This window comes from Peromyscus maniculatus, chromosome 2 (genome assembly GCF_049852395.1).
Source record: "Peromyscus maniculatus bairdii isolate BWxNUB_F1_BW_parent chromosome 2, HU_Pman_BW_mat_3.1, whole genome shotgun sequence".
Taxonomy (NCBI): Eukaryota; Metazoa; Chordata; class Mammalia; order Rodentia; family Cricetidae; genus Peromyscus; species Peromyscus maniculatus.
The window spans coordinates 108,416,419-108,988,781 of record NC_134853.1 but is presented as its reverse complement, the minus strand read 5'-3'; the positions used below and the strand labels follow the sequence as shown (position 1 = coordinate 108,988,781).

At 41.7% G+C, this 572,363-nt stretch overlaps 2 protein-coding genes and 1 long non-coding RNA gene across 8 annotated transcripts in view; 1 reads left to right on the top strand and 2 right to left on the bottom strand.

Annotated features, from left to right (window-relative positions):
• Focad (focadhesin) overlaps positions 1-35,760 on the bottom strand; it is a 300,913-nt gene extending 265,153 nt beyond the window's left edge. For 2 of the 4 annotated variants that reach the window (XR_013049184.1, XM_076564485.1), the window contains exons 1-2: positions 3,338-3,426; positions 442-516 (exon numbers count right to left, since the gene is read on the bottom strand). Coding sequence is in view for 3 of the 4 variants with exons in the window: in XM_076564485.1 (XP_076420600.1) it covers positions 442-516; positions 3,338-3,394 (132 nt within the window). In the remaining variant the exon portion in view is untranslated. Of the gene's footprint in view, positions 1-441; positions 517-3,337; positions 3,427-3,919; positions 4,061-35,678 lie in introns of those variants that run through there. The other 2 variants (XM_006975965.4, XM_015994914.3) reach the window with 2 other exon arrangements.
• A 63,849-nt stretch (positions 35,761-99,609) lies between these two features.
• Positions 99,610-381,490, top strand: Mllt3 (MLLT3 super elongation complex subunit). Of its 3 annotated transcripts, none has more exons than XM_006975966.4 (11): positions 99,610-99,901; positions 101,257-101,437; positions 264,588-264,670; positions 270,688-270,831; positions 308,771-309,481; positions 356,892-356,967; positions 358,984-359,113; positions 361,723-361,822; positions 367,425-367,496; positions 369,010-369,081; positions 377,436-377,699. In XM_006975966.4, exons 1-11 carry the CDS (start codon positions 99,890-99,892, stop codon positions 377,565-377,567), a joined length of 1,713 nt encoding a protein of 570 aa, XP_006976028.3. In that variant the 5' UTR covers positions 99,610-99,889; the 3' UTR covers positions 377,568-377,699. The 3 variants fall into 3 exon arrangements, with proteins under 3 accessions (XP_006976028.3, XP_076420599.1, XP_006976029.1); XM_076564484.1 differs by lacking the exon at positions 99,610-99,901 and adding an exon at positions 100,153-100,332; XM_006975967.4 differs by lacking the exons at positions 99,610-99,901; positions 101,257-101,437; positions 264,588-264,670; positions 270,688-270,831; positions 308,771-309,481 and adding an exon at positions 344,301-344,442 and having other exon boundaries at positions 377,436-381,490.
• LOC143271889 (uncharacterized) lies at positions 179,244-182,903 on the bottom strand. Its single transcript, XR_013049183.1, has 3 exons — positions 182,441-182,903; positions 180,878-180,973; positions 179,244-179,800 (listed from the first exon to the last, which is right to left on the bottom strand). It is a non-coding gene; the product is annotated as an uncharacterized LOC143271889 (long non-coding RNA).
• Positions 381,491-572,363: the final 190,873 nt, after the last annotated feature.

Genomic DNA, 572,363 nt, shown 5'->3' with positions numbered 1-572,363 from the left:
CAAAATGAAAGCAAGATGTCTTAGTCTGTTTCCTACTACTGTGATAAACACCCAAAAAAACGACCAGGTGAGGAAGGGGTTTATTTCAGCTTACGACTTGCAGTCCATCATGAAGAAAAATCAGAGTACAAACTCAGAGCAGGAACTGAAGCAGGGGCCGTGGGGGAACACTGCCTACGGGTTTACTCTCCCAGGCTTGCTCAGCCTGCTTTCTTACACAACCCAGGACCACCTGCCCAGGGCTGGCACCTCCCACAGTGAGCTGAGCTCTCCCACATCCATTATTAATCAAGAAAATGCCTCACAGAGATGCCTTCAGGCGAATCTAATGGGTGCATTTTCTCAGTTGAGGTTCCCTATTCTCAGATGATCCTGGCTTGTGTCAGTTTGACAAAAAGCTAACCAGCGGGACACACACATAAAACAAAGTTAAACACAGACCTGGTTTGTGGTTTGGTCTATCTTTTCTGAACCGCCATGTTCTTTTAGGACAGCAGCAATAAGATGACCTACAGCCTAAAAGAACAAACAAGTTAATGAACATATTCACTCAGAAGTTCTTTCCAAAGAGTACATTTAAAAGCAATCAACACCATACTCATTTGCATGTATGAGCAAGCCAAGCCGTCAACTGGTAAGAAACAAAAGTCCCTTTTGTTGTGTGCCCTGTAGAAAAGCACTGGATGAGGCAATCCACATGTGTAACCCAAATCTTCAGAACAACCTTCAAAGTAGGCAATTTATCCTGTATCAGCAATAAACTAACCATATTTCACATGTCAAATTGTCAACTCTTAGCTGAAATTCCTGTCAACTAATATTAAAGATAATTTGAAATTACATAATCCATTAAACCATGAACAAAAACCCCTAGTCTTTACAATCTTCTTTTTATCTAAATGCAATCTGTCATGTTTCATGATGTACTTAGTGAAAATGGAGAAAAATTCAACCTTATTTTTATGGATACAGCCCATACAGACCTCAAAGTACCGCTTCCCTCCTCCTCTGCCTGTTCTTCCTCCTCTAGACTGTCTGATTTTCATTTCTTCTAGTGTTTTTGCATTCATTTACATGTGCATGCTACAGCCCACATGTGGAGGAGAGAAGACAACTTGCAGAAGTCAGTTCTCTCCTTCTACCACGTGGGCCAACAGAATCGAATTCAGGTCACCCTCAGGCTTAGTGAAGTGTCTTTACCCACTGAGCCATCTCATGGCCCTACTTTATTTACCCCTTCTCTCTTGGGCTTTAGGTCCTGATTAGGTTTTCAGGCTCACAAATCTCCAAAAATTTCCCACATCCTGCTTCAATCAAAGAGCCCAAAATGAGTCTAGAAGAGTTGATGGCATAAATGCATAAATGTTACCTCCCACTGCCTCAGCGTCAGGTCCCTAGTTCTTCAGGACTACCCAGCACTCACTGCTGACTGACAGAAAATTGGCCGGCAAAAATCACAACCATTTGTGCACAGCTAGGGAAAGTTTCACTACTACAACTGTACATCCTGCACTTGGGACCACTTACAATAGTGCTGAAAACGGCTGTCAATTATACAAAATCTCTAGAAAAGCTCCCTTCATGCACATGTGCACATATGCTACAGACATTCAGATGTTCAAATGATTTAAGACCTCAACACTTGAGTTTTGTGAAAGAAATCACTCACATAACGACAAACTGTAGTTCAATCTGCTGTCTAGTACCTCCTAGCCAAAGGTAAGAAAACTGAAGGCCAATCAGAAGCCTGAGTTCCTATTCCACAAACCATACCACATATGTCATTGAATATCTGTCCATCAGCTGAAAAGATGCAAACATTATTTTACCCATCACTAAGAAATAAAAATGGGTACCAATTAATCTATGGTATCCAGTGCTACTTATAATTTGAAATTTTAATTTTAGATTAATCAGAGAACTCTTCTGGACTCGTTTAGAAAATAATGGACAAGTTCACAAATGTGCACGCAGTACCCACTGTAGTTCAGCCGCTCTCAGCAGCTGCTACATGCCATGTAATTTCCAACATGCGAAAGGCTGTGTGGCAATCAACGGAATGTGGTTCTATCTCAAAGCAGTGGTTAAAGAAGAACAGTTGGTATGCCACTCATAAGGACAGGGCACAATCGTAGGAACCTAAGACCCACCAGGAAATGCAACAGACACACAAAAAAGCTATTTTCCACACTTAGAAAAAGGACTAAAAGAATATAAACTGAATGTTACACATCTTCCCACTCCCAAGGAGATTGTATTTCTCTAATCTGCTTTCCTATTCATCTTTTAAAACATCAGAGATACTAGCCTAACTAGGCTACATGTAGGCTCTGAAACGCCTACACATGGGATGCATTATGCTACCCTGCTACTTCATTTCCATAACAGGATTGAAATAGACAATCTACAGTAAATAAAACAGACACACTTTTTGCCTCATTTCACAGTAATACATGCTAGCATTTCCTTTTTATTTATGCTAATGAAGTTTATCCAGGTACAGAAAAGTGGAAATTGTGGATAGTATCTTCCTCATCTTCTTCAGGGGAAGGGCCTGTGCTGCACAGAGCAGGATATGACTCCAACCCAGCCAGGTAGAAGGGAATCTTGCATAAGGAGTGTTCTACTCCTCATGGAAGGGTTCCCCACTTCCCAGCTAAGTCAATTCCCACAGCAGGCATCTCCAAAGGCAACCGGTGAACGCATCCACACGCTGTCCAGGTTACACTGGCTGTTTAGCTTTACACATAAGAGGAGACAGTAAGCTTTTGTGGTACCTAGAGGTAGCAGAATGTTTCTACTTAGCCAGCAGCTAACTAAAAAAACCATCATCACTTTAACCACTTGTCTTAATTATTGAAAAGCTCTGTAAATTAAATTATCCCAATTTCCTATCTCAGCAGGTATATATTACATTAATCCAGAATGTTTTAATTATTAAATATCATTACTATGAAATCTAGTATTCTTAATAGCTGTAGAGAGGTAGAATATATCTTTTTAAATATTAATCCTTCATACTCTATGGAGATATATAAAACCTTCTACCTCTGTTCCCAATTATTAAACATAGGCAAAAAAATAACCATATTCAGGAAATTGATAATCAAGATTATATTATTTCTAGGGGAAAACATGAAATAAATAGAGGCTGAAATTGAACAATTTTAAATATTAGTTTTTCTAATTCAAATAGACTTATTAGCTCATACAAAAGTTGCTTACTAAAATAAGTTATGAATAGAAGAAAATATTGTATGTGAAAATACAAAGTTCAATTTACAGTTCACCAAAAGGGTTCATTGATTACCATGTAGTAAAAATAAATAAAAATTACCTGTGACTGGATAAGAGAATTTGGAAAATCAAACCTTTTCCTGATATCATCTGACATTGTTGCTTCCCCCACATGTATATAAACAGCTTCTGTAATCAAAACAAAAGATTTATTAACCCTCTAATTGCAATGTAGTTCAAACCAATTATTCCTCTAATAGTATGAAAGTAATTTTAAAAGACGACAATAGAAATGAAACATAGACCCCTGCAGGTACTTCTTCGCATAACCTTTGCTGTTGGCCACTTCAGCACTCAAAAACATCATTGATAAATAAATTAAAAGTGCCCAACAACTCTTGGTGTTTTTCCACAAGTTAATCCTGAAAAAGATGAATTCATATAAAGGAACCTTTAAAAAATTATTGTAACCCCAAATCTCAGCCACATACTTAAAAGCTAATCCTCTTATGAATCAAAACTTACAAGAGAGGGCTAAAAAGAGGGCTCAGTGCAAAGAATCAGGGTTCAACCCCCAGCACCCACATGGCAGCTCACAATTGCCTGGGCAGTAGCATGCACACGGTACACATGCAGACACTCAGGCATACATGCATACATGTAAAATAAAATACAAATAAACCTTTAAAAAAACACTTTCAAGGGAGAGTCAAACTGTCGCAGGACTGTTTCAGCTTATCCTTCCCTTTGATAGGGGCTTTCATCTCAGCAAGAAGCCAACTACAGCTAAGCTTCAGGAAGTTCAGCTATGACCTCAAACCCTGCATATGAAAACAAACCACTTGTCTGTGAAAAGAATAAGCAAGGAATCAGCACCAATATTTAATGTTTACACCAAACCTCTCAAACCTACTGCTCTCAAAAAGAGGAAGAGGACAGAGAGGAAGACACAGAAGAGGAGGATTTCATAAGGGACCCAATTTATCCAACTCCCATGCAGCGCTGATCCCACCCAATTATCGCCCTTGAAATACTGGATGCTTCAGTCTCATCACAGCACTGTGTAAAAACTGTCAATACACTAGATGTTCTGGTTTGGATATGGTTTGAATATGTGCCCCAAGGAGTCATGTTTTGAAATTGAACTGCAACTGTGGGTAGTACTCTAGGTGCCTAGGCTACAAAGTAAATAAAACAGACAAAAGCATCTATGGCCATGGAAGCTACCAGCTAACAGGCAAAAACATTTTTCTTATAGAAAATGTTATGTTAGGCCCGGTGGTGCTCGGCCATTAAGAGCAAGCATCCTGCTCTTACAAAGGACCTGCGCTGAGTTACCAGTACCCATGTGGAGTAGCTCACCACTGCTTGTTGCTCCAGCTCCATGAGATCTGACACCTTCTTCTGGCCTCTGCAGTACCCACACATACCCATATATAGATATACCCATATATAGATATACCCATATATAGATATACCCATATATAGATATACACACATATCCACATATAGATATACCCATATATAGATATACACACATACCCATATATAGATATACCCATATATAGATATACACACAATCCCATATATAGATATACACACATACACATAATTAAAAATAAAATAAATCTTAAAAAAGAAAGAAGTGATAGTGGCTACATTTTAATAGCATCTTATTTTGAAATGCAGGTGTTAAATTGAGCCATAGTTTGCTAACTACTGGTATACATGATACATTTTAATTAACTCACCAATTTTCTGGACACACTGCTAAAATTGATACTCAAATTTGGCTCTATGCCAAGTGAATTATCTACCTCTTTTTATTGTTTATAAGGTGAATAGGCATTCTTTTTTATTTTTATAATTTAATTTAATTTTACATATCAGCCACGGATTCCCTTGTCCTCCCCTCTCCCGCACCCCCCTTCCCCCAGCCCACCCTCCATTCCCATCTCCTCCAGGGCAAAGACTCCCCTAGGGATTGAGTTCAACCTGGTAGATTCAGTCCAGGCAGGTCCAGTCCCCTCCTCCCAGGCTGAGCTAAATGTCCCTGCAGAAGCCCCAGGTTTCAAACAGCCAACTCATGCACTGAGGACAGGTCCCGGTCCCACTGCCTAGATGCCTCCCAAACAGATCAAGCTAATCAACTGTCTCACTTATTCAGAGGGCCTGATCCAGTTGGGAGCTCCTCAGCTATTGGTTCATAGTTCACGTGTTTCCATTCGTTTGGCTATTTGTCCCTGTGTTTTTTCCAATCTTGGTCTCAACAATTCTCGCTCATACAAACCCTCCTCTTTCTCGCCAATTGGACTCCTAGAGCTCCACCTGGGGCGTGGCCATGGATCTCTGCATCAGTTCCCTCAGTCATTGGATGGGGTTTCTAGCACGACAATTAGGGTTTGGTCATCCTATCACCAGAGTAGGTCAGTTCAGGCTGTCTCTCGACCATTGCCAGCAGTCTATTGTGGAGGTATCTTTGTGGATTTCTCTGGGCCTCTCTAGCACTTTGCTTCTTCCTATTCTCATGTAGTCTTCATTTATCATGGTCTCTTATTCCTTGTTCTCCCTCTCTGTTCTTGATCCAGCTGAGATCTCCCGCTCCCCTAAGCTCTCTTTCCCTCAAACCTTGAGCTTCATTACCCCCACTCACATCCAGGTTGTTCATGTAGATCTCATCCATTTCTCTGTCATTGGGTGATCCCTGTGTCTTTCTTAGGGTCCTGTTTTCTAAGAAATGGGCTATAGAACTAAACAGAGACTTCTCAACAGAGGAAGCTCAAATGGCTGAAAGATATTTAAGGAATTGCTCAACATTACTAATCATCAGGGAAATGCAAGTCAAAACGACTCTGGGATACCACCTTACACCTGTCAGAATGGCTAAGATCAAACACACTGAAGACAGCTTATGCTGGAGAGGATGTGGAGCTAGGGGAACTCTCCTCCACTGCTGGTGGGAATGCAAGCTTGTACAACCACTTTGGAAATCAATATGGCGCTATCTCAGAAAAATATGAATCCATCTACCCCAAGACACAGCTATACCACTCTTGGGCATATACCCAAGGAATGCTCAATCATACCACAAGGGCACTTGCTCAGCTATGTTCATATCAGCATTGTTTGTAATAGCCAGAACCTGGAAACAACCTAGATGCCCTTCAACTGAAGAATGGATAAATAAAATGTGGTACATATACACAATGGAATACTACTCAGCAGAGAAAAACAATGACATCATGAGGTTTGCAGGCAAATGGATGGATCTAGAAAAAAACATCCTGAGTGAGGTAAGGTAACCCAGACTCAGAAAGACAAACATGGTATGTACTCACTCATAGGAGCATACTAGATGTAAAACAAAGATGACTAGACTGCTACTCATGAACAGGCATTCTTCACCAAAGAAAGCAAAGTTTTTTTCACATCCATAAAGAAAATTTTCACATTTTGTTTTATATATGGGCTGCAAAAAGATGTAACATGTAATACTCTCAGAGACAGACAAAGGAAGTTTTATATTACTCCTTTAAAAAGAAGTAATATAAAAACAAACCTTGGGCAAAACCACAGCTATTAAAGTAACATGTAATTTGGCAAGGGTCTCAGCTAATGGGGACCAAGTGGAGTGTTCTGATGATCCAATATTACTCAGCAGAAGACAGACTAGGGTGTCCAGAGAAGCAGATGGCAATTAATGTGACAATGGACTGTCTCAAATATCGGCACAGACAGAACTAAAGAAGAAATGTGACCTAAGCACGCAGGGCCAGGCACAGAACACTAAAATGCCTGCACAGCCTGGACCAGATGAGTTAGGCTAATGGGTCCAAGTTTCGACACCCAAAAGAATGCCTTTGCTGCTGGGGAGCAGTGGCACACGCCTTTAATCCCAGCACTCAGGAAGCAGAGCCAGGCGGATCTCTGTGAGTTTGAGGGCAGCCTCGTCTACAGAGCGAGATCCAGGACAGGCTCCAAAACTACACAGAGAAATAACCCTGTCTCGAAAAAACCAAAATTAATAATAACAATAATAATAATAATAATAATAATGACTCTGCCATTAGCAAGTGGGCCACTATGAGCAGAAGTTGTTTTAGTACAGATGTCAAATGCTTCTGCTTTTAAAATTTTCAGTGTGATGCTATTTGGAGAGCAAGTACATTTTTAAATTCATAGTGACTTTGTCTTTTCTAGCAAAATGGCCATTAGGCATTCTGAAAACCACCATCCAAGTTGCACTATGGTTCAATATCAAAGTTGATTGGCTATGCTGAGGCTACAAATTGCAAGAATCTTTCATCTACTAAAGACTTATACTTCAAGGTTAATCACAACCATTTGGCTTTGCAAGATATAAAAACATGTTCTCTTAGGGAATTTCAAAAAAGAATACATGTGCTTGCTCCAGCACTCAATGACATGTGTCCTTTATTTTTAATCTCCACTTCCTTTGGGCATTTGATATAATAAAGAAAAATAATTATATATTGCTTCCGATCATGACATTCCTACTAAAAGGAAGCCAGTCACAATATAATCCATAAATCACATACTACAAAGAGTGTCTGATTTTAAAAGATTTATCTCCAATCTGTCATGCTTTTTTTTTTTTTTTGACCATCTAAATCTAACTCAGAAAGAGAATTTTTAATGAGGTCTTTTAACTCTCCATGAATCAAAGGATTTGCTTAATATAAGCAATTATCATATTATCTGCTAAGGTATTCAGCCCCATACATATATTTCCAAGAAAATAAATCAATCAGCTGCACTCTAGAATAAAAGAGAAGCACACAGATGAAACACTGAGCTTTCAACCTCCCCTCTCAGTTTCTCCAGGATTGGAAAATACACACCATATATCACACAAAAACACTTATGTCAAACTTCAAATAAAAGGCACAATCTGAAACATAAATGAGAAAAAGCAATTAATTATATTCAAAAGTGCTATGAAAACCCAGGAGAGGGAGTGGCTGATTATACAGGGAACTTTAAGGATGGAGGGGCTGGGGGGTCCGAGGATCATAAAGACAGACATTTGACTAAGTGTTCTTGACTATCAAATATCTATAGAGGAAGGACTCAATCTAGGTAGAAACTGGGCTAAGAGAGTACCTTCCTAGGGCTATTTTCCACAAACAATGTGGTCATCAAATTGATTCATTAATTTATCACATTAATCAGACCTTGTTTTAAAGATTCAAAATCGAGGACATGTTTTCTAAATAGCATTTTATCAGCTACTGCAATTATCAGTTAGGGCACTTCAGTTTCTTCCTACTACAAGTTCAGCTAGGGACACCTCCACCTGAGGGTGCTAAACAAACAAGCTATTCCTCCTCACCTAAATTTAGGGAATATGTTTCAACATCCTAAGGGATGCCTGAAACTAAAGACAATACCAAATCAAGCACTATCTTCAAGCACTGTGATACTGCACTGTTGCAACTGATGTTGTGTGAGTAAAAGGCAGGAAGAGTGTACAGTGTGGACCCAATGGAGGATTTACGTGCCAGGCAGGACAGACTAGACTGGATGAGATTTCACCAGGCTGTGTAGAATGGGATACAGTTTAAAACTTACTTTTATTTCTGGATTTTCTATTTAGTATTTTCAGACCACAGTTGACCAAGAGTTGAAAGCACAGAAAGGGAAACCACAGATTCCAAGAGGGAACTGCTGCATTTAGGAAATTATTTTCTCTTTTATTGCTTTTGTTTGGATGAAGAGCTAGTGGATACTCTATCGATAAATTTCAAATGGCGTGTGTGTGTGTGTGTGTGTGTGTGTGTGTGTGTGTGTGTGTGTGTGTGTGTGTGTGTGTGATGGTAAACTTGGCCGTTGGTTCCAACCTCATTGCTGAAATAAAGTCACCAAGACTCTTCCAGTTGACTGGCTCTGCCCTTCCAAACTGGAGTGGAGTGGCTAGCGAAGTCTGTACTTAAAGGACATACCTGCTCTCCTCACCAACATCTGTATCTTCCTGAGACTTCTCCCTTGACCCAAATATTCCTACTCATCCTCCCTAAAGGCTGGCAGCAGGCCCTACTCCACTCCCAGTACTGAATTCTGATACCTCTAGAAACTCAGGCTTAGCCTCAGCTCTTCTTTCAGAGCTTTAAACTCTGACTGCCATCTACATTCCCAAGTTAACAGAACAAGACACTTAAAAACCTAAGTATAATTCCTAAAGAGAGAAAGATATGGAGAAGTCATGGCATGATTTTACCTTTAAGAGCAAGTTCAACAAAACAGTAACTTTCAATCACCAGGACCTTTAAAGCAAATCTAAAAGTATGTGAGCTAACAAGAGGAAACTATATATACATATTGGGCAACCAGGTCTATATTTGGAGACAAGATCTTTTATAGTGAAGACTGATCACTATGAAGTCACGGATGACCTTGATCTTCTGATCTCCTACCTCTACCTCTCAAGTACTCGGATTACAGGTATGCAGCATCATAACCAGTTGTATGTGGTGTCAGGGGTCAAACCCAGAGTTTCATGAATGCTAGGTAAGTACTGTATATCATCAACCCTATAGAAAACCTTCGTTAGGAATTTCAAACTCAAGCTGAAGCAGAAGACCAAGCAGTATCACAGAGCCCTTTCCTCAATACAGTAATTGGAGAAGACAGGAACTATGATTTGGGGGAAAACATAATAGCAGCCATCTCAACCCCTATCCTTTTGTACTTACAAAACTGTAATCTGACTAGTTTCTTTTCCCTCTAGTGTCGAGTCTGGTAGGTTAGAGTCTGAGGAACGTACCACTTCCCACTGGAGCCTGCTTTCTCCACATATGGTTACATGCAAGCTTTGCTAACAGTCCAGGTTATATGCATGAGGACAATGACCTAGGATACTGTTATAAGGACAAAACTGAAGGGGTAAGAACGCACTATTATAACCCAGTTCTTGGGAGAAGTTTGGAAAATCAAAAGTTCAAGGCCAGCCTCCACTAGTGTTTGAAGTGAGTTTGAAGCAAGCCTGAGCTAAATCCTATAAAAGAAAGGAAAGGAGGGAGAACAGGAGGGAAGGCTGGAAACAGAGAGGAAGGAGGAGTAGACTGAAGGAGTTTGGATCCTGAATGACAGCTCAGTACAGACCTGCTGTTCTGATAGCTAGTTTGTCAATTTGACACAAAAACTAGAGTCATGGGAAGAGGGACTCTCCATTAAGAAAATACCTCATCAAACTGGACTGTAGACAAGTCTGTAGAGCATTTTCTTAGTGACTGATGTGGGAGGGTCAGCTCATTGTGAGTGGTGACACCCCTGGGCTGGTGGTCCTGGGTTCTATAAGAAAACAGGCTGAGCAAGCCATGGAGAGCAAGCCAGTAAGCAGCACCCTTCAATGCCCTCTGCATCAGCTCCTGCCTCCAGGTTCCTGCCCTGTTTTGAGTTCTTGCTCTGTGTGAGTTCCTGCTCTGACTTCCTTCAATGATGGACTGCGATACTGAAGCAAGTTGCTTATGGTCATGGTGTTTTATTACAGCAATAGAAACCTTAAGACACCCACATACCTAGAACCCCAATTATTACACAAGAAAGAAATTTTCACTTTCTTTGAACCACTACATTTGGGGTCTCCTTGCTGCAGCAAACAGCATCGTGGACATGACATCACTTCACCTCCCTCTAACCCCTACACACACACACTCCCAGGCACCCCCACCCCTGACTGGAGAAATAGAGAAACAGAATGACAAGAAGTGAGAAGCAGCTGGAGTAATCAATCCCAGCTACTCCAGGAGCTGAAGCAGAAGAATGCAGTTCAGTGCTGTCCAACCTTGAGAATATGATGATAATCATCATCATCATCATCATCATCTACCACCCCTACTGCCTCCACCACCCCGCACTCCCAGAAAAGGTTAAATTGCCAAGAGAAACTCGCCATGGCAAGAGTTCAGGTGAGAAGAGAAATGCTATGAACTTTCCAGTCAGCATGCATTCCACTGGACCATCAGTAATAAGCAGTGTGCTTCTCAGTCTTAAGTGTTAGCCTTTACTCCAAGCACTGAATAAACGGTGACCATGAGTTGACTGTGATGCTCTCCTTGGTGGCCAACTCCCTAAGTGCATCAAATACAATCAAACCTATCTTTTCTTCTAAGTTATCCCCACAGATTTTTAAATGGAAATCTAAAATAAGTTCAAAGTCAGGAAATTGGAAATGATTGCTGCCCAGGAGAACAGGTCACTGAAATAAGAAACAAAACCACTAACCTGTCATGTCCAACCTGTCACAGCACTTTCCCCAGTCTTGAATTTTAAAGTACCATATGTGCATATTTACATGTTAAATGTTTAAGAGCATACAGATGAAAAAATGGCTGTTTCTTAAAATCTAAGGTCTTACTTATCCAAGAAATAAAATTTTTACAGTAGCCAATCTAAGTCCTCAAAGAAAACCTATTTTTCCCAAATGGCAAATGTTTGCTTTAACAAAGAATGATTATTCAAATCGCTCAGTATAAAACATTTTTAAACATTTTTATGTTCATACAAAAGAATCTTTACAATGTAGGAGGCTAAGGCAGGAAGATCTTGAGTTTAAGACCAGCCTGGGTTACACAGTGAGACCCTGTCTCAAAACCAACATAATAATAGTAATTATAGGAGCACAGAGAGTTAAGTATACTTGCTGCTCTTGCAGAGGACCAGAGTTGAGTTCACAGCTCATCTCACACACACACACACACACACACACACACACACACACACACACACACACACTTAAAAATAAGAAAAGAAACAAAAGAATCAAAAAATGGCAAGTTTTCCAAGGTCATGTAATAAATTAAATAAGAGGTAAAGTCCAGCCCAATTAGTCTGGTTTCAAAATACGCATGTTAAAAAACCCGGAAGCTGGTAGGTGTCTGCAGTGGGAGGAGGCAAGGTCCCTAACTTTGACTGTCTTTTGGGAACCTATTCCTCAGAATGAGTTGCCTTGCCGAGCTTAATACAAAGGGAGCACTTTAGTCCTGCCTCAACTTAATATGCCATGCTTTGTAGATACCCATAGGAAACCTGCCCCTTTCTGAACAAAAACAGAGGAGTGGATGGGAGGTGCGGGGGGGGGGGGGGGGGGGGGGGGGGGGGGGGGGGGGGGCCGCCGCCAGAGGGAGGGAATGAGAGGAGAGGAAGGAGGGGAAACTGCAATCAGGGTGTAAAACAAATGAATAAATTTAATTAATTTTAAAAAATAAAAATTAAAACTTAGAAACTGAATTTGGGTGGGGCTTTTGGGGGCTTGCACATTTGCATTTTCTAATTTTTCCACAAAAACACATTTTGTGATGTTTGGTGGGGGTGTTTTTTGTTTGTTTGTTTGTTCACTGTCTCCCAGGCTAGCCTGGAACTTCTGAACTCAAGAGATTCTCGTCTCAGCTTCCAGAATAGCTAAAACGATGGCCCTGCACCACTGCACCCAGGGTCCATTTTCTTATTTTAACCAAGTTGCAAATACAAAAATCTTATTCACATTTTTACATAGTCTTTAGAAGGACTATAACTGGGCATAGTGATGCATGCTTTTAATTTCACCACTAAGGAGGCAGAGATAGGCAGATCTCAGGGAGATTGGAGCCAGCCTGGTCTACCTAGTGAGAACAGCCAGAACAGCTAAAGCTACATAGTGAGACCTTGTCCTAAGCGGGGATAAAAAGAATACAGATATGGTGGTACACACTGATAACCACTTAATTACATTAGTAAGCACTTAGGAGGTAAAGGTGGGAAGATCTGGAGTTCAAGGTCATCCTCAGCTACATAGAGAGTTCTAGAGCAGCCTGGGCTACAAGATACCCAGTCTCAAGAACAAACAGACCTGATGTCTTACCCAGCTAATCACAGCACGGAGGAGGCAGAGATAGATGGATCTCCCTGAGTTCAAGGCCAGCCTGGTCCACATATTGAGTTCCAGGCTAGGCAGAGTAATACACTGAGACCCTGTCTCAAAGAGAGAAAGGGATGAATGGGAAAAAATGAATGAGAATAATGTTCTGATATCTAAATCACTTTAAGTATTGAAATCTATCATTAAAGGATTCATAAAATGTGAGCAGCAAAAACTAAGAGAAAAATTAATGGTGGAAGATTTTGCTAGACATTTCTACTTATGCTTATGCACAAATAATATTGAAAATGGTTAGTTTAATTTAACCAGAGAGATTTAATTAACTTTAAGACCATTTTAAAACTTCCTCATTTTCAAAGAGAAACACAACCAGAAAAATTGTCAGTCTTTCGGTTATTTCTCACATCAAAATAAGGCCTTACTCTTGGAAAGAATCCTGCAGACCAATTACAAGCTTAATGGCAATATTTTTCTTGATTGCTACAAAGTGACCAATCAACCTCATTTGTTATTTTTCATGAAATTAAATTACTAAATTCATGCAGAATAGAAAAGTTAAAGCTTAGTGGTTTTTCACTGGCATCCTTAGTGTGACTAAAGGCAGGAGACTAAATCAAAAACAGAATTTTACAGCGAATTTCTCTATTGTGAACATGATCAACGGAGCCCCAAATGGACCCAGAGACTATCCCACTAGTCAGCACTACGTGACAACACTCACAATAGGAAGTCATCACAGACGGAACTGTCCTGTGGGGCTGAAAGACGGCCTGGCGGTTAAGAGCACCTGCTCATCCCAGACCAACATCAGAAGACTCGCAGCCACCTATAACTCCAGCTCAAAACTGCTCAGGAGGTTCCACTGTTTAAAACAGAACCCAAGTCCTTACCATAACCCAAGGGCCTAATGTGATCCAGTCTCCTGAGAGAATGTCAGCCTCCCTGCCCTTCAGCTAGCTCCTTAAGTCCTCAAACACTTTCCGTCTGGGGCTGGACCTCTCCTTCCCAAGCATCCTTCCCCTGCTGCTCAAGCAGGTGTGTTCACCTTTTCCTTTCCATTCTCCTGAGCTTCCCCTGCCCTGCTACAGCACAACCACAAGAAATCCCCCACTGTATTTGTGATCATATGAGTTAAAAGTTAGCTGCACTCTGAATGGGAATCTTAGGCTCTTTTTAACTTCGGGGCTTTTAATGTTTTTTGTTTGTCTTTTTTTTTTTTCTTTTGGTTTGGTTTGGTTGGTTGGTTGGGTTTTTTTGTTGCTTGTTGTTTTGTTTTGTGGGTTTTTTGACAAGATAGCACTATGTAGCCCTGACAGCCTGGAACCGGATGGTCCTCAACTAATTTTTCACAGCTTTTAACCATAAGCTCAAGTCAATGTTATTTTTTTTTCTACTTCTCCACCCTACTGCACTCCACCCTCAGTTCAGTGAAATGCAAACTCTTGAAAGCAGGAACACCTGTTTTTAACCACGACAGCCCCAACATAGCCAGTTCGTAGTCATAGAGATTTGCTGGGTAAACACAGAGGCCATCACAGAACCTAGAAATCATGTTGGACTTAACAGCTCCAAAAACACTTCGAGTAAGATCCCAGGAGACATTCACGTGGTTTAAGGGATTTGCCTGTGGTCATGTGGCGCTATTTACAAGCAGAATTTATTGAAAATTTTACCATGTGGCAAACAAGCACTGTCGAAGCTCGCAAGCATTCTCCCCGGGGAGGAAGCGCTCCACCACAGGACACTATTATCTCCATCTCCGTGTGAAAATGCAAGTGAGGCAGACAGGTCAAAGCTGCTCATGTAAGAAGCAGAGCACAGACTCCTGTCCTGGCCATTCTGTTGTTGTTGTTGTTGTTGTTGCTTTGATGAACATCACCAAATCAACTTGGAGGAGGAAAGGGCTTATCTGGCTTACAGGTAACAGCCCATCCTGAAGGGACGCCAAGGAAAAATGCTGCTTATTGGCCAGCTCCTGACTTGCTCAACTAGCTTTTTTATACAGCCCAAGCCCAACTGTGCGAGGATGGCACCACCCACAGTGGGCTGAGCCCTCCTACATCAATCAGCAATCAAGAAAATGTCGCACAGACTTGCCCACAGGACATCTAATGGAGCCAATTCCTCAACTGGGATTCTTTTTTCCTAGGTATGTCATGTTGTTAATCAAGATTAGCCATCACATACTAACAGTCTGTCTCCAAATCGCACATTTAACCACTTGTATTAGTTACTTTTTTATGACTGTGAAAAAAGACCAGGACAAAGACAACTCATAAAAGAAAGTGTTTCTGGATCAGGCCCTCTGAATAGGTGAGACAGTCGATTGGCTTGATCAGTTTGGGAGGCATCTAGGCAGCGGGACCGAGTCCTGTGCTCATTGTATGAGTTGGCAGTTTGAAACCTGGAGCTTATGCAGGGACACTTGGCTCAGTCTGGGAGGAGGGGACTGGACCTGCCTGGACTGAGTCTACCAGGTTGATCTCAGTCCTCAGGGGAGGCTTTGCCCTGGAGGAGGTGGGAATGGGGGGTGGGGGGTTGGGGGGAAGGGAAGGGGGTGGGAGGGGGGAGAACAGGGGAACCCGTGGCTGATATGTAGAACTGAATAGTATTGTAAAAAAAAAAAAAAAAAAAAGAAGCCTGGCCCATAGGCCATACAGTTAAAGAAGAAAGAAAGAGAGAGAGAGAGAAAGGAAAGGAAGGAAGGAAGGAAGGAAGGAAGGAAGGAAGGAAGGAAGGAAGGAAGGAAGGAAGGAAGGAAGGAAGAAAGAAAGGAGTTTCATTGAGCTTACAGTTCCAGAGGTTTAGAGCCCATGATGGCAAAGTGAAGGAAGGAGCGGCTGAGAGCTCACATCTTGAGCCGAAAGAAGGCAGAGAGCACAAATCTTCTGAAACCTCAAAGTCCACCCCTGGTGACACACTTCCTCCAATAAGGCCATAGCTCCTAGTCCTTCCCAGAAGTTCTACCAACTGGGGACCAAGCATCCAAACGTGTCTATGGGGGTCATTCTCATTCAGACCACCACTCCATCAAGTATAGTTGACAGTAAGTTTCGGCAACATTAAGATAATGCATTGAAGCCTTTCACTCAAAGCCAAATACATAGCAAACCCTTCTTAAATGCTGGCTAATGCTATTCTTGGTCTGATTCTATTTGTTGTATTTCAGAAATGAAGGAAATCTTTAAAAAAAAAAAAAAAAAGACTAGGTTTGTATATAGAGTGTCGAATCAAATTCCCAAAGCTGCATATGCAAATAGCTGTCTTTGAATACAGCAAAATCCTAAAAACACTGAAACAAGACTAATGTGTAGCCGGGCGGTGGTGGCACACGCCTTTAATCCCAGCACTTGGGAGGCAGAGGCAGGCGGATCTCTGTGAGTTCGAGGCCGGCCTGGTCTCCAAAGTGAGTCCTAGGAAAGGCACAAAGCTACACAGAGAAACCCTGTCTTGAAAAACCAAAAAAAAAAAAAAAAAGACTAATGTGTCTAATGTGTAAAAGTTACATTTTAAGGGAGCCCAGAGCACAGAACACATATGCTGACTCCACGCCTCACTGTGGCACCAACACAAAACAATACATCTCCCACACTTGTATATTTGACTTTAGACTTCGGCTCACCTAAATGAGCATCTAACAAAGGATTAAGACTAGACAATTTCATCACAAGAATACAAGAATTAGCCAATCACAAGTCACTGGTAGCAACATTCGTGTGTGTGTGTGTGTGTGTGTGTGTGTGTGTGTGTGTGTGTGTGTGTGTGTGTGGTTTGTTTGGGGGAGTGTTTTTGTTTGTTGGATTGGTTTGAGTTTTTTGTTTTGTTTTTTATTTGTGTGTTTGTTTTTCTTGAGACAAGGTCTTACTATGTAGCCTTGGCTGGCCTGGAACTCAGTATGTAGACCAGGATGGCCTATAATTCAGAGCCCCACCTGTCTCTGCCTCTCCTGTACTGTGATTAAAGGTGTGCACCACCACACCCAGCCCATTTTAATAAGAACATTATCACTGAAATAGATGAGAGCAACTATGCACCTCAGTGCTTACTCAGACACTACCACACTGAGATAGCTCCACTTCCACTAATGAATGCTGCCTGGCAGGTAACCACACCACATGACAGTCCAAAGCACAAGCTCAATTTAAACAGGGAAATACATGGACAGATGAGTTTGCATACATAACTCAGGGTTTGGAATAACAGTGAAATGTTCAGGAAGAAACAACTGCCCAAAGCACAATGATTTAGAGCAGTGGTTTTCAACCTGTTGGTCCGAGACCCCTTTGGGGATGAATGACCCTTTCACAGGGGTTGCCTAAGACCATCAGAAAACAGATTTTTTTTTTAATTTAAAAAAAAAAAAACAGGGGAAGGGTTCCTGAAATAAATTCTGTTGGTTCCAAATACTTTTTTTTTAAGATTTATTTATTTATTTATTATGTATACAGTGTTCTGTCTGCACATATCCCTGCAAGCCAGAAGAGGGCACCAAATCTCATTACAGATGGTTGTGAGCCACCATGTGGTTGCTGGGAATTGAACTCAGGACCTTTGGAAGAACAAGCAGTGCTCTTAACCTCTGAGCCATCTCTCCAGGCCCCAGATTTTTTTTCAAACATTACAGTTCATAACAATAGCAAAGTTACAGTTATGAAGTAGCAATAAAAATAATTTTATGTTGGGGATCACTGTAACATGAAGGACTGTTGCATTAGGAAGGTTGAGAAGACTGATCTAGAGGAAGCATCTACTTTTGCAGTTCCTACAGCTACCTCAGGACTTAAACTGCAACTTGACATTGTATTCCAGACAAAGAGAATGCGTGTACATGGTGTCGAGGGAACAAACTGAGAGGTAGGCTGTCTCTAACATCCCTTCCCCAAGACACAGAGTTCTTCTCAGTGTGAAGGGGCCATCTTCATCTGTGTAGCAGGGCACGTGCTCATCCCCTGGATGCTAGGAGGAAGTGCATCAAGCAGGAAGAGCTCCTCTCTCCCCAAAGCTACTGCATAATTACCCTGCACATTAGGTCTCTTGAGTTTCTGTGTCTTATTCACCATTGCAGGGCTGTGCACATAAGCAGCTAATAAATGTCTGCTGAATTACCATGTTTAATACAGTATCCGATATAAAATAAGGTCAAAAAAAGTTAGGATCAGGAGCAGCTGACCAAAGCACAAAGTGAAAAAAAAAAAAGAGAATTTACATCTTTAATATTCACTTTTTTATTCGTGTGTGTGTGTGTGTGTGTGTGTGTGTGTGCACATGTGTACACCAGAAGTGTTCACAGAGACCAAATATGATATCAGGTGTCCTCTTCCATCAATCTCCACTGCTTCTCTGAGACAGTCTCTCCTTGAACCCAAAGCTCAAGTCTCAGTCTAGAAGCCAGTAAAAACAACAGTTGCCCAGCTCAGTCTTGGAATTATAGGTGTTTGTGTGGAATGCTCAGCTTGTACTATGGGTGCTGGGATTCAAACTCCAGTCCTCGTGATGTGGAGCAAGCACTCTTAACCATGGAGTCCCTCTCCAGTTCTGAGAATTTACCTCTTTCTCACTAATTAAGACTCAAAAACAGATAGATAGGAAACAGAATAAAACAATAAATTTTCAAATAACTTTATTTCTACATTAACATAGTATGTGAATTCAGCTGCCAACCCATTTAAGGTTGGTAAATAATTAGTTCATTTACCCCTTATTGGAAGCTTTTCTTTTAATTAAGGAAATAATTGGTGTATAGGTTGTACAAGGGTGAACTTTAGTCAAATCCAAAGCTCAAATCAACAAAATTCTGAGATTTTATTAAATACACTGTTTTTCATTTGGGTACACTTTTTAAAAATTCAAAACACATGCAAAAGCTCACAAGCTTCCTTCACTGTAGCTGAACCTGATCGAGATGGAAAATGAGTCTGTTACGTGAATGCATTATAAGTTTTACATGAACGCTGCAGTTGACAGCTATCATTTATCACGGCCAAGCTCTTAATCTGCTCCACATCACAACCTTTAAAAGCACACAGCAGCGCTCGCTGTACTTCCCACTGGGGTAAAAGACATTTTAAACATACAATTACCCAAAGCAGTAACACTTACTAATCTTCTCTAAAAACAGCTAGCATTTTTCCTGGCCAGATTTGTTGGTAGGATTCTTGATAACCTGATACTGACTAACCTTCTGGATCATTCTGGGCAGGAAATCCTGAGTAAATAGTTCTGCATTATCGAAGATAACAAACAGCATCAAGAATTAGAAGAGGAACCTGGAAGGAAATGCCTACATCCAACTTGTAAAGGATAGATTGTTGAATGCCTTTGGGTGAAGTTAATTTTGGTTTGCTCATGTTCTAGGGTTTGGCTTGGTATTTTGTGTTTGCTTGTTTGTCATGCTACGGTCTCCAGCATGCAAAACATGTGTCCTACTATTCACATCACCAACCCTTGAATTCTTAGAATTCTATAAAATTCTATAAAAACCCAGGACTATAAAATGGTCCTGGGTAGCTTCCATAGGGATGCACCTGGTGTGGTGATGTATGAAAACAACATCCCCCTACCCTACCCCCCCTCCAGCCAGCCAGATTAGCTGAACTAACCCTGGTGATCAATGGAGTGACAAATATCAGCCAGATGGCCTTCACATCCTCAGACTCTTCTGATTTGGGGAGAAGTGGGGTGCTATTGTTTTTCGATTGTTGGTTGTTTGTCTCATTTTGGGGTTTAGTGGGTTTTGTTTGTTGTTGTTGTTGTTGTTGTTGTTCGATTGTTGGTTGTTTGTCTCATTTTGGGGTTTAGTGGGTTTTGTTTGTTGTTGTTGTTGTTGTTGTTGTTGTTGTTGTTGTTGTTTGAGACAGAGTCTCACCATATAACCCTGGCTGGCTTATGTAGACAGGCTGGTCTCGAAAGCTGGTCTGCCTCTGTCTCCCAAATGCTGGGATTAAAGGCATGTGCCACTATGCTCAGTTCTCAGATTCTCTGTAAACAGATGTTATAAAATAATACATAGCCTCATACAAGAATTTAATTTCATAAATGTTCAAGCCAGTACACACTATTTTAACATATACAGTCTTAATGGAACTTTTTAATCTGTTAGAAATAAAAGACTAGACCAGGCAGTGGTGGCACATGCCCTTAATCCCAGCACTCAGGAGGCAGAGGCAGGCAGATCTCTGTGAGTTCAAGGCCAGCCTGGACTACAGAGTGAGTTCCACGACAGCCAGGGCTACACAGAGAAATCCTGTCTCCAAAAACCAAAAAATAAATAAATAAATAAATAAATAAATAAATAAATAAATAAATAAATAAATAAGTAAAAGACTAACTAGATGAAAGCCCAGAATAGGCCTAAATCTAAACCACTCTGGGAGAGTTAGCTTTCTCCTAGCTACTTCTAAGGACTGAGCTTGGATCCCAGAGCCGGAATAAAAGCTGGATGCAAAGGTCTAGAGAGGTGGCTCAGTGCTTCAGAGTATATAATGCTCTTACAGAGGAATCTGAGCCCACTTGGGTCCATGTTGTGCAGCTCACAACTACCTGTAACTCCAGCTCCAGGGGATATGACACCTTTAAAGGACTACTCTGGCACAAGCACTCATGTGTACACACCCCAAAACAGACACACACATATACACATACTTTTTTTAAATAATAGAAATAAGTCGTTTTAAAAAGAGAGGAGGAGGAAGAGGAGAAGGAGGAAAAGCTGAACACAATAGTTCCAGCATCTCATCCCAGAGCATCACTACCGAAAATAATGAGAGCAGGAGAAAGGACACTCCTCAATTCATGGATCAGCTAGCCTGGCACCCACAGCAGTCAACATGAGAAACCCTCTCTCAAACAAGGTGGAAGAGGACTGGCACCCAAGGTTAGTTATCCTCTGAAACACACCATACCATACATACCACATGTGAAAGAAATGCTTACAACAGACTAAAAAAGAGAGAGAAAAGAAAAAGGACAAAGCAAATAAATAGGTTATCTCTAGATAAGAGGATGATAGGTGACTACATTCTATTACATTTGTTATTACATTTGCTATGTTAACTTTTTCTAACAATAGGCATATATTATTTTCTTTAATTAAAATATAGTTATAAATTATATTCAAATAAAAGCATAGGATAAATTATTTTAATCTCAAGGAAAATCAGTGATCTTATTTACTCACTGGAAGCCATGGTCTTTCATCACCTACGTATGAGGCAGTTTCCTCATAGCACCAAGGCTAAAAAAAAAGACGTCTCATTTGATCCAATTATACCACTTATTAAGTACTATTTAATGAGAGTCACACCTCTGAGTTATGAGACGCCGTAGCAGTCCCGCAGAACTCCAAACAAGTAATCTAATGGAATTACACTTGGTTCTAAACTGTTTGTCAGGAGATTAATCATCTGCCTCTGAAGAAAAATTAAGTGTTCCTCCAGTGTGTTCAACATCCTCTATTCATTTTAATCAATAGAGGGTACAAAATTTTAGTCGGCAAAACTGTAGCACAAAGATTTTGTTTATATTAGTTCTCTAATACACATACAACATGATATCTAAAAAGCCAAAGTTTCTGTCTTTAGTAAGTAAGAATTAGAATAGCCTTCACATATTTTAGCATCTGTTAAAGAATAAAGAAAGGTCTTTTGGGAGCTGAAAGGTGGCTCAGTGGTTGTGAGGGTTTACTGTTCTCTAGAGGACCCAATTTCAGTTCCCAGCACCCGTATCTGGCAGCTCACAGCCACCTGTAACTCCAGCTCTAGGAAGACCTGAGACTTCTGGCCTCAGTGGGCACCCAAATACCATGAATGCATGTAAACACAGAGACACAAACAGATACACACCCAACTAAAAATAAAAATCTTAAGCACTGAGAGCAATGGCCCAGAGGCAGAAGGATGTTTAGCAAATTCAGAAACATCTAAGGCACCAGTGTTGTTGGAGCAAGATGAGGCAGCTGGAAGGTGAAACAGAAGAAGCATGGTCCAGGTCACCTTAGGACTGACAGGGATTCTGCTGTCAGACATGTACATTTCTGAGACAATATCACAAGTACTAGGGTATTGGGGACAGAGACAACATGTTTAGCTGACATTTTTTAAAGATTACCATGACTTCTACAGTGAATGCACCATTAAAAAAAAAAAAAGAGGAAGGAAAAAAGGCCTCTGTTACAAGGTTACTACAATAACACAGAAGAGGGACTAGGCCCGTAACTCAGTGGGCAGAGTGGTTACCTAGCATGCATGAAGCCCTGGGTTTGGGCCCCAGCAATTTATAAAAATTGGACATGATGGTATATCCCAGTAATCCCAGCATGCAAGAGGAACAGGATGAACATCAATTTAAGGTTCTCTTCAGTGACATAGTAGTTTGAGTTAGAGGCGAGTCTTGACTACATGAGACCCCAAGGAAGGAAGGAAAGAAGGAAGGAAGGGAGAATGGGAGGGAAGGTGGGAGGGATGACGGAAGATTAGGTTTGTTATACAGGCATGAAGAATATAGGGGTATATATAGAATTACAGGGGTAGAGATAGTGAAGAGTTAGACTTAGATATATATTTTCATTTATGCTTTTATATTTTCCTATATGGAGATTTTGTTGGCAATTTAAAAAATTATATGGGGCTGGAGAGATGGCTCAGCGTTTAAGAGCACTGGCTGCTCTTCCAAAGGTTCTGAGTTCAATTCCCAGCAACCACATGGTGGCTCAAAACCATCTGTAATGAGATCTGGTGCCTTCTTCTAGCCTGCAGGCATACATGCAGACAGAAAACTGTGTACATAATAAATAAATCTTTTTAAAAAAAATTATATATACTGGATGGGTGTGGTGGTGTACTTTAATACCAAAACTAAGGCAGAGAAGGTTTGAAATTCAAGGCCAGCCTGGTCTGCATAATCAGTTTGAGGCCAGCCAGGGCTATACAATAAGACCTTAATTCATTAACTACACACACACACACACACACACACACACACACACACACACACACACACACACACATTCTGAGCTAGCAAGATGATTCAGCAAGTTAAAAGGTTAAAATGTTTGCCATGCAAATCTGGGGACCTGAGTTTGATCCCTAAAGTAGAGAACTGAAAGTTCTCTTCTGACTTCCACATAAGCACCATGGTAATCACTGCCCCCACCCCCGACAGTAATAAGAATAGTAATAAAAAAAGTTTTAATCATATACACTTAGGGCATAAATGTTTTGATATATGTATACATTGTGAACTGGTCATTTCAATCAATCTAATATTCCATCACCTCATAGTTACCAGTGGCAAAGGCAGGTTCAGAACAGCTGAGATCTACAAGGCTCTAGTACACAATACAGTATTTTTTTAAGCATAAGTTTATTCTGTGTGTAAGTGTATGTGTGGTGTGTGTGGTATGTGCACATGTGTATATATGTACAAACCAGTGTGTGTGTGTGTGTGTGTGTGTGTGTGTGTGTGTGTGTGTGTGTGTGTACACCAGTACACATGGAGGATGTTGGGCTTTCTGCCTTCTTCCCGTGAGTCAAGGGCTCTCAATGAACGTAGAACTAAGCTGGCCTATCACCATCCCCCACAGTGCTGGAGTTACAGGGGTGTATAACAACTGGCTTTTTATAGGGGTGATGCAGTTTTGAACTCAAGACCTCATGCTTTGGGTAGCAAGTACTCTTAGCACACTGAGTCGTCTCCCAGGTCCACAACACATTGGTATTAACTACAGTCGCCATCTACACATCAGTTCTCCACCTAGTCAAGGAGTACAAGTTTTCAGTTGCAAGTTGAGTAAACAAATCTATTCTGTCTAACATTGTTGATAGACTAGATATAGTGGGCTGGTAGAAAAGAGGAAGACAGAATCTACAAGCTATGGTTCAGATAATGGGAAGAAAACAGAAACAACACTAAAATGTAGACAACTAAGCAGTGATTCGTCTGTTTTTAAAATAATGCAGTGACATGTGAGCCTCCTAAATCCTTAGAGCATGATTTGCTTCTGTCCATGTCTGTAAGGAAAGACTACATGGCAAGAGAATGCCAAGATTAGAGTATACAGCTTTACCTACAGAATGTCATCTGGAGCCACCCTTGACCATGCACTACAAATGTTGGAGCTTGTATGCTTAGCTGTATTCAGGAGTCACAATGAACACATACACATGTTGTTGTTACCAGCAACATCTGCAAGTCCCATCTACTTTCGACTTGCTATAAAATCCCACTAGCCCTCTAAGCCCTAGATACCTGCACTTCTTTAAAACCCTATCAACTAGTTGGGCATGATGGCACACACCTGTAATCCCAGCGCTGGACTGGCAGTGGCAAAGGATTACAAATTCAAGACCAGGATGAGCTATACACCAAGACTGCGCATGCGCGCGCACACACACACACATACACACACAGTTAGAGAAAGAAGGCAATGGGCAAATGTATGATGGACTGTGGTAGACAAATGTTAAAGCTAGCATGAGACTGACAAAATAATTTGGTGGAATTAAGTTAACTTACTGTACTCTTTCTTCATGTTGCATTTGAAATTTTCCACAGTAAGATGCTTTAAAGAATAAAGAAAATGGTGAACACTCCTCCACTGCTGGTAAGAGTGCAAACTTGTACAGCCACTATGGAAATCAATATGGCAGTTCCTTAGAAAACTGAAACATACCGGGCGGTGGTGGTACACGCCTTTAATCCCAGCACTTGGGAGGCAGAGCCAGGTGGATCTCTGTGAGTTCGAGGCCAGCCTGGTCTACAGAGTGAGATCCAGGAAAGGTGCAAAGCTACACAGAGAAACCCTGTCTTGAAAAACAAAAAAAAAGAAAGGAAGGAAGGAAGGGAGGGAGGGAGGGAGGGAGGGAGGGAGGGAGGGAGGGAGGAAGGAAGGAAGGAAGGAAGGAAGGAAGGAAGGAAGGAAGGAAGGAAGGAAGGAAGGAAGGAAGGAAGGAAGGAAGAGAGAGAAAACTGAGACTTGATCTACCTCAAGATCCAGGTATGGAGCTTGGGCATATACCCAAAAAATGCTCCATCCTACTACAACTATGCTCAACTATGTCCATTGCAGCATTATTCATAATAGCCAGAAACTGGAAACAACCTAGATGTCCCTCAACCAAAGAACTGATAAACAAAATATGGTACATTTACACAATGAAGTATTACTCAGCTGTTAAAAAAAAAAGACATAAAGAAATTTGCAGGCAAATGGACACATAAAAAAAATCATCCTGAGTGGGGTAACCCAGACCCTGAAAGACAAATATGGTATGTACTCACTTATAAGTAGATATTAGCTGTTAAGTAAATGATAATCAAGCTACAATCCTCAGACTCAGAGCCAAGAGGAGGGCTCTAGCGGGAACGCATGGATCTCCCTGCTAAGAGGAAATAATTTTGTGTGTGGACTGTGAGGAGGTGGGGGACAAAAGAAGGGGGGATCAGATCTGGGTGATTTAGAGGGTGCTGTGGAAATCTATTTCAGAGGGAACTTCCTAGAATCTACGAGAGTGATCCTAGTGAGGATTCCTAGTAATGGAGGACACAGAATCTGAACTGGCTATCTCTTACAGCTAGGCAAAACTTTCAGTGGTGGGACTGGGTTGCATTCAGTTGAGTTGTTGGCCAAGGGTCCTGTGGAGATTACTAAACAACCCAGGCCAATGCTAGGATAGAGGGTCATTCTCCAAATACTGACAGTGGGGCTCCATTGCCAAGGACATCCATATAGCTCACTGAACATAGAGGAGTCAAGCTGGTACCTGCATAGAGATACTCTGCAGACTATGAAAAAAGAAACCTGGACACCAATCCAGACACAAATCCTTTGACCTATAATCTGCCCTGCCTCCAAGATGTGCTGGAGGAATAGTGGCACAGAACTTGCGGGGGTGGCCAACCCATGTCTGACTTCACTTGAGGCCCACTCCATGAAGAGGGAGCCAATGCTTGACAATACCTGGATGGCCAGTAACCAGACACTGGGTAGCCCAAAGACCTAGGGTAGAATCAAACACAACCGGCACAAAAGAAAAATCAGTAAAATGATTCCTAATGATATTCCGCTATACTCATAGATTGGTGCCTTTTCTAGTCATCATCAGAGAAGCTTCCTCCAGCAGCAGATGGGAGTGGATGCAGAGACCCACAGCCAGGATTATTCAGAGAGAGAGTCAAAGCTGGGGGAATCTAGAGGAAGAAAGGACACAAAGATTGTAGGTGTCAGAGGGGTTGGAGGACACCAGGAGAACACAACCCACTGAATCAACTAAGCAGGGAGTATATGGGCTCATGGAGACTGAAGAGGCAAGCACGGGGCCTGCATGGGTCTGCACCAGGTCCTCTGCATATATGCTATGACTGTGAGCTTGGTGTTTTGTGGGACTCCTACAGTGGGAGCAGGTGTGCCTCTGACTCTTTTGCCTGCTCCTAGAATTTCTTTCCTCTTGTTGGGTTGACTTGTCCAGCCTTTTCTTACTGTATCTGGTTTTGTCGTGGAGGTTGATATCCGTTTTCTGAAGGGAGAGAGGGGAAGAGTGGATCAGGAAGAGAGGGAAGGTGCAAGGAGCTGGGAGCAGATGTATCTGTATGAGAGAAGCATCTGTTTCCAAATAAAAAATAGGAGGGGGGGGAGACAAAAAAAAGAAAAGAAAGAAAATGGGACTGGGATGGTGGTACACACCTTTAATCTCAGCACTTGGGAGGCATCGATAAGTAGATCTCCAAGAGTTCAAGGCCCGTCTGGTCTACATAGCAAGTTCCAAACAGCTGGAGCTATATGGTGAAACCCTACCTCAAAGAAAGGGTTAAAAAAAAAGCAAAAGAAAGAAAAGGGGCAAAAGGATGGCTCAGCAGGCAGAGGTGCTGTCCACCAAGCCTGACAACATAAATCTTATCTAAGGAACCCATATGGTAGGAGAGAATCACTCCCACAGGTGTCCTCTGATGTCTACATTCATACTGTGATAAGTGTGTGTACCCCACCATATACACACAAATGCAATCACACACACAAAAGCAAATAATAAATATGGACTTTAAAAGACTAAAATGGGTAAAATAAGTAACTAAAAATGGTAATATTTCAATATTCATTGTTTAAATAAATATATAATCATGTATCACTCCTCTGTTTGAAAGAAGATTTTGTTAATGGCATGCAACAAAAGCAAAATGAGGCACTTAAGAGATTATAAATTTTATTCAGAATCATTCATTTTAAATGTGATGCTCATTATCATAATTTCATGGTTCAAACTGATTTTATAAGATGATTATGCCATATATTAAAATTTAAAATACTGTTATTTTGAATAGCAAGACATCTCTCATCTGATATACTCAGTTTGATATGTTTGGGGGAAGGAAGTCTCAACAATTTAAAAAAGATTTGAACTTTGTCTACCTTATACTGTAGCCCTTTTATATCAGCCACTTAAATTTTGTTTTGTGTGTTGTTGTCGTTGTTTTGGCTGGTTGGTGGACTGGTTAGCTGAGATGAAGTCTTCAGTAGCTCAGGCTAACCAGGATCTCCCCAACAGCCTAGGATGACCTTAAACTTCTGATCCTTATGCCTCTCTCTCCTGAGTGCTGGGACACTCCATCCCCATGATGTCACACTGGGGACATAACCTAGAACTTCATACATACTGGGCAGGTGCTCTATCAACTGAGCCCAGCCCCGCCCATCAGCTTTGCTTGTCTGTTTTGACTTGGTTGGCTTTTTGCAGTGCTGCAGAATCCAGCCACGCCTTGCACATCCTAGGCAAGGATTCTCCCACTAAGCCACAACGCTAGCCATCAGCTTTGCAGTAAACATAACTGATGTACACCACAGTGTGACATTTCTGCTCTGTGCCAAGAGCAAGTACCCAGTGCAGTTAAAGAAGACCATGCTACTTTCCTTGCAAAAGATAGAGCCTTGGTGTAGTACCCTGCTTAGCAAACCTTAAAAAAAAATAATAAAACTCAAGAAGTAGATTACAAGCTGGACAGTGAGGGTGCACACCTTTAACCCCAGCACTTGGAAGGCAGAGGCAGGAGGATCTCAGTGAGTTCGAGGCCAGCCTGGTCTACAAAGTGAGTTCCAGGACAGCCAGGACTATTACATAGCGAAACCCTGTCTCAAACCCTCCCCCACGCCACCCCACCCCACAAAAGAAGAAGAAGTGGATTACAAAGGTATTTGGTACAAGAAGCCAAAAATGTCCTCACATGACAGCTCACAATTCTTCAAGGGCTTTTTCCATAAGACATAAAAGAGAAACCTGGGTCTTCAAAAAGTTGCAATACCAACGTTTACATATATTTGATGTATAAGTTCCTAGAAGACCCCTTGGGCCAGGCACTATAGGAAGCACTGTGAGACAGATGCTCCTGCCCTGCTAGTTTATGATCTTAGGAGAGAAGGCAGGCAGCAGAAAAACGGTAAGTCACAGCACTGTGAAAAGGTAACCAAGGGCAGGAGAAGAGGTGACACCAGGCAAGGGTTCCAGTTTTATGAGAGGATGACCAAGAAAAGACTCACTAGCAGAATATACAGCTGAGCCAAGGCTTAAAGGAGCAGAGCAGGCCACAGTCGCAAACGAGAACTCCAGGCAGCAGGGAAAAGCAAGACAAAAACCATGGTGAGAACTTGTCTCATATGAATGAGATACAAGCTCATTTGAAAATAACTGACTGAGGTGGAATTGCAGTTGAGTGGCCAAAAATGGGTCAGCCTTTTACGTAACTATAAAGACAGACTCTCCTTTTTAGGGATGAGGGAAAAGGCCATTATAAGATTTCAGACAAAAGAAAGAAGAAATACAACTCACATTTTTTTTTTTAAAAGTGACTCTGGTTGTTGTGCTAACAGTATATAGGCAGAAAGGACACAAGACATTAACTAGAAAGATAACCAGACATCACCTATAAGTACTTGAGAGACTAAGGCAGGAAAATTGCCAAGAGTTCAAGGCCAGTCTAGGGTATGGAGCAAGACTTTGTCTCAAAACACAAGAAAGGTGAAAGCTATGATTGGCTGAGAGTTTAGTTCAGTGGTAGAGTACTTGTCTAACATTGGAGATGTCCTAGAAAAGAAAGGGAAAGGGAGGAGAAGGAGGAAAGAGAGAAGAGAGCAAGTAATGGTCTTAAATGTCATTCATTCTAGCTATACAGCCCTTTACAAAGTGACTGCTACTCAACTCATTTCAAAAGCAAACTAATTCTCCCATCTCTATACACTAAATTTGAAGACTATTGGGATAAACTATTATTTTGTGAGTGTGTGTGTGTGTGTGTGTGTGTGTGTGTGTGTGTGTGTGTGTGTGCGTGTGTGTGTACCTGCATGGATTTATGTGCACCACATGAGTGTAACTGTCTGTGGAGACCAGAAGAGGGAATCAGATCTAGTGGAACTAGAGTTCTAGGCAGTTGTGAGCCACCCGATGTGGATGCATGTGTGTGCACATGTGTGCATATATGTGGGAGATATGTATCTATTCAAGTAACTGTGTACACATGTGCATACAGGTGTGTGTGCCTACATGTGCACACATGAGAAGCCCAGAGGTTCGTGCTGGGTGTCATCCTTGATCATTCTCTGCCTTCTTTTCTGAAGCAGGGTCTCACCCCAGAGCTTACGAACTTGGCATGAGATCACAGCAGCTTTTATGTGGGTGCTGGAGACCTCAATTCAGGTCTTCATGCTTGTGCAGCAGGCACTTCACAGACTAAGTCAGCCAGTCAAAACACTTTAAAGAAGTCTTCCTCCCAGAGCTGCCAGCTAAAGTCATGCTGGGATCAAGAAAAATGGGTCTTGGCGTTTCGTGTTCCTGGAGTTGTACCCATGCCAGTGGATGTCCACACACTCCAGAAGAGAATTTGACATTGCTGCTGCCACTGTTGCTGTTATAGCAATGGCAGCCACCGCTGCTACTGTTTCTGGGATTACCATTTCATAATTGTTTACTACAGCTAGCACAGTGGAGACCCTGGCAACAAAAGTAGCTACCACAGTTAGTTAATTTTCCATTCTACTGGGCATGATAAATTTAATTCAGTAGTTATATACATCTCGATTGGCTTTGAAAATTATAAATTTATAAACTCAAGCTCCAGTTGCTTTTGGGATACTATCTTACAAGGACTCCAACGTACAGTATGGCTCATTAAGGAAGGGAATGGCTCAGTTGCCTTTAGCCTACTGGCTATGGGTGAGATAGGACCTCTGTGGGTCTTTTCTGTGTTGAACACACAGATTGCAAGCCCAGTGCCACTTTGAGATCTTTGGCATCAGTAGCCTAAAAGCTTAAATTCTAATATACATGCCTCCTTATAATGAATGAGGTTGTATCTCAATAATCCCTTGTAAACTGAAATATCTTACTTTAAAAGCCTTCAATCCAGAGATGGCTCAGTGGTTAAGAGCATTGGCTGCTCTTCCAGAGGACCTAGGTTTAATTCCCAGCTCCCACATGGTGGCCCACAACTATAACTCCAGTTCCAGAGAATCTAATGCTTTCTTCTGACCTCCTTGGGCACTATATACACAGAGTGTAAAGCCATACATACAGGCAAAACACCCATACACATAAAATAAAAACAAAAATTTTTTTAAAGCCTCTCATCTAGGCCAGAGAGATGACTCTGTGGCTAAATGTACAGTGTATTCTTTCAGAGTACCTGAGCTTGGTCCCCAGCACCCATGTCAGGTAATTCTCATTCCTCCAGGGCACACTCACCCGTACTTACACACAAAAGTGCATGCACACCCACACAAGACAAAAGTTCCATTCATTTAAATGCTTCAAGACTCAAAACATAAAGTCTGTCCTCTATTTCCACTCACTAACTAATTATGTCCTAACAGTATAAACTAGAAATTGAAGCTTTGGTTACATAACCAATAATATTCAATGATTGTCAAACAGTCAAATTTAAAGTAAATCTTGAAAGTGGGCCAAAGAAAGAGGCTTTTCTTTTTCTGTTTTTGGAGACAGAGTCTCTCTTATTATGTTGTCCTGGCCTTCCTGGAACTCGCTATCCAGGATGGCTTTGAACTCACAAAGATCTGCCTGTCCCTGCCTCCCAAGTGCTGGGATTCAAGAGAGAAAAATAGTATACAACAGGGATAAAACTATAGTTATAATACTCACAATTATAACATTTAATCAACATGTTTATCAGCTCAATAAGTAATTATGCATATGACTAAATAGAGACTGGGAGACATACTGTGGAACACTAAAAGGAACTAAAATACTAAGTTTACTTGGTTGGATGGAATGATTCATTGGTCTCCAGGAAAGTGAAAAGGTAAGTCATTTAAAAGGTAATAAATATTTAATCCCAGGATTCAGGAAACACAGTTGGATCTCTGTGAGTTTGAGGCCAGCCTGATCCCCTAAGTGAGACTTTATCTTATAAAAGTAAATAATAGACTATACACTTTGGATTCTCACCTTACTTTGTTCTAAATATATGCTTTCCCATCATAAACAATGAGGAATTGTGCAGCTTTTTTTCTTTATTTCTATAAGAGATGGTAGGGTCTCACTTTGCTGTGTGGGGATGCACCAAAATCCTGGGCTCAGTCAAATCCTCTTGCCTAACCCTCCTGAGTACACATCACAGCTTCTAGAACTGTATAGACTTTGAAGTCAAAGATGTGACAATCTTTTTCTTTTCTTCTTTCTTAATGTTTTTTTTTTAAAGGGTTTCTTTGTGTAGCTTTGACTGTCCTGAAACTCACTCTGTAGACCAGGCTGACCTTGAACTCACAGAGATCCACCTGCTTCTACCTCCTGAATGCTAGGATTAAAAGCATGCGCACCACCACCACCTGGCTAAGGTGAGACACTCTTAAGACAGTCCTTGACTTAAAATGGTTTGACTGATGTTTCTGTCCAGCTTCACAATGGTGTGTGAGAAATATACATTCAGTAGAAACTGCATCTCAAAATTTGGTTTTGATCTTTTTCTCAGCTAGCAACATATGGAATGAGGGGCTGGGCATTTTGGGAAGCATCAGCAATCAGCAGCCTCCAATCAGCCACTGGATCACAAGTCTACATAGTCTACAGTATATTGTTGCTAGACCATGATGACCAGTAAACTAGGTATACTAAACAGATTGTGTGTGTGTGTGTGTGTGTGTGTGTGTGTGTGTGTGTGTGTGTGTATGCAGTGTGCTCATGTACATGTGCTGGCAGAGGCCAGAGAGAACCTCAACTGTCATCCCTTAGGTGCTCTGTATATTTTGTCTGAAACAGGCTTTTTCACTGGCCTGGAATTGGCCAAGTAGGCAAGGCAGGTTGGCTGCCCACCAAGCCTCAAGGATGCACTTGTCTTCACCTTCCCTTCATTAGGATTATGACCACAAGCCACCATACCCAGATTTGTTTTCAAACACAGTTTCTAGAGATCAAACAGAAGTCCTCCAGACTGTAACATGCACTCTACCAATAGAGCACCTCTCCAATACTATTAAATAAACGTTTTTCCTAGATTTTTACTCTTACTTTTGTTTTTGGCACATGTGTGTGTTGTAAAAATGTATGCATGAGTGTTGGCACGTCTGTAGGTACATATGTGGGTATGGATATATGCACATTGTATGGAGACCTGAAGTTAACACAGAGTGGCCACTTCAATCCATTTTATTTACTGAGGCAGTGTTTCTCACTGAACCTATGGCTGGTCAATTCCAGCAAGTCTGGATAAGTAGCTTGCCCCCGGGATCTTCTGTCTCAGCAGATGTTTCTATTACAATTTACATGGGTGCTAGGAAATCCAAACTTTGGTTCTCAGAGCAAGCATTTTATCCACTGAACCAGACAGGTTCTCATTATGTAGCACTAGCTGGCCTGGAACTTACTTTGTAGACCAGGCTGGCCTCAAACTCAGAGAAGCCACCTGTCTTTGCCACCCAATCACTCATCATGTCCATTCTTCTTAAATGCATTGTTGATGTACAATATTATCAACTTACAAGATTACAAGATTATCAACTTACAAGATTGTTGGGCTATAACCTCTTCATAAGTTAAGGGGTCTTAAAAGTTAAGGGATCAAAGTACTCAGATGCCTAGAGAGTCAGCTCAGCAGTTAAGAGTACATACTGCTCTTCTAGAGTACTCAAGTTGGGCTCCCAGCACTCACATCAGGTGGCTCACAACTGCCTGTAAATCCAGATTCAAGGGATCTGATGCCTGGGGCTTTCACAGGCACCTGGGATCATGTAACACACAAAGATAATAATAATAATCTTTTTTAAAAGGTGGTCTAGGTGCTGATTTCAATCCCCAACAAAACTTAAACCAGAAAGGACAGCACTTGCCTTTATTTCATCACTGTGTAGATTGAAGCAGGAGAATTAGAAGTTCAAGGTCATCCTCATCCATACAAGTAAACAAATAATAAAACAAGCAAATACATGCATGCTCAGGCTAAATGGATGAAAATATAAATTAGCAAAATGATAAAAATCTAAAATGCCACTGTATTACTTTCAGTGTGACTTGACACAGATTAAAAGACCACACACTAAAATATTTTAATCTAGTGTTTGAAGAAAAATAGATGGGATCTACGTTGTTGAAAAAGTTTGTGTTAAATAATACAAATAAGGGAAGCTGACAAATATTACTTGTCCTAATAGCAATTCTTATTTCCCATGATGAAAATGATATACATAAGCTCTGCTCAATTTATTGCTACTTATGAATCACAGATTTAGAGTATACTTCTAAAGCTATGCTGTATTTCATCACATGAAAGCGCTCTAGATACTACTCCCAGTAATGACTGTAATGGATTTACACCCCTAATATTAATTCAACTAACAGTTTATGGACATCAAAAGGTATCTATCACAAGGCTCAGAATATCAGAATAATTACCTTAGAAATCATTTTACGCTAGAAAAGGGTGAACTGTTCTACTAGTAGCACTAATCAATCACCATATGAAAAAAATATTATTAACTCTACAGGTATTTTTCTACCTTGAAGTAAAATTTTATTTATTTTGGGGTTATCGGGCCTCAATTAGAGCCATCAAGCAATTAAAACTCACCAAATAGTAACATGATAAAATAAATGTTTAAATATTTTAATTTACAAAAAAAACTAAGCAAGATATTGACAAGAAATGGTAACTACTGACAAGTTAACTTGATAAATAAATAAGGCAGATGTTTTGGCTATCACTTATTGCCAAAGCAAGTCAAAAGCTTTCAAAACTGCATTCTTGTCTAGTTGTCTCTATATCATACCTTTATAGGTAACTAAAAAGTTCATAATTATTACACTTCAAAATTTAGATGAGTCATGGTTGGTGCTTTCTTTGCAGAAATTGGTTGTCAATCAAAATTGTAACCACGCATTTGCTTGCTAGTCAAAAGTGTTTGTGAACAGAATTACTTGTCATTGAAGCATAAAATACATAATCATAAAATGTCATATGTTTTTAATTTAGTTGGCTCCCAATTGCTAACATGGTTCAGTAAATCTGCTGTATGCCCGTCTCTCCTTGAACATTCCAAAATTACAGAATACTTAAAATTGCATCCTTCAATTTTCAGATAAGAAGCCCATCTGCCTGTGGTCTTTAGTGGCACAGTTAGTAGGATTAACCCCCTCAGGGCCAATGTCTTTTAAGGTTTATTAGAAGGTAAAAAGAACCTTTGAATGAGGTCCTAGAGAGCTCTATCTTTTGCATCTAAATCTAGACCCTGAAAATGAACCACAACAGGGGAAAAAAAAAAAAGAAAAGAAAAGAAAAGAAAAGAAAATTCCATCTCAAATCTTGTCAACCCAGACACCAGCACTGGCATATTAACTGAAAGCAAAGGTAGGGAACGTCATTTAAGGAACTCACTTAAAAAGTTTGCAATGAATGAGTCAATGACTGCATAATGGAGACGATGACTTCACTAAATCCAAAACCTCCAAACAAGGACTCAAAGCACCATGGCTGAAACCAATTCGGAGTAAGTGCTACAAAACGGCAGGTGCCTGCAAACCTCCACCTAGCTGCTGGACATTCAGAAGCCTCACATACAAACTCTTCAGAGACGGAGACCTGAGTCAGAAAACAAGTTCTGCTCACCCAATAGCCTTTGCATTAAAGTGAACATAACCTGCACCTGAGTCCCGGGGAAGGAGGACAGTTGGGTCCAGGTAGGAGGGCACCAGAACCCCTTGCGCTGCCCGGGACCAGAGACTCGGTCAAGAAGAGGGACAAGTGCAACCTGAGGCAGGTAAGCCATTGGATCCGGCTGCCAAGCCCCTCCACAGCCAGCTGGCCCCGACGCTGCATTCCTGGGAACCACGCGAGGCCAGGTCCTCCTGGAGCCGGGCGCCCCGACAGGCCAGCAGAACCGGCAGCAGGTCAAATGCCCTGCCCTCCTCCCGCGCCGCCCCGGCCCTGCCGCCGCATGCTCCGCCGCCGGCCTGCAAGCCCAGCCTAAATCCTCCGGCTTCCGCCGCCCTCGCCCCCGTGGCCGCGGCTGCAGGCGGTCCCGAAGTGGCGGCTGCCCACCCAGTGGCTGCCGGTGGACGGCCAGCCACGCCGCATGGCTTACCTCACTTATGCCACAAGCGCAGCTCGCACGGCTGCCTGACGTGGCCCACGCACCGCCTCTGCCACCCAGGGGCGGGGTCTGCCGAAGACAGCCAATGAAAGGCCGACTTCAAGAGCTCGTCCCGCCTCCTCGGCTGGGGCGCCCGCCCCACTCCTGCGCCTGCGCGTCCAGGCTCAGGCAGCGCTCTGCAGCTGTATGGTCCGCTGTTAGCGAGAGCTGGGCTGGGTAGTCGCAGTGGTGCAGACCGAAATCCGCGCTCCGGCTGACGCTGACGCTGTGGGGCGCGAGATCAAAAGATCCTGTCTGGAGATGCCACTGCACAGAGCCGGGGGGACCTGTTGGCAGCCTGCCCCAGGGCAGCTTTGGGAGATGCAGGACAGCTTCTTAATATTGGGAGATTTTGTAAAGCGGGAGGGTGGGGTGAGGGCCGGAGTACTGATAATTCTGAAATTTTAAAGCAGAATCAGCTTGCTTCTTGTAGCTACTGCTCAATGCCTTCACTTCACCGTTCTATGCTGGTCCTTCTACTTGCATAGTCGTCAGGGCCCAGGAATTCCTCTGATTTGATCTAGGAAGAACTGTTTCAAAGAACTTTACTAAGCGTGTTACTGCTATCTGACATTTATTATAGTCCAGCATTTTCTTTACGAAATGGGGAGACTATCCAAAGAAGTCTGTGACACCTGGCACAAACGCAGCAGACACAAAAACCAACTGCCTTAAATAATAAAGTCCTTAAAGGAAATAGAAGTCTATTAACTGGCTGTTTCTGAAACCCCGTGCACTTTTAGAAGCATTAGGAAGCTTTAAAAGAAGCCCGGGCTCCATCTCTAGAGGTTCTAATTCAATAGTTCTATCATAGGAACTTAGCAAGCAGCTTTCTAAATTAAATTTGCAAGGTCATTATTATATGCTAATAGCAAATTCTTGGTTTCCTATACGGCACCTAAGAAAAGTAATTATAGTCCACAGACCACCTCTAGATCTCCCAATAACTTACAATGCTTCCTTCCATTCTGTAAGAATTTGTCTAAATTAAGTTTGAACCTGCTTCTGTATTCAATCTCTTTTATCCTCAGAGAAATTTTGTGAGGTTTGCAATTGCCTTTTTTGGTGTTATTAATTTGATGATATTCCCATTAGTTTTCCAAATACACAAGTACAAATTTTAGGAACCTTTTAATTTTTTCTTCTTCTATTACTGTATTTCTGTTGTTTTGAGACAAGGTCTCACTTTGTAGCTCTGGCTCTCCTGGAACTCTCTATGTAAACCAGGCTGGCCTTGAACTCACAGATATCTGCCTGCCTCTGCCTCCCAAGTGCTGGAATTTAAGGCATGTGCTATTACATCCAGCTTATTCCTGTGTTTTTTGAGGCTTGTTGGTCCTAATTGAACATGTCAATATGTCCACAGCACTATTTTAAGGATTTCAATTTATTTAATTTGCAGAACAAATTGAATAGCAGAGTCATTACATTTTACAAATAAAGAAACCTAGACACAAAATGTGAAACAATTTGATCAAAGCTAGGTACCTAGCTGATACCAAAGCCAAAATTCAAACCCAAACACTCTGCTCTCAATAAATAAATAGTCTGCTTCTACAGAGTGGGTAATTTAGGTCCTTGTGGGGGAATACTGACTCTTAAAGAATGGTGGGGAGCTTACCTTTTAACATTCTTAGCTGATTTTTTTTACTTCTATAAGAAAATGCTGCCAGATGGTGTTGGTGCGCACGCCTTTAATCCCAACACTTGGGAGGCAGAGCCAGGTGGATCTCTGTGAGTTCGAGGCCAGCCTGGTCTACAAATCAAGATCCAGGACAGGCACCAAGACTACACAGAGAAACCCTGTCTCAAAAAAACCAAAAAAAAAAAAAAAAAAAAAAAATTCCTTAGCTAGGTGAATATATCACAAAGAGCAGAAAAATACTCCTTATTCTATAGGCTGGAAAGTCCAAGCAAGGAACGAGCAGATTTGTCATCTGGTGGGGGCTTGCTCCACAGACAATACCTTCTCTGTGTCCTCACATGGCAGAAGGGCTGAAGACTCTCAAAGCCATTTTTGGTTCTTTTTCTTCTCCCTGATGATGCTGAAAGACCAAACGGGGGGGGGGGAGGGGGGGCCTTCACGTATTCTAAGTGTGTGCTCTACCACTATCCTAGAACTCTCTCCCCTTCAGACCTTTCTTCCTACCCCAGATCCTCCTCTCCCAAGCTCACATCCAAAGCACTATGTAGCCAAGGTTGACTTTGACTCATAATTCTCTTGTCTCAGCCTCTCATGTGCTGGGTACATGCTTCATCGGGCCTGGTCAAACCTTTCTTATAAGGACACTAATCTCATCCATGAGGGTTGAGCCATCATGATCTGATCACCTCCAAGTGCATCCTCTCTCTCTTGCCCACCCCCTACCACACTGGGGATAACCCAAGACTTTGTACATGCTAGGCAATTGCTCTACCACTGAGCTATGGCCTCGATACTATTGCACTGATACCAGCTCTTGATACTATTGCACTGGAAATTAGCTTTCAGCATAGGAATTGCAAGATTGAAGATGTGATCCAGAACTGTGCTTACCCCAGAGTTCAATTTAGCAGCCAGCACATTGACAAGACCAAAAGTTTACACTTTACAAAGGTATACACCTTAAAACCAGCAAGAGTTCCGGAAGCTGTCAGACACAAATTTTTATTAATGTGGGAATGAGATATATAAGTCATATACTAGGCTAGTAAATGCATTGAGTTTTCATAAATGTATTCAATTTCAAAAACTACTATTTTCCAGAGACCTTTCCCCACCTGCCAGCACAAACAAACCCGCATCTCCCTATGGTGCACTGACTAGATTCAAATCTGCAATTCCCCTGTCTTGTCCCCCCAGGTAGGGGATAAGGAGGTGAAAGGGTTGGAGGATGCAGAGTGGAGTTTACATTTATTCAGGAAACCTGTAGAAGATGATCTAGATTTCACGTCAGCTTTAATAGAAATAGCCATTAAATAATCAAAAACTGTTTCAAACATGTATGCATCTCATGTATTTGCAAATGAATGCCTTACTTTTTAAACATTTTATCACATTTATTTATCGTGGTGGGGGTGGCATGCATGTGCCACTATGTAAGTGTGACGATCAGAGAACATCTTGTAGAAGTCAGTTCTCTTCTTCTACCCTGTGGGTCCCCAGGATTCCACTCAGATCATCAGGCTTGGTGCCAAGTGCCTTTACCTGCTGAGCCATCTCCCCAGCCCCTCCTTGCTTTTTAAAAAGTCAAGACAATATCTACCATCTCTAAGAAGTAGACAAGCAGACAGTCTTTCTCTGTTAAATGCCTTGTATTCTTCCCCCTGAAGTAGTTAGGCAGTTAGTTCTCTATTGTGCAAGACCCTTTAGATAAGTAGTTTTTGAAGCCAGCATAGAAGGGCCTATTGACTCTAACAACAACAAAAAAAAGAAAGAAAGAAAAAGAAAAAAAAGAAAGGGAGTAAGAAAAATGTGTCCACTCCCAAATCATTAGCAGAACTGAAAAGAATATGCTAACAAAAAAAGACACTGTAGCCTGAATCCCGACTGTAAAGAGGTCATGTCACCCACAGCATCAAGGGAGACACAAAGCCTTGAACTTGCACCCAAGCATGCTGGGCTGACTGAGCACGCCCACACATTCATCAGCAGGCTCAGCACTGGGAGGCGAAATTCACTACTGAGTCATAGAGAGCCACTGTCAGCACATAACAGAAAGCAAACTCATTAGATTTAATTAGATGTGGGTGGTTCCAATTGTCCCTGTTCCATTAAAAATAAAAGCCAAAGTCCTTACACAGGCCAATTAGGCCATATATGGTTTACCTTCCCTGGGCCTTGCACCTCTATCCACATCACACACATCATCACCTTGACCTTTCCTCCCACACCCTCCAGCTCTCTCTTCCTATTCATCCTGCTTCCTTGCCCCTGCAGGAGCTTGGCTCTTCCCCCAGCTCTCTTCATGACTCATTCCATTGGAATCATTCAGATCTTTGCCAAGATGTTACCTTCTGGATGAGGCCTGTTCTCAGTCAGGGTCCCAGCAAGAAACAGATGGCATAATCAAATTAGGAAAATTGGAACTGCTTAATAAGGGACTATAACAGGGCTCTAGGTAGAATTTTTAAAGATCACAAGGGAAACTTAGTAACATGGACAATCCCAAATCACCCCTTCACATAGGCAGTACAGTAAGAAGAAGCTGCATGTGTAAGACTATCAAGAAGGAAGACATTTGATCAAGAAACACAGCAGACTCTAATGATGCAACAAGAAGGGGCTGAGGGAATTAATTCTCCCCTTTCCCACTCTCCTGGTCCAATGGAATTCACACAGGTCAGGTCCTGGAGCGCAGTGGGAAGATAAAAAGAAGGTTTTGCCTCCATCACCGGTAACAGCTAGCTTTTGCTTTTGCTGTATAACAGAACTTACAAAGTCATAACTATATATTCACTCTCAGGATCCTATGGGCTCCCTACGAGGTTCTTACTATCCAGGCTGGCTTTGCTAGTTCCTTTGGGGTCTGTATATCTGTCTTCACTCAGTTTGAAGACTGACTGATCTGGGATGCTTTTATTCACATGCCTGGTATGTTGAACAGTGTAAGGTAGAGCAGTAGGTATGAATCAGCCATGTGTATCTATTAACTGTAGCCAATCACAGTTTTTTTTTAAATAGGATTTATCTCAATAGTATAGCACTTCAGTTCCCAGCACTGAGCCATCTCACCATCCCTGAAACCACAGATTTTTAGAACAAAAATCTCAAAGCCAGGTATGAGATATCTCCCTACTGGTTTTATTAGCCCAGAAAGCCAAAGAAGGGAAGCACCCAAAACAATACAGGCTACTGCCATTTTGAGGTTGAAAGCCCAAGATGGGGTAGCCCCATTGATATCAGTACTATCTTATATTCTAAAATTTCTACTTCACCAGATATCACCAAGGAAATGAAATAAAAGTAATTTTCCTTAGGTTTTTTTTAATCCTTTTTTTTTTCTCCCAAGACAGAGTTTCTCTGTGTAGCCCTGGCTGTCTTGGAACTCTGGAACTCACAGAGATCTGCCCGCATCTGCCTATCAAGTGCTAGAATTAAAGGTGTAAGCCACCACCACCCAACTATCCTTCTTGATATAATGCTTTTAATATTTATACTTGTTAGGTGCTAGGAGTAGTGGTGCATGCCTTTGGTTCCGTCTCACGGGAGGCAAACGCTGTGAGTTCGAAGCCAGTCTGTTCTACAGAGTGAGATCCAGGTCAGGGAGGCAGGGCTGTATTGCAAGACCCTTTGCCTGAAAAAGAAGATTCGAAGAAATCAACACCACCAAGTGGGTTAGAGGTGTCTCTGGACGTGAGATCACAGGTTTGCTCTCCAGTACTACAAAAAAACGAAGAGGACTATTAAAATACCTTGAATATACACATGGTTCATGTCATTCAGCCATCAGTGGCCATCAGGTTGTTTTCATATCCTACTATACTCATGAATAAGTAGTATAGATATCAATGCAAGATGCTAATTCTATTTCCTTTGGAGATTATAACTAATATTCCCTCCCTGGGAGTAACAAAGACATCTACCTTTCCCACTAAGGTCCCAACAACAAACTGATGTGTGATTGATTCCAAAGTTCACCTAGGAGAACCAATGAGTTTATTAGGCTTCCTTACAGAGCAATGGGTGACAGTTATGGACAGGGACATGGGGGACCTTAAAGTAGTCACAGTGGAAGGTTTGAACCCAGAGGGATGATTGGTTCCTAGATGGAACCCCCACCACCCTCTCCTCTTTCTTCCCCACATGTATCCTCTAATCCCTCCTAAAAAAGCACACAAAATTTGGAAAGAACAACTTACAAGTGATTGGGAGGTATGGCTGGATACTCAGGTGAGGATCTCATGACCCTTCCTGCCCCCTCCTTATATGAGGGAAGATAAACAGTCAACAGGCCCAGGGGTGATGGTCTTTTGAGAGCAGGCCCAGCAGAACTCGTGAAGTTGGTGGCAGTTTGGCTCAGAACATAGTCCTCGACAAGGGAGATTATCCTGAAGTATAATCGCAGGTCATGAGATAGCTTAATTTGCAGTGTTTGGTGAACTTCTATAAAGGCATTACTAAGATAGATGTATTTCCTACTCCTCTGACCTCAAGCTGGGGATTGGGCCTCAGACACACTAGACAAACATCTATGGCTGATTATAGCACCAGCCCTTCTAGGCTTTGTATTTTGAGACAGGAAAATAGTTACTCCGGCTATCACTGAACTCATTCTGTAGTCCAGGCTAGCCTTGACTTATGCTCTTCCTGCCTAAGACTCCCAAATAGCTGTAATTATTGGCCTCCTCCAGTAGGCATGGCTGCTGGGTTCATTTTCTATCAAGGTTTGTTTGTTTGTTTGTTTTGATATTAAGTTCCTTGAGTTTCACATATGTTTGGAATGTGAACCTCTTTTGTATATACAGTGTTACAAATAATCTACCCCCTCCACAGACTTTTTCTTCACTTGGTGAACTGTTTCGGGTTGGTCTACTGTTTACTATGATTTTGGTGTCGTATCAAAAAAAATTACCATCTCCACCAATTTCAAGACTTCTCCTAGTAGTTAGGCAGATTCAGGTCTTAAATGTGAGTTATCAATCCACCTGTATTTATTTTTTTCCAATAGGATCAGATAGGATCTAATTTCATTCTTCTGCATACAGATATAAAATTTAAAAAATATATATATTTAAAGAGACCATCTTTGACCCATTGTGAGTTCCTGGCATCCTTATTGAAAATCTGCTAACCACAGAGTATGAATTTATTTCTGAGATACCTGTTTGGTTCCATTGTTCTATTTTATACAAGTGCATATTCTTTCCCTCCCACTCGCCGCTCCCCCCCCCCCGCCCCCCCCATCCCCACCCCACCTGCCTTGGTTTTTGTTTATTTGTTTGGTTGGTTGGTTGGTTGGTTTTGGGTTTTGGTTTTTGTTGTTGTTGTTTTTTGGTTTTTGGTTTTTCAGAACAGAGTTTTGCTGTGTAGCCCTGGCTGTCCTGGAACTCACTCTGTAGACCAGGTTGGCCTCAAACTCAAAGATCCACCTGCCTTTGCCTCCCGAGTGCTGGGATTAAAGGTGTGCACCACCATGGCCCTGCTATAGTACATATTCTTTTGTTGCTTTTCTGGTGTTAGAGATGGAATCCAGAGTTTCAAGCATGCCAGGTAATTCTTTACTTCTGTGCCTGATCTCTCATCTAATACTACTTTGGTTATTGTAGCTTTGTGATTCATTTTGAAATCAAGAACTACAATGTCTCTCACATTGCTCTTGATTTGCATTTGGGAGCCCTTTTATGGTTCAATATAAATTATAGAATTTTGCCAGGCAGTGGTGGCGCACACCTTTAATCCCAGCACTCATGAGGCAGAGCCAGGCGGATCTCTGTGAGGCCAGCCTGGTCTACAGAGTGAGATCCAGGACAGGCACCAAAACTACACAGAGAAACTGTGTCTTGAAAAAAAAAATAGTTTTATTTCTATTTCTATAAATAATATCCTTAGGATTTTTTTGTAGAGATTATATTAAATTTGTAGATTATCTTGAATATTGTGCCAATTTTGGTGATATTCCTCCCATTTGAGAAACCACCATATCCTTGCATTTATATGTATCTACTTTCATAAATGTATTTTAATGTATGGAAATTTCCTTCTCATTTGCATTGAGATCCCAAGAAATGCTGTTAGAACTATAGTTTGAGGATAAAAAACATATCATCTGCAAGTTTTTGTAGAAATGGAAATCTAGCTTTTTAAATCTCTAATGGCACAGTGAACATATCAAGCAGCTTGACATTACATATAATGGAAACAGCATTAGTTGTTTAAATGACTTTATCATAGACTGAGATGTTCATATAAGTTGTATTTGCCTTGTGATTTCACATTGAGAAACATAATCGAATCTGAAGGGAAAGTTAATTTTCAAAACCATTCCTGTTCACTAATAGTGATTTAGACGAGTTTTTCTACAGGGCATTGTGGCACATGCCCTTAGTCCTCACACAAAGAAACAGAGGGAAACAGATCTCTATAGTTTAAGGCCAGCCTGCTCTACACAGTAAGTTTCAGGCCAGCAAGGGCTACATAGTGGGACCCTATCTCATAAACAAAACAAAACAAATAAAAAGAACAACAAAAACCGTGTAACTGGCTAGACACTTCCTGAAAACTACCTGCCAGCACTAACATTTTCCTAGGCTGTGTCCCTGGCCTTCTATGCCTTCTCTGCTCCGTGAATGCTGAGCACTATCAGTCCCAGTGCATCTCAGCTTCAGCTCATCTCAGCTTCAGGTTGTACTGACTTAATACCTCTTCAAAAACACACTCACCAGGGGCACTGTTGACAAAGGGGAGAATGCCACTCTCCTTTGGGGATATGGCTGCTAGTAGGTTGCCCGTACCCTAGTGGATGGCACCATGCCCACACGCATATGGGCAGCACTAATTGGGCTCATGGGAATTATTAATAACAACAACAAAAAAGGAAGGCATGAAGTTGGAGTGGGGGCCCGAGGGGAGGTCAGAGAGAGGTAGTAGTTGATAGATAGGATCAAAATACAATTGTTTAAATGTATATAACTTTCAAAGAATAAATAAAAATATTTTAAAAAATATTGACTCATAGTTGTTCTACCCAGATAATTTATAGAGTCAAAACTCTTCAATATTTTAAACCCAATATTTTTTTATATATTTTAATTACTTTTATTTATAGAGGGATATGCATGTGCCATGGCACAGGTGTGGAAGACAGAGGACAACTTTGGGTACTTGGTTCTCTCCTTATACCATGTGGGTCCCAGGAATTGAACTCAAGTCATCAGGCTTGGCAGCAAGCATCTCTACCCCTGACCCATGGCACCAGCCCCAGAATCAGTTTCTATAATAACATTGATAATATCTGTCCATTTATCAAGAGCTCAAGAAAACCAATTAAGATTGTTTACTTTGTTTTGCTTTGGTTTTTTGTTTGGTTGGTTTTGTTTTTAATGTTTTAATTTTCTTTGTGTGTGTGTCTGTGCGTGTGAATGAGTTGCTCACAATGGCCAGAAGAGGGGGTGAGCGTCCTTGAAGCTGGACTTAACCATCATCGTTCCTAAACTACCGGAATTGTGTTCTGGGAACTGAATGCAGGTCCTCTTCAACCGCGGTGTGTGCTTTTAACCACCCAGCCATTTCTCCAGCCCTCATTTTCTTGGTGTGGTTTTGTTTTGTTCTTAATTGGCCATGTATGTTGCTCCTGCTGTATCTCTTCGAGTTCTCACTGAGGGGTTAATAGTCTGAAACTCAAGCCGGGCGGTGGTGCTGTGGTGGCGCACGCCTTTAATCCCAGCACTCAGGAGGCAGAGCCAGGCAGATCTCTGTGAGATTGAGGCCAGCCTGGGCTACCAAGTGAGTCCCAGGAAAGGAGCAAAGCTACACAGAGAAACCCTGTCTCAGAGAAAAAAAAAAAAAAAGTCTGAAACTCTCCATCAGCAAACAGCTTTCATTTCATGGCTAACAAAGGCATCACTCCGAAATGTTCTTTGGTTTCAGTTTTTCCTTATTTTTAATTTTTGTGAAGAAATCATGCTGCAGTGAGATGATCGGGCATAAATACTGTTATTTTTCTAACATTCCCCCCCCCCTGCAAACTGGAAGCACTGTGTGGAATCTGGAAGAATTGGAATCTGGGCAATCTTTTGTATATTTGTGGGTCACTGTCCAATAAGCACATAGCACACTTTGCTATTTAATATAGCAAAATAGTTCACACTCCACTGTATTAAAGGAAAATTCACTTTCCTCTGTTTTTCCTGGGGAAGAACTCAAAGCCCCAGATTTCTTTTTCTTTCCTTGATGTGACAGGATGTAATAACCTGGACTGTATTTTATTTTTTAATGTAAAAGCCATCTTAATCCAGTAAGTCAGAGGGGGCTGTCTTTAGCCCACAGACTATAGTTTGCCTGCCCTTAACTTAAGCCAGCCATGGACTCTCTTACTTCTCTTTGCCAGGTACTTGCTCTACACCACTGCAGTAAGATATGGCTGTGTGGTTAAAGTGTTTACCCTATGAGACTTACTGAAACAAGTTTCTTTTACACAGGAGGAAAAGTGGGCCTTACAAAGGAGTAAATTTGTTCTTGATTCTGACTTGCGTTCTTAGACAATGTGTATAAGAGAAGGAGTTGGCCGGGCGGTGGTGGCGCACGCCTTTAATCCCAGCACTTGGGAGGCAGAGCCAGGCGGATCTCTGTGAGTTCAAGGCCAGCCTGGGCTACCAAGTGAGTTCCAGGAAAGGTGCAAAGCTACACAGAGAAACCCTGTCTCGAAGAGAGAGAGAGAGAGAGAGAGAGAGAGAGAGAGAGAGAGAGAGAGAGAGAGAGAGAGAGAGAGAGAGAGAGAGAGAAGGAGTTGATGACCTTGCTGCTTCTTTGGATATGTTTTGTGCCTACCTCTACCTCAGATTCTGATGGGACCTTTTACCTCACTCAGTCAGGCACTTATGTGAAGTAAGTGTGGGTGGGGAGAATCGAAGGAATCAATTCAGCCCTGCTTTTCAAATTTCATGAATTTTATCTTAAAGATTAAACAAAAAAAAGGAAAAGTCTACTTTTCTGAGTCAGACTCAGAAGGGTGGGCAGACCCAGAAAATCGTCATGGCTACTGGCCTCCAGGGACTTCTCCCTAGGGAATGAAAATTCTGGGAAAGAAAAGCACAGTATCTCTAAAGGGATAATTAGTCTGCCTATCTGTTTAACATGGCCTAAGGTGAAACTGCCTCCCTTGAAGTGCTCCCTCCTCCTGAGGGGTGGTTCCTTAGCCAGGTTCCCGACCCTGCCCAACTGGAATGTTCTATTTCCACCCAGGCCAGACATTCTATTCTTTGGATCAGAGGTTTTCCTTCGGTGGGCCTTTATTGCTCTTCTAACTTTTAAGGAAACTTGAACCCGACCAGGCAAAGAAGAGAACTGTAAGAAATTAGTCATCTTCGTAGTTCTACATTAGTGCTCCGTGGCTCAGGCTTCTCTAGCCACAGGGCAAGTGTTTATTAATCAAGATCCAAGGCGCCCTCAGACTGTAGTCTCCGTGGCCAGCTCTGCCCTTGCCCAGCACCAAGTGATGTCTGTTTGAATTTTACAACCTCGGGTCTCATTCGACTCAAGCTAGTCCAGCCCAGCTGTGGACCTGAAAGAAACACAACGCCTCTGAAGAAAGAAATCACAGAATTAAACATCCAAGAGCAAAGAAATAAAAACTCTTGCTTCTCCCTCCCACCTCGCAGGCTCTCACAGGACTCCCGTTAGCTGAGTGTAACCACAAGTCAGAAGGCGAGGGAGCCCTTCTCATGTAGTTCAGACAGCACCCGGACTGGGAAAAGGATGGGCACTGAAGTCTGAGTGAGAGTACTACTGCTTTTGCTAGGCATTTCATTCTAGTCCAGAGTACTGCTACTCTCTAGCCTCTATTAGCTTTTCCTTTTATTTTTTATTTTAGCTTTGCCGTTCTACCTCATTACAAAGCACAGGTTGGTTCAGATGTGGAAGGTAACCTGCTTAGAGTCAGTCACTTCACTGGCTCCTGACAGCTCCAATGACCACCACTGGGTCTTTTCCCCAGCCATTCCTGTTGCCCCGTAATCTCACCATACGAGGATGTGTACAACCTGTAGACTCTATTCCAATTCCTTTCCTTTCCACAACCCCTTGAGTTTTTTTATTTTCATAGAAATGTTTCTTTATAACATTGAATTAAAATGGAAATAAAAAAAACAACAGTTTTGTGCTTCTGGGCCTGTTAGCTGAGACCCTCTGTAAAGACAGTAGCAGCCCAGAGGGACTTGCTTATCAGCAGGGGTGTTCTTTTGCACAGAGTAATAATTCCAACAGATATTTGGATTGTATTTTATTTTTTATTGTAAACTTTACTTATGTCAATAAACATAAAAATGTTTCTGCTTCATTTATACTTCTAAGTAGGCTAAGAGGGTACCTTTCATTTTGCTTTTCTTTCTATCCAGTTGTTAAAATGAAGCCATTATAGACCAGATAATCTGAGGTCACTAGCCCTTCCTAGAATTAAATGCTACAAATTTTCAGCATGAACTCTCAAGATGAGGAGAGCAAAGACAACTTTGTGATGCCAATTCAAAGACTTCATTCTGACTTTCTGAATTTTTTAATTTTTGTTATATAGTGGAGATTGACCTTGAACTCTTGATCTGCCTGCCCTTACCTCCCAAGTACTGAGATTACAGATGTGTATCACCCAGCTCAGATAACACAAATGTCTTAGTTGGAGTTTCTATTGCTGTGAAGAGACACCATGACCATGACAAGTCTTATAAAGGAAACCATTTAATTGTGACAGGCTTACAGTTTCAGAGGTTTAGTCCATTATCACCATGGCAAGAAGCATGAGAGTATGCAGACAGACATAGTGCTGGAGAGGTAGCTGAGGAGTCCTACATCTTGATCCTCAGGCAGCAGGAAGAGGCTGAGACACACTGGGCCTGGCTTGAAAATCTGTGACCTCAAAGCCCACCCCCACACCAACGTATTTCCCCTAACAATGCCATACCTACTCTAACAAGGCCATACATCCTAATAACGCCACCCCATATGGGTGTGTGGGGGCCATTTTATTCAAACTACCACAACAGACAAAGCATGTGCATGTGTGTGCACTTGTGTGTTTGTGTGTGTGTGCTCAAGTATGTGTTTGTATGTGTATGTGCACTATAGGACATGTGGAGATTACAGGAAAACTTTTGGGATCCAGTTCTCCATCATGTAGGTGCTGGGAAGGGAACTGTGGCTATCAGTGCCTTTACTTCAGTGGTTCGCAACCTTCCTAATGCTGTGACCCTTTAATGCAGTTCCTCATGGTGTGGTGACCCCCAACCATAAAATTATTTTCATTGCTACTTCATAACTATAATCTTGCTATTGTTATGAATTGTAATGTAAATATTTTTGGAGACATGGGTTTGCCAAAGGGGTTGTGACCCACAGGTTGAGAACTAATGTTTCACCATCTAGGCCCTGCCTGAGTTACAACTCTTTCTTTGTTTATTGTTTTCTTCTCTTTTCTTTGGATTTTATGGAAAAATTCCCCTCAAAGAACTTTTTATTCCTGGTCTAAAATCCTCTTCACTTCCTTCCCTGTGTTGGAAGTGAATATTTTCAGTGCCACACAAAGAAACACATCAACAAAGTGGAAGTCACTTGGCAGTGCGAACTCTGTTTGCAGAAATGGTGCTCCATGGCCAAACCCAGGCTAGCAAGACAGCAAAGCAGGACATTCACTGGGTTCTTTTCTAAATCTGGTGCTGACTGTCTTTCCCCCACAGACTGAGTTCCAACCTCGGCTTTTGTAAGTTTTAAAAGAATCAGTGCAAAGGGAAGGAAGGAAACGGAGAAGGGGTCAGCCAGGCCAAATTCTAGGAATACAGCAGGACCTTTGCTTAAACAGAAGTCTTTATCAGATGGGGGATATTAAAAGATTTTCCTAAGTGTTTTGTCTGTGTGTCAGGGAGGGGGGTGCTTATGTAATACTGGCCCTTGGCTGACTAGCTACCTTTGATAGAAAAATAAATTCTGACACATTAATAGATCCTTTCTCTTATTTTCTCATTCTGTTTTCTTTTTTAACTCTCTTTTTACTTATTCTTTGTGTCTTTCACATCATGCATCTCAAGCCCATTCAACTCTCCATCCCTTTGTATCCACCCTCTCCCCTTGCAAACTCCCCCAAAATAAAGTAAAATTTAAGAGAAAAGAAAAAAAGAAGAAAGAAAGAAAAATCTCCTTGTGGAAGCTGTTCTGTGACACAGTGAGTCACACAGTATACCCTTTAGTCCATGTATCTTTACTTGCAAGCATTCATTGCCAAGAGTCATTGGTCTGGTTTGAGGTCTCTGGTTTCTGCTACATACCGATACTGGGCCCTCACTGGGACTCCTCTTGGATATCCTGTTGTTGCCCTGTATAGAGTATTAACTAATTCTAAAAAGAAAAAAAAAAGCTTCAATTAGCTGCCTATACATGTTTTTGTGTTGGAGTCTCTTATCAGTTTTCTGCAGGAAATCATGGCCAGGCCTAACATCAACTGAAGTCTCCAGGAAGAAGAGGGGCCCCACAACAAGAATAATTCCACATGGACAATAATAATACCACTAAGCTGAGAAACATCATCTACAGATCAGCTTTGGACTACAAAGTGCTCAGAGCAATTTTGAGAGGGCTAGCTGAGATGATCCAGTTTCAAAGACTACTTGAATAAGGACTTGAGATAAACCCTGAACTTTGGCATTATGCACAGACTGGACAAAGGATATAGCTACCTTTTCTAGAATTGGAAGCTGCTTGCATGCACTTGCTGTTTTTATTTTTTGTTAGGTAATATTATTTCCTTCTTGGGTCTCTGAGGGAGTTGAAGATTAGTTAGGATAGAAAGTGAATCAGGTACATTTTGGACTTACCAAAACAGGATAGATAATGGAATTATTTTCTCTGAATTTGTCAAATGTAAATGAACTAGACATTGTTTTGGTATTTATTGCTTGTATATATGGTACATAGTTATTGTACTTTTGTATGTAGTTTTTCTTATATTAGTTATAACTTTTTTCCTTTTTTCTTTTTATTAAAATGGATAGGGGAAATGTGGTGATATTTTATTTGTACTGAAATGTGATTTTATTTGTATGTTAATAAATAAAGTTGCCTGGGGTCAGAGCTGATAGCAAGCCATAGCAGAAGTCTGGCAGTGGTAGCACATGCCCTTAATCCCGATCATAGGACAGGCAGATCTATGTGTGTTCAAGGATACCACCAGCATGGAGACATACGCCTTTAATCTCAGTACCAACCTTAGAAGACCTGGAGGTCTGTATAGACAGGCAGTGACAGTGATGAGGAGGTCATGTGGTTGGGTTTACAACCAATGAGAAGGCAGAACAGAAAGTCTATAAAAAGACAGATACACAGGAAGTAGTGCTCTTGCTGAGGAGAAGGACAGCAGCAGCAGTGAAGGGTAAGGTTTTTATCTCTTAGCTATTGCTCGACCTCTTGGGCTATTAACTCTGCATTTGGCTCTGTGTTTCTTATTTAATAGGACTGTTCATCTACAGCCCTGTGTCATGGAGATGCTACAGGATTGATCTGCAGGACCTGCCACTTCATGTGCTCGAGTAGATCATAGATAGGGTGAATGTTGGTGTGGGCCAACTCATACCCAGTTTGGGGTCTGGGTAGTTGCAGTGTTGGTCAGCCTGCCAGCTCTCCCCAGTCCCCAGCACCAGGGTGAGTCTCTAACATTGTCCTGGCTAGTTTACCCTATGCAGTAAGAAGCAAGGGGCAGGACAAGTTCTCCTGCTTTTATGCCCTCAGGGTTGGCTCACCCACACCTACACCACCAAGGCAAGGCAAGGTGCAAGGGCCACTTTCCTGAGTGTTGCAACTGGGGATGGGTAGGGACAGCTCTCCTGCTCTTATGTCCTCAGGGCCAGCTATCCTACCTGTCACAAGCAGTGAGGAGTGGGGGGGATTGGGTGGGATGAAGGGCATCTATCCCTTGTCTGTGCTACCATATGCCAGACAAGGGGTGGGCCAGATCTCTCATGCTCATGTTCTTGGGGTCAGCTCACTTGTGCCCTGTCAACAGGGTCAGATTTACTGTGCTGCCTAGGTGAGGTGCAGGGCCTGTTCTCCTGAGTGTTGCAGCTGGTGACAAAAAGGGTCAGCTCCTTCATTTTCCGAAGGTGGTGAGGGGCAAGGGCCAAAGAAGGCATCTCTCCCTCACCCATGCTGCCACGTGACAGATGAGTAGTGGGGCCAACTCTGCCATGCTCCCACCCTCAGGGCTGACTAACCCCCACTTAACAGGGTCAGCTCTACTGTGTTGTCCAGGCAAGATGTGGGAGCCTCTTCCCCGAGTGCTGCAGCTGGTGAGGGGCAGGGCCAGCTCTCCCACTTTCATGACCTCAAGGCTTGCTCTCCCACCTGCCACAGGTGGGAGAGGGGCAGGGGTGAGTGAGCATCTTTCCCTTCACCATATGGTAGATGAGGGGTGGGGCTAAATCACCCATAGTCACATTCTCAGGGTGACTCACCCACACCCCTGTCTACAGGGTCATCTCTATTGTGCTGTCCAGGTGACAGGCATGACCCATTCTCCTGATACTGCAGCTGGTGAGGGTCTGGTTCAGCTTTATTTCATTTTCTTTTAGTTTAATGTTTTTCTAGCTTTCTAAGAAAGTCGAGTCTGATTATACACATCTGAAACCCTGGAAATACAGAGATTTGGGCAGTATTTGCAGTTCAAAGTCAGCCCAGGCTACACAGTGAGATGCTGTCTCAAAGAACAAAGGAAAAAGAAACAAGCAAACAACATTTTTACAAAGATAGAGTTAAAAATAAATAATACTTATAAAGACGTGTTCTCAGTTACTCTCTAGTGCTGTTATGGAGAAATCTGATTTATTCTGACATAGTTCTCAGACAGCTGTGATAGTCAATGTGTCTCAAGTTTAGGTTACACATTTCTCCTCTCATTTTTTATTTGTTTGTCTATTTTTCAAGACAGGGTTACCCTATGTAGCCCTGGCTGTCCTGGAACCTGCCCTGTAGACCAGGCTAGCCTCAAACTCAGAGATCCTCCTGCCTCTGCCTCTAAAGTGCTGGGATTAAAGTCATGTACACCATCACCTGGATCCTCTTACAATTTTTAAAGCATTCTGGTAATATTTTCTTTGAAATGTCAACTAGAATGTGAATTATTTGAAAGCAGAAAACATGTCTTAAAAATAGTTTGTGACCCTCAGCTTTTTAAAATCTTTTCAATGCCATGTAGTAGGAATCTTAAGGGTATTATTAATAAAATCAAACCTGGAGCCAGTCATTGGGGTGAACACTGGAAGGTCAGAAATGTAGAACAAGCCACAGTTAACCTCACCTAGCCAACTTCTCAGCTGATCTTGTTTCCTCAGACTGGAAGCCTCTGTATCCACATATCCAAATGGCTCTCAGCTGAAATGTGCTGCTCAAAACTTAAAAGCTTAACCAGCCAAAATGATTCTAGTTTCTGGTCCTCACGCCTTATATATCTTTCTGCTTTCTGCCATCACTCCCTGGGATTAAAGGCGTGAGTCACCACGCCTGACTGTATCCTTCAACACGTGGATTTCTGCCTCTGGAATGCTAGGATTAAAGACGTGTGCTACCACTGCCTATCCTCTATGTTTAATATTGTGGCTGTTCTGTCTCTGACCCCAGACAAGTTTATTAGAGTGCACAATATTTTGGGGAACACACAATACCACCACAATGCTGGGGAAAAAAAATGCCAGTTCCTATGGAATTCTAGGAAAGCACTTTACTACTAAGCTACACTCCAGCCCCAATACAAAGTTTGATAGAATAATAAATGCTAGCCAGGCGGTGGTGGCACACGCCTTTAATCCCAACACTCGGGAGACAGAAGCAGGTGGATCTCTGTGAGTTCGAGGCCCGCCTGGGCTACCAAGTAAGTTCCAGGAAAGGCGAAAGCTACACAGAGAAACCCTGTCTCAAAAAACCAAAAATAAATAAATAAATAAATAAATAAATAAATAAATAAATAAATAAATAAATAAATAAATAAATGCTTTTCAAGTGATTAAGGACAGATGGCAGATGGGAGGATTGTATACCTGCAGGTCAAGTCTGTTCATTGTGTTCATAGGATAGCCTGTAACAGGTGATGTAGAAAACTGGTAGTATATTTCATTCAGAAAAAGTTTTTGTTGTTGTTGTTTTGTTATTTGAACAGGGTCTCACTCTGTAATTCAGGGTGCTGGGATTAAAAACATGAGCCACCAGGCCAGTGAGAAGGCTCCTTAGGTAACATAACATGCACAAGGCTCTGGTTTTTATCTCTAACACTGCTGGGAAGGAGAAGTTCAAGATAACACAAATTCAAGATATTGCTGCCAAGCTTGATGACTTATGCTTGATCTGCAGGATCTACACACTGGAAGAAAAGAACTGACTCTTACATCTGACCTCTACACATGCACCATGACAATCTCCTGCCTCCCATCCCAATAAATAAACATAAAATAAACTGTTGTGGCATACCTTTAAACTCAGCACTTATGAAGTAAAGGCACATAGATCTCTGTGAGTCCCAGGCCAGCCAGGGCTGCAGAGTAAAACCTTATCTCAAAAACAACACAAAACAATTGTGAACCACCATGCCTGGCAAAGAGCTCTTTATTTTATTTTATGTTTCTTATTTTTTATTTACTGTGGATGTAGGTGTGGGTGCTTATGCCCTAACATGCATATGGTGGTCATAGGACAACTTGTGGAGGTCAGAGGGAAACTATAGGGAATCAGTATACTTCTTCCACTATGCGGGCCCCCAGGCTTGACTGCAAATGTCTTTACCTGATGAGCCATCTTGCTGGCCCAAAAAAGAGGACTTTAAACTGCACTTTTACTTATAAATATAGTCATTCTCCTTTCCTTGATATTGTTAAAAATAAACAACCTTTTATAATGTAGTTGAGATTTGTTGTGGTTATCCATTTGATCTTCCCTGAGAATATGATATTGCTACTCTAAATTGAGTTTACATCTGTAATCCCAGCATTGGAGGCTGAAGCAGGAAGACTGTCATGGGTTCAAGGTCATCTTCAGCTGCATAGCAAGTTAGAGGCCAGCATTGGCTACAAGAAACCTTGTCTTTAAAAAGAGAGAGAGAGAGAGAAACAATCACCTCTTTTAAAGATGACCTTAGCTCTAAATACATAGCTGTTGTAGAATAATCTTATTGTACACTGTGAAGCTATGTCTTTGCCAAGATGCCTTCTGATTGCTTTAAAAAGAGCTGAATGGCCAATAGGCAGGAAGAAATTAGGTAGGACTTCCAGGCAATGAGAGAGAAGAGAGGAGATGAATCTAGGCATGGGAGAGAGACACACCAGAGAGGAAACAGGAGGTGCAAGATGAAAGAGATATAAAAAGTCATGAAGCAAAATGTAGATTAATATAAATAGATTAATTAAATTATAAGAGCTAGTGGAACAAGCCTAAGCTATAGAATGAGCTTTCATAACTAATAATAAGTCTCCATGCTGTTTTTTGTGAGCTGGCACCTAAAGAAAATCTGTCTACATATGGTGTCCAATGTGGGGGCTCAAATATCCAAACATAGGGCCTGAGAAAGCTAAAAAAAAAGTTCTGGACAAGGAGCTAGATGTAGTTTCCTAGCCCCGCGGTCTCTCAAGTGGGCTGATGCTCAGCAGCATACAGGGGTTCAGCTACCATCTCCTGCCTGTGATCTGGAGCCTGCCACTAGCACCATCTGCCAACACCATGAACTAAGCTGAGCTGTGCAGCAGCTGACATGGCAGTTTAAGATTTGTCTCACACAGTCAAAGAGCGCTGCAGATACTTACTAAAGTGGTCCAGACTGAGAAAACCCTTAAACAGATACAGTAAAAAATGAATATAGACAGTCATAGAAAAAATAGTTAAAAAATAATAAACTCGCCGGGCGGTGGTGGCACATGCCTTTAATCCCAGCACTTGGGAGGCAGAGCCAGGCGGATCTTTGTGAGTTCGAGGCCAGCCTGGTCTATAGAGCAAGATTCAGGAAAGGCACAAAGCTACACAGAGAAACCCTGTCTCAAAAAACAAATAATAATAATAATAATTAAAAACTCTTTACAAAGAGAGTAAAGTGATATATTAAAAAAGCCACATAAGGATGGAAAATGTTATAACACAGGGAGTTTGGACTTTACATGGTGCTTTGTTAATTTTGAATTTTTTGAATGCTAATGAAGAGAGCTGTGGAACAGCTAATGAACAGCTGTGGAAAGACATTGAATTGTGGAAGGGACTGATGGATTAAACCAGCCTATATACTTTAGGGATGTCTTAGCTTCAAAATGGAAGTCAAAAAATGTACTGCTTTGGGGAAGATGTTATACTTTTGTTTCCACCAAAAAAGAAAGGCTATGTATGGATTCAATCAAGGTGTATAGAGATCAGGTTTGATTTGGGGAGACTCCCGGGAAATCCTGGCTATAGACATAAATAAATAAATCTAGAAAAACTACAAGACAGGTCACATATAGTTTACCTACTCAAACATAAAACAAAGTTATCTTTGGCTGGATTGTGTATAACATAGTCCATAATTGTGTTAATGTATATATGTATGTTACCTTTGAAAGTTTGTGTGTGTTTCAGAGCAAGACACCAATGAAAATGGTGGCCCAGGTGATTCAGTCTCTCAGAGTACATCTGTTGCAGTTTTCTTGGAGTTCTGCATCCAAAACAACTGCAAGACTGCTAGCTGAAATGGTCCAGCCTCACAGACTATTCTAACCAGGACCTTAGATAAGCCTTGCACTTCTCCATTGCACAGAGACTAGACAGCAAATGTTACAGCTAGCTCTCCCAGGACTTGACAATTATCTCAATTTTCTCAGGGTCTTCCAATGATGCCAACACCACAAGACAACAGAAAGCAAGCTAGAGAACATGATGCCCACATGCCTAAGAGGTAGGATGAGTGGCCTTTGGTCATTTGGTGGGTTATGGATATTTGTCATCATTTAGGGGGTTGGTTACAAATTGTATACTGGTCATAGTCAGGGAGAAATCTAAACAAAGGAGATTAGATTCAAGGATCTCTTTTTGAAGGGGAAAAAGAGGGGATATAGTATAGAAATGATGAGTTAAAAGGGTGGATTGTTGAGTCTACTTCTGAACAACCACTAGTCTCAAATATTTTACATTGGTATGGAATTTTGTATATTGATACAAACTTAAGGTTATTTTTGTTATACTATAAATATATATTTCTATTCTTGCTTAAGGTATTGTACGTATGCAGCTCATTTAAAAATGTAAAGTTTTAACCAAAGAAAAAAGAAAAATAAAGCCGGGTGGTGGTGGCACACATCTTTAATCCCAGCACTCAGAAGGCAGAGCCAGGTGGATCTCTGTGAGTTCGAGGCCTGGCCTATAGAGCGAGATCCAGGAAAGGTGCAAAGCTACACAGAGAAACCCTGTCTCAAAAAAACAGAAAAAAAATGTAAAGTTTTAGTCCTTGAAAGCTATTTAGGATAATAAAGAAATACAGGCTAATAGTCATTTATAACAATCAAACTTATAGTCATGTTAGGTATGATTTTAAAGTCATAGATATATTTTAGATAAATAGGTGAGCTTCAGACACTTCAAAGACGTGTAGAATATTGCATTTCAAATGTTTTAAAAACATAAGGCTTTTCATGACAGTGAAACATGTCTGCTCCTGGCAACAATGTACTCAAAAAAGGATGATGGACATCAAAGAGTCTCCATATGGAGTTTGCTTTCTTTGTGACAAAAGCTAGCATTTGGACAAGAAACTGCCCTTGCCTTGACTACTGACTGTAGATGTAACCAACCCTCTTATTAAATAAGAAACACAGAACCAATGTAAAAGAGAAAGCCAAGAGGTCAGAGCTCAGAGCTAAATTCTCACCCTTCCTCCTACAGTGGTCCTAGCTCTCTGAAAGAGAGCTACTTCCTGTGTGTATGTCTTTTCATAGTCTTTTTGTTCTGCCTTCTCATTGGTTGTAAACCCAAACACATGACTGCCTCATCACTGCCTGTATGTACAGCCCCCCAGGTCTTAAAGGCGTGTGTCTCCAATGCTGGCTGTATCCCTGAACACACAGAGATCTACCTAGCTCTTCTACCAAGTGCTGGGATTAAAGGCGTGTGCCACCACTGCCACACTCTTGCTATGGCTCTAATAGCTCTGACCCCTGGACAACTTTATTTATTAACATACAATCAAGAAAACATTTCAGTACAACTAGAATACCACCACAACTGACAGTATGCTGTCCAAATTGGACAAGTAGGACACAAAAGAAGACAACTGCCAAACTTTGCCAAGACAAGGTAGAACAGTCCTTCAAAATTCCTGCTTCACAGAAAAGTCAGATATTCTATGCCTGTAGGCCCAAGATGGACACCCCAATGTTGTAGAGGAACCTTGGATGACTGTCTAGGCAGCCAGCTGTCTCTGTCATTTCTTATAGTATTGAAAATTGCTTGCTCTGTATATCCTGTTTATTCAGTTATTATATCTTTTTTGGGTCTTTGATGGGGTTGAAGACTAGATAGTTACAGTTACAGTTTTCCTTAGTCATCATAGAGAGTAGATTAGGTACAAAACTTTGGACTCATCAAGAGAGGATATATAATAGAGTATTTTCTCTAAATTTGGCAAATACAAATGGACTGGACATTGTGAATGTAATTCTCATTTGATAATTGTCCTTGTTGTATATAGTTTCATTTTGTTAATGTTAATATCTTTCCTTTCTATTTAGACAATACCTGATAATTGTTCTTATTATATATAGTTTTACTATGTTAGAGTTAAAACCTTTCTTTTTTCTTTTTTTTCAGAGCTGAGGACAGAACCCAGGGCCTTGTACTTGCTAGGCAAGCGCTCTACCACTGAGCTAAGTTCCCAAGCCCCCTTTCTTTTTCATTTAGACAAAAAGGGGGAAATGTTGTGGAATAATCTTTTTGTATATTGTGAAGATGTGTCTTTGCCAAGGTGCCTTCAGATTGGTTTAATAAAGAGCTGAATGGCCAATAGCTAGGCAGGAAGAGGGTTAGGCAGGACTTCTGGGCAGAGAGAGAAAGAGAAGAAGAGGAGATGAATTTAGGTGTTATAAAGACACCAGAGGACACACAGAGGAAGCAGGAGGGGCAAGATGTAAGAGAGGTAAAAAGCCATGAGGCAAAATGTAGATTAATATAAATAGGTTAATTAAGTTATAAGCACTAGTGGGACAAACCTAAGCTATAGGCTGAGCTTTCATAATTAATAATAAGTCTCTATGTCATTTTTCTTTTGGTGAGCTGGTAGTCCAAAGAAAAATCCATCTACACACAGCCATATTCAGAATGCTGACAGGACTTCATCAGTCTCAGGTAGATGGGTGTGGGGGCAGGGTGTGTAGAATATAGGGTCTGCTGGGGGGTCTCTGGTCCAGATGGGAGCTCCAGGCCAGATGGGAGCTGGGGGTCCAATCGGTGGAAAAGAGGAGAGATTGTATGAGCAAGAATTGTTGAGACCATGATTGGAAAAAGCACAGGGACAAATAGCCAAACTAGTGGGAACACATGAACTATGAACCAATAGCTGAGGAGCCCCCAACTGGATCAGGCCCTCTGGGTAAGTGAGACAGTTGATTAGCTTGAACTGTTTGTGAGGCCCCCAGGCAATGGGACCAGGACCTGTCCTTAGTGCATGAGCTGGCTTGTTGGAACCTGGGCCCTACGCTGTGACACTTTGCTCAACCTGGGTGAAGGGAGGAGGGGACTGGACCTGCCTCAACTGAATCTACCAGGCTGAGCTGAATCCCCAGGGGAGTCCTTGCCCTGGAGGAGATGGGAATGGGGGGTGGACTAGGGGGAGGGGGGAGAAAGGGGGACAGGGGAATCCATGGTTGATATGTAAAATTAAATTATAAAATAAAAAATAAAATCAAGATAGACTTAAAAAAAAAAAAAAAAGACGGGCTGGAAAGATGGCTCAGAGGTTAAGAGCACTGACTGCTCTTCCAGAGGTCCTGAGTTCAATTCCCAGCAACCACATGGTGGCTCACACCATCTGTAATGAGATCTGGCACCCTCCTCTGTATATATAATAAATAAATAAGTCTTTAAAAAAAAAAAAGACTTCAGTAGTACACAATTCATCCCATTCCAATCACCTACAAGTTAAGACTGAAGTTAGCTGTTATAACACCCAAGTCCACTTGTAATGTACCTTTTCTGCTTCTCCAGGATGTTTCTATGTAATTCAGGCAGGCCCCAAGAATGGCCTTAAACTCACAATCCTTCCTCCACTTCCCCAGTGCTGGGATAACAGGCTCTATTATCATACCTAGTCCAAAGTCACTTTAAATTCCAGGCATAGCAAGTCTATACAGTGACTTGAACATCTGCTCTCTTTAATACTACCATGCCTTTTGAGTAGAATCCTTACCTTCTCCACATCTTCATCACTGGTAAATTGCTATACATCCTTCAGACCTTACCTTGAGACACTTAAGAAATCTGAAAATCTGTATTGAGAACTGTTATCATTGCTATGCTATTGCATTGGTTTAGTTGAATGTTTTTTAGATGTTCTCTAGAGGACAGAATTGAGATAAATAAATATAGATACAAAATATGACATCATATAACATATATATATCAGTTCTGTTTTATAGATACATACATATATATATATATATATATATATATATATATATATATATATATATGTAGCTGAAAGTTTTCCTGTGTCCCACCTGGCCCTCAGTCAGGACAAATCTCTCTCACCCTCTGGTCCCACAGCTGCTCCGACACACACAGGCTAATACTATTTTTAAACTATGGCCATGGCAGGCTTCTTGCTATCTAGTTCTTATATCTTAAATTAACCCATTTCTATTAATCTATAAGTTGCCACATGGCCATGGCTTACTGGTCTGCTGGCATGTTGTTCCTTCAGTGGCATCTGGTGTCTGCTTTTGCCTCTCCTTTCTCTTCTTGTCTATCTGTTTGGATTTTCAGTCTGTCTCTAAGCTGCCTTGCCATAGGCCAATTGGCTTTATTTATCAACCAATCAGAGCAACATATTTCACAGCATACAGAAAGATATTCCCCCATCATATATATATATATGGAATTTATTAGAGTGGCTTACAGTCTGTGATCCCGCTAGTCCAACAATGGCCTTCTTCCAAGGATCCAATAGTTGTTTAGTACATGAGGGTGGGTGTCTTAGATGATCTTCAGTGTATGTCTGAATCTCAAGGAGGTAGGTTCTATTGCTAGTGTATGGAGAGTGAAGGCAAACAAGCAAAGAGCAAAGGAGCTTCTTTCTTCCACGTCATTTACAAAGGCTGCCACCACAAGGTGTGACTCGGATTTAGGGTGGGCCTTCCAACCTCAAATGATCTAAGAAATTAAAAATCCTTCACAGGTGTGCCCAGTGATTTGGGGTTTTAGTTAATTCCAGGTGTAGTCAAACTGACAACCAAGAATACCCAACATAGTGGAATTTTGGTAGTTTTTCTGGCATTATAGTTTCTGAAGGTGGAACCAGGAGCATTTTCCTCTAAAGGTGCAGGTGCTTGTCTTTGCTATCTTCTGCTGTTACATCAGAATGACTGCTAGTAGTTAATTTATAAATAAAAGCACTTGGTGTGTGTGTGTGTGTGTGTGTGTGTGTGTGTGCACGTATGTACGTGCATGTGCACATGGGAGGTAGATGACAACCTCAGACACTCTTCCTCAAGAGGCATCCATCCTTTTACTAATTTTAAGGCATTATTTCTTTTTCTAAGATTTGTAAGAACATTATTTTATGTGTATGAGTGTTTTGCCTGCATGTATGTAGGTGCACCATTTGATTGCAGTGCCCACAAGAAGCCAAAAAAGGGCATTGAATTCCCTGGAACTGGAGTTATAGACTGTTGTGGGCAGACATGTGGGTGCTGGAAGCAGAACCTGAGTTCTCTTCAAGAGCAGCAAGTGCTGTTAACCACCGAGCTATCTCTCCATCCCCTACATTTATGTTTTTGAGACAAGGTCTCTCACTGGCTTCAAATTCCCTAAGTAGACTGGGGTGAACAGGGTTCAAAAGGATGGTCATGTCTCTGCCTCTCCAGCATTGAGATTACAGGAGTGTGTTTTCAGCTTGGAATCTGAGGATAAAATGTAGACCGCTGTGCCGTGGTTTTCCAGTTTACCGAGTGACCTATCTCCCTAGCCCATCTCTTCCTCTTAGAAACTCTCTAATGTCAGCACGAGAGTCCCACCTCTGTGACCTCTTCTAAGCCCATTTTCTCCTTAGAGGTTCAATATTCAACTACTACTCACCAATGAATTTGAGGATAAAGTTTCCAACACATGAATGCCAAGGGACATTCTCAAACCACAGCACCTCTACAAAGTCCCAAAATACAAGCTCTTCTGCAGGAGCCGCAAAGAGGAAATGACAGCAAGGAGGTGTAGGAACTGCACCTCTCCCAGCTCCAGGATAAAGGCTGAGGAGCATGAAGAAGCCTGTGGTCCTCCTCAGAGCTGGCCTCCGATCAGATGCTGGGGCTTGTCTTGCCCATCTAGAAAGGATTGGTCCCTCTTGAAGGGCACCAGAACAGCTGCCTACCAGGGCCATTCTTGTGCTGTTACTTCAGACGGCCTTGAGTGACAGTCATCAGCCCCGTGTTGCTTTAAAATATTTACAACTCTGGGGAGGGGAAGTGCTGGATGTTGCTGGAGGGCTTCTCTCCAGGTTCCCCAAGCCCCGCAGTCCCACAATCCACTTTGTAGCTCGAGTTTTCCTGCCTTGCCCACAGTCAGGACAAATCTTTGTCACCCGCCAGTCCCACAGCCGCTCAGACCCAACCAAGTAAACACAGAGACTTATATTGCTTACAAACTGTATGGCCGTGGCAGGCTTCTTGCTAACTGTTCTTATATCTTAAATTAACCCATTTCTATAAATCTATACCTTGCCACATGGCTGGTGGCTTACCGGCATCTTTACATGCTGCTTGTCCTAGCAGTGGCTGTAGTGTCTCCCTCAGCCTTCCGCTTCCCAGAATTCTCCTCTCCTTGTCCCACCTACTTCCTGCCTGGCAACCTACTTCCTGCCTGGTCACTGGCCATCAGTGTTTTATTTATATAGAGCAATATCCACAGTACTTCCCCTTTTTTTCTTTTTTTAAAAAGGAAGGTTTTAACTTGAACATGGTAAAATTACATATAACAAAACAATTACCGAGCAAGAATTATAGTTACAATATTAAAGAAGATGTTCTATCTATCTTATATTTGTGAGTTTAAGGTTTTATATCTAACTTATCTTTTATCATAACTGAGGAAATTACAACTATCTAGTTTTCAACAACATCAAAGACCTGAGAAGGAACATAATGGTACCTGAGAAATGGTAGATGGATGCAAGCAACTTTCGGGAATCTTGCAAAAGTAGACCAAGACAGCTGGCAGCCTGGACAGTCACCTAATGTTTCTCAGCATTGTTGGTGCATTTAAATTGGCTACAGGCCTAGAGTATCTGACAGACCATTTTTAGAAGCAGGAATTCTGAGGGACCATCTTACCCTGTCTTGGCAGAGTACAGTGGTCGCTTTCCTTGTGTCCCGCTTGTCCAGAAAGGACAGCATTGCATTCGTACTGTCAGCCATCAAGGCAAGGGCAATTCTTTGCCCAGTAGGCCATTTTGTGCCAAAAAGACAAACTTCCAAATGGAAATGTCTGCCGCTGCTCGGACTAGGAAGCCAACTGCTCGGACTAAGAAGCCGACTGCTTGGCCTGCCGCCCTTGCGGGAAAGCAGACCTGCCGCCAAGCCAAGTGGTTTTTAATGGATTCTTGTCACGTTGGGCGCCAGATGTAGATGTAACCAACCATCTTATTAAATAAGAAACACAGAAACAATGTAAAAGAGAAAGCCGAGAGGTTAGAACTCAGAGCTAAAATCTCACCCTTCCTCCTGCTGTGTCCCAGCTTCTCGAAAGAGAGCTATATCCTGTCTGTCCATCTTTTTTATAGTATTTTGTTCTGCCTTCTCATTGGTTGTAAACCCAAACACGTGACTGCCTCGTCACTGTCTGTATGTACAGCCCCCTAGGTCTTAAAGGCATATGTCTCCAATGCTGGCTGTATCCCTGAACACACAGAGATCTATGGGATTAAAGGCGTGTGCCACCACCGCCACACTCTTGCTATGGCTCTAATAGCTCTGACCCCCAGGCAACTTTATTTATTAACATACAATCAAAATCACATTTCAGTACAATTAGATTACCACCACAGCTGGAGAGATGGCTCAGCAGCTCGGAGAGCTTGCTGCTCTTTCATGAAGACAGGAGTTGAGGTCCCAGCACCCATTTTGGGTGGTTCACAACCGCCTATAACTCCAACTCCAGGGGACCTGACATCCTCTTCTGGCCTCCTTATGCATACACATGCTCACAGGCACACACACATAATAAAAATTTAAAAATTAATATTTTTTAAATTAAATTTTGGCTGGGCATGGTGGCACATGACTTTGATCCTACCTAGCACATGGGAGGCAGAGAGACAGGCAGATTTCTGTGAGCCAGCCAGGTCTACAGAGCAGTTCCAGGCCAGTCAGAACTACACAGTGAGACCCTATCTCAAAACTAATAAAAATAGAGGCTGGGTAGATGGCTCAGTAGTTAAGAGTACTTGCTGGCTGCTCTTCTAGAGGACCCAGATTTGATTCCTAGCACCCACATGGCAGCTCACAACTGTCTGTGACTTTTGCCACAGGGGATCTAATGCCATCTTTTGGCATCCATGGGCACCAGGCATGTAGGTGGCAGGCAGACATACATTCAGACAAAACACTCATACACATAAAATTTCAAAAAAAAAAACCTTTAAAAATTATATTAAAAATTAATAATTTTACTTTTGTGTCTCTTTTATTAAAAATGTAAAAGGTTTGACTTGCCTTGTTTATGCAGCCAAAATTCACACAGAGAGAAACTATCCATAAGCAACCCATCAATGCCTTTTAAATGCATGGGGTAAGCTGGGCAGTGGTGGCGCACGCCTGTAATCCCAGCACTCGGGAGGCAGAGGCAGGTGGATCTCTGTGAGTTTGAGGCCAGCCTGGTCTACAGAGCTAGTCAAGGACAGGCTCCAAAGCTACAGAGAAACCCTGTCTCAGAAAAAAAAAAAAAAAAAAAAAAAAAAAAAGGAGTAGTTAAATGCATGGGGTAAAGCCAATCATACCTTCATTTTTCAAACACAGAATTTGCAGGAGAATTTACACCACTGCATTATAATCAAACTGTGTCATTGGCTTTAGAGTCAAGGCCTACTGTTTCAATCCAAGAAGAAACAGTGTGGTGCCCACAAAGAGAGTCTTACTGGAAGATATATTAGTTTCATGCGAACCTCCGCCCCAAAAGGGATTAACTTGAGGAGCTCTACATTTCTGAAATCTTTACTTCTCACTTACCGGTATCCTTAGTAACCAGAAGCCCACAAGTCAAACACAATTTTTCCCTAGTGTGCACACTTGTCTGAGCTAATTCACACACGTTAATCTTCACTGTCTTCAGCCCTGGTAAACGTAGCTGTGGGTCGTTGCTTTGTGGTTACTTGAGGATTACAGCAGGGCTGAATGTTCAAATCACTGATTCTGTCACCTGCTTCATAATTCCTAGATATGGGGGGTGTGGGGGGGGTCACACTTCCTTGTTTTTCTAAATCAAATTACGCCAGGTCTGTCACCTTCTGAAGGAGTTCCCTCCCAACGATGGGGTCACTAGGCACTGTCCTCTTTGTCTCCCCTGAGATGGTGTAGGAAAGCCCTGGTCCCTGATCTGTGGAGAAAGCCTGAAGATGCTGCTTGGCCAAAGGAATCGAGAGTGTCGCAGCCAAATGGACTTTCATGGAGGAGCTCCAGGGGAAACTTGTCCTGATCAAAGGCTGGGGTTTTTTTGCTTGTTTGATGCTTGTTTGTTTTGCTTTTTTTTTTTTTTTTTTTTTTTTTTTATGATCACAAAGCTCTGAGAGGCCTGAAAATTAGTGTCTTTCTTAGTTTCCCAGGAGACCAGTTCTGAAGTTGAGTCCAAGGCTCTTTTTTCCTAGAAGCATAAAAAACCGTTTCTTTGAATGAAGACTTTTTTGCTGATAAGGCTAAAGAAGGAAAAAGGTAAAACAGTGAGCATGCCTGGATTGCATTTTCTGTAGCAGAGTTCACGGTCCATTACTGTTGGTTTTTTTTTTTAATAATATAATTTTTATTGACTCTTTGGGAATTTCACATCTTGCACCCCAATCCCAGACTCTTTATAACCTCCCTTCACCCCTGCATCATCTCCCCTAAAATTAATCCCCCCAAATCAATTCAAAACAAGACAAAACAAACAAAAAAACCAAGCAAACAAAAACATCTTGCTCCTCTGTCTTTTCAATACCTCATCATCCTAGTGGCGTTGGGTGCTGTGGTATATCATGAAGTATACCCTTTTGTTTAATCATCCCCACCCACAAAATGTTCATTGCAATGAGTCATTGGTCTGGTTTAAGGCCTCTGGTACACCATTATCACTGGACCCTCACTGAAACTCCCCTTGGATATCTACTGTGGCCTGAGTCATAGAAATCCTGTGGTTATAGTTCCGTTCTGTAGGACTAGTTCCTTCATACACTAGATGTTTTTTTTTGTTTGTTTGTTTTTGTTTTTGTTTTTTGAGACCAGGTTTCTATGTGTAGCTTTGCACCTTTTCCTGGAACTCACTTGGTAGCCCAGGTTGGCCTCAAACTCATGGAGATCTGCCTGGCTCTGCCTCTCGAGTGCTGGGATTAAAGGTGTGTGCCACCACCGTCCAGCAGGAGATGGTTTTTAAAACATCTTTTTCTTTAAAAAAAAAAAATTGAAAAGGCGGTAAAAGCACTTGAGACCTCTTGCTGCTCTTTCAGAGGAGCTGGGTTTGTTTCCCAGCACCCACATAGTGGCTTTCAACTATAACTCTAGTTCCAGGAAATCTGATGCCTTCTTCTGGCATCTATGGGCACAAGACATGCACAGGGTACACACAGTATGCATGTAGACTCATGTATGCATACATATAAAAGGAAATCAAACAGACATAGTGGTGCATGCCTTTAATCTGCACTTGGGATACAGAGCCAGGTGGATCTCTGTCAGTTTGAGGTCAGCCTGGTCTACATAGCAAGCTCCAGAACAGTGAGAGCCACATCAAAAGACCTTGTCTCACAAGACAAAACAAAAACAGAAACACACACACATGTGTTGGGTTCAATATTTAAAGAGGGAGAGGGGACATGGAAGCAGAGCTTATTGATCTCTCTTTTGTCAATCACCTGTCCACCACTATACTATCTGAAGCTGTGACTTGCTCACTCGCTTTGACTGTCTGCATCCCTTTCTTGGTCCTCTTATCTCATATGTGCTGTGGAATGTCTTTCTGTATGCTATAAATATGTGTTGCTCCCATTGGCTAATAAATAACGATACATTGGCCTATAGCAGGATGGAGCCAGTCGGGGAAATTCAAGAGAGAGAATGAGGGAAAAAAGAAAATGGGAGGAGACGCCAGCCCGCTGTCCAAGGAACACCATGTAATGGGACACAGAAAAAGCCAGGGAATACGTGGAGATACATAGATTAATAATAGTGGGTTGAGTTAAGATATACAAGCTAGCTATCAAGAAGCCTGAGCCATAGGCCATACAGTTTATAATTATTATTAAGCCTCTAAATGATTATTTTATAAGTGGCTGCAGGACCTTGGGGCAGGGTGGGACTGGAGAAACTTCTGGCTACACATGTATGTACTCAGACTGGAAACATTTCAACCGCTTTTGTGAGCCACTATAACCCCAGTACCTAGGAGGTTACTTAGTGATAGACCATTGGCAGTCAATTTCTTGGATATGTAGTGTTAAAACTAGCTCAGATTATTATGAACAAATGACATAGGAAGGAGGCAAGTCATAAGCCACCAGATTAAGAAAGTTTTAGATATCACCTAGCATTAATATACCAGGTGGTAATAATGCATGCAAAATACTCTTACTGTGCCTTCAACCTAAGTCCCATCATCATAATCTCATTTCTTAGATATCGATTCTCTGTCACCAGGGCACCATAAGTACAAAAGATTTGCTTGGACCTAGAGATGTAGCTCAATTGGTAGAGTGCTTGCCTAGCACTCACAAAGCCCTGGGTTTGACCCCTAGCACTTGGTAAACTGGGCATGATGGTGCATGCCTGTAATCCCAGAAGCACTGAGAGAGAAGACCAAGCAAAGCGCACCTCTAGAGTTCTGGAGTGCCTAACCTGTACAAGCAAGAGCCAAGAAGAGGACATGGAAGGGGAGGGAAAGTCTTCATTGGAGAGCTGTATGAATTTTGAGCCCCAGGGCACAAAAAAGGTCTTTTCTTTGTTCAGAGTTCTAGAGAGTTTATTGTAGATTGATAGATGGGGGTGGTGGGGAGAAGAGCCATGCCCTTTTAGACACAGAGGTCTAAAATACTTACTAAGATACTCCAGTGTCTTCTATGGCCCAAAGACAATTTAAGTTACTATTCTACCTTGTAATTAAAACATGTTGAAGTCTCATTAGACTCTAGTGACTAGAGGTTGAATCGTAAGATGGAACAAGATTTGGCCTGGGGCAATAGATTTGAGAATCAACTTCGAACAGCTGATAATTAAAGCCACAGAATACTGGAGAGATAACTCACTGTTTGAGAGCATGTATTTGCTCTTGCAGAAGACTTGAGTTCATTTTCAGCAGGCAGGTCAACCACCTGTAACTGGTTTCCTCCAGGACATGCAATCACACGCACAGACACACATTGTTTTTTGTTTGGTTAGGTTTGGTTTATCCACTTGACATAAGCAGGAATCATCTGGGAAGAGGGAACTTCAATTGAGGAATTGCCTTCATCAGATTGGCCTGTGGGCATGTCTGTGGGGCATTTTGTTGATTGATGATTGATGTGGGAGGGCCCAGACCACTGCAGAACAAACGTCATCTCAAGGCAGGTGGACCTGGGGTATATAAGAAAGCAAACTAAAAAAGTCATAAGGAGAAAGTCTGTAACTCATCTATGGCCACTGTTTTAGTTCCTTCTTCCAAGTTCCTGGCCTATAGGTAGTAGAGTTTTCAGTTCCCCTAGCCAGTTCCCAAATAACATACAGAGACTTGTTATTAATTATAAATGCTTGTCAGATAACTTAGACTTCTTTTTAGCTAGCTCCTATAACTTAAATTAACCATTTCTAGTCATCTATGTGCTGCCCCCAGGCTCCTTTACCTCATCTACAAACTTCCCATGTTGCTTCTTCCAAAGAGACTCCTCTGACTCCACCCTCCTCCTTCCCAGTGTTCTCTCTCTGCCCCCCAAATCCTGTCTGGCCATTAGCCAATCGGCTTTGTATTAACAACACATCTTCACAGTGTACAGAAGGATTATTCCACAGCACTGGCCTGCTTGAGCTCCTGCCTGGGCTTTTCTCAACGATAGGATGTGATCAGGACCTGGAAGCCAAATAAACCCTTCCTTCCTCAGGTTGCTTTTGGTCACAGTGTTTTATCACAACAGTAGGAAGCAAACTAAAACACATGCATGCATACATACTTTAAAAAATGAAATGCATCTTAAGAAGTTTTCATAAAGAAAGTCACAGAATAAGATGATTATGAAGACTTAGAAGAAGAGAAAGAAGCCAAAGATAAAAACCTACATGAAACAAATAAGAAGGATGAGTATGAGTAGTAAGGTTTTAAATTTAAAATGAAAACAAACAAAAAAAGAATAAAAATACTAGGCATGGTATTGGACACCAACAATCCCTAATTCCAGCAGTTGGACGCAGAGGCAAGAGGAACAGAAATTCAAGGCCACACCGTGAGGCCTGCCCTCCTCTCTTCAACCATACCAAAGGGAAACAAAATGTGTGATTGAAACGGACAGGAGAGAACTTGAGATGTTTGTCAATTGCATCCAAAGTTTCTAAGAGTAAAGTAGTTGCAAGGATTGAAAGAAACAGCAGGATAGACACAGCAGATGTGATAGGAGTGAAAACGACCACCCTTGCCTGCCTCTGCTCTGTCTTCCAGAGGTCCCTGCCTTCACCCCACATGCTTCCCCTTTCACAGGCACAAGCACATAACTCAAGCTGGGTCAGCCATAGTCTTAATAGCTATGGGTATATTCAAGTAAAGCTCATTGTTCTATCTGGGTTCCAAGGAATCCAGGTGTGATGGCTATTCTTAGTCGTCAACTTGACTACATCTGGAATGAACTACAATCCAGAAATGAAGGGCACACCTGTGAGAGATTTTTTGCTTGAAATCCACTTCTAGTACAGACCTTTGAGGTAGAAAGACATACCTTTAATCTGGGCCACACCTTCTGCTGGAAGCGTATAGAAAGACTGAGGAGAAGGAAGCTTTTGCTTTGTGCCTGTTTGCTCTCACCTTTGCTATCAAGTGCATTCTTTCATTGGCATTAGAGCCCACTTTCCAGTTCTTTGGGATTCCAGCATCTACTGAAGACTAGCTGAGACATCCATCCTTGTGGACTAACAACTTTTGGATTCTTGGACTTTCTGTTCATAGCCCACCATTGTTCGATTGGCTGGACCATAGCCCATGATTCTAATAAATTCATATCCATATATATATATGTATATACATATATATGTATATATATATATATTCATTCTGTAAGTTCTGCCTCTCTAGAGAACCCAGGAAAACATCCCCTCTGCTTCCAGATCATGGAAATATCAGAATAAAGTCAGAAGACAGATATATGCAGGCATGAGAGATCAGCAACAAAGACAAATTTGAGAAAAGACAGAGATGAGTGTGGGTCAGAGGAATTTTTTCAGCCCATGGACCCTGGTCTCCTCTTTCCCCAACCATTCTCCTCTTCTGAGCTTCAGTGTCCTTGCAATAATTCCCAGTACTCCACTCTCCCTACAACAGAAGAGTTAAGATTAAGAGGTAGAAGTCAGATTGCAAATGACTTTGAAATTAATGACATAAAATATCTCTGATTAGCCGTAACACATAAAGGGCAGAAACTGTACAAATAAAACTACAAATTTTACTGAAGATCACAAAGGAAGCCCTGAATGAATGAGGGTCCTACCACGATGCTGGCTAACAGTGACTATTATAAAAGTGCCAGTTCTTCTCAAATTAATTAACAGCTTTAATGAATCTCTAATCAAAGGCCAAATGGGATATCTTCTGAAGCTTGAAGTGGCGATTTTAGAGTTGATTAGTGAGGAAAAAATAAAGATGAGACCAGAAATACTATCCCCACCCCCAGGCAGAGTTTCACTCTGTAACACAGGCTGCCTTCAAATTCAAGGCAAACCTCTTCCCTCAGATTCCCAAGGGCAGATATTACAGGTGTGAGCTACTACCATTATCTGGCTTGGAAGTCAAGGTTGACCTTGAACTTCTGATCTTCCTACTCCACCTCTCAAGTGCTGAGATCATAGGCCCGTGTCATTGTGCTTATTTCATGTTATACAAGCACTCTACTGAGCTATATTCACAGTCCGGGAAATCCTTTATCGAGGATTGATGGGGTCCGGAGAGACAGCTTAACAGTTAACTTCCAGCTCTTCAGAGGACAAGAGTTTGCTTTCCTGCAACCATTTCTGGCCACTCACAACTACAGTAACTCCAGCTTCAGGGGATCCCACACCCACTCAGGGACTCCACAGACATCTCTACACATACATGGTGTACATACAGAGATAAACACACATAAACATAAAAATAAAACAAAAAAGATACTGTTGACGAAGGGTGAACACCGAACTCAAAGGATTCAGTGTGCTGCCTTGGAGCACAGTGGATTGGTTTATAAGTTTTTCCCTTTACATAAGTGACTTTAATGTTGCTTTGTTACTTGCAGCCAAGGGTATAGATGCCAAGACTTGTTCTACCATAACTAAAAGACATTAAAATAGCCAGGCTTGTTGGTGCACATCTTTAACCCCAGCACTTGGGACACACAGATACAGGCAGATCTCTGTGAGTTCAAGGCCAGCCTCATCCTCAGAGAGAGTTCCAGGAGAGCCAGCACTACATAGTGCTACTGTGTCTCAAAACAAACAAACACAAAAAACACATTAAAACAACAGAATGTTAGTAGTATAAATGTTTCAACATATCTTTATAACAGAACAAAGAGCCATAAGTTGATACTATTCACTATAAAAAGTATGCATTTTATTTAATTCTTTTTAAGACAGGGTCTTACTATATTGTCCTGGCTGTCCTTGAACTCTCTGTGTAGACCATGCTGGCCACCAGTTCACAGGAGTTCACCTTCCTCTGCCTCCTAAATGCTGCAATTAAAAACATATGTTGCCATGCACAGCTAAAACCGATTCCTTTTTTGGTAATTTTATTTTATTTATTTAGGGTGTTTGCATCTGAATGCAGGCCCAGATGTGCCAGGTGCCAGTGTGGCTGTCAGAGAACAACATTCAGGAGTTCTTGCCTTCCACCTCATTGAGCAGGCAGGCTCTCTCTAGCTGTTTCTGCTGCCTACAGTATACTCCAGTCTAGCTGGTCCATGAGCTTCCAGACAATTGCAGTTTTCCTGTCCCTGCCAACTCTCACCCCATCTTGCCACAACAGTGCTAGGATTACAGATATGCATGGCTGCGTCTCTCTCACTGTTTTTGTTTTTTTGTTTTTTTAACACAGGTTCTGAGGATTGAACTCCAGTCAGCAAGATTTTGAGGCTACTGCCTTTATTTGCTGAGCCATCCTCCCAGCCTTAAAATTAATTCCTCGTGTTAAAGCTGAAAAGAGTTCAATGTAAGATAAATATTAAAGCATGTATCTGAAACAAAATCAATGTTTGTCAAGGTGTTGGTTGAAAAACTGGAAGAATATTTGGGGAGCACTTTATCTGTTCCTGAGCAGAAGGAAGAATTGTTTAAGAGCAAAATCAATGGACTAAATCACAAAGGAATCAAACCAAAGATTTAACTACATGAAAAATTCAAGTCACTCCTACAGAAACTCAAAAATTTAAAGGTAAATTACATAGCATAGAAATTGTTCGAGATATCTGGCAAAACGTGTGTAGCAGTTTAATCAATAATGTGTGCAGCACTTTAAATCAATAAAGACAACATGGAAACTTCAATGGAAGCGGGTGTAACGATGAACTACAGACAAATCTTCAAAGCAGAAATAAGAATGAGCAATAAATATGGAAAACAATTTGCTTTTTTTGTTTGGGTTTTTCTTGGGGGGGGGTCTTTTTAAGACAGGGTATTTGACATCCAGGCTGGTGTCTATAGCTGGAAGTTTTCCTGTGTCCCACCTGCTTCTCTGCAGTCCAGACAAATCTCTCTCACCCATAGTCTCGCACCACTCAGACCCAAGTAAACACACAGAGGCTAATATTATTTACAAACTTATGGCCATGGCCTATGGCTCAATTTTCTTGCTAGCTAGCTCTTATAACTAAACTCATCCCATTTCTATTAATCTATATGTTGCCATGTGTTTCATGGCTTTCCCTGTGTGCCATTACGTGCTGCTCCCTAGATGGCGGGATGGCGTCTCTCTCCTGCCTCCCCTTCTTTTTCCTGTCTCTTTCCTGGATTTCCTGCCTAGCTATAACCTGACTTACCATAGGCCAAATGGCTTTATTGATCAACCAATCAGAGCAACACATATTCACAGCATACAGAAAGACATCCTACAGCAGGTGTCAAACTCACTATGTCACTGAAGATGGCCTTGAATTTATAAGTCACCTACTGCCCCTTGGGGCTGGTATTATATGCAGACATTACCATGCCCACCCAACAATTTGCTTATCATCTATCTATCTATCTATCTATCTATCTATCTATCTATCTATCTATCTATCATCTATCTATCAGCTACATATCTATAGAGACAGTGTCTCACTAAGCTGCCTTGGATGGCCTGGAACTTGCTATGTAGACCAGGCTGGCCTTGAACTTATAGAGATCTGTCTTCCTCTTCCTCCCTTGTGCTGGGATTTTACTTTAATAGCTATAAAGTAGTACAAACAAAGTATCAATTCATATCTTATTCTACTAAAAACCAAGTATACTAAAATTTATTTTTTAAAAAATTTAAGGCTGATGAGGCTGAAGAGAAGACTCAGTGGTTGAAAGCACGTGCTGTTCTTGCAGAGGACCTCAGTTGGCTTCTCAGCACTGATATGCCTGCTCACAACTATCTACAACTCTAGTTTCATGAGATCCAGCAACTTCTCTGCCTTCCTTGGGCACCAGACATGCACATGGTTTCACATACATACATCCAGGCAAACACTCACACATATGAAAAAAAATTTAAGGTTGGTGAGTTGGTTACAAAATAAATGCCATTACACATTCCTGTTGAGTACCTAAATTGGTATGTATTTTTTTTTAGAAAGCAATTAGCAAGATTTTAATTTTTGTACTTTTATTTATGCATGTTCATATATGTATGTGTTCGTGTATATGCAAGTGTCTATGTACTTATGTACATGTGTGTGTTCATGTAGAGAGGCTAGAGGTCAATGTCAGCTATCATCTTCAATGGGTGTCTTATTGAACCTAGAGATCAACAATCGGCTAGGCTGGCAGGCTAGCAAGCCACAGCAACCCCTTCCCCTTTTTACCTCCCCACTGCTGGAATTACAGGTACGTCCCACCATGCCCAGGTTTTGGACATGTGTGCTGGAGATCTGAACTTAAATCTTCATGCTCGCTCAGCGAGCACTTGACTGACCAACGTCCATACTCTTTAACCTAAATTCCCTACTATAATAAGTAAACGTATAAATGTAGCACTTGTTCTCAAAATAAGGAAAAACATAAAGCTAAAAACCATGGGTAGGAGGCAGGTGGTGTCGTGCCCCTGGTTCTAGTGTTTGAGGTTTCTGGAACAGCTCCTCAGAATCTCTGAGCTAGCTCAAGACTCTTCTGTTATTTCCACAGGCTGATTAACTAATATAATCAACCTGGTTTGGAACGAATATCTATCTTAGTCTGGTTTCTATTGCTGTGATAAGGCATTTGGACCAAAAGCAACTTGGGGGCAGGAATGGCTTCTTTATTTTAGGACTCTAAGATCACACTCCATCACTGAGAGAAGTCCGGGCAGGAACTTGGAGGCAGGAATTAAAACAGAGACTGTGGAGGAACACTGCTTACTAAATTGCTGTCGTGGCTTGCTCAGCCTGCTTTTGGATACTACCCAAGATCATTTAACCAGGGATGGCACTGTGGGCTAGGCCTTCCTACATCAATCACTAATCAAGAAAATGACCTACAGACTTGCCTACAGGTCGATCTTATGGAGACATTTTCTCAAGTGAGGCTTTCTCTTCCAGATAACTCTAACTTGTATCAACTTGACAAAAACCTAACCAAGACAATATCCCTTCTTTCAGCTAGATGAATGTAAAGTATGGTTTTGGTAAGAGATACTGTAGGTTTGAGTCACTGTAGTTGGTTTTAATATAGGCTTAATGCATATAGAATTAAAACTGATGAAACAATGGGTTTGACAGATCCTTCTTGGATGAGAGTTGCTGTGAGATTTTTGTTTTATTATTCACCTGTGTTTGTGTATCTGCCATGTGAGTGCAAGTGCCCAAGAGGACCAGAAGAAGGTGTTGATACCCTGGAGCTGGAATTACAGGTAATTGTGAGCAGCCCCCTGTGGTAGGTGGGAACCAAACTCATATTCTCTGCAAGAACAAGAAGCATTCTTAATCTCTGAGCTGTCTCTCCAGCTCTGGGATTTCTTTTTTTTTTTTTCCAAGTTGACAAAATTTTATTGGCTGATGGACAATTGTCATACATTCTCTCCCAACTCTGCTGTCCCTGCAGAAGGGAGACATGAGGGAAAGCATGCTGTCAGTTAGCAAATGAAATCTTGGGTTTCAATTAAGAGAAACTTTCTAGCTTAGCCCTTGGTTAAGAGCACTGACTATGATGCAGCTAAGGATGGTCTTACACCTCTCATCTTCCGACCACCAACTCTTTAGTGCGGAGATTACAGGTATTTCTCACTGTGCCCAAGTAGGATACCATTATTAGGAAATACAACCTGTTACAATGGACATGTTGCTTGTCTCCCGCTTCCAACCAAATCTGGGCTCTCTTCACGAGGAAAGACATGATAGATTGCTTTCACATTCTTTACTCTTAGCACAACAATTTTTTGCTTCCCTTGAGGAGAATTAGCAGATTTGTTTAATTGGTTAATTACTGGTTCCTGAGAGCCCAAAAGGAAAAATTAACCAGCCAAGAAGTATGTATTGGGCTGGGGCTGGAGCTCAGTTGATACAATGCTTGCTTAGCATGCAGGAAGCCCTGGGCTCCATCACCAGTAATGCAGAAATTGGAATGTGCCATACTCACTCTGCATGGTTTAAGGGATTAACTGAACTGGAAAGACAAAGGAAGGAGGGAAAGACAGAGGCATGTACAGAAAAGCTGGGAGCTGGTGGACTGTGCACTCTAATGGAGAAGCACAGGCAGCAGCATCAACAGGGAAACATGGACAACTCATTTCATCCATTGTACAGGAGGAGGTGCGTTTGTTGTATACAGCAGCAGCAGAAGGCTACGTTAGTTAATTTTGGTAGGTGTCTCTCTGTAGGGGAGCAGTCTTAGGCTATAAACATTCTGGAGGAAGATGCTACAGTCAGAATTTTCTGAACACACTGTACTTGGATGGGAGGAAGGCTCTGGCATCCCTCTGAGCCTCACCCAGGGAAGGCTTTGCCATTTCCATAGGTCTAAGGCACTGGGGTCCTTGACATGTCTGTGCTCATGTCAACAACACATATCATTCAGAGTTTCCTCTGTCCCCCAGCCATGGGGGCACATGCCTATAATCCCAGCACTCGGGAGAAAGAGGCAGGAGAATTAGGAATTCAAGGTCAGTTTCAATAGCATAGTAAGTTTGAGGCCAGCCTAGAATATGAGTCTCTGTCTCCCCAAAATTACAAAGACTGTAAGACTGGAATTTGAAGTCAATAACTTATAAAAGTCCTAATAAACACATATGACAAAGATTCTGTGAAATCTCATTTCACCTTTTTTAAAAAAAAAAAAAATATTTATTACGTATACAGTGTTCTATCTGCACATACCCCTGCAGACCAGAAGAGGGCACCAGATCTCATTTCAGATGGTTGTGAGCCACCATGTGGTTGCTGGGAATTCAACTCAGGACCCCTGGAAGAGCAGCCAGGATTCTTAACCACTAAGCCATCTCTCCAGTCCTCATTTCACCTTCTAAAATGAAAAACAAAGTTGTACTGTCTCTCTTAGAAATGTCTGTATAAGCAGGCATGGCAGCGCACACTTTTAATCCAGGTGCTCTAGGGAGGCAAAGGCAGGTGCATCTCTGAGTTCTAGGCCAGCTCGGGCTACATAGTGAGTCTCTGAGCAAGTGCCCTCCCCAATTAAAAAAAAAGGAATTTATGTGTGGAAGAGTGCAACCTGTGTGGATGTGGAAAGAAGGGTCTGATACAGCATCCTTCAGTTGAGGCTGTCAGACTATAAGGCAGCTGGCAAGCCTTTTCATACTGGGTTCAGTGTGCAGCAGTTGCTCCCCATTTGCGGTTGCTGGGGCAGTTTGGGAACTGCATCCTCCAATCCTTTCTTGAATCAGTATCAAGGTGAAGCATGCTTTCATCTGGCGAGCAGCAGTCTCTTCCTCATCCTTGCATACATCATTGGCTGCATGGTTTACAGTCTTTCTCAATGTACTCTCTTCGATGTATATAAGCCTTTTATTATTTGTTTTCTAATCCCTTTGACAGATATAACCAAAGTTTTTGTTTCCTAAAGGTCCATTGAGCAACTAGTTGACTGCTAACTATGTTTCTGAATGGCACATTTCTTAAATTGCGTGCGACATACATTCTTATGAGTTTTTTAAGTATGCAAATCTTGCTTTGCACAGCAGTGGTGCTTTAGCACAGAATGACATGCAGGGTCCTTCATGGGCAGACTCCATCTCTTCACCAGATTCCACAGATACCAAGGTGCTGGAGGACACAAAATGAGTTTATCCACTCAAAAGGTTGAGGGGTGATTTGATTGATGATAGCGGATCACCTAGACTCTATGTCCCAGAGGCTCTAGTCACACGTTTATTCTAAGTCAATGAGGCTTCAGGATATTGTGGTAGTTTGACTGTAATTGGCCCCCATAAGCTCATAGGGAGTGGCACTAATGGGAAGTGTGGCTTTGTTGAAGTAGGAGTGGCCTTGTTAAAGGAAGTGTGTCACTGTGGGGGCGGGCTTTGAGATCTCTTTGGCTTATTCTTTGCTCAGTGTCACTGTTCATAACCTGTTGCCTTCTGATCAACATGTAGCCAGTGCCATGTCTGCCTGCATGCCACCATGCTTGCTGCCATGATGATAATAGACTGAACCTCTGAGCTGTAAGCCACCGCCTCAGTGAAATGTTTTCCTTTGTAAGAGTTGCCGTGGTCCAGAGACAGCTGTCCTGAGCTCATGGGAGCCCACAGGCTCCGGACTGACCGCTAGGGAGCCTACATGGGACCGACCTAGGCCCTCTACATGTGTGTGACAGTGAAGTAGCTTGGTCTGTTTGTAGGGCTCCTACCAGTGGGATCAGGACCTGTCTCTGGCCCTTGAACTGGCTTTTGGGAACCTATTCCCCATGCTGGATTTCCTCGCCCAGCCTTGATGTAGAGGAGGCGCTTGGTCCTGTCTCAACTTGGCATGCCTTGCTTTGTTGATCCTCATGGGAGGTAGAGAGCAAATCGTTGTAGGAAGTCAGAACAGGAACTCAATCAGAGCTCACGCAAGAGCTGATACAAAGGCCATAAAGGAATGCTACCTACTGGCTTGCACACCATGGCTTGCTCAGCCTGTTTTCTTATAGAACCCAGGACCACCAGCCCAGGGATGGTACCATCTACAATGGGATGAACCCTTCCCCTATCAATCACTAATTTAAAAAATGACCTACAACTGGATCTTATGGAGGCATTTTCTCAATTGAAGTTCCCTCCTTTCAGATGACTCTAGCTTGTGTCAAGTTACACAAAAATATCCAGCCCAGCCACTATGCTCTGTAACATGGGCTTCTTCCTTATTATGGTTCTGTCAGAACAAGGCCTAGATGTGATAGAAGCAGACAATAGAAAGTCTTTCCAGTGGGGCCAGAGAGATGGCCCAGTGGTTGCCAGCATCAGACAGCTCCCAACTGCCCAGTGTCACCCTCTCAGGAAACGGAGATGTCAAAAGAGACATTCTGTCAGAGAATTTCTACTTCCCTTCTCTTTCCTCTGTCTGACTCAACAACAACAACAACAACAACAGCAACAACACTGTAATTAACTTGCTTGCTATCAGCTACCTTCAAATAACTGACACAACCTATCCTAGAACTTTTTTAGAGTGTTATTGGGAGGCCAGCTGGCTGGAAGGGCATTTTCCAAGTGGATTATCCTTGCAGCACTCCCAGATTTTGAGATGCTTTTCTTCCTTAACATTTGCAGAAGAACCTGACTTGAAGTTATTATTACTACTAATAATGGTAGTGTGAGTATGTGAGTGTGTGTGTGTGTGTGTGTGTATGTGTGTGTGTGTGTGTGTGTGTGTATGTGTAGGCATGTGTTAATCCCACTGATCAAGAATAAGACACTACCACCATTTAAAGCCAAATTTGAAGCAAGCTCTAATTAAATACCGGCCAGGTGGATGGGCTCTGGCCAGATCCATGCCCAGGTTCCTGGGAAATGGCCCAGAATCACAGTTTGTAGTGGCTTAGGAAGGAAAACCTATAATTCATTGCATTTCCCATGAGGTCCACTCAGGAGCAAGCATACATCCTGACTGTACCTCCCTTCTGTGAGCCACCTGCCCATATGTGGTCAAGCACATCTGTGTAGATGGGGCAAACAAACTTGTTTAGGGGAATGAAAACCATGTGGCTTGTTATCTCCCATGAACAATAGCCTCCAGCATTTCAGGAACTATCTGTCCTTGGGTAAGGGGCTTGCAGGTCAGAGGCATTTTTGTTTCATGGATCTCTTAGGCATAGTAATTAAAACTTAAAGTGTAGCTTTGGCTCTCGCACGTACATGAGGAGATCTGAGGACAACTTTGTGGTGTTGGTTCTCTCTGTTCACCTTTAGGTGGGTTCAGGGGGTGAAACTCAGGTTGCCTGGCAAGCATCTTTACTTGCTTAGCCATCTGGCAGAAGGACTTGTCAGCACTAAAATCAGGACAATGGTCACCCAAGAACATTGCTATTTATTAGCTGTAAGACCTTCTGTTCATTATTTCACTTCTCAGTGACTTAGACTGCCAAGGCATAAAATGGAGACTACTTTCCCAGCCTCATGAAAGGATTGCTGGGTTTTTAAAACAAGTTAAGTGCTTACAACTGGGTCTGGCATATATGAACATTGGTTACGTGAAAAAAATTAAGAAAGGCATAGTTTTCCTCTGTGTATAAACTCAGTGTTCATGGAATGCTTTCATTTTCTGTCACTATCTTAAGGATTTACAAAAGTGAATTTCTCGATTATCAATGTGAATGAAAGTTCCTGGTGGGGGGGGGAAATGCAGATTGCATTGAACCTTGCTTAATGCTGATTAGATGTTTAGAATGCGAAGGACTGTGGCAAGGTTGTGGTGTTGCAAGCCCTGAGCCCAGTAACAATTTGTTTGGGGCTATCTTTAGCTCCACCTCACTCCCCCTTGCTAGCCATCTATTGCCTCCCTCTACATGTGTGACTATGGGGAAATCCTTTGGAATGCACAGAGCACAAGCTCCCACCACCCAAATAGCTAAGAATGTGGTCAGATAGCAGCCCAGGGCTACCAATAGCTGAGATTCCCTGGCTTTTCTGGAATTTACCACCTGGATGTTTCTACCAATGCCTTTCAAAAGTGTCTTGGTTTGTGATTTTTTTTTTCCTCGTTCTGTGACTTTAAAAACTTCAAGGTCCGCGTCCCAGCTGACAGCAAAGAGGGAAGAGACCTTGAGTGCTGGCCCTGCCCCTTCTCTTAGCCACTGGGTTCATGCTCACACTCTATAGAAAGAAAAAAAGAGGCCTGGATTAGTTATTCTCTACCTACACCCTCTCAGCCGACAGCTCTCCCCTTTCATACAGTCCTTCATAGCTTGAGGCTCTTTTTGACTTCCCACCCCACCTGAGATAGGCTCTCTCTATGTAGCCTTGGGTATTTTGTTTGTTTGTTTGTTTGTTTTAGTAAAACCATAACTTATTCTAAGCCACAGTTATCCTAGGGATCCCCCTGCCATATAGCCTCCCTGGTTCTGTGGGTTGCAGTCTGATTGTTCTTTGCTTTATATCTAGAATCCACTTATGAGTGAGTACATACCATGTTTGTCCTTCTGGGTTTGGGTTACCTCACTCAGGATGATATTTTCTAGTTCCATCCATTTGCCTGCAAATTTCATGCTGTCATTGTTTTTCTCTGCTGAGTAGTACTCCACTGTGTATATGTACCACATTTTCTTAATCCATTCTTCAGTTGACGGGCATCTAGGTTGTTTCCAGGTTCTGGCTATTACAAATAATGCTGCTATGAACATAGTTGAGCATGTATCTTTGTGGTATGATTGAGCATTCCTTGGGTATATGCCCAAGAGTGGTATGGCTAGGTCTTGAGGTAGATCTATTCCCAATTTTCTGAGAAACCGCCATACTGATTTTCACAGTGGTTGTACAAGTTTGAATTCCTACCAACAGTGGAAGAGTGTTCCCTTTAGCCTTGGGTATTTTAGAACTCACTGTGTAGACCAGGCTAAGCTCGAACTCACAGAGATCTGCCTGCCTCTGCCTCCTAAGTGCTGACATTTAGTCATGCACAACTAGATCTTGCTGGTTTTGACTGAACCCAAAATCTACAGTAGGATGCTTCAGCAGAATGAATCCCACAGAAACATAAACATTCTTCAAATAACAAAATCTCTAGGTTTTTCTTGAGCCCCAGAAAGAGATCAACAAACCCAAAATTCATCTTAAAACCCCCTTTCTTTTCCCATTGACTACTTGATTCAGTGAGGTAGCCTTAGTTCCTGCTAGATTCTTAGGCCGTCTCAGGCATTTGTGGCATTTGTGGCATTTGTTCCTACTCACTTTCCTTACATCCTTGGCCTTTTTGTTATGTAATAGATTTGGTGTTTTGGTTAAATTGGTTTTTGTGCAAATAGTCTTTTGGTGCTGGGCTTGAAAGTAGGGCCCATTCTACCTTCCCCTAGGTAAACTTATGCTCTACTATAGAAGCACTTAATGTATGATCCCTAGCAGCTTCCCCTCCTCCCCCCAACCCCACCCCACCCAAACCCCTGACAGGGTTTCTCTGTTCAACAGCTCTGGCTGTCCTGGAGCTCACTCTGTAGACCAGGCAGGTCTCCAACTAACAGAGATCCTCTTGCTTCTGCCTCTGAGTGAGTGCTGGAATTAAAGGCATGCACCACCCCTGTGTAGCTCCAAGTAGCTCTCTTAATAGTCTTTTTTTTTTTTTTTTTTTTTTTTTGAGTCTATGTAGTCCCTGGCTGTTCTGGAACTTGCTATGCAGGCCAGGGTGACTTGGAACTCAGATATCTGCCTGCTTCTGTCTCCCAAATTGGGATTAAAGATCTGTGCCACCTCACCCAATCTCTCTTAATATTATTAAATTCCACATCTGAGCTCTCCTCTTTGAACTTGAAATATAGCAATACAGCACTTGTGTGGTGATAGATTGTGTACCCTAACAAAGCTTGCCTGAGGATTAGAGAAGCAGAGTAAGCCACAGCCACCACCTATTACTTCACCAACTCCACAAATCCTCTGACTGAAATCCTCTGAGTCCTCTCCGGAAAGAGTCTCAGTTAAACTGCATTTTTCCTATCTCATGCCTTATATACCTTTCTCTGCGCAGCCATGTCAATTCCTGGGATTAAAGGTGTGTGTGTTTAGCAGTACTGGGATTAAAGATGTGTGCCACCATTGCCTGGCTTTGTTTCCAGTGTGGCCTTGAGCTCAGAGATCCAGAATGGATCTCTGTCTCCCGAGTGATAGGATTAAGGGTGTGGGCCACCACTGTCTGGCCTCTATGTCTAATCTAGTGGCTGTCTCTGTCCTCTGATCCTCAGGCAAGCTTTATTAGAGTACACAATATATCACCACATACTTAACATACTGGGCAGTTGAAATGAGACAGTCTTATCTGAGATACACTACAGCTGCATACACACTGAACTACCAAGATGGTGTGGAAGGGGAACATCAAATGAATCCTTAACAATGTTTATCCTGCTGAGTTAATCAGCCAGAGTGCCATTCATTTCTGATGCTTCTGTTCAGGATTTGTCCATCCACTGACCTCTGCCCTGCTCCTAGATTATACATTTGTTCTCACCATGCTGTGTTTGGACTAAGGTCCACACCAGCCCAAGAAAGACTTCATTTCTCTACCTCTTCCCTAGGAAAGTTTTAGAGAGTCCTTTATTTACCATCTTATGCCTATGCCATCATATGATTAAAATCAGATGCATTATGGGAAGGGACATGTGCAGTAGAAAGAAAATAATGTATGACCTAACCTATCAATCAAAGTAGAGAACTGCTCAGGTACAGGCCTTTAGTAATCAAACTCCTTTTCCTCTTGAACTCCATAAAAGGAACCCAAAGTACTCTATTAAATATCCCCACTTGTGTGGTCTGCTGTTGTCAATCTTGACAGCCTATTCCTCTCTAATCTGTGCTATTGGTTTGTTCTAAAATTACTTTACTTATTCTAGAAATTCTGTGTGAACCCTTGTTTTTAATTCTTGGGCTAAGAGGCCCAGAACCGGTAAACACCCAGCCCAGACCCTGACCCCAAATCCATGCAACTCATTTGGAGGTAATAGAAGTACCCAGTCTCACAGGGTGGCTGCACTAGGCTTCAGCTGACTCATTCACTGAAGTCAGCTTCAGATGGCTACACCTTGTGACTGTTCTTCCCTTCCGAAGTGAGGAAACTCACGTTTTTATATGGAACACCTCCAATTTTACACACTGTTCTTTCCTTTTGTTTTTGTTTTCTTTGTGGTCATGGTTGACCCTGGGGCCCCACACTTGCTAGACTGTATCCTCAGCCCTGGTCTATGTTATTGTAAATCAGTAACACCCAACATTTGTTCAGGTCGGATAGGATAAGCATGCTGATAGTATGATGAGTATCACTTCAATTTAGTCACCCCCCCCCCCATTTTTTTTTGAATGGAGAAATACTGGAGATTAAAACTGAAGCCTTGTACAAGCTTGCATTCTACCACTGAACGTACCCTGGCTCCTGGCTACCACCTTATGTCCTTCGCCTTAGGTATGGAATTTAATTCATGAGCACACTGTAGGTGCGGTATAAACATCTGCCTCCTGTTCCTGCTGCCTTGACTCCCGACCATGATATCTACATTTTCAAATGGTGAGTCAAGAGGAACCCTTCCTTCTGTAAGTAGCTTTGGTCAGGTATTTTGTCATACCAATGAGAAGAGTAATGAGGGGCTGGAGAGATGGCTCAGTGGTTAAGAGCACTGGCTGCTTTTCCAGAGGACCCAGAGTGGATTCTCAGCACCCACATGTCGGCTCACAACCATCTATAACTTCAGTTCCAGGGGATCCAAGGCTCTCTTCTGGGCTCTTTTAGCACCAGGAATGCATGTGCTAAACATACATACAGTCAAACACTTATACACATAAAATAATAAAATGAAAAAAATTAACTTTTTTTTTAAAATTAAAAACAAGAGAAAAGTAATGAATGCACTGACTTCCTTCTTTGCCCCTTTCTTCTCACCACCCCCTCCTTTTGTGTCAAGGTCTCGTTGTATAACCTGGATTATCCTCAAAATCACAATCCCCCTTCCCAGTCTCCCTGGTGTGGAGATTATTGTGAAAAGTTTTTTAATTTTTCATTTTTTAATTTTCATCCTGAGAATGGCTTTTCAGTGACTAGTAAATGCAAGCTGTCAAGACTCAGAAAGGCCAGACTTCTATCCTAATTTCCTTTCTTCCTTTTTAAAAAATTACGTGTATATGCGTGTGTGTGACACGGTTCATAGGTGCTTGCAGAGGCCAGAACAAAGCGTCAGATGTCAGATGCCCTGGAGCTGCAGTTCCAGAGCTGTTAGCCACCTGATCTGGAACTGAGAACTGAACTCTGCTTGTCTGGAAGAGCAGCCATCTCTCCAGCCCTCACTACGACTTCAAAAAAGGATGTGTATCCACAGAAAGAAAGCAAACAAACAAAGAAACTGATGTGTGGCTTTTAAAAATACTGCTTTCGGGCCGGGCAGATGGCTCTGTGGGTAGAATCACTTCCTGTGCAAGAATGAGCATCTGTACTGCTTCAGGTTTGTCAGCCCGACACAGGCCAGGGTCATCTGGGAAGAGAGGCCCTTGACTGAAACAGCGCCCCATCCCATTGTCCACCCTGCACGAGTGTGTATGTGGAGGGCATTTTCTCCATTAATGATTGATGTGGTAGGGCCCAGCCCACAGTGGGCGGTGCCTCTCCCATGCAGGCTGAGCAAGCCCTCTTCCTCCGCGTTTTCTGTTTTAATTCCTGCCGGGAGTTCCTGACATGACTTCAGTCAAGGATGGACTGTGGTGTGGAAGTGTAAGTCAAAATGTTTTTCCTCCCCCTAAGTTGCTTTGGGTCATGATGTGCTATCACACCAATAGAGAGCAAACTAAGACTGGGTCCGAGTTCAAACCTCGGAATTCACAGTAAAAAGATGGACATGTCTGTAACTGTAGCATTTCGGGTGGCAAAGCTAGTTGGATCCTGGGAGCCTGCTCTCATTTAGCCTCGCTGAAACTCAAATAAAAGACTGTTTCAAGGTGTTAAGGTGGAAACCAGTAAAGGAAGATAATCAGGGGTGAACTCACACACACACACACACACACACACACACACACACACACACACACACACACAGCAGAAACAAGCCCTGGAAACACTTTTCTATTTTTATAATAAAATACGATGTCTAAAATGTGTTATTTTAGGAATGTCTGCTCCTAAACCCTGCCAGTTGGAGACAAACTCTCATGTCAAAGAGCTTCCCTTTGGAAACATGGTTGGCTCAAAACTGCTGCTGCTCCCAGATCTGCCAAATGCTTCTTATACCAAAAAGTTAAATCATTTTATCTTTGACATTGAGGAGTAGGTTAGCCAAGTTATATTTGATTCAATGCTTTTATAGGGGGGAAAAAAAAACCCTGCTAAGATTGATTTACTATTATTTTGTAGCATTTTCACATATTTACATGTGAGTTCAATGAACTCTTGACTCCAAACATGTATAACTCAGGAAAGAAGTCTCAACAATTATCTGCCAAGGTCTCTACTTATAAAAGACAAAGCAGCTTTTGAAATGACCAATATGGTAAAAAACTAGAGCAGAGTGGAGAAATGAGGTTAACGACTACTGCTGAGCAAAACCAGAGTTAAAAGTGTTCTGACTCAGGGGCTCAAATGATGACTCAGGGGTTAAGAGCACTGGCTGCTCTTGTAGAGGACCTGGGTTCAGTTCCCTACATCCACCTGGTGGATCACAGTCATTTGTAACTCCAGTTCTAGTAGGTCTGTGGGCACCAGGGCTGTACATGGTACACATATCTACATGCAGGCAAAACACTTATACACGTAAAATAAATCTAAAAAATAGAAAAAAAAAAAAAAAAAGGAGTGTTCCAGTTTATCCCAGCTAGAAAAAGCAGGACCATTGGTTCTTACCCTAGCCATCGGGGGTTAATTAGATGGAAATTTGTTTAATGAACATCCTTCCTTCTCTATTCTTAAATTGTGACGTTCTTGTTATTTAATAAGAAGTTATCCCAGGAAATCTGTCATTTTCAGGAACCTCCATCCTCTTGTCCTGGAACTTACTCTGTAGACCAGGCTGGCCTCGAACTCACAGAGATCCACCTGCCTCTGCCTCCCAGGTGCTGGGATTAAAGGCATGCACCACTACCACCTGGCCCCATCCGCCTTTTTGAGATAGAGTCTTACTATAGAGCCCAGGCTGGCACTGATCCTCCTGTCTTAGCTTCTAGCTAACTACTGGGATTATAATCACAGGCCACTTTCTGTCTTAGTTACTGTTTGTTGTTATAATACAAAGTCTCAATAAAAGCAATTTAAAGAGAGAAGTGTTTATTTGGGCTTACAGTTTGAGAGCAGAGACCATCATGATAGAAAAATCATGGCGGCAGGAGCTTGAAGCAGCTGGTTACATTGTATCTATAGTCCGGAAGCAGAGAGCGGGGAAGTTAGTGCTTAGCTGGCTTTCCCCTTTCATTCAGTACCGCCTATGGGATGGTGCCCCTCACAGTTCAGGTGAAGGTTTACACTTCAACGAACCTAATTTATATAATCCTTTACAGTCTGCCCAGAAGCTTGTCTCCCAGCTGATGCTAGACCTTGTCAAATTGACAATTACTATTAACCATCACAATCACTATTCCCAGCCTGAGGTATCTACAATGAAAGCATTTGCAAGTTTTCAAAAAATTATTAGGTTTATTTTACATGAATGTTTGGCCTGCATGCATGTATGTGTGCCCCATACATGCCTGTTGGATCCTGTGTAACTGGAGTTACAAATGGTTGTGAGCCACCGTGTGAGTGTTGGGAATGGAATCCAAGTCTTCTCCAAGAGTAATGAGTCCTCTTAACCACTGAGCCATCTCTCCAGTCCTGCAAGTTTTTTTTTTTTTAACACATTGCTATCTAACAGATTTTCATATTTCTTTATGTAATTTCTATCTCTTTTGCCTTCCCTTTTTTTCTTGTATTTACCCCTCTTTTTTTTCTTTCCATTGGAATGAGTTATTTTTAACAAAAGGATCAGGGAGATAATTGTGTTTATCGTTAAGGATCAAGACACAAAGTCTGCTAAAGTTCTATACAAATGTGGGTGAATTGTAAAACTGGGTGAGGTGGAGAGGAGACAAGATAATATACAACATTATTCTGAGTGATCCCCAGTACTTCATTCTAACACCTGAATTGAGAACTGATAACCATCTTGTCACAGTATGGCTTGGACAGAATGCAAACATGTCTCAGTTTATCCATTGTTATGGGGCTGGGAGAGCAAGAGGCTACACTCAGCCAGTGTTAGGATGCTCTACTCACACAGAAGGGATGCTGAAGGTGGTCAGTGCTATTGCTGGCTGCTTCCTAGTCCTTGACTCATAGAGCCTGTGCTTTTCTTGGTCATCAAGTATAAGCTTGTCGGTCTAATACAGGTAGCCAATGTGGACCTGTTGATGGATTATTTCAAGGTCTCTTTGACTTTTGTTCACTAAGGTTTGAGTTTCTATAGGACCTTTTATATTTTTATTTTCTCACAAGACATCACTTATCCTCCTGACAACATACATTTTGTAATTGTGGGTGCTCAAATGCTTGCTCTGTCTCTCAGCATCACCCTGTACAGACCTAACATTTGTGTACAGTTGGAGGATGCCATGTTGGGAAGGACAATATTTATTTCTCTTTCAGTCAGCACTGCTTTACCCAAATTGTCTTTCTGGGCTGAGAGTGAAGCTAAGTGGTAGATAACTTGCTCACTGCAGGCAAGACTCTGCCTTTTTAAATTTATTTTTTTTTAGGGCCTTACTATGCATACTGGCTGGCCTGGAGCTCACTATGTAGACTAGGCTGACCTTGAACTCACAGATTCACCTGCCTCCCAAGTACTGGGACGAAAGGTGTGTACTTTTTATTCATAGCTCCCTATCACCAATTACATTTCCACTGAATTCTATTTAAACTCCCATCATGGGTGCACAATAAATATTTATTGGCTTAATCTATAGTGTTAAAGAAACTGAGAAAATGCTTTTTGGTTTTGTGATGCTCTACCATAGTCAATCAATAGTTTTACACACAAGTGAGTCTTAGAAGGAAAAATAATTTCATTATGAATATGGTAATTATTCTTTTTAATTATGATTAGAGGAACCCAACTTTCTCCTACTCTCCCCCAAAACGAAATGACAAAGTCATCACTCTGATGTTGAGCCAAGGACGACTACACCACCTAGGATATTTGGCATCATGACCTGGAAACTGTCTTTACATCTTTCCCTTGCTATGTGCACATGACTGCTGCCTTAAGGCTCAACTTTGGTCTAGTTCCAAGTCAGACCATCAAGCAACCTTCCTTGTCAAAATGTCTGGCAGACAAGGAGACCAGTACATGGTTTTAAACATAATAGGGGAATTAAGGGTCTGATGGAAGGAAAACTTAAGAGGTCTGAAAAATCTCAAAGACACTTCTGGTACCTTTTGCTTATAGGTTAGCAGTAGCTGAAGCAAGAACCATACTATCAGAACTAATTAAGTGGGAGATGGTATCAAGTAGCTGTATACAATCATAGCTTCCGTACTGAGGCCGCTGAAGAAAATACAAAAGCACCCTCTGAACTCTTCTTCTTTGGAGTCAAAGAATTTCCCCATAATATTCTAATTATATTCAAATTTCTCACACATTTTGCATTGTGGTTTGGCCTTTTGTTTATCTTAGTGGTTTGGCTTTATTTTGTTTGCTCTTTGTTTAGCTCCACCTCCTGGTTGTCACTCAGTGGCTGTCACTTCCCTTTGGCAGGCATCTTGGTGAGGGCTGCCTGTGTGCTTTTCAACACGGAGCTCTCTACTCTGTTCTGATTTCTCTCCCCACACTTCTACCTCTGGTACCTGGTTAACAAAAACTACCCACAAGGAACCTGGGCCTAAAACGAGAGCCTGCAGAGTGATCTGTTAAGTGGTTATGTTTCATCTACTCTTCTGGCCAATCTCTGGACAGTGTGTTCACTGTGTTTTATCAAGTGAAGGTCTTATTCCTGATTATGACAACTGTAACCTGACAGGTGTCAGTGGTAGGTGACCTTTAAAGAAAATATTAACTGAGAACAAAAGCATTAGATGGCTTCTAAATGAGCCCAAACCACTCATCCAGCTGACCTTGAGCAATAAAAATGAAAAGTCAGTGCATTATACATCGGGTCAGTGAGAGAAGCCAGGAAAAAAAAAAATCTTTCTAAGTTAGACAATGCTGATATTGGCAGACCTTGAATGCTACACACACACACACACACACACACACACACACACACACACACACACACTTTCTTTCTTTTTTTTTTTTTGAGAAATGCTTAATGGGGCACAATTAAGTGGTCTGTAGAACTGAATGACCTTTAAATTGCTGTAATCTCATGAGGAAAACCTTTCATACACAGCATCTACTTTTGAAAGAACACCCAATGGAAATATTGTCACTAATTTAGCAGCACAGGCTAAACCCATGTCATATGTCCTGCTCCTTTTTGGTGTCCTTTGTTGCCAGACCAAAGCTAAGATCACCAAAGATGTTGACCTCAAACATGTCAATCAAAAGCCATCACATTCTTAGGATTCAAATAGAAATTTAATTTAAGGCAAAAAGGAGAAAACATAAAGTAGATAAATGTCAGGGTGCATTGTGTGGCGTGGGTCAGTTGAAGAGAGAGGGCATTCCAAGATGAAATTTTAAGGCCTGTGTAGCAGCAGGAAGGTCCAGCCTCTTCTGATGGAGTGAGCCCCCCACCCCCAACAGCCCTACAAAGGCATATTTAGTGAAAGTTGCACAAAGAATTTCCTGATACCAAGGTCCCTAATCTTAATTTACACGTCTTACTGAAGGACAACACCACATTCCTCCATGACTCTAGTCCTTTATTATGTGTCCTGTGCAATACACAATAATACAAGAGCCTCAGGTGTGCCTGAGGCGTCTTGTGACCAAAGTCATGGGTTGCCTGCAAAGTCTCTTCAAGAAAACAATCATTGTTTCCCACAAGGATTTTTCAAGGTGAAAGTACTTATAAAAAAACAGCTGTTCATTCTAATATCTACTCCATACAATGATTCTGCTAAATTCCTACAACATACAAAAAAACAAAACAAACAAACAAAAAAAAAACCCTCAATCTGAGAAAGAAAAGGAAAAAGGGGGAGTGGGGGTAGAGAAGGAAAGAAAACAAAGTTGGGAATAAGATCACTAGGCCTGGATTCAGTCCCCAGCACTGCATAAACAGTGTGATAATGCAGGCACTCGGAGGGAGCTGGAGGCACGAGGATCCTAAATTCAAGGTTAGCCAGACTAGTCGGTGTATGCTTTTAATCCTAGCACTCTGGAGGCAGAGGTAGCAGATATCTTCTAGTTCAAGGCCAGCCTGGTGGACATAGTGAGTTCCAGGCCAGCCAGGGCTACACAGAGAGACCCCCTTGTCTAAATAAATAAATAAATAAATAAATAAATAAACAAACAAACAAATAAATAAATAAATAAGTTAGTCTTGAATCTTGAGTATTAGAGAGACCCCTTGTCTAAATAAATAAATAAATAAATAAATAAATAAATAAATAAATAAAAGTTAGTCTTGAATTTTGAGTATTAAAATATCTCCTGAAATCTGTATTTGGATAAAAGACAAGCCCTAGAAAAGGCAGCACGATGGCCGCCTCAATTTTTCTGCATATTCCTCTCTTTATTACAGCTCTGGCTTTGCTTGTTGGTTTGATATTGCTGTTTGCTTGTTATAACTGGCGACCCGAAAGTGGTCACTATCTTGACACCTTTGCTCTAAATGCTTGCATGTGTAATTCCTAGGCCCCAGGAGAATGCAGCCCCTCCCCGCAACCATAACACCAAGAGCACATCAAGACACTGAGTTTTAGTAAAACTGTGCCATGGCCCGTGCAGCAGCTGTTCACCTTGTCTTCAGCTTCTTGAGGCTGCTGTTGGTTTTTGTTTGATTCCGGTTTGGAGCCACGCACTCTGTTTTTGGTGGCTGCTGTGTTTCTTTAGTCAACTTTAATCTGAAGCATTTTTTTTTTTTTGCCTTTACAACACTGATATTTTAAAGAGAAATTAAGCCACTTATGTTGGTAATAAATATCCCTATTTGATCTAGAATTGGCTAATTTCTTCCTCGTGGTTAGGTTCAAGATGACCATTTTTGGACAGGAATACTGTACAGGTGATGCTGTATGTGGGTTATTGCATTACATCCCGAAGCACTTCCTGTCTGCTCTTCCAGCTGTCCATGATGTGAAGTTGGATTACTTGGTTAGGTGGGTGTCCACTGGAATTCTCCAATGAGAAGGGCCTTTTCCCTCTTGTAGTTAGTATGTAATCTGTGGTTGTGAATAATGTATTAAAAAGCCTTTCATTCAATATATCCAATGCATGACAGGCTTTGATTAAGTTGATTAATGCAGTGAAAACAAACAAACAAAAATATAAATTCATTAGTGCATTGGAGGCTGGAAAATGACTTTTCTATTATGATTCTATCTACCTATCTACATATAACATATAATAAATAAGTAAATAAATGTGTTAGGTAGTATTTTACTGTAAGGAGAAGCTTTGCTTTTAATTTTCTTGGTTTAATTTATTTATTATAGATTTTTGGCCTCAGAGTTTCCAAATTTTGCCAAATAGAGCCTTAGAAAGTAAAATTTTCTTAGAAGCATTCTCAGAACTTGCTTGTGATTTTAGTAATCAACTTAAATATTTTTATTTTTACTGTTTGATATAGGGTCTTGCTGTGTAACCACTGGGTGTAACTCAGTATGTAGATCAGGCTGGCCTTAAACTCACAGAGATTCTCCTGCCTCTGTCTCCTGATTGCTGGGATTAAAGCATGTACCAACATGCTCAGCCTTCTTCTCTTCTTGAGTATACATTACTACAACATCATTACTAATATTTTCTTTTAAGATAAAAATATGTGCAAATAATTGGGATTTCTCATTATATGGTTAACAACAGCTTTCATCCATTATGGCAATCTATCACCATTACACCAATAATTATGAAATCCCTAGAAATAGATGAAAGTGTTAGAGATATCCCATACTTGTTCTCTTTTTAAAAGAACCAAGAACAGTGTCTGACTGACCTGCAATGGACAGCCACTAAAAGTTAATTGAATGCATTGAATTCCTAATGAAACTAAAATGTCAAAGTCATGAAACGCAAGAAAAAAGATTGAAATAATATTAGAGGATAAGAGGTCCAATAGTCTAGAAACAAATACAGTTCTTTTGCTATTCATTAGTAATTTTTATCTCCTGGTTACAATGGAAATTTCCCCCCAGATTGCTATGGTATACAGTTTAGAGGAGAGTCCTTCAATGACTTTCCCTTCTGTGATTTCAAGGGAGGGTATAAATACAGCTATAATGGGGAATAGCCTCCCAGGCTTCTTTTGATTCAGCACAGTCGTAATGAATATTTGTTCTTTCCCATCAAGTAGTATCTATTGTTTCCCAAATCAACAGTTCTTTGTGAAAGAAGCCTATATGCAGGATAACAAATTTATTAATACGATTTCAAATTATTGTTAGAAAAAATTCTCTTTTTAGGTTTAATATTTTTTAAATTATGTGTATGTGTTTATGTCTGTGTGTGGGTAATGCTTGAGTGTGGGTACCCTCAAAGGCCAGAGTCATCAGATCCCCCTGGATCTGAGGTTATAGGTAGGTATGAGCCGCTTAGCATGGGTGCTGGGAACAGAAGTTGGTTTGCAAGACCAGAACAAACTCTTAACTACTGAACTGTGTCTCCAGCCCCCTCAAGAGTTGTTTGTATTTATCACATGTGATATGAAAGTAAGATAGACAGTGGTGGCACACACCTTTAATCCCAGCCTTTGGGAGGCATAGGCAGGGGCATCTCTGTGAGTTTGAGGCCAGCCTGGTTTTGTGCAGCACTAAAGATGGAAGCCATACCCATATAGTTCTGTTGGTACAGAACTAGATCCCAAACCCTTAATTTAGAAAATGTAGGGCCAGTCATGATGACACACACCTTTAATACCATCACTTGGGAGGCAGAGGTAGGTGGCTCTGTGGGTTTGAAGCCAGCTTGATCCATGTAGAGAGTTCTGGGTCAACCAGAACTAAATAATGAGACCCTGTCTAAAAACAAATTATAAAATGCTCCAAAAGAGAAAGGAGAGATTAATAAATAAACTTTTCTGTGAGAAAAATTATAAATAGAAACTAAAAAATAAATGCAGTCAGATATATTTTGTAGAATTAAAAAAAAAATCCCCACCGCTAACATAAATTTCTGTGGAAAAAAATCCACATAAATGGTTCCATTGTGGATTATCTACAGAGTGGGTAATATACCGGATTATTCAGGGCTGATGATAAATTGCTTAACTCAACCACGATACCTGATCCTACTGGAAGTTAGTAAATCACACACTTCTTAGGGGTTTTATGTGATTTCCAAGCCACTGTCACACCATTTAGTACACAGAGGCCTGCCTTTCTTTCCTCCCTCCCTCCCTCCCTCCCTCCCTCCCTCCCTCCCTCCCTCCCTCCCTCCCTCCCCCTTCCTCCCCTCCCTTTTCTGCTCTTTAATTGATTATTTGGCATCTGCATTAATTTTTAGGCCAATAAGGCAAAACACAGTTTATGTTTAAGGTAAGATGATTATTTTGATTCCCAATTTACTATATATGAATGGAAGAGGTGAACTGGTATATGGAAATAAACAAAATTTCCAGTGAAAATCAAAGAGAACAAATAATAAAGAACAAAAGGGCTGGAGAGACGTCTCAGCAGTTTAAAAGACTGGCTGCACTTTGAGGGGATCTGAGGTAGATCCCCAGTACCAATAAGGCAGCTCACAGCTACCTGAATCCTTCTTATGGCCTCTGCAGGCAGCAGACACACACAGGGTGCACAGACATACATGGAGTCAAAACAGCCATACACATAAAAATAAAAACAAACAATGGAGAGGCTGGGGAAATGGCTTTGTTGGTAAAATCTCTGCTGCATTAGCATGATGATCTTCAATTGATTCCTCCGTGCCTACATAAAGGCTAGATATGGTGTGCTTGTCTGTAAAGCCCAACCCCCACTGGTTGGGGGGTAGACACAACTGGATCCCTGGAACTTATTGGCTGGCCAGCCTAGCAGAATTGATAAGCTCTAGGATTATGGACAGGCCCTAACTGACAAAACAAGGAGGTGAGTGACAGAGAAAGACACATAATGTTGATTTGTGGCCTCCTTGCCCCCCCCCCCCCCACACACACACACACTCACACATCCATACAGATCATATGACTACACCAAAAGTTGCAATGAATGATAAAGTGGCATTTGCCTGTCATCCAGCATTTGGAAGATAGCAGGCAGAAGACCAAGAGCTGAAGTGTAGAGTGAGTGTGGGCTACAGAAGACCTTGTCTCAAAAACAGTAACACAACAACAAAGAAGCCCAATAATGGAAAATTGCCTATTAGTCTGCGGAAAGTCAAAGAAAGAATCAAGATATTGTAAAAATGTCCTAGCTTTGAGATAATTTTTCCTGCAAGTTGTTTCCATTGAATGTGTGTTTTACCTAAAGCTATTTCACTGAGGGTCCAGTGGGGCTAGGGAGACATTTTCATTCACACTCTATCCATGGATCTCAATATTTACAGTGCTTTCATACTGCTCGTCTTATATAACATCCTCGATTAATTTTCAGGCCTTGAGGTGCTGTTTATTAAATTAGGGATACAGCCTACCAAATTAATAAGTTATTACTTCGGAGGCACTCATGTTCTGAATGTATAAATGTGTTGCTTAAATGACTCTTGGGGAATAATTTACACACGAAGAGGCTCTGTGGGTTAAACAAGCCTGGTGCAATGATCATGTCTCAAACGGCCTTTGCGCTAGGTGGTTGAGGGGATATCAAAGTATATTCAGTATGTTCCCAACACACTACCCTAGAACCAGGAGTTAGATATAACATTAAGCATGTAATGTTCCAAAAGAAAACTTCCATGAGAAACGTGTTTCTCAGCTCCTGATCTTGAAAAGACCGCTTCCTTTCATTGTGGAATTTGTTTTCCCCTAAAGGAATTACAGGAGAGTGAGTATACAAATACTTAAATTCGAGGTAAAGGACACTAGGAATTTGCTGCTCTATCAGTTTCCCTTTTGAGGTATTAAAAGGTGGAACTGAGGTCAACAGTCACAGCTTCTAATCTCCTGCTGCTATTTTTTCTTGTCCTTGACTGTTTGTGGCAGCTTTATATTAAGTGACACATACAGCTATCTCAACCTTAGGTATTATAGAATTAAAAAGAAAAAAATGGTTTGGGTAAAATTTCTCCTGTGTCATGGAGCCATGGGCTTTGTGACTGCAGGGACCAACATTCATTCTTATTTTATTTTTATTAATTTTTTTTAAAGGTGAGGTCTCATACAATCCAGGTTAGCCTCAAATTCTCTACATAGCCAAGAATGCCCTTGAACTTCTAAGTTCTCCTGCTTCTATCTCCCACTAAGCATATGGATTACTAGTGTGTGCTACCACACCCAGTTTATGGGAGTGTGTGTGTGTGTGTGTGTGTGTGTAAACCTAGGGCTTCTAGCATGCATTCTATGAACCAAGTTAAACTCCCAGGCCCCTATCATTCTTATGGTCTTAGATTCTAACTCTGTTATTGACATATGGTCCAGTTTTAGTAAGTACATGTATGGATGTATTTCATAAAACAAACAAACAAACAAACAAACAAACAAACAAACAAACAAAAGAGATCATGATGGGGAAAAATCCCTAGTTATTCAGAATGTACAGCTAGCAAAATGTCCACTGTCTGTTCTATCAACTAGTAATTTTTCCATGGACTTTCCCCTTCCCTGACAAATCCATACAACGAAGGATGGATAATGGCTAATTTTTGTGGATTTGATTAGTTGAGTTTGTATACCAATAACCTGTCACAACCAATAGGTAAAATCTATTTTAGGGTGCTTTATAACACCCTAATTACATTTGAAAGGCTATCTTTTCCTTGTGTTCTGCAGAAACATCCAAACTGGTCTGAAGTTCCAAACTAGCAATGAGATGAAAAGGCCGGGGCCACACCAGTGTCGATGTGGTGGTAGCGCAGGAGTTAAATTCAGACACACATGTCCTTTTTCATTCTTCATCACTTTTCTGTTCATCGGAATAACCCAATTCCATACTGTACTATACATTACAATATCTGTGAGATAATTTCTATTTGGACAAGGAGATGCTTTTCATCATTGATCACTCTGTTTTAATCACTCCTATTGTTCACTATCTAGCATTGATGTTTGTTTGTTTTTTTTTTTTTTTTTTTTTTTTTTTTTTTTTTTTTTTTGGTTTTTCAAGACAGGGTTTCTCTGTGTAGCTTTGCGCCTTTCCTGGGACTCACTTGGTAGTCCAGGCTGGCCTCGAACTCACAGAGATTCGCCTGCCTCTGCCTCCCGAGTGCTGGGATTAAAGGCGTGCGCCACCACCGCCCGGCTGATGTTTGTTTTAAAATTTCTCTTTGGTCCATTTTTTTTTTGTGGTTGAGACAATGTCTCCCAAAGCCCAGGTTTGCTGTGTAGTTGTGATTAGCCTTGGAATCCAGAGCCTCCTGCTTCAGATTCCCACGTGGGAGCTAGCTCTCCATTTGATTTGAGTGCATTTTCTACACTTGCATTGTCAAGTACTGACTTTCCACATTTATACCTCCAACTGTGAAGATTTTCAAGATAAATGGACAGGACAGACATTTGCTATCACAGTTTTATTGTTGTTAACAGCCAACTTATTGAAACAGGTACAAATGAATAAATGGAAAGAGTGTTGTAAAATTCCTTTGTTCAAAGTTGAACCTAGAGTATTTCGGGCTGTGTTTTCTTTCTCTTTTTCCTGGTCGAAGTCTTTTTGTTGTGAAGAGGGTCACGTAAGGACGTTGGTGGAAGGGCTCTGTGCGCCATCTACTGGCATGTTTTAAATCTCCGTGTCTGTAGACTGGGAATTACTTTACATGCAAGGGTTTTAAAGCATTCTTTGAGAAAGGAAGGGTGTTGGGGAAAGATTCGGTCAGATTCTATGATTTATTTGTGGTTGTTGGAACACATACAAATTCAGTAACATTTCACACACACACACACACACACACACACACACACACACACACACACACACACACGTTGTGTGTGTGTGGGGGGCGTGTGCTGGGCTGGGCTAGCCTGAGAATCCCTCTTACAAATATAAGTTACAGTTTCTGGAGGGAATACCAAGAGATCAACTCTGGAATCAGAGCAAATGCTGAATGGTCACCACTCTGTGGAAATGACTTTACTAAAAACATATTCATATAATCATAGTTTCCAAGCTTATCATTCCAGAGTAGTCCCTACAACCTGGTTATTTGACAAGTGGTGTGATGACGTAGAGTAGATAGCCACCCCTCACTTACACAGCACACACAGCAGGTCTGTGTATATGCAAACAGTGCTTACACACACACACACACACACACACACACACACACACACAGAGATGACATGTACTTATGGACTTGGCTGAGAAATATGTCCTTGGACTTGTATTGAAGTTTCCTCCCTCAGGTACCTTCTCCCCTGTGCTGAATTCTGAAGGATGGGAGAAACAGTTTTAGGAGAACCACACCACTTGAGTTGCAAAGTTGCTGCTTTGGACTTGGCTGGAAGTGGTTGATCCTATCTGATTCCAGTCATCTACATCGCTGAGCAGCGGGAAGAACTGAACTTGATCATGGAGAACCTGGGGCCCCAGGCAACCTCCTTCCCGTTATTCTGAAGTCTTCAATGCAAGGGCCGAGTTGTGCTTTCATGGTCTCTGGCGCCAGGAAAAGAGGAAAGCAACAAAGTTGAGTCAGAAAGAGGGAGAGAGACAAAAGGACAAGGAGAAAAGAAGAAGTTGGCGATCCGGAGAGAAAGGGTAGTGAACAAAAGATAAAGTCCGGAAAACAGCCCCCACCAAAACTAGTTCAAGAAAGGAATTAAGAGCCAGAAAGGTACAAGAACTTTATTTAACGAAACAAAGTCACACCCATCTTTCATTTTCGTATCTCGTCTAGATCTTATCCGTTTCCTTTTTAAAGGTTGTCTGTGTCTCTAGAGGAAGCTAGTAACTCTTTTTCTTTCTTTCTTTCCTTTTTTTTTTTTTTTTTTTTTTTTTTTTTTTTTTGCGCCCCACGTATGGCTTGATATTCTTTCTATCCATGGCCACAGAGACAAAATACAAGCGGAGCTGAAGCATTTGTAGAACAGCGACTCTGGAGCACTCCTGCAACGGGTTGTCACCCGGGAGCCTAAATGGATTAATACCCAGAGATGGATTACGTTGGCTGTCACCAATATGCCTAAAGATTATAATCCAATTTATGCACATTACAGTCAGTATTAACTTTATCTATTTTAAGGCTCCCAGTCGCCTCGTGCGTCCTTAGAGAGAGGACAGACCCTGATGCAACCCAGCAGGTTGTCAGTGGGGGAAGCCTCTCCAAGAAAACAACTGGGAAGCTGGTTCCCAAAGGGTCTTCACCGGGCACTCCCAGGTGTCTAGATTTCACCTGGGCATGGTTTTGTGAAGCTTCTCAGCCCGGGATCACCAAGGCGGGAGGCGTTTCCTAGGAAGGAAATGGCATTCCTGTTTCGCGTACATTTCATTTTTAAATTTTCAGTGGCGGTGGCAGGAGGGCGGGGTGGGCTGGTGCCTGGGAGTAGATGGGAAAAAGGGATGTAAGTAAGGTTACTGCGGGCTGCTCAGTCCCAGAGATTGCTATTTGGAGGCTTTTTTTTTTTTTCTTGTCGCGTGGATTTCTCTCGCTCTCTGTTTAAGTAAGTTTGTTTGGGTGTGCGTTCTTGCGATTTCAGCACAGACCCACAAAAATCCACGGTGGAAAGTAAAAGCAAGCCCGCTCTCCCTTCTCAAACGTGCTCACTACCGCCAAAGACTTGATTTAACAACCCCTTCTCCGGCGGCTGGGGGCTCCAGGCAGTGGCCACATTCCAGCAGTTTTAATCCGTTTTTTATTGTAGGGCGAACGGAGTTTGCACAGGGGCCGGGATGGCTCCCCAGCTGGCCGCTCTCCCAGCGCCGGGCCTCCTCCCTCCATTTCCTCCCCCCCCCTCCCCAGCAGGAACCTGTTACTTTAAGCGAGGCGTTCCAGTGTGGCGCTGCGGGCCGCCGGGGTTTCGGGAGGCGGCCGCTGATTGGCTCTTTCGAGCTCCCCCTGGCTCGGTCGCTCGGCCTCCCCGCGCGCTCCGCCCCGCCCGCGCGCCCTCCCTCCGCCCCGAGAGGCTCGAAGCCCGGGTGTCAGGCGCCACGGCGCATGCTCCGGACTCATCCTCTGGCCCCGGAGCTGCTGCTGCTGCTGCTGCTGCTGCTTTTGCTTTTGGGGCTGAGTTTAATAAGCGAGCGAGCAAGCGAGAGAGCGCGGGGTGGGGTGGGGGCAAAGGCAGAGCATGTCCGCCATCTACCCTCCGCTCCCGGGCGCGCTCTCATTCATAGCAGCCTCTTCATGAATTACAGCTGAAGGGGGCGGGGGAGGGGGGGTACCACACAACACCCCGGCAAACCTCCGGGCCCCCAGGCATGGCTAGCTCGGTAAGTACATGCAAAAATAATAATAAAAGCCCCCCTCCCTCTCCTCCTCCGCCCCGCGCCGCCGCAGCCCAGACAGCGCCAGCGCTCCGCGGTTCCAATTAGAGAAAGGTTGGTTTTGCTCGCGGGGAGCTGCCGCCTCTCCCTCCTCCCCACCCCCCCGGCGCGCGCGCACACACTCGCACACTCGCCGCCACCCCCCCCCCCCCCGCGCCTCCCGCCCGCCTCGCCTCTTTGCAATCGCAAGAAGCGCACTCACACTCCCTCTGGCTCACACGCGCGCACACACACACTCACACCCGGTGGAAGGAGGCGAATAATAACTCAGCCATATTTCAGCCGCCGCCGCCGCCGGGAGCTGCGGGCACGGTCCGGGGACGCGGCGAGCAGCCTCTGCGGCCGCACCTCCGCCGAGCGCCGCGGCCGCCACGATGGTGCGTTCTCCGCGGCGCGCGCGTGAGCCCGAGTGTGCGGGCTGACAGCGGCGGGGCTGCTCGCAACTTTGCCCCAGCGGCCGGTGTGCGCGACCGGAGCTCGGCGGCGGTCCGCCAGCAGCCCTGCCTTTCTGCATTTCGTGGCTTTCGGGGCGGGAGGCTGGAGGGAGTTTGCGACCACTTTGGCTCTTGAAAGTGTGCAGCGGGGGCTCTGTTGGGCTGGCCTCGCCGCTCGTGGGGGGCTGTTCGCTGAGGGGTGCGGGGTGCTTTGAGTTATGGATGCCTCGGCGTGTTTTCGTGCGGGCGTGTGTGTGCGTGTGTGTATGTGTGTGTGACGACGTCTCATTCTTGTGCATGAACCCCGTGGTAAGAAAGAACACGGGAGTTTGTGCCCATCAGCAGAGGCTGCCTGTAGTTTCCATTCCGCCTGGCACCGCGCTCCACACGCACACACACAGGTACACAAAGACTTCCTCGGCGTGTGCCTTTCGCCGCGGTACTTTCGGGGAGGGGGCTCGCCAGAACCCCGGGTCCCCATCCCAGCCACCTCCCCTTCCACGCCGGGAAAGCACCCCGGCATCCCCTCCTGATTGTCTCCTAATTTGTTACCGACGCGATTGTTGTCGTGCTTGCCGTGGTGGTCGTGTTCTTCCCTTTCCTGACCCCCTTCGCGACTAGGGGTAACATTCCGTTACAATCCCGGCCGCTGTGCAGCGGCGCCCGGGGCCCCTGCGGCCCGGCTCGGTGTGTCTGGGGGTGTGGGGTGTGCGCGCCCACGCGCGTGAAACGTGGATGCAGAGGGCACTGCCGTTTCCTTTTATGTGCGTTTCAAGGAGGAGGGAAAAAAAATGTCAGGCGCAATGTTGAGCAGCGAACGGTCGCCTTCCTGTTGTTCACGGCTGTCTCTCCTCCCCCTGCCCGCAGTGTGCCGTGCAGGTGAAGCTGGAGCTGGGGCACCGCGCCCAGGTGAGGAAGAAACCCACGGTGGAGGGCTTCACCCACGACTGGATGGTGTTCGTGCGCGGCCCGGAGCACAGTAACATTCAGCACTTTGTGGAGAAAGTCGTCTTCCACTTGCACGAAAGCTTCCCTAGGCCAAAAAGAGGTAGGGCTCGAATACAAAAGAGACTTGATAAAAAATGTCTTTGCTCGAGAGGAAACAATCGCGGGGCCCCGGCGCTCCCCGGGCCGTTCCCCGCCCCCCGCGCCTCGCTTGCCGGTCTAGCCTGGGACCCGGGGGCGCGGTGCCGTTCTGGCCAGGTCCCTGCTGCCGCCCGCCCGCCCGCGCGCGCGCAAGCGGTCGACTTGAGCTCCGGGAAAGTCAGCGCAGAGAAAGAACCGTCAGGTGTCGCGTGTTTATTCACCCCAGCCCTCTTGGGTTGCTGTGGGTCCTTTGGGGGAAGGTGCAATTAGTTACTGGGTTTGGAGCTTTGGAGAGTAGGGCTGGAGGGAATAAACAGTTTGCGTCTTTTCTTCTCCACCTGGAGAAATTGAGGTTTACCTGTGTTACTAGCCAAGAATGCATTGGAGGTAGTTATTGTTCCGTTTAGAGAAGTCAGTTCTCTAGGTTCTTCTGGCCTCAGTGTTTGAGGCACTAGGTGCCAGTTGCTGTAGACTCTCCCTTTGGGAGTTAGTCTCCACCTCTCCTCACCTCAGCCTGGATTTTACTAGTTGGGGGACTTATTAACACCCCCCCCCCCGCGGCATTTTACTGCTCCAGTAGATAGTGAGCACATTCTGGAGTGTCTTCTGGTTGGGACCCACAAGGGGAGGAGGGGGTTCCTTTAAGGTTGAAAGCTAAGTTTCAGGCAGTGATGCTGTTTTGCCTATCTCTTCAGTTTCCTCTACACCTTGATCCTTGGTCATAAAGTCGGATTGCATACTCTTGCTGAGGCTCTGTGGTCCCAAACATCTTCAATAAAAAGAGCCAGACAGTTTGGGGGGGGGGGCGCGGAGAGGAAAGGGGTGTCATGTAAAACGATGTTTGAAGAGGCTTTGAAAAATACTGTTTTCTCTTCCCTCCTGCCTCTGGAAAGCGGCTGTCTGGTTGTTTTAGTTGGATTACTGGAGGTAACAGTACAAATACAATAAGGTGCTTTGTTTGTGAGCAGCTTTATTTATCTAAGTCGACACAATGGTTAGTAGTTATCTTCCATTTGATCCGTAATCTTTATTGGCATCTAGAACTCCTGCAGTTTCTTAGAGTAACATCATAATAAATCCATTCTGCTGAGAGTGATGTGGAAATTATTGAACATTCAGGGGCCCGAATAAAGAAAGGAGAAAGGATGCATGCCTTGGAGGTGGCAGAGTTTGTGTTTATTTTTATTTTCCGTGCCTGTATAATGGGAGGTAGGATTTCATTTTTGTGCCTTTAATGGCTAGGCTTATAACTCCTTTCCAAAACTTGACCAGTTGAAATTTTGATGGGCTTTGTTGAATGGTTAAGAAATGTGTCCATCTTCTAGTAGAGGTAGGAGAAGATGCATGACTTATAGGAGGTAACACTTAGTATTTTAGCATTTTATATGAACATATAGACAGGTACTGTATTTTTGTATTTCCTCAAAGCCGTGGTAAGAATGTACATGGCCAGGCTGTCTGCAGATGCCTGGGGATGATGTTGGTTGGAATCCCTCTCTCCTCCCATGTCTGTTGAGCCACTGCAGAGTTTAAACAAAAGAAAGCACCTTCTGAGCTGTTTGGTACTCTGCTGCTGCTCACTTCAAGGCAAAATACACTTTTAAAAGCAGTATTTATTGTGTTAGGAGAATCAACTCAGTTGTTAGAAAATGTTGCTCTTCAGGTAACTTTGCTTGGGCACCTTGATAATTAACCAATTGGCATATAAAAATCAAAGGTCCCCTCTTTTCTATTTCCCACTGTTTCTCTGCTTCTGTGGGTGTGAGTGGTGATGCCACCCTGTTTTCCATACTGGGTGATTTTTCTGTCCAGCCTGGCGGGGGTTGCTGTTCCCATAGCACACACCTGCAAGGTGTGTTGAGCCCTTGATAACAGTGATGACTTCTCAATCTCTCTGGTGAGGGGTGTCTGTTGATTGGACTTCACAATTTCAATTATCAACTGTGGAGTTTCTTCTTTATGCAGTCGATAAGCCATTGTTTTAAAATGTTTATTTTTGGATTTTTATTTGTGTTGTGTGTGGTTCCCATGATGTGACAAGTCCTGGGAAAAATGCCAATTTCTATCGCCCAGGAGAGACCTTGTCATACTGTAATTACAATGATTCAGATTGCTAGAGATTTCACTGTTCATTGGGAATGGCGAGCTATAAACTCCAGCAACACCAGGCGTAATGTTCAATCCTGGGATCTATTTGTTGACTTATCAAATCTTTGAAAATGATAAGAACAAATGAAAACTAAGATCACCAGGCATTTACAAGGCTTTTTTCTAGTACCTTTCAAGGTGCTGTGTCTTGCTATATGGTGGATATAATTGATAGGATAAAGTTTAACTAATTGGAAATCAGAGGAAGTGCAGAAATGAATTTGAGAGAGATCGGAGTGCAGTGTGTTTAAGGGAAAGCTTATCCTCTGAACTGTTAGTAGTGACAAGTTAATGCCCTTGCATTACATACAGTAGCTAATAAGCTGAGGAACCCCAGATCTGGGCATGAACTGTTCAGCCATGAAGATGGATGAGTCCTTAGCTTTGTAATCCTTGGTTTAGAAAAGCAAATTGATTTTCAGGTTGATTTCCTTTACTTCACAATAATATTATGAGAACTTGTAGAGAAAGAAATTATAGTATTTTCAACTTGTTGCCAAATGAGAATTATATATACCATTTCAGAATTGAGCTAATTGGATTTGAATTAATGAGGTTTTTCTCTGTCACAAAGACGTGTGGGAGACCTTTAATTTAAAACTACTGGCACACAGTCCTAGAAAAAGAGATTTTGATGAAATAGTGAAGCCTAGAATATCCATTAGCTAATGAAGAATAGGCAGGTCAGAGTTGATGCATTTTCAGACTATCTATTTGCAGGAAAAGACCATATCTTATGTATTATTACCAAAGATTTATGCTGGTCTGATATGACTGAAATGAATAGTTATATTCAAAACATTCCATTTAAAATATTAATGTTTTCATTTTTAGTCAGGTCTAAGTTTTGGTGAACTCTCCTTCCAATTATACACATCCTTACTATTGCAATCTGTTTTATTGACATTTATGATGTGAAAGCTGTTACTTATTATTTTATGAAAGCTAATTTGGCCACTGGTATGATTTGATAGCTTTCTGTTTGTGCCTCTAGTCCTTTGAGTGGGCAAATAAAACATAATCAGTATACCCTTACAGCTAGCTCTCCTTTGGTTTAGGCATCTGTGATTAGCTTTATTATAGAGCTCTGATTTGTGCCTCTTAAGTAATTTGGACAACTTTTTTTTATCAAGGTAGCTAGTATTTGAAGGTTTATTTGGTTGAGGATTGGTATATATCCTGTATCTTTTGTCTTTGGAGGCATTTAAAAATGTACCAATTAAAGAAATAAGGATGGGTGAATGTCAGTCAGTTGCTTATGGTTCTGATGGGAATTACACTGACCAGCAAACAGGGTGAAGCTTCCCTAGCCACTTGACAGATGCATTGCTGAAGGAATGTCACCTACAGTGGTGAAAATGTCAGCTGGGTATGGAAAGTTGGGAGGCCATTTGGCTAAAATCGATTATGATTTCAAGTGTTTCTATCATTGACCTCAGCAGATCTACCAGGAATTTCCTAGTAGCTGTGACTTCCCAAGTATACAAACAGATCAACTATTTCTTGTGATGTTTTTAATAGCAAAACTTAGTAAGAAAGCCATAGAGGGGGACTTCAAATGAGTGCACGCAAAAAGTGGCAAATGTGTATGTAAATGTCAGGACGTCTTAGTGACCTGTTAGCTGGTCAGGCAACATGTTGTCCAGGTGATCCATTAAGGAGTGTGCCTCCTCCGATTGCACATGTACACATGTGTGAAGAGATTCTGGGTTCTGGGCATCAGTCTTCCAATGGTCACCTTTGAGCAGGTGGTGGTGGTGGTGGTGGTGGTGGTGGTGGTGGTGGTGGTGGTGGTGGTGGTGGTGGTGGTGGTGGTGGTGGTGCTGCTGCTCCTCCTCCTCCTCCTCCTCCTCCTCCTCCTCCTCCTCCTCCTCCTCTTCTTCTTCTTCTCTCTCTCTCTCTCTCTCTCTCTCTCTCTCTCTCTGTCTCTGTCTCTGTCTCTCTGTCTGTCTCTCTCTGGTTTTTCGAGACAGGGTTCCTCTATAGCATTGGAGCCTGTCCTGGAACTCACTCTGTAGACCAGGCTGGCTTTGAACTCACAGAGATCCTCCTGCCTCTGCCTCTCAGGTGCTGGGATTAAAGGTGTGTGCCACCACTGCCAGACTGAACAATACTTTTTAAACAACAAAAATGAGTGAGAAGTAGTGTGTGTGTATGGTATAAATGTCTCTAATGTCTGGTTTCATCAACAGGACCAGTGGCTGCTGTATCCACTGTTGTATTCGGTCAGCTCTGTTGCCTCATGCCACACAGCCCCAGATAGACTGTGCACTGCTGAGAATGAGACAGACTTAGGGCCACTGTGAAAAGAGTGTCACCGTTCTTAGAAATAGGTCTGAGGAGCAGTGTGGTCTGCAGAAGACACTTCAGACTAATGTAAACTAGGTATTAAGCATACAGTCTGACATGGATAGAATGCCTACCATGTACAAAGTGAATTCTCTTTGTAGTCATTACTATTGTTGCTAATAATAATACTTACGTTACAGAAGAAGAAAAGGCAGGCATTTCAAGGTTCTTCCCTCCTCGGATGCCAAGGGAACAATAATTCTTTTCACAAGAGGATACTCCCAATTGGAGTTTGACTGGATGTATTTTATAGGTGATTTTACAATATGTTTGATGATACACTCTTTGTATTATGCAGAGGCTTGTTAGTACAGGAATTATTTTAGATGACCCCTGTAGAACTTCCTCCATGAACTAAGAATGGCTAGGGACTGATTGATTTTATAATTTTACCTCAAAGATGGTGAGGCTGACTCTGTCTCCTAGTGTCTGTCTCTCTCCTCTTCTCCTTCCTACTCTCCCCCTCCTCCTCATTTCCCTCTTTCCTTTCCACTCCCTTTCTCATCTCTTTGATAATTTGTGTCACCCAAAGAGGTGTCTTTAGAAAATGGGAAATTACCAGGTTGGAATCACAGCTCAAGGTTTAGAATGTAGGCTGCTTTTCCAGAGGACCCTGGTTCATTCCCAGCACCACATTGGTGGTTTCCAGCTGCCTCTGACTCCAGCTCTGAGGATTTTTATGGTTTCTTCAGGCAGACCTGCACAAACATTGCATATACTCACACAGACGTACACAGACATGCAAATAGATTTATTTTATTTGTTTTTTTTAAGACAGAGTTTTTCTGTTTAGCCTTAGCTGTCCTGGAGTTTGCTCTGTAGACCAGGCTGGCTTGGAACTCACAGATATCCACCTGCCTTTGTCTCCCTAACACTGGGATTAAAGGCGTATGCCACCACTCCTGTCTGTAAATAAATCTTTAAAAAAGTAGGAAATTGCGTGCTGCAGTTGTTCAGTAGCCTTTATGAAGTGTTCCTATCATTTTAAATGTAAATGAAAATCATGTTTTTTCTAAGGTATAGACATACATGCATTTATAGAAAAACAAAACAAAACTAATGTAGAGAAAGAAGTTTTTTGAAATTTTCATAGATAACTGGTTAATATTTTGGTATCCAGGTATTTATCTACTCATATGTACATGTTTTAACTATTAATATCTTTTAATTAATATCTTTTGTAATGTATAATAATTTTGCATGTATTGTATATAATATGCAATATGTATAAAATAAGCATGCAATGCATATGTAACATAGACTATGCACATTATGTATAACATAATAATGTAGAATGGCTACTTTTGTAATTTATATCTATGTATCTATATCTGTTTTTTTTTTTGGGACAGGGTCTCACTATATAGCTCTGGTTGGCCTGGAACTCTATGTCCATAAGGCCGTCCTTGAACTCAGATCCATCTGCCTCAGTGAAGGGATTAAAGGTACACACACACACACACACACACACACACACACACACACACCTAGCACTATTAATTAATATTACCTCACTGAACAAGTATGTTTTGTAGTGATTAGAAAACTTGTTGGTACTGAGGGTAGATTTATTTCCATGTTCATAGAAAATCGTCTTTTTAGACTGCTCACTTTCATAGCATTACCTTAAATATGGATTTGTCATGCTTCGTTTGAACCTTTAGATTGCTCCCTATTTTGATTTTATTTTGAATAATGTTGCAATGGATACCCTTGACATTGTTTTTCATGATTTTCTGGTTTTCCATAAGGGGAGATAGTGAAGTCAAAAAACATTCAGAATGTTTTAGTTGGGTGTGGTGGTACACACCTTTAATCCCATCATTCTGGAGGCAGAAACAGGTAGTTCTCTGTGAGTTCGAGGTCAGCCTGGTCTACAAAGTGAGTACCAGGTCAATCTGGGCCACGTAGTGAAATCCTGTCTCAAAAAGAAAAACAAACAAAATGTATACAGATTTTAGAGTTTTGTATGTATTCATAAACTTTCTTCCAAACATTTTAAACTTTCTAGTTTATTGTTACCCAGGGGTTAGAGGATAACCCATTTTCCTATGTGGTTACTAATACTTGGAATTAACAGTTTAAAAAAAAGGAAGAAAGAAAATCCTGTCAGTTTGTGGCATGGAATAACTACCTTGCTTTAATTTGCACTTTTTATTGATCAGTGATGTCAAATACATTTCCATTCACATGTATTTATTTAGTGTTTGCCTCTCATGGGGTGCCTGTTTCATGGGGTGCCTGTTTCATGTTCTGTGTAGTTCATAGCTGCTTTTTTTCTTTCTCTGAGACAGGGTCTCAACTGTGTAGCTGTGGCTGGCCTGGAACTCAATGATCCACCTGCCTCTGACTCCCGAATGCTGGGATTGAAGTCTTACCTTACTCATGGTTGCTTTTCTACTTCATATGAAAATATAAAGAATTATATAACAAACACTCAAATCTGTACTACCAAAAAAGAATGAATATTTATATTTTTATCTTATTTAGTTCCTTGTTTCAGTTCTAAAGAATTAAGTGTTATAGGTGTAGCCAAAGGTTTTTATTTTTGTTTTTGTTTTTCGAGACAAGGTTTCTCTGTGTTGTTTTGGTGCCTGTCCTGGATCCCACTCTGTAGACCAGGCTGGCCTCGAACTCACAGAGATCCGCCTGCCTCTGCCTCCCGAGTGCTGGGATTAAAGGCGTGCGCCACCACCGCCACCGCCGCCGCCGCCGCCGCCACCACCACCACCCAGCTGCCAAAGGTTTTTAAATGCTTCACAGATTTTCCTTCTACCTCTTTAGCCTTTCTTCTGCTCTGTTTATCTACATTTGTGCACTTATATTGTTTGTAAGTGTGAGTGTAAAATCAGCATGAAGGGTGGCCCCACTGACTAAATTTGTTTATTATTAAAATTGACATACAATGTACATACCGTAAAAGTTATTCCCTTAAAGTACACAATTAAGTGTATTTAAGGTATTATTCAGTTGTACACTCATTGTCACTATGTACCAGGATACTTTCCTGAATGAATACTTTTGTACCTTGTCCCTTCTCTCAGGATGGTGTTTTTAACCTAGCCACCTTTCAGCTATGGAGTCAATTCGTTTCTTTTAAGGCCCTTTCCCCAGTGTTGCATCATGGGAACTTTTCCTGTGTTGAGGAAGACTACGTAGATCATTTTCTGTCCTCTACAGTGTGCATCTTTGTACGTCACCTTGTGCATGTGGACGAGAGTTTGGAAATCAGCCTGGAATTTGAGTCATTGATTGCTGACATGTACGCCTTTATTCTTACTAGACGTGGTCAGAAATGAGTTTCATTTTTTTTCCCTACATTTGTGTCAGTAGAGGCTATTTGTATGTTATTTTTTATATCATTTGATAGATAATGGAACTGAAATATTTTTGTTTGTGGTTAGTTTTCATTCATACTGGAAGTATTTTAGTCATTTTTACATGTCATTGTTTATTGATCATTCATATTTTTTTTTTTTTGAGACAAGACTCTGCTGTGTATTTTAGGCTAACCTGGAAGGCATCTCAAACTTGTGTTCATCTTACCACCATGCCTTCCTTCTAGATTTCTTTCTTTCTTTCTTTTTTTTTTTTTTTTTTTTTTCGAGACAGGGTTTCTCTGTGTAGCTTTGTGCCTTTCCTGGCTCTCGCTCTGTAGACCAGGCTGGCCTTGAACTCACAGTGATCCACCTGCTTCTGCCTTCCGAGTGCTGGGATTAAAGTGTGCCACCGCCACCCAGCTAGATTTCTTTTTTTTATTGAATTCTTTTTCCTTTTTAAAACTTTTTCAGAAAATGGCTGGGATGTTCGTATTTTGTTTTTGTTGTTAATTACGATGCTGATCTGTTATTTGTGTTGAATGCCCTTTTTTCATAGCCTGATTTATGGCAGATTTCGGTATACAAGGTATTAATTTTGTCGACTGGTCTATTTCATCTTTGCTTTCTTTGTTCATCTTGGCTTTCTTTGGTTTTAGGATCTTGTTTGTAGATGTGAGAATTTGCTTACCCAGCAGCCTTTGCTTGCATTTGCAAGGTAAGCAGAAGGCTAGGGAGATGTAGAAGAGAGATGTCCCGGCCTCCAGTGAGCTTAGGCACCTTAGAGCTAGGGACCACAGTGCGGTTCTCCTTTCTTTCTTTGTTTATCTATCTTGAGAGGGCCTCACGTAGCCCAGGCTAGCTTTGAGTTCCATATGCAGTTGAGGATGGCCTTGAACTTCTGGTCCTCCTGCTTCCCCCTTCAAGTGCTAGGATTCCAAGTATGTGCCAGCATACTCAGTTTGTGTGGTGCTGGGGACCAAACTTAGGGTTTCTTGCCTGCGAGGCAAGCACTTAACCAACTCAGCCCCAGCCCCAGCCCCAGCCCCAGCCCTCTTTTTACGTAGGTGCTTAGAAATGTGCAGTGATCCTGCATGTAGACAGAAGGAGTCGTAAGTGTACCCGTGTAGAGAGAACTGGTTAAATGGTGGTCAGAGTTTACTTTTAAAGCATTGAGTAACTATTCACTTTACATCAGCCGAGAGATGTTCAGTAATAACTGCCTTTATAGGCATGACCTAGGTTTAATTAAGTGGTAATGACCACAGTAGATCATATTTTAAAGGAAAAAGTACTGTGGCTACTTTCATATGAAATCAAATTCTTTTTATGGATTGATTTAAGATATTTTTCCTGGGGTGGGGGCTGGAGAGATGGCTCTGTGGTTAAGAGAACTTGCTGCTTTTGTAGGGGACCCAGGTTCAGTTCCCAGCACCCATTGGCAGCTCACAACTGCCTGTAACCCCAGTTGCAGGGGATTGGATACCCTTTTGCTTCTGAGGACACTAGGAATGCACACGGTGTACAAACGTACACGCAGTTACAACATTCACACACATAAAATAAATATTTAAACAATTTTCCCTCGTGCCTAAGTCATTAGGAAAGTTGTTAGTGCATGGTGGCTAGCAGCCGTCTCCTGATGGTTTGCCCCACTGCTCTCTTTGACAGTCTTGCAGTGGAATGAAGGATATAGAATCTTGCTATAAGAAATAAGGTTGTGGCCCGGCGATGGTGGCGCACGCCTTTAATCCCAGCACTCAGGAAGCAGAGCCCGGTGGATCTTCGTGAGTTCAAGGCCAGCCTGGTCTACAGAGCGAGATCCAGGAAAGGTGCAAAGCTACACAGAGAAACCCTGTCTCGAAAAACCAAAGAAAAAAAAAAGAAATAAGGTTGTGTTACTACATTATTTAAAAGTGTAGTAAGTTTGCTGTGGTTGAGGCCTAAGAAGGCTATTATTGAAGTTTTAAAATGATACGACTAATGTTTGGGTTTGATTTATTTAGTATGTAGCAGGAAAGCCACTGACCATTGCCATTTGTTAATTTAAGAAGCCAGTTTAAAACACTTTTTCAAAGTTAGTCTTTTAAAACATTTTTTTTCTTTTATTGTGTGTGTGTGTGTTTTGCCTGCACATATGTCTGTGTCCCATATATGTGCCTGGTGACAGAGGAGGCTTTAAGAGGGCACTGGGTCTCCTGGAAATGGAATTATGGAGGTTGTGAGCTGCCGTGTGGGTGCTGGGAACTGAACCCTGTCCTCTGTATGAGCAGCCAGGGCTGTTAACCGATATCCCACCTGGCCTCAGACTCACAGAGCTCCTTTTGCTTCTGGCTTGTAAGGGCTGGAATTAAAGGCGTTTCTTACTTCTGATATGTCTGTATGTGTGGACACATGCTGTGCCTACACCGGTTGTTTTGTGGGTCTCAGGCACACGAGGTGAGCTTGGCAGCAAGTGCCTTTAGCCACTGAGCCATTCTGCTGGCCTTCAAAGTTAGCTTTATGGGAGAAAAGGAAGCTTGCCTTTATTTCTGATTCTGAGGTCAATTTACTTAAGAGTAATACTCATTATTGATTATAAAGATGATTACTTGAACTTAGTTATTATATTTGAAGATTGACATTCTCAGAGCCAAATACTACTTTTTGTTTTGTTTTGTTTTGTTTTTGTTTTTCCGAGACAGGGTTTCTCTGTGTAGTTTTGGTGCCTGTCCTGGATCTCACTCTGTAGACCAGGCTGTCCTTGAACTCACAGAGATCTGCTTGCCTCTGCCTCCCGAGTGCTGGGATTAAAGACGTGCGCCACCACCGCCTGGCTCTCAAATACTTTTTTTTTATTTGAAAATAATTAATTTTGTCAAAGCTTTTCTTTTTGTTCCTTTCTTTTCAATAGAATTTATCAGTCACGTTATCATCTATACCAGGCCAAATGTTTGCTGCATATATAGTAATCTTAAAAATCAAAATATATTTTAACAATTTCTTCAAATGCTAATGATCTTCCAGTGTGGGCTAGGAAGAAGACACAGTAGAAATAAGAGCAGGCAACTCTCTTGCAGAGGACTTGACTGATTCTCAGCACCCATCTTGGGTGCTTCATAACTGCCTCTAATTCTAGCCCCAGGGGATCTGACACCTCTGTCGGCATCTGCATTCGTATGCCCGTACCTCCCTCCCCCCAATTAAAAAAAGTTTCTATTATAAAAAAATATTAGCAATGTCTTAGAGAGCAAGAAGCTTGTGGTGTTTCTAGGCATAGATTTGGTTGCAGGATCCCTTTTAATTTTCGCAGCTAAGTTTGTGTCCCTCTGAGGGTTCTGGGAGGAGAGGACTATTTGGTTATGTCAGGTGTCTGTGATGAACAGTAAAAGGCAAGGTTCACTGTACCCCTCTCATATCTCCCTGACTTCCCGCTGTTTTATATGCATTGCCGAATAGTGAAAGGTTTCTTAGTGTGGAAGAAACATCTCATTGAACAGACCCTTTTTCTCTTTAGTTTCCTCTTCCAGTGCCTTCCTGTACTACTGGTGGCTGCTTTGAAGCAACTCAGTAAGAGAGAGAGTTTGGGCTGCCGGGGTTTGGTTGCCTTTAGGGATGTGTTATTTAGTGCGCACTTGGCATAGCGCTGTCACATCATGCTTCTTGCATGACTTCTATATGTGCTAGGTGAGTTGCTTGCAGGAAGCTGCTCCTCAGATGCAGCGTGGAGCAGCAGGTGTCACATGTCACGTACTCTTCCGTGCTGCACTTTCCTGTCCTTGTCTGTTTGTCCAGTTTCTCTTAGATTGCATCAGAGTTAGGCATGGGACAGGACTGGGTTTCTGTTGCACTGGATCCTACTGACATGCCTTTTTCATACACTGTCTAAGAGTCTGGAAGTTTGGGGCATTATTGTAACAAAGGCGGATAGCACAAATAAGGAAGGGTTCTAGAGTCCCGGCCGTGGCTTCCACCCGGCGAAACTGTAAATTGCTTCTCATTCCTGAAACTCATTTCTTCTGTAGCTCAAGAACTGATTGTGCAAACACAGCCATGGCTTGGATTTAGTGAGAAACATTGTGTATGTTGAATCACTTTTTCTAGAATGAGTCTAGCTTTGTTAATAAGTAAAACCAAAGTTCCCTCCATGAGACAGGTTCATACTTTGTATCCCTGGCTGACCTAGAAATCACTATGTAGACCAGGTTGACTTCAAACTCACAGGAATCTGCCTGCTTTTCACTGGGATTAAAGGTATGCACCACCACACAGACCCCCTTTTCTTAATAATTATTATTAATAAAACATTTGTATGTGTATCTGTGTGTGATGTTTGTGTGTAACAGTGGGAATGCATGTGCGATGGCATGTGTGTAGAGGTCAGAGGACAACTTTTGGAAGCCCATTCTCTCCTGCCACCTCGTGGACCCTGGGGATTGAACTCAGGTTGTCAGGTTTGTATGGCAAGCCAGCTTGTCATTTTTTTTTTAACCCTGATGTCCCCCCATCTTAAAAAAAAATTAGGTGTATTTGTGTGTGTCAGTGTGTGAGTCTGTGTGCACTGGAGTGCAGTACCCGCACAGGCCAGAAGAGGCAGCCATATTCCCTAGAGCTAGACAGTTAAACCAGATATAGGAGCTAGGAACCAAACTTGGGTCCCCTGTAAGAGCGTTAAGTGCTCTTAACAACTGAACCATCTTTCTAGCTCTGTCTTCATCAAATTTTGGTGTGTTTTAAAAGGCTAGACAAATTTGAAAGGATTGGCCAACCCTGTCAATTTTTCTTTTTACTTAGTTCATGAAACATAACCAGATTTTGAGCTTTAGAAGTGAGCTCGGTGACCTCAAGGGAGCAGTGTCTACAGGGTTAAGACCCTGTCTGGCCTGAGTATGTCTGAACAATAAACTGGGCTTTTCAAGCGTGGAAAAAAAGACTGTCTTTATACTTTTTGAAAAGGACAAATCTATGTTTGTAATTGGTTTGATGTTTTTATAACAAGGACATAGTAACTTCCATTTGTTAAATACCCATTCCTTGTCTTGCCAAGCAATGTACCTGTGCTATTGTATTTAAGTTTTCCTTTTGCCTAAGGAAGCTTTTTTTTTGAAAAGGTACTCCTCCCCCTTTTCTTTTTTGGAGTCTGGAGATCTGACCCAGTGTCTCTATGTGTTCAGCCATTAAGGGTCCTACACTGAGATACACCCCCAGTCTGAAAAAATGCTGTCCTTCTAAATTGATATATGAGTGTCAGTATTTTAGAATCTTATGATGAGGTTTTGGTTATGTTTCTGACTGGGTTGATACCATTTATATCAGCCACCAGCAACTACTTATAAGTTGAAACGTTTTAGGATCTAAAGAAACTTTGTGTTTTTGGAACTTCTTAAAATGCAAGTCTTGGTTGTGTCAGTGGGTCCTTGGGTTTTTCATGCCTTCATTTTGATTAATCTCCCCCCCCCCATTTGATCTGAGATTGTGACAATTGATCTGCTTTTCTGAGGTGTCGTTTAGCATGTATCTGCTTGTTTCCACTACTAGATGATAATTGACATACTGGGCCTGTCTTGTATGCAAGCAGGATAGAAGAGAGGAGACCTAGTACTTGGTCATTCCACATACTTCGAAAGTTGTCAGTTTAATAATTTGGGTAGTATTATAAAATGCTTTTCATTGAATCTGTGGTTAATGCTACTTGACATTGCATTCCTCAGCAGAGGCTCTTTCTTGTGACACACACACACACACACACACACACACACACACACACACACACACACACACACACGCTCTTTCTACATAGCTCTGGCTGTCCTCGAACTAACTATGTAGATGAAGCAGACCTTAAACTCACAGAGATCTGCCTGCCTCTGCCTCCAGAGTGTTGGGATTAAAGGTGCGAGCCACTCCTGGCTTTTTGTTTGTTTTGAGACCCTGTCTTTCACTGTCGGAGAACTTTCCAGATTGTTTAGGGTAGGCTGGCCGGCAAGGGAGCCCCAAGGATCCTCCTGTGACTGCCTCTGAAGCACATGCATCATACCTGGCTTAACAGTTCTTTAATGTGGTCTCTGGGGATTGAACTCAGGTTCTTGAGCTTCTAAAGCAGGTGCTTCACCCACTGAGTTTTCCCCCAACCTCTTTTCTGAGACTGGGTCTCACTGTGTGGCTTTTGCTGGCCTTGAACTTGTAGTGATGCCCCTGCCTCTGTCTCCCAAACAGCAGGATTACAACTGTGGACCACCATGATCAGCTTTTTCAGGCTTTAAAAAATTAATTAATTTGAAACAGGGCCTTTCTTTCTAGCTTCTTTGATTGTACACATTACCTATATGAAATTAAAACTAGAAATTTAAGTGTATGTATAGACACTTTTATGGTAAGCTGTTGTCTTCTCGAAAAGTAGTGATGTCATTTGGAACATAAACAGGACTGTTTTTTTCCCAAGGAACATTTTCATATCTCATTATATAAAAATTTTGTTACCATGTCTTATTAAATCCTTTCCTTTAATATCACTATAAATATGAACATAAATATTACCTACATGGAGTTTAAGCTTTAAAGAAACACATGTAGAGCATGTTTTAAATCTTTCTTAATTCACATGTTAAAGTTGTCAAAGATAATGTATCAGTTAACTTACTATATCATTTAAACATTTTTTTTTTTTTTTTGCAGCAGATACAGTCATGTTTCATACTTCTGTTTAGTCCCATTTGTCTTGCTGTCTAGAGGGGTTGGACATCAGGACTGCTTTAAATACCACAATCTGTGGCTCCTGAAGTTCCTTAAATGAACTGGCTTAGAGTTGTCTGTAATCTACAGGTTTCCGTGTATACCTTGAGCCATTTCTTGATTGCTTGCAATTCCTGATAAAATGTAGATACTGTGCAAATAGTTATTTTGCTGTCTGTACTTTATTGTTTGTTTTGGAGCTGAGGAAGATACCCAGGGCCTTGTGTACTATTCTGTGAGCTAAGTCCCCAACCCCTAATCTGTATGTCTTAACTACAAAGTTTTTCTCTTCCACTCATGCTTGATTGTGTCTTCAGATGTAGAATCTGAAGATAGTGAGTGGTGACTACGTTTTGGGAGTATGTTTGACATGTCAGATGTTTGACATTTCTTTCTTTTTGTTTTTCACCTTTTTTACTTGTGGGATTTTGATAACTTTTTTGATTCTTCTTCTTCCTCCTCCTCTTCCTCCTTCTCTTCTTCCTCTTCCTCCTCCTCTTCCTCCTCCTCTTCTTTCTCCTCCTCCTCCTCCTCTTTCTCCTCTTTTTTTTTTTCTCCAGACAGGGTTTCTCTGTGTGTAGCTCTGGCTGCCCTGGAACTTGCTCTGTAGCCCAGGCTGGCCTCGACCTCACAGAGATCTGCCTGCCTCTGTCTCCTGAGTGCTGGGATTAAAGGCGTGCGCCACCACCGCCCAGCTTTCACTCACCTACTTGATGTGTAGTGTTAGAAACATTTCCAAAGCCTGTATCTGACTTTGAAAACTGACTACAAGTGACATGATGCTTATGAAGTTGCTCAGATTTATAGCGACAGTGTTAATAATCAATGAAGTCTCTAGTTGGAAGGAGAGGCCCATTCTCAGGTCAGGGATCGTTGTATGTGGTTTAAAGTTGATCATGAGATGATAAATAAAAGGTTTCAAAGTCAGGCAGAATAATACACTTGGGACAGGGGAAAAAGTTCTTTTTTGGGTGAAGAGCTGGTACATATTACATAAAAACAATTTCAGGAGGGTGGGAGAGTTAGCACAGCACTCAGGGGACCTGAGTTTGGTCCTCAGTCTTCATGCTGGGTGCCCTACAACCATGTGTAACTCTGGCTCCAGGGGATCTGATGCCTCTGGCCTGCACACATGTACCCACACTCACAGAAACACACAGTCACAATTAAAAATAAAACAAGTCTTTAAAAAGTCAGTGATATAATGTGTTTTAAAAAAATAATTTTTAGATTTATTATTTTTAATGTGTGTAAGTGTCTGCATGCATGTATGTCTATGCACCATGTGTGTGCCTGGTGCTGAAGGAGGTTATAAGAGGGCGTCAGATGTCCTGGAACTGGACGTAACAGACATTGTGAGCTGCCTATGGCTGTTGGAAACTAAACCTGGGTCCTTTGCAGGAGCAACAAGTATTCAACTGCTGAGGCTTCCCTCTAATCCCACTAATGTAGTTTTAATTGGATTTCATCTGTAAGCTGTAAAAATAAGTCTTGAAAAATGAAAATAAAACTACTTTATTTACACTATAGGTGATTGCTATTACTGTATTTTAAAAAAGAAGAAGAGAAATTGTGAGAGGGTTAATTTCAGTTTTCTCCCAAAATATCTTTATTGGATATTTTGTATTTAATTTTATGATTTCATAGGAAACATCTTTCCCTTTTTGTCATGAAGATAAACTTATTGCAAATATACTGTGGATTAATGCATAACAGAGTTGTAGACTAAGTACAGGTAACTATTTTCTCCTTAGCATTAGGTGCTTTTTATAAAATCATGGTTGGATTACCTCCACCTTAGAATTCTTGCTGCATGTAAAAACTGATGTTTGTGACCTGGGTGTTTCTTCATGAGCAGCTACTTGTGTACAGTTGATATTTCAAGTTCCATATGCTAGCATTTGGAATGACAGTATTTTCCTAGGACTTACTTCAGTTCTGCTGATCATTTTTCTACTAAACGATTTCTATTTCTTCTGAGAGAATTCTAAATGGGCTTTGTAGTGGCGTGGATTCCTTTCCTCAGGGCTAAGGTAGGTGCGTGAACAAGAAAAGCAACACTGTTTCTGTGGCTAGGGCTCACAGTATTTGTGTGCTGCTGTTTCTAATCATTAACTGACACAGCCGTCATAGCCAGAAACAACAGGCCATAAAGTAATTGTTTTTAAATAAAGTCACCGTTTTAAGATTTAATTCCAACTGTGTCCCCAGTGGGCTAAGTCGAGGGCTCGAGAGTTGGGGTAATCTAGAGGAGCGACTTGAATACCGTGGATTGTTGGAGATTCCAGACTCTGTGAAATGAGTATACTTGGGCGTCTTGTTACTGGATGGGCAAGGCCATGGTCGTTCCAGATAGTGGATAATAGCCTTTATTTGCAGCTTATGTTGTGGAGCATATTTTGCAGCAAAGAGGAGCCAAAGGACAAGGTGTTCTCTACTTGTGGGCTTGTAAAGGGCTCAGGGTTTTCTTTATGTTATTGTAGAAAGACATTATTTTTGCTGTGGCGTGCTTAAAACTAAAGGGCAAATGATCCAAAAGAATAATCTTGAAATTCAATAGCAAGAAAACTACTTGACATTGTGGGCCGGAGGCCAGCAAACGTGGGGCTTTCATTGAATGCGTGGGAAATGGGGCAGGCCTGGCATTTAAAGGGACAGGGTGCAGTCAGTCCCCCAGAAAAGAAAAGCCCTCATGTATGATTTGCTTACTTGGAGAAAAAAAAATAGACTTAAAAGTTTTCTCTAAAGGATCTTTATTGGATCAACCATTTAAGGCATAGAAAGACACTGAGTGAATTTTTCCTGACTCCCCCCCCCCCCCCCTCCTTAGTCTTCTCTGGTCTGAAATCAGTGTGGAGTAAAATGGTTTATAACAGGAGAGACGCAGCTTTTCAAATAAAAGTCCTTTGTCGATGGTTGAAACGGAGTATCATGTAATTCTCTCTGAAACCGAGCACTTCCTGCTTGTTTATGCAGCCTTTTAAACAGTGGGGGCAGGCTGAGGGGTGGGGGTGCTCTGGGACCTGGGCAGTAGACTTCTCTGTTTTTTCTCTGTGTCTGAGTCCCCCCACCACCACTCATGAACCCCCCTCTCCCTCTCCACCACCTCCCACAATCCCTCAATAAAATAGTATTTGAAAGACTTGAGTGACCAGTCCTGTGTGCTAGCTTCTTGCTTGGGGCAGTAATGTACTGTTTTCAATGGGTGGTCTTCAGTCTCCATGGGAGATTTTTACAGGCGGTGGGCTCTGAGATCCACTAAGTGTATTATATTGAACACAGCCAGTTAAATTCCCAAGCTATAGAAAGTACAGAGATAGCTTTACATTGCTGAATTCCCATCAGTAATTAGCAGAAATACTAATTTGTTGAATTGTGTTTTAAAGAATTTATGGCTTAAGCTTACAGAAGTGGAGCATATTACCCTAGTGTTTGGGATTTAGTTTTTAAAACAAGCCACAATATGTGAATTGAAGACTATCCATTAATATGTGTATTTTAATTCATAGTTTTTAAACAGTTCTTAATCCTGTAGAAAACCCATTGAAGCCAGATTTCTCCCACAGCATTATACAGTGATGTGCTCTTTAGTAGAAAGTGTATCTGATATGTTCTCAGCCAGAACCTCTTTGGCATGTAACAGGAATATGTACAATAGCCTAAAATTTAGTTCATGTTCTGGCACAAACCATTGATAAAGCAAACAGGATTAGAATTATTATAATTAATACCGAATGAAAATTGGCTTTCAAAAAACAAGATGCTTGGGCACACGGACACCAATGAAGTAATGTATTTAACCTGTATAGTATAAATATTGAAGTGACAATGTTGAAGTCCTGCCTATTTCCACGTAGCTTTAAGTTATTTAGACTCTTCTTTCCTGTGGGAACTTGTGATTCCTAGCCATTGGAATATAAACTTTGTTAGGTCACCAATTTCTTATTCACATACTTCAAAGACTTGATTTATGAAGAACCTTGGATTTTTATTTAAATAAACACTCATACTTCCCAAGTAGGTGAAATACTTTTTTTTTTTTTTAACAGACTAGGTAGAAAAGACTTGAGGGATCAGTATCTCAGATGTGTTGGTGAGGCTGGGTGACGGCAGTCTGTAAGAAGATGGCTTTTGTCTTTATTTTAGGTGGTCTGAGTACTTTCAGTGGGAAGATTTTAGCTAGGCCTTGAGGGACCAAGTTTATTCTTCTTGAGAGTCAGTGCACAGTGTCTGAGGTCGTATAGAAATGCCACGAACCCTGCAGTTTCCTTCACTGATCGAGTCAGAGATCTAGGGCTACACATTTTACAGCAGTGACTAAATGTTTACCTTTTCCTCTTCAGCTCATTCCTGCCCTTGAATAGCTAAAACTTTCCCCGGTAGTTTTTATAATTGGTTTTGAAGAAGCGATAGCTATCTGAAGTTTATCTCATGCAGCCAGCATTTAGAAGTTATTAAGGTTGTCTACACACACAGAGAGACACAGCTCTCGCGGATACACAGGAGGATAAATGTGAAAGGTTAGTAAAAATTAGCTTGTCCAGAAAACTTACTGACCGAGGAATCATTTTGTTTTTACTGTCCCTTTCCTTGGCTGAAAATGGAATTGCCATGATCTGGTTACCAGGCCAGTGCTGCCTTGGACGGCTTCCTTGGGCTTTGGCTGTGTTCGGAAAAGCACAGTTAGGCAGCTGCTGTAGGTTTCGCGTGGCCTCACAAAAGAAATTATTTAACCCCTGTTAGTTTCCGATGCTGCCATTTCTGACCTGTAGATAAACTTGCTGTGTTGGAAATACCCTCTGCTTATGATGTGAACTTCTGCCTCACTGGTATGTAGTGTAGCAGAAAACGAGTAATTTCTTTTCTTTTCTAGCACTGATAGAGTTTTATCTCTTGGAGTACAACACGTCTTTTACCTTTCCTGCTTCTATTCAGGCAGAAGTCCTGTTCTAAGGACTTCAACTCCTATTTCTCAGTTTGACTTGGCTTTTGGATGTGGAGACTTAAAAAAAAAAGGAATTGTGGAAGTTGAGTTACAGTCTTTGATAACCAGGCATTTTGGTGTACTTACTGTTAGGTGTGAAGTGGAGAGAGGAAGCACCACGTCATTGGCTTTAAACTCACTTTGAGTCAAGTGTGGAATCGGAGCAATGCCATGTGTCACCAATACCGATGTAATGCTGTTCACCACTCCAGCAGCGATGCCCTTCTCTGTGTCCGGTTTGTGTTGTCGATGTGGGTTGGAGAGGCAGGGACGCCCTTCACTGCTGAGGCTGGAGAGGGCAAGAGTTGGAAGCCACTGCTGGGCGATGAAACCCATGTGTTTGCCCAGAGGCTCCAGCCATTCCGTCTGAATTCATAGCCTGAAGTTTGGGATTCCTGCTCTATTTGACGATAGTACTTCTTAGGCATTTTAAGACTGGCTTTGCCCCACTAGCACGGACACTATCGAGGCCGATTATGAGAGTTAAGGTCTTCATGCAGTCAGACTGAGGATGCAGTTCGGCATTTTAAAGAGAAAGTTCACAGCCATTTAGCATAAACTTTTACTGGGCTTTTCATTAATCTAAAATAACTGGTCTATAAGTACTTTATCAGTGCAAACCGCTCAGCGTGTAAAAGGAGGGCAGAAGCGCACAAAGCCTTCCTGCAAATTAAGGGCACAATGCGGACTGACGGACTTTCCAGCCAGCTCCAGCTGGGAGATTATTACAGTTTCTGCAAACCCTTTTCTCTCAAAACTAAATCAAGAATGGTAGAGTCCTGATAAAAAGGAGTGTAGAAAAGCCTAACTAATCCTTAGATGAGTTACTTCAAACGTGCCAAAATAGAATAAAATCAGTTAAATAGCATGGATTAAAGGTTACTTTTAATGCATTTTTTGTCACTCATGTTGAGAATTTTGTTGTATGTTAATGCATTTAGCCTTGGTTAAAAAGCTCCAGAGGGGGAGAATGTAATTAAATTTGAGAGATTACACAATCACGTTGTTATGAAGAAATTTAGTACCAATTCTAGATGCCAGGCGAAGAGATAGAAGCTGCTGTGGAGATCAGGGCTGTAAACAGGTGGCTCTTGTTCTGAATGGGAAGATTTGGGTTTCAATGCGAAGAGTTGTGTGGAATTCTAAGAACTGATTTGTACAGATTTTAGAAAACACTGTAGCTTCATATCTCTGGCAATGTGTGCCTAAGTGGGCCCTTGGCTTGATTACCGAAGATTGCCAACCCAGCTCTGGACTAATGTCTTAAATGAGTTAAAGAGCAGACCAGGCGAAGTTAGGGCAGATCTTTGGTAACAGATGCCCTTTCCTTTCTGTGCTGGTGTCGACGGCACTCTGCTTTTCCGTAGAGGAGGAAGACCATACCCACTGTACTTCCCATTCTCAGCCGTGTTTGGCAGCTACTTGATTTGAAATCCTGGCATATCATAATCGAACTGCCAAAAGTTTTGGGTTGAGGAAAAAACCTTTTGGTGTCATTGATGGGAAGAATTTTTTTTTTTTTAAAAAGGCACATCTTAGTAAAAATGGTATCCTTTTTGTGCTGATGCATAGTGTTAAAGATGTACACGGATCTATTTGCATGTGTGTCAGCTTTAGTCACTTTACATTTATATTATGTGTGTACGTGGGCATGTGTATGCTATGGCATGAGGGTGGGTGTTAGAGGACAGCCTGTGGAGTCTCTTCTCTCCTGTCACGTGGATTCCAGGGATCAAACTCACTCCATCAGACTTGGCTGCAAGCGCCTCCAATCTCCGAGCCATCTTGCCAGCCCAACGGCGTTCTTATTTTAAGAATTTGGGCAGTGGGAGAGATTTCATAATCACGTTATATTTGCCACCAGTCCAAGATGTCAAACAGTCAATTTCTGTAATTACACTTCACATCTTTTCCTTATGGCAAAGGACACATGCTAAGGCTGCAGCTTAGCTGACTTCCTCCTCACTGTTGCTTATAGTGCATGTGTGTGCTGTATGTGTTAGGTGTTCGCATGTCATCCCACACTGCAGTCATGTTTTATAAGCCCTGTGAGAATGCAGTCCTATTAGTTTATAGGCAAAACCTTCCCTTTGCTCAAAAACCTCCTCGATTGCTATTCTCACCAAATTTAACCTTATTCAAAATGCGTAGCTTTAATGAGTTTGGCAACATCACATAAATATTGTGCTGTGGAGTTATTTATGTGCTTTAGACCCTGAAGTTTCCTTCTATCCCAGTCAGTTCCCCCCGGGGATAAGTTATTTTAGTCAATCAGAAAATTTCTCTGACAGCAAAATGATTCTCTTTTGAAGTTGAGGACTTTGTAGCCTTTACGATTTCCAGGAAGATATTCTCGTGGACCCATACCGTACAAAGTCAGCCCCCCGTACTGCCGAGGTCCCCAGTTCCACTCTGCAGACTAGGTTTACCTGTGTCGTCATGTCTTTGTGGGCCTGTAAGCTGGAGCATTCCCTTTGCTGGGTTGCTGTTGGTTCTCAGCGGTGCCCTCAGAACAGTCCTGGAGACTGGCTTTGAAGCTCCGGACAACCTGGTATCAAAGAGCACGAGGAAGGTAGCAGTAATTGTTTTATGGCTGGCTAGAAATCAGACCTATTTGTATCGGCTGCACACAGAATGGCTGTGATTTGACAATTTGGTTCTATTTATGCTGACCATAAAAAAAAAAAAAAAGAAAAAGTTAAAGGGGGTATTTTGGAAACAGGAAATAAGCTGTAAATGCAAATTGCTTCACCATTTTCTCAAAGGAACAAAAAGGGAAGAGGGTTTGGAAGTTTTTATTGAAGGTGTGTCATTGAGGACCTGTCTGCCCCGGGATGTTTAGTGCTGCACTCACTGAAGCCGTAGCTCCTTTTGTTGCCGGCCCTTTTCTCCTTTCTTCTTCTGTTGCCCTCTGACTGAAATAGATTTCCTTGCAGCAAAAGAGACTCTCAGTCAGGGAGGAGGGCAGTGCAGTCAGAACGTCCAGCTCCACCCAGCAGACACCGACCATCTTCCTGAGGTTAGTTAGCCGGGCAAAGGGAGATGGTTGCACAAAGTGAGTTTTTCCATTCCAGTGAAAACTGTACTTTCAACACACAGCTTCAGACTGTGCCTGAGCTGTGCGGGAGGCTCTGCCAGGTGCGCTTTCATGGCTCTTGGGAAGCGGAAGAACACATTTACGACTCTTGACCAGCACAGCTGGAGAAGTCTTCTGGAATACAGAATGCCCGAATTCCTTGTTCCTCTTGTCTAACGTATACTTTGAACTCAAGGTGGGCAGAATATCGGCTATGTCTGCGCTTTAGAGCAGCCCACAGTGAAGTTTGACTGTTCCCAGAATGTCTTTCAGACTTAGGGTGTCTGCTATAAAATGCCTCATTGTTGTTTTAAAAATCTCCACCCCTAAAGAAGTCTGAGTCTGGGGCAGCAGAGCAGGAAAAAAAAGCAAACATCTTGTGATTGACTGTACTTCAGAAAAAGAAAAGAAAGGAAAGAAACCCTAGAAATGCTTAAGGGACTTTAGGTCTTTGCCCTGAATTAAAATATGATTTTTCTTTTTTGTCAACCACAAAGACTTTCAGTGCTGTTGAATTTGTACTGTTAATTTACCTTTATCTTATTTTTTTCCTCATTGGATTCTGATTCTTCCCTAATAAGCAGAATGAGTGTTTATAAGGTGTCCTGATTTCCCAGCTTTAGTCTGCAGTCTGGATGAAGTGGAAACTGGTTGAGTTTGTGCTGGCTTCTGTCTTTGAATCCAGTATGAGAGTTTGAGACTCGCGTGTGTGAAGGATTAGAAGCTTTGCAGTGAAGAGGGAAAATAGGAATTTCCCCAGAGCTGAAAAGCTAGGTTCCCACTAGGGAAACAGTTGCAGCCGCTATGAGAGAAGCAATGTTCGGGATCCCTTCATTCTGAAGAGTGTGAATGCTCGGAGGGAAACAGGTAAAGACATATGTAGTGGGCCAGGGAAAAAGCTCAGTGGGTAAAGTCACTTGCTGCTGCGTGTGCGCACACACATCTATAAGAATACACAGATAAATAAGTAATAATAATAATAATAATAAAAGATGTGTAGTTATAGATGTTGGTTTGAGGCAGGGTTTGTCAGTCCTGGAACTCACTTTGTAGCCCAGGCTAGCCTACTTGTAAACCCTGGATCATCCTTCCTCAGTCAGTGAAGGGTTGCATTTTTGAAGTCTTGGTCCTCTGCCACCTTTGTGCACCCGTGAGGTGCCAGGCACCAAAGAGTGGAGGCAACAGCAGCGGGGGCAGCCGTTTTGTCTTCTATAAGGGCCTGACTGGCACCAAGCATGTTAGAAGCAGCTGTGGTACAACATGGGTGCTTTTGTGACGCTGAAAAGGAGCAGAGTGGGTTCTGCTTAGCTGTGAGAAGTTGGACAGAGTAGTTTAGAAAATTACAACGGAGCTGACTCATAACAGACGGCATTGTAGCTGGAGAGTTTCTCTCTGGGTCCCGCCAAGTCTCCAGCAGTCCCGCAGCCCACTTATAAAATAAACACATAGACACTTATATTATTTGAACTGTTTGGCCAAATAGCTCAGGCTTCTTGCTAGCTGTTCTTACATCTTAAATTAACCCATTTCTATAAATCTATACCTTGCCACATGGCTCATGGCTTACCAGTATCTTACATGTTGGTACTCATGGCGGCTGGTAGCGTCTCCTGACTCAGCCTTCCTGTTCCCAGAATTCTCTTCTCTGCTTGTCCTGCCTATACTTCCTGCCCAGCTTCTGGCCAATCAGCATTTTACTTATACAGAACAATATCTACAGCACAGCTTAGATTAGAAGTTCCTGTAAATCAGCCAAAGGTGTTTTTTTTTTTTTTTTTGAGCCTCTGAACTCCCTGGGTCTACATGGTAGGATACAGATGTACCTTGCTGAAAGAGCAGAGAGCAATTTCTGCTGACTCCGAACATGTGAATCTCATGTAACACAGGTGTGGTAGACCAAGATAGAAGATTAAGTAAGGTGTCCATGAAGCTTCCATGTAGAACCACCAAATGCCCTATGTTGATGAGAACAGCCTCAGATTGTGTCCATTATTGGCATCACCGTCAAAACTATTGCTTTTTTAGGTGGGGGGGGGCAGGTTACTATATAGCCCAGATTGGCTTCTTTAATTAAAATGTATTTATTTATCTATTGATTGATTGATTGCACTATATAGCCTTGACTATATTGAGTTCCCGTTCTGGAACTCAATATTTAGATCAGGTGACTTCAAACTTCTAGAGATCTGCCTGCCTCTGCCTGCCTGGTGCTGGGATTAAAGATCATGCCTTGTTTAAAAAAATTTGTTTTGTAAAACAGTATTTTACTTATTTTAATGTTATGTGTATGAGTGTTTTATGCTTGTTCGTATGTAAGTGTACCATGTGTGTGCAGTGCACACAGAGGCCAGATGGGTGTGTCGTATCCCCCGGACCTGGAGTTATAGATGGTCGTGAGCTGTCATGTGGGTGCTGGGAATTGGACCCACATTCTCTGGAAGAGCAGCCAGTGCTCTTAACCACAGAGCCATGGCTTTAGTCCCCAGCCTCCTAACTCGATAGGGCCAATGCTGGCCTTCAGCTCCTTCTCCTCTGGAGTCTTCTACTTCCCAGTGGCTGAGCTTACAGGTGCTGGCCAACGCTCCTAGTTTTAAGTGGTGCTGGGGTTTGAACCCAGGGCTTCATGCATGTTCGTAAAGCACTCTACCAACCATTCTGTGTCTCCAGCCATATGGTCACTGATGTCTTGGGTGTGTGTGTTTCAGAGGACAACCTTTCCTTGTACTTTGCTTCAGATTGGGTCTCCTAGGACACAATCACTATGTGTGCCCACTAGCTGGCCAGTGAACCTCTGTCTCTGTCCTCTCCTCTTTCCAGGGGCACTGGGCTTATAGACATGTTCATTGCTATGTCTAGTTTTTCTGTGGGCTCTGGGGAGCTGAGCTCTGCTCGTCAGCCTTGTGAATGCAGCAAGCACTATCCACAGAACCATCTCACATTATTTGAGTCTGCTGGATAGGTGGGGATCTGGTGTCTTTTGATCATTGAACATGGTGCTTTTCCTTTAATGTGGGCCCTCCCCCCCAAAACTCCCTTTCCTACCTAAGCAGGAGCTAGAGCAAAAGAATGGGTTTGAGGAAAGTAATTGTAACTTGGTGAAGAAAATTGGAAAATTTTGTGATTTGCTCTGAGTTTCTCTACCAGGCTTGCTGGACAAAGACTAAATGTATTCCAGTGTTCCTTTTTATGTAGCTCAGCATCTTCTTTCTTAGAGATGTGGATTTAGTGGCACATGATGGAGTGGTGAAATATGAATGGATGTGATTTTCTGATGATACTTAGCGTGAGCGTGAGATTTCCTGTTCTGTATATAGTCTTCCATCAGAGGAGGACAGCATCTGAGCAAAGGCTATAGACATATTCATTTTATGAATGATGAAGGTAGGGCATGGGGAGATGGCTCAGTCATTAAGAGCGCTGGCTGCAGTAGCAGAGGACCCAGGTTTGATTCCCAGCACCCACATGGCAGTTCATAATGCTCTGTACTCGGTAACTCAAGATCCAGGGGAAAAAAAATCTGATGCCCTCTTGTGGCCTCCCTGGTTATCACATGCAAGTGGGGCACAGACATACATAGAGACAAAACACCCATATACATAAACAAAAAAAAGAAAGGGAAAAAAGAAAAAATGCTTAATGGCAGCTGTCATTTTTTGGAATGAAGTAGAAGGTAGAAGCAAACCAAGGCTACTGTGAAAAACTCTTAGGTTAGATGATGGGGTGAGCCGAAGAAGTGCTTCATGCCACAGGCAGGCATTAATTCTCTCCCAGATTTACACATCTCTTCAACAACGTGACCTCTTTGTTTGCATAAAGCTGAGACAAGGGAACAGGAGACAGGCCGGTCAGTCGGCAGGAGAAGGACTTTCATACAGTGGGGTTGAGTTACAGTTCTGAGAAGGTGTGGGGATTAGGGAGCAGCCGAGTGATCTGGCACTTCTGTAGCAGATGTTTGAACTTGAACCTTCTCATAGTCTGTACCATTTTTGGTTGATGCAGCATTTAATGTTTTGCTTTTCTTTTCAGAAACTGTTTATAATGCAACTTGAACAATGCCATGAGAACCTTTAGCTCAAGTTGTTAGGAAGCCAAAGATAGATCTGGGCTGCAATTGGACCTTGTGGGGCAAATTGTGGTTTGTAGGTTTTGGCTGTTATTTTTTCTAACAAATAACTGTAATTTAAAAATTATTTAGAAGCAAAGCAAATGTTGCTTGGATAAAAAAGGACCTGGTTGATTTTGAAGATTGCTTTAGAATGCTAGTTAACCAGATGTCCAAGTTTAAGGGGATGTTTGGAGTGAAAATGTTTCAGCTAAAAACTCTTGGTGAATGCTATCGAATAGAAACACAGAGACCGTGGCACTGTGGGGGCTTGCCTGTTGCATTCTCTCTCTCCTCATCCTTCATTTTTCTTGGTTTTCTATGGGAAGTCAAAACATGCATAGGGTTCAGAGAAAGGGAAGCTGAAGCTAGGGATTATGACACATTGATTCAGATCACCTTCCTGTCTGTTGGTCCAGCGCTGGGCACCGGCATTATCCTGCAACAATAATACATTCGAAGAGACACAGAAAGTCTAGTAAGAAACACAAACATTAAAAATCAGGAGAAGTCAACGCCATTGCTCAGCTTAAAAACAAATGCTTTCCAGAGGCGTTTAAAGGATGAACGGGCAGTTTTGTTTGAAAAGAGAGCTTGTTATTGAGGGTCTTCACATCATGTGATGAAGAAACAGAGCCTCTTCTCCTAAGGTTGTTAGTTTCTTGTGGACAGTTATGAAAAAATTATATCACAACTTGTCCGTTAGGCAAGGAGGCAGTGTTTTATAGTAAGCTATCTTTACTATAAAACATTTGAAACATAAACGTGTTATAATAGAAGCTGGCGTTTAGTATCCATGTGTCGGTCTCAGGAGTGAGAATCTCTGCCAGATTCACTTTGTTAGACTACTGGATCAGTAAATATAAATCAATTGTATTTTTTATACATTTATAGTGAACAATATGAGGATTTAAATTAGTGAGGTAATTGTACTTAGAATATCAGAAAACAGCTAGGGATATACTTAACAAAATAAGTATAAATTTATTCTCTAGTTGTAACACCTTGGAAAAACAAAAGAAATAGAAATAAATGAAAAAATTCCTATGCTCATGGGTTGGGAGACTATATTAAGATGTCAGTACTCCCAAATTGGTATAGTTTTAGTAAAAAATCTCTTCAGAATCTCATCCACATGGTATCTTGGTAAAAACCGATGAACTGACTTAAAATGCAGATGTAATTACAAGAGACCCAGAACATCTAAAATACTATTGGAAAAGAACAAAAAGTTGAGAAACTCACACTTCCTAATTTTAAAACTTACTTCAAAGCAACAGTAATCAAAACAGTGTGGTACTGATGGTATAAGTATAGGTATACATCTGTGGAGCAAGATTGAAAGTCCCAGACTGCACCCGTGTGCTCTCGGCTAGCACAGGCTTCTCAGGAAGCAAACTGTGCTGACAGAACTGAATCTATCTGTGAATGAAGTCGGAATCCTACTTCACATTATACATAAAATTTATCTCAAACCGAAGTGAAAATTTTACCTCAAAAAGACCCATGTAGAAGAGCTATGATAATAGAACTTTTAGAAGAAAACACAAGGGTTCATCTACATGACCTTGGGTCTGCAGTCGATTATTGAGCAAGGACACCAGCAGCAACAGCGGTAACACAAGGCATGTTCTGTAGAAACATGAAAAAAAAAATCTGTGTTCCAAGTGCCACCAAGTTAAAAGACTGCCCAAAGATGGAAAACATATTCCACTATGGAATTGTCTTTAGAATCTATCTTTTATAACTCTAGGACTAACCAGTTAAATATTGGTAAAGGATCCGAGAAGCCTTTTTTTCCATAAGATTTTTTTTTTTTAAGTTGATAAACGAGCCAGGTGGTGGTGACATATGCCTTTGATCCCAGCACTCGGGAGGCAGAGCCAGGCGGATCTCTGTGAGTTTGAAGCCAGCCTGGGCTACAGAGTGAGTTCCAGGAAAGGCTCTAAAGCCACACAGAGAAACTCTGTCTCAAAAAAAGAAAAAAAGCAGCTAAAGTTTATAAATGAATGGCTAATAATTACATGAAAAGAGCACCATTAGCCAGTAAGGAATGGAAATCAGAGCCATAGCGAGACACCAACTGTCTCCTACCCAGCAGGATGACTGTCATAGAATTCCAGACACAGGTGGTGTATTGGTGAGGACATGGAGAAATCAGAGACTTTGCCCATTGCAAAGTGGATATCCAGAATAGGGAAGTTGACAGAGATAGGAAGTAGTCCAGTGATAGAGCGGTAGTGTGGGATGGTCATGAACCATGCATGGCTCCTTTCTGAGGTGATGAAGATACTTTGAAGTTGGTAGTGGGTGCAGACTTGTCAGTACTGATTCCATTGAACTGCATACTTTTTTTTGTTTGTTTTTTTGAGACAGGGTTCTCATTGTATAGCTTTGGCTGGCCTGGAACTTGCATTGTAGACCAGGTTGGCCTTGAACTCACAGAGTTCCATTTATCTCTGTTCTACCTTCTTGAGTACTGGGATTATAGGCGTGTACCACCATGCCCAGCTAGTACTACATACTTGGAATATGGTTTGTGAATTATATTTCAGTGAAACAAGTTTTTCCTTATAAAAACATTTGCCCAGTTTCATTAATAAAAATGTTGAATTCAAACAGTTTCATCATAGTTTTGTATTTGGGAAATAAATTATTTTGATAGCTTGGCTGTTTTTTTTTTTTTTTTTTGGCACATGAAAGCATTCTAAAGTTTTTAATTTCCCTAAAGTGAATACTTAAAGGAGCATTATTTAAGTTGAGTAAGACATAATTATTTATCTAGCTGTTTCTATAACTTTATTCTGTGTAACTTTGTGTTTTGTTTCAACCCATTGAAAAAACACACTCGGATGCTTGGCTAGCATGCATCAGGTCCAGTTCCCAGCCCTGAAAAGACAAAGAAATCAGAAGGAAGTTCCAGGCTGATAGGAAATAGCAGTGAGGAAAGTTCATCGAGTGCCCATGTGTAGGCACTCTTCTAAGTGATATTCCTCTTCCTCAGTAATGTTTAAAATAATCCTATAAAGTATGGAGGCTACATTTAAAATAGATAATAGTCTAAGTCAGTATCAGGTTACAGACTGACTGTGGTACTAGATGGAGATGCTTAGTGGTAGTATTGGCTAGGCATAGCCTATGTTACACCAAGAATGTCACCAAAAAATGTATGTGTTTAAACAAAGCTTGTGAGTACCAGCCCGTGGCTCAGTGGTAAGAGTGCTTGCTCCTAAGCCTGATGATCTGGGTTTGGTTTCCAAGACCTACAAGAAGTAAGGAAAGAACCAACTTCTACAAGTTGTCCTCTGAATTCTACAGGGTGCTCGCACCCCCCCCCCAATTAAAAATAAAAATAATGATGTGAGGACAACGATACTTTTGTAAGAATTTCTGTCAAGTGCACACTCCAGGAATTGGCTCCTTTTTAACAGTCTTGCCAGTGGTGACCTCTTAAGTCACATTAGTTCAGTGCAGTTGACTGAGTGTGCTATCTTGTCTGATTTGGATACTCACAGTGATTTGGAGTAGGTTTAAAACTGAATTTCATTCTGTGAGCTTTTATTAAGGACTTTCGGTTATTTTGAATTTTTCCCTTAGTCTTGCCCTTGATTTAATCTTATGAATAATAACATCTTTTATATCTAGTTCTGCCTGTACCATATAGTTGCAGTGTCCAAAATAATAGCCACTAGGCACACATGACTATTTAAATTTAAATGCAAATTAGTTAAAAATTAAAACTCAGTTTCTTAGCCTTAGCCAAATTTCAAGGATTAAGACTGTGCCGTGTAGTTAGGGTTTGCCACGGTGGCTGGAGCTGGATAGAGAAATGGCTATATCTGCTGGGCTGCTTTTTATGGTAGAATTAAATGGTTTATGTGACTTTTGCAGGAAAGGAAAAATAGGTTAAAAACCTGGTAAGACTTTTTGTATAAAATTACTATGTAATATGTATATATGAGAATCTGTGTATGAGAGAGAGAGAGAGAGAGAGAGAGAGAGAGAGAGAGAGTATGTATGTATGTATGCATGTATGCATGTATGCATGTATGTTTAGGTAATTCATTAAATGCCTTTGACCCCCATTTATGAACACCTAACCATGTTTAATTAATATGTTTATCATCTAAAAGTGTTGTAATTCACTATCCTGAAAGCCTTAATATTTAGGGACAAATCCCCTAAGATTTTTTTTTTCATAAATACTACCATCCTCATACAAGAAGAGAAAAATCAGTTGTTCTCGAATATCATATAGATTATCCTCCCCAATAGAGTTCTATAGAGGTTCACTTAAGTCCTTAATCTTGAGATTCCCCTCCATGACACAGCAGTGCTATCTATCACCTTTATTTTGAAGAATTTCGAATGTATACTAAAGTGAAGGAAAAAAATATTCCAGGGGACCCTAAACTCACTGTTAGTCTTTGGTGGATGGGCTTTATCTTAGTTTATATTCCTGTTCTCCAGTTCTTTAGAAGTAAGTTGTACGTATCACGACCTCTCACCCCTAAATGTTTACAACATTTCTCCTAAGAACAATAATGTTTTTCTAAAGAGCCCTCTAAACAGCAATCACGCCCAGGGTGATATGTTAGCTTTTAAGTGTTTTGTCTCTCTAGTATCCTTTTATCTAGTGCATTTCCTTACCTCCTCTCATTGTTCTGGCCTTGACTTTGACATCTCTTAAGTGGCTAAGCTAGTTGATCTTCTTTATATCTGGAGTTGGGGTGGGGGTCACTTCCTTATAGAGTGGTTTAACTTGAATTTTCTGTGCCCACTTCTTTTCTTGAGAATTGGAGGGTCTAAACCCACAAGCTTGGTTCAGTTGAGGCCAAATATTTTTAGCAGGAAAGTTCTGTGGGTGTTCTCTGTGTCACTTCCTGTCACGGAGCACCTAGTGTTGATTACTCCAGTTATTAGTTTTATCAGTCGACTGAAAGTGGCAAAAGCCATTTAAAGATAATTTTCTTTTTGTAGTTACAAAGTGATTGGGGTGATATTTCTATCTTTTAAATGTGAAGTTCCACAAACCTTTCACTACTTTGTTAAAAGCATCAGTTGATGGTACTGTGTTAATGAGCATGAATTTGTTTTTTTCTGAGATTGGATGCTGATGATTTTCCTTGTTCAATAGCACGTATCTTTAAAAGGACAGATTCAAGGTCTATTCCATTTCCTCTTTTATTTGTCCTCTTTAACAGAGTTATTGACAGTTTATATAATGCCAGATTTTTCCTGTTTGTGATGTTATGGTCAATTTATGTAATATAAAATTCTGTCCATAACTTAATATCTCTAATAATTTTTAAAATACTTATTTTTATTTATTTGTGTGTGTGTGTATGTGTGTGTGCACGTGTGCATATGTGAGCAGGTGCTACGTGTGTGCCCAGGGAAACCAGAACAGGGGTTAGATACCTTGGAGCTGGAGTTACAGGTAGTCGTGAGATACGGGTGCTAGGAACCACACTCTGGTTCTCTGGAAGGGCAGCAAGTGCTCTTAACTGCTGCATGGTCTCTCCAGCACTCTAGTAATCTGTTGAGATCTGGGACTGGGTGTGTGGGGTGATAACTCCACAGATGGAAATTGGTTTATTTTATTTTATTTTTATTTAAAAAAATTTTTATTAAAAGATTTTTCTATTTGTTTTACATATCAACCACGGATTCCCCTGTCCTCCCTCCTCTTTCCCCCCTCCCAGCAACCCCCCCATTCCCACCTCCTGGAAATTGGTTTTAATCAAATGTTTATGACCATTTAAATTTATAATACTGACACTTTTGTTTTATCATGTTATGATGTGTGTGGCTTCTGAAGAGTCATGCTGCCTCTGAAGATATTTCTGCTCCTGTGAATATAGCTGCAGTCCAGGAACATGTGTGAGCTTTTATTAAGCTCTGGGCATGGGCGTCAGGAATGCCATCATATACTTAACAGCTTTGGAAGCCAGTGCTGGAATGTAGCTGTATAAACTTCCCTCCCGTGCAGCTGAGACTTCATTGCTGCTTTGCTTTTATCGCTAGGGATGGATGTGAAGGCAACTCGCCTTGAGATTTTGTTGCCGTTAAGAAGTGACTTAAAATTCCCAGGATAGTTTAAATTTATTGTTTGACAATTTCATGCAAGCATACAGTATATCATGATCTTATCTACCGTTCCTCTCTCTGCTGACTCTCCCAAGAACCCCTGCCACACACCCCCCTCCCACCTCCGTGTCTTTTTGTTGTTGTTGTTAAGTCCAATTGCTGCTGTCCATCTGTGCTTGGGTGTAAGGCTTTCCACTGCAGCGTGGTTCATGTATGCGTAGCCAGACCCCTGAAGAAAGCTGACTCCCCCTTCCCCAGGAGCCATCAGCTTTCAATCGCTCTTCAGCTGGAGGCAGGGTCTTGTAAACCCTTCCCACCATCCATGCTGGAAGGTCTGCTGGGTTGAGTTTGTGCAGGTTTACTGTGGATGTGTTCATGAGTGTGGCAGTATGTCCAGGAGGTAGCATTTCACAGCGTTCCAGCCTGTGGTCTGGCTCTTTCATTCTTTCTGGCCCATCTTTTGTGATGCTCCCTGAGCCTTGAAGGCAGAGCAGGGGTTGATATAGACAGTGTGCATTTAGAGCTGAGCTCTTTGCCCAGTGAAGAGTCTCTGAGTTAACCTCTGTTCACTGCAAAAGGCAGCTTCACTGGCAAAAGTTAAGAACAGTACTTATCAAGGAAGATGGGGGTAAGGCTAACAGCCTTGGGACAGCTTTAGAGCTGATTCTTAGAATGGTAGAACAGACCTGGGAATCTTACAGTAGTGAATTTAAATTCCAGGAGAGGCCTGACTAGTCCTGAGTGTATATTTTTGTACACTTTGTGAGTATTAACACATTTTAAGGGCTTTCTGGACACACACACACACACACACACACACACACACACACACACACACACACACACACACCTCTTCCATTTTAAGAGTATGAATGTAGATAGACCCTGGCACAGTGGTGTGTAGTTAGAGTTTTCCTGCCTTGTCCACAGTCAGGACAAATCTGTCACCTGCCAGTCCCACAGCTGCTCAGACCCAACCAAGTAAACACAGAGACTTATATTGCTTACAAACTATATGGCCATGGCAGGCTTCTTGCTAACTGTTCTTATATCTTAAATTAATCCATTTCCATAAATCTATACCTTGCCATGTGGCTCGTGGCTTACTGGCGTCTTCACATGCTGCTGGTCATGGCAGCTGGGCTACATAGGAAAACCCTACCTCTCCACTGCCGTTAAAAAGGTAGGGGGATATGGATCAGAAATAAGCAAAGGTTAGAGTGGGTTCTGATGTTAAAGTTCATTTGCTTATCTTCCATTTTGATATGGGATATAAATTGAGAGTGGTTGGAGGGCTCCCTACAGCGTTGTTTTTGATGTAAATCTTAGCATCACCTTGGAATGACACTTTGTAGGGATTATTATTTACCGATTCCTATTCCTTTGCTTGCTTTATGGGCTTTACATTCTTTTGCCGTTTGGGAACTCACTTTTGGCTTTTGGTTTTCATCTTCCTTCGAGAAACTACCCTTCACATTGTTACCCCAAAACAGTTTTTAAAAACCCACATCTAATCTTTTTTTTTTTTTTTTTTTTTTTTTTTTTTTTTTTTGCTTAAGTACCTGTCTCTGTGGGGGAAAAAATTCATATTTGAGCTCTGCTTGCAAGGGGGAGCCAAAGGCTGGACATAGAGTTGTCATTTTCAGATGATTCTTTGTATGGTTTTTTGTTTGTTTTGTTTCTGTGACAGGGTCTCTCTGTGTAGCCCTGGCTGTCCTTGGCCCCCACTGTGGAAATCGGTTCTCCTCACACTTATCGAGATTAGAGGTGCATGCCATCATGCCAGATCATTGTTTCCAAATTAATTCCTAATTCTAAGTCTTTGCGAAAGTTTCCCCCTTCGGTCTAGACTTTTTCCCTCTCCATTCAGCCATCATCTCAGCTCTCCCCTTTGTTTGCATCGTGTTGGGGTTTGATCCCAGGGCCTTGGGCATTCTAAGTGGACGTTATACCACCTGAACGTTCACGGTTGACTTTGTGAATGACTGACTAGACGTTTCTCTTGTGGGTTCTTCTGTGGAAGTGTTTGCATCTACACCTCTCAGGTTACCCTCTGATGTGCAGCCAGTCATCTCTTATTAAAATACTGCCTGCTGCAGGCTAAAGAGACCTACCTCCTCATGTGGAGTCTTCAGAGGGAAGGTTCTGTGTCAGTGCATGGATGGTAAGGCGGGGCAATACTAGTTGTCTGCCCTGTCTAAAGCCTATAACTAGAAGAAAACACACTAGATGGGTTAGGAAAAACAGTGAGCTGGGCAAAAGGCCACTCTCGTTATTAAAACACCAGCATTATTTGAAAGGTATTTGCAGTTGAAGACGATAATTTAAGGGTCTGAGCTAACCTAAAATGTTAGAATTATGATCTATTACTCTGAAGTAGGTTCTTTTGTGTGTGTGCAGGGGGCTAATGTGTTTAGATGTCCTTTGTTCACTAAGAGAATGTCAGGGTAACAGTTAAGTGCATAGGCCCTCTGTGCCTAACACTAGTCTGAAAGGGTCTTGTGCCTCCTGGGAAGGCAGGACTAATGTTTTCATGTACTCTGGTATCTTGGATCCTTACATGGTTGGGAAGTTGGTGCCCATTGAGGCGGATGGAACTGTGGAGGCTTAGTAAGCTGGAGAGGCTGGTGAGAGGGAAAGTTGAAAAGGCTTTTCAGCTTTTAACACCCATCATAGGTGATTTTGTCAATGGACTATTTGTTATCTACAAAGTGGCAGGCCCTGGGAGGTGTCATTGCACAGTGTCAGGCTCTCTGGAAACAAGTTAACACCATGGTCTGGAACAGGGTTACTGTCATAAAAGGAACTCAGAAAATACAAGCTTGTAAGCAACCCAACCCATGAGTCCTTTTAATAGTAAGATATTGTGCTGTGCTCTAAAACTACGTTGTGAATGTTTCTCTCTTAATGTTTGGGAAGAAAGTAGTCACTCCCCTGTGTCTTGTAATTTAGGTATTGTAAGCTAGAAAGAATAGATGCCTTCTTTGTCTTGGAGATGGCAATCAGGGTTTGAATCCTGGTTCTCTAGTCGGCTAATGACCACATACTAAGACTTTTCTGACATTTGGGAGACTAGGCTTCCAAACTGCAAATAGAAGAGAGATCAGCCAGCTCTCATTGGTTACCTTGCAGAAGTGAATTAAAAAGACATTATGTGATACATTATAAATGATAAAATGCTAGTAAATCAGTGGCTTAGAAATTTTTTGCTGTATGTTATCTCCAGAAGAGTTGAATTTTGACCAAATACTCTGGTTTAGAGTTTATTATAGCTGAATATTTTAACCATGAAAGAATCTTTTTGATCTTTTTTGGGTTTTTTTGGTGTCCTCCAAAGTTATCCTTGCAGATAGGAAGTTATTCAGAAATCATGTTCTCAGCTTGTCTATATGTTGTTACTATGTAATAATTAAAATATCAACTGTGTTGGAAAATGTATGGGAAGTTAGTTTGTTAACATTTTATTTCAAATTGTAGAACCATTCCATTTATTTTATATTTGATATTTTGCTAAAAAATTATCTGGTTACTTACCTGTAACATTTGAAGGAAATTAATTCACCAGATCTTTTACTTAGAAAAGAATAGCGTTTAGAGACAGATGGTATGTTTCATTTTTAGGCTATTTTCTAAAATAAAGGATGTAGAAGATAAGTAACAAAAAAGAATATTATTCAGAAATACTTTTAACACCCCCCCCCCCCCAATAGGGTCTCTCCATGTATTTTTGGCTGGCCTCAAACTCAAGATAGCTACTCTGCCTTTTCAGTGCTGGGATTAAAGGCATGTACCACCATGCCTGACTCTTTCTGGTTACTTTTGTAATTGTTCTTTCTTATTCTTTCTACCCTTGCTGTCTTACCCCCCACACACGAATGATAGCCCTCTTCCAGGAACAAAGCCCAGTTTTTCTCTAACTTTCCTCCTAGTCTCCCTCTCCTTCTTAGGAATAATAATAGTAACAACAGCAACAACAGCAACAACAACAATCCATCTTTGAGATTATTTAAGGGCTTTAACTTTGAGTTTAATTTGTGTCCTGCCATACTTGAAATAGCTTTCTTCCATGTTACTTTGCTTACTAACTCAGCTTTCAGCTACACACCCAACCTCTGCTTCTTCTCAGTAGGTTAGTGTAACTTATTTTAGGGAGTTGATTAATCTTTTTATTCCCTCTCCCCAGTAATATTTTGCATGATACACAGAATGTTGGCAATAGATACCAAGTTTGGATTGGAGTTAGATGCCTCAATTTCCATGCTTCCCCGCTTTTACCATACCAAGTGACCTTAGCCTCTTAATAGTATCCATTTGTATTGTATTTTGAAAAGATTTGCTCTTTTATTTTATGTGTATGAGTGTTTGCCTGCATGTATGCATATGTACCACATATGTGCCTAGTGCTTGTGGAGATAGGAAGAGAATATTAAATCCTGGAACTGCAGTTATAGATGGTCACCCTGTGCGTCACCCTGTGGGTGCTGGGAGTTGAACCTAGGTCCTCTGAAAGAGCAACAAGCACTCTTAACCACTGAGCCATCTCTCCAGACTTGCTGTCTTACTTAGGGTTTCTGTTGCTGAATAGAGACACTATGACCATGGCAACTCTTATAAAGGAAAACATTTAATTGGGTAGCTTACAATTCCAGAGGTTTAGTCTATTATCATCATGGCAGGACATGGCCATGTGTAGGCAGACATGGTGTTAGGGAAGGAGCTAAGAGTGACGACACATCATGATACACAGGCAACAGGAAGTGGTCTGTCTCACTGGGTGTGGCTTGAACATATATGAGACCTCAAAGCCTGCCTCTGTAGTGACACACTTCCTCCAACCAGACCACACCTACTCCAACAAGGTTACAACTCCTAACAGTGCCTCTCCTTTTGGGGGCCATTTTCTTTCAAACTGCCATACCCACATTAAAAAAATACTCTAATTAAAAAACAGACAAGCAGTGATTAAAAGGTACTGGTTTCAAGTTTCTGCAAATAATCCACTGAGAGTGTGGCCACTTTATTGATGATGCCAATTTATTTTCTCTTCTGTTCACCTAATGCTTCTTATCCTTGGTATCGCACAGGACCTGGTCTTCTGTGTTTCTAGAAGCTACACAGGTGAGCTCACTCCAAAGTGGACATTATGCCACACTTTGGGAACCACACTTGAAACCAGTGAAAAGGACATCTGTAGATACGTCGTCACTAAAAACACATATGGCATGAGATCTCGCCTGTGGAAAATGCTCAGTATAGTTATCAGCAGAGGATTGCAGGTCAAAACAGGAAACAATGAGAGATCGCTCAGGGGTTAAGAGCACTGACTGCTTCTGCAGAGGACCCAGGTTCAATCCCAGCACCACAAGGCAGCTCACAGCCATCCATAACTCCAGTTCTAGGGAGATCTGATGGCCTACCTAAGCATCAGGCATGCATATACCAAGCATACATATGGTCACAGACATACATGCAAGCAAAATACCCATACACATAAAATAAAAAAAAATTACACACATACACACACACACACACACACACACACACACACACACACACACACACACACACACAAGCCCAGACAACAAACAGTGAGGTGCTGCTGCATTCCCACGGGAGTGCTGGGAATGATGGTTACAGGAGCCCCCGGTCACTGCTGATGCGACTGAAAAAAGATCCAGCCACTTTGGCAATTTCACGAGAAGATAAACATATTTTCACCATATGTTACGGGGTAAATGCTTCCGTTCTTTTCAGATTCCTATGTTGGAGCCTCAGCCCCCAGTTTAATGATGTTTGTATGTAAAACTTATGGAGGTAATTAAAGTGAAATGAGGTCATGAGGGTAGAGTCCTTATGTGACACATCAGAATCCTTATGAGAAAAGTCAGGATGCGTGTACCAGTGTTTTGTTTATCAATTACAGATAAATTCAGAAACATGCACACACGTGTGTATGCACACACATGGAAGGAAGGCAAGGGAGGAAATGGTGAAGAGGCCTTGGGTCTCTGCCATTTGAAGACATAGTGGCCATCTACAGGCTGGAAGCTGGCCCTCACCCAATGTCACCTCAGGAAGCACATTGATCTTGGACTTCTTAGCCTCCAAATCTGTGAAAAATGCAATCATGTTGTTTAAAGTACTGGTCTATGCTGGACATGGTGGTGCACACAAGAAGTAGAGGCAGGTTGATCCCTATAAGTTCAAAGTCAGCCTGGTTGACGTAGTGAGTTCCAGGACAGCAGAGCTACACAATAGAGAGACCCTGTCTCAAATACAGTAAAATAAAACCCAGTTTAGGCTGTTTGTCTTGGAAGATTAATACATGGGCTGACTCAGAGACAATGAGCTCAAGTTCTTACCCAGTTGAGTTGGAAACCTTTGTCTCTCTGATGAAAGTACTTGAGTGCTTATGACACCTATATTCATAATTGCCCCAGAGTTGGAAACAGATACACGAAATAGGTAAAGTGTGGTACATCCAGACGATGGAATATTACTCAGCAATTAGAAGAAATGGGCTAATCATGGGAAGACATAGAAGAACCTTAACGGTGTGTTGGCTAGTGAAAGAAACCTGACCCTCAGAGAAGTTAAAACTGAAGACATGGAAAAAGTCCATGATTGTGGGGGACTTGGCAGACTGTGGGAGGGCGATAGAGCGTAGTAGAGTTTTAGTGTAGTCACACTGTTCTGTATGATAATGCCACTATGCTCTTGTCAGAAACTACAGTGTAGGGATGACATTCATGAGTTTGTAATGTGCCATTGTTAATTTATCAATTGTAGCAAATATGTTCTCACAATGCAGAATAAAACATGGAAACTCAGGTGAGATGGAGGGAAAGACAGACGTGTGGGAATCCTGTGCGTTTGTCAAATTTTCTCAAACAGGCTGGAGAGATGGTTCAGTTGTTAAGAGCACCATCTGCTCTCTCAGAGGATCCCAGGCTCAAGTCCCAACAATGGTGGCTCACAACTGTCTGTAATTGTAGTTCCAGGGGATCCAGTGCTGTCTGTTGGCCTCTTTGGGTACCAGTCATGCTTCTGTTGTGCACATATAGAGGCAGGCAGAACACCCACATACATAAAACGAGATAAATAAAAAGCAAAACACCCACATACATAAAACAAGTAAGTCTATAAAATTTTCTGAAATCTGAAATGTTCTAAAATATGTAGATTGTTGATTTCAAAAGGGGATTTTTTTTGTTGTTCATAATTGCTTTGTTTTCAAAAGAATTGGAATTAAGGAAAATAATCTGAATTTTTTCAGTGCAGTTGGGTTGGGAATCAGATTAATTTTTTTTTTTTTTTTTAAATAAGATGTGGGCTTGGAGCAAAGCTATAATCCCTGCACCCAGGAAGCAGAGGTAGGAGGACTTGGTGAGTTTCAGAGTTCAAGGTTAGCTTGGGTTGCATAGAGACAGCTAAGGGCCACCTAAAGGAAGTGAGGTGGAGGGACATGGAAGACTGCTGAGCTGTCTTTATTGTTGACTGTCATTGAGAGAAAGAATGAAAGGCAATGGTACTGTTTTCTGCCTAACTGGAAAACCACGTCTGTGATGGAATGTTGACTGTGACGACTCATTTCCCTGGTACCTGTTAGAATTGTGTGTTGTTTCCCGTGGATTGTGGAAGATCCGTAGTGTTTCTGCAGCTGCCGTGGGCTTCTGTGCAGTCCAGTCTGCTAGCTGCCAGTCGTGACAGCTTGAGCGTTTTAATCTATCCTTGTTCTGCATCTTGAGACCTGCCTTTTGGATGTGTTCCGAATGAAAGCCAACCACTCCAAGAGTTAAAAGAAGTGCGTGGTCTCCTTTAGCTTTTTTTTTTAAAGTTTCAAGTGAATTTCTAGTGTGAATTAAGGAGACTTACTTAGGCTGCCTTTTTTAATCATTAAAGTGGCCTCTTAGAACTCCTGATTTAATGAAAAGATAAAAATGTTTTGTAATTAGCAGATCAAAGCACTACTGTGGCTGATGTTTACATTGTCAGTATGTAAATGAAACTTCTAAAGGGATTGAAAAGAATTTGTTTAATACCTCTTTAATTTTGTTTATGTAATTCCTTTGCTTAAAATTCTCTCCCCTCTTGTTCTTTGCATTGACAGTTCTAAGGTAAACTTTAACTTTACCATTCTCACTTGTGTCGGGGAACTTGGCAAACAGCAGTGTTGGAACTGTGGAGGTTTACCATATTTAAGTCGGATTGAGTTCACCCATACTTGAAAAAAAAAAAAAAAAGGATGATTGAAAGGTCGGCTCACCAACTCTAAAACATAAAGGAATTTACAAGAAGTGTAAGAAGAATTGAGCATATCCGTTGTAATCTTGCACTAGGATTTAGCAATATTCTTCTGTGGCTTAGCTTCCCTTGGAAGTGCAGTCACAAATACTGGTGTTTTTGAGGGATTGATTCTAGAACCTCCAGCCCCATCCCACATTCTGAGGATGCTCATGTTGCCACTATAAAGAGGTGTAGGATTTTCACATAACTTGCATATCCCTCTCTCATTAAAAAAAAAAAAAATCATCAGCCGGGCAGTGGAGGTGCATGTCTTTAATCCCAGCACTTTGAAGGCAGAGGCAGGTGGATCTCTGAGTTCGAGGCCAGCCTTGGCTACAGAGTGAGTTCCAGGAAAGGCTCCAAAGTTACACACAAACTCTGTCTCAAAAAAAATTATCTATAGATTATTTATACCTAATATGATGTCTTAATTACTTCTCTATTGCCTTGAAGAAAAAAAAAACATGCCCATGGCAACTTACAAAAGAAAGCATGATATTTGGGACTCATGGTTCTAGAAAGTTAGAGTTCATGACCATCATGATTAGGAGCTGCTTTAGTAGCTGAGAACATCTGATCTATAAGCAGGAGGCAGATAGCTAATGTGGAATGGCATGGGCTTTTGAAACCTTGAAGCCTACCCCCAGTGACACACTTCCTTCAACAAAGCCACACCTTCTAATCTTTCCAAATAGTTCCACCATTTGGGACCCAAACATTCAAATACATGAGCCTATGGGGTCCATTCTCATTCAAACCATCCCATACAATATAAATGCTATATAAATAGTTGTTAACTTGTAGTGTTCATGAAATAATGACAGAATATATATGTTCAGGACAATATATCATTAGAATTCTTCATTTTTTAAAAGCAAATATTTACTAGTTAGTATGTATATTTGTATGTATGATTGCTTGTTTGCACATGCAAATTATGTTTGTTTGCATATGTAAGTCTTGGAAGTTAATTCTCTCCTGCCACCTTCTAAAATCTGGGGCTCACACTCAGGTTGTTAGGCCTGAGCATGAGCATCTCTACCCACTGAGACATCTTACCAGCCAACAGTTTTACTTACTGAATTTTATTTAGTGTATTGTGTATAATTGTGCACACACAGGCACACATATGTGCAAGTTATCACCTTGAAAACGGTTTCAACTCATCCCTGACTAGCAATCCAGGACTCAACATTATATATGTAGTGGGCAGGGTCCTGGTCAAATTGCTCAAAGCAGTTCCATTAGAGAATTATTCAAGACAGTTCATCATGGATGGGAGAGAGGCTCATGAAGCCCCACTCCTTCCTGAGGAGCTGGGGTGCAGGGGTGGGGTGGGGTGAATCATTTTCTTCAGTGGTGTGACCACTGGTAACTTTTCTGGGCTCTAGTCAATAACTCACAGCCCAGACTTGAATGGGGAACCCTAATTAAACTCAGTCACAAGAGAAGGTAGTCAACAGCAGAAAGAAGACAAAAGGGGAGAAGTGTGTGTGTGTGTGTGTGTGTGTGTGTGTGTGTGTGTGTGTGTGTGTGTGTTGCAAATGACAAAGACATTATGTACATGTATGGCATTATCAGAGAATTAAAGAAGTTGTCCAAAAAGTGTCTAGAGACTTTGTTTTATCAAGGGTCTCAGCTCTTCAGTGGTAACTCCCAACTGGAACTGCACCAAAGCAAAAAAAGAACTGGAGGGATTCCAATGGAAGAATATCTTCCAAAAAGACTTGTTCTGAGATCCAAACTGAGCATGATAAAAAGTTATGGTCATTAACAAGCAAGGGTTAAATGTAACTCATGACTGTCTAGTTACAGCAGTGGAATTGATTCCCATGAATGGAGAGAAGAGGGGAGTTTGATCTTAACTCTTTTTGTTTTGAGGAGTTAATACTTAGTCCATGCTCATAGTGAAGAGCCAGGGGGTGGAAATAAATGGCACTGTGATGTTGTGATGGGCGTGCATGCCCATGAATGAGTGGGACAGGTAAGCTGTGTGTAATGATAGACTGAGCTATGCCAGAGCCCTGGCGTCTTGCTCAGGCGACAAGCCAGGGCTCTCTAGTTAATGGGCTTCATTAGCTTGACTGGAACAGGACTTGGTGCTCGCCGTTCACCTCATGCAAGTCTAGTGAGATTTAATTAGTTATACTTACACAAGGCTACCTGGGCTGTAATCTAGCCCTTAGCCACCTATCTCTGCCAAACTTACGGAAAGAACAAAAGATAGGGCTGGGCATGGTGGTACATGCCTTCAACCCCAGCATTTTGGAGGCAGAGGCAGGTAGATCTCTGAGTTCAAGGTCAGCCTACTCTCCATAGTAAATTCCAGGATGGCTACATAGTGAGAACAAAACAAAACAAAAAACAGTAACAACAACCAACAACCAACCAACCAATCTCAGTCCCCTCAACCCATTAATAAACAAATAAAAAACCGAAAGAAACCCCAACAAAGCATAATCTAATAAAAGTTAGTTCCTTCGTCTCCCTTACCTTACCGTGTTGGGGAGAAGCGGGCATGCCCATGATTCTCTGAGTGGGTCAGCAGGATGGAGGCCTTTTTAGCATCTGCCCTGTGTCCTGTCCTGTCCTTGTCTCCTCCGGGGCACTAGTGCAAGGGGAGGGCTGAAGAGACTGCCCTTCCACTCACCACCAGACTCCACTTCTCCAGGATCTTCCTCCTTTGCCGCGTCATAGAAAATTAAAACATGTCCTTACAATGACTCTCATCAGCTTCCCAGTTTTGCTTTTTTTTTTTTTTTTTAAGGATTACCAATTTGTCAGGATTGTCATGAGAAGTGAGATGTCCCCTTAGGTGCACACTGTAAGTAGAAGTGTAGTAAACACAGTGCCACTCACATTGTCACTTGAAGTTGCCTTAGTAGCTACTTGGAAAACGAAACAAGTGAACGCTCATTTTATTACTATAACCATTTATGTGGATGTGTCTGTGCGTGTGCATTTACTCGTGTGTAGGGGTCCTAGTAAAGGCCAGAAGGAGTGTCTGATACCCTGGAGCTAGAGTTGTATAGTGGTTGTGAGCCAAAGGATGTGGATGCTGGAAACCAAACTTGGGTCATCTGGAAGAGCATCCAGTGCTCTTCACTGCTGAGCCGTATCTTCAGCTCATTGATGTGTTCTTTCGAGTCAGTGTTGCAGTCTGTACCCCAAGATGGTCCTCAAGCTGGAACTCTTTCTAACGAATGTTCTCGAAGTGGCATATGCTACCACACCTAGATAAAGTGGATTTATATTTATTTTTGAGACAGGATCTTCTGTGCCTCAGGCTGGCCTCTCCTGTGAGGAGCATCCAGATCTTCCCAACTGTTCTGTTTTTCTGTTGCTATATCCTTATGATTCCATTTCTCAGGAATACCCTTTACAAATCATGAGAGAGTAAAGGAACTTTCTCTGGTTCTTTAGGCCTAGATGCTCCTGTTGATAGCATTAACTACTCTAATATATTTTAGCAGGGAGGGATTGGATAGAGGGATTAGTGCTTAATATATCTGGAAGGGGCAGGAAAGGCAGGCTGTGGGCAGACTCTCTAGGAATGACACCTAGAATGTAATTGTAGAGCTGGCCAGTCAAGGAAACTGCAAGGTCTGCTGGGAAAGGCTAGCCGAGCAGCCAAGCAGCTGCTCCTTGCCCTGGCAGCCTGTTTCAGGGTCTGTGGTCTGTTTGCTGGCTGCTCGGTGTGGCTGTCCACTACACTTGTGAAGCTGAGGACTGCCTGGCAGGACTGGAGTGTTCGGAGCGCGGCCCAACCACAGAGGCAGGCTTTCTCATCAGCCACTGAAGTGCTAGAGGGTGCTCTACAGACAAGTCTGCACCCATTGCCCAAGTGGTTAGCGTGCTGGTGTGAACGTCAGAGAGTGGTCAGCGGAATCTCTGCTCCCTCCAGGACTGTTAGTCTTAATGGCAGAGTTTACTAGATTGAAGGTTCTGGGAGCGAAGATGGCGCTTTGAAATGAAAGCTGGGTTTTTTTCTCTCTGGAGTTTTTTTTTTTTTTAGGTTAGTGTCTCTGGAAAGATAAGAAAAAAAAATCTTAAGACCCCCGAATGAAACTGATTACTTCATGGTTTGAAAGATCTGAGAGTTCATCTCCACAAGTTCAATGTCAGTGTTGTTCCTCTCATCAGGTTAGTGTTCCCACCTCTTAACTGATGTGTTCTTGCAACTGAATGTTGAGACCTTATAATGAGCAGAAGGGATGGTTAATTGAGACTTTGTCCCTCTACTGTTTTCCCTGAGTTATTAACTAGTCGCTTCTGGGGAGAAGAAGTCATTACAAAGAACGATGAGCTGTTCTGGATGGGACAGGTAGAAGGAGGAATTTCTTAGGCTTGCTTTGAGAGAAGATAATAGACATGGGAGAATGTTGCAGAACCTATCCTGGGTCACAGGTTCAGCATTTGCACTATAGTGACTCTTGAAGAGCTGTCCTCTGCACAATGTGTGACCTAAATTAAATACAAGCATCTCTCAGTGTCTTCAGGGGACCAGTTCCAAGATGCCCCACAGATTGGAAAATACAAAGATGCTCAGGTCTTTTGTTTGAGTGGAATAACATTTCTGTGTAACTCAAGTATATCCTCTTGCATACCCGAGTCATAACTAGATTACTTTTAATATCAAACAGAATGTAAATGCTCTATATAGTTTCAAATACTGCATTTCTTTGGAATAATGAAGAATAAAAGAAGCCTATAGATGCTTAGCGCAGATCCTTAAATTTTTCTTTTAACTTGTAGTTGGTTGGATCCACAGACTGTGCTGACTGTAATTTGAAAACTCAGGGCTGGATCAAGTTCAGTTAAACACTGTTGATGCGTCTTTGTCTGCACTTTCCGATCTTCAGCATGTCGCCTGTTGATAAGCATAAGGAAGGCAGTGGGTTATTTTAGTGCAGTTGAGCAGCAGTGTCTGCACCTCTTGGCTTGTTAGAAATACCTCCAATCTGTTGATTCAGAGACCCTGGGCAGAATGCCCCGGACTCAACAGTCTGCTTTTTATAGATCCTCTGATTTTAATGATTGATATTAGGAATCAGTGTTCTCCTTATAATAATTATCATCATCATTATGTATTATATTTATAAAAATCATCCCAGAAGTTAATTCCATGTCATCAAGGTTAGACTTCAGCTTATTACAGCCTTGTTTTAATCTATGTAAAAATTAACTTTACTTGAATTTCCTTTAGATCTGTCTGTCTGTCTATCTATCTATCTATCTATCTATCTATCTATCTATCTATCTATCTATCTATCTATCTATCTATCTATCTAGATCTCAGTGTGCAGCTCTGGGTGCCTGGAACTCATTTTGTGTAGACTAGGCAGGGCTTGAACTCACTGAGATTTGCCTGCCTCTGCCTCCCAACTGCTGGCTTTAAAGGCATTTGGTATTGCCTGGCTGTTTACTTATTTTATTTACTTATTTATGTTTTTGAGGCAGTTTCATTGTGTTGCTCAGGTTGACCTTCAATTTCTGCAGTCGAGCAAATCTGCCTCAGGCTCCAGAGCAGTTAGGCTCCAGGGCAGTAGTTTCACTCTGACCAAGGTCTCAGACATGGAGGAAGCTATAAAAAAGATTGACATCAAAACCACGTCATCTTGAAGTCATCGTGCACAGCAGTCTGCAGATACTTCCTTTTAAAAAATGTTTTGTTTTAAATTCACAGTAATGATGGTTTCATTATGACATTCTCACATGTGTTTAATTCACTTTTTATCATATTTACTCTCCATTAATGCACTCACACGTCCTCCTCTGAGACACTTCATTTCGTGTGCGCATGTGTGCTTTTTTGAAGGAAAAAGTGTATCTATGAGTGGAAAAAACATTTGTTTGATTAAGAAAAGGCTTTGTAGTTTTTTTTTTTTTTTGTGCTTTTAGGAATGGAACTGAGGGCCTCAAGTATGCTAGCAAGTGTTTCTCATTGAGCTCCATCCCCAGATGGAGGCTTTTTAGTGTTGATTTCCTTTCAAATAATAATCATAATCATAAACTAGCTCATGAGTTTTTGTTGTTCCTAAAACTAAACAAGTGGAATGAGAAATATTGAAGTTATTATTATTAATTAACTTTTAATTGACAAATATACTTCTTGGAGTATAATGTGATGTTTTAATATGTACATGTATAGTGTGGAGTACTGACGTTAAGTTAATTAAAATATCTTACCACCTCAGATGCTTTTTAAAATAGATGTATTTATTTTTGCTTTATGTATATGAGTGTCTTGCCTGTATAGGTATATATGTACTGCATGCATGTCAGTAGAGACCAAAAGAAGGTGTTGGATCCTCTGGAAATAAGGTGATTGGGAGTGTACACACAGACACATAAACACACACATACATACACACACACACACATGGTCGGGGGAGGCAGTAGGAGAGAGAGAATTTCAGACACATAATTGCTCTGTTTCATTTTTCTAAAGGTAGAACTTTATTTATACCTTTGCTTTGCCTAAAAGATAGTGTTCATTATCACAGTGAGGAAACTTTTCAGAGGTCTGGAGTCACTCAATTACAGCTTGCTCTCCCATTAAATATCAACAGCTCTAAGTAATAGCTTGAAAGGATTTTTATCTACAAAAGTATGTGGTATTTTCTTGGTTTGAGTTATTTTGTTGGCATATTTATTGTGACTAATGGATTGATGGATTATATTGGCTATATAGAAAAATTACATCGTGCTTAGTAATAATTTAAATAAAATAAGATGATTATGAGCCACCATGTAGCTGCTGGGATCTGAACCTGGGTCCTCTGCAGGAGCAGCAACTGCTGAACTGTCTCTCCAGCCCAGCCTCGTACTTTCTGAAGTGAGAACATTAAAAATTATTTCCAGCAAGTTTAAAATACAGATGCATCATTGCTAACTGTGGTCACCAAGATCTCCCTACCTACTCCACCCTTCCGCTCTTCACCAAGCGATCGCAGTCCCTGGAAACCACTTTTCTACTGAGTGTCACCTTTTTTTTTTTTTTTTTAATATTCCACACTTAAGTGAAATTACGCAATGTTTGCATTTTTATCTTTGGATTCTTCCTCGTAGGTCATTTATGTTTTTCCAAATAAGGAGGCTCTCCTTTAAAGGTTAGTTGTCCTTTGTGTGTATAGACACACCTTCTTTATTTGTTCACTGAGTTGTGATACATGGCTGTTTGGCTTTGTGAATAAGGCTGCAATGGACAAGTAGTGCAGGTATCTCTGGGGCAGTGTACAAGGTGTCCATTTTTCCCCTCTGTATCCTCACCAACATTTGCTGCCTTCCAGAGTTTTGAAGAAAGCCACATTAACATGTGAGGCGCCGTTTCTGATGTGCATTTCTCTGATGTTGAACATTTCTCACATGCCTCTTGGCTCTAGTGTGTGACTTAGATTTTTCTCCCCCATTTTAATAAATTTTTGTTTTTGCAATTGAGTTGAATGTCTCATGTATTTTGTATTTTAGTATCCTTTAAGATTTGCACATTTTTTTTTTTTGCGTTCCATAGGTTGTTTCTTCACTGTGTTATTTCCTTTACTGTGCAGACTTTTTTGTTTGATTTAATCCTATTGGTTTATTTTCACTTTTGTTGAAATTACAAATTATCATTGGAAAAGGAAAAGCTTTTGTTGGCAGTTAGGAAACTCACCTGTGTTTGTTAAGACTTACTAAAAATACTAATTTCCCAAGCTAAATAGAACTGTATGAAAATAAAAGTGTGTCCAAAGGCAGAATGTGCGTCTGTGTGCATACCTGTGAGGGTCTTTGTTTGCCTTGCTCCTGTGACTGGGTGGCCGCCTTTCTCCGCTGCACTGCCAGGCTGTCTGCAGTGAGTAAGAAGCACTGGGTTTTACCCATAGTTTCTTAACTTTGGAGGAAACACAGTCGGGCAATTGTGGAGTTAGTTTACATGGTCTGCCCGTGACTCATCTTCAGTGGCTTTTTTCAAGTTAGACTTAAAGGTCAGAGTCCTTAGTCCTTAACCCCGCATTCTAAGTGGGGAGTAAGAATCAAAAGGAGTTAGAAATGAGGGTGGGGGGAAGAAGAAAGGAATTTGGGAGGGGGGCTGGATCTGGGCCAGTAGGTTTTCCTTTTAAAGGGTTGTTTTTCAGAGAACAATCAGTATTGCTATGATTTCCCAGAATTGCTAACTTGAAACTTTCTGTATTTGACAGTGCTGTTCATGGAAGTTGGGCTTTTGAAGTTTTAATTTTGTTTAAACATTTGGTTTCTTTATCATACCAACAGTAACAGAGAGTTCTTGAAGGTTTAGAGAGCGCCTTTTCCCATTCATGTCATACATGTACATGCATGTAAATCTGCTTTGTTGTAAACATGCTAAGAATCTTATTTAAGTGAAGTACTTTGAGAGTAATTAGCTTGAAAAAGTGTAAAAAATTGTTAAGGGTGCAGGAGAAATAATCTTCTTGTTTGAAAATGCGGTGTTTATGTTTAGTCTTACTGATTTTAATTTCACTTACATTGAAGTTAGTGACCAACACTGAAAACATAAAATCCTTTTAGTCTTCAGTTACATTTTATTACTACCAGGCCAGTAAGGTCGATGGGAGAAAATCGAGACACTCTGACTGAGTTCTTTGCAGTTCTGACTGTTGTCACTGTTTAAATAAATAAAGCCACTGCCGGCAGCTCACAGGATTGTTGTCCCTGGGACAGATATAGTGTCCTGGCATTTTTCATATTCTATTATCAAAACCACAGTCTAGAATTTTAAGTGGGAAGTTGGCACTAGAATAATAAAATGCCAAACAAAGCCCATCTGAAAGTCCAATAAAGTAAAATTACAGCATTGCAGAACAAGAGAATTACTGAACTAAATTCCCCCAATTTGGGGATCTGCGCTATAAAGATGTTATTGTGTGGGAAGATGGGAGGGGGAGAGTTTAGGCTAGCTTGGGCATTACTCTGGCCCCCAGATGAGCAGCCATGTTTTTGTGAAGTAGGAAAAGTACTTGTTGGAAGAGATTCATTGCATCATGGGAGGAAGCTTGATTGAATTTCTGACCCTTGTTGAGGATTGACCAGGGACCTAGGCATGCTATGTGCTTTACCAGTAAGTAGGTACAGTCAGCTCCCTTTGTAGGAACCAGGAGTGGGTTTAAAGTGGCTAAAGGGAATATACCTGGAGCTGTGGGAAGCAGAGCTGCCTGGAGGTGGCCTCCTCATCCCCAGCTTTTTAAGTGCTGAGGGCTCCACCACGTTTTCATTAGTATCTGTCTGTGGGGTTTTATTGTAGTTTGTCATCAGCTTGGGGACTTTTTGTAATGTCAAGCATAGTTCCAAGTAGGTCATAAAGAATCCCTTGTGTGATTGTCCTGACAGCTCTGAGCCTTTGGGAAGTCTGGAGATATCTTGATAAGCGTTGCGATTGGGTGTTCATAGTTTGGAAGTAGAGATGATGACTGTTCAGAGTGAACATAACCATGTCCACAGAGCAGTGAGCTACATTTTCATGGAAGAACTGGCCTTAGTGGGTCCAAAAGTCAGTTTCTGCTCATCAGCAGGTATGCTAAGGATGTGCTCTGGCTTCTCTGAGGCTCAGTGTTTATAAAATGGAAATAGTATTTCTTTACAGCATTTGTGAATAATGCAGTGTTTGTGGTTGTTAGTGATCTTACTGGGGTTTGCGGAGTTTTTAGCTCTTCCTGGTGTGTTCCATCTATGATTTCCTCATGGAGTCCAGAGATGGACAGGAGAAATAATAAATGCTGTCCTCACAAAGAGTTAGATTGAACCCAAGGCCATAGATAGCTTTCTTTGGGGAGATTTTTTTTGAAATAGATTCCTCCCCCCCTTTTCAAGTAAGTGCTTGTTTTTATATTTTTCTCTTTTTGCATCTTAAACCAAAGATGTGATTCTCAGATCCTTGGTTGGAATCCATACTCTAGCTCACCTGACTGTGATTAAACTCTCTGAAACTTACTTTCCTCGGTTCTGAAGTTAATACTGTACTTCCTGTTAGGACTATCAAGAGGATTAGGTGGAAATACAGACAAGTTATTTGTACATAGCAAGGGCTCAGTCAGCTTTGACTAAAAGGGAAAAATGACCCTTTTTAAACAGAGGCTATTTCCCCTCAGGTAAAGGAATTTATTATTTGTTTTAATTTCTGTCAGGATGTCTTTGCCACATTCTTTTCATTCTATACTTGTATCCTCATTTGAAAGGATGTAGGTTCTGGTGTGTGTGTGTGTGTGTGTGTGTGTGTGTGTGTGTGTGTGTGTGTGTGTGTGTGCGCGCGCGCGCGCGCCTGTGCCTCAGGGCACATGAGTTTGAAGTGTGGATCTTGTAGCAGCTTGGTTTGGTGGGATTGACATGGCTGTCTGGGGAGGAGAGACAGAAGTGTTTTGAAGCATTACCATGGTAATAATATATATTTAATTTCTGTTTGTTTTTGAGACAGGATCTCATGTAGACCACCTGGGTTGGCCTCATACTGGTTCCTGACAATGACCTCGAACTCCTGATCCTCCTGCCCCATCCCCTACTTTCTGGGTTTCAGGTCCACACCACCACATCTAGGTTTGTCTGGAGCTGTGTCTCAGACCTAGTAATTCACAAATGCCAGGCAAGCACACTGTCTGAGCTACATCCCAGACTTTATGTATTTATTTTTTTAAACATGGAAATGGTATGATTTTTGTAGAAAGGCTAACAGAAGAAAATAAGAAATTCCTTGATTTCTACCACTAAGAAACCATTAATATTCACACTTTGTTACATATACTTTCACTTACTCATTATCATGTAAATGAAAATATTCAGAAAAGTAGAATATTATAATAAATCCTTTGCATCAGTTTTCAGCTTCAGGAATTATTAACTCACTATCTTGTGTCATTAAGCCCCTCACCTAAACCTCATTTCTCTCTTTCTAACTAAATTAATTTTGAAATCATTCCTAGAATCTTACCATTTAATCCATAGAAGTGCCTTGGTGGCATATGCTCTTGAAATGCTATTTATCACAGTTTGTATCACCCACATCCCCTGTTATTTCAGGGTATATTAATTTTTATTTCCCGTGACTGTATTTAATTCTTTTTAGCTAAGGTTCCTTACTTTGGAAACATCAGTGAGGCACGTAGAATCAGGACTGCAAGTCACTGTCTTGAATATCTGCGAAGGCAACTCTTGATAGGAATCGGAAGTGCGAATTCTTGTGGGTGGTGTGGGAGATGGGAGGTGGGTATCAGGAGTTAATCAAATCCATCCTCAACCACAACAGAACAAGGAGCTGTTAGCTTTCTAGGCTAGATGCCATGTATTGTCTATGTAGCCTTCTTGATTCTGAGCTATTCAAAAATGTGTTACTATTGGACATACCCATTGTGTTAGTATTGCTCTCTCTGTAAATATGGGTAATGATGATAGTGTAGTGAGAAAGAAATATTTTATTTCCAAGCATGTTGTAGGATGCTTCTTGAGCCAAATCTTGAAGCTATACTTTTTTGGGGTCCTGGCAAAGAAAAGGCAAACTAGTAAAGATAACTGACTCAATTCCAAGCTCCATGCTGAAGACTCAAGTTTACTAACACAGTTCGATGTACAATACTCCATGTGTATTTTATGTTTAGTCCTGTTTTTGCTTGGGGGTGATCATTGCTTGGTAACTCTGAGATTGCGACTTGGATGACTAATACCCTTTTAAAAAATCAGAAATGGTGAAAAATTTGTACTTCAAAATTGAGTTACTTGCTAATTGATTAAATAACTTACGTCAAAAAGCCTTACTGAAAAAAGTACCACTTTCCGCTCTCTTGATTTTAGAAACATGTATAGTTTGGATGCCTGGAGAAAAGACTTACCCTAATTTAAATCTTTTTAGCCCTATGTCTTACTATCTATTTTCTTGGAAGTTTTTGAATCTTAGAGGGATAATATTTTCTCTTTTGGTTAGACCCTGAATTTACAGCCCCCCCCCAAATAAGTTCACACATTTTCAAATGTACTTCTAACATAGTGTGAACCTATGAGTGACCTATTTCAAGAAGGTGTTGATGCCTTTTGAGCCCTAGAGGCAGTTGCTGGGATGTATTTTGAAGATAATTAACAGGACTCACTTTGAGATTAGGTAGATAGCAGCCTACCATAGTCCTGAGTGGATCTGGTCTATTGTTTTGGGTTGTGATTGTCCTCATCATCTTCCTCCTCTTCTTCCTTCTCCTCCTCCTCCTCATTTTTTTTATAAGAAAGATTTGATGCTGTGCTCAGTATCCGTGTGTTGACCGTTCATTAACCGTTTGGTTATTTTTGTACCACCTGGATGCCCATAGTCAAATGTTCTCTGGTCCTTCACTCCTTAGACCTGAGATAGACATAGACTCTGACCTATTTAAAAACATTGCTATTTATTTTCTCCTGGTCCAGAGCCACCACGATTACTCCTATAGACACCTGCTCCTCTATTTCTTTAATCCTTTGCTCATTGATAGAGGAGCTGTTTGTTTCGTCAGTGTGCCAGGCACTAGATGCAGATGCAGATAAGGAAAGGCTTGTTCTCATGGAGTGTGAAGTCTGTTAGCTGTGATAATCTGAAACCAGAAAGAGTTTATCTGGTGTTACTTATAGGGATCGCATATTTAATGGGGCTTAGAGGGAGGTGAGAGGATTGTTTTTACTGTACATGCTAGTTATTATTTGAGTTTGTGGGCATATATTACTCATGCTGTTAAAACAAGGAGACGATGTCTTATGATAGTTTCAAGAAGTGTGTGAAAAACTTCGGGAAAGTGGTTAATTCTGTGGGGAGGAAGAGATAAGAAACACCCCTTCTACCCCTAGTAATGGAAACTGAACTCGGGTCCTTGCATATGCTAGACAGATGCTCAACCACAGTGCTACTTTCTCAGATCCAGGGAATACTTTTTCTTCCTCCCTTGAAAAATATGTATTTATTCATTTGACATGAGTGTGGAAGGTCTGAGGACACTTCCATCATGCAGGTTCCGGGGATTGAACTCAGGTTGTTGGGTTTTTTAGTAAGCTTCTTTACAGGCTCAGTTGCTGTGGAATAATGCTTTTGTACACTGGTTTAATAAAACACTGATTTGCCAGTAGTCAGCAGGAAGTATAGGCAGGATAAACAGACAAGGAGAATTCTGGGAAGAGGAAGACTGAGTAAGGAGATGCCAGCCCACCCGCCCGCCCGCCCGCCCAGGGAGCAGCATGTAATGGCACACAGGTAAAGCCACGGAACACGTGGTGACGTATAGATTAACAGAAAGGGGCTGAGTTTAAGTGTAAGAGTTAGTCAATAGTAGGCCTAAGCTAATGGCTGAGCAGTTTTAATTAATATACGCCTCTGTGTGTTTACTTGGGACGGGTAGGTGAGAGAGATTTGTCCTGACCATGGGCCAGGCAGGACACAGGAAAACTCTGACTACACTGAGTCTTCTTACCGGTCCCACTATAGCTTTTTATCTTTGGGAGTAGAGAGGTTACATTCAGAAATACATTTTTTTTTTTTTTGGCACTTATGGTACATTTGATGTAATAGATGTAGTGTATGTGGCATTTTTATGAAGTTGCTGTAATTGATGGCTTGATTTCCAGTGAACCTGGGAAAAATGAAAACATTCCTGACCTGGGTACATAGCAGACCCGGACTGTGGTAAACTGTCTTTCAAGTCCTTTTTATGTGGAAGGCCACAGGCAGCAGTGAGATTGCATGAGAGCCTGGGGCGTTATCTATAGCAGTGATCCTCTAAAGTGAGAGTGGTCAGGTTACTTAGCTTGGGAGGTACCCAAAACCTTCCTTTTTGAGTTTTTGATAGTAAGTTTTTCATGAGGGCGCAGCTGCGTGACATGTTGCTGTGTTTTCTTTATCCCTCCCAACTTGAGAGCACAGTATTCTCAAAGTGTGGCGAGTCCTGGTTGGATCCCCGTAGAGACCCATCAGCAACTGGAAACGTGTCCCCTGAAAAATGAATGCTTTGGAGATGGATGCTTCACGAACTATCCTTGCATTCCCGTAGTGGATGGGAGAATGCTCAGTGCCGGGGGTGGGGCTGCGTGGTTGGGCAATAAACAGATAGTTGACCCAATTTGTGTGAAATATAGTACTGAATCCCTCCCTCCAAGTGCTAATGCTGTGGCAATGATAGCGTTTCTGAAAGGTGCCAGGTGGTTTTGTTGTTGTTCTCTAACTTTTCACAGGTAAATGATGGGCATGTAAGCTGGAGTTTGTGTAGAAAGTAGCCACATTAAGTGCTGCCAGTACTGTGTGATCTTTTTCCCCCCTTTGCCTATGGGGAGAATAGATGGCTCAAGGGATTAGTGATAGGAAGTGGAGGTTTTCACATTGGTTTCGATTTGACCTTGGTCAGTGGTGCTTGAAATTCAGTACTACTTAGTAGGCATTAAGAAAGCCCACTTTTTGATCCACTTCCGGTGGATAAATGTCCATAGTTCTTTAATGCCATACTTGTGGAACTAATTGGCAGCATTAAATGATTTAAGAACTTTACTCCCAGTTTGCTTCCAGAAACTAGTTGATTGTTGTATAAATCAGAATCCAAGAGACGACTGGGGCTGTTCTGAGGCTCTGAGACCAAACTAGCCTTCACAGCCCTTCCTCTTTGGGGAGACCTGTGTACGCCGAGTCTTTCTCTAGATAAAGCTAGAAAAGGGGCCACTCCCCCTCTTTAGGCTGGCAGCCTCATACTTAGAACTTGCTCACTGTGTCCTAGACACACTTGAAAAACACTGGAGTCATTCATTGTCTAGGAACCATCCACTATTCTCTGTGATCAGATAAAGGAAGTGTGAGGGTGATTTATTCTCTGCCTCCTTGTTTTCCCTCCCCGGAAAGAATTTGAGAGCATAACGCTTTTTATGACACCCTACTTTTGATTGATGCAAGAGACTTTTTCTCAAGTGAAGTGAGCAGTGTTTAACGTTTTACCCTCAGTAACTGGCGGATGTGATTACTCTGTATTTATAGAGCTTCCAGGCAAGGGTGTACGCTCGGGGATGATATATTACCTGCTAATTTGTTTGCTGAAAGATGGGCCCATATATTTAGAATGATGACAGATCAGAATATTTGGCTAAATGTATCAGTCAGTGTCTCATTTTTCAAAACAGGAAAATTCCAACATGTTGCTATAAAAATGCTGTGCTGAAGATAGATTTTGCTTGCTAAGTTTCTGCCCTGACTAGATTCATTTGTTCATTTAAAAACGCCTTTCCTAAGTTACACCCTAACTTGGATAATAAGAACTTTGGGTGATTCTTTTACAAGTTCCTTTTGTCATTCCTACAGCTGACATCCCTTTTCTCATGGTATTGGTTATCAACATCTGCATCATGGATCGAAGGTCGAGTACCAGAGTCTCTAGGTCTGACTTGTCTGTCACCTAGAGATATCGACAAGGCCTTCACCAGAAGGCGAAAACTGAAAAGACAAAAGCAAACTCAGCTGGTCACTTTGATTATAAGAGGACTAAAAGAAGCACCCGGTTGGGCATGGTGGCTCACACCTTTAATCCCAGCCCTGGATTGGGGGTGGGCAGAGGTAAATCTCTGTGAGTTCGAGACCAGCCTGGTCTACATGGCGGGAGTTCTAGGTCAGCCAGAGTTACATAGTGAGACACTGTCTGAAAACAACAACAGCAACAACAACAACAACAACAACAGCAACAACAACACAAAAACAAAGCAGTGATCTACAACATTTTGTGACAGCTCCAAATTATTCTTAAATACCTAAAGATACCGCTTATTCCCAATGTCCCCGTAGACCTTTGTAGATCTATCGATCTCCCAGAAAACCCCAAGAATTCCGTAGCTGTATTTAGGTTTCCTTATGTGAATAGACTGTCAACCAAAAGTCAGGAAAAGGCCGTCTTCAGCTATCATTTGTCAGACATGCAATGCCCTGCCTTCCTCAGCTGGGGGTCTTGGTTTACTGACAGCAGGGTTAGACGAAGAAGAGGAAGTGCTCTCCATTGCAGTTTGCCAGGGCGTAGCAAGTGATCCCCGAGAAAAGTATAAGGATGCCTGGAACTCAGCAGGTAGGACTCCGGGCAGACCCACAGTGCTGCTCCTCAGTGACATGTCACAGATTCCTCCAGGACTGCCCTTGTCATCTGTGCATTTAAAAGGTGTTTACGTTTATAGTTGATTATAGCTGGAGGGTACGTTTTCTCTCTGGAGCTCTTGAAAACCTTCCCCAGACTGTCTGTGGGCTCCGTGAGGCTGCTGTACTTCTCAGTTTTGGCTTCCAGGATGTCAGCTTCACTGGGTGGGTGTGGCGTGGGGTTTGCTGGCAGGTGTTGGTTCATGCACAGTGTAAGTACATCGAAGACAGAGCTCTCCTTTTCTACCCCAGAAGTTTTAGGGAAACACTTACTCCTTTCAATTTATACAATGGAAAAAATAGGCCCACCGAAGCTGTTATTCTTAAGAATACTGTTGTCTTAGAAAACCTGAGTGAAAAATCCTCTCTACCCAGTCGGTCTCCATACCCTGGGTGCATAACCTTACATGTATAGGCAAGAAGGGATTCTTTGACCATTAGAAGTGCTTGTTACTGGGCTGGTGAAATGGCTCAGTGGGCAGATGCACTCGCCCGACAGCCTGAGTTCTATCCCTGGAGGAAGGAACCCACAGTGGTGGAAGCAGAGCGCCCACGGCTGGACACCGGGACTGGAGTGCCTGTAGTTTCTTTTGTTCCTTTTCTGCAGCATTTGTATTTGACCACGTTTTCTCTGTAGTCATCCTTGCTGCTCAGTTAGCTTTACAAGTAAATTTTTATATCCCTTTGTGTTCTACTTTGGAGACAGAAAGCTTTAACGTCTAAAGCTTTGAAAAGTACAAATTAACTACGAACTTTCCGTCTGTGAGGGTTGCCGGATGATGGTGCCAGTGGGGGCAGTGCCATGCACGAGAAGTAGGGATGGCAGAAGTCTCCCAGATTTTAACACTTCACTTCTGTTGCCAAGCCATATTTTTGTTGTTTTTGTGTAGCCAATCACAGGGAAATTCCACAGATTATTAAACTTTTTCTGGCTGGTGCAGAACCATTCAGTGTAAGGATATATCCCCTTTTTACAAGTGTTATTCTGTACTGCATTGTAAATATTGACATACATAGCTTTGTATGTCTTCTCAACAGTAAAAATCATTAAATAGCATACAAAAAGTATGGAAAGAATATTGAAATCCTTGCATCTGAACTTGTGCTTAGAATCTTCTCATTCCCCCAACCCAAATCCTCTGTACTCTTTTGCTCTAACCTACCACTCTCCTCAGCACAAAAAAACAAACTCTAAACCAGAACAATGTATTCTTCAAAAGGATCAGAGACGTTAATTATAGTGATATACAGCAAGTGGGACAGTTTTAGCTGTTGGTCTGTCCTGAAGCCTACAAAAGGTTCTTATTTCATAAGCAAAGATAATTTGTTTTTCTCTGTGTACCATATGGTTTTACAACTGCAGAGATCAAACAGATTTGTGGATGTAAACTTCAGTTCTCTGCTGAAAAGTTTGCAGAGATTTTCATAAAGTACTTGGCTCACTGATGTCAACCAGGTCCGTTGGAGTCAAGGGTCCCTTGGTGGTTCTGTAAGCAACTATGGATGGTGGTTTTTATTTGCCTTGGACTTTAAAGACAGCGTTGGAAAGGAAACTTGGAACACACATTGTCAATGAGAATGCAGCGATTTTTTTTTTTTTTTAAAATCAAGGTGATGATTAAAACCAGCCACCATTAACATAGAAGAAAGGTTCTGAGTCTGCCCAGGTGGTCTCTGGAAAGGATCAGCATTTTCTCTTAGAGAAGTTTTAATTATACTAATTTATTTGGGAGATTAATTATTTTGGGGATAGTCTTTAGAATTAAGAATGCGTTTTTTGATTGCTATGTTTCAAAGGGGGTGGGGAGGAATATTAAGTGTGTTGGTGATTTCCCTCACTTCTACATCTCCAAGTAAATGTTCTGTACTGCTGGTCAGAGTGTTCATATCCTGCCATGGTGCCCTTTGTATGTAAGGTAGCTACATGGTTCTTGTGCCCCTGGTTTTCAGTAATAATTTTCTTTCCTATATTTGAGAGGGGGTTTCATGTAGAGCCCAATCTCAAACTTGCTATGTATTGGAGGCTGACCTTGAACTTCTGAGCCTCCTGCCTCTACTTTGGAAGTGATCATTTACAGATGTTTGCCAACAAGCCTGGCTTTCAGTTATAAAAATTAACAGGCAGCTGATTTTATTCCGTTTCCTGCTGTCATGACAGAACATCTGACAAAAGCACATTAAGGTAGGAAGTCCAGTCTATCAGGAAGGAAATGCAGTGATCAGGACCAGGAAGGAAATGCAATCTATCACAACCAGGAAGGAAATGCAGTGATGAAGACCAGGAAGGAAATACAGTGATCAAGGACAGGAAGGAAATACAGTGATCAAGGACAGGAAGGAAATACAGTGATCAAGGACAGGAAGGAAATACAGTCATCAAGACCAGGAAGGAATTGCAGCCATCAAGACCAGGAAGGAAATACATTGATCAAGACCAGGAAGGAAATGCAGCCATCAAGATCATAGGGCACAGGAGCAGGATTGGGTGACATTGCATTCATAGGGTCATGTTCGCTTTCTTTCTCCTTTTCATTCTTCTGGGACTTCATTACATGAGATGGTGCAATCCACATCCAAGATGGGATTTCTCACCTCATTTAGACCTTTCTGGAAACTCCCTGATGAACACACCCAAAAGTTTATCTCCTAGGTGATTCTAAATTCCAGCAAAGCATCAAAGGATGCCTCTCTGCTTAAATGCTTTCTCCTGAGAGCAAGCACCACACCCATGCTACAGTCCTTCAAGTTTAGGTAAAAGTAGTGTCAGGGAAACCTCCAGGCTCTCATGTCCAGCTTCTCATGTGCTGAAGTTTTCTGGGGATGCCATGTATATATTACTTTTGTGTAACAGTCACTACATTTGTGGTCATTAATTCTCTAGTTTTACTTTACTGGGAACTTGTATTGATCTGGCTTCAATCTGTAGGAATTGTTTGTCTTATTTTTGTTCTTTTCCCAGTTCTAGGCACACAGTGGTCGCTCAGTAAGTATTTGTTGAATACATGACAGTATAGTTAGTGTAAATCATGCTTAGTTAGTATGTAAAAATATAACTTCTTTTCTTTTGATAATTTTCCTATAGAGAGGCTTCCAAAGATTTTTTTTTTTTTTTAAATGACTACATACCGTCTGCTCCCTTGTATTCAGATCTGGTGCCTGGGTATCCAGATGTGACTCCTGATTTTTTTTTTCACTTGAGCTTGTGCATGACAGCTATTATTTTGCTATTTCCCAGACTTATAATTCCATAACCCACAGTGGGATAAGCAGATAGTAATGAATTTCTCTGTAAGCCTTTCAGTATGTTTCATCTCTGCTGGTTTGGAGTGCTGCTTGAGACTGCATATAGAGGCCAGACTCTTTAAGTGTGAGCTCTAAGAATCACATCATCCAACTGGGCTCATTTTGCATCTGAGGAAACCTGGGGCTTGGCTTTGCCTGCAGTGAAGATGCATGTTTGCTTAGAAGACCCAGTCACCTGTCCCTCACTTGGTACTTCTGCTGCTGTAAAACTTTTGTGTTTGACAGTTGCTTTGTTTAACAAAATTTTCTTGTGCATATCAGATATTCATGAATGACTGTTGGGCACATGACAGTTTTCTGCTCCCCTAGCCAACAGCAATAACAGATACTTAACACTGATAGCATGAATATTCTCTTTTGTAACTCAAGTGGATGTGGTACCCCAGGTTGAAGGATGCGGTGTGATGCCTTTCAGGACGTAGTGAGTTAGACACAGGCTTTGATGTAGTCCAGTCTGTCACCATGCCTGTTTGCCCCATCAAAGGCTTTGAACTTTGGACCAAACACCCTCATTCAGTAAACTCAGAAATGTATTTGTGGGCAGGGGATTCAAGTAAATGGAATGCCACATCCCACTCCATTAAAAAAAAAGGGGGGGGGTTCATCTTACTAGAGTGCTTTTCTTACTTCTATTACAAGTGGAAACCATTTCTTAGGTACCTCCAGATAAAAAGCTTGGGGACGAGAATGTTACTAGAATGTCACAAGCTTCAACCAGTTGCATGAAGCTTTGTTGGTTTTATGTTGCATTTTAGTAACAGACTGTAAACCTGTCTCATCTTTTAAAAATTCTATTTTATTATTATTATTTTAGTATTTTATGTGCATGAGCATTTTGCTTGTGTGTTTGCCTGTGCGTTGGGCATTGGATCACCTGGAGCTGGAGTTACAGCTGTGAGCCTCCATGTGGGTGCTGGGAGTAGAACCCGGGTTCTCTGGAAGAACAACCTGTGCTCACTGCTGAGCTGTGTCTCCTTTTCCTCATTTCATCTTTTAAAAGAAGCCAAACATATGTTTTCCAAAGGAAAACGCTCTTATTTTTTTAAGGAGCACAAATAGTCTCCAAGCCATGTCTTAATATTAGTACTTAAAAACACAATCATATTATAATGTATACAAACTGTGTTTTTGCATACAGTTACTTATAATCAGTGCATTAGGGAAACTGGCCAAGGAAGAGAGCTCTCCAGGGATCATATCCTGTGTAGCCTCCATACCAGTTCTGGCCCTCTAACCATAGATTAGACCAGAACAGGATAAACCACTTATCATCATTCAGTCTATTCGTGGGGAAGATAGGCAGCAACAAAGAAAATTAATATTTACTTTCTCCATGTTAGGCTCCTGGGACCCCCTCAGTACATTGTGTAGATTCTCGGGAAAGATGTTCTTCCACCCTGTTTGCACTGACTGCCAGCTTCAAATCCAGAGACATTTACAGTCATGATTCCAGTCTTGTGGAGGTACAGCCTGCCAAGGAAAATGAAGCCAACAAATTTCTCAGAGTGGGTAAAGTGAATGTAAATTGGATTTCTCAAGTGATATTCCAAGGCTGTCCTTCAGTTAGAGGCTGTAAAACTACCCTGCACCTAAAAATTCTTTGGGAATTTGTTTTAAAAGGCCGATTCTTGATCTCTACCCATGACTGAGTCAGATTCTGGGCATCCAGGACACTGTGTTTCATACAAGCATGTGATCCTAATATGCCTGGGTGCTGTGGCATGAGTAAGAGCCTGAGGTGAAGATGGTCATGTGTACACATATATACAAGTGAGGTTTAGACTTACTGCCATGAAAATGTTGTATCATTGTTAGATTTGAAAAGGTCCTTCCTCTGGACCACTTACTAATTACAGCAATTTATTAGTTACAGAAAAATTAGAACACCGCTTTGTTTCCCAAATGTGTGACTTTTGCGATGGCCAGGAACATTGCAGAGACCCCTGAAGGTCTGTGATCACATTCATGGCCCTCCCACACTTTCCGGGTTCTCTGCTTGGGCAGCCTTCTACAGCTTCCCTTTTCTTCACTTAGTCAGCCATGGCCTGAATGTCTGGAGAGGGCCAAGCAGCCGTGTCCATCTAAGAAAGTATGGCCTCCCCGGTTTCTGGTGTTTTCCTTGGCCACCGACACAAGCAATTCTTTACCCCAATTATTTTCTATGTATTACCTCCTGATTCCTATAAGCAATGGGAAGAAGCCCCGGGGCGACACAGTATGACCTTGGTGCTTTCTCTCCTCAGAACTTAAACTCCCCTCTTGTGTTGCTCACTACTGATTTTTCTTTTCTTTTGGATTCCCCTCCTTTCAAACACAAAAGCAGACACTATCACCAAAGCTGAGGGCATGGTTACTTCGTGGTTAAAACGCCCTTGCCCGTGTTTCTCTCTCTTAACAGTAGTTATTTTCCGTAGATGTTTTATGGACTCTCCTGTGTTTCCCATAGCTGTTTTTCTCTAGGCCGGGACAAATGTGGTACCCAGATAGTCTTGTTCGTTCCTTTAAAGAAAGTGTAACCTGAACTAGGTGAGGGGAAGGAGCTCATTTAAGGATGTGCCTGGAGCATGCAGAATGCAAACTGTGCACCAGGGGTGCTTCCTGATTCCTGTGACCGTGCTGTTGCTGCTGCTGTAGAGACACTGCATGCACCTTTTTAGGGTTTAAGAGCATCGGTGCATTCCATTCTTATAACATCTCAGTCAGACACCATGGATTCTTACCCCTGGCTTTGTAGAGGACAGGAAGATGGGGGCGGGGGAGGGCGGGGCCGTTGCACAGTCAGATTTTGAACTCAGAACTTTGTCAACAGTATTCTATAGACTGCATACAACCTTGTATTTTTTTGTTGTTGTTGTTGCCTTTCCAAATTGGCAGTTAACAGTCCCTGACGCTCGCTGGTTCTTACTGGAAAATGGTGGGATGAGGATGAGGGTGCAGCCTGGTGATGTAGAGCTGGCTCATTTGGGGAGAACAGTAGAATTGGAAGGAATGGGTGGGGTCTGTCTTGGTAGTATTAACAGGTTGGAAAAGCAAAGCACCGGGTTGTTAATACCCTGAGACTCCCAACTGCAGGTGCAAACCCAGGAACTGGGTGGGAGAATGTTTTTCTCAGAGAGAGGGTCACAGGATTGCTGCCTGTGGTTGTGTGTGGTCTGCAAATATCATGTTGGTAGTTTTTTTTATTTTTAAACTGTTTCAAAAGATGTGATTTTGAGCATACAGTACAAATTACCATTTAAAAATAAATGTTTGACATGATGCACTTAGTATCACTGATAAAAATTTAGTATTTTCACATCGGCTACCAGTTAAAAAGGGCAACTGAGCTCTTTAATAGAAAGTTTCTGTGTTTGCTTCAACTTTCCCCTGGTTCTCCCCAGCTTTTTCTTTAAACATTTTTTTATTAAATTTATTCATATATTTTATATCCTGATCTCAGCTTTCCCTCCCTCCTCTCTTACCATTCTCCCCCGACTCTCCCCGCTGCCCCTCAATCCACTCTTTTCCTGTTTCTGTTCAGAAAGGGGCAGGCCTCCTCCCATGGCTGTCAACAAAGCAGGCATACCAAGCTGAGGTAGGACTAAGCTCCTCCCTTTGTATTAAGGCTGGGCAAGGCAACCCAGTGTGAGGAATAGGTTCCTGAAAGCCAGCCAAAGTTCATAGCGGCTTTATTTGTAAAAGTCAGAACCTGGAAACAACTTAGATGCCCCTCAACTGAAGAATGGATAAAGAAAATGTGGTACATTTACATAATGGATATTACAAACAATGGTATCAGGAAATTTGCAGGCAAATGGATGAAACTAGAAAAAAAAATCATCCTGAGTGAGGTAACCCAGAACCAGAAAGACAAGCATGGTATATACTCACTCATAAGTGGATAGTAGATGTAAAATAAAGGATAACCAGACTTTTACCCTTATATAATATATGTTTTTGTTTCAAATTCTTTTGTGGATTATCATGTCATATTTGTACAATAAAATGTGTAAAAACTTAAACTTGATGCTGGTGAAATGGCTCACCAGGGTGATGCTGGCAAACGGGATGACCTGAGTTCAGTTTCCTGGTCCTCCATGGTGGAGGGAGAGACTCTCAGTTGTCCCCTGACCTCCACAGCATGTGGGCACCTCTGCACATACACATTAAATAAGTGTAATTAAAACAAAATAAAATTTTGAAATGTCCTGTGCCTGCAAGGATGACTCAGAGCAGAAGTTACTGTTGGGTGGATGTTTCCACTTTAGTAGAAGGGAGTTGATCACAATAATACAATTACTTTCCAAATTCTGATAAATGACTAATAAAAATAAAATGTTGAAGTGTGTATCTGAATATTTATTTTTTACATCTGTATAGTGCTTCCTATTACCAAATTTATCTCTTACTAAATGATAAGAGATAAATTTGTCCTTTTTGTAGATCAGGCACTGAAAAAAACTTGTCACCAACAATGAAAACGGAGGGTGTATCCTCCTAATCAGTTCTCTAGATGCTTAGTGATATGGAAAAACCCCCTCTCAGTGACCTGCCATTGAAAGTTACTCTTAATGATCTACTGGGCGGCAGAGCAAAGATTGGATCTTCTTTCATTTTGCCTGAAGCAATTGAGCTCATAAAAATATTTGTTTCTCTCCTTTTCAGTTTTCTTCCTTCCTTCCTTCCTTCCTTCCTTCCTTCCTTCCTTCCTTCCTTCCTTCCTTCCTTCCTTCCTTCCTTCCTTCCTTCCTTCCTTCCTTCCTTCCTTCCTTCCTATCTATCTATTAATTAATTATTTGTTTTTGGTGCCTAAACCAGTTTCTTCCCATTGGCTCTCTTGGCTGCAGCCCTGGAAGTTTGTTTTGAGGCGGGGAATATCATGTAACTTACACTGGCCCCAAGCTCACAACATAGTCAAGGATGGCCTTGAACTCCAATTTCAGGCATGTGCTCCTGCAGCACTCAGAATTATGTGCATGGGCAGCTCATACTGGGAACGAGGAGTAGGTGCGTCGGTGGCCAATGGGCATGCTCAATTTAGAGAATGAGAGAAAGGTAATTAGGAAAGAGATGATTGATGTTCTCAGGTATTTTCTTTAAAAAAAAAAAAAAGACATAGGATTCAATTTGGAATTTTTAATATACCCCCAAATATGTGAAACAGTTTGTGTGTTCAAGAACTGTTGATGAATAAGAACAAAGTATACTGATGTGTGTGTATAAAAATGTCACAATAAAATCTAACAACAATACAAAGAAGCACCAAGAAATACCACGGACCCGAGAACTGCTGTACATACTCTGGCACCGAGTCAGCTACCTGAACATCCACGGGCCTCAGCTTTTCTACTGGGAAGCCTCCACAAAGACAGCTCGAAAAATTGTGGTGAGAATTAAAGTGAAGAAAATGCGGGGGTCGGGGGGGGCACCGGGGAACAGCCTCAAGTTCAGCTTCTGCAGATTTAGAATGGGGATAATACATTTCTGAACTCTTAGAGGAAGCTGAGTTTTAAGCCAGTCTGCTATTTCTGGCATTACACTGAGCCAGAGAAGCCAGCCAGAGTGCAGGCTCTGAAGGTGACTTGTGGGGTCAGTTAGTTCGGTGGCTACCAAAGGCTGGGCTGATAGCACGGGGGAGGAGGCTGGTAGAGAACGGAATGGCCACCACGATAAGGCTTCTTCAGCTTCACAGTGCCCTTCTTAATGCTCTGTGGCTCCACTGCGTAGCCTAGTTCTGGTTGGTTTAGACTAGAAGAATTAAGATAAAAGGTGAACATTATTATTTCTTCTAGTCTCAGATTATTTTTACAGTTTATTGAGCAGATAGTAATCCACCTGCTTATTTCTACTATTTGCAAAGCACTTGATTTAGTTTTGGAAAGTAGTCATTATTCACCCTTATTTCAGTGGCTTATGGAATAACAAATTACACGATTACAAGAGCAAAAATAAAATTTTTTTATCTTTTTGGCTCAGAGCAAAAATCAAAATCTAGGTGTGGGAACAAATAATGCCTTCCTTGTAAGAATGTTGTTATTGAAAGCGTGCATTAGTCATGGTTCTCTAGAGGAACAGAACTTATAGGATGAATTGTCTATCTGTCTATCTATCTATCTATCTATCTATCTATCTATCTATCTATCTATCTATCTATCTATCTATCTATCTATCTGTCTATCTATCTAAACTTGATTTATTTGAATGGCTTACACTTTGGCCCACCTAATCCAACAATGGCTGTCTACCAACAGAAGGTCCAAGAATCCAGTAGTTGTTCAGTCCATGAGGATGTCTCAGCTGGTCTTCAGTATACACCAGAACCTCCAAGAACTAGGCTTTAATGCCAATGAAGAAATGAACTTTCTGGTGAGAGTGAGAAAACGCAGGCAAAGAGAGAGCAAGCCTCCTCCTTCCTTGTCCTTTATAGAGAGGCTGTCAGCAGAAGTGGTAGTCCAAATTAAAGGTGTGTCTTCCCACTTCAAATGTCTTCATTAAGGAAAAAAAAAATCCCTCATGGGTATGCCCAGCCATTTGAATTTTAGTTAATTCTAGATGTAGTCAAGTTAATAGCCAAGAATAGCCGTTACAAAAGAGTGTTCTTAGCATACATGTCCACTCTGGGGACGGGTGGGTCACCACACTTTCTTAACGAGCGAAAGTCAAGTAGAGTTTAAAATACACAGTTAGATATGTTTTGCTGAAATCTGTTTCACTGAGAGTTTTGCCAACTAAATAAGAATCTTATTTGCACGGTGGTGGCACACACCTTTAGTTCCAGCACTAGGGAGGCAGAGGCAGCCAAGGAAGATCTCTGTGAGTTCGAGGCCGGTAGGGCTATGCAGAGAGTTCCTTTCTTGAACAACCAAATAAATAAATAAATAAATAAATAAATAAATAAATAAATAAATAAATAAAAAAAAATCTTCCACTCACCGGTTTTCTTTCCTGTTGTCTACATTGCTGACTGGAAAGACTGCGAGTAGGTTTTAGTCCTCCCACATTTTGTTTGGGTTCAGACCCTTTACCCCTGCAGACATGTCTTACGTGGAAGGGATTGGTTGTCATTTTCAAGGGTGTGGAAAGCCAGTGGCCCGTGACACTGGGCTTGCTTTTCTCTGAGGAGCAAAGCCTGACTCAGAACTGTGTGATTTTTAGTTTCCCTCAACTTAATATTTTGTGTCCTGGGAGCATTTTCTTTTGCTGGCAGTGTTGCCAGTGTCTGTTTTTATGTGTTGTAAGTTGAAAAATACCACTGGTCTTTCCTCTTAGCTAGGAAAGTTTTACATATTCAAGGTTCTGTTTGTTTCCTGTCTTCTATATCTGTGAGATAAGAATGTTTAAGAGGTCAGGTTAATTGGACTAGCTTCATTGAGGACAACTGATAGGCACCAGCATTAATATTGAGCGATGAATTGTCAGAGGTGTGGATTAAACCTCTGATGTAGGGAGGCAGGAAGTGAGCAGGATCTTATTTAGGAGTTAGCTGCTCAGTGCATGCTGTTAAAAGAGAGTGATGGATGAGTTGAGGTCAGGTGGAGTGATGTATGGATGGTTGGCAAATGTGAGCATTGGCACTCTTCTTCTCCTGTGCAGTGGTGGGCACCCAGAGTCATGTCTGGCCTGGCTCGTGGCACGCTGCCATCCTTTGTGGAGGCTGAGATGAATACACATTCGGGGCAAGGTCCACTGCTACCTCCTGAGAATATGTATGTTTACATAAATGCTTGTATTCTGAAGGAAGAAGTAGCCAGAATGATAGTAGTGGTGTGTCCGTGTCATGCCTCTGCCCCATGAAACCCTTTTCTGAGTCACTTCATGTTGAGAATTGAGGGATTTGAGTTTTGTTTGTTTTGTTTGTGAGACAAGGTCTTACTATGTGGCTGTGGCTGTCCTGGAACTTGCTATGTAGGCCATGCTGGCCTTGAACTCATAGAGGTCCTCCTGCCTCCGCCTCTCAAGCACTGGAATTAAAGGTGTGTGCCACTATGTAGGCTCAGGCATTTGTTTTTATAAGTGTCATTTAAAGTTAGTCTAGGATTCCTGAAGTTCAAGTATTGAACTGCAGCCAAAATTAGGGACTTAACTTTGTGATTCTGACATCTGCCAATGAAGAAAGAATCCAGTTGTTGCTTACAGTGTGGCCAGATTTTTGGATGTTTTATGGTACTTTCTAGATGTCTAGTACAGAGACTGTTTACTAGAGAAATATTTCATACTTAAATTAAAAATATTATTTACTTTATAGTCTTTTTTTTAATCAGTTCACCAAAGGACATTTGGGATATCTTTTTACAAGGCTCACCTTACATACTTTTTTTGGGGACATATTAGGTATGAAGATATAGTCTGAGTGGGGTTTGTACTGGCTGATAATAATAGTCTTCCATTTGGTTTTGTAAAGTTTTTATTAAAACCTTTTTCCTTTGTAAATCTAAGGTTTATTGGATAAGAACCACATTGCTACCAAGTAAATCAGGAACATGTTACTGAGGGAGAGTGCTTGGGTGGGCTCTGTGGGGTTCACATAAACAAAACTCAGAAACACAGAGCTTTATGCTCAGTTCTGCACAAGCCATGGGGTTCATAGGTCTCTTCATCCCTTTCACTCTGCCGCGGTGTCTACCCTTCGTTTCCAGCCCTCCCACGACCTGGGACAGAGTATGTTCCCGCACCTACAGTCTGGCCATCACTGGTGCTGCTAAAGGGGGTGACATGGGTGTGGAGTTGAGGCTCCTCAGCTTCACCAGAGTGAGGCTAGCTTTCAGTTGAAAAGGAAGTTTGGAGTTTGGCAGCTCTGGAGTTTGGAAATACATGGGTAGCCCTGGCTGTCATAAAGCTCAGCTCTTTTTTTTTTTCTTCTGTTAACCATTTCTACTGGAATTACATATTTATTTTATTTTATTTTTCTTTACTAAGAAAATTTCTACTCACTCCTCATGCTATCCACAGACCCCCCTCCTCCCTCCTTCTACCCCCAGCCCTCTTTCCCAAGCCACCCCGCATTCCCACATCTCCCAAATCAAAGTCTCCCATGGGGAGTCAGCAGAGCCCAGCTCACTGAGCCTAGGCAGGTCCAAGCCCCTTCCCACTGCACCAAGGCTGTGCAAGGTGTCACACCACAGGCACCTTACAATAGTACAGAGTAGTCACTTGTCATTAGCTCCCTCTTATTATGGATGTGTCCTTTTCTAGCACCTTAGAGGAAGGCTGTGAGGTGACTGAAGTTCTTTGCACATAAGCTTCCAAGTAATACAAGATTTGAAACATCCTTTGCTCACTATTATCCCCCAATATGCTTCTGAGAATTGACTAGAACTCTATAAAAGGAAAGAGGTTATAGTGTATGGGGGGGGGGTTGAGGCTGGACTTGAAGAATAAGTAATCCATAAACTTTATAGTTATCGGGTATCCGGGTGGGTGGATCTGATGACTTGGCAAACGAGAGAGGGAAGCACGTTTAATTGTTGATTTTATCAGAGCAGGTTGAGTATGCAAGTCTGGGGTGGGGGTTGGATATAGACTTAACGATTAACGTGGATTTCAAGGGGTTATAAAAGTCGCCTGCTATATGAATTCCTTTCTCTGTCTGTGGGTACAGAGGTTGTAATGAGCACATGTTTTGTGTCTTTGGGGTGTGCAGACTGAGGTCAGCATACAGGCAGTTTGCTCAGTTCCTGGGGTTTGTGTTCCAGGGCATCCCGGTAGTTTGTGTTATCACTGGGAGTTTACAAAAGCTAATTTTACTTGAATTAGCTTCAAGTTGAATACTAAAATCACAGACTCTGTTATCTTGGTCATCCAGCAAGCCTTTTTTGTCTGATGCTGGAATTTCAGTACTTGCAACTTTGAAGATTGCTTTAGGTTTGTTTTTGAATAGGAAAATAGCACAGGGAGGAGGAAGCTGGTTGTTAAATTCATGGTTAACTATGAGTTCATGGCACTCAGAATGGTTGGTAAATTCCTTTCATTATAAGACATTTCTTCTGGATCTTTCCCCGAGGAATGTGATTCCATGTTATAATTTTCCAAGGAGGTTGAAAAAATGACCCTTTGTGGGTGGGTATACATGGTGCTTTAGAATGGTCTTTGCTGTGTAGAATAAAGAGTTCTATGAGGGCTGGAGAGATGACTCAGTGCTTAGGAGCACTGGCTGCTCTTCCAGAAGACCCAGGCTCCATTTCCAGCTCTCACATGGAAGCTCACAATCATCTGTAACTCCAGTTCCAGGGGATCTAGTGTTCTCTTCTGGCCTCCATGGGCACTAGCCATATACATGGTACACAGATATACATGTGGATAAGATATCCATGTGCATAAAATAAAAAGTTTCATGGGATACAGTAAGAAACTGAGAGAGTTCCCAGATATGGAGTACCTTTCTTTCTTTCTTGAGAAGCTTAATAAAATCAAGGGTTGTTACTCCTTTTTATCCACATATCTGATGGCTGCTGAAGCCATTTGGAAATTTTAACTAAGCAATTGACCCATAAATTTTCATGACAAGTTATTTTTCCCCCCTCTTCAGTGGTATTGGTTATTTATAGTGGATGTCACAGTGCACAAAACAGACTTCAGCACACATACATGGGTAAACACATGGTACCAAGGAAGAAGTTTGTGTGCAAAAAGAAGTGTTTAATGAGAACGGGTAGGGTGGGAACCCATCGCAAAATCTACATCCTTGTCTCTGAGTTCAGGGATGCCGGTGTTATTTTTCATGCATTCCTTCTCTCATGAGGTGTTTGGAGCTTTGGAGGAAGTGACAGTGGGGGAACCTGAAGTAGCCATATGCCATTTGGCAGTTCTTGAACAGTCCTGATGTAAGGAATTGGAGTTACTATCTAAAGTGGGATTGTGAGGGTTTTGAACTGTGGCCAGTATTTCTTTGCATGCTCCTCTGCTCTGTTACTTTAAGTTGTTTGGAGTTTAGGATATTGGAAGCTTTTTATTTTATTTTATTTATTTTTTGTTTCACGATCCCTGCAGATTACTGGTAAGTCTTAGGATTTCTGTTGGAATCAATATTCAATTGCATGAAATCCTTGGGAGGGTAGTGATGTAAGAATTTCCTAATTTGGTTGTATTGTCTCTGTTCTAGAACCAATATTTCTTACATGCGTGCTCTAAGAAGAGAATCTACAGTAGTTAGAGGGAATCTACAGATTACTGGGTATCTGGGGTGTGCAAGCGTGGGAAGCATTTTCATCTATTACATTTGAAGGCCTAAGTCATTGATGACATTTCTGTTCTCAAACCAGTAGTAAATTCAGTAGTTTTTGGAGTATAGAGTGCCGGGGAAATGGGGCATGTTGAATGGTGCTAGACTGTTCAGATCTCAGATTGTATTCCAGTCATCCGTGTGACCTTTGTTCATTATTTTCTTTGTTCTTTCATTATTTTCAAAATGGGTGGCACCGTAAGTGTGCTAGTTAGACATTTTGCTGCTTAGACAAAATTCATGACATAAACAACCCGAGGGAAGTAGTGTTGACTTTTGGCTCCAAATTTGAGTGACTTCAGTCTAAATAAAGTCTGTGACTCTGCTGCTTCTGAGGCTGGCAGATTCATCATGGCAGAGTAGGTAGGAAGGCAGGACTGCTCACTTCATGGTGGCCAGGAAGCCGAGATAGGGAGAGTCAGGGTACCATACATATGTCAAAGACATCCTCCAGTGACCTACTTCTCCAGGTAAACAGATGATTAATTCCTAATATCCTGTTTACTATAAACACACCAGTGGGTTACCCACTGATGAAATAGGCACCCTTGTGATTCAGTTACCTTCTGTAGAGCCTGCCAGCTGAGACCAGGCTTTCAACACTGAAGCCTTTCTAGTACATTTTTTAATCCAAACTACAGAACTGAGATATCTACTTGATAAGGCGATTGTGCAAATAAGACAAGGCAGTAGATGGAAAATGCTCAGAGCGACTCCTCTTACAGAGTAAGGGACAGACGTTTTAGTGTTAGAGCAGCTACTGCGAGAGCAAGGGAAGAGCTGCTTGTTGGGGGCAGCTCTTACTATCTGGGCTGATGGCAGATGAGTTTCCCTAGAGAGCAAGCATGGCCATGTCCTTTGTATCTTTCTATCAGTGTTTTGGTGCATACACATTGAAGTGATTTCTCCTTGTTTTCTATTTTGACATTTCCAAGGGAATCTCCTGATTTGTTGATAATTTAAATAGTCTATGTATTATCAAATGGAGAAAATTATTATTCATAGTACTTTGTTTTGTTATTTTAATTCTAAAAGTTGTGTATTATATACATTTTTTTGAGTAGGATGTATCTATCTTATCTAGGCTGCCCTTGGGTTTTGCTTCCTTTCAGCTTCTTAACACTTAACACTTCTTAACACTACACCTGTCTACTAGTTTATTCCTATGTTAGTATCTTACAGAATGTGTTGTGTTGATAGATCTGAGCAGATTGGCATTCTCAGAAAGGGTGACTTGGCTCCACGTACCCTTCAGAGGTATGTGGGTGAATGTTGACTCCTTCTGCCTCTTCTTGCTGCTCTTTGATCAATCTGCTGCTGAAAGCAGGTAAGGAGGACAGCATCTAAGGCAGGGAATGACTTGTTAGAACATTCCAAATGGATATGAGTTCACTTTTATATAATTAGAGGGTGGAAGTTTTCATTCTCATATTTCTGATTATTTTAATTACAGTCCATTTGCTGTGTTTTACCCCAGTGGGATGTCAAATCTCATGTGTATTTACACTTTCTTGGATAACTTAACATATTTCCACTAATTGTTATTCAAATTTGAATGCTAACTTCATTGCAGAGTGCAAAAATGTCTTCCTTGGCAGGATGCTGGTCTCAGGTTGTCCTGACTATATTCTGTGGGAGTAAGACAAAGAACATGCCTCTGTGTTCACTGGGCCGTCATTGGCCACTTCTCACTTGGCAGTGCTCAAGATGTGGCAGTTAACTAAATTCCAAATTTTAATTTTAATTAAATCAGAGACTTGATTCAGTTATTAAAAAATGATAAACAAACAAGCTGAATATGTGAACCTACTTTTTGGCTATGCGAACTGTAGGTGTTTTGGATTCTGAATATAAGTGAAGAAATTCCAACTAAAACTAAGCATTGAATCACACATATGCCGCCAGCATAACCAGGGCTGGGCATGGTTAAAAGAATGTATAAAATCTTAATTTTTATTTACTCAGTATTCTGTTGCTTAAGATTGCACCCAGGTCTTTGTATATGTTAAACACACATCCTCAGTTGTAGCTTAAAAAAAAAAACAAAAAAACCCCTGACATTTGAAATTACTTTTTTTTAATAAATTAGGTTTAATAAAGCATAGTATTAATTTTACTAGTATCACTTTTTTTATTTTTATTTTTTAAATTACACTCATGATATTCATTAATTACACTCATGATATTAATCACATTTGTAGTATTCATAGATTACATTCGCAGTATTCATTCAATTATATATATAATTGAATATATATATATATTATATATATATTTAAATGCCAAATGTCATTTATTGAAGGAGGGAGGGGGTCTTAAATACAGGCTTACAGCACAATGGGAGAACCCTGGAGGGCAGAAGTTCGCTACTGATATTTTACAATCTTGCATCTAAGCTGTTAACACCCATTATTCAGGATACCCAGACAAGGAACTTCCCTTTAGCATTCAGGAGGGTGGAACCTGGCAGGGAATTAGCATATGGAGGATATCAAGGTCAAGGTCAGCAAGCAAGGCAACAGTTACCCAAAACGGGGGCCAGGGACCTACAGGTCCCCCTTTTATTAAGAAACAGAGCTTCTGACGTGGGACATCAGCAGGTCACCTTACCTGTCATGGAGATGCCTGCCCAGGTCACACAGGTGCTCTGTCTTAGGTTGGTGAGTGCCCCCCAGGCATTACCCATCTCTGAATACTCATTATCATACAGGCTCAATCGTGTGTGAGCTGCAGAGTTAACTGCTGCCAAAGATCTCAAAGTGGCACTGGGCTTGCAATCTGTGTGTTTGATACAGAAAAGACCAACAGAGGTCCTATCTCACCCATAGCCAGTAGGCTAAAGGCAACCGAGCCATTCCCTTCCTTAACGAGCCATACTGTACTTTGGAGTCCTTGTAAGATAGTATCCCAAAAGCAACTGGAACTTGAGTTTATAAATTTATAATTTTGAAAGCCAATCGAGATGTATATAACTACTGAATTAAATTTATCATGCCCAATAGAGTGGAAGATTAACTAACTGTGGTAGCTACTTTTGTTGCCAGGGTCTCCACTGTGCTAACTGTAGTAAGCAATTATGAAATGGTAATCCCAGAAACAGTAGCAGCGGTGGCTGCCATTGCTATAACAGCAACAGCGGCAGCAGCAATGTCAAATTCTCTTCTGGAGTGTGTGGACATCCACTGGCATGGATACAACTCCAGGAACATGAAACGCCAAGGCCCATTTTTCTTGATCCCAGCATGACTTTAGCTGGCAGCTCTTCTGGAGAATCCAATCTCATGGCTACAGTTCCTAGGCTTACATTAATGCTTGCCAAAGCTGGTGATATTGGGCTCTCAATCTCCATTGGCATCAGAAGGGTAGATTTTTTCATGAAGACCCATTAGGTCTCTGTCATGTTGGGCTTCAGCAGCAGTCACAGGGCGCGTTTAGTGCTCAGGAATCCAAAGAGGAACTTCATTGTCCTGAGGAAAGACATAAACAGAACCCCGGGGCCACACCAACACTAGATCGGGTCTCCTCCATGTGCTAGTAGAAAGATCCTTCCATCACTCCAGAGGGTGATTTGCAACAGGAGCCCTCCAGTGCTTATCTGCATCTGCTGGCCGCAGCCGCAGCGCCTGTCCCTAGTATCACTTTTTTAAATGTGTCTGCTAGTAAACTGTGTGGTCTGGGTAGTCCAACAAGGACTGTCTTCTGATGGCAAACAAAAAAATCCAGTAGTTGTTCAACTCACAAGACTGAACAGCTCAAGCAGCCCCAGTCTGGTGTTGGAGTCCCAGAGGATTCCTAGAGAGCTACAGTCCCTATTGGAATCCTGGAGAAGTAGGTTCTGACACTGAAGGAATGTCTCAAAGATGGTAGATGAACTTGCCAGTGGGAATGAGGGCAAGCATGCAGAAAGCATAAGCTACCTTGCCACCACAGACATGTGAGTCATATTTAGGGGGAGCCTTTCCTACTTTAAATGATTCAATCGAGAAAAATCACCCTAAATGATGACTTTAAATGATCAATCAAGAAAATCCCTTACCACTGTGCTCGATTGCTTGCTTTTTGGTTGATTCCAGTTGTAAGGTTGATAACCAAGATTAGCCGTCATGATCAGTTAAAGGAAAATCTCAATATTGACCTTCCAGGAATCGGAGCATTTTACCTGGAGATTTGGCTCTCAGGTTAGTTTAGATCTAGGAAGGTTCAAAAGGCTGAAGCATGACATCATTTAGAATCCCTTATGCTCATGCGATCTATTAATGTGTATTATTATTATTTTTTTTAAATTGTGACTAGAAAAACCCAAGCCCATACAAAATGCATGGCTTATATGTTCCCAGCAGTTCCCAAGTGGATAGTACAGGTACAGGACTGTAGACTAGATAGCCCAGATCCTCAGACTGCTGCCTCCTACCCTGGCCTTCCTTGGCAGTGGGCAGACAGCCACCATTCAGCGTTCTGTTTGTCATTTGACCTTCAGATGCGTCATGTAAGTGGAATCATGTAGCCTATCTTTTGGTGACTGTTTTATTTCACTTAATACATTGTGTGTATTGTTCACCTATAAGGTAGCATATGCCAGGAATTTTTTTTTAAGTGTGAATAATCTCCCAGTGTCCGCATATCACTTTTGTTTGTCCATTCACCTTTGATAGAAAATAGGTAGCTTCTACCTCCTGGCTATTTTGAATAATGCTTCCATGAACCTGAACATTTCAAATTCTATTTTTCATTCCTTTCAATATATATTAAGATGTAGGATTGCTACACTTTGTCATAGTTTATTTATTTTTTTTGAGGAAACTTTTTCCTGGTAGGTATAGTGTTTTATATTCCCACTGATACTGTATGAGGGATCCACTTTCTTCATGTCCTTGACAGTTTTAACAAAATAATGAGTGTATTATGTTTTGTTTTTTGGTGGTGGGGAAATGGTGTCTGTCCTAACTGGTGTATAAAATGATATCTCATTTTGGTTTTGACATGTGTTTCTCTGATTTGCGATGCTCTTATTGGGGTTTGTGTTGCTCTTATTGGGGTTTGTGTTGCTCTTATTGGGGTTTGTGTTGCTCTTATTGGGGTTTGTGTTGCTCTCAGGTGACTACAGACAGTAACTTTTAAGGAAGAGATTTATTTATTTATTTATTTTGGCTCATGATTCTAGAGCTACATTTCTCAACCTGTGGGTCGCGACCCCCATAGAGGTCACATATCCGATATCCTGTGTATCAGATATGTACATTGTGTTTCATAACAATAGCAAGATTTCAGTTATGATGTAGCAACAAAACAATTTATGGTTGGGGGGGGTCACCACAATATGAGGAACTGTATTAAAGGGTGGCAACATTAGGAAGGTTGAGAACCCCTGCTCTAGAAGCTGAAAACTTGAAGTTCAAGTGTTTGCTCCTGACAAGGGCCTCACACTGTTTCATAATGTGGCAGATAATATCAGAGGGCAGAAGTGTGTGTGAGAGCAGCTAGCTGAGTACGTAGTCACATGGAGAGTGAGTTTGCTTTGTAATACAGCCTGCTTCTCTCAGAGTCCCACAAGACCTAACCCATCCTGTGGTGTTGAGCTGTAATCCTTCCCTAATCCCTTCTGAGGATCCTGGTGCTCCCATCACCTAATTACTCCTGTTAAGCCCGGCGTTGGTGGCTCAAACCTTTAATCCCAGCACTCGGGAGGCAGAGCCAGGTGGATCTCTATGAGTTCGAGGCCAGCCTGGTCTACAGAGTGAGATCCAGGACAGGCACCAAAACTACACAGAGAAATCCTGTCTCGAAAAAACAAACAACAACAACAACAAAAGATTCACAAAAGTTATTTAGAGTTGGGGATTTAGCTCAGTGGTAGAGCACTTGCCCAGCAAGCTCAAGGCCCTGGGTTTGATCCTCAGCTCCAGAAAAAAAAAAAAAAAAAAAAGAACGGTTTTACATGCTGGGCGGCGGCGGTGGCACACGCCTTTAATTCCAGCACTTGCGAGGCAGAGAGGCAGGCAGATCTCTGTGAGTTTGAGGCCAGCCTGGTCTACAGAGCGAGATCCAGGATAGGCACCAAAAGCTACACAGAGAAACCCTGTCTCAAAAAAAAAAAAAAAAAAAAAACAACAAAAAAAAAACCAACCAACCAACCAAACAAACAAACAAACAAAAACCCAAACCAACAAACCAAAAAGTGCCATTTTTCAGTGGCATTACTCTGGGAATCACACCGCTAGCCCAATAAGCCCATATCAGACCATAGCTGTGGTGTTTCACATCCTTTCATATGCTTGTTGGCAGTTTTAATATCTTCTTTGGAGAAATGTCCATTCAAGACTTTTGCCCAACATTTAATTACATTATATTTTTGTTGCTGAATTGTAGAGATCTTCATTATATATTCTGGGTATTGTCCCTTATAGGCGTGGCTTGCAAATACTCATTCTGTTGCTTTTTTTTTTACTCCATTGATGTTTCTTTGTTACATGAAAGTTTGCAGGTTTGGGGCTGGGGCGATAGCATTGCTGTATGAGCCTGACAGCCTGGGTTCAGGTGCAGTCAACTGTGTCCTTGAGGCTTCTCGAGGAGGTGGGTGGGGCCAAGAGAAGCCCTAGAGGCTTTCAGACTAGTGAATCAGATCGGTGTATACAGCAGAGAGCAGGAAGTGAGATCCTGCATCAAACAAGGTGGAACACCCGAGGTTAACATCTGAAGTTGTACTCTGACTTTTACCTGTGGACAATAGTGCATCTGCACCCAGTCACACACCATATTATATGTACCACACAGACAGACACACACCACACACAGACACAGACACACACAATTTATAAGTTTGATAGAGTCCCACTTGTTTATTTGTGCTTTTGTTATCATGGCCAAGAAATCCTTACCAAAAAATAGAAGGAAGCTGGCCCTCTGTTTTCTTCTAGTCTTACAATTTCGGAGTGCATATTGAATTCATTTACAGTCAACTTTTTATATGATGTGAGAAAAGGGTCCAGTCTTCCTTTTGTTTTCTTTGCTTATTGCTGGATGGGACCACCCTTTCCTCATTGCATGGTTTTGGTGCACTTGTGAAGTACCATTAAACCACTTAGGAAAAGAGTAATCTATGCTCTGAGTTCTTTTAATCTGTATGTTTTTAAAGCACTGTGTGTGTGTGTGTGTGTGTGTGTGTGTGTGTGTGTGTGTGTGTGTGTGTGTGTTGGGGAATCTAACCTGCAGCCTCCTGCATGCTAGGTAAGTGCTCTTCCTGTGAGCTCCTAGCTCTCCATTCCATGCCATTGTATTCCATTTAAAAAGCATCGTTTTATCCATGGTTGTAGGTATTGACCAAGCTAAGAATGCTTAGAAAACTTCAGGTAATGCCTCACTTGTTTAACTCCTTAGAGCTTTTGGCATTCTGTATCCACTGTCTCCACCCTGTGAGGGGCAAAGCCTTTCTTCTCTCCTTGCCTTTAATCTCAAGGATGTTTGGAATGACTTGAGGACTAGAGTCTACCTTTTAAAGGAGATGGTGGTGAATCTTCGCCTTCTCAGATATTTGTCCTGCCCCACCCCAGACAGTGTCTCATGTTGTCCAAGTGGTGTTGAACTCACAATGTAGGGAAGAATGATCTTGAACTTTTGATCCTCTTGCCTCCACCTCCCCAGAGCTGGAATCTCAAGCATGTGCCACCATGCCTGACTTCCATAGTGTTAATGGAGTTGAACCCAGGGCCTTAATCCTGATAGACAAATACTTACCACTGAGTTACATCCCATCTCCCCTCAGGCATTCTTGGTCTTCACATAGAGGTAGGGAGTCAGGGAAGGAAGATGTGATGTTTGACATGGTCTGCTCTACAAAGATGGTTAGGAGGTTAAAGATTGCCTGGCTTTGAATCTCAGGTAGGACACACACTTAGCTGTACAAGTAATTTGATTCGTCTTAAGTTTTTTTTCTCTCTATAAAATGAAGTTAATGTTAACATTAACTCACAATATTTTGGAGGTTCAATGGATTAAAAACAGTTCTTGGCATGGATTAAATCTCATATAAGGGTGGTGCTTTTTTTGCCCCCCAAGTATGAACTTAGTCCGCATGCCCGCTGGGCGAGTCCTTGACCACCGAGCCACTACTCCAGGGGCAGTATGTTTTATTACTTTGAATAGTTAAAATCAAAATGAGAACTCTGGCTAAATTCTTAGACTCTGCAATGGATAACCTTTTAATTCCATCTTAAGTAACAGTGAGTACATGGGTCATTGAATGATTTCTGTCTATAAAAATTCTGGGACCTGGATAGGGTAATAAGGCTATAAAGTCTTTAGTCAGTGGAGGTCTCCAACTCTTTTAATGATTAAATGAGCATTGCATTTATATTAAGGAATATCATAAACACTGCCACGTAGTTTATCACTTGTCTTCAGGTTTGTAATTAGTTTTTTAAATGTATGTATAAAAACTAGGTAAGATGAAGATTAATATATTTGAACAGTATAAACCATGATGAGGTTTTGCTATTACCATGCTTATAATATGCCATGCCTGTCAAATAAATTTTGCAACTCAGACTTTATTTTCATAGTGTAATAAATCACTTTGAAGGTTATAAATTTAATGGCAGCGCTTTTAAAATCTATTTTCTTGGTGATTTAATTACATTTAACTTTTATAGTTTGTATTGCTTTATATTTAAATTATTTCAGATATTTCAAATATAAAGACACAGAAATTCACATTGAAGACAAGGATTTGTCTAAGATATATACATTATATATTCTATGAAATGCCAGAATCTTCTCTCCCTTTCTTTTCAAGTGTAAGTGGATGAAAACTCCCAGTTATTTTTATTAGGAAAATTGTGCGCTGAAACTTTGGATTCCCAGTGTAGGTGAATGGCAAGCATTCATATACCCAGGGAGGCTACAACATTCTTTAAATAACAAAGTGTCTGAAATATCTTTCTTAGGCCAAAGAGATGACTTCAGTGGTTAAGAGCACATACTGTTCCAGAGGACCCAAGTTTGGTTCCCAGCACCCACATCTGGTGGCTCATGTAACTCTTGTAACTCCAGTTCCTGGGCATCTAATGCCCTTCTCTGTCTTCATGAGCGCCTGTACTCATGGGCATACACACACACACACACACACACACACACACACACACACACACACACACACACCATTAAATAAAATATTTTAAGAATAGAAAATAAACCATCTCTTCTTATACAGAATGGACAGACTTTTCCTCCCAGCTGCTTTTCTGTTACCCTACTGAAGCAGCCGCCCTCCAGTTCTTAACAGTACTGAAGTACACTTACCTCTGTGCAGCTCATCTCTGAGAGGAAACGAGTGTTCAGCAGTGCCAGTCCCCTGTGGTGGCATATGTTAATTTTCCCTTCGGAGTTTCTTGCCAGCTGTAACACTTGAGTTCTTGTTTGCTTTTTCCAACCTGTTTCAGTGTGTGCAGTGTTCTTAGTATCGTAGATGAGCACAAGGTAAACGTGTGTGTGAATGTGCATGTTGAAGAGGCTCATATTGGGGCTGTAAATGACTGGTCCATTTGAGGCTCCCAAGCTATAGCTTTACAGCTGGCAATGCAGGCCACTGGTGTTTCATGGTTCTGGATGTTTATGTGGCTCAAATCCTCATTCTAAGTGAAGAACCAGATGGCTGTTCTTCACGCAGGCTGCCGATCTCCCATGTTCTACAAAGCTGCGCCTGTCTATAAATGCGGCACTTATATTTTCTGTGCACTGGGTGCTTGTTGGCACTGGTTCTGCTTCTCTAGTTAAACAGCCACTACCTGCAGGAGCAGTCACATGCCGGAGCAGTCACATCCAGTGGCAGTCACATACCGGGCGGGGAAGAAATAGTCTCAGTTGAATAGTTTGCAGTAAATTTACAATAAAAAAAAAAATCCTCCACACAGTGGGTTTTTATTAAAACAGTCCTTCTACAAACAATTACCCTTCAGGAAGAGTCATGATTATTGCATGGTGAATTTAAATTGAGAAGACCTGATTAAAGTGCTGCGTAAGCAGGAAGAGCAGGGTGTCTGTTGTTTGAGTACTGCTATTCCCTGCATTCTTTTCTTCCAAGCTAGTTGTGGCTTGAATCGGTACATTAGACGGAGTAAAATAGAGCCAGGAGACTATAGCATCTGTGGTTACCACCCCTCAGCGTTGCATAGTGATTTTTAGGTCAGGCTCACTCTTCAAGGAGGTAGGAGAAAGCCAAGAAATGTCTTTATCCTGTCTTCTTTTATCACTGTGTGTGCCGCCCACACCCAGAACACCAGCTCATCCCCAAGGACGTTAAGAGAGCTGGAGCTTGCTGGGGTGCGAGCAAAGCTCTGGCTATAGGATGGACGTCTCGTCTGCTATCTGTTAGTCTTCGCTGTCCAGCTTTAAAAAAAGATGCTTGTGGCAGTGCTCTTCGCATGGCTGAATTAATGACAAAGTGCAGATTTCTGGCTCTTTGATTTTTCTAATGGGTTGATTGGCTCTCTGCCGGCTAGACTGCACAAGGAAAAAAATTCCCTCTAAAAATTACAGTCCCAAATTATACCTGTGATGGACTTTTAAAAGCTCTTTTATATTTAATAAGCGTAGGAGGTCCTCATAAGTTTGAAGCACTCTCTCTTCACTGCCCCAGCCCTTTGTTTCCTAATAGAATCAAATGGCCGCCTTGGCCTCTTTGTGGACTAAAAGGCAAAGCAACCTCACTGGTTCTGATTTACGGCTTGTGTGAGTATTTCAAGTAAGAATAGGTGAATAGTTTACCATGGCTTCCTTTTTGAACATGTTTCCAGGATCAGCACAGTTTTGTGGTTGTGTCACTGAGGACGTGGGACATCCTGAAACTGGGTGACCAACTCCTGGATCTCCCGATTGACCATAATGGTGTGGAGCACATCTGCCGCACTGAGTCGGCGCCTGTAGTTCTGTTGGAGTGCCGGCTCTGATCCTTCTTGCAGGGGCTGTGTCTGTGGACTGAATGCGGTTTTCTCTTAGTGACTATTTTGTCTCTCATTACTCAAATATTTTATGATTGATTGCTTTTGGATGTGCATTTCCTTCCTCTTTGTTTCTATTAAAAGTCCATTGTGTCTGCAAAAGCCTGTCACGGTCTGGCCTCTGGCATCAGGGCTTTTCTGAGGTAGCCCAGACTACCCTGTGAGGTGGCCCTGTTCTCTCTTTGTATGCCTGTGGCTGAGAAAGCCTTCCACCACGGGGTTCTCCGTGCTCATTCTCATCGGCAGAAAGCTTGATTGGTTTGTCTCTCACTAGCCCCTGTTTTCCTCCCAGTGCTGCTGTTTACCTCTCCACGGATCATTAGAAAACTTTAAAATCAGACGAGAGGCACTGCTACTCACCTAGGGAGGAAAGGTCAGATGATAGTCAAGGAGAATGGTGTCAGAGCCCACCAATGGAATCATTCCGTCAGTTCATAACTGTATGTAAAGCATTGTGATGTGGAAATGCTTCTTTCACTTAGTCTTCAGCAGAAATAGAGACACAGGATCTCTGTGTAAACTGACACCTTCCCAAAGCCTTTTAGGTGTGGAAAACTCTGAGGAATACATTTACAGTGAAACCATTTTTTTCATCATTTAGACATTTAGATTTATTCATTTTATTATTTTATGTGTGTGATCGTTTGGCCTGCAGGTATGTCTGTGCACCATGTGTGTGCCTGGTGCCCACAGAGGTCAGAAGAGGGCGTGGGATCCCTTGAGACTGGAATTATAGCTGATTGTGAGCCACCTTGTGGGTACTTGGAATGGAACCAAGGTCCTCTGCAAGAGCAACAAGTGCTCCTAACTTTAGAGGCAGCTCTGTAGCTCCTGCTTTTCCATTCTTGCTGCTGGGTGTCTTGCTCTTGGAAGGTTGGGTCAGTTTTCTCCTAACAGTAATTTTTTTGAAGACACATCTTATAGAATGAATGTAGATATGCTGAATGTTTTCTTTTACAATTCTCAACTTTGTACAGGCACTTGAATTTTCTGTGGGGCTGGTGAGTTTATTATAGTTACTGAAAAACATTTAACTTGTGATAAATTAGTGTTCAGTACACTCATAGCATGCAGTGTCATGATGTGATACATGTGTACAACCTGCAGTGGTCACTACAGTGACCATCTAGACAACCACTTTTGTATCCTGCCTCTGCCAGGACAGCCCTTTCTGTCCCACGGTGATGATGAGTTTGCGGTATTTTTTGTCTGGTTTATTTCACTCCGTGTGGTGCCTTCCAGGTTAATCCTGTTGTTACAAGTTACAGGAATTTCCTTCTTCTTGTGGCTGAGTAATACTCCCTTGTGTATAAGTACCACAGTTTGTTTCTCCATCTGTGGATGGTCACTTAGGCTGTTTCCACATCTGGCTTCCAAGAATAATACTGCAATGAATACAGGAGTAGCGATTTTCCTTCAGGTCCAAGGCAGGTAGGTACCTAGAAGTGAGGTTTCTAGATCTTAGGGTAGCTCTGCTTTTTTTCTTTTTAAAATAACTATTTCCTTTCTGTTTTCTTTTTGTGTTTTTGAGACAGGTTCTTTCTATTATGTAGATCTGAATGTCCTGGAACTCCTTATGTAGACCAGGCTGGCCTCTAATGCAGACACCCACCTGCCTCTGCCTCCCAAGTGCTGGGATTTAAGGAGTGTGCAGGCATACATGCAAGCAAAAAAACTTATACATAGAAAACAACAAATAAATGTAAAAACAGAATTGAAAAAAGAGTTAATAGTGTTTACTTTTAGGTTTATGAATATTTCATGAATGTTTTCTAAGTTACTCTATCACATTTTTACCAGTGGGGCAACCTCACCTTTGAAGCAGTCCTGAGGATCTTTGCAAGAGCCGTTTTGAGCAGTCATGGTTGTATTTTTTTGCAAAGGCTTTATCATATAGTTGCATATCTTGTTTTCACAAATAATCTGACGGCTGGTCAGGTTTAATATATCGCTTGAAGTCATGACGTCTTGGGGCCAGTACCAAATCTGTAATGGACTACAGCTGTGCAAACAACTGTGAGATTAATTTAATTTGGTAGTTTTGGTGGGGATTTGACTGGCGCTGCCATCACTGTTCTCTCATGGTGATCTTTTATAAGTATGTGTTTAGTTACAGTGTATAAACAGTTACGTTTTTCAGCTTTCCAGAGAATCAGTAGTTTACAAAGACATATATCAAGAAACCTTATTGGGAATTTGAAAGGAATTTTCAAACCATCCTGCAAAAGGATTTCTAAAATAATTAAGTTTAAAGATGGGGCCTCATTATGTAGTGCTAGCTGGTCCGTAATTCTTTGACGTCTGTTTGCCTTGGCCTCCCAAGTGCTGGGATCTAGGGTATGCACCAGCCTGACATTCACTTAAGTTACTGCTTCATGTGTTTGATATTTTGAGAATGATAAAGATTCAGTCTGTGAATCTGAGGTGCAGTCATACATTTAGTTGCACGCATTCTGCCTTGTTTGAATTTGGTTCTAGTGAAATCGAGGGAAGGGTTAGGGCAAGGTAAGGAAGATGTGCACGCTAATTTGCAATGTGGCAGCCACAGAGTTAGAGTGGTCTCCAAGAGGATGACATCTGAATTCAGTAGTTGGCAAGCATTTAAATAGCAATAGGACTGGGGATGTAGCTCAGTGGGTAGTGTTTGCCTAGCATCCTGGAAACTCTTGATTTAATTCCCTCCCAGCACTGCATGTACTGAGCCTAGTGGTACAAGCCTCTAAGCATGACACATAAGGAATTCAAGGTCATCCTCAGCTACATATGAGGTCCCGTCTGAAGTAAGCAAGCAAACAAATTAATAATTTAAGGGAGTTGTGTTTAAAAAGCCAACTGTATACTATATAGAGGGAGAGAGGCTAATAGGTGCATTCCTAGGAAGCAGGTCCAAGCACAGGCACATCTCCGAGAGTTCGAGGCCAGCCTGCTCTACATGTGAGACCCTGGTTTAGAAATAAACAGAGCGCCAACTAAGTACCACCAACAAAAACCCTTAGAAGTAAAACTGGATTGTTTTCAGGGATTTTATGTGTGTGTGTGTGTGTGTGTGTGTGTGTGTGTTTGTAAGCAAGATATCTTAAGATTATAAGTGTGTGCAATAAAGTTGGGTGAAAGAGCATGATACAGATAAAAGCTGTCATTCACAGTTCATCCTAAGTACCCAGACAAGTTGTAAAAGACTTTTGGATTGTGACTTCGTATTTGGTAATCTTGGATAACTGTCGTCTAGGAACTGATGTAATGTTTATATCTTTGTTTATTTAAGCTCTGAAAAATAATGGGTGACTTGACTAAGTTATTCCAGTTTTCTTTTTTAAAATTGGATTTTTCTTGTTCTGGGATTTTGAGACACGGTCTCACTCTGTAGCCCAGGCTGGCCTTTAACTTACGCCTCTGGTTTTCCAGTTCCTGATTAGATGAATAGTTTGCAAATATTTCCTCTCCTTCTGTAGATTGTCTCCTAACTCTTGACTTTTTTTTTTTTTTAAATCTCTGCAGAAATTTTAGTTTGTATGATCACATTTGCCAGTTTTCATTTTTATTGCTTGTGTGTTTTGGAATCATAACTAAAAAAAATTTGCTTACACCAGTACTTTGAAGTATTTCCCTCGTGGCTTCTTCTAGTAGTTTGCGTTTATGTCACTCAGCAGACTGTCTTTTTTTCTAACGAATGTTAGTGTCCTTATTGAGAGTCAGTTGGCCTGTAAATATGTAGTCTGTGTCTGCGGCTCCTGGTTGAGTCTATTCGTCTTTGTTTTGGTGCCAGTGCCGTGTTCTTCTAAGTTGGTAACTGAGGTGTCTTCAGCTTGTCGTCCCCACCCCCCCAATTGCTGTGGTTCCTCAAGGTCTTTTGTGAGTCCCTATACATTTTAGGATTGCCTTTTCTGTTGGGAATGTCATTGGTATTTCCCATGCATTCATTTTTTTTTTGGTGATCATTATAAAATGGGATTTTCTTGACTTCAGCTAGCTTGTTTAGAAACACTACTAAATTTTGTGTGCTTGTATGCATCTTATGATGCATTACATCATTTATTCTAATAAGTCTTTTGTGGTGGTGGTGGGGGTCTTTAGATTTTTTCCTATATAAGCTGTTATGTCAGCACATAGAAGTGATCAGATCCCTCCTTTTCAATTTGATGTCCTTTATTATATTCTCCTGCCTAGTTGCTCAGCCTATGGTTCTGTTTTTAAGGAACTCTGAAATGCCTTTTTCCCACTGGTTATCCATTTGGCATTTTGGTGTATCCAAATATAATACACGTCAAACCAAAGATTAATAACTCTTATAAAACAACTTAAAGATTTATTCATTTATTTGTGTGTGCACATATGTTTGTGTAAGTATGTGTGTTCAGTTGTACGTACTTGTGTGTGAGTACATGGAGGGCATAAAGAGGGTATTAGGGTCTTCTTCTGTTATTCTTCCTGAGCCTGGAGCTTGAGGCTCTCCCCGTACCTCCACGGCTAGGCTGGAAGCCATCAAGTGACCCTCCTGTTTCACCCCCATGATGTGGGATAGAGGCATGGGCAGGATGCCCAGTTGGTTACATGTGTGCTAGGATAGTAATTTCAGTCCTCATGATTATCCACACACAGGCTCTTAACCACTGAATTATCTCTCCAGCCCCCTTAACAACTGTCATAATGAAACATTCATGTTTTGGTCTTGGTAATTATTTTGTCCATGTAAGTGATAAATGCATATAATGATGAAGTTCCAATCGTATGTGACTTCTTGGTACACTCTTCATTTGTGAAATTAGTTTCTTAAGGTATGTTTTTTGCCACCTTTGCTGTTACTCATCATACTAATTATCCAAATAAAAGTCAACATTTTAGTGTGTAGCTAATGAACATTAACATTTATGCCTAACCATTGGCACGTGAGTTTAAGAAATATTTTTAAAAAGGAATATTTAGGAATAGAATTGACTTTTTTTTTGTCTTTTTCAAATTTTTAAGTTTACCCCCTTCTTTCTCTGTAGTTGAAATGGTAGACAAAAGTACAGCTCCAAAGAAGGAATACGAATTAGAGACAAAGTAAAATCCTGAATTTGGGCAGTGAGCCTGGGTGATGGTAAAACACTGGGTTAACCATCTTTCTCAGTCTCTAATGGGCATTTCACATGCGTTAGTAAAGGTCTTCATATAAAACACACGTGTAAGAAGCAAGGACAATTCTGGAATGATTTTACTGTCCTGTGAATACTTTCTGAAGATACAGTTTTTAAAGCAAGCATAGCTCAATAATATTTAGAGAGATGTCAATTAAAGGAGATAACAAGGATCTATGTTAGGAGTGAGTTTATTTTTTAAGAAACTGGTGTGTGTGTGTGTGTGTTCATGCCGCAGTGTCAGTATGGAAGTCAGAAGACATCCTGCTGGAGTCGGCTCTCTCTTTCCACCATGTAGGTTCTGGGGATTAAATTTAGGTCACTAGGCTGGCTTGCTGGTAAGCACTGCTATCCACAAACCATCTCACTGGCCCCCAGGTCAATTATTAGGACTTGTGTTAACATATTTTAAAGTTAAATAAAGGACACAAGTTTTTTTTTTCCAGTCATTCTTTTTTTTTTTTTTTAAATTATTTTTTTCCTTTTATTTTACAATACCATTCAGTTCTACATATCAGCCATGGGTTCCCCTGTTCTCCCCCCTCCCACCCTCTCCCCTTACCCCCAACCCACCCCCTATTCCCACCTCCTCCAGGGCAAAGCCTCCCCCCAGGACTGCGATCAACCTGGTAGACTCAGTCCAGGCAGGTCCAGTCCCCTCCTCCCAGACTGAGCCAAGTGTCCCTGCATAAGCTCCAGGTTTCAAACAGCCAACTCATGCAATGAGCACAGGACTTGGTCCCACTGCCTAGTTGCCTCTCAAACTGATCAAGCCAATCAACTGTCTCACCTATTCAGAGGGCCTGATCCAGCTGGGGGCCCCTCAGCCTTTGGTTCATAGTTCATGTGTTTCCATTCATTTGGCTATTTTTTTTTTCAATAATTGAGTAAAACCGAAATTTATTATAAGCCACAGTCGTCCTAGGGACCTCCATGCTATTAATATAGCCTCCATGGTTCTATGGGTTGTGGTCTGATTGTTCTTTATTTTGTATCTAGAATCCACTTATGAGTGAATACATACCATGAAGGACAGGAGTTTTAAAGAGATCTTTTTTCATCAGTAAAAAAGTGGTTGTCTTACATTGATATGGTCCCAAACCAGGGGATGTTCTCTTTATCAAAGATCCTTTCCCTGTGTGGCTAATATCCCCATTTCTTTCTTTCTTTCTTTTTTTTTTTTGTTTTTTCGAGACAGAGTTTCTCTGCGTAGCTTTGCGCCTTTCCTGGAGCTCACTTGGTAGCCCAGGCTGGCCTCGAACTCACAGAGATCCGCCTGGCTCTGCCTTCCGAGTTCTGGGATTAAAGGCGTGCGCCACCACTGCCCGGCAAATATCCCCATTTCATTGTGTGTTTTCTGTTTGATTTGATGGTTGCACATTTTGATCATCTGAGTTATATACCCATCCCCCCAACTTGGACTGCATATCAATTTAGTGGTCTCAGATGGGGCACTAGCATCAGTCTGATAAAATGTTCTAAGGTGAATTTAACATTCAGTTAGAGTTGGAAATGCTGTGCTAGACTCTGATTGTAGTAGACTTCCATGTAGACACTGGCAGTCTCTGGACTTTGGACTTCAGTGTGCCCTGGACTTACCTACAGTAACAATTATAATTCCATAAATTTCCTCTCTCATACTTAGAGCTTTAAGATATTAACTGATGAGTAATTTGAACACTCATAGACAGTAGGCTGTTGTCATGAGTGAAACATTGACCCAAAGTAAGAGGCGAGGAACAGATTCTCTCTCCTAGAGCACAACCTCCCTGACCCTCACTTAAGCATGGCAAAGCTGGTTTTGAACTTGTGTCCTTCAGAACAGTGAGAGAAGAACATATTACTGTTTTAAGTCACCAAATCTGGTAGTTTGTTTCAGCAGCCCCAGGAAATAGGTGTAATTGTATAAATTATATAAATATAATTGCCTTTCAGGTAGAGCAGTGGGGTTTGATAGGATATCATCTTTGTCTGCACAACTCCGAATGTCTGCAATAGGGAGACTTTGCTTTTGCATTGCTGTATTTTATGAGAGAGGTTAAAGTTAGAGAAAACTTTCACAAGAAGTGTGTGAGCATGTGTGGATATGTGTGTAGCGTGCACTTCCCACCCCCACACAGCATGGATGGTAGAGCTATAGTCTTAACACGATTGAGATAAAGGTAGAAATCATTAGGAGGGCTTTCTAACCTAAATCAGGTGCTCATTATATTTAAGCTGTGTTTAACGATCAAGCAAAAGGACGCAATTAATGAGCATGTACCAAAGGCTAGAACTATTTTGTTGAAAATTGTTTCTAAAAACGTGAAAGATAATTAGGAATTTTAATAAATGTCTGGTACAGTGGGAATAGCTCATCCCTTACAACATTTACTGTGTTCCTTGACTCTAAGGTGTGCTACTTTCCTTACTTTGGAAATCAGGGTATCTTAGTCACTGTGTTGACATCTTTTCCTCTACCTCAAGGTGTCACAGAATTAATGGTGTCATTCTGACATAAAGGAGGTTTACAATTGTACTTCTGTGCCTTGACTTGGATTGGACTCTTAGGTGCTCCATTTGCACACTTCTACACTTGTAGAAGACCAGCAGTTGCTGGGTGAGATTCTGAAGCTTCTGGTATCCTCATTTCTTCTTAGTTTTTGCTTCATTTCTGAGAACTACCATAGCAGAAATCAAGTATACAATAATTTTGCTGGTTGAGATGCAGATTTTTTTTTTTTCAAAAATCATGGCTTTTCAGCATAGGGAGATTTCAGCTCTTAGGTTTTTTTCTCTGCTCATTAGTTATGATATTAGGTGAGTTATTTAATTAGCTCCCTTGCCAAGTGGGAGAGAATGTCTATATTCAGTCTCATATGATTGAATTGAGTAAGATACAATAGTTAAAGTGTAAAGGCCGTCTAGACCTCTGGAGCCTGTTGTTATCTGCCTTACTCTCACCCAGCTGAGTTACTTGATGCCTGGGAAAGACTTGAACTCAGGAAAGAAATGGCTGCCCAAGAAGAAAGCTCAGGGAAATTTGGACTTTGCTGCCGCTAATGGCTCCTTACGCTCTTGCTGCAATCCCTCTGTTTGTTCTATTTAAATCTGTCATTTTCTTAATGGTCTACCTCAGCTTTCCTTTAATATAATATCCTTCTGTGTCAACAGCAACCTTAACACGATTATCCTTGTTCTGGACTGTAAAGTAATTGAACACTGTTTTTGGACTTTTCCTTGTATATATGCATTTCATGTTTGTTCCAAACAGATTAAAAGCTTCTGCCCAAATGTTTATGTGCAGAACTTTGCCAAATCAGTGCAGAAAAGACAGCCAATCCAGTCAAAAAGCAAATAAAGGACTCACAGCAGACTTTTCTTACCTTGTTCTGCATGTCCCATAAAGAAAGGCACCATAACCTCATTATCCATGAAGCAAGCGCAAATGAAGCTTCAGTGTCATTGACTTCCTTCTCACCAGAATAGCTGAAATTGAGAGAGGCAGAAGTATTGGCAGGCACATAGAACAGGTGATGCTCTCACATTCTACAGGTAGGAATGTAATTTAGTGCAAGCATGCTGGAAAGCTGCTAGTAAGCTAAACACAGATACACCCAGTGGTCCAGCTAGCTATTCTACCCCCCAGAATGTATGTATATGAATGGGTCTCTGTATAAGGTATGTAGAGGAATATCCACAGCTATACTAATCATAAAACTGTCCATCATTATAGAACTTACCTATAATGGAATGATAAAATACCAGTGGGAATGAACTAACTATACTTCTGTATTCAAGTTTATGAATGAATTTCACAAACATACTGTTAGCTTAGGAAGCCAGACCCCAAAGAATCTGTATTCTGTGCCTCTGTTAATACAAAGTTCCAAAACCAGGATGGTATTCCCTTTGGGCAGGTTGAGTTTGTGAAACCCAGGACTAGAAGTGGGCACTGAGTGAGGCAAGCTTCTGGGAAATGCTTTTTCTCTACTGGGTGGAGGAGATCATTCTTTGTTGCACTCTTCTGCATGGGCGTATGCTGTTCTTCAGTTAAGCTACCTTTAAAAACGTTCATTGTTGTCAGCTAGCAGAGTTCATGGTCGCTTGTGGGTACCTATGAAGTATATGGGTTTACCTGCTTTCCTTCATTTAATGTTTTATAGATTATTCCCCGTGAAATATTACTGTGTTTTCTGATGGCAAATACACTTATTTTCTCCCACGCAGCATTCTCCACCTCCTCCTCCATTTGTCAACCTCCAGACCATGACTAAAATTACAAAAGATACTGCCGTTTTGGTCTTGGTACAAATGTGCTGGCTGTGATTTTTCACAAAATGCCTTTAAAGAATGTCACAACATGTAAATTTCGAGAGTCAGGCTTCACGCGAAACTCCTGTGGGTCTTGTGAGACCAGTTACAAGTAATAGTTTGATGAAAGGCATTGAAAGCCTGAACTGACACATTAAAAAGACTTAAAAAAAAAATCTTACCGCAATGAGGTTGTTCCCCAAACCTATTAAATGGAGGAGCATGTGTGCCCAGTGACCTTGGACTGACAAGCTTGCATTTGAGAGTTGACAGGAATGGTTTACAGATGAATCAAATAAGAAGCATGTGTAGTGGGGTACTGTTACATTTGATAGAAGAATTGAAACAGCTTTACATTTCATTTAAAATCTCAGTACTTGAAGAAGAGAAACACAAACACCAAAAAACAAAACAACGAAACAAAACAAACAAAAATAACCCAACCCCACCAACAAACAAACCAACCGAGCCAAACTACACGACAGCGAACCAGGGGAATCCATCTTTCTGGGAGTAGAATAGAAATGCAAAGTTGCTGAGATCGCTCCTCTGTGCTCCTTTCCCTTTAACCCCTTTTCGGTTTCTGCTGTCTGTTCGAATCCCCCCTGTTCTCACACGTCTCATTCCCCTCCCTTCCCTTCTCTCGTACCCACACCCTTTCCTCCCTGGGCCAAGCCAGGAGGTGGGCTGGAATGTCAAGGATGCCTTAGCCTCTCTCTACTGTGGTTGGTAGGGTTTCTGGTTCCTTCTGACTGAATGAAGAAGCTCGTAAGGGTCTAAATATTTGCTTTTATTTCCCTTTTTGGAGACCAAGTCTTCCTGTCTCTTTGGCGGAACGTGTTTAAGAAAATAAGCAGGGTGACGTTGAGTGTGGAGTTGAGGCAACTTAATCGAAGTGCCTCGTCAGGGCCTCATCTGGATATGGGCTGTGTCAGGGTGAATGGAATTTAAGCAATTATGAGTGGAAATCAAAGCTGTCCATTATTGGAAAACTTCTGATTTGTTATTTATGACAGCTTCTCAGTGCTACAGTAAATTTCATTGATATGTTCATTTTAATTAATATTAATTAAAATATTTTAATTTTAAAATGTTACTGCTAGTTAACTACATGCATTCATTCCCTCTGCTTTAAAAAAATGGAAGATGCTTTTTAATTTATATATTTTCTGGCAGAGAGATTTCGTCCTTTCATTTTATTGTGGAACAATTTATAGAGGTTCTCACCAAGTCTTATAAAAGAAAAATGAGGTCCTTGTTTTTGTGTCTTCACACAAAGTTTCAGGAGAGAGAAATGCTTGTATTTTAAAAGTTTGTTTTAGGAGCAGGTTTGGGCTTCCATCAAAATTAAACAGAAGGTACAGATATTTCCCATATGTACCGCAAAGTGGTATGCTTGTTCCAACCTGTGAACCTACACATGTCCTTATCTCCCCAGAGCCTCCAGCTAGCCGATCTTAGTGCTGATTCCTGGAGTTGTGTGTTCCGTGGGTTTAAACAAATTTATAATGGCGTATAGCCACTGTTGTTGTAGTGCATGGTGAAATTTCATCGCTGTAAAATTGCTCTGTGATGTGCTTATCCTGGCAACTGTTGATCATTTTTACTGTCTCTGGCCTCGAACTCAGAGATCCACCTACCTCTGCCTCCAGAGTGCTAGGATTAAAGGCATGTGCCACCACTCCAGGTGGAACTAATTACAAGTGTTAATATCCAATGTATCTATTACAAAGTATACTATAGGGTTGTCTGAAGTATTTAAAAACTACATATTATTTATTTAAGTACTTGTATGTGTATTTATGTGTGTACACATGTGCCATGGCATGCATGTGGAGGTCAGAGGATCACTCACAGGATATATGGTTCATTCTTCTACCTTGTGAAGCCTGGGGTTGGAACTCAGGTCATTAGGTTGGGCAGCAAGCATCTTTACCTGTTGAAACATCTCACCAGTAGTTTTCAAGTTTATGCTTCTTTGGGGTCATTTTCAAAGTCTAGATGGCTTTGATTATTTTATATGATTGACATATGAGTTATCTGAAGGTTTTGTATATAAACTTGTCTCTGTACCTTGGTGGTACTTTTAAAAGTTGGCCCATTCTATGGCGATATATTTATTTTCTTTGGGGGAAAAATAAGAATTAAAACCTGATTCTGGGATCTAAAAATAACATGCTTCTACATGTCTATATTGAGTGTGTTGAGGAAACAGCTTTGTTTTAGAACACCAAAAGTTCTGAAACCCAGAACTAAATTATGATTCCTCTCTAAATAAATATCTTTCTTTTCCTTCATTCCTGTTGTATTTCGTGTTTTCTTCTACCTTATTCTTTGCATCATCACTTCTTCAGACTGCTGCTAACTTTGAATACTAAACTAAATATCTAAGTAGAATGAAGATTTTATACTAACTTCTCAATAATCAGTGTTTTTGAGCTCATGGCATTACAAATAATAAAGGATTTTCTTTTCAGTAAATCCAAGATTCAATAATTATTGGGAGAATGGAAAGTCCTGTGTTGTCTCTTTCATCTGTTCCTATAGAAGACATTTTCTCATCTCCCCTTTCTGCCCAGAACATCGGCATTTAAACTTCTTCCAGTTTAAAACTTTGTTTTGGAGGTGGTAGAGGGTGGTTTGTGGGACAGGGTCTCACTTTGTGGTTCAGGTAGCCCTCTAACTAATGGTTATCTTCTTGCAGAAACTTGTGGGGTGATGGGATTGCAGGTGTGAGCTACCAGACCTGCCTTAAAACTTTCTGGTTTTGGTAGAGCTTTTGAAATGTGAGCTTAACCAGAGAGTCACTAGAGATTTGGGTTTGAGTTACAGCTAAATGCTTTCTTCTTCTGTTTTCTTGAGGGTCTAGTACACAGTTTTCTCTCTTCCTTTCTACTCTTTCTCCTTTTTCCCTCCCTCCCTCCCTCCCTCCCTCCCTCCCTCCCTCCCTCCTTCCTTCCTTTGACAGGGTAAGGTGTAATCAAGGATTCAGTCAATTGGTAGAGCCTGGGCACACACTTGTAACCAGCAACTGGAAGATGGAAGTGTGAGGACAAGTTCAGAATTATGCTTGGCTAACGTGAGTTTAGAACTAGCCTGGAATACGTGAAACCCTGTCTCCAAAAACAAATGCAAGCAAATTTGTAAATACCAATCTGAACTTCTTCTGGCCAATAAGTATTGATAAATAAATTTTCAATTATTAAAAACTTGATTTTTTCTATTTTTTTTTTTTTTTTTTTTTTTTTTTTTTTTTTTTTTTACGTCGGGGAAGATTTAACTCCTTAATTAGAGCAATAGCTAGTTTCAAAAAGATCATGGCTTTAGTGTATCACTCAGGTCTCTATTACTATCACAAAATCCTCACCGTTCCAGAGGTTTTTTTTTTTTTTTGTTTTTTTTTTTTTTTTTTTTTTTTTGTGGTTGGCTAGCATTGTTGATTTCAGCCCAAGGTAAGTCAGAATTTCATGGTGGTCAGATGGTATGGTAGAGGAAGACAGAGACAACCTGGCTGGGTACAAATACACCTTTAGAAGCTATACTTACCAGTGACTAACTTCCTTCAGCCAAGCACCACCTCTTAGTAAAACCCACTGAGGGATGCACTTATCAATGAGTTAATCCATTGATGAAGTTGGGACACTCGTGATGCAGTAATTTATTAGAGGGTCCATAACCCTTACGGGGAACATTTTGTATCCAACTCATAAGAGTCAGAAGGACCGAAATAGTCCCCCCACCCTTTGAAATAAAAAATAACGGGGCTGGAGAGATAGATAGCTCAGCAGTAAAAGCACTTATTGCTCTCAGAGAGGATCCAGATTTGGTACCCAGCATCCACATGATGACTCCCAACCATCCATAGCTCCAGTTTTAGAGAATCCTATGCCCCCTTCTGATCTTTGCTCACACACACAAGGTACATATATGTGCATGCAGGCAAAACGTTCATACACCTAAAACACCAGGCCCAGCATCATTCACACAAAGGAATAAAAAAAAAATCAAAATGGTTATTAGTCTTTTAAAATTTGATTTAATTTAATTTTTTGTGTATGAATGTTTTGTCTGCATGTATATCTGTGCACTATGTTGAAAGCCCAAGGGCCTGAGGAAGCCAGAAGTGGGGGTGCTGGGAATTGAACCTGGGTCCTCTGGGAGAGCAGTCAGTGCTCTTAACTGCAGAGCCATCTCTCCAGCCTGGTTATTAGGGATTTATTTTATTTTATTGAGCATTGTTACCTGTTTTGTTATTGTGAACACAGTGTATTTTTTTTATGTCTCTGTACATTTTAAAAATCATTTTCTCTATTATTATATTGCAGTTTTGGCCAGGTTTATGTCTAGTAATATTTTGTGGGTGGAATTGGCATCATAATTTTCCATTAAGCTTTTAGACTTTGAGATGATTCTAGTTGTAAAGATTTTCAAAAGGCCAAGAAGAACCTGAACCCACATTACTCAGCCTCTCCTGCCTTAAGGCTTTACTCACAGAGCAAGCTCCAAAGCAGAGTTGGCCTCACTGTACTCTGCATTTATTCAGATTTGACCAGTAGTGCCTTTTTTCTTCTCCGGGATCCTAATTAGGATCCCATACTTCCTTTAGTGGTAGTGTTTCTTTAATTTCTCCCACTGGGTGGCAGTTCTTCCATCCTCCCCTTTCTTTTATGACATTGAGGTTTTTGAAGAGACTCTCCAGTCATCTGTACGGTATCCTTTGATTGGTTTATCTGAAGTCATTCCCCTCCCCCACGTCTGATTATGGTTACATGTTATTGGCAGTGATTCCTTGCCGTCAGTGGGAGCTCTGTCAGTGTGTGGTATTAGTGGTAACCTCATTCATTGGACTAGGGTGGTGTCTGCTAGAAGCCTCCGATATCAAGTTGCCACTTTTGTTTTGATGATTTCTCATCTATTGAGCGATCCTTTGACTGTGTGGTGTCTTGTTTGTGTTTAAGTTTTACCTGTGAGTTTTTGCCCCCGCCCCTGAGATCCCCTGCGGTAGCCACCTCAGGGGTATGATATATTGTTTTCCTGTGTCCTTCATTTATTCCTCGGGACTGTTCTGTGATGGGATGTTGTTGGTTGTTTTGCTCACTCATGTGGTATTTTGTATGCCACCTGCCTCCCATTATCCAGCCTTTGCGTGTCACTGTCCTCTGCCTTGCTAGTTGCATTGTTCTAACTCCAGCCCATGGCCATTCTTTCACATCTTCCCCTAAGCTGTTCAACAAGTCTTCCTCTCCCCGCCATCTCCACCTTTCCTTTCCTCCCTCCCAGACACACCTCGTGTTTTCTCTGACCCTGCACTGGGTCACTTTCCCAAAGACCCTGGTCTGTCCTGTTGAGGCACCAGACTTAGTTAATGCAGATCGGCGGTCCCTGCGATTGTCGCTTTGTACCCTTCTCAGTAGCTGGAGTGTCAAGATCTGTGCACATCCTTGCTGCTGTGTCCAGCAGTCTACAATATGCAGAAACTATTGGCTTTACCATTTCTTATGATTAAAATAGGGCTCAGATTCTCATTTCTCTTCTTATGTTTCTTAGGAAATGTGTGCACAGTTTAATGATATAGTACTCATTAAATATTATAAAACACCGAGATTGGAGCTTCTTTAAGTCTGGAATGATGTGCCCATGCTTCAAGTGAACAGTAAATAAATGTTTATTGAACAAAATGAAATTAGACCAGCTTAAATAGATATGAAAACTACCTAAGTATAATTGTTTCCCTTAGTTAATAAAATGGAACATTTTATCCTTAAAGTGGATAGTAGTTTCCATCATATTAATTGAAAATTTGCTGGGTAGTTAAAAATATCTGAATTGAATTTATTATAATATATCTTCAAATGGTATTTTAAAGCTAATATTCCCTTCTTGGGACAGATTTTGCCTTTTTAGTTTACCTACCGAACTTGCTGAAAAAGAGTTCAGGTACAGTCTGTTACTGACTCAAGAATCTTAGCCAGTATTAAATTATTGTAGGTGCTTGGTGCACCATTAGAAGAAACATTGAGTTTTAATTCAAGTGTATCTGGAAATAATTCTATACATTCTATAGGTGAAAGAGCATTATGATAGGCTTGGATAAAAAACGGTATGTTTTTCCCCATTGTCGTAAATCAGCTTTTGTAGTAGAACATGCCTTTGTGGCATGTCACAGAAAATGAGGACCAGCAGAAGGTGGGGGGCGGGGGGGCGGGGGGTCCCCAGTAGTGGAAGTTGTGGACAGAAGCTGAGGAATCAGAGAGAGCAACAGACTGGTGAAACTCCCAGTTTACTGTACCTATGTAACATAGAGTTTACCTTTTTACCTGTACAGACCGGGTTAGTGTGATTTTGTGTTCTAAGTTTGCTAAAGCTTGTGCTGGCTGTGACAGAAGTGTAGCTAGAATTTTCCTGCCTTGCCCACAGTCAGGACAAATCTTTGTCACCCACCAGTCCCACGGCCGCTCAGACCCAACCATATAAACACAGAGACTTATATTGCTTACAAACTGTATGGCCGTGGCAGGCTTCTTGCTAACTGTTCTTATAGCTTAAGTTAATCCATTTCCATAAATCTATACCTTGCCACGTGGCTCGTGGCTTACCAGCAGCTTCACATGCTGCTTGTCCTGGCGGTGGTTGGCAGTGACTCCTTCTGCCTTCCTGTTCTTTCTTTTCTCCTCTCTGTTAGTCCCGTCTATGCTTCCTGCCTAGCCACGGGCCAATCAGTGTTTTATTTATTGACCAATCAGAGCAACACATTTGCCATACAGAACACCCCACAGCACAGAAGAGCTGGGTAACTCCAGCACCATTTCCAAGTTCATGGGATAGAGCCTGTGGGATGGGAGTAAGGACGGTGCCGGGTCCCAGGTGGGACTGGAGTAGCCCTGTGGGAGTCAGAAGAAGACATGTCTGTGGCAGGGCTGCGGCTTGTAGCTGCCGTGTCCTGGCACGGGGCCTGGGGGTTTTGGCTGGCATCTCTGAGTGCTTCTTACAGGTTTGTTTCCGGTGCTGTGTTTTTCTTTCACAGCCTATCTAGTGGTGTTGCTTGGGCGCCGGTGTCTTTTGTGAGGCAAATGCCTGTTGTTGATACCCACTGGGCATCGATTCATTGGTGTACAGACATAGGCCTAAGCCATAGAGTCTTCACATCAGAGTACCTGCATGAGCTTGGAGGGAGTTCACAGGCACTGAGGTGGCGTCAGTGAGTTCGTTGGAAAGAGAGAGGCAATTGCCTGTGAACCCAGCTCACAGGAATCAGAGGTAAAGGTCTCCTGCTACAGCAGGGGCCACTTAGATGAGCTTGCGTGATAAACCATCTAAAGAAAAAGCAAAACACTAAAGAAACAAAAGCAAACAAAAATCCCACTCCTCCAGCCTTTCTGCAATTCTGTTTGCACCTCCCACCCCCAGCTGCCAAAGATATATGAGTGGGGTAGCTAAAAAGAAACTGATGATATTATGTTTGTTGGCCATACTAAGGAAAGCCTACTGCCTAGATCCCTTCTTCCCACCCCCCTTTCTTCTTATCAACCAGATACAGAAACCAAAACCTGTGGTTTTATGTGGCTGCAGCCCAAGGAAGGACCAGAGGAACTGCATGCAGCTCTTTGTATCCTTCCATACACCAAGAGTGTAATGATAATCTGATTTTACTAATCTAGAAACAGTCAGTTAGATTCTAGTCTTAGGACGGGAACCTCTAGCAAACAACTAGTCCAGCCTTCATATTTATTATGAACAATTGGCCAATTGCCTAAAAATTGTAAGACATGAAATCTGGGAGTCTCTTGCCTCACAGATTCTACTCTGTAACCAGAACACATAATTTACTTTTTAGATTGCTTGTATTAGGGTTCTTGAAAGAGCCACTAACCACTTTGATGTTGTTGATGGGCCCAGATAAAAGCTTGGAATATACAATGATCTCAAACGATTTCTTTCATGTTCCAGTCCAGCAAGCCCCCAAGATGTCTGTCTTGCCTGGTCTCTTGCCCCCATTGTCTCCCTTACCTCTATTCCTTAGTGGCTAGCAGCCAGATCCAGACCTCCCATTCTCCTGGGACCCATTACTGGTAGATTGTCCTATGGTCCAAGCAGCTGCCCATTTGATATGGAAACTGTTTGAAGGTTAATTCTGCCACAAAAACAAGAATAGGAACTTTCTTCATTTGGCTACACCCACTATTCTGTGAATTCTTGGCTTTCAAGTGACTTGAATGTTTTATTGGTTCATGATCCAGAAGACACATTTGAATGTGTATCCACTTAAAAAGAATACCCCAGGCCTCTATTTCAGATGATATTGCCTAACATAACATCTCCCCAGAGGAGAGGTCTTTCTCCTTTGTGCCAGAGAATATCTCACCTGGCGTTAAAGCCTCCACCCAACAGCACCCATGAACTGTGTCTCCCAAGGTGTATTCAATACAGGGCCTTTTAAAACTCCTCTGGCCGGACCCCAGCCTGCCCAGCCCATTACTTTGGGATGCTGTTGGCTGGCTGCTCCACTGTGCACCCTACATTTCTGTACCTAGAGGAAAATCAAGTTCAGATTCTAAAAACATTGCTTTCTCCCAAAGGCCCTGTCACATGTTGGTCATCTTCTTGCCATCTGAGGATGACCCCATCCCTAATGTCTTTTCCTAGTATTTCCTTTTAGGTTTTCCTTCCATCCTTTGACTTCTATCAGGAACATGATTACCACAACCACTCCACCACTTAAACTTACATTCCTCTTATGTTTAAAAAGTGATACTCAGGAACTCTGGAGTAAACCGTAATGAATACTTTTTAAGGATTTTGTTTTCATTTTTTTAATTGTGTGTATGTACATGCTTATGCGTGCATACATATATATGTGCCACAGAGGCCAAAGGTATCAGAACCCCCAGAGATTGAGTTACATGAGCTTGCTGAGTGGACTGGTGCAGTGTGGGTGCTGGGAACTGAACTCAGGTTCTCTGAAAGAGCAATGAACGCCATTAACTGCTGAGCCATCTCTTCAGCCTCTCCAGTGAGTGACTGGTTTTACCTTGCCTTGAAATCAGTTCTGAATCTAGGTTTAACTTTCTCACCAGATTCAGGGTTTCATCAACCTTAGCATAGTTTCCTGGGTCCATTTCTTCCTGGTTTGCCAGTTAGGTCCATCCAGATCTCTGCCTTATACAGCCACCTCCTGGTGGGCCCCTGTATCTGGGATTTCTTTCTAGACAGACTTTTGTTTCACTGGTTCCTACACCCTGCCTGGGCTGTGTACGTATACCACAGTAATGTGGTGGTATTGTGTTTCCCAAAATATTGTGCACCCTAATAAACTATTCTGGGCTCAGAGAAATGAACAGCCACTAGATGCAGAGGCCAGAAAATGGTGGCACTCACACCTTTAATCCTAGCCTTCTGGAGGCATGGATCTCTGAGTTCGAGGCCACAACCAGTCATGGTGACTCACGCCTTTAATACTAAGAAGTGAGCTTTTAATCCCAGGGAGTGATGGCAGAAAGCAGAAAGATATATAAGCCATGAAAACCAGGAACTAGAAGCATTTGGCTGGTTAAGCTTTTAGGCTTTTGAGCAGCAGTTCAGCTGAGATCCATTTGGATGAAGACTTAGAAGCTTCCAGTCTCAGGAAACAGGACCAGTTGAGGAATTGGCAAGGTGAGGTAGCTGTGGCTTGTTCTGCTTCTCTGATCTTCCAGCATTAACCCCAATACCTGGCCTCAGGTTTGATTTTTATTAATAAGAACTTTTTAAGATTCATACTACATCAGTAAGCTGTCTCCATTAGTCGAAGTGTGGACTCATGGACTTGTGCTCCATTGCTGTGTACCCACCACAGGACACTTGCTTGGGTGAGGCCCTGGACTTCAATAAAGGCCTCGGCCCAGTCTCTCTGGCTCCCCACCTGCTGGTTGGGCTTACTAGCCTGTGACCTTTGCATCAGCCATCACCACTACCCTTGCTCTCATGGATCTGTGAGAAATAACCCGCTCCTGTCGTTTCGTGTGTTCCTGTTGTGTTGTCCCTGAAGGGTTTCCTTCGATCAGTATGCTCAGACCTGACTCTTCTCCCAGTCAAATGCTCTTCAGAGAGTTTCTGTCATGGCATGAATAAGTTGGCTATGGGTCGGACAAGAGCCGTAAGAGTGTCTGCCAGTAAAAAAACCTGTTCTTTTGTTTTGTTTTGTTTCCTTTTTTTAAATAACAAGAACACCTGACCAAAGGTCAGGCACTTAGACATGAAGCTGTCTGCCATGATAAAGAAGTTATCTCGTGAGAAAAGCACATTAGAAACATCTACGACGGCGTTTCCCAGACATACCCATAGGGACAGAGCTAGAATGGGTAGCCACTCTCAGAGAGAGAGAGAGACCTCGATGCTAAGTTATGGAGAAATCCAAGAGGTGAGCTTGCTCTTAGGCCAGAAGCAAGTATACGGAAGATAGCTGATGAGCCCCCTTCCTCCCGGGGAGAGCACTGCTGACTCCCTCCTCTTTGTTGACCACCTCCCTCTGCAGAGCTCTTCTCTACAGCAGCACAGCTACGCATGTCCTTATCCGCACAAAGCAGCGGATACATACAGGCACAGTCTCTAAACAGCAGGAATTCTATCCAGAGACGGACGCACTCTGCACACTGCCTACTTAGTGTGGAGAGGGTTGGGTTATATGCCGAGCTTTGTTGTTGATGGTGGAGTTGGAAGCTGTTGTGGTGGTGGTTACATCTATTTTGGTAAACCCAAGCTCCTGGCCTCTGGGAACGGTTTGTTGAAAACACAATCAGCCGCATTGAAAAAACAAACCCACACATGAAACCTTGCTTAATGATATTATTACACGCTATGTTATGGAAACAGCATTGTTGCTGTTAAACTTCACATGTGTGCAGGATAACAACACCCTTGCACATAAATGATGTTTATAGATGGATGGTTGGAAGCAGTGGTTTGAAACTTCAGTGGGTGTCAGGATGAGAACAGGCTGGAAAGGTTGTTTTTACTGTTGCCCCCCCCCCCCCACCTCCTGCCAAGGAGCTGGACTCCTCCCCCTAAGGCTTTGATTTGCTCATTTTGAGGTGGGTGTGAGACGTGCCTTTCTAAGGTCCAGCTGTTGGCTGATGTTGATGATCCTGGTGCCATGGTTTGAGGACCACAGGATTAAGGTAAGGACATACCCACGGGCAAGTGTCTGATATGACCAATCCACAGTGGTATGCTGTTGCTATTTAAACTTCTAAGAAAAGCCTACTATGGAATGAAAACATGTTGGCTAATGGAATTTCAGACTGGGAGCCAGATAGGGAGACATCTATTGCTCCACAGCCCCTTAAAATAACATCCTTGCAGCCTTTTTTGGAAGCAGGCCAAGCATGAGTGTTTTCTCCTGAGAGAAATGGAATAAATCGAGAGAGGGAGGGAGGGAAGGGAGAGGGTAAGAGAGAATAAGAGATTTTTAGGTTAGCAGTTGTTGGGGGGATACTTGTGAGCCGGGCTAAGGTAAGAAAGAGTAGGTAAGAGCTGTGGGTCTCTCTTCAGCTTGTACTTGAAAGTTTTTTTCTGTGGCAGGCTCAGCTCCACTCTGTGCCTGTCTGAGTCAGGGATTCTCCCGCTTTACCATAGTTTTCTGAGGCTGCTGAGGGAGAAGAGTGCATTGGTAGCTAACGTTTGCCGTGGTGATTGCTGCTCTCCTGGCTTCAACACGAGCGCTCCTAGAGGCATTTCAGTAGCTACTGGGCGGATGTAGGTATCTGCGGTGCCCCGTCTCTGTATGCGATACGTTTAATGTTGATGGTGGTTCAGCCCACCCTCTGTGATCCTATAATGTAGCACACACACTCCTGCTTTTCCTTCTGTTAATGGTTATAGCTTGGAACATGAAATTGTGAGGTGGTAAATTATAAAGCATCCTTCATGGACTTTATTGTATTAGGACCTGTATTGTATTGTATTAAAAATAAATAAAAAATTTTTATAGCCCCTCCCCTATTTGGAAAATAGACAAATAAAATTGACTCAAAGAATTTGTATTGTATATTTGTAAACATTCTTTCCAATACTGGATGTCATCAATTTAATTTGGTCTTAATCGTTTACTTTCCTTTGAGTTTTTTAAAATTGTAAAAGCAATACATTTAATTTTACATATGAATCGCCTCAGAAATAAACACCCCCCCCCCCCCCCAAGAACCTAGTTTCAGTGAACGCTGTTAACCTGTTGATGTTGTATTTTTTTATATGGTCCATTTTAATATTTTAAAGTGGATTTTAAAAATTGTATTATGCCATTCATATCCTCCAGGTTTAATTTTTCACTTTGATGTAGCTTAGATCTAGCTTGAAGTTAACAGAAGCAGAGATATAGAGATATGATTCATTTTTAATTTTTTTAAAGACAGTGGTTGTAGATCAGGATGGCCTTGAATTCAGAATAGTTTTTTTTCTTTTTTCTTTTTTCTTTTTTTTTTTTTTTTGGTTTTTCGAGACAGGGTTTCTCTGTGGAGCTTTGCGCCTTTTTTCTGGAACTCACTTGGTAGCCCAGGCTGGCCTCGAACTCACAGAGATCCGCCTGCCTCTGCCTCCCGAGTGCTGGGATTAAAGGCGTGTGCCACCACCGCCCAGCCAGAATAGTTTTTTTCCTATGTGTATCTTTGTGTATGTATGCCATGTGTAGTGCGGGTACCTGAAGAGGCCAGAAGAGGGCATTAGATCCCCTGGAGCTGGAGTTACAGGCAGTTGTGAACCCTCGGAACTGAGGTCTGCTGGATGAGCAGCAGGTGCTCTTGACCTCTGAGCCCATCTCTCTAGCTCGGTACTTCATGTATTTTAAAAGTCGGAATAATATTATGTAGAAACTCAACTGTGATTTTAGTCAGGTCGGATATCTTTTCATATGTTTTTGTTTACATTCCTTGAGTTATTTTTCTTACCAAATTGTTGGAGTTCTTTAAAGATAATATTCCTTTGTCTGAGTTGTGACGCTTCACCTTTGTGGTTTTGTATAGAATTTGAAGGTCTGTAAGATCCTTTCACCTTTGCTCACATAGCTATGTGACATAAATAAGGTATAGTGTGGATACTTTTAGCCTTAGATGCAAATCTAGAACTTAAAGAAGCCAAGTAGTAGAGAGCATATTTAAACAACTAAATAATAAAAAAACAAAAAACAAAACAAAACAAAAAATCCAGTAACCTGGCCAGGTACCTATGTACAAAAAAATTATTCCACAAATCATTTTTTGGAATACAGAACAAAGTTATGTAGTATTAGTGAAATGTAATGGTTTGAAGGATATGTATGATATATATAACATTTTGTTAGTGAAAGATGCACTGCTTATGTGGCATGTGCTGAGACTGTGGTGTAATTAGTGGTGCAGTGCCAGGCTGTGTTAAACAGAGATCACACACTATTTCAGTTATTTATACCTAAAAACCACAAACTCCAGAATGTAGAGATAAGCGCAGACCTGTTTCAGGAGAAATCGAGGCAGAGGAGTAGCGGAAGTTCAGTAAGTTCAAAAAGTTCAAAGGGCATTTCAGTGACTCAGAGCCATAGGCGTGGCTAGAACTCGATAAGCACATTTATCTGTGACAAAGGAGAAGTCTAAATAGGACATGTTCTCTTACTATGTCTCATCTGATATTCAAATGGGATAAACAGGCCTTTCATTTCAGCGTGTATTTTTAATGAGTGCACTGATCACGGTGGAAATACTAAAAAAAGAAAAAAAAAACCCAAACAAACAGAAAACAAATCAAAAACAAAGAGGAAAACAGTAAGGTTGGCAGGCAGGCAGGCAGGCAGGCAGACATCCATCCATACTGTGTAACTAGGGTTCCAGGTCCCCCTGTACTTGGAGTACAGAAGGTTTCAGGAGTTCAAGCAGAGATGATTCTCACTAGGGTGTTCACGGGACACAATCATTGTGACTATTAACACACTTGGAACAGTGTGGAGCCTGGTACACCCAGTTTCACTCTTGTGTGAAGAGAATAGAGTCCTTCTCCTTCTAACTCCCATTGGTTTTTGGCTTCTAAATCCATCTGGAGTCTTCACTGCCTCTCCCCCAAAGTCACCCGAATTTTAAGAAGTGTTAGTTGTTTTTTTTTTTTTTTTTAATGGAATTATGTTCTTTTTATGAGTTCCTTGGGCATATAGAGCTGACAGCCATTTGAATCGTGGCGATGTAAAGCTGAGACGGTTTGAGTTCATGAGAACTGGAGACCTTTGTCACAGATTGTCACTCTATCTGTAGGATCTGCCCATAGTTCTCCCTGCTTACCTCAGTGAACATAGCAAACACGTTTGCCGCCCGATTTTAAAATTAAAAAGAAAAGAAAATGTCGCCTTTAGCTTTTAGGTTTGGTTTTGTTCTTTCCTGGGTTTAGAAGAGGCTAGTCTGTGTCAGCTTCGTTTGTCTGAGGTCTGGCGTTGTGAGGCGTCCTGCGTGCTTCTCTGTGCTAGTCGTATCCTACAGCCTGAATCGTTTTCCCGTCCTTTGTCTTCTTTCTTCTACACCTCCAAGATTCACTTTCAGCTCCTCCGGAAAGCTATGACTGGGGTTTTGTGGACTAGAATTTCTTCTCTTTAGGTCTCTAGATCCTGGGATGATAGTGTTGGCACTCGGGTACTGTCCTCACCTATCTCTTTCTGCCATCTGTAAACACTTTCATTCTGCCTTTAGTGGATTGGCCTCCCGAGGATACATGATGCAGGGTCTTTGTGAAAGGCAGCCGATAAGACTGAAGACATTTTCCTTCAGTGGAGAGGAAGGGTGGTCTGTGGGGAGGCAAGGGGGGTAGATCTCCTGTCACCTCTGCGTGTGCTGCAAGTGTTCTGTGGAGTTTTCATTTACCCACAGTTTTGTGAGGTCAATAAATGAATTTTATGGCAGGGAAGTTACAAATAATTTTGAATTTAGGGCAGTCTCAAGAGCATGGTACTGTAGTTATGGCTGGTAATAAAGACTGAACTATATTCTGTGATACATTGACATACAGCTTATCATTTGTATTCAGTGACAGAGAATGTAAATGTGAATACCCTTTTTCTTTTTGAGATTATAGTGTAATTACAACTCTCTCCTGTATCTCAATGTGACTGTCTTAATGTAACTTAATTTCCCACTATAGCATGCCTCTTCTTCCTATTTAAACTGCTTTCTTGCCCACCCCAACTCATACTATAGTATGAGTTTTCAAGTTGGCTTGGAACTTGCCTGACTTAGCCTTCTGAGTGTTAGAAATATATGTATGAGCTACCATGCCTGACTTTTCATTCCTTTTTATTTTATGTATTATATTTTAATGCCTAGTCTTGGTCTTTGATATAAAGATAATATATTCTTACTGTAGAATATACCCCCCCCCCCCAAACAGGCTTTCTCTGTGCTGTTCTTAGCTGGCCTGGAACTTGCTCTGTAGACCAGGTTGGCCTCAAACTCAGAGATTGTCTTGGCTCTGCCTTCTGAGTGCTAGGATTAAAGGCATGTGCCACCACCACCACCACCCAGCCAGTACTTTTCTCTTAAATCACAATTTTAGCATTTAAAATGTCAGACCTTGGCCTATTCTTGGCCTAGGGAGTTGTGGTTCTTTGTATTTTTGTTTTTTACATTTGGTAGGAGCTTCATGGCCTTATATGATTGACTAACTCTGTTCTAACACTGCCATTCTGTCTTAAGGAAGGCTGTGAGGTTGATTTCATTAGCAAGCAAAATCCTGTATGCATAGAGAACAGGAAATTGTACTGTCTTGAGAATTTATCTCATAGCTTGGGACGCGAGGTTAATTTTGCTTATGATTATTGTTTTATATCAGATTTGGGGGGGAAGTGGGACACGTAAGAAAAGTTATCTTAAGAAAAAAATCTTATCTTGTTAAATATCTTTTAAAGCATTATACTAATTTACTAATATAATGTTAATTAAAAATTTAAAAGTACATGTATGTGTTTGTGTGTATGTGTGTACATGTGTGTGTGCATACATGGTACGCATGTGGAGAGCAGGGGACAACTGCAGGAACTGGTTCTCTCCTTCCATGATGTGGGTCCCCGGGTTTTGAATTCATGTCACCAGACTTGGTGGCAGCACCTTTCTCTGCTGAGCTGTCTTTCTGACCCTCTATCTATTTTGAAGGGATACCATTGATATTATTTTTTTAATGGTAGAAGTTTTTAGTGTAGACACAGGCTACAGAGCAAGTGCTTTTAGCCTTAAGAAATATTTGCTTAGCTCTTCATTGGCCACTGATATTCTTTCAGTGCCTTAAAGGTAAGAAGTAGATTGTTCCTGGAATCCCAGAACTCCAAAGCTGAGGTAGCAGGAGGATTATGATTATGAGGCCACCCTGGCTACAGAGTAAGATCCTGTTTTAGATAACTTAAAACAAAAAGGAAAAAAAAAATAGATTGCTGAAGATGTCAACCATCAGACTATGCATATGAGCTTGTAGATCCGGACTCAGTTTACCCCCTTCTCAAAGATAAATTTACTGCTAAAGTTACGCTTTAAGGATCAAAAATCTTTGCAAAAAAAAAAAAAATCCTCAAATTTGACCCCCCCTTTTAGCATTAAGCCACACCCCATCTTTCCAGTGAGGATTCAGGGGTACTTTGCACTCTTGCTACCGCCAACTGAAGTACATGGTAAGGATTGATTTGAGACAAAGAGAATTCATTTTATATGTTTGAGACAGATTCACCTTCATGTAGTAGTTTTTCTCCCTACAAAGCAAGTGATTAACCACTACTTTAATTTTCAATTAATCAAATTAGGTTTCTACTGGTAGATTTTGATTACATGCAGTTCTAACAGCTTCCAGACACACTTCTCTTTCCCATATGCTTACCATATGCGGAGTAAAACCAATGTAGAATAAATTAGTGTGAAAGTAGGAACACTCAGTTCTTTTGTGGAGTTCATCTTGAGTGACAGAAGACAGCTCAGAATCATTTCAGCTGTAAGGCACCTTTTGAAAAGTGATATGGAAAAGAACCCATTTATGAGCGCCAAGGTCTGTTTTCATAAATGTAAATTTGAAAGTTCATTAAAATTTTGGCATGTGATTTGGAATGCATAATAACTGGAAATGAGTCAAAGCCAGAAATCTGTATCCTTATACCAACAGCATGTTTCACTGAAGACTGGCTTTGTGTGGTTGTTTAATATTTAAAAGGTTAAAAAAATAGTATTTACTTGATGGTAATGACTCTGGGAACACCTCAGGATGGAGAGGCTGCAAAGGCAAATTCGTGTTTGCCATCTCAGAATGCTTTCCAGCCACTCTTTTTTTGCATAAAGAGGCTGGTGACTTCTTCGCAGTAACCGCTCGCCCACTTTTAGGGACGGAACTGAAACGCATATTCACTACTGACTTTGAGACTGGGCAGGTTGACCATGAAGGACATTTCAGTTCTCCTAAGAACAGCTTAAAGATGGGCCCTGTCGACCGAGACTAGGTGGTAACTAGTGCTAGTAGTTAGTGTGAAGAGTTAATGCTTCTGGATTCTAATAGGGCATGGCTCGTCTCTCAAGGTCAGCCTGCAAAATCACAGGCAAAGAGGAACGGCCCACCAGCTGTTAGTTCGGATGGCCCCGTTTTTCCTGTGGGAACAGAAAAACATGTTCCCACCTTCCTTTCAAAGATTTGCATGTGAGGGACACACTAGGCAAGGTAAGAATCAAAGGTGAGAAATTAGCCAAGACAGGAACATTTGTATTTTAAAGTTTACGTAACTTCAGAATTTTATCTTCATCCCCTGCCATTTGTTGTTTTTTGCTGTTATATATGTGTGTTTTGTACAGATTCCATTTTTTATTATTATCCTTGTTTTAATGATTTATGAATATAGGTGTTTTGTCTATATATGTGTCTGTACACAATGCACTTGCTTGCCTGGTTGGGGCCCACAGAGGCCAGAAGAGGGTATTTGATGCTTTGGAACTGGAGTTACAGATGGTCATGAGCTACTATGTGGGTGCTTGGAATCAAATCCGGGTCCTCTAGTAAAGGAGGTAGTGCTTTTAATGAGCCATCTCCCCAGCCCTCTTATGACGAGTTAGTTTTTAAAGGCTCGTTTTCTATGACATGTGGGCTCTCTGGTGTCTGCATTCTGGTTTTGTCAGACGGGAGGAAAGGTTAGGAGTGCACCATAGTAGAACGAAGAAGGGGGTCCCAGCATAGCACACTGTGTTCCCTGAACTTGTGAGTGTGTTCAGCCTACTCTGCCACATAGTGTGCCATTTTCGGGTAGTGTTTATAATTAACCAAGATCCTGGACAAAGAAAGTTTATAATCACTGTCGTCTTGGCTTATTTCCTCTCTTAGCCTTTGATCCAGTTGACGTTGACACATGCTTCTCACTAACTTCTGTAGATTCTCATTCTGACAGGATGCTTTGATTATCCACCCCCTTCCCCGGCCCGAGTGAGTTCAAGCTAGGAGTCACTAGACTGGATGCTCTCACATTTGATCTTCACTTCTCCATTACGCCGTTTGGGGCTTTGCTCTTCTGGACTTGAGTTTGTAGTTATTCATATTTCCACATGTCCTTCCTTCCCTCAAATGCTTTTTTACAGCATGGCCAGTTATTCCGAAATCCTGCTTTCTTAAAAATGTGTTTGTTTACATATTTTTAACCAGGGTCTCATGTAGCCTGGGCTGGCCCCAGGCTTTCTGTCAGCTGAGGCTGACTTTGAACTCCTGATCCTGTTGTCTGTGTCTCCCCAGTGCTGAGATTACAGGCATGGGTACCATGCCTGGCTCTAAAAACTTTGATTTGACATAAAATTGTATATATTTATGGTATACAACATATTTTAAAATATGTGTCGCATATTGTGAAATGATTAAGCATATGTATCACTTCACATATCTTTTTTTTTGTGACAAGCACCCTTAAATTTATTGTCAGTGATTTTTCAAAATATAATATATTGTCATTAACTATAGCCACCATTCTGTAAAGGGTTTCTCTTGGTCTAATTCCTCTTTAGCTGAAGTTCCATATGCTCTGGATAGTATTTCCCCCACTGCCTTCTTCCTTCCTAGTACCTAGTGACCACTATTGTATTCTCTTCTTACAAATTCACCTTATTGGGGTTCCACATGGAAGCGAGATCATGTGCTGTGTCTTTCTGTGTCTGGCATATTCCACTTAACGTAATGTTCTTCAAGTTCATCTAAGTTGTCACAAGTGATAGGAGTTCCTTCTTCTAAAGCTTGGGTGATATTCTATCAAGTGTACAGACCACAGGCTTCTTATCCCTTTCTCCACCCATGGACACTTAGACCGCTCTGTATTCTTGGGAGTGCAGATCTTTCTTTGTTTCCTTTGGATATATGTCCACAGTGGGATTACTGAGTCAGTGCTTTTATTTTTTTAGGAATCTACATACGTATGTTTTCCATAGGGCAGCTCTAAATTTATATTCCCAATCCAGGCATGTAACAATTTACCTTCTCCTTACTCCTGTTCCATTTTTTGCTAATAGCCATTCTGAATGGATTGCAGAGAACTCTTATCCTGGTATTAATTTGTCTCTCCTTCATGATTACTGATGTTGAACCTTTACATTTATATGTTTTTCTTTAAAGAGATATTTATTTAGGGTCTTTGCACATTTTAAATGAAAGAGGTTGTTTTGTTTTTTGTTTTTTGTTTTTTTTTTTTTTTTTTGCTGTTGAGTTGTTGGAGTTCCATATAGATTTTGGAGGCTAGCCCCTTATGAGATGCATGGCTTGTCAATATTTTCTCCTAGACCATCAGTTGCCTCTTCCCTCGATTGAACAGAATCGCATTTCTCTGTTTTCCCTGTTGTGGCCTGAACCTTTGAGCTCTTACCCAGTGACTCATCACTCAGCCTAACGTCACGAGCCGTCTCCTTTGTTTCTTCCCGGACTGTTCTCCATCACAGTCCCCTGTGCTGCTTTCCCAGAGTCCAGGCCATGCATTCTGTGTACTCTGGCCATTGTAAACCTTACTCTATTTTTTTTGGTGAGGGGCAACACTTTTGGAGACAGAATCTCATTTAGCCTAGGCTGGTCTTGAATTTGCCATACCACCAGAGATTACCTTGAATTTCTGGTTCCAGCTCATGAATTCTGGGATTAAAGGTCTGTGCCACCATACCTGGTTTTGTGCGGAGCTAAGATCAAATCCAGGGCCTATGTACTCTACCAGCTCTGTCACATCCTCAGCCCCTGTTGTTGAAATTTTTAGTTAACATGACATTTACATATATTTATGGGATACCTACCGTGGGATAATTTGATATGTATACTGCATGTAAAGACCAGATTAGAGCAATTGGCATTTCCATCTCCTTAAATTTTTTAAAATTTCCTTTTAATTGAAAAAATGATTTATTTTTAATTTTTAAATTATTTGTATTTATGTGGGGCGTGGGGTGGGGCATGTACATATATGAGTACAAGTACCTGTGGAGGCCAGGAGAGGTGGTCAGAGGCCTTAGAGCTGGAGCCACAGGCAGTTGTGATCCAGCATGTGTGGGTCCTGGGAATCAAACTCTGCTCCTCTACAAGAGCAATACATGTTCTTAAACTGCTGAACCATGTATCTGACCATTACATTTGTTGTTTTTGTGTTGTGTCCAGTGAGGTTTTGCTTACTGAGGTTTCCTTTGCTTTCAATGTGTTGCCTTTATTTTCTTTTGTAAACTCCAACTTTTTCATAAGCGTGTGTGTGTGTGTGTGTGTGTGTGTGTGTGTGTGTGTGTGTGTGTAGTTAAACTGAGTCCCCTAGGTCTTAATGAGGACTTGTTGGTCTATAACTAGTCCTGGTTATGGTTGTTGATAAATTCATCCTCATGGCTTGATGCTTAGTGGTGTGAGGAGAAAGTTGACTGTCTTTGTGATTCAGCATAGGGTAGAGGCTGGTGTGTGCTCAGTGTACCATCCATTTATTACTATGTGGAACTTGGTGTCTTTTCCATTACACCTTATAGTAAGTGAGGTGCATAAAGCATGTTTTTGAGTAAAGATTTGTGGTATATCATGATTTGTGGAGATAGAGAGATACAGACCCTAATTTCTTAGTATTTACACTTGTAAATAGATTCCATGGACCACAATTCTTGAGTTATCAAAAGAAAATTCCACATATGGTTAGGGAAAGAGGAGTAACCGTATGTGTGTGGTTTATGATGAGAAATTATTTCAAACTAAAGAATTATTTGACATTCTGAACTACAAATTATTATTAGAAATGATTGGGGAGGGGTACTGGGGAGATGGCTGTGTAAGAGTGGATGTGTGTGTAAGAGTGCTTGCTGAGCAAGCATGAGGGATTCACTTTTGAATTCCCAGCACCACATAAAGAGTGGTGTGCTTGTCTATGCCTGTAATTCTAGCATTAGGGTGCTGGCTGGCCAGCCAAAATGGCTATCCCAAATGGCAAACCAGAGGTTCAGTGAGAGACCCGGTCTCAAGGGAGTAAGGTGAAGGGCAGTAGAAGACAACACCTTACCTGTAGTCCTACATTGCACATACTGTCACACACACACACACACACACACACACACACACACACACACACACACAAAAAAAAAAAAAAACAACCAAAAAACAAAACAAAACAACAAAAAATACCCCCACCCCAAATAAAGAGTAAAGAATTTATTGGGACTAAAGTAAAACCTGAGTTTTGTGGCCTTAAAACAGGGAGAGCATCAGAGTGGAAGAAATACACGATCAGATGCGTTTTCAGTCAGGAAATCTCTGTCACCCTTTCTGTGTCATCTGTGTGAAGTTACTTTCTGGACCCGTTTTCTGTAACACAGAACACTGTCTGAGCCAAGTCCATAGTTTATGTTAGACTGTGGGAGACAGGTAGAGAAACAGTATTGGCAGAAACACGAGGAAGGAAACCCCTCGGTCTGCAGCTTGTCCTTAGCCTTTCATTGAGCTAACTAAGCAGGCAACGGAAGGCATTGGAAGCTGCAGAGAAACCTGTCACGGCTTCTGAGGAAGATGCACTTTCCAAATATTTCTGCAACATTCTGTCTCACCCGCTTGATTTTGACAGTCTGTCACCGGGAGATGGGTGGTGACAGTGGCGTTTACTTTTTTTAAGCTGGATGACTGAACCTGAGAAGTGATGCTCTGAGGTTTCTGAAGCTGAATCCTGATAGGCAGAGAAAGCTTGTTCCTTGCTGGAATGCAGCGCTGGTTGTGAAACCTGTGGCCATCCAGAGGTCATTCTGTTGTGGAAGAGACTGTATGGAAAAGAGCCTGGGATGGTCAGCATTAGAGAGAAGCCGGTGAGCCCCTACCTATTCTCCATCTCCTCTGCTCTAGCTCCCTGACTAGAACCATGTGGGAACTACTGATCCAGAATGACCCACTTACAACACCTCGCTCAGTTACTGACTCAGAAACCGAGACCTCCAGTAAGAGGGCTGCTGCTGTTTTAAACTGAATTTGGGGGGCTGTGAGATAGCTCCTCAGGTACAAATGCTTGCCACGGAGCCCGAGGACACAGAACCCGCAGAAAGGTGCAAGGAGAGAGACGTCTCCATAGAACACGTGCCACGTTATCCGTGCATGTATTGGGCCGCCCCTCCCCCACACTAAACATCATTTTAAATGTAGGTTTTTAAAGTATAAGACAAATAGACCTTTTACGGAGCAGTTTTATGTTCACTGCAACATTGAGAGGAAGGTTGAGAAGCATCTCTTATCTCTCGTTTGGGGCCACGCTCGCACAACTTTGGCGGTTACCAGCAATGTACTCCTAAAGAAAATACTAACATCTGAGTGCCTGTTATGAATCGTGCCCTCTAAAGTGTTTGTTGAATTTCTGGCCCCTAACACATTTGAGTACGTGTGACTTTATCAGGAATTAGAGCTTTTTGCAGGTATGATCAAGTCAGGATGAAGCTACCATGGGCCAGTGTGTCCTATATACCTGGTGTCCGCTGCAGAGACTCCGAAACTGAGGGGAGAGGGCCATGGAAGCAGCAGGCAGAGAGTAGGATTATATTGCCACCGCGGAGGAACACCAAGTCTGCCAGCAAACACGGGAAGCTGGGCAGAGGGAAGGATTCCTCTCGCAGAGCTTTCGGAGGGGCACTAATGGATGCAGGACTCCCACGGCTGACGGTGTACATTTCAGTGTTTCCAGTGCCCAGGGTCCCTCTGTAGGAACGTAAAACTGTACCTCAAGTTAAATGGGGAAAACGAAACAGTTCTGTCCACCGTGAAAGCCACGATAAGCCATGGCATGTAAGAGAACATTTGTTAAACATCTATCGGAGAATATGAATTTAGAATATATAAACAAAGCAGTATGACATTTCATTTTAACGGTAGGTGTAAGGTTGGATGTGGTGGCACTTGTCATCATTCCTAACATTCAGGAGGCAGAGGCAGGTGGGTCTCTGTGAGGTTGAGGTCAGCCTGGTCTACGTAGGAAGTTCCAGGCCGGCCAGGGAGATATAGTGAGACAATTTTAAAAAAAAAAATTTTTAAGTAAAGACTTCATCAAAGAATAAGCATAGTGCTCATTGTTATTAGTAAAATGAAAGTTCCCGCAATGAGATAGTGCTACATGTCCACAGGTGATGGCTAAAATATGTATGAGGGGGGAGGGGCATACCAATGTCTGTGAGAAGGGGCACCAACTGGAACATCCCTTGGTTGCAGATAGAGACAAAATGCTATGCTATTTGTGGGAAAGCTTTTCAGCTTCTTAATATGCCGTGTGTTAGAAACTTTGTAATTGGTGTGATGAAATCCCTGACAGGAAGTAACTTAAAGGAGGAAGGCAAGAAAGGCAGGGCCGAGGCTCGTGGCTGTGGTGGCTGAGGATGGTTGCTTGCACCATGTCTGATCACAAAGCCGACTGGGAGGGCAAGGCTGGGGCTGGAAATGGGGCGGGGCTGTAACTCACAAACCTGTCTGACAGGCAGATCTGACTTCTCAGAGGATCCATAACCCCCCAAAGAACACCACAGACAGGTGATCTGTAACCCCCACAGTCAGCACCACTAGCTGGGGGCAGAGGACTTAAGCACCATGATTCTGGGCTGGAGGTGGATTTCATGTGTGAATTAAGTGTGAACACTAAGCATATGCTTACCTAGTCACATTACTTGTGGGTAATATTCTCTTATCCAAGAGAATTGAAAGCATATGACCATCTAAGGACTCCTGAATGTTTATTAGAATGTTATCTAGCTGGTCCAAACTAGAAGAATCTTAAACGTTTACCAACAAATGAGTGAATAAATAGTCTGTCTAAAAAGGAACAAGTTGATGGTGAGTACACTGGTATGGGTGAATATTTAAGTATGTAAATAATTATTAAGTAATTACACTGAAGAAAGAAGCCAAGAGCTCAATCCAAAGAATGCATGTTGTATATATTCCAGATTAGAAAAAACTCGAAGGTGAGCCAGAGAGATGGCTCAGCAGTTAAGAGCATTTGCTGCTCTATCTTTAAACCCAATCTTGATTCCCATGTGAGGCTCACAATCATCTGTAACTCCAGTTTCAGGGGATCTGATGCCCTTTTCTGACCTCTGTGGACACCAGGCACGTATATGGGGCACAGGCACACATGCACGCATCAAATGCATACATATAAAAATTAGGAAAAAATAAAATCTTAAAAAGTTCTAGGGCCGGGTGGTGGTGGCTCATGCCTTTAATTCCACCACTCAGGAGGCAGAGGCAGGCAGATCTCTGTGAGTTCGAGGCCAGCCTGGTCTAAAAAAAAAGCACAGGACAGGCTCCAAAGCTACACAGAGAAAACCGGTCTCAAAAAAAAAAAAATAAATAAAAGTTCTAGGAAGTGCTGAACATTTACATTGACAGGAAGTTGCAGTGTGTCCTGGAGCTGTGAGATGCTCAGGACAGGGAAGAAAAGGAATTAGCAACAGACAGCGGGAATTTTGAGAGTCCTAATATGGTACCTTGATTATCTTGGTCATGTTGGTGGTATTTTGTGGAACATATTTATGTCAGAACATATGTGATGTTCCATGTTAGGTATATGGTCTTTAAAATGTCAATTCTGTCTCCATAAATCTAGAATGAGAAGAGAATTAAAGATAAGAGAACTTGTAGGTTTAAGTATGTGCCTGTGCATGTGTGATGGTGGATGGGTGAACCCCAGGCTCTGTTCTGTCAGAATACCAGCCAAAGGTAACGTTTGCTTTTTTATTTACTTTTGGGTGCCTGTCTTTAATGGCAAGAAGCCATTTAAATGCAGAGCTAATTAATTGCATGTTGAGAATTAGATTTTAATAATGGAAGATAAGCTGTGGTATGTTATAAAGTAAGGAACTTAGCAGAGATTAAATCTTGAGCTTTTGGGGGAATTAAAGGTCCAGGAGAGAGGCTAGAGGATCAATGGAACCTTGATGTAGTGAACGTGAGACACCAACATGACTTCCAGCTCATAGGAAAGGGTCTGTGAAAGCTGTCCCTTAGTCAGCCTACTGTACCAGTGCTCCTGGGCCTGCTGCAATCCCTGCTCACCTAGAGGGCCAACTGGAAAACTGAACAGAAATAGGAAAAGACTAAGGATTTAGTTCAGCTCTACCAGAAGAGCTATACTGCTTACTCTGCTAGCTATGGGATCATTTGCTTTCAGATTGACTCATTAGGCAACCAAAACCTGGAATCACACAGGAAGGAGGATTCTGGGAAAAGAAGCTCCAGCATGATTGACAGCAAAACGCAACTTGGTTAATAAACTTGATTATTGCAGGATTTATTATGAACCTAAGGTCCACGTTTCACCTGTAATAGGTGGATTATAGTCAACACATGGAGAATGTATGTAGAATGGAGTGCAGGTCCAGGCACAGGCAACAGGAGCAGGCCTTTTCACTGTCGGTGCTGATTACAGTAAGAACAATGTGCGGACTGCGCCCACTTGCACACAAGAGGTGTTTATAGTGACATAAACACCTTTCCAGCACAGTTACATAAACAGTTTCTCAAGGAAACATTCTCTAGCATTCAGGAAATGTGTCTTACTTTACAAACAAAAAGTGTGTTTTCCTACAGATTTAATTTACTTAAGGGCTCTGAGTAGAACAAGGCTGTGATTGTAGAGGGGTAGAGTTCCTCCCACAGCACTCTGGGGTTAGGCTCTAGTGAAGTCCTTATAGACAGCATCTTGTTTAAACATCTGTGGATTAACGGCACAGGTCAGTACAGGTGGACCATGCTACATGTTGGACACACCTCCAGAGGGTTGTACTGTTGGGAGTCTGATTGCATTACAAATTACCACGAGCATGCAATTGTATATTTTCCTATGAAAATCCTTCCGAAGAGCCTCTGTTGTAGGTGGCTCTGAGCTCAGGAACCATGATAGGGATGGTTCTATGTGTTAAACAAGCACATTTTATTCACTTCTAAGGGGAAGAAATGATTCCTAGAATTGGTAAGGTAGGGCTCTGTTAAGAGGCTTTAAAACATTTAACTTGTAGTAATTAAAGATAGATTTTATCTGTAAACTCATTGTAAGTTGGAAGGATGGGGGAAGTCCTTGAAAGACTGCTTTCTTAACAAAGAATGGAGGACAGATGTATGTATTTCAGCATGCCATTAAAAATACCTAATTCTGAGAGAACAGTGAAAATATTCATAAGACGTGAGCTTCAGCCACATGCATTTTTTTGGTTATTATTTTTTTTTTTATATTTGAGGAAAGATCTAACTAATTTCATTAAAAAATTTAACAGCAGTCTCCAGGAATGATTAATTCATTGCTGACTAAATTTTCTGCAGCCTTCAACAGCTGAAATGCTTAGGCAGGAGAGCATGCTGTCCCCCATATTATCTTCTCAAGCCCTGCTTCTCAAGCATGTATATGCAAACAGATGGATGACCTTGGACACCTGCTTCAGGGCACCTCCTTCAAGGCCAACTGGGAGTCAGGAAGTCAAGGGCAGGGTCGAAGACTGTGAGATGATGACGTTGATTTTTCAGATCCAAGGCTGCAAAGGAATGGGTTTTCCTGAGTGTAGATTTTTGTATTTTTGCCCAAATATTCAGTGTTTTATACTAACTATGATAGACTCAGAGAAAAATGGGGGACAGAGGGAGCAAGTACTGAAAGAGACTACTGAAAGGAATGGGGGGTGCATTTTGGGAACAGGTAAAAACCTGGTACAAGGGAATCTCCCGGGGTCTACAGGATGACCCCAGCTAAGACTCCTAGCAATAGCAGATACGTAGCCTGATCTGTCCATCTCCTGTGACCATATTGGTGCCTAGCCCAGCTGTCATCAGAGATGCTTCATGCCAACTGATGGGAACAGATGCAGAGACCCACAGGCAAACATTAGGCGGAGTTCGGGGAATCATGAGGAAGAGGAGGAGAAAGGAGTGCAGGAGCCAGAGGGGTCAAGGTTACCACAAGAAAACTCACTGAATCATCTAACCTGGGCTCGTGAGGGTTCACAGAGGCTGGACTGGCAACCAGGAAGCCTGCATGGGACTGACCTAGGCCCTCTGCATACATGTGACAGTTGTGTTACTTGGTCCTCTTGTGTGATGTCCAATAATGGTTGCAGGGGCTTTACTGGCTTTTGGGACCCTACTCCTCACACTGGGTCACCTTGCCCAGCCTTAATACACGGGGAGGTGCCTAGTCTGACTGTAACTTGATAGGCCGTGTTTTGTTGATACTTATGGAAGACCTGCCCTTTCCTGAACAGAAAGGGAGGAGGAGTGGACCGGAAGGGACAGGACTGGGAGGAGAGGAGGGAAGGGGAAACTTTGGCTAGGATGTAAAATAAATAAATAAATTTATCTTTTAAGAAAAGTAGCATAGCATGGTGGGAATGAAGTTCAGATACTTCTGGCTTAACTATCCATGAATGAACTGTTAATTCATTTTAAATTTATGAAGATGAGTCAGTTTTAAGGTCTCCTTTTCTAGATCTAGATTTCCCTGGAAGTAAACAAGCTCATACTATGTTTCTATGGAGTATAATTATGGACTTTTGTCTTTCTCCTGGAAAGATCCATTTGATGTCTGTAAAGTTAATGCAGTATCTGTTAAGATGAGAACCCTTCCTTAGCATGTGGGAGGTCCTGGGTCTCACTCTCAGCACTGAAAATAAAATTTGTGCTCATATGGGAAATTAAATGACTTCTTTGTGGCCATTAAACTAAACACAGGGCCAAATGGTGACTTTACACAATATTCCAATATGGAGGAAATGTCTTTTCTAAGGATGAAGACAGGGAGTTAATTTTAAAATACTATACTGTGTATATGTGTATATGTATGTGTGGATGTTGATATAGGGATGTAGGGGTGTGTGTGTGTGTGTGTGTGTGTGTGTGTGTGTGTGTGTGAGAGAGAGAGAGACAGAGAGAGACAGAGAGAGACAGAGAGAGACAGAGAGAGACAGAGACAGACAGAGACAGATAGAGAGACAGAGAGAGACAGAGACAGAGAGACAGACAGAGAGACAGAGAAAGAGAGAGCGAGCCTTCATGCTGTGGCACTTGTATGCAGGTCAGAACACAACGTTCAGGAATTAACTCTTTTTACTGTGCGTTCTGGGGACTGAACCCTGGTCATCTGGCTTATGCAGCAAGCACCTTTGCTAGCCTGAGCCATCATGAAAGCTTCATGGCTAACCAGCCCCAGGGACCTCGGCCTCCCTGTTGCTGGGATCACTGTTCCTTGCTTTATGTAGTTGCTGGACATCCCAACTCAGGCCATGCTTGCCTAGTGAGCACTTCATAGGCTGAGCCTGGACCCTGAACCAAGGCATGTTTTTCCATTTATTTATCGACTAATCGTGTGTTGGTTGCTTGTGTGTATGATACACTGGCAGAGGTCAGAGGATAACTTGAAGGAATTGGTTCTCCCTGTTACTATTTCACTTTGGGGATTCTTCAGCTTGGTGGGAAGCACCTTTTATCCACTGAGCCTTCTCTCTAGCCGGGAACAAGCATTTATGTTGATCTTTTTAGTAGGCATCTTGAAAATGTTGGTCAAATCGTACCAAGTGCTATTAAAATGGGTTGTATTTTAATATCTTTAAAGAAAACACGAGGCTACTGGATGAATTTCAAGTTAGAAGTGTTCAGGGAGGGTGAAAATGTAAATACTCTGGGTAACTATTTACTTAATTCTTAAAATAACCCAGCATTTGTGAATTGTAAGTTGAATGTGGATAGTGTAAAACAAAGGAGATTTAAAAACAAAAGAGAGGGCTGGCAAGATGGCTTCGTGGTTAAAGGGGGCTCTTGCCAAGCTGGGAGACCTAGTCAGATCCCTGGGACCCATGTGAAAGAACGAGAGGACTGACTCCTCTGGATAACCTCTGACCTCGACACCACGCTGTAGGGTGGCTTCCGTTTCTGTCTCTCATTCTCTTGGGCACATGCACACCATTCTGTCCTAGAGTGAAAAGAAAGCTCAGGAAATGGTCTCAGCTTTCTGGATTGGGGCATAAATGGACTCCCCTTAAAACATAGAGATGCCCCCAAGTGACTGTCTCTATGGAGTATGTGATGGACCCAGGATCCTGATAGGGGTGGCACAAATAACTTCTAGCAGTCCTGAAATCCCAGTGTTGTTTTATCTGCGGCACTGCTCATTCACGGTGAAATGCATTTTCCAACCTCAGCATTTTATAGTGCTCAACTTGACTTTGTCATATGGGTAATAAATGAGTACTCAGGAGATGAACACATTTTCCCAAAGCCAAAGCTGTTAGTTTCTGTGGCAGAATTTTTCACTTGTTTCAGGTGATTGGGATGCTTGAAATATGCATTTTAAGAGGAGTGTATTCCATAGAAAGAAACACGATAGAGTTGTTTAAAGTAGGAACAGTTAGGTAAAAGATTATATATTCGAGTTGTATGCTGTTGGGAAATGACAGCAATATAAAATATTAGCGGGATTTCTAATATTTTCTCAGTCTTAAGAGATTTATTATCTTATTTCATCTTCACACGTTTTATAATACATTTGTCATCTAATCATTAACCCCCCCCCCCTTGTAAAGACATCCATTGTTGTTCTGTTGTTCTTGGACTGTGTAGCACAGGCTGGCCCTAGACGTGTGATATTCTGCCTCAGCTTCCCTCTGTAGAGCTGTTACAGTTGTGAGCCCCCTTGCCTAACTGGTGAATAGTGTTTCTGATGTGCACATGACGTTTCATTTATAAAGAAGTAGTAGTTGAGTTCCATTCCTTGGCATCAGGTGAACAAGTGGATTCTGTCTTCCTGCATCTGATGCCTTTGTTTGCATGGAATTGTCGCCTCTGGTTAGATTACCAGAACAGAAGTGTACATTATTATAGGGGGTCTTTTTAAAGGCTGATCTGTGAGGTTGAGGGACTGTGTACAAACGCCCATTCACTAACCTTAGCGTGAAGGCGTTAATAGCTAAGTCTGATGGGTCAGGTCAACCTGCTGTTACCCTTATCAGATACTTTTAACAGCTCTGTGAAGGGTGGGTTGAGGGTTGGGGCACCAACAAAACCAGGCTGGGAATCCCCTGGAAAATATGAAATGTTTATGTAGCAAGTGCTTTTTATTTTGAATTAGTACTTAAAAGTGTAAAGTTGAACATGTTAACAGACAGATATCATGTGATGTCTTAATTAACATATATAGGATAATGCTTAAATCAGACTAAATCTACTTACCTCCTCAAACATTTACCTTTTCTTTTTGGCAAACGCTTCTGCCTCAAAAGAATCCACAAAGTGTTATTATCGTCCATCTGTGTAATAGACACACCACAACCTTCCCTTCCTGTTGTACTGTGAGAATGCTCAGCAGTCAGCCTTCCTCAGCCCTCCCCAGGCCTCACCTCTCCCCTGCCTCTGTGTGGGGGAGGTAAACTTAGATTTCACTTGCGGCTGAGGTAATGCTTTGCTCTCTGACTGGCGTATGGCATGTTGTGATCTCTAGTTCTACCCATGCTGTCACAAATGACCTAGTTTCATTCGTTTTCATGGCTGGATATATGCCACTGTATACAGATATCTCTTTGTACTCAGTTGAGGACAGTGAGGTTGTGAGTGGCACTATATCCCAGTGATCCTGCCACACAGGGCTGTGCACAGATCTCTTGGACATACTGATGCCGTGCCCTTTGGCTAGATGCAGAGGTGGGGTTGCTAGGCCATTTGGCAGTCCCATTTTTAATATTTTGACGAACTACCATTTTTTTTTCTAATTACAGTTCTACCACCAGTGTGCACAGGCTTCTGTTGGTCTATGCCAACACTTGCCACTCTTGTTTTAATGAAACGCATTCCAACTTGGAGTGATGTCTTTTAGCAAATATTTTAAATTTTTCTTAGTATTTCCAGGTGTGATGGGGCACACCTTTAATCCCACCACTCAGAATGCAGAGGCACACAGATCTCTGTGAGTTGGAGGCTAGTCCAGTCTACATAGAGCGTTCCAGGCTACCCAGGACTACACAGTGAGACTCTGTCTCAAAAACAGACAAACAAAGCCAATAAATTCTCTTCATATCAAGAACAGAAGAGAACTTAAAGATCATAAGATCAAACTTAGTTTAGCCTGTAACCCTCCGGACCATATAACAAAGTTTGGAGTCATTATTTACTAAGTGATGACAACAAATGGGATGGGGAGATGGCTCAGTGGTTGAAAGGCTTTGCTGCTCAAGCTTGGAGACCTGGGTCCTAATCCCTAATCCCTAATCCCTAATCCCTAATCCCCAATCCCTAATCCCTAATCCCTAGCACCACACTAAGGAGAGGCTGAAAAAAAAAAAGCTTGGTGTGGCCATGCATGCCTGTAACTAGTACTGTCTGGGGTGGAACCAGGAATAACAGAGACCACCAGTGCTTAACTTGCCAGCCTAGCTGCACGTCCAGTCAGAGGCCCTGTCAGAGCAGCAGGATGGAGAGTGCTAGAGCAGCACACCTGAAGTTCCCCTCTGCCCTGCACACAGTGCCCATACCTGCATATATATGTTGTGTGCACATCACACCCCCTCTACTCAGTGCTCCCCCCCATACTCACAGAAATACAAAAGTATTGGAAGTGAGGTTGATAGCTGTAATAGAAAAAGAAACTATTACATGAGTCAGATTGGAAACTGACTTGTAATGCTCATTTTTGGACAGTGTTTAGAGGTAAGACAGACAATTGGATGGATTTATTATAGGTTCACTTTAGGGCTGAAGAGATGGTTCAGCAGTTAAGCATTCTTGCTGCTATTCTGGAAGACCCAAATTCCATTCCCAGCACCCTTAGCGTGGCTCAAAATGGCCTGTAACCAGAGTTCCAGGGGACCCAACGACCTCTTTGGACTCCACAGTCTCCTGTACCATATGTATCCCCACCATAAGTAAAAATAAAAAAAGTACATTCAAGATGCTCCATATAATTAAGACCCCTACATTCTGAATTAGCCTTCAGAATTTTCCAGAGCTGCCTAGCAATGAATTTGAAACTAGCACAGAGAAAACCAGCTGTATCAGTTGTATTTTTTCTCTATATAGTTTACTAAAGTAAATTTAGTTTTGAAAACTTAGTGTTTTAGTAAGAGATTCCAGTTTCTCTTATTATCACATTCTTGTGCTTCTGTATATAAGTAAAATGTCTAGGAATTATTTTTTCTAATCAAAAGCACTAATGTACCTAGAAAGGTATGTGGGAAGTTTAATTTTGTGGAAGTAATATGTGAAAAGTAATGAAGTAGTTTTCATGATCTTATTTTTATATTTCTAACTATATTTTGTAGAAATTTTATAATCAGTTATCATCTTTATCACCTTATTTAAATTCTGCAATGCAAGATTTATATAGAAGAATGTATGTTATGTACAAAGACAATACAAAATAATACAATAAGCATCTGTGAAAAACACCTTCCAACTCAGCTGAACTAGAACATAGCCAAAACTCTCTGTAGACCCCTTTCCAATACTGTTTGGTCTTGTGAGGTCTACAAGTTAAAAAAGTTTCAGTATATACATGTTCTAAATTGTAATCAGTGTGAGGCTAGCCTTTGAAAAAACAAAAAATAGGCACAGGCAATTAACATTGGGACACGTGCAGATTCATGATTGATGCATGTGCATTTGAATAATTCCTAAAGATGAAGATACTATGAAATTTTAAAATAGAGTGCCAGTATTGGAAGCTAGTAATTCTGTGGTGAGTGTGATAGTTCAGCAGTTTGCCACCAAGCCTGATGACCTCAGTTCAGTTCCCAGGACCCATATGGCAGAAGGAGAGAGCATCCTTGCAAGTTGTCCTTTGACTTCTGCATGTACACTGTGGCATGTGGACACACACTCTTACACACACACTCTCTCTACAAACAAACAAGTAAATAAATAATAATTCTGGCTAGATTTAATTAAACTTTGTGGTTTTTTTTAAAGTTAGAATTAGTGTATTTTTTATATAGGTCATTAACTATTTTTATAATTAGTTTTATTTAACAACACAAGTTAATGTGGTGGCTGGTTGAGATTGGGCATTTGAGGAGAGAGAAAGTTGTATATGACATGACAAAAATCCTCCCTGGTGTCTTCACCTTATTCTTGGAATTGGTGACTTTATTGTAAATGTCACATGAGAAAACATTAACCCTGGAGAAAAATGCTATTGGTTAATAAGTCTGTGCATACATATAGAGAGTTGATATTTTTCTTCTGGTATTTTTTCCCATTTTTACTCTTGCTCATGAGTGTTTGGTAATGTGATAGTTGATGGCTTCTGAACCAATTCTCTTTCTCTTTTAGAGCTGGGATTGAACTTTAGGGCCTGTACTTTCTCGTCACTGAGTTGCTTTTTTCTAAACAGGTCTTTCTTACAGACCAGAAACTTGAAAATCCTTAATTCTTAGTTTTTTAGGAATCCTTTGAGGATCAGTGTGTTGTAATTACAGGTAATTGCTGTTGTATAAAATAAATACTAGAGCTCAGTTTTGGCCTGCATGCTCTTCTTGGTGTCTCTTTGTTCTTTCATTGCCTATATCTGGCATTCTGCTGTCTTGACAGGAGTATGTGCGACTGAGTAGTGGGATACAATCGCTGCCAATTCTTTCTTTGTTTCTCTTTAAAACTTTCATATGGCTCTTCAGATCACTTAAACCTGCTTTTCTTCTGTGTGTGTATAGTGTCTCTGTGTGTACATCTTTGTGTGTGTATCTGTGTGTGCTTGTGCATGTGGAGGTCAGAGGTTGACATGAGATGCCTTCCTTGCTTTCTTACCTTTTGAGTCAGGGTCTCTTTCTGAGCCTGGCACTTACCCAGTTGGCCAGACTGACTGGCCGGGGAGCTCTGAGCACCCTATCATCCTCTCCAGTGCTGGGCTTCAGGTGTGCATCACCACATTGAGCTGTCTACACTGGAGCTGGTGAGCCAATCCCAGGCCCTCACTTTACAGACTGAGCTATTTCCCTAGCCCCAACTTGTTTTCTTCTTGGGATATCTTATTTAAAATTGACTTACAGATAAGAATAAAATGGCAACTGAATTTACATTAAAATCTAATTTTTTTCCTTAAGTGAGTGTCTCGAAAAAGTAGCTAAATAAGTTTGATTTTTTTTCCCAGTAAAATGGGGGACTGTGTACATTCTTGCACAAGGACATTATAGTATCCTTCTGATCGAAAGAATATATGTTTTAAACTTTTATTTATTTTTTGTTTTATTATTAAGAAATTTTCTACTCACTTTTAAACTTTTATTTTTAACTTAAAAAAAAAATCATCGTTATGTTTGCTGAAATTCAGCCAGATTGAACCTGAAGGTTTTAGCTCATGTTATAAATATTATAGGCCAATTAGCTTTCATGTCTATATTAAATTAGTCTATTATTACTATTAAACACATGCATGTTTTTAAGCAGGCGGTTTAAATTTTCTAGTGCTGTTTTTTCTTGTGTAGACTAGAGAGTGCTAACCTTTTGGGGTTGTTAGAAGTTTTTGGTGTATTTCTCTGTCCAACACTTTGGTGTGTGCTGACCTTGATTTTATATTGCTGCTATAGCAAATTAACACAGTATTTAAGGCTTTTTAAAAACACTTGCCTCTTAGTTCTATGGATCAGAAGTGGGACTAGCTGGGACTGCTCTGTTGATGGTTCTAGGTTTCAGGAGATTTGACGCCTAGGTGTTGGTGAGTGGAATTCCTGGATTCCTAGGCTTGTTGGCAGAATCTGCTCGTTTGTGGTTATAGTAGAAGTTGCATTTCTCTCTGGACTGTCCTGTCTAGTTCTCAGCAACTGGAGGCCTTTCTCTGGTTCGTCCTTTCAAAGCCAGCTGTGGAGTGACCCATCCTTGCTTGTTGGTCCCTTTACTTTGAAAGTGATTCGTCATAACTTGAGACTGTTTGGATGATCCAGGACAGTGACAATGTTTTGTGACCCATTGTTGGTAACCTTAGCAGGTCTCCTCAGAGCGCTGCCTGCTTGGGGGTTTGACTGAATACCCATAGGGCAGGTGTATCTCAGAGCGCCGCCTATTGGTATATGATTGAATAACCATAGGACGGTGGAGAACAGTGGAGTACTCTACTCCTCCATGTACCGAAATACTCCACAGGAGGAATGTCAGGGGGGAAGGACTTACTGGATGGCTCAAGGCTGTGGTGACTGTCAGCTCTTGTTGGCAGGGTTGGGAGGTGAGAGAGGCTTATGTCATAGAGCTTGAGGCCGCTGGTCATATCTTAGTGTGAGGACAGAAAGCAGAGTGAACTGGAACTGGAGACAGGTATAACTCCCTGAGGCACATCCTTAATGGCTTACATCTTCCAGCTGAACATATATCCCAAAGGTTCCGTAACCGTTCAGGCTGGTACCGCCACCTGTGGCGGAGTGCTTAATCACATGAGGTCATGGGGAGCATTTCCCATTCAAACCACAAGGACAGGTACCCAGAGCCTTAGAATGTCCCCATTCTGGTGCTCAGTTAATTTTGGTGACAGATGGAGGTTTTGCAGGTGACTGGCACTGTTGAAGGAAGTCACATTGTTACTTGGAAATTACAAAATTCCTTGACAGCAGGCACCTTCTCCCCCTCCTCCCCTTTTAAAAAAAATTTTGGGACTGCTAAATATCTTGTCTAAATAAGTACTTTCCATTTACTGGCTTGAATAGTATAGTATAGTATAGTAATAGTAATAGTAATAGTAATAGTAATAGTAATAGTAATAGTAATAGTAATAGTAATAGTATAGTAATAGTAATAGTAATGATAATAGTATAGTATAGATAGTATAGTATAGTATAGTATAACATAAATTCATTTGTTCCCTCTGAGTAAGTAACAGTACTATAGGAAACACCCCCCCTTTAAATCTATGGCACCTGATTAAGAAGATTAACTACATATACAACATTTAGTTTCTCCTCATTTCATTTGCTAATTTTGATTTTGAGTTATTCATAAAGAAAGTGGCTTACTGTTTGTATAGAAAGCTGCCATGACAGAACCTCTTAGAACATGACCTCTAAGTTCCTTTGTCTTTTCAATTTTCGGTTTTTCTGTGGATTTTTTTTTTCTCTTAAAAAATGGGTTCCCAGCCATTTCTTCTGTGAGTGGTATGTATTGTTCTTGTTGAGTGTAAAGCTAGCTGGCACCCAGGGGAAGAAGGATGCTCCTATTACAGGGTAGGGACCCTTAATCCTGTACCACTTGGCCACAGACTGTAGAAGGCGATAATAACCCAGTGTTCTTCTTATCATCTGGGAATATTTTCTTCATCAACAAAATCTTTAATGATTTTGTTTGAGTTGTTAGAGACCTGCTAAGAAAGTGAGTTTTATCTTCATCTTTAAGAAGCCAAGACCTGCCGGGCCTGGTGCCAAACAACTGTTATCTGAGGTGGAGATAAGGAAGGATCAGGGGATGGGAGGATGCAGAGATACCAGTTTTGAGGCCAGTCAGGCATATAACACAAAACACACAAAACCAGCATGAGAAGCCAAGATCAGGGGCATGTGGCAGGAGACATGGGGCAGTGTTGCTATGACTGGTTAATAAAGAAGCTGCTCTGACCTATGGCGAGTCAGATTATAGCCAGGCAGGAAATCCAAGAGAGAGACAGGAAGAAGAACGGCAGAGGCGAGAGAGAGACGCCAGCTCACCGCCCAAGGAGCAACATGCCAGCAGACTGGTAACGCCACAGCCATGTGGCAAAGCATAGATGACTAGAAAGGGGTTAATTTAAGATGATAGAGCTAGCTAGCATGAAACTTAAGTCATTGGCCACACAGTTTGTAATTAATATAATCTTCTGAGTGTTTGTTTTATAAGCAGCTGCTTATAAGACCACGGGGCAGGGAGGTGCCAGAGAAAACCTCCCTGCTACAGTGTAGCAGTCGTTAAAGGACTTGCCTATCATATGTACAGCCTGGGGTTTGTTGGAAGCACAGGTTTAGTGGTACATTGGCATAAAGCAAGCCCTGGAGGATCAGAAGTTTGAGGTAATCCTCGGCTACCTATGAAGGCCAGCCTGGGATACAGGAAAACTTATCTCCAAACAAAAATAAACACCCCATCTTCCAGCACATACCATGAAAACCCAATCCCCTAAACCAAAAACGAAGATTGGGACACCATCATTGGAAGACTTTTCTAGAAGTTCTTTTCCCCATTATGTTGACGTGCTTGGGGCCACTTCCCTGCACACATGCACCCCCCACCCCCATATTCATTGTTAAGCTGGAAGAAACGAGTTTGTTTAATATTCTTTGTTGACTTCCAAGTGTTTTGGTCACTTCCTTTCATAAGTAACCTCTTGGGGTCATTCTTGTTTTTCCCAACATAAATCGTGTCTCAAAATATGTGTCTGTCTCTCTTACCCAGAAGATACTGTAAAATGAAAGCACTCATTGCCTTTGAACCAAAGTAGCTGGGCTGGCCGGGAAGGCCCATGGCTTTTCTTTCAGGAACATCTTTCTGTCTAAAGCAAGGGTCAGTGTGTCCACTCACTGCTCAGACCTTCTGGGGTTTTGTGGAATGATATGTTAGTACCATCTGTTATGGGAAACTGTACGTGTATGCTTTCTGAACCGAATTTGAAATGTTACTAATTGCACTTCAGGAGAACAAATACTTGAGTAACTCTTTGAATGTCAGAATCTTTGTACTGTTTTCCAGTAACTTTTTTGCGGTAGGATCTTGTGTAGTGTTGGCTGAATTCTAACTTGCTGTGGAGCTGGGGCAGATCTTGAGTTCCCTGTCCTCCTGCCTCTACTGCCTAAGTTTTGGGTTGACACGCATGCATTACTACTCCTGGCTTTACCTCTTTTTAAAGAGTTAGTTTATCATCCAAGTACCAAATTTGTTTAATTTGTTAATGAAGTCATCATTCATATTGATCTGATTAATCATTAATTAGGGAAATGATATGCACTCATTTAAATTACTGATACAGTTTCACTCTTTCTCTACTGGTATAGAGCATTTAACTTGTCATTCAGTTTAGACTATCAGTCAGGTTATTAATTCCTTTTTTATTATAAATTATATATAATAAAATTTATTCTTCATATCTTTTAGTCCATGCATTTTAGTGGAATTAAGAACATTGAGATTGTCTATAAAAGGTACTAGATTTGCATATGCCAGACTTAAATCTCTATCAAAGGAGTTAATGACCTTGACTTGCTATGCATACATTATTTTTCAAGGGCAGAATTTGAACACAAAATGTATTAATATAACTTGTCTTTTATGTAGCTGTGCCATTAAAACAAAGAATAATGGTTTGAACTTTCAGAAAGTACTTAGTAGCATCATGGTTATATGTTTTTGTATATTGTTTTATTTTGACCAGTATTTCTGTTTCTGATAGTTTTCACTGGACTGACTTTTTGCTGCATATTCAATTTCTACAAGTGTTCATGACTTTTTAAATTATAATAACTATAATTTTCAAAACCATTTTTAATTTTGGTGGCATTGGCAATCATTCCTTTCTCCTTTGTTTTGGAGATAGAGACTTAACTGTGTAGCTCAGATGGACCTCGAACTCCTGAGGAGCCTCGAGAATTGTGGGAACTGCAAGCAAGCACCACCATGACTGGTACACTAACAATTCTTACAAAAAGTATTCAGGAGTTCAATGATACCATTTTGGGTAAAAACAAAAATGCAGGGCTCTGTACTTGAATGTCAACAAAGGACATAAATGCATTTCAGGAAATGTATGGCTTGATCATGACTTCTGTGCAAGCGAGTTTCTCAGTGACCGAAGACACTGTGTGCATCAGTGCTTGTTATTGTGCCATTATCTTGACAGTTGGCCAACAAGTGCTGCATATAATCTTAGTCTTGTGTGTTCAGCCTGAAGACACTTCATAATACCAATTTAGATATCATTTTTGTTTGATAGAGGAGCAGATTTATTAAGGAAAATTGAGAAAGAACACTTGAGAGGGACCCCAAGGGGGGAACTCTCTTAATTACCATTAATTAAAACTTACCGCACTTATTTATGTCTTTATTTATTTAGTGTGTGCGTGTGCGCACGTATGTGTACGTGTGTGCACATGCATTGTTAGTGTCATGGAGCATGTGTGGAGGTCAGAGGATAACTTGTTGCTCTTTCTTTCCACCATGTGGGTCTTGGAGATTCAACTGAGTGTCAGGCTTGGAGGCAAGTGTCCCCTCCATCTGAGTCATCCCACTGGCTCTCATTTATCATTTTAAAAATGGAGAAACTTCTTATTCTCCAATCCCACCTCAAGTAGGAAATCAAAATAAAACTTGTTTTGTACCTTACTAGTGTTTTATGTATGTGTTTAGTCATTTTATACACATATGCATGTAATATATAGGACTGTATATACTATATTTATAAATACTTTTTTATAAAATATAATTTCAAGCAGAAGGTAATTGTAATGTTTTAAAAACAGAAATATTTTGCATATCTTTCTGTGTGATTATTTTTAATGTCTTGGTTTATTGTTCTACACCATAATATTGTAATACTGACAATTCATAGCTTTTTAAAAATGTTTAGAGCATATGAGAAATAAACAAGTGGCAATATATTTTATTGAATAATTTATTTAAAACTAAGATCTGTTTTTTGGACTTTCAAGCATATAAATTAATTATTCTAGGAGCCATTTAGCTAAAAATTGTCTTAAAATCGTGTGGGATTTCTAGTTCCCTTAGAGAATTTCACCAATTAAAATAGATTTAAATGCAACAGGTATTTCATATGTAAAACAAAAATACTAAGTCTTGAATATGATCTTGCTGTAAAATATGATTAAGAAATATCATTATGGATTTTGCAACAAGGGACTTATATAAATTTGATTCATAACTTCAAATATTTTTACCATATTCCTATCCTTCAAAAGTATTTCACTGTACTCAGGATGTAGGTGTGATTATTAATGATTGTCCATGAGATATATTGTCTTATGTTCATAATTTGTCTTTAGTATTTCATCAGACATTTGAATATTTTGTGTTATATATCATACCATGCATTGGTAATGCCCAAGAAGAAAAACATAATGAATAATAAAAATCTACCCCTCCCAATAAAAACAGCAAAAATTGCACATATTCCAAATGAAGCAAGCAAGGGAAAATTCGTTAGGAGATATCACAGTTACAGACTGTTGTGAGAGCTGGGAGTAGAGGGCCGAGAAGCACAGTGAAGTATGAATAATACGATGTTGCATACATTCAGAATTCAGTTAGAAGTCTAGAGCAGACAGTGGTAATGCCAGGTGCCTTAGGGAGATGCCAGAAAAATCTCAGAATAAGGAAGATGAGAAAGGTGAGTTTTAAAAGATGAATAGGTGCTGAGTGGTGGCGGCGCACGCCTTTAATCCCAGCACTTGGGAGGAAGAGGCAGGCGGATCTCTCTTAGTTCATGGCCAACTTGGTTGTAGGAGTGAGTTCTAGTACAGCCAAGACTACACAAGACTTCCTGTCGTCTCAGCAAGGGGGAGAGGGTACAGGATGGGAGGATGAGATGAATAAGGTTGCAGAATGGTAGGTGATAGAGGAATCTCATAGTTGAGGGACGCAAATTAAAAAGAAAAACTGTTCTGCGTCTAGAAACTGCGGCTGACTGACAATGGCAATTCAGGGAAATTTAGTGGAGAAACCCCTACAGTGTAGCAGTGCAGGCAATGATGTTAGAAAAGGAAGTGGAAAGGGCTGAAGAAATAACCTGGAGAGCATGAGGCTTAGGTAAATACACCTTCCTTAGGGAACTTTGAGCAAGCTTAAATGGAAGATGGTGTTAGGGAAAAAAAAAAGAAACATTCACTCTGGTTTCTCTCCATTACCAGCTTTTTTCTTAATTAAAAATTTATTATTTATTCATTTATCTGGGTGTTTTGCCTATGTGTATGTCTGTCCATCATGTGTGTGCCTGGTACCCGTGGAGCCCAGAAGCTTGAATGTGGTTGGCCCCCATAAGCTCATAGGGAGAGGCACTATTAGGGGAAGTGGCCTTTTTGGAGTAGATGTGGCCTTGTTGGAGGAAGTAGGTCATTGTGGGGGTGGGCTTTGAGGTCTCCTATGCTCAAGCTATGCCCAGTGACACAGTTCACTTTCTGTTGCCTGCGGGTCAAGATGTAGACTCTCAGCTCCTTTTCCAGCACTGTGTCTACCTGCACGCCACCGTGTTGCACCATGCTGATAATGGACTGAACCTCTGAAAATATCAGCCCCCCAATTGAATGTTTTCCCTTATAAGAGTTTCCATGGTCATGAGGTCTCCTCAGAGCCATAGAGACCCTAACCTTGTCTCCTGGTCATGTGCCTTGGGGTGACAGTCCAGACCCAAGCTGTAGCACTCCATCTGTTACTGCCATCTCACTATACCACGAAGTAATAGCGAATGTTAGAATCGTGTGCCATGAACTTTATATTAGCCCCTTTGTTTAAAAAAGTTACATATGTTGAACATGGAAAGAGTCCCGCTGTTTGTAGTGGTGTGCGGAACACCCGCTGTGGCTGTCACTGAGCGTCTCTGATCACTGCTTCTGTGTGAGTTACGGGGTGCAGGGATTACCATTTAGAAACAGACACCAGTGTTGCACCCCAATTGATTCTCTCTTCACTTTTTGTTCCTTTCAACCCGGAGAGTGCCAATCACTTGTCACTTGTCATTTCCGGTTCTTAGTAGGTTGGTAATCAGATTGAGACAATTCAAGGTAGCTGGGGTAAGAGGCAGAAGATCTGTCTTTGTGATAGGAGCAGTGAACTAATAGCTTAGAGGATGATGTGTTACACTCATGATTTGTCTAAAAATAGCAGACACATGGAAGTGATGAGGACTGACATGTGTTGTCTCCTATTGCAAAGGCTTATTACCTGAGAGATAATATATATTCAATTGAACTTTTCTTGTAAAAAAGAATTCAAACAGACCTGTAATAAATACTCTTGTATTAATCATCAAAGCTGACATGTGCTGGCTTCCTTGGAGCTCAAGCGAATTCAGTATTCTTACAAAGAATCAGTGGTAAACTCCCAGACTAGTGATAGTTGGGAAACCTTAATGAAATATGTTTTATACATGTAGAATATCATTTTTTAAATTCAAGAGTGACTAAAACAGGGAACTAGAGTATGTGATGATGACCCTAGCTTTTGGCATGCTTTCTAGAAAGAGTCTGTAGAAGTATACCCTAGGAAAGAACTCGATTAGGAATATGTTTCCCAGTGTAGTTGGGAGGCTTCAGATGTTGATGGTGTTTGTTTTTGGACTATGTAGGTGTGTTGTGGAAGGCAGACTTAAAACCATTTTTAGGGGTCAAAAGCTCTAGTGTCCAGAAGAATGGAGAGTCATCTACTCTAGTAATCTTTTAATGGGCTACAAGATGTGATGATATTTTATTTGTTACAGTATCTGTGCCGTAACAAATAAAATATCACCACAACGAGAGGTGATGGCTTGGCCTGACAGTGTGGTCCAAATTGGGAGATGGAATTTTAGTATTAGTCATGATTTTATTTTCTCATTTAATAGTATTATTTCTGTTCCGTGAGGAAAGAAACCAAGGTGTCAACTGCTTTTTATTTTCTTACAGACAAACTCTTAAATTCACAGTTCTGCCTCAGCCTCCAGAAGGCTTGGATTACAGGCAGGTACCATACCATTGAACTTATTGAGAAAATTGGTTTCTTACTTGTACAACAGAACTGAAGAGAGCTAATATTTGGAATTTGTGTAACTCAGTGTACTTAAATTTCAAAACAAAAACCCTTACAGTAGCAACAAACTATATGTTGCCAAAAATTACAGAGAATTTTCTTTACCCTATAAAGAAACCCAAGGTCATGGTCATGCTAAGTACATACAACACTATTGAAGATGTATAGCACTACATGATAATTTCCAAATGGAAATAGGTCTTGACTTGGAGAGGAAAAGACCTTAAGGCACATGAAGTACCTGGCAGATGTCGAAAATACGAATGAACCAAAGCAAGGAACAGAGGGATGAGAATAAAATACAATCAGAGAGATTAGAAGGAAACATTTCCCCGCACACGTAACACTAGACAACATTGTTTGTATAGTCTTAGGAGGCCACCATGTTCTTGTTTGGGACGATTTTAAGGTATATTCACCTAGAATTAAGAGAGACACAGGTTTTATGATCTAACTGCTCCTTCTGGCCTGGAGATTTAATATTGTAACTTTAATATTAAAATATTCATCAAAATGACATTTTCCAGTTAAACTTGTTGAAGTTGACAAGATGGAGTTGAGACTGAAGGAAGGAAGGAAGGAAGGAAGGAAGGAAGGAAGGAAGGAAGGAAGGAAGGAAGGAAGGAAGGAAGGAAAAAATGAGTTTTCTCCCACCTCAGTTTTCTCACTCTTTTCCCATTCCATTTATCTGTAGTTTGTATTCCATGTTCAGAATTACATTGTCATGTGGTGATAGACATTTGAGGTCATGTACTTTTGTGTCTATGTGTCCTGATTAGATAGAAAATTGTTCACTACCCTTTTCAGTTACAGGGCACATCCCTGGTTCTCTCTCTAATTGGCGTTCTGTGGGTCACTCGTGTAGTCTTAGCCAGACTCAGTGGGGGATGTTTCGTTTCCAGAACTAAGGAAGGAAATTTCATTCTAGCCTTTTAAAACTGCCATTTAGCATTGTAGATACCATCTTGACTTTGATAAATACCCTGTAACCCCTTTTAAGTAGATGTGGAGTAACTAAATTATCTTCAATGCCCCACGCCTAGGAAGCCTTAATAGAAGGAGTTTCAATCTAATGATAACAGTAGGCCCCCTTTTTACTATAATGAATTATTTCCCTTGAACTCAAGTGCATGTCTGAACCCTTAGATACTCACAGATCCTGCATAAATTATGTTTTCTTCCCATATATAAGTATCTGTGATAGTTTAATTTGTAAATTAGAAACAGCAAGAAAAGTAACAATAATAACTAACATTGAAATAGGAGAATTATGACAATTAGATGGTAAGCAAATTTCCATGGATGTGGGACATCTGCCTCGACTTTTACCTTTTACCAAGTCGGCAGGGTCACCCCCCTTATGTTTGAGGGTCGTTATTTACCTTAAGATGTGACTGAAGGCAAGCATGGTGGACATGGCAGTTGATCTAAGGACTGAGATGGTGAAGGAGTGACTGGTCAGGGACATGCCAGGTGAGGGATAGAGAGTGCAGCAGGAAGATGCAGGATTTCATCACATCGCTCACTGTGATGTACACTTGAAAGCTTATGGATGTCTTTTTCTGGAGTTTTCCATCTAGTATTTTGGGATGAAAGTGTCTCATGGACAACTAAACATGTGGGTAAGGGATAAGTCATCAGTTATTGAGGGTAGGGTCCACTTGGTAGGAAAGGACAGGGATGTGGGAGGTATTGGGAACAATTTGATTCCTAACTCTTCTTGTACCTCACATGCATGCCAGGAAATTATGGACCTTGAGGGCATCCCTTTAGATAAAATCTCTTAAATGAAATTATTTTTGCTCCAAGGGACTTCAGGTTCTCAAAGGAAATAGAAAAATAGTGAGTTTTGTGACATTCCTTGAAGAGTTAAGTTAGGATTTGACTGAAAATCCTCCACACTAAGGACCTCTTAGTCTCTGCGTGTGGTGGCGGACGCTTTTAATCCCAGGATTCAGGAGGCAGAAGCAGGAGGGTCTCTGAGAGTTTGAGGTCCTCATGGTCTACGTAGGGAAAAGCAGAGAGACCTTGTCACAAAAACAAGCAAACGAAAAGACCCTCTTTGTCATCTAACTGAAATACGCAAGTTTACTGATGTCACTGTTGCTGTCACCAAAGCTGCCCAGAGCACTTGTTAGGGCAGAGACAGCTGTGTTCTTCTTCAGTTCCGTCCGCCTCACTTCTGGGTTCTGAAATATGAGTAAGTTTAGGCCCAAAGTGCTTCCCTCAGGACTATTGCTGAAATCCCTCCTGTGGGCCTGACTCTGCCATCCCCATTCACTCTTCCAGGATAGCATTATATTTCTTACAGCACAGTTTACTGTGTCTGTTTTCCCATTCCTTGACAGAATTCCTGACTGAAAAGACTTTAGGGAGGAGAGGTTTATTTTGGCTCATGATTTTGGAGGATAACTCAGTATGACAGGATGTCGAGGTGGAATGGCCCTCGGCCACACAGATAGGAGATTGTGGCTTCTGTTTCTTTATATGAGATGTGCAATACGTTCTGGCTACTAACTACCAAGGCTTGCTTTAAAATGACCCACTTCCAACCACCAGCTGAGACCTCTGGTGTTCAATCACATGAGACCACAGGGGACATTTCACATTCAAACCACAACATCTACTTACAGGTTTTCCCTTGAATGCCATCTTTTTGCTCCAGCTGTGTGTTGGTGGTTTTTTGTTTGTTTGTTTTGTTTTTGTTTTTTAAGTTTGGGCATTGTGGATTTGGCCAGTAAAGAACTGAGTATCTAACATCCTTATTAGGACATATTCTGAGGTCAGATGATGAAGTGGTCTTTAGCTGAGGACATTTGCCACCTTTGGAAAGAGTACAGGGGCTTGTTCGATGCGTCAGCACATCAGTTTACTTTCGTGTTACTCATTTACCTTCCTGATACCATTGAGCTATACAGAACACATGGTGTCCTGAAGAGCAAGATTTCTGTGACGGTCCTCGAAGTTCTGTGGTCTCCCCAACACATGGAAGAAAGTAGAGCAGCAGACTAGGCTGGCTGTGGCTGCCAACTGGAAATTGTGGAAATTTGCCTTTGTTCAGTTCAGCCTGGGAATGACTCAAGTTATGTTTGTATGAGGGGAAACTTCAGAAAAGGTATCACTCAGAGGAGTGGGGAGGAGCCAGAAATAAAGCAGCAACAGCCGTGGCCCTGGTGGAGGGATTGCCTGTCTTTACTTCTAGGCACCCTTCTCTGTGGAAAGGCTGAGGAATAAATACCCCAACAGGCTCATAGCTTAGATAGAGCTCAGCTCCTGAGATCACGGATCATCTCGTTCTGAAAACTTAAAATTCTATCTCAAGTCTCAAGTTTGTCTCCAGGTTTTACATATTTTGTTGCCTTAAACCTGCTTTCCAAAAACCGGAAGAGTAAGAGGAGGAAAGAATTTGGTAAAGTAAAAGAACAGATAAAATGCTTCCCTTTGTAGGAAGGATTGTGCCCTATGGCATCTTCCCATTTTCCATTGTAAAACACCACAAGCTTAACTCAGGCCCATGGCAGCCCTGTACTGAGTTGGCTTAGAACAGGGGTATTAAGTAGTTTTGATGGACATTTAGCCCAGTCTCTTCAACTTGAAACTATCCATGCATATTCTCTCTCTGTCTCTGTCTCTCTCTCTCTGTGTGTGTGTGTGTGTGTGTGTGTGTGTGTGTGTGTGTGTGTTTTGGAGGGAGGTGCTTGTTGTAGCACTTGTGTGTAGTGGAGGTCAGAGAACAACCCTTTGGAGTCAGTTGTGTCTTGCTACCATGTGGGTCTCAGGGATCCAGCTCAGCTTCTCAGGCTTTGTGGCAGGTACCTGTACCTGCTAAGGCCATCTTGCCGGCCCAAGCCTCATGTGTCATACATACGACAGCAGAACAGGGATTGCAAGGTATTTCAAGGTCTTTATCCAGTTGGTTATATGCATAAGCGAGTGTATGATCTATGTGTTGTGTCAAATGCTTTAAATTACTTTTTATTTCCAGAATACTTTTACTCTTTTTTAAAATATGAAAAGTGTTATTTACAGCCTAGGAAGGAAACCTAGGCCAGATATTAATGCCTGCTTAAGGAAACCGAGGCACAGGACCATTAGGAACTGGAATCACTCACAGGACATCCTGTAACCACACTGTTATTGGCAAACCAGAACACTTATTCACTATATCGTTGCTTTGCTTCCCTCTAAGTTGCTTGCTTTAAGTCAAAAATTTGGCTTTTTCCAGAGAAAGATTTCAACTACTCACTTGGCATTTGAAAAAGATCCGATCTCTTAAAGAGTTTATTCATGAGTTTATTTGAGCTGGAGAGAGGGATTTCTTGTTTTCTCTCCTGAAGTTTAAGAAAGAAAAAGACCCCAGCCATCTCTATAAAAAAGATCAAACCAGATGTGGTGATCATGGTTGTAGTCCTAGTTCTTGGGAGGTCGAGACAGGAGGACCAGCAGTTCAAAGACTTGAGGCCAGCCCAGCCTACAGGAGACCCTGTCTGAAAAAAAAAAAAAAAAAACAAAAAAAAAAACTGGGAGTGGGAAAAAGAAAAAAAAGAAGACAAATAGTTGGATCTAAAAGTGAAGAGAGACCAACAGTAATAACAACAAAAACGTAAATTAATTAGTGAAATAATTCTAGTGCTTAAAAGGCACCCTGCACAGTAATTGCCTTGGAACATAAGTACAAAGTTTAAAACTTTCATAAGATGCCTGAGAACATAAAAAGAGGCTGTGCAGCCCTCCCCCCAACACTCAGCCAGCAGCCTTAAGTCGGATAGAACCATTAAACTTGTAAAGGAAACCAATTTAAGTAGTTCCTTCCAAATTACCTAGCCCTCTCTAATTAAAGAGATTCATCATGTTAGGAATAACATAAGAGAAGGAATTCAGGCCCTGCCAGATGAGGGCAGAGCGGGATCTCTTTAATTGAGAGCCTTCAGATCTGAACTGTCACCAAGGCATGTCAATCTCTCTAGTCTCTCAACTGCCTTCCCAGAGCTGCTGTGGAGAGCCAAGCCCTCTGGGAGATTCCATTCTGAAATTCCTAGAGATGGAACTTTGCTTCTACTGAAGCCTAGGCTTCACAAGACCCTGTTTTGTTTTTGTTTTTGTTTTTTTTTTAAAACAACAACCCAAAGAAACAAAAACAAACAAAAAACTAGAGTACAAAACAGAACAAATCAAGACAGTCAGTAGTTCTCTCACTCGTCTTTCCATTGCTGCAGGCAGTCTCTATAGGTACTTTCACATACACAGTCGCCTTTCTAAGTACAACTAGACTGTGAGTGAATGCATACTATTCCCTTGTTACACGTGAGCAAAATTGAGAGGTGTGGATGGCTTGCTTGAGTTGTAATGTAAGTGGTAGATTTAGAGTTTGAAACCAGGGTGCCCCATTTCAGCCCCTTATGCCCCCAGTTGCTGTGGCGCTATCCTCCATCATACCCTGTACTCCTCCTACGGGGCTGTCACACCATCCTCCACCCTAATGTCAAGATCTTTAGGGGAAAAAGAAAAAGATGTACACACCTATCTTTGAGCTGAGACTCTTCTCTTTGGACTTTGGGTTTTAATTTGTAGCCCAGGCTGGCCTTGGGGCAACCCTTGTCTCAGTCTCCTGAAAGCTGAGGTACTGGGAAATAAGCAAGAGGCAGAAAGGACACTAGCTCTAGCCTTCATTTTATAGACCTTTCGTCTCAGGAAGAAATTACAGGGCTCTTCTTTGGGGCGAGCAACCCAGGCTTGGCGCTAGAGAAGATAGGAAGGAGGCGTTCCTGTCCAGAGTTTTCATCTTTTTGGCCATTAGAAGTATAGACTCATCAGGATAGGCTGTCAGCTTCCGTTTTGGTAGCAAATTGCCTCCCTGAATTGGGTCTATTCTCAAAGGCCTTTTATTGGGGATATGAGAGAGGCTTTATAAGAATTTGAAAGCCAAATGCCATGGCAAAGCCTCAAGTTGTCTCATTGTTTTTTAAACGACTGCTTTAAGACCCCTGGGCACAAACCATTTGTAGTGTTTGTTGACTAAGAAAAAAAGCTTTGAAATTTCCTCTCATGACACAGTCTTGTAGTCAACACATTAGACTTTTTACTTTTGCTCCACGTTCTTCTGGCAAGTAGAAGAATTTAATAAGAAAGAACCCATGGTTTCAAAACAGGTCAGATCTAAGACCAAGACATGCAAAGCTTGTATGGAATCCCTTGTATGGTGGTTCATCCTACTGGGCCCCAGGGAAGGGAGGAGACAGAAATCTATCCTGGCTCTGGTCAATGTTTGTTCAATTAAAGGTGAAATTGTTAGCCAGGCTATTTATAGCCTGTTTATAACATGATGCAAGCAACAAAGGACATTCTTTGCTTTTGAAACCTGGCCTTTCCTCACAGATGAGAAAGAAGACTGTTTTTAAGTAATAGACAAAAAGTTTTTGTTTTTAAGTAAAAGATTGAACCATCAAAATGATCTGCCATTTTTGACATGAATTTACATCTTGGCACTTAATAATTTTTATCATAAACATTGCTAGCAATTTGTGTTTAATATTGAGTAATCAATGAAATGTCAGTCTTTGGGATGAAAGTACCATCTTAGTTGGGCCTATCTGGACTTCAAGATAATATAGTGTCTTAGAATATGAAGTTTTCATTTCAAATAATAGCAGATAGGTTTTGATTGGTATTTCTGCTGACCCTGAACCAAGTACAATATGATGAATGGAGCTTCCAGTTGTAGTAACTGTATAAACTTTGAATTTCTAGTTTACAGTTACAGGCATTCTCAAACTCCTTTGGTTTCTTCCTTCCCTTTTTCATTGAGGTCATTGAACCTAAGGTTTTACATGTTCTAGACTCTCCAGTCCCCTAAACCTTCATAGCTTTTAATTTAAGATGCCACCATCTTTTGTTTTAAGGATATAAATTATGTGATTGAGATTTATATCACAGAATAGAAACTTGTAGACTAGGCATGCTGAAGTACATAAGGAGCTAGACTACATTGAATTATAAGATCTACTAACTAGAGTTTTCACTGCCTGTGTCAGGTTGTGGAATATTAATTTAAAAAGTGTTACATTTATTTATTCTGTGAAATATTTGTTTAATGATGCAAAGATGTGTTGCATTCTTTTATGTTCCATTTAACTCTGTAAAGCTGTGTTACTTTGCCTGCTTCAAACATCTGATTGGTCTAATAAAGAGCTGAAAGGCCAATAGCTAGGCAGGAGAAAGGATAGAAGGGCCTGGCACACAGAATAAAAAGGAGAAGAGGGAGGAGGGAGAAAAGGAGGAGAGGAGGATGCAGAGGGTGGCCTGAGATGGGGTTGGGTAGGGTATAGGGGGTGGGAGAGCTACACAGCCAGACACAGAATAAGAAGGAAAGGAAAGATATACAGAAATAGAAAAAGGTAAAAGCCCAGAGGCATAAGGTAGACAGGATAATGTAAGTTTAAAAAAAAAAAAAAAAAAAAAAAAGCTGGCTAGAAAAGCCAAGCTAAGGTTGAGCATTCACAAGTAAGAATAAATCTCTGTGTGTTTATTTGGGAGCTGGGTGGTAGGACCCCAAAGAGTAAAGAGTGGAAAAAACCCACAACTATATGTCAGGGGTTCTATTTGGCAACATTCTCTGATTTCAATATCGGTAACTTCTTTAAAAGTCAAACTTGTTTACCTGCTTCAAGATGTATAGAGAAGGGTGAGGCATGGGGACACATGCCTTTAATTCCAGCACTTGGAAGACAAGATTTCTAAGCCATTAAGGCTATAAATACAATGTGACCTGTCTCAGACAAACCAACCAACCAACTAACCAACCAGTGTATGGAGAGATGGTCCAGTAATGTACACATTTCTCAAGCATCTTCCCCCTATTTTTTTTAAAGCTCTATTAATCATGACATCCAGAAATGTCTTCACTAAACAGAAGCAGGAATATTGAGATAGTAATTCTTATTTTTGTATTGACAAACTAAATGTGAAATGATTTGGAGAATTATAGGTAGCACTCTCAAATTCTCCACTTAGGAAAATGTGTGCACTATTAATGAGCTATGTAGTTGGTCCAGTAGGGTAAATTTATTACTAATTAAAATAACACCTGACACACAGCTTTACTGATATGCTGTCTTCAGGCTGTCAAAATAAAATGTATGCATTTTTGGAGAAAGACAATATTGATGGGTCAGTCGTCCCCACATTTAATATACACCAAATCATGCAAAAATCAAGATCGATGTAAGGAAAGTTAATTGAGATTTTCCTCATAAAGTCAATATAAAAATGAAGTCTTATCCATTCTTATCCCAAATATCTTGGAATATTTTTTATTTTTTTAATGATTCAAGCATCATATTTAATAAGTTATTAATGATTTATTTCTGATCTTGACAGATTCTCTTTAATGTATACATGACTCATTTCAATATAGCAGCATCATAAGTGTCCAGTTTTATGAAACTTTAATACAGGTCAACATAATCTTACCTGTTACTTAATTGAGCGTGATTTGTTACTTTATTTTTAATATAATAGATCAGATTTTGAAACTATACCATTAAAGTTAATAAAATGAATTATGGATTCAAGGAGAGAAGAATTGGTGTGGTATCGTTGTGAAATGTTGTTAGGATTTAGAAATATGTGATAGGCCTTTTATGTAAATTATTGAAGGGACATGTGTTTGGCTGTCTGCTTTTGCATGATGCAAGTTTAACTGCCAAAGAGTGTCATCATGCACAATAAAGTGTTTAGCATTACTCCTGTATTATTTTTTGGACCAACTATCTCATCCACACAACTGATTTCACGTCGCACCTTTTAGGTTGTATATATCATACTCGTATTTATATAAATAAACTTTTAAGCGGTGGATTTCCCGCCCGCTCTTTTCTCTTGCTGCTATTTCATTGTGTCAAGTAGTCTCAGTATTGGCTTACTGGGGGCCTTACTAGGCATACAGTCTTTTGGTAAATTCATAGCATTAGGCTGCTCTAGATCTGTTTTGAGTCTCATACCAGCTTAAATTAAGTCTTCAATCATTTAAGACATCCTTGTACAACCACTTAAAAATAGCCAAGAGATCCTGATGGGATTTGGAATAAACATCTCTGAGCATATTCTTGTAAATGAGTGTCATTTTTTTCAAGTACTCTTAGAGATATTGTCTTGATAATCAGTTTGCTAGTCTTCATAACCATTTAACTGATCTTCATAACCAGTTAACTAGTTTTTTTTCAGTTAACTAGTTTTTATAATCATTTTACTAGCTATAGGAATTATTCTCATTAGTGTAGTATCTTAGAAGACTATTCGGTCTCTCTCCTCTTCTCTTTTTTTCATTCAGCCACAGTTCGGGCACTTTCTTTTTGAGCCAGGAACTAGACTTGAGAGGGCACTGTTTGTAATATTAACTCAAGCCAGGCTGGAACAGAAGTTAATTTGTTTTTTGTTTCTTGCTGTTTTTGTTGGGCAGGGGAGGAAGAAGAGAACAGGGGAGGGAGAAGAAGAGAGAACACAAAGTTGGGTGGTAGGGAAGTGGGGGAGATTTGAGAGGAATTGGGGGAGGGGAAACATGATAGAAATAGTGTATGCAAAAATTTTAACAAAAAAAGGAGTTAATACATAGTACCATAGGTCTCTGCTATAAACTAAGGCAGAGACTTTGGGAACAGAGTGAGGTTTGTCGTTTGTGGTCAATGAGATTCATGCTCCCAGGCAAACAGACAAGATAGGGAAGGTTCATTTTTAATAATAACTTGAAAGTAATTGAGTTAATGTAATAAATATTAATTGTGGGTCAAGTAGTCATTGAAAATGAAATGTGCATGCAGCTTTATTTGGAAATTAATATATATCTAAACCTAACTCCCAAGACACTGTAGTCTTCTGACTATGTACCACCATATTAAGCACCCCTCCAGTTTATTCAGGTCATTCATTTAAACAGATTATCATAAACATTTCTGTGTGGTCTAATGTGAAATTGATGAGTAATCTTTCTTTTATTTCAAATTAGGGTAATAGCAAGGCATAAGAATGATGTTGATACCTTTCCTGAAATTGTATGTGTGTACAGATGTGTGTGTATGTAGTACAGGATCCAAGAGACAGAGAAAAAAAATACTCGCAGATGACATTTGAAACCAGAAGCAGCTGCAACAAGGTCATTCTCCTGTGTGGAGATGGCCTGGCCACAGTGTCACCATTTGGGCCAGTCACCTTTAGTCTTGTCACTAGGCATTTGACAGTCCTGTTGGGCATCATCTCCAGCCTTCTAGGAACAGGCATCAGTGGAGAGTATGACATAACACATTCTATTTGTGCAATGACCAGAAAGTACAGTAGTCATTTGCAAATTACATAATACTTATTTATGTATTGTATTTCAGTGTTGCATGGTGGCCAGGCTAGAGCTGGTATTGGGAAGCTGCTGGCCTCTGCTTTGTTCTGTTGATCGACTTGTTCTCATTATCCTTTTCCCCCTTGTTCTTACTATTTATTTATTTTGGCTGGTATTGTCTTTTTTATTATTTAAATCAGGCATGTGGATTTCATAGCAGTGACATAATAGGATTACTCTGTTCTTGATATTCCTTTTGGGAGAGTTTGAGTCCTGTCTGGTGAACTCAGCTTGAATTTTGTGTCCTGCCCTATTCCTTATAATTAAAGCAACAGTTTACCATCATCTAGAAAGTCCCTCACATGATCTTTCCATCTATTCTTGGCAGAAAAGCTCAAGCAGCAAGCGTGTACCTCTTGTGTTGTATTAAGAACCTTGCTGAGCATGATGGCACATGTAATCTTAACACGTGAGTGGCGGATGCAGGGAGTTCTTGAGTTCGAGGCCAGCCTGGCCTGTATCTCTACATAGTTGAGAGAGTGTCATACAATAAAGGGGGGAGGTATTCACTCTTCAGTGTCTCAGTGTTTGTTCTGAAAATTAAAATCACATGTGGTGATATTATAGTGGTTTTGATGCTGAAGTAGTACTAGAAAAGGAGTTTTTAGGGGGTAATCATACAATATACTCTGGCCATTAAAAATTAATGTATTAGGAATGGCCATTAAAAATTAATGTATTAGGAAGGGATGCTAGTTTATAGGGCTAGGGGAAACAGTGATGCAAGTAAGGTAATGAGAAAAGTAGGAGAAAGGAGAGGGAGGGAGGGAGGAAGAGAGAGAGAAAGAGAGGGAGAATGAGTTTCTTCTCTCACCATGGTGACTGTGTGAGACAATCTCTTGGCTTTCAAAGTTCAGCAAGTCAGAATAACTCAAGGTTTAGGATAGCAGACTACTGGGCTTATGCCTGAGAAGTATGAGATAGTAAAATCATTGAATTAAGATAAGAATTTCAAAATGAGCCATATTTGTAAGAGAAGACTGTAGATGTAACTAACCATCTTATTAAATAAGAAACACAGAATCAATGTAAAGAAGAAAGCCGAGAGATCAGAGCTAAGAGCCTTACCGGCCTGCTGCAGCTAGCCTCTTCAGCCAAGAGAGACCTACTTCCTGTGTTTTTGTCTTTATATAGACTTTCTGTTCTGCCTTCTCATTGGTTGTAAACCCAACCACATGACTGCCTCGTCACTGCCTGAAAACACCTCCAGGTCTTCTATGCTTGGTATTGAGATTAAAGGTGTGTATCTCCAATGCTGGATGTATCCTTGAACACACAGCGATCTACCTAGCTCTGCCTCCCATGTGCTGGGATTAAAGGTGTGCACCACCTCTGCACAGTTTTCACTATGGCTCTAATAGCTCTGACCCCCGGGCAACTTTATTTATTAACATACAAATAAAATCACATTTCAGTACAAATAAAATATCACCATAGAAGACACATCTGAATTCAGCATTGTTTATTTAATGATAGTTTGGTAGCATTGTGCCATTTTAATTGTAGGTTTTTTTTTTTAAGTCTTCATTTCTCTTACTGTGTTAGTATATCTATATCCTATTACAGTTCTGTATCCTCAAAATGCCGGGCAGTGTAGAAGGTCTAACATTTAACTCTTAGTTAGATATTTTGGCTAAATGGCACCATGTTGCTGGAGATTGCTCAGGTCCTGCCTGGCCCTGCGGTAGGGACGGATCTCTCCCACCCATGGGTCCTGCATCCACTTATAAAATAATTAGCCAGAGACTTATTATTTACGAACTGTATGGTCTATGGCAGGCCTCTTGCTAGCTAGCCCTTATATCTTAAATCAACCCATTTCTGTTAATCTATGTTTTGCCACATGTTCCATGGCTTACCAGTCTGCTGGCAGGTTGTTCCTTAGGTGGCAGCTGGTGTCTCTCCAGACTCTGCCTTTCTCTTTTCTGTCTCTCTCCTTTCTTACCTGCCTCTAAGCTGCCTTACCACAGGCCAAAGCAACTTATTTATTAACCAATAGGAACAACATATATTCAGAGCATACACAAAGATATCCACAGCAGCGCCATGTCTCTGTTCTTGTGTAGAAATGTATAAACATGTTGATAAAACATTTCTGTATGAAGACTAATGTAATATTTCAGCCTGGTGGGGGATTCCTGACCGTCATAACTGCAGCACTTGGAGGCCAAGGCAGTCTTGTTGTTCAAGGCCACCCTTTAGTTACTCTGTAAGCTCTAGGTGAGCTGGGATTACAGAGTGAGACCCTGTCTCAAGAAACAAACCGAAACACAACACTAGGATTCAGTCGGAACTTGACATTTACAAAACAGCTTTGTCATAAAATACACAGTGTATTTACAATGGATCTGCAAGGACCTGCCTTTTGCTGTTTGTGCCTGGAAGAATCTGACATAGAGAGAGCCTATGTTAGTTGCCGAAAGTTAGTTACTGTGGGGTAGGGAGTGGCAGAGAAACAGGAACACCTTAATCAGCTAGCTGTATACCTGGTTTCTCCATAAAATCGAGCTGTCAGTGTCTTGTACTGTGAAGGGGTAGGTTGTGTGCACAGGAGGTACCCCTAGGTCTCAATTCTTCATGACCTTATGAAGAGTTCAGATTCTAGACATACTCTTTGCCCATGAATTTTCCTTGAGTTTGTGATTCTCAAATCACTCTTTTAAAGATTGTTTTATGATGTAAAATTGTTCTTGTAAAATAAAATAAGAAGAGAAATTAGCAGAAAGGAGAAAATACTTTAAATCTAAGCATCCAGTAGGGAGTGCTGGGCACAGAGGCCATTAATAAATATCTATTGATTGAATGCCAGGAATTAGCTTCCTGACCTCGGAGTAAATTGCTTCAGCTGTCATATTCTATCTGTAAGAAGGGGTGGTTGGCAGGGTTATTCTATTACTTTTTTCCATGTTATGGATTTATGTGACATCAGTGATCTTTCAGGGACTTGGTGAAAGTGTTAAATAAATCAAACTTTTAATACTATATTCAAAGAAGAAATGATGTTATATTTGCTGTCTTTAGATATTTTACTGCTCTTTGCCGTAGTAGGAAAGAATGTGGCATATTGTGCAAAGTTTCATTTGTACTTATTTAGAGGGGAGGGTATGTGGGAGAGCAAATGCATTTATTTATAAATAAATTATCATTATAAATTATTAAAAGCTTCCTGTTAAATCAAGTTCTGTTGCTTGGTTTCTACCTTTTCCAATTCCAGATTACAGCAATGGAATTAGAATTGACTTACCACCATTTCTTCATAGAAACAAAATAACAGGGTTGGAGAGCTGGCTCAGCAGTTAAGAGCACTGTGCTCTTCCTAGGACCCAGGTTTGATTCCCAGAGCCCACCTGGCAGCTTACAACCATTGGTGAGCGTTTGTGCCATTGGACCTTTTGTGTAAACCTACACATGCAATTTCTCCTGTGATGTCATACCAAAATAGTCCTAGACTTATAAAAAGTAAAATATTAATAGAAATAAGAATTTTGGCCGGGTGGTGGTGGCACACGCCTTTAATCCCAGCACTCGGGAGGCAGAGGCAGGCGAATCTCTGCGAGTTTGAGGCCAGCCTGGGCTACAGAGTGAGTTCCAGGAAAGGCACAAAGCTACACAGAGAAACCCTGTCTCGAAAAACCAACAAATATATATATATATATGAATTTTGCTAAGTTTTATGTTTTGATAGAAACCTACTCTAGTCCCAAGGGATCTGATCCTTCTGTCTTCTGTAGGCACCAAGAATGTACATGTTGCACATACATATATGTAGACAAAATCCTCATGTTCATGAAATAATAAAAGCAATAAAGCTAAAAGAAAATAACAGTAACAGTAATATGGGCATATGTCTATTAGTTTATGTGACTTAGTATATTAGAGGATATCAGTGTTCTGTTACAGTGTGTGCCTGTTTGGGAGAGAAACTAAATGTGATAGTAGGTTTCTAACATAGGCAATGACAGCATAAAAAGAACGATTTTCCCCCTTGGTTATTAAAAAAAAGATCTGTATTACTGTATGTTAGTTGCATGAGACAGTAGCTAAAAGTAGGCTAAGTGAATACATGTATATAATATACTTCATCATATTCACCCCATTACCCTCTTGTTTGCCTCCCCAACTGCCCCCTTCCAAAAGAACAATTTTTATAAACAAACCACACAAACTTCAAACACAAACTTTCTGTGATAACAAAAGTTTTTGTCATTCACATAATAATTCATTCACAGAATAAAAATTCATTCATATAATAATCTCTTTCTTATTCTTTTAGCTTACTCTGTATTCCCCACACTTTCTTATAGCTAAGTTGGTATTTCAATTCTGCAGGTTCTGTATGTAGAGAGATGCTGTCAGCCATACATGTGACTCCTCTGTAGAAATGGGTCAGAACTGGTGGCAGGATGTTAACAAACCAATGTAGGCGGAGACTGCCTGCAAACCAAAGGTTCAGAAACTGTAACTGGTGCTTTAGTCTTTATACCCCCTTTCCTTTTTTAAGTAAAGGTTTCTGTAAAAGCATAAAGCTGTTATCAAAATTTATATTTTTATTATATTTCTATATTAATATTTTTACTTTTTTGTAAGTCTGGGGTTTATTTTTAAGCTATGATATAACAGGAGAGATTGCATGTGTATGTTTGCACCAAAAATCTAGTAGCTTTGTAACAAGAGTGGGTCCCTAAGGTGATTCGAACTGTAGTCCCCTCCAGCCTGGGTTACAGTTTATCGGACACACACTCAGTGAAAGTCACTGTATTTCACTTGCAGTAGAAGACCTTCCTTTCACAATTACCTGAGCAAGCGCGTGCTAGCAGCTCTTGAAGCTGCAGTCATAATTATTGTCTCGTTTGACCTTTGCCTATAAAATTGGGTTTGAATTGTGTTCTTCTCTTTGGGCTTAAGATTCAGCCACTGGCAAGAGCTTTGTTTAATCTCTGTTGAGCTATCTCATCTCCTTCAATAGGGCATAAACGTATTCATCAACCTATCTTTTATATGTGCAGTCAGGAATACTATTAAGATTGACTGCATTGTGGCAGGGTGCTTTGTATTTAAAAAGTAATATAATAGGCTTCAATGTGATTAAGAACAAGGGTTACTGCAAATGCAATATATAGTAAAATCACACCACTGAAGAGCTTTCTACATAATGCACTATGCCTAATGTGCAAACAGTTGATTTAATTTTCTGTCTTACCTCTCTAAAAGCATGGTGTTTCTCATAAATGCTACCCATGTATCCTGTTGTTTCATTCTGTAACACATGAGTTGATATGCTACTACAACTCAATTATATCAAGTCCTAAGGAATGAAATTTCTATTTTGATTTATATATGTGAAATGGGGTCTTGTTCAGCAGATTTAATCTCACTCCATGGTAAGAATGGAAATGAGAAAATGAAAATCTAATTTATAGATTTTTTTCATGAGACAGCCTCTGTTTTTAAAAATCAGTATTATTTTAATGATCCAATAAATATAAAATTTGTCTCTGATTATGAAAAAGCCTTTACCAGAATGCACTTGAAACAGTTCAAGTGTTGGGGCTGAGTGTGTAGCTCAGTCCTAGAGTACTTGTCTGGCATACTTGGTTGAAGTTGTAGGTTCTGCCCCCAGAATTGTAAAACAAAATGCAAACCTGGGTATGGTGATGCATGCCTGGAACCCCAGCATGTGGGATATTGAACTACAAAGATCAGAAGCCTTCAGTTCAAGGCCAACATAGGCTACCGGAGACCCTGGTTTCCACACTCCACAAGCAAATGTGTATGTGTGTGTGTGCGCGCGCGCTTGCACATTCATGTACGCACAACAAAAACCCAATTCAAGTATAATGTTTTATCTCAGTTTCCTGATTTTTGTTATAACAGATGTGATAATTAGCTGATAGATGTTTTATGCTTAATTGAATCTACTAAAACACACTATACATTCCCTTTCAAGTTAGAAGTAGCACACACAGTTTGTCTTTACAATAGTAGACGGTTGGATGCTGAAGCAAACTCTGGAAATGGAAGTTGCTTTCTTTGTGGCGACAGCGGTCCAAAGTGAGTGTTTATAAAAAGGTACTTGGGGACAGGTCCATGTCTCTTGATTTCCTGCTAATTTTTCTTTTACTACAGTGTGGGACTTAAAGTGAGATTATGTTTGCATTTTTCTAGTCTGTTCTGTTGTAGCATTTCAGCACCCCTATTTTACAGTATACTTGAAATGTTAGCTGAGGATGTTTAAACTAATTACAAATATGTATATTTTAGGCTGCTTTGGAGAAGGGTTTTTAGGAAAGTCCAAAACAAGTTTCCATGCCTTTTCAGTTTGTATTTGACTTTTAGATCAGTGAGTGTACCTCAATATCCAGAATGTTCTCAGTGTTAGTAGGTATTATCTCTGTACTTTTAGAGTGGATGCTGTTTTTAAGCATGCAGGAGCTATATGAAGTAGGAAATAGTGTCACTTCCATTCTACAAATGATGGAACAGAACGTATCGTGTGAATGTCCAAGGTGAATTTGCGACCAAAAGTCCCTTTCAGCAGCCCTGGGTATTGACCACCAAACTCCTGTCTGTCCGTTGGTTCCTCCCTTTCTCCCTCTATTTCTCCCTCTCCATCTCTCTCCCTCTTGCCATAAGCCTGTTGCTGAACTCAGTTTCCCAGTGGGCCCCCTGATTTAGCTGAGCCAAATCCGGATCTTCAGGAAGCCTCAGGGGTGTGCTCTAGCATGCCTGCCTTCGTCATGGGTCCACCGATTCGCAGCAGCAACTTCACCCACTTCCTTTTGTCCCACCTTCCTGGTCGGGCTCAGTTTTCTCTAGTCCTCATTCTCTTGCTTACTTGGGCAACGGTGCTCGAGTGTAGTGTTTGGATACCGTTGTTTCTTTCTGCAAAGCAAGAGGTTGGGGTTTGTTGTTGTTGTGTTTCTCTCCTGCTCTTGGATTCCTGGTGTTCTGGGAGCTAAAGCAATCCTCTACGTGGACAAGCTACTCAGTGCTGAATGCTGCACAGAGACCAAGAACGTAGAGTCAGTAAGATGCTGCAAAGAAGTCTTGTTTTTCTTCACCCTTTCTGTAAAGTTAGGACAGGTTTTGATCCTTCTCTGGAAGCGTTTTTCCCTATTGGAAAGAGAATAAAGCAAAAATTAATTGAGAAGCGAAAAGCTAAGTTATTGCCCTTGCTGGACCACTCTCCTTCGGTGTTTCTGTGAAGTTTGATTGTGGTGGTCTCAGCTGTTTATTTTTGTTGGAAATGGGTTTCGTATTTGATTTATTATATTTGATTACTTCATAATGCACAGCCATGTCTATCACCCGAGCACAGCTGGTAGCTCTCTTGTGTGTGGCACCACTGATTGTTCTCTGCCTTTGGAAAAGAAGAACGCATCAGAATAAGAAATTGAATTGTAAGCAATAGGAGAGAATATTATTGGACTGCCTTTAGAAGGAACTCTGAAGACACTGTATACTGATTTAAAGGGGGAAAAACCCCTCATTTTGGTTGGAGGATATCTTTTTAATATGAGAATGTGCTTGAGAAAAATCTAAATTTTTCTCTCCCAGTATTCTGAATGGTCACCTCTGCTTGTATTCCCTCTTCTGAAACATGCATTTTTCCATTGTCACGTGATTTTCTTACCCTAAGAAGATGATAGCTTTGCACTTGTGATCTTTCATTTTTTTAAAAATTGCTCTTAAAACCCACTACCTTTTTATTGCTAAAATTCTTCAGTCCAGATGCTTCTTTTATACTGTTCAGGAACTCTGAGATTTCAAGGGACAGATTTTTATTTAAGGTTTGTCATTCAAGAGTACATTATACATCTTCCTAAGGATATGTCTGCTTATCAAGTCTTAAGAAGAATCATTGCTTTCTCGGGAGTTTGCAGCACTGGGAAATTTAAGGGGCGAGAAATGGGACTGTGAAATGACAGGCAAATCTGTGTGGCCTTACAAGGAGGAACTGGAGTGGAGAAGAAATGCAGCTAGACAATTGGTAGCAAAGAGTAAGTGACCTCACTTTAGAGAGGAAAAACGGAGTAGGAGATGAGTGAAGGCGCTCTGAGAGGTCATGGAAGGACGTGCTTTCTCTACGGTTTTTTGTATGTCTTCCTGAGTATGGATGTAAATGTTATTTCTTTTCATGCCAGACCCACCAATGCCTTGGTCTTGTTTTTCTTTTAACTCTCACACGTGACCTGGTACTCCCATTCCCAGCCTGTTTCATTGTTGCTCTGCTTTAGTTTCTCTGTAGCTCCAGTCCTTAGTATTCTCTGCCCCAGCCTCAGAGGTATGTCTCCCTCAGAATAAACTGCAGACTCAGTTGCAGCATTATCTGGGGTGCAGGTCTGGGTCAAACACCACTGTCAGAGGGGTTTTCCCATGATGAAATCATTAGGTGTTATTTAAAAAATAGGACTCTTCATTGGCTTCTTATATACTTGATTTAAAAATGCAAAAGGAGGCCGGGCGGTGGTGGTGCGTGCCTTTAATGCCAGCACTTGGGAGGCAGACGTAGGCGGATCTCTGTGAGTTCAAGGCCAGCCTGGTCTGCAGATCGAGTTCCAGGAGAAGTTCCAGAGCTACACAGAGAAACCCTGTCTTGAAAAAACAAACAAACAAACAAACAAACAAACAAACAAACCAAAAAAAAAGTGCAAAAGGAGGTCTGGAGAGGTGGCTCAGCAGTTAGGAGCACTTGCTGATCTTGCAGAGGACATGGATTCCATTCCCAGCACCCACAAGGGAGCTTCCAACTACCTATAACTCCAGTTCCAGGAATCAGATGCCCGCTTCTGCACTTCTTGGGCACCAAGTTCATACACAGAGCACACACACCCATACATGTGAACAAAGCCCTTATATACATAAAATATACTTGAATTAATCTTAGAATAAAATTTAAAAAGCTACAGAGAAGAGCTGTATTTCAGACATACAGCATTTTGGGGAGTTTTAACACTAGGAACAGTTCTCAGTTGCTCCCCTGGAAGGTCATTCTCTGTATAGCAAATGCTACCTTTCCAGACAGACCTGAAATGTGACTATTTTGTCTGAGATTTTGGTGATTTTTCTTTTTCTTTTCCCCTGAGTTCCTTATCTTTTTGTTTTTTTTTTTTTAATGTCACCTAGCCTGCCCTCTAACCCAGTTTTCTCCCACCACAGCCTCCCAACTGCTAGGATAATGCTCACCCATGGCATAAAGATCTCAGTATTTTTCCGTCTGAATAACTCTCCATAGAAATTAGGTTTGTCTCTAATATGAACTTTCTAAAGATGTAGTTTTGCCTTTTCCCATCAATTAGCCTGGAAATGTATCTCCACTGGGCTAATTGTTTAAAATTGTAAAAGCAATTTCATGTGCTTTTGGAGGAAATGTAGGCCAAGTTGCTAGGAGAAGGATCAACATTAGCTTGAAGGATTGTTGACTATTTCTTAGCAATTCATATTGTTTTCTACTTTGGGACAGTGTAGCTAGGGTTTTCCTGCCTTGCCCACAGTCAGGACAAATCTCTCTCACTCGCCAGTCCCACAGCTGCTCAGACCCAAACAAGTAAACACAGAGACTTATATTGCTTACAAACTGTATGGTCGTGGCAGGCTTCTTGCTAACTGTTCTTATAGCTTAAATTAATCCATTTGCATAAATCTATACCTTGCCACGTGGCTTGTGGCTTACCGGCGTCTTCACATGTTGCTTGTCATGGTGGCGGCTGGCATTGACTCCTCCCGCCTTCCTGTTCTTTTTTTTCTTCTCTCGGTTAGTCCCGCCTATACTTCCTGCCTATCCACTGGCCAACCAGTGTTTTATTTATTGACCAATCAGAGTAATTTGACATACAGACCATCCCACAGCAGGAAAATTTTTGTTTTGCTGGTTCATTTGTTACAGTAAGTTCCTTGAAGTCATAGTTTTGAAGGAAGTCCTGTTTTAAGATTGTGATTGTATTTTTTTAAGATGAAATTTATTTTCTTAACTTTAGCTACCTGGGCTTGGCTAACTCTCTGACAGAATTCTTGATAAAATTGATAAACTCTATCAGTTGATAGAGTGCTTGCCTAACATACCCAAGGCCCCTAATAAGACCCCAGGCACCATGTAAGCCATAACAAAACACAATGAAGAAAGAAAAAAGCTTATGTATAGCTTAAAAAAAACATCCCCTCTTGGAGATTGTATCAGTCCCTTTTTCTGTTGCTGTGATAAAATACCATGAGCATGAAGAAAGGTTATTTGGACTTCATGATTTCAGAGGGAGAGTCTAATGGCAGGAGAGGCTTGACAGTGGCTGGCTAGAGCAGGGAGCTGAGAGATCACATCTTACCCACACACAGGGTGACACATTCTCTTCAGCAAGGTCATATCTCCTAAAGCAGTGGTTCTCAACCTGTGGGTCATGACCTCTTTCTGGGTCACACATCAGCTATTCTGCATTTCAGATACTTACAATACAACAGTAGCAAAATTACAGTTATGAGGTAGCAAAAGAATAATTTTATGTTGGGGGGTCATCACAACATGAGGAACTGTATTAAAGAGTTGCAGCATCAGGAAGGTTGAAAACCCCTCTTCTAAAAGTTCTGTGACTTCCCCAAAGGACCTGAACCAATTGTTCACGTCTGTGATCCTGTGGGGGGCATTCCCCATACAAATCAGAGCACACAGAGAGTCTAAAGATATTCTGAACATGCATGTAAAGATTTTAAGTTACCAGCAAGTGAAGTCATCGTATGAGTCATTGAGAGTTTTGCAATTTGGCCAACTTAGAGTGGGGAGCCTGTAGTTTAGATCTCGGGCTGTTCTGTAACACTGACATAAATGACCATTCTTTTACATGTGTAATTTACACCCCCTATAAGCTGTATTCATATTATTTTGTGCCACCATTTTCAAAATGTCTGTGTATGTGATAACTTTTTTCATACTCTGCTTGACATCTTGGCCTTGTATCAGTTCTTTCTAACTCCCAAGCTTGTACATTTCCCACTTTTTGAAGCTTACATTAAAGTTACATTTTACTAATTCAATCCAGTTTCATAAATGAAGGACTATCTGTTGGGTAGAGGTTGATGGTAGCAGTTACATCAGGACTAGTTTTGTATGGTAAGAACTATAGGAGAGTACAGAAGAGGAAAGCCACCATTTGGTTCCACAGTGTTAGCAGAAGGTTCTCAGGAGGAGGTGCTGTTTGAGGTGGACCTTGTGGTAAATCTGAAGGAAGGAGACTGGTGGTCCACCCCTGCTGCAGTCAGTTCGCTGTGTTTAGTTGGTGTGTCTCAAGCTTTATGAAAAATGTGTTTCTGTACATATAGTTGTTTGTTGCATTTGGAAAGGATTGTATTTCAGAATTGCATTTGAACTTTTAAAATGAGTGAGGTGAAAAAGTCCACAATACAATTGAAAATTTGCCTGGTGTTATCTTTAATCCTTTTTCAGGAAAATGAAGAACATGTAATAAAAACAAAGGGAGAAAATTTTGTTGCTCTGTTGTTTAGAAACAGGCGAAGTAGAAGCAGTAATGAATTTCTTTCTCTGTGTCTCTTTTCCCTCCCACTCCCACCCCACCCCACCCGTGTGTGTGTGTGTGTGTGTGTGTGTGTGTGTGTGTGTGTGTTTGTGTGTACTCATGTGTAGCTGAAAGTTTTTCCCAGGCGAGCACAAACTTTCAGCTACACTCATAAGTATGTGTCCTTATAAAAATAAATATAAAGCCCAACTGTTGACCTTTGTTCTTTCTAGAATGTCATACTGCACAGACATAGGCCATACTTAGGGACAGCGTGGTAAGCTATTCCCCGATGCTCAGACTCTTAGATGTTGGCACTAGACTTCCAGAAGCTGGGACACAACCATTTGGGTCAATGAGATGAGCTATGCTGGGCTCTGTCTGGAGACTCCGATGTGGTGGAATCAAGCAGGAAGGGAAGAAATCCAGAAATGCTCAGGCTGGAAGCAACAGTTGGCACAAAGCGATGATAATAACCAGTCTATATATAAGGAAACTGGTGTGTTTCCTCCCTGAAGGGCTCTGTGCAGTAAATAAAGGAAAACCAATAATTATCAATGGACAGCTGGACCACATTTTTTTATAGAAGTATTCAGACCAGCATAAATCATAGCGTCTAAGCGAATAGTCGAGAGGACGGCTCTGGAGGGGAGTTTGCCAGCTCTTTTCTTGAGAAATAGTGAGAAACCTATTGCCTAACAGCATCTTTAATGCCTGAATGAAGGCCTTTTGGATTTGATAAAGGATTTTTATAGGACTTTTTTGAAACCCAAAATGGGTCCATTTATTGAATGAATTAAATTTATTTTTGTATATATAATTTATTGTGTGACCACCAGTTTGTTTAGTCATCCAAGAAACTTTCTGTACTGAGTGTATCTCTTTTTTAAACCTTTTTTCATAAATGAGAGTAGAAAAATTTTCAGTAAGAGTTTACTCATTAATAAATATATGGATTAACCTTATTCTTAGTTGACAAAGTTATGGCCTTTTGTCTTCCTATGTGTTTTTCTTCCCCTTGTATGATTTTTCAGGATCAAAATTAAATAGGCTAATGTTCAGGATGTATGGTTAGCGTTATACCATACATTACATGTTAGTATCTGTGTTGTGTCTACTGTTTTGAGGAGCTGTTTTAGGAAAGTACTGTCCCCACAGGAATTATTCTTCAAGTCTAATTCTGCTTCTTTTATAGAACTAGCTCAGAGACTTGTGTTTAGGGTTCTTATATGCTAGAATGAGGAAAGTCCCCAGATTTTCAGATGAGAACTATATATATATATATATATGTTTATATTGCTTTTTTTTCTTATGTTGGTTTTATCTAAAATGTTTCGGGCTAGGAGATAGCTCTGTCAGACAAGGGCTTGCAGTCCAAGTGTGAGGACCAGTGTTTGACCTCTAGAACCAGTGTTGAAACTGGGCACATTGGTATGCTCTTATACTTCCGGTTTGGGAAGGGGGAGACAGGCATACCCCTGAGGTTTGCTGTCTAACTATCTCAGTCTTAATCAAGCACCAGGTCAGTGAGAGATCCTGTCTCAAAAAGAAGGTACATGGCTGAATATAGTGGCCCACACCTTTAACCCCAGCACTCGGGAGGCAGAGACAGGCAGATCTCTGTTGTGTTATAGGCCAGCCTGAGCTACAGAGTGAGTTCCAGGACAGGCAGGGCTACATAATGAGATTCTGTCTCAAAAAACCAAAACAAAACCAAAACAAAGGCACATAGTGTTTGAGGGGGGAAAGACACTCAAAGTTGACCTCTGGCTTCCATAGGTACATGCATGCATACTTGCATGAACATACATGTATGTACATTTACACACATGCACACAGTTTTAATTTGTCTTTTAAACATTTATTATATTTAAATTGTGTGTGTGTGTGTGTACACATGCACATATGTGTGGAAATCAGAGGATAGCTTGAGGAAGTTGGTTGTCTTCTTTCCTTTTGTGTGTTCCAGGGATTGAACTCAGGAAGTCATGTTTGGTGGCAAGTGCCTTCACTGGCTGAGCCACCTTGCTGGCCCTATTGTTTACTTCTAATTAAGAACTCAGGGTACTGTATAGATGTTGTTTGTTGTAAATGAAAATTTTACATTTAAAAATAATTGAGGTATAAGTTAATAAATATTTTCTTATGGAAACCGACTTTTAAAGAATATTAATACACAGCAGATCACTTCCTTTAGGAGGATGGAAAAAAAATCCCAAGATTTCCAATTCGAAGATGTACCCACTAACAGCTGTTTCCTATAATTGGAGCAATTTGCATGCAGAATAGAGAAAATGAATTATACAAAAGGGTGCAGAGAGGAGCAGCTCTAACTCCCCAGCGGGTGCAGCAGCCCACAAAATAAACTTCCTTCAAATGACACTGGCATGATTAATCCCAAGCAACCTGGACACCAATACTAACGTCTAAAAATATTTTCATTAATTCTTTGAGGATTTCCTCCAGTGAAATTGTCATTTTGCAAGAGCCTCACAGCTTAGAAATGCCACCAGTGTAGCGATGCAGGCCACCAGCCCACTGGGTGGGGCTGCATGTTCACCCCAGTGTTCAGGTCGTTTGAATATTCATGAAGGTTGGCAGGTGGTCAGTGGATGAGTGACTGCCACTACTCTGGGTCCTTTTGCTCTCTCTCTTTTTTTTAATTTATATTAGAAAAACATACCAGATAAAGTGAGTTGCTTAATTCCTGACTTTTTCTGATGTCAGTTTGGGAGGAAATTTTCATCAGGTGTTCTAAAGGAGATAGCTGGACGTTAACATCTTGCCTTCAGCTGGTTTGGTGGTACATGGCCTATCTGTAATCCTTGTCCTCTGGAGATTGAGGTAGGAGGACCAAGATTTCCAGGCCAGCCTATGCTACACGGCAAAACACTGTCAACTAAAAACAAAAACAAAGCCTTGTTGTCCACTCATGTCTGTGGAACCATATTCCTGTCTGTGCCGTGTGTAGCCAGTATTTATGTAAATCAACTTTTTTTAAAAAATAGAGCACATCATGTTTATAGTGTTTCCTACATATAATCACCTTGCATGTTTCAGCTATGCTTTCGGGTGTGTACGTGATGTTTTATTTTCATTCCCTGTTAGAGAGAAAGAAAGCAGAAACTGTGTACAGCTCTCCAGCCCCAGGCCAGGGATCACACAGTCCTGTGATCCACATCCAAGCCTCCCCTCTTCCTGTTTCCATCTGAGAGGGTTTGTGGTGATTGGACATCTTAGGGCTGGATTTCCTGGCTTGCGTGAAGATGGGTTTATACATGGGGCCTCTTGCTGCATTGTGTATATGTAGCATCTTCTTGGTTCGTTCAAGCTGTAGTGATAGAGTACAGTAGACCTGGCAGCTCAGAAACAGGAGACATTTATTTCTTGCAATTCTGGTGACCTGAAGTCTGATGTCAGGGTGCCATCATGTGCAGATTCTGATGTGAGGATCCTGTTTAGGATTGTTGATGGGCTTCTTGCTGTGGCTTCACATAGTGGAAATGATCAGAGAATCTTTGGATTACTACTACTACTACTGCTGCTGCTACTACTACTACTACTACTACTACTACTACTACTACTACTTCTTTGAGAATTTTGTACAAGTTGAGTTTTGACCATTTTCACGCCCATCCCCCCATTACTCCCAGCTCCACCATCCCTTCCCTCCCAACTTTGTGTCCCACCCCCCCACTCATTATGTCCAATTTGTACGGTCTAGGTATGCACAGCTCTGTAACCTTCCACTGGAGCATGGTCGACCTACTAGTGGCAAAACTCCCAGCATTCATCAGCTGGGAATAGCTCCTCAGCTGGGGGGAGGTTCCATATCCTCCTCCCCTCTCCAGCTCGGGGTTGGTCTTGCTTGAGTTTGCACAGGGGCCATCGCCACAACTGCTGTGAATTCATGGATGCGGCTGTGTGTTGTGTCCAGAAGATGTTGGTTCTCTCTTTTCACGTACTCTCTGGTTCTTACAGTCATCTCCCCCTTCCCTCAGCCTTCTGCAACTTTCCCAAGCCTGGGGAAGAGAGGGTACAGGATAGATGTTCCATTCAGGGCTCAGCAGTCCATGGTCTCATATTCTCTGCACCTTAGCCAGTTGTGGATCTCTGTGTTAATTGCATCTACTGAGAATAGAAGCTTCTTTGAGGGTGGGAAATACAGAGTAAACTCATTCATGAAGATTTTACCATCTTAATCACCTCTCAGAGGACTCATGGGAGGCCATTAATATCAGAGATTAGAGTGTCAACATGTGAATTTTGGGGAACATAAACATTCAGTGTATGGCAGTCACCATGCTTACTCTTCAAACTGTTGAGAAGAGGATTCCAAGATTCAAAGAAGTGAGGCAGCTCTGTAGAGGAAGACTGGAGTTTGGACTAGATGGTAGATTGGTACTCAGGTATGCACCCTCACCACCTGACATACGCTTTAATTTCCCACGGTACAACAGTGTTTGTTTGTTTTCTTTCCTCCTGTCCCTGGGGAAAGGGGAATAAACAGGTTAGAAGGAACTCTGTTTAGTTTCAGAGTAGTCATTTAGATAATTGATGCTTTGGGTGGGTACAAGGAGGTACTCTGTGGGACAGAGAGACTTTGGGAAGAAATTGAGATTTGGATAAACAAGAAAGAGTGGAGGGAAGCATTGAGCATCGGTGGGAACTGCTGTGCATGTTTGCGGGGAAGCAGAGCTTGAGTGAAGCACAGAGCTGTGGTGGGAAACACAGCGGGTGGGTGGGTAGGTGGAACCTGGGAAGGTGACCTGGGCTGCTGATAAGGACTCAGTGTACTGGAGTATGCATCTTGACATTTAGCATATCCAGTTTTACCTTGTTACATGATGAAGCCACAAGCTGGGTGGTAGTGATGGTGGCACATGCTTTTAATCCCAGCACTCAGGTAGCAGAGACAGGTGGATGTCTAAGGTTGAGGCCAGCCTGGGCTACAGAGTGAGTTCCAGGAAGGGTTCCAAAGCTACACAGAGAAGCCCTGTTTCAAAAAAAAACAGGAAAAAAAAAAACCCACACTATGAAACCACCTGCTTTAAAAGATACTTACTATACTTTGTGTGTGTGTGTGTGTGTGTGTGTGTGTGTGTGTGTGTGTGTGTGTATGTGTGTGTGCGCACAGGCATGTACTTGAGTGTTTATGTGTACCACATGCATTCAGGAGTCTGCAGAGCTTAGAAGATGGCAACAGATCCTTTGGAACTGAAGTTGTGAGATGCCATGTGGGTGCTGGATACCGAACCCAGGTCTAGTGCAGGAGCAAGTGCTCTCAACTTCCCAGCTACCTCTCTGGCCCACAACACTTAACAAGAATAAGTTCAGTTGACTTGTGATTGATTTTGATGTAGAAAATTTAGAGGAATGAAATTTCCTTTCCTAAGGTCTCTAATTCTCTAAGATCTTCCTTTAATTTTGTTTTATTCTAATAAATGTGAAGGTCTTATATATTCGTACCATGTGATTGGGTTTTGAATGTGTTGTGGTGGAATCTCATTGAAACTTGTTTTTGTGACCTGGGAAAGATGGAGGCATTGAATCTTAGTACGCATGAGAAGAAGTGATAGAGCCGGGGTTTCAGGTCTTCTGAGGAAGGAGGCCACCCAGGACATCTCAGACAACAGAGGCTTAGGCAGGGAGTGAGTTTCCTCAGCTCCCAGATTTGGATGTTTCTGTACTTAGGGAACTCTGTAGCTCATTTGGTTCTTTTGAGCTTTGATCACAGTCCCTGTCCTGTTTCTGAGAATTATAATTAAGTCACACAGTGTGACCATGGTTGACTGTAATGAACTATACTCCACCTAGATTTTAATTAAAAAAAAAAAAGATAGGAAAATTATTGTTCTGGGTCCCAGAGAAAAAGAAATCAGAGACTCAACTGTGAAATGAGCAAGGGCTGTGAAAATTGGGCATGATATGGATGGTAGAATGTTTATGTTTTTAACCATGTCTTTCTGTCTGCTAGTCTCATCTTTCCTATTTTCCTTTTTAATTTTGCAGTGTGCAAAGATCCACCTTACAAAGTAGAAGAGTCTGGGTATGCTGGTTTCATATTGCCAATTGAGGTTTATTTTAAAAACAAGGTATGTAATCTTTACCCATTTATCGCTCAGAAGATCTTCTGTTAACCAAATTATGTTTAAAATAATCATTGATAAACACTTCTCACACTATATAATGTTAAAGCTAAACTTGGCTGAAGAATTTTGGTTATCACAGCTCATTAATCATAGAGGAAGTGGCTATAAAAAGATAATTTCAATCATAAAGTCAGGTTATATAAAATTTACTAAATATTCCTTGGAAGAATGATTACCATTCTGAAAAAGGTGAGAGAGGTTTGTAAAATAAAAAAGATGAATTAGAGTTTTTTCAGGAAATGCTCCTAGTCTTGTCATATCTCTAGAATTTTTTAGGATTACAAAAAATAAAAAACAATCTTGTATTATCTTTAGATGATAAATATATGTGGCCAGTATATAAAGTTATTTCAGCCCGAGGGATTACGGCTTCTGCTGCATTTACAAGATGTCACCACTGTGTTTGGAGCAGAATATGCAGACTATATGGCATGGGTGATTGCTGAACCTCTCTCGGGCTTCCCTTATTCCCTACATAGGGAGGTAGGAGTACCCACTTCAGAAGGTGGTTAGAAGATTCTATATAAGGATGATGTGTGGAATATTTGTAACACTGTCTCATTTATACTTTTGTTAAGTGCTGGGCTTCTTTTCAGCGTTAGTTTTCTGGGTTTTGTTTATGAACACAATAGATTATTGCCTTTTTATCTTGGTGCTATACATTTGAAGATGAGAAGGTACTGAATAGCTCCGTAAACTGCAATGGGTGTGTGAGTTGTGAAGCTAGTAGACCTACCACTAAGAGCCCACGCCCTTGCCTGCCAAAGCTACTGCTTTCTGCTCCGTAGTCATGGATCAGTGATTTTGGTTACCCCAAGGAGAGCATTCAGCTCCATGTCAGGCCTGCAGTAGTGCTTGCAGTTTTTAAATAGTGCCATTCCTTACTTGTAATTCAAAGGTATCATAGGTTTTAAATATACCCTAAAGTGAGACAGGTCACTTTCAAAATAAACGCAAAAGCAACCGAGAAAACAGAAGTCTGTTCTTTAAGTGAGCATTCCATTAAGTCTGGTCCTGGAAGACAGCAGCTCCAAGAGCAGATTAGACAGACATTTTCACAGTCCGCCCGATCTACGCGAGCAGCGTCCCTGGGGTGCAGCCTAGGAATCTGCATACTTACTCACAGATCATATTGAATGACTTTGGTGCTCAGGACAGGAGCAGAGCCGTGACAAGCCACTCTTTAACACTCAGGGTTTTCCACAGCAACAATAGCTTTTCTGTGTGTACAAGGCTTAGCCTTTCAAGTCATTCAAGATTTCCTTGTGACTAAGAGATATAAATAAACCCATCCTGTACGATAAGAATGGATCAATAACTGGGTATGTTTTATTTTTCATATTTTTTTCTTCTCACTGTATGTTTCTATATACCACACTTCTGCCATTTCATCTTTAACAAGCCTGTTAATTAGGGTGTATGAGAGAGAGAGAGAGGGAGAGAGAGAGAGAGAGAGAGAGAGAGAGAGAGAGAGAGAGAGAGAGAGAGAGAGAGAGAGAGAAAGAGAGAAAGAGACAGACATACTTGACAGTACTGTTGTCCTGTACTTACTCATTTGGTTTCTTACTTTGTCCTTGACCAGAGACTAAGTGCTTTACATGTTATTACCGATTCTTTCTTATACCTGAATAATATTCCATTGTATAATTAATTTACATTTTGTTTTTCATTTGTGAGTTGATGGCCATTTGACTTGTTTTTACTTTGTGACTATTAGGAGTGATGCCTCTCCGAATAGTCACTTACTGGTTTTTGTGTTGACCCATGTTTTGAAATCCCCCTGGGATTATTTGGTCCTATTGTATATACTTATGTCTAACTTTTGGGGAAACCACTAATTATTTTGAAAGTCATCATGCCACTTTATGCATTTTATATTCCCTTTAGCAGTATATAAAAATTTGAATTTCTCTAATGGTTCTTGTGTTCGTAGTTTTCTTTTTAACTATAATTACCCTGGTGTTTGGGAAACGGCCCTTCATTGTGGCTTTGGTTTGCATTTCTCTGATGACTTGTGATGTTGAACATCTCTTCATATGCTCATTGTCCATTTATTTATATTCTTTGGAGAAATGCCTTTTCTCACTTTACATTGTGTTTTTAAATGATTGTGTTTATGAGAAGGAATTCAGAGTCTTTCCTCCCCTTCACAGCCACTGCCTTTTAGTATCGTGAATACTTAGTTAATGAAGATCATGTTGTTGCATCCTGTTATACTTATCCGGTGCGTGGATTATACTCTTGGAAGAATCTAGGCTTTCTCTCCTGAAGGATTTCTAAGAGTAAAGATCTCTGTTTTCCTGTGAGAGGACGTGACTGTGGGCAGACTCCTTGCTGTCGTCCATGTAAATCTGGCATTGTACTGGCTTCAGCTTGGATATAATCCCTGCACTTGGGAGGCAGAGGCAGGCAGAGCTTCATGAGTTTGAGGCCAGCCTGGGGTTTAAAGCATGTGCCACCACACCTCAAACCATCTTAAAAGCGCTGACATGTGGACTGTGGTGCTGCTCCTGTCTGACAGATGCAGTGCTGTGGAGGGTCACAGGATCTTTCTTGCTCTGTATACTGCAGTGCAGTGCTAATGTTAACAACTCCTCCACATCTCAGACTCTGATTACCTTAACTGTTTTAAATACCTCATGTAAATGACTCATTCAGTGCTTGTCTTCAGAGACTGGCTTATTTCATTTAGTATAGTGTCTCTGCAGGCTGGATGGACACATTGTTTTTCTTTTGACTGAACTGACTAATGTGTAAAATATTTAGTTACTGTAGGTTGTTTCTGCAGAATTTTATTTCATTTTGAGTGTATTATTTCATTTATTATAAATATTTGCGGTCTCGTTGAGTGAGTGTGCAATGTAGTAATGGTTTAGGACAAAATGTGTGCACAGTTTTCCTGGGTGATGAGTCTCAGTCCTGCTCATGAGAAATGCACCCTTCCTTTCCCAGTCCTGGGCTTGCTCTGATGAGTATGTCTTAATTCTGCTTATTGATTTGAAACGTCAGAGTCAAGTGGGCTAGTAGAGTCTAAGTTGTTCTCCTGGGTCTCCATGTATCTCATTGTGTATCTGAGTACAGTAAAACCAGCCTGTCTATGAAAACCATTTGTGTTTCAGAAACCAAAAACAGCATCCACATTGAAGCACATTCAATCCTGGTGCTTTAGTTTTAAAAGACCCCATGCTTCTCTTTCTTAACCTGTCCTCAGAGACAGTATGTGAGTGACTGACAAGGACTGGAGCTTTTAACATGAGGGGGAATCTGATGTTACCAACCAGATTGCCACTCCAGGAAACATATTTGTTTTACATTTGGAACAAATACACGCTTTTCTTATTTAGATTTATTTTATGTGTTTGAGTGTTTTGTTTGCATGTTTATCTGTGTTCCACATGTGTGCTTGGTCCTCTCAGAGGTCCAAAGAGGGCATTGGATACTCTGGAACTGGAGTTAATTGTTGATTCTTCCATTAACTGGAGTTGTATACTATTGTGAGCCACCATTTGGGTGCCAGGAATCGAACTTGGGTCCTTTGTAAGAACAAGAAGTGCTCTTAGCTGTTGAGCCATATCTTTAGCTCCTTTTATTTGAACTTGGAGGAATAATCTTTTCTGAGGAGCAAAGCTTAACATCATAATGATGTCCACTTTCTAAGTAGAGATTTCTAGTTGGCCCGAACACAACTTGGTGGGCATAAATTAAAGCAAACAAACAAATAAGACAAAAAACCTTTAAGAGACGCTTGTACCAAAGATTCAGAAGGAGCTTCTCTAGTCTTTATCCTTAGGTTTTTCTGAAAGCGATGGCTTTGTCTTTTGTTTAAACCTTCAGAGGACTTACGAGGATGCTATTACTACTTCATTCCTTTATTGTTCTGGTGGTAATTGGTTACATTTGTTAATATATTTTTCTTTAAAAGTACACAAGAGTGAATGTTTTTATTAAAAGAATGTGGGATAAAATGTAGTAATTTTATTCCCTTAATTCCCCTAATGACTGCGGAGTATTTGATATAGCTGTTTTCAAGTTTCTCTCCATGTGTCTGCATGTTAGAACATGTCCATATGGAGACTGGCTGGATCATGCTATGCCATACTTTAATATTTTTCTGTCAGTTACCTTTAATTTATCTACATCTCCAAGTAGTAATTTAAAATATCGTAATGGAGGGGCTGGAGAAATGGCTCAGCGGTTAAGAGCACTGACTGCTTTTGTAGTGGATCTCAGTTTGCTTCCCAGTGCCCACATCAGGCGGCTCCCCACTCCCTATAACTCCAGTTTGAGAGGGATCTTATGCCCTCTTCTGACCTTTGTGGGCACCCGTGCCTATGTGATATACATATATACACTCAAATACCTACACATAAAATAAAGTAAATAAATCTGTAAGCTATCTGAATTGTAGTCTATGGCAGAACGTAGCTCATTCTTAAGTTTTTCTATTGTAGTCAATGCCATCATGAATATTTGCACTCATATTTGAATATTTATGTTCAAGAGATTCTTAGTGCTAGAATCAAATAGCATGAGCATTTACTATTGCTAGATTTTACCAAATTGATTAAAAATGTCTTTATCAATTTTACTGCCAGCTTCAAGGTAGACCATGGCCTGCCTTCTTAATTCTAAGGTTGCATTGAATAGTTATCAATTTTGAGGTGAGATGAGGCAAATTTTATCATAATTCAGTGTGATAGTTACAGTAGTAGAGGAGAGGTGTATGAAAAATGTCTAGTTCAGGTTGCATTGGCAGGGCTAGGATGTCTCTACAGGGAAGCTAACACTTCTGCTGATCTGCAGTGGCCAGTTTATGTTAACATACTTAGCCATGTAGGGAAATATGGTGGCCATTTTAGGTGTCGGAGCATTCTGTGAGAAAGCCAAAATCAGTAAGAACATAACACGCGTGGGAACATCAAGACCTTCAGAAGTGTAGAAGGAGAGAGTATTGTAAGAAAGCAAATAAAATACAGAAAAGGTAATGAAAGACTATGCTAGTTGTTGCAAGAAATGAGATATCACTGAAAATGATGAGCCTTTAAAGGCTTTAAAAAAAAGTAATGGAATGATAATCAAATTTTTTTTTTGCATTAGAAAAAAATCAGTCACTTGTCATTATAGGATGTAGACTGAGGCCAGTTTGAAAGCAGAAAAGTAGTGATGGTCTATGCTAAGACAAGTTATGGTGGCCAGAGAGTAGGAAGTTAACAAGAGGAACACTAGGTAGAACTGGAAGAAAATTTGGCTATGGTGAATGATGGAGGCCAAAGAATGAGTTTTATGAGCTTTAATGTTGATAAGCAATCAGCACTACCTTTGCGAGGATATACAGCATAGGCCTATGACAGCTGAGGGAGAGCTGGCCATCAGCTGGGTAAAGGTGGTGTATTGAGACCAGAGTCCCAGAGCCAAATTAGGAAGGCTCTCATGTAGCATATATGTCTCATTTAAAGATTTTTAAGTTGATATCCATTACAAGCTGTTGAAATTTTAACCAAGGAATAAAAGTGAGTAGACATTTGTTTATATAGATTATTTTGAAGGCTGAATGATGGAAGGATTGAGAAAAATGCATTGTTAGGAAGGCCTGGTAGAGGTAGGATTTGTCATAATTTGGACAGTAGTAAACATGGCAGTAGGTTGAAAGTCTTGATGGTAGGTGCTGAGGGTAAGGTGAGGAGAAGAAGGAATAACATAGGTTTCCATTGGGTGGCTGCGTTCATGGTGTGGTCTACTTGAGAAACCAAGGGGAAATGGTAAGTTTATTGTTTTTGGTTTTTAACACAAATGAAATTTTCACATATTTGTAGGTTGCTTTATATATAATCCCAGAATATTTTTTTTCAGAACTACTTTGACACGACTGTTAAGTGTCTAGGTCTTTTTCTATTCCTTATGATGATTAAGTCTTGTTTTTAAATCTTCTATTTTTGCCTCTTACTTTCCTTAACCTCCAGGAAGAACCTAAGAAAGTCCGCTTTGATTATGACTTATTCCTGCATCTTGAAGGCCACCCACCAGTGAATCACCTCCGCTGTGAGAAGCTTACTTTCAATAACCCCACAGAAGACTTCAGAAGAAAGTTGCTGAAGGCAGGAGGGGTAAGTGGCACTCTGTTGTAAAAACTTTAATCTTTTAATCTTTCCTATTAAAAAAATACTGATTACTAGTTTGTGAATGGATATTCTGGAAGAGTCCAAAAAGTAAAGTGCATTGACGATTTAGCTGTGGACTCATGATTTTGAATATAGAAGGAGACAAACTCTTAGGTACAAATCTGAAATGGCATGGCTGGTCAGAACAGCCTGAATGTCTCAGTGGGTCAAGTTTATTTTGACCAAGCTGTGTGTGTGCTGCGCAGCTTCTCTTAGGTATACGTGACCCTCATCAGGCCAAAGAAAAGATTCTGCCCAAGAGAACTGAGAACCAATGAGTCACCGGAGTTACTTTTATGAACACGTTTAAAGACATCAAAAACCCCGGCTAAGCAAGAGTAACAATTCATGAAATCCACATCCATGGAGCTCCGATGGGCTTGTGACTCTGCTTCCTCCCACTGGGAGGCCATCTATCTATGTAACAAAGTCCAAAACAAGCAACAAACTTCACACAGTTAAAGACTAGGGTTTGCACTTGTTTGTTGTTGTTGTTTTAAAGATTTATTTATTATGTATACAGTGTTCTGTCTGCATGCCAGAAGAGGGTGCCGGATCTCATTACAGATGGTTGTGAGCCACCATGTGGTTTCTGGGAATTGAACTCAAGTACCTCTGGAAGAACAGCCAGTGCTCTTAACCGTGGAGCCATCTCTCCAGCCCAGTTTTATCTATTTATAGAAAGTTTTAGGAGAAGTTGAAAGTTATGTAAAATATTACATAAAATGGAGTTACTGCCCAAATTTCTTTATCATAACGAGTGGAAATATAATTCATTCATATAACATGTTTTAGTCATTTGAATACATATTTTTTGATTTCTGAAGTGTAAGTAGACGAAATTCCTTTTAGATGAAGGCAACAGGTGGGATATTTTTGTCCTTGCAATTGGTATTGCTGGCGCAAGCATTTAAATTTTCTGTTTTTAGCCATTTCAATAACACAGATAAAGAATGAATTGACTAAAATCTCCTTTAAGATCAGTATCACCCAGACCATCTTCAGATGAACTTTCTTAGTCATCTTGTGTGCATAGCTCAGACTCATGTAAGATCCAATTCAGATGTAGACTTGAAATTTGTTCTTTACTCTAGAATCCTCTGTATTTAGTTTATCTAGAAGGGTTTTGTGTAGTTTCGTATCCATGAACTTAACACTTTCTTTAAGCATTTATAAATTTGTTGCCTATAAAGATGATTCCCAACACTGGTAAACTCTGCCGTAGGGAGGACACAGTGGATTATTTTGGTCCCATATTTTTTTCCCTTTGTGGATCATAGACTATTACTCCACAAACTGTAGGAAAGCTTTGGACCCTGCCATGAGAAATCGCTATCTATATAATTGTGTGACCATTTTGGATTATGTGGACTCATTTCTCTTTGAGCCCTGCCTGTTTCACTAGGCTTTTTGTTCTTTTGACTGAACATGCATTTGAAGCTATGGAGTATTTTTGCCATGTTTAGTTCTTTACTAATATGTTTGTAGATGATGGGCTAAATAGGTGTTGGAGAGCAGCTTCAGAGACAAGGGAATGTATGTTCCCAACAGAATGGGCTTTTTTTTTTTTTTTTTTTTTTTTGTTTTTCGAGACAGGGTTTCTCTGTGTAGCTTTGCGCCTTTCCTGGAGCTCACTTGGTAGCCCAGGCTGGCCTCGAACTCACAGAAATCCACCTGGCTCTGCCTCCCGAGTGCTGGGATTAAAGGCGTGCGCCACCAACGCCCGGCGCCAGAATGGGCTTTTATAACATGTTACAACTTGGGACTTTATTCTTTCTTGGCATTTTGGATTAGATCAAGCGTAAAAATGGGGAATTAGTATACATTTATTAAGGAAGTTGTTTTTTTTTTTTTAAATAACCCTTTTTAATCGTTTTAATAGTTATCAAGAGTGTAGTGTAGAAGCTACCTATTTACCTGTGGTCATGTTCTTAGTAGTAATGTGGTCTATTATAAATCCCCCCCCCCCCCGGGCTGAGGACTGAACCCAGGGCCTTGCGCTTGCCAGGCAAGCACTCTACCACTGAGCTAAATCCTCAATCCCCTGTTAATAAATCCTAATACCCTCATTAGTTTTCTTTTTGTGAAGGTGGCACCTTAGGCTTCTTGGATATGTTGTTGGATGGGAATTGAAGTTTGTGGATTATGAGACTTGAAGACATCAAGTTAATGATAAAGGTTATAGGGACAGGTAACTGTGATATAGAATGTTTTAAAACAGGCATGTAATCCCAGAATGTGGAAAGGTTAGAGGTCAGAGGTAAGGCATTGCCACATCCTGGTATAATCTCCTGTTTATTTTGGTCGTTTGTTATACTGGTGTTCATTTCCCAGTGACCTCCATGACTTCTAGCTTCTTTCTTTGTGTTTCTCCAAGTAACCTTCAAAGCCCAGGGATACTGTCCTATTAGACTGCAAATGTGTCTTGACAAGTTCAAAATGTTTGTACAGATCATTTGACATGCTTAATAATTTATTTAAGGGACTGATTCCAGTGAATTTCATAACAAAGTAAAAACTTTAAAATTCATTTGAGATTATAGTAATCTATAGATTCATCTTATATGTGGAGATAAATTGCCTTCTATGAAAATGTTCAAACACTTGCAGACCAATGCACATTTTTGGCTTAGATTATTTTTAGTTGACATTGCAATATTTACTGTTGTCTTAGTGCAATCTAAAAGCTACAGACTTCTGAGCCATTTTGCTTTCATTGAAATTTTTCTGTTCTGATTTGGCAGTAATTTTTGTTCACTGCACATCAGAAACTGCATGTGGATATGTGCATGGGTGTGAAGGCTAGAGGTTATTTGCCAGGCATCTTCCTCAATTCTCTACTTCTTAAAATTAAGATTACTTATTTTATGTTGTAGCAGTGATTTACTCACATGTATGCCTGTGTATCACATATGTGCCTGGCACCCAGAGTTCAAAAGAGGACACTGGGTCTCTGTCCTGGAATGGGAATTATGGGTGATTGTGAACTGCCATGTGGATACTAGGAATCAAACCTAAGTCCTGTTTAAGAACCACAAGTGCTATTAACCACGGAGCCGTCTCTGCAGCCCCTCTGCCTCCCTTTTGAGATAGGATCTCTTAACAAACCTGAGCTCACTGATTGTGGTAGACTGGTTGGCAGCGAGTCCTAGGGATCCTCTGGCTTTAGTTCCCTAGCACTGGATTACAGATATGCACCACCATGCTTGATGTTTTATGGGGGTACTGGGGATCTGAACAAATAGTTGTACTAGCTTAGCGACACCAACTGTACCGTCTCCCCAGCTCTAAAAGCTTCTTAACCATTGCCAAATTTCCATGGCCCGGACATTCAGTGACACGACCCGGCTTGCCACCCACAGTTAAGGAGTTGGGGAGTGTCCGTGTCTGGCTGTGCTCCTCTTTCACTTTTCTCTTTAGTGCTGAAAGTACACAGTGCTATTAAAAGCTGAACTTGGCTTTTCTTGAGATCAGAAAGGTTACTTTTAGAGCTGGAAGCCTCTTAGAAAATGCTTTTCGGCCCTTAGAGGAAAATGATTCCAAAGAACTTTTCTGCCAGAAGAATCTTGAAAACTTGCAGATTTTTTTTTCTTCATCATAATCTTCAAACTGACAGCTGTATGTCAAATTTCCCTTTCACTAGGTTTTCTTTCTTTCTTTCTTTCTTTCTTTCTTTCTTTCTTTCTTTCTTTCTTTCTTTCTTTCTTTCTTTCTTTCTTTCTTTCTTTCTCTTTCTCTCTCTTTCCCTTCCTCCCTCCCTCCCTCCCTCCCTTAACGTCATAACTATTTTCTAAACAGTCTCAAAGAACTCTTCATGTGCATATCCCTGTAAAAACAAATACCTTGTGTTCCGCTGCAAAATCACCCCTTAATGTTAAAAATATCTTTACCTAAAAAGAGTAAGTTTTTGGTCTAGGTGCATTTGGATTTAGGTATCATTTTCCGAGAGTATTGAAATACAGATGGTCTTTTAAAACCGGATTCCAGACGATAATTTCCCCTAAATGAGACACCACAGTAGAACTTGCTGGGAACAGTGGGCTTGGTTTAGTCTCTGCCTCATCCCTGCCAAACCTTGAGTTAGTGTCAGAATGTAGGGCTTAGATGGAAAGGATCAACGTAAGAGCATCTTTGAAAGGTCAATTACATTCGCTTATACGTATTCATTTTTATTTATAGTCTTAACTATATTAAGGGAGGAAGTTCCTTTATTTTGAGGTCTTAATTTTTGATTGGTAAAGAGGGGAGCAACAAGCAATAACCCTTTGAATTTCAAGCAAAAGGATCAGGACCCCCTCCCTCCACCCTCTCCATATGGAGCAGTACCTCCCTGTTCCAATGAAGTATTTCTGGTTATTTCCTGTAAAAATAAACTGATGAGCAGTTTCAAGTCAATCCTGGAATTGTGTTGCTCAGAATACTGGGATTAAGGGATTTGTGACAGTGAGAGATGATTTTCCCTTCACTTCTCTCCTTTTTAATACTGAAAAGTGATGTGGAAAAGTTTGCTGTCCTTCCGTGTAAGACACTGGGTTGAAAGGAGACCAGCCTCCCTTCTGGGTTTGCTAAGTGCAGGCGTCTGTTTGCTGTTGAGTGTCATACCACTGAACCTGCCATTCTAGCTCCTGTCTGCATTTCTGAAGAGATGGTGGTGTGGGCTTGTATTCAGACAAATTATGAATTCAGGTAAAAGTTTCATTTCTCTCATTGTCTAGACCACTTGTCCTGGAATCCCAGTTCTTCTGTTGTGGGATGGACGTGATGGTGTTTTTTTCACAGGGCATATGGAACCATGTTGGGCAGCACTGGAGACCCCAGAGTCTTGGTTCTTTTCCTTTCGGTACATTCTTGGAGGATAAGCAGCCGCATATGACTTTATACTAAACACTTAAGTGTTTAGTGGGGAAAGGTTGTTATTTTTATAAGCGCCTCAATAGGAAGATGCAGTTAGCATTGATGTAGAACAGTGATGGACCTGTGTTGTGTGTGTAAGGGTTGTTCTGTGGTGTTCTTTTCCTCAAGGAATTTGTACTCTGCCTGTTTCTATTTTGTCTAAAATTTAATTTCAGTTTTATTTCAGATTTAAATCTTCGTTAGAAAAATTAGTGATTCTTACCATTCTTCTTAACTCGCAGATTTTCACAGATGAAAGGCTTCTGAAAGCTCTGTCCACTTAGAGGCATTCACGTGTATTATATACAGCAGTGTGGTTACATCCTGTGGTGCTCTGACAGAAACCCTCCAAGGGGCCAAGTGTCTGAGAATGAAGTTTGTTTCGTGGCTGCTCCATGCTTTAGCTGGAGATCAAGTGTTGGGTCATTCTCTAGAGGCCTGTGGTGGGGTGTTAGTCTCCTTCCCTCCCACTCCCCGTTCCTCTCCCAACCAAACAGGGCAAAGTCTAAACACATTGTTTGGTCTCTTCCTGAATCACTGGCAAGCAGTTAATTTTGAGGATTGGAAAATTAAAACTAACCATGGCAGTTGTTAAAGCCAGGGTGTCTATAGGCAGAAATCCAATTCTGCTCAGACACCACCTGTTTCAGTAGGACATCTCAGGCGCCCACTTGGCCAGAACTGCTTAGGACATGGGGAGCACACTTCCAGTCTGTATTAAGTCTGCAGCATGTGCACTCCTGGTTCTCAGAGTGACAGTTATATTTCTATATGATGTGGTTTTATGAAGAAATAATTTGGAGCTTTACTGAAATGCTGGTTATTTGACTTCCACCAAAGGGTTTTGCTTGTTAAAGCATCAGAAGGATCTGTGATAAGGAACTTTCACTCCTCATTGGTGCCAACCCATCTGAACATGGTAATGTAATGTAAGGTCTGGAATGAACTCAGGTCACGCCATGCAGCATTTTCTTTGTAGGGCGTTAGGAATACTTTTGACTTCTCAGCTGTAAAGACTACATCCCTTCTGCCAGCCTGGTTATAATTTTTCAAATAAGTAAACAAACACCCCGTATAAAATGATACACAATGAGCCTGTTTGCAGTCACCAGCAATACTGCAGCAGATACCCCAGCTCTTACTGACAGAGGAGATGAAATTTCTGTGCCAGTAGGTTAAATTCCAAGGAGTACTGTTGTAGATTCAGGGCACAGAGTGGAATTTCAATTTTGATGGACATTTACAGATAGCTTGTTAAAGGGGCTCTGCCACTCAGTGCTGCACTCAGCCTGTGAGATCACTCATTTCTCCACAGTGATTTATTACCCCCGACCACGGTGGGTGGAAATAGTATCTCATTTTTAACTCGCATTGCTCTTGTGAGTGATGATGAACAACTTTTCATATGCTTAAAAAGCCATTTTCATTTCCTTTCAGAGGCCACATTTTAATGTATTTTAAATTGGAATATTCTAAGTGTTTCAGTTTTGACTTAAATTTATGGGTATTCTTCCCACATACTTAAACTTGGAAAAGCTACAAGAAGATACAGGAGCCTTTTAACCAAGGTCTGTGTTTTCAGGCTTTCTTCAATTTGTAACAAATTATGTTCTTAGGAATTGATTTGTCAAGACTTTGGCTTCTAAAAATATAAGTGGCTTTTGTGGCAAAGTCATCTCCACAGTGCCCAGAGATGAATGGCTGGCTGCTACTTATAAAAATGACTCAAAGAAAATAACACAGAGAAGATTATTTCAGTGGCTGTCACTGGACAGCTTCATTGGACTTTGCATATTTGTTTTGGAACAAGTGTGGCTGTGTTTGTTATTTTCTAATATATATCATCCTATAATTGTCTACCTCAAAGGATAAGAGTGTAGCTAGAGTTTTCCTGCCTTGCCCACAGTCAGGACAAATCTCTGTCACCCGCCAGTCCCACAGCCGCTCAGACCCAACCAAGTAAACACAGAGACTTATATTGCTTACAAACTGTATGGCCGTGGCAGGCTTCTTGTTAACTGTTCTTATATCTTAAAGTAACGCATTTCTACAAATCTATACCTTGCCACGTGGCTTGTGGCTTACCAGCATCTTCACATGCTGCTTGTCCTGGCAGTGGCTGGCCGTCTCCTTCTGCCTTCCTGTTCTTTTATTTCTCCTCTGTTAGTCCCGCCTATACTTCCTGCCTAGCCACGACCAATCAGGTTTTATTTATTGACCAATCAGAGCAACTTGACATACAGACCATCCCCCAGTACAGCCAAGTGCAGACCATCTCAGACACCTGCACTCAGGCCCATGGTCCTAATCATCCTCTATGCAAACCTGCTGGGCAACGCCACAAGGAACCCAAGAAGGGCTCCCACAGGACATACATTAACATCCCACAGCATAAGAGAATGCTGCAGTTTTTCACTAGCACTGATAAAGGGTGATTTATTTAAATAAATCTAAGATTAAACAGGTGGCTTCATTCATTTGGTGGTTTTGCAAAAGTTAATTTTCTCATATCAGGGTTTTTTTTTCTTCCCATCTATATGTTTGGCTGCCTCTTTCCCAACTCTGAATTAAATCATGAAAGTGGTAATATATATATATATATATATATATATATATATATATATATATAAATGATTAGTAGGTTGTGAGTGTATGAGCCATGATTTCTGCTATGACACAGATCTCTTGAGTTCTTCAAACGAAGTTCAGTCATTACAGTAGAAAGTTATTCATGTCATTCAACATAGTTAGTGGTATTATGGTTTAGTGTCTTCTGTAAGTCACACAAATTGATTGCAGGTTAGTTCCAAACTTTAGGGATCAGAGGACAAATTTGTCCTCTAAAACCATTCCCCTGCCTCTGTTCTTGCCTTCTCAACTACCTGTTTACCTTTTAAATTAGGAAGGAATTTAAGTAGAAACATCCTGTTTGTACTGTTTAGAGTTCAGGTGTTCTGACTGTATCAACTGAGTACTCAAGCGAAAAGAAGGGGAGGCAGGGGTGTTCCGTGGTGTGTGATGAGCAGTTTTAGGATGCGGTTCTTGGTTTTGGATGGTGTTTCTCAGTGCCAGGGGTGCTCTGTGGTGTGTGATGAGCAGTTTTAGGATGTGGTCCTTGGTTTTGGATGGTGTTACTCAGTTCTTTGTCAGGCTTCCCAGGAGTAGAAGTTCAGCTGACTGGCTGTAGAAAGCTCCTAATGTTGAAGCCTCAATTTGGGCTTGAAGGTCTGTGAAGGACTAGGATGTGTGGAGGAACTGGCCACTCAGCCCTGCTCTCTTCCCATCCCCAGGACACAAGAAGCTAAGAAAATAGGAAATGCACACAGAAGAGAAAAACAAACAACAAGAAATGTGAGCTTCAGAGGACTTTTTAAATTTAAGAATTAGGGAAAATTTAAAATACAGAAATACTAAAACTGAAATGATTGACTCAGTTTCCCTCTTCTTAGGTTGACTCAGTCTCAAAACAGCATCCCGAGTTTCTCATGTGACTAGGTCTCTTACCTTTCATAAGGTGATCGTTTCTGAGAGTAGCTGAATGTTCTGATTGTTCTCAACGGAATTTTTGTTGTTGTTGTTGATGCTCTGTATTGATAGGTGAAAGCAGTCTGGGAGTCAGGGTAATATAGGAAAGAGAGAGGCCCTGGTTTCTGATTTTATATCATCCCATGAGTTACAAGAAAACCTGACAGTGATCAGGATCTGAAGATCACAGTTTAAGAAAATAAACGTCTGAGGTTCTTGGAAGAGACATTTGTGGTTTATTTCCTGGGAGTGAGGATAGATGATACATGGTGTAATATAATAATCTTTATTACCACGAGGGACACAGCCATGGGGTAAGAGAAAGAATGTTTTAACTGATATCTGTAGGCACAGATTCAGTTTTTGAATCTGCTGTTAATTTGCCTTGGGCTTTAGGTTGGTATAAATATAAAAATAAGCATAAGATCCCCTACCTCCCACTTGAGATTAATAAATACAGTATGTTACATGGTTAAGCAGCCAGCAAATAACTTTTATTTATTGAAATAACCTTCCCTCATTTTGGGGTTTAAACCATGGTTTTTGTTAGCTGAGAAGGGGGAAATAAAAAGTTTCCCACTGAAAATATTTAAAATAATGATGGCGTTCTACTGGAAAGAATATACTTGAGCTTCTTCCAGAAGTATATGAGGACACATATCTGTAATTCCTGCTCTCGGGAGGCTGAGGTAGAGGAATTTCAAGTTTGAGACTAGCTAGAGCAACACAGTAAGACCCTGTCTTAAAATGATGATAAGAATAAAATAAAAATTAGAATGAATTTAGCTTTCCCTCAATTTTAAAATAAAGATTTGCTAATTTTTATCACACGAATTTCTAAAAGGTCTTATTAATAAAAACAAACCCAGAGCCAGGTATTGGGGTGAATGCTGGAAGATCAGAGAGACAGAACAAGCCACTGCTGACCTCAACTCATCAACTCCTCAACTCCTCAGTTGATCCTGTTTCCTCAAACTGGAAGCCTCTGAGTCCTCATCCGAATGGATCTCAGCTGAACTGCTGCTAAAAGCCTAAATGCTTAAAAAGCTTAGTTCCTGGCCCTCATGCCTTATATACCTTTCTGCTTCCTGCCCATCACTTCCTGAGATTAAAGGCGTGTGTCACCATGCCTAGCAGTTTCCAGTGTGGCCTTGAACTCACAGAGATCTGTATGGATCGATGCCTCCCAAGTGATAGGATTAAAGGTGTGTGTGCCACCATTTTCTGGCCTCTATATCTAGTGGCTGTTCTGTTCTCTGACCCCAGCTAAGTTTATTATGATGTACCATATATTGGGGGACACAATATCATCACGAATTTTTGAGAGTGTGGATTTTCTACAGAAGCAAAGAGAAGGAAATAAACTGCCTTGCTTCCTCAGTGACTGTAGGTCTGGTCAGCATTCTACCCTGATGTATGTGGGAGGGGTTGAGGGAGAAGATCTCATGGAATGTCTGTCTTGTACATTTAATTCACTAAAACACAAATTGTACAGCTTTTACACTATGTGGCTTTATGCTTAACACACACACACACACACACACACACACACACACACACACACACACACACACACACACGATACTTTTAGAGGTTGTTTTAACCTGTAAAGGTAGCTGGGCTGTGGTGGCATATGCCTTTAATCCTAGCACTTGCGAGGCAGAGGCAGGCAGATCTCTATGAGTTCAAGGCCAGCCTGGTCTACAGAGCAAGTATCAGGACAGGCTCCAAAGCTGCAGGGAAACCCTGTCTCAAAACAAAAACAAAAACAAAAAGCCCAGCCAAATTAGAGGTCTTACCTTTCATTGTTTCAGAACTCATTAGAAGTATATTCTGAACGTTTGTATTTACTTTCCCCTTTGGCTGTCTGCTTCCCCAAATTACCATTATTGACTTAAGAGTACAATGATAGTTAGGTCGAGAATAAAAGAACTGCTTTTGCATGAATTTGAGATTTTATCTTCTGGTTCTGACTGTAAGAATTATGATGGCTAATTTTGAGTCATAAGGAAGTCTTATGTGCGACAGGAGTTTGAGATCTCTGCCTTGCTGTACTGCTCTTATCTAAACCCTTGGCTTTTGCATCTTAAACCAGTCAGAGGTACTTTATGGGTACCTATGAATGCTGGGTGATGGTTTAATAAGCCAAGACCAGCTATTTGGAAAGATTTATATTTTAGTATGAGTCATTGTAGGTGTAGATTTAAAAAAAAATAATTCATCTCTTGTCAGTGTCTTTTCTGTCTGTCTTCTTGTTATAGGGAATTTCAGGGCCTTTGATAGCATGAAGTGATGAAATATCAAATACTTACTAATGGAAAGATTACATAATATACAGAGGTCCAGTCTGCAGAACTGTCCAGTCCAGTAGAGTATGACTTAAATGAAGGTTTAATGAAAATGTAGCTGACCCGATGAATTTCAACTCTTGGTGAGTAAAGGTAGGGAATTTTGAGCTGGTAATGAAAACAGAACACTCTCTCCCCATGGTGTCCATGGCATCTTTAGCAAATGATAAACAACTGTTCCTACTAACTCCACCCCACAAACCAGGTCAAGAACCACAGCATAGCTGGGTGATCACAGCTCAACCTCAACTGGTCCTAGTCCCACCTTGTGCAGGGCACAGTTTTACAAACATTTACAATAATACTATTAAGATTCCTTGGGAATAGGTGGGTTTGATATTAAACAAAACTGTCCTGTCTGGGAAAGTTTAGACAAAAATTATCTAAAAATATGAAGGTTTTCTTCAGGGCCAGGGAGATGGTAAAGAGCTTGCCCATGTACTCACATAAAATGCTGGGCACAGCAGCAGCATGTCCTTGTAACCCCAGAACTGGGGAGGTGCAAACAGGAGGACCCTTGAGTATTGTTGGTGTCACTGTTCTAGCTAAATTGGTGACTCCAGGTTCTGGTAGAGACTTTGTTTCAGAAACTAAGGTGGGAGTTACTGAAGAAGACAACTGATGCTGACCTCTTGTCTACACACATCAGCACCACTGTCACCATCACCGTCACCACAACCAGAAATGTTCTCATCTGGGGCTGATTAGATGGCTCTGGGTGAAGGTGCTTGCTGACAAGACTGAACCTGAGTTCCATCTCTAGATCCCACATGGTGGAAGGAGAACTGGTTCTTGAAAATTGTCCTTTGACCCCTGAGTGTGAGTGATACAATTAATAATTGACAAAAAACAAACATAGTAGCACAACTTTCTTCAAAATAGGAACTTAATTTTGAGTAGTTATGTCCTTCATAGTGTTAGTCTGGCCACTTTCTGCCAGTCTGCTTCTTGATATTCAGCTTAGAGTAACCACGTTCCTGCATTCATAGGTACCCATAAAGATCTGGCTTACGTGCAAGAATATTGTCTTTAGGGTAAGACCATTGTGGCAATTAGGGGTTTCAGATCGCAGGGGACATCAAACCAGACTTACTCTTTGAAAGATTATAGCTCTAGACCCAGAAGACATTAAAGTATTGTTTGCTGGAGGGAGTGTCACACAAAATATTGTGATTTATTTTTGTAGTTTGTTTGTTAAGACAGGGTCCTGGAACCTGCTATATAGAACAAGTTGTCCTCAAATTCACAGAGATCTGCCTGCCTCTGCCTCCTGAGTATAGAGATTAAAGGTATATTCTACCACAGCCTGCTGTTTAATTTTTTAAAGTAAGATGAAGTACAGTGTAATTTTCCTCTTTGATACTTTAAACTCTGAATACTTAGGCAGAGTGACCATCACTGAACCTTTCAGGTCACTATCAATATGTTCCCAGGCTGAGATGCAACTGCCCAGGGGTCCTGGGGCTCAGGCTAGGACCTGTTCTTGTTTAATCTTTTTCTTTATGCCCTTCTGGGCTTTCTTTCCTAGATTTCTCTTTTAACACTTGACAAGGAAAGTTTGTTTTCTGTTGCTCACCCCTCAGCCAGGGCCACGTCTCTTTAGTTCCTCTCCCCTATTCCACATTCTTTCCAGGAAACATCTTAGCTGAATTCTGTTGTTTCCTTTTCATTCCTGTTCAAGCAGAACATTGTGATTTATATACATACTCCCAAGTTTACCTTCAGTCCTTCTTTTATTTAATTAAAAGGACCAATAATTCTATCTTTGTTCTGATTTATATTTCCTTAAGTGCAAATACATTCAGGTCAAAGGTATATGTGCCTCTGTACTGAAAAACAGCACAGGAAGTAACTGTCTCAGACGTACGGGGCTGAATGCTCTGCTTCACTACACAGCCTTGACAGGTAATAAAACCTGCATGAATTGCTGGCATGCATAGTTGCTTTCTCTCTGTTGGTTTCCTGCACACCTATCCTCATTTCTTCTGATTTAGTGAATGTAGAAAAGGAAAGACTCAAAACCGATCTTTTAGTCAAAGTCTGGTGTTGGTCTTTAGACACATTACTAGTTTCTGTCAATCTGTTGGCCAAGAATGACAGAAACAGGGCATTGCAAAGTCTCCTGGGATGTAGTCATTGTGAGGATGGGTTGAGCCAATGTGTGAGAAGTGGTTAGCATGGCGACTACCTGTCCTCACTTTTATTGTTAATACATTTAGATCTTAGGTGAGTCAGTGCTTATTCTTATAGTTTAGAATGAGTAAGTTATGCAGTTTCTTAGCAGAATAGACACTTTCACACAATGGGCCAAGCCATCCAGTATACAGATGAGTAAAGGAAGGCATCAGGACTAAGATGAGCAGTCGCCTAGGGAATACTAGTCAAGGTTTTCCTTCACTGACCATGAGTCTGCAGCAGCACAGTGCAGTGCTCATTTTCTTTTAGAAATGCATAAAAGAACACGAAGTGTTAAGGCCCATCCCCAGGGCCACTGCCTGCAGCTTTAAGGCCAATAGAGCAGTCTTACATGAGTCCCTAGAGATAAACTGCCAGATCAGAGCAGCTCACCTGCCAGCAGAAGCCTTTGTTCTGTTTACTTCTTCTGGACTCATATCCCTGTGTCCTCAGGGTCTCTATATTTCTCTTGCCACTGAAATTACAGTTTAGGTAGAGAAAATGATAACTTTCCCCAGTGTTTTTTTAATACTGAGTTTTTATTCTTTAAGAATTCCACTTGTGAATACAATGTATGCTGATCATGATATTCACCTTTAGCTCCTCTTAATGCCACCCTGTAGCAACTTTGTGTCATTTTTTTCCTTAATAACCCATTTGTGCTGCCCATACACTATTCATTGGTATAGGAGAAGCCACAGGCCACACCCCTAAAGAAATCTGACTCTTCCTCCTTTAGAAGCCCTCAAATATCAATAGCTCCTTAGCTGGGGGTGGGGACCCATGACCCTCTCCCTTTCCCCCCTTCCGATGGAATGGTAACTGGCTTGGTCTTGTGTAAGTCTTGGGCAGTAACCAGTGGTTATGAGTTTGTGGGCACACTGGTCCTGTCATGTCCAGAAGACACTGTTTCACTCTGGTCTTCCCAATCCTGGGTCTTACAGTCTTTCCATTGTCTTCCCCCTTGGCCTTTGGGCTCTGGGGTAGGGTGGTATGTGATATAGGAGTCCTATTTGTGACTGAGCACTCCACTGTGCAATTCAACCAGTTGTGAGTTTCCGCATCCACCACCCTTGGCTGTACCAATATGCTGACAAACTTTCTTAAGCCACCATCAGCCCATCTTCAGGGGGACTGGTTAAGATTTCATTCCCTATAATGTAGAGAGAAGCATAATTGGGGGAATCTCTTAATTAAAAAAGAAGTGAGCAGCAAGGATCAGCATGACTTTAGAAGTAGTATTCATTCCCTGGCCTTAACCATCTTTTGAAAAAGCCAGCGAGTAACTTCATAATCAGCCAGATTTTTGAAGTAGAGCTGTACATGAGTCTTGGGTTGGTGGTGATTCTCTGAGTGATTCAGTGTTTCCTCCATGGAGTAGGAGGATAGTGTGGCAGTGGTTAGCAATACAGTCTGTGCTGATCACTCTCTGGATACTTACTTGTTGCAGCTTGGTGTCCTTATAGTTAGAATCACTCCCCATCATGCACACGCAATACAAAACTGGGAATTAAGAGTAGTAGAGAATATTTACAGGACAGGGAGGACTGGCATGGATGGTGCATGATGCTTTTCATGCTTCAGATAGGTTGCATCCCTCCCTGGGTTGTTGTTGTTGTTTTCATTGTAGGTGGAAGTTCCCTAAACAACAGTCAGGTTTGAGAGAAGGACCTTCCTCAGGGGTGTTCTGCCGTTTTTGTTATCTCTTGCCATTCTTCCTCCCCCCTCCCAACCAAGTAGGAAGCTGAGTATTTAATAAATTTTAACATAACAAAATTAAATGTTTTCCAAGGTCTTTTTTTTTTTTTTAAACAAAAGAAGCAGAGTTCATCTTTTTGAGGGAGTATGAATACTTTTCCTTGAAAAATGTCTCTATGGTCAAAACTTAGCAGCAGACTCTGGGTATGAATGAACATTGGGTTACTCTTGTTTCTGTCAATCCTCACTCTTGTTCAGTTTTCAGTGAGTAGTAACTTCTCATCCTTACAGAGGACTCACAGAGCATCTCAGTTTCCGAGGAAGAATAATTCCTACCTGCTAGTTCAGACTACATTGGAGTGCTATTAGGAGAAAAGGCTGTGGGACTTTAAGACATTTCCTTTTAATGGGGAACTACCCACCCCTCATCTTACCCAGACTTGTTCCAAGAGCCCCCAGAGACCAAAGGTCACCAGACAACAGTACCTTCTATTTAGTAAAACTGATCTTTTGTCTAAATTGCTAAAGTGAAAATACAGTTTTGTTTCTGTAACTAATCCTACCAAGTCAAGCTGAGTTTTCCCAATAAGCCAAGTGAAAGTTACCACAAACATCCTTGAATTTATATTGCAATTTTGGAGTCCTCTTCTGAAGCAGAGGCTATGTTTTAGTTGAGAGGAAATGGATGAGGACTCCACATCCCATCTGAATTTTGTTCACTGTGTGTGATTACTGGTGAAATTATTAAGGCCATTCCACGTAGTTAAAAGGAAGATTTATTTAGTGGGTAACTTACAAATGAAGGGATAGGTAGGTCACGGGGTCTGGGGAAGGTGTAGCACAGTCCAGCTGTGTTCTCTGGAGCTCTGCTCGGTCCACCTCCACTATCCAGGGTCCAGAAACAGAGAGAGCTGGCCCATCCGGATCTCAGGTCTTCAGGATCCTCTCTTGGCCCTGCCTTGTAGTATAAGCATGACATTTTCCAAAGCCTCAATGGGGGTTGGAACTTCCAGATCAAAGCTGGAATAGCTACCCACTACATGTGATAGAGGATGCACATTCACTTGACATTCTTCTTTCTAGAAGCAAACCGCACTGCATCTTCTCATGTTAAGAATACCTAGGTTTCACTGATCAGTCTAATTTGTCTAAGGAAGTCTTGCTTCCCCTAGAAGGCGGATCTTTTGATTCTTGTTGGGAGAGTATGACACACTTAAAGGGTCTGTTTAGTATGTTTATGGGTCCTTAGAGAAAAAGGCAAATGGAGTGAATATCATTAGACTTAAGGACCCTTCTTAGCCTCTGCTGTAAATTCTTTTCCCATGGCCTTTAGCTCAGTGTACATAGACTGGGACTTGGACACTCCCAAATACCATTACTTATTTACTTTAATTTAAATACTCTTGACAGCATCCACAGGTTTTAGAAAAGTCACAAGCTCAATACAAAGAACTTTACTCTCCTGCACACTGAGTCGTCATAACGTTGCTCCATTGTCCTGAGTATTCCAGGATCTGTTTCCTAAAAACAAGGACACTCACTGATGCCACACACAAAGATAAAGTCAGGAATTAGAATCATTGCACTACCAAGCCTTCACCCTCAGGTCCCTTTCAATTTCTCAAGTAGTTCCAGTGATGTCTTTAATTTTACAGTAGAAGGATCCAGTGTGGAATCAATACATACCATTTAGTTGTCGTGTCTTAGCTTCCATCCACTGGGAGTACTTTCTGTTTCCTCTCACTTGACATTTTCTAGGACTTCAGGCCAGTTATTGAGTAGATGACGTAGCCTGAGCTCATGTGATACTTTGTTATGACCAGGATCAGGTGTGCATCTTCCGTTGGACATCATGACCTGGCTTTATGCTCTTTTCTTGTACATTATACAAATTCTATTTTTTTGTTGTACCCTTGACATCATGTTGACTGCAGTTGGTTCAGTGTGTGTTGTCTGTCACATTGCTTTATTTCTTCTTGTATTACTCCATTGGGAAGCATTTTGAGAAACACAAATATTCCACTATTTCTCAAACTTGAGTTTATTCTTATTTTCATTATCTCATCGCAGACGGTAGGTAGATATCTTTTCAATGGATTATAACCCACTATGATAAACATTTATTTTCATGTTTTAGTTGCTTTTATTCACTAGTTTTTAGGAGCTCTTTAAGTTCTGTAGCTAGTCAGGTTTATGTACTTTCTACTTAATTGCTACAAAAAGATGTTCTAGCTTTGGCCCTATATTCAGCCATTTCCCCAGTGAAGGAGTAGCCACCATCTACTACCCAGAAGCCCTTTCTCCCATTGCTGTTTCTCCATCCCTTGCTGTCTACTTTGTTAGTCTCTACGTAATGGCTTTTGGGAATTGAATCATTCAAGAATAAGGAGAGTACTGTTTATTTTGATTTAATGACTTGTGTTAGCTCTGTGTGGATGGGGATTATGACTTATCTGATAAGACATTCCCTAGAGTCTACTACATATAAATGCTCAATAAGTTATAGATTCATTCAAAGACAAATACTTGTTATGCACCTATTAGGGGTCAGTCATTATTCTAGACCCTGGAATAAAGCCATCAATCAATAAGAAAGCCACATAAAAGTAATAGTGGACATGACATGGATCAAATTTAGAAAAATAAAAGCAGTTAATTCACGTGTTTATAGGAGTTCTGTGAATGTTAATAGCTCATTGAGAATGATGAAAATACTTCCATAAAACGGCAATTTCAGTTAATTCGCATTCATGTGTACTCCAGGATGAAAGATTTGACTTTACATTTTCTTTCTTGCTGTGCTGTTGATTGAATAGCCCCTTTGTATGGTAGTACTTTGCACTTGAAAAATTATAAGGATGTGTGTCTGTGTGTGTGTATATGTGTGGGTACATATATGCTCACATGTGTGTACATTTGTGTGGAGAGCAGAGTTCAATGTTGGGTGTCATTCTCAGTCACTCTTCCCCTTGTTTTTTGAGATGGAGAGACTCCTGCTCACTGAACTTGGAGCTTGCTGATTTAGCTAGACTGTATGGCCAGGAAGTCCCAGAGATCCACCTGTCTCCACCCACCAGGGCTAGGATTGCAGCATTCACCTGACATTTTAAATGTGGGCATGCTCAGAGCCTCATGCTTGCCTGGCAAGCACTTTGCCAATGGAGCCATCTACTCCGCTTGAAGTTGATGTTCACTAGAGTGTACAGAGTAAATGCATCATGGTATTTTTTCCTCTTGATTTCTTGAGTTAGGACAGTTCTGCTTGCTCTTCATGTGCAGACTATGGTGCCTAGAATAGTGCTAAGTGCTTTAAAGGTCAGAATAGGAATCCTAGCAACATAAACATTTTATATTACCTAACACCTCATAAATTATTAGTTTCTATATCTTTGAATAAAGATAGTTCCAGAGAAAAATGTGATTGGAGTGTTTTCATTTATACCGTGTATACGTGTGTTTAAGACAAGGTCCTTGAACTCATGGCAGTCTTCCTGGCTTAGTTTCCCTAGTGATCTTTTTACAGGTTTAAGCCATGTGCCTGGCTCTGTCATAAATTTTTCTTATCTATCATCTATCTATCTGTCCGTCTGTCCATCCATCATCCATCCACCCACCCACCCATCCATCCATCCATCCATCCATCCATCCATCCATCCATCCATCCATCCATCATCCATCCATATGGGTGTTTTGACTGCATGTATTTCTTTGGACTACTTGTGTGCATTGTCCATGGAGGCCAGAGAGCATCAAATCCTCTGGAGCTCGAGTCACAGATGACTGTGAACCTCCATGTGGGTGCTGAGTATCAAATTTGGATCCTCTGGAAGAGCAGCATGTTCTCTTAATATATATATATTTTAATATATATATTTTAATTTAAAGGACACTTAAAACTACATGAGCATGTGCAAATGGCCAAAGGAGATTATCAGACCCCCTAGAGCTGGAGTTATAGGATTCTATGAACTGGCTGTCCTGTAGGTTCTAGGAACAAAACTCAGGTCCTTTGCAAAAGTAGCAAATGCTCTGAACTGCTGCACCATCTCTCCAGTCCCCTCTGTTACACTTCTGATAATACATAGTAGAGTATAGGAAACATAGAATCGGCAACAACTCATTACAATCAAACATCTACATTTCATTAATTCCTGTCAGAATTACAATAAATGTTATAGAATTGAGCTCTCTTTTTTCCAGTACTAGAATATTATATGAATATGTATTTGTTCAACACATAGTGAATTGCCTGTTCTTATCTAAGTAGTTATCTCACAATACTCTTAGGAAGATTCAATGCGATGATGTGTGGGCTTTGTTCAAAGACTCTAATGAATATGTGAATATCTCTTATTACACTATCAGGAATTATGATCATTTAAAAAAATAAAAATATGTTACAACTTATACACTTGAGGATTTCTCAGTCCTACTATAGGGATTCTTGTTCGGTATGTCTGGGTTAGGTCTAAAATCCTGACTTCCTCCCTCTTATATCTTTTTATTAACTCATAGACAATTTAAGACCATGAATTTCTGATAGCATCCAGGTAGTGCCCATGCTGTTGTCTACTGACTCCATTCAGTGATACGCTGGTTTTGTTGTATAAACCACTTGCATATTTAGCTTCATGTTATTTTATGTAACCATTTGGAGCCCTATATCAGCATGTGCATTCATTGTTCTGATTTCTGAATAGACTTATATGCATAGATGCACAAATAGTAGATATGTTGAATTGTGCCATATTTTTTACTTGTTTTACATTTTAGTGTGTATTAGAGTTGGTATGTTTTCACCAATCACACTTCTTTCTTTTAGCATATGGATTTATTACTTTTGCTAATTTTTCTATATTGTGTAGCTATAAGTTCATTGTTGATTATATTTACAATTAATGTATTTTCCTAAATTTCCCTGTGACTTTTTTACTTTATGATATTTTTTCATAGAAGGGGAAACTGTTTTTTAAAATAGATTTATTTTATTTTTAGTTATGTGTTGTGTATCTGTGTGTGTTTGTGTGTGTGTGTGTATGTGTGTGGGGGGGCTCGGGGGGTGTGCATGCACAAGTGTAGGTACCCATGGAAGCATGAGTTCTTGGATCTTCTGGAGCTGGAGTTGCACACTGTTGTGAACCATCTGATGTGGGTACTGGAAATTGAGCTGGGGTCCTCAGGAAAAGCAGTGCTCACTCTTAATCACTGAGCCTCTCTCTAGCTCCTAGATAAAAGAATCTTTTGTGAGACACAGACGATGGAAACTCTTAATTTTAGTGTCATCAAATTTATTTTTTAAACATTTACTGGCTTTTAAACAATAAGCTATTTAGTGTTCATTGGTGTTTTGCCTGCATGTATGTCTGTGTGAGAGTCAGAAGCCCTAGAACTGGAGTTACAGACAGGTGTGAGCTGCCACGTGGGTCCTGGGAATTGAACCCGGGTCCCCTGTAAGAGCAGTCAGTGCTCTTAATTGCTAAGCCATCTTTCTGGCCCATGATCAAATTCCTTAATGATTAATTCCATTTTGTGTCTCATTTAATATGAAGTTCTATAATGGAATGTCGTATAAATGTTCATCTAGATTTTTTTCTGAGGAATTTTAGCATTTTTGTCTAATGCTGAAATACTTTTAAACATCTAAAATTTACCTCATGGATGGTATGAGGTAAGGATCTAATTTACATTTTTTTCCTGTGTTGAAAATCCTGTCCAGCATATTTTCCTGAGTTATCTACACTTTGTATACTTTCCCCAATAATCTCCCCTGTCAGACTTTGATTTTCACATACTGTAAGCTGGTTGAGGAAATGATATAATTTCACCCCATTGGGCAGTCTGTTTGTGTTCTCAGCACTTAGTAACAGTGTTGTAATCAGGGGCATTTTACAAGGCTGCTTACTATGAGGTCTGACAAATTGTACTATATAATTAGTTTTCTATACATGAGTTTTAGGATCAATTTAAATTCTTGGAAAAACTGGTAAGCACTCCTCCCCATCCCTTTAGTAACCCCATTCCTGTGGTTCATGTTTTTATCGCTGCTGACATACAACCGTGCTGCTCATCTTTGCGTCTGACTGTCTGGTCATCTTTTAAAATTACTAATTCGAGTAGTCCCCCCCCACACCCATGGAGATCATTGCTATTTCTATGTAGCTAATCACATGGGAACATTTGTCCCTTCTGTCAGCTCTTCCCTGTATTGTGCGATCGTGTGTCGGTAGAAACGCCTGCAAATTTCCGTCGCTGGTTCTAATGGGACTGATTGTAATGAGTTGCCATTGAGGATGTTGTTTGCATGGAATTTTGGTAGCTGCTGTTGTCAGGAGGGATGTAAAATAATGACTCCATTTTAAGGGAAATGAAATCATCTGTTCTTAGCCAAACGTGTGTATCTATAGTCCTAGAACATGGATTCAAGTTATTTTGCCATGTTCTACCATATAAGCAGTTACATGAATTTTTAATAGTCACAGAACAGAAGAAAGCCGTAAGTAAACACATTTATAATTACATTGGTGGGAGCATCAGATAGACAGTGGGTGTGGTGAACCAAGGCAGTCTCTTCCATAGGTTTCCGGCATTATCTTTTAATAATCTTAGCTTTAGGGTTGGTGGAGGCAAGAGAGCTACTGAGCTTAACAGTACATTCTGAGATGTGTATCTGTTAGGAAGGAGACTGGTGGGTCAGATACAGAAGTCCGGGTATCTGGTTTTTAAAGGGTCAAAGACAGCCCAGGATGGTTTTGGCTCTGGGTCTACCACATTCCATCTCTGCCTAGTCATGATGCTCCAGTCAGCCAAGGTCAAGCAGCTGGGGGATTTTAATATGGATGTTGCATCTTTAGAGGATGTCAGTTCATATCAAATTAAGAAACTTTTTTTTTTTAAATCATGGATGGATTTTGATTTTATCAGACAACTTTTCAGCATTGCTTAAGATAACTTGGTGGTTTTGCTCTCCTGCAGTCTGCTGCTGTGGTCTTTCTCAGGCATTCTGTCTTGGTAAACTGCTCTTGAGCTCGTGAATTAAACGGTTAGGCATTTCTCCCCACTGCAATTGGATTGATTGTGCTATTGTTTTCAGGTTTTTTTTTTATCTGTATTATTGAGTTAGATTGGTCTGTTTATTTTACATTCTTGGCTTACATTGCTGCTTTGGTAATGTTAAGTATGTAAAACAATGTTTCCTCTCCTCTACTTATGGAGACTTTCTGTAGATTCAAATTTTCTTTTTCTAAACTCCTTGGTCCCAGTGTTGTGTTTGTAGGAAGGTTTTAAACTATTTCACTGATACTAATAAAATTCCCTTCCTGAATACTATTTTGGGGTGGGTGGGTGTCACATTTCCTTAATAATTTACTTTTAAATTTGTTGAAATAAAATTATTCTTTTCTGATTTATCTGTGTTGTGCTTCCAGGTGTATTTATCCTTTTTTAAAATTCCTATTGCTAATTTGCATTGTCTTTTTTTTTATTTAAAGTTTTTCTTTTTATATAATATATTTTGATTATGTTTTTCCCTCCTGTAATGCATTCCAGATCCTCCCTACCATCTCAACTTTATGTTCTTTCTCTTAAAAAAAAAACCAAAACTCATAAAGCAATCAAAAGACCAATAAGACAAAATATGACAAAACAAAACAAAAAGTCCACACAAAATACCATTGAGTTTGTTCTGTATTGTTGATTACTTTTGGACATGGGAGCTGCCCTGGAGTATAGTTGATATATCCTGTGACTGATTCTACCTTTCCTTGCAGGTATCAATTGCAAATAGTCCTTGGTTAGGGGAAGGACACTGTGTGCACTTTCCCTTCTTAGTGTCCGGACCTTGTTTGGTTTGAACTTGCACAGGTCTTGTGGGTGCCACCACAGTCTGTGAGTTCATATGTGTGTCAGTACTGTTGTGTCGGAAAGGCACTGTTTGCTTGGAGTTATCCATTACCTTCAGCCCTCTAGCCCTTATAATCTTTCCACCTCCTCTTCTGCATGGATCCCTGAGCCTTGGGTGGGGGTGGGGTGGGGTGGGCAGAGGGAAGGTATGAAAACGTACCATTTGGGATTGAGTGCCCCAAAGTCTCACTTTCTGTACATTGTCCAGTTGTGGGTCTCTGTGCAATAAGATGATTCTCTGATGAAGGGTGGGTAAGGTACTGATCTGTGGGTATAGCAGAATGTCATTAGGAGTCATTTATTGCTGTGTTCATTTAGCAGAATAATAGTATTAGGTTTTTCCCTGGGGCCATGACCAATCTAGTCTCAGGTTCTTGGCCTCTTTACCAGTGTCAGACATGGGTTCCATCCTATGGAGTGGGCCTTAAAAATTCAATTTAAAAAGTGGTCGTTTACTCCTATAACATGTGTGCCATTATTATACCAGTATATCTTTGTAGGCAGGTTGCTACTGTAGGTTGCAGGTTTATAGCTGGATGATATTGATGATGAATATCAATATCATCTTTCCTCTCTTCTAGCGTTCTGGGTACCACCCAGCATCATGAATGCTAGTCAGTAGGGTTGAAGCTTCTAGTAGGGCACCAGCTCAACTTCTCCATAGTCAATGACATAAGTAAGTGCTGTCTTCATCAATAAGGTTGTGGAGGGCGACCAATAGCCTTGGCAATAGTCTATGATGTTAGGGGGTTTCATGGGACTCCTTTGTCTAACACTTCGACAAGATGTAACCCATTCTTAGCACTGGAGGTTTTATTTGGTGTAATGTCTAGTTGGGACATTGTCTCCCCTTTTTTTTGGTGACACTCATTTAGATTGCTTTCATATAGGTAAATATTTTAGGAAGCTTCTACAGAAGCAGGTTTCTATATAGCTTTTCAAAAGGGCTTTAGTGTTAGTTGTTCCTCTCAACATTCCCTCCTTTACGCTTCTTTCCCATTTCCCTTCTCCGATTTAATCCTCCTAGTCTCCTTTCCTCTTTCTTTCTTAATAACATTATATTCTATGTCCCCTTCCATGGAAGACCACCTTTTACCCCCTGCCCCCTTACTATCTGCTTAATGTCTGTATTTATTCAGATTGTAGCACACCTAGCTAACATAATTAACATCCACATATACTAGAAAACATACAATAGTCATCCATTGGCATCTGGGTTAACTCACATAGGTTGACTTTTTTCTATCTTATCCATTTACCTGCAAATTCTACAATTTCATTTTTTAGTAGCTGAGTGATATTCTATTATGTAAATTACCACATTTTCATTATTTAGTTATCAGTTAATGGACATCGAAACTGTTTTCAATTTCTGGCTCTTATGAGTAGAGCAGCAATGAATATGGTTGAGCGAGTATCTCTGTAGTAGGATGTAGAGTCCTTTGGGTATATGCCCAGGACTGGTCTAGCTGGATCTTGAAGTAGTTTATTCTCAGCTTCCTGTGGATCCTCCACAATGATCCCATAGTGGCTACACAAGTTTTTGGACTTGCTGTGGGTGGTTTTTTTTTTTAAATGTAGTGTTTATATTGTTTAAACACTGGCTGGCAAAATTCCTCTAGACTCTTAACAGTTTGCTCTGGTGAAACCTGTGTGGCCAGCTCCAGCATACCACCAGCTAGCTGTTCTATAGCTGTTGTTGTTCATGCTGTTTAATTGATGGGTGGTCTCATTTCTTACTGCCTTTGTAACCATTGTTTTTAGTTTTACTTTTTTAATGGAATAGGTCTAACAATAAATCCCTTTTGTATATATCATTAATTTGATATTATTTCTGTGGATTTGTGACATGTTGTTTTGGAAAGTCTTTAGTCATTAGATCTCTCTCTCTTTTTTTTTAACTCTTGCTGGGTTTTTGCTCGGATTCTTGTTCCTTTTATTTCATTCTCCAAATGTTTTAAGAACTTATATGTTTTCAATTTTTGTGTATCTCTGTGCATTTTCTGATTGGTTTTCCTATCTGTCTTTAGTTTACTAATCCTGTTAAGTTATACTCAGTTTGCTATGAGTTATTGTTTCCAACAGTATTTCTTTTTTTGTTTTAATTTTTGTTGCTTGGTCATTCTTACTTATTTCCTATTGTATGGGCATTTTTTTATGATTCCATAATTTTTATCATATAAAGTTATACATCTGATAATTACATATCTAAGGTTCTTATAGCCCATTTGTCTCAGATCATGGTGACTGTGTTTAGCGTATTTTAAAACTTTGTGTTCATATGCTAATTAGATAACCTTTTGGAATCTTAAGGTCTCAGCTCAGAGTGCTCCTGCTGTAAGATTTGTAAAGGCTTGTTGTAGATTTCTGTAGGTCTCACATTGGGGCATGAGAGATGTAGACAGTAAGTATGTGTGTGCTTTTGGGGAGCCCCATCTTTCTGGAGTGGTTGTGATTCACACTTAACATTTTAAGTCCTTTCTCTGTCTCTCTTCCATAGAGTCTTGATTCCTCCAGTTTTCCTGCTTCTTACTGGTCTAGGGGTGGACAGTTTTGCTGTAATTGCTCAGCATTTAGTTGCATTGCATTGAGGACTCTTCCAGAGTCCATCATACCACCCACATTTGAAGGACTGCTTTCCCTGATGCCATTGTCTTCCTGTTCAGCACAGTCCTTTGCATTTGTTAGAGATTCATGAATTGTGTATTTGTCTTTGTTTCTTTTAGGTCTTTTTTCCCTCCATAGCAAATGTATCACACTTACAGCCCGCACACATGCTAGGAAAGGACTCTCCTATGGGCTTAAGTGTTTCATCCTTAGCTCATGGGCTTTCCCTTTTACAACACTTTCGTTGGATTTTTATGCATCTGGCATTTACTGAATTTTATGGGTTTTCATCTTAAACTTCCAAATACTCCATTGTGATTGGTGTATTTATTGCAGATACTCTGTTAGTGCAGATAAACTGTTACTCTCTTTAACAGTTAACTTAACAAGCCTGGCTGTGAGGAATCTATCTGGTACTGAGAGAGAAGGCTGTCATGTTCTGGCCAATACACTTGAAAGCTTATTATGAAAATGGAAATCGTACTGCCCTAAATATTCTGAAACCAAGAAAGAGAAGCTATATATTTATTACTGTGATTTTCTAGTTTCAATGCACAAAGGTATCAGAAGATTGCTTGAAAATGAAGCCTTATATGTATACTATACTGTTAGTTGTACTTAATTTTAATTTAGTATTTAAAGCAATTCAAGAATAGTATATACATAGAGCCTTAAATGAGATTTGATTCTGAAACAAAAGTATTTTACAATAAATTCATTATGATGAATCACTTGAGGGAAGCATTTTTAAAAATTGTCCATTTTGAATATTATTTTTGAAATAATAAATAGCAATTGGTACTTTAAAGTTCATATTAATGGAGATATAATACTTAATTTTAATATTGAAGAAAATATTGGCTTTGCGTCTATACTTTTGAAAGCAAGGCTAAGAAAAAGAAAATATATCTTTTTCATCTCTGAGTAACAATTTTTTTATTTCTTAGTTGTAACTAATTTATAGACTTTTATATCCATCTTCTATTAATGATGGAAGTAAAGTGCGGTCTAAGTAGAAAGCTGTTATCTGTAGCTCAGTTTGAGAGTGGTTTGTTCAGAAAATTAAGACAGTCACATGTCTTGTCAGGAAGAAAGCTAGAGTGCTTAGAGACACAGAATGCTGATTACATATTTGCTTATTTGAATAATTTTCTCATTCTGTAGATGGAAGTTTCTGTCCTGCCTGCTGCTGCAGCCGTTTAGTCCCAAATAAACACACAGAGGCTTATAGTAATTTTAAACTGTTTGGCCTATTGCTCAGGCTTATAATTAACTAGTTCTTATGCTTAAATTAACCAATTGTTCTTGCCTATGTTTAGCCATGTGGCTTTGTACCTTTTCTCAGTCCAGCATTCTCATCTCACTTCCTCTTACGTCAGGCTGGCGACTCTGTCTCTGCCTTTCCTCTTCCCTGCCTTCTGGTCTGGTCACCCCACCTATACTTCCTTCCTGGCTACTGGCCAAACAGTGTATAACTAAACCAACAGGAGTGACAAATCTTTTCAGTGTACAAGATCATTATCCCACGGCATCTTTCTTTTCTTTTTCCTTCTTTCCTTCTTTCCTTCTTTCCTTCTTTCCTTCTTTCCTTCTTTCCTTCTTTCCTTCTTTCCTTCTTTCCTTCTTTCCTTCTTTCCTTCTTTCCTTCTTTCCTTCCTTCCTTCCTTCCTTCCTTCCTTCCTTCCTTCCTTCCTTCCTTCCTTCCTTTTTCTTTTTTTTTTTCTTTTTTGAGACAGGGTTTCTATGTGTAGCCTTGGCTGTCCTAGAACTCACTCTATAGACCAGGCTGGCCTCAAATTCAGAATTCAGAGACCCACCTGCCTCTGCCTTCTCCTGAGCACTGGGATTAAAGGCATGTGCCACCACCACCTGGCTAATTTTATTTTTCTAAATCAAAATTTACTTCACAAATTCTCTGAATTGCAAATGGATCCATGGAAAGAGAGATGCTACATGAGTGATTTTGGAAGGCTAGAGAACATTGTTTTATGTCGACTAAAGTATGTGTGTTCTTTAAAAGAGTTAATTGTAAAGGAAAAGGTTTAGCAACAAGAAATGTCCTCATCTTCCCTGATTTTCCATCCCTGGAAGGAACATCTTTAAGTCTTGCTCAGTTCTAGGGTTGTTGCCAAAAGTTTCTGAGCAGTATTTTTTGTGTGTGTTTTTATTAACATATATTATGCATAATAAGGAGTTTGATTGTGACATTTTCATGCATGTAGATTTACTCCCATAATCTTTTCTTGTCTCCCCATTTTTTCAAACAATCCCCTTTCATTGCAAATTCCCCCACCCACCCACCCCACACATTTTCTTTGGTGAGCTGTTATTTATAGGAGCTTTGACCACTGTGAAAAAGTATCCTTCCTTCCCCTAGCAACAATTAACTTCTTGAAATCCTCATGGAGGGTAAGGACCTCGTGAAGCTACTTTTCACACATGATGTTGAGAGGCCCAATCTCATGCCGGCTTTTTGCTGATAATCATGACTGGACTGCTGATGAGTACAGTAGCTCCATCATTCTCAGAAGAAAGTGTTCTACAGCGCTTGACGCCTTCCGTCAGCCTTGCATCCTTTCCTGTTCCTCTTTTGGATTCTAAATTGTATTTCTGTGTTGCCCAGCTGCCTTCCCTCCCTCCCTCCCTCCCTCCCTCTCTCCCTCCCTCCCATTTTGGAATTTTTATAGGTGTATAAATACATCTTAAGTATACCTCCATCTCTCTCCCTCCAGCTGCTGGTATACTCTCTCTCCAGTATATGCCCCCTTCCAGGTTCATGTCATCACCATCTTTTCTCTATAACCTACTGAGTCGTGTTCCCCCCCCCCATGAACAAGGGTTTGGGTTCATTCACTGGGGGTCTGGGCAGCCTGCCCATGGCCACACTCCTGAAGAACAATGACTCTCACTCCTCCAGGGGCCATTAATTGTCAGTGGTTCTTTCGTTAGGGGTGGGGCCTCCGTGTTGGAATTTTTACCGGCTTCATCTTCTGCAGGTCTTGTGCAATAATCCTAACTGCTGTGAGTTTGCGTGGGCAGCTGCTGTCGTGTCCAGAGAACAGCTGTTGGTAGCCCTCCTCCCTATCATGCAGTTCTCACGTTCTTTCTACCTCCCCCTCTATGATGTCTTGGGTGCAGACGGACGGACGGGTTAATGTGGATGTTCCATCTGCCACTGAGCACTCCGTCACACTGCTGTTTCTTAACGAGGCTTTAGCCCATTTGCCCGTCTCCTTTTCCTCCCCCAAGATGCAGTTTTAAGTTCTTCCCTTAGGAACATTTGTAAGTTTCTAAATGTTGAATGCAGAACTCATTTTCTTATTTCATCAGCTGTGGACAACATCTCTTCCTTCTCAATGTGGTAAGTTCATGGTATCCTAAAATTTCTCTTTTCTCTCCCATTTCCACCTTCCATGTCTTTTGTTCAAATCCCTTTACGTTGTCGAGGTTAGTAACATTGTGTTATATAATAAAACATTAAACCACCTATTCTCATTTTAGCTGTAATAGTGATATTAATTAAAATTGTATAGTTTTTCCCGCCTGTATTCCAGGCATATTACTTATGCTAGATTTATTATTTATAATACAAATTGAGTATCTTTTTACTGAAATGATTGGGACTTTTATTTTCATGTTTTTGGGTTTGGGATATTTATACAGACTTAACAAGATGTCTTATGGTGTTAGGACCCAAGTCTAAACATTTATTGCTATACACACAGCCTTTAGGTGTCTAAACCTGCCACCTTTACGCCAGCCCCTGCATAGAAGATGTCAGGTGTCTTCCTCTAGCTTTCTACCTCATTTTTGACACAGACTTCCTCACTAAGATGTAGATAACTATTTCAGCTAGACTGGGTGTCCAGTGAGCTCCCAGGATCCACCACCTGGCTTCGTCTCCCAGTGCTGAGGTTACAGGCATGCACCACCACACCTGGCTTTTTACCTGCATTCTCGGCCTCTAAATCAGGTCTCTATGGTTGTCAAGCAGGCACTTTTAAGCCATCTCTTAAGCCCCAAGATGTGACTTTTGAAAAAAGTAAACAACATTTTTGGTTACTTTGAGTTGTGGCTATAACTTATTTGAGGACAGATTTGGAGTTTTCCCGCTCACAATGTCAGGTGAGTGGTCAGAATTCCCTCATGCTGGTGATGGAAACCTTTCTGATTTCTCAGCATTTATGATTTCAGACTTTGGGGGTTAGATCTATGCAACCTTTACACGCACTCATGTGTATATATGCACATACACTTATACATATACACATACACGTCGTTTTATATATACTAAACTTACTTAGTCATCAAGTTGACCTTTATAGATTAATACCGACAAGAAAATGTAAAGTACTTAGCAAGTTAAATAGATTTCTAAAAGCTGAAAATTGATGAACATTATTTATTGTTATAAATAGGTAAAGTGTTTATTCACGGATAAGGTGTTTATTGTTGAAATATTTTTTACGGTCATTTATTTCTGTGGCTTTAAAATTTGTTGTGTTTTCCATTGCCACTTGGTTTTTGAGCTAAATCTTTCAAATTACTGTTCTTTCCAATCACTTCCTGCAGGGGGCCTTATAGATGCTCTGGTTATCTCTACCTCATTGTTTGGGAGTTATTTAGTATTTGATTTGAGTGCTATAAAATGTTAGTTTATTCGGCTTACAGGAATTTAATTGTGAGGCGGAAGTATCACATAAACCCATTAAATGCAACTCTTCAAATAAGTCTTTCAGGCTTAAAATATTTGGCACTAAATGATCCAAAATTCAACATCCTTTAAGTAAACAGAGGAAGAGTCTGATTTCAAAATAAATGATTTGCCACTTAGCTCTACTAACCAACCAACCAACAAAACCACCACAGTATACCCCCCTGCTGGAAGTAAATGGAACTTCATTAATATTTCTGCAGAGACTACAGTTCACTATTCTTTTAGTCACTGAGCTCTTGCCCTGCTATTCCCATCCTTTCATTTCTGGCTCAGGTTATATTGTCAAGGCTGACAGGTGTTTTTAACCGATGGAGTTAATGTAGAATCCACAGAAATGCAGTAAAGACTACAGGCCCTGGACTCGGGCTGTTTGGCCTTGAATTTAGTTCCACCATTACTTTCGTGTGCATTTGTGTATGTGCATGTAAGTGTGTAAGTATATATCTTTGTGTACATTTGTGTCTGTGTCTCAGCTTCTCCATTTCCCTGAGACTGGTCTAGTAAGCATCCCTTCACTAACTAGTCCCCAGTACCACCCCCAACTCGCATCACCATCTCATAATCCTTTCAGTGGCTTTCTTTCCTTGCCCTCTACCCACTCCCACCTCTCTACCACATTACCACCATTTGATCTTCCTAAATTTAGCAGTTGGATGGGTGGAGACTTTAAATGACTCATCCCTTTGCTTTGCACATAGAGACATTCTTCGTGGCTAGTCATAAAGTCAGGCCACTCTAATAAAGATGTGGCAGAACTCAGTCGAGTTGGCTGCGGGGACTCTGTTATCAGGGCCAGATTCTCTCTCTGAATAGTCAGCATCTTTTCATGCTCTTTTGTGTTCCATGCTGGTTTGCAGATAGCCAATAGCATGATTGCAGCCCTTACATCATTTGCACAGCTCTGACCTCTGCATTTCTATAGATGTAGATGTCTGTACGGCTTGGGTATTTTATAGACGCAGGCAAATGGAGGGGTTTTAGGCATTCTACAATACTGCCTGCCATCTTTCCTGGTCTAATTTAGAAAGGGCTGGCTGGCTGGCTGATGTTTGCTTTCCATGATATTTAGATATACTGTAGCGTTCTCCCTAACTTTCTGGTTGAGTTTAAACTTGAGAAGTAAGTCACTATTAAAATGTCTAAGCAAGCATCCCTCATAGCAGACCTACCGTTTATGTTCTTTTTGTATTTTGGCCACTCAGATTGTGGCTGAAGGAAAGACTCCAGTTGCTATTCTTAAATGCCATCTCTCTTCCATGTCTGGCATGTTCTTTTAGGCCCCCTCCCACCCACTGGTAAATGCTAAATTTTGAACCTTGTTGGCTCTTGTTAGTCTCAGTGTTTAAATTAGTTTCATTATTTCCAAGTCTCACTGGCTGTTAACATATTTTCTACCTCACCGTGCCGACTTCCACATTGCCTGACATTATTAACACAGCCCGATCCTTTTTTTTAGGTGTGCTGAGCTGATATTTCATGGTTCATCCAGTTGTTTTAACCTTTTTTTGTAATCAAGTGACGTTAAGTGTTTCTCACAGACCTTAGCTTACCTTAGCTCCTGTCTAGCGCGATGTCAGCGGGAGAAGTAATTCAGCACGTTGGTTTTGATTCTGAGTGACTCTTTGAGCATTGTTAATACTTGCTAATGTTTTGCTTTCCTTAGTTCTGCTTCTATTTGAAGCTGATAGCCAGTTCCCACTTCCCATTGGTTGATGGGATGCTCCTGTACTTTCTCCTTTCGATCCCTTATTGTAAAGTTTTCTTGTACTTTGACGTGAGAAGATTGACCATCTTTTCCATCTTGCCACTCCCTGCCATCCATCCATTTCTGTGTGGATAATTTCCTTTGGTAGGTCTAGGTTTCTGCTGTACCTCTTCTGTGTCAAGAATCCATGTATTCATACAGTTGACTGTTTAGGTTTAGTTCTGTGTAGGTTGCCAGGTGCATTATGTTCCCTGTGTTTGCCGTCTGCCGTCTTCTCCCATGTAGAGGACCTAGTCTCTGATGTGGCGACTTTTGGACTGGAATCTCTTGTCCTGATGGAGGCAGTGGACAGTGTGTTCTTCAAGTCATTAAACATTGGCAGATCTGTTTCACACTGCCTGTGTGTGTTATGTTTGAGGTATAGAGCTGTCTCCTACCACCCACAATTCTGCTTTCCATGGTTTCAGTTACCTGCAATGAACCAAGGTACAAAACTGTTAAATGGAAATTTCCAGTCATAAATAAAATTTTAAACTTATTTTAGTGTGTTATAATGTTATAATCAATGGTTATGATTCTCTTACTTATAGCTAATTTATAAACTAACTAGCACAAGTATGTGTGTTTAGGGGAAAGTGTTTTATATTGATAAGTGGTGGATACTGTTTTGTATCCCCCCCCAGGGGTATATTTAGTGTTCTAGATCCCTGTGTTACAAATGAGAATTCTAATTTCAGTAGATCCTTTCTACTTTGAAGTAATTATCTTTGGTAATTGGCCAGTTCTTTAATTCTTAAATTTTAAGATTTTTCTAATGTATTTAAAAACACTCTGTATGCCTGTGTGCATGTGAGTGCAGTTGACTATGGAGACCAGAAGAAAGCACCAGGGCTCCTAGAGTTACAGGTAGTCTGAGCCACCTGATGTGGATACTGGGAATCGAACTTGGGTCTTGTGGAAGGATAGTGCGGGCTCTTGACCACTCTGCTTCCTCCGGTCCAAATCCTTGAAGTTTAGAAATCTGAGCTAATATGCGAGGGTATGTGTCTTATATCACTAGCTTTCCCTGGGTGCTGGAGAACCCTGGGAGCTCACAGTTCCGACTTTTCCTTCGTTCTTAGACATTTTCTTCCATGTCACTTTCACAATTCCCTTTTTCCCATTTCATCCTTCTTTAGACTCTTCTAGAACTTGTCCTGTGCCATGTTAGGTTGCCTCCCTCTGTTCCTCAAGTCCTGTTTCCCATCATCCACTTCTTGTGTCTTTCCTCTGCTGTGCTTCCTTCTGACCCCTTTCCTGTCACTGATTGTTGTTTTTCTCCACTTGGCCTAGTGAATTATTTACACTTGATAATTTTAATGTTCAGTTTTCACCAAACTTTTAAGTTTTAGAAGTTATTTTTTTATTATACTTGATTTTCCTTAGTTTAATCATGTTTTTAATGTCAGTGCTTCATCTGTCTTATATGTGCATTGGGACTGAAGTAAGTGATGAAAGGTACAGACTCTTCAGCCCACACCATACCAGCAAACATGTTCATACTTTCTTTTCTGCGTATTTATGCATCTCTTTGCTTTCCCTTTTCTCTCCTTGAATTCCTTAGCCCCAGGAGTAGAGTGGACTCTCCATCCCATTGGGTACTCTGGGGGCCAGAGGCTGGCCACACTGTGCAGTTAGCTGCATGCTAAACTCCTATGGTCCTAGCTTGAAGCCAAGGAGATCCTGCACTAGCCCTTTCTCACAAAAGCCCCACAAACCTATGGCCCATTCTTCAAGCTCCCCTGCCTTCTGCCTGCAGAACTGACTGCCTCAAGAGGATTGGGTTGAGTTGATTGCATTTTAAATCAAACTATGAAAGGTAGATCAGATTCAAGGCCCCTTTTCCCGTCCTCTGCAGGATCCTGAACTTTTACATTTTATTCATATTTTCAAATGGTATTCTCTTCATTATTTGTGATCTATTTGGAAGCTTATTTTTGAATATCATGGTTTACATTACCCCTTCAAATGCACAACCTGTTGAAGTACACACTGCAAGTTATAGGAAGTATCCCGGTTAAATGTTTGGACAAATAAACTCATCCAGAAAAGTTTATTGGTTTTGATTAGTAAAAATTTGTTGATCATTTATTTGTCTAATTCAAGTTCTGTTAATCTGAAAATCTTCCACAGCCTAGAAGATCAGTTAGAACAGGACAGAAGAAAGCTAGATGGAGGAAACAGGAAGTGAAGAGTCAGCATTGAGTAGTCAGAAGGAAGACGACAAGGAAATCGAAAGCTACACATAATCAGAAAGCCCTTCTCTGTCCGGTTCACACAAGCTCTCTTTCTTAGCCTATCTGCTAAAGTTATGGACAAGTCCAATTATACAGTAAAGAGACCATTCTGCTCCAGAAAATTAAGACAAAGAGGCATTCAATAGAATTGCATGGATGAAAGTTGTATACCTTAGCATCTCAGGTTGCAAAGTTGGTGCAAATGCATGTGTGTTTATGTTTAAAATAGTCATTTGCTTTCCATATTTGAGATTTGAATTATGTACATGCCCTCTCTTTGGATTACTCGATATTCAGTTGCTCTTAATCATCTTTAGGCAAAGAGATTTGAATTATGCAACATGTATAAGCTTCACATAGAATGGTAATTAGTCTGTGTTGTTCAGTAGCATTTAATGTTGAGGTTAATGATTCAGAAATAGTTTTTAAAAACCTACTGCCTAGATTCAATATATATGAGTTAGACCAGCTTTTATTCTGTGTCAGTGGCAGTTGGATGTTTATGTGTCTAAGCTGCCACTTTATATTTATGATGTGTAGAGTCTGGCGGCATGTATTTAAGCTGTCATTTGCTACCAGCCGTAGCTAAAAAAAATACCTCTCTGTGTATGACAGAGACCTCCCTCTCCACTTTTTGTTACTTTCTGAATTTTGTCATGGACATTATTATGGAAAGTATTTGTCTGAGATTTGACTTCTTTGCTCAAAGAAAGCTTTTAGAAATAATTATAGGATTTATTTTTTTTAGATTTGTTTGAGTGTTTTGCCTGCATGTATGTATGTATGCACACCATGAGCATGCAGGCCTGTGGAAACCAGAAGAGGGGGTAAGGTCCCATAGAACTGGAGTGAGGAATGGTTGTGAGCTGCCGTGTGGGTGCTGGGAATTGATCTCTGGTCCTCTGCAAGGGCAACATCTGCGCTTAACCACAGAGCCATCTTCCCAGTCCTCATTTGATTTTTTTTTTCAAAACAGGGTTTCACTATATATCCCTGGCTGGCCTTGAACTTGTAGAATGGATGAAGACCAGGCTGGCTTTGAACTCAGAGATATACTTGCCCTTCCTTCTTGAGTGTTAAGACTGCTGGCCATTGCTGCCACACCCAAGAAAGCTTTGTGAGGTGGTAATGATAAAGGGAGAATAGTGATGAAGCCATTTGCTTGTTGGCGTAGATAAAGTGGGCACTAAATAGCTCAAGTTATAAAAAATGCATTTCTGAATTTCTTATTATATATGCACATGACTAAGACAAGAACATAAACTATAAGATAAAAATTTGTATCTAATATCACTGAGTACTTTGTTTTTCAATTTATATTTTTTTCCGTGTGTGTGTGTGTGTGTGTGTGTGTGTGTGTGTGTGTGTGTGCATGTGTGCTCAAGTGTGCATACATGTGCATGCACACGTGTGTACCTCCTGTGGAGGTCAGAGGACAACTGGTGTATGTCTGTTTTTGTCCTTCCACCATGTTGGTTGGTCCTGGGGATCAAATGCAGGTTGTTAGTTAGACTTGACAGCAAACACCTTTTCCTGCTGAGATCTCTCTCTGACCCACCACTGTGTTCTTTATTAAGAATTCTTGTGTATTCTACAGATATTATTAATAAATAATTTAAGTTTCCCCGTAGAAGTCCCCCACTTCCTGATGCTTATTGGTTTTTAATGTGTAACATTAGAAGTATGTTGATAGTTTAAAATGTTATATTTATTAAAATATGTGTAATATTCCATATAGATTGAATGTTTAGTAGCAATGCTTTGGTGTAGACATAGAGAACTGATTGTCAATTGCCAAAAGTTAGTGAGTCAACAAACCAATTAAAAAAATCTCAAGGATATTAGATTTGAAAATGTTCTTCCTTAATTTAGTTTGTCCATTATATGTTATTTTAATTATTCATAGTATTGCTTAACATGCCAGGAAATGTCCTGTAATAGAATTTATTAAATAATGTAGTTTCAGTAATATGAATTCTATATTTAGTAGCATGTTTTAAAGTCTTAGGTTAAAATGCTTTGTAAAGAATTATCTAGCTAGTTTGAAGCATAAAAACAAGTCTTTGCTTAGTAACTTTATCCATTTTGTAATTTTGAAACCAGATGCTCATTTCAGAAAAGAAATAATTTGAGCTATTTTGCTATACGTAGAGGGCAGGTGATTTTTGTAGGAAACAAAAATACATATTCCCACTGGCATAGAACAGAGATCTTCACGTAGGGCGTTGCTTTCTGATGTCTATCAGTGGACATATATACCCACCCCTCTCCTCCTGCAGAAGCAGTAAATAAGAAATTGCTCATCTTGTTGAAAGACTCTACATACATTCTCTTTCTTGTGCCATGCTGGATGTTTAAGGACTATCAGATGGGTTATACGGCATTGGGCTTAAGTGAGTGAGTAAGTGAGACATGAAAGAGAAGGACCCTGAAGATGGAAATCCTGACTGGAATTTGTCTCTGGTTCCAGTAGGAGGTTGAAGTGATTAGAACTGTTCTTTTAGTGTTGATGTGGATTTTTGCATGCCCTGGATCTCCTATTGTTTCTTATTTTTGCTATTAATAGTAAAGACTCACAAATATGTTAAGTATAGACTTAGATTTTGTTCCTAAATAGATAATGTAGAGATTTTATGTAGAAACGTGTGCTTGGGTATGTCTGTCTTAAACTTTATTTTTTGTGTGTGGATGTTTTACCTGAATGTGTGGCTTTGCACCATGTGCATGCAGTGTCTGTGGAGGCCAGAAGAAGACATCAGATCTTCTAGGGCTGGATGTTGTGAGCCACCATGTGGCTGCTGGGAATTGAACTCAGGACCTCTGGAAGCACAGCTAGTGCTTCTAACTTCTGAGCCATCTCTCCAGGTCAGGTTCTATGTTTTGAGGTGTTGTGGTGAGTAGGAAAATTGGTCACATTTAAAATAAGATATGAATAGCTACCTCCTTCTCAGGATTGTACAGTAGTAGTCGCTGAAGATTCTGTCCATTGGACAGGTAAGGTGTTAGATGTGCTCCACTGCTTTCTGCTTTTCTTTTTCTCGTCCTTAGTGAGGGAAAGATATTCTTCAATTGTTGAAAATTTGACTTAAAAAAAGTTTTAGCTCACATTAAGGATTCTTTCTTTTGGTGGCTTTGTGATGGGCATAAATGGTAGAGATGTTTGGGATTTCATGTATCCTGGCTTCATTGTGTTTCCCTGATGACTTTTCTGCTTCTGTCTCAATCTTGTGCTGTAGCTAGATGCTTCTATTCATTTGCAGTCTGGTTTGCTCCTTCTTTTAGTTTACTCTAGTCAGCCAGTGCCATCCACTCTTCTGTTTCTAGTAGCAGCAGTCTGCTTGTGCTGCTTGTTCATAGGTTGATGTCTTTAGAATTAGGATTTATTCTTTTCTCCATGCTCTCAGCTCAACTGAATAGCCCCCTCCTTTCAGTGTTACAGGGCTTTGTAGGTGGTGCTTTCAATACCCATCAATCATAGCTAGGTACGCCGGAGCTGTTTATAGTGGGGCCATGTGCTATCCATTTTTGTACCTTCTAGAACAAGCATATTGTTAGCATTTGTTTAATATCAGTGTTGTAAATTTATCCTTCCAATGGTTGAGGAGATAGCTCGTCTCATTAAATTCTTGATCATAGTAACTTTCTTACATGTTTCTTACATGCATTATTCCCACCTGTGGAACTGCAGTTAAAATATTTGGGGTATTTTGAGGATTGATTGAAAGCAAAACAGGGACATTTTATATAGTTGCAACTCACAGAAGTTGACTTTAGACCAGTGGTTCTCAACCTATGGGTCAAGACCACCTTGGGGGTTGAGTTATCAGATATCCTGCATGTCAGATATTTACATTTACATGATTCATAACAGTAGCAAAATTACAGTTATGAAATAGCAATGAAATAATTTTATGGTTGAGGTCCCCACAACGTGGGAAATTGCGTTAAAGGGTTGCAGCGTTAAGAAAGTTGAGAACCGCTGCTTCACATTCTTCATTACTATTTTGTTTTTGAGAGTTTGATTTTCTTCTCCTGATTGCAGGACCCTAACAGGAGCATTCATACCAGCAGCAGCAGCAGCAGCAGCAGTAGCAGCAGCAGCAGCAGCAGCAGCAGTAGCAGCAGCAGCAGCAGCAGCAGCAGTAGTAGCAGCAGCAGCAGCAGCAGTAGCAGCAGCAGCAGCAGCAGCAGTAGTACCAGTTTTTCAAAGCCTCACAAATTAATGAAGGAGCACAAGGAAAAACCTTCTAAAGACTCCAGAGAACATAAAAGTGCCTTCAAAGAACCTTCCAGGGATCACAACAAATCTTCCAAAGACTCCTCCAAGAAACCCAAAGAAAACAAGCCACTGAAAGAAGAAAAAATAGTTCCTAAAATGGCCTTCAAGGAACCTAAACCCATGTCAAAAGAGCCAAAAGCAGACAGTAACTTACTCACCATCACCAGTGGACAGCAGGATAAGAAGGCTCCCAGTAAAAGGCCCCCCATTTCCGATTCTGAAGAACTCTCGGCCAAAAAAAGGAAAAAGAGTAGTTCAGAGGCTTTATTTAAAAGTTTTTCTAGTGCACCACCACTGATACTCACTTGTTCTGCTGACAAAAAACAGATAAAAGATAAGCCTCATGTCAAGATGGGAAAGGTCAAAATTGAGAGTGAGACGTCCGAGAAGAAGAAGTCGACGTTGCCGCCGTTTGATGATATTGTGGATCCCAACGACTCAGACGTGGAGGAGAATATGTCCTCGAAGTCTGACGTGAGTAGCCTGGTGTCCCCCTATTCCCTTTAGCCATTCTCGGGTTTTATTTCAGACAGCTTCATGGTAAGAAATGAGAGAACATGGATGCTGTCCCTATAGAAAAGAGGAAGGGCGGTAGCCTTAAAGTGAATTTCCTTCACTCACGGGAAGAAGGAGGTGGAATCACTGAGGACTCTGTGGAGTTTTTTAGGCTGTGATTGAAGTTGTGAATGGAGGGAGAAATATATTCCATAGTGCAATAAAAGGTTATTTGAGTAGCAACATAAAGATTCGGTGCCTTTGGAAGCGTTGTTACAGTGCTCTGTAGTGACTGCTGACTTAGAGAAATTGTATTCAAGCACTCAAGCTTGAATAGAATGGAAAGTCAAGTTCAAAGAGAAACCTAAGAAACACTGTACAACTGTGGTTGTTATAATGAAGTAATTTTTAAAGATTAAAAAAAGGAATGAACGGGGAATTGGTTACAGTTTACTGGTTTTTCTGTATGGTGCCGGGACTTGCCTTGCATAACAAGCAAGCACTCTCCTCCTAAGCCAGCCCCCAGCCCCAGTGCTCGGATTTTGTAACAGCATTAAGTGAAGCTTTGTTAAAACTGTATTCTATGCATATTGAAACTTTGATCTGCATATGTACCTGTAAACTGTTTTCAATTTGAAAATCAAACTGTTTTTTTCTTCATGGGGTAGCCACTGACTGGGAAAGAGGGATTGCATGATCTGCTGTGTGTTTGCTGGTGGGCAGGATTATCTTCCAGATGCCTGAAAAAGCATCTGACCATCTAATACCCCAGTTGTTTGCTATTGTGATTTAAGCTTCTGGTTACAGATTTGCAGAGTTGGATGCAGGGATTTTGCAGTTATCTGCTTTAACCTCCTAGCTGTATCTTGCTCATCTAGTGATGGAACTGTTGGACGGCATTTGATTCTGTTTTCAAGACTAACTATCACTCGCCATGAGGTTCCATCCTTTCACCTCTCTGGATTCTCTAAGCTGGTCTTTTCAGTTATGTGTCCGTGACCATTAGGCCCGGCACCCTCCTTTTTTTGGCTGTCAGCAGTGACCATGGTCACCAAAGGTCACTGACAATTTTAGAATACTTTTCTTTCTGTCCTATGATGTCCCATGGATGTCCCTTATTTCAATACTGGCAAAGGACAGGAGGCCTTTCCCTGCCTGACCTGGGTTTGCACTGTTCTGTATAGCAAGCCAGCCAGTGTCAGGAGAAGTGGCCAGTACCAATCCTCACTGGTCCAGGGATATCTCCTCCTCATATTCTGTAGGGCTGATCCACACTTCTCTTCAAAGGTTAGGTTAGAAGCATGTGTCACACAAAATGCTGCAGACAGGGTGGTTTGTTCAGTGCTGGGGAAAGACTAAACACTTAAAGCTTGTGAAATAAAAATGAGTGGAATGAGCTGTTCTTTCTGCTCGCCCAAGTATTTCTTTTTCCTTGTTTGCTCTGAGCCTCTCCTCTTAGTTGGAAACTTATTCTTAATGCAGATACTACTTTTTTTTTGTATTTAGTTTTTGTTTCAGATCACCCTGAAAATACTCTCAGTGTGTGATTAATATGTCAAGAGTAGAGTTTGGCAACTTTCTCTATGTACTGAAATGTTATGACTCTTGTAGAAAGAAGGCTCTCAGAGTTGGGTTGTGAGTCACTGATAAACTATGAGATCAACTTAGCATGTCATCACCAACATTTGAAAAACCAGAATACATTGTAATTAGTATGAGTAAGTGATGGTTTATGGAAATTTTATTTTAGAAAGAATGTATTTCTTCAATGATCAAAACTTTCAAAGGCCCCTTTTTAAAATGCTGATTTGTGACGAGACCAAATGGCATTTGTAAGGCACTATCGATCTTTCTCATGAGTTTGGCACACATGGGCTTCCTCCCTGGGCATTTCTGTCTCTTCTTTTGTTCGTTCCTTGTTCTTTCCTCTTTATGCATGGTTTATAAAACATGCCTTTCTTTTCATTAAAGTCTTATTCATCTTGGTATGGTCATCCAAATGGATACCTTGAAAGTCCTTTGAAAGCCAAGAGTTAGAATTGTTAATTATGTACAGTGGATAGTACATTTTTAGAATTATTGGAGGTGTAGAACCAGTGATTACAAGGAATTTCTGCCATGTGCTCTATGTAGCATGGCAGAGAAAGCATCTAAAAACTTTTGCGTGTTGTTTAGGTATAAAGCCCAACAATTGTGCTTTCCTTATAAGTCTTTTGGTACTAAATGCTTTTATTTTATTGCGTTTGGTTTAATCGTTTAAGTCATGAATTCAAGAGACTTTTTCCTTAGCAAAGCCTCAGGGAGAACTGGGATTCATCTCATTCAGCAGTAAAGACAGCCATCCAGATTGTCTCATACCTGCCATTTCACCTGTGTTCAAGACAGACAGCACCACAGGAACTGGGATGTTGTCCCAGGTCCCAGAGCATCACTCTCAACTTCAGGAGCATAGTTCCTATTGTCTTGGGGGTGAACTGGTTGGCCCCTGAGTATGGGTCATTTGATGGCCTGGTTTTTCCAGGGTCCTGTCAAGTTTTGTTACTTGATTGTGTTCATTTGTGAGGATGGGGTAGTAAGTAATTTTAGAAAGAACAAGTAGACATCATAGACTCTGGAAACGAGAAAAAAAATGTATATGTGAGAAGAGTTTAAGAATTAAGAAAGCTGTGAAATAATCTGAGGAGAGGGTTAGTCTTCAAAGTGCTTATTCCACCAGCATGAGGACCTGAGGTTTTATCTGTAGTGCCCATGTAAAAATCTAGGTATGGCAGGACACATCTATAGCCCATGGAGGGTAAGGTGTAAGATAAATGGATCCCCGGAGTTTGCTGGCCAGCCTGTGTAGCCAAAGAGGTGAGCTCCAGGTTCAATAAAAGCTAGTGTTTCGGGAAAAAAAGGTGAACAAGACCTGAAAAGTGCACCACCAATAGACATGAAAATCTGGAAGGGGAAAATCTCTTGGGGCCCTACCCATAGACAAAGAACTAGAGGCAACTGAGGAATGCTGAGAGAGGGAGAACCATCTTCCTCAGGGAAAAGCCTAATTGGTTGTCCGATAAATACCAAGTGGCCAGCCCTGAAAACAGACACGAACTGAGCAAGTTCTATATTTAGGTGTGTGTGTATGTTTAACATAAGAAGTAAAGAAAAGGAGGCCACGGTTTCAAGAGAGAGCAAGAGGAATAAGGAAGTGGGTGGAGGTAGGAAAGGGGAAGAAGAGCATGCTGTAATTATAATTTTTAAATTTTATTTAAAAAGTGGAGAGTGAGGAAGACACTCAGTGTTGACCTCTGGTCTCCACATCTATCCACAAACATACCTGGACATTTATACAACACACCACAACAACAACTAAAAAGAAGGCTGGAGAGACAATTATACACCTGGTATGTCTGTAAAGACATCTTGTCTCAGTATAGACTTGTTGTTTGAGGCAGGGATTCTCTGTGTAGCCCTGGCTGTAGCCTGGAACTAGCTCTGTGGACCAGGCTGGCCTTGAACTCAGAGCTCCACCTACCTTAGCCTCCCAAGTGCTGGGATTAAAGGTGTGCACCACCAGACCTGACTTCAGAATAGACTTTTTATTCTAAAGAAGCTTTTCCATAACCAAGTTAGACTTGGGTTGTTTATTTCTTTGTTTGAGATAGGTTCTCATTGTATAGCCCAGGCTTGTCTGGAACTCACCTTTTAGTCCAGGCTGGCCTCAAACTCAAAATAATCCTCCTGCATTGGCGGCTTCCTAAGTGCAGGGATTACAGGCAGGAGTTATCATTCCTAGCTAATATGTGTGTGTGTAATAGAAACAAAATGTTAAGAATCTGTTCTATCAGGAAGGATTAGGGAACCCAGCTTGTTGATTTATACAAGTCTTTTGGGTCAGATTTGCATATATATCTTGTATATAAGAAGAGGGAAGCCAGGTCAGTATCCATATCTTTGTGGCATGCAGAGCTTTGTGGCATGTTTTTCAGAGGCCTCTGGTTTATTGGAGGGTGATGAGGAGATAGGTGATGGGAAGTCTGCCAGCTGTTGCTGATAGACGTCTGTGTGTCCTAGTGCTGTCAGGTCAGGATTCTGGGCAGTAGTGTTCAGAGGTTCTAGTCTGATCTGGGCTGTGTGAGTCTTATGAAAATTAAGTCAGCCCAAATAAAGCTATTGACATATCAACCAGGAAAAAAAAGTTAGCTACTGCTGTGTGTAACCTGGCTTCTGAGAAACTTTAACCTTTGGCTGGAAAAGAAATGTTACGGTCTTCAAGACTACAGAATTCTTCCGTTTTCAGAAGTGTGGCCTTACATGGTGATGGTGGGGGTGGAGTGTTAATTGGCACATGTCATTTTGTCTTGCGGTAGTACAGAGATGGCATTGCTCCTGATTTGCACATGCTACATGGTCATGGGGAAAATACAGGTCAAAGAATGGTTTTATATAAAAGTTAAGACACAATTTCACAGGATCTTTTAGCTTTGTATTAAATGTGATCAAAGAGATTATTCCACCCAGGACATTGAACTCTTCCTTCCTTCCTTTTTTCCTTCCTTTTTTCCTTCCTTTTTTCCTTCCTTTTTTCCTTCCTTTTTTCCTTCCTTTTTTCCTTCCTTTTTTCCTTCCTTTTTTCCTTCCTTTTTTCCTTCCTTCCTTCCTTCCTTCCTTCCTTCCTTCCTTCCTTCCTTCCTTCCTTCCTTCCTTCCTTCCTCTCCCTCCCTCCCTCCGTCCCTCCCTCCCTCCCTCCTTTTCTTTCACTGTTAAAAGAGAACTTCTCAAGAAATGATTCATCATTGAGTTCCATTAACATAACCAAAGGAGTTCTTTTTGAATGTTTGTGATTCTTTGGGTAAATTTTCATTTTCAGAGAAACCTAATTTTAATCACACAAAAGTTCATCAATAACTTTCCCTGCAGAGGAATTTGGATAGGCGGAGAAGAGAGTAGAGAGAAGAGTCCTGACTCATAGAGAGTGATCAAAAATGAAAAATTTGTTAAGGGGATGTTTTATTGAGACTACATTGAGGAACCTTGGTCACTTGCATTAGACTGTGGTTCTGAATCTGTGAGTTGCAGCCCCTTTGGCAAACCTCTATCTCCAAAAATATTTACATTAGGATTCATAACAGTAACACAAATTATAGTTATGAAGTAGCAATGAAAATAATTTATGGTTGAGGGGGTGAGCACAGCCCGAGGCACTGTATTAAAGGGTCCCACTGTTAGGAAGGTTGAGAACCACTGCTTCAAGGAAGTCAGTTCTGGGTGGAGAGTTGACTTCTGGTGCTGCATAGGGATGCTTGGGCCTCACTGACTCACAAGCGCCTGTTCCTGCTGGAGACTGTTAGGAACAGCAGCCGAGAAGGGTCAGAGTCCGGGTATATCATTATCCACAAGTATTTATAACTGTGGTTTTTATTAAGCAGCAGTACTTTAATGGATAATAAAAATACTTCACACCTTCTGTAATTTCTTAGTGTCTTGCTTCCATTTGCTTTTCATATAATTGTTTTAAAGGAAGCCTATGGAATCGATTGATTGATTGTGGGAGGGGGCAAAGTTTTGTATTCATAGCAGAAAGGGAGGAAACACAATAAATCAAATTTTGAGATGGCTGTTCATGACTGGGTACAGTTACGGTGATGGTCCCCTCGTCTTCATGACTGGGTACGGTTACGGTGATGGTTCCCTCGTCTTCGGCCTTTGTGCCTCCTACTTGCCCTGTAGAGATTCGATCCTAATGTGCAGGTCATGGTCAGAGTTCCATCATCTTTTCTGGCGGATGCACACATTACATCTTTCCAATTGTAGTGTGAGAGTAAGACTTAAGCCACATCTTCTGATGGATTTGGCTGACCAAAGTGTTTTCTTGGATAGAAATCTTGAGGGAGAGAAAGAAAATCTCAGCATATGGTAGCTTTCCCTCCCCCTGGCCACTCTTCCCCACCCCCAGTGGACAGTGGGTCAGTACTTCAAACCACAGCAGCAGGAGTGTCTTTGGAAAAGGAAAAGAAGGGAGGCAGAAAGAAAGTCCACATCCCCTCTTTTGTTTGTACCTCATTTCCTCGGGCCCCACCCTGTTCATTGCCCTCCTTAAACTGTCTGGGGCTGGCAGTAAACGTCCTGCTGCTGAAGGCCTGGCCTTAGGTTTTTATGTGGTGGAAGGGCATTGCAGCAGAGAAGAAGGTCTTTATTGTGCTTTCAAAGTGGCTTTTTAATGACTTGTAATTCCTGCACATGCAGGAGCTGTAAAGGCTATGTTTGGGGAGCTCCAGCTGGAGAGGCCATTCATTAGGGGCTGCCTCACTCCAGGGGGGGAGCCTCTCATTCTGGGCTCCTATGTTCTGTGTTTTATAACTGAAGGTGAAATTACCTGAAGGGGCTACAGTTCTTTCTTACCCTTGGTCAATTTAGCTCAGTGTAGAAATTCTTTAAGCAATTGGATGAAAGTGAACTCTGTGCTGTGAATGGACATCTTCACCTGCTGTTCTTCACGGGCTTTTTGTTTTCTGGTTGGAAGGGATCAGATTGAGGATGATGTCCTCCAGCCAACCACGTTGCCATTGATTCACCCATATACCTGATTTTAAAAAGAGAGAGGCAGATAAGGGTGAGAAGTAGCTAAGAAAATGATTTCTTAAATTTATTTTTTATCTCATGTATGTGATTGTTGGCATGTATGTATATGTCTACTGTCCACAGAGGCCAGAAGAGGGAGTTGGATACCCTGAGTTGGAGTTACAGACATTAGTAAATAGCTTTGTGGTTGCTGGGAACTAGCCCAGGTCCTCCGCAAGAACAGCAAGTGCTCTCAATACTGAGCTGTCTCTCCAGCACCTTAAAAAAAAAAAAAGATGATTAAAAAGAAACAAACAGCTCGAGACATACCATCCTTGTTTCAATGTAGGTTACACTCGGTGTGATATCTTACCTTTAAATGAAGTCATTCTTAAAAGTCCTGGAGGTACGAAGGTTGTAAACAGTCAAAGGGCTGCCATACAGTTGGCCACCACCAACAGTTGCCAAAGCTGAGAGCTTTCACCCACATACGTTGGTCTGTCATCTCTTCCAGTGAATTCTAGATCTCGAGGATTGCATCACCTGTGCAGGGCAGTGTTTCACATTTTATTTTCGGTGTAATCGTGCTCTATCTCATCTTTAGACACAGCACAGTCTCTGCAGAGCTAGCTGTCCACAGGAATGTCACAAAGGTACAGTTGGACTTCTCCGGAGTGATTCCCATGCTAATTGCCTTGCTAAGTTCTCAGCACAGTTCTGTGAATTAAATGTCATGATTGCCATCATTTTATAGATGAAAAGGTGGCAGCTCAGAGATTAAGAAACTCCCCCAAGTTTGGCATGTTTAAAGGTTGTGGAAACTGGCCATGTGTGGCGATACACACATATACTTAATCCCTCTAATCGGGTGGCAGAGGCAGAGAAGCAGAGGCAGGAACTGCTAACTCTTCTTACAGATACTCACCGAGAACCCTCTTGCAACTGTGGATTGCACATCATTATAAAGTGTCTTAGGACTCAATCCCTTGCTCACAAATAGGTCCCACTTGTGTTTCCTTGGGAGTTTATGTTCCACAGAGCTAAGTTGCAATATCAAGCCTTCCCAGAAGGTGCCACCAAATAACAAATGGTGCCCTCCAGTTGAGAGGCTCCTTTTGGACTCTTCTATTCTGTAAGTTTATCTCATTATAGGTTATTCAGAGTAAAGAAAGGCTGTGCATTCTTCACGTTAGGTGTTAGGGAGAGAGTGGTTACCTTCCCTGTCTGTGTAATTGTTTAAACAAGTTTGAGAAATTGTTCTCAGTGGGCAACAACTTATGACTGTAAACTTTGAAGGCTGTGTCATGGTCCACAAAGAAAAATCACCCTTGCGGGGCTTCTTTAGGTCACTAAAGGTGACAGCACAATGAACTGCTCCGGAAGAAGTCAAAGGTTCTTCGGTTCGGCAGGAGAAAATGGATCAGCGTTCACTTAAGTGTTTGGAGACAATATGTTTGCCTGTGAAAACACACAAAATGGGGGGGGGGATGTTTGTGTATGAGGAGGCTTGGGGCAGGAAGAAATACAGTGTGTGACACAGAAAAGGAAAGTTCCTTGTCTTCCTTAGTCACAAGAAGTAAGTTTGTGCGTAGGGCCCTTGTGTATTGTCCGTACTTACCTGACCAATCAAGGAGGAGAGTAGAGGCCCTAGCGAGGACATCAGTACTTAGAATCACAGTGCCATTTCTTAGAAATTAAATCTGTAGATCCTTGCTTTACTATGAGATTCTCCCATCACCACCATCATCATCATCACCATCATCATCATCATCATCATCATCCCCATCCTCCTCCTCCTCCTGGACTGGCATTGAGCTCTGTAGTGCCAAAGATAACTTTGAGCCTCTCATCCTCTTGCCAAGTTCTTAGATTTTGGTGCTGCCGTGCGAGTGTGTGCTGTGCTGGGATTAAAGCCAGAGCTTCACATTTGGTAGGCCAGCACTTTACCAACTCAGCTTTAAATGTCCTTTATTTGTTTTTGAGTCTCACAAACCACCCTAGGAGTGAGTCATTGTGTGTGTCTGTATGTCTGTGTGTGTGTGGGGGGGGTGCACATGCTGTGTGTGCGTGGTGTGTGTAGGCTGACATCAGGTGTCTTTCTGTTTGCTCCCCACCTTACTTTTGGAGACAGTCTCTTCACTGAGCCTGGAGCTCACTGACTGAGTCAGCTGGACAGACTGACTGGTGAGCTCCCGGGACCCTCGTGCCTGCCTCCCCAGCACTGGGCTGCAGATGTCTTCTGCCCTCCTGTCTTTACATGAGTGCTGGGCTTCCGACGCAGATCTCCAGCACAGCAAGCGCCTTACTCACCCAGCATCTCCACAGCCTTTGAGGGCTTTTTGTTTGTTTGTTTGTTTGTTTTTTAATGTTTTAAATAAAGTTTTTTCCCTCCCTATTTTAAATATACATATATATGTGTATATATGTTTGAATACAAAGTAATGGGCCTCATTATGACATTTTGATATATGTATCTTTTACATTGTACTTTGCTCATGTATGCCTCTCCATTACCAACCCTTGCTTCTCTTCCCACTGGTCCCCTTTCTCCTATATTCCATTTCTGTTTTTTTTTTTCTCCCCACTGCCCTCCTCCCCTCCCTCCTTCATAGTTCCCCTTCCCTCCCCATCATTTTGTGTTATGGAAAACATTTTCTTTTGAACATGTTTTATTGTAATATTTCTGTTTATAGATGTTTGGTCATAGTTAAAATACAAGTGATTTCACTTCTTTATGCAGTGCCATGTTCGACTGTACAAATGGTACACAACTAGAATTTAACATGTTCTTTTAAGTAAGTATGAATCCGTGGGATGAAGGTATGGGTGAGATCTGTAGAGCTTGAAAAAGTGGAAACAATATGAAAAAAAAATTGATCTGTGTTGACGGTGTATGTTGCCTTCACTGAAAGGAAGACCCTGAGGCACTTACGAATGTTTTTGTATTTTAATTTATTTTTAGTGCATGTGCTTAGTTCAAAGGACAGTCTCGGGATGGGTTCTTTCCTTCCACATGGGTTCTGTGGTGTGAACTCACCTTGTCAGGCTTGTGAGGCAAGCGCCTTGATCACTGAGCCATCTCCATAGCCTCACTAAAAAATGTGGTTTAACTTTCCTCTTTCTGGCTTCCTTTGGTCGGCTGGTGCTGAGCTCTGGTGAGAAGGTAAGAAAGAGGATGCAGCCGCAGTGTATGAGAGCTTGGATCTGAAAAGGAGTGCAGGGAGAATTGAGATGATTTCTAAGACATTGGTGCTTCGTAAGCATCTGCATCATTTCTAAGGAGCAAAACCGAGGAGTCTGACCTAGGGAACTTGTTCATCAATGTACTGTCTTATTAGGTTCTTCATGCTCTGTCAGTGCGAGACTCCTGTCCGCTGTTCTGTGTGACCTAAAGTTGTACACAGGAAGGACCTGAAGAAGGGTACCCTAGTTCTGAAGCATAGCCATGCCTGACCGCTAGCTCTGCCTTAGGAAGAGTGGTCCATGGTGTGTGTGTGTGATCCAAGAACAATACTCCCGGGGTCAAAAGACGGACAGCTTCAGTTTATTTATAGAGACCTATAAAATATAGATTTTTAGTGATAATACTTACCCTGTGAGATTATAGCTTATAGATGCAGGCTGTCATTTAGGTATTAATTAGTTCAAGCAAAAATATGTCATTTGCAAAGACATACTGCTTGGTAATTTTGTGGGTTGTAGTCTGTGAAGGCCTAGCAGAAGTGGGACAAAGGCAAAGGCACTGCAGAAACCTGGTAGTTAGGTAATCCATGACCACACGTTCCGAGGTTTCTGTATGTATTTATGTGTGTGCATATGTGCACATGTGTATATTGGGGGTGTGGTACACGGGGAAGCAGGAGGTTGATATTGAGTGTCTTCTCAACCACTCACCACCTTACTTTTGGCGATGGGGTCTTTCACTGAATCTGGAGCTTGCCCATTTGGCTAGACTGGCTGGCCAGAAGAGGCCCAGGGATCCTCCTGCCTGTGTCTCCCCAGTGCTGGGTTGACAGAGATGCACTGCCATTCCCGGCCTTCACTGGGGACGCTGGGGAATGGACTCCGGTCCTCACACTTGCATAGCAAGAACTTCACTGATAGCCATCTTCACAGCCCTGCATGTGCTTATAAAATTATTGTTTTCCATTGGCCCAGCCCAAGCTTTAATTGGGAATCAAAGAAGAATCTTTCTGAAACGGTTCTGGTTTTATTGAGTCTGGCAAACCCCACTCAGAGTGACCTGACACACTTTCAGGATATGAAGTGCTCACTGCATTTCCAGCTTCCTTCCTCTTCTCCATTGTTTTTTCAGCATTGTTTTAATTAAAAGCGAACTCCATACTTGTTCCAGAGATTGCAGTAGGGTTTTTTAGTCACACTTTGTATGTGTGAGCACGCACGCACGTACGCACGCACGCACGTACACGTGTGAGTGTGCATTCCTTCATATCATTCCTTGGTGTGTGTGGGGTGGTGGTGGTCAGAGATACCCCTTGAGAGTTGGTTTTATCCCTATACCATGTGGATCCCTAGGGTTAAAGTTAAGCTGTCAGTCAGACTTGGTAGCAAGTGTTTTAACCTGCTGAGCCCTAAACTTTAAAAAAAAATACATATATTAATTTATTTTTTATGTGTGTGCACAGGTGTGAGTGCAGGTACCTACATTCTCCGATACACTGTGGAGGCCAGAGGATAACTCTAGGGAGTCAGCTCCTTCCTGGTACACACCAGAGGCCAGAGGATAACTCGAGGGAGTCAGTTCCCTCCTGGTACACACCGGAGGCCAGAGGATAACTCTAGGGAGTCAGTTCCCTCCTGGTACACACCGGAGGCCAGAGGATAACTCTAGGGAATCAGTTCCCTCCTGGTACACACCAGAGGCCAGAGGATAACTCTAGGGAGTCAGTTTCCTCCTGGTGGCTCTTGGGATCTAGGGATTAAACTCAGGCAGTCAGACCTGCACGCGAGCATTTCGACCTGCTGAGCCATCTTGCCAGCCCCATGGTATGGTTTGTAACTGCTAGTTTTCTGATACTCTTAAGTCAATATCCAGCCACACTGGCATGCTAACTGTTGCCGCCCCCACTGTTGAGAGACTCTCGGAGACCTCTCGCCTCTTGCCCTCCTCTAGAGGTGAGCCACCCACAGCTCTCGTTTTGTGTAATAGAATCAAGGGATTTCATAGTTGACCTCCAAATGCAGAGGGTTGACAGAGATGGGGTGTATCCCGTCCAACCTGTGTCTGCTCTCCTCAGACTGTAGACTTGCTCAGAGCTCTGTGGTTTCTTTACTCTTGTTAGGAATTGTAAAGATGAAAAAGTGTTTTTTGGTGTGAAGGTTTATGGTCAAGCTTAGAAACCATACATGACGTCTCTGCACAACATGTGATTTAGCCACAGGGTTTTCAGACCGGAGTGACTCTGGAAGTCTCTCACACTTGAGTTTTGCAGAGGAGGGCTGGAGGCCAAGTTCATTTCCTTGGGCTACAGAACAGTAACCCTAGGATCTGGTCCTTCATCACCATGCTGTTGGCACTGTACCCACTGAGTCGCCTCACCAGGGTGTGGCCACATTGAATATTTGACAGTGGTCCCTAATAGGCTGTTACTTTCAAAGAGTAGGTCCACACACACTGCCTTAAAACCCAAGCTGGTCAGTTGTTGTTAACCTCAACCCATGCACCTACCTTGAAGGTGCATATCTGTTGTTTCTTATCCTCAATAGAACTTCTCTGGAACATCTCTTGTCATGACTAACTGAGGTTGAGGTGTAAACCTAGGTGGATATGACACAGCTGACTGGTGAACATTCTGGTAGACTCTGTGCTGGTCATCTCTGACTGTCTGGGAAATTACCAACCAGAATAATGAAAAATCCCTAGGTAAAACAGATGATGATACATTTAAGTATTTGGCAAGTCAAAAGTCTTCATGCTGTTTATTATGAAAACACACAGAGAACATCATAGTCCTCTAGAGTAAATGGAGTCTTCATACTTGCAGCTGGAACTTGGATGTGATGGCCGGTGCTCCAGCTACTGTACTGTGGGAGTATATATATGCTAAGCATACAGGAGCATGAACACAAGAAGGAAGTGGGCTCCTTTCTCCTAATCTCATGGAGTGCGCTGCTTATCCTGTCAGTCCAGCTGGCTTTCTCATGCAGTGAAAGAAAACCCAACTCCGCAGTTCATTTTTCATGTCTTTTAGTGGAAGCTGTGCCTTGCGTGAGTTCACTCCACGCATATCCCCGACCCCCTCTGTGCATAAGTAGGTTGATACACAGTCTGCTTACTTCCTAGTCCCTGGGCAGTAAGGACGGTACAGAAATAAGATGCGTACAGAGCTTACCTTCCAGGACAGGAGGAGATGAGTTTGCGCAGTAGTCATTGGTGCGATGCAGAGTGTTTCTGTTCCCCCAAACCTCCTTTCAGCTGGATGGCTTTCCAGATGTGTGTGGACCTGTCATGTCCTTTTCTCTTCATGTTGGGGAGTTAATGTGGTTCCCCACCCTGACCTAGCTCTCTGAGGGGAGGCTAATTTGTCCCCTCCCATCTCCTGCCTCGTTATTCTTGTCCAGTTTTTAAAATTTGTTCCTTGAGCATTTTCATACAGGACTACAATGGAATATGATACATCTATCCCCTAGGTCCCCCTCCAACTTCCTCTAGATTCCCCCAACTTGTCCACATCCCAACTTTATGTCCTTAAAACATTAATTTACTTTCATTTTTGACATTTATTTATTTTATGTGTGTTTGGGGTGGAGCATGCATGTGCCATGGCCTGTGTGTGTGAGTCAAAGGTAAGGTTGTGGGGTGAGTTCTCTGCTTTCACCATCTGGTGCTGAACTCAGGTTACTAGGCTTGATAGTGTCTGTACCTGCCAAGCCATATCCTACTAACCCTCAAGTGAGTAACCCACCTTTATAAAACACAGATCAGTTCTGGAAGGAAATGGACAAGAGAACAGACATGAACTCATTAAAATGGTGGTGTTATGGGTCCTTTTCAAAACAGCATTATGTCTTTCTTTACATTTTTGTGAGATAAAGGCTCACTAGGTAGCTCAGACTGGCCTCAGAGCTGCTGTGCATCCCAGGCTAGCCTTAGTCTTCCAGTGCTGGGGTTTCAGGCATATGCCACCTTGCCTGCAAAAGACTAGCTTTAAAACCTGTCATTTTTCATAAGCCATTTCATTGTTTCACAACATGAGATCCATTTGAGGATAAGAATCAAATTATATTGAGATGTCCCATTTTTCTTTCTATCATCTCTTATTTGGAAGTCCCTCATATATATGAAATATAGAATAGTATAATGAACCTTTTACATGCCATCAACTGATAGTTGATCCATTTTCTTTATTGTAGAGTAGAATTCTCCTGATTTTCTAATAAGATCCAATATCCCTTATTCCACTCATAGATATTTCACTATGAATCTCTGGAAAGATAAGAGCTTTCAAAGAACAGAACAAAAGCATCATGAATACACATAAACTATTTCATGATGCTCACTGCCGTCAGATATCCAGCCACTGAGGAAATTTGTAATAAAATCAAAACCTCACAAATTCTTTGCACTCTTTGTTTAAATTGGAATCCAGATGAAGTCCCAGTTTTATACTCTGTAACAGTATCTGTTAAGCCAGTGTCTAAGTTTTCCTTTCTCTCACCCTTTAAACATAAAATGCAAAAGGGAACTAGGTCTTCTGTCCTAAATTGTCTGGATTTGAGTGTCTTCATGGTACGCTTTCTGCAGATGCTGTCAGGGGTGGGGGCAGGTCAGATTCAGGTTACGCTTCTGGTTTTCGCGGGGAGTAGGACAGAGGGCTGTTTCATGGGGTTCTGGGATCTTGTCCCTCAGGTACTACAAGGAAAGGCTTCTGTGTTAAGTTTTAGCTGTTCTGTGCCTACCGGCTCTAATTCATTAAGAGTTTTAAGGGCTTGAGAGCTTTAGGAGCTGGAGAGGTGGCTCATTGGTGAAGAGCACAAGCTGCCCTCGCAGAGTTCAGGCAGCTCACAACCACCTGTCACTCTTTTGCAGACACTTGCAGCCACACACACATTCACACACACACACACACACACACACACACACACACACACACACACACACACACGTGTTTGTAAGCAGTTCTTCTTTTAAGTTGTGAATTGAGATGTTTATTCTGTTATTCTTAACTTACTGGCCATAGTTCGATCACCCATACAGAGACACTCTTGTCCTGTTCCTTATGTGTAGGCAGAGGTACAGCTTGTGAAGGAGAGGGAGACATTCTGTTGAATACTTCCCCCTTAGCCATTTTTAAAAGAAGGAGTTTGGTTCCTTGGCACACTTCAGCAGTTCCAAGCGCTTTAAATTTTGTTTATTCACTCACTGGAATTCTGGGAGTTGAATGTTGGTCTTTGCACATTCAATCAGGTGTTCTGCCCCTGAGCCACACCCTCAGTCCTTTACATTGTATTGTAAGCCTTGCTCCTTATCTTTTAGATCTGACTCTTGGCTCCCTTTTTTTTTTTTTTTTTTTTTTTTTTTATCACCCTCCCCGCATGCTTCCATTCTTCTAAGAGAATGAAAACTCTAGATTTCCGGGGAAATGGGGAAATGTTTGAGCCTTTGATGATGCTTGACTGAGGCTTTTCTGAGTAATTACCTCCACCCATTATCCTTCATAGCTTTGTGCTTCTTCCACAAACAGTTTATATATTCTTTGAATGTAATTGTTATTTTCTTATAATATTTTTTCCCTAATCAATTCAACACGTTGAAAACAGAGCCTGCTAAGTATCCCGTTTCTTAGATCTTTGCACTGGGCCTGACCATAACTGCTCCTCAGCCAATGTCAAGTAGTACAAAGATGTGCTAACACACGTACACATGCCCTCCTTACTAATTCATGCACTTATAATTTGAGAGCCTTAACTCTGAATATATCTGAGCATTTAGGAGCACTGATTTTTTGGTCTGTCCCCTCTGGAGGTGGAGCGTGCAGGCAATAAAGGGCAAGAGAACTCATTATATGAGTGAGATGTATCTTGGCTCTCACACGAGTACCCAGAACAGGGCATAAGCTATAAGTAAATTCATACAGTAAAACCCTGGGATAACTTGGAGGCCACAGTGAAGAAGGTGTCTGGGTGGCATTGTGTGGTGGTTGCCTGCCTTTGTGTTCCAGCACATGTGTGGTTGCCAAGTGTGAGAACTCTTCAGAAATTCGTGGAAAATCCTTTATAAAACTGCTTCTACCATGAAGAATATTAAACAACAAAAAATGACACAGGGGATAAAAGATTACAAATTAATCTTTTATTGTGACAGCAGAAAGAAGTGAGCCTAAAAATCCCCAAATATTTGCTTCTGTGTTTTAAAAAAGCAAATAGATTCAGAGAAATTTCAATAACAGGATGTTGAAGAGAAGGAAATTTCTGCCTCCCTGTTTCCTATAGTGGACTGTGCAGAGCCCTGATAACACGGGAGTTTCAGGACCACCTTGTTTTTGCTGTCTTTGTATGGTGAAATACGAGTCCATTCCCTCTAATGTTTATATGTGCTTTTGAAATGATTGCAACTGGTAAAATGCTACTTGTGTGTAGTACAAAATGACAGGGTTTCCCCCTGCCTGTTTCCTCAGGTTGCATAATTGTCAAGACAAATTAGTTTAATAACTTTAATTTGATGGGCCAGTGTTTATTCAACGGCCATGCTTGCAGATCTGCAACCACACAATTAAATGTTGATTGTATGTGTGGAAGACTCAGGAACAGAATAGAAAATACTTAGGATCCTGGGTGCAGGAGGCAAGTCTGGTAACAGAGAGTTAAACTGAGCAGTCATCCAGCGAGAGAGCAGAGGTGAGCGGGGTGTAGTTAGTTCCCTTGAAAAATTAGCAATTAGTTGTATTTGCATTGCCACTGCTGTTCTCAAAGATGGATCTAATTATACTCACTGGAGGGCTGTAGCATATGTCAGAGTGGTTTTACCAGAGTCATCACTGCTTCTAAAGAACAAAACTTAAACCCAAATTAATTTTTCACAATGGGAGTTTGAGTCTTCTAAGGGAAAAGGCGGCTGCAGCCATCTTTCCATTTTTAACTTATTTAACTTGATTACATCTAACTCTCTTCTCCCCTTCTGTGGTCCCCTCCCACCCCTCTGTCCTCATTTTTGTCTTGTTTCCTGTAATGTTCTGAATTCAGTTAGTAGTGCCTGCACGAGCATGGACAAACCACCAGTGAGCATGGCCATGAAGGAAAATGACTCCCCACTTCCCAGAAACCATCAGTTACCAATAGCCCCCCAGCTGTTGGGATGCCTTCTCCTGAACCTCTCTCCAGTCCTAGCTGGAGGTTTTGACTGGCTTGCTCTTGTGCAGGTAACAACGGCTGCTGTGAATTCAGGAGTCAAGCCATATCTAGAAAACCAGCATCTCTCAGCACTCCTCATCCGCTGGCTTAGATTTTTTTTTTTTTTCTGCTTCCTCTACTATGGCGTTCCCAGAGCCTTATGGGAGTTGATGTAGATGTCTCATATAGGGTTGAACATTTAGCATTCACTTTTTCTCAGCATATTGACCAGTTATGACTCTGTATGTTAACTGCTGCCCACTGCAGAAAGAAGCTTCTCGGACCAAGGCTGACTGTAGTACTAATATATAGGGATAATAATAACTACTTAGAATGCTGTTTAACAATGTGTCTGTCTAACAAAAACAGCAGTACTGGATTTATGTGCCTTAGAGCTGTGGCCTCCTCGGACATGTGCTTTTGACCAGGTTTGTGATACCAGACATAAACCTTATTGCCCCTCTAAAGATGTCCATCCCTCTTGCCTGTAAAGACAGCTGGTGGGAGTCTTTCCTGTCTTTATTTTTGGGACCCTCTAAGTTGGAATCTGTGTGCTGCTGGGTTCTGCCCAACCGTTCTTCTTCCTAGGCAAGTACCTACAAGTTCTGCAACTAAAACGTAAGTGAAAGTCTTGCACTAAGAACTCTTCTCTCAATCCACTCCAAAGGTTGAATGAATGGTTCACTTACCAAAAGCCATTATAGCTATTCCCACATGACTATGTCAGTCATTACATCAATTAAAGTGTGTGTGTGTGTGTGTGTGTGTGTGTGTGTGTGTGTGTGTGTGTGTGTGTTTAATGAGTTCTCGTGTTTTCCATCTGATCGCTAGCAGCCAGCACTGGTGACTGTTCCATACTGGTGACTTGTTGTACTTCCCTTTGTTTCTTGAGTTCGGACAAGCCTTGCTTCAGAAACAGCACGCCTTTGCCTCGCCCTTCTTCCTTTGCTCTGTCTTGTCCATGGTGATCTTGTAGGTGGCTCATGTCTGTCCATACAGCTTTCAAACTGACTCCATAGGTTCTTCAGCTTTGGCAGGACTGCACCCATTACCGTGTGCCTTCTGTGTGCCTCTGTAAACATCCATCTTTTCTTGTGTTGCATGAGTTCAACATCATCTTTATTTGCTCTTTTAAGTATACAACTAATTGTCATCAGCTGTACTTACCCTACTATGCTGTAGACTATTGGAAAGTGCCTTTCTATCAGACTGTGCACTGCGAGGGCCATCAGTTTTCCTTCCTCGGTTTATTTCCTCTCCCTTCTGTTCTTCTGTCCTTCACAACTATGAGATCGGTGTTCGTAGCTTCCACATGTGTAAGAACATGCTGTATTTTACTTTTTGTGTTCATCTTAGCCCATTTAGTGCAGTACCTTCCAGTTCCATCCCAGTTACTACAAATGACAGGATTTAATTCTTTGTGATGACAGAATAATAATAATTTCATTGTGTTTATATACCATATTTTCTCTGCCTCATTCATCTATCAATGGATGGTTCACATGTTTGTTTGTTTGTTGTTTGTTTTTTGAGACAGGGTTTCTCCATGGAGTTTTGGTGCCTGTCCTGGATCTCACTCTGTAGACCAGGCTGGGCTCAAACTCACAGATATACGCCTGCCTCTGCCTCCCAAGTGGTGGGATTAAAGGCATGTGCCACTGCTGCCCGGCCAGTTCATATGATTTTATAAATAAAATAAAAAGCTACTGTCCCAGAAAGAGTCCTGAGCCCTGAGTCTTAGAGTTCCACTAGCTTATATATCAAAATGCTTATTGACACCTTTGATAATTAATTTTATAATCTCTGAATATGTGAATACTATCTAATGAAATTGTTCAGTAAATCAGTAGGTAATAAATGGCATATGGCATTAGTTGGTGCTTTGTTAATACTTACAGAATCACATGTTTCTAAACAAGTTTTCTCTTTTGTAGTAAAATGGGCATCTAGGAATACACAGCCTCATGGATTATATGGTGGGTTTATTTATAAAGGGTTTCTGAAATTTTTCAGTGCTGCTACAAGATGTTAAAGATACGTCATTATATGCAAAATACAACATGAAGATGCAGTGGTGTGTGACCATTTTGTTGTTTTATTTGGTAGTTTTGTTCTGCTTTGATATAATATAATGACCAGTGCTAGGTTCACATATGTAGCTAACATTTGATAGCCTGTGTCTCTTTGTCTTATAGATTTTGTATAAGACATTTATACAAAGATTTTGTGAGGGTTCCCTTTCTCTAATCCAAGCCTCTGTGAGGACCCAGCCACAGGAGTCCTGTGTTCAGAAGACCTTGTAGTATAGTTAGTTACCTGTGGTTTCTTCTCACCCTAATACCTGTCAATACCCCTGCCAGCCTTTCAGTAGCTTAAAGCCCATGAAAAATTAGTTGTGGTTAATGTGTTTTAATCCACCGGAAGGCACATTATTATTATTATTTTGCCTTCATTGTGTGTGGCTGAACTGCTTCAGTAAGTCAAAGGAAAAGCTTTTAGTTGCTGTAGAAAGAACAGTTAAATGTGTTTAACCTAGATTTATTTCCTGAATGCCAAATATCTTTCCAAGAGAGAGAGATGCCAATTTTTTTTTCTGATTAGTTCATTTACAGAATAGAGAACACATAGCCAAGATGAAAAGGTAACACGATTTTGAATTAGATTCATAACTCCATATTTTAAAGTAGCTTTTTAAAGCTACCCATAAAATGCCACTTTACATCTGGCATCGGATCTATTAATTTGACTACTATGAATATGTAGGAATATTTTTGAAAACTCCTGTGGTCTTGTAAAGCCTCCAGGCCCTTATTAGCTGAAAACTCCTGCCTTCTGTCAGGGCATGGAGCCAAGGTAAGGTCCTTAAGTAGATAACGTTTAGCATTTGAAATAATAATAATGAAAGAGAAGTCCATGTGGAGCTTTCAAGTCGCTATCCATTGAAATATCCGTATGGAGCTGGAGGCCGAGGGGAAGATGAAGCAGATGTCAGGTTTGCTTTAGCAGGATGCCCTGCCTAACCACCTTCCCTCTGAAGAGTTTGATGCCCAGCATCCTGGGGAGGCAGTGACTAATTCATCTGATCCATCTGTTGCCTTGGGAGGCACTATGGACCAGTTCCTCCAACTGTTAGTATCAGTGGAGAATATGACCTTACTTTATTCTTGTGGGGCCGTTTTCCCACCTGCCCATCCCTCACATGGCTCACCTTGGACTGAAACCTTCCCCTGCAAATCTCCTCCTCCCCCACCACAGAAAAAGTCATTGGGATAATTCCTGTAATGAACCCATTAAAGATTAAAAGTGAAATCGGCCATGACTTTTTTTTTTAACCTTTTCTCCTTAAAGGCAGAGTTTAAAGGCATCTTCCATGTTGGTTACAAGCATTTCTTAACCCCAGCTAAGGTGTAGGGAAGTCACAATTGTTCCATCTTCCTAGTGAGCAGGCCTCTCCCCAGGCAGTGCAGGCCTCTCCAGCCAGTGCAGGCCTCCCCCAGCCGGTGCAAGCCTCTCTCCCCAGGCAGTGCAGGCCTCTCCAGCTAGTGCAGGCCTCTCCAGGCAGTGCAGGCCTCTCTCCAGGCAGTGCAGGCCTCTCCAGGCAGTGCAGGCCTCCCCAGCCAGTGCAGGCCTCTCCCCAGCCAGTGCAGGCCTCTCTCCAGCCAGTGCAGGCCTCCCCCAGCCAGTGCAGGCCTCTCTCCAGCCAGTGCAGGCCTCTCTCCAGCCAGTGCAGGCCTCTCTCCAGGCAGTGCAGGCCTCTCCAGGCAGTGCAGGCCTCCCCAGCCAGTGCAGGCCTCTCTCCAGCCAGTGCAGGCCTCTCTCCAGGCAGTGCAGGCCTCTCTCTCCAGGCAGTGCAGGCCTCTCTCTCCAGGCAGTGCAGGCCTCTCTCTCCAGGCAGTGCAGGCCTCTCCAGGCAGTGCAGGCCTCTCCAGGCAGTGCAGGCCTCTCTCCAGCCAGTGCAGGCCTCCCCAGCCAGTGCAGGCCTCTCCCCAGGCAGTGCAGGCCTCTCTCCCCAGCCAGTGCAGGCCTCTCTCCAGCCAGTGCAGGCCTCCCCCAGGCAGTGCAGGCCTCTCTCTCCAGCCAGTGCAGGCCTCCCCCAGGCAGTGCAGGCCTCCCCCAGGCAGTGCAGGCCTCCCCCAGGCAGTACAGGCCTCCCCCAGCCAGTGCAGGCCTCTCTCCAGCCAGTGCAGGCCTCTCTCCAGGCAGTGCAGGCCTCTCTCTCCAGGCGGTGCAGGCCTCCCCCAGCCAGTGCAGGCGTCTCTTTCCAGGCAGTGCAGGCCTCTCTCCAGGCAGTGCAGGCCTCTCCAGGCATTGTAGGCCTCCCCCAGCCAGTGCAGGCCTCTCTCTCCAGGCGGCAGTGCAGGCCTCTCTCCAGCCAGTGCAGGCCTCTCCAGGCAGTGCAGTTGTATAGTGGACATGGACTGGTGTTTTCTTTGTGTACCTTCAAGGGGGCCTGAGTTAAACAATCACTATCTATTCATTAATCCTCCTCTCTACACTGTAACCCGAGTCTTAAAAGGTCTTATTAAACAAAAAAACACAGAGCCAGAAATGTGGGTTAAAGCCTTAGAGAGATCAGGGAAATACGGAAAGGCACCGGCTAACCTCACCTCACCTCACCAACTCCGCAGCTTCTTCTCTGAGCGTGACTTCCGTCTACCCAGGCTTATATGCCTTGCTTTTCTGCCCTTTCATTGGGTCTTAGCCCAGCTACCTCACTTCCTCTTCCTACACAGCTCTGTCACTGTCTGTCTGTCTGTACAGACCTCCAGGTCTCTATGGCTGGTACCGGGATTAAAGGCATGTGTCACCACGCTTGGCTCTGTTCCCTAGTGTGGCCTTGAACACACAGAGATCCTGCCTGCTAAGGGATTAAGAGCATGTGCTGCCTGACTTCTTTGTTTGCTTAAAATGGCTGGCCTTTTCCCTCTGACCTCCAGGCAAGCTTTATTTATTAACGCACAAATAAAATATCACCACACCCTGCCAGTACTAGAGCACCTTAACTGTAGGCCCTCGATTTCAAGGCCAGGCCTCCCCTTGGCTCAGTGCCTAGGAAGGAAGAATCCTACCTCTCATCCTCTCATTTTTGTACACTGCCATCTTACACGGTGCTCTTGGAAGGAAGGGTTTGTCTGACTTCTCATGGACCCAGCCAGCAGCAAATATCTGAAACTTTGATTCTGATTCTAGAAGTTCCTCTGCCCCAACTGTTGTCTCCACTCTTTTTTTTTTTTTTTTAAATGGGTCTACTCTTTGATATCTCAACCTGTAGCCAGGAGCCTGAGTAGGAACCCAGCCAGCTCTCCTGTGTTGTCTAGGTCAGAATCCTGGGCCTTGCCTGCGGGTCATTTTTCTCACCTGGGGAGAAGCAGGACGGGTCACTCAGTGACTTCATAGAGTTGCTATGCAGTATAATCAAAATGACACTTTGAAGATGTAAAACATTATTGATCAGTGTCAAATCTCAAAATGTTTAAATGACGCCAGTTATATCTCAAGTAGGGTCATCACTTTTTCTTACTGCTGTGATAGTCTCTGGCCTTCAAAGTACATTTAACTGTTCCAAAAGGCACGAATAATTATAGAGCCAATAGTTACTTTTCCCCTCCCAGCTAGTGTTGCTTTTCCAAGGTTAAAAGGACAACTGTTGGAACAAGCGGGAAGAAGACAGTGTACGTATTTACAGGTCCTTCGATGCTGTGGAGCCTAAAACACTTAGACCTTCATTTAACCTGATTTTAAACCAGCAAAGGCCACGGCAGATGTATAATGGCCCCATAAGGAAGGTATGACAAGTGAGTTGTAAGAGGACTTAGGCTTGCAGACAGAGCAGTCATCACCCAAAGACACTGCCTTCCCTCACGCATCCTCAGAGTCCTGCTGCTGTCCGCTGGCACATTGTTTCCCATAAAACTCGAGAACTGACTTTGACATATGTAGTAAGGACCAGCTTAAAAAGACTGTTGTCTAATGCCAGGTTCCAACTGGTTACTATACCTAACTAATCTAATCTATTTTCTTTGTTTATAAGGTTAAGTACAGACTGTAATGACTCATGGTACCTCAGTGATTCTTAGGGTAAAGTAGTGGCATGCTTACGCTTGGGTTTTCTGACATAGGACTGCGCTGATTCTTAAATGCATTTAAAGTCCATGGCAGCCATTGAAGAAATCTCTTATGGAGCAGTACATAGCTTTGCATTTTGTCGTGTTATTTTTAAAGCAAGCTTTGTAAATGTAACCAACCGTCTTATTAAATAAGAAACACAGAACCAATGTAAAAGAGAAAGCCGAGAGGTCAGAGCTCAGAGCTAAAATCTTACCCTTCCTCCTGTGTGCTCCTAGCTTCCCGAAAGAGAGCTATTTCCTGTGTGTAAGTCTTTTCATAGTCTTTTGTTCTGCCTTCTCATTGGTTGTAAACCCAAACACTTGACTGCCTCGTCACTGTCTGTATGTACAGACCCCCAGGTCTTAAAGGCATATGTCTCCAATGCTGGCTGTATCCCTGAACACACAGAGATCTATGGGATTAAAGGTGTGTGCCACCACCGCCACACTCTTGCTATGGCTCTAATAGCTCTGACCCCCGGGCAACTTTATTTATTAACATACAATCAAAATCACATTTCAGTACAATTAGAATACCACCACAAAGCTTCATAAAGATAGGGAAGGCATGCTCACCACTCGCTCAAAGCTAAGAGGCTCTGTGTTCTACTTAACCCTAGAATTACGATAAAAATCTCAGTCAGCTAGAAATCCTAGGCTCAGCTCAAGAACATGAAATTTAAATAATGTGAAAGATAATATAAATGCTTTCATGTAAAATCACATAATTGTTATGATTAGTAAAGGACAAGGGAAATCAGATAGTTTACCTGGAGAGATGTAATATTACAGGTTTAATAGATTGTCAGTTGAATGTAAGTGGGATTAATCTAAGACTGTCTAATAAGAAAATTCATATGGAAAAGTGCAGCTCTCCCACCCAACTGCATCTGGGTCCTGAGTTTGATAATATGTTTTACAGATGCCAACAAAACAGAAATGGCACTAAAGTGTAAGCTTTGGACCTTGGGGGCTCTGAGAAACCCAGGTGTGGTTTAAGAAAAGTTAGTTAGGAGGTGACACAGGAACTGGTTAGAATTGTGTTCTTTGATCAGGTTAAGGAGCTCAGATGAATAAAGCCACTGGGAGAGGCCAGAATGAGTAGGTGGGAGGCATTGATCTGGGGAGGCTTCTTCTGCCTTGAGAGGTGCACTGGTTCTTGTTCCAAAAACTGAGCTGGTATGTTCCTTCTTAACCTCTCACTTAACTATAGTTTTCTCGTCCCTTACTAATTTTCTGCCTTTAATCTTATGTAGTATATGGGCTTTAATGTATCTAAACAGTAAACTAAGTGAAAGAATGTAAAAATAGATAATACAGCCTATTATGTGTGTGGTGCATGTTTAATCCCAGCACTAGGGAGGCAGAGGCAGGTGGATCTCTGATTTCAAGGCAGCCTGGTCTTCTACATAGTAAGTTCCAGGATAGCCAGAACTATCTCTCTCTCCTCTCTCCTTTCTCCTCTCTCCTCTCTCCTCTCTCCTCTCTCCTCTCTCCTCTCTCCTCTCTCCTCTCTCCTCTCTCCTCTCTCCTCTCTCCTCTCTCCTCTCTCCTCTCTCCTCTCTCCTCTCTCCTCTCTCCTCTCTCCTCTCTCCTCTCTCCTCTCTCCTCTCTCCTCTCTCCTCTCTCCTCTCTCCTCTCTCCTCTCTCTCCTCTCCTCTCTCTCTCTCTCTCTCTCTCTCTCTCTCTCTCTCTCTCTCTCTCTCTCTCACACACACACACACACACACACACACACACACACTTTAAAAAACAAAAACAAAAAAGGTAGTATTACTCAGGAGACAAAGGCAGGTGGAGTTCTGATTTCAAGGCAGCCTGGTCTACAAAGTGAGTTCCAGGATAGCCAGAGCTATCTCTCTCACACACAAAATCATCTTTAAAAACCAAAAACAAACAAAAGGTAGTATTATTCAGGAGACAGAGTCAGATAGATCTCTTGAGTTCGAGGTCAGCCTGCTCTACAGAGTGAATTCCAGGACAGCCAGAGCTACACAGACAAACTGTGTCCTAAAAAAAAAAATAATAAAAAATAGATAATACTAAAATCTTTATTTTAAAAAATTTGAATACGTTCTGTTAGTTTGTTGGATAGCTATCAATGTTGATATTTTCTTTCTGTTAATTGTGCTTCAGAGAACTATATTTGACAGTAATGAAGTCATATTTTTTTATGCTACTCTGTTTTGGGAAAAACAAGTTTATAGAGGCAATGCTAATATGCAGCCTCACAAAGTTATATATATAAAGAGGTAGAAGTGGAAAATTGGGTCAGGGAAGGTAATCATTAGTTCTTGTTCATAGACTGGCATGTTTTGTTTTGTTTTTTTCATGAAATTTTTGAGTACATACATTGATGGGCAAACTGGACATAATTGTCTGTGTTTTAGGGTGGTCCCCTTCTCCTTATGCTCTCCTTATTAAGATAGTTTGAAGTCTTTTGTTTCCTGACACTGCTAATTCCCTTGTACTGTCTATCCTCCTATAAAGTAACTGTGTAGAGTCAACCTGACTCTTGCCAGGTTGGTTTCTTCACCATCTGCTGGCCTGATCTGCTCCTTTCTTCTTTCCCTTCTACACACAGAGCGTTAGCCATCTGCATATTGTCTTATTCCTCCATTATGATTGAGCAGTGTCAATGGAATGACATTGGCAAAATTCCCTAAGAGAGAGAGCAGCTAAGGCCAAACAGGAAATCCAGCATTGTGACTACCATGTACTGCCCAGAGAGGATCTGAGGTGCTCTGTGCTGTGTCTTGATCTGGGTAGTTACCTCTATGGCTATAAAAGCATGGACTGAACTGCTCAGCTTGGTTTGTGTATTTTTACTACATTCAAGTTACATCTCAATTAACCTATAAAATATCTTGTCTTATAAACATTATTTTTCCAACTGATTAATTTGTGTCCCTAGCCTTTTTTTTTAAAAGAGACTATATCCTCTTAAGTATGTTGAGAAAATTTCTGCTTCTATGTTTGAAGAATTCTTGATGTATTTCAAATATTATAGCAAATGTCAGGTTAGCTTTAACCCATATACTAGAGCATAAGACTGGCTAAGGGATCATATCTAGGTTGTTCAGCTCTGTCTGCCCAGTGTGCTAACACTTTTTAGACACATGAAAATATAAGTCAACAAAAAGGCCATATAGTTTCAACATTTATGCAACTTAATGGTACTTTTATACAAAGAAAATAACAATGTGGGCATCAATACTTTCATCACATGTGACCTTAGTGTAGTTAATTCATTTTCATTTTCATTTACACTATTTTTCTTTTTCAGTTAAGATTTTAGTCTCTATAATAAGGCTTCAGGTTTTGTTTTCAAAGCTCTATCTATATTTACAAACACGGAGATGATTACTATTCCATTTTGGTTATGGTATTTCAATTTACCATCTTCTACTCTAAATATCTCAGCATATTTTTTCTAATGTATCTCCTTCTTAGTGTAAAACCATCATATCTATTCTTTGTCTAATGCTTGACATTTTATCTAAAGTTCATTAAGTTTCTGCCGAATTCACTATTAAATCCTCCCGGTTGATTCTCATGACATTTCCACTTCATAGTCATTTGATAGGCCACAGAATTACCTGATGCTGCCAAATGTATGTAACTGATTGATATTTTCTTTTAAAATATAAGAATTGAATCAACTGGGCATGGTGGTGTACCTCTTTAATTTCAGCACTTGTAAGGCAGAAGCAGGCGGGTTTCTGTGAGTATGAAGACAGCCTGGTCTACATAGTGAGAACTGTCTCCAACAAAACAAAACAAAACCCCCAAAACACAGGGAGCTGAATAAAATTGCCTTACTAGACTGGACTCCTGGAGCTTGGCCTGGTGCTTGGCTGTGGATCTCTGCATCTGACTGTATCGGTTACTGGATGAAGGCTCTATGATGACAGTTAGGGTATTCACTGACCTGATTACTGGGATAACCCAGCTCAGTCAGCCTCTCTACTATTGCCAGTAGTCTAAGCTGGGGTCATCCTTGTGGATTCCTGGGAACTTCCCTAGCACCTGGTTTCTTCTTATCCCCATGTCTCCCTCTATCATGGTATCTCTTTCCTTGCTCTCCCATTCCATCCCTGTTCCAGCTCAACCATCCCTTTCCCTTGAGCAGGGGGCATCAAGAGCATGATGGAAAAACCAAACCAAACTAGTGGGAACTCATGAAATTTAGACCAACATCTGTGGAGCCTCCATAGGACTGGACTAGGCCCTTTACATAAGCAAGACAGGTGTGTAGCTTGATTTGCTTAAGGGGCCCCCTGGCAGTAGGATCAATATCCATCCCTGATGCATGAGCTGGCATTTTGGAGCCCACTGACTACCTATGGTGGGATACCTTACACAGCCTTGATGCAGGGGGAGGGGCTTGGACCTGTCTCTACCGAATGTACCAGGCACTGCTGACTCCCCATGGGAGGCTTTACCTTGTCGGAGGAGGGAATGAGGGGTGGGGTTTTTTTGAGGGGGGAGGCTAGGGGGGCAGGAGGAGAGAAGAGAAAGGGATCTGTGATTGGTTTATAAAATGAATAAAAATTTTCTTAATAAAAAATTGCCTTACTAGGTAGAAGATAATAAAACACAATTAAGTGAGCAGCTGTCATGTGTTCAATATTGTGTTTTTAAAATGCCTTTAATTGTGCTGGAAATACTTTTGCTGTCATTGAGAGAATGCCATTGAACTGCACATACATATTTGACAGATAACTGTTTATACTGCCTTCTTAAAGGCAATGGATTCTTCTCCATCTTTTACTGGAAGATTTATTTAACTAAGATAGGCTCATTAAGCATTCTCCAAAGATGAAAATAAATAAATAAAAATCAGTTTTTATTGCAATACAGTTTGCCTATTTAATATAATCAGTGTAATGTAGGATGTTTATTTTCAGAGTAGTACAATCATCACTACTACCAATGTATACTATTAGCTCTTAGCTTTAATTTCTCCATTTTCTAGAGCCCTGGGCAACCACTAATCCACTGACAGAATTTTCCTATTCTGAATAATTTGTATCCATGGAATAATTTAAATAAGATGCAAAATCTTTTGTGCCTGATAAAATACATAGATATGGTATTTTGAAGGCTAACACATAACATGAACTAAACTTCCATTTCTTTTTATGATTGATTAATGCTCTAGTATGTAAATTTACCATACTTTTTAAAAGATTATTAATACTTAATGCATGGTTATTGTCTGTGTGAATGTAGACAAATGTATGTGCATTGGTGCACTTACCTGTGCTTGCTCACACAGGGCAGAGGAGAGTATTGGCTATCCCTTTCTGTCAGTCTCTGCTCATTCCCTCCAGCAATCCTCCTGTCTCTGCCCACTTTGGATTTGGGATTGCAGATTACAACACCCAGCCTGTTACTGGATGTTGGGATCTAAATTCTAGTCCTTATGATTACAGAGTGCTATAAAACCAGTGAACCATCACTCCATGGATATTTGCATTATTCTTAACCATTTGGCTATCCTGAATAATACCATTATGAAAAGTTAGGTGCCCCCTTATATGTGGATTCCATTTTACATAATATACTACCAACATTTTTACTGAAAAAAAAAAAAGATGGTAAACTAGATGGTCTTAGTCACATCTTCATGTCTGCCAGGAAAATTCCTTCCTCAGTTTACTGGTATACAACTTTATGAGAAATTGTCCCCAGGAACCTCATCTATTGGAAACATTTCCCCCTGAATTCCTGGTGACTTTTTATGTGTGGCAATTACACAATTATTGTGTTCTTTAATTAGAAATTCTTTTGAAGGGAAAATAGATTTTTTAAAAAAGAGGCAAATCCTACCATTCTTTCTCAACCTTTGTAGTAGTAGTAGTATTTTATTGCCATTAACTGGTTTAATAGACTAAGTGTTCACAATAAACGAACAAACAGATAAAGTACAAATTTCTCATTCATCCATAACTTAATCCTACGTTTTAGCTCAAAGTTTACAAATGAATCAATTTAATTAAAATTTCTAGTGTAGAGAATTTTTTCTAGGTGAAAATCATGGCATTGAACTTCCTCAATGTCAGTTTGAACTTGGAGCTGCGTGCTGAATGACTTGACTGGCTGTTATTTTTAGTGCAGGTGATGTGACTGCCCTTCCCTTCCTACCAGGAAAAGGAGCCTGTCCTGTGTTTCTGTTTACAGACCTTGGACTTCTTAATATCTAAAACTTACTACCCATTTTAAATACCCAACTTACCAAACAGTTAGTGGATTGCACTTGCTAAAAGGATGGCCTTTGGATAGCTCTCCTGTAGAAATTTACAGCAACTTAGGATGTTTATAACTTTTCCCCTAAATACCCTTTTCCAAAATCTTGCTATATTAGCACTAATTGCTTATCTGGTAAGAAGTAATTTATTTTATCAGTGAGACTTTTATTGGTGTTTGTACACATTCAACAATACAAATGATATAAGAACACCCTCTTCAGGATAGTATATCACAGTTAGGTCCTCTACAGTAATTCCAGGAAGTGTAGACAACAAGGTCAAATCTTTCCTCTTTTAGGATAAGATGCTGAGTTGCCATAGAACAGAAGGAATTGGTATTCTTAAAGGAGGAGAAAATGCATAGCTTGTGTGTGGGGTTATTAAACACCTCTCCTCAAGAAAAAACTGTTTTATTTTGTTCATGGAGAAAAACATAGTCAAAGCAAAGTCATATTTTTACACCAAACCAGATAAATATGCTTTAGTAAAGTTACTAAATTCCTCCCCACTGTGCTAGGTGCCCATAGATCAGGGAGCAGTAAACTGCAGCCCAGAGCCCAGATGTCATCTATTGCTTGTTTTTATAAATAAAACTTTATTAAACACAGCTGTGATCATTTGTTTACATTTTGGGTTTCCCTTATGTTATAAGATAAGAATTGAGTAGTTCTGACAGAGATTGTAATATCTGTGAAGAACAAAATCTCTATTAGGCCTTTCATGGGAAAAGGTTACCAACTTTTGCCATAGAGTATACAAAGTAAAGAAGACTCTTTTAATCATCCTTATTGAGTGGGATCATGGGAGAAAGTGGCTAGTATAGATATTAAGATAACTCATGCACAAAGCAAAACCTATACCAGACAGGAAAATGAGGACATGATGAGTGGCCATTTTAGTACTGTAAGATAACACAAACAGAATGTGTGTGTGTGTGTGTGTGTGCGTGTGTGTGTGTGTGTGTGTGTGTACACCTGCCTGTTTCTCACTGTAGCATTACAATGGCCAACACTAATAGCCACAAAAATAGGCAATCGGTGTTTTTCTTAAGTTGGGAATTCTGTTTGGTCTGGAATATTCAGTGTACTTAGATGTCCATGTAGCTGTATCATTCCAGGACATCTTTAGAATAGATGATGAGGTGTCCATGGAATGGAGTCTGTCATCTCCAGTGATGTCTCTGGCAGCTGAATGCTTCTATAAATAGGCTTTGTCCATTCCTACAAGCTCCATCTCTGGATATTAGGCCTCCATACACATATTGATGACAGGAACCAGAGAAGCTCCTTTGTTGGTCTTTTCTTTAGCTAAGCTATAGCCAAACAAAAAGTCATTCATATACATGCTCACACTCCCTGGGGTTAACCTGTCAGATTTTGGGTTTATTGGATTCTAAGAGAGTAGACCTACGACTGCTGACCTAAAGCATATTTGATTGGTCCTCTTATTGTAGCATTCTATGTCTCTGCAACTCTTCTCCAGTCTATTGTGTTACTTAGAGCACTGAAGAAACTTTCCTTAACACAAAAAAATGCTGGTGATGTGGTTTGGTGATCATTGATTCTCACTCCAAACCCTTGAGTTCAGGTCACGTTATAGGAAGAACGGTACATTTTGTGCCCTGTTGACCAAATGTCTTCTGTCTCTCCTTGTACTATTCATGACATACATAAATGGCAGTATAAGCTGGAAATGGGAATTTGGTTTCTAGGAGACTGCAGACTGGTCCACCAGAACTAGAGTGAAAACCAGCTCACTAAAAGGGAGGGTAGAACTTAAATCCCTCAGGAGCCAAAGATTCTGTTTGCTCCAAACTGTACTTTAGCGTTGAGTTTAGAGAGAGACCACTGAACTGTCTTGTGAGACCAAAGGTGTCATTTCTCAGTGGTCTTGAATTTATAATGTTACTAAGAGGTAATGCCAGTTGGTACTGCATGATCATGTGAGACTTCTGTAGATGACTTACATTTTTTTTCGTGGTGGTGGTTCTCAACTTGGAATGATTCTTAAATGCACTGGTACCCTTGACATTTGTAATTGTCATGACCTGAGTGGATATGTGTCAGAGACTGAGTAAGGATTCTTGGTTGAGATGTTGGCATTTTAGGATAAATTATTAAATCTTTCTAAAATTCTTTTGGACATGGAGAGAATATTTGGGGTATATTCTCATTTGAACCAAAACAAATGTTTTCTTTATATGTTTCAAACATAAATAATATAAAAGTATTTGCAAAGTGCAGATTAGTTTTATAGAGAATATAAAATGCTCTGGTCTCAACATATAGTCTTTAGAATTTTTTTTTTTTAATTAAAATAAAATTCTGTCATTTCCCTTCCCTTTCCTCCTTCCAGCCACTCCTGTGTACACCATACCTTTTCTCTTTCTCAGATTCTCTCTCAGGTTCTCAGCATTCCTTAGTGGCCTGTAGTTCTTTGTTTAGGGTTGGGGTCTCTGTGAGATGTCCGCCTTCCATGTTAGTCCGTTGGTGTTGTCCTTATTTAGGTCTTGTTTAAGCAGCCATGTCCAATATAAACTTGATTTTTCATATTCTTCAAGGTTGGACGTAGATGGGCTGCGTCATCTGTCAAAACAGGTAGTAAGGGAATGGCCTGGAAGGTGGCCAGGCTTGTTTGGGGATGACGCCCCCGTCTGTTATCTTTTCCTTATCCCTTTTCGTTTAGCGGACACTGCTGTTGCACACACATGAGAGCCAGTTCACCAGAAAGTGACTCTCTGAACTCTGAATGCCGGAGAAGAATGTCCAGCACCAGAAATTATTTCTGATGTTTTTCTATTTCTGATGAAAAGGCTTTTGTAGGATTCTTCATTATTTTTAATGTGTGTTACTACCTTAGAGGTTTCTATTAAGGACTTTGTGTATTGTGAGTTTCATCAGTAAATAAAAATATTCATCACTTCCCAGCCTGAACCCAGAGGTATGCTTTTACTTCTGGGTGAAATTTTACTTGACTATGAGCTTCCAAAAATCAACAAGGGGGAAAACAGATAATCTAGAATGAGACCATCACACTCTAGGATCCCTTGACTTCAAACGCCACGGGAGGGTTACACGCAGCTGGGAATTGCTGTATTTTTTGTACTCCTCATAAGTTAAATTTGGCTTGGCAGAGAATTTTTAGGAGTAGATAAGGTTCTGTAAGTAGAACTTTGCAGTTTTAGCCAAAGAAAACAGGCTGTAGATTTGATGACTCTATTTGATTTATTAGTGCCATATGCGGGGCCTTTTGATCTTGAGGATTCAGTAAACCAGTGAATTGATATTTATCAGAACTCTGTCATATGGGAAAGAAATCTCAATTTGCCTGTAGTGTTGATACTAATGTAATTATCCAACACCTGCATCCCATTGATGGTAATTGTGTTAGGTAATATTAAATTTTAATGGTATGTACAGATAGCATTAACAACAAGTTTGGGGATTGCATTAACACCAAAAATACTTTTATTTCTTAGCTATGTCACATTTGCCTCTGTCTTACAGAAACTCCTGTTAGGGGAGCAGACACTAGATGATGCTAGGGATTGTAGTTAGAGGAAAATCAGAAGTAGCTTGGCAGTGATGTCTATATAAAAAATTCTTTATACAGTCTCCATTTTTAAGGACAACAATAGAGGAGTTTTAATTAAATGTGAGAGTTCATTCTCCCCCAGATTTCCTCTGTAATACTTTCATAAGTAGCCAAAACTACTGGACAGATATTTCTGCCACAAAGCAGTCAGAATCCATCTGCTTTGTCTTTTCATCCCAAGTACCCGTTCCATAGGAAAGAGATATCCAACTTCATAAAATTGAAATAAACTGTCAAGAACAGTACTGTACTGTCAGTGTTTTCTCTTGGTGGATCTTATTCTTGATATTCTTAGCGTCACATTCTGAGCAAGAGAAAAAGCCTCTCAACCCCAAGCAATGCATTTCATTTCTCTGTTTTGTGAATTCTGAGTAATTACATGACCAGACATTTTTTGCCTATAAATGTCTTCTGTTTATCTTTTTCTTTAATTTTTTAGTTTTACATGTATGTGTTTTACCTACAGGTGTGTGTGTCTACCATGTGTGTGTCTAATTTCCACTGAGGTCAGAACAGAGTGCTGGATCCCCCAGAACCAGAGCTACAGATGGTTGTGGGCCACCATGTTGGATGCTAGAACCAGATCTGGTTCTTCTGCAAGAGCTATAAGTGTCCTTTAAATGCTGAGCCATCTCCAAACCCAGCACTTACCTTCTGATAGTTTTCATTTTTGCCTGTTGTGTTTGTATAACTGGATGTTGTATAAGCCCCCTGCTTGAGAAGTTGGACCAGTATAAAAGAAGTCACCCTATTTCTTGACAGTATCAAATATCTTCAGGGAAAGCTATCATGAGAAGAGGTTGGGCAAACTCAATGGACCCAGGAGTAACTTTTCTTAAATCACAATTTCATAGTTACTCTTATTGATGATAAGAGTAGCTAATATTTATCACGTGTTCCATATTCTGCCCTGACCACTTTGCACTGCCTACATACTTGGTCAACATATGCATTGATACCATGAAATTTCCTTCCTGCACCTTAGAAGTGAAGGACTAAGACATGGACAGACTGAATTACTTGGCTCAGGTCACACTGGTGCACTGTGGTGGAATCGGATCTGACTCTTCTAGAGCCTGAGCCCTGAATACTATTCCGTTCATTCCATCTGTATGTTGAACTGGAGTTTTCAAATATTTGACGTTAAAGTGTAAGTTCATGTGAAGTAAAACATAATTATTTTGAGACTGTTTGCTTATTTAATAACTTGTCTCTGTTGTAGAGTGAATAGCTACATTTGCTGTCTGCATCTTGTTTACTAACATGGATTTCAGTACCTGAAGACATTGACACCCCACCAGCCTGGCTAGCATAGTTAGCCGCCTATTGTAAACGATGACGTGTATGTTTTCTCTTGTTTCTTATTTATTATAAAGTGAGAGTTCCATTTGTGGGAACTTTTAAGGTCCCATTCACTGTCTTCGCCTTTGCACTCCTGAAGGTGATCCTCTGTGGTAACTTTTCCCTGTTTACAGAGTAGGCGTGTGTGTGTGTGTGTGTGTGTGTGTGTGTGTGTGTGTGTGTGTGTGTGTGTGTGTGTGTGTTTTGCCGGAGATAGGAGGGGCAGGCCCTACAGTTAAAGCAGTCATATGACGAAGATCCTGGAACCCTTTCAGTCTTTTTAGTTTTTACTGCGAGCTTCATAAAACTACACAGTTGAGATTAAGGGATTTCCTGAACATTTTGGTGTCAGATTTATTTTAGAAAATTCCCTGGAATTACAAAGCAGTGTGACTGAAGGTCCGGGTGTAGTGGAGAGAGTTCAGTGTTTGACATCTGATCTCTTGCAGGATGTCTGCTCGCTGCACATACAGTAGTATCAGATGGAAGAAGCTGTTTCTAAAACAGTTCAGGGTGGATGCTTGCCTCTGATTAGCCTGGGTGTGCGTGTTGGATGAATGAGCAATTGCGAAGTCATGGCCATGTGTTTGCTGTCATTTAAACTGCCAATCCACTCTAAATATACAGTGGGCGCCTAAGCAGGGTGCTTTCCTTCCAAGAGTCGTCGTACCAGCTCTCAGTCCCTTCCTGACACTTGTGAACTCGGGCACGTCTGTGGTCCGGAGGGCTGCTCTGTTTGATTTTGAAAGAGGTGAGGATGATTTCTTTGCTTGCTCTATTGCTTGTTTTTGAAGGCTAGCTGTATGTAAAGTTTATTTACCATGACCAGTAATTATATAGGAGAGAGTTTCTAAGATGTTACACATGGTGATATAAGGAGGCTAAAAGTGACAGAACAAAAGGCACAGACAGGTTCTGGAAGAAGTCAGAAACAGACCTTTCCAGTTTTAGGCCATGAATTTGCATGTAGCATGCCTAATCTAATTGGGAAAAAAAACTGAGAAAGTTTTATGCATAGGTAGTATTTTATAAAACCTCAGTGTGTAATGGAGCCTTGATATGTACTTCTCTTCCCTGCCCCCTGCCCCCAGAGTGATTTAAAGTACAAGAAAAATCTTTGTCCTGTAACTTAAGGACGACATTAAAAAACATTTTAATGCCATTGAATTCTTAACATGAATATTAAAGAAATACAAGCTTTCCCCCCTGTTTGCAACTATATTGCTGAACAAATTCTCTTACTTTTGGAGAGACTGAGGGTTAAAACTGCCAACACCCTAGCAATCAGAGATGAATCTTTTCACTCAGCCAAGTATAATGCTCTTCCTTCCTTCCTTCCTTCCTTCCTTCCTTCCTTCCTTCCTTCCTTCCTTCCTTCCTTCCTTCCTTCCTTCCTTCCTTCCTTCCTTCCTTCCTCCCTCCCTCCCTCCCTCCCTCCCTCCTTCCCTCCCTCCCTCTCTCCCTCCCTCTGTTGTGATTGTCTAGCATTTCACTTGGAGAAGCCACACTTTTAAGATGTGTTTCACTGTTCACATACTTTTATGTTTAAGAACAAACACTGTGAGATTCCACTTCCCTCAAAGAACTAATAACACTCCTGTCATCTAATGTTAGAGTAGTTGATTAAAATTTGTTATTAATTAAATGTATATGGAAATATTTTTCAAGAAGCGTTTTAAAATTAATGACTGCAAATTCCCATCTAAATTCATATATTTCCATTTTAAAAGTTCTAAACCTGTTTTAATGAAATTTGAGTTGACTTTCAGATTATTATGTATGATGAATATAATCTGAATAGTCACAAAGTTGAAAGAATATCAATTTATTGAGTATCATTAGACCTATATATGGACAATAACATTTGCCATTTTTCCCTAAAGAAATTTGAGTTATTGGATTGTGTATTTGGAATACCAGAAAGCATGTACATTAATCAACAGAAGTAAATAAACATGAAAATATATTCAAGGAGTTTTTTTCCCATGTATATCTGTATAAGTTAATACAGTCACATCATATCCAAATAGTTAATCTTGTACATAAATGGGCAAACTAATTACATATAAATAATAATCTTAAAATACATTTTCCTGATAAGATAGAATGTATTAGGTTCACCTACATGTGGAGGTATCTAAAAACATAAACAGCATTTAGGAGAATTTTGTTTATTTGTTGGCTTGTTTGGGTTTGAATGTTTCCTTTTGAAAGTTTTCATTCTGTTGTGACTTCATAGAGGACAGAGGCTGATCGTAATGAGTCATCCAAGGAAGACTCACGTTTAGTGAGTTGTGTTTGCGGGCAGTGAGCAGAGCCCCTCTCCCTGCCCTCCTGCCCTTCCCTGCAGCTGCCCAGACTCAGAGAATTGTGCAGTTTGCTTAACTCACCAGGAAATTCACGAGAGTAATAGAGTCAGTATTGCTACTTTCCTTTCATAGGTTTAGTTTAGAAGGAAACACCACTCTCTAGACTAATTTGACTTTTAAGGTTTCCAGGAGCAAGCTTGCAGAGAGGACATGCTTACATATTTCACATTGTTCATAAGATGAAATCTGGCCAATCTCTTAGGAGATGTTTAAGTCAAGTACAGTTAAGTAAAAGGAAAGATTTTTGTTTTGCCTTTGGTCCTGGGTATTGTGTGTATAGTGGGTGAAATGTGGCTGGTAGCTTTGATGGTGTTGGAAAAAGTAAAAAAGACACATTATAAACTAACTGTTGAAGTTTTAAGATAACACATACATATTCAAAACACAACACACACACACACACACACACACACACACACACACACACACACACACACACACAGTTCAAACCTACGGTAAGGTTTATAGAATTGAGCTTTTCCTGAATAGTGATTCTACAAGTACATATAGGAAATGGTCTTGTTTTGTGAAGATTGAAAACAAGATCTGACTTTTAAATCATTCTTGAGATACTGAAATTAAATGTGTTTTTGAGGATCAATTCAGAAATGATTCCAAACCATCCTCCAGTCAGACCCTCATTAACTTGGCTGTAAGGAAAGGAAAATTGAGAGTAAGAGAGACTGAGGAGATCTCTAGCTGGTGCTGTCCTCAGCTGCCATTGTTGAAGGACATCCTTTGAGCTGATTTCAGTCCGTTTAAAAAAAAAACAATCTATTTAGTGATTAGTAACCAGCGGATAAGCCCAAGTGAATAAAGACCATAAATACTGAAGTCTTTGGGCTCACAGCCTGTAAAACTGTCAAAAAAGCTTTGGGTAAGTGACAAAAGAGAGCCCAGAGTAACAAGAAGTGTTAGCTGCAAGGCAGTGCTCCATATTCATGGACAGAAGACATCATTTAGTTTTCTTCAAAATAGAGGCTCTTCTTGCATTTGGTACCTGCTCATCATTATCTGTTTGTCTTGTATGGAGTCTGTCTGGTTGAAATCTGTGGGTGACTGTGTTCGCTAGTGGGAATCACAATGCTTGTTTAAAGATAGCTCGATTCCAAAATTAGAGCCATGATTCCCGAGACTCATGTTTAGATCCATCAAGATCTACTTACTTGCTGAGAATGTCAAGCCTGACTGGAGTGAGTGGGTGAAGCGTGTGTGCGTGTATTTTTAAAAGGCAGATGGTTGCATTAGATCCTGACAAGTGCTTTTCTCTTGTTTTTAAATTAAAGTCTAAAGTTCATAATTCTTAAATATTTCTCCCTAAGGGGAAAACATTAAGTAAATAAAAACAGAAGCGTGCAAGACTATATTGTAAACTGTTTTTATTCTTGTACAATGTGGAGATTTAGATGATGGAAGTCAGTCTTACTAGCCCGACTTTAAATTTGCTTTTAGGATTGGAGAAAGCTGAAGATGATGAAGTCCAGGCCTTTACTCTGAACTCCTGTTGTCTTCCCCCAGTGAGGATTAGGTGGCATTGACCGGCAATGTTAGCTATCTGAATTCTGTGTTTTACTGTATAAACTTCAAATTTAAATGTGTGTTTGAGAGATGATTTCAGTGGATTTAAAGTATGGTGCTTCTTCAAGTGTGAGGATTTTATCAACTTAGGGTATTTGCTTTTCACCATCCTGACTGTGAGAACTAGACATGTCGTTCACTTGAAGGGAGCAGATGTTAAAGGTTCCTGCCCCTGCCTTCCTAATCCTAAACACCCTTTAAGAAGAGAAATGTTCTATTACCCAAATAGGGATCTTTCTGATGGTGAGAAAAGGCGGTAAAGGCAGTAAATCTGCCTTCTCATTATGAAGTGCAACAATAGATTGATTTATGAAGAAAAGCAACTGTTAGGCTTGTGTGAGATGTGTGCATGGAGATGCAGGTCCCTCTGGAGCAGGTCAGCAGTGGCATTCCTGCTGTTCTTGACAGGAATCTAATATCACCAGTAAGGGATATGGGATTCTGAACACCACCTTTGTAAAAGGGCTTCGCTGAGAACAAAACAAAAGAACCCACCTCCCAGTGTTTTCACATGACAACAGGCTCTTCAGTGTGCTGTGTTTGTCCTGGTTTTTGTTTTTCCTTCACATCTTCATTAGGACAGAGAAGACATCTTTAAAACAGTTTCATTTTGTACAGACATTTTGTTAAGACTTGCATTTTAAGTTGAGGTTAATGTAAGTATAGTGATTTTAAGTATTTGGCAGTTATAAGTAGTTTTGCTTTATACTATTTAATATTTTAGCAAACACCGGAAAAGCAGAACATCAACTGAAACCGTGCTGGAGAAAATTGTGTGCGTCTAGGGGATTGTGTAAAACTCCTTGTATTAAATTTTTGTTTTAAGGAATTCTTTTTAAAAATCTTTTAAATAAATTTGTATCACACAGTGGTAGAAACTCTGTTAGGGTATTTTTACTTAATTGAAAATTTAAAATTTTTTTTCTTTTTTTTTTTCCTTTTATTTTATTGAAAATTTAAAATTTTTACTCCCAAGTTGAGCTTGAGCACAAACTGTGGTAAAATGAGAAAGTTTGGAGAACTGAGTAAATTGTGCTGATATTGTCTTATATATTTAGAACCTATTACTTTAGAATTGGAAACCCCTGGAATGCAGTTGCGATTTGAGCAGGTAAATTACAGGGTTAAAGCTGATGATTATCAATGTAGTTAGCATCAAGCTCATTTCTCTCAGTAAACATCCACTGCTAATAGCTGTACATTTCCTAGTTAGGATAATAACCACCATAACATATAAGATATAATATCTTATAATAACATATAAGATATAAGAAGGCACATGCAAACACTGAGTTTAAAAGGCAAAGACAAAAAAAAAACATGGGGTTTCTGTCACTTTCTTGTGTCCCTCTGGTTCATCTCACACGTATTTCCACAAGCACATATGTGTACACTCGTACCCGAAGAGTTGTGATGGGATTCTGAACACCACCATTGTAAAAGGGCTTCGCTGAGAACAAAACAAAAGAACCCACCTCCCAGTGTGTTCACATGACAACATAATAATAATGTTTCCTCATTAGATGGAGGAAAGGGAACCAGTGTGTTACCTGATAAACATACCGTGATCCAAATTGGGGAGATAGAGGGCATACAAAAAATTTAATCCTTGCAACTAGTAAGAATTTTAGCTGTCTAAATTTATAGTGAGAAAATATTGCATTTTTGACTTGGTTATAATCAGTTTAAAAATCAATAATTTTCTCAGTGGGCTTTAGTTATTTAGGAATTCAAAGTATAATGGAAACCATGTAAATGTGCTCTTAGCAAATAAAGTGAACTTTTAATGCCACTGCCTTGATATTAATTGAAAGCTTCATATTTAATAGGGACTATTCTGTAAGCTAGCCCAAAGATGAAGACTAATAGATCTTCTTGGGATTTGTTTAAGTAGCTGTGTATTGCAGTTTAATTAGTGTCAATCAAATGCTTTATACAGGGTTTTTTTTTTTTTTTGTTAGAGTAACTCATTTTTTTAAAAGGTCTAAAATGATAAGGATGCCATTCAGTGGCTTAAGATACTCTCTTCAGGTATATATATGTATTTTAGTTAGTTCATTACATTTTACTATCATCTGTATTTCCCAAGTTCATTCACTTTAACATTTTAAATGTTAAACTTTAAAATCCCATACTGAGGCTACAGATAACGTACTTTTTAAAACTTTATTTTTTTCAATTCAGTCCTGCCCTTACAAATGTAGAAAATAGAAAATACTCTGAAATTACAAAGTTTTGATGCTCTGCATAGGTGGGTTATTGCACACTTACAAAGAGAAGGCTAACAACAGACAGTTGCAGGACCTGAGAAGAATGGAGGAGCACTTGTGTCCTGATGTCCATTGTTCACTCAGTAACTCAGTTTGCGACAATCTATCAAGAACCCTTTTTCTCCTTTTCACACTCTTTTATGAGGCATTTGACCTTTGGTTACTTGCAACTTTTCCTTTTGTAACCATCATCCTGAAAATCTGGGTGGGGGTGGGGTAGGAGGCACACCACATACAAATCCCCAGCATCAAGTCGTATGTGTAATGCCCAGGTGTAAAACTGTACACTCTGCTCAAATGTTCGTAGCGGGGGTTGTAGCTGGATGTAGCTGTATGTCGTCTGTTTCCAGGTGAGTTTTCGCACTCCTAAACCTCTCAGCAAGTGAGGATTCTTAGCCTATAATCTCTTCGAACACATCTGGCACATACACCATCCTGCAGTGACTGGAGTTTTTGAAAGAGCACATGTTCTGGCTACAATAGTCAGTAGCAGCCTTCAAAGTAAGACTGGCGATGAGAGATAAAAGACTTGAGGCTCTTCTGCTTAAACAGAGGAAGCTGAAAGAAAATTATAGCCATCCGTAAGTGTGGAAAAGGGTCTTAGAGAGAGATTTATAGACCCTTGTTCCCCAAGGCCACTTTGTATCCTAATGAGATTTTGTGTTCTCAGACAGGGTGTGGGGGAGTCAAAGGATGCAACGTTTAACAATAATAGTGGAGATGATAATGAGGGAGACAGCAAGTGCAGTTGTTACAGAGATGCTTCAATATAAAGCCAATTATCTTGGCATTCGGGACGACTCTTCTGTCTGAAAGTTGAAAATATAATAGAAAGGACTTCTTGTTTTGCTAACAGTTACTTGAGAGGGTGATTCTGAGTTTCTTGCTGTGTTTTCAGAAAATGACAGGCACAACAACAGCCTTTGATCTTTGTGTATCAGCCCAACATGAAATGTGATTCTCACTTAACATCAAGCTCATTTAAGGTTTTATATGCAAATGTCGAGTCTGCTGGGAGAGGTGGAGCACTGTCCTATGGCCACAGACTTGAGTATCTAGCAAAAGGTTGCAGCTTTCCATGGCCTTTTCTCAAGCTCATTGTGTTTTCAAAGAAAACGTTGTTAATGTGTTAAGACATTTTTTTCCTGTGATGTTACAAGATACTGTACTGTAGAGTTCGGAAAACAAGGCAGCTTAACTTGGAGGCAAATAAACTGTTGTACTATGTTTCCTGATACATCCTCGTAATCAAGGCCCGTGTCAAGAGCAGGGGGGCAGTTCCGAGTAGAAGCTTCCCTACTAATGAGGTATGTAGCCAGGACTATTGATTGGGCAAACATGAGAAGTAACCGACGGCAGTCCACTGAGTCCTGGAAAGAAAGATTTGCTTCTACCACTCCTTTGCTCTGGGTGTGGATCCTCAGATGTCTCTTGTAGAAAGAGAGAGATGATTCTACAGTGACATGGAAAACTTTCCTTGACACTGATGTTAGAGAAAGCTGCTCTGTTCTGAGTGCTGCTTTAATTGTTCTTTCGCCAAAGATACAGGTGTAACAAAAAGAGAAGTACATTGTCATCTCTGTAAACGCCCTGTGGCTACCTAATTGCCGTGCTCCATTTCCCTCAGTTAGAAGATAGCTATTAAAAATGTCATACTCTCTTTGTCCATTTGAGCCCATACCATAAACTTCGTGGCTAAAACAATAAATTCTGAGAGCTTCGAGGTGCAAAATCATGGAACCTGGAAAGGACTTTCCTCTTGGCTTGCAAATGTACGTCATCTTGCTTGGGAAGAGACTATAGACAGGGTAGCTCTCCGCTGTTTCTTCTTTCAAAGGTCCTAATCCCATCACGGAGGCTCACAGTCCTGACCTCATTTAAACCTGCCAAAGGCTTTGTCTCCCAAAACTGTAATATGAGGGTGAGGGCTTCAGTAGATCATGGGAAAGGACACAGTTCAGTGTGTAGCACCTGCCCTTCCTCCTGTAAAGCAAATGAAACAAATAGTGTGTGAAACTGCACAAAGGTATGTTGAGGGGTGACCAGTGTGGGCTCGGCTTTATGTTCATCTATTTCCCTGCAGTATATAGGGTTTGATCTTCTCTAAAGAATTTTATTAAAAACTCTCATTTGTAGCCCTTTCCACAATTCACCCTCGTGTTGATCTTCTTAACGTTGCATTTTGGCCTTAGCCATTGCTGACACAGCTATCCGAAAGCGTCGTCTAGTAGCGTAACCATAAGATACGTTTCACTCAGACAGTGGAGAACACTTCTATGGCTGTTTAGCATGGCTACGATGCTTTAAAATTTTTTTTAAAATTTTACTCTTTAAAATTAAATGTATATTTGAAAAATGAATAGGTAATTTTCAACTTCTTATAGAGGAGAAACTAAATGAGTTAATCTCTTTTTTTTAAATGTTAAGCCTAAAGGTACATAATATATAGGATGATTCATTTTTAATGGAAGGATGAAACTGGTAAGAACTGAGTCTTCAGTCAGTTGTTATAAAGGGAAGTAAAGACAGTGAAATGAAATACACACTTTTCTTTGTTTAACATTCATCTTCAACATGATCTTTCTGGGTATTTGTGCAACGAAGAAATCATTTCTATAAGAGGATATGGATTTTCTTTTTATACATGCAGTAAAAGCTTTGTATAAAGCACTGAAATGTATCTAAAGTAATTCCTGTTTAGTTTCTATTTTCTCTTTGTTATTTAAAAATGTTTAATTAGTTTTACTGTATTTTGTCTCTTTTCTCTGAAAGTAGATACATGTTCCCCACTTCCCTTTTCTAAATTCTGATTGCTGTAAAGATCAAAGCTGAAATTCTGTTCATAAGTGTCCTTGTCGGATAGGACAGGGCTGGTAGTAAGGAATGTGTGTTTTCTAGGAGGGAGTTTGCTTGCACAGGCCTCTCATGTCATCACACTTAACTTCTAGGAGTTTTTAAATGTGCAGGTTTTCTTATTTGTCCTGGACAGAAGTAATCCTCCACAGAGAATCTGTCACAGGATGATTTTACAAACTCATTCAGTGGTGAAAGTGTATCGCCAATCATGATAGGCCAGTTGTTTACCACCGATAGAGAGAGGTCTTGTTTTCGGCGGTGGTGAAGTTTATAGCCTCTTGCATGTAAATACTTGTGTAATGGCAACCAAGTCTTGACGAGTTACCACTATAAGAGTGTTAGATGATGCAGGACATCAACAATTTTTTTTTTTCCAGTGGGGAGAATTTTGAAATTGGAAACAAGCATCACATTAGCCCACAAGGGAAAGGATCAGAGTGTCATTCGCTTCCTTGTTCTTAGTTTTTGGTATATCACTCCCAGATTCATGTGTACATGGGTGAGCAGAGAGATTTAAATATTTCTTAGGAGAGAGAAAGGAGGCTGTTGTATCTTGAGGGCCCATAAAGCTTTTCACCTGCCCAGTTTAAGGGTTTTTTGTTGTTGTTTTTGTTGTTGTTTTTTGTTTTTGTTTTGTTTTTTAAAATAACGTTACCTTTGACTTGTAGGGTTTTTGAGGGGCTGGCAAATGTGATTTTCTTAAAATACAAAGTCAATTTGGTGATATAAAAGACTGTCTCTCCCTCCTATGGTGGCAAAAGGACGGGGGTAGTTCACTCTGACTGAACTCTGGACTGGTCAGTTTGTGCTCAAGATTAGTAGTTTTTTTCAAGAAAGAACCTGGATTGAGTGGTTGTCTCCATCAGATTGGCCTATGGGTATGTCTGTGGGACATTTTCTTGATTGATGTGAGAACGCCTAGCCTACTGTGAGCCATGCCATCCCTGGGCAAGCAGTCCTGAGTTGGACAAGAAAGGTAGCTGGATAAGAACACGAGCCTGGAAGTGATGGAGCCAATAAGCAGTGTTCCACCAGTCTCTCTGCTTCAGTTCTGGCCTCTGAATGCCTGCCTTGGCCCCCCTCAGTGATGGATTGTCACTTGGAAATGTAAGATGATAAGATAAAACAAACTCTTTCCTTCCCAAGTTGCCAGTGTTGTATCACACCAGGCCCCCAACCCCCGCAAAAAAAAAAAAAAAAAAAACTAGAACAAGCTCCATCTACTACCACATGAATGAACTCCATAATGTTTTTTATTGAGTAACAACCAGATTCTGTCACAGTGCGTTCTTAAAAAATCCATTGATCAGAATATAGAGAGGATCCCTATGGGTAGATTAACACTTCTAGTTTTCTCATAATGCATTTACTTTTTGTTTATGTATGTATGTGTTCATGCATGCACATGACCATCCATTCTATTGTACAAGTGTATGGAGGCGAGAGGACAACTTTGTCTGTCTTCTCTCAGCTAGCACCCCTTGATTTTTGAGACAGTCTCTTATTGGCATGGAACTTGCCAAATAGGCTAGACTGACTGGCCAGGGAGTCCTATGTCTTTCTTTCTTGTCTTGTCTTGTCTTTCCCTCCCTAATGGTGTGATTGTAAGCCCTGCCATCATGGCTGGCTCACTCTTCTTCTTAAGAGATTTTTTTTTTAAAGATTTTTTCCCATTATGTATATGTTTGTATCTGTCTGTATCTGGGTACAGCACATGAGTACAGGTGCCTGCACAGGCCAGAGACACTGGATCCCCTAGAGCTGGAGTTACACAGCCATGCATGCACACATGCACACACATTATGCTATTTGTCTTTTCAGATAATTAGCAGTTGTGGAAATGTTAACTATGTCTATGCATAAGATGCTGAAAGGTTTGGTTTGAGCATCTGCATAATGCTTGAAATAGAATGGTCAAGAAGATGTGTGGTATATAGTTGGGAGATGGCCATTGTCTTCCCTTGTTACGGTTGGTTGGTTGGTTGGTTGGTTGGTTGGTTGGCTTTTGAGACAGCATCTGACTGTGTAACTGTGGTTGGCCTGAAACTCACTATGTAGACTAGGCTGGCCTCAAACTCATAGAAATTGACTTGCTTCTGCCTTGTAAATGCTGAGATTAAAGGCATGCACCCTAACATGACACTCAGCCCTACCATGATACCTTAGTTAATGTCATTCTGAGCAAATAGTTCTGGCAGCATGATTCTTTAAGTCCAGTGCACTGTATGCTGGTCAGGAAGCATGGTAAGGAAACTTCTTTTTTGGTTCCCAAATGGTTTCCAGGGCTATTAAAATAATACCATGTGCAGGCGTTTTTTCATGGCTGGAAAGAACAATTTGGAAAGGAGATGGAGTGTTCCTTAGGCCTTGAGAGAGCTGTTTTTACAGAGGGGCATTGTACTGAATGTCCTTTCAATTGTGAAACTTGCCATTAGGGCTCAACCACAGAAGAACCACCTAACAGAAGTGAAGAGTATCTCACCCAGGCACTTGCACCTGTAAACCAACTCTGTGTTGTAGCTTGCAAAGAGTGATGTATAAGACACTGTACAATTCCCAAGCAAATCCTGCAGTGGTGAAGAGTGGGTGAGCGCCTGCTTCTCATTAGAAGTTGTGTCTGGCTTTTTTTCCTGCAGAATGAGTTAGATTGCTGACACCTGTTTTCCCATCCACCCTGAGAATGTGAAGTGTGCATCAGGAATGCCCAAAAGTGCTTCCTCATGTCCCATTATATGGAGCTTAGTGCTGCTTTAGGAAGAGGGGGGACACGCTCCTTTGCTGGGAGGGCGGATGAAAAGAATTCAATGGTGAGAAACTGTTGTACACACTGAACTGAGATGGTTGTCTTCATTTTGTGTCTTCTGATTGTGCTTGTAGTTGTTTTCCAGCTGGATTATGCATTTAGCAAAGGAAAAAAAGAGCATGTGTCCTGTACATGGGAACACCTCATATTTTGGAAATAGCATGGCTATGTATTTGAAAATATGAGGAAATTAGAAATGGGTAGAGACAGTCCATTCTTATAACTAAACACATCAGCTTTATTAAGTTACTTAAAGCATGAACCTGGTCTTAAGATGCAAAACTCAAGTATGTTGTTGGTGTCGTCCATGTCTTGCACATTTCTCTTTGTGCATCTGATGTTGACCCTTCAAGCAGTATAAACTCTCTTGTGAAAACTGTTAGAGAGTGGAGCAGATAGACTGTAATGCTGCTTTAAGTCACAGATAAGGATGGTCTGCAGTATGCAATGCATTCTGCTAAGTATGGAAGAAGTAACATGAAGCACATGGCTTTTAAAGTGCTGTGTCTACACTTTATCTGGGGAGAACACAGCACAGGAACTGTCTCAGTGGTGCAGCATGCTAGGAATAAGCATATGACCTGCTTCTCAATGGTGTTAGTGGTTTGAGAAGGAAGAAAACTGAATTTGGTTTTCTCACCATTTCTAGTGTCCGAGAGTTGGATGTAGAACTTGTCCTGGATACTAGAGGATAAGAAAAGATCATGGAGAGTCAGAGGAGGCAAAAATGTGTGAGGCTGTTCTGCTAATTCACAAGCTGTGAAATTAAAGGGTATTTTTCTTCTTAAAATAGTGGCAACATTTTCCCCTGACTTGTTTGTGGGACTTGGCTGGATGTTATGAATATTGGCCTCCATTTGTGAACTCATGGTGAGTGGGGTTAGTTGGTTCGTGGCCTTAGACCAGAATAAAATTAACTGGCTCATAATGTGATTGAACTAATGACCTTGGGGCCTCCTGACTACTACATCTGAACCAGTTGAGTCAATCAAACTTCATGGAAAGGACAGTGAAGGTGTGTGTCCCTTAGGAGGAGCTCTGTATGGCAGTGAGCAAGGGGTGAGGTCATGTAGCATCCAGGCAATTATCTTCTCATCCTTGACATTTTATATGTGTCTTCTGATTAAAAACAAGGCTGTCAAAGAAAAAAAATGACATTACAACTCTCCCGTGTTAGCTTTTTAACAAAGTGATATGTGTGGTCATTTTCCTTGCACAGCATCAGATGTTCTGTAGAGGCTGCATTGAGCACAGAGGTCATTTTCATTTTAGTGTGTAATATCCCATAAATGTATTGACGATACTTTTCTCTTCTTCTCTAAAGTCAGAGCAACCCAGTCCTGCCAGCTCCAGCTCCAGCTCCAGCTCCAGCTTCACACCATCCCAGACCAGGCAACAAGGTATCAACAGCGCCCTGGCTAATGAAATCTTTTCCCCATAAAACAGCCTAATGAGTTGATTTATGACCTATCTTCTACTGTTTTATTATTTGAATGGTAACTTGGCTTTTATGCAGTTGTGTTTATTTCCCCCAGGAATGCACTTGAGTATCGTTCTCATATATGAGACCTGATTCTAGCAAGTCCCCCCCTTTCCAGTCCCTGCCGTCAGAATCCCATCTCACAAATGGATTATAGACACAACCCATTCCAGGGAGTTCCCAGAGGAAATACTCGAGTAAACCAACCTCAGAGGCACTGACATGGGCTCCCTATTCTTCATCCTTGAACACCTCTCATTTTGCTTATTTTATTTTTTGTATTTTAGTAGAGTTTTTAAGCAAAAGTGCATTTTGCTGTTTTTAAAGATACATTTCTCTACTCATAGTCACATGCTAACCAAAACTCCAGATAAATTAAACCAGAATGTATAATGAAGTATATTTTTAATGTGTGTGTAAAGTCTCCAGAAGTGGGCTCTGTTTTATTTTTACACAATTGAAGAATGTCAGAGAGTAACTTATTTTCTAGTATCAGAGTGAACATCGCCGTTCTCATTGACTACACTGAATTCCAAGTGGCCTTGCATGCTTTGAAAGAGGATTAAATTGTTGTGTGTATTTGGACTAAGGCTAAGCTTCCAAGAAAATATATAATAAAAGGCAGTGATAGTTTTGGCTATTCAGAAATCTTGTTTCATTAGCTTTCAAAGAAGTAAGCCCACTACAAAAGCGGAGAAATCTGAGTTTGCAGAATGTGAGATCGCAGGGAGTCGGCGCATGTTTTAGAAGGGACTGCTTAGTGACAGCTCCGATAGTCCTGTTAGACTTTGGGGATTGCCCAGGCCAGAGTGAAAATGCACCTTTCTTAGATGCCTTTACAGTTTTCTGTTAAAGAATGACTATTTTTTTTTATCACATTTTGAGTAGTAAAACAGGGGGAAAGCAACACTAATCAGTGTGTGTGTGTGTGTGTGTGTGTGTGTATTTTCAGTTTTGTCTGGTCCTAAATAAAATTAGTTACAGTTCCTCCAACCCCCATCTAATACTAGATATTGTCTGGATTTTCTGGGCACATGATTTATTACATAGTCTTAGTTATGCTAATACATGCTGATATTTTGCCAGGAATTTCTTTAAAAGTAAGGTGAAAATTGGCCACATAAAGTTGTTGCAACAAGATCTGCTCTCCAAGATCAATAAGAAGATCAGAGATAGGACATTACACCATGGAGTTGAAACACTTTATAACCTGAACTTGACTAAAATGCTTGCTTGACCTGAAATTGACCTTGAAATAAAGGAGCAGCTAAATCTTAATAGATCAGAAACTACCACACAAAGGCTGCATTGCCAAGAACCAGCTACAACCACAGTGATTTATTAATCTCAGCGTTTCAGTACGTGGATCAACTTAACAAAACATCCTGTTTACTAATAGATCTGTTTTTCTTTTGGTTGTGACTTGGGGTGGGAAGATAAGAATAAAATTATGCAGAAAAAAATCCTATGAAATGGATATTCTTTAATTGTTTTTTTTTATATATGTATTTTATGTGTATGGGTGTTTTGCTTACCCATTTATCTGTGTACCTTGTGCATGCCTGATGCCCGAGGAGGTCCAAAGAGGATGTCAGATTTCCTGGAACTGGAGTTACAGAGTAATAAGCTACCATTTGGGTGCTGGAAATCAAACTTGGGCCCTCCCAAGCAGAACAGCAAGTGCTTTTAGAGCTACATCTCCAGCCCCAATTTTAGGATTCCTAATAAACATTCTGGGGACTCTGATAAAAACAGTCATGTGTGAGTAGGGATTACAACCCAGAAGGTGTCCTGGATTTGGTTTCGGAGTCTTGACCGTACAGGATAATGATTGTTCTTAGCCAGAGGTCAGAACTGCAAGCGGTCCCCAGTGTCTAATATGGTCAAGTGGGTTTGAAGTGTTGTTTGATTGCCTGTGGTTCCTGTCATCACTCAGGTCCTTTGAGGTCTATCATGAAAGATCTGCACTCTGATGACAACGAGGAGGAGTCTGACGAGGCAGAGGATAATGACAATGACTCTGAGATGGAAAGACCTGTAAATAGAGGAGGAAGCCGAAGCCGCAGGTGAGATTCCCTGCAGAGGAGCCACACTGGTTCCCTAGGTAACCACAAACACCTGAACCCTGGCAGCAACTGTGACTGGCCTGTCGCTAAGTCAGTAGCAGGTCTGCCCAGCATGGTCAGAGCCCTGGGTTTGGTCCTCAGCACATTGCCTGTAATCCCTGTATTTAGGAGGGAGAGGCAGGAGGATGAGAAGTTCAAAGTCCTCCTCAGCTGTCTATCAAGATTGGGGCCAGTCTGGGTAATATACATGAGACTCCCATCTCAAACAGGAGGGAGGGAGGGAGGGAGGGAGGGTACAGCCAATGGCTAGATTCCTCTGAAACTGGTACGTTTGTGTTCATTTTTATAAGAAACCATTTTTTCCTTTTTTAAGAAGAGGTTTCCTCCAAAGCCTCTATAGGAAGAAGCCATGTCAGAAGTCCCTGCTATCTGAAAGTATATGACATGTAGCAAATTCATCTGAAGAGTTGCCCTAGACCTGTTGCTTTGGGGTGGGGGCTCCACGTGTGAAGAAACAGCATTTGCTGCTTATAGTTAGAACTACATAATTGGCTCCCGTGAATTACGTTGTGACCTAATTAAAACTAAGTTCACCTGTGTGTGTTTTCCAGCAAATAAATGCCTTTTAAGTGTGCTGACAATTAGGTTCCTTAAGTAGCTTTAATGCTGTGAGGCATAATTCTACATTAGAAGATGGTAATTCATGTCACTTATAATTAATAGTCAACTTGAAATTGCCTTGAGGATTTTGTTTATCATGAGGAAAACAAATAGGCATGCACACTTTAATGTGTTATGAGTAGAAAATATGAATCTACTTGAACTTCAAATCCAATTACATTTATAATATATTGCAATAAATCTTTGCCCATTATCTATTACTGTATAGATGGCCCTGAAATACCTAAGACAAGGGGAATCCAGGGGGAGCAGACTGGATTATGTTTATGCTTCCTAATTGGCAATTCACTGATTTTTTTTTTTTTTTTGGAGATAAGCTGCCCCTCCACAGAATGGAAACCCTATCCATTTGTAATGGCTCTGCCTTACAAAGCTAGACTTCTGACATCCTTCTGCACCTAGCTTCCGCAGTGCGTCTGCATACAGTCCTTCTACAGGTTCCTTACAGATTAACCTCTGCAGTGCATCTGCATACAGTCCCTTTACAGGACCCTACAGACTAGCCTCTGCAGTGCATCTGCATACAGTCCCTTTACAGGAACCTTACAGACTTGGCCTGTAGTGTCTTCTTTGATCTGACAAGAAGGAAACTGGTAGCTCAAAAGGATCTAAAAATGAGCTGAACCGTGGTGTTTAGGAACTGACTTTGACCACTCAAAATCCCAACCACTGGCTGCTCTCCAATTCAGTGTATTGAAAAACCACCACCACCACCACCACAACAACAACCACACACACACAGACACACAGACACACAGACACAGACACACACACACACACACACACACACCCCGGAACTCATGCCCAGGAGATCTGGTTGCCCATTTTCTATCCAGTCCAGAGTCGGTATGGCTTTGATCCACGATACTTGTTTGTGAGTTGCCTGATGTGAATGGACATTACTAGAGACACCTTCGTTTCGCCACCTGACACATACTGTTAGTAGGACGGCTCCATCTAACATTTGATCTTCAGAGCACTTGTGCAGTCTCAACTGTTTAATCAGTTTAAATACTCAGCCTTCCACTTCAGTCGAGAAGCATTTGAAAGCAGCGCTTCAACAGAACACTTCATTAATGTAATTTAGTTAAGAAAAACAAGTTCCATCAGTTTTTGCTAAAAGGCTGTCCCAATGTATCCTTTTTGTTTCCTATCTTGTATCGCGTCTGTCTGAATGTATAATAGAGCGAGGAGGATGTGATTGCCTATTCAGAACGAAAGAAAAACTGTGCTGATTTCTATAGCATTTGCTATCTCTGAGAAGAATATTATATCAGGTTACTGTATAACCAGAGAGGGAGCAGACACTGAAACGCCCTCCTGAATGAGGGCATACATTCGAATGAGCAGAAGAAAGCACCGTCTCCTCTCTAGCTAGAAAAAAGCTCCATTTCATTCTGAGTAGAAAAAAATAAATGAGAGAGAGAGTGGTGTTTTTGTTGTCTCTAGATGTTGAGAGATTATTTTTTTAAAACAGTGATGTTTGAAACAGTTTGTGTCCAGAGTGTGTTGGTAGCACATTATTGTACCCGTGTTTTGTAGTGGGGACATCACTGAAATTGTGACACAGTAGAAATGACGAATAGTGTTTCTAGAATGCTAGTCTCCCCACAGTAGCTCAGGTGGTGGCTTGTGTCACATTACTGAGCTATGAATCCTTGAGCTTCCATTTTACATCTGTAACCAGAGCTGCGGGGGGACGCATATTTCTAAGTCACGGTTTATTCAGTTTGCCAAGACTGGGGTCACTGGAAGCACACCAGCAGTGGATTCACCTGAAGGGGTTCCAGATAGAAGCAAGTACCAACAGATGCCAGCGGCTGTGTGTTCAAAGCGGCCTTCCAGTGGCGATGTTTGCGTGCCTTGCTTCTCCTGATACGTGACTCTGTCTGTGGTGGGGCCTGTGACCGTTCGGTGTTTCTCCTCAGGGTCAGCTTGAGTGACGGCAGCGACAGTGAAAGCAGCTCCGCCTCTTCACCCCTCCATCATGAACCCCCACCGCCATTATTGAAAACTAACAACAACCAGGTAAGTTGTGGGCTTTGTACTTAGCAAGATTCTATAGGACTCTACATGACCATTTTTAATCCAGCATATAACTATTTTACTTCTTAATTTTCAACAAAGGTCCTCTTTACTTCAAACAAGTGGGAATCCTCAACCTTACCTGGCATTAAAAACGCCCGTGGGGAAAGAGCACTTCTCTGTTCATGAGATGAGTGTGCGTCATTGGGTGGACGAGTTAACTGGATGCAGGAATGAAGGGTGACACAAAACGTTGCCCACATTCTCAACTTCTCTCTGTTTTATCTCTTAGCATAAATAGATGACTTAATTAGAAAGAACATGACTTATGGGACTAGCCTAGTTTGACTGGTGGGGGATACACTTTGATGTGCCCCAGTTTCTTCATTAAATAATGTTAGCACCCTGAAGCTTAATAGAAGAAGGACAACGGTGTGTGTAAAGGCAGTGGGCAGTATCTGCTTGGCACTCAGTGTATGTACATGTTTATTGTAGCTGCTCAGCCTCAGTTTCTCATTCAAGAGAGAAGAACTGTTACTCGGGAGTGCAAAGAACAATTAACAAAACAGTCATTATTATCATGCTACAAGTTGAGCTAAAAGAAAGCTTATTAATTTGATAGTCAACTCAGAATATAGCTATTCAGATAAGGTCTAAACAGAATTCTGAAAGCTGTGATGAAGAGCTTGTATTAAATAAATGAGTGAGATTGGGATATTTTCATTACTTACTAAAATAAACTGTTTTCAAGCATCATGAATATTGTAAAAGTCCCATTATGCATTGAGTTGATACTTATTACAGTAAGTTATTCTTATCTTTTTGTGAAGGCAGATTTCCTATGACCTCTGCAATAATTGCTTAATTCAAGTTGCCATATGAATATTAACATGAAAATTAAAGGGTTGCATTTTCTAAAATTATTCCGTTTCATAAGTGTTCTGCTATTTAAAATATCTTGCCCCTGAATTAGTGATCTTTGTTTTAGTTGGAGAATGTTGTATTACTGCTGTGAGGATATTTTCTTTCTTGTGTTCTGTGTAAAGAGGCAATGCTCACTTAGATTTTAAAATTCATCATTTATAAAGTTCGTCTGCAACCTGAATCCTTCATTGTTGGGGAGGAGCAGCCCCTGCCTGCACCGTTGCTGCTTAGCTGTAGTTTCTGTCCTGCATGGGAGTGGGGTGCAGCTCCTCATTCTTAGCCTGGCTTTGCTGACTTTGCTTTCCCCATCTCAACAACCAGCCATGCTCTCTGTCTGGCCGTCCTGCATCCCCGCATAGCTGCCTTCTGCCACAGGCCAAGAGTTCCAGGGGAAAACATCATGACCAGTCAACTGAGGAGTACTAGCTAACTGGATACCTTAACTATTTTATGAACGTGTGCTTTAGTAAAAGCTGGCAAAAGAGTAGCATTAGGACCTTGACATCTTATGTCGAATCTAACCCTATGTAGGCCTTTTTTCTATGTCCAGGGGACAGTATATCAGAATTACGATTCTTGCAGTAGGAATGTCTAGATTTAGATGGGCATGCCTTTATACTCTCTCCAGCTGTCTTCAGCATCTCTTCCAGGCACTGTGTGATCAGATGACTTGCCACGTAAACGTGGTTCCATCAAGCTCCTATCTTGCCCTTCCTGACTGGGCACTAGTGAGCTGACTTTGGTTCTTGGGAAAAGTGTAGATTCTTTACCACAATTGTTACCCATCTAGCAAACCAAACCCCAAACAAATAATATCATCTATTTGGGAGGGTAAAATACACTTTATCTGATTAAATATAGTATACCACGATTTTCTTGGAATGTTCATTTGATACGTGTAGCTTCTCACATGCATAGCATCATCTCACCAATACTACTCAGTTGTGTGTCCCTTTCTCAGTACACCTATGAGCGTAAGAACAAAATCCATATGCTTTCCATGTTAACTAGTTTGGAGTAGGGCATTGTGTGCAACAGGAGCACTTACCTCCTCCTCATGCCTGTGTCTTGAAGCTAAGAGCAAGAAAGGGGTTTTGAAAATCAGTAGTGATTTCTTAACCCCAGTTACCTGATGTGGGTCAAGTGTGATAGGATCCCTTTAAGTTAGTGTTCAAAGACATTAAAAGATATCATTAGTATTTCTGTTATGTGGTGAGACACCAAAATTTTCTTAAAACCCCAAATGTCTCTTAAATTTCATCCTGGAATGTTTTTAGTATTCTAGATGAATGTGTAAGGGAAGGTGCACTAGAGAGCTCATGTATACAGGCATGGGGTGGTACAGGCGCATATGAAACTTCACCTCAAATAAAAAGGGTGGTGAAAACAGGAAAGGCTTGATTTTAAAATCCCCAAGTTTTACTCTCCATACCCATCGACAAGTGTGTTAGTTAGCTTTATATTGCTGTGACAAAATACCCAAGAAAAACAATTTTAAGGTAAAAAGTTGTGTTTTGTCTCAGTGTCTCAGAAGTTTTAGCCTGTGGTCACCTGGCTCCATTGTTCTTAACCTATGATGAGGAGAGCATCATGGTTGGATTAATTTGATGAGCAAACCTCATGTAAACAAAAAAACGGCATGAGAGGAAAAGAAAGGGGCATAGGAATAAGATATGCCCTCCAGGGACCCACTGTTTTCAGCCAGATTCACCTTCCAAATTTCTATCAACTTACAGGCATGTCAGGAGAGCCATCTGTTGATTAAGACAGAGCCCTTATGATCTGCTCACTCAAGTCCCCACCTCTGAACACTCTGTAGTAGGAACCAAGCCTTCACCACAAGAACCCTTACGGAACACTCTAGTTCCAAGATATTAATCTGCCCTCTTTCCATACTTGATAATGATCTTGCAACTCTGGGTATCAGACACAGCAAAACTGTCTGATGCCCCATCTCCAACCTCCAGGATCTAAGGAAGGGATAAAGTGCTAATTGAGTAGTTAATTTTCTATCTACTGAAGGAAGAAAGAACCTAGAGCCACATGTCAACAAAGCAAAGAAGTGAATGGAAGCGTTATTAGGAGCTAATAGTGGCTAACATGGAAAGCCTGCCAATAGACAATCCATCTGTTCCGTGATTGACTTGACCTTTCTCACAAAGGGATCCAGAAAAGTAGAATCTTGAAATGTTGATTCCCAAGCCCGATCCTCAGAGTAAGGATGAAGTACTACTTCCTCTGTATTCAGTGATTACCATGTCTGCTGGTGTTTTAATTCAGTACATTGGGTGGCTTTTTCTCTCTACTTAGTTTATTGGTAAATAATAAAAAGTTTAATGATCATTAAACCAAAGATAGCTCCCCCCCCCAAACACACCTTGTGTAAAGCAAAAACAAACAACCCCCATCTTTTTAGCCAAGTGTATGGGGAAGGGAGGAAGTAACCACTGAATCCAGCTAATATTCAGAATATCATAAATCACCTGCCAGGCATGGGTGAAATTCAAAAGAATCGATCCAGTTAAACTGGTTTGAAATAAGCCTGTGGAAGACAAGGTGTTGTACTTTTTATATTCTGGAGTCAGTCCCCGAAGATAAGAAGTGATCATAAGTAAAACAATTGTCTTCAGCATGGCTCAGTTCTCTCAGAATGAGGTTTTGACAAAGCTGTTTATTTTGGAGCAGGGAGAGATCAAAGAAGGAAGATTAGCTGAGGCCTCTCTGGGCCGCCACTCCGTAACTTGAGGCGGGTCACTGACACCCGGAGCTTTTGTTCCTGCTCCCAGGGCCCCAGGAGAAAGAAACCAGGGTTTGTTTCCATGCATTTGGGGCTTCCGTGCTGTCACACTTTCGGAATGTGTGGAGTTGGACTTAAGCACCCAAATGTTCTCCCTGTTGCCTGCTTTGAAGCGAGGTTGCAGGACTGTCTGAACCTAGCTTGTAAAGTTCCTTTGCAAATATAGCATCTTCAGACACTTGGAGAGCAAGGCGTGGGGGATGGGGCCGTGGGAGGGGCAGATGTGATGGGAACAAATTCAGTTCTCTGAAGCACAAGGCAAACGGCAGGGCTGCTTTCTCTCTCCTTCCTGCCTCCAATCGCTGCTGATTGTCTCTGTGTGGCCCAGCCCGGTGCTGAGCTGGCCAGGAGTGCCCTCTGCTGACCTACTTATTCCAGGTCTCTGCGCGGTTTCCCCTCGAGGGCTCCTTTCTAGCAGCAATAAAGAGAAGGAAATTCCAAATGCACAGGAGATTTTTGAGCATGTTAAAAATGATTGCCTTGCCTGTGCTATTCCGTAATTTCCGTCTGTTGCCTAAAGGGTAGTATTTTAAGTTAGCCTGGCCAAATCAGTCATTTGCTTATTTTAATGTTAAAAATGAAGGCGTAAATGTGAATCTCGGGAAGGATTGTTAGAATGCACGTTATTTATGCATATTTTCAACTCAAAGAGAAATACTTTATTGAGGAGTATTCATGCCTGTATACCATGATCTTATTATTGCCAAACAGGATACTTATTTATTAGTAGTATAAAATTTTATAGCCGAATGGGAGTACAGACATTATCATATTGTCTCTTCCATTCATTTTTGTAGGCCCTAAGATGTTAACTGATAAGGCAAGACATCCAGTCCCATGCTTTTGTCATCACAAATTAAAAGTGAACACATTCTTAAGATCGTTTATATACTGTGTAGTAGACAGGAAACAAAACTCTGAATTAGGACAGGAAACAGTACAGGGAAGAATAGGTGGAATATGGGACTTTAAAAGAACAAACATCCTTAGCATTTTCCCCTTTGATATTAGTTTCTGATGATAGGATTGAGGTCATGATGAGAGAAATATAAATTGCTCTGCTTTATGTGTATGCACATTTGTAAGCACTCTTCATTAATAAATATAGTTATCCTCAGCCTTTTCAAGCTAGGGTCATTTAAAAATATTTCTCCCAGAACCTCCAGTTTTGAAGATCCTGTATAATAAATCAGTGATATCTATTAAATAGTAGTATTCTCTTTGTTAATTATGAGCATGGCTCCCACCCAAGCTTCAGAACAGTGTGTGGAATTACAGTTGGTCCAGATGAAGGCAAAGACACTGGACATTGTGTCATACAACAGTCACATCATTTCTTCAAGCACAACTGTTTCTGCTGTCAAGGGATCCCAGACTAACTGACGGATGGCCACCTTCACTCCCAACCTGGCATCCGCTTAGTGGAGTAAGCGGCTAGCATCTGAAAGGCAGGTGCTCCAGAGGACAAGGCTTGTTTTATCATTCCTAGCCCACCAAGCACTAGGACTCATGCTGAAGCAGCAGAATAAGCAGGGAAAAGTCCTGCCAGCCGGGACAGCAATCTCAAAATAACTCAGCTGCTATGCATGCCTGAGTGCTGTCATGAAAGAAAAGCGCCCTGGGAAGCTTAGATCAGTTTCCTTATCATCAATGTTTTCCCTAAGCTCTGCTGCTCTGACTCAGCATTTAATATATAAGTAATTTATTTTCTGGGGGGTGGAGGTGTGGGGGGGGGGGACAAGATTAGAAAAGAAGAAAAATGTCTAGAGAAATGCTGTTTGGGAAACAGTGTTACCGTACATTTTGAATGCTTTTGTTTTTTTGTGGGTAGCTAGCTAGAAGATTCTTGAAATGAAACTTACTAGTATTTTCTTTGATCCCTAGATTCTTGAAGTGAAAAGTCCAATCAAACAAAGCAAATCAGATAAGCAAATAAAGAATGGTGAATGTGACAAGGTAGGTTTCCAGTCCATTCCTGGGAGTGCTACACCTGGCATGTCTTTGTGTCTTCGTGCTCCCCTCCATCATTCTTGCTGGCTCCCTTCCCATCTTCACCAGAAGTAACCAAGACTCCCGAGTGGATACTTCATCCCTTTGTAGTTCCCTTCCCCCTGACTTGCTCTTCTCTTCAGTATTAAGCCTGACCTTCTGTTACCACTTGTCATGATTCCCACCTTACCAAGGAACTTCAGGTGTACCACATTGGGATATGTGAAGATTGTAGCCGAGGCAGAGCAAATCCCATACATGAGTAAGCAGGGTGCCTGAGCCCTGTGCAGGAAGCTTTCTGTCTGTGTATGATGTACATAAACTCCGACTGTAAGACTTCAAGAGATGTTACTCACCTGTTGTGGGTGGGGTTTAACATGTCGGTAATCTTCCCCCTTTGCCTTCACTGAAGTTGGCCCTGAGGCACCCACGCCGTCAACTAACGAGGACTCATGAGTCTGAACATATGAAGGAGAGGTTCAGCTGCCCTTGCAAGGAGAGTTGTTCGAACATATAACTAATTTGCATAGTGATTTCTGCCTTTCATAGAATATTCTGTTCTTTAGTCATTTACTGGGATCATTTATATAACATTTGGAATACCTGAGAACTTTTTATCCTTCTTATTAAAAATTTTTTTCCTAACATAATATGTTTTGATACTTCCATGTTCAAGCTTAGGTGTTTTGTCCTGTCTAAAAATTTTTGAGATTGAGGAATTAAAAATGTAAATGGAAGCCGGGCGGTGGTGGCGCACGCCTTTAATCCCAGCACTCGGGAGGCAGAGCCAGGTGGATCTCTGTGAGTTCGAGGCCAGCCTGGGCTACCAAGTGAGTCCCAGGAAAGGCGCAAAGCTACACAGAGAAACCCTGTCTCGAAAAACCAAAAAAAAAAAAAAAAAAAAATGTAAATGGCCTCTGCTATCATTAGTTTAAACTGATGATGCAGCATTGGATCTCCAGGATTCCTTGCAGAGCCCTTGTTGTGGGAAACTGAGTCTACTCACTTGAATATAAAAGCAAATAGCCCTCCCACATTTTGAGGCAGGTTTGATAAAGGTCAAAATCAGAGCAAGGAACTTCACCTGCAGAAGCCTATGAGCACGGAGTTCCATGTAGCCTAGTATAGCATGGTGGGTGAAGACGCTAAGCTCTGCATGGATGTTCTGTTTTTTTAAGACTTATTTTTAACACGTGCATGTGCGTGCGTGCGTGTGCGTGCGTGCGTGCGTGCGTGCGTGTGTGCGTGTGTGTGTGGTTGTGCATGAGTGCATGTGCCTATGGAGGTCAGGTGTTGGATCTCCTGGAGCTGGAGTTACAGGCAGCTGTGAACCGCCTAACATGGGTACTGGGAACTGAACTTGGGTCCTCTGCAAGAGCAGTACATGATCTTAACTGCCAAGCCATCCCTGCGTGTACGTTCTTACTCTCACAACTGCCTTTTAAAGTGTTGTTCTTTGGGGACCACCCTTCTCTTTCAGGCATACCTAGATGAGCTGGTAGAGCTCCACAGAAGGCTAATGACACTGAGGGAAAGACACATTCTGCAGCAGGTGAGAAATGCTTTTTAGCACAACCTTTTCCCCAACCTCAAGGCCTTGTTTGTCCTGGGGCTGTGTGGTAGCCCACGGAAGCCACCGCAACCTCATACCAACACAACTGGAATTGTGCCTGCAGAGATATTTGGGGAGGACTTACATATTTGAGAGTGCCCTTTGGAACACTCATGAAACTAAAACCAGGCACACATGCTCCTTCCTTCCAGCTCATAGCATATGTGGGCTAAGAGCAGGGTCAGGAGAATGCAGAAACTTTGGGGACCAGGCTTCTGGATTCATGGGAAAACAGTGATAAGAATTTAAGTCAAGTGCTGTAAACATTTGTCAGTCAATTTGGCAACCTTTTGCCAGTTCTATTCTGTGGAAAAATAAATATTTTTTTTCATTTCCCTTATCTTGTACAACATACGTTGCATTATCATGAACTCAACTCTGGAATGCTCATAGCATGAGGAAACTTCTATTAACACAATGTGATGTTTTGAGAAGATAAGAGGGGTGGTTTTTAGTTCTTGTACAAGTACAGTCCATGCCTTTATTCCATTAACAGTGGCTGTTGATAAGGCAATTTTTCTCTAACCCTAGGGAGGCTGTGTGTTCCAGATTCCATAGTAGATTTGTGCATTGCTTCACTTACAGTTTGTTTTACTACTTTAAAATGACTTGAAATTAGTACTTAATCTACCTTTGTAATATATGAACTATTTTTTTTTAAACATTGGTGGTTGCATTTATATTCTGTGTCTATCTCTGCTTCAGTCTATAAATACTCTCAAATTTGCCAACTTCTCTTGGTCTAATAAACCTTTAGCCCTTCTAGGATTTGAAATAATAGACTTTGTCTGTAGACCTGTGATTCTCCATTTTAGAGAAGTTCTAGGCTTTTCCTTTCCTTTTAAATGAGCATAGGTGGAGGAGCTGTATCTGAGTGTCTTTAACTAGGGCGTGGTTGGCACTTTACTCGTAGTCCTCTCATCCTTCTCACCCCATCACCAGAGCCTGCAACAACCTCAGGGGGTGCCCTGTTCGCTATTATTTATGTATCTCTTCCATTATTCTCATCATTTCTGGGTTACTTCTTATACCTAATACAATGCAGATGCCATGCACATCATTGTTATCCTGTATTGTATGGGGAATAATGACAAGTTCAGTAAAGAAACATCTCCTTTCTTCCCCCCCCCCCCAAGAATTTTCAGTCCATAGTGAGTTTTATCTGAGGACAAAGAACCTGGGGATACAGAAAAACCAACTATACTTTCTTCAGCTTTCTTTTATAGAACAGAAAGTTGCTCATTGACTAAATGCTGATGGTAAATCCGGTAGCTGGTCAGCCTATCTGCTCCCAAGCAGTAACTCTAAGTTACTAAAGAACAGTTGTCAGAAAAAAAACTACTGAGGCCCAAACTGGGCCCCGGTTGCAAGCTTGGCTGTTGGGCAAGTCTCACCTGGGAGTATCATTGGCATCCTCTATCTAATGTTCTTTATTTTGACCTTTGAAAGAACTGTGATTGTAGGTGGCTTACTTGAGAATTGCATACAAGTGGATTACTTTAGTATTCTAGAGGGAAAGAGTAATATCTATGAATTTTTAACCTGACATAAAGGCACTCCAGGGCACACAGCATTTCACCCTAATTGCATTCCCAGGCCAGTTGAAAGCTCTATCTTTGGCCATTTGCCTTGTAATGCAACTGAGGCTTGTGATTCTGATACTGTGATATATGCCCTGTCATGGTTTACTGCTTAATTAATTCATACTGTAAAACGTAGCACAGTGGAGGGCTGATGTTATTCTCTACCTTGAGGGCTGCTCATCTGGTGAAATGCATGCCACAAAGTCTGTGAAACCTCTACTGTGCAGAACTGCCCATCTGAACCAAAACTTCTGCTGAGGCCACAATAGTATCCTTGGGTTCTTCCTTTAATGTACCCTTATTCCAAAAATGTATTCTGACAATTTTATTTGTCCCACCAAAGCTGGATAGTAGCATTATTTTACTCTGGGGGCATGCTGTCCTGGCTCTCAATATCGAATTTCATGAAAAGAAAACATTAGATCAGGAAAGACTATATTCCTATGGCCCCTTTCCATTGGTTAAAAATTCAGTAGGCACAGGCAAAGCAAGGGCGTGAGCATCTAGCCTCGGTTAATAATCTGTTTCCTTGTTAAACTATACATTCCATATTTATTTTCAAAATGAGGTTGGACATCTCTGGCCTCATCATCAATTCAGCCTGGGATTGCATTCTATTATTGAAGGAGAAAAAGTGAACACCCACACACACACACACATGTATATATATGAAGAAAGGGGAAGAAGGGAGGAGGAAGAAAGCAAGTTAGGGAAACCAAGGCTTCCTTAAAGGACAGTTTGTCAACGTAGATAGGTCTCTAGTTTTCTTGTAGATTGTCGTCAAAGTTGCAGGGATGGGTAGCATACAGGAGTGTTCTTAGCAACACAAAGAATCTTTCCTGAGAATATTCTGCTGAAATGACTGCTTCAGTCTTGAAAATTACCTGTCATGTCCTAAAATTCCTTGTACACTCTAGCCAGGTGTCCTCCCCTGTGAGCTCAGGTGGGGCTCACGTTTTCATGTGACAATACGGTTTCCCCATTGTACAGATGAAAGACCTGAGTTACAACAGGCCAACTCCATTCTGGATAGATAAAGTCAAAGCAAAGGTTGCTCATGACTTCCCATTCAGTGAGTGGCCACTTTGGATGGGAGTAACTTGTCCTGGTATTTGAACAAAGATAATGAGACAATCACTAAAAATAATGTCTCTACCTTTTTATAATTAAAAATAGATTTGGTCGGGCGGTGGTGGTGCACACCTTTAATCCCAGCACTCGGAAGGCAGAGCCAGGAGGATCTCTGTGAGTTCAAGGCCAGCCTGGGCTACAGAGTGAGTTCTAGGAAAGGCACAAAGCTACACAGAGAAACCCTGTCACCAAAATAAATAAATAAATAAACATAAATAAATAAATAAATAAATAAATAAATAATAATTTTGAAGAGGAAGCCACCAAAGTAGCAGGTAGATCTTACCCTGTTAACACAGAGCAACTGGCAGCTGCATGGTGACACCACCCCTTCCCCAGTGAAGCAGTTTACACCCTCTTCCTTTCCCACTCCCAGCATGTACCCTGTCCTCCTGTGCTTTTCTCCTCTGCAGCCTCTCTGGCTTCTTCTGCTGTCATGCGTGGGCATTGGGACCACTTTGTGAAGCCGCATAGTGACACCACAGTTGAACCACACTGCATCGGCAGACAGGGCATCGCCTTAGGAATGCCGAGTGTAGTCCTTCAGGGATTAGGGGGGTGTTTTCAGGATTTGTGGCCTGTTTGGTTGAAATAACACATGCTAATGTTGTGTTTCTGATGCTCTGGCATCAGGAGCCCTGGAGAGGGATGCGTATCTTTCAGAGCCTTTCCTTAAGTGAGGACATTAGTACACACTCAAACTATTAATGCTGTTTTTGTTGGTGAACAAGACCAAACTCTCCCAAATGCATTTGCCTTGGCTACTGCTTTCGGTCTATGTTTGCATCTGCCTTGATGTATTTTCACAACCCCCATGCAAATGCAGGGTCTTTGGTTAGCTCCATCAGCTCCTGTGTGTGCTGTAACAAGGGTCAGATCTGGTGGCAGCAGAGATGGGAGGCTGGCTTGTGAGTACTGGAAACCCTTACTATACTGAGTGAGTTTCCTAGTGGCCAGAAGTTTTGGTGATTTAAAATTCAGCGACTTTCTTCTACAGACAGTTCTTGTCATCCACTTTTCAATTTATTGGTAAGTAATGTGTAAGTAACTATATTGAGTCATAGAGAGCTATTTTCCTGAAAGAGTGCATTCCCTGTCATTCAAAACAATAGTAACACAAAATCAAATGCTGGGCTCTACTTCTGTCTCTGCATTGTGGTTCGTAGTCATTCTGACAACTTGGCTTTATCCGTTTTCCCACCTTCTGTCTGAAACTCTTAGTTATTAAAAACAAATTCACTTAGGCCTTTCTGGGTTTTCCGTCCTGCATTGTTTTCCAATGTAATATTTTATTGATTATTTGGGAATTTCACATCATGTACCCCAACACACTTCTCAGTCCTCCCAGGTCCACCTCCCCACCCTTGTGACCACCCACCTAAAAAAAAAAAAAAAAAAGGAAAAAAAATGAAGTCCAATTTGTGTTGCCCATAGACTTAGTAGAGCATGGCCAGACTCCCACTGGCCAGTCCTTCTCCGTCAGCACCCCCCCCCCCAGAAGCCGTTAATTGTGGAGAGAGTTACACTTCAGTATCCTCATCACAATTTTTAAGTTCTCTTCAATGGTCTCCTGTCTAGGCTGTTGCTTTTGGAGGGTGGGGATGGGACTTGGGTAGGAGTTGTCACAGAAGCTTTCTAAGTCACTTTTTCTTGCTTAGTTTGTTTTCGTGGAGTGAAATGGCTGGCAGTCATTGAGGGCTGTAGGGAGATGTACCTAGCCTGATAGCCTTGTGTTGTTTACTTCTCCCTACAGGTAATTAAAGACACATTTCTGTTTATGTGGTAATCCTAACCATAGCGCCCTGATCCCTGTAGCAAGTGGTCATTGTATTTTACTTGGTTCCTCTGGCAGCCTGGCATGTGGAGCAGAATGTGTGATTCAGCCCCAACTTCTGGATGAGAACACAGTGATGTTCACATGATGTTCCAGTGGTGAGCAGTTCAGATCGTAATGCCAGAGTCAAGACTCACTTCTTAGTGCTTTGGCATTTTCTTTCCCACCGTCAGTTCAGGTGTGGAAACTCCAGACTGCTTGGCATTTGCCTCTGTTGTATAAATCTCTAATCACAGTAGCTCCAAGGGAGCTATTTGTTCCTGTTTTGGTCTGATAGTTACTATTTTGAGACAGAACTTGCCATGTAACCCTGCTAAGCCTTGAACTTGCAATCCTCCTGCCTCAGCCTCCTGTGAGTTAGACTGACAGGTTTACACCATAAACCCAATTTCTTATAACAGTGGTTCTCAACCTTCCTAATGCTGCAACCTTTAATACAATTCCTCATGTTGTGGTGACCCACAACCATAAAATTATTTTTGTTGTTGCTTCATAACTATAATTTTGCTACAGTTATAAATTGTAATGTAAATATTTTTGGAGATGGAGGTTTGGCAAAGTGGTCATGACCCACATGTTGAGAACCACTGTCTCCACTAAAATCTACAAGTTTTTACTGGATTCATAGTTTACCTATATAATGTAAGAAAAGAGATAACTTGCTCAGGAAAGAATGCTTTAATTCAACCAGTTCATCCTTGTGTATATTAAGTATCTGACTTCCATGAAAGTTTTATATGTATAGAAATAGCTATGCTGTGAGTTTCCGTATGTGTGCATGTGTGTATGTTGACTTTTCCTGAGTTCTAAATTCTTAGCTAATAAAACAAATGTGTGTCCATTTAAGGTCTTTTGTGTCAATTGGTGACTTTTCATGTTTGGTTCGTTTTTGTTTGTACTTATGTAGAAATAATTGTTTTGGGTTTTTTTTGTTTGTTTTGTTTTTTTTTTTTTTTGCTTTGTTTTGTTTTGTTGCTTTGGACAGAATCTCAGTCCCATAGCCCAGGCTGGCCTTGAACATAGAATACTTATCCCTTAGCCTCCTTGAGTGCTGAAATTATAGCATTAGCCACTATGTCAATATGGTAATAAGCTCTTGTGTAGTTCTGTATAATGATGTACTTTAACAATAAATGGGCTCATCCCTTCTAATAATCTTCTGATACACGATAAAGAGGTCTGAGTCTAGCAGCACAAGCGAGTAAGACACTCTACCCTACTTCATCCTAAACACATCAGCTGGCCTGCAGCCAGGTAATCCAGGCTCTGTGTTAGAGTTTAGAAGACGACACTAAGCATATAGACTCAGTTTCTGTTCTGCCTCTTTCATGTATTCATCTTTTGAGAGAAAGATAGCTGTTATACTCCCAAACATGCATCTTCATTACAAGTAAGAAGAGCAGAAGAGAAAAGGCACACTCACACAATGACCTCAAGAATTTTCCTAAAAAGCCCAGTGACTTCTAACAAGTGCTGCAAATGGGTCTAAGGAGACAGGCATTTCTGCTGCGTGTGCCACGGTGAGAAAATCGGTAACTCTTAGAAAGGTAAATGCATGTTAGGTCATCAGTTTGCAGTGTCTGTCATGGTTCCCCAACCAGAGTGACTTGTTTTGTTATTAAAGCCAGGGTTTTAGCTCCCAAAAATAGTTCCAGGGGTTAGAAGAAGCCTTCAGAGCTCCATCTGGAGATGGACAATTTATTGGATTGAGGTGTGCACATTTGTGTTGTGTGTGTGTGTGTGTGTGTGTGACCAGGAGCACATTTTATGACCCACAGGGATTCACTCACAAATGCTTTCAGGAAACTAGCTTTAAAATAAAGAAGATTTTAGCCTGGAAGTAGTGGCACATGCCTTTAATCCCAGCACGTGGGAGGCAGAGGCAGGCGGATCTTTGTGAGTTTGAGGCCAGCCTGGTCTACAAAGTGAGTTCCTGGACAGCTAGAGTGGTTACCCAGAAAAACCCTGTCTCCAACCAAACAAAACAACAAAAAAAAAAAGGTTTCTAAGTTCTAGTTCTGCAGTTTTCCAACTTAATGTTACATAATTTAAAACTTCACTGAATAACTCATAGGCTAGGTAATCATAACCAGTTTTTAAAGATAATTGAACTAAAGAGAAGCAAATAAGAAGGAAGTTGCCAAGTGAAGCCTCAGCATGAAAGTCCATCCTCTTGTCCCGTCTGCCCTCTCACGAAGCTTGCCAGAGTGAGTCCCCAGCCCTTTCCTAGACAGCCTACTAACGTAACAAGCATGGCACCTATGCCCAGCGTCTTTTTTTTTTTCTCCCCATTTTTGAAACAGGGTTTCTTTGTGTAGTCCTGGCTGTTCTGGAACTCACTTTGTAGACCAAGCTGGCCTCGAACTCAGGGATCCACCTGCCTCTACCTCCTGCCTGTGTGCTGGGGTTAAAAGCATGTCCCACCACCGCCCAGCAGCAGCATCTATTTCTGTTAACATCATTGCCAATACAAGACTACTCTTGGTAAAGGAATCCCCCAGAGCCATGGCATGGTTGACAGTGCGGCCCTGTGGAGTGTTCCTCAGCCGTCCCTTTGGCCTCACAGCCAGTGTACATGTTACCATTGCGGGTTGGAGCCAATACAATAAGAAATGAAGTGTGACTACTTTACTTGTAGGGCAAAGGCATTGATTCCTCTTCTAGGGAAAGTTTATTATCCTGAATTATTCAAGAGCATTCGCTGAACACAACAGAAAGCAATACATGTATGTTCTTCTGTAACATATACAGTACAGTGAATTTCCACAAAGTAAATGCAGTGTGCAAAGCCGCTTCCAAATTCAACACCAGAACAATTCGAGCCTCCCTGGAATGCCTCCTGTGATCCTCCCAAAGGCTCCCTGGAGTCCCTCCTGTGGTCCATAGTGGGTAGGGGTCGCATAGGTGGTTTCTGGTTTTGCTCTGTGTAGTCTAAATATTTCATAATTCTATATTCAGAACATTGATTTTTTTTGAAGATTTAATTTTATGTGTACTGGTGTTTTGCCTACATTTATATATGTGCATGTCTGGTGCCCACAGAGATCAGAAGAGAGTATTGGAACCCCTGGAACTGAAGTTATAGGTGTTTGTGAGCCGCCACTGTGGGTGCTGGGAGCCAGTGCTCTTAACCTCTGAGCCATCTCTGCAGCTCCTGGAACTTTTTTTTTTTTTTTTTTAATTCATGTGTTCTTTTTTTTTTTAGGAAGAATTTTTATTTCTAGCTGGAGGTTCTTACATCTACTAAATATAGTCATAGTCTTTTGAGTCAGGGACTAATTGTTTTTTTTTTTGCCCCCCCCCCCCCTGCTTTGGAGACCAGGCTGGCCTCAAACTCACAGAGATCCGCCTGCCTCTGCCTCCCGAGTGCTGGGATTAAAGGCGTGCGCCGCCACCACCGCCCGGCGAGACTAATTGTTTTTAAAAAAAGGTCTTGAACTGTCCTCTTTCTCTAGCCATCTTAGTAAAATGTTCTGTTGGTGATTTGAATTGGTTTATTGAGTACGCAAAGTACAAACAGGCGATCTGTCCCTTTGAGGATTTTATTGTCAAGGCTTACTACTTCTTTGACTTACTGAGTTGACTAACAGGCAGTTTGGTGGTAGGGTTGCCATTGGACCTTGTTGTGACCCTTGTTGTGATTAATACGAATGTTTCACTTGGTTCTGTTTGAGTCCTCCGTCTCCTTCTCTTTGCCTTTGATGTCTGTTGCTTACACCCATACTTTGTCTTCTTTACTTCTCCAGATCGTGAACCTTATAGAAGAAACTGGACACTTTCATATTACAAATACAACATTTGATTTTGATCTTTGCTCGCTGGACAAAACTACAGTCCGTAAATTACAGAGTTACCTGGAAACATCTGGAACATCCTGAGGATACAACAACTGGATACATCAAAAACTATTTTTTTTTGGTTGTGATTTTTTTTGTTGTTGTTGTTTATATGAAAACACTCAGAATGATACAACCAAAAGGGAAAAAAAAATAAAAATCAAACAACCTTCAGCTTTATTTTTCTTTAAAGCCAGTCATCATCTCTTGATAAAGGAGAGGTTACGCAAACCAGCCTCAGAGGACGCACCTCTCCAAGGAAATCCCAGGAAGAGTTAGCCTGGCTAGCCTTGAAAACACGCAGCCGCAACACAAGAAAACTTAAGGAATGTGTATAGTACCATGGATCTTTCTGTGGTGGTTCATTCCACAGGACGAATGCATATTCAACACACTGCCTTATTACATAACTGATCTATTTATTACCACATACAGATAAAATTGTGAGGGGATGACACCACCAGATATTCTCAGTACTTGGTCCCGTGGATGCTCTTTCAATGCAGCAGCGCCCTTGCCGCCCCAAGCCCAGTGACCTTACTCGAATACCGTGCCACTCTCCGCCGACTTTCTCCAAGTCCTTTCACTTGTTGCAGTCTATGTTTTTCACCTTTGTTTTTTCCAGTTCCAGGACACAGTTGTCCACTGGGGGGGCGGACCAAATAGCCACCTTGATTTTCTTCCTTGTGGTCTTTTTTCCTAAAAGTTGAGGCCCAGTCCTTGGCTGTATCCATGTAATGATCTTGGACGTGGTAGATGTACCAAATAGGATCATTTGATTTGCTGTCTAGCCTTAGTCAATAAACCTGTAGGACTTTGAACAAAAGTGTACCTGTCCTGTCCACGGTCCAGCCCTGGTGAGCTGTGACTAACACTCCTGTGTCTCTTTTACTGTTGCAATGTTAGGTGAGTATGGAGGTAAAGGCATTCCACAGAGTCATCGTCGTCAGAGGGATTCTGGTCCTGCTTTCTAAAACAGCAGTGTAGACATTCTTCATTTGGACCTATTTATTAGTGAACATTCCACCTGTCTTCAGCTGCCAGGGTGGTACTCATTTCTCCTGAAAACAAAACAAAAACAGGAATCAGAGTTTGGGGGTTTTCTTTTGTTTTGTTTTTGGTTTGTTCTCATATGATTGATTCTCTTAGGCTCTTTTATGTTTGAGAAATTAAAACCTTTCTTTGGGGGAAATTCTCGGTTATTCTGCCATGACAGACGATGTATTAACTTGTAGATTTGGTATCTGTTTAGTCTCTTGCTGATGTTTCCTGAAGGACTTCCTGTATAGGTGAAGGTAAAGGTAGTTGGGATGGGGGAGAGTCTAGTCCTTGTTGTTCCTTTGTTTTGAAATTAGAAGTCTGTCCTGTGGCATGCAGAAGAAGGCAAATTATTTTCAAAAGAAAAAGAAAAAAAAAAGTACTTTTGGTGTTATTATTCTACACTCCCTGTGGTGGAGGAATCCCAAGTTAGAGCAGCCAGCCTTCCACGTTGTTACCAGAACTCAGCTGAAAAGAACAGAAATGAAGAACTACTTCTGGATCCAAAGGTTCGCCACTGGATCAGCCTTAAGAAAGTCTCTATGTGTACTAACAGCCTAGTGTCCCCCACATTTGTTCCCACGACAGATGCTGTCCTTTCATTCAGAGATTAACTAGTGTCTGCACAGAAAATGGTCTTCCCAGACCCGTTCTTTCAGGCGGTAATGTAAATGCAGATTAATAATGGAGCGATTTCTGCATTTTAAAAAGGAGATTTTTTTACACTGTTTCTTTCTATCCAAAGAAACTATTTTTTTCTTTTTTTAAAAAAAATGATAAAACAGCCATGGTCTTTGTAAATCGCTTTCCTGCAGTGTCCTCCTAGAGGACAAGTGTATAAAATTTCAAGAATGTTATGATTCCTCATGATGATTGGCATGAGTCGTACTTGAAGCATTCGGTGTGTAGTCCACTCTTTGGTGTACAGTTGCATAGATATGTACCACGTCATTTTGGACAGTAGGTGGTTGATGGACTATGTGGTTTTAGTTGTGTTTTATTTCTGACTTCACAGGTGACAAGAAAAACAATGTTTTCAACATTCATAGATCTTTTCCAGTTTCTAACTGCAAATCCACATATTCTCATTAAACTAAAAAAGTAAGTGGTTTAACTAATGTATCTGTATAATTTAACTAGAAACATACATATGCAGTTTGGGCCATTTTTATCTTTACAACCAAATTATGTGGTGAAATATGATTTGGCTTTTTGTTGTTGTTGTTGTTCCTAAAGTTACGGAGGAACTAAGATTTAAAAAAAAAAATTACCCCACCACCTGATGCCCAAAGAAATAAAATTTAAAGGGGTGGGAGTAAGAAGAAAGGCAGCTATTGTAATGACAACATTAGAGCTAGAACATTAGCTAATGCAGATGTCTTCAGAATATCATGAAATGTGAGTTTGTATATGGATAACAAAATTCAGAACAACTTCTTCCCGATCTTTTACCCAGACAGCAAAATGAATTTCCTGTAAAATTCTGGCAGAATAAGAGTCATGCTGTAGAATTAGTCTTCTTTGGAATGGTCCTCCTGCTCTTGGCATATGATTTGAAAACACAGAAGTAATGAGTCACATTCAACTTCTCTCAAAGAGGTGCCACGCATCTCCAGAAGCAGACCACTCCCTTCTGCCACATCTGTGTACACTCACTTTGGAACCCTGTTAAGAATATTTTGACATGTGTACCCTAACAGTGGCTTTGGTCTTTTAAGCACAAAGGGGAAATGGCAGGGTTTAATTTCATATATATATACATATATATGTTTTGAATAAAATTAATTGGGTGAATGTGAATATGGTTTGAACCAACAAGAGTATGATAAACTACCATTAATTTTTTTTATTCTGTGATTTGAGGAGGAAAAAACTATGTACAGATCCCACACACACGCATGTACTTATAAATTAGTTTTTGATTTTTGATTTGCAATAGGTATGTGTGTGTGTGTGTATGAGGGGGGCTTCTCCTATCTTAGGATACACCAATCATGTTAGCAGCAAAAGTGTATACAGTTACTTCATATCATCACCATAGTCTGCCCCTTCTCTTAGGTAACATAGCTATATATCTGTGTCAAAATTAGGGAAAGCATAAAAGTTATGAATCAGGAGATGACTTTAGATAAAAAAAAAAATTTGGTAAGCAAACCTCTAATCTGAATAATTACCTGATTTGTGGAAATAGCCAATAATTTTTTTTTATTTTTCTTTTATCAAAACCAATTGTTGCTGATACTTTTTGCAGGTATACCAACCTAAACTTAAAAACAACAACAATTATTAGGTCTGCATAACATCCCATTTACCATTTCAAGCCCTACAAATGTAGTTACACACTTGTTTAAGAGCGATTTTACTCTTAAATGCTTTAACTCTACCTATGTAATGAGTTGGTTGTTCAGTGTTGAATTGGTCAATGTCTGTGCTTGGTGGCTTGTGTTCATTTTTCTCTCTGTGGAAGTGGTCAGCTCTAGAGTAATTTGCTGTATGCTTATTACTTTCCACCTTTAGCGTTTTGTGTACTAATGCTATGTATTCCTATATTTATATATATACATATATTATCAGAATAATCTTGCTTTGGACTGTTGCTCTCAAACTATGTCTACAGCTGCAAAGAATGTGGCGGAATCAATTCCCACGGTGTAGGTTAGTCTTGGGCTGGAAGTCTACATCTTTCAACCTCCTCTGTTTCATATGATGCTTTTCATTATGTAGGCACCGCCATCCGGAATATTCCTTGTAAAGATGCAGTTGATTTCAAAGGAAGACAAAGCCACTGCTGTCTGTAAACTGTAAATATGTATTTTGGCACTTGTACTCCAGTATTCTGAAAACAGAGTTATGATGGAAATGCTGACAGATCTTTGATGGTGGCCAGCGCTACCCTTCAGTGCAAAAATAAATTAAGTGAAAATGTATTCCGAGATTAGCAGTGCAAGGCCAACATGTTTTACAAATCTGTCAGTATCTTTCTAATGGAGTGTGTATGTGTAGTTATGTTGAAAGATACACTGTGTATGTGTGTACATGCTTTTATGTGAACTACAAGGCACACAAAAGATGTATTTCCCATCTCTAAATCCCATGTTGAAATGTTAAGTGCAGATGGACAGAAATAGGTGTTTTACTTAAATTCATACCTAATCTATTGTGACTCCTTTTTTATTTTTTATAATGTACAGTCTTACAGATTCATTTGCTCAGTATAGCATCACATAAGGGTGAATACAACCTTAGCCTTTCCTCATTTAAAAAAAAAAATGTGTTTCTAAAGAAAAATGGAGAGATTGGAGACTCCCGGAGAATGGACCATGTACCCCAAACCACCTGAGTACAGAGGCCATCCTCATTCATCTTTGGGTACCCAGTTCCTAGCCCTGTTTCCTGTGTCCTGAAACCAGTACATAGTTTCAGCACTCTGAAGACTCATCAAGAAATGGCAGGCACAGTCTTATGATTAAACTGAATTATTTACACCATAGTTTTTTTTTTTTTCTTTTTCCACTATCCCTCTGGAAGGTCCTTTTTTTTATTTTTATTTATTTATTTTTTTTTTGTAAACTAAACTATGCTATAGCTAGACAAAGTCAGTTCACAAATTCTAGCATTTACTTAGCTAGAATAGCATAGAAAAATGCTACTCTGGTTAGGCAGGAGGGACAAAAAAAAAAAAACCTATAATGCATTCTTTGACAACTAACCAAGGAAGTGGATGTGGTATTCTCCTTAGAAGCAAAGAGATTCATATTAAATATGTGAAGCTGACCTCTTCTTCATTCAGGCTGACAAGCCATTTTGAGGATTATTATGGACTGCCTTGGCTTTCGTCAACTGGAAACAATTATAGGTGTGGAAGCCTCGGTCCCAGATGGGCTGACATGAAAAGCAAACTCTGTTGACCACTCTTGAATTGCACTGACTTCTGTCCTTCCAGCACAGACAGGCATTTGGCTGTTTGAAGTAGTGCATTTGCATCTTCTGCAGTGTGAAGAAAGAGCACCAGGGAGCTGCTGGAAATGGCTCTGGTACTGTCCCAGAGTCTTACTGGGTGTCTGAGCGTGCCTCTTGGCCCAGAGCAGTACTCCATTTGGGTAGGCAAGGATACCCAGAGGGGATTGGAAGACCAAGGCCCAATGCCCAGCCCCCCTGCGGTTGGTAATTCAGAGACACACTATCCAGAACTGATGTCCTTTGTTTTCCTTACTAAGAGCAAAGCAGTTAAAGGTAGTTTATTGGTTTTCTTGGCGGGGTACCACCCAAAGAGAAAACGCTGAGCACGTTCAGTGCTATTGCTTCTCTGCCACATAACAGTATCCCCACCTTCCTGTGTATGCAGTCCCCTTCTTGAGAGGCATTTCCATTCTTTCCCAAAGGTGGTAAAATTGCCCTTGCCTCTTAGTTTAGTTCTCTTGCTCTTAATTTCCCTTTAATTAAAGAAGGGTAACCAAGAGCTAACCAGAGAAATAATGGCAAAAACCCAAATCGCTCCCATGATTCTAAGTGATCCCTGTGGCTGTTCTACACCATACCCTGATGGAAGGGCTTTTTGATTCCACTTGTATAATAATGGGGTGATTATTGGGGCCCTAGGCAGGCTGCACAGAATAGGTGGCTAGGACCAGTGAGAGCCATAGAGTGCAGGCAAAGCCACTTGCTCATTTTCCCTGGTAACCATGGCTTTCTACACAGCATGCAGCCCCCACCACAGAGTTCTGTACATTTCAAAGCGTAGGAAAGGATAAATCCAGGTCATTAAAGGGAAATAATCAAAGCTATTGAAAAGATAAAACAAATGAGACACACCAACAGGGCTGTCTCTGCGAGTAATAAGGTTGAAATGCTGATACTGATTTCCAAGCAGAGCCCGCATTCCTGACGCATGTGGTTTGTGTATCTGCGTCTGGGTGGGTGGTCTGGGGAGAAGTGCTAAACACGGCAAGATGGCTTAGTTTCTGAGCAGTGGAGAGAAGCTTTGAGACCAGCGTAGCCCATGGCATCTGCAGTCCCTGTAATCTAAAGACACTTTCCTTCTGCTTTGTTAGAGGGGAAAAAGTTTGAACGCGATGTATTCATTAGAGCGAAGTTCTAGTCTATCCAAGGGTGGGCATATGTGGGTGAGAGGGTGTGCTGAAGCACCTCCCTGCCCTGTCACAGCCCAAGGGGTGGCATGGGTGGCGTGGAACTTACCTTCTCCATTTATTCTACTGTATCCCCTGGGTGCCAGGCATGTCTTGAAAGTGGTAACAGCTTTGAATAACCTTGATTTAGATAGAACAGTAAAATATTATACTGAAGATACATATGTGGTCCTCAAAGAGCCAAAAGGAGTTACCCTCATGTAGATGCCAAGGGAAACCTCAGTCTAAGGCAGGAGGGTTCTTAAGAGGAATAACCAGCCCTCCTGGGCTCCTGAAATGTCCAACAATAGCTTTGACAATCATGAATCATCCTGATTGGGTCACTTCCTGAATGTCCCTCAGAATGCCTAGTTATTTTGGTTTTTATTTTGACTTTTATATACTTGAGTGAAAAATCGTTATTTTCCAAATTTTTTATTTGTTTACTGGAAGCCCCCCCCCTCCCCGAAGACCAGGACTATGCCCACTACTGGCTTTCCAGGGCCTGGAATAACTTTAAGACAGTCTGTGTACCAGTCTACATCACATAGAAGTGTTGAAACATTTTGTGAAGAAATTTTACATTTAATAAGTTTGGGAAGACTGCCTGATATTTAAACTTCTTGGAAACTCATGGCTTGCTGGCCCATTAAATCTCTGGGAGTTACATTCTCCAACAGAGCTTGTTTGACCACAGTACAGCATTTCCAAAAGTACACAAAGCAACAGTAGACACATAGGTTATTGATAGATGTTTTGCTTTTAAGGGAAACTTCCTTGATCAGACTAATTTTTAACTATATTCTTAACTCATTTACAACTATATTTACAACTCAGTTTGGAATGGTAGTGGTTAAATAGATAACAGTGCATACTTTCAGAAATAGATATTTACGTTCAATTGACACATTATTGTCCAAACTGGGACATTTTTAGAATAAAGTTTGTATTTGCAATCATCCTAAGACAAGGCAAGTAAATGGAGGCTTTTTGACAAACCAGGATACCTGTGCCAAGGAATGCACTTTGAAACATGCTAAACTGAAATATACCCTTTGATTTCTTTCTGTCTCTTTGGCATATGCATGAGAAAAGGTAGACCCTATAGGGAAGAAAATACTATTTTTCCCCTCCTGCCAAATTCATGATTCATATCCCTGTAACAAATATTAAGTGGGGAGCATAACAAGTTACTAAACTTTTAGATGGCATGGGAGCCCTTACAAATATCCACAGACCCAGAGATAATTGTATTTTTTATGCTTACATTTGAAGAGCAGACAGTTGTGTAGAAGGGAGATTGAACACAAAGTAGGTTATACCTAATTGCAATGAGAACTTAACAAGGCCTAATTCAGATCTCTTGTGGCCTCTAAGTATTGACCAGGATCCCTCTGAAATGGTAGTCTATGATCCACTTTTAGGCACGAGAGACAAGAGAATGTCTTTTCTGACCATGCTTCCGGAGAGAAGGGCAGGGGTGAGGTGAGAGTGACCCTTCGCTTCTGTTGTTTAGAATACCTGGTGTGACAGTGCTGTATTTGCAGGTGAGGGGTTCTGAACCCCAGCTGTCATCTATATGGTAATTTAATGTGTCTCCCTCACAGTAAAGGTACCTTAGGGTCAGAAGTTGAGAGGATGTTTTCAGTACTGCCAGAGAAGCCTTAGCTCTTGACTTGTTCAGTGGCCATCTCTTATATCTGCATCCCTGCCTGTGTTAGTTACTTCAGTAAGTGGCTAGATAGGGTCTAAGCACCACTCTCATTTTCAGGAGCACTCATTCTTTATTTGGGATCCTGTTTCCAGAGCCTTTTGCTTGTTGAGGCTGCAGTGGTTCTCCTTACACGGGACACTTTGGCTGGAGATGCTACATCGGCATCCCACCTGCTGGGTTACTCTGCTATGGTCAATCTTGGCCACTGGCAGGGTGGTTGATCCAGCCACACTGGACTTGTTTAGTTGGCATGTCCTCGCACAGTGAAAGCATGTCCTAGAATTTTACTGTTCTCTACTCTGTCACCAGGCTAGGCTATCTGATTTCATTTGACATTTTAATGGTTCTCAGTTGCATAAGCATAATTCCCAGCTTAGAACAAGCATTCAAAGAATGTTGAGCCAATGGGTAAGTGGCTTTAAATAACTCTCATCCTTGGCTTGCAAGAAGGTTGCTATCCTGATGGCATTCTGTGCTTTCTCTTTCCCCAACCATCTCCCATATTCTGTTGTTATACTAAACATGGGACAGTGTGCAGACAAAAGCTGTGGGCACCAGAGTCAGAAAAGCCTGGTTTTGCATCCCGAGCTGTGTAACCAGAGATGTACTCTTCTGAGCTTTGGTTTGCTTACCTCTGAGATGGTATTAATGCGCTTTTGAAGATTAGGGGGGTTTGGTGTGTTAAGCTTACTGTTATGGTAGTGGAGTTTGACAGGAGTCTTCTTTCCTCCTTTCTCTGTGTCAAACTTTGCCAAATTATATGCTACTTCCCTGGCACTATTTGCCATTAAGCCTTAAGTAGAGTTAAGCCTGATTGTTGTTAGCCTGTTGTAATATGCCACAGCAACAGTCCCAGTCACTGCCCTTACACACACACACACACACACACACACATTGTGGAGAAGTCACTGTGTAACAGACTTCTGCCCCCCATGGAAAGGAAAGGGATCTATAAACAAAAATAGTTTGCATGTCTCTCTAGCTTCACAGTTAAGTGACCTCTGACAGAGTTGGACACATTTCTACTGCTTAAGCTTATTTGTTAGAGGAAAAAATGGTAAAGCTAAGGTCCTCAATGTCCCACTTTCCCTTAAATGTCATGGGATATATTGGTTTCTCTGTGTTAAAGTATTGTCAGGCTTAATTTCCCTAGGGTAGAATCCTTGTTCTCACCTCTTCCAGCCTCCCAACTCCTTTCCTCCATCCTCAAAGCTCACAGCATGACTTCCTCCAACACCTCTCTGGCTCTCATCTACTTCCTTCTTCCTCCCAGTAAAACTTGAATTAGCTTAGGGACCACTGAGATAAACAGGAAAAGTGTCCCCATATCAGGATTAACTTGTGTCATCCATCAAATCTGAGGATTGTACATGGCCACTTGGGGAGTTGCTTGTGGGTTTTATAGTTGGGAAGATGTTGGGTTGAAATTCTCTTCAATTTGGAAGTTTGAAAGTAATGTCTGCTAAACTACTTAAGCAGAAGCTATTTGCTCTACACTTAAAATTAAAGCAATTTGCCATTATAATTGTTCAAGACATTACATTTCATGACTATAACTATGGTGGTAATATTGTCAGCAACTAGAGAAAAATCCATAAGGTCATTTGAGGTTTTACCTTGCTGCTGTTACTCAAGTTACTCAACAGACATTCACTGGGTCCTACCATATGCTAACCCTGATCCTTTGGCGTTTGTGACAGTATAGGCGCTGGATCTGGGTATTTTCTCTCCAGTCTGTGGAGGGGGAAGTCTCTTTTCTCTGAAGCAGCAATGTCAAGCTGAGGCTAGAACTCTGAGGCTACATGGAAATCCTAAAGTGGCAGGCAGACTGAATAGCTTTCCTGGACCCCTATCACTTTCTTTACATACTGATGGGAAACGTCTTGATTTGCCCTGAGTTTCATGGACTTTTTGAATGATAGATCTGAACATGTAGTTCAGCTGAAAAGCTGTGTTCAGGGAGCAGTCCTGCCCAGCAGTGCAGGCCTGTTGGGGTAGTTGTTCCCTGTTGCTCTGATTCGAGAGAAGATTAAAGCTGATGATTCCAGCTTCACATTATACCACTTGACTCTGTGCTGTCAAATGCTGAGCTGTGGCCTGGCTTCATGAGAATCACCGAGGAAACTTTGATCAGCTATACCTCTTCTGGAAGTTCGATTCAAGGGTTCTAAGAAAGGCATGGGATATTGCTATTTTCAAGTGTTTCCCAGATTATTCTAATGTATAAACCAGATGACAGAGTAAAAAAGCAGTCTTGGTTCCTTTTTGCCAGAGTTTGTATGGGAAGCCTAGCACAGGAGACAGAAAGCCTGTTGATGAATTTCTTCAGGTGATTGGAGGGTACTGCCGTGTTTGCAGCCTATGTGTTGGAGACAGTCTTCTCCCACTTCTCTGGGCTATAGGTCTTTCTTTCTTTCTTTCTTTCTTTCTTTCTTTCTTTCTTTCTTTCTTTCTTTCTTTCTTTCTTTCTTTCTTTCTTTCTTTCTTTCTTTCTCTCTCTCTCTCTCTCTCTCTCTCTCTCTCTCTCTCTCTCTCTCTCTCTCTCTCCCTTCCTTCCTTCCTTCCTTCCTTCCTTCCTTCCTTCCTTTCTTTCTTTCTTTCTTTCTTTCTTTCTTTCTTTCTTTCTTTTTCTTTTTCCAATATAGACTCCTGAGCACCACTGCCATCTGGCTTCCCGACCCAGATACTGGGGTCATGCCTAAAAGGCTGCAGATTTAACACACACCTGATTATTCTAATCATGTGATCATAGGGAACACTTCAGTATTTGCTTCAGTTGGCAAAGAACATTAAGGTGTGCCTTTACTTCCCTCAAGCATCTAGGGCACAGATCCTTTCTCATTCCTGGTACTGGAAAGATTTGCCATTGTCTTCTGGGATGTATGTGTTGGTGTGTATCTAGGAAGTGAAGTAGAGGTCCCTGATAGTAGGTCATCTGATACTTATCAATTAGATGGAGGAAGAGAGCTGGCGGGGGGGGGGGGGGGGGGGGGTGTTGCAGGCTTCCTAGGAAGAGGCAAATGCAAATCCATCTGAATAAAAATAAGCCAGAAGTAGTATGCGTGAGGTAGGCAGCATGCTGGCCCTGAAAGGTTTAGTCTGTCTTGATTCCACAAACCATCTCAAGTATAAATTTTTAGGTTTCTTTTATATCAGCAAATCTGTAAGCCACTCAAGTGAAAGAAGAAACTGTTTATTCTTGTTTTGCCTTCCAACAGATGCATCATTTTCTCATGTACTTTAAGCAATAGCTAAATTCAACAAGCCATTTCCTTGGGGTTGTGTACCCTTCTCCTTTGGTGGCATATAGTGACTTTGTGGTTCACAGTCTGGATCTTCAGGTTCAAAGATTTGTATACTGGCTCTTTCAAAGCTTCCTTCGAGGGGGTTTCCCCAGTGCATTTACATAGTGGAACTGTCAGTACATTCTGCCCCACACAACCAATTTATAAAACCGGAGGCCATTGCCCTACAAGGGAGCACCAGAGCACCGACAACCAAAGAGAGCTCAGCTTAGCTTTGGGTGGCTTTCCTTCTGCAGACCAGAGGTTCTGATGAATCTCAGCCATTCAGGGCTAGGGGAAAAAGTCACCTCAGTTTCCCAGGCATTAAGGTTTTTGCTTCTGGATTGGTGGTGGCTTGGCCCTGACATCCCTCTCAACAAACCCACTCTATGGAAATGAACTTTGGATTAAATGTGGAAATTAAATATTTTCTGTCTCGTCAAAATTGGAAGTAGCCTTGTCAATCAGATACCTATGATTGAGAGGCATTTAAAGGGGGTTGCTAGGTGTCCCCACTTGATGACCACATCTGTAAAAAGACATTTTTTTTCCTGATTAAAGTAATAAAGACTTACCATAGGAGGAAGTGAATGATTTCACCCCTTGAGAGATCCTGAAGTTGACTGAACTTTGGCCATGCTTGAAATTTCACTTGGTAGAGAATGGAAATGAAGGCAAATTTCTTGAAAGGCTTAAAAATTAGATATTCATTTTTAAAATCCCTCCCTTTCAATTTTAATTGCCTTGATTACTAGACAGAACTGATATGGTAGAGACCTAAGTAATCATGAGAAACCTTGAGAATGCCATTGTCTTATCTCAATGGGAAAATCCTTAGCATAAACCCACATGCAATGTACAGGCAAACTTGTAATTCTTGGAGTTTTCTTGCTTATCTCAGACAAACAGGGTAAAATGTAGCCCTATATTATGAGAAATACACCTGCTGCTTGGAGGATTTACTTTTCACCCTTCTATGAGATCTTTAATTTGTATGCCACTAGCTTACCTGAATATAGGCCTTTATTGTAAGCTACATTTGATTTCGATGGTGTGATATAATTTATAGCTAAACTAATAAGTAATCATCCTCCCAGAAGGTCAGTACTGTGGTTGTTCCTTCATCCATGTGGAAGATTGACTTGACATGGGTTTGGCTGTAAATTGGCTATGAAGATACCAAATTGAACAAACATGTTCCTGTGGCACTCAGAGCTAAACAGTATGTAAGGTGAGGTGTTCCAAAGGTTATAGGACATGGAGACTCATGGAGCAAGTCATGAAAATGGCAGTACAGAGGGTTTACATGTAGTTCTCTGTAGCACCAAGGAGGCAAGTACTCAAACCTGTCCTGTTCTGGGCAGACAGTACAATGTGGGAAGGGTAGAACCTTTGAGATAGCTATAGCATTACGACATGCCTTGAAACTGAAGTGCAAGAGGTTGAGGGAAAGCAGGAAATAACCTAGAGAAACAGGCAGAGGCCAGACAGTGTCAGCCTTTATTGCCTTCCGGGAAACTCAGATAAAATGGCAGCTATGGTGGACAGTGAGGTTGGGGGTGAGAGCTGGATGGACAGGTCTGCACTGGAACATTGATTGTGGGCTACTGCCTTCCATAGAATGTCCGCTGTGAGTGACCTGTGACCCTAAGCTTCGTGCCCCTACCAGGCTCTTAGCACTAACCTTTGCTGCATAGGTCCTGGTGTATTTTCACTGGTTACCTGTTTCTGTGTAGTAAATTATCCTCAAGTCTAGCAGCTATTGGTGAAATTATTAAGGCCACTCCATGTAGTTAAAAGGGAGGTTTATTTAGTGGTGTAACTTACAAATGAAGGGATAGGTAGGTTGCAGGGTCTGGGAAAGACGTAGCACAGTCCGGCAGTGTTCTCTGGAGAACTCTGCTCAGTCTACCTCCAGTGTCCAAGATCCAGGAACCAAGAGAGATGGCGCATCCAGATCTCGGGTCTTCAGGGTCCTCTCTTGGCCCTGCCTTGTAGGCGTGACAGTTACCAAAGCCTCAATGGGGCTTGGAACTTCCAGATCAAGGTTGGAATGGCTACCCACTATAAGCAGCCCAAATTATTTTAGCATTAAAAAAAAATCATGTGTATTTGGTTTTCTCTTTTGTTGTGATTTTTGTTTTTCCATCTCTTGTTTTTATGGAATACAGGTCTGGCTAAGCTGGGCTTTCCAGCACAGGGTCTTCACATGGCTATTATCAACAATCCGGCTAAGTGGTGGGATCATCGAAAGGTTTAACTGGAACATGATCTCTTCCAAATTCATTTAGTAGTTATTGATAAGATCCAATTCTACATGGACTGTATGAGTTAGAGCCTTAGTTCTGTGACTCCTGAGAGGGAGATGTGCTCATTTTCCTCCCAAGTAGCCTTCCTAACTGTCAGCTTACTCTGTTAAAGCCAGCAGGTGGGAAAAGTCTCCTGGAAAGACAAAAGTCGGTCTTTGTAGACTAAGTGTGGATGTGCCATCCCACCACTTCTTTTTCCTTTTGTGTTGTTGGAAAGCAAACCCAGAGCCTTATGCATGCAAAGCTCCTACTCTACCACTGAACCATAGGCCTTCCCTTCATTCTGGCTGAATTCTATTCATTAGAAGCAAACCACTAGGTCAAGCTCAAATAGGCATTGCCTTTGCTGCCATACCAGTAGCAGACTCTTTGCATATCATCTGGGAGCCTCTAGGTAGGTTAGCTTTCCTCTGATAAGGAGTGTGTGGTTGGATAAAGAATAACATGGCTCCTCAAACCCAAAGTTCTGGACACCCTGAAGCACATCTGACATCCTAGATGCTCAGACGATCCTGAGGAAGCAGGATTCTTTCATTGGCATCCATCCTCCTCGGTGAAAGGAAGCATGGCAGAGCTCTGACCTCAGTAGGGGGAAGAGAAGATTTAGGTAGAGATGACAGAAAGATTGATGGAAGGATGACAGGAACTGGGGCAGATGGAAATGGAGATATAGGTTCAGACAAGTTGAGCTTCAGACATATTAAGATCTTCAGTCAAGTTCACTTACACGTGCATAGTACCTGCTTGGAGGTTTTTAGACTGCCTGTTGATAGCTTCGGTGGGCACCCTTCAGGGCTAGAAAGCATGGGCATCTATCTTTGGCTCTAAGTGTCATTGTGATTGAGAAGGAACCCATCTCCTGACATATTCCAACAAGATGTCTTCCTGCAAAGCGATGAGATGAGAGAGTCATCCCTGGATTTATCTTTTGTATTAGAGGAGATTCCATTCTACCGGATATCTATTTCAGTTTCCAAGCTTTCTGTGGCTATCATGACTTTCTCTCAAATGTGACTGGCCATACTTCCCCCTAAAGGTGCATGCAATTGGCTAGTCTGAAAAGATGACCACTATCTAAGTCTGTTCTGAGACAAAACTTCAGTTTCATTTTCAAAGACTTCCATTCATTCAATAAAGTTATTGAATGTCTACTGTGTTTTGGTACTTGTTAGAGAAAATAAAATACTATACCTGCTCTCTGGGAGCAAAAAAGCTAGTTGTTTGGTTTTTCTTATTTGTTTGTTTTGTTTTTAAAGTTAATTTGTCTCATTTAATATAATTTGTATAAAATATCTGTCTAGTACTTGGTTGTTGTTGTTTTTAAAGCATAACCTTGTCGTTTCCATCCCTTCCCACTTCCAGTTCCTGTGCCTGCGCCTGTTCTCTCTCAACCAACTCAGTACCTTTTTTTTGTTAGGCACACACACACACACACACACACACACACACACACACACACACACACACCCTACTAAACCCATTTGACTTGCTTTTATGTCCATGTGTTTAGGGCTGACCACTTGGAACTGGATAACCTCCCAGGAAGCTTGTACTTGGAGAAGACCGATTCTCTTTCAGCAGCAATTGATTACCTGTAGCTCCTCATCTAGGGGTGGGGCCCTGTGAAACTTCCCCATATCTGTGGTGGCCTATCCACTGGCATTGTCATGGAGCAGTTCTTGTAAATTGAGTGCTCATGTATGAAATTCTTAAAATGAAAATCACTATCTAAACTGCAGCAACAATAGCAAGTTGTTCTTCAAAATACTGAAAATGCATGTCTCTGGCCTACCCTGCATGTTGATGCTATAGGTGTATTTAAGAAAGGATGAAGTTGCTCAATGTGAAGAATAAAGAGGTAGGGGAGCCTAAGAGATAAGATGAGGATGCCTAGCAAGTTCCAGACCTGGCTCCCTCATTGCATTCTTACCCCTCATTCTCCATGTCAGCTTCTCCACTTCGATCAAAATCACCTCAACCTCATGAGCATGGGGAAAAAATGTTTGTCACATGGGCCTTTTTGAGTTTGGGGAGAATGATAAAGCTATTGTGATGTTATATATTGGTTCTGTGACATTTGTGACCCTAACTCCCATTTTCGACTGGAGGTGATACATACCTTAATTCAATTACTTATTACATGTTTTGCAGGGCACTGTTCTCTACCTGAGGATTCAGATGTGTGTAGGTGGAGTAGGAAGGATGCAAACACAAAACAGGGCAGGGTTGGGGGATGGAGAAAGCAAAGCATGAGCTGAGTTCAGAAGACAAGGTAGAAGTAGGGAGTGGTGTGCCCCTGGGAGAGGGTGGGGGAGGTTAATGTGACCCTCAGGAACAGTTCATCCAGGAGTGAAAGGGTCGGTAAGACTGGCTAGAACAGACTGAAAGTCATCCAGAAAACACAGCAGAAAGAAAGGACTTGGTTTTCCTGTGTGAGATGGACACCAGTGGAGAGCCCTGGCTGGGAAGGGTCAGCATCAGAGTTGGAGTTTAGGGGTGGATTAAATGGAATAATGCATGAGAACCATACAGTGCCTGGAGCATGGTAAAAACACAACAAATATTAGTTCCATCAGGCGGAGGCTGATCGTCTCAAAGCATCATGGTTTGGGAAACACATTTTCAAACAGAGTTGTTTTACTAAACATGATAACTTTTTTTTTTTTTTAAAGAGTGAATGGGTATTTGACCTTTTGGGGGAACAGGAAGATGCATAAACCGTCGAGAAGACCTGGCTGTTCAATGTTTCATAGTGCAAAATGATAGCTGCATGAAAAGAAGCTTTTGCAACATCTCAGAGCATGTCCACAGTGGGCAGAGGAGACAGACCCTGGGTACATTTTTGCTAATGATTTTGTATAGACTGATTTGACTAAATGCCATTTTATCTGCCATACCCTTTTCTGACTTAGAAAATCCAGGGTGGTTTTGAGACACAGAAGTTTAAGAGACAAGATTAATGGAGGGAGAGGCCAAAGGGTAGGGGTGAAGATGCTCTGCCTAATTCAGTGTCAGTAGTAAACTGAGATGTAAAATGCATTTGAGCGGAGACACAGATCACAGCACATGAGAGAGCTTTGCTCGGAATACGTGCTGCTCAATGAATCAGGCTGTGAGTGGAAACGGCGAATGAGCAGAGGAGAATCCAGCTTGGAGAAGGGCAACTTGGATGCTAGCCTTTGGCTTCCGAAGCAGCTGTGAAGGACCTTGAAGGAAGAGGACTCTGGTTTGCAAATGTGAGTGAAGTTCTGAAGCACAAAATGAAGTGTCTTGGCAGTCCCGTCCTTCCTAAGTGAGCATTCCAAGAGAAGGGACGGACATCAAGTCCCTAGAAGCATCAGGTGCCCCCACAGGTTTGGTGGCAATTAGGAAGTCAGGCAGCAGGGCTCCTTTTCTGTCGTTTCTGTAGGATAGGGAGGATCTCCAGCACATCTGGGAGCCTGGAGTTCTTTCAAGACCAGTTAGCCTTTTCTAGTCACTGTACCTTCGGAGGTGCGCTGGCAGACAGGCAGTGCAGCTGAAGTGCGATCCTAAAGTCGGAGCAGGAGTCAGCAGCCCCTGTGCCTGTATTCCCTGCCTGTCTCCCCTTCCTGCCTTCATTCCTGTACCCCTAGATCTCCCTCGGGTCTCTTCTTCCTCCTTTTTTCTTGTCACCCATTGCTCTCTTTGGCTTGCTCTTTTCCCAGTGACAAGCTTTCATACTATATTCTCCTCTCCACTGAATGTGTGAGGCAGCAACAGATCCAAGTGCTGGTTCCTTCCCAAATGTGCCTTCATCACGTGTGCAGATATGAAGAAGGCTTTGGTCTCACCCATGGGAGGAGGACAGCTTCCTGAAGGGGTCTACGTGTGGAGCAGGAGTTTGATGGTAATATAAAAGGCAAAGATTTGCCTTTAAAGCTTTAGGAAGCTTTAGAGGGCAATTTATAATCCATCAGGGGATTAAATAGAAAATAGACAGGTTCAAGGATATTGCTGTAGATCACCTAGACAAGAGGAAAACGTAGCACAGCTAAGGAAATGTGTTTATAGATAAGAGGCAAGTTTTGAAAAGCTGGGCCGTGAGCATGGAGACATTGATTGATTAGTCCCACTAAATAAAGCGTAAGTGAGTGTTATTCAACAAGTATCCATGTTGACTGACAGCACAACCCTGAACAGATGACAGCAGAAGGAGCCCCAGCAGTCTCAGAGGCCCGTCTAACTCACTTCCTTGGCCCATGCCAAGTGTCATCGCACTACTCATGGCCATGCCCCTCGGGTGTTCCTACAAGGATACTGGCTGCTTGAGGGGAAGGCTGATTCTTCACCTTTTCATTCTCTTACAGCCACACAGTTGAGTATTTGTCTGTGTGAGGCTGGGTGTATTTAGGAGAAAAGACTCTGCCTTGAACATGAAGGACTTCACAGGAGGTAGAAAGGAATGTTCCTGGTTAATAAAAAGTAAGACAATGAAATTTTCATGGACTGTGATGATGAATCTTTACTGTCAGCCTGACTAGACTTGGGATTGCCTAGGCGATACACGTTAGGGTGCATCCCCGAGGGAGTCTCCAGAGAGACAAATGAGGCAATCTACCATCCCACAAGCTGCAGATCCAGACAGAATAAAATGGAAAAATGAAAATCCAGCTGAGCACCAACACTTATCTCTCTGCTTTTTGACTGTGGACACAATGGAACCCACTACATTATCTTCCTATGTCCATGCCTTCTCTCTCTGCCAAACAATACTCTTGAACTGTGAACCAAAATAAACCTGTCCCTAAGTTGCCTTTGTCTGATATTTTGTCACAGCCATGAGAACGGTATCTGATACAGAGATGTAGAGACAATAAAAAACAAAGGAGGAACATCTCAGTTGGGGAGATTCTCTTTAGTGTAAGAATTTGTAGCTCCGGTTTGGATGTAGAAGGTCCTCCAAACCCTGTGTGTTAAAGTCTTTATCACTTGCCACTCCTGGAAGATGGGGAAACGCAAGATAAGGGGCCTAGTGGGAGGCTGTAGGTCCCTTCTGGTGGCCTAGATTCTCTGTTAGGGTGAAGGGTTGGCTCCAACCAAAGAAAGACAGTTTACAACATGGAGACAGCTGCTGCTTTCTTAAGCGTAGGACAGACAGTTAGAATCTCTACTCATCTAACTCATTTCTATCCCATTTCGTCTCACAAAGATTTGAAGGCACCAAAATGTCAAGGAAATTCATACCTTAAATTGCCGTATTCCAAACATGATACCACAACATACAGTTAAGAGGAGCATGTTTTCCCTCTAGTTGAGATGCGAACATGACTCCTTCTGTCTGATCCCAGCTCTCTAGTGTTTGGGTATTTCTTTGTGTTGCTACAAGACATGGGTCTTTTGCATACAGTGCCCTGGCTGGTGAAAATTGACACTAAAAATGTACCAGTTTCTGTTTGGACACTCCCATCAACCTGTGGGAACCTGTCAATTATGGTGCCCCTTGTTTTAAAAACTCAGATAAAAGACAGACTAAGAACTCTATTAGGAGTAGCCAGGGTGGGTTTTTTTTAGAAGCATGGGGAGAGAATTTGCCTACAGCAAATGACACCAGTGTGGGCATGCCCAGAAAAACTCTAACCGGAGGTGGAGTAAGTGGCACTTGGCAAGATGTCCTCTTGCTTAGTCTTGATGAAAAAATGTGGTTTGTTAATGTACATTTTAGGGGAGACATTGTGTGAGCCTTTCCAAGATAATTGCCACAAAGCCTTGCCTTCTTCGAGAGAGACTTCACTTTCAAGAGTGAGCAGTCTACTAGCTCTCCACACACAGATTGTCTGAGACGTGGCACTGGGCTGGCGGGTGTTCTTGTCCTTTTGGTGTACTCTAGTGTGAAGCTAAAACGAGAACCAGAGTAACAGACAGAAGTTGCTTCCTTCAGTGCAGTGAGATGGGAGTTTGGATACACTGAACACTGCCCACCTTCATTTGTTCTAGTAGGCTGATGGATTTAAAAGGCATATATAACACATTTTTATAGTTTTAGACCTAGAAGAGACAGGGATGGGAGAGAGTGAGTGCTTTGTGGAATATATATATATATATATATATATATATATATATATATATATATATATATATATATATATATATATTAGCTTGGTGAAGGCAGCTAGTGGACAGCCTATGTGCAGCCAAATCCAAGCCCTCAGCACAGTGCTTAGCTCACAGGAGCTGTTCAGTAAGCGGGTGAATTGATCTCCACCTTAGACTTCCTGTCTATAGCTGCTAAATTCATAAGTATTCCAAGAGGTGTCAAAGCATTGAATGGATGTTGCTTGCCCAAGGCAAACAAACACCAGCAGCTCTGCTTTGGATGCTCGTGTTTATCACTTTCCATACCACAAGTGCTCATTAGAGTTGGATTTTTTTTTCTTCTTGAAGGTGTGCACTTGGCTGAGAGTGTTCTCAGCCTCGTTGAATGCTTTCTCTTCTTCTGCACTTGAAACCCTATTCTCCTGTGCTGAAGAGTAGATGACTAGGGGGAATGTGACTCATAGCAAGTGTTGTTATTAAATCACCTTGAAGTGTCTCTTGTAAAAGATAACTCCCTGCATTGTAGAAACGTCTTTGACAAGAGAGGATTAGGGTAAAATTGCAATTACCTTGACAAAAAGGAATGAATTAACTTTCCAACTTGCATTTTTTGCAAGGCACTGATTCAAGCTGCTTGGAATATAAACACAGAACACATTCACAATAGCTCGGGGCACTTGAAAAATTCAAAAGATGGGCAAGGATCCCTGAGATGCTAGGCAACTTCAGAGGTATTCCTCACAGCAGAGGGAATGCCTGCCTGGACAGAGACCATGGTGTGATTTTAGTGTCTGCTCGCTGTCAGCAGGGTGGAGGGGACAGCCAGAACTGATGCCTTCTAGAGCTGATACACAGGGCATGTTGCAGGAAGCAAAGTAATACTCTTCCAAGATGTGACTTCCCAAACGGCCTATTCACCCATTCAGCAAATATTGACTGAGCACTTCCTATGCATTGGGTTGTGGGCTCAGGCAGACAGTTCCTGACTGTCGGGGACTTGGAAAAGTCAGACATTAAACAAATCAAATGAGCATGAACCTCAGTGCACAATTTATGTGCAAATGTAAACAGTTTTGTTTGCTTTCTTTAAATCAAAGCTGACTCTCGTCTCTCATCCTGCCTGGGCAGCAGGAAATTCCAACTACTAGGTTCACACCAGAAGCCCCCAGGCCTTGATGAGGATTCTGGATGCACAGAAAGGGCCTCTAGCTTCTGATCCATCACGGGCACAACATACCTCCCTACTTTGCCTAAGGCCTCAGGTGTGCAAGGAAGCTTATGACTCTAGGCACAGCTGCTTGGAAACATGCTCTTGCTTCAATGCAACCTGTGGCATTGGAGCTTTTGCCCAAGCTTCAAATCCTCGACGAGGTCTGATTTCCCAGGTATATTACTGCCTTCCCTCTGAGACCTAGTCACAGGTCTCCACAAACTGCCCCACAGAATACTGTGTCTGAGCCACAGACAGGCTCTGGGGGAGTGGGGCTGTGGGTCAGTGTGCAGGGCCTAAGCCCTGTTTTTTAACAGCCATGTCAACTTACAATTGTTTAAAAGGCTGGAGAATTTTTAGAAAATGTGCTTAGGAGACATTATTTCATTAACCCTTGGTTTCACTTCTATCTGGACCCAGCCAAGCTTGGCAGCTGCTTATAGCCATTCATTTCCCATTTTCAAAGAGATTCTTTCTCTCTTCCTTCGTCAAACCAGGGCATTCTTCTTTGGCATTGCCTACAGAGGACACAGTCTCCATTTAGCTTCTACTTCCTCTAAAAACAAAAACAAAAACAAGAACAAAACAAAACAAAACAAAAAAAAAAAAAACACCCATGGCAAAAGGAACCCAAAGCTCAGCCTTGGTGAAAATGGACAAGTGGAAGAATAGAAGATCACTTATTAACTACTAGTTATTCCATATATATTCCATGGGGTATCCCAGGCCAAAAGTAACGAATGACATAAAAATTATAAAAGAAAGATTACCCACAGCTAATGGACACTCAGATTGATCCAAGGAGCCAAAGATGAATGTTTACTGTGATGAAGTTAGCTAGAGGAAGTAGACTAGGGTGTTAGCAGGGAGGGCAGAGAGGTGGAGAGAAGGGAGAGGAGACCGAGGAGAGGCGAGAGCATGCTTTGACATCAGAGAAAAGAATGGCAGGTGTCGATGGTAATCGACTGATTGTGGAGTCTGTTCTTGACTGCTGTATCCTTCACAGAAAGGCTTTCCTGCAAGTGTTTTTGTTGTTGTTGTTTTCTGTAAAGGACACTGTCCACTTACAGATGTGCAGATACAGGACACAGATCAACAGGGAGCCTGCAAAGACTGGGGGGGAAGTATCTTGAGCTCCAAGAACAGCCCTTGTACAAACCCCAAATGGAACAAGGGTCAGGCGCTCTGGACGTAGGAACCTGAATTTCCAGTCTCACCCTCTCCGTTTGTAAATTAGGATAGTTGTTCCTTGGGTGTAAGTTGGTGCGAAGCTTAATTACAGGGCAGTGTACACTGGGTGGGCCAGACCCGAGTCTTCTTGCCCTCAGCTCCATTCCTTACCCTGTCCTGATGCCTGAGTGTGGCAAGGGGGCTCCATTGTCAGCTGGATGCTTGCTTACTAATGGAAGCCTTGGTGAGAGACAGGGTATTAGGGAGGAGGGATCCCAGAGACAGGGTAGGAGAGAGGAGGGATCCCAGAGACAGGGTAGGAGGGAGAAGGGATCCCAGAGACAGGGTAGGAGGGAGAAGGGATCCCAGAGACAGGGTAGGAGGGAGAAGGGATCCCAGAGACAGGGTAGGAGGGAGGAGGGATCCCAGAGACAGGGTAGGAGGGAGGAGGGATCCCAGAGACAGGGTAGGAGGGAGAAGGGGTCCCAGAGACAGGGTAGGAGGGAGGAGGGATCCCAGAGACAGGGTAGGAGGGAGGAGGGATCCCAGAGACAGGGTAGGAGGGAGAAGGGATCCCAGAGACAGGGGAGGAGGGAGGAGGGATCTCAGAGACAGGGGAGGAGGGATCCCAGAGACAGGAGGAGGGAGGAGGGACCCCAGAGACAGGGGAGGAGGGAGGAGGGATCCCAGTGGTTTATCTCCCTGGTCCATCCTCCGGGAAGAGACAGAGGTGCCCTCCACTGTGGCTCCTCCTCACTTTTTCTCTCCAGGGTAGGCATGGCAGCAGCTTTCTGCCCTTGCTCCCAGTGGGGTTGTTCAGTGTCCTCTGCTTGGCTTCTGGCCTCCTTCTGCCACCTGTTGTCATTGTCAGCTCCCTTCCCTGAGTCCCTTCTGTTTCAGACTCCCAGCATAGATTTCGGCTCTCCCACTAGGAACCAAAACTGCTACCCTGAACAATACCAGTCTCTTCCTGAGGATTGTGTTAGTGGATGGAATGTGTCCTTGAGAAGCTGTGATGGAGTTTTAGCCACTGTTGCCTGTGAATGGGTCACTGTGGAAGTTAGGTGTTTGCTGGTGTAAACAAGCCACAATGAGATCAGTAAATAAAGTGGGTTCCGTCCTAATGACTCCTGTTCTTTCTATAGGCAGAAACACACACACTCGTGCATGCAACCGGGGAGACACAGGGAGATCACCAAGTCATTATGGAGCTGGGGACTGGAGTACCACAGCTGCAAGATAATAAATACATGAAAGGCACTAGAGACCACTCCAGAATCTAGTGGAAAAATAAGGAAGAATTCGCCTTCACAGGGTTTACAAAGAAGATGGCCCATCACCGATTGCAGAACCCCCAGACCCTCAAAAACTGCAAGAAACACATTTCTGGTACTCACAACCACTTAGTCAGGATGGGATTATGCCACCACAGCACAGAAACGCATGCAACAGCCATGGTAGAGTTTGGGGGATGCCTCTTTTGTCTAGATCTTCCTCCTCTCCCCTGTACAACCCTTTATCAGCCCTAACTTCCTTGTCCACCCAAGCAGATTTCCTGTGCATTGCACATGGCTCATCTTTAAGGGGAGAAGTTAAAGTTTATCTTCACGTAGAAAGCAATTGGCCTCACTCCATGTCCCTCTCTCACTATCCCAAGGAGGGCGAGTGTGCCCTGTTCCAAATGTCTGCACTGCTTTGGATGCTTTTCTTACAAAAAAAAAAAAAAAAAAATGAATGCACACAGTCAAAACCAAGTCAACTGACTTAGAACAAGAAACAAAGGGGGCATGGGTGCCAGGATCCCAGAGACATATCACAGCATCCAAAGACTCTCATGATCATGTCTCCGGAAGAGATTGCCAGAATCTGGAAGCCTTCTGTGACTTACTCTTTCCATTTTTTCAAAGGCAATTTGCATTTTTTTCTACAACCCCAACTCACAGCGCTCACTCCTGTGTATTACACATTCAGCCTCCTAAAGACTGACTAAATTCTTGACTAGTTCAAGTTCTAAATTCCCCATAATGAAAATGGGAATGGCTCTGGGTAGGTCATGTGTGCACAGCTTATCCAATCAACTGTGCCCATAGTTTAGGAGCCATACCCCTTTGGAGAAGGGGAATTTCCTTGCTGAAGGGCTAGGCAAGTGTTTATTACAAGGTCCATTGCCCAAGAAGAAAGGTGTGCTCTGGATTGGATAGCCTCTGGGACTGGTCTGGGGTATAAAACATGGCTGCAGGCCAAGCTCAGCTCTCACCTCACCAGCAGACCCCCCCCCCCCCCCAGGGCTTATACCTGGTTTTCAGCCAGATGCTGCTGCCGCCATCCGGGTGTGTGATGCAGAAGGTGTAACCAGAGAATTCACTCCACTCTAGTTAAACCTGTAAAATCAAACCTCCCACTTCACTAAATGATGTGTGATTCTGTTATGCAATCTGTGCGTAATAATGGCCAGCATTTACTGGACACCTGAAACGGGCCAGACACTTGACTAAGTGTTAAGAGCAATCTAATGCTCATAATTCCTCAAGATCAGTTTTTGTTGTTCAGATTCATCTGTTCCCTCCACCGCTCCCACATACCCGAATCTCAAGTCACAAGGTAAAAGGACAGTGTCTCTATCTTTTGGCTCCTTAATTGGCTTTTAATAGGAGTGCATGCAAATGGTTCAAACCCAGAGTACTGTAATGTGAAAAATCTCCTTTCCATTCCTATGCCCCCAATCATCCCTTTTCTCTGCTAAAGGCAGCCATTGTCACTGGTTTCTTATAGGAAAAAAACATAAATGTGTAGATTCATTTTTCAGAAATTGTACATTATTCTTCCCATTTAAAAATAATGCACATCATACCTTGGAAGTGTTTAGTTAGTCCCAGAGAAAGATCTTCGGATGACGTTTGAAAGTGTAAGGAAACTCCACTATTATTCACTGATGTCTGCTAGGTTATTTCCAGTCCTTCGCTAACATAAACGGTACTGCCAGGACATCTTTGAAGCACTAGTGTGTCCATAGGATAAATTTCCCAAAGTAAAAGAGCAGAGCTGAAGAGTGTGTGTATTCTGTTTTTACACGCTCAGCTGGCCCCACACTGAGCTTGTATTGATTTATAATCCCAGCGGGACGCGCTTGCGGTCTGATAGCAGCCACAAACAGGGCCTCATTAAAAGATTTTGATACTTGCTAATTTGAAATATGAGCATGCAGTTTATTTGGTTTCTCTTAAATATTTTTTCTAAGTGTTCTAAATCTTTTTGTAGTGTAGTGTGTGTGAGTGTGAGAGAGATCCTTTGCCCTGAATAGATAGCTTTCTATTGTGTTGTCTGAGCCTTTTAAAAACTGTCATGCAGTGTTTGAATATATTTAGATAACTAAATCTTTGTTATGTATGTTACAAATGGCTTTTCCAGGTATCATGCCTTTTGATTTGGGGAGGTGGTGGTGTATATAATTCTATGAAGTTCAGTTTTATACATTATGACTTCTGTGATTTTTCCCCCCACAAGTAGGTCTTTCCATTTCTGGGATTACAACCACTCCATGTTTTCCTAGAGACCTATGCTCCTGGGGAATTTGCTTTGATCTGTGGATAGATTTGGTGGTCCAACTTTGAATTTTCCTGTGGGATTGCTTCTCTGTCTCAACACCATTTGCCAAGGTCCTTGTTCTGCGGACGGTGTGAAATGTTGCCTTTGCCACGTGATCCATCATCAGGTTTGGGAAGTGGCTTCTGGATTTCAGTTTGTCAAGCAGTCCTAGGATGTTTTCATTACTCCAGCTATGTGTCACACCAGCTGGCGCAACCTGCCTCCCTTTCTGGCTTTTCCCTCCCTCAGAATTTTTCTCAATATTCTTGCTACTTTATATTTTCCACATGATATGAAATGTTTGGTTAGTGAAAAAAGTTCTAGTATTTTCAGAGGAATAACATTTGGATTCTTGTTGTATTTAATTTATTTGTTTGTTTAGTGGTGTGTGTGTGTGTGTGTGTGTGTGTGTGTGTGTGTGTGTGTGTGTGTGAATGTGTGTGTGTATGTCTGTCTGTCTGTCTGTCTGTGGGAATATACAATTGCCACAGTGTGTATTCAGGGGTCAGTGGACAACTTGAAGCAGTTGGCTCTCTCTCTGCTTCCACCATGTGTGTCCTGGGGTTCGAACACGGGTCGTCAGTCTTAGCTACAAGTGCCTTTATTCCCTGAGCCCTTTTCTCAGTCCAGAATCACTTTCCCTATATGTCTAGTTATCTTTTTTTTGTTGTTGTTTGTTTGTTTTTTGAGACTGGGTTTCTTTGTGTAACAGCCTTGGCTGTCCTGGAATTCACTTTGGAGACCAGGCTGGCCTCGAACTCACAGAGATCCACCTGCCTCTGCCTCCCCAGTGCTGGAATTAAAGGTGTGTGCTGCCACCGACTGGCATATTTCTAGTTATCTTATTACTTAGATTGCTATTGTAAGTAAAAAAAAATTTTCTACTATACTTTCCAATTGATATATTTTTTTCGTTTAAGATTTGATCTAGAACTATTAGTTCTTTTAGTACTTATTTTTGAATACAGTTTCCTCTGATATTTCTTTCTCATCTGCCTAGCTTCTTTATTCTCCCTCACATAAAAGTATGATCACACAATGTGCTAAGATTGGTAATTTTGGAACTTTCCCATTTGTTCTTTGGAGTGGCCCCAGTAGCCGGAACAGTCTTGGTATAGATTTGGCACATAGTAAGTGTCTGTTACTGGTTGTCTTTGACTGGTCCATGTTGCACACCCGTTCCAGTGGTAGAAAGTAACAGTGCACACAGAAGGCCTTGCCTTGCTGGTAACTGCCATAGGGATGTCCCTTGTAACTGTCCACTAAGCACGGCCGAGTGTTTGGAGGATGTGGGATGTTTTCTTCCCTGGAACTTTGGCATAGGACCTCCTCTATGCCTGTGCTCAAGCTACTACATCCACCTCTACTTGAGAGACACAACCATGATCTCCATGACCCTTTTCAGCGGTGGGGAGTCTTGCTCATGGTTTGGGCCGTTAGTCTTTCTCTTCTTTCTTTTACCACACTTCTCAGCTCATGTTATTGCTTTTGATAACACACACACACAGTCTCTTCTCTGTCCCTCCTGAAACCTCCTCCAGAGCAGACACCTTGCTCAGAGCTTGACAAGGAGGAAACTGGAGAGGCAGCTTCTGGGAACTTGGGTGGTTTTCGTCTTTATTTTATTTATTATTACTAGGTGTGTGTGTGTGTGTGTGTGTGTGTGTGTGTGTGTGTGTGTGTTGCACCTGTGGAAATCTGAGGACAGCTTTTGAGAATGAATTCCCTCTTTTCACCGTGGGCTCCGGGGATCAAATTCAGGCTGTTAGGAATATGTAGCCAGCACTTTTATCTACTGAGCCATCTTGTCTGTGTCCAGGAAATGGTTCTAATGGGCAACACTTGGCACACCAGCAGACTTAATTGCTGTGACTCTCTCTTTTTAGCCCCATGCTTTTAAATACATCTATAAGAGAGTATTCACAAATTCTGTCTTGTTCTGACCTGCACACTGAGAAAGTTTGTCCAACTGCTGACTTCATGAATATAAACCCAGGCCGTGCCACCCTATGCCCATACCTAATCAGTCATCGATTCCCTGTGCATGCGAATCTACTGCTGCCTTCTGTCCCCTTGTGACCCATCTCAGTCAGTACTGTTGGAGTTGTCCTTGACTCTGCTCTTCCCTGTCCCATTTGCCACAGCACAGCATGTCCCATAGGCTCCCCTCCAAAGTGCATCCTGATTGCACTGCTCATCACCACCTCCGCTGTCACCAACCAACAGCAACCACAGCCCAAGCCAGGCTTACGCTCTGCTCAGATTCCTGTAACTAATCTCAAGTGTATGTCCACTTTCTGCTCTTTTTCCCATAACAATCCATTCTCCACACAGTAACGGGCGTGATCTCTTAAAAGGGTAAACCAGATCATGTCACTTGCTTTATTAATCCCTTTTATGGTTTCCCATCACACTCAAAATAAAATTGAATCTCCTCGTCATATCTATAAAATCTGTATCGCTCCCCTCCCATTCATTTTCCCTCGGTCTACCCCTGGATTGCTTCGCAGCAAGCCCTTCAGCTCAGCCTGTTCCTTGACACCTGCTCCTGTTGGCCTTTTCACTAGTTGTTGGCTTAGCCTGGACTGTGTTTTCCCCAAGCCTTTGCAAGAGCAGCTCCTTCTGACCAAACGAATCAAAGCTGAATTACAAATAAAAATTGCACTGTTGCAAAGCAACATTTTTTTTGAACTCTGAATACCCTGAACTCTTAGTCTTAAGCACATGTCTTTGTTTGGTTTCTCTCACTGAAACTATTACATCTCAAGTTCTTCTGTAGACTTGTTAATTGTGCATGATTTCCCCTCATGAGCTACTAAAATACAAACCCTTTATAAATGGGTGTTATCTGATTTCAGCTTCATTTGCTTCAACAGTCTTGGTGCATATTGGGCACATAATACAATTTGCTGAAGGAATAAAGTAAAAAATATGGATGGAAAACTAGTTGATGAACTCAAGGGCATGATGACTCCCTGTGCAAATAGCCTAGTGGGGAGAAGCTGTCCCTCTGGCTGTAGGAGACAGCATCCTGAAAATGAAATGCCATGACTCTCTTCCAGTACTCAGTGAAGGTGGCTGAGCATTTTCTCTGGCAGGCATGTGCAAGTCACACAGTAAACCGAAGTAAACCTGAGGCCACTCAGGGAACGGTGGTGTGAATGAAGCAGGCAGGCAGGCACAATTATGAATGTATGTAAAGCAGCACAGTGCTGTGTATTGGCCATGTGTAAATACTTTATTGCCTACACTCGAAACTCTTTGGTCTACGCCTCACCCCTAAGGAGTGAGACGACTTGAAAGGAAACCACAGACTAGACAAGAGAAGAAAACAAGAACTCTAGAGAAGAGCATTTTTTTTGCATATTTTATTTTAGCTAACGGAGGTAAAGTATATGAATTAACTTCTGTATACAACGAGTATGGCATCATTTCCCCATCCCCACGAAATACATAGAAAATAGTTAATGAACACCCACTGAAAGTGGCAATGGATAATGAACAGGCTGTTTGGGATCCTCGTCCACTGGCTTGGGCCTGTCTTAGGTACCTGTGTTCCCCTCGTATCCTCTCCCAGACCTCTCGATGAAGGCTGGAGTTCAGGAGAGATCTGTGAAATGAAGGGGGCGGGTGAGAGTCCAGATTTTTTAATTTGGCACCCAAACAGCTACAGCACAGAATCCTCTGAAGGGAGCTGTTTCATGTGTAAAGCACACTGTGTGCCCTAAGGGCCCTGGAAGAGTACACAGCAGGAGAATCAGATACACAGAGCCCTGGCTTGTGTTTACATTACCTCAGACCAAGTGAACAATGCTGGCAAACTCCATTTACAGCCTTTCTTCCAGGGCTTAGAATCTTTAAACCATCTCTCAGGGTGTACTGGAAATCTCTGTGTAGATGCATTTAGAGTAATTACATTCAGCCAGCCTTGGTGACTCTGGTATGTGTGATGTAATTAGTAAAGCAATGAGCTGCAATGCGTTTATGCAGGCTCCCAGCTCCACTTGGGAGGAGGCGAGGGGCTGACATACTGTTCAGAGACCGTGTGGCTATAAACATTGTCTGGGTCAGTTGTGGAAGGAGAGCATGTTCTAATTAAGACTGCTCAGTGGCTTCCCTCTCTCCAGCAGGACTCCGTGTCTTTTTCCTCTGGAGCTGAAACCTTCAGATTTGGGCTCAATTCAGCATAAAACTTCACTTTCATTGTCTTAGATTTGTCAGGGCTACAAATTAGACGATGGCGCTCTTCCTTTCAAAGTAGACAGGTAGGCTCTTTTTCTTTCTTTCTTTTTTTTTTTTTAATTGAGCAAGCAGTGTCTACAAAATGAATACAGAGTCATAAGAATGAAGTCATCCCAAAGTAGAACAACCTGGCAGAGTTGGTGGCTTGCGGAGGTGGGGATGATAGTTGTTATTTAACAAGCACGGCAGTAAATCTCCCTTGGTAGAAAGTTGTTGCCAAGAAAAGGCTGCCAGGAGAGGGGCTGTGTGTGGTAGGCAGAGTAATGGCTCCCCAAAGATAAGGCATTTCATTGGCCAGGAACCAGGAACACAGCTTAGTATGGTGAAGTGAAACCAAGCTTATAGATGGATTTAAAGCCCACACCACCTAACGCTCCCCAAGGAAGGTCTTAGACTATGCTTTTGGACAAAATGAAGGAGAGGAGACTCCAGGGTCTCATGGCAGTGGCAGCAGGAATGGCGGGAGGGACATGCTCAATGGGAAGGTTATGTGGCCAGCAGGGACGCTGCCGGTACCAAATCCTGGCCCACTGCAAAGGCTACTGGGCAGGGACTAGAGCTGTTTCCAAGGCCTAGTTTTCTGTGATGGTCTACCTCAGTCACAGCGATTTAATTTTATTCTCAAGTGTTAGCTCATTGACCCGAACGTAATAGAGATTTTGGGTGAGTATGTGATTGCAATTCATTTACGTATACTTTGTGAATGACGTGAAAGGTGCTATTAAAGTATAAGACTCCGAAGGAAGAGTCCTGGTTCCTACCACACCAAGCTGCTCAGAGCTGCGGACTTGCAGCTCGAGAAAGAGTCTGATGATCTTTATCCTGCCTGCAGGGTGGCTGATTCAAGCACAGGGCAGGCCTAAGCTCCTTGTAAACTGTGGGCTTTGGATAACTAACATGGTGGGGTGCCCCGGTGAGGGTTAAGTCTCTCAGACAAGCCTCCTGCTCAGAGTTTTCTTGACTACGGAATGAGGCTGTTGGCAGCAGCCTTGGAACCGTCAGACCTGACTCCTAGCTAACTCTGCCTAACTTTTGGTTAAAAAAAAAAAAAAAATCTCAAATCTGCCCTGCTGGTTACTTTGGGCATGGTTGGCTTACTTATAAAATCAGCAGGAAATCCATCCCAGCTGGGAGGCATCAACTCCTCACAGCCAGGGCACAGGGACTGTGTGCAAAGGACACTTCCATGTCTTTCTACAGACCCTTGTGGAGGTGCCTGCATCCCAGGTAGGAGCTGGGACAGGCTGTAGTCCTAACAAAAGGGAAAGGGCCACCCTTGCTCTCCGTCAGGCTCTGTATCTGTCCTGGGGAAGGACATACATGGCTTTCTGACCAGAAGGAGTGGGTGGATATGGACAGCTGTAGTGTTGAAGGGGAGATAAAGGCCGTGAGAGAAACCCAAAGCTACAATCCTGCAGGCGTCTCTAGTGATGCCCACACGCCAGCCAACCTAGCTTCTTTTTTTTTTTTTTTCTTCTCTGCTCTAAACTTATTCCATATCGAGGCCTTATTGCACCCATTACTAGTATCCTTCCTGTCCAGCATGCTACCTACACATTTCCATGTGTCTCTGCCTCAAATTTGATTCTTGAGTGCTGATTTTTCAGAGCAGTGCCCACTCCCATTCTTGCTATTTACTTGTGGGCTTTATTGTCTTAAGGTCTCACAGACAGACTTTCTTTCCTTCTGATCTTATCTGTCTTGCTCAGTGCCATGGCCCTCCAGCCTGGATGCAAGCCTAGATGCTGTATGTGCTCAGTGCATATGTGTGGGCTGAATACTCACTGCATGCTCCACAGGGAGCACACATGATCATGAACCATGCCAGACAGCTTCGGGAGGAACGTTATGCTCGCCTTGTTTTATGGATGTTCCAAGGGAGGCCCAGAAGTGTGGAGTTGCTCAAGACACTCCAGCTGATAGATAGGAAGCCTGGGATTGGATCTGGTGCTCTGAGAAGTTGCATCATTCAGAGGGGCAGCATCCAACTCTGAGCATGAGGACCACACACAGCCTCAACTTGAAGTTCGGAATGAACTTGTGACCACAAGTCTTTTTAAGACCTTATTAAGATTTCATGTGCATCAAATTGCCTGGTGACTTTGTTAATCTGGAGATTCTGATCACACTGAGGGGTAGGTGCCAAGGGTCTACAGGTCTCTCAAGGTCCAGAGCTACTGGGGCCAAACCTTCAGGTTTGGACAGGGTCCCCTAATTTGATGATTGGGTCAGAAATTATAAAACAAAGGCAAGACAGGAGGAACCTGCTAAATCTTGTGGTGACATCAACTACCACAGCTGAACAAAGAAAGCCAGCACTGGTCCCCCTTCCTGGGAAGCAGCGGATGTTATCCCAGCACCCTCTGCAGCTGGGTCAGGGGCTGAGTCCGGAAACTGGGGTCTAGCGTGTGTCTCTGAATCAAGATTTGGTTTCCAGTTGTGTAGCATTTGGCTCAAGACCAACAAAGGGCCCGAGCCAACTGTAGCAAGCCATCTCTATCATAAGTGTTCCCTGCCCTCCTCTCCCTCCCTGGGCTGGATTCCATTGCTGGACCCCAAGTATAGTTTGTCAAGTCTAAACACTAAATGAGAGGCCTGTCTGGGTTCCAAGGCTTCTAAGAATGGCTACAACTTGTGGGGGTTTTCTCTGTTTGGAAAGCAAGAAGAATCGGCTGGGCTGATGGGAGAGCATTGTTTACAGATTTGAAAGTTCAGGAGCAGCACTTCCCATCGGGAGTAAGATGAGTGTTCAGTAGGATAGTCCCAGGGTTAGACAACCCTGGTCAAGAGTGAGAAAGTTACTCCCACATTCCAATTACTTGGAAGAAAGTCTCAGATGAGTGCTTCCAGATCTTACATTCTTTACAACTCATAATTGGTTTTGTTTTGTTTTTGTTTTTGTTTTTGTTTTTGTTTTTGTTTTTTTTTTGAATGGCAAGTAACTGGGTCTAACTAGAACCCAAAAATGATAACTTATTTTCCTATTAATTTTTGTGGTTAATACCTATGTCAAGTGATAAGGTTTTTCCATTTAATGTGATTAAGTAAGTCTTCCTTGTAAGAAAATTTATGAGATAAGGTAGGTTTTTTTTTTTTTAATAGCAAATAAAATTATATGTTGAATGTGGATATCTTAGAAATCTTACAACAGCATTTTAAACAAGGTAAGTGGGCATGACCTAGACATTATTCATGAGAACCTGACACAGCCACCTGGCCATGCCCCGCCCACTCAGGGGTGTTCCACATAGATGCCTGGTGGGTGGTAACTCCACTAGAGGGTCCTCAGGTTGGAGATGGAAGTGGCTATTAATTCTCTATAAAGATGTGCATCTCAATCCCCACCAAGGGCTGACAGAAGCCTTTTGTGGTCTTTTTCCATGTGTGTAGACTTTGGGAAGAAATCAACAGGATGTCTGGATTAAGGCTCATTAGTTTACATATGCATGCATCACAGACAAATCAACTGCTGTGTTTTGGGCCTTGAGTTACTTTATTCATTGTGGTTAAAATAGCTATACTGACTGTAAATAGATGTTTTCCTTTGTGTGGTTATCCTATACTGACTGTAAATAGATGTTGTTGTTTGTGTGGTTATCCTATAGTGACCATAAATAGATGTTTTCATTGGTGTGGTTATCCTATACTGACTGTAAATAGATGTTTTCATTGGCGTGGTTATCCTATAGTGTCTGTAAATAGATGTTTTCCTTTGTGTGGTTATCCTATACTGACTATAAATAGATGTTTTCCTTTGTGTGGTTACCCTATAGTGACTGTAAATAGATGTTTTCCTTTGCGTGGTTATCCTATAGTGCCTGTAAATGGATGTTTTCATTGGCGTGGTTATCCTATAGTGACTGTAAATAGATGTTTTCATTGGTGTGGTTATCCTATAGTGACTGTAAATAGATGTTTTCAGTGGTGTGGTTATCCTATAGTGTCTGTAAATAGATGTTTTCCTTTGTGTGGTTATCCTATACTGACTGTAAATAGATGTTTTCCTTTGTGTGGTTATCCTATAGTGACTGTAAATAGATGTTTTCCTTTGTGTGGTTATCCTATACTGATTGTAAATAGATGTTTTCATTGGCGTGGTTATCCTATAGTGACTGTAAATAGATGTTTTCCTTTGTGTGGTTATCCTATAGTGACTGTAAATAGATGTTTTCATTGGCGTGGTTATTCTATAGTGACTATAAATAGATGTTTTCATTGGCATGGTTATCCTATAGTGACTGTAAATAGATGTTTTCCTTTGTGTGGTTATCCTATAGTAACTATAAATAGATGTTGTTGTTTGTGTGGTTATCCTATACTGACTGTAAATAGATGTTTTCCTTTGTGTGGTTACACAGAAGGATTTTCAGACTTCCTGAATTTTAAAGCAGCTTGGAAGAGTGAAAACTATGCCAGCTTCTAATATCACAGATTTGGGTTAGAAAACTGGGTCAGTCACTGATATGGGTTGAATTGTTTCCCCTTCTAGGGTCTGCCAATTCCGGTCTCAGACTTCTGGCCTCCAGCAAAGTTCTAATGCTCAGCCACTGAGTCCATTGGTTCTTTGTTAGGGTGGCAAAATTCTTCAGTCACATGCTGTTGGGTGGTCATGGGTAGCTTGCTGGTCATTGTCAGGCTTGAGTTTCCCAGTCTGTGTGTTGGGGTTATAGGATCTGTTTCATTATGTGCGAGATGCAGATGTGGGTGCAACACTTAACATAGCCTTTCATTTCCTTGTGCAGATCAGCCTGATGTCAAGGGACTCAAGGAGGACAGCTATTACTACTACCTCATACAGCCAGTCTTGTTAGTTGCTAATGTCTTCTGTTTCTTAGCTCAGAGGTGTAGTCACCTACACGGTCTGTTGTGTCTCTAAAAATGAACCACCCTGCTCAGTAGAGCCCATTTTCTCCAAAGGTGTATGCCTTCAAACTTTGTGCTAAGACAGTGTTTTCCATACTAGATCTCTATAGCAAGGATGTATGAAGCGGAAAGTCAAGTGACTGAATAGGGATGCCACAGGAACACCGGACTCTGTGGGTTAGGGCATGCTGGAACTGGCAGCAGAGATGCTGATCAGTTAGTGTAATGACCCCAGAGGGACTGGGATTACACTCGAGGCCACTTCCACACTCTCATTTTCATTATCTCAGAGACTTTAGGCAAGATATTTTGCCTTCTAACTTGGTTTCCTCAACTGTAAAAATAGGAAGATGAAAGTAGTATAGAGAGATTTCATTTTATACAAGGATTTTATTCCTAAAAACCTAGCAACTTTAAAAAAATAAATATAATTATATCATTAGCAATTTACTGATCATGTTTATTCTGATGGGCAAAGTGGACTTTGAATAATTTCTATGCCTTTAACTTTGTACCTCTCTGAATGATTTAAGCTTTCTACGTGTTGCATGTCTTATTTAAAATACCAAGAGTTGTTTGACTTTGGAGAGTTTGGCTTTTTATTTTTAATTTAAATTCCTCTCTGTATCTTGGTATTTAAAGTGCCTTAAAGAAACTTCAAAATGTGTTCATTAAAATCAAATGTGTCTAAACAGTTTCCTTTCTCTTCAAAAGAAAGCACTGAGGCTAGGTGGTCAGATGTCCCATATGCTGTCTTTTCAGAAAGCACCACTCGGAATCCATTTCCAGGGCCTCAGGGTGGAACAGGGAGAGCAAGGTAGGATGGCTAGATGGTGAGGGATACAGCTGGCGTCCAGCAGTGGAAGAGCCTGCTAGCTCCAGGCAGTCCTGTGTGAGGCGGCAATAAACCCTCGCCAGGCTTGCAGAGCAGAATCTGAAGCTAGTTTCTTTCATCGGATACTCCAGTAACCCAGCATATAAACCCAAGACTAACACGTTCCCATTTAGAACTGTTTTATAGCCGTGCTGTTAAATGCTGTGAAGATTCTCAGTGAACTTGGTTTCCCCTCATGTTCTGGCTTGTTTTTTTGTAAGCTTGACAAAAGCTAGAGTCATCTGAAAGGAGGGAAACTTGATTGGGAAAATGCCGCTGTGGGCAAGCCTGTGGGCATTTTCTTAAATAATGATTGATGTGGGAGGTCCTAGCCCATTATGGGTGATGCCACCTCTGGGCAGAGGTGGTCCTGGGTTGTAGAAGAAAGCAGGCTGAGCAAGTCCTGGGGAGCAAGCCAATAAGCACCACTCCTCCATGACCTCTGCTTATCAGCTCCTGCCTCTAGGTTCCTGCCTCCAGTTCCTGCCCTGACTTCCTTCAGTGATGGACTGTAATTTGGAAGTAACCGTGGAATGAACTCTTTCCTCCCCAAGTGCTTATCACACAATAGAAACCCCTAACTAAGACACCGTAGGTGGTCACTGTCCTTTGGGAAGCATGAAGCTGCTGTGAAGGTTCATTTTTAGTGCTGTGCCAGCCACCACCCCAAAGCATAGGGAGTCCAGCACACACACAGCCTGTAGCCCATTCCACTGTGAGGGGCCAGACGGTGCTTCTGTTCCTGGGTTCTTCCCAGCACAGAACCATGTGGTCTGTGACCTAATGGGGAGATAAGGGAGTTTAGGGCATCAAAGCTTAGAGGAATTTTAGTGCATGACTTTAGTCAGCTAGACAAGGACACTCAGTGTCTTGACGGAGCCAGGACTTGTGTGCATAAGTCTTGGAAGATCTGTAAGGCTTTGAAGTAAGTGTCTTTGCTTGGTCCTTTGAGCCGAACTATAGTTAGTTCAACCTATCTGGATGAGGGTTGTCATCTTTTGTGGTCTCCAAACCATGTGATCAGAACTAAATTACCTCATCATGCTGCCAGGATAAAAGATCGATCCCAAGTGTGAGATTTTTAAATAAATGTATTAAATTTTTTGAACATTGAAAAGAAAAATAGAGAAAAACCGACTCTTACAAATCTTGGCTGCAGTACAGAGGTCAAAGTTGAAATCATGGCTTTTCACCATGTTCAATGTTGCACGAGACCTTCAGCGCCCTGCCTGTTCTCTCAGGTAGAAGGAGATGCACACCCTTCCGAGAAGGAACTTCTGGGGCCCTGTGAATACTTTTTAATGTAAACAACAGGGAGGATTATGGTGTCCCTGTGTGTGTGTGTGCTCGTGCATGCATGTGTGCGTGCGTGCATGCATGCGTTTGTCTTAGTGAAAAACGTTCAAAGTAGTGTAGGGAGAACAATTCTCTCAGGCAGGTAAGGGACAAAGGGCTATAGCCTTTTGAGGGATAAGTTTAGCAAAATATGCCAAATAATTTAAAAATATGAATTGCGTTGGACTTAATCATTCCCATTTGGGGAGTCTATCCAAAGGGAATGATCCCCAACAAGTGGACCAAGTCTATGGTGAGATGCTCTAAGCACATTGTTCATAACAGTAAAAAAATCTCCACCTCAGTACTTACCATGTGACAAATGATTGATTACATTAATGCTGGTCCAGCCCCACCATGATATCCTCCTTTCCATTTAAAGTCAATTACAACTCCTCCAAAGATACAATCCATGAAACAGATAATTGCTAAGGCAGACTGCATTACATGACAGAGCTCTATTCTGTGAACAGCAAGGGCACAAGAAGAAGACTAGCTAATCCCTGGAAGAAAATGCTGGTGAGTGTTCAGTCACATATACTTATCCAGAGCAGGAGAAGACTCTTATGGCTCACTAATTCAAAACAACCTGCTTTACAAAATGGGCCAAACAGCTTAAGAGACACTTCACCAGATAAGATATCCAGATGATAACTAAGCATAGGAAAAGAGGCACTGAGCCATGTGTTATCAGGAAAATGCAAATGAAAACAATAATGGGATGCCACGATAACCTATTAGCCAAATCCAGAACACCACATTAAATGGCAAAGAGGACTGGAGAAACTGGGGCTTTTGTTCCACACTGGTAGGAATGCAGAGTGATAGACCCTCTTTGGATGATAGTTTGGCAGTGTCTTAGTCTCTTCTAAAACCTATCGTGAAGCTGCTGCCTGGCTTCAGGCATCATGTGATCACAGGCACCACCATTTATTAAAAATACTCTTATCACATGACCCAGCAACTGAGCTCATTGGTACGTACCCAAAGGAGCAGAAAAGTTGGATCTATTGTATCTACCAAAAAAAAAAAAAAAAAAAAAAAAAAAAAAAAGCCGTGCACACAGATGCTAACGGTGGATTCACTTGTAGATGCCATAACTTGGAAATAATCAGGCTATCTCATGCTGAAAAGAAATGAGCTGTCAAGCCACAAAAAGACATGGAGGAGCCTTGAATACACATTACCAAGTATAAGAAGCCAGTCTGAACAGGCTGCATACTGTATGACACCAAGTAACTATCTGACATTCTAGAAAAGCAAGCTGCAGAGACAGTGAACAATCAGTGGTTCCCAGGGGCTGGTGGTGTGAGCAGGAAGGCAAACAGGTCAGAGGACTCTCAAGTCAGTGACACCACTCTGTGTAAACATTGCACGACACCACAGTGGGAGACACGCGCTGCCATACCGTTGTCGAAACTCATACTGGCAATCACCGAGAATGAACTCTGGTGTGAACTACGAGGTTGAATGATTTTAGTAAATCAATGTGGTCTCATTTGTTGTACCACATGTATCACCCCGGTAGTGGTGATGGTGGTGGTGGTGGTGGTGGTGGTGGTGGTGGTGGTGGTGGTGATGGTGGTGGTGGTGGTGGTGGTGGTGTCAATGAAAAGGAAGGAAACTATGCATGTAGGAGTGCAGGGACTGCAGGAGAAGTCTCTGTGCTTTTGATTTTGCTGTGAACTTAATTTTTTTTAAAAAAATAGTTTTATTAAAGAAAACCTAACATAGGAGGAAATGTTCCCTGTACTATACTGAAAGACCCAAGAAATAAGAAGATAAATCGTTGTTAATGACGGCTTTGCGAAATCACACAGAGAGGTAGGGGAAATACATCTAAGGCACCTCTGATGGGTAAGGTGGTAGTTAATTAATTCTCTTTTACATTTTCCTAAGTTTCCAAAATTGATCCTTTACAATAAAAAAAAAAAAAATGGTCCTCAAGCAAGAAGAGATAAGAAGTATTTGCCTGTCCTCAGCCCACAGGACCAAAGAGGACCAGGGGTCTATTTGCTTGCTTCCAGTTCATTAACTATGGCTCCGTTTACCTGCCCGAGGCCAAGGGACCCAAGAGTGCTGAAGGTACAGGAGAGCAGGGGCTCTCGTGTTTTCACTCTTGTTTGCTTGGGGGGGGGGCGACTGGCTTTGCGGCCTTTTCAGTGGGGAGAAAAGGTTAAGGAAGGGATCTTTGGGTTGCAATCCTCTCAGCTAATTACCAGAACTTTGCAGTGGTTGTACTGGGGCTCTTTTGACTAAGTGGGTGGATTTACACTGTTTGTGTTTGTGTGTTGAACTTGGATTATGCCTTAATGTGTCACCACGATGACAGAGGAGTTGGCAACAGCAGGCGCGCTTCCCTGCTTCTAATAGAAAGCACATTCCATCACTTTATCTGTCACGCATAAAGTGCTTAGAACAAAGCATTGCCCCTAAGACATGGTCCCCAAGAGTCTTTAATAAGGACCAGACCTCTGTGAAGGTATTAATTAAATATTTTCAGCAGAATGACTTTAGCTGGCTGGGGCACTTTTATGAGAGGAGGGAGTACATTTAAAACCAGGGCTGTGTAATAGGAACCTGTTTTGAAGGCGGTATTCTTGGGTGGGACTCTGTGGGTACCAGTCTGTCAAACCTCTGGGCTAATTTGATGTCAAAAACAGACATTCTGAAAGTTTTCAGCAGTGCTTGAATTAGGCCCTTTTGCTGTATAATTTGGGCATAATTCAAAAGGCTGGTTTTGACCCAAAGAGAAGACTATTCAGGGTCTATGATGAAGCTATGCATTGCTCAAAGTAACTTTCTCACAGTGATTGTGTGAAAGAAGCTTTGAGAGGCCATTTTACAGAAAAAAAAAAAATGAAGTGATTAACTAAGGATAGAGAAGTTTTGATAGGGGAGTTAAGACCTAAATTCAAATCTGTCTACCTATCCATGTATTCATCCATTCATCATTATCATCTGTCTATATCTCAAAATACTGTGTCCTTCCATAGAAAATACATGAAATAAAGATAAGCTTAAAGTATAGATTCAGGTCCCATTGAACAGTTCTGGGATGCTCTTTGTTACAGAAACACACAGTTGTTCATTGATTTCTCTAGACAAGAGACCTGCAATAAAAGGTTTATGTTTGCATCATGCTCAGCCGCTTACCAAGCTCTCTACTGTTGAGCAAGCCGCCCCCCACCCCCACCCCCCACCCCCGCCCCCGAAGGTTTTCTAGTCTTCAACATTAGAATTGAGCCTGTTCCATTCTGCTGGCAGCTGTGCAATGAAGGCAGAATAAATGATGAATTGGGTCTTCTTAGTGCCGTCAGAGAGTAGAGAGAGGATAGCCCTCCAGCCTGTGGACTGTTTCAGCAAATAGCAGTTCAATGGGGTTGTAGGACCTTCTTCTTTATGTTAGTCATTTTGTATCATTCTGACAAGATATCCAAGGAAAACAACTTAAAAGAGGAACATTGGATTTGGGGGCATGGTTGCAGGGCTTTTTGTCTGTGATTGTGGCAATTTGAATGGGATGGCTCCCATGGGCTCCTGGATTAGAATGCTTGCTTCTAAATCCAGTTGGTGGAATTGTTTGGGAAGGATTAGAAGGTGTGGCCTTGTTCAAAGAGTTGTGCTACTGGGGATGAGCTTTGAGTTTTCAAAAACACATGCTTTCCCAGTTAGCTCTCCCTTTTGCTTCTCAGTCTCCCTCCTCCCTCTCCATCTCCCTTCCCCCCCTCTACCTCCCTCCACCCTCTCTGTCACCCGGTGCTTGTGGATTAGATGTTAGCTTTCAGCTTCTGCTCCAGCACCATGGCTGCCGGCTGCCATGTTGCCCATCATGATAGTCATGTACTCTAACCCCCTAGAACCATGAGCCTCCAGATTAAATGCTTTCTTTCATAAGTTGCCTTGGTCACAGTATTTTGTCGTGGCAGTATAAAAAGTAAGCTGGCTCCATTACTGTGGGCTTGAGGAGAAGCTAAAACTTACAGAGAAAAGGCATGGCAAAGGAAAGCCACTTACCACCTGGTGTCCAGGAAGCAAAGAAGGAGGGTGATGTCAGTAACAAGATACATGAGGCATTAAGATGCATGCCCCCAGAGATCTCATTCTTCCTGTTAGGTCCCATCTCCTCCAGTTTTTACCCCTTCCTGGTAGTCCATTCAATTATGACTACACCAATGAATCCGTCCATTGGTTATGTCAGCATCCTCATGATCCAATCACTTTCCCAAAGCTACACCTCTGACAACGGTGTTGGGAACCATGTCTTCAACACAGGAACTTTTGGATAATATTTTGCATAAAACCCCCCAACAGCTTCCTGTATAATGACAAGCAAATGATCGCATGAAACAGACACATTCTCAAGTGAGGTATTGGAGTCCCTGGGAGGGTGGTCCGGCTCCAGTGTGTCAGGAATGTGACAGGATGGGACCAATGCTTTTGTGACTTCTTCCTGAATTCTTTCAGTTCACTGGGAACACATCAACCTAGTCCCACTTTGCATAGCCTCTCTTGCAGTTCAAGGACATCACCCTTTCCCACCTCCCTAAGCTCTTTGTCTATATGATATTCTGCCCCATACATGGAACCTATGAACCCTAAAGAAAATACTAATTCATGCCTGTCAAGATCTTGTGTAATCTGACACCAAGGGCTGCCCGCATGGAAGGGCTAATAGACCACAGGCTATTGCCCTTTTGATGGACTGCCTCTTCCTGCTCCTAGCCTCTGTTCTGTGAACTGTCAGAAACCCATAGGCTTTTCCATCACACCATGGTAGCCTTTTAGCACAAGACCTAGATGTTTTCTCCACTTTGCATTGTATGTGCATCCTGATATCCAGAGCATCTCTCAGACCTATTCTCCTAGCCCTGAACTCCTGCCTCAGCGTGGGTCTGTGGATTACCTTTAAAGAACTGGAAATCAAATTGGCTTGTGCCTGTCCTAACCAGGTGGGGTAGAGGCAAAGAGTGGGCAAAGGAAAGGAGAAAGGTAAGGGATCGCTCACTTCCTCACCTCTCTGTGCCTTAGATCCTCATCTCTAAAATGAAGACAGTACTTTTATCCTTCAAGTCAGTCTTTTGAAGAATGAAACAACTTGGCACACACAAAGTGCTTGGTGTGGTGTCTAGCAAGCTACTGCCATTGCTATTATGACTACCACTGAAGATAACTGGAAACTGCATGGTTTGCAGCCAAACACTGAAGGTTAGAAACAGCATCGCTAGCTTTGGATCCTAGCTCTTGCTCACTTGAGTGTGCACTCAGGTTAATCCCTTTCGAACCTTACTTTCCTGTTCTTTATAGCGGTGTGTGAGCATCACTGTGTGCAGGGCTGTGAGGATAGAAAAGTTCGGGCACTACCTGTCTCAAACTGCATCCTGAATGTAATTTCTCTAGTTTTGTGACTGTCTGGTCCCCGGTTGCTATTTGCTCCGAGTACTGACAGCTGCTGCCCCTTGTGGACTTCACCTCCACTGATGCCTGCAGCAGGAGGCACATAAGGCTAGCAGATGAGGGTTAAAGCAGGAATACTGTCTACTTGAACTGACAGTGACTCACATGCCTGCCCACATTGCTAAGAGTCTAGGCATTTACCCAAGTGGGGGAGATGGTGCGTAGGGGTGGGACATGGGTTTGTGAGCAAAGGATGTTCTGTTCCAGAGACTATAAACATATACCAGCACGCTTTCCATAACCCAAAAAGGCTTGATTGAGGGCCCCTCAACTTCCAACCAAGTCTATTGTGTGGACTGTTCTCGGCCTCCTCAAGGAAGGACTCAGGGAGCTACTTGTGTTGTGATTCAGCACTGTCATGGGCTGGAGTCTGCAGTACTGGACTCTGCAAGGGTTTGAGGTGGCTGCCTGAATGGGAACTACCACCCCTCCTTCTTGGATGGGTTAGTCTACTACTGCAAAGGGAGATGTGCCAGGAAATTGCTAGCTAGGTGGCTGCCAAATAGAGAATTCCTCCAGTCTCCTGGGTCTGCCCCAGGCTGTATTTATCTCTGGACAGGCAAGTTCACCTATTAGTCTATGACTGATGACACCGAACGCTGCTTCCTTGACCTAATTAACAGTTCCCATGCTAAGCTTCTCCGGGACCAGTGTACGCCCCACGCTTCATCACTTGCATCCTACAGGCTTTCAAGTGAGTATCCGGATCCAATCTGACTTCCCGTATACAGCCTACTCTGAACCCTTGACTCAACATCTTCTGTCTGTATGTTTATCATTTTGATTAGGATTTAGGTGTAAAACTGTGGGGATCTCTTGGAACCTGTCCTGGACTTTCAAGCCTGTCCTGGAACCTTCTCCTAGGTTTCCATAAACCACAACAGTACTTTAGTTATAAATATGGTTTTGGAAAGGAAGACTCAGGATTGAGCCCTTATCTATTTAATATTCATTGGTTATTTGAAATTAAGCAAATTATTTGTTAAGGCCCAGCTTCCTCAGTTGTAAAATGTAGCAAACTATGCCGCCTCTCAGAGTATGGAAAATGAGATCTCTAAATACATGCATGGGATAAAATAATGATGTAAACCTATGTAGAGCCCAGAGCACACACAGGGAACACCCAAATAATAGCTTTTCTCTTTTTGAGACAGGGTCTCACTGTGTAACCCAGGCTGACCTGAAACTCACTCTGTAGACCAGGCTGGCTTTGAACTCAGAGATCTGATAGCCTCTGCCTCCCGAGTGCTGGGATTGAAGGTATGTGCCACCATGCTCAGCTTGCTAATATTTTATTAAAGGTCAGATGTCTTCCTTCCCATGATATAACATTCTTGTGCCACTTTACAACCTCAGTCAACCCTGAGTTAGATCGGTGTTTTGTTTTTTTTCTGTTTTCTGTTGCTATAACAGAATATTTGAGACTGGATGCTTTATAAAGAATAAGAATTCATTTAAATTATGGTCTTAGCAGCTGAGAACCTAGAGACTGGGGTAGGAAAGCAGCCTCTGCTCACCTTCTGGTATACCACAATGTGGAGAGTATCCCAGGTGAGGCAGACAGAGTGGAATGGTGTGGGTCTGTCTTCTTAGATGGCCACTAATGCCACCACAGGGCTCGCCCTAGGACTGTATCTAACCCTAGTTACTCCTGAAGGCCCTCACTTCAATACAATCAACATAGGGATTTTCGGATTAAGTTTTTGATGCAGGAACATAGCGAGCTCACATTTAATCCACAAAAGTGGACGTTTGAGAAAGCAGTTGTGTCAACAGTGATATTATGCCTGATGTCCATGTGGCTTTTAAAAAAGCACATATTGATATATGTTTTGTGTGTGTGTGTGTGTGTGTGTGTGTGTGTGTGTGTGTGTGTGTGTGTATGTTTCACATTTCATTCATTTCATTTTCATTTATTTATACCTGGTCTAAAATTGGTGTGTTGGAGTTGAAATTGGTCAGGTATCTTAGTGGGGTGGTACAAATGCAGTCTGAGGTTTAGGGGGAAGAAGAAGAAGGCCTATTAGCAAAAATATGACCTGCATCCTGCCTGATGTGCTCCTGCCAATATGCGCCCAGAAGACTGAGGATGGAGCCTTATTTCCTTGTATCCTTTGTGCCTGAAACCTAATATTTATTTGTCTGGCAGATGTTTATAGAAAGAAACAATAGCTCTTGTGAAGTGGCCAACTTCTCTTTCAATGAGGACATGTTTTTCCCTTAAGAAAATCAATATGTGATTTCTTGTGTCTTCAATAGAACTCAAGGGGCTCTGCACAGACTTTTCTCTTTATACAGATTTTTTTTCCAACACACATCTTAAAGAGCCATTGAGGGAACTGACCTAAACAACCAGCTCTTTGAGGGAGCATTGAGCTGCTCTGGAGATGAGTAGAGTGCCATGCTTTCTAAGAATGCAGCAGCCTGCAGCCCTCCCTCCCTGGGGTGCCCAGCTGGATTGAGCAAGTTAAACTGCTTCTTTCATGCAAGTATATAAAAAGCATCCCTCCAGAGGATGGGTGGCATTCCAATTTATCAGCAATAGCAGAGACGAGCAGTCAGGTGGAGAAATGTGGCCAGTTTGTGACTCTTTTTCCTGACCTCTTTGATTCTGGGAAAGAGCGACTGTGAGGAGACAGGTCATGAGAGAGCAGCCAAAAGGTATTTGCTTTGCAAAATAGTATGCCTGTGCCTGGCTGTTGCCATTCCATTCCAAGACGGGGAGGGATGCTTCAAAACCCAGGGCACAAAACCCCGAAGGCAGTGGCGTGAGAGTATGGGTAACACAACATATACCGTGCTGAGCAAAACACACAGGTGGGACTCAGCATCAGTGTAAAGATGGGTTGGCTGGTGAGAGCATCGTGAGGCAAGAGTAATTTGGAAGAAAACCGGGACTTAGTTCACAGGTTATGGCTGTCTGCATAGCTTCTCTCCGTCAGAGTCTGAGAGCTAAGTGTATATAGTAGGTGGTGCAAGAGAGACTCTAACCCACCGAGAAGAGGGGTAGAGGGTGGGCATGAAGGTCATCTAAGTGTCTTCGAGTATCTTTACGAGAGTCAGTTGCAGAAAAACAAACTGGCCACAAGAAATTTGTTGAGAAAGGAGAGAGAGAGAGAGAGAGAGAGAGAGAGAGAGAGAGAGAGAGAGAGAGAGAGAGAGAGGAGGGAGGGAGGGAGGGAGGGAGGGAGGGAGGGAGGGAGGGAGAGAGAGAGAGAGAGAGAGAGAGAGAGAGAGAGAGAGAGAGAGAGAGAGAGAGAACAGAGCGAGAGTTCATGTACACGTGAGTAAGGTGGGAGGGCATCCTTTATGTCCTCCTTAAGTTCTTAGCAAGTATCAGAGGCCATCAGAGATGGGCAAGGGTCATAGTTCCCCTCTGTGTGGAGAATCTACCTGGAGAAGAATATAGTCACGTGTCAGCCTAAGGGCTGCGGAGATTCCTCTATCCACTCCAACCAGAGAGAAGGGGATTATGACATTTCCTTGTTAATACTGAAAGGCATGTGACTGTCCAGCAAGAATCCACAGGCTGTAGAGGTCAGCTGACCTCCCTCTCTGAGTTGGAAAATCTTATAGTTACAGTGTGGCCTGGTGTAGAAGTCATTGGGGGATTCTTTACATTGACACCAAATCCCTTCTGTGTCCCTGAGAAATCCCTAGGGCAGAAACTGAGGAGTGAAGAGGAGCCACCAGGACAGAGGAGTCTCCTAGATAATGTCCTCTTTGGGAGCCAAGCTTGCCTTTCATTGAGTGGGACAGGGGGATGTAGAGTGGAAAAGATTCAATTTTGTCTCATAAAAAAATGAATGTCTGAACCCCCAATACTTCAGGATATGACTTGGTTTGGGAAGAAGTTTGTTCTAGATATGTTAGTTAGGAAAAAGTTCTATTAGACAAGAGTGGGTATCTAATCTATAAGGACATGATTAGTGTCCTTATAAGATTTATGAGATACCCAGAATGCTGTAGGATGACTAAGGCACCTGCAAGCCCAGGAATGTCAATGGTTGCCAGCAAACCACTAGAAGCTTAGAAAACACAATGAAGAATTGTCAAATGTGGTGGCCCTGTGGCCCTGTAACCCTACTGACACGTTGATTTAGGACTTCGGACTTCTACCTTCCAGACTGAGAGAACACGTTTCTATCACTTAAAGCCATCCAGTTTGTGGTTATTTGTTCCAATGGCTTTAGCAAACTAATATGAGAGATGCTGTGGTTTGCATATGGGTTGAGTGTGTCCCCCAGGGTTTCATGTACTATAAGCTTGGTTCTCAGTATGGTGGTATTGGATTGGTGTGGAGCCTTTAGAGAGTATACGGGGAGTAAACATTGCATAGCTATTTGATACATCTTCAGAAGGGGATTATGGTTTTGGGAAGACGGTTGAGTGGGTAAGAATGTCGTGCAAATATGAAGACCTGAGTTCAGATCCCCAACACCCTTGTAAAAACCCAGATCTGAGAGTGTGCACCCATGACCCAGCACTGGGCTGTGCAGACAGGAGAATCCCGGGAGTGGGTAACCAGTGATTCTAGCTGAAAAAAATGGCCAGCCACTGGCTCAGTGAGAGACCCTGTCTCAAGGCAATAAGGACAGTGATGGAGAACACCTAATGACTCTGTGGATTATCCCTGTTCCACAGATCCCTATTTATGTCCATACTCCCGTTTCCCCAATCTCTTTCCTACTCTGGCCTTCCAGAGCTTTGGGTGTGTGTTTCTGGATTTCCAGGTGGGATCTCTGGCCCTTTTCAGTGTTAATAGGACTTGTCTGTGTAACATCAAAACTGCGTTCTCCCTGTTCTTTGTGCTCACACCATAGCAAAAGCCACACAGCCGCAGGTAGGATATCACTTCAGTTCAAGATCCAAGAAATTCTCTCCATCCATTAAGGCGTGAAGCTTTCCCTGTGAACAGATATAGCTCGCACATGCCTCTGCAGACCTGCAGCCAGAAGCATGTGGCTATCACTGACTGCTTAGAGAAGGCGGCTGGCCCCAAGAGGGATGGGGGTGGGTGGGTCCTGTTTATGAACAAGATGAGATGCATTTGAAACTGACAAGAAACTGTATGTCGGAAATCAGAACAGCTGTGGGCTCCTCCGTGCAACAGATGGGTATGTGGGGAATGCTGTGTAGCCTTAATCACATTTAACACGCCTGTCAGGGAATTGGGTCCATCTCTGTATTAATTTGGGTTACAGACACTGTTTGCTTGACAGGGTTTGGCTGTCCCTTGGTACACCCAGCATGGTTGGAAAGAAAACGGTTGAGCCCATTTTCTGTGGAGAGTACCTAGTCAGCTCTACAGGGCTGGCTTCGTTCTTGAGTTGGTGCAGCATTAAAGTGGGTGCTGGAAATGATTCCTGCAAGGCTCAAGTAGGGGCAAGGGCAGATCTTTAAAGAGTGAGCACCTTAGCCCTGCTTTGGGATAAGTGGGATGGCACCAGTGTGTCTGTGTGTGTGGTTGTGCTTTTCAAATCTGGATTTCTGAGTGCTTCTATCAACCAGAGATCTAGGGAGACACAGGAAAACACACCACCTTTTCCATCTGGGCCAAGCACACAGCCTATTTAGTATTTGCCCAGCAAAGTCCACTTAGGATTGAGGCAGGAAGTGGGAAGATGGCTGCTCATCATTGCTTCATTCCTTCAGGATGGTCACAGAGCACCACTTTCATCAAAGGCATGTACTTCTGGAGTAGCTAACAGGCTAGCTTTTATTGATGTGCCTTTCTATGCTTGGCTCTCTATGCTGGGTGCCACACCCATAGGGGTGGCATCCTGTGACCATCCCGTACTATATAGTGGTAGGATTTTAATTTGCACTTCATAAATTTGAGAGCAGAGGTCACTGACCTTTCCAGGAGGTAGGGGAACCTAAAGGGAGAGGAGCCACATTGCAAACCTGCCGTGAAACCCTCCTAGAACTCCAGTAAGACTGTGGACAGCAGCAATTGTGGACAGAATGCTTTGTCTCTCTGTCATGTCGTTTCCACCCCTGTAAAGTGGGGGTGATACAGTTATCTCTTTGTGAAATGAAATATCGATGAAAGAAACCCCTGAGAAATGCTGGAGCGGAGCAGAAAATGGTTACTGGTTTTCTACGGTATCACGGACAAACAGGCCGATTCAGTTACCAACGTCGTGTAACAAATTACCCCTGAAAGTGGCTTGAACCAGTGGTAATGTATGCTGCTCATAAATCTACAAACCAGAGAAGGAAGTTTAGGAACATACTGTTTACTCCACTCGATGTCAGCTGGGGCGATGTAAAGGCGGTGGCTGAAATTATCCAAAGGTTTTCTTGTCTTGTGGTTGATCCTGGCTGTCTGCGGAGGCACAGAAGGCTGTGCTAGGCGGCCAGAGGTGTGGCCCCGCCTTTGAAGGACCCTACCACTGTCCTCGGTAGCTTGGCTGCCTCCTGCTTCAGTCCTGATGCCGGGGATGGGGAGCAGTCCCTGCTTCTCAGCCGGGGGAATGTTGAAATCACGTTATGAGAAGAGCAAAAACCAAGGCTTTGGAAAATATGAACTGACAAGCAAATCCCCATTCTGCACAAGGCACCTTCCCTTCCTGGATGGCCCTACTGATCATGCCAATCGTACCAGAGCACTTGGCTTCACTGTCCTCATAAGGATGGGCAGATGACAACTGACAGTTGCTGAGCCCTGTACTTTCATGATTCTAAAATCTTCTCAGCATTTTTTGAGGAAACTTTTGAAGACTTCTAAAGTTTGTATACATTTTATTTTAAAGATTAATTTTTACTTATGTTTATGTGTGTCTCTGTATATGTATGCCCCATGTGATGTGTGTGTGTGTGTGTGTGTTTGTGCATGCATGTGCGCGCGCATATGCCCCTCAGATCCCCAGAAGGTGGGCTTACAGGCTATTGTGAGCCTCCTGATGTGAGGCCATCACCATCAGGTGATTTGGCCTCAAAGGACTGACATGGAAGGGATTAACCGGAAGAGGTAGAGAGGCCACATTGGCACCCAGGAAGTTCCCTTCAGATCAGCAGGGCCAGGAAGCATGCGTTCCCCAGTGTGACTCTCTGATTATGGATTGTCTCCTTACTGGGTGTCATGGTACATGCCTACATCCCAGGTATGTGGGGGCTGTGACAGGGGGATCATTTGAACCTAGGAGTTGAGGCCAGCATGAGCAATATAGCAATACCTCAACTCAAAGGAAAAAAAGAACACAGAATTTCCTTTTTACTCAGCTTAGCTCTGGGAAGTATTTTCTCTTCAGTTTAGCTTACTTCAACAGAGGAGGCTTTTTAAAAAATCATTTGCTGACTTTTAAAAAACCATTTGCTGAATGTGCTTGCTCCTGTTTGGGAATTTCTCCCAGACTGTATTAACTTCTGCTTTAGAGAGATTTTCCACCCTCCACCCCAGCTCTGCCTGAGGAGCAGGGGTTACACCCCAGAGTACAACAGTTCCTGGGCAGTCAGGATGCAGGCCCAGCTCTGGCCATCGACTGCAGCCATGCTCCCGAATCCTTCTTCGTTGGCTCACCTTTGCAGGCTGAATGTGAATTTTGCTCCCAGCTCCCCCAGGGCATGGGTAGCCTGGCTCATCAGGAGGACCAGTGCCTATGTGTTCTTTGTCCCTTGAGACTACTCATTCACAGACATTGAGAAAGAAATCATTCTTCCTGCCGCTGACGCTGAATCCCCGAGGAGGAGTTTTGTTTGTGTAACCAGTTGATTGTCTTGAAGCCAAAGCAACATTTTCTTAAATGTAGCTCATGGGCCTGTGTGGGACCTGCCCTGGCATATTTACTCAGGAAACTGGCTTCTGGGTTTCTACTGTAGACCAAGCAGATCTCCATCGCTGGTACTGAGAAGGCAGAGCTTTTAGCAAGCCCTTGAGTGTTTCGGAAGCAAACAGCTTTCCTCCTCCACTCCGATGGTTATGATACTCTGATGGAGCTGTCAAGTGGCAGAATGTTGGAGTCCGACTGAGCTTGGCTTGTGACCTCAGAAAAGTTAATTTCTGTGTCTGAACTTTGCCTCTAGGGTGTCCAGACATTTTATTCAGCCTTTATAGAGACATTTTATACGGCCTTAACTTGTGCCTTCTCTCCTGTTGTTATTATTGATAGCAAGTGCCATGGTTTAAATCGTAGTGGGTGTGTACAAGAGGAGCCGAGGTAAGTACTGCTGGCTACCTACCCATCGTCATGCTCTTCTTCCACGGTCTGGCTAAAATGACAAATCCTAGCCTCCCTTCTCTGTATGCCGTAGAATACATAATGAGCTTGCAGTGGGAGTTCTGCTTTTCTGTGCTGTTTGTCCTTCATCCTGCCTTCCTGAATCCTAGAGATGGAGCCATCTTCTTGCTAGCATGAACCAAAGAACACCAGGACAGCTAAATGGAAGCTTGACAGAACCAGGATCTGATGGCTGCTGCATTGTGTGGCCTGATTGCTTTTTTCTGCATTTACAGCATATGAGAAACATCACCTTTGAACAGGCCTTGGCAAACTGGGTTTTCTGCTCTGTACAGCCAAACCTACTTGCACTCATAGGGAGGCATGCACACCCACCTCCAGACAAGGCCACAAGGACAAGGCAGGGGGTGAATGAGAAGGACATGGCACGGTGTTGGCATAGGTTCTTCCTATGTGAGGGTTGAGTTCACACTCTTTCCTCTTGTCTCCTAGGAAGGAGATTGGGTAGCTCCTAGTGCCCCAGTAAAGTGCCACAGACTGGGGAGCTGAAACAACTCAAGTCTTTGCTCTCATTGTCTGGGATCTAGATTTCCAAGATCGAAGAGCGGGCACCTTTGTTTTCTTGGTTGGCCTCACCTTGGTTGGCACAGCCTCTTGCTATGTGCTCCTGTAGTGTGTGCTCTCTCTGTGTGCATGCTTGGTGTTTCCATAGGCGTCTAGATCTTCTCTTCTTTTGGAGACATCAGTCATGGGCTAGAGAGATGGTTCAGCTGGCAATGCCTCACAAGCTTGAGGACTTGAGTTTGATTCCAAAGGACACATGCAGAAAGCCAGGTGGAGTGGTACACATTTGTAGACCTAGTGCTCCGGAGGCAGAGACAGAAAGGCCCCTGAAGCTCCAGGCCAATGAGAAATCTCAAAGAAGGTAGATGGTATTCCTAAAGGTGATAGCTGAGGTGGTCCTGTGGCTTCCAATGAACATGCATATACACCGACTCACATCTTTTTTAAAAAAGGAAGAAAGCAACCACGCATCAGGGACCTACCTTTCTGACCTTTGTTCTTAAGTCACATTATCTCTTCCTTAAAATAGCAGTAATTTTATGTCTACATGACTAGGTCACAGCATGCCAAAATGCTTGATCAAACATTATTTTTGGTGGGTGGAATTGACATTTAAAGTCACAGAATGAATAAGGCAGCTTTTTCTCCCTGATGTGGGGCTGTGGTCACCCAACGAACTGAAGGCCGGAACTGGAACCAAATGGTTGACCCTTCCTAAAGCCAGAGGCCATTCTTCCTGCCTGGTGGCTGTGGGTTGAGACAGCAACTCTTTTCTTGTTTGCGGGCTTGGACTAAAACAGTGACTCATTCTCCAGCCTTCAGATTTGGACTAGACCAAAACTGTCGTCAGCTTTCCCTTGTTTCTAGCGTGCCCTCGTATCTTGTGTACCTCAAGGCTTGCAGCCTCTATGACCATGTGACCTTATAATGTATTTGTCATATACCAAAACAGGTCTGAAAGCATGTGCACACACACTGTGTACATGCTCCCTGTTCTGTTTCCCTGCTCTTAATGTAAGACTCTTCATAGCAGTCACATTGAGGGTTAGGGCTTCAGCGGAGACATTTGAGCGTGACACAACCTAGTCTTAAACGGAGTGCTTCTACCTGCCTCCTTGAGAGAAAGGTCCCACATTGCAGTCACCATCTTTTGCCTACCCTACTATATATGTAATATCCTTATACTGTAGCATTAAACCACTGGTGTAATTAGATTTTCCTTACACATAACATCGAAAACTAGTGATGTAGTTAGGTTTTGCTTGTTTGTGAAAAGGCATATGAGAAGCTGATTCTAACTGTAACTAGAGTCTTTCTGTCCCTGAAATACCCTGATAGACATTAAAACAGAAGGCAAATGTCTGTGCACATGACATGCTGTCTTTAAGAAAACAGTGCTTTTGCTTCCAGGGAAAATGACAGATCAGGCTATTGGCCACACCCTGCTGTACCCGCCACCTGGCTCTTTGAAGCCCACCATTGGTTTATACCCTCAGCTTCATACTTGAAAATTTTCTCAGATGTTCACAAGCAAAAACTTTTCTTCTGCTTTTAGAGTCTCTTCTCTTGTTGCGTGTTTATTTTGGCACACGTGTTGAAGCTGCTCTCCTTGCTTGACTATGCCACACAAATGGGTTTAAAGTTTATTCTTGTGGTCAGCTTTGAATGCTGAACCTTAGCAGGTTACAGCAGTTACAAAAAACAATTCCTGAAAGCACATGTGAAATTATACAGAAAAACTGGCCCTTCGTTTGAGGGATTTGACTCATAAGTGAACCAGGCTCTTGCTATTTAGACTTGGTAGCTGCTTCTAGGTATAAAAGGTGCAGGGACTAGCTAGAGGAGGCCTGAGGCCAGCCGTGCCTCAGAATGCATTTGCACTCCAGCAGAACTCAAACAAAGCCAGGCCTCCCGACTTGCAGGCCTCTACCTGGACTCTGACTCTATAGTCCGGGTTTGGAACTCAAAGGTCTGAGTATTCAGGATGCAGCTAGGCATTCTGATATAGGCCATCAAGAGATTATTCTCTGAGAAACACTGAGGTCTAAATGAAGGGATACATGTGGCCAGTAAGTATGTGCTCAGAACCACTGGAGTTTAAAGAAATATAAGTAAAAATGCTAAGCTCTTTAAAACCTATTCAGCTGGCAAATATTTCCCTCCATACAGCAGGCGGTCACTTCCTTGCTTAGTGGAGCAGGAAGGCGAGATGACTTCTTGGGGGAGGTGAGCAGGGGAGGAAGGGAGGGCTCAAATGTGCATCTTAAGAATTTTCATATTTCAATCTCTTCAACTCTAGAGAATACTTGAAGGGATTTTTCATGAAGTATAACAGGTATGTAACAATACAGACACATAGTTCAACACATCGTTACTTATTACAAGAAAAATAGAAATGACTTAAATGTCCAGCACAAGAGATATTTGGTTGAAAATTATGGCTGACTTAACTAATGAAATATTATATAAACATTAAAATGCTGTAGAAGGATATATAAAGACATGAGGAAATTATCATAATGTGACATTAACTGAAAAATAAATATGTATCTGGAAAATCCATTCCTTCAGTGCCTTTCTATATTTTTCAAAATCTATGTAATGAGCATGTCTTTAATTTTGATAGTTGAGGACAGTGATTAATGCTACTTGAAGGGGCTTCCTTTGGCACCTGTCACACTGGGTTTGCATTTCTATCAATGACGGATTGCGATGTGGGGCATTCATCTCTTCGTTTCCGATCCCTCAGCTGTAAAATCGAGTAAATGTTAGCAGCATATGGGCTGCCATGAGAGCTAAAAGAGATATTTCTGTAAACGCACTTGACATATAGGAAGAGCCTATAAACGTTGGATATTGTCTCTCTATTCCTTTTTAAATATTTGGAATTGTAAAGAGTACTAAGCCTTGTAGCCAAGTATCAATGAAAAGAGATTTATTTCTTTATGCACACCATGGAATTCAGAGCTGTTGCTGTTGGCTCCTTTTCTGGGGAAGCCCCCTGTGGCCCGCGGAGCACTCGAGAAGCAAACACTGATAGCTAAAGTTGTAACTGGCTAAGTGGTCTCTGTTCTTCCATGTTTCTCCTCTGTCCATTTCAGCAGTTCGGGATGTTGAAAGACTTCCTTTCTACCTTCAGTTTTAATAAAGGAAAATCCTATCATTCTGTCTTCAGAGGTAACAAAACTCAGCTGTTAACATTTTTCATCTCTTTCAAATCCCAGAGTCCTAATCCATTTCTAATTGTGAGAAAAAATATTTGAAACCTAGGAGTAAATCTAATAAAAGATGTACCAGACCTTAACAAGGAAAATTACCAAACATTGAGAGAAAAATTTTAAATATCTAATTAGGGGATGCAATATGCTCATACTTTGGAAGATTTAATACTGTGTAGATGTCAGTTTTCCCTCAGATTAACCTATGTGTAGATGTATGAGTAACTTTCATGTATTCTATAATGTCTACACGAGCAGTGCTTATACTAGCCTCAAACTGACAACTCAGATACCCATCATGAATGGATAAATAAACTGTTTTATTTCAGTATGAAATGCTACACACCAGTGGTGATGAGCAATCTAGGATTCCGTGCAGTGATACGGGTAAGGCTCATCAACATTGTAAGAACAAACAAAGACGTATTCAAAGGAATGAATACACCGTGATTTCGTTCATTTAAAGTTCAAAACCGGGCAAAATCAATCTGTGCAATCAGCAGTCAGTCTTGCTGAGACTTAGTGAGTGGGAAAAAGAACATATAGAGCAGGCACAGGTTCTGTACTGCTCTCAATCTGTATGCTGATTATAGGGTTGTGCTCAGTTTGTGCGATTCATCCAGGTCTTGCCCCATAATATGTCTATGTGTTGCAAACATATCTGATATTCCAACAAAAATGTCTGAAACCTATTTTACTTAGAAGAAAAAGATACAAATAAGACAAAGCCTTATTTGTTTGGTCCTTGAAGTAATGACTTGTAATCTTTGGTGGCAAAGCACTTACTGCCCATTCGGGAGCCAAAAGGAACTGTAGGTTCAGTGCTGAGGTTGGCAGTGGAAAGTTTTGATTAGTGCCAAAACAGACGGGAGAGGCTGGGCGGTGGTATGTGATGGATAACCATTACAGGTCAATCCCCACTGTCCCATTGGTTTCCTTCTTACATCTTCACCAATCCACCCAGCAAAGCTATGGTATTGTTTTTACATACTAGAAAACTGATACTCCTGAGTATTTCATTGACCTAGTCAAGATGAGAGAGAAGAGCATTCATTTTCCTTGGTTGCTATAACAAATTGCTACAAATTGATTGGCTTAAAATAATAGACAGTTTTTCCCTCACAGTTCCAGAGGCCATATGCCCATTATCAAGGTGTTAGTAAGCCCATACGCCAACAAAATATTTTAGAGAAAAGTTTGCCCTTCATATTATCCTGCTTCTGGTAGCTCGATGTGTTTGCTCCGTCTTCAGCCCCTCTTGTCTTCATCTCTCTTTCCAGGAGGTTATAATGGCACTTGGTGGATTTGGGCTCAGTTAAAAATGTAAGATGATTGTATCTTGAGATCCTTAGCTGTATCTGCAAAGACATTTTTTTTCAAATGTAACTTTTTAAATGACATTTAGGATAGGAATAATCTTAATAAAAATGAAAGCTAGATTTTATTTAAGTAACCTTATTTACATCTTTGTGGAAGACACAATTCCAATCACTCCAGGGAACAGGAAAACAAGACCAATGAAAACCACAAATCCAATGCCACTTTAATAGTAGGGCTTTCTTCATTTTGGTATATAGTTACCGCTGGTTCTTACATAATCATCCAGGGAACCTTTCTGAGATGTCCCAAAACATCTTGAATACACCGGGGTACAATGATAAAAGAAAATGGCTCGGGAAAGTGCTGCCTCTCTTTCTTGGTTCTAGTAAGGGCTGATGCTGCAACGCCCTTCCCCCTGCGGGTGTCCCCTAAGATCCTCTGCTGTGTTGACTTTAGCAGCTCACAGCACCTCCTCCTCCTCCTCCTCCTCCTCCTCCTCCTCCTCCTCCTCCTCCTCCTAGCAGTCGCCTTTGACCAGATTGAAGCCTGTGGCACAGCTGACTTCCTCCCACCTCTTGTCAGAGCCGACATTTGAGAAGAGGGTACCGAAGGTGGCACCTGGCCTGAAAATAGTGTCAACATTACAGTGTAGTATGTAGCCAAAGCTTCCTGTCAGACCATGCCAGAGCCACCCAAACAGCATCCTTAGTTTATGTTTCTTCACACCTCTATTCTGCTCACTTGTTTCTTTGATCTTGATCCTTCTTTCTCAATAAATGACTTCTTTGCAAACCCCCAGCTCAGTGTCTGCATCTTGGGAAACTAAGATGATGCTGCTGTTGGCAGCAGCCTGTCTTTCCCGCCATCCTTGCTATGTAGAGCCCTTCATTTGTCTGCAGCTGTGTGTATGTGTGGATCTCACTGGCAGGACCATTGAGGACGCTCAATACCCACGCCCTGACCCTCAGTGTTTCACTGACTCAGCTTGAGAGATCAACATCCTAACACCAACAAGCTAAGTCTATTCATTCAAAGAAATAGGTTTCATTGCCCTAAAATGCAATCTCGGCTTCCTAATTATCCTTCATACAAGGAAGTGAGACTTTAGAAGCCTTTGACATCTAATTCTATGAGCCAAGTGAGCTATTAGTCTGGCTGGAGTGTTGACCAGACGTTTGGTTAGAAGTGAATCAATAACGGACTGCAAAATCATCAACATTAGCTCCTTTTAAGAGCCTTTAAAAAAAAAGTAGACGCAGAATTGAAAGGTATTTATTACCACAGACATATTCTTAGAGTAAGAAAAGACTGTCTGTAAACTTGGCATGTTTATAGAGACTTCGGAAAAGGCTTTGAGGTGGCATACTTAGAGCTAGGGAGTGAGTGGGTGTCCCAAAAAGAGTGTGTGTGCTATATTGACCGTGATCTTATCTCTGACTTGAGTCCAGATTGGTGGAGCTAAACGCCACCAAGGCCTGCACCTAGGAACAGATGCCTCCAACTAAGTGGGAGGCAGCCCTGAGACTCTGAGTAGGAGGAGTTTGTGATCTGTGTTTCCAGGTTCTGCCAGTGACATGCCTCTTGGAACCTCTCATGTCCTGCGCTCGATGACTTTGCTGCTCTCTGTACTTCTGTTTTACCACTGATTTGCCCAAAGCCTTCAGTTCTTCAGTTTTCTTTTTGTTAATTGTTTCCCAGCCTGATCACAAGTTCCCTTCTTCCTCTCCTCCCAGTTCCTCTCCCCCCATCCATTCCTCCTCTTTTTTCTTCAGAAAAGGGCAGGCCTCCCATGTATATCAGCCAGCCATGGCATATCAAATTGCAGTAAGACTAGGCACCTCCTCTCCGATTAAGGCTGGAAGAGGCAACCCAGTATGAGGAGTATGGTCACAAAAGCAGGCAAAAGAGCCAGAGACAGCCCCTGTTCCCACTGTTAGGAGTCCCATGAGAAGACCAAGCTACACAACTGTATCATATGTGCAGAGTGCCTAGGTAGGTCCTATGCTGGCTCCCTGGTTGTCAGTTCAGTCTCTGTGAGCCCCTATGAGCCCAGGTTAGTTGATTCTGTGGGTTGTCTTGTGGTTTCCTTGGCCCCTCTGGCTCCAGCAATCCTTCCTCCCCCTCTTCCACTGGATTCCCTGTTAACTCAGTTCTTGCTAGTGTTATTTCTTAGCTCTGTTCTCAGGAAGGGCATTCTACTGCCTCTGATTATCTCTGTGTGTCTGGCCATACTTTTTATAGCCATCCTTCCCATTCAATGACTTGGATTAGGAGCCCACTACCCCCAATCTTATCATCTAAGATCTGACAAGGGTAGAGGTTGAGAAAGTGACATGTTACAAAAGACAGCTGCTTAAGGCCTGCCTCTTCTGCATGGATGTGACAGGAGCAGGCACAGTGACTGCTTGTGTGATAATAGCACTCAGACTTCGGCACTGTGGGCTGCTCATCCCACAGTGCTGGGGAGGGGCTTTGGAAGGGCAGAGTTTGTTCATCCCCTAACCATCCAGGAGGATGAACAAGTCATGATCTCACATCCTTGGGATCTAAGAGGGCTGATGCCTCCTTTATCCTCATTGTGGCTTAGGGAAATCCCACCCAGGTTCACACTTCAACCCTGCAAGTAGAATGTACTGGGTCCTCACACTTTCAAGTCCGCTCACAGCTTATATTACCTACTTTTCTTTCTGTAACAAAACAACTTAGGGTGCTGCTTGAGGGAAGACTTACCTTGGCTTTCGGTTCAGAATGTACAGCCCATCATGGCAGGGAAGGCGTGGCAGCTGGAGGACTTCTGTCCACAGCAGACCAGGACACAGGACCTGGCTATAACCCTCCAAAGCCTTCCCTCAGGGACCTACCTCTGCCAGCCGACTTCTAAAAGAGGACCATCAGCTGGAGAGCAAAAGTTCAACCAGACGAGCCCGTGGGGGCCATGTTAGATTCAAACCATGACATGGTGGTTGATTGTACCATTCCCACAGACTCTCATACCTGTGTACTCTCCTCATTTGTAGTAGTCAGGAGAGAGAAATGGGTGTGTCTGTAGTCCCCCCATTTCCTGCCATACCTCAAACACTGGTTCTCTACTCAGCTGTCAGATGCATTCGGTGGGTCAAGCCAAAACTCTCTGAAGGCTTTTTATCTTACTTGGAATTAAAGACAAAGTCCTGCATGTGTCACAGAACATACTATGTAACTGGATCCTTCTCCCCAAAGACCCATCTGTCATCCCTTTAAACTACTCTCTATGGAAGGGCTTCCCTGTGCACTTCTAGCCTTTTTCTTTCCTGGCTTAGTTAAATCATAGTTCCTGCTAGCCATCCTTCCTTGCTGCCCACCTCCACTAAGAACAGGAGCTGTGTGTCATCACACATATTCTCAGTGCCCACAACAATGTCTGGCACATGCCTGTTGACTGAATGTTGGAAACACAAATCAGTAGGTGTTGGGAAATACAGACAAGAAAAAGTAATTTTTAAAAATCACTCCACATGGAAGCAGAGAGCTAGGGAGGCCCACGGAGATCCACAAAGATACCCCCTCAAAAGACTGCTGGCAATGGTCGCGAGACGGCAGGAACTGACCTACTCTGGTGATGGAATGGCCAGACACCCAAATAGTGATGCCATAAACCCCATCCAAGGACTGAGGAATCTGAAGGCAGACATCCATGGCTGGGCCCCTGGTGGAGCACTGGGAGTCTAATTAGTGAGTATGAAGAGGATTTATATGAGCGAGAATTGTTGAAGCCAAGGTTGGATAAAGCACCTGGATAAATAACCAAATGAATGGAAGCACAGGATCTATGAACCAAAGGCTGAGGGGCCCCCAACTGGATCAGGCCACCTGAACGGATGAGACAGTCAGTTGGCTTGATCTGTTTGGGAGGCAGCTGTGCATTGGTGCCAGGTCCTGGGCTCGTTGCATGAGTTGGCTGTTTGAATCCTGGGACTTATGCAGGGACACTTGGCTCGGTCTGGGAGGGGGGAATGGACCTGCCTGGACTGAGTCTACCAGGTCAACCCCGGTCCTCGGGGGAGACCTTGATCTGGAGGAGGTGGGAATGGGGGGTGGGCTGGGGGGAGGGGTGGGCGAGAGGGGGAGAACAGGGGATTCTGTGGCTATTATGTTGAACTGAATGGTGTTGTAAAATAATAATAATAATAATAATAATAAAAAAAAAAAAGAAAAAAAAAAAAAAAAAAGAAAAAAAAAGAAAATAAAAAAAAAAAAAAATCACTCCACATAAGGTTTATGGCTGACATACCTATAACAAAAGATAGACTAGTAAGAGAAAAGCATATGATAGTGTTTAATATAATAATTTAAGCATATGATACAGGACATTTCAGAGATGAAGACCACAGCACAGAGAAAAACTATAGTAAAGAATGCTCAGCAAAGGGGGACAGTCTAATGCAACAGTCTGGGGCTGCTCAATATACTGTTCAAAATCTTCTTGACCTACATTTTCATTCCTTTCCTCTAGGCGAAGAGGGGCACCTTTCACATATGGATCTCATGAATTAATTTCAGAGGAAGAAGGCGGAGGATTTTCTCACACACTACATTGGAGGCATGGTGAGAGAAGCTGTCTCAGCTCCAGCTGTCTTCTTAGTTTCTAGTGTGCTGTATTTGGGGGTACCAGGTACCTCCAAGAAAGGCTCCTTTGCTTACAGTAATCATGGTGGGGAAGACATGTTTGTGGAGCTCACTGTCTCCTTTTTTCTCTTTCTATTCTACTCAGGACCCAGCATCTGACCCACATTCAGGGCGGGCCTTCCCTCCTCAGTGAGACACCCTCACACACAGGCCAACAGGCATCCTAGTTGATTCCAAAGCTTGTCACATTCACATGGAAGATAGGTCATTACGGTCATCTCCCAGTGCAGAAGTCAGCAAGGAAGAATCATTGTCTCTCCTGCAGCTAGGTCTGGCTAAGCAGATTCCATCTTGAGATTGGAATCCAGTGAGCTAAGGGTCCCTAATCTCCACCTACAGCAACAGGGCATTATGGAATGCTCCATGGTCAATAGAGTGCCAGCATTTTGTGAGCTTTGGATGAATGTCTATGAACCCTTCTGCTAAACAGAGCCAGGACAGATTGCTAGAGCTTGCAACCAAGAACTTGCACTACAAAAAGAGGTAACATTCGTTAGGAGGTCCTCAGAGGAGGCAGCCATGCTTTCCCTTTGTTTCATTGTTGGGAGTTGCCTCATCAGTCTGTCAGTTTATTTTAAACACTGGTTCCCTTGCTTACCAGACGTATCCACTACAGAATCGGAGGTTTTAATTCACCATCTTCTTAGCCTACTTTAACAGGAACTGTGACCATATTAGACTAGCTCTGTCAGAGATAAATCATTCATTGTGCTTTCTAGTCTTAAACAACAGGACAGCAGGGCCTAGAATACTCTGCAGCCCTCCATGCATGTTTGTGGAATTGGAATCAGTTTGGGGAGCCCATAATAGACACACTGGCTAGGCTCAACTTCCACACCGAGTGAAAGGCCAAACCACAGGATGTCTCTACAGCAAGTATCTCATTCTCACTGACAGTTCTGGCAAGGGTTCCAGGACCCCTCTCTTACATGGGCTAAAGGTCTTGGTGCCTGTGATGACACTGGGTCCCTTAAAGGAGGTCTCAGAAAGGACTTTGTTTTCTGGTTTCAATGAGTACTTTTCCTGAATTCTTGATAGTTTTTAAATTTTTGAATTCTATTAATCATTCAAATCCATCATTTCAAAGCTGTATAACTGACATTTGAACCAACTCTTCTGTGTCAGGTTGTCTTATGCACTATGAGATAGCTATGTCTTCTGACCTCCACCCACAAAATGCAAGACACAGAGTATTTGCCTCTCCCCAGTCCAGCGAGTAGCACCTAAAGCTGACACATTCCACTTTTGTTTTGACCATTAGGAAGCTCTGGGATAAATCTGATTAAATGCCTTCAAGAACTATACTGGGCTTCAGTCTATGAATGTAGACTTAAGCATGTGCAAGGTCCTAGGTAAAAATAAAAATAGAACTACAGTGTATCTCATAACAGGCACATTTCATACCATCTCTATAACATATTTGGATTCTCCTTATTATCTTTTATTTCTTTGTCCATCTTTGGGTCCTCTTCTCATATTACATGCAACTTGCAAGCTGTTTCAAGACTTATTATTATTATTATTTTTATTATTATTATTTTAACGTAACAAATTGGAGTCTGAGGTAACAGAATTATTTGGGTAGGACATGGTGATTGCAGACAGGTTACTTTTGCCTGTGACATCTTCACCAGCCCCTTTCCTTCCTAAGCTGCTTTGAGAACACAATCACCTGTAGAAGCACGTCTGATGTCATTTGTCTGCTGCACCTAGTGGTGCTGAGAGAGAGGCCATCTGCTTGCCGATAAGCTCAGCCATTTGTGAAGCGACTCTTCGAAGGTGATCTGTTGGGTATGAGCAGAGGAAATAAAAGAGGAAATCTTATCAAAGAAAGAAACAGCAGCCTCCCTCTGGTGGAGACTGCTAGCCCAGGAGGAGAGGAAGAATAAAGACGGAGCATAACTCTCTCGGAGCCGCAGGAGAGCAGATTCTGGCTAGGATGTAACTCCCCAGACATCTGTTGGTGACATCTACAGTCAGACATGCATCGTTGGAGGGATCTGTAAATTATACAGGGGGCAGTTTAATGATCTGCAAAGCATTACATCCAGCCAGCTCAGATAACATCTTGGAAATAGGGCAAGAGAATTAATTTGGATGGGAGGAGAGTAGGGAAATGGGTGGTGGAGAAAGGGGCTCTCTAGAAAGGACCACTGGGAGGAAACAACCTGAATGGCCTGGTGGGATGGAATGAAGCGGGGAGGGAGGAGGGGGTATATGCTTTGTGTATATTAGGGAGGATTAAGCAGGAGACAGGGGAGGGAGTCCAGCCTAGGGAACAGAGGAGGAAATGGTCCTTTTACAAAGAGAAAATTTAAAAGGAAACTGGGTTTCAAAGAACAGAAGCCTGTTCCCCTCTGTCTCACATTTACTCAAGGCAGGAGTTTAACAAGCTGTTACGGTTGACTCTAAATGTTTGCTGGGAATGTCCTGAGGGGCTGGCAAGATGGCTCCATGGTTAGTAAAGGTGCTTATCACTGAGTTTGATCCCTGGGACCCACATACTGGGAGAAGAGAACCAAGTCCTGCAAGTTTATTCTCTGACCTTCACACACATGTGCACATCCGCGCGCGCGTGCGCGCGCGCGCACACACACACACACACACACACACACACACACACACAAATGCAGTAAAAAGCTTGAAAAAAATATTCTATTCTAAGACCTCAGCTTTCTAGCTTTCATTGTGCTGAAATATTTTCATTTTCCAAATGAAGTTTATGAAGTTCCATCAGAATGTGGGCTTCGTGAGTGGAGGAATTTCTGCCCTGTTGTTCAAACACACTTCCCCAGAGTCTGTCACAGAGTGACACTGAAGAAATGTTTGTTGAATGCATAAGCAAGTGAATGAACATGCAAGACCGTTAGTTCTCTTTCCACCAGATGACAACCTTTCTCGGAGGGAGAATCTTACCTTAGGGAAACATTGATAACTCACTTGTGTGTGTGTGTGTGTGTGTGTGTGTTTCTCTCTCTGTATGTACATGTGTCTGTACATTTATTTTCTAAAAAAAAAAAAAGCTAGAATTTCTGAGAATGAAGATTAAAGGACAAATTAGGAGCCAATGGGGAAAAAGGAGGAAAAAGCTGAAGTAGGGATTTGAACCCAGGAGCATCATATAGGGGGCTATTATTCAGTTGTGTGCCCAGTCTAAAACATGCATGTGTCTCCTTAACCTGCCCTCCAGGGGTCTTGAAAGGCTCATGGGTGTCTTATGGAGGGAGAGATACAAATGTGTCTGACTTGCCCCTGGCTCAGACCCTCTCCAGTACCCCTGTCTAGCTAGATGTGTGGACACTGAAATTCACGTCTTCCTTCTCCTCAGTGATTTTCTAGGGTTACTTGCAAATAGTTAAGTCAGCAAACATGAATCTCCATCTACTTAAGTCTCCCCACTTTTTTTCTGAGTAACTGTAATGAAAGTCCCTAATTACCAAGCCTCCATGTTAGATTCCTATCTTGTCAATTATTGGCATTGGCATCCCAGAATACTCCTTCCCTGAGAATCTTCTTTTCATTCCTTCCTTTACATTCTCTCTCTTCTGGGTGGCATTGCCCACCTTGGGTAGGGAAGGAGGACCTGAGGCCTCTAGGAAGGCAGTCCTGGTGCTATGATGTCCCCTTCCAAGGCAGCTCCCTCTTCTCTGTTCTGCTTGACTGACACTTGTCTTAGGGGTTCTATTGCTGTGAAGAGACACCATGACCACAGCAGCTCTTATAAAGGAAAACATGTAATTGGGGTTGGCTTACAGTTCAGAGGTTTAGTGGAAAGCTTGGTGGCATGCAGACAGACATGGTGCTGGAGAAGGACCTAAGGATTCTGCATCTGGATCTTCAGGCAGCAGGAAGTGAATGCCACACTGGGCATGGCTTGAGCATTTTAGACCTCAAAGCCCACCCTCAAATGATGCACTTTCTCCAACCAGGCCACACCTACTCAAACAAGGCCATACCTCCTAATAGTGCCACTTCTTATGGTCCCATGGGGACCATTTTCTTTCAAACTACCACAGCACTATAGCTAAGCAACTCTTACCTGAGTGTGAGAAGAGCTAATTCCTAACCCTGTTCCCTGCTCCATCCCCCCCACCCCACCCACCCCCTCCCCACAGAGGTGGCTACAGCAGTTGGCTTGTACCTCAGACTTTCCATTCCCTTCTTCTGGCAAAGGATCTGAGCAGCAGGGTGTAGTTGGTTGTTTTTTTGTTTGTTTGTTTGTTTGTTTGTTTGTTTGCTCTTTGTGGGCCCACTACCCTGCTCCCAAATAAGTATATGGAGACTTATTCTTACTTTTGAATGTCCAGCCTTAGCTTGGCTTATTTCTAGTCAGCTTTTCTTACCTTAAATTATCCCATCTATCTTTTGATTGTAGGCTTTTACCTTTCTATATACCTTTCTTTACTTTTTACTCTGTAGCTTGCTGTTCAGCTGGCCCCTGGAGTCTTCCTCTCCTTTTGCTCCTCTCTCTTGTCTTTTTTTCTTATTTATTCTCTCTGCCAGGCAGTCCTGCCTATCTCTCTCTGGCCTTGCTATTGGCCATTCAGTTCTTTATTAGGCCATCAGGTGTTTTAGACAGGCAAAGTAACACAGCTTCACAGAGTTAAACAAATGCAACATAAAGAACGCAACACATCTTTGCATCATTAAACAAATATTCTATAGCATAAATGAATGTAACACATCTTCAATTAATATTCTGCAACAGTAGGGAATCTGGCTGAGAGGCAAAGCCAGAAGCCAGAAGCCAGGCACAACCTGTAGGGACTGGAGCTAGGAGGAAATTCTGGGAAGGCTGGGGAACACTGAATGAAGACCCATGAGGAAGCTCAGAGGCATTCTGTCTCTCTGTCTCTAGCCTAAGTTCCTCATTCACTCACTCCAGGAACCAAGCTCCTCACAGATGAAGGAGTCAAAAGGATTAAAACCGTCAAAGACCCTGTACTTTCTCTGGAGGGGAAGATTCTCCAATATATGCCACATGCAATTCATTTATTTCTTGATCTGCTACTATACAATAGACACCATGCTGGGAGAGTGGTGGTACAAGGGGTATTAAGAGAGCCACCAGAGGGTGGGGCATCTAATACCTTGCTTCCAGTCTCCTCCAACTGTCCCCAGGAAGAAGACAGGTATTTGTCAGATGTCTCTCCCTTTACCACCACTGAACCCCACAGAGAAGTGTAGCTAAGGGAGAATGGGGAGCATGAAGAGGGCTTGGCTGGAGTGAATTGGAGGAAGCACCCTTCGGGCACACTGACATGCTTATGAGTCCCCAGTGGGACAGGAGCATCCAGTTGCCATATTCCTATCCCAACCTTAACAGGAGACTTCTTCCACAGGCTTAAGAGGGGCCAAGGGCAGGCAGAGCAGGACTACTGGTTCTTGTGAAATGACGTGCATAACTTAGTATCTTTCTGTTTGCAGCAACCATAGGGCTGAGAATGTCGCTTGGTGGTAGAGTGCTTGCCACATGTGCTCCTGTCTCTGGATCAGCGTTGATTCTCAACACTGAAAAATAAAAGGCAATTCAACTTAATCCCTATTATAAAATACTATAGGTGGTTCAAGCCTGTAACCCAAGCTACTTGGGAGGGTGAGGCAGGAGGATCATAATTTCAACTGTGGCCTAGATTACAGAGTGGGAGCTTAAGGCAACTTAGAATCTGGGTCACTTAGAGAGACCCTGTCTCAAAATAAAAAGGTTTTAATAGGCTGAGGTGTAACTCTACAGCACAGCATTTGCCTTAAATGCACAAGTCCTGGGTTCAATGCCCAGGACGGAAATCAATCAATCAATAAAAGAAAAATGCAGAGGCACTTACCTTTCAGACCTCAGATTTCACAGGGCCATTCAGCTTCAGTTTCTACATTTTGAAAACCAAGATCACCTTGTTACTTTTAGGAGTCATTGAAGGGATTTAATGTATTCTGCCCATAAAGAATTTTGAACAAAGTGAGCCCTATTTTTAAGGTAACTCAGTTCATTTCATCCCTGGGAACAAGGCCAGCCAAAAGCTACATGTAGTTCAAGACAGTCAACCCTGGCTCAGGTACAATAGCTGATCTTCCCTTCCTCAGATTTGTCTTTAAGAAGATTAAAAGTCTGGGATTTCTAAAACCAATCCTTTTTTTTTTTTTTTTTTTTTTTTTTTTTTTTTTTTTGTAGAATAGTGGAGCAAAAAGCTTGAACAAGAGTATAGACTGTGATAGACATTCAAGCCTGTTTCTATCACCTACCAACTCAGTAAGTGTAGAAGTACTGGCAAGAGGCCATCTCAGCTTTGAGTTTCCCATTAAGTAATGCTTCATTGCAGTGTCCCAGTAAAGGGTAGATGAGATAACACGAAAACAGTGTGTGGTGAAACATGTTGAATGCTAGTAGTTTCCCTCTAGACCGTGAACTTCATGTTTTATAGAAAACTGGCATCTAAGAGGCTAGAAGGGTAACATAGCCTCCATAAGCCAATTGGACTGTGAAATAGAGAATGTGATGTTGTGGTTTCCAAGGGCCTATCACTTTTGATGTGTGGATTGTAAAAGTCCCCTCTTAATGAGCAAGGACCCACTTTCAGCCAATTCAGCAGTGAGTACAGAGACCCAGCTAGACTTAGCCCATGATCCATTATCTTGGGGCTCTCACTCCAAGGGAGACAGCCAGGCCACCCTGCCAACCATAGGGAGACATTTCTCTACTCTTGTTACAGGCTCACTTTCTATATCATGGAGGCCTTCCTCAGTTACTGGAGGGTTAGAAAAGGATATATATGGCTTCTGGGAGAACTTCTGAGATAAGCAGGTATTGCTGTCTACTTTGCAGATTCATAGCCATGGGAGGTTATTGATGATCCTGGAGCATTATAATAAAGAAGAACCGAAGGAAAGGAAGCTGACCCCTGACCTTGGATAACTGCTTTTCTAGGCTATACAAAGATGCAGATCAGCTTGGATTATACTTCTGCTAAGTATGGGTTTTTCTAGAGAAACTTGAGGGGGATACTATAAACAACGATATTCCCAAACTTGCTGAAATGTGGGAGGTTTGACCTATATTCTTCTGAACATCACAGTCTAGCCAAACACAGTAACTCCTCCTAAAGAGGGTCTGCAAACCTTGGAGACATATACTTCAACAAAACCTGAGCACTACTGAGTTCAAAGGAAGCAAGTTTGGTTTTGTTTAGCCAACAAATCAGAAGTTAACATAAACCACAGAAGAGTTGTAAAATGTCTGTGGCAACACAAGTGAGCATCTGACTTGGTTAGAAAATACTGACCTAGCTTTTGTTATTGTTGTTTTGTCTTGGGTTTTTCTTCCTTCTTTCTTTTATTGATTGATTGATTTCAGTACTGGGGATTGAACCCAGGTCTTTTTTTTTTTCTGGTCTCTTGCATTATTTATTGAGCCCTGACAGTTTACCCAGTGTTGCTGGAGATGGGCCCTTAGGTCTGACTGTGATGGAAGAAAGTCAGGCTGCCAGGAGGAAGCAGGATCAGGGCTCTCTTGTCAAGAGTCAGTCAATCTTGACACCTAGACAAGTTAAGATGTGCAAAGCTAGAATGGAGCACCCAGGGCCAGACAGAGGAGGTCTGTATCTCCCAGCCAGATGTGAAGTTTCCTCAGAACCTCCTTTGTGTTATAACCTGGAAGGGAGACACCAAGAGGGACAAGGGAGAGGAGATAAAAGTTTATTCCATAGACTAATGGAATGATCAGGTTGAATTTGTCACAATATTATCAAGGAACATTATAAAACTCCTGTTAAAGGGAAGGTAGACCTGGGATTTGATAAATTTGTTCTTTTCACTAGAAAGCCTGAGTGGAATCCTTAGACATCTTTCTCTCTTCATCTTCTTCCCCAGGTCTTGGTTAACCTTACTGCTGAATATCTCTCCTAGTTAACACCAGAACGAACTGTAATAGAGGAAGAAGTCTGTGTGAATGTTGGAATCATTTTTGAGCTAGGGAATGGGTTGATTCTTGTTATGGGACAGCACACCTGTGACAGCATGGGTGCAGACCCCAACTGACAGAGGGCAGCTTGTGAATCTTCCCATTCCAGTTACCAATTCTGGTTTATAGAACATATCCCTCAGTGAACGTTATTGACATAACCAAGGAATGCTTGCCAAGGTTTTGGGGTGAGGATAAAAATCTTGTTCTTAAGATGAAGAAAAAATGAAAACCAACTTGATAGCATAGAAAGACAAATGTTGGTGGGAAAATGTGCAAACTCCAGTGCAGACACTCCTGAGGGCATGACCAAGTAGAGAGGATACTTCACCAGGGGAAGGTTCTATTGAGGCTGGCCAGGGCGCAGCATGTAGCTGGCCCAACATGAATGAATATAGCTAGAGTCTGATGTCCAATATGAAACAACAATAAACCATGGTGACAGGGTTTGGTACAAGGACATAGTTTTCTGGACTGACCTGAAGGAAAGGTCCCTTTCAGCCAGCTGCAGGTCTCCAGGTAGCCCTGTCAGTCGGAATCTCTTATCTTCAGTTAAAATTCCTGTAAACATGACTTTGGGGCCAGCAATGATCACGTTCCTTTTTGGGCATTTTATGCAAGACATTTTGTATAAGTTATTGTTGACCATGACCAAGTGCCTGGCTTAGCTGTCATTATTCTTATTTTACAGGCAAGGAAACCTGGCTGCCAGAGACAGATAGGAGAGTCCTAAACTAAGATTCAGGCATGTTTGACCCCACGAGAAACCCCTTCCCTTGGTAGGCAGATCATTCTTATTTATAAATCATATTCCAATAAGCTAGGAGCAAGCTGAGTCTGGGACTACCGCTCTAGAGGATTATTGCCCCTTACGGCATTCCTTCCTATCTGTTCACAGGAAATAGAGTTTGGACAATGAATGAAAATGAGGATATGACCGCTCCTAGGTATGGTCGAGGAGAAGGTTTTTATTGGAGGTACGAAGGAGAGCACAGGCAGAGGTGTCTGGAAGAGTGCAGATTGAGCATGACCAGTAGAATAGAGCAGGCCATGGGAGTGGGGAGGAGAGGAGAGCAACAGAGGAAGAGAAGAGAGAAGGAAAAGAAAAGTGGGCAGACAGACAAAGCCAGGTCCAGGAGTGGAGTCAAGAACAGAACCCAGAGAACCAAGAGAGCACATGGCCAAAATGCTTGGGGTTCTAAAGGAAAGAGAAGCTGGGGGAAGGGAAGGGAAGCTCAGAGGCTAGACAGGTTTAGGGTAGGTGGCAGGGGTGAGGAGTACTGAGAGGAGCCAGGACTCTGAGAAAGACTAGAGGCACTGTTCTTAAGATGTCTTAACAGAGTCCACTTTGATACGATTTTTTCTCTTTTTGAAGATCATTTATTTATTCTTTGACAACTTTATACATGTTTAAAATGTATCTCCATCATATCCACTCATTTCTTTATTATTTTTTAAACTTTTAGTTGATTCTTTGTGGATTTCACATCATGCATCCTGAACCCAATTTTCTCTCTGTCCCTTTGTATCCACCCTCTGCCCTTGTAAATAAAAGAAAATGTAAAAGAAAAGCCAAAAACCAACTAACTAAGAACAAAACCAAAAACCAAACAAAAATCTTGGTGTGGAAGCTGTATGTGGCCCAGTGAGTCTCACAGTATATCCTTTAGTCCATATATCTTTACTTGCAAGTGTTCATTGCAGAGTCATTGGTCTGGTTCGAGGCCTCTGACTTCTGCTGTCCTACCAATGCTGGGCCCTCACTGGGACTCCTCTTGGAGGTCCTGTTGTTGCCCTGTGTCATGGAGATCCTGCAGCTTTGTGTCTGCAGGTCTGCCCCCTTCACATGCTCCAGCAGATCACAGATGAGGTGGATGCTGGCTTGAGCTAATTCATAGCCCTGGTTCTGGGCCTGGGGGTAGCTAGGTTGGTCAGCCTGCCAGCTTTCCATCACTGTCACCACCTAGGTGAGCTCTCCTGCATTGCCCCGGCTAACTCACCCAATGCAGCAGGCAGCAAGGAGTAGGGCCAGCTTTCCTGTTCTCCTGCCCTCGGGTCCAGCTCACCCGCATCTACAACACCAGGGCTAGCTCTACTGTTTTGCCCAGGCGAGGTACAGGACCTGCTCTCCTGAGTGATGATGCATTTGGTGAGGGGTACAGCCAGCTCTCATGCCTCCAAGGCCAGCTTTCCCACCTGCCACAGGTGGCAAGGGGTTGGGGGGAGGGCATCTTTCCTTCACCTATGGCCACCGTGTGGTATGTGAGGGGGATTTGGGGTCAGTTTTCTTGCTCTCACACCCTCAGGGCTGGCTCACCTGTGCCCCTTCCAACAGGGTCAGCTTTACTTCGCTGCCCAGGTGAGGTGCAGGGCCTGCTCTCCTGAGAGCTACAGCCCGTGAGGGCAGGGCCGGCTCTCCCACTCTCAGGACCTCAGGGCCAGCTTTCCTGCAGGCAGTAGGTGGCCAGGGGCAAGGGACAAGGGATGAGGGAGGCATCTCTCCCTGGACCATGCTACAGTGTGACAGACGACAGTGGCACTAGCTCTCCCACTCTCATGCCTTCAGGGCTGGCTCACCTGTAGTGGGTAGCACTCACTGACATCCCTGCCAATGGGGTCAGCTCCACTGTGCTGCCCAGGTGAGGCACAGGGCCCACTCTCCCAAGTGCTGAAGGTGGTGATGGGCAGGGCCGGTTCACCCTAGTACTACAGCCATTGAGGTGTGTAACCAACTCCGTTCAGCCCTATCTTCACTGCTTTTGATGGTAACAGGAGCCATGGCTATCAACACAGACCATGGTTGTGGCAGGGCCATGGACCTACTCATGGCCTTTGGCAGCAGACCAGGCCTGGACAAAACCTTGGCCCTGGGTGGTAGTGTAGGCCACTCAGATCTGTATGGCCCTGGCAGCAGCATGGCCCTCAACATTAACATGGCCCAATGGGGTACCCCTTGGTGGCAACATGGGCCATGGATATCAACACAGAACCCAGCTGTAGGTAGATCACAGACTCAGACATGGTCCTCAGTAGCAGCCTGGATCCCAGTGTCTCCATAGCCCCAGTTGGCAGTGAAGGTCACTCAGATCAGCATGGACCCAGTGGCAGGTTGGCCTTTGAACACCAACACGGCCCCAGGAGGTGGCCCAGATCCTGAGCATCTATATGGCCCTGGCTGCGGCAGGGCCACAGGTCCAGACATTGCTTGGCTGTAGCTCAGACCCATTTGATGCCATGGCCCCAGGAGGCAGCACATGTCACCAGGTTTATTTGGGCCCTGCAGTAGCATGGCCCTTGAACACCAATATGGCTACAGGTGGTGGCCCAGATCTTAGGCATCCATGTGGCCTTTGGTGGCAACATGGGCGATGGACGTCAACACAGACCCAGGCTGTGATAAGACAATGGACCCAGACATGATCCTTGGCAGTAGCCCAGGACCAGACATCATCATGGCCCTAGTTGGCATTGCAGGTCATCCAGGCCGGCATGGCCTTAGTGGCAGAGTGACCCTCAAAATGCCAACATGTCCCCTGGTGGCAGCCCAGACCCTGGGCATCCACTTAGCCTTTGATGTTAACAGGAATCATGGACATCAACACAGATCACCATGGCTGCATCAGGGCCATGGACCAAGACATAGCCCTTGGCAGCAGCCTGGGCTGCCAGACATCACCATGGCCTGGGTAGCAAGCAGGCCACTCAAGTCAGCTCGTTTGTTCCTCACCACCCTCACCTCCTCAGATCTGCCTCTCTCCCCAGCACGTGAACTGTTCTGCTTCTCTCTTCCTCTCATTTCCCTGCCCTATACTCACTCACCATAATGGTGTCTGACCATAGTGGTTCAGGGTTGATTCTACCCACCCAGGCCAAGTGGCCTGGAGTGGAGTCATGGCTACTTTGATATAATAATAGGCCCCTCAGTTAGCCATCTGTCCCAGGTCTCTTTGAGACCTAACAAACAACACCGCCTCTGACAGATGATCTAAAAGAATGATGTAGGGGGCTAAAGAGATTGTTAAGATTTGCTACCCTTGAAAGATGACTAGAGTTTGATTTCCAGCACCATGTAATGCAATTTACAACCACCAAAAGCTCTAGCTCCAGGGATTCCAATACCCTCTTTGGATCTCCATCGGCACTCAAATGGTTACACACACACACACACACACACACACACACACACACACACACACACACACGGGGGGGGGGAGGGAGGGAGGGAGGGAGAGAGAGAGAGAGAGAAAGAGAGAGAGAGAGAGAGAGAGAATGAGAATGAGAATGAGAATGAGAATGAGAATGAAAAGAAAATTAATCTCTAAAAAAAATGATGTAATGTTTCCCATTCAGGCTTTACCAATAAGAAAATAAAGTATGATTATGACAGTATTTGAATCTGACTTGTATTTAAAGGGTTTCTAAAGAAGGCACTGAAAATAAGTATGTGATTATATTTAGCTACCCAGAAGCCAAGACATCTAGGAGACCAATAGGTACATACTACTACCACTTAAAAGATATTATTTCCCTTTAACATAGGGGGTGTTGGGGATCGAACCCAAGAGAAGTCCTCTGTGCATTCAAATAAGCCTTTTGTTACAGAGTTACTCCCTAGCCCTTGAACTTAAGACTGTGTCTCCTTACATAGTTCGGGTTGACATTGAACTCACAGTGTAGCCCAGGCTGGCCTCAACTCACGATCTTCCTAGCTTAATTTTTCAAGAGCTGGCTTTTCATCAAGGGCTGCCATACTTGGCTCCCTTTAACTTTTGTAATGAGGATGTTATTTGTGGGGTTATTTTGTTTTGTCTTGTTTTTTTGTAGCTGGGAGCTTTGGGGGATCATGGAGTTACTTAAGAGTCTTACGTTCTGGTTAAGGTCACTGACTATATTCCAAACAGTAGATGGGATTCATTCATCATTTGAGGAATCTCCAAGGGCTTTTCATCAATACTCATTCACTCATTCACTTTTTATCTCGGCTGGAAAAGGGGGTGGAGCATTAGGAACTCATTAAAATCACTCTATTATTTTCAAAGTATTTTTAGTTCTCCTAGATAGCTTCAGCTGTTAATTTGCTACAGCCTAGAGTTATCTAAGGGAATCTCAACTAGGGGTTGTGCCTCAATCAGACTGGCCTCTGGGCATGCCTATGGGAGTAATTTCTTGATTGCTAATTGATGTAAGAAGACCCAGCCTACTGTGGACAGTATCATCTCAGGGCAGGTAGTCCTGGGGTACATAAGCAAAGTTTGATGAACACAAGCCTGAAGAAGCAGGTAGGAAGCAGTGTTCCCCTGTGGTTTTTGCTTCAAGCTCCTGTCCTGCATTCACTCACTGATAGACTATTACCAGGAAGTGTAAGCCAAATAAGCCCTTTCCTCCCCAAGTTGGTTTTGGTAACGGTGTTTATTTCAACAACAGAAAGCAAATTAAGGTTAATAAAATGTAACTTTCCCATATACAGTGGTATGCAAAAGAATTTTCTCTGAGGTTGGGGTGATATGATTTTTGTCAAAATAGTTATAATAAATATCTATGTGTCTTAGTTTTCTCTTGGTGCTAGAACAAATAACTATAAATTTAGGTGCTTAAAACAGACTTATTATTTTACAATTCTGGAATTTAAAATAATCTAATATGGTACCTATCAAGCCTAAATCAAGTCTTGGCAGGGCCGTGATCCCTTATTGGAGTTTGAAGAAAGACTGCTTTCTCGCCTTTTCCACCTGCTGGGCTATCCACATTCTTAGGTTGGTGTTGTCGCTCTCATTTTCAGTGAAAGCTATATAGCATCTCTCTCACTGTTCCCCATGGCCACATTTTCCTCTGACTTTCTATCTTGGTCCCCTCTTCCACTTTTAAGGGCCCCCATGATCATCCAGATGACCCAAGGTTTATCCCAACCCAGGGAACAAAAATTATCACAAGTTTTAAGACCATTTGCTGAGTCCCTTCTGCATATGGTGGCATCCCAGATTCTAGGAGCTGGAGTGGTTTTGGAAACCATTATTCTCCCTGCTATACTGGGTGTGGGGAGTGGTAGCAGGTAAGAGAACAATTTGGAGAGAGGGGAATCATAACATGAGAAGGTTTTAAGATAATGATGTTCAGCTTCCTCTCAGCATTTTCTTACTCTCTTTACTGAGGGCCTGTGGATATTTCTGGATACCCCACTTCTTAATTTTTCACACACCGACTCCAAGAGCTATGGCCCATGTCAGGGTCACAGAGAACACAGGCTGTTCATGGGTTGCTTGTCGATGGGGGAAGGAGCCCGGTGTTCAGTAGAGCAGTACTCTGCAGTGGGTCATTCCTGTAGATAATTTGCCTGCATGGTCTTAATGAACTGATGAATTGGGTACCTTTGCCCTCGTTCTACAGATGAGAGGAAAACTGGAGTGTTAAATAAGCTAACCAGGTTTCAGAAGGTCAGCAAGGGGGAGAGCTGCGATTCAAATTCCACTTAATCTGATTTAGAATCCACTTCTTCTCATACTTCCTTATATACTGTTCCTTAAAGGCCCAAGGCCACCTCACGAGTGCAAGCAGAAATTAAATTTCAACCCTGGTGCTTTTTACTTTGTGCTGTACTAATGACGTGATGAGAAGGGTTCAGATTACTGGTGTAGAATCAGACCACAATATGACAAAGGAAGTACACCAAATTGGAGTACACTTCAACTTGACACCTAAAGATAGTGTTTAACTCAGGACCTCACAGTTTCTGAAGCTATGTGGACATACTTCTTATTTTTGAAGTCTGTTTATTTCTAAACATCTGAACCTTTAAAAACATTAAAAAAAAATCTTATGCTGTATTTGTTACTAATTGCAACCAGAATCAAATCTGGCTTGGTGGATATATTGTAGACCAAAGGGCGTGAGGAGTGAATTTCTAGGCATTGAGCAGAATCTGAAATAATATACTCAGAGGCCCCACAGCTAGGTTGAAATCAGGTTGACAAGGCTATTAATTTATATGAGCTCAAAGAGCTGAAACCTCCGATTCACTTTCGTTAGTGGGTGGGTAATTGAAGAGACTATCGTGCAAAGAGAACAGTGATACTATGGACACTCGCTTGCCACAGAAAAGTGTGTGCATGCACACAAGTGTGTGTTGAGGCTTATTGCATTTTTTCCTTTCTGTTTCCTTTCTTTCTTCCCTTGGGTACCATTTCATGCTCAATACACATGGCAGGAGCAAATAAACATAAAGCGTGCCACAAGCATGCCTTGGATTCATTAACTCTGGAGGCTAGTCCTGGTTCCTCGGGTAAGGCAGATTCACCCTGGCCACAGTTATTAGGAAGCCCTCGATGAATGCACCGTTAGAGCCCGGTCTCTCCTCTGTACCCATGAACAGCACAGGTGGGTTTGGAAAGTTCACCATTATGAGTGTTATAACTCAGCCCACAGAGGTGAGAAGGAGAGCCACCCCAGGAGACAAGGGCAAGAGACCTCTGTTCCAGAGTGAACAGAAGTCCAGTGGACAAGAGAAGGAAATAACAAAATTATGATGTGTAGGTCCAATCACGCCATATCCTGAGATGATTGACAGAAGCCTGGTGGGACTCTGCCTTCAATGTGCACCATGCAGGACTCATGAACACACCAAGAAGAGCAGGGACTAGGCAGCAAGGCTATGCCAAGCCAGGCCTCAATGCAGCCCGAATCTTGTATTCTGAATTACATTTTCCCAGCCAGCAATCCTGAGACTTCTACTCACGTTGTTTCATTATGAACTCAGCAGTAAATGGAGCTTGGGCTCAGCTTGCCTCGCACACAGTCACAAATTCTTTGACACACTTCTTCACTGCGATGGGTTCTATGGTTGTTTGGCCTCATCTATATGACTGAAGTGAAGAGAGGCCAATTTCTAGGGCCAGTTCCTAAGAGGGGAGTAGCTTTCACTTACCGGATCTTGGGATCCAGCCACCCAAGCCCAGACTGTCTCCAAAAGAGGCACATCTGGAGAGAAATGGAGGTCCCTGGCTGGTGGCCACACTGAACAAACTCCTAGACAGCGTGAGGGAGACAGTGTGGAAGCTGTGTCCAGAGAGCTTCCCTAGAAGATACACGTCTATCAAGCATTAAGGCTTTCCTCTGAGCCCCACCAAACTGGAAGATTCACCAGGGCCATAAAGACTATGCTTGTAGGTCACTAAATTAGAGGGACTTCATTGTGCAGTGACAAAGGCAGCCAGAGTAGTAGAGCTTGGCCTGGTGGGGATGGAAACTAAACATTTTAGTGCTACCCACAGTGGACATTAATATTCAGTTGTCAGAATTTTTGCTCCATGAAGCCTTGAGATCTTATTGGAAGCACTGCAGGTAGTCATTATCAGCAGATAAGAGATAGCATGTAAAATGAAACTATTTGCTATCTCCTAGTTAAGTGGTGAGTAGTTGAGGAGGGTGGTTTAGATAGTAGACATGATAGTAGACACGTTGACCTCTGAACTCAAGAGTTCTGGTCACACTGCACTCTAGGGGGCTAGGGTGACACTTTGGTGGGACCTCAGCTTCTCCCAGTGATTGCCAGTGGAGGCTTAGTACCCAGTGTGCTGTTACTGGGAGGTGGTAGGATTTTTGGTGGAGTATACTGGGAGGACTTTAGATCCATTCTCTTCTCTCTCGTATCCTGGTGGTGCGGCAGGTGGTTTTTCTTGCCTTACGCAAAGCAGTGGGGCCAAGGAATTGCGGTTCAAAGCCTCTTAAGGTGAGGGTCAAAATGAACTCTTCTCTCTATAAGTTGATTTCCTCAAGAATTTGTTAAAGTAATAGAGAGCTGATTAATATGGATGACAAACTCCATTGAGAAGCCTGCTTGGAATCTGAATTATGAAATCGGAAATCATCACCTTTGCTCCTTTGGTGGTTCCTTAAAGGTGGTCACTCTTGACTTATTGTAGGGTCCCTGAAGTCAGGGATGATGAAGTACCATTCTCCTCACTTTAATCTTGAAACAGGATAATGGATAGATGGATGGTCATATCCAAGTGATCCTACTACCAGCTGTTGCCTGTGTTCCTGTCAGTCTGCTTGAGGGTTCCTACCCAAGTAGTACCCCATACAATGCCTGGCATATGTTGCTGTTGAATATACTTGTTGAATAGATATGATCAAGGAACAAGGTTAGTCTTTTTCACTTATTCTCTTTATTCAGCTCCAGACACAGAGCCTGGCACATAGTGGCTGCTAAACAAATACTCGGATTGCTCTTAATGGCATTTATTTCCAAAATACTGGCTCGAAGTTCAAGTGGAGCCTACCCTCTCCTTGTATGAAATTCTCAAAAAAAAATTTAATTGAAAAAACATCAACTCCAAACAGAAGCATAAAAGAGCCAGAGTTCAAAGAAAGAATTATTCACAACTTCCAAGTACTTCCATCTATGGGTTTTAATGCAAGTCATTCTGCAGTTGAGAATGTTGTAATAATTACAGGCAAGCTAATATCGCTGCCATATGGCTTGAAAGCAGGTCTGAATTCTGAAAGCCTCTATCAGCAGCTTTATTTTCTGTTGTGCTTCTCTGCACACCATGTCCCGCCCCTGTGCCTGCCTTTGTCCCTTTTTTCTTTTATCTTCTTTTTTTCAGCCCTACCTTCTTCCTCTCCCATGCCATTCTCCCTTACTGGTCCCTCTCTTCCTCCCTTGAGCCACACAGTTTGAAGCTATTCTTATAAAACCTTCAGTGGATCTGAGAAGTAATTGCAGTGCTCAGAGTAGGTCATGGCATACCTCCATCTGATCCTGTGCAAGAAAGGGAACCAAGGATGCTCTGACCTTCTGTGAACTGACCAGGCTACTCCCCGCTCCCCCGCCCCCCAAGTGTGGTCACATGATTGAAAGAAAAATAATCCAATTAATCTCTCTGCTACTGGATCACCCTAGTGCCACACTTTAGACCTGGCTACACAAAGAATAATCTGGGGAGCTATTTAAAAAGTATTGATGCCTGACCTCCTCCATGTGAGATTAGATACTGAATTAATTGTTTGAAGTAGAGTCTGGACATCATTGCCTGTAATATTCTCTTGATAGTTCTAATAGGGCACCAAGGTTGAGAACCTGCTCTAGCTAGGTTCTTAGTCTGGGATAAATAATAATAAGACCTATACTTTCTCCTCTTGCCTCCCTGTTACACTTGGAAATTAGACACTACAAGTAGTTAATCAGAAAAGCAATAGCAGTTGCAAGATGCACTCACCCACATGCAACTATTTAATCAAAACAACTACAAATCTGCTTAGCTCAAAACATACTCATGAATGATCCAATAGTCTTAGGAAAATTCTAGGAAGTGAGCTGGGCTGCCATGAATGGTTTTCTTAAATAAATGGAAGCTTAGATGGTAGGATATTTGAGTCCATGTGCTTCCTCCCAGGCTAGCGCTCTTGCTAAGTTTCTAAGGTCTAGGAGTCAAGACTTCTCTAGCCTGCCCTGAATTCACACTACAAGGATAATTGCCTTGGGAGTGAAAGGGAAAGTGCTAGCTGGTCTCTCCTGCCATTGTTCTCCTTCCCTAGAACGGAAGTGCCTGCAGGCTTTCTTTAGCAAATTAGTTGATGCGATTAGCTAATGATCTCTCTGGAAGGTCAAAGAGCCTAAGGCAACACTGAAAGGGGCCAAGGCCAGAACTGGTAAGGAAGCACCCGCTGTGCAGTCCGACACAGTTGACAGTGCAGCCCCGAGACAGAAGGAGCCTAGAGTGTGACAGTGTACAGTGGGGCTTGCACGTTGCTTTCTGACTTAAGGGCAAGTGGTGAGAAGTGGCTGGGGTGTGTATGCAGGAAATAGCTACTGACTGGTAGTGAAAAGCAAAACAAAGCCAGTTCAGTGCACAAGACCAGAGACCCCCTACAATCAGCCTGCTAGAGTACGTATTATAGCCAGCTAGCCTCAGTATTCTTACCTGTAAAATAAGGATAATCCTCCCCTTTCTGGACATGCCCTGTAGTTATACTAGGCCTCACACTGAGGGGTGTGTGTGGAAAGTCAGAGTACTCTACCCTTGTAACATCTTGATTGAAAGAGCAGCATGGTTATTTGAAAGACTGGTGGGCAGAGGGATGAAAAGGCCTGGTGGTATCCTGCCCCACTTCTGTCTCTTGTTAGCCACAGACAAATTACTCCACTACTTCCTTTTCTGTGACATGGGACAATAGTCACAATACTATCTTGGGAGATAGAAAGTATCATTGGCAAAACTTATGAGGGAAGTATAACACTATTAATTGCTGTGTGTATGATATATATATATATATATACATATATATATATATGTTATATATGAATGATATTAGGATGACAACTCATATACTTCCCAGAGTCACCTTTTTTACTCAATATTTGAGCTTTTAGATGACCACGAGAGTGACTGTATTGTGGAATATTAGTTTAAGATGTGTCACATTCCTTCACGCTATGGAATATTTGTTTAATGATGCAAAGATGTGTCTCATTCTTTTATTTTGCATTTGTTTAACTCTGTAAAGCTGTGTTACTTTGCCTGCCTAAAACACCTGATTTGTCTAATAAAGAGCTGAATGGCCAATAGCAAGGCAGGAGAGGGATAGGTGGACCTGATAGGTAGAGTGGACAAATAGGAGGAGAAATCTAGGCTCAGGAAAGAATGGAGAGTGAGAAAAGGAGGAGAGAAGGAGGCCAGGGGCCATCCACCCAGTCACACATCCAGCCACAGAGTAAGAAGGAAAGAAAGATATATAGAATAAAGAAAGGGAAAAAGTCTGGAAGCAAAAGGTAAAGCGAAAAGGGGATAATTTAAGTTAGAAAAGCTGGCTAGAAACAAGCCAAGCTAAGGCTGGGAATTCATAAGTAAAAATAAGCCTCTGTGTGTTTATTTGGGAGCTGGGTGGCAGGCTCCCAAAGAGAAGAACAAAGCCAACAACTACATGACTGTTCTTACATAGCTGTCTGCATGTATAACACATTATCTAATACCCCATGAAACTGGCTTCCTAATATCTGTCCAATTTAAAATATCTTGTGTATGTAATTTATGAAAATATTGTTCTCTTTGCTGATGACTGGTTCAAGAAGAGGCAATTGACCCAAACTTGGGCAGTGAAGTATATGGTAAGCCTATCAAGGGATCACAAGCCAACTGATCCTATTCTACATCTGAACACTCACCGATGAAGGGCTGCAATGCCTGGAACTCATGAGAATACTGCTCTATAGCATCAATATTTACTGTGGGTGGCAGGAAGGAAGACAGGGAGAATTCAAGGTTCTTGAGAGTCACTGAGCAGTTGAATCAACTACCCTGGAATCCCACTTTTTACTCACTTAAGAAAAATTGAAGCTTTAAAAATTGTTGCAGCAAAGGTACCTTAGCTGCTTTCCATTGCAATTTGACCAATCAGTTACATAATTCTTGACGCTTACTTCTTCTTACTGACATTTTCTTCCCTCTCTATTATAAAGATGAGGCTTTAGATTTGGCAAATATGAAAACATTTAATGTAGAGAATGCAAATTTCCCGTACCCTTTCTTTGTTGGAGGAAGCCATCACTAATATTTTGGCCAACTTTCCTTGGTGCTTTCTTTTAGCCTGTTTGTGTTTACTTCGCAGAGAGGGGAAAGAACATCTCAACGAGATTTGATGGGCTCATGTACATTTTTTAGAAGGAGTACTGAAGGAAAAAAGAAGGATAAGTGATGGAAGAAATCTGAGGAAACTTTCTGGGAGGAACATCAAAGTGCACAAGAGGTGTGGGAGAGAGAACAGAGAGGAGTTTTTCAGACAAGTATAGCCCTCACGGTTTTCCCAACATTTGGTGGTGGCTCTTGCTGGCTTTCTGTGCTGGACAAAGGAAGGTATGTCTTTCCTTTCATCCTGTCTTCTCTACTGTGCTAAGCCCACAGAGATAAGGCCTGCCCTCCCTGTCTGGTGGAAGCAAACACTGCAGCCAGCTGGCGCCTTCATATTTTGAGCAGCTCATTAAAGGCGTCCCAGTGATCTAATTAATCGAGGTGAGAGCTGTGTTTCCAGGAATCAAGCCATGAAGCTTGTACAGATGCTATAATTCAGGCAGACAAAGATGATAATACTTCATTTATGGTCAAGATTGCTACAGAGAAGCACTGAGCCGTGTGTGACCCATATAGTCAATTTGCTTAGGTCAAAGATTATTAAAAAAAAAATGGGTACAGTCCCAGATTCATCTCTCTCTCTCTCTCTCTCTCTCTCTCTCTCTCTCTCTCTCTCTCTCTCTCTCTCTCTTATATTTATCTACTTATCTACCTACCTATCTCTCTGACATGTGGATACAACAATGTTGAACTTGTACTTCAGCATAGGAAGTCATTAAGTGAGGTCAATTGGTTGCCCCTCCATTCAGGGACATGAACTTGTGTTGAGTACATGTCAGTGAGGTGTGCATAAGTACCAATATTCTTATGGCTTAATTATTTCTAAGACCTTTGCTGTAGAGGTTAGAGTTCTTCTATTCCTTAAGGATTAGTGCTCAGGTGACAGATAAGTTCCATCTCATTTGACAGACTAGATAGCATAGTAATGGTTCCTGAAAAAGGTTCTAGGGTTCATTAGGAAAGACCCACCTTGATTGGCAACATCTGTATATGCACTAGATGGGCTTCTTGTCCTCTATGGTCTGAAAGTTAAACACTAAATGCTTCCAAGAGACCTCAGGATTCCAGGAATCAGAAAAACAGAGAGCAAGGTCAACTGAGTTCTAATTTTGATTGTGTTTTGGTCCAAATATGGACTGCCCCAATAGGTTAAAGTACTTGAACCCTTGGTTCCTCACTAGTGATGTTGATTTGAGAGGTTGTGGAGCCTAATGGAGGAGGTGGTTTCCTGTGGGTGGGCCATGGGGGCTAAAAACTATCCCTACTTCTGGTCCAGGCTTTTTCTGCTTCTGGATCTGCCAAGATATAACAAGCTGTGCCATATGCTCCTGCCACGGTGTATTGTGTGCCAGCTGCCATGGCAGCTTCACTACAATGGACTGTGGCCTCTTAAACTGTGAGCCAAAAACAAACTCCTCCTCTCTTCAGTTGCTTCTGCCAAGTATTTTGTCACAGGATGGAAGAGCACCAAATGCAACCACTTTGCCTACTTCCCAGTGTTCTCACCTTCAAGAGGTTTTAGTGATTCAATTTCTGTCTGTATCATAGAGTTGTTGTGGTAATCAAGTATGATGCTGTGCACAGAAGATCAGGGATAGCATAACAGGCTGTGCTCTGTCCTCTTGGTACTGCTGTGATTTAAAAATCCTTCTTGGGTAATTCCTTATTTAGGAATTTTAGAAATTTCCTGTGTCCAAGACAATGTAAAGATGTAAGTTTTCTTTTTTGAGTTTTTAAGGAAGATTTCCACATGTTCTTTTCCTTGAATATAGAACCAAGAAGAGGCTCTCTGTATATGACTCTGCTAGACTTATTTCCTGGTTTCATGAACTTAGTATTGGTAGTCAGTTTAGCTGGTTCCCCAGACCGTCCTCATTTTCTATTGGGTATAATCATCCCTACCACCATCACAGTAATAAATAACAGTTGGTATTGATTATTCAGTACTTCCTATAATGTGTGTCAGATGGATGCTCTCATTTCATACTTATGAAAACCCACACGGTATTACTGTCCACAGATTACAGGTGTGGAAATGAAGGCTCAGAGAATTAAATAATGTGCTCGTGGTCCACAGCTAATGCTTATTGAACACTATCTGTACTGCCCTAAGCATTGACTTTAACTGCCTCATTTGATCTTAAAGCAACTGTGTTAAGTAGATACTAATTATTCACATTATTATTTCATGAAAAAACTGAAACTCAAAGAAGTTAATCAAACTCACTTGAGGTCAGAGAGCTCATGTGACTCATGGGCAAACAGGCTGACCCCAGGGTCCAGTTTACTTCCTTGTTTTTTCCTTGAGTTCAGGACTGACAGACCTGAGCCTGTGCTCCATTATATTAGTCAGAGTTCTCTAGGGTAACAGAATTTATAGAATCTATCTATCTATCTATCTATCTATCTATCTATCTATCTATCTATCTATCTATCTACCAACCTACCTATCTGTATAAAGAAAATTTATTAGAATCACTTACAGGCTGTGGTCCAGCTAGTCAAAAAATGGCTGCCTCTGTTCAGTTCATGAGGCTGGATGTCTTCAGTATGTGCCAGAATCCCAAAGAAGTAGGCTGTAACACCAGTGAAGGAATGGACTTTCTATTGAGGCAAGATTAAAGGTGTGCCTTCCCACCTTGAAGATCCAGATTAGAAGTGCTCCATGGCAGGCTGTAGTTCTAACCTTTAAAGCTTCTGGGAAGAAGACACCAGGTAAAGAGAAAGTCATGAGTTCAATTCCTGAGGAAGTGACAGATTAGAGGGCCGTATTGTCTGTGAGGCCTTATAATAGCTCCACCATGTGCATGCCTCAGAGAAACAGATATTAGCAATCTAGTTGCATATAGTTGGCAGAATGTCAATTCTCAGAATTCAACTTGAGAGAGTCAGCAAAATACTCCTCTCTGTATAGAATGTATGTGTCCCCTCAAATTCATGTGTGTAGCCCAAGTCTCTAGTGTAATAGCATTTGGAGATGAGGCCTTTGAGAGATAATTTGGCCAGGAGACTAGAGTCACATGGATGGGATTAGTGTTCTTAGAAGAGAAATGAGAGCCCATTTTCTCTTTCTTTGCTCTCATGTGAGGGCACAATAAGAAGATGGTTATCTGAAAATCAGCAAGAGTGTGATCAACAGAACTGGTTCTGCTGGAACCAGACCTTCTGTTTCCCGGGCCTTTGGGAAATAGATTCCTGCCCTTGAAGTCGTCCACATTGTGTGCCTGCTACAGCAGCTCAAGCTCACTACAGTATGTTCTCTTGTTTTAGGGATTTTCATCAGTTCCTGTCAAGGCCGTGAAGTGAGAAGGAAACATTCTTGATCTGTAACTATGGATGTGACATTATGGGTTTGATGAATGATCCCCCAATGGTTTCTGATACTTGCCACATGTGGACACTGCAGCCATAACCCAACAAGCAGCTGCTTAGAATACTCCATCTTAATTTGGGAATCAGACACCATAAAGAGGCTGTTTACCAAGATTACACAGGTAACTGGTGTGAGAGCTGGGACCAGAATGTACATACTCTGTCTATTTTGTTGTTCTTTGTGTTATTTGCATGTGGATAGATAGGTGGAATGAATCAATAAATGTTTACTAACTATTTAGTAGGTCTCTACATAACATTTTGTATATAATAACTGAATTCTTATAGGCATACTACAAAATCTAATTACTATTATGAATGAAGAAACTAAGGCTCACCAAAGTTAGACAACATTCTCAAGTTTGTACAACAAATCAAACCCATGTTCTTAGTGGTTCTGTGGCCTCTTGGTTCTCTGCAATGGTTTCCCAAAAAGGCTGTAACTGAACAGTTGATGGTAATAAGGAGGAAGTCAGGGAGTTCCTATAACAAAACACTAAGACTTGGAGATTTATGATCAACAGAGAATTACTTATTTCTTGTAATTCTTGAGGCTGAGAAAGTCAAGATCAAGGTGCTGGCTGATTTGGTCTCTTCCAGGCCTTTTCTACGGGGACACCAATTTTATTCTTGGAGGCTTTGTACCCATGACCAATTACTCTCCCCCAAAGGACCTCTCTTCCAATACTGTTATTTTGGAGGTGACAGTTTTAGCATATGTTTATTGATGTTCCTCAAATTATAATGAGATGATGCCTTGATCCACTGGCAGTTGAAAACACCACAAGCATTTAATGCACTGAGTCTACTCCACAAACATCATAGTTTAGCAACACAGTGTACTAGAGGATGGACTGTATAACCTTGTAATCATGGGGCTGACTGGAGTTGAGGCTCGTGGCTGCTGTCCAGCATTATGAGACAGCATCACAAGGTATAATGCTGGCATGGATAAGGATCACAATTTGAAGTTTAAAACATGGTTTCTACTGAATGTGTATATATCTTAACATCACAAAGTGGGAAAATCGTAAGTGGGACCATTGTGAGTTGGTGGCCATTTGTACCTAGCAGACAGACATCCAGACTGTAGCAGCTAGAGAAGCAGTGCTGGAATGTATGTGCTCACTATTCCTGATGAGATGGGCTTTGCTGAAAAGAAAATGATCTGCTGATCCACCAGTGGATGGAGATGTCATACATGCTCTCCACAGGGGTGAATGTTTGTAGAAATGTCTTGATTTTTATGCCATTGCTGATGACCATTTTTACTGCAGAATCTGTGCAGATTTAATTTCTGAATGTTAGTTTAGGTACTTTTTATGTTCAAGAAATGCATGGTCTCAAACGCTGTTTTTGTGGAAGGGATCTCATTTTACAATAATGAGGCATATTATAATGGTCAAATAGCCCAGAAAGCAATACAGAACAACTGTGTTCTCTGGAAGTTAGGGAGGGCTCTGGTGTGTTGATTCACTTCGTATGGCCAAGCTTCCCTCAGCAGCTGTGTCTGGGGGACAAAGTGTGTGGCAGGCTCAACCGGGCCTGGCACACATATAGGACACATTCATGGGTTTTGGTGGTTCGTCTTCCTCATCAGCTGGACTGGACTTGGAATCACGTAGGAGACACACCTCTGAACACGTCTGTGAGTGAGAGTGAGAGTGAGAGTGAGAGTGAGAGTGAGAGTGAGAGTGAGAGTGAGAGTGAGAGTGAGGGGGGAGACTCAACCTGAATGTGGGTTGGTACTATCCACAGCATGAAGTCATAGACCAGTTCAAAGGGGAAAAGGGGAAACCACCTAAGGACTGTCTTTCTTCTTTTTCCGATTTCTGGCCAGGGATGCACAGTGACCAGCCCCTTCACACTTCAGCTGCTGTGATCATGGATGCAAAGTGACCTGCAGTCTCACACTGTGTCTTCCCCAGTAAGGTAGACCATACTCTCAAATCATGAGCCAAAATAAAACCTTCCTTCCTGAAGTTGCTTTTGTCAGGTAATTTTTTCTCACAGCAATGAGAAAAGTCAACTAATACAGGTTTACCAGCCAGGATAGAATCTAAGGTGTGCTTGTAAATGCCATGTTTGGTTACACAGGTAGGTGGTGCAGTTGATGTGGGGAGCCGCTGATGGGTTCCTTAGCACACAGATAAGGCAGGTACACCAATGCATGCTGTATAGTTGTTACTGTTTCATGGTGTTAGAGATTGAGCCCAGACTTGCACTTACTGTGAAGGTACCCCACCTCTGAGCTGAGCTGCATCTACCCCAGTCAGCTACTTGCCCCTTCCTGATTTCGGTGTTATTGAACTTTGTGGGTTTTATTTTTTTATATTTACTTTTAAAAATTTCAGACTGATAGGTATTTGCCTGTGTCTTTCTGTGGGCTATCTTTTACTATTGTAGGCTTCCTGTTATATTATATCAATACAACTCACTGAGATGTATTTATTTTATTGTTTCCTGAGCTCATCACATGTGCTGAGTGGTTCATAAAATTAAAGTGAACTTTCTTCCTGACTGAATTCTTATATATTCATAGTGAACTTCCTTTTTAGAAAAGCCAATATGAATAATTCCTGAACTGCAAAAACAGGTGCTCAAGTATTGAATTGTTTTCCAAAAGAGCTATCTTAAAGAGTATGCATTATGTTATGGAACTGAAACTATTTGCCATACTAAAATTACACACACACACACACACACACACACACACACATACACACTCATAAACGCATATACACCATACACATACACCACATCTATGCACACATATACACACCACATGCACACCAACACACACACACACACACACACACACACACACACACACACACACACCACCCCACACTTGACATTGTAGGAGCTCAGTAAATAGCTGGTAATGTCACGGGTGGATCTATCTCTGACCTAGCATCTCTAACAGATACATAAGTTCTTGAGTTAATATTTGCAAAATGAATGATTTCATCTTTGAGCAGCAGACTTATTTTCTCAGATATTGATTAGATATCTCTGCTTTAATAGCCTGTAGCAACCTCAAAATTGTATTATCGGGGCCTAATCTATAATCACAGCTTCATAGATTAATTTTTCTATTTTCCTTGTTACAAAATTAAATTAGGGACCAGAGAGATAGCTAGGCAGGTGAAAGCACTTGCTGCACAAGCCTGATGACCCTAGTTCAGATCCCCAGAGTGCATGTAAAAGCTGGACGTGGTGGTGTATGCCTATCATTCCGACACTCCAATGATAAGATGGGAAGGGGAGATGGAAGAATCCTCTACAAGCTTGAGGGGCCAGATGGACCGGAGCATTCAGTGCAGCAACAAAAAAAGACGGAAAGCAAAGGTTCACCCAAAGTTGTCTTTTAACCTCCTCACACCTAAACATGTACACATGAATGTGAACACATACCACATACACACAAACATGTACATAAACATTTTTAAAAATTAGAACACTCTCATGATTATTAGTTATATTTCTCATTTCTGTGATCAAGCACTTGAGAGAAGCAACTCAAGGGACAAAGTGCTTATTTTGACCCACTGTTATGGGCCTTCCATCCTTCTTGATGGGGAGGACACTGTTATAGGGGCTTCCATCCTTCTTGATGGGGAGGACACTGTTATAGGGGCTTCCATCCTTCTTGATGGGGGAGGAATGGTGGCAGATGGTTCCATGGTGGCAAGAACTCTGATAGATGCCTGGTCACAACAACATAGACCAGGAGGCAGAGAGGCAGGACAGGAAAGTGGGCCAGGGTATCTAGCGGAAGGCCTCTTCACTCACTTCCTTCATGTAGGTCCCACCTCTGGAAGGAGGTGCGGAGGGAGGCTCAACAACCTGCCAAAATAATGCCATCTTTTGGGTCCACGTGTTTAAACACAGGAATTTATGAGGGGCATTTTACATTTAACACATAAAACACAGAACTAAAATTCTTCCAACAGGGATGCATGATTTAGGATGTGAAGTTCTCTGTTATCCTGGCATCTGGTGCGACCTCCTCTCAAGGTTTACATACAGCATTTCAAACATTTGTGATACAAACGTTAATGCACATAACCCTTTCAAAATGCAGTAGCAGTAAATAATGATGGCTCTCAAAACCACAGTTTTTAAAATAAGAGATTGAACTTCCCTGTGTTAGGTGGACTTAAAAGCCCATCACTGCTCTGTCGTAAGGAAAATAAGGATGGTTCCAAGAGAATTCAGAGTGTTATTCTGTAATATCTTTGGTTTCTATAGGAAGCCTCCCCATCATGATTTCTCTTCATTTGAAAAAGGAAAATCCCAACACACAAAGATGTGGTAGGATATTAGTTTTTCTTTTACACCTAAGGAGAACCACATGCTTGTATCAAACTTCCACTTCTCTTTGGAGGCAGAATGATTTGCCACATGGAGCTCACGCGGAACACCAATGTTCAGCATGGGTGGCCTTCTTGGGGTGTCACAGGCAGGGTTTAAGTCTGAGGGGATCTCAGAGTCGACTGTGTGGGTTCTACAGGGGCAGGGGGCAGGGATGGGCGGGTCCTCTGCCTGGCCTGGGGGTGAGGGCCATCTGGACTCCTTTGTCCCTCACAGCTGGCTTCAGGACCTCCTTCCTTCTGTTCCCAGTGCTGAAGTGATCATCCAAGCTTTTCCTTGTTCTCATTCCCCTTGTAAACACTGATTTTAGTGTCTGTCCAGCGCTTTTCAAAGGCATGTGTTTGAACCCTAATTTATCCCTTCCTCCCTTGCAAAGCAAGGTCACCCGTCCCCTAACACCCACACACTCGCATTTGCTCTGTTCCCACTTTCATCTGCAGGAAAAATGGTGTTTTCTAAGATATTATCTAGTCTGATATTAACATTCTAGGATGCTCCTTCAATTTGTTCTTTGGAGAAAGAATATGCATGTAAGTGTGTGTGTGTGTGCCGGGGGTGGGTGGAGAGAAGTATGTTTATAGCTGCTAGAGTTGGGATATCTTCAATTACTGACATCATATTTATGTTTCCAAGTATGTTTTAATATTGTCACTATTTTGTATTGTATTGTATTACACATCGTGTAGTATGCTATAACTTTTATAAATAATATCTCATCACAAGGATCAACTATTCCTAACTATAATCATAAGAGGAGAATTAGGGAGTCAGGATGTCAGCCTTGCATTTATGCGCTTTTCCAATTATGAGTCTCATGAAAAGTGGATTTTAATGCATCTTCACTTGAAATATGGCTGAGGTCAACCAGGAGAGAATGAAGGAGGTATTTTACACTATTTTAACAATGAGACAGAGAAAAAGTAAAAAGAATGTAACTGTAAACCTAGCAAGAGGAGTAATAGAAACATACCAAAGAGGTCTTTCTGTGAGAAAAGGATGGGAGTTCTATTCATTTGAAAATAGAAATTTATTTATCAGAGAGGTAGTGTCCTGAGTATGTAGTAAAACTGGAAAAATTCACACTCAGCAATTTGTTCATTTCATAGACTAAAAATCTGAGCTAAATCACCTGCATCAACATTTAAATTTCCCTTAGACTGGGATACGTCAAATGCCTTTGGCTTATGAAGAAAGGTCTTGGTTTCTAATGCACAGGAAATGGAACTTTTCATTTTGGAAATGGCTTATGGATTTGCGATGTCCAGAATCCCAAAGACTGAAGTACAGCCTGGAGTTGAAGACAGTTTGCATAAGTGGTCAGTTGGCAGCAGCACATCAACAAATTAGGCTAATTAATTGAACCAAGTTCTATACCTGCTATCTTAGTTAGGATTTCTAATGCTGTGATTAAACACCATGATCCAAAGCAACTTGGGGAGGGAAGGGTTTGTTTCATCTTACAGCTCTGAGGTCACATTATATTACTGAGGAAAGTCAGGGCAGGAACTCAAGGCAGGAACCTGGAGGCAGGACTGAAGTAGCGGCCAGATGGATTCTACTTACCAGCTTGCTCCTTATGGCTTGTGCAGCCTTCTTTCTTATAGTACTAATGACCACCTGCTGAGGGGTGGTACTGCCCACAATGAGATGAGCCTTACCACATCTATCATGAATCAAGAAAATGCACCACAGTCTTGTCCATAGGCCAGTCTGGGGGAGATGTATTCTCATCTGAAGTTCTCTTTTCTAAAATGCCTCTAAGTTGTTTCAAGTTGACATAAAACTTGCTAGCACACCTACCCAGGACCCACGTCCCCCTGACAAGAAGCAACCTAAGCATTTGAGGGGCATCCAGTTATTCAGTGGCTAACCGATACACAAAATCCCAGACTTGCACACTGCACTTAGATTTTCAAAGGAGTACTAACAATGCCCTCCAAAAATTTAGGATCGCAGAGTTGGGGAAGCAAGAGTGCTTTCTGGAAAGCTCTGTGGGGCCCCATAGATTGCTTTGTTTCCTAATTTTTTTTTAATTTTGAAGGCTATCTCAGTTCATAGAGCATGAACCCCACTGTTTCATTCACCTCCAAATTAGTCTCAGGTAAGGTAATGGGTGTGAGTATAAGCTGCTTGGAATCTCAGTCTATGAGAAATTTAAGTGTTGATGCAGGTGACTTCGTTCAGATTTTTTAGTCCATAAAATGAACAAATTGTTGGATGTGGGGGTCAATTTATTTTACCTTTTCTGCATACTCTGGATACTACCCCTCCGAGTCTTACTGTTTTCATTTTTAATACTTGAAAACTACCCCAGCCTCCTGGGGTGGGTGTGAGGGGAGAAATGAGATTCACAGGTGAAAGTATTTCCAGCACTTGGTAGGTGGTGGGCTTCATTACTATAGCTCAGTGTGGATGGACAGAAACAGGCCCCAGCCTTTTCCTGCTCAGGCTCAGCTGGACACCAAATAAATAGGTTTCCAGTCCAAGGGTCCTGTAGTCTTTTAGAAAAGCACAAAGCTGGTTCCAGGATAGAAGCACCAAACTAGGAGCCCTTTAGTCATGGGGTGGGATATCTCTATCCAAGCATCCTAGAACATTTTGATAATGAATCTAGGGATACAATCTTCTAGACCTATCTGGCTCCAGCTCTGCCAATTTAAAATTACTCTACAGCATTAGAACCACTGGATTTCTTCTGTTCTGGTACAAAGAGGACCCTGCCCCTGCTAAAATACCCACTGGAACCCAGCAGTGTCTCCCCTTGCTCTTTGTGAACATGCTGACAGAAAGTCTAACTAAGACTCATTCAAGCCAAAGAAACTTCAGTCTGCTTCGGGTCACGCAAGCACTGTCTTCTGAGCACAAATATCACAGTATAAAAAGAGAACTGTAGATAATTTCCACATTCCAGTTGGTGCCATTATGTGCTCAGGGCATCTCTCAGTGCCTCTAGCCTGTGTCTACAGCATCCTTCCAGTTCCTTCCCCTCCTCCCTCCCAGAAAATTAACTTTTAATCATCTGCTAGCAATTTCTAGGAACCACTACAGGAGGAGGAAGGGTTACATTATAAAGCTGGGGGGATCCAAAGAGACACGAGTGCCAGCACTGGCTCTTCTATCTTCTGGCTATGCCACCATGGGGCCTCAGTTTCTCTTGCTAAGGTGGATGTTGTGACTCACTTTCACTTATCACAGTGTCTGACCCCTAAAAGTGCTCACTAAATTATCGCTATTGGTCATCATTGAGAGTGATATTGTCTATAGGGTTATGCTTTGCTATTGGTCATCAAGAGTGATACTATCTATGAGATTATGCTTTGTATTCAGTAAAGCACAAATGTTAGATGCTTAAGGAAGTGCCAATAAGTGAACTCTTGGGTGGGTTCCATATTTCCCGAGTCCTCATATTGGAGGGCTCCTTTGAACTGCTGGCATTTGTAGTTAAGTAACCAGCTTGGCCCGGCAGTGAGACACACCTGGCTTCTGCTTGTTCACTGTGTCTGTCTCCACCTCCATCCTTCATTGATCGGCTTCACGTTTAGCTGTAGCCATCCCCAACTGCCTGCAGGACCAAACATGTAGGCGGCAATAATTAAGAAATCACAGGCACATACATACCTTGCAGATGGCATAATCAGCTAGGTGTCTTGTACTGATGCCCTAACAAGCTTGCTGAGGGGTCCTCCCTGCAAACAGTTACACTTAACCACAGGTGAAAACAAGTCTCCATTTCAGGGTAGGGAAGATTTACTTCCTTTGGTAGGAGTCTTTCCATTATTGAGGGTGTTGGAGTCTTTTCTTTTAGTTCAATTTTTCAGGGGTTCTGGGTACCTGGTTGTAAGTTCTGCATCTGTTAGTCCGGCAACTTGGACTTGATTGATTGATTCTGATCCAGCCTTCTCCGTAAGCCTCTTAAACATGACAATGAATATAGACAGGATAAACGGACCTCCCTTTGGCAGAGAATCTAATGCAGTGAAAATTTATCTTTGCAAATGTTTGTTTTGGAACTTCTAGCAATATACAGGATTTGCATACTTTCATGATGGCCCTGTCCCTTACAAAACAACACTGTTAGGAAGATATCTGGAAAAGCAATAAATAGCAATTTATGGATAACAAAAGACATTTATTTTAGCTAGATTCCTCCTCTCTAACAGCATGTCCCTCTTGAACGTTTAAACAAGGTAGGCTACCTGTCAGTGTTTCCTGTTTCAAAGGAAGTACCTCCTGATTGTTGGTGATGAGAATTTGTTTGTTCACATTCACCACTTGTCTCCTGTGGGCTGGATTCTGATGAAAGTTTATAGGAAGCAAAAATTTGGTGTTTCTTTTGGATCATGAATCATTGAACAAATATTGAATAAAGATTTTATATGTGATGCTAAGTTGGACGGTGAGGCCACGACGGGATATAGAGGGCAGTCTCTAAGGTCTGGTTTGAGAAATCATACAAAATAAAAATCAACATGCTGTAAAAATAAGAGTAAAATGGGAACATATGACAAAGGCACTAAGACCATGGGCAGCCAAAGGGGGTGTGTGACTAAAAAGGCATGGGCTGGATAGATAATGCTGTCAGATTTAGTGGTCCCAGGCTTTTGTATGGTAGCTGCACAGTGTCTCTATTATTCGAGTGAACTTCCTTCCTTCCTTCCTTCCTTCCTTCCTTCCTTCCTTCCTTCCTTCCTTCCTTTCTTTCTTTCTTTCTTTCTTCTCTCTCTCTCTCTCTCTCTCTCTCTCTCTCTCTCTCTCTCTCGTGAGTGAAGTTCCTTTTGTTAAGCCTTTTTAATCATGAGGCTCTGATTTTGACTCACAGAAGCTCTTACATCTTCTCTGCTGAGCACCTACTGTGGAACAGGCACTGGTGTGTGTCCTGTAGGTGGCTAAGCCTATGTGTCTCTTAAAAACCTGAGGGGGTAGGTACTGGTACTATATGCTGCCTTCATTATATACAAAACTAAAATCAAGGGGCAAAGAGATCATCTTGGTTAGTTTCTTCTGTTGGTGTGATGAAACACCATGAACTAAAGCAACTTGGGGAGAAGATGACTCATTTCATCTTATAGCATCATCCATGAAATTAAGGCAAGAACTCAAGGCTGGAACTTGGAAGCAAGAACTGATGCAGAGGTCAAGGAGGAGTACTGCTTACTGGCTTGCTCAGCCTGCTTTTTATACACTCCATGATCCCTGATCCCTTCCTAGGGGTTGCACCACTCACATGAGCAGGGACCTCCACTATTAATCACTAATTAAGAAAATGCCCACAGGCTTGCCTACAGACCAGTCTGGTAGGTAAATTTCCTCTATTGAGTTTCCCTCTTCTCAGAAAACTCTGACTTGTATCAAGTTGACAAAAAACAACCAACCAATCAAACAACAAAACAAAACAGGACAGGAATTAAGGCTTTGATCAAAGTCACGCAATTTTTATGTGGCAGAATCTGGACTTGAACCTTGGTCATTAACTTCGGAGCTGTAACCTTTCGATATACTGCTTTCTATAAGGCAACAAGCTCTCTGTTGGCCTATAAGGATGCTAAAGTTGATTTTAGCAGGCTTGAGGATTAATTCTTCCCTCTTAATCATCAGCTTTAAACCCAGGAACTGAAATCACAGGACTCTGATTACTTGTCAAAAGCAGAGGGATCTCAGCTGCATTTGTGGCCCTGGTTGGAGACGTGATATTCTAAAGTACCAAAGGATCATAGGATTACTATCTAGTCAGAGCTTTCTGGTAAAGAAATTGCCCCACACTCAGGAGGTAATGAGGATGACAGATTGCAGGTTCTAGGCAGTGCTTTCAGAGTAGGCACACGGCTAGGGTACCTCTCTTGCAAAGTAGTCCACTTGGAAGTGGAACTGGTCATGTAGACTCAGCCAGGAATGGGTCCTATGCAGAGGGTGTTCAGCTGGGGCTCTGGACAGAGGACAATGCCAGGCTGAGGAAGGCAGGGACAGGAATAGACTGCAGTATTGTGGTCTATTTGTACACTGTGTGAAGATATATTGCTGTGACTGGTTTAATAAAGAGCTGAATAGTCAAAAACTAGGCAGGAGGTATAGGCAGGATTTCCAGGGAGAGAAAGGAAGAGGAGGAGAAATCAAGGGTCAGGAGAAGCCAGTAGATACAAGAGAGGAAATAGGAGGTGCAAGACAGAAAAGAGGTAACACCATGTGAGGGAATGTAGATTAATATAAATGGGTTAATTTAAGTGATAAGAGCTAGATAGGAACAAGTCTAAGCTATGAGCCGAGCGTTCATAATTAATAAGAAGTCTCTGTGTGGTTATTTGGGAGCTGGTGGGACAGAGAAAGTCTCGTTACACTGCAGTCTGAGTCCACCTGGCCATAGTTCATGACCTCGGTTAAGCCCCCTTGCTCCCCTCCTCAGCATAATGGTTCCCCACAGCTCTGTACATTTGCCTCATTCAACCTTTGAGACCCCCTGACCAGCATCACAATCGTCTTGTACCCTGCAATCTGGTCCCATGCTCCATGCTGAGGGCAATGTGACCAAGCACTGCCGCACAATGCTTATAGCCAACGGTATGTCTCTTTCATCAAATTTTGATGAATTCCAGAGACTTCAAGAAACAGCATAAATCCTGTTTTCCTTTTTAAATGTAAATCAGGCCAATAGTCCCTTTAGTTATTTCCCACTCTGACCCTTGAAAGCCTCATGTTATTCAGTAATACACTCAGCCTGGCTTCCACACTATGCTCTGTGTCTTGTCTAAATTATTTGATGGAGAACACAAGGACTGGAGAGTTGAAGGGAGGCCTGAGAGAAATCCCAGTAACAATGTCATGAACTGTGGCCAGTGGAAGACACAAGTGATGACAGAACATGGAGCACATGTATTCCTCCAGGGACCAGCACTCTGGTGGTAAAAGAGAATGAAAGTAATATGGTCACTCAGTCACAGCTCACCCCCTCGTCTGCACTGAGGACCTGCAGTATCATTATACTCCTTTGTTCTTCTGAAATGCTGCAGTAGTCCCCATTGCTGGGGTGCCTGGCTCTGGTTGTCAGCCTTTGAAGCTTGGGGAGAATCTGCCTGTTGTTAGCACTGTGCTTTCGCCTTCCATTTAGCATGGTTGGTACTTATTCTCTGGAGTGAGTGGTATTGCCACCATCTCTCCTTAAGCTGGAGAGTCAGGTGTCCCTCCTTTTATTTCTTTTTGCTTCAACATGCTTTGGGCCACACACAATGTAGGAGGACATGACAGCTTGGGACCTGGATACCAAACAGGGTTCTTGACCTTTGCATATCTTTTAGGCCTCTGCCTCTTCCTGGATCAGGGGCAATTGGATGTTGTCTCTTCCTTTCTTTTTGGGGGGAATGACAGAGAGCTTCTGCAGAAATTGCTACGGCAGGTTGTCTGTCTTCCAGCTAACCAGACCATTCCACTTAGAGTTGCATTGAGCTTCTGGCTTCTCCTACTTACTCCCATTTTGACTATTTGTTTTTATCTATTCATCTAAATTGTGGATGCCAACTCTCTTACTGTATATTTTGTCATCCATTTCCCTTCTCTGCTTGTAGAGGTAAGTTAAAGTGGATTTTCTGTAGATTGACTAATGGTTTTATGACACCCTTGCCCTTCATCACTCTATGGCTGACTGTTCTGGGGAGCAAATGCTGGATTAGAACTATGACTTGGAGGAGCAAATAAAGACCAATGACCTTGATTTTGAGCCAAGAGATCTAATCCTCAGAAAATACAGTCTAAAATATCTTCTAGGTAAAAAAAAGTAATTAAAACAATTCTAAATATCACTTATTCTTAAGCCCTTATAAGAACTGTATAAAAATAACGGTTGAAAATTAATAAATTGAGAATATTCAAGTAAAAGATGTGAGTAAATTCAAAACTCACAGTGTTCCTTAGTATTATAAGAGGTAAAGATGTGGGAGAAAATATGACCGTTTTTATAAACTGTCATCCTCAATGGACCTTTAATTTCACAAAGAAAAACCAAACCTGAAGACCTTAATTTGTAAGGGAAAGAGTGTAAATTTTGCTGTAAGAAATTAAGTGGAAAACATCTTATTTTTATTGTGAATAGAGTGAATTTCCATGACTACCTTTCATTGCGGTGTGGGGGTGTGTGGCTTTTATACCACACAGTCTGGGAATATTAACATTAGGTGTTAGTTGTGTGTGCTGGTTGGGGGAGTTGGTTCTACAGATGTGGAAAAACAGCAGGCAACATCAGTAAAGAAATCAACCCTTTAGGCATGAGCTCAGTGGGTTATTGAACATAGTTGAACATAGTCAGAGCACAAGGTGGTTCTGACAGTAGAGAATGGCAAGGTGTGTGTGTGTGTGTGTGTGTGTGTGTGTGAGAGAGAGAGAGAGAGAGAGAGAGAGAGAGAGAGAGAGAGAGAGAGAGAGAGAAGAGAGAATGAATCTTGCTTTGTAGTCTGAGGCTAGTCTTGAACTTACTATCTTCCTCTCTTGAACTCCAAATGTAGAATTACAGGCATGCTTTGTCATACATGACCAAGGCTCTATGCTTGATATAGTGTGTTACATCATAGCTTCCCAACAACAGTTGTCTTCATTTTATTCTACTCAACTTTCCTTTAGAGATGGCCTACTTGTGTAAGAATATGCTCTCTGTTTTCACTAGGAATTTAACTCATGTGCTGAGCTGTCAGTAAACATTCTTGAGGCTGATTGGGCACTGAAACACAGGAAGATGGTACAAATAGGTTCAGACCACTAACTGGATCACTTGTCAGGTTAGTAGAACATAACACCCTGAAGAAAAGTGAGATCGTACACCATTACATACCAAGGAAATATAAACAAAGCAAAGATTTTCATTGGCAAATCACAGTTAGAATATCTAACTGAACCCAGCAGCAGAGTCAACATATCATATTTACATTTTAAAACTGTTGCAACATGTGTCATGATACATAGGAAATGGACTATTTGCAAAAGGCAATGTTTCAAGGGCATTGGGTATAAATAGCCTAAAAGGGGCTTATTAATAACACTGAGATGAAACTTAGAGTTATAGAATGATTGATGCAATTAAGCTCCTAGAAATAGTTTGGGCATTTTGCTTTCACTTGAGGGTAAGGAAGACATCTGTTCAAATAAGGCCTCACTGTTAGGCTCCTCCCCCTTAGCTAAAATCATGACAAATGCTCTGATCGGAAGTTATTTTCCTGATGACAGCCACAGCCTACCTTGCTGGCTGGATGTGCCTATTTGTAAATGGTTGGGTTTCCTCAAAGGGGCTATAAGATACCCTCAGCTGAATGAGATTACAAACATTGCACAAGCCTGTGTAATATAGAAACATATATCTGTGATGTATTTAAATAAAGACAGATGGAAGAATGTGCCTGTAGATGACAAGACAGAAATATGAATGTGTGTTTTCCTGATCCCCCCATCAGGTATTGCTCCATCTTCATGTCAGATATATTTTATATCCTACACACAAACCCCAGGGAAACCTAAAAAAAGGAAATTGTAGTAGGCACACAATTCATCTCTAGCCACCTACCTGCCAAATGTTGGCAGACTCCTTTGGGTCACAATCCACATGTTGTGGACCATGGGTTTACTCTGGGCAGCATGTGGTTTGGAATCCAAAGGCTCTGAGTTTACACTCCCAATGCCATATGTATGTGGTTAGTGGACAACTGTGGTCTCTTTATGCATACATGGCCACAAAACATTAAAGATTGAAGTCAGGCTGAGGGATTTGATCTGCAAAGTCCCCGTTTGTGTTCGCTTCCTCCCAAGTAAGCTGAGTGAGAGCACTCATCACGGACAGCTTCTGAATGGAAACGCTACTCTCATGAAACACTGCTGTGGGAAGCTGTGGTGGCTGGCGAGGAAGAGAAATTTTCTTTGCCTCCTCTCATATTAAAAAAGTAAGGGGTGGGGGAGTAAGTGATGTGCAGTCCGATGTAATTGGCTGCTTGAAGGTTCTCAGACATGGTTGTTTCTGATTCATCTTTAGGAGCACAGAGGAGATGGCCACCTCCACAGCTGAAGGGTTTCCACTCACAAACTTTCCAATCCTGTTTCCTCTTCTTCACCCCAACTTTGTGTTATGTCTCCCACTCTTTTCCTTGGTTCTACACACTTACCTGTTTTTCTCAGTTCAGAAAGGATTTGGGACTATAAAGAAAAGGAAAAGGAGAAAGCACAAACTGACCACAGGGACCAGCTTAGATGGTGGTTATTGGGCTTCCAGGTAACCAACATCCCTAGAGATCAAAGACAGGAGATAGAGCTCCTGTCTCACTTTATTATCAAAGTGGAGGAAATAGATGACTTCCTTGATGTCACTGATTCCATTGGTGTGTATCTGGAAAATGAGTGTAACTGAGGATTTGGGTCCCCAAAATTGCTTGCTTGCTTGCTTGCTTGTGTGTGTGTGTGTGTGTGTGTGTGTGTGTGTGTGTGTATAAGATAGACAGACAGACAGAGACAGATATAAAATATTCCAAATGTGTGGTTAAGTATAGAAAATATCACAAACTGTAATCTATTTATCTCGACTTAAGTGCAAGACTGTTCCATATTTCTTTAAGACATTACAGAGGTGGTATATCAGCTATTACTGAAAACTTCTGTGTATGTCTCTTATCCCCGTCTTGGTTTGGTTTGGTTTCTATTGCTGTGATTAAAAAACACCAGGACCAAAAGCAACTAGGAAAGAAAGGGTTCATTTCCTTTTACCCTTCCATGTCATAGTCCATCGCTGAGGGAAGTCAGGGCAGGAACTTAAGGCACAAACCTGGAGGCAGGAACTGAAACAGGAACCATGGAGGAACACTTCCTACTGGCTTGCTCCCCATGGCTTTCTCAGCCTGCTTTTTTCACCCAGGACCAGCTGCTGTTGGGTGGCACTACCTACAGTGAGCTGGGCACTCCCACAGCAATCATCAATGAAGAAAATGCTCTACAGACAGGTAACCCGATGGAGACATTTTCTCAATTGAGTGTCTTCTCCCCAGATAATACTGGCTTGTGTCAAGTCGACAAGAAACCCAAGCAGTACATTTACCAACTACCTAAAGAAAATTTTAACATTATTATTTCCATACTATTCATCCATGATCCTGTGGATAAACATTCAGATTGTAAAACTGTTCTCTGAGTATCAGACAAATACCCTCCCTGAGAAGGAGTGTTTAACTTCTAAAAATACATCTGACATCCCAGCACAGTGTGCATGCACAGTCACAAAGGGTACACAACCTCCTTTCTTAGGTTCCCTAGCACCGAAGTCAGAGAAACATAATTTCTTAGTAAGGAAGTCTGTGGAGGAGAGACAGAAGCAGGGCAGGGCAGGGGAAGTGAAGCAAAGCTGTGGTTTCCCTGGGCTAGCCTCAGTCGGATCCCCCGGGGAATTCTGGACTACGAACACCACAAATTTGTCTCATCTGAAGCCAGGAGGTCTGGCTGTCATACCCCTTACTCGTCAGTTATTGGCTGCAGAACAGTTGGTGAGGACTCGGGGAAGAAGCAGGGAGATTTCCAGGCATTTCTGGTCAAAGTGGCTCCCGTCAGCCATCAGCTGAGAGCAGGTCTTCGGATCAGGACAGCTGTGAATGGTCAGCAGCTGCCACAGATATGGAGTCCTGTGCTGGCCCATGAAAAGATTCCCGGCAGGGCATCAGCTGTGCAGGCCCCTCCTTCTGTCCACCCTGCATTGTTACATTATGTGCCCCCCCTCTACTCCCCTTCCCTACTAAATGGATTTTATCTTCTTACTGCATCCTAACCTGTGTTTGAAAACTCTGTTCTGGGATGCACCTTCAAGTGGGGGTTGCTGGTGTGAATGTCTTCCGCATCCGAAGATGCCACCTCTCCGGAGTTGCTGGAGTGAATGTCTTCCGCATCCGTAGATGCCACCTCTCCAGAGCACGGTCGTCAGTCGACTCATTGTCCTCCCCACGTCACATGCCTGCTCTGCTTCTGTCACCTCCTGTCAATCCTTGTCAGTGTTTACCAAATCTATACCAAACTTAAAGTTAGAAACCAATGCACAGTTGTTGTGGAAAACCACATTTCTCTAATTATTATCCACACTGAACAATTCCTTGTGTTTATGGATCAACAAGGCTTCTCTTTCATAACTGGGCTGTCCGGATTAATTCACTTTTGAGTTTTATTTTTATTTCTAGAAGCTCTCTATATATTCTAAAGAGTGTATGTTTTTATTTGTTTTGATTAAATTATTTTTTTCCCATGTATGACTTTTTACTCTGTGGCATCTTTTGATGTGTGGGAGTTTTTAAAGTTTCAACAAAACCAAACTTGTCTATATCTTCCTTTATGATTTCTGCTAATGTGATGTGATAATTAAAGTTTTTCTCTAACTTGGGTTCATGTTTCTTTTGAGTAAGGTAAATGATTTAATAGTTCCCTTATGAGGTCTGTTTTTGTGAGTTGTTGTGTGGTGAGAACTGTGTTCATCTTGTCTGGCAGGAGGAAGAGGAAACGATTTTCTGAAATCTAACACAACCTTGAGAGACTTGAGAAATAGCTGGAAAGACTGGTTTTGTCTTTTGACCTGGATGGTTCCAACCATTGGACCTGATGAGAACTTAAGTGCCACGTCCTCCCAGGGAGCCAGGCTGTGTCCCACCAGGCTGGGTTCCACCGCGCAAATGCATTCTGCTGCGCTCTTTGCTTCACTTTGTCATTGGTATAAAATCATGGCTCTTTTCTGCTAATACTGAAGATACCTTGTGTGTGTGTGTGTGTGTGTGTGTGTGTGTGTGTGTGTGTGTGTGTTTGTGTGTGTGTGTGTGTGTGTGTGTGTGTGTATGTGTGTGTGTATGTGTGTGTGTGTTCAACAGGCACTAAGGGAGGGTCTGCTTTCCAAGGCCTTGCTGTCCCTTCTCTTTTGTTTCCTGCAGGTTCACTGTGATATGCCTGGATGTGGCTTCAGGCTTCTGTGTCACACTCAAGACTTGAGGATGTGCTCTTTATCTACTTCTTTTCACTATGACAGAGCACTCATTGTGGTTTCAAACCTTTCTTTTTCCTTCATTCTGTTCTTTCCTAAATTACTATTTTATATATTTTTTTCTTTCTTCAAACATTTAAAATTGTCTTCTTCTTTACCATTCCATTATCATTTTCTACTCCAAATTAGCCTCTGCTGTAGTAACATTCTTTTTAATTTTTCCTCTCCAATTCAATCCATCAATAATTCCATTGTTCTAATGAAAATGAACCCAGCAACCCCTCCCACCTCATCATCCTCCCCTTGGTCATCTCTTCACTGCAGCTCCAGCAGACTCCATAGACACAGGTACAGACTACACCAGTCAAAAGAATAGGAGGACACACTGGATCTAGCCCCCCAAGCCCCCCCAAACCTCAGCTGAGACACCTGAAGACCTGCCAGTCACCAGAACCCTTGGCCATTCAGGCTAGAAGACAATAAAGGAAACAAAAAATAAAGGAACAAAACACCCTTTCAAAAAAGACAACACAAGAATCAACACCCAGACCTATAGTCATCCCAAATCCAGAAGCATAAAGGCCAGTGTAAGAATACATTTAGCAACAGTAAGGGCAATATGGCATCACCAGAACCCAGTTATCCTACCACAGCAAGACCTGAACATTTCAACACTGCTAAAGCATAAGAAAATGACCTTAAAAATAACTTTATGAAGATGATAGAGGCCCTTAAAGAGGAAATGAAAAATTCCCTTAAAGAAATCGAGGAAAAGACAAACAAAAAAATTAGAAGAAATCAATAAATCCCTTAAAGAATGCTAAGAAAAAACAATCAAACAGGTGAAAGAAATGGTTCAAGACTTGAAAATTGAAATAGAAGCAATAAAGAAAACACAAGCTGAGGGAATTCTGGAAATGGGAAATCTGGGTAAGTGAACAGAAACTACAGATGCACAGAATACAAGAGATGGAAGAGAGAATCTCAGGTGTTGACAATAAGATAGAGAAAACAGATTCATGGGTCAAAGCAATTGTTAAATTCCACAAATTCTTAACACAAAACATCCAGGAAATCTGGGACACCATGAAAAGACCAAACCTAAGAATAATAGGAATAGAAGAAGAAGAAGAATTCCAATTCAAAGGCACAGAAAATATGTTCAACAAAAGCATAGAACTTCCCCAACCTAAAGAAGGACATGCCTATTAAGATATAAGAAGTTACAGAACAGCAAATAGTCTGGACAAAAAAAAAAAGGTTCACTCACTTACTAATCAAAACACTAAATATACAGAATAAAGAAAGAATATTAAGGACTGCAAAGGAAAAGGGCCAAGTAACATATAAAGGCAGACCTATTAGAATTATACCCAACTTCTCAGTGGAGACTATGAAAGCCAAAAGGTCCTGGACAGATGTTTTACAGACACTAAGAGACCACAGATGCCAGCCCAGATTACTATACCTGGTAAAACTTTCAATCACCATAGACTGAGAAAGCAAGACATTTCATGAAAACACCAGATTTAAACAATACCTATCCACAAATCCAGCCCTACAGAAAGTACTAAAAGGGACTTCAACCCAGGGAAGTTAGCTGTGTCCATGAAAACACATGCAATATTTAATCTCACACCAGCAAAACCACCAAAAGGAGAAACACACATACACACCACCACCACAGCAACACAACAAAACAAAACAAAAAACAAGAATTAACAATCATTAATCATTAATATCTCTTAGTATCAGTGGACTCAATTTGCCAATAAAAAGACACAGGCTAACAGAATGGATACAAAATCAGAATCCATCCTTGTGATGCACCCAAGAAACACACTTCAGCTTCAAAGACAGATATTACCTCAGAATAAAGGATTGGGAAAAGATTTTCCAATTAAATGGACCTAAGAAGCAAGCTGATGTAGCTATCATAATACCTAACAAAATAGATTTCAAACTAAAATTAATCAAAAGAGATGAAGAAAGACATTTCATATTCATCACAGGAAAAATCCATCAAATGAAGTCTCAATTATGAACATCTATGCCCAAAATACAAGGGTACCCATATATGTAAAAGAAACATTACTAAAGCTTAAATCACACATCAAACCCCACACATTAATAGTGGGAGACTTCAACACCCCACTCTCACCAATGGACAGGTCTGCCAGGCAGAAACTAAACAGAGAAATAAAAAACAAACATGTTATGACTCAGATAGACTTAACAGACATCTACAGAACATTTTACCTAAACACAAAAGAATATATCTTCTTCTCAGCATCTCATGGAACCTTCTCTAAAATTGACCAAATACTTTATCACAAAGCAAATCTCAGCAGATTAAAAAAAAAATGGAATAACATCCTGTATGTTATCAGATCTCCATGGGTTAAAGTTAGAGTTCAAAAACAAGACAAACTACAGAAAGCCTACAAACTCATGGAAACTGAACAACTCTCAATTGAAATCACCAATGGGTCAGGGAAGAAATAAAGCAATTAAAGACTTCCTAGAATTAAATGAAAATGAATGCGCAACAAACCCAAACTTATGGGACTTATGAAAGCAGTGCTAAGAGGAAAGTTCATAGCACTAAGTACCTACATAAAGAATTTGGAGAAACTGCACAGTAGCGACCTAACAGCAAACATGAAAGCTCAAACAAAAAGAAGCAAACACACCCAGAAGGAGTAGAAGGCAGGAAATAATCAACTCCTGGCTGAAATCAATAAAATAGAAACAAAGAGAACAGTATAAAGAATCAATGAAACAAAGAGTTAGTTCTTTGAGAAAATCAACAAGATAGACAAACACTTATTCAAACTAACCAAAAGACAAAGAGAGAATATCCAAATTATCACAATCAGAAACAAAAAGGGGGACATAACAGATACTGAGGAAATCCGGAGAATCATTAGGTCACACTTCAAAAATCTGCACTCCACAAAATTGGAAAATCTTAAAAAAAAAAAATCACAATTATCTTGATAGGTACCACATACCAAAATAAAATCAAGACCAGATAAACAATTTAAATAGACCTATAACCCCTGAGGAAATACAAGTTATTAAAAGTTTCCCAACCAAAAAACCCAGGGCCAGATGGTTTCAGTGCAGAATTCTACCAGAATTTCAAAGAAGAGCTGATACCAATACTCCTTAAATTGTCCCATACAATAGAAACAGAAGGAACATTGCCAAATTCTTTTTATTAAGCTACAGTTACCCTGATACCCAAATAACACAAAGATTCAACAAAGAAAGAGAATTATAGACAAATTTCCCTCATGAATATTGATGCAAAAATACTGGCAAACTGAATCCAAGAACACATAAAAAAAAAAAAATCATCCACCATGACCAAGTAAGCTTCATCACAGAGATGCAGGGATGGTTCAACATACAAAAATCTGCCAATGTAATCTATCATATAAAGGAACAGAAAGAAAAAAATGACATGATTTTCTCATGAGATACTGAAAAAGCCTTTGACAAAAATCCAACACCCCTTGATGAAGGGTTGTGGAGATATCAGGGATGCAAAGAACATACCTAAACATAATAAAAGCAATACACAGCAAGCCAACAGCCAGCATCAAATTAAATAGAAACTCAAAGCAATTCCACTAAAATCAGGAACAAGACAAGGCTGTCCACTATCTCCACGTCTGTTCAATACAGTACTCAATGTTCTAGCCAGAGCAATAAGACACCAAAAGGAGATCAAGGGGATGCAAACTGGAAAGAAAGAAGTCAAACTTTCACTATTTGCATATGATATGATAGTATACATAAATGACCCCAAAAATTCTACCAAGGAGCTCCTACAGCTGAAAAACAACCTTTAGTGATGTGACTGGATATAAAATTAACTAAAAAAAAAAAATCAGTAGTCCTCGTATATACAAATGATAAAAGGGCTGAGAAAGAAATCAAGGAAACAACACCCTTTACAATAGCCACAAATAATATAAAATACCTCAGGGTAACTCTAACCAAACAAGTGAAAGACCTGTGTGGCAAGAGCTTTAAGTCTCTGAAGAAAGAAATTGGAAAAGATGTCAGGAGATGGAATGATCTCCCATGCTCTTGGATAGGTAGGATCAACATAGTAAAAATGGACATCTTACCAAAAGCAATCTGCATATTCAATGCAATCCTCATCAAAATTCCGACATAATTCTTCAAAGACTTCAAAAGAACAATGCTCAACTTCATATGGAAAAGAAAACCCAGGGTTGCTAAAACAATCTTGGATAATAAAGGAACTTCTGGAGGCATCACCATCCCTGATTTCAAGCTCTAGTATAGAGCTATAGTAATAAAAACAGCACGGTATTGGCATAAAAGCATACAGATGGATCAATGGAATTGAATTGAAGACCCTGAAGTAAACCCACACACCTATAAACATCTGATTCTTGACAAAGAAGCCAAAACTGCACAATGGAAAAAAGAAAGCATCTTCAACAAATGGTGCTGATATAACTAGATGTTGGCATGTAGAAAACTGCAAATAGATCCATATCTACCACCCTGCACAAAACAAGTCTAAGTGGATCAAAGACCTCGACATAAATCCAGTTATACTGAACCTGATATAAGAGAAATTGGGAAGCAGCCTTGAAAGCATTGGCACAGGAGACAATTTCCTGAATAGAACGCCAGTAGTACAGATACTGAAATCAACAATTAATAAATGGGACCTCATGAAACTGAAAAGCTTCTGTAAGGCAAAGAACACCATCAATAAGACAAAACTGCAGCCTACAGAATTGGAAAAGATCTTCAGCAACCCCACATCTGACAGGAGGCAGATCTCCAAAATATATAAAGAACTCAATAAACCAGACATCAAAAAAGTAAATAACTCAATTAAGAATGGGGTACTGATCTAAACAGAAAATTCTCAACAGAAGAATCTCAAATGGTAGAGATATACTTAAAGGATTGGACAACATCCTTAGCAATCATGGAAATGCAAATCAAAATGACTCTGAGATACCATCTTACACCTGACAGAATGGCTAAAATTAAAAACACTAATGACAGCTTATGTTGGAGAGAGTGTGGAATAAGGGGAACACTTCTCCACTGCTGGTGGGAGTGCAAACTTGTACAACCACTTTGGAAATTGATATGGCTGTTTCCCAGAAAATTGGGAATCAATCTACCTCAAGGCCCAGCTATACCAATCTTGGGCATATATCCAAAGGATGCTCAATCATACCACAAGGATACTTGCTCAACTATGTTCATATCAGCATTATTCATAATAACCAGAACCTGGAAGCAACCCAAATGCCACTCAACCAAAGAATGGATAAAGAAAATGTGGTACATTTATACAATAGAGTTTTACTCAGCTATTAAAAAAAATGACATCATGAAATTTGCAGGCAAATGGATGGAACTAGAAAAAAGTCATCCTGAGTGAGGTAACCCAGACCCAGAAAGACAAGCATGGTATGCATTCACTCATAAGTGAATATTACCTGTAAAGTGAAGGATAACTAGGCTACCATCCACAGCTCCAGAGGGCTAGGTAACAAGGAGAGCCCAAAGGTGGATAGAAGAAATTTTCTGGGAAAATTGGGGGCGAGGTTGGGGATAGGGAGTTTGGGGGACAGGGGGATGGGAACATGAGGGATCAGGTTGGGCAGGTTAAGGGTGGGGATGGAGGAGGAGCATAATAAAAGAGATGGCTTGATGGGGCGTTGGCATCTCTGGGTTAGGGAGAAATCCAGTGCCAGGGAAACTCCCAGGAATCCACAAGGATGACACCAGCTAAGACTCCTAGCAATAGCGGAGAGGGTGCCTGAACCGGCCATCTCGTATAATCAGATTGGTGACTACCCTAATTGTCATCACAGAGCCTTCATCAGTAACTGATGGAAACAGATGCAGAGACCCACAGCCAAGCACTGGGCCAAGCTGTGGGAATCCCGTTAAAGAGAGGGAGGAAGGATTATACGAGCTGTGTGTGTCTGTGTGTCTGTCTGTGTGTCTGTGTGCAGGTCATCACAAGGGAACCCACAGAAACAACTAACCTGGGCTCGTAGGAGCTCACAGACTATGGACTAATATCGAAGGAGCCTGCATGGGACTGACCTAAGCCCTCTACATCTGTGTGACAATTGTGTAGCTTGGTCTCTTCATGGGATTCCTAGCAGTGGGATCAGGGCCTGTCCCTAACGCTTGAAATGGCTTTTCAGAACCTATTCCTTATACTGGGTTGCCTCATCCAGCCTTAATACAAAGGGAGGAGCTTAGTCCTGCCTCCGCTTGATATGCCATGCTTTGTTGATACCCACGGGAAGCCTGCCCCTTTCTGAACAGAAACAGAGGAGGAGTGGATGGGAGGCAGCAGAGGAGATATAAAGGAATGGGAGGAGAGGAGGGAGAGGAAACTACGGTGGGGATGTAAAATAAATGAAAAAAATTTAATTAATTTTTTAAAAAGGAGGGAAAAAAAGAAAAAAAGAAACTCAGAATGGGTACTTCTCCCAGCCTCCCTGACCGTCCGTCCTCTGTTTTGCATCAAGATTATCTTTCTGCCTCTCCCCTCTCCCTGGGAGTCAATTATTAACATTTGAATATTTATGCTGTACTCCCAGCCTCCTAGCCCCCTCCCATCTTTGTCTTTTCCATTTCTCTGCATGGTACTCACCCTAATTAGTGTTATATCATCTTTAAGAATTTATTTTTAAAAAATGTGATTTTATTCATTCTCTTCTCACCAGTTTGTAAACACTAGTGATAAATATTTTCAGAGGAGTCAAGATTTGTGTTGATTTTCTTAACCTTGTGTTCTCAGCACCTAGAATGCTGCTGCTCTTAGTAAGAACTCAACATGTGTGTGTTAAAGGGATGCATATACTTGAAGGAAGAATGGACTTGTAGATTTGAGTTGAAAGCATTTCCTTTTGAGTTAAAAATTGTTCTGATTAGAGATTTTCCATTTAGGTAGATGAAAATTAAGAAACTCAAATACACAATGTGGAATATATCTGACACAGTTAAAAAACAACAACAACACACAACTCTGCCAGTGTTTCAAAGTCTCAGAATCTCTTGGATTGTCACCATACCTGATGTTTAAAATCCGGGACTTGTAGCTGCATTCTAAGTGAGAAGAAGATGAGATGCAGAGTAGAAAAGGAAGTAGGAAGGAGCAACCAGCCACCCAATTGGAAGCTAAACAAACAAACAGCCAACTCTCTTTCCCAGCTTACGGTGGAGGTGCTGGAAATCACAGGAGACTTTCCTGGGACATGTGTTGTGTAACAAATCCTGACAAATACATGGATCATCAAAGAGATTTCTATTTTATATACTGAGAAACTTTATGCTCCAGGAAATGGTCAGGCCATCTGGGATCTGCTTACCCAGATGGAGCTCTGACTGAATATGGGAGAAGAAGAGGGAGCCTCGGTTGTAGTGAACATGATCTGTTTGGAGTCAGCATGGGGGTGCGTCAAAGGTGGTGGAGAAACAAAGGGATGACTTTTTTCACCAAGCTCGTTCAAGAGAAGGCAGTCTGGGGAGTAAAAAGACAAGGATGGAAAGAACAGCTTCCGTTTCCTCCAACTGATGATGTTACTGGATGCTGCCATTGGCCATGTGTCGACTTGGAATGAGAATTTGGTGAGAAATACATGCAAGCATCATGTTGTGAGAAAAGAAAATTATTTTTAACTATAACAGCTAGCATGCTTCCTCATATAAAGAAGAATAACTTGCATTTTATAGCATAATATATGCACCTTTTCAAAGAATATAAACTCCCCACATTGATATGTTCAATCCTGTGAAGCAAGTAGGTTAGAAAATAGGACATGAACCGTATTTCCTAATCATTCCCCATCCCACCCCAGAGTCTAGTCTAGTGCCAGATCCACAAAGCACTCCCTAATCATTCTTTATTATATGACTCGAAATTAGCAGTTGAGATGGAGAGAAATTATGCAGTCAAATATCAGCTAACCTTGGCACAGCTGGAGCCTGGAGCAAGGCTCTTAATTTTAAGTCTTGTGCACTCAATATTTCATCATATGTATTGCCAAATGTGCCCATGTCCAAGGACCACACTGATGCAGAAACAGGAAATACAAGTGTTCTTGGCAATTATCCTGTGCCAAGGGTCATCGATCTTGATGAAGAGTTACTGTTGATTTACCTAAAGTTCAGTAATCTACCAATGAAAGCACTATTAAGAATTGCTTAATGTCAGCACAACCTGCCAGTTAGGGAGAGCTTGGCACATCTGCCATACTGGCTGGAATGCCCAAGTCCATTTAACTTAGGAAATTTTATTAAAATCTCCAAGATTGGCCAAGCTTCAAGGAAGAACGCCAAAGTAGGAAGAGCCGAGCAGTGCTTCTCAAAGCCCTTGGTGTTCACACAAAAGGACTCACTTTTTCCCTCTCAAAGCCAGTGCCCACCTCAGCACTGGCATGTGATTTTTTTTGAGGCTTCCACTATACTTCATACCTCAATGAAAACCCATGCCATAAGCATCCACCTGCCATTAATAGGAATCTTGCCTTTACTTTATTTACTAATGGTACACACAGTCTTTTAAATGCCTTCTGCTACATGTGTTTGCAGTGTGCTTCTCTAAAACCATTTGTTAGAAATGCAGCAGAGGGCTGCCCAACTTCAATGAACAATTCAAAAACAGAGGTTTGACTTCCCTTCTCTGTGTCTCCCCCATCCCCCTATACAATGACAGAGTAATACCTTTCACTACATTTGTCTTTTCTTGACTCCTTAACTTTCTCATTTTCTTAAAGTGAATCAAGCCATTAGCATGTCAGCACTGAGATGTCCTGCTCCTCGGTCCAGCTGTTTTCTCTAGATGCAAATGATTCTAAGTCTCCCCTGAGCCTGAAGCTCTGGGTGACACCTGACACCAACTTATGAGACTTACAGGTGGAGAATCTAGCCAAGCTGTGCCTAGCCTTTTGACCTACAGAAATAATGAGAGAGAAATATGTGTTGAGTGAGGTGCTAAGTTTGGCTATATAACATAGAACGCCACTACAGCTGGCCATGGAGAGACATGGGACTCGTGCTGGTGAGGTCTCTGTGACTTTGACACAAGCTAGCGTCATCGGGAAAGAGGGAACATGGACTGAGAAGATGTTTCATCAGATTGGCCTGGGGGTAAGACTATAGGGAATTTTTCTGACTAATGGTTGGTGTGGGAGGACTCCAGCCATTGGGGGTGGTGCCACCCCCAGGGAGGTGGTCCTGTGCAGGGTTGTGTAAGAAAACAAACTAAGGACCATGAGAGGATGCCGGTGTGTGATGTTCCTCCACGGCCTCTGCTTCAGTTCCTGCCTCGAGCTCCCTTGATGCTGGACTGTGCTCAGGGTGTGAGAGCCAAAGAAGCCCTTTCCTCCCCAAGGAGTTTTTGGTCAGAATGTTCTTTCACAGTCGTAGGCAGCAAACCACAACATTAAGATATGGACTGATCCAATACATGCTTACCTACATTAATTTAAAACGTTTTGTGCCAGAGCTAGAAAAGTTCAGGAGACAACCCTTTGACAGCTGGCCCTCTTATAAGTTCTTTTCTACTCTTCTGTAGTACAGAAACCCTCCTACTTTGAGGCTAGGCCCTTCTGGGGGCAGTTTTCAGTGCCCTCAGCAGAAGCACATATGTGAGTCGATCGGTTGTGGTGTTGTTAAAAATGCACTTAATGATAGCCATCACAGCAGTGGGGGACATTATAAATCTTGGGGAGAGTAGATTAGAATAATGAAACCTAATTATAGCCCAGTGACACAAAAGGGTTCTCTTTTGAAAAGCAGGGGTCAAACCTAAGATACTATTGCTAGTTGAATAAACTTGTGAGACAGAAACCATGGGTGTCTAGATGTGAAAACCCAGGGAGCAGATGAATGGGTGGATTTGCAGGTCTGGGTATGTTTGTTTTTGTTTGCTTACTTGTTTTTTTTCCTCCAGAGACAGCCATTTGCTTTATCTGCTGGGCCTAGACAGCACTCATGATCATCTTGCCTCAGTCTGAACAGCTGTGACTGCAGGTGTGTGCCACTATGCCTGGAGATCTAGGTTCCAATCCATCTGAACAGCTGTGACTGCAGGTGTGTGCCACTGTGCCTGGAGATCTAGGTTCTAATGCTGGTGGCTTGTCTCTTTCTGGTTTAGAATTAATTTCATCTGGCATGACTTTTGAGCTCAAGACTCAACATTGTGTGCCTACCTTCACTCCATTATACAGATCATATGCAGAGAAGAGAAGGTAAATAGGTTGCCTAAAGCAACACAGGGGTAAGTTTCTTATGGGCTAGATGATTGTTTTCTTTGAGATCCTTGGAAAAAGGATATAATTGATTTAACAAAGTGCTTGGGGGATACAAAAGTGGAAGGTGTTGAAAGTTCCAGTGAAGATAGAAAAGCAATACAAGAGCACACGGAGCTCAGGCTCACAGGCAGGAAGCAGCCAGATGTGCTTCAGATTAGAAAAAGCCAAGCCAAAACATCTGGGGAACAATAATCGGAAACAGATATTCTCCAAGTGAGAGCAATCTGGAAAGCAGTAATGCGGTGGGAGACCTGGGCAGCGCCTCTATGAAAACTGGGTTCTTGGAGGCTTGTGCAGCAGCCAAAACTGGCTGTGAAGGGTTTAGAAGCCATGGCTCGGCTGAGTCCATTGCACTTTTGTGAACTCACAGATCTGAAACTGTGCACTTCCAGTCCTTCCTGGCTGTGTCTGAAGATTCCTCTAGATGGGAAGAGCAGAGCCGATGCCCTGCAAAGGAGGAAAAGGGAGGGCTCTGAGAAGTCCTCTCAGGTCTCGGGGCTGCTGGGTCTTAGACTGACAGCTGTAGTCCCTGGCCAGTTTAGAGCTATGTCAACACAAATTCCACTCAAACATCACGACCCGAGTGTGCCTAGAAGACCCCAGTCTCTAACACCAGCTTCGTTTTCTCTCTAAATATGGATAAGTTAAAATAATTACATATAAGATGTTGCAAATATACAGAGAAGAACACATACAATAAGCTTCTAACTCAATAAATCAACAAAGTGGGCACAGTTGTGGAATGTTCATCTGCAGAAGTGGCACCCTTTCTTTGTCATCTCCTTCTAGAAAAATCACCACTCAGGTAAATCCTAATAGCATACACCAGGGGTCTCATTGTAGACCTTCTGTGACTATAACAATGATAAAGTTGGCAATGTCTTTGCCTGGCTTATTTGACTCAACCTTAAATGTATAAGTTTCACATATGTTGCATGTAGGTTACAGGTTTTTCATCTACGCTGTGGTATACTGTTGTGACACTATATCACATTTGATTTACGCATTTTGTTAGCAATGGCCTTTGAGTTATTTCATCTTGGGGGCTATCACTAATAATCTTCTCGACGATTGTTAACATCTGCACACATCCTCTTCCTCCTCCTTTCTTGGAGACAGGGTCGTGCTATGTATTCTAGGCTATCCTAAAACTAACAGTCCTCCTAAAACAGCAGTCCTCCTGCCTCAGCCTCCTGAGTGTTTGGATTGCAGGTCTGTATCACCATGCCAGGCTTATTTCCTTTAGTCTTAGATAGCTTTAAAGAGTCTTAAGATAGTTGTATCTAAGTCTCCTTTTTACATACCCAAAGACCCATAAGCTTATACACATTGAGTTATTTTTTTCTCCACTCCAACTTGAGGAAAAATTCCAAACAACCAATTGCAATTATTAGTATTCTCAGCTAATATACAAGAGTATTTCTTTACCTTTCCCAAAAGCATTAGAAAAGCTAAGACACAATGCTTCCAATGATCCTTTGAAAAACCTTTGTTTAAAACATGGGGTAGCTTTCTGTTCAGTGATAGTGAAGAACTGATGGGTGACTGTCCATTTTACATGCTACAGATGAAGCCTAGATGCCATTCTGTCCAACAAGAAAGAACAAAAGAAGGTCACAACTGGGAGCTGCCATCACAATTATCTTTTACAAACCCCTAAAAACAGTGGCAAACTCCTTCTTGACATTTCTAACAGAAACATCTTATAGTTCTTCCCTCTTCACTGGAGATGATAGAATTTTATTACCTGTTTGAGCCTTGGATGCTTATAACATACAAACCTCCCCATGCCTATTTTCTGGCTCCTCTCAACTCTTTCTTGCCGTAGACAAAATTTATTTCCCAAGAAAGACCAAGTGTGTCCTCCAGCTCCTATTTGGAAGATGGGAAACCAAAATCAACTTCAACTTCAGACAGGTCATCATCCTGTTCTTCCAGCACCAGCATTTCTCTCACAGCACATGTTTTCCCGAGGCAAACCAGATCCAACATGATGCATTATTTAGAGAACACGTTTTGCATTAGTCTGACTGCCCAGGGCACTATTGATGTGGTGAACTAACATTGCAATGGAAAATGAAAAAAACAAAACAAAACTTTCTTGCTTTGTTCGAATGGCTTTGTGATTTATCATAAAAAAATTAGATCCATAAATTTAGGCTTTGTCATCCTACTCTCCATAATGGGAAGGAACTTAGGCACACTTGAATAACAACAACAAAAGGACTTATTGGGTTATCACAGACTTGAATTAACGGCCAGACAATAAGATCTCAGGCCCAGGAATGAGTGTGAAAAACTTGCATGCCTTCGGTCTATGGGACAGACCCCCTCCAGTTTAGATTAGTGCTCACAACTAATTCCTGGGGATGGCAATGGGAGGAGGATGAGGTAATGGGAGTGGATTTACTTAGGCTGTGCCTTGGTCTCTCGACCTCAGGGGTGGGTCTGTTACCAGAAAAGGGTCCAAGGAGGTGCTGGCAGACAAAAGCAATAGGCTCATGCTACAAGGGTGACAGCTGAAGCCACCAGATTACTGATGGAAGTAGTACAAGAGAAAAGGAAATGTGGTCTGATAAGGAGGTAACCTTGGTAAGTGTTCTTAAGAAGTCCTGGGTGAGTGACAGTTCTAGGAGTTATAAGAGAGACTTGACTTAAGTACACACCATATCAAGGGGTAAACTTGTTCACTGGAGATCCATGACTTTCCCGTTAAAATCACTGGGCTTCCTGAAGGAACTTTGTTGCTGGGGCTTTTCTCACTCTCTCCATTGGAATCATTACTTCTACAACATGTCCTGCTTTCATCTTTGCTGCTGTGATGAAAGTCCCTGATGAAAAGCAATTTAGCTCATAATTGCAGGTGACAGCCCATGCAAGCAGGGGAAGCCTGGGCAGCAGGAACTCACAACAGCCGGTCACATCGCACCCACAGTCAAGGTCAGAGAGAAACGAAAGCACACATGCCCACTGTCCAACTCATTTTCCATACTTGTGTATAGTTCAGAACCCAAATCCAGGCAGTAGTGCTGCCCACAGTAGGCTCGGTCTTCCCACATCAATTCGTGTAATAAAGACCATCCTGTACAGACATACCCATAGCCTGGAAATCCCTTACTGAGACTTTCTTCCCAGGTGCCTCTATATTATATTGACAAAACTAACATGGTCATCAATAATGTGAGGGTTCTCAGGGGCATGGTCTAAACGCTAATGTCCTTGACAGATTGTCTGTGTTAAAATTCTAGCCTCTAAGGAGATGATGTTTAGAGGGGAAGCCTTCAGAAGGCGATGCAGTCAAGAGGACATAGCCTTCATGACTAAGAGTACAGCCCTTATGGATCCTAAAGAGCTCTCTGGCCTCTTCTATTATATGAGACACAGCAAGAAGCTTCCATCCATGAACTATAAAAAACTATGGGACCTCATCAGACATAGAGCCTGCCAGCACCTTAATCTTGGTCCTCTCAATGTCCAGATTTGTGAGAAACAAATTTATGTTATCTAGTCAATACTGTTTTGCTATAGCACCTGAATGAATTAAGGATAACCTTTCCACTCTGGTTGAATATAATTTTTACATATTTCTACATAAGTGAAACTGGGCTGTAATTTTCCTTTGCTTTGTTTTGCTATGGCAACTCCCAGAATTCTCAGTCCTTCACCAGAATTTATTGAGTTGCACTTGTGTGACAGCCTTTATGGGAATATATGTGCTAGGGTTAAACAAATACAGTGTGTAGCTGAAAGTTTTCCTGGTCCCATTCAGCTCCCATGGTCCTGCAGTCCTGCAACTGCTCAGACCCAATTGAACACACAGGGGCTTATATTAATTAAAATTGCTCAGTCATTAGCTCAGGCTCACTGCTAACTAGCTTTTTCACTTAAATTCAGCCCATTTTTGCTCATCTATATGTCACCACATGTTCCGTGGCTTTACCTGTGTGCCATTACATGCTGCTCTCTGGACGGCGGGCTGGCATCTCTCCTGACTCAGCCTTCCTCTTCTCAGAATTTTCCTCTCTGCTTATCCTGCCTATATTTTCTGCCCGGCTACTGGCCAATCAGCATTTTACTTATCAACCAATCAGAGCAACACATATTCATAGCGTACAGAAAGACATCCACGGAAATGGTGAACACAGCTCTGGTTTTTGTTATACTTAGAATTTAGCAGAGAAGAGAGATGATAACAATAACACTTACCATGAGCTCTACCCTCAACATGTCATTGTGGACTATGACTACCACATAGTACACCAGTTCTCTAGAGTTGACTGAAACTTTGTGCCTCTTGACTGGTAATACCTCCCACCTTGTAACTACTCCCCAGCCCTTCAGCCAACACGTTGACTATATAAATTTAGTTACGTTCACCACAGCATTATTTTCAATGTCCAAAATGTGGAAACAAACTAAATATACTTAGATGGAAAAATAGATAAAAATATTCTAGTGTGTATATGCAATGGAATACTAGTCAGCCTTGAAGAAGACAGGGATTTTGCTATTTGTGACAACAGAAATAAAATTTAAAGAAATTATACTAGATGAAATCAGTCAAAAAATGCAAATACTCCCTGATTTCATGTATTGCATATGTTGCAAGGTTCTTTTTTAGTAATCACAAAATAATAGATTTGAAAAAAAGATATCAGACAGAAACTCCAGATACCTTAACAACGCCAGTGCCAGTGTTAATGAAAGTAGCAAATGCCTGTTAAAACTTCACATGTATGTGGCTGGCAAGGTGTCTCGGTGAGTGTTGAAATCTTCCACCAAGCCTCGTGACCTGAGTTAGATCCCCAAGACCCCTGTGTCAGGAAGAAAAAAACTGAATCTCAAAAGTTGTCCTATGACCTCCACACATGCACCATGGTACTCACTCATGCACCCAAACATACACACACACACACACACACACACACACACACACACACACACACACACACACACACACCACAGTGATAATAAAACTTTGCATAGCTTTTTCTTTCTGTTTTTGAGGGATGTCTTAGAATCTGATGTATGCTTAATAGAAAAACAAAACAAAACAAAGCCACATTTTTCCTAATGCCCAGGTAGGCTTCTTATACAAACTAAATTTCCATGAGGGCCAGGACAGTCTTGACCTGATAGGCTAAGTGTAAGGGGAAGGGGGCCAGGGTGGGTTTCTTTGGCTGGCCCCTTTACCCTACATTCTGAGTGTTGACTGCTCTTGTTGGAGCTGAAGACTCCAGCAACTGCAGCGTGGACTGCCTCTTATCCTCTCCACCCCCCCCTATTGTTTACAAACGTCATTGTCTTCCATGTGCAGAAGAACTTCCTACACGGTGAATTTGTCCATCTTTTCCCCCTCTCCCTTAAATGCTAGTTAGCCAAATGTTTCTCTTCTGTCCCAACTTTCCTGGTGATTTTTTTTTTTTTTTTTGCTTAAGCCATTTGGTTACTGCCATAAATTACTTTCTGGCTGCCAACCTTTACTTTATATTCTGTAAGTGAAATGTCACTTCTCACGACAGGAGGTCATGGGCCTCCCTGTCACCCTGCCAGGTGCATATGGGTGTTAAAACTGCACCCGCCCCAAGCCAGGTGTGGTAGAATAGGCCTGTAATCCCAGAATTTGGGAGGTGGAGGCAGAGGCAGGCAGATTTCTGTGAATTTGAGGCCAGCCAGATCTCTAGAGCAAGTTCTGAGACGTCCAGGGCTACACAGAGAGACCCTGTTTCAAAAAACTGAACCAAACTAACAGCAGCAGTGGCAACAACAAACCAAAATGCCACCCCACACAATCCACAGATGCTTTCTCCCTTCTGGTGCTATGGTGGGTCCATTCATCCTGTGGGAATTCCAACTTCAGAGAAACAAGTTTTCAGACCTCAGAAGGTACTCCTGGAACCCCTGACAAGGACCTGTTCACAAGCTTGGCTGTCGGCAGGTCAGTATTGCAAGGCTCCTAACAGTTTCTTGCAGGGTTGGGATAGTCTGGGTGAGGCCCTGTGGGAAGGGCAGGGGAGGCATCATTGTATCAACTTCATATTCCAGGCATCCTTCAACCAAATGCACGGCGGACAGCCTGTCTTGTTTTTTCCCAGGGGGCAATCTCCATGTGGTTTGTCTGGATCCTGGTTCCACCTGGGTTGGGTAGGAAAGAGTCACTTTGCTCTCAAGGAAACTTCTGGCTCTGAAAGGCTTATTGTGCTTGTTTGTGATTATTTCATGTTTTGCCCAGTCCCAGGGTCAGCATGCCTGGCATGTGGCTTCCAGGTAGGATGTTAAACGAGGGCCATGAACACTCTCTGGTCTGACTGGAATTCAGGAGCCTCTGGTCCGAGGGTGCACTCTTCAAAATTGAAGGGGCTGTTCCCAGGAGTAAAGGACCCTCTGAAGAGAGGTTTAGGAACTGATTGGAGCAATGGTTCTCAACCTTCCTAATGCTGCCACCCTTTAATACAGTTCCTTATGTTGTGGTTACCTCCCAACCATAAATCTAGTTTGGTTTTATGTAGTTTTACTACTGTTCTGAATTGTAACATAAATGCCTGTGCTTTCTGATGGTCTTAGGTGCTCCCTGTGAAAGGCTCATTTGACCCTCGAAGATATCATTAACCCACAAGTCAAAAACCACTGGGTTAGAGTGTAGCAGAGAAGACCTTCTGAGAATATTTTCATAGAAGATAGATATTACTATGTGTAATAAGGAAAGAAAAAAAAAGTATTTTTCTTGCCTGGCTTGTTTAGCTAAGATTTTATAAACATGAGTTTAAATAACATGAGAATAAAATCGGGGTGATTTGGTATTAAAACTATCCTTAAGATGCCAGGTAAGTGTTTATGGTTGGTGGTGAGATGGCCAGGTTGTCTGCTCCTGAAACTCAGTCCTGGAGACTTGGAAATACTCTTGGCTGATTAATTCCCTGTGAACAATCCTGCTAGTAACAGGTGATATTTACTTTGCTAAATAGTGACTTACAGCAGCTCGTGTAGCATTGTTGACACTTTCTGCTACAGTGTTACTTATGTCTCTGTGGTACTGGAGAGGATATGAGTGATGGGCTAAATGATTTAATCAAACTCCCACAGCCATTGCAATGCAAGCTGAGCTGGTGATCGTCTGCGTTAGAACTAAGTACCTAACAGGATCTGTGCTGGGGCTCGTCAGCCCCTATTTCCTTGCTCTGTTCTGAAGCCCCCAAGGAAGTGTGGGGAGCTTCATAGCTGCCCCCAACCCCTGCATGAAGGGCTAGCCTCACTGGAGTGTGAGCTGCTCCTAGCCACACCATGGTATTCCTGTAACATGGCTGTGACTCCCTGGAGTTAGGTTTTGGCTTCTAGGCAGTAGCCCGAGTGGGGGGTTCTATCTACTCATTTTGCAAACAGCCACAGTTAGGCTATTTTTTCCTTTATTTATGGTTTGTGATCACTGCCAGCAATTTTTTTCCCAAGGAGTGCATTTAAATATGCCACATTTGTATTACTGTATGTGGATGCTGGGTGAACAGTTATGATAAATCAAGTTTTAGGTGCCCTATGGGGAAAGTGCTGATGGAGAAATACATTTGAAGAAAACTTTTCTCTTAGCAGTAGTTACTTGAGGAAACAGGCTCCATTTATCTTTCTGGGGCTTATGTGAGATGAATACAGACCACCCAGAATCGTGGGTCTGCATATCAGAGGAGGAAAATGAGGCTGAGCTTAGCTCTGGGTTTCTTCAAGCATCTGTGCCGTGTTATCCGTGTTATACCGTTATACCGAGCCCTGCTTCTGCCTGCTCCCGAGCCCCTCCCCCCTCCCCGCTACCCCAGATCTCCACCTCACTTTCCAAGCCTGGTAAATACTGCTTTCACCTTGGCCTTTCTACCTCCGTCTAGTCACAGCTCTTCTGCATCTGGGAGTACAGCACGCCTGTGATCTGCCACCCTGCTCTCCCACACCCCAGGAGTCGAAACCACCTCCTCAGAAACACCTTGGCCCACCCTTTCTCCCTCTCCAATCTCAAGTACCAATGATAATGGTATCTTATCGCCGGTTCCCCTTCCTGACTCTGCTCACCATTTGTAACTGGAAACTTATTTGTGTGATGCTTGTCTCTTTCCAAGTCTTTGAGGATGCCAATGTCCATTAGTGACTTGACAAGTGTCTTGTTCTGTGGAATGGATTTTCAACATTTTCTGGAGGACTGGGTTCCTCCAGGACTCTATAGGAACTTGTGTGTATATATTTGGCCATTCATAGGTCTTTCATGTTCTCTCTGTCCTTCTTTCTTTGGGCCATGACCTCACAGATATAAATACTTGAAACCCCCAAGGTTCCCTATAGTCCGACACACAGAAGTGTTCAAAGCAAGTGGAATTGAATAGACCTTGTGTGATTTATGCCTGATCTTGAACATTATGGAAGAAAAACATTTCAGTTCAGTCTAGTTAACACTTAGAGCACCCATTGATGCTTAAAACTTAGCTGCAACACGGAATCTGAAGCCAATCTTCCTTTTTTATTGTTGTTATTGTGTCTCATTTAAATGTATTGGTCTGTCTTCTACTTTGGTTGGTTATATAGATGGCTTTGAGGATATAAAAATTTGTGAACTGACAGTCTCCCGAGAAAAGTAACAGTGCTGTGAATTCAGTGGAAACTCTGCGTAAAGAATAGAGCAGTGTAGACAATAGAGAGAATCTTCACTTCCCAGCCACGACTGCACCTGCAAGCTTCAGAACCAGAATGTAAACATTTGGTGAGCCTTGGAGCAGATTCTGGGAGCTGAGGACAATGACAGTGTGGCTCAGTAGAAGTTGGCTGCTGCTGAATCAGGAAGCGTGAGGCAGGGAATATTGACAGTGAGATGCTGGAAGGGCAGTCATAACTGATCAGAGAGGGCATCTGAAAAACTGGGCTTTGTGATTTTCTCCATAGTCTCTGGTCATTGTTATTACTGGAAGTTTTTTTTATAGACTATATACTGATTTATTGCTTGGGTTTTTATTGGCTAGTGAGACGGAGGCTTCTGTTGCAGAAGGCAGGAGAATCTCAGATACAAAAGTTGATTACTTCATTCATCCCTTAAATGAATGCCTACTAAGTATCTACTAAGTATCTTTTAGTATCTACTAAGGACTAGAGTTAGATTCACACAGGACATAGTGTCTACACTCAAAGAGATCAGTATTGTGAGGGGCAGACATACAACCACAGGAGAAAATACAGCAGAGTAAGTAGTACCACAACGTAAGTCAGCAGTTCTCAAATATGTTGGTCTGAGGACTCCTTTATTCTCCTGGATATTGCTGAATATCCCAAAATATTTTAATGAGGCCAATATATATCAATATTTATTGTATTATACAGTGTAAGGGAAAATTGAGGAAGATTTACTGGCAGAAAATCATAACCTAATTAAGGTTAACATAAAATGCTATGTATTTAATATTTCTAATAAAATTTAACGAGATGAGTATCATTGTTTTGTATGCCTTTGAGACTCTTTGTCTGGCTTCATAGACACTGGATTCTCAGGATATCTGCCTCTGTGTTCAGTCAGCTGCAATATGCTGTATTGGTTGAAATACATGGAGTGATTCCACCCAGTTCCCAGTTATGAAGCTGGAAGTGTGTGTGTGTGTGGGGGGGGGGGATTAGATTATTATTGCACTGTCCTCAGAATTACCAAGTGGTAGTTTCTTAAAAGTTAGCTGTAATGTGGAATCTGAAATCGATCAGATTTTTGTGTAACATTCAAATTCATTGGTCTGTCTTATACTTTGAATGAATATTTTAACCAAGCACTCTTCCTAATATCAGAGTCATGATATATAATAGTCATGAGAAAAATACTGGCTTACAGAGCAAACTGCAGGTGCATTTCATTATAAAACATCAGATCCTAGAAATATAATGTTATAAAATAAAAACATAAACCACCAGGAAAGCCATTAATATCATGCCCAATCTCACAGAAGAGTCTTGAAGAACCAGGATGTAGCCAGGCTGGTGATACTAAGTTTTCCAAAATTCTAAATTTTGCTTGAAAAATATAACTTTCACCACCAACAAATGCTAGCAATTGTTTCTTTGTAGTGACAGGCTGATTTCACTCATTTTCCAGAAAATGCCAAAACTTACATATTAGCAGTCATAGATTTTATGTAAGTCATTTTTTTTTCTACAAAAATGGCATCGTATGAACAAAAAGAGTGCTATAACTTATGGATCAACTGCACGGGTGGTTTTCTTTAAGGCATCCGTTGAAAAAGAACTGTTGCATTCCATATGGACCCAAAATATTCTGTGTGTACGTCCCATTTTGTCAGCCTAGTTAAAAGGTGTGTTCTGAAGGTTCAAGCTTACCAAAGTGATGCACTTCCATAAAGATATCATCAAGTGTGACCAAAACACATATCTTGTTTTCTTGTTTTTCACTTTTATTGTAAGTTTCTGAGGAATATACAACAGCTCCTGGCATGGTTGGTTCTGCTACCATGATTCAGGCCCCATTGTCACCAATGTTGACACACCATTTCTTTTGCAGCATCGGCACCAATGTTGACACAATGACCCAAAAAAACAGAATTTATTCCATACACTGAGCATCTCAGCACATCTTGTGTGCCAAGCGTTCCCATGAAAGACAATCCTCAGGGACGGTTAGCTGCTGTGGGACAAACAAGCACGATGGTCATGGATGCAGTTTCTCCCATGGGTAAAGCAAACATATAATTTTGAGGAAGACATGGTAACTTAGCCTTTGTGTTTCTACCCAAGTCTTTAATTCAACAAGGCACCGTGTTGCTGGATAGCAGCAATTCTGTGAATTCTTTTAGAGCAGGCATTTAGCAAGTCAGCTGTAGAGAACTTTATCGTTTCTGGTCTTCTATAGCTTTCTCTAGCTAATGCAGTTTGATGGCTTTCCTTGTAAGCTGCCTTTGGGGCTTTTTCATTTCTACTTTGAAAGATGTAAGTAATCATATGGATTATTCCATTGAAAGATATAAGCAATTTTTAGCATTTAGGAGCTCATTACACTTATGTTTTAAACATTTCATTCCTTTATCTTTAAACTCAGAATCTGTTTCCATATATTTTGGTGAGTTTAATTCAGCCAAGGAGGGTAAATTAGTAACATGCCAACTTGTTTGTGAATACAGTTTTTGTTACCAGCAAGGAGTTCTGCTTATTTTCACTAAATACACATTGTGTAAGTATTCAAATAATATTAGTTTGCAACATTACAAGTCTGTTAATGTGTGTTCCCCCATAAACTATCTCAATAAACATCGACAGTGAAGGCACCACTGCCCTAGCGTTTGGGTTGTGTTATGGCTTGAACCTGAAATGTCTCCTCCATGGGTTCATGCTTTGAACTCTTGGTCCTCAGCTCATAGCATTCTTTTAAGAGACTTTAGAAATGCTGGGAGGTGAGAGCTCACTGGTAGAGTAGAGGAGGGCTGCTTGGAACAGGCTTTTGAAGTCTTTTCTCTACATTTAGCTCTCTGCTTCATGGCCAGCACCATGCCACTAGTCTCTGCTACAGACTCCTGTGGCGTGAATTGAGTTGTAAGCACCGTACCTTCCTCCTGTGATTGACTTAAATGAGATCTCCTGAAGCCAGGAGCCCAAATCAATCATTTCTCTCTTAACTCACTTTTGTCGGGTTGATTGCAGCAATTAAAAGGAACACAGACTGGGATGGATTCTGCTGTTGAAAAATCCTTCTGTACACTGTAAATATGTATTGCTCTCATTGTTAATAAAATGCTGATTGGGCAGGAAGAGATTGGCCAAGACAGCTTGAGACAGAGAGAATACTGGGATGAAGGGGAGGAGTCAGAGGAGCCAAGAGCAGATGCAGAGAGAAGCAAGCTGGGCATGCCATACTGAGAAAACATATCAAGCCACACAGCAAAATATAGATAAAAAATATGGGTTAAATGTAAGAGTTAGCTAGCAACAAGCCTGAGCTATCAACTGAGCATTTGTAATTTATATAAACCTCCGTGTGTTTAGTGTTTATTTGGGAGCTGCTAGTGGGACAGAAACTTCTGCCTACAGGTTCCTTTTTTTCCAGATACTGATAAAATGCACATTTTCCTCTGGCACTCACTGATCCCTAGTCCAGAGTGGAAGTAATAGCTGCTAGCTTCAGAATGAAGCCAAATCAGCTGACCCCCATCTGATGGTTCCTCCCTCCTTGAGTGACCCTGTCACTAGCCTAAGATATAGCAGACAGTTAAAGCCTGGTATGGTGTTATCTACCTGCAGAGGAGGTTTTAATTGAAGTGGAAGGGACTATTAGGGCAAGAGAGATTTATAGGCTTGCCAGTTTGCAGTGGAAGTCCTATGGGCTTATGTTACAAGCCTGAGTTCATGTTCTAATTAGCAGGAGAGCTGAATCAACATGCTAATACTTTGATATATAGTAGAATTGAATTAGGAGCAAATTTACATGCTCACTTTCTGGATGACAACTTCTCTGCCATAAGAACTATACTGCCTAGTTTAATGCTACCAAACAAAAAGATCACAGTATGGAAAGAGGTAATGGGAGAACTAAACCAAATAGGATGGGACTTCACCCCATCACCAACACTCTAAAAACACTCTAGAGACCTCAACTTTTCCTCTAGAGGAAAAATGGTTTGCTAACCCCTTGCCCCTCCCTCTCCCTACTTCCCTTTTTCCTTCCTTCTTTCTTTCCCTCACTTTCTTTCCTCTTCACTTCTCCCCTCTTCCTCCTCCTACTTCTCCTTTTGGCCATCGCTCTGTTAACTTTAGTGTGGTTAGGAACTATTATTCTGGGAAGGCTGAAGAGTCGTTTGGTGGCTGAACACTTCTGGAGCACGTGTGAGGTCTTGAATTTGGTCCCTAGAGTCGGAAAAAAAATGTAATGATTATTATTTATTTATGGATATATGTAACTAATAGAGCATTTAGAGATATCCAAGTCAATTTCTCTAGTAAATAATATCATCAATCTGGATACTATTCTTTGAATGCAGTGGAAATCTACTCCAGTTCCAAAACTTCAGCATTTAACACATCAGAGAGTTTTATAAATAAAAATCTTGAATGCAATTTTTCAAAAGCTGAAGTTGGAATGCATTTTGGCCAAACACTGCTGCCTTCCCCATTCTTACTGAGCCCATCCCTGTCCACAGCATGCCTTAAAGTGACAGATGCAGACCGTAAACCTCTCCTCTTTTTATGCAATGCAGTTAGAGAGCTGACTTGCCTCTCTTCTCTCCCCTTGTCCCGGATCACACTTCTCGGAAACCCCACAGAAGAACTGCAAATACTCACCACCAAGCTGGCACTGATAGTGTCTTATTTTATACTTGTACAGCTCGGCAGCCCCCCCCCAGCCCCCACCCCCCCACCCTGCTTGCCAGTCATTTCTCCCGCCTGAAGTTCACAACTGTCCCCTCTGTTCCCACCATTACTGCTTTTCCCCACCTGGCAAAACAGTCTCACTGAATTCTGGGTGGCAGGCATTGACCAGACGTCTATACAAATGCTCCTGTCGAAAATGGCACCGAGTTAGGTAAAGAACAAAGGACTTGCTGGCTTCAAAGCGGAACCTCCGGTTTCTGCACAGAAGGGGCTTCGCAGCACCTCGGTTAACAACCTCAGGGGAAGAAAAGGCCCTGACTACAAAGAAATGCCAAACAAGCAGCCGGCAGCCTTTGCTTTCTTTCTCTGGTGTGGTTAGCACAAAATCTGACCAGGACAGCAGTTTTGTGATAATCGTTTGGACCATGACCGCTGCTTGTCACACTTCTGCCTCATATATCCCAGCAATTTGTGGAGCTCTGATGGGTTTTGCTCACCCAGGCTTAGAGATGTGCTGTGGATGGAGCATGTGTGCGCACCTGCACACACACACACACACACACACACACACACACACACACACACACACAGAGACAGGGAGGAAGGGAGGGAGGGAGGGAGGGAGGGAGGGAGGGAGGGAGGGAGGGAGAGATAGGGAAAGGATAGAATTGGTTCTGGTAATGTCCCAGAAATTACAGAATGAGTCATGAATTTCTCCCCCCCCCCCCTCTTTCCCATTCTAGTCAGCTGCTGGACTGTGGCAATGCTAAACGCACCCTTGTCCTAACTGCTATGGATTTGAGCAGAAGAAACACAGTGCGGGGAGAAGGGAGACAGAGCACATTTTTAAAATTAAAAACGTATTTTAAATGTCACCTTTCCCTCTTCCTAAACTCAAAGAAGAGAATGGGAAATTGTTTCCAGCTTGAAGTAGCCCTGATTCAAAATAAAAGGGGGCAGAGTCCTGTGAGGAACGAGGCCGGAAACAGAGCTGCAGATGTTCAGTCCGCTCCGTTTCCATTCTTGCCTCCCCTTTACGGTAGGTAGGACCCTTTCTCACCCAGGTTCTCACCTCTTCTCTTTTCGTCCCTTGACCCCGAATGTTCAGGTCTTTTCTGTCCCTTCCCTCACCTCTTTTCCCTCCTTGTTCCAGCTAGCTTAGAGGCGGACAGGCTTTAGGCTCAGCCACGGTTCTTTGCCATTGTCTTAGCCACACCAGTTGGCAATGGAAATCTGGCACTGGGAGATGAGGCCATCTGTGGTGAGGTTTAAACCTATTTGCCTCCCTGGAAAGCTGGTCGACGGCCTCTCTTTCTCTCCACCCAGTGAGGCTGAAGATGACAAATGCATCGGGACTAAAGCCACAGGATGAAGTTTGGGACAAAACAAAACCTTCTCCCAAGACAAGGCTTATGGCGGCTATTAGCTGCAAGGGATAAGCAGATACCCAGTGTCTGGAGCAACAGCAAGGAACATGCCTGCCCCAGGCCCTCTCTGAAGTGGAAGAAGGCAGCCAATTGGCTGAGTTACAGACTGGATCTTGGGTATCAGAGATGAAAAGGAGAACCTGTCACTTTGTTAAATGCCCTTGAAATAATTCTGGCTGCATTTTGTGGCTTGCTAGGTAAATGAAATGTTCTGATTCGGAGAACTGTTCTTGGGTTTAGTCAATGAGCTGCAGAAGAAAATGACCACACTTTTGACCTTCAAATAGGACCCCACAGCTTGACCAATTACCTAAACCACAACACTGGAGTCCAAAGGGCTTAGGCTGTTTCCAAAACCCAGCCAAGCCTTCAGGCTGCTGGTAAGGCTATTCAGGGAGGCATGAAGGAAGCAATGCCAATTGCCTTTGACAATGGTAGCACCCCTGGGCAGAGGCCAATTCACTATGAAGCTGCTAAGGCTGTTAGGCCTCTTTTGAGGCCCTTAGGGAGATCCCAGCAATGTGTCCACGTTTGCATTTCTGTTGCAAAGTTTACAAAAGTGGGTTATTTAAGATTCAGTGAGTTCATTGCTGTCTCCGGCTCAGCTTGCCTTCTGTTAATTTTCTCCTATTGTATGGGGTTGGAGAGATCTAATGTGAATTGGAGATAGATTCAATTTTGGTTTATGAGAATTAAAGTCACTTCTTTGTATGGTTGCTTTATTCTTGACCATCTTGCCATAGAAATGATTCCCAGGTCCATATCCATAGCATAGTGTGTCTACTTACCTGGCCGCCTAACAGTGACTCAGGCTATGAAACAGTACCATGCTGTTGTACACATGCAAAACAGGACAGCTAAGGTTTGAAATGTGTGAAGCCTGAGGCTTGTTTGTACAATGAGCATAGCAGCCACAATATTAGTAAGGTTATTATGAAGATTAAATAAAATAAGGGATGTGGCAATGTTACCCAGTGCTTGAGATAAATGGGTGGCAGGACAGGCATTTTCCCTTCTTATTGAGGATCTGAGAGCCATTACTTATGAACAGTAGATATTAGAGTCCTTGGGTGATTGTGATAACTCTGGAAGCATACTTTTAAAAATGACCCGCTTATTGTCAAGATTGAGAGAAAAATATTGAAGATCCTGGTATTTGGATACCTATATCTATATCTACAGATAATAGAGTTTCTCCCATCCTAACCGATCAAGAAGTTTCCAACACCAAGTGAGGTCTGGTGGCTTACCTACAACACTGGTAATTAGGAGTTGGAGACAGGAGGATTGCAATGTGTTTCAGGCCAGCATGGACTAGAGAGTGAAGACTGTTTAAAAACAAACAAACAAACAAGCAAAAAACACCATCCCCCATATTTTTTTTAACATCTTCAAGATGCCTTACACTTATGGCATTTATCAGAATCAGGACCCCCTCCCCTCCCCCAAATGTCACTGTCAGAAGCAAATCCATCTGATACTACATAGCTCTCTGCTTCATTGATTGCACCGTTCTCTGCAAATAGGGAGAGCGAGCGGCTGTGGGTTTAATAATGTATGGTGCCTGTCTGGGGCCATAGGTGCTCAACAGTGACTAATACCCCGCTCTGATTGCTCTTTTGATTGGTTCTTCATACACAGCCTCTATCCAGTCTGAGTTTTAAAGATGAAGTTGAAATAGATCACTTACTCTTCATTTGGTATCATTTCTAAAGTAATGGCTGAAATCATCTCTAACTGGAGAGATTTTTTTTAAATGACACCTTGAACATTTTTGTTGGTTAATAAGCAATAGACTGGCTGGAAACAAGTTTTTCTCTACAAAAGAGGCCATGTATCTCTCTCACTTGCCTAGCCCAATTTCCATTTCTCTCTCCCTCTCTTTCTATCTCCTTCTCTGTCTCTTTTTCTCTGTGTCACCTTCTCTCTGTCTCTGTCTCTTCTCTCTCCTCTCTCTCTCTCTCTCTCTCTCTCTCTCTCTCTCTCTCTCTCTCTCTCTCTCTCTCTCTCTCTCACACACACACACACACACACACCCCAAAGATAAAAGGTGCCTCATTTAACTGAAAGCCGATTTCCCCATGTTGGACAGCCCTGTCTTCATCCCTTTCATCCCAGCATCACCTTGGTGAAACTTCAAGAATGTGCCCATCCACAAAAGAGACCTCTCTTCTTGTGGGAGACTGTGCCCTCAGGGTCCCAGCAGGTTTACCAGGCCAGTTAGAGTTCAGGGATCTTAACTGTGATTCAAGACATCAGATGTAGTCTCATGTAGGCTACTAAGTATGAACACCTATGGGTGGATGGGGGCAGAAAGTAAAAGGGGAACCCACATGCACCACAAATTGCCTTTCCCACTTGCAACCATCCAGGCTAGAGAGTTCAGAAATAATTCTCCTTTTGTCTGCCAGCTGGCTTTCAAAGCCATGGGGATGAGCCTGCTGGACCTGTCTGGGAAGCTTGTTAAACTGTGAGAGTAAGTCAGGAAGAGGGAGGGGTAGGGAAAAGATTAAAGGGGGAATAACAATCTGTGTGAGGCAATGGCCCTGCCTCTAAAGAAGCAGCCGGATCTAAGGAAAGGAAGAGGGTCCGTCTCAGACCAGGGGCTGCCTGCAAAATGCAAATGACCTGCTTGCAGCTGCCTCTGGCAGGCAGCCACCCTTGCCCAGACAAGAAAGTGAGAGCAGCAATTCCTTCCTGAACCCCCAAGCTTAGAGACTTCAAACGAGAAAAAAGAAAATTGACATGCTCTTCTCCACGCTTACCCCAGTGAACTCATCCAGCCCCCTAATTGTGCAGATGACCTCATCATCTGCAGCTGTGGTGCTCCAGACGCCCACCCCCAATCCTGGAGAATCACATCTGGCACGGAGCTTTGGTACCTGGGGGATGACCATAACTGGCTTTCAGTCACATGGTGCAGTGAAGGAGTAGTCTTCGCAATGATTCTGAGTAATGGCCTTGGTTCCTAGCAGGGGGAGGGCTGTGAGGCCACGGCTAGTGCTGTGGGTACCTTTTTGTTTTTCATCTTTACGTTCATGACCTTAGAAATAACGTTTAGTCTTTCTGAATCAGTTCTGCCTCTGTTTTATGATGGTTGAGCAAGGACCTCACTGACAGAGCTAACGCTGTTATGCGTGTCTCATGGATAACGGCTGGATCAACAGAACTGCTTAGGAGAATGCTTGAGGGATCACCTAGTTCATACAGTTTGTAAGAAAACAGCGATGCTGTGCAGAAGCCACACTCAGTGAACTGTGGGTAATCTTCACTGAAGAACGTGATAACAAGAGGGGGTGGCACAAGGTATTCTTGTAGCACATATAATAGATAAAGGATTATTATTGAATGTATATAAAGAACTATTATACACTGAGAAAAAAGGGCAATCAATAAAAAATGAACCAAGATTTGACAAACAGTTGATAAAAGAAGTCCAAATGACTTAAATAGGTGAAAGTTTCCTCAAACTTAGACATCAGATAAACAAATTAAAATAGCAATGAAACCCATCTATCAGGTATCTAGTGTACCATCTTTTTACTTGCTTACTCTTTTTGTCATTTTTTTTTTTTTTTGTGGTTGTGGTTTTTGATCTGCAGACCAGGCTAACCTGGAACTCACAATTTACCCAGGCTGATCTTAAAGTCATGACACTACCGCTTTAGCTTTCTGAGTGCTGGGATTACAGGCATATGCCACGGTGCCTGACGGGTGCCAAACGCTTTTGAGGATGTGGAATATCAAGAATTCTCACAAGTTATTAGTGGGACTTTATGACTATTTGGGCAAAAGTATCTATTATAGACACATACATCTTATGCACCAGGGAGATTAATTTATATATAATATAGATTCATATTTCTAGAAAATTTGAACTCTCTCAATCTCTCTCTCTCTCTCTCTCTCTCTCTCTCTCTCTCTCTCTCTCTCTCTCTCTCTCTCTGTGTGTGTGTGTGTTGGTTAGTTTTATGTGAACTTGACATAATGTAGTCATTTGGGAAGAGGGATTCTCAAGAAAATGCCTCCACAAGATTACCCTATAGGTAAGTCTATACAGTTTCTTGATTAATGGTTGATGTGGGAGGGCCCAGCCCACTGTGGGTGGTGCCACCCCTGGAAAGGTGGTCCTGAGTTGTATAAGTAGGCTGAGCAAGCCGTGAAGAGCAAACCAGTAAGTAATGCTTCATGGCTTCTGCTTCTGTTCCTACCTCCTCTTTCTTGTCCTGACTTCACCTGATTATTGTAAAATGAAATAAACCCTTTCCTTCTCAAATTGCTTTTGATCATGCTGTTTTGATAGATTGTGTTTGTGTGTGTATGCCCATATGTGCATATATGTACCCACAGAAGTGTGTGTGTTTTCCTTAAACTGGAAACAAGTCAAATAGCTAACAATAGTATAAAAATAATAAATTATGATACAAAAGACTAACACAGATGTAGTCAGACCCAGTGGTACATATCTGTAACCTCAGATACCTGGCAAGTGGAATCACAAAGATCACAAGTTCAAGGCCTGCCTGGGCTAAAGTTAACTCAAGGTTATCTTGTGTAACTAAGTGGAACCTTATCTCAAAGCCTAAAAAAAGGCTAAGGATGCAATCAGTGGCTGATCACTTTCTGCCTGCATGAGCAACCGGGCTCAATCTCTAGTACTTCAACAAACAAAAAAGTCATACAGGGTGCACGTGAACACTTTGTTACATAGTTAAAGCTTATCAACATACTTTAGGCAAGGAAATTGAGACACAAGGAACATATCCATTATCCTATGAATAAACTTTAACAGATAAACCAAATTATATGATTCAGTGATGCCTACACATGTAGTAAAGCTGTAAGGAAAAAAGCTTCTTGGGATGTCAGTTACTTTTTTTAGCAGGTAGAAGAGTGGTTATGATGGGAAAGTGTCTTTCTCCTAACACCATTGATCGTACTCTATTTTTGTGTGTTTTCTATTTGCTCTGTGCATCTTTTCGATGCAGGTGATATTTAACAATAAAATAGGAATTAATAAAATCAGAGAACTGTGGGGAAGAGAAATTGTGTGAGAGAAGGGGCTGGACAGATGGCTGGGGCGGAAGCTGGCAAAGGAGCGTTAACTGTACCGTCCACATTTCGGAGTTTCCAGAGGAGGTTTTATGACAAAATATTAGCTTTGACTTAATATATTTTATCTCATCATAAACCTTCACTAAATTGTGTTAAATGTAGAGACGCTTTGGATAATATTGATTTCCCTTTGAATAGGACAAATCGAAGGAAAACAAGCAGATTAGCATGGGGAAGAGAAAGAAGTAGGGTGTAGCATGAATCTTAAAGTTCTTATTAATAAGATCAAACCCAAGGCCAGTTATTGGGGTGAACACTGGATGATCAGAGAAACAGAACAAGCCACAGCTAACCTCACCTGGCCAACTTCTCAGCTGGTCTTGTTTCCTCAGACTGGAAGCTTCTGTGTCCTCATCCCAATGGCTCTCAGCTGAACTGCTGCTTGAAAGCCTGAATGCCAAACCAGCCAAATGCTTAACCAGCCAAATGCTTCTAGTTTCTGGTCCTCACGCCTTATATATCTTTCTGCCTTACCATCACTCCCTGGGATTAAAGGCTGGCTTCTTGGGATTAAAGGCATATGTCACCATGCCTGGCTGTTTCCAATATGGCCTTGAACTCACAGAGATCCAGAGGGATTTCTGCCTCTGGAGTGCTAGGATTAAAGGTGTGAGTGCCACCATTTTCTAGCCTTTGTATCTAGTGGCTGTTCTGTCTCTGACCCTAGATAAGTTTATTAGGGTGTACAATATTTTGGGGAACACAATACCACCACAGTACGGGTTGGGGATTTAGCTCAGTGGTAGAGCGCTTGCCTAGCAAGTGCAAGGCCCTGGGTTCGGTCCTCAGCTCTGAAAGAGAGAGGCGGGTGGGGAGAGGAGAGAGGAGAGAGAGAGAGAGAGAGAGAGAGAGAGAGAGAGAGAGAAAGAGAGAGAGAGAGAGGTGTGGGTTTAGACCAAAGATTTTTGAGTGAGGTGTGCAATGACCATAAGAATGTGAGCTCTTATATGAACATAAAAATACTTTCTTTTAAAAGAGATTTTATTGTGGTGGGTAGCCATTCCAGCTTGGATCTGGAAGTTCCAACCCCCATTGAGACTCTGGCAACTGTCATGCCTACGAGGCGGGGCCAGAGGAGGCGCCTGGAGACCCGAGATCTGGATGGGCGAGCGCTCTCTCTGTGGCGGGACCCTAGACGGTGGAGGTTGACTGAGCAGAGCTCCAGAGGACACCGCTGGACTGCGATACACCTTCCCCAGACCCCCGCAATCTACCTATCCCTTCATTTGTAAGTCACCCACTAAATAAATCTTCCTTTTAACTACGTGGAGTGGCCTTAATAATTTCACCAATATTTTATTTTATTTTTATTTTTGTGCATGCATATGTCTCTCTATGTGTATGCAGTAGCTGAAGAGCCAGAAGAGGGCATTGGATCCCCTGGAGCTGTAGTTCCAGGTGGTTGCTAGCCACCTGATGCACATGCTGGGAACCTAACTTTGGTCCTCCACAAGAGCAGTAAGGGCTTTTACGAACCAAGTCATCCATCTAGCCACAGGTATAGAAATCTTGAAGAGGGCATGGTGTTGTGCAGCAGCTTCCTCTGAAAGTAAAACCTTCCATCTTGGAGGAAAACTTCTGTAGACAGAATGTTCACAGGGAGAGAAAAACAACATGATATCCTAATGGGAAGTGAAATGCTGGCAAGGACCCCTCCTTAAAACAGGAAGTAAACAACCCAAAACAGCTTCAGGAACTTCCTGAAACTGACCAGATTCACTAGGCTTCTCCCTCTGCCTGTGTATATAAGCAGTAAAGACCACTGAGAGTCATTCTTAGACAAGGCCAGAGAAACAGAGACGAGCCTGGCATCCAGCAAGAGCAAAGACCTGTTGAATAGCCTAGAGGAAACAAAGACCAGTGGAGCTGCCAGGAAGAGGCTTAGACCAACAGAACACCCTGTGAAGAACACCGTGTGGAGGCTTGAAGGAGAATGGCACACCCCAGGGCTCATACACTTGCATGCTTAGTTCCCAGTTGGAGAACTCTTTAAGAAAGATGAAGAGGTGTTGCCTCACTGGAGTAGGAGTAGCCTTGTTGGGGGAAGTCACTTAGGGTGGACTTGGAGGTTTCAAATGCCCATGCCAGGCCCAGTGTCTCATGCTTTGCCTGCCTGTGGGTCAGGATGTAGCTCTCAGCTACTTCTTCAGCACCTTGTCATGTGTGCTGCTCTGATGATAATGGACTAACCCTCAGAAACCGTAAGCAAGCCCCCATTGAATGCTTTCTTTTCTAAGTATTCCCTTAAGTCCTGGTGTCTCTTCATAGCAATAGAGCAGTGACTAGGACACCCTCCGACCTGCTGAGCTGCCTGCAGGCTGTGCAGTGTGCTCCAGGTTCCCAGCTTTGTGAGCTGCCACCCATGCTAGGGTGGGCTTTGAGTCATTTCTGCTCCTCTAAGTAACCCCTCACCCATATTCCTATAAATAACCCTAATAAAACTCACTGGTTCACCAAGTTGGACTTTAATAGCATCCATGCTTTGGTCTATTGTTGGTTCCCTGTCTCGAGTGAGTTGATATTTGCCCGTATTTCCCCAGGAAAAGTCCATCACACAATGCTTGTGTTGTCCCTTAATATCTGGAATGTGGCTTAGGCTAAAGGGACTTACCTCTCCAGAGAGTGACATGTTATCTGATGCATGAGACAATGGCGTATGACAGAACTTTCTTCTTTTCATTCTTCTCTATTTCATACAGAAATCTTTTTATAAACAATAACATTGTATTTATTGTATCTGTGTGTGCATGGACATGCATGCATGTACCATGGCATGTGTGGGGAAGCAGCTTTCAGGACTTGGTTCTCTCTTTCCATCATGTGGGACCTGGGGATTGTAGTCAGGTAGTCAGCCCTGGCAGCAAGTAACATTACCTGTTGAGCTAACCTGCTAGCTTCCTGTATAAAAATCTTAAATTTATGCTTTACTTGTTTTTACTTTCTGATGTATTGTTTTTATGGTGTGCTTGATGGAATTTTTTTTTTTTCCGAGACAGGGTTTCTCCGTGTAGTTTTGGTGCCTGTCCTAGATCTTGCTCTGTAGACCAGGCTAGCCTCGAACTTATAGAGATCTGCCTGACTCTGCCTCCTGAGTGCTGGGATTAAAGTAGTGTGCCACCGCTGCCCAGCTTGATGGATATTTTTATCCTTGTTAAACGTTTAAACTTTAACTTGCCTATGATTCCTCTTAGTGGGAGGATGGGGAGAGAGTTCAATTTGTTCCTCTAGAAAACCTGAGCAGTATTTTTTCTGTTAATCAGAAATGCTTCATGGAAGTATGTATTAATTTTGATATTTGGATACTTTCTGCTTTAGTCTATTGTTTCTATTCTAATGCGATGACTAGTGTGTTTGGTTTATAGTTCCTTGATGATGTTAAAATCCTGGTAAGGAACGCCTTTGCTGTCATTATACTCTTGGTACTTCTTTTGATTTTCTCTTCAAACACCTTTGCAATCATTTTGCCACATTCCAAAATAAAAGTAGACAAAACCAAAATACTCAGCCCATTTCCCTCTCCTCTCCTCTCCTCTCCTCTCCTCTCCTCTCCTCTCCTCTCCTCTCCTCTCCTCTCCTCTCCTCTCCTCTCCTCTCCTCTCCTCTCCTCTCCCCTCTCCTCCCATCTCTTCTCCTCTCCCCTCCCCTCTCTTCCTCTCCTCTTCTCTCTTTTCCTCTCCTCCCCCTCCCCACCCCTCTTGTTCCTTCCCCTTTCTGTCTTCCATTCTTTGGGGTGTAGTGTGTGTGTGTGTGTGTGTGTGTGTGTGTGTGTGTGTGTGTGCACTGAGGGGTCAAATCTAGACCTTGCACATGCTAGACAAGCACTCTAGCACTAAGCTACATTCCAGTCATTGTTTTTTGAGACAGAATCTATGTAGCTCAAGATTGGCCTCAAACACGATCTTCTTTCTTCACCACAGGAATGCTGGGATTTATAGATGTGTATCACCACATACAGCTTATTTTGTGTGCTTTTCTACTGAATATACACATATTCAGTAGAAATATATACGTATATGTGTGTGTGTGTGTTTTCAACATCTCAATATTTATCATTTTTAAACTTGCCTGTTTATTAATTTTAGCATCCAGTGTTAATTCTAGAACTTAATTTTAAAAGAAACTTGTCTATATATTGTCAAAAGATCAGCTGCATTTTGCTTAGGGAAGGTGGGTTGAGTTTTAAAATATATCAGTTCATCAGTTTTTTTCTATGTAATGAAAAGTCTTTCCAGATTGTGGCACTGAGATGAGAGATGCTCTTTTGGCTTGTGTGATTTGCACATTTGCTGTTCCTTTGTCTCTCTGTAGACGTTTTAGTGAGAAGAAAGAGAGAATAGCCCAGAACGCTGTATCCAGGCCCCATCTGTAACAGAAGCACACTCACTGACTAGTAAGTAATCCAATTTTAAGGTATAATTTGTGTCCCCGTGCTCCCCAGGGCTAAAAGCCAGTGCGTTACTTCCTTACTTCAAACCTATTGCTGTCGCCTTAAATTTCTCTACGCAGGTAATGTCTACATGTCTGTTTTTGTATGTTTGTCTTTGCAAGGTGTGCCCGGTGCATTCAATAAACAGGGCATGCAGCATGCACTACCAAGGTGTGCCTGGTGCATTCAATAAACAGGGCATGCAGCATGCCCTACCAAAATGTGTCCAGTGCATTCAATAAACAGGACATGCAGCATGCACTACCAAGGTGTGCCCGGTGCATTCAATAAACAGGGCATGCAGCATGCCCTACCTAGGTGTGCCCAGTGCATTCAGTAAACAGGGCATGCAGCATGCCCTACCGCCTGCCGTTGCTGCTTTTTGTCAGACTAAACTACATCAGTGATCCTGCTACTTTTATTTAATTCTGACTGTATCCTTTTTATGATAATCAAATGTCAATTGCCCAAGGCCAGGGATGGAAAAGTACTGTAGAGTGTGCCTAGGGGTTTTTGAAGTAAAAGATTGGGTAATTTATAATTTTAATATAAGTGATTTAGAGCCTGAGGCTTTGATCCAATTAAGTCGAGAATCAAATTAGCTGGAGATAAAATGAAGATGGAACGAAGGGAAGTCTTCCTGGCTTTCAAATTTTTAAAAGAGGCTTGTTGGAATGCAGGAGTCCCCACCCCTGGCTGCACGCTGCTAGTACTTGAGAAGCTTTTACCAGTGCAGATGGCCAGGACCCAACCCCATAGACTTCAGTGTAATTGGCATACTGATAATTCCAGGTATCAGAAAAATTTAAATCTCCCCACATGGTATCGATAGATCTTGTAGTTGAAAATGGCATAGTTCTTAATTCTCAGTGAGGTAAATGTTAACCGGGAGACTAATCTAAAAATGGAGACTCCTCTAAAAATGGAGACTCCAGAGCTGTAGCTCAGTACCTCTTGGTAGTGGACTAGAGTCAAGTCCAGGGGTCTGCATTCCCAACACACATCCCCATGATTTGTTTTATACAAGATGTTTTTCTCTGACCACATATGGCCCCATCTCCATGCCACCATATGCTATTAACTCAGTTCTTACAATAAATTTATTGTATACATATCTTTTCCCAGTTTGAAACATTCTCTGGCTGCTCAATATGTAGCAAGTACTCTTTAGAGGGGCTTCCTGCTCCAGTCATTAACCATCTTCTTGACTTTCTCAGATACCCCATTCCAATTACTTCCTATGTGCACAGTGCCTCCTTTCCAGAATTGACTTGTGCCCTCATTCAGAGTGTTTGCTCGAGTATTTACCTCCATCTTCAAAGGTCCTTATTACCTCTATCCAACCACATCCTGTCCTCCAGGAGTCAGAATGCTAGGACTTCTCACCTGGTCATTTCACATTAATAGCATTCATACTTTCCTCTGTGTGCCTCATGCTACTCACTTGCCTATTATTCTTATTTTGTTTGGTTTGATTGATTCTGAGGTGTGGAAAAATGAACTGATCATATTTCTCTATACATGGCACGCAGTATCTCCAATGATTGATACCAGGCCCCTTTAATATGCTTATATGAATATGTATGTACTGATACAGTTTGAATCTTTACATACCCCACAGACTCATGATCTGAGTACCTGATGCTATTTTAAAAGCTGTGGAGCTTTTAGGAAGAGGGGCTTGACCAGCAGAAGTAGGTCACTAAGGGTGGGCCTTTGCTTGCATCCTCTGCTTCTAGGTCAACCATGACATGAATACCCTCTCTGCCTCATGATCCTGCTGCCTTGAGGGAGTGCCTTTGTCCTCCTACCAGCCCAATGGAACGAACTACTTCTGAGATGATGAGCAAAAATGAATCTTTAGTTCCTATAAGTTGTTTCTATCATGAATTCGGTAACACTATGTGAAAGTAACTAACACAGGCCCTCTCTTAAAGCAAGTCGTACTTGGGGCTGGAGAGATGGACTGACAGTTAAAAGCATTTGTTAATCTTTCAGAGGACCTGGCTTTCATTCCAAGCATGTACATGGTAGCTTACAATCAGCTATAATTCCAGTTTTGGGGATCCAACACCCTCTCTTGGCCTCCTGGGGGTACCAAACATGCACATGGTGCATAGAGATATGTGGAGGCAAAACAGCCAGACACATAAAACAGAATACAGATAATAAAAAAGCGGTCATGTTGTCTTATGTGTCAACACTTGAAATTTATGTAAATGCTTCTGTGTTCCCCCTCTCTTTCTTTTTCACCTCACCTTGTTCATGATCTGTGCACATTGATGAAATTAAATCAAATTCATTGCTTCTGTCTGTCACACAGTATTCCTTAGGGGCCATTTACCAGCACATCTTACATTTCTGGTTCTCTTTTCATGGATGACAATTTGCCTATAACTCTCAGCTGTCACAAGAGACCAGGCTAAATATTCTCTTACATGGCCATTGATGGATTAATGTGATCCCCCTACCCCAGGAATACAGACCTCTGTATGGGAATCCCGCTTTTGTTCTATCAGGGCCCATCAGGATGCTCCCTGGCTGCTTGTGTAGTCAGACTTCCCTTTCGGTCTCAGGTGCTTGCCTCCTATAACTTGAAACTCTTGGGAGGAACTATGTTTCCTTAAATTACTCTGGCAAGGGAAGACATGGGTTTCCAAGACATCACAGTAAAAGGTGTGCTATGATATTGGGGTTGTAAAAGATTCAACAAAATGGCTTTGAGGTATTCATGTATCCACTAGAACACTATGTACAAAAGTAAATTTGCTTACTGAAGACATTATCAAGAGTTGGCAAACTAATAGCAATAGTAGTTGTTTTCATGAGTGGAAATGAGAGAACCAAGAAAAAGTGGTATAGAAAACACGGTGATGACAGCTGATTATGCCAACTTTATGACCTCAGAAGTACTCAGTTGGAGATTTTAAAAAGTATTAAAAATTGTGAGTGTGTGTGTATGTTTGTGTGTGCCTGAAGGTGTGCACATGCCACCGTACACCTATAAAGGTCGGGCAACCCACAGGAGTCAGTTCTCTCCTTCCACCATGTGGGTTCCAGGGATGGAACTCAGGTCACTAGACTGGGCAGAAAGCACAACAAAAAACAAACAAACAATAACAACAGCAAAAACACCACTGAGCCATCTCTCTGGCCCCTCAGTTGGAGATTTTTGCTGTTGTAGAACATTCTAAAGTTAATACAGAAGACATTAGAGAGGAGGGACGGGTATGCTGGCCAGGACTTCTATAGGAGGGTGAGGTCCTTGAAAACAGCAAGGACAAAGAATGACATCATTGCACTTGGGAACTTCCAGCACAGAACCTACTGCACTATCCAGTGCACACACCCCATTCAGTCCATACCAGCTTTCTTTAAACACAAAAATGCCGAGGCTTAGAGAATTTAAGTAATTAAACCTCAAATCATACAATTAATAAACAGCAAAGCCAGTACTTGAATCTAATGGTTTATTGTTGTTTTAAGTGCCAGATATTTGGCTCATAGTTAGCGCAGAAAGAAACTTACGTTTAGAATTGTGTGGACCAAGTTGAACTTCTTGCTTTGTCTCTGTCTCACCAGCTGTCCCGTGTCAGGCCAAGATCTAAAAAGGAGTGGGAGCATGGATTTAAGAGGAAGGGACACTGGAAGGATTGGACAAGCCAAGGGCAAAGCTGGTCTCTTTTGGGTATCCCGAAGATGGCCCTGGCTCTTGTTCTTTCTCAACAGCTGTGAGTTACCTGACTGATTTCTGGAGATGGAGAAAGTAAGATATGGTGGGACAATCAGAAGGTAACTCACTTTGCCTCTTTCCCCAGGCCCCATGCGGGGAGTGTTGTGGGTTCGCACAGCTAAGAACCAGTGTAAACTCTCCCAGGAAACTGCTGGAGAGGAAATTAATTAACCCCTGCCAAGGCTTCCCAGCTGGGGGGCAGGAATTAAGCTGTCATCCCTCCTGGAGGTTTGGATCAGCTCTGCTCTGGCTGGCTCAGCCTCTGAACGAAGAGCAAGACCCCCCTCCCCTCCTGGCTACCCTTAGATTGAGAATGCCGCTCCAAACAGGTAAGAAGGGCATTCCCTTTCTTGGACAGAATTGTGCTGTCCCTGCCCCTTGTTTCTAGGGTTGGAAACTCAGTAGAAACCTCTTCCAGGGGGTTCAGCAGCAGCTACCCGTAGCTAAAGTAATGCGATTTGCAGAGGCCTTGAGAAAGTTGCTTCAGCTGTGCACACCAAGGAAACTGTTGGGTTTTGGGGATCCTCTGGCATCTAGACCATTGTTAGCTCTCCAGAGGGAGGCTCATGCCATGTGAAATTCAAAGCTGCTGTGAGCGCCACTTTTAATGAGATCTTTCAAAGGGATCAGCTCAAATGGTCCGTCAGAATCATAATGTCAGGTGGATTTCATGGTCTATACAGACCTGACTCTGACTGACTCTCTCTCTCTCTCTCTCTCTCTCTCTCTCTCTCTCTCTCTCTCTCTCTCTCTCTCTCTCTCTCTCTCTCTCTCTCTCTCTCTCTCAAACCAACAGTAATAAAAATAACTTACAGTTCTTCTGGGAAGATATTGATTTATTAATAGGAGCTACTGGTTTTCTGCATTGATGGCCCCAGGGACTTTCACTGCATGGTTCTGATGCCTGGCTCTCCCCACCAACCCTCCAGAGCTCCCAGCAATCGATTCATCAACAGGGGATGACAACTTCATTGTTGTTCTTTGGAAACTCTGGCTTTTCAGAAGCTCTCAGGGTGTCAGGCTCCGAGATGCCTTTGGGAAAGCTTTTTGTGTAGAGTAGGAAATCTGCTCAAAAAATGCTGAATCTTTTGAAAATCAAGATAGGACCTGTTTCTTACTACCTCTTACCCATAAGGGAGTATGTCCCTTTCTGGAACTTCCTAAGGAAAAAATAAGATGGAAATAAAAACCTTTCTGGCTGTGTGGGGCTGTGGGAGTTCAGCTTGGGCAGGCCAGATGTTATCACATTTTCTGGCTCATGGAAAGGAATTTTTCATTAATGTGAAAAACCCATGAATTTCCCAAAATTGCTGTAACAAATTACTACAAGTTTGATGGCTTAAAATAACTTATGTTTGTTCTCTTATAGTACTTGAGGGTAGGTGCCCACCCTTGGGTTCTGGCAGTCCTGGCTCTTTCAAGAGGCTCCGGGGGAGAGTATTTCTTCACTTTCTGTAGCTTCTAGTGGCCGCCCTCATTCCGGGCTCATGGCCTCTTCTCATACACATCTGTGTATGCAGTCATGTCATCTGCTTTTAGACTGTGACCTTCCTTCTTCATTCTGGCCAGCCTGGAATACATAGTATGACATTGTCTCAAAAGAGAACACACACACACACACACACACACACACACACACACACACGGGGTGGGGTGGGGATCTTGCTTTTATAACATGCTACCATATTAGACACCACTCAGGGATTTTAGGGTTAGAATGCAGCAAAGCTTGGGTCCATTACCATATCTCCCATGCTACTCTTCCCCTGTTGGCTTATGTAGGACTTTTCATTCCCGGAGTCATCCCAGAGATATTGTCTGGGTTGCCTTTCCATATATGCTCACAATGGATTATCTGAAGGTAACCCATTCTTCAGAAAGGGTGCTTACAACAGAACCCAAAGCTTCCTGAACCAGGAGTGTGGGGCTCCAGAGAGGAGTGGAGCCTGTGCTTCTGACTTGGGGCTGTGCTTGGCCCAGAGATCAGGACTTCTACAAGACCTCCCTTGGGAACAGGTTCTGACCCTTCCCAGGGAAGAGAAACCAATGCACCAGGGCACATGCTGACCAGGTGCTGGCACAGTGCCCAGGTTTAGCCCCTGTGTTATGCCAGGCACCATGTCCCTGCTGGTTCAGAGATGAAAGGCAGCCACAACTCTTAAAGCTCCCTCACAGTGTACCTGTTAAAGCAGGCTCCTCAGACGCCGCTGAGGAATCACCTGGGAGCTTGTTAAAGTGGAAGCTTGAATTCAAGAGGCATGAGGTGGGCTGGAGATTCTGTGACTCTAACTCCTCAAGTAGCAAGGTGTCTAGAGGGGGCAGACCATCCACAGGTAGTTCATTTATAATATGGCTTAAGTGCTTTGCCACAAATGAGAGAGTAGAGGAATGTACCTAGCCAAGGCTTGGAAAGAAAGGATGAGTCCTAGGGGGAAATGAACAGAGTTTTTAAGTTTGAATAGCAACTTAGCAGGCAAAGAGCTGAGCAGAGGGGACAGAGGGAGACAGAACAGCACATGCAAAGAGATGGAGACAACGATGATCCCAAGATTCCAGAGGGAAGAATAGAAGCAGGATTTGGGCAGAGCTGAAGGTTCGGAGGGTAGAATGAGTTGAGGCCATTGGGCCAAGTAACATGAACCAGATCACATGGGACATTCTTCTCTGAGCTTAGAAGTTTGGACTTGGTAGAGTAAGGAAAGGAGAAAACGGATTCAGAGAGTGACTACTACTGTTGCTATCCATTCTGGGAAACGACCACATGGTTTTGATTGGTAAATGGCAGGGTACTTAAAGGAATGGCAGGCGATGTGCTTTTAAAACATAGGCTTTGCCGTGTGTGTGTGTGTGTGTGTGTGTGTGTGTGTGTGTGTGTGTGTGTGAGATGTGGTGGCTGAGACAGGAGGATTGCTATGAGTTAAAGGACAGCTCGTGCTATCAAGTGATATCCTGCCTTTAAAAATGTATAGCTGTAGATGTCAATGTGTCATTGAGAGCCCATGGGCATGCCAAGGGAACACATGTTTGAAATCAGTCCAACTCTACTCTTTCACAGTGAGGACAGGGCATAATGGAAGTTCTGGCCCCTTTTTTACTGATATCTGGGTAAGGTGGGGATGACAGGGCAGGGTCTGCATGTGAAGGAGGGAACACTGTCTCAGTTTCTGCACTCAGCCTGCCTCCCCTCATCTTAGTCTGAACAGTATCTGGTCGGCACACAACCTGTGAATTTGTTGTAAGCTGCCTATCTACATCCCCATTCTCCATTCCCATTCCCACCACTGCCTTAGTCAGAACAGAAGTTGTAGAAACAGATCTGTGCTGTGGGATGGTCTGTATGTCAAATTACTCTGACTGGTCAATAAATAAAACACTGATTGGCCAATGGCTAGGCAGGAAGTATAGGCGGGACTAACAGAGAGGGGGAAAGAAAGAACAGGAAGGCAGAAGGAGTCACTGCCAGCCGCTGCCATGACAAGCAGCATGTGAAGACGCCGGTAAGCCATGAGCCACGTGGCAAGGTATAGATTTATGGAAATGGATTAATTTAAGCTATAAGAAGAGTTAGCAAGAAGCCTGCCACGGCCATACAGTTTGTATGCAATATAAGTCTCTGTGTTTACTTGGTTGGGTCTGAGCAGCTGTGGGACTGATGGGTGACAAAGATTTGTCCTGACTGTGGGCAAGGCATGAAAACTCTAGCTACAGATCTAGGTTTAGGGGCCAAAAGAAAATTACAGTCTTCTGGGTCACTAGGGAGATGTCTAAGATGAATACAAATGCCCATTATTGATTCTATAGTTGATATATGCCAGACTTGGCACTAAGAGTTTAAAATATAAGCATTTCATTTGCTATTATCTGATAGGTATTAGTTTTCCCTTTTAAACATTTATTGATGAGAAAACTAAGGCTCAGAGAGAGGGAATTCTAATTAGTGTGGATAAGAATTATAAAACTTGAACTTGAACTCAGAACTGTCTGAATCCAAAGCTGACACTATAGAGCCACCTGAACTAACAGACAAAATAGGTTCCAGTTCAGCAAAGTAGTTGTCAAAGGATGCGTCAACATGTAGGGTAGTGATGTGGTCCAGGCATGGTGGCTATAATCAGGGAAGGCACTTGGTGAGCATTCTGTACTAGAAAGACCAGATGGCCAGTTAGAATGCTCTGGTTAGAGTGGACAAAATACAAAACCATTACAGATAGGTAACCAGAAAGTGGGTAGTAGGTAGAGAGAGCAATAGACTGAATCAGAAACTATTTACCTGCATAGGACAGTAGGTAGAGATATATGTCTCAAAGATAAGGTAGGAGCCAAATTTCTAAAACTGGTCAGGTGATCAGAGGCAACTGTCTTAATTAACCACCTTCATTGAGGGCATAAATCATCTTCTGTTGCCATCACTGTATTTAGGCAAACTTAGATTCCAGGTGGATCTAGACATCAGACAAAGGAGTACAGGAGTGTATGTGCATATGAGCTGCTTTTTAAATGTTATTTTTACTCTTGCATCTAGTTTATTTTCTTTTCTAGATTTTAGTCTGGACAGATTCTAGAGCCCTTGATATCCAGAGTCCTACTGTCCTGAATGGACCCTATCTCACCTGACCTTCAAAACTAAGCAGTCAGGCCTGGGTGGTACCTGCATGAGAGAGGGATCACCCCAGTGAGCTATTTTAGGATAAAAAAGCTTTGGACACTTATTCTGCAGAACTGAGATTGGCACTGAATAATTTCTGTTTTTAATTTTTATTTGATGAAACTTGTATATATTTACCATGCATAGTATGATGTTTTTGAAATTTGTGTGTCTCATGGAATATATAAACAGAATTAATACAACATATGCTTTATCTCTCTTATTTTTTGGTAATATGAACATTTAAAATGTATCTCTTGGCTATTTTTAGGAATTTAACAAATTGACATTAGCTACAGTCATAATGTTATGCAATAGATCTCTGAACTTATTTATCCTGTTTAACTGAAATTTTCTACACTTTGAACAATATTTCAACCCCTGTTCCTGTTGCCTTCTATTCTTGTCTCTGCTTCCATGAGCTCAACTGTTTAAGCTTCAGTATATAAGGAAAATCATGCAGAATTTGTCTTTGATTTGTTTTACATAACATTATGTTGTGGTTGTGGTTGGTTCCTGTGGTCACAAATGACATAACTTATTTTTTAAAGGCTACAGAATCTCTCTCTCTCTCTCTCTCTCTCTCTCTCTCTCTCTCTCTCTCTCTCTCTCTCTCTCTCTCTCTCTCGTGTGTGTGTGTGTGTGTGTGTGTGTGTGTGTGTGTGTGTGTGTTCTTTATTCATCAGCCAATGGGCATTTAGGTTAGTTCTATATTATGACTTGTGAATAATGATGCAATGAACATGGGAGGGCATGGAGTACATTTTTTTCACATGTTGATTTTATTTCCTTGGGGTGTAAACCTAATAGTGAGATGGCTGGATCTCACTATTAGGATCATATAGTAGTTCTATCCATATTTTTTGAGGAATCTTCATACTGATTTCCATAATGATTGTATAACTTTCTATTTTGATCAAAACTGTACAAGGGTTTCCATTCCTCCACATCTTTTCAGACATACTTCTCATCATTTTTGATAATGCTTATTTGAGCAGATGTGTAGTGATGTCTAATTGTGGTTGTAATCTATCTTTCTCTGATCATACTGATATTATGCACTTTTTATGTACCTGCTATCCATTGGTATATTTTATTTTGAAAGAAAAATAAATGTGAGCTATTTTGTTCATTTTCTAATGTGGTAGTTCTCTTGGTTTTGATCCAATTGTTTTTAAACTTTTAATATTAACTCTTTACTAAATGCACAATTTACAAATATTTTCTCTCATTCCATATCTATATGCCTCTCAACCACTCTGTTGACCATTTCTGTTGCTATGTAGAAGCTTTTTAATTTGACAAGGCTTGAGTACTTTTGAACAAGCACACACTTGTAGCTTCTTGAATGTTAAATGGTCTTTAAATAAAAAATCTGGAGCCAGATTTTGGGATAAATGCTGAAAAATCAGAGAGACAAAGAACAAGCTACCTCTTACCTCTAGGACTCCTCAGCCTGAAAAGCCCCTAGTTCCTGTCTCCTCATACCTTGTATACCTTTCTCTGCCCAGCCATCACTTCCTGGGATTAAAGGCATGTGTGCTTCCCAAGCAAAGGCATGAGATCTCAAGTACTGGGATTAAAGGTGTCTGACTCCCAAGTATTGGGATTCAAGGTGTGTGCCACCACTGCCTGGCTCTGTTTTCTCTCCTAGACTGAGTCAATATCATGTAGTCCAGGGTGGCTTTGAACTCACAGAGATCCAAATGGATCTCTTCCTCTCATCTGCTAACATTAAAGGTATGTGCCACCACTGTCTGGCCCCTATGTTTAATCTAGTGGCTTCTTCTGTTCTCTGATCTTCAGGCATATTTTATTAGGATACATAATATATCACATTTACCCTTTTTGTCTAAAATAATAAAAGAAGGTTATAACTAATATAAGAAAAACTATATATGATAAATACAATAAATATATACAATATGTATAGTCAAGAATTACATTAACAATGTCCAGTCCATAAACATTTGACAAATTCCAACAAAATGCTCTATTATTTATCATATTTTGGTGAGTCCAAAATGTTGTACCTAATTCACTTTCTATCCTAACTTGTATTATCAACCCAAAACTATCTTTTGATGTCATTCAAACTTACACACTTTATACCTCTTTAGTGAGTTTCTTTTCTGAATTTGTTAACAAGGAAAATTATAACTATAACTATCTAGTCTTCAATTCCCTCAGAGACCTGAGAAGGAAATAATATTACCTAAGTAAGCAGGAAGTGCAAACAAGTGACTTCCAAAAAATGTGAGAAATGACAGAAACAGCTGGCTTCCTGGACAATCACCCAAGGTTCCTCTGCAATGTTGGGGCATCCATCTTCAGCCTACAGGCCTAGCATATCTGACAGACTTTTCTGTGAAGCAGGATATTCTGAAGAGCTTTCCTTCCTTGTCTTGGCAAGGTATGACAGTCCTTTCTTTTGTGTCCTTCTTGTCCATTTGGACAGCATACTGTCAGCAGTTGAGGCAAGGGCATTTTCTTGCCCAGTAGCTAACTGTTGCCACAAAGAAAGTAAGCTCCATAAGGAGTTTCTTCAATGACCATCATCTTCTCTGAAGTAGATTGGTGCTGCCAGGAGCAGACATGTCTCATACTCATTAAAAAAAAAAAAGAATCTGTGTTATTAAAACATCTTAAATGCTATATTCTGTAGATCTCTAAAGTGTTTGAAGATAACCTGTTTATCTAAAATATATCTGTTTGACCTTGAAAACATGCCTAATATGACTACAAATTTGATGGTATAGGTGACTAAATACTAACTTGCATTTCTTTATATTTTAATTAGATGGTAATAATAACTTTCAAGGACTAACAATTTGCATTACATTGTTAAATGAACTTTATAGATACAATACCTTGAACAAGATTAGAAATAAATGTATAGTGTGTTCTAATGAAAATAATCTCAAATTTTTATCATATGCATAATTTGCATACAATATACAAAAATCCAATGTAAAATGTTTAAAACTAGTAGTTGCTTTTTAAAAGTAGATTGAATAATCTTCCTTTTAATCTTTTCACATCTATATCTTCCCTTTTTTCTTTTCAGAGCAGATTCAATAATCTATCCTTTTATCCTATCATTTCTATATCTATCTCTTTTTCCAGAGTACATTCAATGATCTACCCTTTATCTTATCATATCTATATCCTCTCTTTTCTTTTTTCTCTTTTTTTCAAAGAAGAACCCTGAATCTAAGCTCCTTTGTTTAGCCTTTTCCCTGACTATTACCAATAACAACTTGTAATCAACCATCCTAAACAATGACAATTACCCATAACCCATTGAAAGGCCCAAGCCACCCACACCACCTCTTGCGAATGTGGGTGTTGTGTTCTTAAAATTACTTCCTGCTGTCTGGTGGTGAAAGCATCTTTAGGGGATCCTAAAAAGAAAAATTTGGGTTAATTGTCAAGTCCTGGGAGAGGTAGCTGTATCATTTGTTGTCCAGTCTCTGCATAATGCAAAAGTACAGGGCCTGTCTCAAATCCTGGCAAAGGTAGTTTGTGAGGATGGATCATCTCAGCTAGGCATCTCAAAATTGTCCTGAGCAGTTTGTAGTCCAAAGCTGATCTTTGGGTGATGTTTGTCAGCTTGGTGGTATTATTATCGTCTTGATGGAATTGTCATTGTGGGGTCCTATCATTGAGACTTCAGAGATCATATTTGGTCAGATTATTCCTTGTCTTAGTAATTTTTTTCCAGGTAGTTCTCTCTTCTTCTTTGGATGCTTATTTGTTCAAAGGTCTTTAAATTCTTCAAGATGGTTGTTTTTATTTTCCTGAAAGCTAAAAACAAAACTCTTCCCCAACCCTAATTTTTGGGAGTTTCCAAATCTAATCTTTATCGATTTCGATTTATGGTTTTTCCTGAATTTTTTTGTTTTCTCTTTTATAGCTGTTCTATCATCCAGAGTGGTATGGTTTTTTACAACAGGCATTAGGTTCTTTAATTACTCTGGGAAGGAGTTTCTTTCATGGTAACAGGAAAGGACTGAACCGAATTTGACATGGTGGCCTGAGAGAAGCCCCTCAGGGAGTTTCCTGATGGCAAAGGATTACCTTGACTGTACCTTGTTGATCTACATTTGTTAGTCCAATGTTTGCCTTTACCACACCTTCTGCATAATCCAGAATGGAGGGACATTCTGTTGGGATTATTCTTAGCAAAAACATTGTTTCTAGGAATGCCCTGTTTACAGTCCCTTTTTAGGTGACCTTGTTTACCTCAATTGAAACATTTGATGTTTCAATTTTTCTTCTGGAAATCACCTCTCCTATTCAAGCATCATCATGATCATGAGATTAAATATTAATTGTATCTCAGATCTATTCCTCCAAGGGTGCTGATCTTGTCTTTAATGGCCTAATTATCCATTTGCATTGTGTGTTAGCATTTTCAAAAGCCACAGATTCAATTGTTATCTGTCTAGCTTCTGTATTTGGTATCATTCTATTCACTGCTGAAGTATGTCCTTCACAGACATTGTGAATGTTGATTTCAGCCAAATAATTACAATGATCTTTAACATTACTGTGGGGCGTTTACCCACCACCCCCACAGCTTCCCAGAGTTTTCTTGAGTGCGAGCAGCAGGAAATATTAGATAGAAGGATTTATAGCGGAGAATCTTGCGGAGATAAACAGATAGAAAATAAAGGATAGCCTCGAGAGGGCCTGGAACCTATTCCAACGGGCCCCAACTGTCTCTGGTCCAGGGTTTTTATAGAGACGCCAAGGGGTGGAGCAAAAGACCTCCTCCCCCAGCACAGCCAAGTGCAGACCATCTCAGACACCTGCACTCAGGCCCGTGGTCCTGATCATCCTCTATTTGGACCTGCTGGGTAAAGCCACGAGGAACCCCAGAACGGGCTCCCACACATTACTAATTGGCATATAGATTTAAGTGTTAAAGTGTGGCATTCAGAAGCATGTAGACAATGATCAGCGGTAACTGGTGCATCTACCACCTCAGACATGTCACTTCTTTGTGGTAGAGCATTCAGAACCCCCTTTCTCTATTCACTGCTTTGAACTATTCAGTTAATTTTTTTGCCAACCAGCACTATCTTATTGTTCCATAAAACCTTCAAGGTTATTCTCCAACTATCTTCTCTCTGTTCCTTTTCCCCCAAAATCTTTCCCAAATTCTGGTAACCACTTTTGTATTTCCTACTTGTTTGAGATCAACTTTTTAGCTTCTGCATGCAAGTGAAAACAGCCATTGTCTTTCTGTGTCTGACCTACTATGTCTCTTAACAATGTCCCTGTCCTCTAATTCCATCCATAGTGCTGCAAATGCCAGAATTTTATTCTGTCTTATGAATGACTACCATTGCCAAATCATTATTGATCTCCTTATGGGAACAGTGCAAGAATATTATGATGTTGTGATTGGCCAAGTCAGTATAAACAATGGATATTGATTTATGGTTTGATAGCATTTTAGAAAAAAATTAGTTGGTCACATTCATCCTAGAGTCTCCTCTTGTTCAGTTTTGTTTAGTAATTTTTAACACTACTTAGATAAGAAATGTGAATGACCTGCACATCAAGTAATTTCAGTGTACTGTATAACTTTGATGTGAAAAATTGGAATTTTTAGTTTTGTTGTTAACTATTCTAGCCCATTTTATTATGTTGACGTTTTGTGTGCTAGTATGTGTATTACATATGGAGTTCACAGGACCTTGGATATAGGTCAGCAGACTCTACCTACCTTTTTGTTATTGTTGTTGAGATAGAGTCTCTCACTGGCCTAGAACTTGCCAAGTAGGTCAGAAAGTCCTAGTATCCTTTGCTCTCCACTTCCCCAGTGCTGGACCTCCTGTCCTCAAGTCCAGTTCTTTCACATGTGCACTGGGGGTGGAAGTCAGGTCCTTACGCTTGCAATGCTGGTACTTTATCCACTGAGCCATCTACCTAGCCTATGTTGATTCCCCGCAGTCTATCTCCTTGTCTTTTTTTTTTTTTTTTTTTTTTTTGGTTTTTGTTTTTTGTTTTTCGAGACAGGGTTTCTCTGCGTAGCTTTGCGCCTTTCCTGGAGCTCACTTGGTAGCCCAGGCTGGCCTCGAACTCACAGAGATCCGCCTGGCTCTGCCTCCCGAGTGCTGGGATTAAAGGCGTGCGCCACCACCGCCCGGCCTATCTCCTTGTCTTATAACGTACTTTCAAATAAAGTGTGGTCTTTCAGAACCCCTTTCTCTTTTCTTCCTTCCTTCCTCATAGGAGACATGCACACAGAGGGAAGCTCTCATAAATAGCATCATGGATGTATGAGGAGGTATCTCCAGTCTCTACATCTGTTAGTGATGAACTGGCTCCCATCTGGCCTCTGATCATGGCCCATTATTTACCATTTGAAAATCCCACCACAGATTCACTTGAGATAACCTTACCTTCTGGGTCTCCTGTGCACTGCTCAGGTTTGTAGGGTACAATGTTCCTGCATCACAGAGCAATTTGCAAATTATTGTTTTTCCCCTGGGCTCCCCACCTTCCTCCATGACTCAGGATTTTAGTGGTCTTCTATTCTACCTATCCTCAAAACCTGAACTCCTACATTGAGATAGTGAACGATTGCAGGAGATGAATGTGGTTATAACCCTTTTGTAGGTCTGCCTTAAAAATGAATTTCCCAAACTTTTCATGGAAATTCCTTATGCAATAGAAACATGGCTTTGGACATAAGGCTGCCTCATCTCAAAGACTGGTGCTGATGCTGGCTACTTTTTGTCAGCATCACCCAAACTAGAGTCATGTGGGAAGACAAAACCTTAATTGAGGAATTTGCCTCCATCCAAAGCCCATAGACATTCCCAGGGCATTTTCTTATTACTAATTCATGCATTGTGGGTGGTGACATCCCTGGGCTATGTAAGAAATTAAGCTGAATAAGCCTGGGAAAGCAAGTCATTAAGCAGAGTTCCTCCATGCTCTCTGCTTCAGTTCCTGCCTCCAGGTTCCTGCCTTGAGTTCCTGCCCTGACTTCCCTAAGTGAGGGACCTTAACCTTAAGATGCAGTAAACCCTTGACCCCCCCTGTGTATGTTTTGGTCATGGTGTTTAATTACAGCAGCAGGAGGCAGACTGAGATAGTGCTCAGTAAATGGTAGTTGTTCTGAGTTTCCTCCTGGGCGTTTGGGTTGAGAGCACGTCTGCTGATTTGACTGAGCTTCTTTGTGGAGGCTTGAATGTTCTCTACTAGCTAGGGAACTCTGGTACCCAGCTCAGCTTTGCCACTCATACCTACAAAAGCAGGATCCTGGAAGCCCGACTTTGTTTTGTTAGTTTATTTGTTTTCATTGTTGCTTGTTCTTTTTGTTTGTTTGTTTTTTGAAGTGCTGTGGATCAAACCCAGTGCTTTACCCATGTCAGGCAAGAGCTCTACCACTGAGCCACACCCCCAGCCCCATTTCTTTTTTAGTGAATGATTTGTTATCTATGTTTCTACATGTGACCATCATGCCCAGTCAATACTGAAAAGTGAAGTCAAGGTCAGTGTCAGAGAGGCTGAGAGATGCTGCTGAGTTTATCCTCTGGCCAGAGGTATATTCTTCAGTAATCAGCAGTTTGCTGTATTGACTTTGCCATATTGCAAAGGATAGCAACAGACAGTGAGTTCCTGAGAAAAGCAGAGGAAGGAAATCTACATCTACCAGTTGTCTCATTAAAATCTGTCGAAGTCAGAGGAACAGAAGGCTGCAAAGAGTGAAAATCAGATGTCACCAGCTTTCAGAATATGTTGGCGTGTTGTGTGTGTGTGTGTGTGTGTGTGTGTGTAGGGGAGAGGGACGATGCAGCCTTCAGCTTCTTTGGCTCTCAGCTAATAATAACAAAGCCATTTGACAGCTGCAGTGAGAAGGCAGACAGCAGTCTAGCACCGAGGACAGAAGGTGCAAAGGACAGTTACAGCTGGTGGGCAATAGGACCTTGGGATGACTTCCTGTCTTTCCGGAAGTTTTTTCTCTTGCTGAACTCGGCTTAGGAAGGTCACTATGACTTCGTTAGGAAGATGTTCTGTGAGTCAGGGTTCACCATCAGCATGTCAGTCAGGAGACCCCTTTAGCTGTTCTTGGAAGGGTGGCGTGATTGCACTTATATCAGAGAAATAACAGGACCTCACACATCCAGACTGGTAGAGTACTCTACCTACAGGGAATGAAGTTCAATAAAGCTCATGAGGTATAGTGACAGTGTGGATTTGGGAATAGACTTACAGGGATTCAAACTATCTGCTGCCTACTTTATTGAGTGTGGCAAATTATAAAATTCCCAGTGATCCAATTTCCCACATATATGAAAAAATTATTTCTTGCTTTCAAGGTTATTATGAATACTCATATGGCAGTGGAATTAGCATAATAGTATACAGTATATAAGTACTGAATAAATGAGAATTCCTCATCTTGTGCATTTTCTTTGTATTTTAGAATCTATACTTGATCTTTGCCTAAAAGCCAAGAAGCAATTATATTTTAGGGTCCACTTATTATTTGTCTGTAATTCAAGGATCACTTTGGCGCTGAAGTTTCTTCAAGCTAGTCTATACTTCCCTGGTTACATCTTACTTTGTAGGTTCCAAACATAGCACCTACATCCTCCTAGTCTTGACCACATCATACCCTCATGCTCACAGCTCTACCAGAATGGCAGTTCCTCAGGAAAAGGGGGCGTTTGTATCTCTTGGCCTGTTCTGTCCCGAGTCTTTATGTAAGTATTGATCTGTTGGTGGTGAGACCTCCTTTAGGTAATGAACAGAAAAAACATGAATAAATATGGAAGTAACTTGGGTTTTATTGACTAAAAAAAAATCAAAGTCAAGACATCTGCTCTGATAAAGTCTGTTTTAATTTTGAAAGTTAAAATACAATCTTATGAAAATATAAAACATGTAAGCTCATATATTTACAAATGGCTATATTATGATGAATAATAGTAAATGAAAGGAAAACATGTGAAAGAAGTGACTAAAAATAAAGACCAGCTGATTTAACATTTTCTGTGGAGATATATGGACAAAACAAACTTGCTAGTATTTCATTGGCTTCCATGAGCCAATGACTCTTATGATGGTATATTTATTTCCTTAAAGTAGGTATACATTTTTTTTTGTTCTTTGAGAACATGCAGTGAAACATATTTACTGTTAAGAGTTGGAATTCTTGACCCTTAAACAAAATGGCCAGCTGTCTTTCTTTCTCTGTGATTAACATGATTTTGTTGTTACAGGCAATAAACAGAATCTTTTTTAAAAAATTTTTTTTTTCCTTTTACATCCCAACCAAAGTTTCCTCTCCTTTCCCTCTTCCCAGCTCCTCCTCCCTGCCCCTCTGTCCTCTTTACTCTTCCTCTGATGTTTCTCTGTAGAAAAGGCCAGGCCTCCCATAGATATCAACCAGCCATTGTATGTCAAGATGCAGTGGGACTAGGCACCTCCTCTTCTATCGAGGCTGGATGAGGCAATGGGTCCTAAAAGCAGGCAATAGAGTCAGAGACATGCCCCTACTACCACTGTTAGGAGTTTCACATGAAGAACAAATTACACAACTGTAACATATATGCAGAAGGCCTAGGTCAGTCCCATGTAGGCTCTCTGGTAGTTGATTGAATCTCTGTGAGTCCCTGTGAGCCCAGGTTAGTTGGTTCTGTGGGTTTTCTGATGGTGCCCTTGATACCACTGGGTCCTATAATCTTTCTTCTCCCTCTTTTTCAGGATTCCCCAAGCTCAACCTAAATGTTCCTCAACCAAAGAATGGATAAAGAAAATGTGGTACATTTATACAATGGAGTAAATTTGCTAGCAAATGGATGGAACTAGAAAAGATCATCCTGAGTGAGGGAACCCAGACCCAGAAAGACAAACATGATTGATACTTAGCCCAACAGTCATCAGAGAGGCTTCACCCAGCAACTGATGGAAACAGATGCAGAGACTCACAACCAAACATTAGGTAGATGCTTTTAAAGCTCAAATTAAACGACATAAGCTAGGGGAAAAATGTGTAGGTTCTCCTATGGAATTTCCTTACTATATGACAAAACAACAGGACATGGAGCAGGACGGGGAGCCAGCCTGTAGCTGGGCATGAGGACAAGCATTGTTATACACTCACATGGTCACTGCTACAAATTCTCTACACAGGCTCTTTCCTGCTTACTGACTTGACTTGTTTCCTTCCTCCCTCCATCCCTCCGTCCCTCCATCCCTCTGTCCCTCCCTCCCTCCCTCCCTCCCTCCCTCCCTCCCTCCCTCCCTCCCTCTTTTCCTTCCTTCCTTCCTTCTTTTCTTTTCCTTACCCTTCTCCTTCTTCTGTATTTTTGGGGGGTTGGGATTTCAAGACAGGGTCTCTCTGTGTACCTTTGGAGCCTGTCTTAGAACTTGCTGTGTAGAGCAGGCTGGCCTCTAACTCACAGAGGTCCACCTGCCTCTACCTCCTGAGTGTTGAGATTAAAGGCATGTGCCACCATTTTTCTTATTTGGTATATGCATCCTCCATGAGGTGGAAAGATGGCTGTTCTGCCTCATGGACCTCCTACCACCCCGGGAGCTGACACAACTCTGGCTGAAGTTATGTGGAGAAGCAGTTCTATTGGACCAGTTTGGGTCGGGTGCTCTCTCCACACCCTGCTAACCTCCTCTACCCCCTACCTAGTGCACTCAACAATAACCAGGATCAAGAAACAGAACTGCAGCTTCCAGCTAGAGGGTAGTTATCCTGGGCAGAAGACTCAAGAGCATGAGGTCCAGGAGCTACGATTTTGTTTCTCTTCTGAGCTTCAGACTATCTGTGCCACTGAAGGGACAAGACAGAGCCAATCTGCCTGGGTGTGAAACTTGCCTCGTTGATCACTGCTGTAGTTTCCATCTCAAGTATCCTCTAGAACTTGTGTGTTCACAAAGTTGTGACCATTCAACAGTGTTCTGATGTAAGCCCTTGAGGGTAACTTGGGAGGCTTTAATCTTGTGAACAGATTAATCCATTGATCAATTTATAGCTTAAAGAACTATTGAGAGGTGGTAAAAATTAGTAGGTGGGGCTTAGGCTGAGAAAGTGGGTCACTGTGGTATGACCTTGAATAGTTTATGTTGTCTTTGATCCCTTGATGCCCCTGTGCTGTGGGATGACTTTCTGTATGCTGTGAATATGTGTTGCTCTGATTGGTTGATAAATAAAGCTGTCTGGCCTATGGCAAGACAGCTTAGAGGCAGGTGGGAAATCCAGGAGAGAGACAGGAAGAAGAAAGGCAGAGGCAGAGGAGACACCATTTTGCTGCCCAGGAAGCAGCATGTAATGGCACACAGGTAAAGCCATGGAACATGTGGCAACATATAGATTAATAGAAATGGGCTGAATTTAGTTATAAGAGCTAGCTAGCAAGAAAATTGAGCCATAGGCCATGGCCATGCAATTTGTAATTGATATAAGCCTCTGTATATTTACTTGGGTCTGAGTGGCTGCAGGACAGGGTGAGACACAAGAAAACTTCCAGCTACATTTAGCGCTCAATGTGGGGCTCGAACCCATGACCCTGAGTTTAAGAGTTTCATGCTCTACTGACTGAGTTAGCTGGACAGGACACAGGAAAACTTTCAGCTACACCCTTGTCTCTTTGATTCCTATTTGCCATGAGGCAAGCATCTTTGCTGGCTATAGTCATGTGGAACAGCAGCCATTGCCTTTCAGAGTTTGAAATAGGCCATTTGTGCCCTCCTGAACTTTATACTTTTTACTGAGAAGTCTGCCTTTAATCTGATGATCTTGCTTTTATATGAGGCTTTTCTGCTGCAGCTTTCAGCAGTCTCCCTTTGTTCTGAGCACTTTGTGTTTTAACTAGAATATAGTGTTGGGGAAATCTTTTTAGATATTCTGTCTTCAAGTTGGTTCATTCTGTTGGGGGAGGTTTTTTTTGAGTTAGGGTTTCTTTGGTAGCCTTGGGTCTTCTAGAACTAGCTCTGTAGACCAGCCTGGCCTCAAACTTGAAGAGATCCACCTGCCTCTGCCTTCCAAGTGTTGGGATTAAAGGTGTGCACCCCCAGAACCCGGAAATATTCCATTTTTAAGTTCTCGCCTGATCACCTGAAGGATGGGAATTCCATTGTGGCTTCACAATAAAATACAACCAAAAGTTTGAAAACATTTTCTTTCACGTCAGAGCCTTTAACAACAAAAGAGAAAGTGCTTGATAGCTAGGAAAACATGGGACTTCTCAATCTCCCTATTTTCTCAGAAGTGTTTTCTTGGTCCACCCTCCTACTCTTAGACATCCTCCATGTCCTTCTCAGCTCAGCTTACACTGCTCTCCTGAACTCTCCTCTGACCTATTAGGACTTTTGCCCCCGTCTCATTAAAATATTTATTTTATGTATGTGTATTTGTATGTGTATGTACATGCATTCCACTTGTGTGACAGTACCCACAGAGGTCAGGAAAGGGCTTAAGATTCCCTAGAGCTGGAGTTACAGGTGGTTGTAAGCTGCCCAGCACAAGTGCTGGTAGCAGAGCTTGGATCCTCTGGAACAGCAATGCATGCTCTTAACTGTTAAGCATCTCTTCAGCCTCACTTTTGTTTCTCTTTAATTATGAAAAGCTGGGATTCCTAGTCTAATTAATTCATGTCTCTATTCAGTTATTTATAGAGTAACATTTTTGGACTATAAATGTAAACAAATGATTTGCAAACTGAAGTCATTTACAGTTTAATTAGATTATCACAAAAAGTAATAACACAAGTGTGGTAATGCATGCCTAATACCAGCACTCAGGAGGTAGAGGCAAGAGGCTCCTGAGTTGAAGACCAACCTGGATTACATAGTGAGAACCTATCTAAAAGAAAAAAAAAACCTCTTTGCTACACACACACACACACACACACACACACACACACACACACACACCCCTTCACAAACCTACTGAGGCCAAATAGCTTTGCTCACATGCATGTTGATGTTGGTCTGTCTCCTCTACAATGGACAATCTGACAAAGCCCCACCCCTAATGAAAGCTGATTTTTCCCACAGCAGCCATTGACTACCTGTAGCTTCTCACCTAAGAGTGGGGCTTTTCGAGTATCCTAGATTGAATGTATAACCAGATTGATCTTGCATAGGTCTTGTATATGCCTCCACAGCTGCTGGGAACTTGTGAGTGGAGCTGCCTGTCCTCCCGAAAAGATTCTGTTTCTCAGCTTTTCTCTCTGCCCTCTGACTCTTACAATCTTTCTGCACCTTCTTCTGCAATATCCTTGAACCTTGGGAGAAGAGAGAGTGATAGAGATGTCACAGTTCCGGATGAGCACTCCACAGTCACTTGCTCTTTACACTTTGATCATCTGTGGTTCTCTGTGTCAATCATTATCCACTGTTCAAAGAAGCTGCTCTGATAAAGGGTCAGAGATGGACTACTTTATAGGCATAAGGATAAGTAGTTAGAAGGCGGTTAGATACTATGTCAGTTTAGCAAAATGATAGTAGAAGTCTCCCCTGCCCTGAGGGGTGTCTGTGACCTCTCCACACCCATTGTTTGTAGCTGGGTTTAGAGTACCAAGCATGAGTTCCTTTCCGCTGAGTGGGCCTTTAAACCAGGGACATAACTATTGGTTATTTCCCAAGATATTTGTGTCACTGCTGCAACAATGTGTATATCTTGCTGGATGGATAATTATTCTGGTTCTCCAGGTTTATGGCTGGGTAAGGGGGTTAGCCCTCCTTTTTTTCTACTGGCAGCCTGCCTGCTTGCTTGTTTTCAATACAGTTCGTGCTGGATTCTTTGGATTCAAGCTACAGAGAGCACTTTGAGGGGTTCTTGTGTACTTTCCATTGCATTTAAGTCATGGAGTCTCCTCCCTTGCTTTTTTTTTTTTTACTTTAAAAATTGTGGAATCTCTCTCTCTCTCTCTCTCTCTCTCTCTCTCTCTATATATATATATATATATATATGTAATATATAATATATAATAACTTTTATTGTTTGTAAGGATATACTTCAGTAGTATTAAATATATTTGTAATATTGGGTAACCATTACCATGCCCTATGCTCAAAGCTTTTTATTATCTCAGTGTAAATCTCAGTATAAACACCATTTTCATTAAACATTAACTTCCTAGTACCCATCCCCTCAGCCCCTGGTAATCTCTTCCTACTTTCTATCTCTATAAATTTGCTCCTTCTAGGTACCTCATATAATTTGAAATCTTACAATATTTGCTTTTCTATGTCTGGATCATTTCACTTAGCATTTATTTTTAGGGTCCACTTCATTGTACTATTCATCAGCACATCCCTTTCTTATGGCTAAGTAATATTCCATTCTATTAGAACACATTTAATTTGCTCATCTATCTGTAGAAAGACATGAACAATGCCTATCTTTTGGTTACTTTAAAAAGCATTTTAGAAACATCATGTACCAACATCAGTCTGATATCCCAGTTTCAATATTCCTAAATACAACTCTGCTGGGTCCTATAGTTTGCTAAGGATCTGTTAAATTGTTTTCCAGAGCGGCTACATCATTTTGCATTTCTACTAGGGATACATGGAAGGCTCCAACTTCCCCACATCCTTGTCAACCCATGTTATTTTTCTTTTAAAAGTATAGTTATCCCAGGAAGTGTAAAGTAGCATCTCATTTTTGCATTTTCCTGGTGAATAATGATGCTGATTATTTTTTCTTGTGCTTATTGACACTGTTTACATATCTTTGAAAGATGCCTTTATTAATTTTTGCATTGGATTATTTGGAGGTTTTGTTGAATTGTAAGAGTTCTTTATATATTTTGGATTTATTATATATATATGTATATATATATGATCTAAAATGTTATCTTTGATTTTTATACAAGTATATAAAAACAGTCTTTTATGACTTTTAAAACTTCCTTTGTATCAAGAATTAATCCCAAGTTTGGAGAGATGGCTCAGTGGTTAAGAGCCTTCCAGAGACCTGGGTTTGGTTCCCAGCATCCACACGATGGCTCACAGCTCTCTGTAACTCTGGTTCCAGGGAATCCAATGTCTTCTTTAAGCTCTCAACATTCCACCCTGTCTCCTGAGCACTGGGATTGCAGGCATGTGCCAACATACCGAAATAGAAATTCCATAATTTTTGTTTGATTTTCTCTTTTGCTCATAAGTTGTTTAATAGGATATTTTGTAATCAGATAAATGGTCTCTTTGTTTTATTAATAATATATTACCTGAAAATTCTAGGCAGAAATTGTTTAAAAATGTTTGTAATTTGTTAATTGTTTTTCAAACTAAAATGAGCAATTTTCATGAGTAGTTGAATATGTACTTGAGAAAAAGGCATATTTTCTATTGTAAGGACATGGAGTTTGATGTAATCTTAATATAACGTATTACAGAAGTCATCATTAATCCACAGTCTTTATAATCTTTTCATTGCCCAGTTCATCTAAGCCTTAGATTATAAGGGGTAAGCGTGAAGTGACCTTAAACCTCTGTCACTAGTGTGGTTTTTGCTTGTTTCCTCTTGAGGTGTAGTTTTTGCTATATCCTTGTATACATGGAGGGGCTTTCAGTATGTAGATTTAAGTGTGCTATTATTTCTGGAGGGATTTTCATGGTTATACTTTGAACATTCACTTCTGCTCCTTAGTTATTTGCTTTCTTTAAAGACTCCAGTTGTTTGGACATTCAATCTTCTTCACCATCTCTGCTCTCCAACTTCCCTTTTCTTCTGTCTTTTCTCACTTTATTTCCCAAGTTATTTTCAATACCTCTGTTTTAATATTTTCAGACTGCTCTGGAAAGTAGTTGGGATCTGAGGAGTAGGCATGAAGGCACTAGCTGTCCTGAGGGACCAGAGTTCAGTTCTCAGCACTCACATGGTGGTTCATAGCCAAATGTAACTATAGTCCCAGTGGGTCCAATGTTCTTTTCTGTCCTCCACTGGCACTGCACACATAACACATAAACATGCAGGCAAAACACTTGTATACATCTTACACACACACACACACACACACACACAAAGACTGGATAATTTATAAATAGAGACACATCTCTCCCAACATTTTAAGGACAGACAAGTCCCACAGGCTAGCTTGTTCTTGGTATTTGGTGAGGCCCCATTATTAATAGTCAAAAGTCTGTGTCAAATGGAACAAGGGGCATAGGGACAAACGGATGCTGTGAAGCTACATTATTAAAGACATTAATCCCATTCTAAATGTAGAGCCCACTCGGTCTCCCAAACGTCCCACCTCTTAATACCATCACTAGCATTCAAGTTTCAACATGTGAAATGTGGACAGACAGAAACACTGACTCTGTAGCATATCATGAAAAGTTCACTTTACTCTATTCCTCCTGTGCAGCTTGTAATTTCGTCTTTATTTCTAAGATAGCCTTGTCTTTTTTCTAACTTCAATAATGTTGAGTTTCTTGCATGTTTTTCTGTTTTCAATTTTAGTTCTCAAATTCCTAGTCATATACATTCAAGGAAATCTCTCCAAATGGCTGCATAAGGATATTTAATTTACTTTGGAGGTTAGTCATTTTCTTCTTTTTCTTTCTTTTCTTCATTTTTTTTTTTTGAGTGGAAAAGAACTTTCCATAGAAATTCATTTTTGTTTTACTTACTGTTCTTACAGGGCATTGCACTGAACCCTGTTGCTTTGTTGGATTTTATTCCTAAGCATTTGGTGGATGAGGGTCCTCATCCCAAGAGCTCTTCCCATAGCACCAGGCTATGCAGATTTGCTGACAGTGCTGGGTTTGTGAAAGGAGCATCTTCTTCAAAAATAGGACTATATTTTGTTTCCTTTTATCTATCTCTTTCATTTAACTGCCATATCTCTAAAGGTCACCATATTTTCTGTATTTACCTCATTATTCTTCAGAAACAAAGCAATGCTTTCCTGAGGTTTTAAACTTTCAATATATTCCATTTTTAAGCCCTTCCCTGGAGATCAACTTGTAAAATATCAAGTCTCAGGTCTTTGTTGAGAATTTTTGCAACTAATGCTGGACTTTGGGAGAGTGACTTTGTCCCTTGCTTCTCTTGAGCTCTCTTTTCATGGAGCCACTCAAACTGCCTCACTCTACTTGTCAAATTCTCAAATGTAGGGGAGCAACGAAACTTCGTAGGAATTTGAAAATCAGTGTTCATATGGGAAATTTGAAATTTATGGTATTTTCAGGTAATCCTAAATGAAAATATCAAGTATTGGATTGTTCATTTCCTTTTATTGATCGTATAGTTTGTATATATATTTGATCCAACTCATCATGATTATCCTTAATAGAAGACACTAAGGTAAAGGTTATTATATTTTGTATTTCTTCTATGTCTTTCCCAGTTATTTATCAAAGACATGAGTATTGGGTAGATTGCAATAAATGACTCCATCTAAGTAAATTACAAGGAATCATTCTTTAACATTTTCTTGTCTTCCTGTTTTCAACAGAACTAATAAGGGCTTTGTAAATGTCTTATTCTCTTTTCTCTACTATAAAAATAATTTATTAGTTAAAAATACTATATTCAAAAAGTGCCTTACAATATTTTTCAAACAATTTGTGCAATTCATTTTATTCGTTTACTCACAGAAACACTGTATGGTGGTTTGAATGTGAATGGCCTCTACAGGTTTGAACACTTTTATGTTTGAATACTCTATCCCAAGTCAGTGGCACTGTTTAGGAAGGATTAGGAGGTGTGGCCTTGTTGGAGGAGGTGTATCATTGGGAGTGGACTTTGAAGTTTATAAAAACTCATGCCATTCCCAGTTAGCTCTCTCTGTGACCTGCTTGTGGATCAGGATGTTGAGCTCTCAGCCGTTCTTTGCTCTGCTATCATGGACTCTAATCCTCTGAAACTGTAAGCCCAATTAAATGCTTTCTTTTATATGTTGCCTTGGTCATGATGTTTTGTCAAAGCAATAGAAAAGTAAGTAAGTTACACTGGAAATTAGGGAAAACAAAGAAGAAAGTATATATTTAATAGTATGATACATAACTGATACACCCAGCCTTTCATTCACTTCCTTTGAGACACAGTGTTAACTATGTAGCCCAGACTGTCCTCAAATACACAGTGATCCTGTTAAATGAATTTGTCATTACTCCCAGCACACCCATCATTTGGTTCTGTTGCTTCTGGGAACAGAGAGGAGGCATTTACTAGGAAAATTTTTACTTCTAGAATCACTCCAACTCATAGGGAAGTTTGGGCTAGATGCTTAGGTGTAGGGAGCTCCCATTCTAAGATGGCGCTGACTTCCTGGTAGCCTAGCTGTAAACAACTCCATATTTGGCTATGCTCTCGGGACTACGTGTCCTGTGACCTGCGCATGCACAGGTATGGTAATCGACCTTATGTCCTCAGCCTATCCCGTGGCTCCCTGTGCTTGCATTCTGGCGGGTCCCAATCACAGTATGGCACGTTTGCCTGATTCCCTATATAAGCAGCAGCAATTTAGTTCTCGGGGCCCCTCACCTCCAGCTCTCCCTTAATCAAGAGGCGCTCCAATAAAGTGTGATCTAAGAAGAATCCTCGCATGGTGGTCGTTCTTCCTCGCTGGCCGAGGAGCTCGCCGCAACTGGTGCCAAAACCCGGGATGGACACTTCGGACACCAGGTGAGGGGTTGAAGAGGATTCAGAACTCAACACATGGAGCGGTGACGTCGGTAAGTTCTCCAGGAACGGTGACGTCGGTAAGTTCTCCAGGTATGCTGATTGCTGGGATTAATCCGTTTGTGTTTGCTCTTGTGTTCATTCTTATGACAATTGTTGTTCTTCTTTGCTGTTTTTTACATGCATGTCTTAAGGAAGGACGCAATGTGGAAATCATTAGAGAGGGACGCAAGGCATTAATTAAGCACCAGGATAGTCTATCAGAATCAGACTTTAAAGGGGAGAACTTAAGTAGGCCTAAAAAGAAGAAAGAAAAGAATAAAGAAAAGGAAAATAAAGAAAATAAGCCAGAGAAGGAAGAAAATTCAGAAAAGAAAGGGAACCCTTTTTATCCAGTATTAGAGGAATTTGTAAAACTTGATTTCTCTGATAATGAATTAGATTCAGATGAGGAGGAAAATTTAGAGAAAGCTGCAGCTGAATATGAGAAAGAGAGATATGGGTGGCGGCGACCCCCTCCTTATGATGTTTCTGCTGGGGTGAATGTGGAACCAACGGTGCCTTCGGGACCACATCCACCCCTGGCATCACCTTCGTATCTGCAAACAGGCGGAGGTTGTTATTTTATCAGGAGAGACACCTGGGTGCGGCTAGCGTCTGCGTTTCCAGTTTTTGAAGACCCGCAAACAAACAACAGATATCATGAACCTGTGCCTTATAAACAATTAAAAGACCTGGTAGAGGCTGCTCGAGCTTACGGAGTAACAGCCAGTTAGTGTGCAGTTTCAGAACGGTTCCCGAGCAGCGAATTTGTCTAAACGATTGTCCAGTTATCTTATAGGAAATTGGTCCGGAGAATTTGAAGGGACCCTGGAAAAACTGAGAGTGGCGGCGGTGACCATCAACTCCACCCAAGTGGATCTCAGCCTGGCAGAGGGACTGTCCTGGATCGCTTCTACCTTTTCCCTGTTTAAAGAATGGGTGGTGGTGGGTATATTTTTGGCATGCTGCCTTGGAGGATGCGTGTTTTGTCTGTGGTTGGTCTGCCGTTTGCGAGCACATACAAAAAAGGACAAGGTCATTATCACTCAAGCATTAGCCGCTTTGGAATGTGGCTCCTCCCCTCAAATCTGGCTTTCTGCCTTAAAGAATACCTAATATCCACATAGCCTTTGCACCCCTGGGACTGGTTAGTCCACTGCACACGGGAAGGTATGTGGACAATTGTTACATGCATAGCCTTTGCACCCCAGGGACTGGTTGGTCCATTGCACTCGGGAAGGTATGCAGGCAATTATGCACAGTTAACTCATCCTCGATCGGTCAACACATCATGAGGTGGGGACCTGATTGGATGACATATTTGTGTTGGTATTCAATTAATAAAGAGGGGGGAGATGTAGGGAGCCGCCATTCTAAGATGGCGCTGACTTCCTGGTAGCCTAGCTGAAAAAAATCTCCATATTTGGCTATGCTCTCAGGACTACATGTCCTGTGACCTGCGCATGCACGGGTATGGTAATCGACCTTATGTCCTCAGCCTATCCCGTGGCTCCCCGTGCTTGCATTCTGGCGGGACCCAATCACAGTATGGCACGTTTGCCTGATTCCCTATATAAGCAGCAGCAATTTAGTTCTCGGGCCCCTCACCTCCAGCTCTCCCTTAACCAAGAGGCGCTCCAATAAAGTGTGATCTGAGAAGAATCCTTGCGTGGTGGTCGTTCTTCCTCGCTGGTCGAGGAGCTCGCCACACTTAGGCATCTTTGGCCATGTGATTCTGCAGGGACAGGATAGAAATTCAGAAGAGTTAATATTTCAAATAACTGTCAACATTTCATGATGAGTCTCTTAAAAGGCTCAAAGTTAGGAAATTCGCATGTCCTTATTCATCTTCAGACAAGCAAAGGTCTCTGCCATATGGGAAGCACCAGTCTGACATTCATGGATCCTGTGAAATGTGTAGCAGGCTGGATACTCACCACTCCAAGGGTGTTCCTCCTATCTATCTGGACTAATTAATCTCTGGTTGAAAATGTGCCTTAGATGACGAGAGACTGAATGGAATCCAGCACCAACCTTCTTCCATCTTTTGAAGAGTTCTTAGGTGGAACAGAGAGGAATTAAGAAATAATAGATAGAAAGAGAGACCTAGATGACAAGAAGAAAGACAGAAACACAGGATAGCTTCGGGAGGGCCCGGATCAATACCCAACAGCCTCGTCCTTTATTGAAAAGGACTTTTTATGATGTGCCAAGGAGAGAGGCAAAAGACCTCCCCCTTGCAAAATCAAAGCACACTGTACAATCAAGTATAGACCCTTCCAAACTTCTGGTAACCACGCCCGTGGCCAAATCATCTCCTTATGCAGCCCTCCTGGGTAAAGCAAGCCCAGATTCACTGAGCCTGAGTAATTTCTCACTAGGAAGCCTCTGTGGGCCACCATACATCTCTAAGGCTCTTCCACTTTTACACTACTCCTGGACTGGCTGGCAGTAGCCAGTATACAGTCTATTCTTACTTCAGACACATTTGTGTCTTTTCTCTTCTTACACTTCACTCTTCAAAGCTCTTCATGCTTGTTGGTGGGCTACAACTCCAGCTGTAGATTTACTCTTCTATGACCAAGGCCCCTGCAAACCAGCTCCCTTCTGTCACTAATACCATACATTGTGGCCCAGGGTTGACAAAGCTAGAAAATGAAGGCTTAATCTCAGCTGAGAATGAAGAGAAGATGTTCCATAAGGAAAGAGAATGAGTGTTGCTGATTGTTTTTTACTCTTTTTTCTTTGGAGGCCCTGCCACCCAACTCCCAAATAATCACACAGAGGCTTATTCTTTCCTATGAATGTAGGGCCTTAGCTTGGCTTATTTCTAGCCAGCTTTTTTTTAAGCTTAAATTATCCCATATATCTTTTGTCTCTGGGCTCTTATCTTTCTCTATTCTATATACCTTTCTTTCCTTCTTACTCCAGGGCTTGCTATGTAGCTGAGTGTCTGGCCCCTAATGTTCTCCTCTCTTTCTCCTTTTCTCACTCCCCAATCCTCTCTTCCCAGATTTCTCCTCCTATTTATTCTTTCTGCTTGCCAGCTCTGCTTATCCTTTCTCCTGCTTAACTATTGGCTATTCAGCTCTTTATTAGACCAATCAGATGTTTTAGACAGGCAAAGTAACACAGCTTTACAGAGTTAAACAAATGCAACATAAAAGAATGCAATACATCTTTGCATCATTAAATAAATGTTCCACAGCATAAACAAATGTAACATATCTTCAGCTAATATTCCACAACAAATGAGATATTTTATTTTGCTTGATACAAGGTCTATGTAGCTCAGGCTAGCCTCAACTTCATGGTAACCCTCTGGCTTCTGCTTCCCAAATGTTAGGATTACAGGCATATACCGGTATACCTGGTCCTGCCCACCACCTTCCAGACAGCCAAGAACATATATAGTCAAGTGAGTACTGATTCTGAAACAGTCTGCTGGAAGACCTAAATAAATATCCTATTCCACAAGGCAGTCATTTCCCATGGTAGCATCGTTAAGTTGGAAAAATAATTGCAACTTTGAATCTCGCTGTAACATTTCCTTCTACCTTAGCAACAAAAATTTAGATTGTTTTGATTTGGCAAAATATTTATCCATATATTTCAATACTGCAATAATAGTTACTGTTAAAGCCAAATAACTTTCTTATGTTTAATGCTAAGGGAACAGAATAAGACTAATACACAAATATAATCTAGACATTGATAGAACACTCAATAGGGAAAGAACAAAGAAGAGCTCAAACCAAAAATCCCCTCAGGCAGGTTTCAGAATGATCAGGAAAGGAAAAAAAATTTCTCTCCCTCTAAATTATGGAGAAAGTTTAGTAACATATGTGCCTGGAATGAAGAGTCAATGAATAAAAGATCTGGGGTGGTCCTGTGGCTTCCAAGAAAGCAAGTGATAAAAATGCTGCAAGATGAGCCAGAGGGGAGGCAGAGCTGGCCCCAGAGGGCCAGAGAGACAAGACCTCCATCCAGCAGAGCTGACAGTAAACATCCTGAGACATGTTACAGATTCATTGTGTGGTATAGGCCATTGGGAAGCCATGAGCAACAGACCAGAATCAAATGTTTCCCAAGGTTTTGGATACTTGCTCTGAAGAAATCCTGGTGTCGAGATTTGTGAGATAAATTTGTTTCGCCTAATTAGGTCACCTAGGAATAGGTGGGGTTCGTATGCATTTTGCCCAAGTAAAGTTTGACATGAATATCACACAATATTTTCTGTTAATTAGATTTCCCAACATAGCATTGTGGTGAGAGCACTTGTGTTTTGTGAAATCTCAAGAGGACTGGTGAGGAGGAATATGCCATCCAGCAATATTTTGCAAACTAATTACCTGAGGGAATTCAGGGAAATTTGTGTGGATGAATGTACTACACAAGTAATAAGCTTTTATAAAGCATGAAGTGGTCTAATTACAAAGCAATTATTATAATGCATGACAATTTTTAATTCCCTTCCTTAGTTTGTGGGTATTTAGTTTTTATTGAAAAGCAAAGCAAAACATAAGAATTTGTCGTCTACTTTTAGTTTCACTTTTTAATTATCCCTTAGTCATCTTGGTTGGCCAGCAGTTTTAATTACCATTCATAAACAACTTTAATTTGTTTAAAAATTACCTGTTAGTGAATGTATGTTCACCTTTGGGTCTTAACACTATGCTGATGACTTCTGAATGAACTAATAGAAGCTGCTTTGATGAGGCCCTCTGTTTGTACAGCTCCTCTTTTCCTGCATTTTCCTCCATGCCTAAAGACATACAATGTTCATCATTTATTCTATACTTATAAAGATATTCATTAACTGTTTCTTTGAAATTTTTCAGAAAAATATAACCATTGCAGAAACTATGTATTTGTGCCTTTTATTCTGTTTTTGCATTACATCTGAAACAAAAAGGAAAGCTGACAGAAATTGAAAATGCAACAGTTTTGGGGTTGGAAAGATGGCTCAGTGGTTAAAAACACTGGCAGCTCTTCCAGAGGACCTGGGTTCGAGTCCCAGTACAGACAATGTGGCTCACAACCATCTGTAACTCTAATTCCCAGGGATCTGATGCCTTCTTCTGGTCCCATCAGATACCAGGAGTGTAGATAATGCACAGACATACGTTCAGGCAGAAATTCGTACATATATAATGTGTGCAATGGTAATGTTAAAATGCAAACATTTTCTCTTTTGTATTTCCAAGACAGCAGTGTTCTGTTAATTTGACCTTAAACAAATATGGGAAGAGTGAAAGAGAAAAAGTAAGACCAGAAGTGATTTTTGTTTTGAGGATTCCCATTTAGAGTTACATCTTTATTTTAGTTATTATTACTAGTTACATTGTTTCCTATTATATCACATCTAACACTTTACATACATACATTTAGTAGTGACTATAGATTGCCTTTTGCTTCCTGAAAAAATTCCAAGAGTGAAAAATGACAAGTTTAGACATCCTCTTAATTCAGCTCTCAGAAATCAGTAACCTGGAAGCCTCCAATCTTCCACACTGGAGCCAACCAAAGTGATTTTACAGTATAACTTTGCTTACTTCTAGAGATTTGAATTTCCCTTGGTTACAGTGTAGGGAATGTGATTTCTAAAAGTTCCTCAGGAACTTGCAATGTGTATTCCAGATTGAGAACCGCAACTGCAGATAAAGTGACCCCAAACTGTGGCCTTTGCATAGTTACACCCACTGGACTGTTTCTGAGCTCTGTGTCTCAGTACCTGGTGTATACACTGAGAAGTCCCATTCAGGATGGCATTTTCATCTCAGAGATGCTTCTTAGAATAATGTTTCATGAAAACTTGGAGTAGGAGTACTACTTAAAATCTTTCTGCAAAATTGTATATCTAAATGATACTTGTGTTTAAATACCCAATAGAGTATATACTAACAATAAAAATTAAGAAGTTACAGTGATATTTCTATTAAATTTATTTAGAAACCTCAAGGAGCACTGTATTAAACTTTTAAAAAAGTCTTAACTTTTTTAGTATGAAAAATTTAATATATAAAAGCACATAAAATAATATAAATTTCCAAGTTGCCATCATCTAGCTTCAATAATTTTCTTTTTTTCCCCACATATTTTTGTTGATTCTTTGGGAATTTCACATCATGCACCCTGATCACACTCACTTCCTGATCCTTCCATTACCTCCCATTGTGACCTATTTTCTAAAAAATAGAAAAAAAAAGAGCAAATCTAATTTGTGTTATTCATACATTCACTGGAGCATGGTCAAACTCTCAGTGGTCTCCCCTAAAATGGATCTGAGTCCTTCCCCTGTTGCACCCCACCCAAAGCCATCAGTTATGGAGAACACTTCTTCACCATACTCTTCAAGAGTTCTCTTTGATGGCTTCCTGTCTAGGCTGTTATTTGGGGGGAGGCTTAGGGTAGTGTGGGGACCCACTTCCACTTTTTCCCCCCAGGGTACTCTTGAGGAGTGAGGGAAAGAGATTTAGATAGAAATATAGAGGGGAGAGAGACAGAAACACAGGATCGCCTTGAGAGGGCCTGGGTCCTAATCCACCAGCCCCTTCTGTCTCTTCTAAAGGGCTTTTTAAAGGATGCCAAGGGGTGGAGCAAAAGACCTCCTTCCAGCACAGCCAAGTGTAGCCCTTTCCAATCACCTGGTAACCACACACATCTTCAGTCCACCCCCTTATGCAGCCCTGCTGGGTAAAGTAATCTCAGATCTTACCAGGAAACCTCTGTGGGTTCCCACAGGGTAGGGGTAGAGGTTGTCACAGAAGCCTTCCATGTCCCTCTTTCTCAGCTGTGCATCTGCAGTCATCGATATCACTGCAAAGTAGTTTCTTTGCTCTCTACAGTCAGGGGGAGGACAGATCATGGGCCTCCTCATGGTTTCTGGCTACAGGACAGACCACAAACATGCCCCAGCTGCAGTAGGACCACAGATCCAAACAAAGCCCTTTGAGGCAGCCTGAATCATGGACATTAACATGGCCTCAGATGGCAGTGCATACCACTCACATTAATATGACCCCTGGCAGGAGCCCAGCTCCCAGACATCAACATGGCTTCAGGCTGCCGCCAGAAGAGATTCTTAGGAGTGCTTTCTCTGTGTGTTTGTCTAGTGAGTATGCGCTGTGTTGTGTACAGTATAGCTTCTTTTACTTTAAGCAACACTTGATAAACTAATTAACTCAACAGAGTCACTTTGTGAAATCACTTTATTCTGTAGGGATAAAGAACTTGGGAGTGAACTTCCAGGAGGAAGGCATTCACGGCAAAGAACTGCTATTTAATTTTTTTTTTCTTCAGGTGGGTAGAAACTGAAACTCCAATTAGAAACTGAAAAGGCTTTCCCACTGTCTTTGATGGGATGCCTGTTTGACTCAAGTATGACTATTGATATGTGTGGAGGAATTTGTTGGGAGAAGCCAGTGGAAACTATTCTCAACAATAGAAATAGCATTTTATTTCTTTTCCTGAGCAGTGAATGCTTCCTAGTGCTCAGCTCACTTTCTCCATTTTATACAGTCCAAAGTCCCCTGCTGAAGGGCACCACCCACAGTGGGCGGGCCTTATTAAAGCAGTCAGGATACTGCCCACAAGCATACCCAGAAGCTCATTTCCCAGGCATTTCTAGTTATTATCAAGTTGACAACTGAGATCAGACATCACAGACAGTCACAGAGGAAATCATACACTCTGGCCTTCCTTGTCATCGTGAACGTGGATTGAGAATATGGTACTTGAAATGACTGCAGCCAGCCTGCAACTGTGAGGGAAGCCATGACACTCAGAGGGGCAGATTGAAACTCAGCTGGGAAGTCTGCCTTTGAGTTCTGGCTTCTAGTTCCTAAATCATTTTCAGTTACTGATGTGCTCAAATGTGACCTGTCCATCAGAGCCTTATGTACTGAGGGCTTGATTGCCCGTGGTGAGCAATCCATTGGTGGCTTTGGTGAAGTGACAAGTGAACAGATTTGGGGGCTCTGACATATCAATGAATCCATCCCCTGATAGATTAATAATATAAAGGCATTGTTGGAAATGAACAGTAGATCCCTAGTTGGAGGAACTAGGCCATTGTGGGCATGTCTGTAGGGGCTCTGTCTTGCCCTGGTCCCTTCCTGTGTTAGCTTTCTTTGTTCCCTGTTCACCATGAGGGAAATAACTTGCCACACACTCCCGTTACCTTGAAGGTCTACATGACTGAAGATATTCTAAAGAGACACGTTATACTATGAAAACAATGTCCCTGAAGAAGTGAGAATGCCCAGGAAATCTCATGCTGGGAGAAGGAAGGTGCCCCAGCTGAGGGAAACTTGTCTCCCCGAAAGAGATTTCACACAGTTGCCATAACTTGTCAGAACATCTCACTGCATGAGACTGAAGCCCAGACCATGCTGGATGATGGTGTGTGAGACCACACCTAGACCAGGGCTGCCTAGAGGTGAACATTTCTGGCCCTCTCTTTAAATTTTAGTATCTTTTCAGGACCCCAAAGAGGACATGGGGGTCTCCTTGTCCCTTTGCCCAATGTCTCTCCTCCTTTATTTGCTTTATACTCTTCGTTTGTCTCTTTTAATTGGCTTATTTGGGGTGAGGCGTGGCCAAGCTTGGCGTGGGATACCAACTATGACTTCAGAGTTTAATATTACCATGGGGTCAGCACAGCCAAGGACTTATCTGAAACCCGGTTCAATGAATTTTTTTTTTCCTTCCCTTAAGTTAGTTGTTTTTGTCAGTAATTTTGGATAAAAAGCTAGCATACTTATATATTTTCTCTCATGTAGCCAGACTATTTAAGTCAGGTATCTAATTTTTTATGTTAAAAAATGCAAGACAACTAGTGTGGTTGCAGTCCACCAGCAGAAAATGTTAGCTGGCTGACTCTCTTAGTCACGTGGGTTTTTTGTCGTCCTGAGATCCAGGGCGTTCTCACAGGTATAAATCCAGAACTCTCATTCTGTCTCCCTTCATCTTTTCCATCTTGTGAAAAAAAAAAAACCTGTAGCCATTTCTGTTCTCTTCTCCAGGTTCCCTCATCTGTCATCTCTTCTACTACTCAATACAAAGTCCTCTACTGGGTCTGGAAGTGTTGTTTGTCTACACAGGGTGCTGCCCTGCCCAGGATGGCTTCCCTACTTAACATCTTACGATATGAGCTTTTTCTCTGCTCAGACACCACAGGGTTTAGTTTCATTATTTTTAAAATACACCCAGGACTTTTTTTTTTTTTTATGGCCTAAGTTCTCAGATCATGTGTATTTTCAGAAATTGGATACACTCACATTTATAAAGTAACCGTATATAATAGACTAAATTAAACAATTGATACAATAATGCAGTGTAACTGCATACACCAGGCTAACTTAAACAAATGGGATAGGATGTACATATTACAGCTCTCCCATGGAATCCGAGGTATGTGCATGATTTATGCAGAGCAATCTGCAAAGAGCTGCTTAATAACTACCCGCCGATCACACATTAATTGTGGGATAGTCTTATTTTTCCCAGTCAAAAATATTTAAGACCTTTAAAATTAATATGTTTATATAGAAAATTTGGAGATTGCCAACAGAGAGAATCAAACAAAAATGTCCCAAGTTTCTGTATTCAAAAGCTGTTGTCAAGGCTGTGTTCTACTTGGTACTTTTCTTCTATAGAGGCTTTGGTGAGAATGTCTGTCTGTCTGCCGGCAGCTGTTGGCAGCCAGAACTGAGACTGCAGAAGCAGCAGCAGCAGCAGCAGCAGCAGCAGGAGGAGGAAGAGGAGGAGGAGGAGGAGGAGGAGGAGAAGGAGGAGGATGCCAAAGAAAGCTTCCATGGAACTTTTGAATTTCTATGAATCATGGAACAGCCACTACAATTTTCATTGTTTATTATGCTCACATGATGTCCTCAGATTCTCAAAACAATGTAATTATGAAGCAGCGCCACCATTGATATTTGAAATACGGGCACCTTCTTCAGATAAGTGAGACAATTACCTCGCGGTAGCACAGATGGTAGGTCCTGGATGACTGGAGTCCACAGCTGACTGGACTTCCAAGCAGGCGTTTCTCATTCTCTCATGTGTTCAGCAAACTGCTAATCAACACAATCGACAGGGTGCTAGAATTGGGTTGGAATCCTTTTTATTTTTAAATGTATAGATTGTTAAAAGAATGCACTGGAGACCAGGCCTGTAGCTTTGGCCCTCTTCGAGAGTTTTAAAGCTCATGTGCTTTCTTTGCACGGTCCTTCTGAGCCTTCCAATGATTGTCTAGGGCCTCTCTGACCATCTTTCTGCCTTGTTCTCTACTCAGTGCTCAGGTGTGGGTAGCAATCACTCGAAATGGTGAGAGCCGGCAGCCACAACGACTCTAAGAGTTCTGAGGTCCTTCTGACAAATGGCAGCGTTTTTATTTGATTTCCCCTGCCTGAGGTGCCATTCCTAAAAACAAGGCCACAGCTTGTATCACACCCACCCTTTGAGCAGGTTAAGGCAAGGCAAAGAGAGAAAATCCTACAACCTGGAGCTGACAGATAGACCCAGCCAGCACATTGGATGTGTTTACTTTCTTAAGCCTGAATTGTGGTCAAAACTGGACACAGCTGTCGTTTCTCAAGGAGATTTCATTTCCAGACTGTGTGTTTGGATTTCAGCTCATTGTTTAATAGTTGTAGAATTCAAGCTGTCACCTTGAGGCAGGAAGGTTAGCACTGTGGTAAGATGGATGGGGACTTCACACTTCTCACTTTCACTTTGTTTCTTTGCTTTTCTTTCCATTTGCCTGCAAACTCAGCAAAACCGAAGCACAGGCACAACCCAGCCTGTTTTTACACCTCCTGGGCTGGAAAGCTGATTTACTGAACAGTACGTGGATTTTCCAAGAAACGGAAATATTCACAGAGAGTTTTAAAAAAAAATCTGTAAAATATGACAGGATGATGAGAGGGAAAAGAAATCTTAGGTGAGATCCTTTGGTTCTTAGATCCATCTCCAGAGAGGTTGTAAAGTTCATGCGCTTCACTGGATGGTCATTCTGAACCATCTTATAAATGCCCTTTATACAACATCTGTTAAGTGGAAGAGGAAAAACCAGCTCCGTTCTGTGACACACCAGGCTAGGGCATTTCTGGTCTGCTATGATTCACAGCTGTTGATTCAAAGTGTCTGGAAGAGGGTTAGCATTTGCTGAGTGCCTGCTTTGTGAATCCACCATGCTGGACACAGTGGTTTCGAGCCTTCTCTCTGGTGGAGGAAGCATACATGCTATCTCTGATGCAAATGAGACTCTGAGGGGAGTTATAACAGGGATTCATGTAATAGCACCATGAAGGGAGGAATGAGTTCTTTTGGACTGGGACATTTTGAAAAGCTCCTTGGTGGTGTGATTCAAAACCAATTTGGAGGACCTGGAAAGAGAAAAAATTACACCGAATTGAGAGTTCTTTCTAGAAGGTTTAAGGGTAGACCAAACGAATTCTATAGCATGGAGAGACAAGAGCTACACATGGGCTTCTCCACCCTACTTTCTTTTTTTGAATATACAGAAAGGTGACATTTTCCAGCTTATGTGGCTGTCTTCTGACAAATGGAATGAAGGTGAAGTGATGTTTGTCTTTTCTTCTAAGATTCCTGGTTTGTTTGGCTAACAGAATGCAGAGGATCCAACAAACGCCTGGGAGGACTTCCCAGACAGTTATGCCATCAAATGGAAGGAGTTAGCATGTTGGAATCAGAGGTGCCTGGTCAGGAAGCAGGCATTATGGGTGAGCCACTGGAGATGGAAAGCTGCAGAGGAGTGTCTGACAGACCGAAGAAATCCCCAGGAAAGAGTCATCTACAAGAGTCATGGTAATCGCCACCTTAGACGGGAAGAAGGCTCAAATTAATAGATGCCAGGGCTAGGAAGAAGGTTAGACCCTTTCTTTCCTCTGTAGACTTCTGTGAGCCACTTCCGGGGGCAGGACCAATTTTGTATAGCAGCTTAACTTGGGGTGCAAGTCCAAAAGAGAAGAAGCAAAGCAGGGGTTCACTCCACCAAGCGAGTGTCCTCAGACATTTTGCAGCTTACAGGAAAAGGGGAGGAAATCTGTGCTATGAGGGCAGATCTAAAGCTTGCTGGTTCAGGACTACCACTTGCCCCCTTTCTGAGTCAGGGTCTCAGTGTGTAGCTTTGGCTAGCCTAGCACTTGCTATATAGACCAGGCTAGCTGGCCTCTGCCTCATGAGTACTGGGATTACAGGTATGTGCCACCATGCCTGGCTCAGAACTACTTAAAACAAACTTTTATATTATTAAAATTTTTAATGTAACTCTTCAATGTAAATATATTTATTCATTTTAGTTAAACAAAATAAAGTTAAACTGCAAAGTTGATTTCTTGACCATACTAAATAAATCTGTCAACTCTTTATTATAAGGTCTGATTGAATTAATAACTATAATCCACTTAAAAATTTAGTTAACTATAATTATATTATTTCCCCTTCCCTTTTCTCTGCACTTACATATAGCTTTTAAAACATATATAAGGGTATTATGTATTTCTTTTAATTGAAATTTGAAAATATTGAAAAGTCAAGGAATAAAGCCATAGTTATTTATAATCCTGAGATGCTGTAATGGGTTTCACTGTAGCCATTCTTGTTTCCCTGTATGTAGTGTTGCATAGACACCATACACCCACTGCATGTTTCCCTGTATGTACTGTTGCATGGGCACCATGCACCCACTGCATGCTTCTCTGTATGTACTGTTGCATGGACACCATGTACCCACTGCATGTTTCCCTGTATGTAGTGTTGCATGGACACCATGTACCCACTGCATGTTTCCCTGTATGTACTGTTGCATGGACACCATGCACCCACTGCATGTTTCCCTGTATGTAGTGTTGCATGGGCACCATGTACCCACTGCATGTTTCCCTGTATGTAGTGTTGCATGGACACCATGCACCCACTGCATGTTTCCCTGTATGTAGTGCTGCATGGGCACCATGCACCCACTGCATGTTTCCCTGTATGTAGTGCTGCATGGGTACCATGCACCCACTGCGTGTTTCCCTGTATGTAATGTTGCATGGACACCATGTACACACTGCATGAAATCAGTCTTAATTATACAATACAGGACACATATGCACGTGGATATAATCTGTTTTCTGTGATTAATTTTCTGTTATGTTTTTTTTTTCATTTTGTTGAGATGGGGACTCATTTCATTATGCAGCACATCCTGACCTGAAACTCACAATCTTCCTGCTTCGGCCTCTCAAGTGCTGAGGTTACAAGTAGGAACCACGACAACTGACTATTTTCTAGACTTGATTTTTAAGGAATATCATAACTTTTTAAAATTTAGGTATTTCATACATGTATATACCATATTTGCATCATCCCAACTCCAAATTCCCCTAACCTTTTTGATAACCTTTTTGAGCACAACTAAATTTTTAGCTTTTCCCATAAAGTTAGATACAGTTATTTTCTGGGAATTTTGTTGTTGTGTTACTTTAATGAGAATAGGTATCATTCACAAGTATTTGCCTGGGTTCTTAATTAGATTTTAAAGGCTAGATAATAAAAAGTATGAAAATGTTAAAATAAAAAATCTCTCTCTCTCTCTTCTCTCTCTCTCTCTCTCTCTCTCTCTCTCTCTCTCTCTCTCTCTCTCTCTCTCTGTAAAAACAGTCCTTCTCAAAGATTACAGTACTTAACTTTCTTACTACCTGAATATGAAATCATCAGCTTTGTAATATTTTCATCAAAACTCAACAGCAGCATTAAAAAATCTATACCACTTTTATCATATATCAGAATCTCAAGGACATTAAATTCATGGTATATTTGGCAACCTATTTTCAGTTGGCAAAATGGCTGTCTCCTGCTAAAGTGGGTATAAATATTTCATTTCAAGCAACTGTTGGCACCCTCTGATTACAGTTTGGGGTTAGCCAATTGCATTTAGTACAGGCTGTGCTAAACCATGAACATACCACCCCAAATCTCAGTGGCTTAATGTAACAGAATTCCATTTCTACCTTAGGGACTACTAGTCAGTTTTAGGTTTGTTGTCCATCATAATGCTTTGAGGGGAAGATAGAAAATCGTATTCATTTTTTTTTCATTTTCATCTGTAAGGAGCACATGTCACCTTTTCTCACACCACTTTGGCCATAGCAAGTGGCCAAAGCCAGACTGAGTATAAGGGCGTGAGAAGGAGACTGTGCTAGAGACATTCAATGGACAGGACTAATGATGCCATACTCTATCTGGCTTAAACTCTGGGGCAGGGGCTGCACCCACAGGTAATTTCTCTGCAGTGACCCTGCAAGCATCTCTTTTCTGCTGAGCTTCTAGGATAAGGGTCAACAAACTTTGACCTTAGGCTGGCTGCTTGTTTTTGTGTGGTCTACTAGCTAGGAACATTTTTACATTTGAAAGTGGCTTGAATAAAAAGAAAATTAACATTGGGTAAGAGCATGAAAATTATGAAATTCAAATGTGTGTTCATAAATAGTCATATTGGAATGCAGCCATATACACTTGGCTATGTGTTGTCTATTGCCTGGGACTGGTTCCGAGCTACAGTGGGAAGTGGAGAGTCCATGGCAGAGACTTCATGGCCTGAGAGCCTGAACTCTGATCTTAGACATGGCTGTCCTTCCCATCACTCCCTGGGAAGTGATTATTTTTCTGGATGCTTCACATTCAGCTAGAAGCATCTAGCTGCTAGATGAGAGCAGAAATGTTTTTAAGCGTTATGGCTGCTGTGTATAGTTACATGGTTGTGCAGAGCGATGAGAATGGAATCCCATCAGCTAGCCTGGACTGGGAGCAGAAAAAAAAAGAAAGAAACAAGAAACTAGAATTACTGGGAAGGGGGGTTGCTTGACACAGAGGCTGCAGTCGCACACTGGACTAGATGAGTTTTTTTTCTTTATTAAGAAATTTTTTTTATTCGTTTTATATACCAACCACAGATCCCCGTCTCATCCCTCCTCCTGCTCCTCCCTCTGCCTTCCCACCTCCCAGCCCTCCCCCCATCCCCTCCTCTGAAAAAGTAAGGCCTCCCATGGGGAGTCAGCAAAGCCTGATACATTCAGCTGAAGTAGGTCCAAATCCCTCCCCCTGTGTCAAGGCTGTTCAAGGTGTCCCACCATAGGTAATGCACTCCAGAAAGCCAACTCATGCACCAGGGATAGATCCTGATCCCACTGCCAGGGGGCCCCTTTCTTACTAGACCTTTCAGCCCCTTGAAGATATATCATGTAAATCTGCTCAGTGTTTTAGGATTAACATGGATATAAACACAAGCCTTCAGTGACTGCTGATAAAATACATACATACATAGACACATGTATATACATAACAAAAAAATAAAAAGAGGGCAAGATTAATTCCTCAACTAGGGGAAAGAACACTAAATTTTGCAATCTACTTTACCAGCTCATTGGTTCTGGGAGTATTTTCCCTTCAACTCTGATTTGTAAAATTGTTTGAAGTTTCTCTTAGAGGTTCTATGCGCATGTAAAAGTCTCTCTTTCTAGGAGACTCACCAACTACGCTGTATGAGGTATCTAAGAAACAGGTCAATCAGTTGTTAACACATTACTTTGTACTAAAATGAGGACTCCTGAAGCAACATGTCGACCCAGTGACACAATGCATTCTTCTTCATTTAGTGTTCAAATATTCTGCATAATGAGAACGGCTAGGGCTGGAACAGAAGACACATCACATATGAATTCCAACCCAGATAAAAATCTATTCTTCTTAAACACCCTAATACCCATGTGTATAGATCCCATTTATTTGTGAATTAAATCAACTCTTCAAATCCAGCTTCCTGGGAGAGACATTCTCTTCTAATGCAGTCCTAAGTCATATCCAGTTCCGATTGAAAGATGTCATCTCTGACCTTGTGTCACAGTCAGAGGTACCGAAGCCCATCTGGAAACAGGCACCCTGGCTCTTTACCTTTCCAAAACAGTGCCATGCGTTTATTTTACAGCTTTTCATAATTGGTCAGTTTTATTGTTAATAGAATATTTTGAATTGTGAGCATTCTATTCATTGAGAAGAAAGTCCTTATGATAGTATGATAATATTTTTGTACAGGATTCCAATCACATTATGTGTACTTGCATATCTTTTTCAGACAGAGTGGACATCCAGGTTTTTTTCTAGCACTATTTGTTGAAGATGCTGCCTTTCCCCCATCATATGGTTTTAGCATCTTTGTCAAATATCAGATGGCTCTAGCTGCATGTACTCGTGTTTGGATCTTCTATTTTGTTCCATTGGTCTACATGTCTGTTTCTGTGCCAGTACTGTTCTGTTTTTATTACTATAGCTCTGTAATATATCTTGAAACCTAGAATTGTAATTCCTCTAGTGTTTTCTTTTTGTGCAGGATTGCTTTGGCTATTTTGGGTCTTTTGTGGTTCCTTATGACGAGGATTTCATTTTTCTATTTCTGTAAAGAATGTCATGGGTTTTTTAAAATTGGGATTGCATTGAATATATAAATAGTTTTTGGTAGGATGATAATTTCCACAATGTTAATTCTAAGAATCTCTGAGCATGGGAGATCTTTGCATTTTCTACCATCTTTCTCAATGTCTTTCTTCAGTGATTAAAAGTTTTTAATTGTAGAGGTCATTTGGTCTCTTAAGGTTATTCCTGGATATTTTTACCTTTGAGGCCATTGGGAATAGGAAATATCTGTGAGCTCTTTCTCAGTGTGTTCATAGGAAGCGTGTTGGTTATCGAAAGGCTACTGTAAGTTGATTTTATATCCTGTCACTTTACTGAAATTGTACCATAAACCCAGCCAACTACCTGTGGCTGGTGAGGCCATGAAAACTAGATGAGAACCTATTACTGCCATTCCCAAAACCAGTATAATTTCTAACTATATTCTAAATATTTATTCCTATACCCCATAGATAAGTGTAGCTTTTACCCCTTATCAAAGAAGCTTCTTTTTTTGCAGGAGACAGAGACCATTAGGAAGCCACAACTGGTCAAAATGCAGAGAAGAACTGACTCCAGTTGATTTATCTACAGCACAGCCCCGACACCACAGAGCACCACAGAAGAGGGGTCAGAGAGATCATAAGAGCCAGAGGATTGGGACATCATCTGCTGTGAGACTGTGTCTTCTGTATATGCCAGGGAAGTCACACCCATGAAATCTCAACAAAATGGTTGTCTAAACAAGATCTGACCAACGACACCACAAGTTGACAGGCTGACATGGATTGGGGAAATAGCACAAGGCCCCACCTCTAGATCAAGAACTACAGGCAGCGAGTGACCCCCAAGAGAGGGAGAATCAGTTTTCCCCAGGAACAAACCCTCTAATTAGTTAGCCAGTACTAAGTGGCCAGCCCTAAAAGTATATATGCATGAGCAATGCTAAATGGACTTGGCAGGTTGCATTTATATATGCACACGTAATAATGTATCATAGTTGTAATGTACTCTCACACAGAGGTTATTTCATGTAACCTCTTCCAATCTTCTCCTGAGTTAGAGAAGGCAAGCATTATTATCCACATTTTCCTGAAGCCTATGGAAATCATCACTGGAGAGAGCCTAGGTCTGGTTCTCCATGCTCTAGTTAATTGTGTTCCTCTGTGACATCATCTCCCTAATACTGGCAGAATAGGGCCCAACTGCATCCCATCTTTGGGAATTTGTAGGTTTGTTTTTCTTTTAAAAGGAAATTCTCATTATGGTCTTCTTTCTGTGAGAAACATCTCTTCTCATGGTAGAACTCAGGTTACAGGTTAACTTTTATAAGTTAGATTCTATTTGGTAACAAGTGCGTGTACTTCTATATTGGGCATTGGCCAAACTGGGAACAGTTTCGCTCTCTAGCTTTGGTTCAAATTTTATTTCTCCTGAAGTAAGACATAAGAAATTTCTAGATGTCAAGAACTAAAAAACAAAACAAAACAAAACACATTGTCTCAAAACATTATTATACAATACTTCATCTTACCATATGGTTTTTCAGTCCTCCATGGAATTTTTGTCTTTTTGATGTATCTAGAAGATATGGGCTTCTAACTTTGGGGAGAGGGACACCTCAGAGATTTGGGCATTGGATCCAATGGAGAAATGGCACTGTAAAATTTTATAAACGTCCTTGAGAAATGACTGACAGAAAAGACATCCAAGTATAAGTCTATGTGCTTTGCTTGAGGTGAGTTCATGGTGGGAGTCCTTTATCTTCAGGAGCATGGTAAAGAACAATCCAGAACAGCTTCAGACAGACAGGACCCTGGGACTTGGCAAGTATTGCAGTTGCGTGTACTGTAAGAAAGTCAAATAAGAACCTCAGGGAAAGATGTCCAGAGCTCAAATTACCCCATGTTAGAATAACATTTAATAATCAAATTTATTAATTTCTATACTTTTTCCAAAGCCAAAGCAAAACAAATTTTTCATAAATGTTAACATTAAAAAACCAACTGGAGATTTTTCTAAAACAACATAGTAAGTGGTTGTTTGGAGGTAATGTTTGTGAAGCAAGTTCAGAAAGGGAAATACCACATTGGTCAGTTTTAGGAAGCATGTTTCACCCATTCAATGAGTACTCCTCTTTTTGTTCAGCCCCAAGAGACAGTAACATGTTTGCTTACTCAATGCAGATTGAATTTCTGAGTTTCTCAGCTCCCCCCCGCCTTCATCTTGGCTTCCCTTAGAAGACTAAGTGATAATGCCAGTTTTTCTTTATAAAACATACCCACTGCTCCAAGCTCTTGAGATAATTACTGATATGAGTCTATACAATAAACATTTAGGGAGAAACTTTCTTTAACTTTGTTTTTTGGTGGACGCCCCATGACTTAGAACAGAGCTAAGGATAGGGTAGGGAACAGATTGGCTTCCTGGCGGTGAGTTCGCAACTGTCCTTCATCTCTGCCCAAGCCTCTTCGATCACTAACCCTTGTCTCACTGCATAAGCCTCTGCTCCTTGATGAAATGTTTATGCCTCTGCCTTTTATCAAGACAATAGATGAGTAGAAATTTTAAGGTCTTTCCCATGGTAAGAATAATATTAATATTAATTAATACCTGGTGGGTGGACTTTGATGTTATGGTGGATCCAGCTCAAGGCTTAGACTCCCAGGAGATTTCACTTTGTCTTATGAAAAACCCTGATTTTAAGAAGAATGAGACTGGAGAAGGAGGAAATCAGCTGCATGCATATTGATGTTGTGGATGAGGGTGAGACCAGGAGTCTCAGTGGGAGTGGCATGGAAGAGAGAAACGGGAAGGACACTGAGGAACTGTCTTGACAAAAGATACCCATTCTGCCATTGTCCTCTAGCCATAGCGATGACAAACTGAAAATCAAGGGTGACTCTTGTATTATGGGAACTTAAGGTCTGCAGTGGGGGCCAGGAGCTGATCATGTGAAGACAAGATAAATATCTATGGCCCCACAAAGTGGTAATTCTAGAGATACAAGGTCTGATTTTAATCAGCATCCTGGGAAAATTCATGTTCTAGGGAGGTTTACACCATGGCTTGGTTTACTATCTGCCTTTTTGTTGTTGTTCAGTTTTCTTTCTCTCAGTTTAGATATTGAGGAAACCATATTGCATTCAGAACAGCACACTGTGTAGTGAGCATAGTACACGATAAGTTATATAAATCAGGTGATAGCATAATTAGAGGTTAAGGTTAGGGTCAGGGTTAGGGTTGGAGGTAGGGGTTGGGATTAAATTTAGGGTTAGGTTGAGGGAATAGGGTTAGGTTTAGGGTTAGGATTGATGTTGGGGTTGGAATTGGGTTTGAGGTAAAGGTTAGGGTTAGTTAAGTTTGAAGGTAGAGACTGGGATTAAATTTAGGGTTAGGTTTAATGTTGGAGCTAGAGTTAGGGTTAGGGTTGGAGGTAGGGATTGGGATTAAATTTAGAGTTAGAGTCAGGTTTAGAGCTAGGGTTATGGTTAGGTTTAGCGTTAGAGCTAGTCTGGGTTTGGGTTAGGGTTAGGGCTGGGGTTGTTGGGGTGGGATTAGAGTTATGTTTAGATTTAGGGTTGGACTAGGTTTAGGGTTGAGCTTAGCTTTAATGTTGGAGTTTGAGTTGGGGTTGAGTTGGGTTTAGTTTTGGGGATGGGGTTCTGGTAGTGATTAGGATTATTGTTAGGGTTAGTGTTATAGTTCGAGTTCTAGTTGGGTTGAGGTTAAAGTTAGGCTTAGGTTTGGAACTTGGTTTAGGTTTATGTTAAGGGTTCTATTTCAGGGTAGAGCTGGTGTTAGTGTGGGGATTAGGGTTTGAGGTGGTCTGAGAGTCAGGATTTGGGTTGGTGTTGGTGTTAGGGTGGTCATTAGTGTCAGGATTAGGGTTAGGGTTGGACCTAGGGTTACGGTTATGGTTGAGTTTAGTGTTAGGTATTAGTTTTAGTGTTAGGGTTTGGTTTAGGCTTAGGTTTAGGGCTAGGGTTTGGGTTAGGGTTGCTGTTAGTGTTAAGGTTAAGGTTAGAGTTAGAGTCTAGCTTTAGGGCTTGTGTTAGGTTTAGGGTGAGGGTTGGAGGTACAGACTGAGATTAAATTTAAGGTTCCATTAGGATTTAAGCTAGGGTTAGGTTTAGACTTAGATTTGGAGCTAGGTTTTGGGTTAAGTTAGAGATTTTATTTAGGCTTTGGTTAAGGTTAGGGTTTCAGTGTTTTGGGGGCAAGTTTTAAGGTTAGTTCTGGAACTATGGTTTGGGTAGGGTTATGGTTATGGTTAAGGTTTAGTGTTAGTTTTAGTATAGGCCTTGGTGTGGTGTTTGTGTGGGTGTTTCCTTTAGAGTTATGATGATGTTTAGGGTTAGTGTTTGTGTTGGATATAGGGATTGGTTTTTAATTTAGGTTTAGGTTTATGATTAGGGTTAGTGTTAGGGTTATTATCAGTTAAGGGTTCCTGGTTAAGGTTTTAGGTATGGATTATTATTTAGTTAAGTTTAGTTAGGGTTGAAGCTAGTTTCAACCCTGTCTCAAAAAAACCAAAAAAAAAAAAAAAAAAAGGAATTTGTATTTAATTGAGGTTTAGGGTTACAATTGAAGCTAGGATTAGGTTTGAAGGTAGTGGTTGGTATTTAATTTAGGTTTAAGTTAGGGTTTTTTTTTGTGTGTGTACTGCAGGGTTAGGGTTAGTGTCAGGGTTAGGATTAGGGTTTGGGTCGGTGGTAGGGGTTTATATTAAATTTAATTTTAGTGTTAGAATTGTAGCTAGGATTAGGGTCAGGGTTGTGCAGTGTAGATGCTGGTCTAGGCTCAGCCCTTTGCATATAGTGATTATGGACAAATAATTCATCCTATGAATTATTAGGGCTGGTTTAACCTAACCAAAGTGATACTATCTGATCATCATCCTTGAGCTCAAGTGTACCATTTTTCATCTTTGGATGGACACGATTGATTCCCTGAGGCCTTTTGAAATCACTGAGTCAAGAATAGGAAGCATCAGAAAAATGAGCTACCAGTGAAGATTCTTTCTTCCCTCTCCTCTCTGGCCAACCTCTTTCCTTCCATACATTTCCAACGAGTGTTTACACAGAGTTTTATGAGTGCTTGTAGATAATATCATGGAATGAGGCCAAACCTTGCCTATGAGGGCAGCCATATAGTCAAACCCAAGCGTGAAAGATGGAATGACCCCCCTGGCAACCCTTGCACTCTGTCACAAACAAATGGGATGAAGAATGTGGTCCATGCCTAGTTTGCTGGGAGATTTCTCCACCATCCATCTCCTCCTTCTCTGATTTGTGTGTGTTTTGTTAAAAAGTGGGTCCTGCTATGCTTTTCAAAAAGCTGACAAGAAGCAAGCTGAAAATTAAAAATGGGTGCCAAGAGGTTTTACGGGAGTCTAAATAAACAGCCCAGCAGGAAAGACGTGTGGCAGGCTAAGGTTTCAGACTAGTGGTCAGAGCGAGTTAACAGACATCCGTAGAACAGAAGGTTGTGTTTGTTTTCCCTGTCCCTGCCCTACCAAATTTATTGGGTTATCTGTCTTATTTTGACACTTGGGTGTTTAAGGTTTCTGTTGTAGGTGTCTAAAGACATAAAAGAATTATTGTACAGTTTACATTTCTGGCAGAAGCTTTGACACGGGTTATCTGAAAAGTTCCTATCTGCCAGCAACTTTGCAGCAAAGGCCTTGGAGTGTTGTGCTTTCAAAGAAGTTTTGGGGATCCTTTGTGAAAAGCACCAAAAAATCAAGGGCTTCATTAAAAAGAAACTCGCTCATATTGCTTTACCATATAGTGAAGTACCACTTTCTTCCATTGCTCTGTTTTCTCTTCTCACGTGGCAGCGAAGGGAGGTAACCTGTGTCATGTAGAGGCTGCAGATGTTACTGTCATCAGCAGAGCCTGAAGTCAACATAGATTGACCACAGACACTTTGATTTTGTAGACAGGTCAGGGATGCACGGGTGCCTAGTGAATACTAGATAGAATGAGAATGCATACATAGTCATATGCTAATCCATACATAGTTGTATGCAGAAATATTGACATTTTGATGACTACCACATCAAGTCACTCATGAGCCATGTTGATATATTTCTTTTTTTTTTCAGAATACCAATTTTGAAATCATTTCAATTATCCAAACTCTATTTCTGTTCTTTAAAAGGGAATGGGTACTGATGGAGGGATTTAAACCATTCTCTGTTCATTCATTTACAAACTCATCCATTTGAATGGCATTCAGTAAATACTCATGTATGTAGCTGTTGTCATGTGAGAATTGTACATGGGAGGAAAGGAAAACACACAGTCTGTAACTGTAACAAATGCTTCCAGTTTCTACTTTTTCTAGCTCCTGTGAAAGACAAGCTTGTTGACATAGTAGACTCTCAAGATACTAGTGATCGATATGAAGTCAAGGCAAGGAAAAAGGCAAGAAAGGAACCTTAGTTTTTCCATAGGGAAATGCTTCTATAGCAGCGAGGCAATTTGAACATATTACTGATTCTTTCTTTGTTCAGACTTCCTTCTCTTATGTGTCTTTTTTCCCTCTATGGCCTCTGATTCGAGTATGGCAGTTGGTACCTGTAGTCCCTGATTCTCAGAATGGTTTTGGCAAAGGGTTCACATCCAGGCCATTGATGGGCTATATTCTCTTGGGTTCCTTCCCTTTTTATCACATACATTGGCATGTCCTTTTCAGCTATTATACTGCTAGTAAAACTTACCTTTATAAAGTAAAGAGTTTTAGAAGCAGCAGACCTGAACTTGATGGGGGTGGTCATGGGGCTGGTGTGTAAGCACACACTTGCATGGAGTAGCATGACTCCTGGTTCTGAGGACAGGTGATTCAGACGGACAGCTTCAGTGGAAACTACAGACCCAGGGTGGGGACCAGATCTGAACCCACCAGGTAGAAATTTAAAGTGCTTGACTTGAGGAATGTGTGTAGGAACTTCCAGAATTTACGGGCTGAAATATGCTTCATAGCTAGCTGCTCACCACAGGCCATGAATAAGAACAAAACAGTGGAGACCCATCCAGGACCAAGGACTAGACAGCCCCACAAGGCATTGCTGAACATTGGCCTCCAACACTGCATAGTGGATGAATTCCAAATACGCCTCCTTTGGTGGGTCCAGCACAGGAAAGTGGTTCTACAGTCATGCTGTAGGAAGATAAGATTATGGCTCTGTCTATCTCCAGGATCAGTGAGGTCATGGAGTCACCAGAGCTCCTGTGAAACCAAGAGTTAGAAGTGAACTACTGGAGTCTGTCCACCCTAGTAATATCTGCTCCTTACATGGGTCAGATGAGAAATCTTCACAAACCCTTCTCCCAGTCTGTGTGTCTGAACGTATTTCCCCACAGAACAATGAGGAGCTCTTCATCACAATCACTTCAGTTCTAGAAACAGGACTGCCTCCAGCAGCTTGGTGGATGGCTCCCACTTCCTCTAAGGTCACCTGAACCAGATGCTCATAGACCTAAAGACCCTTGGTGTTCCTCTTAATAACTAGCTCTCACCATCAGATGTCACATATTTGTCCCAGTGTCTGAGCATCCATCAGCTTGACCTGAACTTGGGTGGTGTCACAGTGAACTTCATGCACCCTGAGCCCCTCTGAGTTCTGCTGGAGAGAGTTGCTCCACACCTACAACCATTGACTTGGTGGAGTGTTGCTTTGGGGACTCCTACTCACAGTTATTTCACCTGCCCTAAGTCACTGCTTCTTGTTCATGATGCTCAGCCTCTATGGGAACCACATATCCAGGTCCACTCCAAAGGACTTGCTCTGCCACACTGCTTGGTTGATGAACCTAAGCCTGTAGCTAGCTATACCCTCTCCCTTGGAAAGCTACAATTAGTTATGGGGCACTGTCACTATAGAGCAATTTGCCCAGTAATGTGCTGAACTCATGGACACACTCAGAATCAGAAGGCAGCTGAGGATGGCCTTGTTCATTGTTGACTGCTGGGTTTGATGTAGCAGCTACTATGTGTATAACATGAAGTCCATTCTCTGTGGCTATAGGACACATGGCTAGTTGGACAAAAATGTCAAGAGCTTTCTTCTGGTCCCTGAAGATAAAATCCAAGGTCTAGGTGTGTGGTCAGGGGACACAGAATAGGAGGTTTTAGGTGCTTCTTGGTGACATGGGGGAAAAGTTCCCATGAGAAGATGGAACTTGGTAGGCATGTGCCACAGGGAGCAAGAAATTGGAATCTGAACTTTCACAAGTGGATTCTTGTGAAGGCTTCACACCAGCTGGTAAAGTTATGGTCAGAACCTCGAATCTGGAGTTCATTCTCGGAGTGCTCAGCACAGTAGCCTGTTTCCAGAGCTGGAGTGTTTTGTGAGTTTGGGCAAGGAAAAGAAGCTGGGTTATCTGATTACTGAGTCTGAAGCCTGAGAACTCAGGGCATATCAAAAGGTGAAGCCACTCTGAAAAAAAATGAAAGGAAGGCAGGCAGGCAAGTGTAGAGGGAGGAAGGAAGGGAAGGAGGAAGGGAGGGAGGGAGGCAAGGAAGGAGGGAGAGAGGCAGGCAGAAGGAAGGAAAGAATCTCCAAGAAAGGGAAAAGTGAGTGAAATGTTATGTACTCTTTTGGCTACAGGACTCTAACTTCTTTTAATTTTATTTTTTTGGCATATTAAGTGAAGAGAGACATGAAAGGCCATGAGAAAAGACTTTGAAGGGACTTGGATTTTCAGAAAGAACATTATGTCAGTTACTGAATGAGAGCTCAGGGAGGCTATGGCCCTGTTGATGTGTCAGGTCATGGTGAGAGTCATGGGAAAGATTTCTCCAGGAGACTGGTGAGGCTCGAAGCCAGGTGATAGCTAGCTGAGATTGAGGCACCGAACACGTTAAGATAGTTGCAGCTCCAGAAGGAGTACTGAACATAGAGGTCAGAGCAGGAAATTATCCAGGGAAAAACCACGAGGGAGGGACTACACCAGCTCCCAACGGAAGATGATTGTTGAGTCAAGTCTTTAGAAACAGCAGAAAAGAGAGAGGGCATGGGCAGAAGGTAGTCAAGAAAGGCATGGAGAAGACAAGGTCACGGGACTCTGATCCTGTATCACTGTCGCAATGTGTGCTGTGCCCAACTCATCTCTAAGGCACAGTGTTGTGCCATTGAATGACAGCTTTCAACTTGTAGACATGGTAGCTTGTCTAAGTTCACACAGCTACCAAATGGCATGTTGGTGTTTGGCTTGCTTTGCTCTTGCTACCTCCAAATCCAGGAAGTAGAGGAGCTGAGGGTGTGAATGGCCTCTAGGAGATTTATGTGAGTAGTTGTGGAGGGCAAGGTATGAAGAAAGAAGTTAGGGTAGAGGGAAAGGCTTGGCACTTTCAATTTTAGAATGGTAGAGCCTTCTCCATTCTCATTGCAAAGTAATGAGAAACTTGTATTAAAATACAATAATGTATAATTAGAGGACATTTGGAGAGAAAATGTAGGGATGAAGTAGATGGGATACCATCTACTGGGCAACAGGACAACAGCTGTAAACTGGTGGGATACATCTCACCCTGCTTAGCACCCCCTAAATGACTTCATGATTGTAATCTTGCATAGACATTTCCTGAACTTGGGCAATCTAGTAGATGGGAGAGGCATTGACAGGGATCAGGGATGGTCAGAGGGTAGCCACTGGTTTTCCTGAAGACTAGAAAAGAGGCCTCAAGCATTTTTCCTGAGCCAACACTGGGTCTAGTCTGGTTGCTCCTTCAGTCCACACAGTCTTGTCATGTCCATGCTCCCCAAGCTGAGATGAAGAAAATCAATCATCTTCCTCCACCATGTGACTGTGTGTGACCACACATGGGTTTGCTTACATATAAATATGTCACTGAGAACATTTTTTTTTTCATTGTGGGCTTAAGTTGTATAAAATAAAAGAACTTGTTTACTATAATGAACTTAAACTTCTTACTTGACATCTTCACCTCTGTGGCTATAGAGGGATGGCAGGAAGTGAGGACATTCACACTTAAACTTTTGAATAATGACATCCTGGTGGCTTCAGATGAGTAAGAAGGATAGTTACCTTGAGAGGGAAACATGGAGAACTTGAGGTACTTCTTGTGTATCTGGGCATGGGAACTGTTGCTGTTCCTTGCTCTTGGTTGGAGCCTGACCATTTGTCTATGGGGTCCTCCTCCTTCTGGGTCTTCTCTCCTATTCCGTTTCACCCCTGTCTCTGAATCTGAACATAGGGCCTTCTCTTTAGCTTGCTTCATTCTTTGGGCTCCTGGGCTGCATCTGTGACTCTGCTTAGCTACCTCCTGAAACTTGAGAGAATTTGTAGATCCCTTCTATACAACAGAGAACAAGGAAAGTGTGCTTATCACTTCAGGCTCTCTCCTACCTAGATCCATGAGGTCAACACTGCTACACCCGAGCTAAGTGACTGCCTTGGATTTATGTCATCTGGTGAAGATTGGAGTTTCTGGTGCAACACTAGAAAATAGGGGTTTTCTCTTCTTCTTTCCTCTTCAATTCACCTATTTTTTCTAGCTTGTTATTGACTAGCCCCTAAACTGGCTGTATCCTGGGTGCACGTGAATTCTCACATCTTTGATTTCCTTTCTCCATTCTCATTGACTTCCCCCTCAACTTTGCTGAAGGACTACTATTCCTTTTCTTGTTAGAATATTCCTCAAGGTTAGTGTCTTCATCATTTATTCAAGCTGCATGATTTGGCCATAACGTCAGAGGGAATTTTAGAACAACTTCTTATAAAAATAATGTATATAATTATTGGTTTATGAATGCCTAAAGCATAAGGGTTACAAGTTAGCAGGATTACCAAATGAAAATTTGATTGCTCATTCCAAATTAATTCAATAAAACCAGGTACAAAGAAGGAAAAAAGCAACAGAATTGGCCTGAGATAAAAGAATTGTTGCTTTGAGAGTGTCATAATCTTCTGGGTAAATATTATTATTTGGTTCATGAAAAGGAGGAAGTAGCTATAGAAAACCATAGGTGAAATAAGTCATACCAGGCTGAGATAGCCAGGAAGGACCTTACAAACATGGAGGAGCCTGGGAGAGTGGCTACATGGCCCTGGTTATAATTGGTGATCTTTAAGTCAGAGCCTCTCTCCAAGTCTTGCAAAACAGACTCAGAAGAGAATGGAAGTTTTATTTGTTTGTTTGAGATGCTGGGGATGGAAGCCAGCATTCCACATACAAATCATCTATCACTTAGCTCCCCAACCCTAGCTGTGCCTCAGAAATTAACTTGGAAATGGAGTGGATGAGCATCGACTATTAATGAAGATGCTTGGATGTGGCTGACCTCAGAACTCAAGCTGAGCCAGGAGGCCACAAAAACAGCCAGAAGTTTTCCTTGGACTGCAGAGGCAGAGGTTGGAGAAGCAGGGGAAGGATGTTCTCAGTGGGACCTGGGAAATGAGGACAAGGCAGAGCACGGAGAGGTGGAACTTCCCAGGCTCAGACTGTCGGCGGTACAGAGTAGCTCACCTAAAAGGAGACATGGATGAGGCAGGAGGGCAGGTATTCTGAAGTCATAGTTTCAGGTGCCTGATAAATCGATGGCTGAAAATTTATTATTATTATTATTATTATTATTATTATTATTACTGAATGCCCATTAGAAAGAACTGTACTCTATAACTGTTAGCACACTGATCCGTATTTGTCATTGGGCCTTGGGTCGCCACTAGAAGATGTCAAGTCTAATCCTCACCCAGCTGTGTCCAGCTGTGGCTTTGTCAATTGCAGCTGGCACCGCACTCTACCATGTTCCTGGGTCAGCATGCCTCCCTCTTTGTTTGAATGCCACCTTCATCACAAGCAGCCGGGACTGAGTGAAAAGCATTCACTCTCTTTGCCCACAAATCTAGGAGGTGGTGGTGGCGGGGAGACAAGTGTCCAGGAACACCTGAGTCAGCTTCCATTGCTGGAAATGTAGCAGTTTAACGCCGAATAAAGGCCTGTTCAATGGCTGGTGAATCAAATTAAATTCTGAACAAACAACTCTCTAGCCGCATCTCAGTCAGTTCTGAATCAATGCAGGTGATTTACGATTCCTTAGGGTTGCATTCTGTTTGCAATGTGCTGGGATTTCCTCACGAAGCTACCATTTACCACTAATGAGCAGCATCCCTCGGTCCCAGGGCGCCTGCGAGGAAGGCACCACGTGGTTTTGTGCAGCATCGTGGGCTTTCTGTGCTGAATGGGTTTCTTAGATAGGTCAGGGGCTGGGCCTGCCAAGGAGGAGCTGTTCATGCCAAGCGCCAAGAGCCTCCGGCCTGCCTCTCCCAGAAGCATCACTGCCTTTTAATTTAACGGTTCTCTGGTGTGCGAGAACCGTTTGGGGCAAATTTGGCTCCAACCTCAGCACACTGCTTCAGACAGGAGTTGCACAGGGGCCAGAGAGAGGCTTTTGGTTTCCCCGGCTGCTGTTTTCTTTGTTGCTAACTGACAAAAGCCAGTCTTAGGAGAAGAGAATAATTCTGTCTTAGTCCGGTAACTGGCGTACAGTGAGCGCCGCAGATATTTGTGCAATACACAGTGGGTAGAATTACACGTGTCTCTGGAAGCAAGTATTTAATTGTCTGAAGAGATTCTGATAGTCCAGGAGAATGCGAGCCAGAGAGGGGGGAAGGTAGTGAAGCAACTTTTCTACCGCTTTCCAGGATGTCAATGCCTGCACTAACTCTTCATTCGCTGCTCACAATGTTGTTTTTTGGGGAGGTGTTGTCACTTGCATTTTATCGATAAGTAAATTGGTGCACAGAGGGACTCGGATCACACAGGTAGTGCAGTGTTTGTAGTACCGGCCACCAGCTCGCACAGGCCCAGTATTCACTATGTTATTGGGAATTGTCTCGGGCTACTCCATTTCAGTCCTTTAGCATCTCATATTCACTCCCCAAATCTGTTAAAAGACTAACCGTACTTCCAAAAAGACATGACCAACAAAGATGCTTCTGCAGCCTCTGAGTTCTCAGCTTCCATAGCAATTAAAAATGTAGAAGTAAATTCATCCACACAATTGGTGTTAGACTGTGAGGCAGGAGACAAGGGGCGAGGACAGATTTCCATGCTGTTCTCGAAGCAGATTTTTATGGTTTAAAGTGGAAATGGAAAGAAGGAGAATAGAAAGGCACCATGGGTAAGAACTTCTTCAACCTGAACTGAAACCTTCTTTGAGGTGGGAATTGGAGCTTCAGCCATTCAGGGAAGGCTCTTCTTGTGGACCTAGACCTGTCACCTGCTGCCTTCAAGGAGTGAAAAGTCCAGAACAACAGGACAATGAGAACCCTGAAGAAGAAATTTTGTAAGTGAACCTCAGTGTCCTAGGGAATATGTTTTCCATAGGGCAAAGGAAGCCCTGTCATAGACCAGGCTGGCTGGCTCCTAAGATCCAGTACACTGGGATCCATCTACTCTTGCTGTGTTCTCCAGGAGAATGTCTTCTCTCAGAAGAGACTTTCAGTTCCTTATAGAGATAAAGTACCCGCAATCATTGATCCCCACATCAGAGTGTACAAGTACAATAAGAGCAAAACATTTTGGATTCTGTTTTTGAACTCAATCTAACATTTCAGGATGCAGAGTTCATAAGGAAAAGACAGCCACCTATTTTAAAATTTTATTTCAGACAGTTCCTAGGAAAGTATTAATAAGACTAGTGCCTCCTGGGAAGATAAGTGGCTGTTAAAACCTGAAGCTGTTGTGTGGGGATTTTTATGAATGAGCACCATATGGATTAACTTACTCATATTTTTTTAAAAAAAATTCAAATGACAAAGCACATTTGACAGTTTTACTGAACCTATTATTTGGAAAACAGTCCCATGATACCTTAGAAGTCCCAAATGGGGCTGAGTTTACTAACCATCTTTGGAAAATCAAATTTAGCTATTCCTATTAAAAAGAGATGTCTTCCCTTGACACATATCTAAGCTAGGATGAAAAAGAAGTTGCTTGATTTTCCTGCATTCTCGGGGCTCCCTAAATGACTACACACAAGCCTCCTGCAGCCTTGTAGATGTACAGCCCAAGATGACCCCCAGTCCTTTCGTCCTGGCTCTCCTTCCTTCTTGCTTCATTTTAGTTTTGACAGATGGGCTAAACTCTTGGCTCTTTATCTTGTTCCTTAGTTTTGAATTGTTATTGTCAATGCTGAATGCCTTCACCGCTCTTCTATTGCTGTGAATAAGCACCATGACGAAGGAAACTTTTAAAAGAAAGCATTTAATTAGGGGCTTCCTTCCAGTTTCAGAGGTTCAGTCCATGATCATCATAGTGGGAAGTGTGTCCGCAGGCAGGCATGGCATTGGCGCAGTAGCTGAGAGCTTACACTTTATCCACAAGCACATGTCAGAAAGAGAGTGAGACTGGGCCTGATGTGGGCTTTTGTAACCTCAAAGCCCAACTCCAGTGACATAGCATCTCCAACAAGATCACACCACTAATCCTTCCCAAACAGTTCACCAGCTGGGAATCAAGCATTCAAGTACATGAGCCTATGGGGGGGCCATTATCATTCTAACCTCCACAGTGAATGAGACATGCTCGCTGAACAATAAACTGTGGTCAGCTGACTGTATATATTATGATTCTTGGGGCTTTCTGTCATTCAGGATGTGGGGCTTTGGATAAAATTCCAACTCTTTCAAAATCTAGTGACTCTTTAAATATAGGCAGCTCTAAAAATATTTTAGACTTACTGAACAATAAATAATAAGTGGAGGTACCCAAGGGAAATGAAAAGCTCCTTTTTGCTGTTGTTTGTTTTGTTTTTGTTTATTTGTTTGTTTTTCTAGTCAGGGTTTCTTTGTTTAGCCTTGGCTGTCCTGGAACTCAGCAATCCATCTGCCTGCCTCTGCCTCCCAGTACTTGGATTTAAGGTGTGCACCACCACCACATGGTAAAAAGCTCCTTTATTGATAATTACTATAAAATATAGAAAACGATTGAAGGACATGACCATTGACTAATAGATGGCCAAGTGACCTGAGTCTCTTTGACTCCCATCTCTACTAGAATACATCAAAGCCCAAGTATAGACAGCAAAAAAATTCAAGACTATTTTGGAATTCTCGACAAATAGTATGAAGTTCTGGATGTCTAAGATTTCACTGGAGATCTATAAATGTTTCAGCTTTTTTTTGTCAAGTAGCAGGACCTGAACCCAGGTCTTCTAATTC

Bases quoted from the DNA above. Each gene is read 5' to 3' on its own strand.
- Mllt3 (XM_006975966.4), top strand. The intron at 356,968-358,983 runs GTATCAACAGCG...GTCATCACTCAG, and splicing joins ATCCCAGACCAGGCAACAAG to GTCCTTTGAGGTCTATCATG. The intron at 367,497-369,009 runs GTAGGTTTCCAG...CTTCTCTTTCAG, and splicing joins AGAATGGTGAATGTGACAAG to GCATACCTAGATGAGCTGGT.